The sequence below is a fragment of the Podarcis melisellensis genome, assembly GCF_964234715.1.
Source record: "Podarcis melisellensis genome assembly, chromosome: 1".
Taxonomy (NCBI): domain Eukaryota; kingdom Metazoa; phylum Chordata; class Lepidosauria; order Squamata; family Lacertidae; genus Podarcis; species Podarcis melisellensis.
Window position 1 is genome coordinate 79,382,350 of NC_138528.1, and position 566,640 is coordinate 79,948,989.

The window sequence follows — 566,640 nt, forward strand, 5'->3', positions numbered from 1 at the left end:
GGGGTGAAGGGGGCCCTGGAGGGGAGGTGGATGTCAGGGAACTGACATCTAAAGCGCCGCAGGTGCAAAGGCTCCCTGAGGTTGAGAGAGCAGTAGCAGCGGAAGAGGGAACCAGTAGAGGGCGAGCAAGAACTCCAAGGGAAAGTGAGTCGGAGGGATGGCTCAGAGACGCTTCAAGCGAAACCAGTGGGGAGGTCTCAGGACCTCCTATAGGGACACCCACACCTCGACGGAAACTGTCACGCCGAGAGGCCAGACGACGTGTTTCCGTTAAGGAGCTTTTATGTTGGAAACGTTTCCGAAAGCAGCCACTTTCGGATTCTACTAGTGATTGACGCAGCCATGCTGGAGGGGCTCCGTCACAGGCAGAGGTTTGAAAACCTGATCAAACTCTGAGGGACTTGCATTTTACGCACAAGCAGCTCATCGTCCCATCACAACACGGAAAGAAATAACTGAGGTTTTTGTGGGGTTTCTAGTGCTCAAAATGAGGTGGAAAGTATTCCACAAGCAAGAAAAATAAACAGAACAACTGCATGAAGCATTTGAAACCCAGCCTTCTCTTCTGAATAGCTATGGCTAACTCTCTTTATTTAACATTTCCGCTGCGCCCAAGTTCAATCCAGTGCCTTTGCATTTCTATAAAAGAAAAAGAAAAACCTTTTAAGTGATGACGAAGCTCTTCTTGCTCATCAGGGTGCTGTGTCGTGCTCTTCTCCTCAGATCCTTTTCCTGAGAGGCCTGCTTCTTTCCTCCTATGTATAGTTAGCTATGTGGGCACCTAATGGCATAAATGACAACAGGTTCGCTACAAGGGGAGGGAGGCAATGCTTAAAGCGGTATATTTTACTACCTGTGGGATTAGGGAAAGTTTTCACTTGTCGGGTAATTGGCAATAGACACAAGCACCACTCAGAGAACACCCAAGTGGGTGGGTGGAATTGTTCCAGTCAGTTGGTGCAATTTATTATTTAGAGAGAAGTATCAGAATATGCTAAACTAGCCTTCATAATTACTTCTTCTGTAGGTTCTCACGGGCCTCTTACCACAGAAGAGAAGGCTTCCTAAAATGTGACAGTATCTATTTATATGCTCCCCAAAACTAGATTAACACAGGCTACACACAAACCTATTAAATTCCACCCCCTTCTTTCGCTCTCCGTGATCCCCTCCCCACAGAGGCTTAATGCTTTCCTTTGTGCTGTCCTCTCTATATTTGCCAGCTTCTAGCCCCTGCTGAGCAAGTTGTTAGTCATTATTATCTTCCCCTCAGAATTCATATCTGATACATTTGGAACAGTTCTTCCTGAGACGTATACTGTAAATTGTTTTTGTAGAAAATTATTTCCTGAGGACGAGAGGATTGCCATAGCACAGGAATATATTCTTATCCATGGGTTTCCCATACACAGATGTCATTTGTCGATCTACAGTCTCTCTATTAAAACATCTAGAAAATTAATTCCCTTGGCATGAGATGTAATTTCAAACGTCATATTAGCATGTCTAGATTTGAACCAGGGTAAAAATAAAAAATAAAAATGCCAGTTCTTCTATATTCCTATGCCGTTTTATAAAAATCTTGTCGATTTATAGAAATAGATTTGAAAATTTGTCCCTGAAGTCTACCACATAAATGTGGTTTGGGGGGGGCGGGGGAGCATGAATTCCCCATGATCACTTCCTTTACCAACCATATTAAGTTGTTCTGAAAAATGAAAACATTTGTGGTCAGTTACTTCAGCTGGACTAACGGATGGTTGGTTGGTTTTGCTAACACTCTTCTATGATTTGGGTAAGTGCATCCAGTTGTGGGGAGCTCCTGCATATAAGCAATAAAAATAACTAGCAGATCATTTTCATGCATTTTATACAAACTCTGCAGTTTTGGACGAAGTCACCAAAATCATGAAATGTAATTTATTTGAGGTGGAAAGGACTTAAAGAAAAGCCCAGAATTTTAGAACAATGGATGTCCTTAGCAAGAGGAAAGCATTCTTATTAATCTAAGCAAGTAACCCGTATGATAGTGGTATTTGGGGCAAGTTCTTATTCAAAACTGATAGTATTTTATGCCTCATTTTTCTTCATTTGAGAGCTACTCAAATTTCTGATTGCTACAGGGCTATACTTTAATGGCTAAATGAATAAGAAGAAGAAAAAGACACAAGACTGGATACTTCTGTGAAAATCACAGGGCATTTTTTTTGTTGAATATTGTATTTATTGAGTACTGTATTGTTTATATGTTTTGAAGGCTTGGAAATAAATTGTTATTATCATTTCTGTATTTTATTGGGTGTTACACAAAGGGTACAGGTTGTGTGATTGCACAATTGTCATTCCACCTCTGCCACATAATTCTTTTCTGTTCATAATTACAACTCTCCCTTTGTCAGCCCCCATAATAATTATGCTGGTATAATTAGCTAGATTCTGTAAGAAATCTCATTCAGAATTGCTTATATTGTTTCATACCTAAGAAGGATTTTGTTCCCATTTCTGAAGATCTTTCAAAATTAATTCCCAGAAATAATGGATGGCTAGAGTTACAGGGCGTAGTGGAATAAAAGCTGGCTTTGATCAAAAAAGCATCTTTGTAGGATCAAAGTGTTTCTAAGAGGGTATTTCAATATAAGGATTCTTCTAAACTGGAAAAAAAAACACTAAGCATTGATATTGGTTTGTGTTTCAGAGTGGGACAAACAACAATTCTTATTTAAAATACCCCCTCCATGTGTATATGTTGTCTGCTGATTAGGTTGTAGCTTAAAATCTCATTGATTTCCATTGACTTTACATGCTTTTTGCACACTAGCAGGTAGGGAGAGGCTGCTGAACCATATATTTAAAAGATAAAAGGGGAACTATTATGACAATCTTTGACTGTGTACATATTGTCAGCTTAACGTGCAGCAAGGTTGCTGTTGTTGTTTTTTCTTCTGCATTTCAAATCCTTCAGGCTCCTCTTACATTCCCAGTGTTTCCAAGTCACTTTGTTTGGCTTATGTTTTCAAATCAGATTGAATCTAGGTTTTTTATGTGTGTGTGTGTGTGTGTGTGTGTGTGTGCCTCAAAACGCAGTATTTTTCAAGAAACTACAGGCTAACGACATGTTCACAAACCAGCAGTGGAAACACACCAGATGCAGAGTAAACATGAGTGTGTACACAGCTCAAGTTGCTTTTATCTATGACGTATCCCAGTCGGTCCAATCCAAATGTTGAGTGCCTGAGACAGCAAATGAAATATTTTTTAACTGGCAGATTTCTCTATGTCATGCGTATACTGTTTTTAATATATATACATATTCTCTCTCATTGGGGTTTTAATTTTTTCTGATATTTGCTTCCCTTCTAAACTCCTTTAATTCCTTTAATTTCCAGGTCTGATAATTTATGATCCTGTTGAAGTCCAGCATCCCTTGTATTTTCCTGCCAATTGACAGTATTTTTCTCTCAACTGTCACGTCCAAGTCTATGAGAGGTATCAATAATAAATACCTCTTGGAACACTTGTTGAGTGCTGCATGCCATCTGCTTATAAATTCCTCACTGGTTCTAAATTTCCCCCAGTTTTTTGTTAATTGGTATTCCTTGAGAGGTATATATTCAGATCTACTATGCTCCAGTAGAGTACCAGTACATAAATCTAATCTGGCTTTCTTTTTATGTAATTTTACAGACTCATTCCAGTTCTCTGTTGGGCTTGTAAGAAAAATGGATGTATTTCTGCAGTAATTCCACAACTAGGCAGTTGAACAGAACCGAGATGTTTATTAGAACCAAACCCATTTCTTGGAGGCCTATATATAGGGAGGTGGTGTTGTTTTTGGTTATTCTGGACTGAAGATGGGCATAATGAACATGGCCGTCTTTAGCAGATGCAGCGCTGGGGTGCAAATATCCGCCCAGCGCCCCAAATTACCATGGATAGTGTTGGGGTGGCCATAGCTGCGCACTGCCAGTCATCCTGGGGGGGGCTCTCCCCCATGCCGCTGCAGGAGAGTGATCCTCACAGAGGCTTGGGAGTGAAGTTGCGCCCCTCCCAAGCCTCCGTGGGAGGAGGGCACAGCTTCCCTCCCAAGCCTCCTCGGAAGGAGAGTGATCCCCGCAGAAGCTTGGGAGGGAAGCTGCATGCCTGGCAGCCTTATGGTTGGCGGGACATAGCTGGCTGGCATGCAGTGAAAGGGGAGGCCTCCAGCAAAGCCGCACAGCTCCCCCACTTGCTGGGGCACCCCTGAGGGGCCAGCGCGTTGGTGCAATGCACCACTAAGTTCTATGAGAAAGACCACCATATGAGTGCACCACCATGTAAGTAAACAAGTGTGTAATCAAGCAATGTATGTGTATGAGTGATTTGGACCTAAGAGTGCTTGTGGTGGTACGCATTAACTACAGATCTGTGACTGTGGTGATAATACAGTATAGTACTTGCTGCACCATCACGCTATTAATATCTGGACTGACAAAACAAGCAACCTCCTCCCACCTGCAAACTGACAAGAATCCCCAGAAATGGTTGTGTGAATCAGCTTTCCATGTGGGGGTATGAACTAGACAGAAATGATGGCTCTACACATCACTTTCCTTTTAATTCTGTTGCTAATGTCGCTGCAGAAGGTGCTGGCTTCAGGAAAGCCAAGATCTCAGCAATAAGTATTTTTAGTTAAAATTGCTCCCAGAGAGACAATGATGCATTTTGCCCTAAGAGCAAAGGTGTGCAAACAGGGCTGTGCAACTAAGGAAAAGAGAGACAGGTTAGCAGCCAGTCAGATAATAGGAAAAGAACAGCGAGGCAATGCAGCAGCAGAAATGATGTGCCTGCTGCCAAGGCAGTGGTGGCCATTAATGTTTTCAATGTTTTCAATGCGAGTCAATAGAAGATAGCAGTTAAGCACATCATAGACCTGTTTAAATAAGAAGCAGAACCAAGATGTAAAGCTTGGGTGTGGATGGGTGGTTATAAATGATAGAGATTGTAATTTAGAGCGAGGTATGTGTGTTCTCTCTTCAGGACCAGCAGATGGGCAGCTATATTGTCTTATAAAATAACTGTTTGCATGTAGAAAAATAGCACATCAGGGATAAGATTTTTGCCTAACCTTCTCCCTGACATGCTGTTTTCCTGTGTTCACTGGATGGGGTATTTGAGCATTCAAACACACAACCCATGCACCTACGGCCTGATTCTGCTTTGTGTATGGACTGGTCTGGACAGTAACTGTAAGAAACCCTCTTGTGCTTTGGAACTAGGTAATCAATGACAGAAAATCCCACTTCACAGCTGCCTGTAATGTCATGTAATATATCAAGTATTACTATGATTTCAAGGCTAGTTGCATTCTGTCAGTCTGGAAACTTGTCAAGGGAATCAACTGAGCTGCTCTTTCTTCCCTGTAGTCTACCTTTCAGTGGTTCCGTAATGTGCTATAATTCTTGTATGTGTACAAGGATCAAGGGTCTCCATATCAGAAACAAGACTTTTAGTAAATGAGAACCCAAGATTGCTCAGTATGGCACCAGCTTGCACTGGCGGAGGAAGGGGGTGTGCGGGATGCGGTTCGCCCTGGGTATCATCCCTGAAGAGGGTTGATGTCGCCACCCCGCCCCCATAGGACACTCACTGCGGGCAGCCCTGCCCCCGTGGGACACTCGCAGAGCCTCCCCCGTGGGCGGCTCGCGCCGCCCCTGTGTGCACAGCATGTGCGTCGCTCCGGGTGCCAGAGCAGCTAGCTCCGCCTCTGCCAACTTGTGCAACAGAAATGCCCTTTAGAAGCTGTGTGGGAGCCACTTCTCCATGAGCAGCTCCCATGAGACTGAATTTTTAAATGACTCAGCCACATGAAACCAGGGTCTTTCCTATAAACTAGCACCTTCAGTTCAGTGGGAATGGCCTATATGATTCCCCCTACCATGTTGCTAGGTCTCCCACCCCAAATATTTTGATTGGCATTTTCATAAACTGCTGGGTCTCTTAAAGGCTGTTATTCAAGCATTCTCCCAGCTGCTCATTGACAAGAGGTTACTGTATGCCTTAGAGAACCTCCAAAGAACAGTACAACAGTAGCCCCTAAGGCAGTCTCAAGTAGGACTCAAATTATGGGGGGGGGGGAATAGTGGAGCTCTTAAAACCATTCACACCCTGTACCCCTCGATTCCTTCCAGTTTTAGCCAGATCATGCCTCCCCCCCTCCCCGTTAGCCTTTTAAAATGGTTGTGAATGAGGCTTCACAATAGAGAATGGGCCCCAGCCCCCTCTGCCCCCCTCTGTAATTTGAGCACTGGCCAAATTGAGAAGGGTAGATGTGGGTAACTGAGGCTGCGGCATTCTGCTCATGAGGATTCTGTCTCAACCTGGAAGTGAGAAGTGAATGGCCCAGAAGAAGCAGAGAGAGGGAAGCTGGACAAGAGAGGCAAAATAAAACTGTAAGGTGCTGCTTGGAAAGAAAGTGTAAGGCAGGTGTGGGGAACCTGTGGCTCTCCAGATGTGCCTGAACTACAACTCCCATCAGCCCCAGCAAGCATTGCCAATGGCCTAGGGTGATGAGAGTTGTAGTTCAGCAACACGGGCGGGCCTAAGATTCCCCACTCCTGAGGTAAGACTTTTTACTAATTAGAAATAGGAGCAACAAGTAGCACTGAAAGAGATTCTAGTTAAAGGCCTTATTATTTTGCCTTGATTGATATTTCATTTTCCCTAAACTCCCTCATTCTGGGAGGTGTCGAGAATTATTCCCCTTTTGTTCCTGTCAGAGGGGAATGAAACACACTCCCAAGCACAGGGCTTTAATTGGGTTTTTCTGTGTGTTTCTTCAGGTTTCATTGTGTTGCTGTTCAGGCAAAGCAACAATTGAACTAACACCTGGGAAGCCAAACCTGACTGGAATGGAGAGGAGGGGAGGTTTCAGCATTCCTGTCATGAAACCATCACGCTGCCTCCCCCATTTCCCAGACAGCCCAGGTGGAAAAAAAGCCCTGGAGCCGCTCTGCTCCTTGGATGCTCTGCTCAGCCAGGTTTGAGTGGAGTATTTCTAAGTAGCAGGAGTGCTCTAGGGCATGATGTGCAGGGTTCCACTCAGTGCGCGCTCTCTCTCTTTTTCTCTCTTTCTCTCTCTTCCCACCCCCAACAGCTCATTATTTCTCCTCCTCCCAGGCAGCAAATGTTATTACAATAACAGAAGGAGCCCAACTAGAATCATAAAGTGATAATTAACATGAATACTGGACTAGGAGCCACAATGGAAAAAGGAATTAAAGAGGCAGATAAAGGGTGACAAAACAGCGACAAAAGCTACTGGAGGTCAGGTGAACAGTAGCACCCTTTCACCCCATCCACTAATGGCCATGAGTCAAAAAAGCCAATGTAGTAGTGTTTAGAATGATGGACTAGTACCTGTGAGACCACAGTTCAAATCCCTACTCAGCTGCAAAACTGAATGGGTGATCCCGAACCAGTCACAATCTCCCAGCCTAACCTACCTCACAGGGTTGTTGTGAGGATAAAAAGCCAAGGGGAAGAGAACTGTGTATGCCACCTTGAGTTCCTTGGACAAAAGATGGTTTAGAAATGTATTAAGAAATAAACAATCCCCTCCAAGTAAAGTTGCCACTTCTTCTGACCTTACTTCCTGTGCCTTTAACCGTAGCTTCAGATGCAAAAAATATTCAATGACGCTTTACCTGGCGTGTGTGTCAGTTGATGGACATCTGCTTAATGTTCGCAGGCCAGGAGGAGCCAGTGTAAAAACTGGCAACCAGAAGGAAGCCTGGCTGACTAGGCCCCATGAAATCCTCTTGCAATAAAGATTTGACAGCCAATGCTGCACAGATGGCAATGAGACAGTGCCACTTACCGTAGATGGTTCCTAGGCTACAGCACAAGGCTCAACCAGTAGCCCGTCTCTCACAGACTCTCATAAAAAGGTCCCATAAAAAGGTAACAGCAGAGGACAAATTAGGATTGGCTTAAGATCCAGTCGGTGTGAAGCTGGTTTAAGAAACAATGCATCAAATGGTAGTATTTTAACAACAAAATAAAGGATACATATACATTTTAGATCAAAACCCCAGGTTTGGAAAGGCAGTGAGCACACGATACAGTATAAGGAAGTGAGAACACAGCCTAGGCTTTGCTGCCTAGCAGACTGGATTGTCAAACTGAGCACTCCCCAACTCTGTTTATCATCACTGAGTACAACCAGTTTGCTTATTCAAATAAGGTACATTTGATATGGGTATTTGGCAGAAATCTTCTCTTCCTGGTCCTCTTTGACCCATATCAGAAATCTGGAATAGCCAGTATCTGCCCTAGTCCTCCTTTCACCTCATAAGAAGTGATAATTCCCACAACCACATTGAGAATGTAGGTTTAGTGGATCGGTGAAGAGCTCAATGTATGATGCAGCTGTCGCATGATTGTTTCACCATGTCTCCGCTTACATAATCGTACACAACACGGTTCACATAATCCTTGTCATCACTTTCAGCAATGCCTGTTTTCTCCTTCTTTGTGCTCAAAGACTGAGTACAAATTATACTTTAAAGCACATTCAGAGCACATTTCTCCCCCTCAAAGAATTCTGGAAACTGTAGTTTTTTCAGGGCTGTTGGGAATTGAAAACTTGTGAAGTATAAACTACAATGCCCTGAATTCTTTTTAAGGAAAATAATGTATTTGCAAGTGTGCTTTCAATATATGCTATAGACACAGCACGAGTCAGTCTGGGAACCCACCCTACACTTGACAAGGCCACATCACAAAACCCACAGCAGCTTCATATATTGATCTATATTTATTATATTTATCCCCCATCCTGTCTGGCAGGATGAAGAAAGCTTGCAACCAAGTTCATCAATTGATCACCATATCTAACAATATCCTCATATGACTTGAGAAAACAAATGAAGGAAAAATAACAAGAATTACAAGTGGAACCCACAACAAAAAGTTGCCACATGGAGTGCTTTTGTTCTGATCACTCAATTCAGTTCCCCCTCCCTCTGGATGGTTCTATTTTGGTTACATAAGCAACAGCACTTACCTCTAAAAAGAGGAGGAATTATATCTGGTCCCCAAGTAGTCTGCTATCAGGTGGAGGAACTCAATTCCATAGAACAACACCTAGTGAAGGAGATTGCAGTGGCAACAGTTAATCTTGCCTGTTTGTGTACCTTTCCAGCTAACAGGTCATGTGGCAGTTTATTTATGCCTCTGAATTACATTTCCCTCTCATGCCATGTAACCACTGGACAGCTCTACCAGTGCACTGCCAAAAGAGGATGCATGCTATGATGAAAAATATATGTGCTTGGGGCTCTATTGAACTAGGTGCCTTGATTTAGAATGAGAGCATGTAATGACTGTCATTATGAAGAAAAAGGGAGTAGTACAGATGATTAATATGGTGCCCAGTGATGAAAACTGTGATGGTTATAATGAGAGTAAAGTCATCAGTACGTGGAAACACAAGGGAGGGGGTGCTTAGATGGGGCTCAAATACTAACAATTTTTGATAAATTAGAGACAGGGACTGAGATCAATTAGATCAACTTCAGCAAGAACATGCGCAACATGATTTATGTGAGGAGAAATATACCATAAGCAGCACATGTATAAAATAGGATGCACTAGTGAGGCAGCCAGCCTGTAGAGATGGGAAGGGATGACAAATTGAAGAGCCCACAATGTGATGCACTCCCAAAAGCCTCAGGCGCCCCATTGGGCTGTATTCACAGGGAAGTCACGTGCGCAGCTAGATTGTTTCACTCCCGAGGAAGGAAGGACACAGTTGGAAGCCTTCATTTTTTAGCACTGTTCAAAAATGAGAAGAGATGAAAGAGGTCAGAGGACAGCAAGGAAAATCATAAAGGGTGTTTAGAGAGCTAAGCCCCCAGAGAAAAGGTTAAGGGAAACCAGTTTAATATTGGCCTTCTGGGAAAAGGCAGCTGAGGAGATCCAGCTCATATAAAGAGACTGATTCTCACCAGCTGAGGACAGAATGAAAGCGGGGTGGGGAAGAGAAAAAAGGAAACAACTGGCTGAAGCTGCACTTGGGAACACTTAGGTTCAGTTACCAAAACATCAGAGCTTCATCTTGAGTTAAGTCTCAGTAGCCATTGCCAAGCATGGCCTAGGAACGCAGGAAGCTGCCTTCTATTTAGAGACCATTGGTCTATGTAGCTCAGGACTGTCTACACTGACTGGCAGCAGCTCTCCAGAATTTCAGATGGGGTCACTCTTCCAGCCCTCTGCCACTGAGCTGTAGCCCTTTCCCAGCTGCTTGCCTAACAAAATTGAGAGGAATGCTTGGCCAGTCCAAAGAGGCTTGAAGCATCGCAAAGGGCTGGCAGAAGAAGGAGCCACGAAGGCCAGGGGTGAGGACCTTTTGATTCAGCCAGGCCTTTTAAGTAAATGGTGGGCTCTTATTGTTTTAGTGTGGTTTTTAATGTGAGCTGCAAATTGTTTTATTCCACTCAGGAGAAAGTGTTGTGACGTGTTTTTACATTTTTGTGGGTTTTAATTATTTGTATTTTAAACATTGTGGTCTGTACTTATTTTCGTAAATAAGTATTTATTGATGGATGGCCATATACATTTAATAAATAATAATTCTACTTTGTTAATCGATGAAAAGATGGAAAGACTGCTAAAGGCAGTGTGGGATACTTGCCCCCCACAGAGGTCTTTTTTATTGCACATTCATCGCAACTTGTGTTCATGATGCTATCGGGGCTATTGGAAGTGACTGTTTCGGTTTGCAAACTATTTTTGGAAGCTGAACATCTGATGGGGCATCCGCAGCTTCCAGTTGGCTGCAGAAGCTTCCTGCAGCCAATCAGAAGCTACGCTTTGGTTTCTGAACGGATTCTGTTCGGCTTCCAAGGTACAACTGTAGATGGAAACCACAGGAAGGGCAAGTGCTGTTGTACTCAAATTCTGCTTGCAGGTTTCCCATAGGTGTCTAGTTGATCACTGAGAGAACAGCATGCTGAACTAGATGAACCACTGGCCTGATGCGACTGGCTCTTCTTGTGTTCTTAATCCCATTAAAGTAAATGAGATTTCTTCATGAGCACGTATGTTCAGGATTGTGCTGTTAAGGCACTTAATTCTGACTGGATTATCATGCTAGAGTCATGGGGTTGTGCGGTGGTAAAGTTGCAGTGACTAGATTGAGTGGGATTTAACCAAAATAAAGCAGTATTTGGTTACTGGATTTCAGGACAATAACTATGGCCAGCTCTAAAGAAAGATATGTTTTATTTGGAGTTTATTTTTATTTTTTTAATCGATGGAACTATACTCTTAGGATAAAAAAAAGGTAAAGGACCCCTGGATGGTTAAGTCCAGTCAAAGGCGACTATGGGGTTGCGGCGCTTATCTCGCTTTCAAGCCGAGGGAGCTGGCGTTTGTCCGTAGACAGCTTTCCAGGTCATGTGGCCAGCATGACTAAACCACTTCTAGTGCAATGGAACACCATGAAGGAAACCAGAACACATGGAAAAGCCACTTACCTTTCTGCTGCAGCGGTCCCTATTTATCTACTTGTGCTGGTGTGCTTTCAAACTGCTAGGTTGGCAGGATCTGGGACAGAGCAACAGGAGCTCACCCCGTTGTGGGGATTCGAACTGCCAACCTTCCGATCAGCAAGCCCAAGAGGCTCAGTGGTTTAGACAACAGCGCCACCCGCATCCCACTCTTAGGATATTTAGCCTGTGAAACCAAGTGCCTTGAAGTATGGATGGAGAGATTATTCATCTGTCCACTCCCAGAATGACACACACACACAATTTTGTATGACTGTAGATGAAAGATGGCGACTAGAAAGCAGGAGGATCTGAACCAGCTCAGTTAAAGGTCTATCTGTCTCTTTTTCATTCCAGCAGCTGCCAGGTGGCTGCTTGTTCACAGAGACTGATTTCTGGAAGAGATAAGCAATCTCATCTGGCATATGTTGTTTCATTTTTGTGCAAATCGCCAGGAACTTAACAGCAGTGGTTGTGTAAGAGTCCTGTTTAGCCAGTCACCCTGTCATCAAATGTTGGTGGGTTTACCCTTTTATGGAGAACACACACCCGTGGAATGTTCTGGTCTTTATTAGGGACTTAGATGCTTTTTACAGCATCTGAGTTGTCCACAACAGCTGTGAAGCTAGACTCAAAGGCATATTTTCCATGGCATTGTTGGAAGGATACCTTTGCTGTGTCAAAGTGACCACACTGGAGGAAGTCCCAGAGATTTGTACCACAAAACTGACATCAGAGTCACCTGGGGGTGTTAAGGGATGAGGCCTGGCCTGAAATCTGAAACCACAATAATTGCCAATCACGATGAATCCAGATGATCAGCAGCTACGAATTATCCAGAGGGCAAACAGCAAAACTGGCAGCCATCTTGTAAGGTTTGCCTGTCTCAGGAGGCCAATTATTTGGATGTCATATACTGATTCACTTAGCTTTCAGTCTTCTGCAGGAAATGACATTTGCTTTGTCCTCAAGGCTAGCTTCATATTACTATGAATATGACAATGGAGGGACACCATGGTAGCAGGGAGGCCTGGAAATAAAGGCTTCTGTACTCAAGTTGAGGCAATGTACTGGTGTGGCCATTGCAACCTGACTCATCTTTATGCTCCTCATTCACAAGTGAGAGTGTTTCTTTTGGCTACCAATCTAAGTCACGCCACGCAAATAGCCAGCCCATATCTAGTGTAAATAATCAGAGCTGGAAAGGCAAAAGGCAATCCAAAACCCAAGTTCAGACTCAATTGATGCAATGAGCACCTGTTGGCATTTGAGAAATTAGGGGTGTTCTCCAACTACGCGTTTTGGCATGGTCCCTTAAGCCAAAGCAGTTGCTTGGGTCAGGGGTGCCAACTTGAATAAAACATTGTGGGGGCCTAGGTAAGCTCCGTCCTGCATAACTGATCACATGACGCAGGGCACACACACCATATGAATGGGAATGCCCATCAACTTTGTGGGGGCCTGGTCCCCTCAAATATTTTATTGTGGGGGGCCGAAGCCCCCACAGTCCCTAGGAGTTGGCTCCTATGGCTCGGGTTCACTTTCCAGTCTCTTTGTGAGTGTTGTTGGTTATGCCCAGGCAAAAAATAAATAAATCAGAAGAAGCCTTGTCTTGGCTCTAATAAAGTTCTCAGCCCTGTTCCGCTGTGTGTTTTTTTGTAGAATTATTGCATTTATAAATACGTGAGCATGTTCAGGCAAACAAAGTGAGAGATTGTCTCTGCCATTGGAAGGGTGCGGCGGCAAGGATGATTGATGCTGCCCTTGTAATTAAAATACATGCTGAGCTTTCAGTCATCACCAACACGATTCCTCAAGTGTTAAAGAATGTAACAAAGGCTGGCTTCTTTATCAGAAGATGGAAAGAGATGGCCATTGTTCCTGCAGATGCTCAGAAATCTTGGGAAGGATGGATCAGGGCATAACTGCCTGCTGACTCACCACATGGTGTTGTTTGCCATATGTGTTTATAGCATTTTTAGGCCACCTTTCAGGGCAGAATCCTCTCAAGGTGGTCTACAACAGCATAAACAACAAAACTGAAACCATCTAAACATTTTAAATTACAAAGAATTTAAAATAAAATGAGGATCTTTTAAAATAGAAAACAACAAAATTGTTATTAGAAACCATTCACAGAATGAGAACAAATTAGTAATGTATGCAACAAAATCACATCAATGAAAAGCCACTAGGAACGTTGGTCTTCACCTCCTTTGTGATGGGCCAACTCTGAAGGGGCCAGTCATACATCCCTTGGGAGGAAGTTCTACAGAGCAGGAGCCACTATTGAGAAGGCCCTGTCCCTGGTGACACATAGCCTGCAAGTGTCCCAGAAAAAATTGAACATCTTGTTTCCTTGTGCAAGAGCATGACAGCCATTTTGGGTGCTGTGATTTTTCCCTGAAAAAGAGTGAGGGCCACAGTCTTGCAGTGCCCCAAAACACACTTTTTTGAGCGCCACGCAAGCATAGCCCCCCAAAAGCACATCTTTTGGGCTCCGTGATCTCACATGGGTCACATGACTTGAGCAGGAGCACGTGCTGGTTTTGGGACTCAAAATGTTGGAGGGTATGTGATTACAAGGTTAATTAATATTAAACTGGGTCTAGCAAGGAAGGTGTCAGTGCTTATCTTAAGGTATGGTAGGTTCATACAGGCACAAGCAGCAGCCTCAGTCTGGTGGGCAGAGTTTCCTCCTGATACCACTGCAGCAGGGTGGAGTGGCAGTGAGGTTGGAGCTGCAAGGATGCACTGGTGGAGCTAATACGTTGTTTCCTTGGCTGTCTCTCTATCCCACCCCAGATCTGTCCAGGTAAGCTGCAGTGAAACTGGTGCTGGGAGGGTGGCTTTGCAGCTCTGCCACACCAAACTGGCCACCAAGGGACACAAGCCATTCTAAACCACATGTGCTGTTAAAGCCATCAGATGGAAGTTTAAAGTGGAACCCGCCCATACAATAAGTGGTTGCAGTCTGTTGACAGCTAGTGTTGTGACTTCAGCTAACAATGCACATTCCCTAATCTTTCTTGGCCAGGACATACACAGAATAAACAGACCCTTCCTGATTATGGGATAAGCTGAACCACACATGAGTCTTCCAGGATGTGGCCAGGGGCTCAGTCAGCAGCACTACATTTTGCAGAAGATTCCTTTACATATCAATGGAAAACCTTTATGCATATGGAATCTCAATTTTCTTTTGGAAAATTGTTTGGTCCACATTAGGGTACAAGCTTGCCTTCAAACCATCTGCAGGCAACCCCCAATTTGGAGGTTAAGGGCTTTGATCATCTTGACCTAAATCTCTTAACCATCAAGGTTATCCTCAAGTGTACTACACATGTCTCGGTTTCAGATGTTGAAGGCAAGGAAACTTTTCAGTAAGACAATATCACAACACTGTAGCTGTAGGAGCACTGGTATAATTTGCTCCATTGCCGCAATCAACCTTTTCTAGACTTAAAGCATCCTATTCCACACTAGGGACAAGCAGATCTATATCCAGGTTGTCTATGTGTACAGAGGGCTGAGGTTATTAACTTTCTAGGAAGATACCTCACACCAAAGCTGTGCTTGGTTAGGAGGATTTCCGTGACTTGTCATAATGTTTGTTTTCATCATGAATGGTCCATGACCTCAGAGAAACCTTCAGTTCTTTTATTTATCCCTTATGTCCACCCACATCCTTGAATATATGTTTGGAGTGTGAGGAAATGACACCAAGTATCCAACCACAATTTCTGCATCTTGTTGTATATTCTGTTACAACCTGTTTACACAGTGGGACACGTTGCTGCTGTTAATCATTGACAGATGGCTGCAGGTATTTCCAAGGATTGTGACTGCTGCATTTCCCCCATCTGCTCTTACCATAGAGCAGGGGAAGCCAAGATGGTTGGAACGCAACTTGGAATCAAAGAACTGGAAGGGACCACAAAGGTCATCTGGTCCAATCTTTTGCCCAACGTGGAGCTCATACCCATGATTGGGAGATTAAGAGTCACGTGCTCTACCAACTGAGCTAGTCCACCTTGCATATACCTTGACCACAGGTCCTGCTTGCTAGGGATAGGGCACTACATTGGGTACCCCTGCCATAGACCACCATTCCCCAGTTCACACTAACATTTCTCCTAATGGCCATGCATACCTCTGTGATTATGTGGAGGTTAAAAAGAGGGAGCTGCGTACAGATGAGATGTTGGCATGTAAGTCAGTGTTCTGGTATAAATGCCATGCTGAGGAGAGTGCTGTAGTCTTGCTTATTTGCTTTAAGGACAGCTGTAGCTAATGGGTGCAACAGCCTATCAGTGGTTCCCAACCTTTTTTTGGCCATGTCCCAACTAATGCCCCCTGTGACATATAATTCTTATTATTCAAAAAGTGAATTCCTATTCATTTGAAGGAAGCCTAAAAGGCCATTAACTTGGTCTAAACAAGCTTCCAAATTGCCCCCCTTAAAAATCAAATTGCCCCCCTGTGAGGCGTGTGCCTCACATTGGGAACCATGGGCCAAGGTCAAGGATGGGGAATCTGTGGTGGTACAGACATTGTTGCACTCAGACTCCTGTCATCCCTAACAGCTGTGGTTGATGGGAGTTGGAGTCCAACAACACCTGGAAGGTCATTGGTTTACCATCTCTACACTATGTATTTTTTTCTCAGAGCATTAATAAGCATTTCCCATTGATTTCAGTAAGCTTTGGGTCATCATCACACTTCCTATAGGAGGTCTCTGAGTATGTGGCTGCAGAGATGCTTTTAGATGCTTTTTTGTGTGCACTGATGGGGAGAATGTGCGTTCCATGCCTGCAATGCAAGAAATGCCCATGGCTCCATTTTACTTACTCTCCTTCTTCTTTACTTGGTATATCATCGTGACATCTGAGGTTGTTCATCTGGCGGAGCTCCCCTACTGAAACAGTGAAAGAAGGGAAAAGTCTGGAGTTGGGCTGTCAGCTAAATCTCTCTTTCACTCTTGTTCTCAGGCTTTGCCAAGCAGAACCAGGATCTAGTGGGCCCACCTAGAGATGATAGCTTGTGGGTTAGCTTCCAGCTTTCTTTCTTTCTTGGAAGAGTTATTGGTTGCTAGTTGTGCTTTCGGCAGCACATATGTGCTATTTCACTGCTGTAGGTTCAGTTGGCGAGGAGCAGGGAGAGACTTGCTGATGAGAGAATTTTGCAAACTGAGATAATCAACTAAGCAGAGATGACTGTGTTCCCAGGGGCAGTATATGCTCCTGTGCTTCCTCTCTTTAGGCCCTGGCAAAAAATGTTCTTCAAAGATCTATATGACTGTTGATGCTGAACCCATGAATTAACCAGTGCTCTGGACAGACAGCTGGAACGAATGAACAAATGAATGGATGGATGGACGGAGAGATGGACGCACGCGCACACACACACACAAACCACTCTGATCATGGAAGTTAAACAATGCTTAATTCCATTTAGCCACCAGACCGGTTCTACTCCAAGCAGAGTGTTTGCACAGAAAAGCAAACAAAACGATTTGTCACAAAGTATGATTCAATTCCCATCCATAGAGTAGGAAACTCCATAGCCCGGCTTATCCTCCCCTGCATGTTGTACATGCTCCCACAGCCATTGGAGGTAGGAGGAATGGGATGTTACATGGCCTACAGGCTAGACAGTGTTCTGCCACACTGGGCACAATTCCCTGAGGAAGTACAGGGAGGCAGAAAGGGAGCCAGAAGCTCTCCAATGTCAGCAAATCTTTGGCACAGCTGGACTGAACAGCTCCCTGCCACCAGTGTAAGATCCAGCGCGATGTAGTAGGATTCCAGAAACATGAATGAAATAAACTCTCTCACAATCTGCCTGAGTAGTCACAGACCTTTTTGGTCTGTGCACAATATCCATACATGCATACAGACAGTATCAGACAAGATTCAAATGTGGTATTGGAGTCATGTGTGCAAAATGTCCTTAGATTGTCCAGCATTCTAGCTTTAAGCAAATAGAGGCACTGGAACTTCACCAAAGGTTTGAAAGAAGCTAACCACAGACTTCCCTGCCTCTCTACACTTTTTGAGTGGGGTGGATATCTCCCCATCTCCACCTACATAGATGCCAACTTCTTGGGGCTCTGGGTGCCCAAGCACCCACAAAATTCCCTATGAGGGGGCGGGTCACCCACATATTTTGGTGCCAGGACCATGCATGCTGTATGGCACCCACAGCCCCGGGCACCCATAATCGTGGGACCAAGCTGGCACTCCTGTCCATTTCACCTTCATTCTACCCATTCCACTGCTGGCTCCTTCCTCCATCCTTTCCACCACCTTCTGTATTCATTGACCCTCCTGTCTGAAGCAACATGTTGGTGTTATTTAGTGCAACCCACTAGACAATTTAAAACTGGCCATGTGACACTCCACCCTCCACCCCGGAAAAAACCTGGAAACATTTCCCAACCCCAGATATAGTGAGATATGCAAATGTAAAGTATATGCCAGGGTAATTATCTTTCTGAAAAATATTGTGCGCTCACGAAGCCTTATCTGCATCTGAGTCCCTATCTGAAATTGGAAGCAGCCAACAGTTCTTTCCTTTGCCGTATCTCTTTAGACTGCAAGTTGTTCGGAGCAGGGGCTATCGCCGGCTTCCCGCGTGTGCACCAGAGTGGCATGTAGCACATGCAGCTTACAAATTTGGCTGATTTGGTTGTGTCACCATAATAAAAGTTAATACCAATAAAAGGAACGCTGTAAGTGAATGGATTTACAATGTGCCGAAAAATACCAACAGGGGCTGCTGTGCCAGGATGTCAAAAGTGCTGCGGCAACATCAGCTAATTAAGCTAAATATTACCTTGTGTGCTACAGGAGGGCGTAATGAAGAGGGGGGACGGGCTGCTCTCGATTCCGCACAGCAGAGAATCTGAACAAAGAGCTAACCTGTTTCTTCTGCTTCCCCAACCCCTTTGGTAATCAGAGGCAGGCAAAACATTCCATTTGTGGTGAAAATTCCTCTCTTTTTCTTCTTTCAATTGCTTGCATTTCTCCCCCTCTTAATAATTGTTAAGTAATAGCACTTTCCATCTCAGAAGCACCGTTCAAATGTTAATGTGTCCATAAGCAGTAGGTGGCTATTGTATTAATTCCTGCCCAAGGAACATTCAACCCACATGGGCTAGATAGCAAGGAAGCCTGATTGCTTACAAAGCTTTCAGAGGTCTCCCCTTTGGCTCCCAGGTCACCGAGTTGGCTGGGAAAGAAGCTTCTGTAAAGAACAGCGAGAAAGTCATGTTGATAAATTATGAACCTCTGCAAATGGCTACACATTATGTGGCTGCAGTCATTAGGGCCTGCAGAAGAGAAGGGTGAATGAGCTGGTATAGAAAGCGGGGCAGGGGCGGGGGGGGGGGGGGAGAGAGAGTTGCCCACCCTGACACATCTCTGCTGCAATCCTTCATGTTCTGCTTCTTCCCATTTTCCTTGTCACTCTGCAAGATGCACTATTATCCTTGTACACTGTACCCAGTTAATGGTGCACATGGTGCGCTCTTCCCATAACTACGGGATAGTTCTTTTTAATGCCAGCTCTGGCGCCAAAGCTACGTGTTCCTTAGCTATATAAAGATCAGGTTATTTTAATGCATCCTCTGTGCATTGAGATGCTTCTGCAGACATGACATTCAGAAACTTTGGCTGGTTTCAGATCCAACCGTGATACTTCTGACTGGGGCCAGTTAGTCAAAGCATGGATTTCCTCTTTGTACTGCCTTCTTTTCTTCCAGGCTCAATTAAAAATGCTGGTTATTACACTTAAAGCCCTAAAATAGGGGTGGCTAACCATATTTTTTGCCCAAGGGCTGCTTTCACCCTTTATTTTGTTTTTAATCTGTTGGGAGCTGCCCAGAGTGGCTGGGGAAACCCAGCCGGATGGGCGGGGTATAAATAACATTTTATTTATTTATTTATTTATTTATTTATTTATTTATTTATTTATTTCAATGGTGGGTGTGACCAAAATGGGTACACAAAAGCAGACATACATACAGTGCCCCCCAACCAAGCAAAAGAGGGGTGCTGTCACTCCTTGATGACTAGGATGGAGGCAGTTTGCATCTCCATCAGGGTGCTGGTCTCTACCCACCTCTTTTTTATTTTTGACATCACTGCCCAAATGAGTTGGGCTTTGGAGGGAATCAGAACAAAATATGCATGAAAAGGGCCTGAGCTCAAGTTGCCAGTGAGTGGAGCTTAGCAGGTTCCTAGCACCCCTTGCTTCCCCCGCTTTCTCTCTCTCTCTCCTGCTTCCTATGCAGAACAAGGAACTATGTGGCATGGCTCCCAGCCAAAGAAAACCCAAATGACTTGAATATCTCTAAAAGGAGATTTTTACAGCCTGCATCTTTGCTGACGCCAAGGCTGCATGATCTTTTTTGTAAAGAAACCAAGTTCTTTTCTTCTTAAAGTCGTTTGGAACCGTTTTTCTTCTTCGTTTTACTGCCAATGGATGGAGACTTGTTTGCTGTAACTTCTGAAGCTCACTTATTTGCAAAGCTAAGTGTCTGTGATTTATTGTATTTGGTGAGGAATGTTTGTTTAAAGGTGGATAAGAGCTGATGTAAACCTAACCAAGTTTTAATGTGCTTGGAGAGATCGCCATTTTGCTAACTCTGCTACGAGAGAGTAAAGAATCTCTCTCCTGAACCCCTCTTTCCAACACTTTTCACTATGTTATATTGCAACAGCAGCGTGCAATGGCTTTGGGCAGTGGAAGCCCACAGGATCCTAAGAGAGATACAGTCCTCTTGCTCCATGAAGCTGAGTGCTGGTTGTGAGCCAGAGCCCAGCTAATGAAGCTGACCGGTGGCTGCAAGGATGTTTGAAAGTCTTTTTGCTTGCCAGTTCACTAATGCGAAAGGTGGGATGCGATGCAAATTCCTAGAAAAATAAAGGAGCAAGCAGAATTTCTGCCGCTGCGTCTCTTCCTGGTATGGAGAGTGCAGCCAAGAGAGAGCTCTTTTAAAATACGGAATTCCCTGGTGTTGTGATGCCTGAACTAAGTGCCATACATAATGTTTAATAGTCGCTGGTGTTCTAAAATGAAAGATAATGATTCTGTTCGGAGGTGGTAATGTTCTGCAACAAGGAGCACTCTTCTGAAACAATGCATAACCTGCAGCATGGTTCACTCCTTTGCCATACTACTGGTGTCTTTATGTTCTAGTCTATACCATCCTTTTATGCTTCAAAGCACTCCAGCCTATTAAATTGTTACAGATTCTGGAGAAACGCACTTGATCCAATTGCCTGAAACGTTAATGCTGTTGTAACTCTTCCCCAAATGGGTAGAAAACTACCTTAAAAAATGAGTTTTTAGTTTGCTTGTTCCAAATTTATTTTTCTTTAAAAGGGGGAAAAAGCAACCATGAACCTGGTAACAGAAAAATCTGGCTTGCTGAATTAACTTTTATGCCTTTTTAACATGTATACTTTGCCCTAACAGTAAAGTGAAAGTTTAATTCTTTAAATTAAAACTTAATCACATGCAAAGGAGTTTATAGCATCCAGGTAAATTATTCCAAATTTCAGTATGTTTTTTAAAAAGTGTTTTCAGACAACTTCCCTTCCCTTTGTAAATTTACTGCTTTGAAATACCCACTGCTTGTTCTCAAACCAGAAGGAAGTTGGGTTTTCAGTGTGTACAGTTTGAAGGAAACTTGGCCAGATAACTGATTTCTGAGTCATCTGACTGTTTGACCGAGAGAAGGGCGAGAGCCCTTAGTAATTATCACTCATTAAAAATTGTCAGAAGCTTCCTGCCTCTTTCCAATCTCTCTTTCCCTGCTTGCCCTCACTTAACATCAAATGGACTGTTCTCAGCCTGCATGTAGCCCTCAGTTGTTGCTTTTTAAAAATGCACACTCACCCCAATTGCCAACCTGATTTTAAACATGTTTAGCCAGGTGCCTGGTCTAGGCATGCAAGAGCATAAGATGGGAGTCAGCTGTTAAGAGTGGCTGCAAGTGTGTGAGGGGGATCCAATTTTGACAGTTCCTCTATGCAAAGTAAACAAACAAAACCCTTCCTGGAAATAGAAATGTGTTTTACTGTGCCGGTTTTCTATATGCAGGGTGGTTTTTTAAATGGTATTATGATTATGATTGCCATTCAGGGTATCAGGCATGTCATCTACCTGTAGCCTTAAGTGATGCAGTCCACTCTGTCATCTCCACATTCTATCACCTCCTTTGACTTTCTGTGTGTCCACTGGGCCTGACATTAGTAGATTTTCTTCTTGGTTAAAGGTCAACCTGGTTTTGAGCCTGTGCAGCACAGCACACCCCTAAGTATGTTTCCTCAGAAGTCAGTCCAGCTGTGCTCCATTAGATATACAGTGGTACCTCGGGTTAAGAACTTAATTTGTTCCGGAGGTCCATTCTTAACCTGAAACTGTTCTTAACCTGAGGTACCACTTTAGCAAATGGGGCCTCCTGCTGCTGCTGCACTGCCGCAGCACGATTTCTGTTCTCATCCTGAGGTAAAGTTCTTAACCCGAGGTACTACTTCTGGGTTAGTGGAGTCTGTAACCTGAAGCGTTTGTAACCCGAGGTACCACTGTACTTAGTACAAAGTATGACAGCAGCCTTGAAAATGCTTGGTTTGGATTAATTGAGAACCAATGGACCCAGCCCACATTTCAAAGGGTCTCGAGGAAACAGTGAACAGAGACGTTGCAGAGCAGAGGCAAGGCTCTCACAGCCAAAAGATCAACACAAACTGTTTTACCACATCATTGCCATGTGCAAAATGTTGTATGTTAAGGCCAGACCAAAAATGTACTTAGTAGAAGACTAATTTATTTACTTAGCACCAGGGTCAAAACTAGCCTGTACAAATGGTTAGATTATATTGTACCAGCATACACAGTAACCCTATGGACCTACCTGAAATTTTCTTCATGAAAAGATGATACCTTGTAAAACCTTCCTAAATCTGCAGGATCAGGCTGGAGGAGCAGATGGGAGATGCTGTGTGGGTGATATTGGGCCAGTTGCTTTCTCACTCAGCCCTACCAACCTAGCAACTAGTTTTCAGAGCAGAGCTACACTTCACCTCTGGTGCTAATGGTAATATCTAGCCATCATGACTATTAGCCTTGTCCTCCTTGAATTTGTCCCATTTTCTTTTAAAACCTACCTGCTGCCTTGTGGGACATCTTTGGGACAATAAAAGGCTAAGGAGTACTGTAAACCCTAAACAAATCCAGAGTGGAATCCCTAAGGTGGCTGGATGGCCCCTTGTCTGGGAGTTGGATGGCACCTCCTTCCGGCAACTCCTGCAGCCCAGCTGGTGCCAAATGTATTGCTCTGCTTTCCTTTGGACCACATCAGTAAGGCCGAGAGGGAGGTCTTGTAGTCTGGGAAGCCTAGGACCCAGGTTTGCACCCAAGAGGTCGCTAACGCAGCAACAACAATGTGGGAGGCAGCAGTTGTGAGTTACTGATCTCTGCAGCCACAGCAGGTGCTGTGATTCTCCGGTGGTTTGACTTCATCCTCTGAGACGCACTCCATTGTCTCTCGAGACAGACTGATGCCAACGGCGACAACTCTTTTAAAGCCATTCAGATTGGAAGCCATCACTACGTCTTGTAGGAACGAATTCCACAGTTTTCACTCTGCATCACTGTACAAAGAAATTCTCTCTTTAATCTGTCCTGAAACATTTAATTTTGCTGTATGATCCCAGGTTCTGTTATGATAGAGCAAGAAAGAAAATTCTCTTTCCATTTTCTCCACACCGTCTGCAGCTCTATCATGCTTCCCGACATGCTGTTTTTTCCAAACTGAAAAGCCATTGTAACCTTTCCTCCTAGTGGAGTCGCTCCAGCCCTTTGATCACTTTGGTTGCCTTTTTTCTGCACTATTCCTGGAGGAGTGGGGGCACTTCACACACTCTGTTCACATAGCACTTTTTGTGTGTGCGCGCGCAGGCTTTAGGTGAAGAGTGCCATATGCTCGATCAGCCAGTGTTTAAGAAAGAAGGGGAATCTGTGGTGTAGCAGGAGAATGAATCATAACTGAATAGCTAAAGAGTCAGGATACAGTTAGGGAGCGAGTCAGAATATAGCTGAATATAGTATTGAGATTCTATGTGGGAGAGAATTAGGCCCTGTTCAGAAGTAATGGGAAACCCTTGTTTCCTGCTTTGTAAATAAGACTTGCATCTCTCTGCTCCTACTCTTTCACACACCAGAAGAGAAGAGTGGAAGCTTCTGTTTCCAGTCTTCAATAAGCCACAGTTCCCTGTGAGGTCCTAACTAAGGGCACTGTGGTTTGCTCAAGGGGTGCCGGACATTTTTTTTTTCCAGTTAACAGCTGTATTCCCTTGTGGGTAATGTGTTGGGCCTTTTTCTACACCACACACTTTTTTGCCCATTTTCCCCACCCAGTGGGATTGCTAGGGGAGGCATAAAGTGTTGTTGCTGACAGTCTAAACTGATCTCTTGAGGAGGTTGTCCACTTTTGGTTTAAAGTCTAGTTAGATAACAAACCAGGACAGCTTACACTAACTAACATTTAACCAAATAGCAAGTTAAATCAGAAGTAAAAGCTATACCGGATAAAACAGGAAGGCGCATAGGAGTTCAAGGTTTACTACAACTCACTTATGTAGTTTAAAAACACATCTTATTACGTCTGAAAACAATCTTAGATAGAAGAACAATTGAAAAGATAAGACACCAAAGCTCATAATTTTGTCACAACGTCTATGGCCATGCCCAGATCTTATGTATCAGCCTAAAAGGTCAGTTTTTAAGAGAGCTGAATACCCAAGATACTGTACTTCAGAGCTGGATGCTTCAGAGAGAGCTGAGCTGATTGGAAAGCTCTCCCCTCTTCACCGCTGCTTCTCCTGGACAAAAGAGTAATAATATCCCTTTCTTCTTTTCATCTTTCACAGGTTTTATCTGTTAAACTGCTCAAACCCTTTTTGGCAAAATAATAAAAGTGAAAAATGGCCCATTGGATACATTTTTAAAATTATAATTGTTTATGTAAGTCTCTCTCTTTTTCATATTCATACACGCCAAGGGCAAAATCCCAGCTCAGTTTAACCTAGCAATTGCTTTGGCACAAATTTCAGTGAGCCATAGCGTAACCTTTGTGCTGGGAGGGAAAATCCATTTCCTGTTAGAATATATATTTTTTAAAAAACCATCTAAAAGTTAACAACTAATCTTTTCCCACCCCTGTGCACCCACCCCTTCACAAACACACACACACACACCATATAGACAGCAACAGGAGTGCTTTGTTTGCCCCCTCAGATTTGCCTTGCTGGGTTGCAGCTGCTGCATGTGAATGATTTCCGCTGATGTTAATCAAACTTGTTTGTATGTTATGTGTTTGGAGTGGGTGTTCAAATGCAGTGACATAAAACTCTGAAATAAGGGGACTCACGCCGCAGTACAAAGTCAGGAAATGTATAGTTTCGTTAATGCTAACCTTGACAACCATCAGTTTAACTCTGTTCTGTGACATGAAGTGCGACAACCACACAAATAGATTGCAGTGAGCCAGCTGTTCAGTCTCGGTGCTTATTATTTGTATTATTAGTCACATGCTCAGCCTAACAGTGGCAGATTGTACCTCAGCTGTAGAGCACATACTTTGAACCCAGAAGGTCCCAAGTTCAATCCTTGCCATATCCATTCCCTGGCATACAGAGGTGTACCCAGGCTCCCTTGACCCTTGGCAAGGAGATGTTGACCATCCAATGGACAGGCAGGCTCCTAGCCACTCCGAGCCAGAGTGGAGAGGTGCAATTTTTGTGCCTTCCTGGATCTGCACCCTTGGCAGGGGCTAACCTAAAGAACCCCTAGGTATGCCCCTACTGGCATATCTAGTTAAAAGCATCAGGTAGCAAGCAACGAGAGAGAGAGATCTGCCGGTAGACCTGTAGGACTACTGTTTGACTATGGAGAGAGTCAGAAACATTTTTTAAAGGGGGAAGGGAAAAAACCCTAAACTGCATATTTTACAAGGTTGTTATTGTACTTCACCAGATCTTAACCTATAACAGTATTTGTAAGAATGGATTCCAAATATTCAATGATGTCCATGGCATTTGTCCATGGCAAGTCTGTGTTTATATGCAAGTTGTTCATATGTTGTGAGTTTGTATAAGTCTTCAATCCACTTGTGGAACATTTTTGTTTTTCCAGTTCATCAGTATCAGTCTTTTTGCAGTAAGGGCACGGAGAGTCCACTCATATTGTCCTTCGTAAGGTTCCATGTGCTGGGTATATAATTCAAGAGGATATTTTGCTCTGTAAAGGTAAGGTTGTTCCGTACAGTTCTGTTGATGCTAGATTCAGGTAGGTAGCCATGTTGGTCTGACGCAGTCAAAATAAATAAATAAATAAATAAATAATTGTCCAGTAACACCTTATAGACCAACTAAGTTTGTTCTGGGTATAAGCTTTAGAATCATAGAATCATAGAGTTGGAAGAGACCACAAGGGCCATTGAGTCCAACCCCCTGCCAAGCAGGAAACACCAGTGTGCGTACACACTTGGTATCTGAAGAAGCTAATATCCATAATAAACTTGGTCTCACAGGTGCTACTGGACAATTTATTTTTTTAAAAAAATATTTAGTTCTGTTGATGGTTTCAGTTACCTTCTGCCAAAAATCTTACAATACAGGACAATGAAAAAACATTGAGAGTCAGAAACTGTCTGATTTAGAACTGACTAGCATCCTCAAAAGTGGCTGGGTTAAATCTGTTCATACACTGATAGTCCCAATAGGATTTTCACCTGAATTTTTGTGAATGCAAAGATAAAAGAAAGCCATAGAACTGGTGGGGCAAGGTAATCTGGATTTAGATTTTCAGGAACGGTTGGCAGAGATTAATCTGTAAAGAAGATTTCCACCCCACCCCCGCAACACCCAAAGACTGGATGTTAGGAGCTCTCTTCCATCAAAAGTAACACAATATACTTATCCAAAGTGTTGGAGAGTAATTACCCTGTCAAGATGGAACAGCTTTCATTCTGCAGTCACATTAGGGTGATTTAAAGGGATTCCCTTGAAGGTGCACTGGTGTCAGGGTGGACAGACAGCTGTGGAAACCCTGGAATACCTGGTGCTGCAGGAAAGTTTGCATAGTCGCCCAAGATAGAAATTCATAGTGAAGTAGCTGGGGATTGGAGAGAAGAGAATGTATTGCTCTCCCTGTTGCCAACTCAGATTTATAGATCATATTCAGTCTAGCCAGCTTCCTGGTTGCAGTCCTGTCAATTCAAAAGGAATGGGCCAAATTCCACATGGCTGACTGCCAGTTCAATCTAGAGCAACAAAAGTTGGGTGGAAAGAAAAGAAAAAGCTGGTTGCCTATTTTTAGTTCAAAAAACCAAGTAAAATTATGAATATATGTAGCAACATGCTTTCTTTTTGTAATGTTCTGTTGTCTGTTAGCACTGTTGTAGTGTGGAAGGTTGGTTGCGATGATCTTGCTTCTTGCTTTCAGTTATTTTAGTTTATTTTTTGTACCAGAGCTGTTGGAAAACAAAGACTTTGTGTATAGAATGACTAGCTTTTGCAAAACTCTCATCTTTTGGACTATCTCTCTAATCATACCCAGCCAGTGTAGCTATGTGGCTGGGGTTGATGGGAGTAGTAGCCCCAAAATTTTGGAGGGTGCCAGGTTTGCAAAGGTTGGAGGAGACAGGTTGGAGAGGCAACTTCTGGTGCTCCTTTGTACACAAAATGGCAACGTAGAGACTGTACACATAGGCGCAAGTCCACTGAACACAATGAGGTGAGTAAAAGACTGAACTTCCTATCAATGAAAATCCAAGGCTACTTTTCTGTAGACACTATTGCACCCAAATCTCAATTTATTTCAGTGGAACTGAGATGGAGTTCTGTGTATGCCTCACTGTAATGAATGGGTATTGCTTGGTAGCAGGGCTCCGTGAATTGCCACCCAGTCCAGAATATCAGGCCTGGGTTTTATCTTCATTTTCCAGATTCGCTTAACCAATTCCATCTTTCACATTGCATGGGAGTCCTATACACACTGTTTGGGAATCAGCCTCAGTGAACTCAGGGGGACTAGCTTCCAAATGGTGAACATGTGTAGGGTTTCAGTTACAGATAGGTAGCCGTGTTGGTCTGCCATAGTCAAAACAAAAAAATTCCTTCCAGTAGCACCTTAAAGACCAACTAAGTCAGTTCTTGGTATGTGTAGGGTTTGACCGTCATGTCGCTATACACCCAACATTTACATCTCCCTCCCGTGTAGTGCTAAATGTTTTTGGATCACTGCATTGCATGTTTACTGTCAGCATTTGTATTATTTGGATCGACAAACAGCATCAGTGAGACAGGTGGAGAATGAAAGAAAGCAGTACTTGATGGCTGGCTCTTTCCATGCTTTGGCACTTGGGCCAGAAGGCTTTACAGCTTGACAGGTGCCACTCAGTGAGATGGACTGGAAAAAAGCAGACATTAGCCCTGAGGCTGGAATAAAGCCTGTCACTTTGTTAGATGAGGGAGGGGGAAATTGCCCTTTCACACCTATGAGCCTTAGGGAACGCTAGCACTCGAATGGGTAGCCACCTAGTGGTGGGAAACCGACACTGCCTGCAGAATTGACTGCACGGACAGACACGGAAACCTATGAAGTTGGGTGGGGCTTATTTGCATATTTTGCTGTAGGGGTGTTTGAGAAGCAAAGCTGCAAGCGGTGCAGTTAGGCTTTATCAGACTATAGACTTTATCAGCAGAAGACAGATGGGGAATCTACTGGCAGATCTCTGGGCGATTAGCAGTAGATAAGCAAGGGTTGTTGACTCGCAACTGTTTTAACGCTAGGGACACAACAAAGGAGTCCCCTCCCCTCATCTTCCCCTTTCAAAATTAGCTAAAGAAACCAGGAGTGAATTTCTGTGTGGCAGGATTGTGAGCTGAGCTCAGATACTGCAAAATGAATCTCTGAATGGAGGGTGGGCTGTTCCTTAATTCTATGTTTTCCCCTATCCAAAGCCAGAATTTCACTCTGATTGGTGGGTCTCAGGATTCTAGGAAAAACAAAGCGGGGGCCCTGCAGCCTGAAATCTGCTCACCCTTAGACTTTATGGTCACCCACACAGTGTCTTTGGATGGCAGTGTGCATTCACTTCAAAATGTGCCATGCCAGCCCTGCTAGATTTGGGACCCTTCTGCTGAGTGGATCCCTGGGCTTCTGCCCCCAAGTCCTGCCCTGATAGAATCAGTGATAGGGTGGCAGCCTTCCTTTCTCTACCACCATGTAACCACCTTTCTCTACTGCCTTAACACCATGTAAAATTTTGTTGACTTTTGGCCGTATGTTTCTTGTTTAGTTCTCAACATTGTACAGATAAAAATTGTACATTAACAAAAGACAACAACATATCCCAATAGTCATTCCCTCCCTCCTAAATGGAATGAGGCAGTATTTTTAATGAAAGATGGTTACTGAGGGTCATTATAGTCCAACCCACTGCAATGCAGGAATCTCAACTAGATCATACATGACCGATGGCCATCCAACCTCAGAGGATGCCACACAGTAGGATTATCAGCTGACCAGGTCATGAAGAAGGGCCACGTTTATATAAAGTCATTTGTGTCTTGTTCCCAGAGCTTTCATGTGTTTAGTAGGCTTTTCAGTTACTGCTACTGTCCATACTTCCATTTCTACAGAGATAGATGTAGATTTTCCATATTTTTCTAGAATTTGGCTCACTTTCTGTGATTGTACAAAGTTCCTTAAGTGAAGCAGCAGGTGTGGTTAAACCACTTCATCCTGCTCACAAGGTGCTTGGCCAACACTTCTGCCTTGAATTTCTTTTGGGGGTGGGGTGGGTATTCAAAGAATGAACCAACTGGAAGCAGCTGCAATATCAGCAGGAAGCAGAATTATTTGATAAGACCAGTTTTACTCAGAGAACACTTGATGTTATCCTCAGAGGAACACAGTAATCCTGTGCACACATGTAGAGGGGACAGCAGAGGCAAAGATGAGGGACTTTCCTCCTTTTTCATAAATCAAGCCCTAAAGGACTAGTTTCCCACCCCAGTAGTTGGTAACTGCACAGCTTAAGATGCTAATGGTTGCAAACCAGGGACTCTGTCAGCGAGGCTGTCCTATCAGGGCTTGCTAGAGCATCAAAAGATGCTATGAGTGCCCTGCTTGAAGAAATTAGACACATATTGAGATTGTGGCAAAGAATTCCTGGCTCAATTTATTATTTACAGTTACTGGGCCAAGGAAGGACAACAGTTAGTTGCTCTCTCTCCCGGCAGGGCCTCACCCTTATGATGGGAACTGGAATATATTAATTATATTCAATCCTCTAGATACCCACATGTGTGGGTTAAGAAAGAAAGATGGCTGGTGCAAGGCTTTGCAGTCTCTCCAGTGGCAGAAAGTGACCTACCAGAATTTAATTCCCATCATTAAGCAGTTTAGTGAAGTGTAACAACATAGTCTATTAAACCTTATTTATTCTCTTCAGCTGTGTGAAGCAGCTGACCCCCTTTTACATTTTTTTCAATTAATAGACCACAGATTGCAAAGTAAGTTTAAAAGGATTTACTTACAGTTTCTAGGTCTCAAACATACGTTTTCCTTATGAGTAGCGATAAAATAATGAAGGTGAAATACAGTAAAAATATGGGAGTTAAGTTGAGGCTTTATTAATGTAATGATGTGGCCAAAGTATTGGAGTCTCGGCTTCAGGATCTGTCCTTCCTGTGAACACTCAGGGCTGATTTCCTTCAGAATGGATAGGTTTGATCTTCTTGCAGTCCATGGGACTCTCAAGAGTCGCCTCCAGCACCATAATTCAAAAGCATCAATTCTTCGGCGATCAGCCTTCTTTATGGTCCAGCTCTCACTCCATACATCACTACTGGGAAAACCATAGCTTTAACTATACGGAGCTTTGTTGGCAAGGTGATGTCTCTGCTATATGCATTGTTCGGTTTGACTACTAAAATCACCCACAATCCTTCCCCTCGGGGTTTCCGACTTAGCCTCTGTTTCCTCTTATGCCTTAGAACTGGGCTACTTCCCTGGCCTGCTCAGCTCTTTTTTGATCCTTCTTCTCTTTCCAGAGCTTACCCCTAGCTCTAGCCTAGCTAGCTTCTGCTTCAGTACTTCTGCTCCAGATATTCCACTCCGGGGAATATGAAGCCACCAGTCACTTCCAGACTACCTATGATCGAACCCCACCAGTGGCTGCTGACACACCATATATATGACTTACCATAAAGAATCCTGGGAACTGTAGTTTGTTAAGGGTGCTGGGAATTATTTGAAGGAAGCCATGTGCTTTAAATATGTGGTGTGTATACAGTCTAAAAGCAGCAGCCACCTTCCCAGCCCCTACCTCCTTTCCATTCCTGTCTCACTCCACTCGCTCTTTCTTGGACTCTTCCCCTTCCTTCACAACCCCCAGCTTCTCTCCTTCCTATTTTTCCTTGCAGTCTTTGTCTCATGATTGCTTTCTTGCAGCTGCTCTCAAGTGATATTGCTGTGCTCCAACCCATCCCAGATCCAAGCTGTCAACGGGCCAAGTGATCAAATTTGAACCTGTTGAGCCTCATTGATGCTAAAGCATCTCTTATCAGAAGTAAGTCCTATTGAATTCAGCGACGTTACCCCCAGGTAAGTGGGTTTTTGAATGCAACCCAAGTCACTGCACCACCACTTTGCTGACACATATTATTGTTTTGCGGCTCTGGAATGACCACATGGACCTCTTGAGTCAGGAGGCATGCGAAGTAAACATTCAGCATTGCTCTTACTTTGACTGCAACCTCACTTGTTTGAGCCCCTTTTCCCATCAAAGACTACTGTACAGTTAATAACCTGGCTATCATTTGCAAGGGAGTAAGACATGCATTAATCAAAGTCTTAGTAATAGACTCCTCATGTAACAGTTCTCATAATATTAGGGCAAACCAATTCTTCATCATTTTAGGATATCCGCACCTTATGGTTTTATTTTGTTTCAACAGGCTTTTACCTAGGTTGCTGGTGTTTTTTCACCAGCCTTTTCTAAACAATGCATTAAATTGCAAGTTTATTATTGCACACCACCCTGAAATCTATTTGGATGACAGGCACCTTAAAGCTTTAATAAATAAATGTTGCTGGCATCAGGGCAAGCAAGACAACCTCTGTACAATGTAAGTTTGAACAAAGCTCAGCTTCTTCCCCACAAGAGCTCACCTTCATGGGTTAAGTTAATTAGCGTAAGCAAGAAACATTTCCCAGCACTTTTTGGAACTTAGAAACACCATAGACCCACAACAGAAAATACCTATTTTTAAGTCTTAATAAATGATGCAAGTGGATGCTATTAACATTTCTTAGATTTAACATACCTTAGAGCTTGCCTTCTTCACTGTAGCTGCATCTATTAATGGCTGCCAGTTATCTTGTGTAATCAGCCACGATCCATGTCTCCTTTCCTTTTTGTTCCCAGCTGATAAAAGAAAAATGTTTCTCTGTCCCTAGATGTATGACCTTCAACTTCGATTCCACTGAATTTAAGCCTGTTTTTATTACACCAGTTCTTCATAAGGTTATCCTGTTCACCCTGCAGAACTTCCTGCTGCTGTTAGCCACCATTTTTCACCCTGGCTGCATCCTTAGGTCATCATGGGTCTTGACATCTGCTTTGTGCATGCAGGTGCTAAAGGACTTTGATATCCAGAACAAATTACAGCATTTTAATGCTTCACACAAGGAGCCTCGTGTGACTGATCCTTGCAAATGACATTGGATGGTGAAAATGATGTTATGGGTTGCAAAGCAGTGGAAATTATGTGTATTTCAGAAGAGCTGTGTGGAGAGTCTGGGGTGAAATGTAGTATAATTTGGCTGTTGCAAGATGTGTAGGAGTGAAGCCAGTTTATAAAATGAGGTGAAAAGAATGGTGCACTGATTTTCTTACCAATAGTTTAATGAAAGGTTCCCACAAAAAAGACTCATGCACCAGCTATGTGAGCAGGCACCACATGGAGGGTAAAGAACTGGGCAAGCTATTCATTTGCCTTCCCCATTTAAACAAGACTGTTTTCTCATAGCCCCAGGGAAGCAAGTAAGATCAATTGGCAAACAAACTTCTATTAAGTGCACTTGCTGGAAATGTTTATACGTTGTTCCTGAAAAATACTGAGTTTGCTGAAACTCCAGCCCAGTGTTTAACAACTCGTGTTATATTAAATGCTCTGTGTGCGCATGTTTGGGCACCTGCTGTGTGTAGCAGAACCTAGCCTGCTCCAGTCCTTCCTGCCTGCCACCCATTTATTGGCATATGGCAAACCTATTTGAGGAAGGAAGGCAGATCATCTGGTTTCAAGCCAGCACAAAAATAAAATATCTGCAGAAAGGGCACCGAATGCTTGTTCCAAAGCAGACTGGAAACACAAGATGAAAGAAAGACCTCTACAGTGTGTATGTTTACTTCTAAGAAAAGAGCATATCTCAGTCCATCCTAGTCCACTTTCTATCATTTTACTCCCCCCAACCCCCGACAATGTGAGCTTCTAGGCTGCTGCTGTTTGGGGGTGGATTAAAATGTGTTTTGGTGCTCGTGTGCAGTAAACACACTTTGCCCCCTGCCACCGTATATAGACTTTTTGTGGTAAGGAAAGTGATGGGAAAATTCACTGGAAAGTGTAGTGTAACACTTGCTTGATGCAGCACTGCCTAACCTCCTTGCAAATCGGAATGAATGCTCCCTAAGCCATTTTGGGGTGTGCAATATACTTGACCATTTATCTCATTGTATCCTTGCAACAACCTTTATGGATTTGGTTAGTCAGAGAGCTGGTTAGTTAGACAGTGCCTTGGCTGCAACTTCCAGAGGACCAGCTACCTTACTCTGTCACAAAGAAATCCACTTCTGGTCTCCGTCCCCCTCAGCTTTCTTCATTTCAGCAGTAAATTTTTGGGAATATGTGTCATTTTTTTGCAATTATTTAGCTGTTGGGAGTCAGAGGTCATTGCCAATCTACTTTTGGCCCACCACTGATCTAGAAGAACCAAATATACAATGTGCAGCTTTTAGGACCTGAAAGAAAAAAACACTATATTTCACAATTATCTGTCATGGAAATCCTATGTAGTGCTAATTTTTTAAAAAACAACCTCGTTCTCAGATTGTGGATCCTTATGCAACCAACACAGCATCACCCCCCGCAAGAAGGGAGATATTAGCAGGCTTGGGCAAACCTTAAAGTTTGCAGAGGTACAAAAATGTATGGAAACAAAACTAAGGGGATCTCAACAAGGATTGAGCATGTCCAGTGGGGTTAGGCTCCAGCTTGAGAAAGACACATACTTACTTGGGAGAAAGTCCCTACTGACTTCAATGGGTTTCCCTTGCTGTTATTGTGCACAGAATTGGGCTATAAAGCTATGTACACATAAGTGGTTTGAAACACAGTAAGTGCATCTCCTGCACCCCATGTTTTAAGCTGCATTCTTACATTTCTGTACAAACCAGAGAGGGGGCAGAGATGCCTTCACCATTGCCTGATTTGTTTCCCTGCATTAAATTCCAATTCACTGAAGCTATCATCTACACATGTCCAACAATTGCCTGAAATGTACACACCTCAGCGTAACTGCAGCTTCCATTTTCAAGTCGGGTAGAAGCTGGTTTGAAGGAAAGCATGTCAAACAGGAGTATTTCTAAATAAACTATATGATAGATATGAAATGTGGCTAACGTCATGTGTGCTCGGCTTCAAACACCAGCAACAGGAGTACAGTGGAGTCAGAGTACACGGTAATGTGTACACAGCCTCAGCCTATGGAGATAAGAGGGACTGATTTTTGAGTAAATATACACAGGACTGGGCTACATACCTACAGTCCTACATACAGGTTCCTTAACTTGCATTGACTTCAGTAGCTTGCATTGACTTTAAACAGATCAACTGTGTGCAGAATTGCAGCCCAAGGGTCCATTCAGTCTTGTCAGATCTCATTTTAGCTATGTCTTTCACTGCCTCCTGTGCTGTTTCTTGGTACACAGAGCTTTCACCTCCCGGAACCACATAACTAATGGTTTCCCTATGAAAATAATTTGTGCATTTGCACCCATACTTGCCCACAAACCATCATAAATTTGATGCAGTGTGGTCAGAAATAAAACAAGTGGTGAGGGGAAGTAGCCAGGTTCCAGGGACAAAAAGATGTCATGGTGAAGTGAAAAGAAATTAGGATAATACTGGTCCTGAATTAGGTGTATGGTAGTAGAGCAAATTCAGTGGATGTGTCTGTGTTTCATAAAACGGCTCCAGCAGTGGAGGATGGGTGGGGAAATGGCCAAAGAAAGACACGATATACTTCTTTCTACAGTAGGAGTTACCAGACTATGGATGACCAGTGGCCTGTGAGCTTCATGCAGGTGGTCCACGGTGTGTCAGTGGATTTTTGGTTGAAGGCAGGAGATGGCGCATTCAGGCCGCTCTATGGAGTTCAAAATGTAAAACAATAAAATACAATATGTATAAGAAATAAAAGAAGCAATTAAAATACAATTAACATCATCCAGCATCCAGCACAGGTGCATTATAATTGCTACAACAGGCAGAAAAAAAATCATTAAGTGGTCTGCCAAGACCCTCAGCAATTTTCAAGTGGTTCAAGAGGAGGAAACTTTTGAAGACCATCTGCTCTGCATCATGTAGCTCTTGGCCCAATTTCATCCCTCTGGAGGGGAGTCTGGAGTGGCAGGAGAGGAAGGGGTGGGAAATTGGGGGGATGGGGATGACAACCAAAATGGATGGAGCAATGGAAAAAGTGGAAATATCAAGGATAACCAAAGAGTTATCTGTCCCACCCTGAACAGCTCACCAGGCAGGGAAGAAGAAAGAGTGAGAGAATTGGGGGGGGGGAGGGAGTGGTGGCCCTGTTTGTTTCAGATTCTGGGCATGCCCACCACCAGTATTTGGCCACTGAGATATAATAATATCCAGTTCCCCAGGGGAAATTCTAGCCCTGGATGGTAAAAACATTATGTACACCTCTTTTTAACACAAAACCTTTCCTATGAAAAGCATGGATGGCTAAACAGTGACTGATTGCAGGATGTGGAGCTGACTGTGACTCATGTGATCATTATTAATTACTGTTTACACAGTGCTCAAATCACAAGTTCACATACATTATTTCAGTGCTCTTTTGCTCACTCTGTCAAGTAATCAGTATTGTTATCCCAGTCTCAGGCTGGCAGCATTGGTGGGGCTACGACTGACAAACAGTGTCTTGTTTAAGGCCACCAGGTGAGTTTTCCGTGGGATAAGCTGGCATGTGAACCGATCACTAAACGTCCAAGGGTACTTGAAATGTGAACCAAAGATCAAAAGGTTAGAGATAAAAGTTTGCAACCTCAGCCAAATGGATGGAAGACAAATTGAAATAAGAGGACTTACTTCCAAACAAAAAGTTCAGAATGGGATTGAGACAGAAGTACCAAGGGAATATGGGGGTAAGTCCCCAGTACTCAAGGCCGCCTTCTCTGATCTATCGGCTCTCATGCATTGTACTTTTAACTTGCATGTCAGTTTGTATAGGATGTAGGGCCTGCAGGCTGGGTTTCCTTTTGGTTTTGACCGTTTGTTCCCCACTCCCACCCACCCCACTAGAAATGCCTTTGGCGAACGTCAAAGCAGTAGTATAAGACAGAGGAAGCCGCGTGTGTGTTTCTTTGCTCTAGGAATGGTGACACTGCGTTCAATGCTAACTCAACAGAGAGCGCTAGAATTCATCCATCCACATCAAGGCGCGAAAATCCAGTCCTGGTCTTGACTGAGATTCCGCCAGCCAAGGAAACCTGCTCTTATTATTATGAAGTCTGGGAGACGATGCTTTCTCTTAATTTACTAGAAGAATAAAACAAAAACAAACCCTGAACTGGAGCTGCGTGCGCACTGGAGCAGATTATCGGCTCCAAAGCGAGATCGCGTTTCCAGCGCGCTCGCTCAGCCGCTTAAGCGCAGGGGGAGGGAGGAGGCTCGATCGGGAATCCACGTCCACAGGAGTGGATCCACACTAGGTCAGGGCGTGAAAGGGAAATGCAAACCTCCCGGGGAGCAACATGTTCTGGGTGCGCAGAGAACTAGGCGTGTGTCGGGGTGTGTGTGTGTGTGTGTGTGTGTGGATGAAACTTGATCACAACTATCTTTGAAGGTCGGCCACTGTGTGTGTGGCGTGGACCACAGGAGAAAGTGGATCTTACCGCTTCTTGGAGCAGCTTTTTCTGGACAGGATACGACCCATTTTTGGTGTCAACTCCTCCAGAAATGGATGATCGAGACGTTTTGGAGAAGGATCAGACCTGGATTCTACCACCCCTGTTGGGCCGGACTCTCCCCGAGCCACGTTTCCTAGCGCAGTCGAGTCACCCCACTCTCGCTTCCGAGGAAGCTCCCGCCCTTTTCTTTGCTGGAGGCGTGTATGCGTGCAGAACACCTGCTCCGAGGCGCATTTAGCATGCTACTGGTTTACAGAACACCCTCACCCAGCCCCCCTTCCAGTGTAGCAGCAGAAACAATCCCCCCCAACCCTTTCTCTTTCCTTCTTTTAATCGAAGTGCTCTTCGTGTGTGCCATCGGGTGAGCGGGGAGTACGACGGCATCCGCTGGGGACGCGCACGCAATCGAAAGGAGCACCCGTCTCTCGCGCCGCTTGCTGTGGCTTGCCGCTACTCCGCGCTGCGCCTTGCCAGCCGCCCGCCTTGCAATTCCCTCTCCCACCAGCAGCAAGCAGCAAGTGGACGCGAGTTGAGGGGAGGCGAGCGCAAGACGCGCGCGCAATCAGCCTCGCAGGCTCGTGGCGCGCGCCAGACGGAGAGCGCGCGCGCGCACACACACCACACACACATCGAGGGGAGGGGAAGGGCTCGGGAGGCTTGGCATGTTCCTGTGTGGACGAGAATCAGTCCGCGAGCCCAGGAGCGGGAGGGCGAGCCCCTGCCACTAAGGCGCCTCCCTCCCTCGCTCCATTCATTCGCCTGCTCTCCTCATGCCGGCGGCTCCCGCTCTTTCGCCGCCCGTCGCCTGGGACTCCAACCTGTTTGTGGAGGTCACTCTTGGGCCGCCAGCAGCCTGTGGCTTCTTCCCTCCGCCGCCTCCTTGCAGCGTCTGATGGTCTTTGCTCCGGGGAGGCGAGTCGGAGCTGGGCAGTGAGCGAGGAGGAAGCAGCAGCAGCAGCAGCCCCGTCGCCCTCGCACGATCTGGGACTTACAAGCCAGGCAGCCATCCCCGCCCCATCTCTCACACCCACCGGCCCCGGAGGGATTTACTTTGTCAGGAGGAGCCCACGGGGCTGACGCGCCGCCGAGAAGATGTACCTAGACCCTGAGGCGGCCAAAGGTAAGCGCGGAGGAGCCCCCTCTCCCTCGCACGTCGGTCGGGGCAAAGAGGACCGCCGCCCCGCCGCCTGCCTTGTGCAGGCAGCGCCGAGCGCTTGCTCCGGGTTGCGAGTGGGCAGAACCGCCGTCTTTGTGTGAGCGCCTATGTGTCTCTGTGTGTGAAAGAGGCGGAGGTCGCGGCGCTGCTCCGCGCACCTGAAGGAGGAGGAGGAGGAGAAAAGAAGGCGAAGAATGCCCGCGGCTGATTGGGCGGGGAAACGGGGGGAGGGGGGTCGGCACCCCGCAAGGAGGCAAAGCGGGGGGGGGGGTGCAGGAACGTGTTAGCAGCTGCGGCTCCGGAGGGCGGTGGCGGGAAGCGAGTCCTGAGGCGGCGAGGTCTCTGGTCCGAGGAGCTGAGGGAGGCTGCGCGGGGACTAACAGGGCGCAGCGGGCTTTTTGGCGGGCGCAGCCTTGAGGGGAACTTCTCGTGAGAACCCCGAGGTCGCCTCCTGCTCTTCGGGCACCCGAAGGGGAGGAGGAACCAGTCCCACGGCTGGCGTCGCTTCCGGGGACTGGCGGCGCCTGAGGGGAGCGGGAGGGGGATTCGAGGTGGGACTCTCGAAGGCTGAGCTTGGCGCGAGGCGCCCCCGCTCTCTGCTCGCTTTCCTTCAACGCCTTGCGCCTTTTATCTCCGCCCCCCACCCCACAACTTAATTCCTGCTCCCCTCCGCCTCTTGCTCCCTTCTTCCGGGCTTCCTTGGACTTCGCGGAGTTTCCCAGTTGCCTCTACTTCTCCCCCAAAAGTCACTCTCGGGTCGCCGCTTCTCTTCTTCGCCATGAGTCACGAGCCGCTGCCCTTCGGAGCCGCCGCGACCGACGAGGCACCTGCTGTTCCTGCAAGTGAAAGCGCTGCAACCTGACCGAAACCGCGGCCCACCGGCTTCCCGGCCGGGCGGGATGAGGGGAGGCTCGCCTGCCTCCCAGATACGCGCGCGGGCTTCTCTGGCCGGCAGCGGCAGCTCCTTCCTTCCATCAACACGTTTGCTGTCGCCCGTAAACACTTGCTTTTCTGGAGGGAAGGTAGCCGGGGTGTTTTGTTTTGCTGATCTAACGCGGTAAACAGGCAGCTTTCATGAGCACAGCGTGCACAAATGCGCGCAGCACATACTATATATATATCTCTCGCATTTTATATTCTGGAATTGCTACCAAATCAGCTTCTGGCCCTGTACTCACAATAGATGATACAATCCCGCAGGGACATGTGGCATCAAGACTGTGGAAAGCCTACACTTTCTCTGTTGCCTTGTGTGTAGAGAAAAACTGCAGTTCATGTGTATGGGGAGGGTGTGTGTCTTGCCTTTAAGTGACAGCCTTGAACAAGCTTCTTGTGGATGTGGCATTGCCTTCAGAGCCTCGGTGCTAGATCAAGCGATGATTTATTAGGATGCAGGAAGATGCCGGACCTGGAATAGTTATTTTCTTCCCCTTCCTAAGCCTGTATGACCATGTTAATGCATTGGCCTGATTTCTGAGAAAGTGTCAAGCAACCACTTACATATCTAGCAGAAGCCTAAGGTTTATGCGAGCAAGCAAGAAACCTAATTTAACTTGTGAAAGCAGAATTTGTTGTCCCATTCAATTTAATGGAAGTCTCCCACAGTGTGGCCAGAATCTACTTCTCCAGAGGATCTCAAGTGATTTCACTGTGACTAAAAAGAAGCTTATTTCTTGCCTCCTCAGTGTAGTGGCCGAAGCCTGTGTATCTGATACGCTCAGGTGGACAGATATTCCTGCATGATATAGTAGGTAGAATGTGAGACTGGGTCTAGGGGACCCTGGTTCAACCCCTACCTGCCACCCACAGAGCTCACTTGCTGTGCCAATCTTGGGCCAATCTATCTACTCTGCCTCACAGGTGGGGGAAAAAGGGAGGTGGAGGGTGAGCCAGATATGCCGCCTTCTTGGCACGTCAGGGAAAAGGTAGGATGCAGATGCAATAATAGGTTGCCAACAGCTATAGGTGGAATGCCCTTGTGCCAGGGGAGAGTACACCTCTGAATACCAGGTGGTTGGGACAAATGGGAGGGATGTTGATCATGCGGTTTATAAGTTTCCCAGAAGTATCCAACTCGGATGGAGAACCTGTGGCCCTCCTGATATTGTTGGACTCCAACTGCCATCAACCCCAGCCAGCATGGCCAATGGTCAGGGATGATGGGAACTGTAGCCCAGCAACACTGGGGGTGGGGGGTGGGCAAAGGTTCCCCATCTCTGATCTCTATTGGAAAACATTGCTGGGCTAGATGAGCCCACAATGCTCCTCTTATGCTCTAATTTAAAAGTTATATTCAACGGTGAGCCTTAGTGATATCCTGTGACAAACATTACCAGGAGCTAATTGTACAGTACTGCATTTGTAATGTTCTCTCTCTCTTAGTATTTTGAAGGTTGCTGTCTTATTTCTTTCACTTTTGTACAAGTGTAGGTAGGAAGAACACATGGCATCCATCCTCTACCGCATTCACTGTTAATGCCATTAATGCATGCAATCCTCCAATCCAAACAGCTGTATTATTTTCAGCTCAGCTTTCATAGGCCTCTAAATCCACTTTCCTCTCGCATTAGAAAATAGAAAAGCCAAGACTGCGCACAGTGCTTCAAGAAAGTCCACTAAAGAGCAGTACCATCAGAATATTTTTCACATTCACCATCCTATTGTCAATAGTTTATTTTTCACAGCTGTACTGTAATCTACAGTATATGAAGCAGAGATGTATATCAAGCTGCCTACTCCTGTTCATGTTTCTTTGCTGAGATACTCCCATTACTGCAGATCATAGCACTTAAAATTCTTGCTGAGTAGATACTTTATTACAGATGCAGTGTGATGTAGTGGTTAGAGCACTAGTAAGACCTTGGTTCAAATTAGCTCTCACGCCATGAACTTTACAGAGTGACTCTTGGCCAGTCCCACTCTTTCAGCCTGACCAACCATTATGGGGTTGCTGTGAGGATAAAACTGGGGAGCAGGGGGGAATCGTGTACACTTTCTTGAGCTCCTAGCAGGAAGGGCAAGATATAAATGTAATAAATAAATGATAAAGGTCAGCTCTATTATTTGGATTGGGAAAGTTTTGTGCTCTGATAAAGTCACACTCCAGTACTATTCCAGACTTTCATTGCTCCACACCTGTCCACTTTCTTTCTGTTTAGCCTCATCATTAGCATCAAATGAATTAGCCTGATGAACTGTCTCATTCCACTCTACTTGCATTTCTGTGATCTTTTTTGAACCCAGCTGCATTAATGAGAGTTTGCCCTTACCCTGCCCCTACCAATGACCACTTACAAAGGGAGGACACTGCCGTAGCTATTCCACAGCACCAACAAGCACCGTACAATAATATCTTAGCATGGCTGTTCGGTCCCTCTCTCTTCTTTTATGACCTTGGTTGAAATGCATGGGCAGCTATTACTTATTAAGAGTCAAGACATTGACCAGACGTGGAGGCCTGGCAAAGGAATTGCTGTGTTGGGTTAAGCCCATAACGCAGTTCTCAGCATTCCATCTACTCACAGCAGCCAGCCAGGTACCTCCAGGGAGGCTCGTGTGCATTACGTTTGTTCGTCCTCAGCATTTGGTTGTCAACACATATGCTGCTTTTGAAAGCTGAGATCACTTCTACATCCTAACTGACATACACTTACCCAGTTTTTTTAAAAAGGCTTTATGTTGGCAGTTTCTGCGACTTCCCCACCACATCTCATTGACGCACGTCTTCCTTTCCTCTACCAGCATCCTACTAATAGAGCAGCAACAGATGAATGCAACCCCCCCCCACACACAATCTGGCACACCTCCAGAATCTTCTGCACCTCCTATTGGCTAAGTAATAACACTATCCTAAGTGTTCCTGAACTTAGTTTTAAAGGAGTGCCATAAAAGCGCCCTTCATGCCAGGATATTCATCAGACCTAACTGGGACTATTGAGGGTCCTACTCTGTGGGGCAGGACTGCAGTTCAGGGGTAGAGCATCTGCATGCAGAAGGTCTTGGGTTCAACCCACAGCATCTGTAGGTAGAGCTGGAAATGTCTTCTGCTTGAAACCCGGGTGAGCTGCTGCCAGTTAGTGTAGACTGAGCTAGATGGACTACTGGTCTGACTGGGTATGAGGCAGGTTCCTGTGCTTAAACTCCAGAGCATCTCCACTCTTTGTGCATTTTGCTGCATTCCATGACTATGTTGTGGAAACATTCCCAATGTGATCATTCTTTGCTACATCCTTGTGGCTATTTGTGAAGTTCCAGAGCTTTCTCTATGTGAAATGGCACTTTAGTCCTAAGCATGCTTATTGCTTAGGAATGTCCTCCTAGGTATGCTTAGGGGTCACAGTGGAAGTGGGTGAAAATTAAGATCAAACTGTCTTCACAAGCATGCTACAAGACTGTATGCATGATGTGATCTGAATAAAAGGAATCATCTGAAACATCCTGTCAATAATAATGGCTAAATCAGAAGCCTGTAGGCTGACCAGTCCTATGCAGTGAGACCCCCAACTGGTCTTTGGAGGAAATACAAGGTAATCGGTGTATACAGTGGTACCTCGGGTTACAGACGCTTCAGGTTACAGACTCTGCTAACCCAGAAATAGTACCTTGGGTTAAGAACTTTGCTTCACGATGAGAACAGAAATTGTGCTCTGGCAGCGTGGTGCAGTGGGAGGCCCCATTAGCTAAAGTTGTACCTCAGGTTAAGAACAGTTTCAGGTTAAGAACAGACCTCAGGAACGAATAGTTCTTAACCTGAGGTACCACTGTACAGGAGAGCAGGATAAGCATTTGCCTAGAGAAATATGGTCCATGTGGCATATGCAGCATGAGAGTTCCAGATTACTATGCTGTGGTGTGTTCTGAAAAGCAACAAATAAGATTCTGGCTCTGAAAGAATTTGAATCTTCAGTCTGTAAAGATTCAATGTGAAACAAAATGATGACACAATTCCTCCTCAAAAGGGGGTGGAGGGCTTGAGTGAAGTGCTGTTGCAGCAGGAGTTTGCTAACCCTGTGGCTCTTCGGAAACAGTTTGACTCCAACTCCCATCAGCCTCAGCCAACATAGCTAATATTCATGGATGGTGGACGTTCTAATTTGAGGGGTCACAGGTTCCCCACACCTGCACTATATCAACAAAACAGCAACTAACTTACTTGTGGGCTGCAAGAAAGTGGGTCTATGATAGTTCAGAAAAAGATGTGAAAGTAGTGTGATTTAGAAAGGATTTTAAAGGAGGAGTTGTTTCTCAATGGTTATGAAAGGAGACCGCTAGGAAGCACCATTCAAAGAAAGCATAAAACGGGGTAGAGCTAAAAGGAGATTAACACGCATGAAGAAAAAGGCCTGTGTGTGTGTGTGTGTGTGTGTGTGTGTGTGTGTGTGTGTGGAGAAAGTGTTAAAATGTGGAGAGTGGGAACTTGAAGCACATACCACATTTAGTTAAAACCCCTCTTTCAGTTTCTGAGACCCCACAAAACAAATGGTTAGAAAAAGTGAAGATGGTAGTAGCATGATTTAACACTGTTCACAAAGCTTCTGCTTCAAATGGTGTCACTTTGGTGCCTGTGTGGCTTATAAACTGATTAGGTCTCCCCTGGATAAAAGGCACTTTGCTGTGTGATGCATTGTTAATTATGATTAAAGAGAAAACCAAAGTTTAATACAGATACCAGCAGTAAGGGGAAGGATGAAGTTAAATGAGAGGTAAAGGCTAGAGTGTAAAGAAGCTTTTCAGATATGCTGTGTGATTGAATCAAGAAGGGCTATCCCTAAAGGACCTTTTTGGAGAACAAGAAAAGCAGGGAAGGAGACATCTGAACACAAGTTGCCATTAGGCAAACCATTGCCTGCTTTCTAAAGTGGTTTCAACATGGCCATGCCAAGTTGCAAAGTGGGCTGGAGACAACAGGTTTAGATGACTGGTTTGCCTTCACCACTGGGTTATGCAGGCTCCAAAAAAGCAGTTAGCTATTGCCCCCAAAGTTATGATTACTGTTTATTATAGACTTACTCACATTGAATGAGAACTTCTTCCATGCAATTGAAAACACTGCTCTGCAAGAGCAGCACTTATTAGAAAGGCTTGAAATAAAAGCCACTTCCCAGCGGAAGGCAGATTATGTGTTTTCAAATAGTAACTTCCCATGTTGGGTGTGTAACCACTTTGGTTTTTCAGTCCTTTGTGCTACCCTACAGAGAAGTGAGGGGAAATTGATCACTCCTGACTTCCCCATAATCTTTTATCAAGTGCCAAAGCCTGGTCAAACACTTCTCTGCTAAGCAGGGTGACACTAATGACCAACTTCCCAAGTAGTTATATGCAGTATGTGGCAAATTACAGAAGTGTTTTTTGTATTCATCATTGAACAGCCCTGATTGTGTGGACAAAAATGTGGTTAAAGGGCAGGCAATGTCTTCATTGATCTTGAGGCTGCAGGGACAGAGGTGTGTGTATTAAGGCTGAATAAGAAGTGGGCTCGCACTGCACAACACACACTCTTAGAAGAGGGAGAGGCCTGTGGCAGATTGAGCGAATATCAGCTACAGTGGTACCTCGGATTACATACACTTCAGGTTGCAGACTCTGCTAACCCAGAAATAGTACCTCGGGTTAAGAACTTTGCTTCAGGATGAGAACAGAAATTGCGCGGCGGTGGCGCAGCAGCAGCAGGAAGCCATTAGCTAAAGTGGTACCTCAGGTTAAGAACAGTTTCAGGTTAAGAACGGACCTCCAGAACGAATTAAGTATGTAACCAGAGGTACCACTGTATTATTATTATTATTATTTTTAGGACAGTGTATGATGGGCCTCATTGTTGCGCTAGCTGCAGAAAATGATGAGGGAGGAAAAAACGACTGCAAAATGGCATCTTGTGGTATGCCTGATCAAAGGTGCAGGCAATGGGAGTCTGAGGCTCCTACCTCCAAGGGGAAGAGAGACCCCCACTCTTTCACCCCTCTTTTGCTTTCAGTTCAGTGAACTTCCTTTTACTACCGGGCTAAGAGAGTCTGTGGCCATTCCTTGCCAAGGCCACCCTCCTGCTACTTCAAGGGATTGCTGATGGGCTCCAGGAAGGGAAGAGTCAGACCCTGTTCCCCATGTGGCAAAGCCCCGTGTGCCCAGAGAGCCAGCCTGGCGGTTCCTCGCGAGCCTCTGGGCTCTGCCCTCTCGCTCTGCTTGCTCGCCCTTCGCGGCCTCAAGAGTTGTCTGAGAAGCCCTCGCTCGGCAGCCGAAGAGCAATGCCTCCTCAGGAGGAGAGAAATAAATGAGCACGGCGGCGCCTTCAGAATGTGCGCCTCTTTTCCTCTCGGTCTCCGGGCTGAAGAAAAGGCACGAGTTCTTGATGAGCAAGTGTCGGGGGACTCCGGAGCGAGAGGCTGGGGAGGAAGGCTCGGAGTTGGGCTGGTTAAACATACGATGAAATAATAGCCAAAGGGTTGCGGAAAGAGAGAGAGCCGCTGCTGGGCTTGCGCGGCACACGCTCCCTCTCCCGGTGGCGCTGCTCCACTCGTGGGCAAAATTACCCGGGGCGGAGCCTGCGGTGCAGGCGCGGAATGATCGGCCCTCTTTTTGCCTTGCCGAGCGACACGCCCTCTGCCGCTCCCAACGTGCTCTCTTAGCAGCGGCGGCGCATAGACTCCCCCCCCCCCCAGCGCGCGTGTGGACGCACAAACACGGTTGCTCAAAACTGGCTTCCGAGTGATCCCAGCGCTAAAAGCCCTCGCCGCCTTTTGCTACACCCTCCCTCCCTCCGCTTCCTAGTTAAATCCGGATCTCTTTCGTGCTGTTATGTAGAGCTGGTGATGGCGGACCTCAGATCCCGCTCTCCCGCTACGCCCCCTTGCTATTGTTACTCCCCGCTTTCTAATTCCTGGCTGCTAAACGCAACGCCTTGCTCCGCCCCATTGATCGCCGCCTTATCACCACGTTCGGTCTGGGCTCGATCTCCCCCCCCCCCCTTCTCTGAACTAACCGAAGCAAGAGAAAAAGACATTTGCAGGCAGGAATCCTTTTGCCTGGAGCCGGGCAGGAGGAGGCCCCTCGCCTGCACCCGGATATTCCTGGGTGGAACTGTTGCATCACGGAGAGTGCCGCCTTTCCCCTTCTCGTCCCTCGTCTAGATCCCGCCCACTGGCTGTAAAATTCCTCCGATGCTGCTGCTGTCAGGTGCTCGCTGTCTGCCGGAATAGCTCTCGCGGCGTGGCTCCCCGCCCATTCGCCCCCTCTCCAGCCCGTGCAGCAGGTGAGGTCAGCCTGACAAATTTAAACTCGAGGACGGAGCCGCAGGACGAAGCTCCCACGGCCTCATCCCACCTGGCGCTCAAGCTGCTAGAGAGAGGCAAAGCCACCAGAGAAAGGAAGACAGATGCTGATAATATTGCTGCCACCCCTCAGGCCCCCAGGGGTTCGGCTAAGATATCTTACGATGTATTTAACAGCAAAAGAGGAATTATTTTTTTGAGGTGGGATGGTATAAATGCAGGCAAGAAAGTTGCCCTCTAGGGATTGTGTTTTAAAAGCAGGAAGCTATGGGAAAGTGGAAGAGCATAAGTGCTAAGCTTCGCATCTAGAAGGGGAATGACCAGTTTTGTGAACATCTACTCCCCACCCCCACGTTAAAAAACAAACTAACATGAAATCTCCACGTTCTCCCTGCTACTGAGAGATGCCTGGCCATTGTTGGGGAAAGAAGATGCTGGACTCAATGAGCTGCTGTTCAGATCCAGCAGGGCTCCTTCCTTAAGGTCTTAGGATAAGGATGGTGGGGTCAGTTTAAGACATGTGCTAGGAATCTATAGTCCCCATATATGAATGGCTTCAAACATGGTGAGGAGGCCATAGGTGAGAATGTGGGAATGTTAAGGAAGGTAGGAAAGAATATTATCCCTCCTCACTCACACTAGTGAGTAAACAGCAGGGCCCATTCCCTTTGCAACTTATTGGAAGCAAGTTGATGATTCATTAGAATCCTTTAATTAAGCAATCCAGTCTGGCTTGTCCAGTCTGGATTGTTCCTGATAAGTTTCCCCTTTATTTCCCTCTTAAAATAACAATAACACAACACAACACAGTCTTCTTTAAAAGTAAGAATAAAGTTTTACTGTAACTCTTGTGGTTACAGTGAAAAGGAGTCTGAGCTACATCTCAGGCTTCCTTCCTGTGTGCTTCATCCTATCTGAAGGTGTAGCCATGTGCTGGCTAAGAGTCAGGAGAGTCCAAGAGTAAGAGTAACAGAGTAAGAGTCGAAGAGAGAGATGGTTGCGTGACCAGTCCTTTTTATCCGGTCAGCTAGGGTCATGCTCATCTACCTGGCCACACACAGGGGGAGGAAGCTCCAGAGCAGGTATGACAGGAAGTCCTCCCTGTCTGGAGCCACATTCCCCTGTGTGTCCATTCTAGGCAATAGGAAAATGTTGTACTTGACTGCTCTAGTAATAATACAGAATCCCACAGAATCATAACTGGCTTGTACTTTATGCTTGCCCTCCTGTCCATCTCATGTAGAATTGGATTTTTGTGTCCCCACCTCCTTAGAAATTCTATAATCACAGTCTTGCACCAACATCTCTTGTCTCAGTAGTTCAGAGTCAGAAGCAGCTGCACACCATTCTGAAGACAGGCTTCAAAATATAAGCCTGCTACTTTGATTGAGTTGGGCAAGAGACAGAAGGCCTCAAATGAAATCTACAAGCACTATTCCCTGTCTCCCTCAGCAGCCACCCAGTTTGACCCAAGCCATGCCCTTGTAGTCTTCTAAAAACAATTTATAAGGGGCTGACAAAACACATAAGCAGAGCATTCCTCCTTTGTCAATATGCCCCCATAACTCGAGCACCAGTGCTTCACCAAGTGTTTTGCTCAGGTATGTGCAGAAAATCCAGGATCGCTAGAGAATCTTCACCACCTCTTACCATAGACCATCTTGTGTGTGTCTCTAATAAATGTACAAACTGGTGCATATACAACAGAATAGCAATCAGGTGGAGAGTAGCTAGAAACATTAAAGCATTTGTGCAATATTGGCGGTGGGGTGGGCATGGACGGACCTGTGGCCTTCCTGATATTGTTGGACTCCCAACTTTCAGCAAGAAGGAAATCGTAATGCAGTGCAAGGAAAGCAGTTTACCAGCCTATTGGGTGCTGCTCATACCAACATAAAAATGGGTGCTGGGTCTGATGTGGAGCTGCGAGAACCAGATTGAGCTCACTTTGGGTGACTTTGAGCAGAGCTGCTATATATGCTGATTGCCTCATGTAAGGAAGATACATGTATGATGTAGCACTGTCGTCTGTGAGCCAGGTGCTCCCCAGCCAAGCTGTTCAACAGTTGGAACACCCACATACACTATGACATCATTGCATCCAAAGATGTTGGCTGTGTAAAGTCTGTCTCCCCCTCTCTATCTGAAGAACATAGCAAGTGTCCTACTGGGCAATGAGAGCTCACACTGGAAGTTGTGTGTAAGGCAGAGGTGACTGTCAGGTTTGAGATGAAGGAGTGGGGTGCAAACATTAAGATGGGGCTAGAGAGAAATTGTGGGCTGCTGACTGGCTATCCCTCTTGTATGAAGAATAGTTCAGGTGTTTCCTCTTCTATGGGTACATAGGCTGTCCAGCTAATAGACATATTTTCATGCCTACAATGGAAAAACTGCCAACTCAAATATTATTAAACAATTATCACAATATGAACTTCAATTTTCGACTATATATATCAATATATCTCCCAGCCCTGCACAGAATTGTCTTCACATTAAGTAGAATAACAGATGAAATGTTTCTTGCAGCCTAAGAAGGTTGCAAGCTTAAGTAACATTTTTTTAAAAATGTTTGACTGTGCTATAGAAACAATTAACCATCATCTCAGGGTTAAGCTTAATAAATTTACTGCCGTGCTATGTTTTAAAGCCCTATAGGAATCAGGGCAACTAACAGCAGCCTCCACCCAGGCTGTCCTTATCTTTGTCACAGCTTCTACCTAAGTCTCTGTGACTCTCCTTAAACTCAGCCCCGTATCTGCCAACTTTAAAAAAGCATGAGTCAGATTACTTCAAACCGTGAGATTTAGATTTATGTCACACACGTTCCCCTTTTTAAAGATAAATGAGGTTCTATTTTTTCCTTGGTTTATGACCATGGCACATGCTGCAGGCATGTTCTCTTTGTAACTATGAAAAGTAGATTTTCCCCCTTTTAAAAATGTAAGATTCTCATCCCTCAGTTCCAGGATCTCAGAGGTTCTGAAACCTCACGACTCTGCATGTAAAATGGGAAGAGACTGTGGTGGAAAAGTACTGTGCCAAAATACGTTTGGAGAGACTTGAGCAAGGTCATCCTTGCTTCAGAGGTGAGGATGCTAGGCAGAGGATCAGTGGCTGTGTTTGTGCCATGGAGGTATTTATTTGCTGCATGAGTTTCTCAGCTTTTCTGCGAGGAGCTCAGGGTGGTGTACAGGAGCTTCTCCCTCATTATATCCTCACAACAAGCCTGTGATTGTAGTTTAAGCTGAAAGTTGGTGATTGGGCCAGGGTCAACCTGTGAACTTGGGTGAGGAAAGATTTGAACTTGGGTCTCCCTAGTCCAAAAACCATCAGTCTGCATGCTACGTTGCAGGAAAGGAAGCTCATTCCCTTGCTGGTTTCATTTTTCCTAAAGTGATGAATCTGCTGTCTAACCTCATGCCGTCACGTATCATGGTAGCATCTGAGCAACCTTTCACCCCATTCCATCTGTTTCCTCTTTGTCCTGATTTATCCTCTTTTCGTTTCTTCCTCTCTGTGCTTTCCTGAGAGTCCTATCTGTGATCAGCATGTTCAGGTTTGCAGGAAGCAGGACAGACGGGTACCCAGGTGAGATTGCCACTGATAATGCAGAATAAGAAGGATGTGAGACAGGAGGGAGAGGTGACCTTGTGTTAAGTTAATCAAGTCTGAGTGGAAAGTGGCCAATCGCGTAAGAGCAGATAAAGCAGGGCTAGTGGAGGAGTCTGAGGAGATGATGGAATAGACATGAAAATGTTCGTAGTCTGTGAGGCATTATTGCACCCAGTTGTTTTGTTTTATTTTTACAGCAGCTACATCTGAGTTGGAGCATTATTGGTTTTCATTACTGCATGATATGATTCTGTTGCAAGGGAAGACGTTTCCAAAACTGAAGATGCTCACTTACCAATAGTAATAAATATTTATACACAAATAGTACAACTTAATTACCGTGGATGCCATTTCACTAGTTAGTTAAGCTAGTTCTAGAGCAATTATTTCTGTCCATATGCAGAAGCAGAAAATGGCTACTCTGGAAAGCTGCAACCCTGCTCCTAGTTACACACATGTAATTCTGATTGAAACTGGTGGAACGTGATGAAGATGTGAAGGGCTACAGACTAAGGGTTTGCACTAATGGCAGGAATAAAATATCAAAAGATCTCTTTCAGTGCCACTGGGGATCTTGTGTCAGAGATGTAGAGAGAAGGTATGCTAGTAGTATACATTCTACTTTTCTTAGTCCAGCTGGTACTGAACAATCATTAGTTTACAGAGCATGGAAACCACTCTTTGGGATCAGGGATAGAGAACCATATCAGAGGTTCAGAAGAGGTTTGCTAGGAAGAGATGGTTGGCTTTGCTGCTTATATAGGAGAGTGGAGAACTGTATCCAATTAACGTTATGAGCATATGGAAATTACATTCATTCATTGTGAAGAGCAGACATGGAAAAAAATCCCATTGTGTTGTTGTCAAGACACCTAAAGTTTGATGACCTAGGTGAGAAGAAGCAGAGTCACAAGGCATGGCAATTACTCTGAAGCAGTGTTCTTAAAACCCTCATAACTGAGCTGTATAGAACCTTGATTTTGTGTTGGCACAATGGTATGCAGATGTCCTGCATGTGACAATGAGTGTGATCTGAGAGAGGTAGGCCAAGCTATGCTCCAAGCTCTTTCTGGGGACACACATGAAACGAAGTATAGACCTTATGAGATTCATTCATTCATTCATCTTACATTTATATCCTGCCTTTCCATGAAAGGCAAACTCAATGCGGCTTTACAAAATAAACATTTAGAACATAAAACAAGTTAAAATGCCACCACCATCATAAAAATACACAAATTCGCAGCGGTAACAGCATCATAAAACACATTCAGCAAGCAGCAAATAAAACACAAAGTCAGAGACTCTGAGTAAAAAATGCCCACAGGAATAGAATTGGTCTTAAATAGCTCATTTAAGAAAGGGCAAAGAGTGTGTCCATGTCAGAGACACCTCTTTTGAGGAAGCTATTCCATCTCTTAAACACTGCAACTGAAACGAGGGCTCTCTTTCATTCCAGTCAACTGTTTTCATTGGCAAAGGGGCCCCTGGAAGCTGAACACAGATCAGATCACATGACAGGATATGATCTTTGAGGAACCCCTTCTCTCCCAGACCAAAGGCAACACATTGAATTGAGCCCAGAGTTGAATTTTGGCATACTTGGACTGCCTTCAAGAGTAGCCCCACATAGCATGCATTGCAGTAGTCCAACCAGGCTGTGCATGAATGACCAAGGTTAGATCTAATTTCTCCAGAAAAGGACACAGCTGGCAAGTCAGTTGTAGTTGGGTATCAGTGACTACTAGCCATGATGGCTGTGCTTTGCCCCCACAGTGGGAGGTTGCAATGGTTCTAAATACTAATTGCTCTTGTGCTCAAGTCTAGTTTGCATGCTTCCCACATGCATCCAGTTGGCCACTGTGAAAACAGAAGGCTAGACTAGATAGGCCACAGGCCTCATCCAGCAGGCTCTTCTTATGTTATTATGAAAAATGCAATCTTTTCCACCACTTCAAGTTGTGCATCCATAAACACAATTAGATCCAGGAGTTCCTTCCACTCCCCAAGCTGTAAATGCTTTGCTTCAGGCGGAGTGCAACTCCACCCAGTGCTGCCTGAACATCACTTCTAAGATAATCAGGACCACAGCCAGCTGTAGCCAGCCAATTGTGGCAAAAGGGTTGCAATTTCATAGTTTGGACCCTCATTTTAATCTTATTTCCATGTAATTCTGTCCAAACTTCAATAGGAGCCAGCATTTTTCTTAGTCTTTCGTTGTTACACAGTGATTCAGTAATCAACTAAGCCTCAGCCCTAGGAACTATAGAATGATACAAATCTGAAGTAAGTAAAGGAACATGTACAAATCAAAATCCTAACCACATGGTAGTAGGGCATCCATTTGGGAGTAGCTAGCCAGTGAGTGCACACCTTTTCTTATTCTACGGTGTCCTTGATATAGTAGTTCATACCCTCAATTACTTCAGCCTCCCTTTCAACAGGGCTCACAGCAGTGATCCTCATGGCTTGCTGTAAGTTCTCTACTCAATAGGTCTGAGCTATTGTGAATTTATAACACCCACTCTCAGTTCTTTACATTGGTGGAACAGAAAATACTGAACTGATTGCATTTGGTGTGTGAAACCCTAGTGGTTTGGAGTCTGGGTAAGACTCCCTCAGTCTTATTGGAATGGCATCAGCTACACGTGCAATTTAACAGTTATGTTACCACACCTCAGTCTGGGTGGACGCAATGCCTTTCTAATATGGGGAGGGTTAACCACATGAAATTAACCCACTACTAGGGAAGTCTGAGTGGGTCTGTGGCTATTGACTGAAATCAGGATGTGAGCAGGCAGAGTAATGTTTCTGGATGTGATTCCCATTAGGATTTGGGCACTTGTCTGGGGGATCAACCCCGTGGCATAATTTGGTGTGATGGTGCAGTATCACATATTAGGTGAACCTGTCCTGTGTGTGTTTATGCACAGTTGTAAGTGTGATGGTCCAGGGTTGCAGATCTGTGGCTACATCAAAGTTTACTACTATTTTATGCAGATTGTGTAGCTCCCTAGAGCTGTCCAATCAGTATAAAAAAGGAGCTTTTTAGCCAATGAGAAGTCTTCTTATCCTTTTGTTGATTGGAGCCAGTCATAGTGACAAGAGGGTGAGTCAGCCATTGAGGATTGGCTCCTGGGATCACTCTGGAGAAAGCACACAGGAAGAAAAGCGAGGAGTTGTTGTTCTGTGTGCTCCGAAGTTACGCATTTAGGAGCACTGAAAACACAAGGCGCTTTAGGTTCAAGAGAATGGTGTGCAGGTTCTGCACAATGGAACTTCAGTGAAAATTCAGCTTGAGTCACTGTGAAAGAACCTATTTGGAGCATTTCAAATCATTTGCCTCTGTATGTGCATAGTAAATAGTGGATCTAGCTGAAACACATGGAGTTCTGCATTGATCATTGCAACGCATCGTTGATTATTATTATAATTGCACAATTATATGATTGTTGTGTAATCTTAGAAGGCTGTTAATCTTGGAAGGGGGTGTGGCTGTGAGGGGGTGTGGCTATCATGAAGGGACCCTGCACTTCTGAATTTGCCACTACACTACTGTGCACAGTAGCCAATCAGTTCATGCAATACAAGATAAGCACACAGGAAAGTTGTGCTTGCTAGCCAGTTTTCCCTAGATATTTTTTGTTGCCATAGCACCAGTCCCTATTTGAGCTGAACCCAGCCATATTGGTGGCTAAAGATACCAGCGCAAAACAGAAGGGAGAGGTGATGACGGAACACAAGTGAAACAGAAAGGATGTTGGACTGGAATATTTTTTGTATACCAGCATTCCTAAGGTACTGCCTTCTGGGACAAAGAAAGATGCAGAGTTAATTCAGACATTTGAACAGATGCTTCCCCCATCCCACCTGTTTCATGCAAACTATCCCTGTGATTAGGGTTGTGTGGAGAAATGCTTGCTTGAATGGGGCTGTGCTTAGCAAGGGCATAGCCGGGGGGGGGGCAGCTGCCCTCCTAAATCAATAAAAAATACTTAACTTAACTAACTGAGGTTCTGCCGCCCACTTCCCCCACATGAAGTCTGCCCCACTAACATAAATCCTGGCTATGCCCATAGTGCTTAGGCTATAGCCCCAGCCATAAACAGCCATTTCCATAATAGTGTCATGGGGCAGAATGTGCAGGAACCTGCTAAATGAATCCTGAGAAATGAGAATGTGTGTGGTGTGTATGTTTTTCCTGGTCCTGAGGAATGATCCATATTGGTATTAGACTTCAACTCTCTCTCTCTCTCTCTGTGTAATCAATATTGTATGATTTCCACAATCGGAACTAGCAGCACATAGCTGACTTCCCATGGTAAGCATAATGTTGTGCATGGCTATCTAATATTGTGTTATGCTGTATTTGCCATTTCTTAGGGGGATGTGAGCTTGGATAAATTGGGAGCAGGGAAACAGAGAGCACCTCCTCATTCTAAATTTCTCCTCATTACCGGTAATTTCTGAAAAGAGAGATGCTGGGCCTCAAGCCTGTCTGAAAGCCAAGTCCTTTACTTAGAAGCCCTGCTTTCTAATCCCAGATGCACAGGAGCTGGCTGTAGCCGCTGAGGGATGAGGGAAATGCATTTGGCATTTGCTCAGAGGTGTTTTCATTGCTATTATTGGCCCATGTGTTCCAAGGATGGGTACTGGCATTCAAAACAGGTTTCGAAGCTGAGGCCTTGTTCCAAGTTGAAGCCCTATCCTGGGCTAGATTTTGGTTGCATAGGAATCAGAAAGTGTGCCATACTTTCTGATTATGATTCTCTCTCTCTCTCTCACCATGAATGTGTATAAATAATTGAAGCCCTTGGAGGCAGAGTGGGAAAGTGATTTTCAGTGCTGCCGAGGTGTGAAAGCTGGTCCAAGGCAGCCAGCAGTCTTTGGCGTTTCCTATCTCACGTCCCAGAATACAGAAACTATTCAGAAGGTTGTTGCTGCAGAAGGACAAGGATCTCACTCCAGAAGAGCCCTGAAGGGATGCTGCTTGCACAGGACACGGCTGAGGTGACGCCGCCTGCTTTCTCTCCCTGCCTCCCGCTTGCTTTCTCTCCTGCTGTGAAACATACAGAGGGTGAGGGAACTGCACTAAATGTTTAATGAGACCCTGACTGAGCAAAGCTGGAGGAACCACAGTAGGAGAAACTGTTCTCTCCTCTAGGGTCACTGATTTTACACATAGCTCGCTCCATGGCAGCACCAAAAGCCCTTCCCTCATGGGAATGAACACATAACATTGATGCTTCCTGCAGGACTTATTAGTCACAAAGCAAGCAAGTTCCCCAACTCAGGGCTGCAATGAGATTTCAACAATATGCTGATATTACTGTCCTGTTGTGAGGCAGCATAGCTCACAGATAGGGAGGCTCAACCAGTAGTCTGGAGTGATGGTGAGAACTAATATTGATAAGAATATCAGGTCCCGTGTGATACATGCTAGCAGTGATACGTTACGTTCCTAGGAGTGCTTCATAACAGAGGCCAAGTTCAAGGGAAACAAAAAGGTGAGGCACAATACATCCCTCTCTAGGATCTGACTACCCCTCCAAGGCTTCATCTTCGTACTTGAAGGAATGGCGGTCCTTGCACAGACAGCCTCACTGGAGGTTGATCCATTAGGGCAAATGGAGCACTCTTCCCCAAATCCTAGTCAGCCCTCAGCCAACCTCTGCCTGCCTTCCTATTTACCTCTTCCTATTTACAAGCAATCCTTGGGTGGCACTGGCTGCCATCTTCCTCCTCTTGAGTTTCAATTTAGGTGTTGTAGAACTCAGCAGGGAAGAGGATGGGGGCAATATTTCAATTAGTTGGCTCTGACTGCCGGCTACTCTGTCTCTGTCTGTTGGTGGCCACTGGGCCTTCTGCCTCACTAGTCTCAATGGAAACCAGTCACTACTTGGCAAGCTTGGAGTCAAGTGTATTATTGGTTCTCCAGGTGGAATCTACACACACATATAAAAAATGCTGTGAAAATATTTTTTTAAGGAAACGTTTTTAAAAACACATTGAATTTAGCATAGCTGACTGTCTCCATCTAGTGTCACATTTGTGTATTACACTTTGCAACAAATTTAAAGCATTTTATTTGCAGCTGTATAGCTGAGTCCCATGACTTCTTGCACAAATAAATGGGCTCTGGGGAGTGAGAGGTGTCTCACATAGTGGGTTTGGTCCCTTGGGGGAATTGGGGTCAGAAGGAGCTGCCTCCTTGTGTCCTAGTTTGAGGGTCACTGGGACTGGTAGCAGGGACCACACACCCCTTTTTACTGCTTGAGGTGCAACAGGAACTGCTACCTTGCCCTGCTGCCGCCACCACTTCGCCTGCCTTGCTGCTTCCACCATAGATGGAGAAGTAGCACTGACATTGTCATCACTTTGGGGTGAGATTTTACATGCTCCCCAAGATTTCACACAATTAGGGATGCAGCTTCTGCCTTGGGGGCATCTGCCGCCTGAGGCAGCTGCCTCGTTCTTCCTAATGCAGGCATAGGCAAACTTGGCCCTCCAGATGTTTTGGGACTGGCTAACAGGACCAGTGGTCAGGGATGATGGGAGTTGTAATCCCAAAACATCTGGAGGGCCGAGTTTGCCTGTGCCTGGCCTAATGGATGAGCCAGTTCTGCCTAGTAGCTCCAGATTGGCAGTCTTGGGTTTGGCATCCAGGACTAGTTTTGCGCTATGGATGTGACCTGCTCCTCTTTCATGTTTATGTCCTGGCTATTGATCAAGGCCAGAAATATGACAGTTGCTGCTTCTGCAGTCCTACTCATTCCCATGACATGTACTTTGCTCCTACACCTTTTGCCATTTTTTTGTTTTGTTCAGTAATTTTGTTTTTAACTGTTGTTCAGTCTTGGGTGCCTTCAGGTAGAAAGCCAGTGTAAAAATGAAACACAGTAATAATACTCAGAAACTGGAGAGAGTTTCACACCAAAAAGGTCAGTCTTTGACCTGTGATGAAAACATTTCTACATTTATACTGCTGAATTAAACAGGAGCCTCAACAAATGCTTTTCAATTACACTCATTTTTGCAATTCTGAATATATCCAAGAGCTGACCTTTAAACCTCGTGGGGATTCATGCTCCTGCTCCTATATCTGAAGTGGTGTCCTCAACACCAGCATCCTGCGCTGCAAAGGATCCTGGGATTGGGCAGTACAGCCACTACACAAGCTGGCCCTGTGTGGAGCAGATATGTAGATGTGTGCAGAGGAGGGCGACCAAGATGATCAAGGATCTGGAAACCAAGCCCTATGAGGAACAGTTGAGGGCGTTGGGTATGTTTAACCTGGATAAGAGGCGACTAAGAGGAGATATGATAGCCATCTTCAAATATCTAAAGGGTTGTCTGTCACATAAGAAGATGGAACAAGCTTCTTTTCTCCTGTCATGGAGAGTAGAGCCCAAGCCAAATGGGTTCAAGTTGCAAGAAAGGAGATTCCGACTAAACATCAGGAATAACTTTCTGATGGTAAGGGTTGTTTGACAATGGAGGAGACTCCTTCAGAAGGTGGTAGATTCTCCTTCCTTGGAGGTTTTTAAGTAGGGGTTGGATGGCCACCCATCAATGTTTTAGTTGAGATTCCTGCATTGAAATTGATTGGACTAGATGACCCCTAGAGTCCCTTCCAACTCTACAATTCTGTGATTCTATGAATCGATGTACAAGTGAATTAGTATTCTTTGTAGCTCCTGTGTGTCTCTGTCTTCAGCTGGGCCTGGGCTTGGTGTTCATGCTCTCCTCTTGCATTCATGTAAACATTTGTGTTCAGCTGGCTATTGCATGAATGTAAATGTTCCATCCACATTGCATAAAGCTCCAAAATAATGTATTATGAAACATGAGCAAATCAAGCATGCAGTGCTAACTATCCGAACAGCTACCCTGATTTCTGCTTACAACTTGTCTGCCTGTGTGCAGAACTGTGGGTGACTGATCATTCAGTATAGATTGGTTACCCATTAACACACATTAATCATCTTGCCAAACTTGCAGTCAGATTGGATTTTTGCCATTCTTCCAGTGCATGCTAATGAACTGAGTGGGGAAGTAAATTTGGGTTAATGATTGTGAGTATTCACTCAGGTGTGATGTCAGACTGCTTGCTTGTGTGGAGTATGCTCTCTCCTTAGTGAGGACTCAGATCAGGGTTATGGCCATTTTGCAGCCAAGGTAGGCAACCTTTTCCTGTCAAGGGTCCCATCCCATTTGGGGGCATAATCTGTGCAGGCCCAACATATCTGCAGTGGATGGATCACCCCCTTTTCTTTATTTCCCTCTTTCTGATAACCCCTCTTTCCTCCCTGTTTGTGCCCAGTGGGCTGCCAAGGGATGGGCAGATAACTGTTTCCACAGATTTGAACTGATTGCTTGCAGAGGCTTTTGAAATTAAGCCCAAGGGCCACATGGCTCTATAGGGTTGCAGGTTCCCCACCATGGATTTACAGAATGTAGACCAAGAATTAGGGATTTACAAAGAAGGTGAATTTCAGGCAGCCTCTAGAACTGGGGTGCAACAGCAACCACTGTTCTTATTGTTTATTTCAAAGCCAGAACAGAAATGTGAGCTTGTGCTAATAGCATGATGCAAGGCAATAAGGAAGTGTGGTTAGGACACCTAATCCAGAATAATCTCAGGTAGAATATTTACATTTAAAGAATGATTATTTTAATTAAAAATCAGAACACTGCAGGGCTTAGGCAGAAAGGCACAATAAAATTAAAATGCATTTCCAGATAATTCACTTTGCTTCTTTCACTTAATCCTGTTTAAGGCATGCCTTGCTCACACATGTTCACTTACCTCTCCAGAGGTGATTCCAGGATTTAAAGTGGTTACCAGCAGGCAGATCCCCTTGGCAGGATCCCCACCATTAGACAAAGGACACATGGCACCCCGGCCAAATTCAGGATGGGATGCAGTGATCATCATGAGAATCAAAATGTGTGTTAGGACTCATCTGGTGCTTTCCTCTCAAAAACCCACTCTCTAACACTGAATTGGAACAAATGGAAATTCAGGCTTTCCATGGATTGCCATTTGTTCTGATTCAGTGGTAAAGAGTGTGTTTTTGCAGTGAAAGTGCCAGTGCAAAAAGAAAAAGGGGGGGGGGGAAGAGCTAGGACAGGACGCTTTAAAGTGCAAAAATGTGTCTAGAACGTGGCACAAAAGTCTGGATGAGCCCTTAGTGTGTGTTCTTTCAAAGAGCTCCACCTAGACAGCAAAAGGTGTGGAGGGAGAGAAGTCTTTGCTTTTCAGGTCTCTAGACCAGGGATGGGAAGCATGAGACCTCCAGATGTTTCCAGACTCCAGCTCCCATCATCAGTGCCCATTGGCCATGCTAGCTGGGGAAGATGGGAACTGGAGTTCAGCAACACTTGGAGGTCCATAGTTTCCCCAGTCCTGCTTTAGACTCAGTGTAAGTGTCCTAACAAATGACAAGTAAATATAAATGAACCAATCATGGACCTTCATTTGAAACAATAATTTCCTAGCATTTTTGACACAGATACATAGACAGGAATATACAAATTCTTAATGACAGGGTGGTGACCGGTAGCTGTTACAGAGCCTTAGCTGGTGATGTGTGTCACACAGAGTTGGCAAAACTATTCCTGTGTGCTTATGGAGATGCTATGATTGTGACTGCGACACAATGTTTCTGTGGTACCCATTGCCGATTTTCTAATGGCTTGCATCTTCATTTTCTGCTTTTCATCAGTGTTTGTATGTCACTTGTGGCCTAGGAAATCGTCTAAGAATGGCCTTGCAAATGGAGGCTGGAAGGGTGGGTGCAGACCCTCCAAGCGTCTCTATTTTCCAGGGACAGTCTCAGATTTACAGAAGGCTTTCCGGTTTCTGACTCAGTCCTGAAATGTCCTGCTTTTCTGTGAATGTCCCAGTTTTAATTGGAGAAATGTTGGAGGGTATGGAGTTATGCGACCCCTGAGCCAGGAGATAAGCAACTATACAACTTTTAAAAGATACCTGAAGGCAACCTTGTCTGGAGGTTTTTAATGTTTAATGTTTTATTATGTTTTATATATGTTGGAAGGTGCCCAGAGTAGCTGGGGCAACTTAGTCAGATGGGCAGCATATTAATGATAATAATAATAATAATAATGGTAAGGGACCCCTGACCATTAGGTCCAGTCGTGACCGACTCTGGGTTGCGGCGCTCATCTCGCTTTAGGTAAAGGGACAATAATGGTATAGGGTGTCCCTATTTTCATTGGAGAAATGTTGGAGGGTATGTGGGTGGTGGACGCCAAGGAGAAAAGCAACACGTTTCTTCTTCCCTAAGGCAGTGTTGTCCTTGGCCTATCTAGGTAAGCCAAGCAGCTCGGAAAGACCCTCAATGAACTCTTAATTTCCCTGTACATGCCCCATGTCTCTTAGTCCCACATATCTCTTTATTTATATGCTCTGAACTCCACTAGTCTTTCTTGTCATCCACCTCATTGGCCTGTTCCATGCTAAGTACTTGCAAGGCCCCCTCTTACGATCTGATCCTGCCCCAATGGGAGATAGGCTATAAGAAGCAATTGAAGAAAAGGCAAGAAGCCACAGTTCAGGCAGTTATGAGATAATCAGTCCCCAGGTAAAAGTTTTCTCTGAATCCTTATTGAAAGGAGGAACTCACAGGAGGCAGTTACCCTGAAATAATTCCTCTATGCCACACAGTATTTTTCAGAGTTCACTCAATAGTTGGTGTGGGGCGATTTGTCAGGTATATATCTATGAATAACTGTATTTTCAGTGAGGAATAAATCTCAAGTCTAGGCCAATGGATCCTGCTCACCTATGCTTTTTTAAAAAATAAAAAATTAAGGAATTCTGGTTATTACCCTCCCAGATGAATTACTCATTATTAAAAGTCACATAGGGCAATTGCTTTGTGTAAATCAGCTGGTTTATATTCCCATTCTGGAGGTGGTTTTTTTTGGTGGGGGTGATTTACTATGATAGCTAGATATACTTGTCCTAAAGGTAAAGGTAAAGGTACCCCTGCCCGTACGGGCCAGTCTTGACAGACTCTGGGGTTGTGTGCCCATCTCACTCAAGAGGCCAGGGGCCAGCGCTGTCCGGAGACACTTCCGGGTCACATGGCCAGTGTGACATCGCTGCTCTGGCGAGCCAGAGCTGCACACGGAAACGCCGTTTACCTTCCCGCTAGTAAGCGGTCCCTATTTATCTACTTGCACCCGGAGGTGCTTTCGAACTGCTAGGTTGGCAGGCGCTGGGACCGAGCAGCGGGAGCGCACCCCGCAGCAGGGATTCGAACCGCCGACCTTTCGATCGGCAAGTCCTAGGCGCTGAGACTTTAACCCACAGCGCCACCTGCGTCCCTATACTTGTCCTAGAGAATGTCTAATCCCTTTATTTAATCCTGTTAATCTTTGGCTTTGGTGATGAAGCAATCAATTCTGCAGACTAATTATATGTTGTGTGAATAAGTATTTTCTTTTATCAGTTCTGAATTTACCACTTTCCATTTCCATTTAATGTTAATCAACAGTTCTTTAGAGGGTGTTAAAAATCCCTTATTAGGAACAGAGAGTCACTTTGAGGTAATAGCTGTTGCTGTTGAAGCTTTTTAAAGACCAAACAAAGTCACATGCAGAGAGGAAGGAAAGAACAGCCAAGATAAGAAGAGGCAGCTTCTGGCTTTCGTGCTTGGAGTTGGTAAGGGCTAGAGAAAAATCCCTGACAATGCATGTATTACACACAACCTTAGTAGCCACTCAAAACCCCAGCAAGGTCAGACTGAAGCATCATTTTCAAATTGCCTTTTGGTCTCAGCAGTGTTGCAAAAGGAAGTTTGTACAGGCTATTGTATACAGGCTATTATTGAACCAAAGGCAAAGGGGCAGGCAAAAGGCAGGCAGTATGAGATAGAAAAGATGGAAACAGGACAGGAAGCAGTGAACCAGGAGCTGAGTTATGTGACCATTTGAGGTAGTGAGATGTGGGCTGACTGGATGCAATTTGACTGGTTTTTATTTATAACCCTCCCTGTGTGTGTATATATACATACTGTAATGGTTATAGGGGTTGCTCGTGCGTAAGTTGCCGCCACTCCTGGCTAGGTTGCCTGGTTAAACCTTTTCTGGCTGGACAGCCCTTCACTTCGTGGCTGTTCAGTCGCTAGCAGCATCCGTCAGTGGGCGTTTCTTGAACTTCTTCCAGCAAAGAAGTTCTTTGACGCCAAGTCTACGCCTACTTTCCCTGCGCGGAAGTCTTCTGCGCAAGGTGGGTGTGGGTAGCGGAGGACCCGTGCTCTCCCCGCTGGTCTCCAGCGAAGAGTCCTGGAGCCCCCTCGCTGATTCCCCCATCTGCCCCCCTTTATCCCTGGTGTTACGCTGATTTCCTTCCCCAGCCGATGAACTCCCTCTCTCCCTGCTGGGCCCTTCTCCAGCATCGCTTGGGAGCCTTGCCTCCACCTCTGGCTCCGATGTCAGTTCCCTGACACATACATACTGCTATGTCATTTAAAAATATTTATTGCAGTTTATAGCAATAAAACAGTACAATAAAAACTATATAAAAAGTTTAAAATATACATCAATTAACCATTGTGAAGATATGCATTCTTAATAGACCTGGCAGAAAAGAATAGTTTTCAGCAGGCATTTAAATGTTGGCCCAGAAGGGCCAATGACATGAAAGACTTGGTTTGTTTTTGTTGTCAATGAGCCTCGCCAACTCTGGGAATGCCTAGTCACACTCCTGCAGATAATCTCAGTGATTGAGCTGGGATACAAGGGTTCAGGCGATCCCTGGACCCAAGTTGGTTTTTTCCTTCCACATGTGAACAAGGCATATGATTGTCCAGATCCCAGCTTTTCACTATCCACCTGCATTTTACCATGCCATCACTTTGTCCATTCAGGGATGTCTATGAAAAGATGCCTTCTACAGATTCAGACCTTTCAGACTGCCTCCAAACTCTCAGTCAGAGGTCTTTTCCAGACCGGTTAAGGTCTTCTATCTAACTGGATCTTAGATAACTGAATCTGGGGCTTTCTGCACGAAGGGAAGAACTGTGGTCATTTCTGAAAGGTACAACATCCTCTCCCCACCCCTACCTTCGACAGCCAGAGGGAAAGACTAGATCTTTAATATAAGGGGTAGTAACTTCTTCAAGATGATGGCTAGCTTAAGGATGCTTTGTGACATGATAAAAACAGAGATCTTCTGATGTAATTTCAAGACACTCACAGCTTGGGTCCAGAGTGGAAGGCATCAAACTCCATTCACCACTCAACCATCACCTAACTGCCTTTTGGTGAAAACAGCTTTTCAGAAGTGGGTAATGGTGAGGCTTGTAAAATCGTAATACATGTTGTTCAGGAAGGATCTAAGTATTTAATTATATGCATGGTATGTGTGCACGCATGTGTATGAGTGTAAAGTTCACAGTGAGAGGGCCAACCCCCATGGTGATGATTCTAAATTGTAGACAGGTTTTGTTTTGTCATTTTGGATTGCAGACACCTTAGAAAGTTTTCATTCGGAATCATGCAACACTGAGTATAGTGGGGGCCCATATGTGACTGCAGGCTCTAGATCCTAACATAATGAAAACAGCTAATTTGGCATGCTCTTGTATTCTAATCTGGCAGGTGGCATTTTTCGGATTCAAGAATGAGACATCAGTGGGCAAAGCAGTAGTCATGAAATGAAAATATGTCTTTCTTCTGTCTTGCAAAACCTTCTTTAGGGAAGCTGTCAAGTTTGCCTTGTAAAACATTGCTCTAAAAGGACAGGGACCTTGTCTGATGAAAGTTAACTTAGCAGAACAGAGATTTGGAGAATGACTAAAGCGAAAGAAGCAGAGCCATGAAGTTCACCAGTACATTTTTCTGATTAAATACTTTGTGTGCTTTTCCATTTATTTGTGTGCACTCACTGAGAAACATATACATAGAAATGCATGCTAACCTATTTTATATAAGTTTTGGATAACTTGATAAATCTCTTTCATCTACCATATGAACAACATGGCCTTTTCCACCTATCTAGTAGATGAACTGGTGGTCAGTGAATGCTTTGTCCAACTCATTAGAGTGAATATGTACTGGCCCTCACTCTTAACTACCGGTATTCCTCGTAAAGGGTGGGACCATGCCTTATTAGAGTGCTGTACTATAGATTATTTCTATTGGCTTTCAATCTCATTGTGTATTCCTATAGTAGAGATGGCTGGATCAACCTATTTCCATTCTGTGTCAGTTTCACTTGTGCTCAGTCATAGATCTATTCTGTCCCAGTTGTTGATGTTTTGCATATTTAAATAAAAACACAAAAATGCATGCAAATTATATGGGTTTTCTATGTATTCTTTCTCTAAAATATGCATTTCGTGTGCATTTCCCCCACAAAATACGCATTTCATATGCTTTTTTGAACTGAAACTGCATAGCAAGATTCAGTTAAATGTGAAATGTGATTCCAATCTGCATGTGAGTTGGGACTGGCAAATTAGGTCAGTTCACTTTAAAAATGAGTTTTTTCTCCATCTCTAATATATATATAGAGTACCAGGATGCCTTTTGTTATTCTCCTAACTGAATTGGAGCTAGGGGCTGGCAACCCATTTCTAGGGCAGAGGCTAGTTACCGGTACTTGTCAGAAGAGAAGATTGCACATCTTATAAGTCTACATTAAAAGAGGAATGAGCCATAGCATAGGACCAAGTAAGCAGGACATCTTACTCCTCAAATATTCAGTAGGCGACCATCATTGTAATCCTGTGTACTGGCCTGCCTCATTCTTTACCACAGGAATGCAGCAATGGGAACTCCTTGTACTAACAGAAAGGTTGAACTGCAGCATCCTGTGTTACAAATGGAATAATTGTGCAGCATTGGAAATCAATGGCCAAACTGCATGAAGATGTTGCTGGCATGGAAAAGTAGCTGGGTTGGCCAGACTGGGGAAGGCATGAGGCAAAACACCAGTTAGAGAAAAGCTATATCCAGCTTAGACATTCAGACACATTCAAGTGCAGAATAGTTTTTAAGATAGAATCCTATATTCCAGGTTCGGAGGTATGCTTGGTCTTTCTCCTGCTGTTTAGCAACACCAAGTTCAATAATGGGTGCCTACCTTCAGTGGCTGACTGATGCTAGCAGACCAAGGCAAATGCTATTGGAGGATATTGCCAGGCATCAGCAGAGCACCCAGGGAGAACCAGGCAGCTGCACTGGGTTAAAAAAAGGAAGCCTTTGGACAGCAGAAGGCCAGCCAGAGCTCCTTGCTGCCGTTGAGTTCTGTGATGATATACACTGAGGCATTCAATTTCTAGTTATTATATCAATATCCTAGATGGACTCCTAACTCTATGAGGTTTATTTGAGGATTGAGGGCATCCCAGATGTCCCAAATTATGAAAAGAGAAACAGAGGAACTGTGGGTAGATTGGTGTGAAAGATGAAGTGGAATTAAGACTGATTGTTCCTGTTTCTTGTCTTGGAGAGTACCAGCAGAAATGGGTGTCATACATATGGCCATTTGTAGGCAGAAGCTATAAAACTATTGCTTAGCCTTGGACTCCACAGTTAATTCAGAACAATCCACAGAGATGTCCAAAGCACAGTTTGGTCTTGCATTTGTTGGATGAATTTCTATTTATGGGGCCTTAGTATGTGGGCAGGGTGCTTCATCATATTTGGTCAACTTATATGTGAATGCTTGACCCTTGTCCTTCATGGCGTATTACATCCAGCAGGAAGGGGACAGCCCGTTGAGGCTAGGAGGTAACAAAGGGGCAGTGGCCTCAGTCTTTAAAAGAGCTAGTAGGGCAACAACTTCTGAAGAAGCCTTCTCCTGAAACTGAAACTGTTTAACAACTACATGCCAGTGGCATATGCCCACTTACCAGACAAGGCTGGCGATCAGGTCTAGGTACTCTTGGATGAGACTGGTTTTCTGGGTCCATTTCAATCAGGATTTAGATCTGGGTATGGCACTGAAACTACATTGGTTGCCCTGGGGGATTATCTCTGGTCAGAAGAAATACGGAGTATGCAACCCTCCAGTTTTTTATTTTTGACCCCTCAGTGGCTCTTGGTACCATCAGTCCTGGTATCCTTCTGGAGAGGCTGTCCGAGTTGGGTATGGATGGTATTGCAGATGTTAGATTTCTACTCCCATCTGGCCCAGCCACCAGTGGTCAGGGATGATGGGAGTTGTCCAACAACATCTAGAAAACAGCAGATTTCACATCTCTGTTGTATCCTGTTCATCATCTATATGGAATGGCTGGATGAGGTTATCCAGTAATTTGTAGCACATTGCCATCAGTATGCGGATGATACACAATTCTATTTCTCTTTTTCATCTAGTCCAGGTAAGATGGTGGGAGTGCTAGACCAGTGGTTGGTTGCAGTAATGGACTGTATGAGGGCTAGCAAACGGAAGCTCAATCCAGACAAGACAGAGACACTGTTTATAGGGGGCTCCTCTGTCCAGTCAAGTGGTATTTTCAACCTGTTCTGGAGCAGGTTGCACTTGAAGGATTACATTCATACTTTAAGGGTGCTCTTTGATCCATCACTCTCATTAGAGGCACAAATTGCCTCAAGTTACACAGAATGCCTTTCACCAGCTTTGGCTGGCATCCAAACTGCAACTCTGGATGTAGGTAAATGTACTGTATTCACTAGTCCATGCTCTGGTTGTTCCTACTTCGATTACTGCAACGTGTTGTACATGGGACAGTCTTTGAAGAAGGTTTGGAGACTTCAGTTTGTGCAGAATATGGCTACCAGACCTGGTACTATGGACACATTACACTGGTTCCCCACTTCATTAGATTCTGGTCCATTTCCAGGCCCATGTGCTGGTTTTGATTGATAAAGCCCTGCATAGCTTGTGATCTCAGCACCTAAGGGTTCGCTACTGTTACATACCTACTCCAGCTCTAAGAAAATCTACAGAAAATTAGTTTCATGTACCCTGTGGTTCTGAAGTGTGGAGAGTGACCATATGGGAGCAGACCTTATTGATAGTGCCTGCCCCAGCCATTAAATACTCTCATTAGATAAGCTTCACACCCACATAAATGTCTTTTTGACATGTGAATACTTTTTCATCCTCCATCAATATCATTTTAACATTTCTATTATTATTATTAACTATTCGTGTCTTTGCTGTTATGATGATTAGTGGGTTTGCCCTATGAAGTTCTTAGATTCTCTGCATTGTTGTTTTGATGAATTTTAGTGTTGTGCTGTAATTATTATATTTCATTTTCATTTATTTATTTTTTGGTATTATGGCTATTTTTATTTGTTTGAGTCATTTGTCCCCCAGAAAACCTCAGTCATGGTGTGACTCAGAAATGCAACCAAATAAATATCTCGCCTAATGTTATTAATTCTGTTAAGGAGTATTTCACATGATCTTGTAGAATAGTAGCAATGGTTTTAAACTAAAATGTAGTTTATCACTGAGTGTTTCCACTGCCAGAAGGTGCTCACATATTTTCTGAGCTAATGGTACTGTAGTATCATACAAAACAAATTACCACTGAATTGATGCTACCTTTGTATTTAACTTCTCTAAAGGGAGCATATCCACGATCAATGGCTCTGATTAAAGTAAAGGTAAAGGTACCCCTGCCCGTACGGGCCAGTCTTGACAGACTCTGGGGTTGTGCGCCCATCTCACTTAAGAGGCCAGGGGCCAGCGCTGTCCGGAGACACTTCCGGGTCACGTGGCCAGTGTGACATCGCTGCTCTGGCGAGCCAGAGCCGCACACGGAAACGCCGTTTACCTTCCCGCTGGTAAGCGGTCCCTATTTATCTACTTGCACCCGGAGGTGCTTTCGAACTGCTAGGTTGGCAGGCGCTGGGACCGAGCAGCGGGAGCGCACCCCGCAGCAGGGATTCGAACCGCCGACCTTTCGATCGGCAAGTCCTAGGCGCTGAGGCTTTAACCCACAGCGCCACCTGTGTCCCTTTTTATGGCTCTGATTATCACCAGCTAAATAACAGTGGTATGTCAGGCAAAGGCTGATTGGCTTCTCTGCAAGTATATCTACAACTAATGGAGAATGTGTCATTCTCGATTGTTGACTTGCCATTTTATGTATGAGATCCAGCAGTAGATCCTGCTCATATACACTAGTGTCAAAAATTACTGCATTTTAGCTCCTTAAGATGCTAGAATATGTTTTATGGCAGCACTGGGCAAACTTAAGGGTCACAGGATCTACTTTGTTTTTAAGTGGAACCCTGTGATTCACTAATTGGAGCCAGGTGCAAAAGACATATTCTTAGAATTAAAGAATTATGAGCACCTAGGAATTTATGTTGAGTGCCAGAACTGAATGGAGCTTGTGGTCCTTCATAAATCCACTCCTGACCCATTCACCTCACCCTCCCAGGTGTCATTGGGGGGGTGTCATTATTGCTGTTGCCATTGTTGAGAGTCAGAAATCCTTACTGTTTTGCTGCAAGTCACCTAGAGATCTACCAGTAGAGTGCAAGTTACCTTATTAAGCAGGGTAAGAAGGGGGAAGCCATCTTACGTGTTTGTCCTTGGCATGCTCCAATGAGAGCTTTGCATGCTTCTGTTTTAGTGCCTTAGTACACAACCAGGAAGTTTTGGGATTTGGCACTATGCTTGCAAATGCTATCTTCTATGGGATTTTGTGAAGCCCAAATGAAGTGCTACCTTCAACAGGAAGTGGACTTCAAATGAGGCCCTTCAACCATGCCAGCTCCACCATAATCCTACTATGGGGAGCTGTGTGGCTTATGAGCCTTGAGTGCAATGGATGAACCTGCCCAAGATGCTAGGTCACCTAACCGCAGGCCAATATTTTTATGGTTAACAAAATTTTTCTTGATTTTTAAACTATTCCCCCCCCCCCTACTGTTTTAACCTTCTGAAGACATCCTTTCTCTCACACACACTTGCACACTGTGATTACAAATAACCTAGCTATCATTTTATCATGGCCAGGGTATATTTGAAGGCTGTTTTTCAGTCCCCTCCTCAGCTTTCTGTTTTCTAAATAGTCTCAGTTTATTTGTTCCTTCCTCAGTTGCTCCCTTATTCTCACTTTGAATCATCTTTGTACATTCTAAATCCTTTAATCTCACTATTGCTCTACTCTGAGCAGTCTGGGTAAATTTGTGGGTTGTGTCTTTGGAGACCTAGGGCTGACGAAGGAGGGTCTGTTTATTAATTTATCTGCAGAGGCTGTCTCTTTCCCCATCTGATTCAGGTGTAATATGCATGCCTTTATGCATACATCGCTCTTCCTGCTCTAAGAAAGGTTTAGCTTTATTGTTGGATCATATACAGCTTATATGGATTTCCTTCTTTATACAGACTTCGGAAAGGGGGCAGAAAGAAAGAGAGAGAGGGAGAGAGAGAGGGAGAGAGAGAGAGAGAGAGGGAGAGACTTCATTTTATCCTTTTCATCATGTTGCACAACAAAAAAGAGAGCTAGAAAGAATTCCGACTAGGCAGAGATGGGCTGCAACATTCTTGGCTGATGGGATATGTGAATATGCTGAGTCTGGCACTATCATTACACCCCTTGGCGACACTGTAATCCATTCCATATACGTAGCTCTGACAGATTTTAATGAAGATTCTTTGGGATCATGCGTGTGTATCTGTAATGCTGTTTTACCTCCTGTGTGTATCGCACAGGCACTGAATCTTAATAAGAGTTTAATTTCTGGAATATACTGAGCATGCGTGAAGATCAACCTGAGTGGTTAAAGAAGTATCTGTTCACTATGCGGTTGGCAGTGTACACATTCAGATCTGAGCCATTTCTCATAGTGGTGGTGAGAAATATTTCTGGTCTAAATAAGTGTGGGAACTGTGGAAGGTTGACCAAGTCACTTTTAATATTTTAGGCATTTAATGTTTAACAGTTTAACATTCCAAAAGTGAGCAAGTAAGCAGCAATGGTGGCAAGGATTTGCAAGCAATTCGCTCTTTCCTTTCCTGCACCAATTTGCTAGCTAGACACAGTACAATCCATTGCATGTTTGTTGCCTAAGAAGAAGTAAGTATAGATAGGATTGCAGCTATAGAGGCCAGCTGCCATCCTTATCCTCATCTAAGGAGTACATACATACATACATACATACATACATTTTATTTGTATGCCACCTTTCCATAGTTAAAAGCATGTTCAAGGTAGCTTACAACATGAAAAAATATATAATTACAATTATAACAAAACTAGTCATAAATAATAAATAAATAAAATCAAAAAGTGCACAAGCAAATCAAACAATTTCCACATAAATCATAAGATGATTTAGAAATAAAGATACAAAAACAACAACACCCTGCAGAACAATACCCCAATGCAAGAGTCTGTTCAGCAGCCTCAGCTTTTGTAGTCAGTCCAGGGAGCAGGTCTTCTGGGACTCACAGCCAAGATGATCTCTGGCCTCTTCAGCAGCTTCAGCTTATCCAAACCAACAGCTGAACCTTCAAAGCCTGCTCTTTAACCACATGCTAATTTTATCTGATACCTCTGCGGTGGGGGGTGGGGTATAATGTTTGATTAACCAGTAGAGGGCAAGGAGTCAATTCGCTATCCAATTTATTATGGGGCATCCATTAAGTGCTGTGAGATCCTTATCTGGAAATAGCTACAGTTGCTGAAAGCGAAAAGTTCTTCTGTGAAGGGGAATGGGGTTGAATTCTCTGGTAGTACACCATAGTGGCCATAGTGTTTATGCGCCCGTTCCTGTTCTGATTCCAAGAAGCTCCTTCTTTCTTTTCTTGGTTGCCCCATTGTTTCCCAAGAAATTTGAATCTTGACCGAATTTAACTGAGTGCTTTCAACAAGGCAACCCTCTGGGAAAAGCAGAAGCAGTGAGCGTTGAGAGTAAAGTGCAGTGCTAGGGAGCAGGAGTATGAAAATACCCTCCATTTGCTTCTTTCACAGGAGCAGCTGTAAGAGGCTGCTGTATGGCCCAGTTATTGTCTAATTATATACCACTAAGGGACATGAGAACAATGCTGTGTGCTGGCCTTGCTGGTCTTAGCTCTTCGTTGCCATTCCCAGCCCAGTATGGCTGACTTCAGAGACTTCAAAGCCCCCAGTGCAAAGAGTCTCCAAGCAAAGAGCAACGGGTTTGTGTTTCTGACTCATCCTGGGCTTCATTCTTCCCCCCTCCTCTGTCCATCCTGCTGTCTGCCAAGCTCACAAGAACATTGATGAGAGGCTCCGCGGTGACCCCTGGCATCGAGCAGCACTTTGAAAATCCTTTTGCGGTTTTCTTAAGTGAAAACTAAAAGGCACCACAAAGTAATGAAGGCTCTGCATGTATATGTCTATGTTCCTGGAGAGGGGAGTGGCAGTGTGGCCTGGAAAGCATGATGCCAAGGCCTCTCCTGATGGCCAATGTGGGCAAGATACAAGGCGTTCTAAGGAACACTCTCTCTTTCTGCCCTGAAGCAATGGGGAAGCATTGCCCGCAGCTAATGCAGCTGCCTTGCCGTTCTCCCACCACCTCTCTGCCTTGTGCAGCACAGAGGGATTAGGCGGAGGGCCAGTCAAGAGACAGAAAGAGCTCACAGACAACATCCATTGGAATGCTAGCTTGAAATGCATTGCTCACTTATTAGCCTCATGGGAGGGGAAATGGTGTGTGTGTGTGTGTGTGTGTGTGTGTGTGTGTGTGTATTTTTCACACACCCTTTGAGAATTACAGTCTTGGCAGATTTCACAGCATCAGGGAGAGAAAAAAAATCTGAGAATGTCAATTCACAGAGAGCTAAATCACGACTCTTAACTGTGGAAAAGGAACAATCTTCTTCATAGGGACATAGCCTAGTATTTGAACCTGTGGGAGCTTGGGTTGCTGGAAGATCAAGAACAATCATAGCATCACAAATGTACTGAATGATTTACAAATTTATGTAGCTTATCCTTTAAGTAACTCTGTGAGTTGCTCTCTGGTATTTCCATTTTATGGGTGGGGAACTGAGGCTGGAAGGCTGGATCCAAAACCACTATCTAAGAAGGCATTTTCACCTATCTTTTCATAGGCACCAGTACGTAGCTCACCAACCTGCCACTTTTTATCCTTTCATCAGTCATGTTATATTTTAATGCACTCAGACATAGGTGGGCAGTAAGGCACAGGTGACTTTATGTGGCTTCCAAACCCCCATTTTTCCATCCTGCCATAAATTCCTTCCACCTTGTTCGTTTGCTTCTTATTTTTCCTGGCTCTTAAAAAGGGTTTCTCCTTATTCTTTTTAGTTTCAGAACAATTGGAAGGGCCAGTATTTTATTTGATAAAAATTCTTATATTAGTTTTCATAATACTGTGGGTTTGGGCATTGCATTTTGGGTAAATTAAAATGGTGGGTGGCCACTGTGGGTGGAAGCTAAACTTGTCTCCCAGTCAGAAGTGGCACTGTAGCCAAACCAGTGCTAAAATGGCTGCCTATGGACCTGGTCAGGATGTCAGTAAGATGGCACATCTGAGTTGGACCAGTGAAGGGCCCATCTAGGCTGCTTGGGCCTTTGGTCAGTGCCCATGCTGGCCAACCTTTGAGGCTGGGTCTGCACTCCACCCATCAATGTATCTTGTTTCCCTCTGCAAATGGCCCCTGACAGGATTACTGCTTCAAGGAATGCAACCCTTGACAGAAAAAAAATTGTTGCCCATTCTTTGCACTATGGGATTTTTGTGAAGATAATAGTGTTGGCTGTGATGAAGCCTCTGGCAGTCACCTGCCTGTCACACAAAAAAAGCTGGTCCATCTGAAGGACTTCTGGCAGTGATTAGCTCACTCACTTGCCTGTCACAGAGAGGCTGGGCATTTCCTGACAGGCATTTGACAGTGATGAGCAGAAGCTCACATACTGATTTGAGATGTAATGAAATATTTGGCTGCAACCCTCCAGTCTCACATATGCTTCAAACCTCTCCCACCCTTGCTTTCTCTCTCTCCCCCTCCCACCCACCTGATATCAGGTCTGATTATATTGTCATTCTTTCACCTTGGCAATATATGTTCTTTATTTCCGCCATTTGACATGCTTTTATGTAATACGCCATCACTTGTCAGAATTTCAAGTATCCCATCTGTGATCCTTAAAGAAGTTAAGTTTTCTAGACTTTTTATTTTCAATATGATGGGGAAAAAACATGATAAGGCTGGAAGGAAGTAAAGAAACAACAGCAGCCGAAATTCATAAGCTATTTCAACTCTCATTATTTTGAAAATCATGCTAGCAAGGGATGACTCAGATTTTCCTTGTTTGAGGGTAACCGATCCAGAATAAGGACACTGAACAATAAGAGTTTGCTTCTTTAAAGTTTAGGGTTTATAGTCCATTCAGAGCTGTTTAGAATAGGCTGGAGAATGAAGTGCAGGTAATGATAATACGGTTTCTACTTTCTTTACTCATTTGCATGTGTTAATTAATTTGTTTTACACAAACTTTAAATTTGTCAAAAACTTTCTTTTAAAAAATGCTAGGGAGAGAAGGAATCCAAATGGCAGAAAACTCAGCCAGATGAGTTTTTAAACAATTTAGGCGCCAAGCCTAAATGTGAGTATTCACCAAATATCGCTGCTGTGCTCATGAAAATAATATACAGATTTGTGTTAACTACCTAAAACTAAAATATTCAGATTTAGCAATAATAATAATAATAATAATATTTATACGCCTCCCATCTGTCTGGGTTTCTCCAGTCACCCTGGGCGGCTTACAGCACATATTAAAACATAATAAAACCTTAAACATTAAAAACTTCCTGATACAGAGCTGCTTTCAGATGTCTTCTAAAAGTTGTGTAGCTTTTTATCTCCTTGACATCTGAAGGAAGGTTGTTACACAGGGAGGGCACCATTACTGAGAGGGCCCTCTGCCTGGTTCCTTCCTTACAGTATAGCCTTCCATATGGCCATCTGAGGTTGTTGTGCAGTTCTCAGCACTGAAAAACTGCTGCAGCCCTTTAACTTTCCATCTACTGCTCTTGCTTCCTTTTGTAGTACTGGGTCCTGCTTTTTCTTTTTGATGCACTTTTCATGCCCCCCCCCTCTCTCTCTGTGTGTGTGTGTGTTGGCTGCCACACCCATTACTGTATCTACCTCCTTCAGTCTTCACTGCCTCTGTTCCTGTTGTTTTCTTCAATCTTTTAGCACGCACATTCAGTCAACCTCCTCTTGCTGGTGTTGTGGCTGTTGCGTGGGGCTGTTGTGGCCTGGGGCTGAGCTTCCTGTTCGGCACTCTTTGTTGCAGGGGATGGCCTGCTTCCTCCCCAGGAGAATGCTGCACGTCCCAGCAATTCCCTTTGGTGAACACATGGCTTACGCAGAGCTGTAGAACAAAGCTTTTTCTTTCTGGAGTGTCCCCTCCAGCTTTGGATATGTATTTGAAGCTACCTGAGCTTTAGTGACAGGTGTTTGAAACTGACCGAAACGGACAAGCGTGAGCTGATTCCATTCTCCCCCGTGAGTCTGTCCCTGTCAGCTTCTGTCTCCCTGTTGTGTCCTCAACAGGCTTAGTCCCCTGGGGTTGGAATGTGCATGCGATTGGTCCCCCCTTTTTTTTGGAAAGGTGCATTCAAGTGGACAGCATCATGCATGAAAGGCTACTATCTTGAAAAGAAAGTAGAAAACGTGTGCCACTGGGATAGGACTTACTGAGCATCTTTGGGGACTCATGCCCACTATTCAGGCTTGGTTCCCATATTCATAGTGCCTCAAGATAAGCTGTGTCAATCCTGGAGACAGTCATAGTTCGTGCAAGTTTTCTGGTGAGGTCTTCATTGTGAGAGTAGCTTTCTGCAAGGAAAGTGTTCCCCCGAGGGAGGTAGTTGCCTGGAAGTAAACTGCCTCCATCATACTATGTATTTCTGATGGTAAATTAATATATTGTAGCAGGAGTACATTTGCAACATTATTTCTAACATTTGGTTTGTGTTATACTATATGGATGTGCACGAGAGAGAGAGAAATTAACAGTGCAACCCTATGCACTCTGAAGTATGATACTTATTCCCTGGTGAATTGTTCATAGGATTGCACCCTGATAAAACAGGTGTTGGGGGCTTTTTAATGTTAAGTTTGCCTGTGGTGTCTTTAGTTGAGTATAACTTCTGTCTTCTTTATGCTCATTGATGAAAAGAACATTGCATACAGGGGTGTGAAAGCTTGTTCTTGGCGTGAGCATGTATGCCTAAGGTGAGGCCTTTCATATACAGTAATTCCTCATGCAATATAGTTTGTGTCAATCTTAACTTTTTACATGGTGCATTATGGGAGATCACGGCATCAGTACATAAAAGGAGATCCCCATTATGAACTTTCTTGGTTGACCCTGGTCTAGTTTTTATCTTGAAGTGTCCTGGAAGGCTTCCTGACCTTCTCATTTACTTTATGTAAAGATCAGCACAGTAATCTGGTTACCAGCAAGCTTAATTAACATATCCTGTAAAAAGAATGGGTTCCAGGTAGACTATGCTAAAATAATCTTAGAATTCAGGAAGCAAAGAAAGATAACCAGTTTGGCCATTTCTCACTAGGGTTATAGCCCTTCAACTCCCAATTAAGTAGAGTGAACAAAATGGGAACTAGGAGCTTGTAGGAAGAGACAGTAGATGCAGTGATGGCCAAACTTGGCCCTCCAGCTGTTTTGGAACTACAATTTCCATCAACCCTGTTAGCTAGGGATGATGGGAGTTGTAGTCCTAAAACAGCTGGTGGGCCAAGTTTGGCCATCACTGCCAAAGGAATATAGGTATTATGACAAATTACTCATCTAAAAGACCCCCCTTCTCCATAACCAAACATTGGCTCAAAGCAGTACTTAAACCATGGATTTTCATGATTGGCTAGCTCTTAAAGCTCCAACATGGTCCCCCTTGTCTACAGTCCCAAGGACCAGCCTGATCCTATGCTTTGCTTCAGGGCAGGTATACCCTACTCCCTCCCTCCCTCCCTTTCTTGCTTTGCTTTAGTGACAAATACTACATTCACTTTCTCTTTAGGCTTTTAATAGGGACTGGATCTTTCTTTTGCTCTTTAGATCAAGGTGTGTATGTACTGTGTGTCTCGTTGCCTGCTTATATTTGTAACTTTACTGTCTGAAGAAGCATCTAGATACTTGGTCATTTTCATGTAATAAGCCAGTCTTTCTTTCTTTAAGGTTAAGGGTAAATGCACGTTCATAATGAACACATGGTGTAACTCTAGCCAAAATCCCTAAAATTATTGGTAGTGTGTGTAGGAAGGAGTACACATGGGTTCATTCACACACCTTGCACTGTTGTGTATGTGAATTACACCAGTGAATAATAAATTATTATTACCCCTTACTAAAATCTAACAGTCTGTGTTAGTTTATTTGGGTTTGTATGTATGACTACAGCACAAAAATGGGTAACTTGTATTAGGTGTACCCATACCGTACAACATATAGAGTTAACCATGTTGTATGCTACAACCATATGGTTGTAGCAGTGTATATGGTTGCTTTAGGTGTGTACACAAGCTAAACCCATCTGACTGTAAAATCGCCTGTGATCTGAAGCAGCTGAAAGCACCATGCCTTAATTAGTGTGTTTATTTTTGGGTGTCTCAGTAAAGTCAACACCAAGCAACATGGAGCCTAGTGGTTTCTATTCCCCAGGTGAGATTGCAGCAATGTATGACTAAGACAAGCCTGTTCACAGCAGCTGTGCAAGTTGTGCTGGTTGAAGACTTTTTTGTTGTTGTTTAGTCGTTTAGTTGTGTCCGACTCTTCGTGACCCCATGGACCAGAGCACATCAGTAACATGCATAATTTAAACTGTGTGTGCTGGGTACAGACAAAAGATGGCATTACCTTGTTCCTTAATCCCTCTTTTGCCAATCATTCCTTCTTCCTTGCTATGTATTCAGCTGCAAATGCTGATGAATGTATGCCAGGCATCCCCAAACTTGGCCCTCCAGCTGTTTTGGGACTACAACTCCCATCATCCCTGATCACTGGTCCTGTTAGCTAGGGATGATGGGAGTTGTAGTCCCAAACCAGCAGGAGGGCCGAGTTTGGGGATGCCTGATGTATACTGTTCCACAGGGGCTCTCAGTGACGGCTTGACAATCAGCGCATGAACCATGTTTCATTAGATATTTGTGACCAGCATTTACACTGAAAGGAAAGCTAGAAATGTAAGTCCAGGCAGGCTTAGGGTTTCCTCTAGGGTTAGGAGGGCAGAAGGTCTAGACATTTCTGCTGTGGGTATGTTGTGACTGCAACATTTGGCTGGTTCTCCAGATATGTACTGACAAGTGACAGTGTCATGGACCAGCAGGAGGATTATTGGCATGGGGCAAGATTCGTCTTGCTTGTTTACACCAGCAAGTCAGCATAAAATCCATTGATGTTAGTGGGGTTGAACTGTTATTGTTGGATCAGGAGAAGCAGTGAGTCAGGCACCCTGGAGACGAAAGATGGAAAATCCTGGAGCTGCATCAGTCCTGTCATGTTAGCCAAGGGATCATGAACAGTTGTCAAGAGACAGGGTTTTCCATTTCCTATTATCTGCTGCAGGGGTTGTGCACAATCATTAGCATCTAGGAACCCCTTTTGGCTGCTATGTTCATCCGCATGTTATTTCCTTTTGTGCATTCTGAACAGCACATCAGTTGCGCTGCCTATGTGAGATTCAGCCCTAGTGCCCATCAACACAATATCCAGGCACATTATACAGTTACAGCAGCAGCTGTGTAGTTGAAGTGTCTGGATTTTGCAGCTACCTTTATAAAGCTTCAAAATTCTCTGGGTTGTAATGTCCTATTAGTGTGAAATTTGGCATAGAGAACCTACCTGGTGAAAGGCATAATCTGACCAACATTCAAAGAAATTGGGTGCAGAATGGCTGCGTTTATAGCTGTGTGTTCGGCTGCAAATGCTGGTGAATGGTTTTCAGCACCACAGGGGGTCTCGGTTCGGTGAAAGTCTGGAAAGCTGCACATGAATCCATGCTTTGTTATGAGAAGCTGTAAAAACGAGTTTACTATTTACATGTTGTGGAAGTTAAAGAGGGTGCTTTAGCTTACAGTATGAGTGCCCTTTGGTGCCTGAGTGAATCTGTAACTCTTCTGTTACTTAAATGGAAGTTTTTTTTGTTTGTTTTTAACCTGGAATGTGAACAGATAACATCAAAGATGGAAAAGGGAACTTCTGTGCAGCTGTGCCATTGTTGTATTGTTCAGGCTATACTGCTAAGCTGCTTGGGAGGAAAGCGAGGCATCCCTGTTGTGAAATAGAGTGAGGGGCTGTTCTAACTGGGCCAGCATGCTTTTCCGTTCTAGACCTAGTGACTTTTAAAGTACAAGAACAGAAATAGTGAAAATATGTGATTTCGAGTGGTTTGTTTATTCTGTAGCCCATCTTATGACCACCCAAAAGTATATTGGCAAGACAGGTGTTGCCTTTGAAACTAACAGTCAATTATCCATCCTGGTTGAAGAATTCTGGCAAACGAACAAAGACAACCCTGATGGGTTGTTCCTGGAGCTGTAAAGCCTATGGAAAACATCTGTTTGACGTGTACCTGCCCTTCAGCTGCTACTGTTCCTTTCATGTGCCAAGTCATAATAAGCAAAACCTACTGATGATAAATGTCTTTTGAGCATCATGACTGCTATTCTTCCTAAACCAGCTTACCTGTGTTAATGATATTTCTCCTGTAGGAAATGAAATTATTACTATAAATAACCCACAGGAATCTTCCATAACTGTCCTAAAGCTACATAGCTTTTTGCTGTGTGTCTGCTTGTGTTGGTTTTCTTTAAAAGGACAGGCTATGGTATTCCTCATGGCCTTTGCAACTGAAATCTCAAGGTGCGGCTCAAAGTGGGTGAGAAGTAATCATTCTGATTTCTGCAGGGAATCCAGCTGCAGCAGCTGGCCATATAGACCCCCACTCTTGTTGCTAATTTAGTAATTCAAGACAGGAACTCTGTACTTTTACCTTTACCTTACTTTTGAACCTCTTTATTATCTCAGTTCATGGCAGCGTGTCTATAAATAGCATTTTTTTTAACACACTTGTTTATGTGTTGATAGTCTTATGTTGCCTAATAGTTTTTCATAAGTTTGCTTCTGGTTTTGCCACTAAATTCAGCAGCTGTGGCCTGAATCTTAGATGTCTGAAGCGGTGATAGTTCAGATGTTAATTAGGAAAGACATTATAGACATTATTGTTCAGGGATAGTCAACATGGGGCCCTATAGATGTTCTGGATCTGAAGTCTTATCATCCCTGAGCATTGATCTGAAGCTGGGGCTGATGTGAGTTGTAGTTAAAACGTTTGGAAGGCACTACAGTACATTGGCTACTGCTGTTAGCCTATAGCAGTGGTGCATATTTTAGGTAGGTGCTACACCAAAAGTTAGTCCACTTCAAGCAGGTCTTATCTGTGTCTTATAGAGAAAATAAGTCCTCAAGTGATCCAGATCTAGTAAAGAATTAGCTTTTCAGGAAAAGATATAACTCCCCCACCCCATGATTTGGGTTAATTACCCAAAATCAAAGCAAAGGTGCGGAGCAGTCGTACTGTACATTTATTGGAGGGTGGGTGCCAGCCTGCCTGAACTTTCTACTGGCAAGGTGGCTTAAGACAGTGCGGCAATACTTAAGCTGCTTTCTAGTAACTTTCTGGTGAGTATAAATTGCATCTTTAATCATATTTCTATAGTTAACTGCCAGCTGCTTCATGGTTTTGCTGCTCAAAAGAAATAACCTGCTTGGGTTGAAAAGGGTGGAGCTGTGTTGCAGAACATAAATGAAGGTTTTGCGATTGCTTTGGATATTGAACTTGTGGGCAATAAATGGCTCTGTGATTGGGGCAATAAATGGTTCTGTGATTGCAAATCAACAATTTCTTATTTAATCTCAGTTTATTGACAGAGCTGTCTTGTTATAGATGAATAACCTTTATTATTATTATTTTTAAAAAAGATATATGAAGGCACCGCTTAAGTTGTTTTTAGCAGCTGCTTATCGGTCTTAATTATCTCTAGTTTTATGTTGGCAGTTTATTTTAGTTTTGATAGTTTGAAAGTTGTGAAATTTTAATTATTTGCTGATGATTTTTGCTTGTGATGTTTAATATAGTAGGTAAGAATTGTAGGTATAATAGTTCAATTACTGATTATTGGTGATTAATTTTGCCATTTTAAAAATGTTATTGTCAATTGTGATGAGGAAAGAGGAGAATGGAAAGATCTGAACTGCATGGTATGTTCCCATTTGCAAATTAAAAATTCAGAATGATTCCTTATTAAGACCTTTCATAGAGTCATAGAATTGTAGAGTTGAAAGGGACAACAAGAGTCATCTAGTCCAACCCCCTGCAATGTAGGGTTTCCCCCCTCAACGTGGGGCTCAAACCCACGAACCTGAGATTAAGAGTCTCATGCGCTACCAACTAGCTAACTGTAACAGGGTCAGCTGAAAGACCATGTGATCTCCAAATGCAAATAAAATTATTTCTGCTTTTAAATAAAAAAGGCTGCTTTTTATTATTTAATGATTTATTTAATACAATTTATATACCACTTTGAAAAAAACCCTCAAAGTGAGCCTCAACACCAAAGTGTTCCCAAGGCTGTTTACAATAAAAAGAAAAGCACAACAATAAAATAATATCAGTTCAAACATTAAAACCAGTAGCGATGCAAAAAATACATTTAAAAGCTGGGAGAAGATATAAGTTTATACTAAACAATATACAGTGATACCTCGGGTTAAGAACTTAATTTGTTCCGGAGGTCCGTTCTTAACCTGAAACTGTTTTCTTAACCTGAAGCACAACTTTAGCTAATGGGGCCTCCTGCTGTTTCCGCGCCGCCGGAGCACGATTTCTGTTCTCATCCTGAAGCAAAGTTCTTAACCCGAGGTACTATTTCTGGGTTAGCGGAGTCTGTAACCTGAAGCGTCTATAACCTGAAGCGTCTGTAACCTGAAGCGTCTGTAATCCGAGGTACCTCTGTAAGGGCATCAGTGATGTGGCTACCACTTCTTCCTGGGGGAGGAAATTTCACAGGTAGGGCCTTCTCAGTAATTGCACCCCATTTCATCTCATGTTCCCACACAATGAGCAGCACTTGCCAGTGGGACATTGAGCAGGGCCCCCCTCAGTTGATCTAAGAGCTCAGGCTAGCTAGTATGAGGACAGCTGTTCTGCCAAATACCTAGGTCCCAAGTCATTCAGGGCTTTATACGTTAAACTTAACATATTAAATTGGGCCTGGTAGCATATAGGCAGCCTGCCAGCCAACATCTACCCTAAACAGAATAGAGGTTAGATGGTATCACACTGAACTGACAGCCAAGAATCTAGCAGCAGCATTCTGCACTAGCAGCATTTTTTGGACCATATTCAAGGGTAGCTCTATGTCAAGGATATAACAGTAATCAGTAGCTGGTTTGGGTAATTATAGCATGCAACCACTGTCTGAAAGCTTGACTATTGGAAAACCATGCCCACCTCTTTGCCAGGTTAATTACTTAGGTTCAGACTTTCTAATTTGTGTTCTATGGATGTATGTTCGTAATACCATGTCTACTGATGGGTCAGTTGGCAAAGAAGCTTTCCCATGTGCTGTTCAACATAAAATAAACTTGGTTGGATTGCAAAGTGCTATTAGGAGGAATGTGGCACTTTATGGAATATGATATTGGTCCCAATAATCTCCTTCCATTTAGAGATTACCCTGTAACCTCACAGGCTGATTTCTCTTACCCGGTTATTGCAGCTTCAAAGCAAAATGGAAATTTGGCTCCTAACTTGTGAAAGTCACACTTGTTATATCTCTATTCTTGCTACTCTTGTGATCTCAAACTATTTTATTGATTGATTGATTGACTGCCCTTCAACCAAGGATCAAAGGGCAGTTTACAATATATACAGTAAACACAAAAATACATACCATAGTAACAAACAAAATACTACCCCCACCCACCCACAGTTTTAAAGGCCATAGATTGTTTAATTAGCCAAAGGCCTGGGTGAAGAGAAATTTTTCCCCTGGTGGCTAAAAATATGTAATGAAGGTGCTGGGTGAGTCTCCCTGAGGAGAGCATTCCACAAATGGGGAGCCACTTCAGAAAAGTCCCGTTCTCATGCTGCTGCCCTCCGGACCTCTTACAGAGGAGGAACAGGAAGAAGGGCTTCAGATGACAATTGCAAGGTCCAGATCAGTTTATATGGGGAGAGGTGGTCCTTGAGGTATTGCAGCCATGAACCATTTAAGGTTTTATAGGTCAAAACCAGCACTTTGAATTAGTCCCGGAAGCTAATCAGCAGTCCTGCAGTCAGGCCATGATCAGTGTAATATTGCAGTTGAGCATGGGTAAATTATATATGCCACAGAGTTACACCATACTTATCCAGTCCAAAAAGATCCAGGCAGATGTACGGTATGTCTAGCAACCTCAAGAATATAGCCATTTGGTTTTCTAAGAAGTGATTCCCCCTCTCACCTTTCACAATTATTACAAGAGGCAACTAGACTTTGTTATTAACACTTTAAAAAAAATCAGAATTGGGAATATGGAAAGTACCGTATTTTTCGCACCATAGGACGCACTTTTTCCCCTCCAAAAATGAAGGGGAAATGTGTGTGCGTCCTATGGTGCGAATGCAGGCTTTCGCTGAAGCCTGGAGAGTGAGAGGGGTCGGTGCGCACCGACCCCTCACGCTCTCCAGGCTTCGCGGACCTCTTCGCAAGGAGCGGGAGCACTCCGGCTCCTTGCGGAGAGTTGCCAGCATGCCGAAGCCTGCGCGCGCTGAGCTCAGCGCGCCCAGGCTTCGCGGACCTCTCCGCAAGGAGCCGGAGCGCTCCGGCTCCTTGCGGGGAGTTGCCAGCATGGCGAAGCCTGCGCGCGCTGAGCTCAGCGCGCCCAGGCTTCGCGGACCTCTCCGCAAGGAGCCGGAGCGCTCCGGCTCCTTGCGGGGAGTTGCCAGCATGCCGAAGCCTGCGCGCGCTGAGCTCAGCGCGCCCAGGCTTCGCGGACCTCTCCACAAGCAGCGGGAGTGCTCCCACGGCTTGCAGAGAGCTGCCTGTTTGCGGGCTGGGGTCGGGGGAAGCTCGAGCTTCCCCCGCCCCAGCCCCGCGCCTGGGGGGGGGGAAATAATTTTTTTCCCTTTATTTCCCCCCCAAAAAATGGGTGCGCCCTATGGTCCGGTGCGCCCTATGGTGCGAAAAATACGGTATTAAAAAAATTCTCTTGTGAATGAAAGATTTCTCTATATATTACTAATCGCCTCTGCATTGAAATATGATCTTCAGTATCATCAGGAGCAAAGCTCTGGCAGGCAATGCTGAGTTTGATGGACCAGTGGCCTGAAATTGGAAACAAAAGGTTCCAGTCTCCTCACACCAGAGGGAGCAGGGAGAACCCAAACCCAAAATTGTGCGTTCTCATTGTGGTAAAATATGATTTTTCACGACACCTGAACATAGCCAATAACTTGAATCCAAACATGATTCCTGTGTCATTGCAAACTTCAGCGGGTGTTGGCTAGATTATATTTGCGTTAAGCTCCCATTCCCAGTCTGTTTTTTACTGTAATGTTTTGTTTGAAGAGTCAGTAGCTTACGTAAATTTGACTTGAGTTTCTGAATCATGATACTGGGATTAAAGGCTGTTGAACTTGTGGCCTGGCATGTTTGGAAAAGAGAGTGGAAATGCCAGTTTGGAGACTGGTCCATTTATTCCATACTTACCTTTTAAACTATCTGGAGTACTGAAAGTGATAATTAAATTAGCTGCTTTAGTTGAAGTTGGTGGTAAAATTAGGGCCGCAAACTATGCTTTTGACTTTAGTGTCAAGCTTAAAGGTTTACTGTAAAGTTGTCTCTACATAAATCATGCACTGGGTATGCATTTGGAACGCTGTCCTAGGTATCAGCCTAAGCAAAGGTAAACTTAAATTCTTGGCCCATCAAACCAGCATTTCCTGCCAGCCAGGAGCGTAGGAAGGGGTGCAGACCGCTGTGGGTGTCATCCTGAAGGGGGGGTGATAGTCGGTGCCCCCTGCCCACGACTCCCCCAAGCCCAGCGAGCGGCAAAGCGGTGAGTGCGAGAGGGCAAAGCAGTGAAGCAGCTGCTGCGGCTCTCCCTCTCCCCCCAGCTCGCTGTAGGTTTGGGAGTCACGGGGGGGGGGCGCTGAATGTCAGCCCCTTTCAGCCTGAAGGGGGGGTGACATTCGCCCCCCCCCCCGTGCCTAGATCGGCCCCCAGGGAGGATCACACAGCCATGCTGATCAGCCCCGCTTTGCGGATCGCCCCACCCACAGGTGCACGATCCGCCACTGCTGCCAGCAGCTCTCCAGGGTTTCAGTCTTTTCCAACCCTTGCTGGAGCTGCCAGGGATTAAACCTGAGACCTTTCACATGAAAAGCATATATCCTCCCACTGAGCTATGGTATAAAGCACATCAGGACTCACAGTTTTTCTTCTGCTGTGTAGTATTTATTTGTGCATATGCTGATATAGTTTGCTTGTGTATCCTTTCATTGCTATGGCCTTTGGCTCACTTGCAAACTGCCACAATTCCCCTGAGCCCAGGAAGAGACTTCTGCCTTCTTGCTAAAGACTTGATCTCAGGACAGGGCTAAGTGAGCTCTCTCTCTCTCTCTCTCTCTCTCTCTCTCTCTCTCTCTCTCTCTCTCTCTCTCCCCCACACACACATTCTTCCTGAGAGCTGTTTTTCACCAGGTAGAGGTAGGCAAGGGTCTGCCAGCTTGTGGAACTGTCCAGCAGAAACCAAGAATGTTCAGAGAGTGACCTTCATTTCAACTTGCCAGACACTATCTCATGCCTCTAGCTTTTTCACTTTGGGCCGTGGTCTTGTCATTTATCATCTACTTAACCAGGGAAAGCCTGCCCTTGGGAGGCCTCCAGGGAAAACTTGAGTGCTTGAAGAATTAGTACTGGTGCTTCAGGTGATAGCATCCTTTTTCCTGGCATCTGCATGCTTCCTCTTTGCTTGCATTAGTGCTTGGAGGTATTATGATGACATCCTTCAGAAGGGAAGTAGCTGCGGAGGAGAACCTCCCTCTTAATGGTCACTTTTGTTCCTATGTTTGGCATTAACCCTGGAACCTTAGCTAAATAGACATGTGGCTATCTGGCCATGAAAATTCCTCAGGGGTTTTGGTTTATTTACAAAAAGAAAAAGGGGGAAAGGCCTGTTAAAGCTGCCATTTTTACTGTGCTCCACATGGAGTGTGTAGCATTTTGCTGCTGGATCAGTCATGTCCTGGGCTGCTATGAGATGCTGACTGCTTTTGTTCTCTGTTTAACCACAGCTGGCAAGGTGGCAGAGGAAGGGCATGTGGGATAATCACCATTGTGTTTGTTGCTCTCCCCAATAAAGGAAGGTCTTGTCTACAGTGCAGCTAGCATAAATATGCAAGGTATCCATCTGGGGTGGGCATGCAGAGCCTTTGTGGGTGGCTTTCTGCCCTCTTCCATTGTTGCTAAATTAGAGGAGAGCCCTATGCAGCGACCTATACTCTGCAAAAACGGTTCTTTTCGGAGTGCTGAGAAACAGAACTTTAATTCCTTCCAAACCTTTAATCTGAGTTTTGGAGGGCATTGTTCATGAGAAGCAACCTAGTGAAATTCGAAGTGCCTGAGCCCTTTGCAGGTATGGCCAAGGAACAAAGAAGTCTCTGTGCAAAAATCCACAAAGCAATGGAATCAAGAAGGAGAAAGTGATGTTCTTTCAGTTCTGCCAGTTCTTCAGAGCAAAAGAGGCAACCTCAAGAATATTCCTCAGCTGGAAGTGAACTGAATAATGTTTAATGTGCCTGTAGGACTTTGGTGAATTTATCATGCTTAAAACAACAACAGTAAGGTTCTTTACAACAACCTTATCAAGCAGGTCACAGGATTCTTATTTCTTAGTTTGAGAACTGAGATTAAAAAAATACTGACTTGCCCAGTGCCACAAACAAATCCATGGCAGAGGTGGGACTTTGTTCTGTGTCTGCCCTCTTCACTAGCCACTGGACCTCCACAAGTGTGGCCAAGACCCCCAGATTTCTAGAAGATTTGAAAAAATCAAGGCCAAATTGTGTCTCCTTTCTGCACATCAAGCTTTGCTATGGAAAGGGCCATAGAGGAAAGAGAGAACAAGAAACAGTAATTTTGTTTTCAGTGCAAGTGAAAAGGAAAGTGGAAGAAATCAGTGTGAGCCTGAGAGCAAAGGTCACAAGCATGACCAAAAGACACAAAACTGCTTTCTATGTACCTGTTAGGATGGGAACAGCTGTTTTTTTCAGAGAGGGAGCTATTCTGGTTGAATAGACATGCAGCTGCAGGAGAGAGGGAATAATTTATATTAGCCATGCCAGGAAACCTTCTTGGGGAGTGAAGAGTGTTGGGAAGACAAGTGGCCAATTATGCTTCAAGAGCTAAGAAATATGTGCAAGATTTCCTTTGGGATTGGGGCAGTGGGGCAGGAGGTGATTAGGTAATGCCTTGGTCCCATTGCAAAGGACTGCATGTGAGCTTTAATCCACAAGGTAGAGAGAAGCATTTAGAGGGGCAAAATGAACCAGGGTTCAGGACTACAACACAATAAGTGGTGCTGATGAAAGAGGCATTTGTGGCGGATGAGGTAAATGTGTATCCCTGGTGGCAATTAAAGGGGCAGAAGTGAGACACCACTGTGTCCAATTAAAGAGTTAACTCTGCTGTAGGAGCCACCTGCCCTTTATGTCCTCATGGAACAGGAAGCACAAATGAGCTTGTTCTAATTATCCCTCTGGCAAACATGCACCAGCAAAGAGACAAGAGTGTCTGTCATCTCTGGCCTTACCCAGACTTGTTTCCATGTGGGAGGGAGGGTGTGGAAGGGCTTATGCCTCTACCATTTGTCTTGAGCTCACGTAAAACGCTTTTTACTTGCCCCTGTGTTTGCAAACCCTGGAAAAGCAAGCTGGAAAAGAAGGTGAATGAAAAGACAAGGAGACAATGCCAAGGAGAAGTTGCTTGTCTGAAACTAATCCTTGGGTTGTGTGTGAGAGAGAGATCCCTGCTACTCTCTGCATGGCCTTATGCTGGGTGGTACTATGTATGGCTTGATGCCCTTGTCACCTGAAACTCTCCTCTTGTCCCAAGAGGTCTCTCTAGTGCTTTTTTCTGGAAATCCAAGAGGCTTAGTGACCTGTATTTCTGCCTCAAAATTGAGTTGTGGACATGTCATCTAAAGCCCTAAGCTATTCTTTCAGGTGCATAGAGATAAAAGAAACAGGAAGATTATCTGTTGAAAACTCCCACAAAAACTGTCAGGGGGGAAATGTATTTGTAAATATAAAATAAATATATTACCATATTTTTCGCTCCATAAGATGCAACCAACTATAAGACGCACCTAGTTTTTAGAGGAGGAAAGCCCTTTTTTTTGAGGATCAGCTCACAGTTGTGCAGTTTCTTTTGCAAAGGGGAAAAGCCTTGTTTTGGGGGGGATCAGCTCACAGCTGTGCAGCTTCTTTTGCAAAGGGGAAAAACCCCTTTTTTGAGGATCAGCTCAAAGTTGTTGAGTTTACTTTGCAATGGGAAAAAAATCCTGTTTTTATGGGGTTCAACTCACAGTTCTGAAGATTCTTTAGCAAAGGAAAGGGAGTCATTTCTACAGTTTCCAGACAGATAATCTAATCAACCAGTCACATGTCACTGGGGAAACAAGCAGCCTCCATCTGCAGAACATTCAACAATGGAGGCCTGGGCAAGGGGGCGGGGCCGGAAAGGGAACCAGCGATCGACCACACATTCACGCCATAAGACGCACAGACATTTCCCCTTACTTTTTAGGAGGAAAAAAGTGCATCTTATGGAGTGAAAAATACAGTAATAATTATATCACAGTCCAAATGTTCCAAACACTTGACTAACATACCGTATTTTTCACCCGATAGGACGCACCAGCCCATAGGACGCACCTAGTTTTTTGGGGGGAAATAAAGGGGGGGAAATTATTCCCCCCCCCAGCCGCGGATATCTGTCCAAAGCGCAGGGCGCTCTGCTTCAGCGCGCCCCACGCTCCGGGCAGCAGGCTGCGGATATCTGCCCAAAGCTGAAGCAGTGCACCCCGCGCTCCGTGCAGCAGGCTGCTATGTGCAGCCTAGGGAGCCCTGTGGGAACTCCCGCGGGCTCCCCAGGTTTGCTGATAGCTTCCTGAAGCATGGAGAGCGAGAGGGGTCGGTGCGCACCGACCCCTCTCATTCTCCACGCTTCAGCGAAAGCCTGCATTTGCCCCATAGGACGCACACAGATCTCCCCTTCATTTTTGGAGGGGGAAAAGTGCGTCCTATAGGGCGAAAAATATGGTAAGTCTTAGCCAACATGGTGTCCTCCAGCTGTCTTTGGACAGCCCTAACCAGCAGGGCCATGCTGGCTGGGGCTGATGGGAATTTTAGTCCAAAACATCTGGAGCACCAGGTTGGGAAAGACAGACTTACAGTATCTCAGTAATCCCTTAAAACGTCCCTGCAAAGTAAGCCAGTAGTATAGTATTATCCCCAGACTGAAAAGTATGAGAGACCAGCAGATTGTGTAATGTCCCAGTCAATGAGTTTCTGGCTGAGCAGCAGAAATTTGAACATTGGATGCCACAACTTTCCCACCATGCAACTTGCTTGTTTGTGATGCATCATGAGCCCCATCCCTTTTACCTAACTAGAATTGGTATTACTATGTTAAATCTGTACCATCGTTGGGCTGTCACACAACCCAGTGTACAAAGTTCAGTATACAATTATTGTGTCATTTTGCAAGAGGCTTAGTGCAAAATAGATGGCACCTTGGCCCTTTATTTGAAATCAGATAAATAACATGAACAATGGTTTTAAAGGTCACCTTCCAAATTCTGACTTCCTGAACCTTTGGTTGATTTGTAGTCATTCTGCTACACTGTTTAAAACATATTTTTAAAAAGTTGTTATTACTATTACAATGAAGAAGAACAAGCAAGTGGTAGGTCCTCTGTGTGGGGAACACGGAGAAATGCTATTGGGTGACAGAGAAAAGGTGGAAATACTCAACACCTACTTTGCCTCTGTCTTCACCCAAAAGGAAAATGATGCCCAACCTGGTGATAACAGAGTAAATGATGTAAGGAGGGAGCTGCAGCCCAAGATAGGAAAAGAGCTAGTAAGGGAACACCTAGCTACTTTAAATGAATTCAAATTTCCAGGGCCTAATGAGCTGCATGCAAGGGTACTAAAGGAACCTGCAAACACAATTTCAGAGCCTTTGTCTATTATCTTTGAGAATTCTTGGAGAACAGATGAGGTCCCTACAGACTGGAGGTGGGCAAATGTCGCCATCTTCAAAAAGGGGGGGAAAGGAAGACTCAGGTAACTACTGACCGGTGAGATTGACATTGATACCAGGGAAGGTCCTAGAACAGATAATTCAACAGTCGGTCTGTGAGCATTTAGAAAAGGAAGCTGTGATTCCTAAGACCCAGCATGGGTTTCTCAAAAATAAGTCATACCAGACCAAATCAAATTGGTCTGGTATGACTTATTTTTGAGAAACCCATGCTGGGTCTTAGGAATCACAGCTTCCTTACAAACTTGGTGGATCAAGGAAATACTGTGGACATAGTGTATCTTGATTTCAGTAAGACTTTTGACAAAGTCCCCCATGGTATTCTCGTGAGGAAGCTGGTAAAATGTGGGTTGAACAAGGTAACTGTTAGGTGGATTTGTAGCTAGTTGACTGACCCAAGCCAAAGAGTACTCATTAATGGTTCCTTGTCATCCTGGAAAAAAGTGACAAGTGGGGTGCCACAGGGTTCTGTCCTGGGCCCATTGTTGTTTAATGTCTTTAGAAATGCCTTGGACAAAGGAATTGAGGGGATGCTGATCAAATTTGCAAATGACACCAAACTGGAAGGGGTAGCTAATGCCACAGAAGACAGAATCAGAATTCAAAATGACCATAACAGATTGGAGAACTGGGCACAAGCTAACAAAATGAATTTTAGTAGGGACAAATGTAAGGTGCTGCAGGAAGAACCAGATGCACAAATATAGGACAGGGGATACCTGGCTTACTAGCAGTACATGTGAAAAGGATCTAGGGGTCTTGGTGGACCACAAGCTTAACATGAGTCAACAGTGTGATGCAGCAGCAAAAAAAACCCAAAAAACCAAAACAAAAACCTAATGCTATTCTAGACTGCATCAACAGAAGTATAGTGTCCAGATCAAGGGAAGTAATAGTACCACTCTATTCTGCCATGGTCAGACCACACCTGGAATGATATGTCCTGTTCTGGGTGCCACAATTTAAGAAGGATGTTGACAAGCTGGAATGTGTGCAGAGGAGGGCAACCAAGATGATCAGGGGTCTGGAAACTACCGGTAAGCCTTATGAGGAGCGCCTGAAGGAAATGGGTATGTTTAGCCTGGAAAAGAGGAGACTGAGAGGAAATATATCTTCAGATATCTTAAGGACTGTCACATGGAGGAGGGAGCATGCTTGTTTTTTCCTCCTCTGGAGGGTGGAACTTGAACCAATGGCTTCAAGTTGCAAGAAAGGAGATTCTGACTAAACATTCGGAAAAACTTTCTGACAATAAGAGCTGTTCGGCAGTGGAATAGACTCCCTTGGGAGGTTGTGGACTCTCCTTCCTTGGAGGTTTTTAAACAGAGGTTGGAGGGCCATCTGTCATGGATGCTTTAGCTGAGATTCATGCATTGCAGGGGGTTGGACTAGATGACCCTTGGGGACCCTTCCAACTCTAAGATTCTTTGATTCTATGACCTTGTACTGATTCTACTGAGTTTCCTTAGAGAGACTGTTGCACCAAAAGATCTGCTTTAAAACAGAAACAAACAGCCATAACAGATATTGAGTCAGTGACTTCAGTAACCTGTGCATGTAATGAGACTGCAAAAGAAGTTGTTGGAATTGGGGTTGAAATAGTGTACTTGCTAGTGTCTATTAAAAGTGGTTTTAAAATGCTTATTGCATACTCACACCAACCCGGAGAGAACTTGCCCAAGGCCACCCAGTGAGCTAGGTTCCCACATGTCCCCATTTCCACATTTTCAGGAAGCACCTATGAACAGGAGCAACACGTGTTGAGTCTCCAGCTCAGAGCCATGGTGCACCACAAGATAAATTACATTTGTACGTGGTCGAATGAATAACTAGGCAAGAGACCAAAGCTTAGAATTAAAGAATTTACAGTTTTATTACAGGAGAGCAACATGTAAGTAGTTATGGAAATAAAAGCCTAATTAATATTTACACTGTTTTGCAGCAATGCATATCTGCAGGCGAGCGAGGAACAGAAGTGTAAATATTATTTATTCTGAGAAGGAAGGAGTGGGAAGAAACCTTTCTTCAGGGGTTTGCAGTGAATCACCCTCATCACCAGGACACTGGGGTTGTTTGAGTGGCCAGTTGTGAGGATTGATGGGAGCTGTAGTCCAGCAACACAGCTCCCTGCCCTTGCCTATAGTGACATCGGTGAGTCCTAATATTACTGCCATGGGTGACAGAGCTTCCTCTGTCAGGGCTCTAAGCAGGTCAAATCAGGATGTTCCTGGGATTACTTGATTAGGTTAGAGCTCAGGCACGAAAGCAGGGTTCTGTGTTTCCCAGAGTTCTGATGCAACTATGCAAAGCTAGAAAGAGGCTGTCTTTGATCAATCTAAATCAAAGCCAGCAATTTCAAACAACAGCCTTCTGGTCCTGAGTGCCTCAAGCCACTGCTTGCTATACCGTTTACAGGCAATATGGGGATTTTCAGAGCCGAGTTGCTCGGGCATACTTAAAATGACAGCAAGACTGAGTGGCTCTGTAACACATGCATGGCAGAAATCTGAACCCATTTCTCCTGCAACCAGATGAAATATAATAACTCTAAGATATAGGAAGCGAGAGGACAGCAGTTAACTTCAGACATATATTCCAAAATTCTTACAAGTGCAAATGTTGCTATACTACACTGTAGTAAATGATTCCTCAATACTTTTCTTGGAATAAGTATTACTGTAGTTTTGGATTGTGCACATGCAGTGTTCCTAAGGTAATAGAAACCATTATAGAAATACACAGCATTGCTCCATTTCTTACACTACCCCATTAAGGTCCGACCCCATCCCATACTTCTATGGGCATGTAGCCCATTGCATTGCTGTACTGTAGACAAAGACCCAGTTCTGTGAGAGCCAGTGTGGTGCAGTGGTTAAGAGCAGTGGACTCGTAATCTGGTGAACTGGGTTCGATTCTCCGCTCCTCCACATGCAGCTGCTGGGTGACCTTGGGCTAGTCACACAGAGTGTTTGTTGTTGGGGAGGAAGGGAAAGGAGATTGTTAGCCACTTTGAGTCTCCTTAGGGTAGTGATAAAGCAGGCTATCAAATCCAAACTCCTCCTCCTCTTCTTCTTCTTCGAACCCATTCATTCTTGGATTCACTTTGAATCTGGGGGCATATGTGAAATACAGAGTACAGAATTCAACGATGTGCTGTAACCGGGCTTTTTTCAGCCAAAACTTACCAAAACTCAATTCCAGCACCACTGCCATTCTAAGAGAACAAGGGAAGTGTTCATGGTGAGTTCTGGCACCCCTTTCCCTACAAAAATAGCCCTGGCTAGAATGACTATTCCACCAGCACAAGCAGTTTTGATTGCCAGACAGAATGATCTCCCCTGTCCTCTCCCCGCATGCTGTTTCTGGGGGTTCTCTCAACCACCTGGTCTGATTGGGGGTGCAGAAGAAGGAGGGGGGAAAGACCTGTTGTGCTAGCAGGACTTGTTGCACTGGTTCCTGCCAGCACAGCTGTTCAATTGAATCCAGCCCAGAGACTTGTCATTTCTTCCTAGCCCTTAGAGGTGCCGCCTGAGGTGATGATTATACGGGTGCACTTGCATAAAGCTGATGGTTGTTTTAAATTATTTAGGTGTGTTGGTACAGAGCATATAAAACAACATAAACACAGGTGCACGCACCAATATTCACCAAGTTTATCAGGTACGTGTACAGACACACAAGGTCGATGATAGCAATGTATTTCCCGAACAACTTCTTTTTTTGCCTATGCTCTATTTTCAGTAGTCTCCCCGTACTCCATTTTCACTAGTCTCCAGGGCTGCCAGGAGCCCCAGAAGAAGTATTTTGTTTCCTTTCACACTGTGCTGAGCAGAGTTTGGCTGCTGCGCTTTGTTACTCCTGAGCTAGCACAGGTGTGAAAGATGTGAATTCATAGCACACCAGCTGAAACCTAAAAATACACACAGATTTATTGGGACAAGCTTGGCAAAGAAGGGAGAGGCATTTCGAGGCCCAGAACTTGGCACGCAGCCTCTAAGGCCTTTCAGCATTAAGACATGCTCTAAGTCAAGGCCACCAGTGAGAAATGGGCAAATCTGGGCTGAAGCAAAATTTTGTTTGAATTTCCCACACTGAAGAAGCAGGGCAGCTTAATAGACTGCACAGTTCTGCCGGCTCTACTGCTGGCATATGATAGTAGCATCAGGTAACCTCAAGAAGTATTCAGGTGTATTTTCATCTAATCATAAGTGTCTTACTATGTGTTAAAAGAGAGCAAAACTAAACTCTAAATAAGGTAACCTAAATCCACCAGAAAAAGAAAACCTGTGACCTGCATAGATTATGCAAATTGCCATGTTCTGTATAATTTATCTTGTTCTTGCTCATCATTGGAGTGAACAAGGAGCTATACAGTACATTGAATCATTGTCCCCTCATGATCAGAAGCTTTGCTCAGCCACCAGCAAAACATCTAGATACTTCTTTTTTTACAACAAAAGAAGATCTCTGGAAGCTGAACTGTGTATCCTTTAAAACCAAAACATTACCCTAGGCCTAGAATTTATAGCTTTCAGCCCTCTGGGGTAGCTGTAGCCTTTGTAGTGCATTCATTTTCAAAAGTCCATGCAATTATTATGTCATATTATATATATATATATATATATATATATATATATATATATATATATATAGTTTAGTGTGCAAAATGATTTTCTGTCCTGATGGAAAGAGCCAAACCAAGCATGACATGGGAGATCCATAAATAGAAACTTGCATAAATATTGAAATACTTTAATACCAGCCATAGGGAATGGAGGGAGGAGAATGCAATATGGTTTAGAACCATGAGGCTGGAGTTGGAGGGATGGTAGCACTTTTCCATGCTATTTTCTTGATGAAAACTCCCCCAAAGCTTCTGTTTGCACTTCTACGTAAAACATACAGGTACTCATATAATAACTCTCAGGTTTCGATTGTATACTTTGGGAGTGCCCTGTGTCATTGTTGCCCATTATATTATGTCAACATAAAATAATGCCTTTTACAGTACTGCCTTTTTCTTGCCCTTGTCTCCCTAGTTCAGTGGCTAGGCTGGGCATTTTCTTACTTTCCACTGACTAGGAACAGAACAGCTTAAAGAATCTGCACTCCAAAACTGTAGTCCAGTCTGCCTGTCAACTTAGGAACAGAATAGCTGTGTATTCCTACTATACCTCCATTTTATCCTGACATGGCAGTTCTCAAAGCAAGAAGCTGGCCTCCTTCAAGAGATGCACGTGCGACCTCTCCTCTTGCCTTCATGGTGCAGCACAGCATTCAGAGCAAGCCACAGATTGTTATGGCTTCGTGTTCTTTGGTTATCAGGTGGGACAGAAAATGTCCATCACTTTCATTCTGAGGGGGGAAACCAGCTGGTCTGAATCTGTGAAATTTGCTCCCAGAGAGATTCCACATGTTTTTGGTGGTGGTGGTGGTGGTGGTGGTGAGGTTCTGAATGGGGAGATAATTATAATACAATTTCAGAACCCTTGTACTAGGTGCTCTTGATGAATTTGCTTGTGTAGTCCCCAAACAATGAGAAATTTGGGAGTACCCCAGGATGAGAAGACTGGCCACATTTTAAATTGGCACTAGCCAAGGTGCAAGTGGGGTTCATTGAGACAAATGCAATTGTGTTACAGATGTATAAATGTTTCTAAATTGCTTTCTGTCTTTTGTTTGCAATGGCAAACAATAAAAATGAAACTCAAAGTATGTTGAATAAGTTTGAATACACACTGCTGTGCCCTTCTGAATGCAGAGAGGCAGAGATTGTTGGGGAAGGAGAGCATGCATCTTCTGGCTTCTGTGAGAGATTTTGGAGAAGCTGTAGCCTTTCCCCCTGTTGCTACTTTCCCCATCGCCCCAAAAATTATAATCTGATTTAAACTCAATAATTGACACAAATAATTGTCATTTTATGAGTTATTCATCTACAGAGCCCAAATTCTGAGGAGCAGGCACCATTCATTCATTCATTCATTCATTTTGCTTGCTTGCTTGCTTTTTTATTTCATAAGATTTCTATATGAACCTTACCTCCCTTCTACCCAGTAGACTCCATCAGTTAGATCTCCTGCACTGTGGGAAATTATCAGCTCCTGTCTACTGTCTAGTTCCATTACAAGCACTGATTTATGCTTATACCCTTAAAGTGAAATCTTGCTCCTTGAGGACATACAGTGAAAAACATTCCTCTTGCAATTTAACCCATGCCAAGGACTTGACCACTGCATCCATTTGTCTATAAGTGTGTTACCTGCATAGTGAAAGAATTTGGGGATTGAAAATGATGCAGTGATTATTGCAGGGCCTGAGTTGTCCAATTGTCGGCCTTGTGGGAGCGTGATGGAGAAATTGATTCATTTGACTTTGTTGACAACAGCAACAAGTGCTATAAAACAAATTGCAAGATTACATATTTTGTTATTTGCATGAGCTAAGGATATGTAATGCTTTCATTGGTATGATTGCCTGTTTCTGAGCTAGTGGCATGTTGTTGTTACACATATTGTCAGGTGATGTCTCTGTCACTTCTGCCTGAATTTGGGTCATTTCCCCCCCTTCCTTCCTGCCTAAGGGAAGGTTGCTCACTTTGCCCAGTAATCGTTCTGGTATGTCTTGACATTTTGAAAAGTGAAGAAGAAAGTGCCCCGAGTTTTAATCTCTTTCCTGTCACAGCAATTACAGAATTGTCCTTCACTTAGTTTCCATTGAGTCGTGTCTTCTCCCTGCACCCCCTCCCCCCGCCAACACACAAATTTCTTTCTCCCAGTTTGTCATCCCAGTGTCTGTTACTGATGAGGACCTGCCTTTATTCTATGCATCCTGTTGTCAAAAGGTAATGTATGTGGAATGGAGTCTCTGTGGAAGATCTTGAGCACTCGTGCTTCAAGAGTCCTTTTTCAGCACATTCCCCCAAACGCTGTGTTCTAAGCATTTAGACTCCTTATAGGATTCTGAACACAATCCCATGCGTGTTTACTTGCAAATAAATCCCACTGGGGGCTTACTTTTAAGTAAGCCTGCCTAAGATTGATGCCTAATGATTAACTATATACTGTTTTGTGCTCATTTCCCAGACCACAGAACACTTAACAGTATATTTCTGCTGGTTTATAAATGTACAGTTTTCACTCATATCACGGAAATGCAGAAATGAGTACATGGGCCATTTCAGATATTTAGAGCGTCAGTCCTCATCCCAATATTCAAATTCTCTAAAATTGCTGCTTTTCAGCACTTCTTCCATACACATGGGGCGGAATTGGTTTCCCCACTCACTTGGACAGATGAGTAAAGGCTCTTTTTCTACACCGGCTGTTTATTTGTACAAAACGTGGTTGTTATCCCACACTTTCTAATACAATTATCCTGTCAGTATTCTAACTGCAAAAAGTCTGATAGGAAAAGTGACAGAAAATTGCACTGGTAAGTGTGGGATAAGAACCAAATGGCTGGCTATGCCATATAACCTCTGCCTGAACATAGTAGCATGAATGCTCAATAAACTATCAGACTTGAAGTTCCATGAGGTATGCATTCCAAATACCTGGAACAGCCAACTGACCACTATCCCCTTCAATAACCTGAAAAGAGTACCTTTGCAGAACAACAGAACAGCATGGCTCACAAGAAAACGAAGGAATTGAACCCCCTGGCAAATTGAGACAATTACCTTGGAGCTTTCTACCCTGGCAAATGTGCTTGTCCTGTTGTCTGTAGTGGACTCCTTTAAAATTCCCTGCTGCTCAGAAAACAGCCACTTCATCACACAACAGGGGGCCAGTAGCAGTGATTCCACCAGTGGGGAAATTTTAACAAACTGTAAAGCTGGTTCGGCATGATGAAAAGAGCGGCTGAGTTGTGGAAGGTTTCAGGACTGTAATGAAGAAGAAGGGAAGCAAACCTGACTGCATTGGGAGAGAGGGCGAGGGGTGTGTAAAGCCATTCTTACAGAGTTTCTGTGGTTGGTCCTGTGGACTCCTGTTTTAATAGTCCCTTTCCACCACTTTCCACCAAACGTTGTGTGCTCTTCTGCCTTAGGTGAAATGCACACAGGTTCCTTGGTAGGTGGGCAACAGGAGCGGGAGGAAGAAAAGTCCCCCAAAGGGACTTTATGTGAGGGAACATTCCCTCCAGTTGCAAGGTAAAGCTACCAGTTTGGCTTCTATTAACCTCTTTAAAAAGATGTTAAAAAACAACTTAGTACAGTGGTACCTTGGGTTACATACGCTTCAGGTTACATACGCTTCAGGGTACAGACTCCGCTAACCCAGAAATAGTGCTTCAGGTTAAGAACTTTGTTTCAGGATAAGAACAGAAATCGTGCTCCGGCGGCGCAGCAGCAACAGGAGGCCCCATTAATTAGCTAATGTGGTGCTTCAGGTTAAGTACAGTTTCAGGTTAAGAACGGGCCTCCGGAACAAATTAAGTACTTAACCCGAGGTACCACTGTACAATACTTAAAATTAAAACCTGCCCCTTTAAATACAAGAACTACCTAGTTTCTGTTTTCCTGTGGTGCATCAAGAAAGAACTTGTGCATTTTGCCTAAAGACTGAGGACAGACATGGATAATAGCTGCCTTTTAATACCGTTGATCATGGTACCCTTCTGGGCTGATTCCGTGGGATGAGTATTGGTGGCACTGTGCTACAGTGGCTTCATTCCTACTTGTAGGGTCATGTCCAGAGCATAGTATCGGGGGAGTGCCGTCCAGCCAGACAACTGCACTGGTTTCCAGTTTGTGTTTATTCATGAAACCCTAAACAACTTGGTCCCATTAAATATGCTATGGACCACCTGCTTCTTTATGCTTCACCTTGACTGCTGATATCTCCTATACCCCTGAGGTTTAGCTGGCCTTTACTAGGAGTCAAACTTTCAGTGTGCCAGGCCCCGCTCTGCCCTGGCCTGGCCTGTGGAATTCCTTGCCAACAGAGGATCAGCAGTAGTCATCCCTGCTCACATTCAGACATTGTCTGACTGCTGCAGGGCCAGATTTAGGTTTGATGAGACCCTAAGCTACTGAAGGTAATGGGGCCCTTGATAAGTCCAGCTGTCCTGGACAACAAATTGTCACTGTTTTTGTGTTGAATATATGCTATTTTCTAATTTATGGACCTAATAGGTATCTAAAGCCATTTGCACATAACAAAATATGTATTTTATCAAAGTAATTGTTGAACTGAAATACAATTAAGAAGAAGTACATTAATAGTGAAATGGGGGGGGGGGAGAGTGTGGCCCTAAGCTATAGCTTGTTTAGCTTATACGTAAATCTGGCACTGGACTGCTGTGTTTTGTTAGTCAGGCCTTTTCAGCTTGAGATACTTTTCCAACCAAATTTTATTGAGGTGTTTGATATTCTTCTTGTAGTAATGTGTTTTTAGGTTGTACGCTACCTTGCGATATTTTATATAAAAGTGCAATATGAAGTATTTAAATAAAATACATTTTCCTAATGTGCATTTTTAAAATCATCATGATCTGTGTGAAATCATAACCACAATGTGTATAAGTGGTGATAGAGAGAAGAATCTAGGAGAGGAGAGTTTATCATATTCATTTTGATGCTGTTTTAGGATATGATTTTAGCACAGATTCTGAGGTCTATATCCATTATCCTGGCCCTATTGAGCATCTTGGGTTTTCACTGGAATTATTTATAATGGAATTAACTGCTCTTTCCTTGTGTTACAATCGCTTTACCCTTACAACAGTGTTGTTGTTGTTAATTATTATTTATTTAATTTCTATAACGCCCTATACCCGAAGGTCTCAGGGCGGTTCACATAAAATATCAAATACATAAAATCAAAACAGAAACAACCCAATAAAACCCCCCCAAAGAGCTAGCATTTTAAAAAGGGTATAGGATGTAGATCAAGTCAGGCAAAGGCCTGGTTAAAAAGGAACTAGTATGTTTTCTCCCTAAGCTACAGGGGGACCCCTTTGTCTAGCTTTCTTCTAAAACCACACAAGTATAGTTTCATCTAGATTCCACTTGGGAAAGTTCTGGAACTATATATAATGTTCCTGGGCCTAAAACTGAGGTGCTATAGGAGCTGGATAAATTTCAGTTTTTGCAGTGTCTAATTTTGGTCTTCTGGGACTTTGTGATGTTGGGAGTCCATGATGCTTTGACTGAGATGACAGCAGAATACCGATTAGCTGGGAGAATTGCCCTAGTTCTGCTCTGCAGCTGATATTGGGAAAAATCCTTCCTATGTATGCTTAATGCTTGTTTGCAGAACTGATTATACAGAATCTCCCATCTGCTTTTGGCTTCTATAGGAGCAAACTAGAAACCAGCCTTTGCCTCTAGAGGTTTAACAGGGGCTGCCAAGTAGTTCACACAGTAGCTTGATCAGAGAGCTGTATTAGTCTAGTGGTTTCTTTATGGCAAAGGAGGCACACTGAGCCCTTTTTTCTTTTTTATAGGCATTAATTGACTTTTTATGGGCATTGTAACTAGAATGCAAAGCTCCCTGATGCATATATTATGATGGCCAGAAATAATGTCTATGTTTAAATCTCTGTATCTCACAAACAAGACGCTAGCTGTTTTTCCTTAATGACTGTTTATTTGAGGGTGATCCAGCTGTTGTCTGGCACAGGATGTTGGGTCCGCAGAGCATGAAAATTTGTTGTCTAGTAGGTGGTATTGATAAATGCAAAATAAACAGGGGGGGGAGATACCTTTTACTGGACCAGCTTCTCTTGACGCAGAAGCATTTAAGTCCTCAAATTGCATAGAGCTCTTAATCAGTCAGCTAATTCTGCTGGTTGTTAACATTGTTGCTAACAGGCTGGACACAGACAATTGTTTTTTTTCTCAGAGAGCTGAAGTGCTATTAAAGAGGCATCATGGCCAGAGCATTCATCTTACCATCATATATATTCACAGGTTTTGTAAGTTTTTATAACGCTGCAGAAATCTGCAAAATCTGTTTGACCAGAGATGACAGTGGCACATAAGAATCCACTGTGTGTACTATTGGAAATTATGTCTTAATCATACCACTTAAAACTCTATGAAAAGTATTTGCTAGCTGCTAGTCTCAGCTATGTTTCCAGTACACTGGATGAATATTTCTGTGTAACCCAAAAGCTTTATTGATTTGATAAGTGTTGGCCCTATAAAATATGTCATTTTACCTGTTCTGTACTTCATATTTTGTGGGACTAATGTGACAACAACTGCTTGTATACAAAACCTCTTGGAATCCAATTTAGGACAATGAGGTGATCAAGTTGTCTATATAGAGCTGGCATTATAAGACACTGAACTAGTGTAAATCAATGTTAATTTATTTGTACTGATTTGCTCTTTGCAAAGATCCTGTTGTTCACACATTCCAAAAGGGCCCCACACAGTTTGCCCAATGTGTCCTGATATGCCTTCATGCGGAAACCCACATCAAATTTGCAGATGAAACCAAACTGGGAAGGGTAGCTAATGCTACCACAGAATCGGGATTCAATATGCCCTTAACAGACTGGAGAACTGGGCCAAAACTAGCAAAATGAATGCTAATTGGGACAAATGTAAGGTTCTACAATTAGACGGGAAGAAGTAGCTGCACAAATATAAGATGGGGGACACCTGGATTGCCACTTAGACATGTGAAAAGGATCTAGGAGTCCTAGTAGACCACAAGCTGAACATGTCAACGGTGTGATGCAGCTGCAAAAATACGTGAATGCTTTTCTAGGCTGAATCAACAGAAGTACGGTATACTGTCAAGATCAAAGGAAGTAACAGTCCTGCTGTATTCTGCCTTGGTCAGACCACACCTGGAATACTGTCTCCAGCTCAGGGCACTACAATTTAAGAAGGATATTGACAAGCTGGAATGGGTGCAGAGGAAGTGCCGAGGATGATCAAAGGTCTGGAAGCCAAGTCTTATGAGGCATGCTTGAAGGAGCTGGGTATGTTTAGCCTGGAAAAGAGGAGACTGAGAAGAGATATGATAGCCCTCTTCAAATATCTCAAGGGCTGTCACATGGAAGATGGAGCAAGCTTGCTTTCTCTTGCTTAGGAGGGTAGGTCTCAAACCAATGGATTCAAGTTACAAGAAAGGAGATTCCAACTAAACATCATAAAGAATATTCTGAAAATAATAGCTGTTTGGCAGTGGAATGGTCTCCCTCAGGAGGTTGTGGACTCTCCTTCTTTGGAGGTTTTTAAGCAAAGGTTGGGTGCTTTAGCTGATTTTCCCTCATTGCAGGGGTTGGACTAGATGATTCTTGACATCCCTTCCAACTCTAAAATTCTATGATTCCATGTAAATTAATAAACCAGTATGTCCTTGTTACAATTCTCTACAAGATGTGCAAACACCCATTTTATTTTTATCTATATCTGTATGTATTAAATCTGTCTGTCTATCTATCCCTGGGCTTTTCAGACATAACAAAAGGTTTCTCTCCAATGAATTAAATAAGCCTGAAAAGACTGTCAGGGATTTAAGTTATGAATTATGTAAGTGCACTACCATACATGCTGAATACGAAGACATTTAAAAAGTATGTTTTCCCCCCTTCCTGAGGATAATTGTGAGTACTTCTACCACAAATATGCACATGTGAACAAGCCATTTTTCAGTCATTGGCCCTTTAGGAACTGTTCTGTGTTAATGTGCAGCATCCAAGACGACATTGCCTTGATCCCACATGTGAGACAGTAAAATGAATAATCTATACTGATGAAATATGCACACAGGTCGCTGTTGTATCTAGCCAAACTGCAGTAGATTCCCTCCAGGAAAGAATAATAGAGTCTCTGACCAATAATGACATAACACATGAGAACCTAATTGGGTCCCTCTCTGAAAAATGAAGCACCTTGCACATGGTTGCCATACAAATGCTTATTAGCACATTACTCATGGGACTAAATTTGTCTATGCTTGATAAGCAGTTGATACAAAATTGCCACAAGGTGGAATTAGGGGGAAAGGTTTGCCCTAGTTTTTTCCTCTAAAATACTGCTGCAGCATTCTAGCATTTGAAAGATAAAAATAATACACTCTGTCACAAATTAGTGGGGTTTTTTTTTACATCCACATTGCCTCCATTTTATCCCATTTGGCCTGGTGGTATAAGGTTTCAGAAGACAGAGAATCAATAACAGAAGGCACCGTGAGAGACAGAGACCTTCAGGTGAGACAGGGACAGAAGAAACATAGTCATTCTTTTTCTTAAAATGCATTAAAAACAACAACAACCCTCCGGCCTATCCAAGGAGATTGTGTGTTTTAAAAATTAATACCCCGCCCTTTAGTTCAAGAAAGCTGCAGCAAATCTAAATAGAAAACAGGAGAGTAAGAATGCAACTCAGCTGAACGTCACAGAACATTGAAGCTGTGTAACTCTTTTTCACAATGCCTTTCTTATTTGTTAAATGCAGTGATTGCAAACAACAGCTAGCTTTTAGCGGTCACGTTCACATCAGGGCTTAGCATTATGGGAGCAAGACTGGTTGGTCCTCAGACTCACACACTTCATGGGTGTGAGGAGGAGATTGAAAGCTTTCACTTTAGAAATACGCTCACTTTTAATGGTCAGGCGGCGTTGCAACCTGGTCATGGCCATGTTGGTGATCTGACACTGACTGGGGAGAATTGCAACCTGCCTGCAGATCGACCAGTCGTGGGCAGGCTTAGATGCAGGAATTGCCCAGGGGGAAGGCCCAATCGGCCAATGGGCATCACTTGGGTCTGCTCCTAGGGGGATAAACTGAGCCTGCCCAGGCCTGTCACAATTCTGTGAGGTTAGGCATTGGGTAAGTCTTAGTCTTGGCTGGAGGGGAGGTTGTAGCCTTTGCCTGCCCTTCCAGGGTTAAGGGTATCCCATTAAAGGGATCTGTGAGTAGCCCAGATGGGGGCTAGGGCCATAGGACGCCTCCAACTGGGACTTCTTGGGGAGGGTACCCCTATTTGATGCAGGTCATAGCCCCACACCAAGTGTGGTTTATCCTTAGATGCACTCCCAGCAGACGGACTGGGGTGGAATAGATGGCTATACCCAATGCCTATGCCAAACCATACACATCTGTAATCAATAAAGTTGTGGCCCCTTTGAACGCAATATATATTATTCCTGCATTGCAGGGTGTTAGACAAGATGACCCTTGGGGTCCCTTCAAACTCTACAATTCTATGTCACTATGATATTGTTGTTTTGGCCGGTTATTCATCAGTTGGGGAGCACTGGGGTCATGGTTGCCTTGGTACGCAGCAACAGTTCCCCATGATGTCAAAACTCAGAAGTAATCAGTTTCCTGAAAGTGAAATCTCACCAGAGCCACATTATCATTAAGCCAACCACTCTGGTTAGTTTCCCTACTAAAAGGGTAGAGTGAAGCGGGAGAATGTGAAGTGTGTGTACCAGCATGCAATTTGTTTGCAGACTAATGTGCTTATCTGTAGTTGATGGCCTTTGTGTTATGTCCAAACTTGGCCATAGGCTCCCCCATATCAGTTTATACACAATCCCTGGTATGTGGATCACCACATGGGTAACACTCTCTGTGTTGTTATGTTTATAATACTGTAAACCAGATCTCGGAGGGCAGGGTGTAAACGTACCCAGTAAATACAGACCCAGTATGAAGCTTTAAAAGGGCTCTTTAGATCATAACCATCAACTGCAGGTCTTTAGTGAAAACTGTAAAGTTTTTTCCATGGAGGAAAGCTTTATAAATCAATAATAAGAATAAGAATAATAAAGCAAAGAACAACATTACACTTTTATAGGTTCAGCCTCAAGGCACAGAAGAAGGAGGGAGGAGGCAAATGCAGCTAAATTCTTCTTTTGTTTTTGTTTTCCTTGACCACTGGACATCTGTTCCTTTCACTGAGCATCTAGGTGAAAGCATAGGCTAAACGCATAAATTGGCCCAGCAACATGTTTCATGCACTGCTTCTTCTCTCTTCACCTCACCATGTTTTCCTCCTGTGTATCCGAAGGCCCCAGTAATTATATGGGTTCCCTGAGGTTCTTTAATTGTTTTCCCCAGAGGATCTGATTTTCTTTAATCATGTTGTTGTGTTGTTCATGGGTAAGTTTGTGGGGGTGTCTTCCTCTGCACGGCTGTCTTCAGATCTGGTCTGCCTTTGTATAAGTGAGCTGGATTTTTATTCCCTGGGAGTGTTTTCTCACATGACTTGCCAAAGTAAATTGGTGCCAATTTTAATTTTAATTTGTGGCAGTTTTTCAGGTCATTTTACTCTTCTCTTTCTTGTAACCCAGGGGTGCAGAGAATTTCGAGAATAAAGCTCACCCGTATTCACCTCTGATAGGTGTGCTTAAAGCCTTTGTAGTGGTGCTCCCTCAGCTGGAAACATATCTTTGCAGTCATGCACAGCCCACCATGTGAAATGCTGCTCTTGCCATGTCTCATTCTCAAAGCAGCTGGATAGGGGGTCAGACACGTAAAATGCCTCAACACAGCTTTATTGGATCAGCCCCAGAACATGTTTGCAAAGTCAAGGCTAAGCCCCAGAGCGTGTGAAACGGAATATTGATGCTTCTGCATTGGTATCGCCTACTAAAAAAAGCGAGAGGATAACCTCCCAGCCCCTGATAGTACCTTTCTCAGCCAGTGTTGCGCCTCTAAAAGGAGAAACAGGATGAAGCATAAAATAGAACCCTGCTGTACTTCAACCTCGTCCAGCCCCAAGAGGAAAATATAATATATATCCTTCAACTAGCTTTTGTTTTGTTTTGTTTGTTTGTTTTGTGGACATTGTCTGGTGAAATTGAAGAAGGCAGAATGGGGCTGAATATTGTTCTACCACCAGGGACCAAGCAAAGCTCTTGCCCATCCTCATGGCTACCAGGTGTAGTATATATTAGGCACAGTCAACAAACATGGAGATTTTCTTAACTTGCCTTACAGATTGCAGAATTCAACTTCCATGGGTTCTTTTCTTTTCTTCTGCATAAAATATGGATTACCTAGGTACCTACTTTTAATTTTTCAGTTTTTTAAAGGAGAGAATATGTGTGCAACATATGTTTGCTGGGGGAGGGCAAGGTTTTGGTGCGCTTTTCAATCTGCAAGCACACAGTATTTACTGTGGCAGTAACTGCATGCATAGGAAAGCAAGAATAAATGTGCCTGGGAAGACACAAGAAGTTTAAAGCAAATAGTTATTATAAATTCTCCTCTCCCCCTCCATTCCCAGCCACCTGCTTGCAAAGACTTCTGTAAGGATGTGTCTAGGTATGCAGGATGCTGTTTAAAGGAGCACAGAAGAATGAGAGACACTTTTCAAATGGCATCTAGTTGACTGTGAGCTATGCTCTGTGGCAATGACTAGCAAATCCAGTGCTAAGCTTTTGCAGAACTAATGAAGCAGGTAATCCAGTCATCAATAACAGGCAGTAAAAATGGAATTATATTCCACCAAAAGACCAAATAGCATTGAATACTGATGAAAGTGCTACTGAAAAATAATGGCTGTCTCATGCTGTTCAGCTGTTCTGCTGCTCCCCTGCCTCTTTCTGTTCCTCCCAGCCTTTTCACTCACTTGCGCGCTCCCTCTCCTCTCCTCTCCTCACATCTCTGGATAACAGCAGCACCCTTTTGGGTCACTCAAGGACACTGCCTGTGAGTCAGTGCCAGAGACTAGTGAAAAGGGGGTTCTTCGAAGGAGTTCAAAAGCTTATTGTGCAAGGAATCTAGGCAGGAGTCTGCCAGCTCCTGTCACCTTGCCGTTGGACTTGACTAGTGAGAACCTCATAAGCACCTTGGAAAAGCAGAAAAATAAAGTGTTCATTCCTTGGGTTTAAAATTATTTTATTGGGGTTTCCACCTCCTATTTAACCATTAAGATCCACAGCCTCAGTCCAATATACCTGAAGGAGCCTCTCCACCCCCATCGTTCTGCCCGGACACTGAGGTCCAGTGCCAAGGGCCTTCTGGCGGTTCCCTCGTTGCGAGAAGCCGAGTTACAGGGAACCACGCAGAGGGCCTTTTTGGTAGTGGCACCCGCCCTGTGGAACGCCCTCCCACCAGATGTTAAAGAGAAAAATAACTACCAAACTTTTAGAAGACATCTGAAGGCAGCCCTGTTTAGGGAAGCTTTTAATGTTTAATAGGTTATTGTATTTTAGTGTTTTGTTGGAAACCGCCCAGAGTGGCTGGGGAAACCCAGCCAGATGCACAGGGTATAAATAATAAATTATTATTATTATATTATACATTAAATATTATATAGTAATATGAATATGCATTCATGTTTACTTTTAGTATACTTTAGAGAAACATAGTAGGATGTATAACCCTATTACTGTATGATATGACATATGATAGCATTTGCTACTTTTCTGGGCTAGTAGAAATCCAGAGAGAGAGAGAGAGAGAGAGAGAGAGAGAGAGAGAGAGATATGGATGGATGTTTGTGTGTGTGTGTGTGTGCACTCTTTAAAGCAGGAGTTGGGAACTGGATCTGTTCAGCAAGCCAGATCTTTATCACTCCCCTCCCCATTTATCAGGATTTCAAAGCTCCATGTAGCTGTCAATCAACATATCATTGGGACTTCAAAGCACCACACACAGCTGTATGCAAGCACTGACAACCAAGGTTTAAAAGGACTAGAGTGGCACAGAACCTGGGAAGAACAGCTTCAGATCCCACAGCTATAGAGCCTAGATATAGTATGCCTTTATCTCAGCTAGGGGAGTAGGATTTTAAGCTTATGCTTGGGGGTTGACATCTGCAGAGTGAGCCGTTAAAAAATGTTGTATGATCTAAGTAGCTTCATTTATTCAAGCTTTGTGGCTGATAGCAATTCTTGGTTTCCTCAGAAGGAGGAAAGTCACTGAAAAGAGGGTTCAATGATGAATCTGAAGAAAGGGGGTGAGGAAAATGGAAGATTGTAGTTTCTTGGCTCCACAGTCCTCATCAGCTGTCCAGGTAGCCTTGAAGGCCTGGCATTACAATTAATTTTGCCTTGACATCACCAGGCCACCACTAAATCTGGTGCCCAGGCATGCAGTAGCCTCTGCGAGCTCCCAGAGCCTGCTGTCTTTCACACTCGCACTCTGATTCTGTCTGCTTCAGCAGATAAAAGAAATTTATTGAGAGAGTCAGAGAGGGAAGGGAAGAGAGAATAAACAAGTGCCTTATTTATCATGTGTGCTCGTCTCAATGTGTCCACGTGCACAGTGCCTCTGCCAGAAGCAATTACCATCCAGGGCGAAAAAGCCCAAACTGATGAGAGGATCAGCCTGGTAAATGAATCATGGCATGGTGCTCTGAACCACACTCATGATCTGCCAGCCGAGAGGGATGGAGTTGGAATTTCGGGAGCCCTGCAGGGAAAGGGGCAAGAGCCCACCAGCCACCACCAATAGTGCCTGAATGCTTGAGAACCACACAGCCTTTGTCTTTCTGCCATTCTGTCCCCCTTTGCCATATGCTTTTAAGTAATACTTATTTAAAATATGTTTAGGTCGCCTTTAAGTGCAAAAGCCCTCTCAAGGTGACTTTCAGGACAAAAAGCATGCAGTGAAACGCTCAGCGTTCCATTCACACTCTGTCCACTGCCTTAACCCACTGATCTGCTGTGTCCTCTTCATTCCCATTCTTCTCCTGCCCTTCTGCCCTTTCTCTTCCACCCCCCACCCCAGCACGGGCATGAGCCACATGTTGCTCATTCCATTTCTAACATGTTTTGAGCATACACCTAAAAGTGTGCAGTGTGTCAACAAGGCAAATGCACGCACCATGCAGGCACAGGTAGCTCCTTGCTCAGTGTACACTCAGTGGAAAACCAAGGTTTACATCTATGTAATAAAATGTGATACAGATGATGGTCCAGTAACTACACACTGATTGCATCATGCTAGCATGAAGAGGCACACGAGAGCTCTGTATTCCATGCTGCCCAGCTTCCAGGACTCACTCCTTCCTTCTCTCTGGTGTGACTTCACAGCTGCACAGAACTACTTCTTCTTCTTCTTCTTCTTCTTCTTCTTCTTCTTCTTCTTCTTCTTCTTTGCAGTAGGTTAGGCTGGGAGAAAATGACGGGCCCAAAGTTTGGGAGCTGTATGGCTGAGTGGGGATTTGAACCCTGGTCTCCCATTCTTAACCACTATACCATACTGGCTTGATGTTGCATGGATGCAACAGGTAACTTCTTCAGCCATTATAGATCAAACACACAGACAGAGCTTTCCTGTCTCCTGGCGTTCCCTCAAATGCACTACTTTTCAATAGAGTCAGCTGGCATGCTTTGTTGCCATGCATTGGCTGATGCACATGCATGTGTGAATCAGCCCTTGCAGCCATCGTTTGGCAGCCTTAAGATTGTTAGGAATAACCCAAACATGAGGATGAATGCCCTGGCCCGTACCCTTCCCTGTATTGTTTCCATGCATATTCCTTTTCTCCATGTGCCCCAGTTCTCCTTTGCTATCTGCTGCTATGTCACTTTTCATTTTGCTAGTGAGATGTTATAATGGCATGTGTGACTGTAATCTGTGGCTTAGGACTTGAAGTCATTACTGTCTGTCCTTTGTCACAAGGCTGCACAAGGAGCAGAACAGAGGCATCCCCTCTCTGCTAACAGCTGTCCCCTGGCACAAATCCCATTTTGCCCCTGGCCAGAGCACTTCCAGATGTTGCCCTTTCTCAGCTAGGGAAGACCTTTGCAACACTCTGTTCCCAAAGATTCAGCATCTGGACTGTGCCTACTCTGTGGCTCAGCTTTTCAAAAGGGACCTGTTTCTCTCTGGGGCTTCTAAGGCCAAGGCTATTTTTCCTCTTATCATCTTCCCAGAAGGGTTGTTAACAACCCGCTTTGTAAGTCATTTTAAGGTCAGCTTCGATACCGAAACAAACAAAACAAAACCTACAGAAAAATTGCACAAATATTTATTTGTCCGCACATGTATACACAACGGGCAGTGGCTAGTTTTCTTCCCCTGAAAGATACAGCGGAGGGGGGGGGGGAGAAAAACCCTTTTATTGTTGAGCTTTTGCTTGTCATGAAAGGGTCACATCTTTGTGAATTACACTATGTTTTGGTTTTGATTTGTGTTAACACAGCAACACTTTTTATGCCTGTCTTCCCCCTCCTCTTGGAATTGTTGGCAGCCATTCCAGCCCTGATATATAAATGTACCTACTACAATCACAAATAGTCATAGGTATTGTCTACACTATAAAATACATTTAAAACTGTTCTGTGCTGTCACACTTTTCCAAGAATGGGGGGAACTGAACTTTTGTATGGCTGCTGAGACATATGTTAGCGATAGCAGAGTCCTCTATAATTCTCAAGGGGAGGAGGAACCACAGCAGTTAAAACAGCTCCTGTTTGTTGCATTAGCTGAAAAAGCTTTTAGTGCAACAAAGAGTAGTCTTCCTCTAAACGTGTGGCAGGAGATGCAGACAAACTTGAGTGCACCTGAGAGCCAGTGTGCTGTAGTGGTTAGGGTGTCAGACCGGGCTTCTGAGGGACCCACTCGGCCACACAGTTCACTTTGCGCGAGTAGCAATCTGTCAGCCTCATTGGTGTTGAGCCAATGAAATTGGCATGTGGGGGAAAGAGCCATCTAAGCAAGCTGCTCTGAGCTCACTGGAAGACTCATGGGGCAAAAATTAAAGAGGTAATGGTGACCCAGCACAAAAAGTAGGAGGCATTTTTGCCCTCCTCTTTATACTGATGGACAGTGAAGAAGCTCAGCAGTACAACTCTATTGCCTCCCCCAATTTGCTTCCTTAGGGGCCCTAATCCCCAGGACCCTACTGTTGCCCTCATGTTCAGGTAATAGGCTTCCCAAAGGCCCCCATTTGGCCACTACAGGAATAGAATGACTGGCAAAAGAAGTGATAAACAAGTTACAGATAGAAAAGATTGTTTTGACTTAAAATTGTATTTTCTTTTGTTTGTTGTTAATAAACTCAGTGAACCAGATCCAACTGGTTGCGCTAGTGGAAGCCAGCACAACAGGACCTGTTAGTGCAACAGGGCTTTCGCCCCATCCTCCTCCCTCATGTACCCCCTTCTGGGGGGTGAGGTGGGGTAACCCCCAGAAAAGTTTGCAGAGGGAGGAGAGGGGAGATTATTCCATTGCAAGCAGAAATGCACAGACTAAGTAATCTCCTTTGCACTACTTTGAATTCTACCCATGTATAGTAAGTGCATCTCTTTGAAAATAAACTGGTTTAAAAGTAAATCAGAATACAAATAAATATTAAACCCTATGCTTGTCATCTCTTATAGCAGAACCATTGCCGTCCGTCAAACACAAGACTGCTTTTCTATGTAAAAGGAATAACCATGAGGAAAGAAAGATGACTTCTGAGGTTAAGGATTGTAAGCATCACAGTGCTGTTGCAATTCTATAGCCTTTCCCCTTGAACTCAGTGCCATTTAGTTGCCAGTAGACTAGGATCGCACTGGGCATCATGTGGTATATTGTGGAATGTCTACTAGTCCCCACACAGGCTGGGATCCAGGAGATTCCATCTTGAATAGCAAAATATTGGGCACTATTTTTGTACTCTTGAGCTCATGCCAAGCTCCAAAATGGCCTCTGTGATGATATTAGTAGTAGTAGTAGTAGTAGTAGTAGTGCACATAGTGTGCATTCTGCTTTCATTCCAGCCCTACACAGTAGTGACTTTTGCAAGGCTACTTCACAAACTCTAGATCTGGGTCTCCCATGCTCATGCTCATAATGCTCCATGCAGTGCACCACACTGGCCCTCAATAAGTTTCTGATTTGTATCTCTCTGTGCTCATCCCTACCCCTGCCTCTAGTCTGCTCTGGCATTTTGCATGCCCACATTCTGGCACCTTCCCATATTTATTTTCCATGCTACCACCATACATTTCTTACCGGTAATGTCTTTTTGGTGCCTTGTTGGCCCCATTTTCCATTGGTGCCAGAAGGGTCTGTGCTTTCATCATCATTCATATGCTCGATTCATACCGTGAAACGCTATGCCACACAGCTGGTAGCCTCACAAGTTGCTGCCAAATGGGGCACTGTATTTATTTGTAATCCCACCCACTTCTCAAATAAAATCTTGGTCTTAGCTTCTTCTAGAACTGGAATGGGGGTCAGTGGAAGATGCTAGGGACCAGCATCTTCTCTAGCTAATTAACTAGTGCTAATTGACTGGAAAAATCATTTAGGATTGTAAAGGCTGGAACATAAGTCCCCCACTACATGATCTACCGTTCAATGTTCTTAAGGTGAGAAAGTAGGGCAGAGTCTAATGGGGGCAGACTCAGGGTGGAGCTTCAGGACCTTGTATGGAAATAAAATTCTTATAGCTTCAGGCTTTAAGTTGGCCTGCTCCCCTTATCAAGATCTCTCTGGGGCAGGGGCATTGACTGCAGTGCCACAGAGAAAATTCAAATGGTGATTTCTGGTACTCAAGAATGTGTTTTTGAAGAGACCCCATTGGAACCTACCTTTTGGGGAAGGTAAGAGCAGGCGACTAACCTATGATCAGTTTCCAGCAGAGACTGAACATCCCACTTATGGGATCATCTTGAGAGAAAGGTTATCTCCTAGCCAGTCTGATCTATTTTTTGTTGTTTTTTTAAAAAAGAAATCCCAAAACATGAGACTTCTTCAAAGAATTATGCTGTGAACACCCAACACCACGTGGCAATTAGCCTTCAGTAGCTGAAAGTACTGCCAGTTATCTGGGTTAAAGTACGCTGTGGGGAAGTTCTGTGATCTAGTACAACAAAAAAATGTCTTCAAACCTCTTCTGCAGAAGGAGAAATGGTGGGATGAAAACTACTCCATCGGGGTGGCCCTCTGGATTCTGTTGAGCTCTAGCTTCCATTAGCCCCAGCCATCCTGGCAAATGGCCAGGGATGGTTGGAGTTGAAATCCAGCACACCTGGAGGGCCACAGTTTCCCCATTCCTGTGCGGTGTCTGTCAGGTTAAGGTACACTTGCCTTGGATGTATGTCCTTATATGCTGCTAGTTTTGGTGCTGCTGAAGCTCAGCAGGAGAGTGAGATAAGTGAAGATTACAGGAGGATCATAAGACTGACAAAGAGGGAAGTGAAAAGCAGGAACAAGGTCTCCCTGATCATCCACCCCACCTTCTCTCTTTCTCCAGCTCCTTTTCTCTATTACCCATAGGTTGGAATTCCCCAACAGACCAGAAAATCTCCTCCTCTTGCTTTCCTTTGGCTCTACTTTAGTTCCTGCTTCTGCCTCTTTTTGCTTGTTTGCATGAGGGAACAGAAGAGGAAGCAGAGGTAGAAACATCACTGGACACCAAGAGAGTTTAATCACAGGGAAATCTAAGAGGCAGATTGCCTTTCCGTGTCCTCTATTTATGTTGGTAGCAGGATGGTCTACATATACTGTAGGCTTCAGAGTAAATATATAAAAGTTTACTGCACGTTCTGTCTGTGAATATCTACACACACACACACACACACACACACACACACACACACACATTTTTGATACTGCTGGCATCCAGCAATGAGCATTTATCCACACATGCACATACACAAATTGAATTATTCAGCCTTACATAGAACACCTTCTGCTTCAAGATAGTTACCTATATGGTTGCTCTTTGCATTTGTTGTGCGAGTGCCCTGCAAAATGTTCTATATCTTCACAGCAGCCAGAGGGAATAAGAACCAGCACATCATGGTCAAAAGCCCAGGACTGCCACATTGTTACAGTGCTTCTGCACAAAGTTCCCAGGCAATCCAGATCCCTCCCCCCCCCCCCGGGTCATAACTCAATAAAGGCAGTGGAAAGCCTTGTAAACATAGTAATTCACTGGTGTTAAGTAATTGAATTGTAGGGCTCTTGCAGACCCAGGTTGTAACTTGTAACACATCCCACACTTATGTTAACTTGGATGAGTCACTAGGATGCTGGAGATTTATTAAAACACTCAAATCTCAACTGTTTGAGAAGTATGACACAGAGGAAAGCCCATAACTCAATGAGTGAGCACCATCTTGCACGTACATGGTCTTTCATTCAATCCCAGCATCTTTATAATATGAAGAATATCAGGCAGCAGGATTGGGACAGATACTTGCTTGAGGATCTTGGGAAGTGATTGATGGACCACTAACGTGACTCAATCTGCCAGCTACTTATGTAAATCACCCAGCAGGGAGGCCCAGCTCTGCCAGCCAGGTTGCTGTTTGCTTACCTTGCTGGTATCAGGCAATGCTGAGAAATTATAGCCTATGACTTGGCACAGGCAAGGGCAAGAGTTATGGTACCTCACAGTGCAATATGGCACCAAACACTATCCACAGGTTCCTGCTTAGAATTTTTCCTAGCTTGGAGTTCCAATAGAAATCCAACGAAAGCTATTGAGTCCCCTGCCTGGCCTTCCTGTATACGGAGCATATCTCATGGAAGAACCAGGAACTCTTGCTCTAACTGCACCACAAACAGGGAGCTGTCCAAATATGTGTGCTGTAGGACTGTTTCATATAATAGTGCTTTAGGTGTAAACATATATACCTAAACATATTAATTGCAAATAAACTTGTAAACATGTCACCAGAGAGCTGGAATAGACCATTTCAGTGATAAAGATGGGTTTCTGACCAGGAGACATCCCTTAATGATTTCTCACTTAAAAGTGCACCTTGGTGCTCTTTCATAACTGGGACGGGTTGGTGCAGAGCGGGGGATCAAGAACAGCAGAGATACCTCTATTTGTATATCTGCAATGATCTTCCTCACCTTGTTTCTAGTAAGAATAAGACCCTTGTTTCTAACAGGAAGACAAATCAGGTCCATACCAGGGGAAGTAACCCCTCTAGGTTTAGACAAATATCCTCCCAGCTGACCTCTAATTTGCTTCAGCTCCTCTTCAGCCAGGGGTTGCATTAGAACTTTGCCGTTCCCTGTAATTGATTTTTTCTGTTAATGAACATCCTGGCCTTGGCCCCATTAATACCCATCTGGAACTCATGGCACAGCTTGGGTGGGGGAGCATGAGAAGAGCAAGAGGCAATCCAAGGCCAATTAGCACAGCTTCATTAAGGTGGGCTGCAGGAGGCATTTTCACACAGCTAGTGGTCAGTAAGTGTCCTGGGAACTAGGTGGCTAGCTCAGAGCATCCCTTTCTGCATGCATTTACATGCATACCTGCAACTGCACAACCCTATGCAGGTGAGACATTGGCTTCCTACTTTGAATCACACGGGGCTAAAGGCAGGAGATCCAGAAAATGCAGCAGTGTCACAGTTTGGGGGCAAGGAAGCAGGTAGTCAGATACTGGGCAAGTGTGATTTTTCTCACTGCCCATATTTAAGACAGTTCAGGTTTTAAGACTGACTACTTTTAATTTCTCATTTGGAAAGAAATCACGCTGAATGGGATAATAAGTGAATGACATGTGGCTGCTGAGCTGAAATCACAGCTAGACCAAAAGCCCATTGGGACTGAGGCAGAGCCACAAAGCCACCGAAGAAAGGGTGGTGGTGATGAGAGGGCTGTACCTATGAGACAAAACCTTTGCCTGAGAATCTAATAGAGAATGAATCACTTTCTTTCTTCCAATGAGATTCACGAGGGGCATTTCTGATCTAAAACTAGTCCAGTGTCCAAGCTTCGTGCAACATAACCCCCTCCCCCGCCTTACCCGCAGCAAGAAAGTGGAGCCAAACACAGGGGGTGTCAACCACTGATTTCAATGTGTGGTGTAGGTGTGCATGTTTATGTTTCTTAACGTATGATTGCATGTGGGTACAATACATGTGAGTGTAAGGGAACTTGTATGTGGGGGGGGGGAGAAAAGAGAAGCATTAATATGCAACTGTGAGGGAAAGAGAGAGGGGAAATATAGTATCACCTTGGATTCCATAGCCCTGGAGTATTAAATCCCTGAATTTTGCAAACATTGGTCTACTCCACCATGAAAGCTGAGGAGGCTACTGCCCGCATATGCCTCCCTCCAGCATTTAAATATTAAAAGACATCACACAAGACAAATGAACGAATGCTCTGTTTTCAGAAATTGCTTTAAATCAGCCATTCTCCCAACTGAGCCCAGTGTGACAGTTTGATTTCTGGTGCTGCTAAAAGGCATAACAATCTCTCTTTATTCTACCCCAGATCCTCAATAAGGTAGAGAGGAAGAAGCAGCCTTCTCAGATCATTCTACAGCCGGTGAGGGACAGGCCTAAGAAAATACATTTTGTCCATAACGCAATTCTCAAATTTTAAGGCACGGCTGTATTCGATCAGAGTGATGCTGTGAGAGCTGGCTGTAAAGTAGTGTTACAGATCCAACTCTCACCTGCCTTTCATCCACCCTTTGATCCATGTGTTCTGTGCCCCCCCACTTCATTACCTCAGCTGTAGAGAGTGCCTCTGTTCTCACAGTCGGGGAGCAGCTTGAGTCATCTCCTTGCTGTCCAGTTTCGGTTGGTTGTGCTGGCTCTTGTGCTTTATTTCTCAACTGCAACCAGAGGGCAAGGCTGAGATGTGGCACACTTTGTATGGCACCTGTAAGCTTTGAGCAAGTTTGCATTCGTGGGCTTGATGCTCAGAGTTCATGTCAGTAGGCACAGATTTAAAGCCTATGCATTCCTACCTACTGAAGGCAATTGTCAGCACCATGGAGAGCGCTCACTGGGCAGAGAAGAAGAAAATCTAAATGGCTTTCCAGTCAAATGAGGAGGCAGCTCCTCTCTTATTATCAGAACAGGCTAGCTTGGCTGGCAACCAGGAGGCAGGTGAGCCACCAGCTCAATACAGTTTTTATTTGTTAAATCTGCATCCTGCCTTCCCACCAAATGGTCTCATGGGCCATTCAGGCAGGACTTTCAATAAGATCAAGCTCTTTAGAAAATGCAGCTGAGTTTTAAGCAAGGTGAACCAAAATAGAGCTTTTTGTGAAGAGAGGCAAGGCGTGGCTAGATCAAGTTTTCAGGAAACCGTAGATCAACCGCACAAGAACACAGGAAGCTGCCTTAAATGGAGTCAAATCAGTCAGCGTTGGTCAAACATATATTGTTGGTATATGTGCTTCGTATAATTGATTTTATTCTAGACAATTATTTGGAATTCATATTTTGTCATTTATTGCCTAGATTATTATGCATTTTTGTGAATTCAATGTGATGATGATGCTCCTCAGTTTTCTTCAGCGGGTAAGACTTCTTTTTGGTGTTGGCCCCAGCTTTAGTTCACCTTGTCCCATCTGAGTGTGTGTTAGATCACTATAAAGCATGTAAAGTGATATGGCTGCCCAGTGAACACACTCCAGAAGGTGTGTGTAAAGCATGTGTGCATGTCCTCATTTCTCCACCTAGTGGTCAGCAGTGGTGTCTACAGCTCTCAGATATGTTGATTGTACCACTTTACCTGGAGTAGCCAAGTGTGATGAGTATGAATAGGGCTGTGTTCCAACACATTGAGTGCATCGCTTTAGGGTGGGTTATAACATTGCTACTCAAGCAAATGGCTACCTCTGGTGTAGCTTTTTGCGGGGTTATTTTTAAGCCCATGAAAAGTGGTACCTTTGACATCATTGTTTTTCTATGCCCATGCCCATTTGAACAAACTTCCTTAGTGTCCCCGGGATCATTGAAGCAGATGGCATGACAGCTAGTATGCAGATAGCAGAAAAGTCACAATGAATCTAGTCCAGCATTGATAAGAACTTACTCTATGCCAATGATGAAGTAAATAAGAAATACTTCACCACTGTTGCATCTTCCCAGTGGAGATTTTCTGAAGGATTCAGGGTCTCACTGGGACAGATCAAAGTGAAAATTGGTTGCCTGCCTTGAAACAATTGCACTTGCTACCATATTGTTTCCACAGGTACATTCACAGTGTTTAAAGCCCTTACACTGCTTGGTTCCTGCGTACCTGGCAGACCTCCTCCTCCTCCTTCATAAATGTGCCCAAGTTCTATGATTTTCTGTTATGGTGCCCCAGCTGTGGAATGCTCTACCCAAGGACTCACTAGGCATTAACTCTGGTGAATGCATTTTTTGTTGTTGTCTATTTTAAAGTAAACTCTTAGATCTGTTTTTATGCTGGAGCTTTATTTGTTTTGCTTTTTAAATTGGGATAATGCTGGTGCTGCTATTTTTAAGTGGTGCTTCTGCACCCAAGTCTTTTGTTCTGCTCTCCCTACCTACAAACACAAAAAGTAATTAGATTATATTATTATTATTGTCATCATCATTAATTTGTTAATTGCCTTCTACACAATTGTCTCAAGGTGATGTACAATAAAAAAAAATAGGCTTTGAATCAAGATTTCTTCTCCGTACACAAAATGATACCTGATGTTCTTCATCAAAAGAGTGACGCTAGCTTAATAAGCAGAGCATTTGCACAAGAAAAAGAGCTGAACTATTGGAAAAATCCATAGGAAGCTGTGATTAAAGAGTCAGAGCTGCTACATAACAGTCATATGCTGTGCTTGGTCATTACCAGCATCATGTTGATTTGACTTGAAGAGTCAAGGTTGTCTTAGACAAGGGAGCCAAGATGAGTTAGATGGACCCTTCCTAGAGCAGTGATGTCTGTTTTTTATTTGTCAAAAGATAGCCTATGAACCCCAGAGAGGTCTTTTGCTAAGACATGATGGCAGTTTTCTTTGACGTTGATATTATTAATGCTTCATGGGAACTGATTTTCTGTATGTGGCTCCCGCGTGGATAGGCTAAGATTTCAGTGACCCAGCCACATGTATGGGGAACATATTGCACAGATCTCTTCTATGGAATTGGCACCCTCGTAGTTGCAGTTCCATGGTTGTAGCCAGTGTGTTTGGTCCTGCATTCATGCAGCCCCATTCATTATTCCAGCCATACAGGAGTCACTCATGGAAAAGGAACTCCCATGTGGCTAGGGGAATATTTAACAGGGCCTGTAGCCCTAGTGACTTGGCAGGCAAAGGCTTATGGCTTGCTGTCTCCTGGAACTCATTCCTCATAAGCAGGGATAATCCTTCATTTGAAGTTTGCTGCTTGGCTGCCTTTCTGCAGTCCATGGATCTTGCAAGGGCTCATTTCTTTCCCCCTCTCTTGCTCTCTTTCTCAGATGCACGCACACAGGGAATAAACTTAAGAAATTGATGCCTACAAGTCAGTTTCACCTTTGTTTGTTAGCTGGAATTTTTACATTCACAGCTATTGGCTGATATGACACTTCCTTTTTGAGCTCTTCCACTCTTAGCAACTGACAGTTTTCCAAAACAATTACAGTAGCTTTCTGAGATGACTCCCAACTCCACACCCCGCCCGCTTGCTCTCTAGCTAGAGGAGTTGCTCCCACCCTGTTGCCAAAAATATACTGGGGGGAAATCATTCCTGACTATTTCAGACAAAATGTTATATATATAATCTATTTCTAACAGTAGTAAAGTACAGATAGCTGCTATGCATTAGCAAAGCATTAGGCCTGATTTTTATTACAAAAATAGCATGGACCTAGTATTAAAGTGAGCGATTGTTTTGAGAAGCTACCATTAGGTTAGTTGCAGAGAGAAAATAGGTCTACTGCAAGCTATTGCTTTGATTCACAGAGTGGAAATATAAGAGCCATCTAGTCCCTTTCTTGATGCAGTTGGTATCATTTACTTATAAGCCTCCCCAGTGAATTAGTTCAGACTACTGGGTGCCACATGCATAGGACAACAAGTGCCTGTGGAGAAAGTAGCTCCAGATGACTCATAAAAGGAATCAGGAAAAGCAGGAGAAGGCAAAAAGAAAATCCCAACTGATATGACCTTGTTGTTGTTGTTTAGTCATTTAGTCGTGTCCAACTCTTCGTGACCCCATGGACCAGAGCACGCCAGGTACTCCTGTCTTCCACTGCCTCCCGCAGTTTAGTCAAACTTATGTTCGTAGCTTTGAGAACACTGTCCAACCATCTCGTCCTCTGTCGTCCCCTTCTCCTTGTGCCCTCCATCTTTCCCAACATCAGGGTCTTTTCCAGGGAGTCTTCTCTTCTCATGATGTGGCCAAAGTATTGGAGTCTCGGTTTCAGGATCTGTCCTTCCAGTGAACACTCAGGGCTGATTTCCTTAAGAATGGAGAGGTTTGATCTTCTTGCAGTCAATGGGACTCTCAAGAGTCTCCTCCAGCACCATAATTCAAAAGCATCAATTCTTCAGCGATCAGCCTTCTTTATGGTCCAGCTCTCACTTCCATACATCACTACTGGGAAAACCATGGCTTTAACTATACGGACCTTTGTTGGCAAAGACTTCCTTTCTGAATTCCACATGTGGCAACCAGCCTGACCCTGAGCACAAGCAAAGCCCATCAACTGAATCCTCCCACCCAATATGGCAATAGCCTGTATCTGATTGTGGCAGTCTTTGAAAATATGTAGAACAAAGACTCCTATGAAGCAGAGAACCATTTTCTTGACTCATTGGGTAACAGATATCAGAATAGAAATAATAGCACTGCTTATATGCACAAGAAGGTCTCCAATCCTCTCCTTAGGAGAACAGTACATCCTATTATAAGGGTTTGAATTCTGTTCACTTCTGAGAAAATCTATCACATGTCGGAGGGCTGTAGCTTCTTTTCTTGAATGTAATTGACACAATTTTTTCATATTTCACAAACTTGGCTAAGTCTGAACTACATTTGGAGGGCATGGTGCACACAGAGTTTTTGCTGTTTTTTAATATTTCACACTGCTGTCTTCTAATGTAAAAATTTTGAATCTATACTTGAAGAAAGCTTGATTTTGGACTTAGAATGCATGACAGTTCAACCATTCAATGAGCATGGGTTGCTGCAGATTGTTTTTGCTATGAGGTCTAGAATCATTTTCCCGCGAGCAAATCTGGGATTTGATTTGAGGAGGTTCTGCCAAGTATCCATAAGCTGTGCAAAAATGCCTCAAGAAAGCACAGATATTTTAGGGACAATATGGATTTTATCCCTGCTTCAGTGTTCCTAGCTGACTAGCCCAAGTCATTCATAGAGTTGTATGCAATAATTAGACCAGGAGAGGGGGAGAGAGAGATGCACCATGGCAATGAAGCCTGCGGAGAAAAAGGAATGATGAGTATTGCCACATGGTACAAAGAGAAGGAAAATACCACAAAGCCTTCGGCCAATCTCAGCCCATAGAAAACACCTTTCCATCTTCAAACAAACTAGATAATTTTATTTCCAATTAATTTAACAGAACATATATCAAATCGTGTGAGGCAGCATTTTGTCACGAAAGTAAATAGAAGACAGATGTCACTTGCTATGAATGGGCTTCACTTAAGCTTTAGTGCGATAGTATATCAGCTAAAGTGTTGATCTCTAGAGAATGACAACATGGGACACATCATTCTTGCTCACCCTGGAGGATTCAATGTAAATCAACTTCGTCTTGTAGAGCCTAAACTGTTTTTTTCCACCACCAAATCAAGCAGTATAAGTGGAATTTCAGCCTACAGGCCCACTCATAATACTGAAGTTTGGATTTAGCTAGCTGCTACTATGATGTGTGAACGCTGTGGGGATTGTGACCTCTTCTGCAGCTGAAATCCAGGCTGCACTGCTGATCTTGGAAGGAATTCTGGTTTTGTACCTACTTGCACTGAAGCCACTAGGACTGCTTGCGCATTTCTAGTGATCTACCCTTCCTATGGGTTCTCATAGCAAGTTACCGTAATCAGATACAGCTTGATTGACATGGCTCACAGCTCTGTTCACCCAAGTAGATATTACTGAACATTATTTATCCTCTGAGCACCTTACATGATGCACCTTGCTTTCTATCCATAGACTCTGCTTTTGTTCCTGGCTGTGTATAGGAGGGTTCACTATATGATCCTTGAAAGTTCTTAAGGGCCATAGTTCAGTAGCAGAGCACATGCTATGCATGCAGAAAGTCCCAGGTTCAGTCCTCTCCAGTTTAGGTTTGGGAAGACCCCTGCCCAAAATCCTAGGCAGCTGCTGTACTGAGTTAGCTGGACTGGTGTCCTGAGCTAGCTGGACCAATGATCTGACTCACTATAAGGAAACTGCCTATGTTCCTCATATTCTATGAACTAGCAATTTGTAAGTCAATCTATCTTTCTCATTCTACCTTTCGTCTTTAGTTTCTGTATGGATTATATGTTCTTTTGGGACTGGGACAATATTGCAGCAATTGCTGTGCGGTATATACCTCAAGCTGGGAACTTAGGGACTGTTGTAAATAATACAAATAAAATAGAAATTTTAAAGCAATTGATTAGTGCTAATAGGTTTTGTAGAAGATTTTCTCACAGAAGGATTTGATAAGATCTGAAGCTCCCAATGATGCAATTTAATCTTCTGGAAAGGAATTGCATGTGATGATCCTGAGCACACCTTGCCATGTGAATACAGTAGATGGTACTGCTCTCTGTTTCAATGCTTCCTTGGAGGCAACATGTATAATAACACTGGGGGAGGGGAGGATGACAACACTAAGGGAATGGAACAGGATTTCTGGGAAATCTGGGATTTATCTCTGGCTCTACCAGTTTTGTTATAATCAGGCCCCTTTTCATCCTTCTTGGCCTCTGATTTCTTGGATGCTGAGACTATGACATGTGTGTGCATTGCTGGTCCTGATCTTCATCGGAGCCCCTAAGTTGCTGCTGAGGCATCATTACATGAGTAGTAATCTCTTGTGTATCAATGTGCACTCATCATGTGGCCATGCAATGAAAGTGGCTTGCAAGGAAAGCAGGGAAGTTGTTGAGGTCATGGAGTGTCTTCAGGCTGATAAAAATCTAGGGTCTGATGAGGACTACAACACAAAAGCAGGGAAGGCAAAGCAAAGGAGCTCATCAACTCTGTGCGTAGTGCTTAGCAGGTCAGTGAACAGCATTATTAATTTTGCTTCTGATCTCAGCTTGGCATTTGGGTTAGAAAGAATCTCTTCATTATGATTTGAAGAACCTGATGCTTCGCTGCCATGAAAAAGAAAGCCCCCCCCCCCTAATTCAGGACCATGGACAGAGCTCAATGTCCTGCCATTTCCCCTATTAGAAGAGGGTGTTCATTTCCATTGTCCTGCCTGCCTTAGAGAGCAGCCTCTGATCAGCACCATGGAGAGAAGAAGAGGGAGGTAGGGTGGTATCAGAGAGAGAGAGAGAGAGAGAGAGAGGCAGAGAGAGAAATTTTCCTGTGCTGGTTTTATTGGTTCTCCTGTGCAGAGAGTTTTAGTGAACAGCCCTCACAGCAACTTATCTGGTTTCAGGTTATAAATGTTTAAAATTAAAGGATGGTCCCAATTCCCTTCTAGGCAACAGTTGCTATGTGTGTTTTATACAAAGGCTCCTTATTGCTGAATTCAGTAGTATTTTCTGGTGTGTGTTTTCTTTCTTTTGCTGTTTCTTTAGGAAGACAAATGCATGACATCTATGTCTGGGGCATCAGTCATGGCAACAACCTGCAGTACAATTATTGCCATGGGGTAGTTTGCTGTGCTCCTTTGTCAGGCAGTTATTTCCATCACTTCACATTTTTGTGTGTGTGTGTGGGGGGAGGAATAGTAAAACATCTGCTGAGACTATCTTACAGCCCATCAACAACAACGTTGAGGCGTTTGAGTGCTTAATAAGGCATTTGTCTGCTTTCTCTCCTCTGCCTCATTATCCTTTCTGGCAAATTGTGTATTCTCCACCACTACCACCTCCAACACACAACACTGTACTTTAATTACTATTTCTCCCATCATCCCACCAACCCATGACACTCTTCTTATACGTGAGCGTAGGAGCAGCATGGCTGGTTCTTATGTATTCTTTTTCCATCTTGTCTTATCTCCCAGGGATCATTTGAGTTGATATCCACTAGGTGTATGCCTGACTCGCAGGGTGCCCGCACTGTTGAATAGCATAAGGCTCCAGCCAGAAGGATCGGCCCTGGTTCGTTTGGAAGTCCTTTTGTGTTCCATTCCAGGTTGCAACTGCATCTCAGTTCTTCTCCGGAGACAAATCTTAACATTGTTTTTCTGTTAGTGATTACTCTTTTTCTCCAGCTTTCCCCTCCAGTACTGATGGAGCTGACAGATCCATTTATGGCTTCTATTTAGTGCCTTTAAAATACTTTTCTTTTTCAATTACATGCAGCATGTTTTTGCTTCTGATTTATGCTAGGTTCACAAAGGTGGTCATTTTCCTGTCCATTGAGAAGCTAGTGATGCAGAGATGAATTATTAGGGTGGGATGGAGCTATGCAGCTGAGAGTCAAGTGAAAGGCAGCCATAAGCATTAGGTACTGATATCAGTAAGTGCAACTTTAGAAAGACGGGGGGGGGGACGGACAGGCAGGGGGTATTATCAGTATGGCCTCATTTCGGACCTGCTACTTAAAATAAGAACATGAGAACTGTAACCCATGGAATATGATGAGAAGATTGATAATGAAAGACATGCACCCTGTGGCTTATGAGTCACAAAATGCAAGCAGGAAGCACAAAGCACCACTAATTTATTCTGGGGCTTCTGAAATTAAGTGTGTGTGTTCTAGCATGAACCCAGCCCTTTCCCAGCAAGACCAATGCTTCTCTCATATTACACAGGACTTAATTCAAGCCAGAACCGAACCCTGGATTGTGTTTTCCCCAGTAGGAGTAAGATTTGTAAAGGAATAAAAAGAAAGAGGAGAGTCTTGACTGTGTTCAATGCCTTACTCACTGAGTAACCCAGTAATTTTTGCAGAGACATCAATTGCTTCTTCATTCTGTTCATATATAAATTATGGTACCCATATCAAAATGTGCAAAAAGAATAATAGATCATAAGGATGTTGGTGAGGGGTGTTTGTGACTCGATCAAGGGCTGCATACAGCATAAAACAGGGTTGGAAGTCAGCCTCTGCCCTGAGGCCTTTACCTGGAAGAAAAATGTAAGAAACAACCTAGTTGAAAAGGAGGTAGCTAGCCCTCTGAAGCCCACAGAATCTCATGGAAGTCCAAAAATGAATGGCCTAAACTCTATGGGTGGAGATTAGTTGCATGCATAGCTATAATCATGCATCAGTACTTCTGATACATAGCCTAGCATTTTGTGCAGAATCTTGATAACTAGATTATTTCTTTTTTAAATTAGCAGTTCTCTAGCTCTCACAAATTTGAGATAAAAACACATCAACAGTTTCTGGTTAATATAGGGCTGACAGGTTATCAGGAACAGTTTGACAGCATCAACAAGCACACACACCCTCCGGTGATTTTTCAGTGACTACTTTGAAAGTGCTCACATATTCAGAAACATATGTTGCTGTTTTTACTTGGTGAGCCACTTTGAATTTATCTCAAATAAAGAAAAATGGTATATAAACTGTTAAATAAATAAATAAGCAAATAAGCAAGCATTATATTCACTCTGGATAAACTTTGCCTTCGGTGACATCACACTGCCAAACCAGATTGGTTACATAATGTTGTGATGTCACATCCTATTTATTGTGTTTCCCTGATAGGCTGAGTTTACCATGAAGTTTACAAAGTCAGGCACTCTAGCCTGGCTGGCAGCTGAAGCACTCGACCAGGTAGCTGCCACTCACAGAATAAGGCCAGGCCACATGAGGAGAGGCCTTATATAGGCCACCCAAAGTCTTTCCTGGATCCTCCCTCTGCAGCTAGTGGCCATATGGTTTGGGCCAGCCAAGACCATGTTGTAAAGATGTGGACTGATAAACCCGTCAAGGGGTTGTTGTTTTTGGTGGGGGGTGGGTTGAGCAAAATGGTTCTGGCATCAGGTTCATGCATGCCCACCAGCAACAGGAGAGGAGCATCAGTTGGGACAGCTGCAGAACAGGTAAAACTTTTACCATCTTTCTGCTCTGCCTTTGTTGCTCCTTCTCCTGAAAGAAGAGTAGAGATGCTGGACCATCCCTGGAGAACTCACCCACTACCCACAACGGCCTTGATGCTGGACGTCTTAGTGGGAGAGATCTTTAAAAAACTGAAAAAATCCCAGGTTGATGTCAACGATTTTTGGGCTAGGTAAGGGTTTGGTATGGGGTAAAAGTTGGGCTAGGTATGCGATAAAAGCTTTCACTTTAATCTGCTACTTAGTGGATGGGAGTATTTTGTTTATTGCTTACATACTTCCAATGCCTTTTATTATGTTTAAGGGGGCTGGTGGTTCCCCCCAAATATATTTGTATGGAATATCACTGCATTTTATGATCCCTCCCCCTTTTCTGTGGTATAATGTATTTATGTAAACATATTTTTTCACTGTAAGTCTCTTGGTGACTAATACGTTTGATAAATAAATAAAGGTTGGCACCTCCCCAAATTAAATAAAGTTGCAAGGGCAGGTTAGGCACCTTCTGCCCTTCACTCCTCCGCAGCACTGAGTTACCTTTTCTGCCATGAATTCACCATCCCTTCCAACTGAAAATAAACGTAGTGCTGACCTGACAAAGCATTGGTTCTCCCTTGAAGCTTTTCCATCATGGGAAAAAGAGGCAGAAAGGAAACCCATCTCTCATTGTTCTTCCTGCTCCCTTTCTGTTTTTTCTCTCTGACGTTGTTAGCAAGGTCCCTGCACTTAGGCTGGGGGGGCGGGCGGTGGTGGTACGGCTGCCACTGAGACGGAGCCAACGGCATCAGGAGAACAGACGGGAGCCATTGTCTCCATTTGGTTTCCATAATTTGAGCCGTATTTCACAATGTCAGATACATGCTTGCCTTTCTTCTCTCCCTTTCTTTTCTCTTGTTTTCTTTTCTTCTGCCCTTTAGAAGCATGCACAAAGACATTTTTAAAAAATCAATTTGGGAACATCTTGCCTTTGGGGAAGAACACTCCCCTCGCAAGCACGCGCTCATGCACACACAAAACTGCTCCGGGCAGAGAACATTACAACTGGCTCTTTCTGCCACTGTTCACTCCACTGCCTGCCGTATGGAACAATAGCGGGAGCGGACTCGGGCATCTGTCACCCAGACTGAAGGTTCCATTTCCAAAACAACCAAGCCATTACGTTCAGTAATGGCAGCCAAGCATGCAGGTGGAAAATGCAGCTCCATGCCTCAGCACCAGAGATCTATAACTGGAGAGTGGGCTGGAGGGAACCTGGTGCCAGTAGAGGGCACTGGAAGCTTGTCTAGATAGTGGGTGGAAGAGGCCGGCAATGGCAGCATTGAGTATTTTCTGAAAAGTGTGACTGTCCCAGTAGGAACAAGCAAAGTGATTTTTTTTGCATTGATGGAGTTGGAGCACACTGAACATGTGATTTCTCAAAGACTATCTGTGGAAGTGGAAATGCCTCCCTGAAAGTAAAAGAAGGCATTTTCTGTTGATGGGGACACGTTCACAAAACCAGGCCCGTCATTTGGGGTTGTTTAATTGAGAATAAACAACACACCCTGATACAGAGGCTCATGCACAATATACATTCGAAACCCATTCATTCCCTCAGAAAATTATGGGCACTGTACTATGTTAAGGGTTGCTGGGAATTGTAACACTGTGAGGGGTAATCCTGTGAGGGAAAGTATGTGTTTTGAACATGCTTTAAAAAGTAAAGTGTGTACACAGCCACAGTTGATATATTGTTAATGTGGATAAGAATCACTACTCTGCCTACATTAGGACACATTGTCAAGGTCACTTAGGCTATTTACAGATATCCTCTCTGAGAATGGAAGACAAATTGTCTTTACCAATGGTACACATGCTAGTTTGCTTTTCCCACTGAACAGGGTGCTTCAAGTGATACCTGGGAAAATCTGTAACCAGATTCCAGAAGCATGACCGTGTGTGTGTGTGTGTGTGTGTGTGTGTGTGTGTGTGTGTGTAATTTTTATACTCTGCCTTTCTTCCAGGGAGCTGGTCCCACTGCCTCATTTTACCTACCCCTGTGAGGTAGGGGAGGTTAAGAGATAGTGACTAGCTTCAACCATTGAGCTTCATCGCTGAGTCACTACACTTATGTATTCTCAATTCCCCTTGTTCTCCATGACTTTGTTCTGCAAAGTAATTTTGAAGGTTTTTTAAAAATGTGCGATCATATACACATCAACTCAGACCTAAGCCCTATTGAGTCCAATGGGACTCACTCCCAGTTAATTGGGAATATGATTGCAGCCTGAATTGTTCTGTTTTTGTTTAAAAGTTGTTTTTGCATGGTGAAGGACATATGTATATACTGTATTCATCTTCATAATAACTCATGTTGCCTTAATAATAATGCAGTTAAGAATGGTGGTGAAATAATTCAAGATTATCTACCTCCCACAACAATGACCTACCATTTTCAGAAGGGTTTTCTTATTTTCTTATTTAAAAAACTTTATTTTCCTTTGAACAGTATGTGCTCCCCCTCTCTAACACATTCAAGAGCACTTATTTTTTACGGTTGAAATTTCCCTTGTGACTAAACCAGAAATTGCTTGGGGGCTGGGCTAGTCAATTTAACCACTCCATTGACTTGTGTGGGATCTGAGGAAATGACAGCAAGTGGGAACTGAGAAACAGAAATACAAAGCAAATGCAATCTCTAGTACCGCCTACCCTACAGCGCCCCCTACCCACATTATGTTTATATAGTTAACAAACTAACAGTCCTTTATTGGAGCTAGCACTATATTGGAGCTAATAGGGAAATTTATTCCCCTTGCTTTAGGAATTAACTGCTTGTACCCAGCCACAAAGTGCAGGCTTATACACAGTCCAACAGCGGGACTATATATAGGATTGTGCTATATGGCTTACTCCAAGGAAAGTGAGCAAAGGGCAGCAGTCTTTAGACGGCTGTCTTATGCATGCTTAAAAGGTAAAGGGACCCCGACTGTTAGGTCCAGTCGTGATCGACTCTGGGGTTGTGGTGTTCATCTCGTTTTACTGGCTGAGGGAGCCGGCGTACGGCTTCCGGGTCATGTGGCCAGCATGACTAAGCTGCTTCTGGCGAACCAAATCAGCGCACGGAAATGTCATTTACCTTCCCACCGGAGTGGTATCTATTTATCTACTTGCACTTTGACGTGCTTTCAAACTGCTAGGTTGGCAGGAGCAGGGACGAGCGACGGGAGCTCAACTAATGAGTCCCATCAGCAGAAGCTATGCTCAAGGACTTCCACTTGTGCAATGGGGATTTCCCTTCTCCCCTCCTCCTGTGTGCCTCCCACAGTCCCAAAATTAACGGGGGGGGGCGGTGGTCAGGAGAGCCCTGCGCAGGGGGAGGGGAGAGGTGGGAAATCGGTCTATCTGTTTGTCCTGACAGAACGATTACCTTAGCATGACATTGAATCCCTTCCACAGAGCTGCACTGTTGATGTCTCATAGCCTGCTATCTTATACACTCTTATTTAGAAGTAAGTCCTATAATAACTTGGTATAGACTCACACTGTGGTCTGTTATTCTACATGTTTAGACCTCTTTGAATCACACTATCAGAGGGACATTAGAGTGATATAACAGCAGCTTTGTCCCTTCCTTTCAAATGTAGAAATTTGCTTTAAAATGATTTAATCTGGAGCATTATGAGGACATTTTTGTTGTTGTCATCTGTCTGTCTCTAGAGACAATAGAGTGTGCTTCTGGGGGGTGAAGCCAAACCTCCTTGGGACTTAAGCTTGGGCAGTGTGTATTGTATGGAGGTCCTGGGCTGCCCAGATAACAAGACACCCCACCCCTCACTCAGCCTTACTGATGTGGTCCAAAGGAAAGCAGAGCGTACATTTGGCACCAGCTTGGCTGCAGGAGTTGCCGGGAGGAGGCATACAAGGCTATCAAAAGGGAAATTTCACCTTGCCTGTTATATCAGGCCATCCAAAATGGGAGCACTTATCACACTTGTTTGAACTCTGGTTTTTGTTTTTTAACTTTTAAGGTGTTAGGAGTAAAAATGTAGTTAGCTGAGTGTTCATAAAACTTGAGCCCATGGTGGTGGGACGGACGGACTGTACATTACTGCAATTCTGTACCTACTTACTCTCGTATTTATCCAACTCATGTCACTGCGAGTTACCTGTGAATAACTGATAACTATTTCCACTCCCTTTTTAAGTAATTCTTCAACAGGCTGTGTAAGCACAAGAATAGTTAATAGTAGGTTAATGGGAACAAATCAATCTGTATTAAGCAGGCTTGCCAACATATTTATTTATTTTATTAAGACATTTATAGCCTACCATTCCTTGCTGGTACTGAACTCCCAATCTGAATATAGCGGCATCGTGTACATTCAGAAGATCACACTTCTTAGAGTTACAAATTAATCTGGAACAACTACTACCCCTCCGGTTCTCAACTGCTGGCAAGGCTTAGAATCACTACTCTGTTTAGTAGTTCCACAAGGAAGGTCTCACATTTCACCAGCACCCTTTACAATGCCAAAATTCAGTGCCCCTCCTCCTGTCTCGCTCTTTTCCAAATTATAGCTGTAGCATCCCCAACGGCACCTCCAAGGCTTCGCATCCAGTTCGACCAAACCAGTTGCACTCCCCTGAATCCTTTTCTGAGTCTAAGCGGAAGTCAAATGTGTTTATTTTTTATTCATTTTTTAAAAAATAATAATTATTATTTATTATTATTTTTATTCTTTTCTGCGCTCTCTCTCTCCCCCACCCCCTTTAATTTCTTTATACCTCTTTCTTTGGTCCTTTTTTTTTGACCTGCTAAGAAATAGATAAAGAGACAAAAGTTAAATATGAAAACTCGAGTAAGTTAAAGTGATGTTCTGTAATTTTTAAATTATTGTTAAAGATGGTCAATTGTAATGAACTGATGTAGTTGTTACTGCGGGGGTTTTTTTTTTTGTTATTGTTGAATCCTAAAAAAAGGATCCATCTCTGAGTGCATGGCTTCTCGGGAGAAGGAATCCCCTTTGGTTCCAGCTGGGCTTACTCCTGGATGAGTGGGTAGAGGATTGCCACCTGAAGCATGCAAAAGGACTAGTCAGGGGAAATCCATTCCTTTCCCACTTTTCCGCGGCTGGATGCAAGCAAAGATATTTCGCATACATTGCCAACTCTTATTTACACGATCTCTAGGACCTTCCCGCAATGTGTAATTGGAATCAGCCCTGGGACAGTGTGGCACATGAGAAAGCTCATACAGGCAATAGGATATAAATCCCTTCATTGTTACCAGTAGGGGTCAGTCAGCTGCTGGGTACCGAGAAGCCAAGCGTGCAAAGCGGAGGAGACCCTGGGAGCTTTTATTAGCAACCTGTTTGATATTTGTAGTTAAGAATGCTCTGCAAGGGGAGATGCAGGTTGCAAATTTCCCTTTGATGGCCCTGTTGCCTTAAATCAAAGGTACCTAGTGCCTGCCTGCCTTTTGTCCCATGAGCCTTGTGTGAGCTGCTACTGCTGCTCCTCCTCCTTCACTCCCCCCTGCCCACAACCCATAAATCAGAGACAGGGACAGCTCCCTCTTTTGTGGCCTTGCTGATAGATGGCTCAGTTAACATGTGCCTGCCTCCCCTCTGGATGTTTACACTTAGCTTCATGAGGAGGAATTAACCAGTAACAAATGCCAGCCTGAAAGGATGGGTATACAGAAACAGGAGCAGAAAAGAATATCAGCTCCCACCGGGATCCCTAAGTGCGAGAGGATTAAAGCAGGTGCAAAAAAGCTTGTTGAAACAAAAATGTCTTCAGTTGTTTCCAGAAAGTACAAATACCAGGTGGCTGTCATATCTCAACAGGGATGCTGTTCCTCAGAACAGCCGGGGTCGGATTTAGGTTTGATGAGGCCCTAAGCTACTGAAGGTAATGGGGCCCTTTATATGTCCAGCTGTCCTTTGTCCACAACAAATTGCCACTGTTTTTTGTGTTGCATATATGCTATATCAGGCTTCCTCAACCTCGGCCCTCCAGATGTTTTTGGCCTACAGCTCCCATGATCCCTAGCTAGCACGATCAGTGGTCAGAGATGATGGGAATTGTAGTCTCAAAACATCTGGTGGCCGAGGTTGAGGAAGCCTGGGCTATATGGTAATTTATGGACCTAATAGGTATCTAATGTCATTTGCCACTGTTGCTGTATGTAGGTTTTATTTGTTTTTTTATCTTATATTTTGGAAACATACATCCAGGTTTTTTTCCTTTAAATTTTTTTGGGGCCCCCAAGAGAGTGGGGCCCTAAGCTATAGCTTGTTTAGCTTATACGTAAATCTGGCACTGAGAACAGCCACACGACTACCCTGCTCTTGAGTTACTGTTGAGTGGGCTTCTAATATTTAAGCTCATGTTATACTGTAGATCAGGGATGAGGAACCTTAATGGTTCTATGAGCCAGATCCTTACCTGGAGTGCACCCTCACCCCATTGGCCAACTTTGACTGATGATTGACCAATGGGTTGTCCCACCCACCCAGCAGAATTTTTTGTGCCTCAACTCCCAAACACCAGCAGCCATTGGGTGCTTGAGATCCCCTGCACAAATCACATTGACAGCCTTGAATAGCCATTCTAGCAGCCTTTGGCTTGCACATCCATCAGCTGATAGGCAGGAAGCCAAAGCCTTCTTCCCCTAGCCATTGCACAAGCATATGATGTTAGATATGGGGCAGGTGGCCATGCTTTGGGGGAAACAGTCTCATGGGCCAGATCTGAACCTTTGGTGGGCCAGAGGTTCCTCATCTTTGTTGTAGAGACAGAATATGAGTCTTCATTTGGCACTGGCAACTAACTCAGTTACCACATGAAAGCTCACTGGGGACATTTCCTGTCTCTGTGCATAAGGATCATCTGGAAGAGGAAACCAGAGCTATGCATGGCAGTGAGAAAGAATTTGAACCAGGTGGCATCAGAGATCAGCTCTGTAGGGGAGTAATGTCCCTATATAGAGCACCTGTTAGCAGATGCGCCAGTTTTAGAAGGGCTGTCTTTCTGTCTCTTGTCTCCCTCTTTCATACAGACAGACACATGCACACCCTGTGTATTAGACTGCATTAAACTTCAAGAGTGCCCATGTCTCTCTGGTCTGTGCACTGGTTCTATGCAATGAATGTCTGAATGTCACACCCGCATAAAGGCGCACACATGTTGACCACATACCATAGAATTCTGAAACCAAACTGTTGCTAATTAGTGAAGTCTTTTGAGGTTGACAGCATGTTTCCCATAGAGAGCAACCACTTGCTCTTACAAAGTGAGGCTGTCCTCATTTTGATGTTCTCAGCCCTGTTAGAAGACTGTTCATTTATTTAAATGATGTACGGTTCATCAAAAAGCTCTGTTAAAGATTTAAGCTCTCCGTGTGACAGTATGAAATAGCTGTTCTTATTGCTTCTTTCTACGTGCCACCATCGTGCAGCCAGGCAGCCATCTTCTCTTTTTCTGCACAGCTACTGAAGCCTCTTCCTGCTTATCAGAGCAGAATGGAAAAAAGCACCCCTCATTCCTATGTGGTATGACTATGGTGGTCTTCTGACCAGAGCATCCAAATTCCATATGTCCCTTGCATGTTCAAACAACCTGTCCAGCTTTGTAGATCCCAACCAAATCTCAGGTGAGCAACAGATTCTGTCCTGCAGACATACTACCTGTCCATGCCCTGTGCAGCCTTTCCAGTTTGATCCAAATCATATGTATGATTTCCCACACCCCCATATGGCAATTTGATAGTGGGAGTCAAGCAGACAAGTGATCACTATCCTAATGTGCTGGCATTCTCTTGAAGGGAATTGTGTGGGCATGGTCAGTGCAACCAGTTGATCAGGAGTGAAAACATAATGTACTTGTGAAAAGCATTTATGCCAACTTCAGGCAATGATACCATAAAGGTTAGGCTGGGCTCAGAGAAGTACTTGGGATCAGAGCTGGCTCTGGTTCCAATAATTTTCTCCTGGGGATGAATCTAATCTAGGACTTTATGAGACTGGGTTGGGGATAATGTGAATATCAGATCAACATTAGATCCTTCTGCACTATTCAAGGATCCTCCTAAATCATTATAATTGTGAATTGAGTTATGGTGGACATTTGCTATCTGGATGGCCAACATACCCCAAGCAGATATGAGGCTGCATCTTCCACCTACTGTTGCTTTGTAGGGTATCTCACTTCCTGGTTTTCTAACAGGAAAAATGAAATAACTACCTGGGAAAAAAAAATAGAAAAGCCGAGGGATGCTGTTTTGCTCCAGCAACTCAGCAACACAATCAAAGCTGCATCTGTGGCCTAAGAACAGCTCTTCTCTGTTCTGGGGACATGGCTACAGGGGTCATTAGAATAATATAGAAGGCCCTTGGGAGGCCTGATCCCTCAGGGCACTGGTTGGAGATGTGTTGACATATCATTTAATGTCGAAGTTGAACAGAGTCTACAGAAAGCTCAAGGGATGAGGCGGATGGCCATGGGCAGCACTCCACATGTCACGGCCAATCAGGTCTCATGTACCAAGTATCCCTGAAGGGCTTTACAATGAGATAATGTTCAGAAGGTGACATTATGCCCTGAGCAGGAAACTGTTTACAAAACAGACCATGGCAGCTTTCAAGATGGAAGGGTGCCCCAATTGTTTTGTGGATTTGCAATCTCTTCCCATCCCTCCCTTAGCCGTGATGACCCTAACCTGCCCTGTTACCATTTAGCTGGGAAGCAGAGCAGACTAAATTCTTTCACCCAGTAGTGAATCAGTGAGTGCAAGCGAAGTTTGCCTTATCTAAACACTAGCAGTACTATATCCCTGAATGTTTTCGATCTCAATGGTGTGTTCTTGAGACTACGGGAGGAATCCTGCACAAAGTAGTCAGTCATCTTGCTCTCTGCAGTAAGTGGAGAAAGCACTGCAATAAATGCCAAACAAATGAGGAAGTTGCTTTCATTGGGCAACCAAAGATCAAGATGCTGCGTATAAACTTTTGAGTTACACAGAAATTTTCTTCAGGCATATGTGTTCCAAATGTAGACAGAAAAATTCAAAATAAAGATGGTATTGAGTTGGTGTTGATGTAATGAAGAGGAGTTGTTGTTTTTTAAGAGTAGGTGGGTAAACAGTAGGCTGTGATCTACCAGAAACTGGCCAATGGTCCACCCAGTGCCTGTTCATTGCTGAGATTCTAGAAAAGAATGCTGAGCCAGGTTGATACACACCAGCAAGACACTTCTGATATTTCGATCTAAGAATGATTGTTGCAGGTTACTGAAGACAGATGCCTCAGTTGTACCTGTGAAGAGATTCTAAGTAAACACTCCTTTGTAAGAAAAAATGTGCAAACTTGTAGATATTATGAGCTAAAGATTTGGGAACAAAGGAGGACTTGGTTTAGGCTTTGGTGACCAAGGATGGAAGAGGAATAGGTTGAATGTATGCTGAAGCAGGTGTGGATGTAGAGGATCTACAGTAAGATTCAAAGCCTAATCCCATGACAGACTGTACTCAGGTAGCTGCTCATGGGGTTCGGTGTAAGACTCCAAGCACCAGCTTAAATAGATAACCAGTGCCTTGTGTCAATGCTGGAACCCAACCCCACCATCTACCATCAGTGCTGCTTACTATCATCCTGTGTGTGGTGCATTTTTGATGCATGAGGGAGTCAAGAGAGGATAGAGCAAATACAAATAAGGAAGTGAGTCCATCAGTGAATATTTGCATGTGGTCCAAAGGAGAACTGGAGTGACACTGAATCTACAGCACTGATATGGTAGGAAGGGGAGTGGGAATACAGCAATGGCAAGTAAAACAGGTAGATAAGTCTGCTCCTCCTGACATAAATTAATTAGGGAATGTATTTCCTAGTATGAATTGTCACATTATCTGCAATAAGCACCAGCTTTTTTTTTTTTGTACCGTAGCAGAAAGTAGTCCCACTGGAATAGGGCCAACTTGATTGTCTGCGTTGTCATGAGACACTGGTTTAAAAAGCAAGCTTTGTATGATCTATTACAAAGCTCCCAAAGAGGAGAGGTGGTAATCATAGCAGGAGTTAAATGAGCTCAGGCAAATTTAAAGTTCACAAATTTCATTGGAAACCTGCAAGCTCACATTGGGCTTTTGCCTACCAACTCATTACCACCCACTGGGATGCTGTCTGGAACAACATTGCAGATTGTGTTATGTTCTGCAAGGTTGATGTGGTGTCTTGGTGACATAACAAGGAGCAGAGTTCAAGAGGTGCAGCTTGATCTCAGTGCACTGTTGTTTTGTTGCTCTCTGAAGGTGGGGGAACTTGCAGGAAAATATACCAGCCCCTTACTGAGTTTTCCCTTTTGCACCAACATATGTAAGGCCAATGCAGCCTGTTCTGCGTCAGACTTGCTTGTTTCAGGCGATCTTTCTGATCCTCCCACTTCTAAACCATTCTGTTAGGTTTGCTTTTACTAGTGCATAAGGCTCATCCATGCTGGAAAGTATTCAGACAACCAGAAGCAGTGCCTGCCTCCACCATCCAGGCCCTCTGTCATTGACATTCCTGATGTTCTGGGGAAGAGGATGTGGTTGAGGAGAAGCAATTGCAATAGGGCAGGATTATCCAGGTATGAAACTCCTCCGTCCGTCAGTAATCTTGTGCTACTAAGCCCTCACCCAGGTATTGTGTTAGCAATTCCATGGAGATGGTTGTCATGCCTTGCTTAGTAGTCTTGCAGTAGGAAGGGTTCATAATACTCATCCTAGCTGGTGGAATTGCACTAGATGAATGGTGGTGGGGAACCAGGCGTCCCATGAGCTGCTCAGGGCCTGTCATCCTTATGGTATGTCAGGCAGTTCACTAGTTCATTAGAGAATTCAAGATTCCCAGGTAAGAGCCTTAGGTTAGGCATTAACAAAAGGAAGCTGATACATACACTGGTTTCACTAGGCACCAAATAAGATCTGTAAGGAAAAAAGGAAAACAGATTTAACATTTCAAAGGCTTACAGCAATTACTTGCATTCTAAAAAGAGTATGTCTAAAACCATTTTTAAAAGCAATGTTCACAGTTTCATTAATGTCAAATATACAAGGTTCATATATTTGTAGCTTTCCTTGCAGAGCCTTTTGTCTGAATCCACCCCAATAAGCTCAAGGAAAATGTATGAGGAACTTTATGGCACATTGATTACTATCTTCTGTTACTATCCTTAGGGGGAAATTCCTGGTCTTTAGCTAATAATTTTTATTCAGAGGTAGCAGCTGTCATTGCTAATGCTGTGCAGAATCTCATAAATGTCTGACCCTTTTGTGAATTCTATTAAACTGTTTTGTCTCCATAAGAAGGCCTATGAGTGAATTAAATATTAACTCTCATTATTTAATATTTATATTGTGGTAGTGCTTGGGGGCGGCAATTGACACTGAAGAGTGTGGCCAGGCAGAGTGACTTGCTAGACTCAGAGCCTGGGCAAACTAACTGATTATTAGTTTCAATTAGAGCTAGGAGGGCTGCAAAAGGATCTAGAAACTTAAGGCAATATCCAGAACCTCGCTATGACTGACATTCCCTTCTGGACAACCTTCCAAGTGCCGCATACCAGTGGTGGGTGGGGCCAGAGACAATAGAGGGTGGAGCAACAAATGTACAGTTTCTGTACTCACTCATACATCCTTCCCTGTTCAGACAAGCAAGAAGCATTATTAGAGTTCAATGACATATTCCAGCCAGGCAAAAACACTCCGGGTGCAAAGCAGAGCCAGCCAGGGGTTTAGCCTGGGGAGCCAGAATCTGGCTGCATTGAGACCCTTGGCCTGAGGTTCCCCATCCTGGTTATAGTTGCATCCTTCAGGGACTGGACTAGATGACTTCTGAGATACTTTCAACTGTCATTCTATCCTCCCAAAGCACCTAGAGAATAAGAAAGAAATTGAAGACTTTCTCATGAGGAGTGAAGAATGAATGTAAAGATTAATCCCCAAAGTTTTGTACTGGGCACTTTTGTACACATCAAAGATCCCGGCCTTCCAAAGCAATGGCTGGATCATGAAAGGATGGAAGAGTCGGGAGGCAGGTACCCAAGAGGTTGAGATTGCAAGAGCAGGTCGTAAACACAGGGAGAGCCTTAGAAAAGCAAAAGCTCAGTCTTGAAAGCAATGCACTGCAATAGAGGCAGCTAACATAAAGAATGCAGAGTTGGTGTGATTTATTTAAAAGGTTACTAACAGCTCTGATCTGTGCATGACTAATCAAAAGTAAGCCCCACTGATTTGAAAAAGCAAAGTACACATTGAAATAAATGTAGTGAAGTTTATTTGTTTAGAACAGGGCTAGCTAAACTATTTTGGTCTGGGGGCTGTATTTACAGTACTCTTGGCCAACCCTCTGGGAGCTGGAGGATAGGGGTGAGTGTGGCCAGAAGTAGGTTTGGCCTCCTCATGCACACACAACACAGAGAGAACACACACACATTTACTTATGTATATATACCTACCTACATATGTATAGGCACACAGCTTCCCTTCCTCAGTTGATCCATTCAGATCAGCTGAGAAGGAGGGGTTTATTACATTCCCTCCATGTGTCCCTATTTTCCAGGGACGTCTCTGATTTAGAGAAGCTTCCCAGTTTCTGATTTGATCCCAGAATGTCCTAGTTTTCCTTAGGACGTCCCTATTTTCATTGGAGAAATGTTGGAGGGTATGGAGTTATCTGACCGCCGAGCTGTCTGAAGACAATTCTGTATAGGGAAGTTTTAAAAAAATGTTTAATGTTCTATTATGTTTTTATTTAGGTTGAAAGCTGCCCAGAGTGTCTGGGGCAACCCAATAAGATGTGTGGGGTATAAATAGTGAAATAATCATTATAGAATGGGACATCTCTATTTTCATCAGAGAAATGTTGGAGGGTATGTTATGCTTGGTCAAGTGACTGGGGAGAATGTGTTTTGCATTCTCAACAAGGGATTCCAACATCCCTGCTCATCCCAGCACTGTGTCTAATTTTTATTCCTTTTGTTACTGCCACCAAAATCAGTCAGGCTTTGGAGGGCCAGAAAAAAAATCCTTGGGTGGGCTGGATCAGGCCAGCTGTTAGCCATCCCTGCTAACAGTCTCCATGGACTTACAGAGAAACTTACAAATGAGTTTTTAAAAACTGAAAAAAATAAAACCAGTAAAATCATGTCCTTGGCCATTCTGAGGAGAAATCCTTAGGCTCCCCCCCCCCTTAATCCAGAATCCTTCAGTTCCATTTTTCATCCCCCTCCTCACCCGCCTTTTTTGGATCGGTTCTTCTTTCATATCACAACTGAAGAGACAAGAAAGCCAGGGCTGAAAGTGCTTAACCAAAAGAGGAGCTTTGCCTGCTGCTGTGTTTTATAACTGCTTTCTAATATTTTTATATTCACCAGTTATGCGGCAGGCCCATGTCAGTGCTGTGCCTGACACGTTATCATTTGCCTTTTTTTCTACCGCCTCCTTGGTGCATTAAGCAAGAGTCCTTGGCTGCCTGTGCTGAAGCTTGGATATGTTTCTTGGAAGGCTATAACTAACTCCAAAGCCTATCCGCATGCGAATAGCTTAAATTGTACTTAGCAATGTGCATTTCTTTGTTGTCGCCTGCCCAGTGTGTCACTTGCTGTTTCCTTGTCCAATTTCTGTTCTATTCCAGTTCCATTCTGTTCTGCCACAGTTCTTTTCTTGCTTCTGCTAACCTAAATCATTGGGTCATCAGCAGCATTTGCCACCTCATTGCTCACATCTTTTGCAGACTATTAATAAACATCCCTGACATTGTTTCTCAACTTGTGCAAGGCATGTTTGTGTGCGCACAACACACGTATATACTTTACTGATACACATTCTGATTATTATAGGAAGGGCATACCATTACGGGCATAACCAGGGCGTGCAGGGGATGATTCCCCCCTAAAGCAAGTAAATAAATTGCATTGCAGATATCGCAGTTCTGCCCAGCATAACGCCTGCCCCCCTAAAATAAATCCTGGCTACACCCATGCATACCATACATAATTGTAAACAGTCTGCCATAAGTGACAACTAAAAAGGCTACTGTGTGTGCTATCTCACTCTCGCACCAGGCACATCTGGAACCACTGCCTGCTTGGCACAGAGCCCCAGTGCATTCCTGAGGATTCTGGGGCATGTTTTAGGATGCACACTGAGTTATCAGGTACCATCCTTGGGTAGCTGCCACGGCCCCAGAACCTTGGCACAGGCTACCACCATATCTTGGAGCCAGTCTACTCCTATGAAAAACGAATGCCAGACCTTGGAAGCCCATGTGGCTCTTCAACCAGTGCCATTGGTTCTTCTGGGAAACATTCCAATCCTTTCTCTTCCACTGCTTTTTGGCAGCAGTAGGCTGTCTGGAATTGTAGAACGTCTCTTGTTTTCTGATCAGTTGTATTTATAGACTCAAACTCCAGCTGGATTTATGTTTCCTACAAATATTTCCCCAAGTGACCTCCTTTCCTGCCTGGACAGGCACATGATCTGCTCAATATTGGATGTTTGGATGTTCCTGCTGCCTGCCCTGTCTTATATTTGTCTCAGGTTTTTTGGCTAACTAGTCATTGCTTCCTTTCTGAGTTGAGAAGTCCTCTTTTGGTTCAGTAACTGGTTAAGAAAAAGAGAGCAGGAATAAATGGACAGTTCTTCCAAAAGAGGGGTATAGAAAGTGGAGCACCCCGAGTATCCTTATTTGGCGCTGTGCTTTTTCACTTGCTTGTAAATGATTTAGAATGAGTGGTGAGCAAGAGGTATCCAAGTTTGCAGATCATATTAAATTGCTTGGGGTGGTTAAAAGAAAAAGGGAGCGTGAAGAGCTCACCAAACTGAGTGAACAGGCAGTAAAATGACAAGTGCAATTCAATGTAAGGAAGCAGAAAATGATGCACATTGGGGCAAACAAAATAAAACAAAACCTTAATTTCATATATATGTTCATGGGGTCTGGACTGGCAGTGAGTGACCAGAAATCAGACTTTGGGGTTATAGTGGATAGTACAGTGACGATGTCATCCCAGTGAGCAGCAGCTGTGAAAAAGAAAAAAATCGTGCTAAAGATCATGTGTACATGGGACTCAAATTCTGCATCTGTTGTGAAGACAAGAATTGGCCATCATACTAGACAGCACTGTCACTGGCAAATTTTGCTTTGGTATGCCAACAGGCATGAAATTGGTCCATTGTTTTTGTTCAACAGCATAAAAAAAAGAAAAAGTATATACCCAAAATTCAGGTATACTGGATCTGAGTAATAAAAAAAATTAAGTGAATGATAATGTATGACATACCACTTGATCATTTGGTTAATTTATTAGGTCTATTAAATGAGATTCTGTGAAATGAATATTCTGCTGATGGCAACTAAAATAGGCACTACAGAGATCTGGCATAATGTTTAAGAGTTATCTATAAAAGAATGCTGTACCTAAGTTTGGCATTTGGCATTGAGGATCGGCTGCCAATATCTTTTCCTCTCCCCTTTCCTCCTTCTCTTCCCCATTCCCCCCTTTGATTACTGCACTGTCTGTTTAGGAAATAGGAAAAATGCAGCTTTAGAATGTGATAAAATAAAGTTTGACATATTGCACAAATGCCAAAACTTGCCACTGGTGAGACTCAGAAGAGAGATGAAGGAGAAACATTTGCAAATATCACATCCATTTATTCAGTCAGATAATTTAATCATAGCTTTGATATAAACATGTATTGCTTTATAATGCAGGAAAATCTCAAGTTGTGTTTTTTTAAAGCTAAATTATAATGAAAGAAGGTTGTATGTTCTCCTTGAACATATAGAAATAACAGATTTTTGCCCACCTTCCTCCCTCTACTTAATTTTAATCACATGAGTATCTCAGGCAACTTCAGCCCTGGGCCCACAATAATACAGCCTAGCCTCTAAAGACAGGCATTCAAGCCTCTGCATCCTCTTCCTAATTGCTGGTCTAAATAATCTGTTGTGAGATTTAGCTCCAGCTCTGGTAGTAATGGTTTTCTCTGCTCTCTTCCTAGCACTGATGTTAAAATCTCCAGCCTATAATTGCTGGCATCGCCTATAGCATCTTTCTAAAAAGAGGAACACAGCATTGGCCACCCTCCAGTGCCCTAGTAAAGCAGTTGTTTTTAATGATAAATTACACCTTCTTGTCGCTGGCCCTGTTACTTTGCTCCGGAAAACCTTCCAAAGACTGATAAATACCATTTGGCCCCAGTGATTTATGAGTGACACCCAGCTTATGGCTGAGGAGGCAGTTTCCTTCACGGTTGCCAAGAAGAATGACCCTTTGGGCAGACATATTTCCAGTTTTACCTGAAGGCAGCAGCTGGGTTTTTTATGTCTGTGTGCAAAACCTGATAAAATTCCTATTGGCTATTTTAAGACACTTGACTCGAAGGGAAAAGGAGAGACATTCCCCTCCTGATTCCCCCCCCTCCCCCGGTTTCACATCATTCAGACCTGACTTTTATTTATAACTTCTCACTTTGCAGGAGGCAGGCTAGTTACGGCTGGGCATTCACGAATGCTCAAGCTGAATGCATTCAGAGCAGCAGGTATTTGGCCTCTATGAACAAAATCAGGTCACACAGTCTAAAAAAGTAGCCTGGGAAACAGGCAAACAAGCCATTACTGCTTTCTCCCTTTGTCAGATGCTGGTTCCCTGACCCAGAATAGATTCCATCACATCTCTGTGCTGCCGATGTTGATCAAGCCAATTCAGTTAAAGAGGTGAAGGGTTACAAATGGAGGTTCAGGTGGATATAACATTGATTACAGCACCATAAATTGTGCCCGAGCATTTTATTTCTACCTCTTCTCCTGGATGAACTCTCTGTCAATTGCTTCTTTGCATATATTGATAAAATGCTCACTGCTGTCTTACATCGAGAATATTTTTTTAAAATAAACTCTCCATCCCACCCCCTACCCCCCCACCCCAGGCTGCTTTAAAAAAACCTGCCTTAGGTAGCATACTTAGTCTGCAGCTCACAGGGAAGCAAAGATGTGAGCTGGGTTCAGATAATTTTAGAGCAAAGTGTTATGGCCACAAGTCTTCCAGAATCCCAGTGCCAATCCCATTGGTTGGTAAAGTGCTTGGAGATCTCCAATGTATGACAGAAACGTAAGGTTTTGTTAAAGTGCACCTAGCCCTCTTTAGAAATTAGCTGTGGGACTTTCCACTAGCTGTATAAAGATCCAAAGGGATGGTTGTTTTGTAATGCAATTTCTAATCATTTGCAAAGAGCGCAGCACATGTGCCCCCTGCTGTCTTCTACTAATTTTAACTGTAAGCTTTTATTATAATAGGACGAAATAAAAATAGCAACTAACATAACACCATACGCTGGAAACATTACAGCACATCGCAGATGTGAAGAGAGAATTGTCACATCCCTGCAGGGGGAACGTGGACATGCATAGCACATTAAGTGATAGGTGTCTTGTGAAATGGCCATGCAAATGGGCTCTTGCAGGCCGAGGTAAGGCCCCACGGAATGGGACTTACTTCAAGGCAAGTGTGCACGGGATTGCAGTTTAAGCCCCATTAAATGCAGTAGGGCTTACTCCTGAGTATAGGCCTGGTAGGATATGAAGCCAGAGGTAATCAGGACCTCGAAATTCTTTTTTGTGTTGTGACAGGAAATCACGAACATTAAAATGCTGAGAATGACAGGACAATAGAACTGTAGAGTTGGAAGGGACATTTTTGATAGCCATCCTCTTATTTTGCTTCAGAAAGCCTTCTGATCTAACAAATACTGTGCAACCCCAGGCCCCACCATTGATTTAGCATTACACAGCACTAAACTGGAAGTAACAGGGAAGTAGCTTGAGTACGACCTGCTGCAGTCTTGTAAATAGCTACTTGCTTGGTCACATGGGCTGAATTAGATTCCACACTCACCTACCCACCCAGTGATCAGGAAAATTATCTTTTGAAATGAATCACCCAGAGAGTAAGAAATATTTGTGGGCTAGTAACTCTTGTGGATTTGGAGGGCTAGTATAACGAGTGCCACATAAAATGTAAAGCAGTTCTTAGCATACGGAGCTCCTTCTGTAGCTGCAAACATAAACATGTAGATGGCACCCTCCTGACAATGTCTTGAAATATCTATCATCTATCTATCTATCATCTATAGCATTACCTTTTTAAACAAATTGCATAGAAAGCCACACCCACATTACTTTGCGCCTCCCTTCTTTCTGGTGTGGTGGTGTTACTGTGCATAGCTTATAGCACTCTGAGGATCTGTACCTTCTAGCCAATAACTGAGTGGCCACTTATAACAGCCTGTGTCTTCATGAGCTGAATTATTAGGTGGTCTGACTCTAAGAGACAGGTGGGTGTTAGAATGACAAGATGCAAAGTCTGGTCCAGCACCTTTACCTATTAAATATTTGTAATTGTGTAGAAAAGGAAATATAAGCAAGTGCAGCTTTTCTCAGCCTGGCATGACAAGTTGAACTTGCCAAAAAAAATATTCCCCTCATCTACATAGTTTTTAAAAACACTGGAGTCCTGCCCTCCTTTGCATCCGTCTCCTTGTTGGGCATGGCTGGGTTTCAGGCACTTTCCCTCACCTTCTCTTTATCGTTGTCTTTTTAAAGTCTTTGCTAACTCAAAGATGCTGAGGAAATATACTTGTTTAACCAAAATGCTTAGTTTTAATCCCGCAGAGGAGCAGTGCTCTGCTCATCTGTTTGTGCCTTAGTCTCTGTGTCTCATCTCGTGCTGCCTCATGCTTGGACCCAGGAGATGCAAGTGACTACCCTTTGCCCCCCCCCCCCCGCCCCTGCAGAGTGTAATAAGCAAGGGCTTCCCCTTCCTGCTGTCTCCTTGGCAGTTAAATTATATAGCCTTCTCCTGCATCGCTACTAATTCTACTCCTTCTCTGAGATGAAGCCTGTAATTTGCAGCGTGGAGGAAAAGGCATTTTGCACTTCCTGCCGATACAGGTGGGAACAATGGACCAGGCAATTGTGAGGCCAGTAACTCAAATCCTAGAAGCCTTTCAGAGGCATCCGTGTATAATAGGGAATTTTTTTTAAAAAAAAAATTGCTCCAGGCCTAACATTCCTCATGAAGCCTGATAACTTGTGGAAGCTTTGAAGAAACATATGTGCCTTGGTACCTTCATTCTAGGGCCGGCATAGGCAAACTCCGGCCCTCCAGATGTTTGGGACTACAATTCCCATCATCCCTGACCACTGGTCCTGTTAGCTAGGGATGATGGGAATTGTAGTCCCAAACATCTGGAGGACCGGAGTTTGCCTATGCCTGTTCTAGGGGCTATGCTTTACAGACAATCCTCTCTTCTGAATGCCTGTCAGTGGACAGCCCTTTATTTGAGGGCTATTCAGTCCAAGACTGGTTTAAATGTATAAAACCATAAGAGGAAGAAACAGAAGCCTTGAAATTGCTCATCAACAGTTAGATGCACCTGGCCAGCAGAACGAGCAGGCTCACATGTCACCTGGTGTCTTCCTCACCATGGTGAGCTCTAATATATTTCTATTTAAATTGTAGCAACCATTTATAAATTTGCATCTATACACATAAATGAGCATTTTCAGATTTCATGCAAATTATTTTCCTCATTTATCCTCTTTGTTGGTGATGCATAGGTGGCCACCCTATGCCATTCTGTTATCCCTTTTGACAGTAGGGTAGCCACCATTTTTTAGTAGAAAAACTGCCAAGTCACAGATTCAGCCTGCCAAACCTTGCCTTCTACAAATACATGGTTAACAAATAGATATCAGTTATCATCAATCAGATACCCTGAAGCTACTTTTTAGCAATTGTTAAATTGCTACTGAGCAAGTGTCCTTCCTTCCCTATAATGGCTTGTATTTAACCTTTTTGTATAGTCTGGAGTGGTAACTGAAAATGCTTTAGATAGTGACATCTCCTTCAAGTGGTTTTGAACCAATCAATACCTGAAAATGAAGATTTTCCTCCCATAAATTGGTTGTGATTTCTCCTTGAGAGATGACAGTGGTGGAATTAATTGTTTGGAATCCATCTTCCATGAAGCTGTGAGGAGTATGTGTTTTGGGTTCTGAAGAACGAGGCCTGCCTACAAATGTATTTTTAAACGTCCTAAAGAACTTTTGTTATTTAAGAATCTAGAGTACAAACAGTGCAATCCTATACATGTCTACTCAGAAGTCTAATTGACTTCAGTAGAGTTTACTCCTAGTTAAGCGAATAGAGGATTGTATATCTGTTATGGTCTCTTTTCCTTAAGTATTTTCCACACCTGTAGTTTAAGATTATTTGATTTTCCTTGAATTATTAAAAGCACTTGTCCAGTGGCGGCTGCTGTCCATTGGGAATGGGAAAATGGAAGGTTGGAAGGCCATGAGTGGGTGGAACTAGAACCAATGACAGGGGAAGCCAACTAATTCTACTGAGGCTAAGGAGGAGGAAACAGTCAGGGGACACCCTCTGGGCTGGTTGCAGGAATCAAGACAGTGCTCCATTTGCACTCATGGACCAGCCCCCACAACTGCTGCTACTGAGCTTTATTATTTCTTTAGTAGATTGAATTATGAAGCTGGGATCAGTCTGTGTTGAGCAAGTATGTAGCTTTTTGGGACATAAATATTTATTCTTTATTGATAACCTTTCTGTTCAGCTGCCTTTCTATAATAAAACATTCAGAGTAGCATACACCGAAATGATAAAAGCATATAAAATCAATAACATAAACATTAAATTGCCAAGGGCCAAATCAAGCAGCAGCACAGCATATTTATTTAAAATGCTAAAAAAAAACAACCACCCAAACTTTTTTTCCATCAGCCCCCTCATTGAGTCCAGGCCACTGAGCAAACTTTCCATGAGAAGAGCTTTTCACAATGCAGCCTTGCAGGAGAACCTGTCCCTAAGAGGCCACCAAAGTCAAAAGCCTAGACACTGATCTTAGGGCCTGTATACATATATGAGTAGGGAGAGGGGTTTGAATGGGAGACAGTGATCCCTCCCACAGGTGTACTAGACCTAGTGGTATCTCTGCTCTAGATTAAGCAGCAGTGTGTTTTTAAAAGAGCCACATGGCTGCCACTAAGACAACAACTCATGTTTCCTCTTCACCTTTCTCCCCAGTAACACGTAGTAAAACAAAACGTAAGAGGCAATGTCACTGCACTCCTTCATGGATGCTGCTTATGAGTATGGGGAAATTCTGTGCAATGGTGGCATTTTAATTATCAATACATTTTATTTCACTATGCATAATGCTGCTGCTTTCAGCATCAGTCATGCATCTCCTGCTCCAGTTATGACTAGTCTCCATGCCTCTTGAGTGTCACCCCAGGGCTGGATCTGAATGTACGAAGGAGGGTAGTTCAACTAGGTGTGCCAAAGAAGTCTGGAAACTGTAGTTTGTTAAAGGTGCTGGGAATGGTAGCTTTACAATGAGTGAACTACAGTTCCCAGGGTTCTTCGAGGAAGCCATGTGCTTTAAATGTATGGTGTGGGAATTACAGAATTACAGAATCTAAAGCAGCTGTAGGCATACAGAGAATTGGGCAGAGGGGAAATACATCAAGTTTAATTATTAATGTACAATTATTGCACAGATTAATTATTAACAGATATTGAGTGTTATTTATCTAGTTTCACAAGTGAATATTACTGAATGTAGATGGTTATTGAAAGGTTATGCTATGATTTTACACACACACACACACACACACTTCTCCCTCAGAGATTTAAAGTAGGGAGTGGATATTCCAAAACCCTAAGAAATGTATTGAGAGTGCCACCAAAGGGATACATGTCAGATCACCCAACATTTTCTACCTAGGCCTCTTAACCAGATTCTTTCACCCTTATCCCATCTAAACTAGGGTTCCTAAACTGTGGATTTGCCAGCACAATGAACACCAACAATGCACACAATAAGTGACAGTGTACCTCTTTCCTGCAGCACACAAGCAAAACATAATTTGTGAAGCAACCCTCAGATGAATGCTCTACATTGCTGTAATCATTTACTTTAATTTCAAGCACATTTCCATGGTGTTTTTTTTCAATATCTTTTATGCTGGCTAACCTCTTTAACCTAGCAATTTTACCATCCCTAAAAATAAAAGCTTTTATGTTAATATTGTGATTGTTTTCATCTGAAGAACAGTTTTACAAATGTAAAACCTCACTTTTGTTTTGCTTTTCTTTCATGTGCTATATGCCACATATTTTTAAGGCTGAGCAACCTGGTAGATAATAGAAGTCTTTAGGAAACCCAGGCTCTTGAGTAAGCAAACATTACTCATTCCAAAAAGCCTTTAAACAGGGTACCAAGGGCCTTTCTAAACAATTTGTTTATTGTTCAATAAATGCCTGGTGGTTTGAGAGATCCAGATGCAATGCAGTAGTTGTAATGCAGTTTCCCACCCTTATTGTGTGGTGGGGATATATTGCATCAGTTGCCTCTATGGTGCATTTGGATAGTACTTGTTAAATAACTGAAGATGCCACAACTTGCTGTCTCCAATACAACTTGCTATCTCTTGGTCTTGGGAAGCTTTTTAACAATATACAAACATAAAACCAAACAATAATTTTTTTAAAAAAGTTAAAAGCAAAAATAAATTGTTCAGTAGACCATTGCGGGGGATGTACTCTTAATTGCCTTCATAGACCTGGCAGGATAGAAAAGTTTTCAGCAGGCATTTAAAAGTTGATGCAGAAGGTGCCTGCTGACTCACTCTCTCTCTCTCTCTCTGTCTCTCTCTCTCTCTCTCTCTCTCTCTCTCTCTCTCTCTCTCTCTCTCTCTCTCACACACACACACACACACACACACACACACTTTAGTTCTGTAATCTCTCCAGCATGTATATTTTCTGTTTGTTTTTAAATCAGGAAAGATATCACTCCTGCAGAAAATATATCCCTAAGGAACTGGAAATTGTTCTATTTCGCGTCATTCAATTGAATTGGATGGGAATTATCAGCCAGATATTGCTTTAGAATTTCATGTTTAAGGGAGATTATGTCTGAAAAGATCTCAAATTATATTTGTGATCCAAGTTAACTTATAATGAGGCAATAGTAGAGCTAGTCTGTTGGAGATGCTTTGGCAAGGCACCCAAACTCAGAAAAAGACCCAGTTGCTGATGAGCAAACACGTCACAACTTGTTTCTCCAAAGCTTGTGCTTTGGTGAACATGTAGGATGGGATGGACATACCAAGCCAGACTGTTTGGTTCAGACATAATGCCAAACCATAGTTTTATGCAAGCCAACAAACCAACCATAGCTTCATATTGCTGTTTGTTGCCAGAAAACAGACCATGATTAGATGTTCAAACAAACCACACTAGGACCAAACTTACTATAACTTAGTGTTGTGTGTGTGCTAGTAGTGCATTTGTCAGCCAAACCTATGCAGGATGCCAGTCCATTTCAGCAAGCCTAAATCCTTTGGACCAATAGATGGCAAACAGGGAGAGGGCATGAATGAGAGTAGAAAAATAAATGCATGATGAGAGAAGAATTTCCATTTAATTCTCTCTCCATCCCTTCCCCGTCTCCTTCTCTTTCTTAAATGTTCTTTTGTGAGCCTCTGAGTATTATTATTTTTGTAAAAATGTGTAAGCTAGTTTGAATCTGATCCAAACCTTCAGTATTCTCTTATTGCCAAGAGTTACTTCACAGGTTAATGACATTGTGTAGAGAGAGGTACTTTCTCCCATCAGCTGTGTGCTTGTTGCTTTTGCAGTTAATTGAGCATCTTCTTTTTCATATCAACAAAATGTGGGAACACTTGATTTGCTCTGGCTGTGCTATACATTATTTTTCAGACCTCTACTCAAAACCTCTTTAAAAAAAGTTAAATGAATGAAACAAAAATAGTCCTTCAGTTTCTGCTCTTCAAAAGGGATTGCTATATGTTTGGCTGATTCTCGTGCCCTTCTCTGCATTCCTTTCCTTTAGGGTTCCCATACATCCAGAATTTCCCGGACATACCCGGAATACAGCAGTCGGAAACAGTGTCCGGGTGGAAATTGTCATAATGTATGGCAATCTGTGTCAGCGGTGTCGTCGTCGTCGTCCCCTCCCCCCATTTTCCTTGAAAATATCTCCAAAATATTCCTTTTTTGCCAACTTTTGTGTCTGGATTTTGAATATGGCAACCCTAGTTTCCTTTCTCTTCAAAGTTTTCCTATGATATTTAGACACTCAACCTACGTATGGGCAAACTGGGCATGCATCCATGGCCCTACCCTTTCACATTAGATGGTCCATTCATTTGTTACCACAACAGCATGGTAGACATTGAAAAAATGGATTCTCATGTAATTATGCTTCACATCATATTGGAGACATACAGAAGCTCGGATTCAAGGAATCACCCAAATTATGGCATTGTTTCCCATACCAGTATTAGTAAGCAGAAAGGTGTAGTTCTGATGTAGGATGTTTAAAGCAAATTTGAGGTGGAGGAAGCATGGGCTGAAGTTTATTTCATTCTTAAAGCTGTAGTGGACTCGTCTGCAGATTTGACTGGATTAGCACAGTGACTTGCGACAAGAAACTAATGGAAGAACTCCATTTGTTTTTTAATGATGACAATTTGTAATTTATCCATATATGACTAGAGCATAAACTAGAATTCACTCATTTCAAATATTCATATTTGATATTTGAAATTGGAGCAGTTTCAGATATTTGTCCATTGCAATGTGTACCAATGTGGAGAAATGCTACATCTATGTCTATCTATTTATGTTTCCTGCTTTGGAAAAGAGGCCTTATATTGTTGCTTTGTTTGAGGCCAATTCAGCTGTAGCTACTCAGTGACAGGTTCTGAGAGTGGAGTGGGGAATGAAGAGAGACAATCACTTTTAGTATTTATAGACAGGGCCTGGGTCAGGTAAATTAATTTTGATTAGTCTGGGATACATCAGGTTCTGATTGGCTGGGGGTTCTAAGGTGAAGAGGCAGTAGTTACCGGTAACTGTCATTTGATGAAGACAATTTTGAGGGAGATGTGAGGCAGTGCCAGAGAAATTTGAGATGAAAATGGCTAACCAAGGCTTGAATATTATTTCCTGCTGCTACAACTGTTCTGTTGAAGATCAGAAGAAGGGAGCTTTTTGTTGAACTGTGTAAAGATTTTACCAGAATAAGGTTATACAAGCAGGCTTTTTAAAAATCAGCTAAACTGCCCTAGTTGTCAGAAGTACAACTGGATGAGCTTTGGGGCAGGATTCACTTAGCCTAGCGTGCTAGCTCAAGCCAATGCAAGAGTTCCCACTGGCGTGATGGGGCTCCCCTCCCCCATTCCACTCTGGGAGATTGGGAGAACCCCCAGAACAGAACATGAGGGGAGGGGGAATCATTCTGTCTGGCAAGCAGAAATCCTTGTGTTGATGGAAAAATCAGAAGAGCATGATATTGAATTCTTCCCTTGATGACAGAGGCAGATTGTACCTAGTAGCTGGACCAAGTTTTGAACAAATTTGGCTGTGTTGGTTTTGGGAATTTGGTCTGAGGTAAAAGACTTTTGGATGCTGGTGTCAACAGATGCATTTTTTGAGTTCTTACAAACTGTCATCAAGCACATTTAGGATCTCAGTGTAATATCAGTATTCCTTTATGTATGGAATATATCTTCAATAAACAATCTCAGTTAATAGTTCAATCTGTCTCCAAGGTACCGGTTGGCTTTAAAATCATGATGAGTGGCAGTGGGAAAGGATCACATTGAGGAGCTCCGAGTTATTGTGACAGGGAGTCTTATAGATTCTGGAATATAAAAAAAGAAGCACGATTATCTAAATTTGTATTTATAAGAAGTGGAACTGAAGGAACCTGTTCCCCATAACTTACTCTTATCCATTTTATAATGTGTGTCTGTTTCTGGTTAGCAAGGGGGAAGCATAATGGAAATATTGTGTCTAGGGGTAGTATGTCCTATTTTGCCGCTTGAGGTGAAACAGGAAGTAGCACCCTTCCCCCTCTGCCACTGCCTGTACCGCCAACATCAGTGCCTGTTTCTGGCCAGATCTTGCATGCTCCGCAAGATCTCACTGGAAATTGGTGCTGATACCAGAGGCAGAGGCTTCTGCCTCCTGAGGCAATGGCTTCATCCAGCCTAATGGCTGGGCCAGCTCTGATTGTTTCAATACTATTAGGTGAGTTGAAACTGTCTGAGGTTTTGTGTGGGATACCACCTCCTCTGGCAGAACCTGTTCAGTATGGCCTTTGGGACAGTGCTGTTTAAAAGTGTACTGTGGATCCAAAATGTATGTGGCTTCCCTTTAGTGTATTTATAGTGGAAATAGGTATGTGTTTTCAGTTCCATGGCAGGCTTTGATGCAGCATTCAACCCCAGTCCTTGATACTCTTACTATCACCCCAGGATATCTAGCTATTTTGTTGCTCAGTGCAAGATAACTAAGTGAATTATCAGAACTGAACACAGAACTCTAGGTGAGCCGTATCATTGATGTATATAACCACGTTATTACATTTATAACAATTTTTATTACTCTTGGTTTACTCTTCTGCTTTTTCTTTTCACCTCCTTAAGAAAAAAAAAACCAAACCATTAGGTTTTTCATGATAATGCTTCACCTTTTTCCAAGAGAGGTTACTGTTAATTTAGAACACAGAGTTGTGTCTGAGTGGTTTAAAGCATTCCTTTCAGTGTCCATTACTTTGAATTTCTATCAGATGATTTCCATAGTCAGTTGTGCTGCTTTCAGCCCTGAATGTCCTAAAGCACTTCAAGTGGACTGTACAAAGTACAATGCTGACTAAATAAGTGGTGTGTCACCTGCCAATCTCACCAGTTCACCTTTTTTTATTGATTTCTAACCCTATCAAAGCACAAAAGCATCACCAGTGGTACAGTCAAGTAATTGAAGACTCTGAACCTGATGGTCTTGTGGGTCAACCTCCTCTTTAGGTGTTAATGTGCATTTCTTCACTCACTTGAAAATGTGGTAAACAAATCCTGCTTAGAGAGATAGGAAGATACTATACTATACAGGCAGTGGCCACTTCTAGTGTCACCCCAACCCATGGCATTCTGCCCCACCCTGCCCTGCTCCCATTCTGCCCTCTTCCAGGTACAAAACGACCCGCATATCAGTGATCATGCATCAATTGCACACACCTAAAAATGGTCACCTCCTGTACTACAGTGAAATTTTAACTCTTTCTTTGATTGTCCTTGAATCTGCCATCTTCCTCTGACACACCCTTTGAGAACCACTGCTCTAGGTGATAGGAAAAAAGCTGACATTGCCTCAGAAGAAGGGTTTTAAGCTGAGACATTTTGTGTTATAGAATCTCCTTATGACACACTGTTTCCTAGCACTTGTTGAGGTCCTCTTCACACTTGTTTCTGCTGTTGTTGATGTTGTCCTCCTTTTCTGAATTAGAATCAGTTCCCTTCAGCTCTAAAGGACCTATATTATTAAAAGCATTAGATGTTCCTGACCAAATGGCCACTGATTTTAGACACCTATCATATCATAAACCACAGATTTAAATTCACTACAATCTGTTTTTGTTTGCTTCATTTTGTCTGGCTGTGATGAGAATAGCTCTCAACAATTGCTGGAATAATTTCAAAAAATAGGCAACGTTCTGGTGCTGTGATAATTGTTCTATGGAGAGTCATGCAGCTGGAGCGTTATGAAATCATAAAGCACACTAATTATGTTCTATGGTTCTGTGATGCTGTGCAATAAGACTTGCCCTGTAAAAGTTAGGGACAGCTGCTGAATCCCTTTATTACCAGCTGAGACAGCAGAACTGGAAGTGTTGGTATGATCTTTCTGCCTGTGGTCTAGCCTGCCATTGAAACTGTCAAGAATTGATAGTCCTTGTTTCTTTTCTTCCCAACACTTTCTCTAGAGTTGGAGGATTTGGTGAACTGGGCCCTCTCTTTCTTTTACCTTTCACTATGGGGCAAACCAAGACATGGATGGTTTAGGTTTATTAGGGGAGAAACCAAGGTAAAAGGGTAGAAGAATACGCAGGAATTGTGGTTGTTCATTTCATTTCTATACCACTTTATATTTTTAAGGGAAAAAATCTCACATTTAAACATCAAATAAAACAATCCAGAATAAAGCATTGCTGGTCAACAGGAAACTAAAATATTATCTTAAAGATTTCAAAATAAAACACTACAAAGGAGGTCAACTAAAAAATGCAGCAAAATTAAGAAAAAAAATGTTATCTTAGACATTCCAGAAGAAAACATTATTTAAGGAAGTCAAAGATAAAATGCAAATTTAAAACAGCATTATTAACAAGAGAATAAAATATTATCATAAGCATCAAACATATCTGCTTCTGTTGCTGCCAATCCTGCCAATGGTGGCAGCTGGCAACTGTGGATGCTCTGGTTTGATTACCTGGGCCTGCACTAAGAGGCAGCCAAGAGGGTCTCTAGCCTCTTTTGCAACCTCAGCCTTTTGCAGCTGGAGTCAATCAGGGCCCCACCCTCCCAGGCCAGGGGGGGAAAGACTGCAAGGTAAGCTAGGGGAAAGTGCAATACCAAGGAAACCAAGAGCCTCAACTCTGCTGTGTACTTAAAACTCAGGGAACAGGCCCATGACCCAAATTTGTATATGCTCGTGTATGTGTACGAATACAGTGTAGGCCTCTGAGCAAATTAAACTGGTAAATGACGGAGGTCATCCCAGCGCTGTGCTTTGCATCATACCAGCTGCCATGCAAGCAAAACAAAAAGAGGTTTTAAAGGGGGAAGAAGAGCAGAAACTGCAAAAAAAACCACCAGAGCTCAGTCTCCTTGGGTCACCCCCTAACAAGGCCCCTGAGTCTCAGCAAGCCTGTTGATAGCCCCACAAAAACGTTAATAATCCTGTCAGCTTTTTCCTGTTTCCTTTTATTGGAGGCACTTGTACAGCTAACCTGTGGGTTTTTCTTCTCAGGGGCACCCTCTCGCGATGTCCTTCTGGTCTCAGCCATCATCACCATCAGCCTTAGTGTTACCATTGTCCTGTGTGGGATCTGCCAGTGGTGTCAGCGCAAACTGGTAAGTCATAACCGTGTGCAATTGGCTATGCTGAAAAGGGAAACGAAACAGGTAGAAACACTTTTTTTCCTCTGGGCAAGCCAGCCTCTGGCTGGAATAGACTGTGGCACAGGATGCAAAGAAGCAGGAGTCAAGCAGGAGTTTAATTACAATGCTGGTTGATAATAATAATGGTGTTTATATGGTGCCCCCAGTCCCTGCTAAATGCTTGGGGCATAACACCAGCAATTAACGTGGGACTGTAGCTCTGTTCCAACAACAGTAATTAACAGATCAGAAGCTATATGTATTAGAAACCAAACCAAGTAAATGAAGGACTGGAAAGGGGCAAGTATGAAATGGGGAGGGGGGGAAACAGGTGGATGGCAGAGAAAAGTAGATCATTGCTGAACCTCAAATATGGAATGGAAAGGAGATGAGGTGGTCAGATGCATTATTCATGCCACCTGGAGAACAAACGACAGTATCATGAATTGGAGAAAAGACTGGAATCCTGGTGCTGATTATAGTAGGCAAAAATATTTTTGAATTATGCCTGGTTTTATCGGGACAGGGAGATTCTTTCATGGACCATGTAACCATCGGTTTGTGCCTTGATTTGATTACCCAGACTCTGCTGGCACTTTTCCAGGAATATCAGACCACTTTCAAACATTCTCCATGCATATGCAAACATACACACAAAAATACACCCTGCAGAGGGGACTGACTCAAGTATGTTTTTTGCATGGCTGACAGAATGCATTTCATGGTGAACTTTTTCTTCTTCTTTTTTTAAGCCCACACCCAATATCTTACTGAAATGTATCATATGCTCTATCACTCCTCCATTCATACTGGTTCACAGAAACAAATGCCTCTTTTCTACTTTGGTAATCCCACAAATGAAATCAGCTATGATGTACATTTCCTATTCATTCTGATACTTATGCTGGACTGTCTATGAGTTTATTACATTTCTCTGCAGTTCAGAAAGTGGTAGCATCTATGATCATGGGAATAGCTGTTCTGCGTAAAAGTCCAGGGCTGTTGCGAACTTTAGGCAGTTCAGTGTGGAAAAGTAAAAGAGGCTTCTTGTTCATCAAGACCTCGTAGAGCAGGGCTGCAGTTGGGTCAAGGCCACATGGTGCAGCCACTTTACTGAAGCTAAGCAGGTTAATATCAGGATGGGAGGTTGCCTGAGAACACTACGTATGTCACCTTGAGCTTCATGTAGAAAGAAAGGCAGAATATAAATGTTCAAAATAAAAATGTAAAAAAGAAGAAGCTTAAAGTTCAGTTCAGATTTGTGGCACACATGAGCTCTGTTCAGGCATTGCTTACATGTAAGGCACTCATATAATCCATCTGGAGTGGGGCTGTTCTCCAGCTACTGTGCATTGAGTGCAGTTTCTGCAAGAGAATCCTTACAGATGAGAAGTTGTACATTAGGGCTTCATATGTTCAGGGCCCTCGTTCGCGCGGGGTTCCTGCTGCTCTCACAGGGCTTCTCTTGCAGTCAACTGCTATTAATGCATGATCGTTGGAAGCAGAGCTAGTGCAGCAATATGGAGCTGGAGCAAAAAGTGCACTCCGGTTTGAAACTGTGAGTGCTGCATACACATGAATAGTTCTATGCAAGGAAGCTGGACTACTCCCTTCCATGCCTTATAGGGCACTCTGCCACTGTGGCTGGCAGTTCCTTTCCAGGCAATCCCCGTAGATATATGATTAGGTTACCCTCAATTGTGCAGGGAGTCCAGTTGTCTTCTGTCAAAATTATTCTGCTACATTTTTTTAATTTAATTTTTCAGACTCTTCTGTACATTGAGAAATAACAGTTATTTTCACCCAGCCTTTAAAAATATAGTGGAAAGTTCCATCTTGCAACGTGAGTGGTTCAGTTCCTCTCCCTCTAACCTCATGCAATTTTGTGACATTTTTTGAATGCCTTAGACTAGAGGCTGCCCTCCCAGTGTGGGAGTAGTTATCTGTTGAATAACGAACCTTTTCACAAACTTTCTTTTTATTTTATATAGTTCATTTTATTAACAGTTTTTAAATTTTTCATAAATGTAACATTTTTGTAAGACCTGAGGCATTGTTAAAACAGCCAAGAAAACTGGAAGGCATGTCTAATCTAATTTATTTTTAATTAAAATGCAGGGGGCGGGCAGCAGTATGCCAACACAGTAAGCTTATCACTCTCAGCCAATAAGTTTAGAATGTGATGCATGCTGGCTGTTTTTATTTTTAAGGTACTTGTGTACAAATGCTATGATTTTTTAAATATTCGTGTACCGCCTTTCTACATTACTGTGCTCAAGGCAAATTACAAGCCATAGGAATCACAAAATAGACAATGAAATTCACATGGCCAACTTCCAGCAATTCAAACTATAATTCTAACCAACAAAATGGAAGGATCTAATATATATGTAGCATTACAAGATAATGACAACACAACATCAGGGTGCAACAAAAGAAAATCACTCCCATCAATTGCAACAAATAAACAAGCACAAACAACCATTTCAAGGCCTGTCCACCCATAGCAGGCAGTCATGCCACCCAAACTGCTCTGAATCTGAGAACATAGTGCATTCAACCCCATATAGACTCAGGACCAAGATGATTTTGAATTGACCGGTCTTGGTGCCAGAGCATCAACTTCCCTGTGCTTTTGTCATGGACTCAGCTGTACAAGACCCTGTGGTTCCTTTGTTTCAGTTCTGGCCCAAGCAGCGCTCAATGAATCAGAAAGCTGTGAGGTGGGAGGGGCAAGGCAGACAAACTCAGCTTCTAAAGTCCAGATAGTTCCACATCTGCCCTTTCTACCATCATATTTATATCAAGCCTTTTCCCAGGATGCTAAGGGCATCACATAGCAACTTTGTGAAGTAAGCTGAGCCACCAAGTGAGCTTTGAGATCTGTGAGAATGTAAGCCCCTATCTCTCCAGTCTAAATCCAGCCCTTTATCTGCTACACCACACCGGCTCCCTGGTTGTGGCAGGCATTCACTCATCTTCTAACTAATCCATCTGTAGCAGCTTGGTCTCTCTCAAGTCCCAACATAAAAGCCCCACTTCAATGCTAGTGAAGGAAGAAAAGCAGCAAAGATCAAGATCATCAATAAAAGGTGAGAAGTTTGTACCTTTTCAGAAACCCATGTTTGCAAACAACTCTTTGCAAGACCTGGATGTTTGTGGGATTTAAATTTACTGCTACACAGACAGGTTAGATAAGCAAAATATGACAGACGGAAGCTAGAGACTGGCAGCGTTAACTAGGGCCTGGATCTTTTTGTGACTGCAAAATCTTTGACTAATTTCCATGCCTGCTGTCAAAATAAAGTATGGATTGAATGGAGTGAAGTAATATATGCATACAGTTGCTCCATTTGGTAGCTCACTGAGCAACAGGCAGGCTAATCTGGTGCATGGCATCTATGTCACTGAAAAGCCCCATGTACAGTAGTACCTCAGGTTACAGACACTTCAGGTTACAGACGCTTCAGGTTACGGACTCCGCTAACCCAGAAATAGTACCTCAGATTAAGAACTTTGCTTCAGGATGAGAACAGAAATCGCACGGCGGCATCGGGAGGCCCCATTAGCTGAAGTGGTACCTCAGGTTAAGAACAGTTTCAGGTTAAGAACGGACCTCCAGAACGAATTACGTTCTTAACCCACTGTATTCTTTAACCAGCTCTTCTTTTCCTTCTCCCTTCATCTTCTCCTTCTTCTCAGCTCATGCAATAGGTCATGGCAGCTCATCTGGAGAAATACTTGTGTCTGTGTTGTGATACGGTAATTGTCTCTCAGGTGTCCGTGACCTAAGGTTTTGATCACAACTTCCAGCCATCACTTTAACGTTCCGCTTCATTTTGTCTCCCCCCTGCTTGTCTGTTTTAAAGCCAATGGCCTTTGACCATTATTCAATAGAATAAGGCCTCAGGAAATACACATGACTTCCCCAGCATTCACTGACCAAGATCTCAGCACATAAAGAGTGCAAATGGGACCTGGCTTCCGAAATCCGGGGTGGGTTCCTTTCTATTCTGCCTTTAAATGGAAGTGTGTCCTCAGCACTGATTTCATGTTTAGGGCGGAAAATACACTTGTGAATAAGTCATTTATTACTTTGGCACGATATTTTTGTTGCTATTTGTGTCACCTAATGATAGGTACATGAAGACTTGAAGTGCAAACCTATTGTTTTACCATCAGCAGAGAAACACTTTCTTGTTTTCTTCTCGGAGGAACTGTAGGTCTTCCACATAGAAGCAACTGCTTCATTAATGTGGAGACTCTGGGCCAAACTTGATGGTGAGGCATTTTTGAATCAGCTTTCTCCAACCTGGGGCCGTCCAGATGTTTTGGACCACAGCTCCCATAATCTCTGGCCAGTGGTGTTGCTGGCTTGAGCTGCTGGGGGTTTTAGTAAAAAAAAAAATACGAGGAGGGCACCAGTTTGGCAGAGGCTGGTTTAAACCAGCATGCATCCAGGTGCATAGAAACAGGAGAGGTGGGTCAATATTCAATTTGGGTCACTTCTGAAAAGCAGAAAATACTGGATTATGTGGACAAATGATAAAAGGGAAAGTCTAGTGTTCCTAAAAAATACATAGCTAGGTATCTGTTAGCAAAAAATCTCTTATTTAGTAGCAGCCATTGTTTTCCTAACTGGGGGAGGGGGTACTTGTTAGGGATGTATCAGTTACTGTCACACACAAAAACCAACCCATGAAGTGAGGCAGGCATACGGAATCAAAAACTCACAATGAGCTCGTTATGTAGGCACCGCTGACACTATTTAAATGTTAAACAGTAAAAGTAATATTAATACCCTTTGCAGAACACCTTTCGTGCATCAGTGCAACTGTGTGCCACAAATTTTACCTGAGGGGAAAATAATTCTGCAGACCAATGCAATGCCAGAAATTGCAGCAATTAACTAATCCTAGCATGAATAGCCACTTTAACACTGCTGTGAAACATGAGGTGTTTTCTGCTTGTTAGAGAGACCAGTGGGACTGAATGTGTTAACAAGTAACGTGAGAGAGAAGGAACAAGGTGGGTAGTAGGATTGTCCCAGATTCTATATAGACAAGATTATCTGTGTAAAAGGGAAAAAATAAATCAACAGCTGTAGTGTCTCTTTTGATACTTCAGCAAGTGGAGCCAAGATTCAGTATCATTCAAAGCTGATTAATTTAGCTAGCTATTCATTATATTTATATATCACTTAACAGACCCAAAAGAAGTCCTGAAGCAATTTGCAGGACAATAAAAATGCAAAGTACAAAATGCAATAAGAAAGTCAATATGCAATACAATATAATGTTGTATACAATAAGAAACAGAAAGCAAGTTGAACTTGCATTCGAACAAACACATATAGAATTGCACTGTAGAGCTGCAGTCCTAAGCAAACTTGCTAGGAAAGAAATCCCATTTAACTCAGTTGGATTTTCTTCCATTCAAGCATATTTAAGATCAGGCTGTGTTTGTCCCCATATTTCATTCTATGTATTTATTGCAGGGATGCAGGAAAGTGCCTTGTCTAGCTCAGTATTGTCTACACCAACTGGCAACAACTTCTCTAGGGCCCCAGGCAAAAAACCAGGGACACCAGGGATTGAAATAGAGATATTTTGCATGCAGAACATGTGCTGTACTCACTGAGCTCATTTAACTGTAAAATGGAAAGGCTTAAGTCATATGTTTGGCTTCAAGGAAAACTATACTATCACATTTGAAACCCCTGCATATTCATGTTTTTGTCAGAGATGTCCGCATAATGTGGAAAGAGAACCTATAACTAAAGGAGAGAGGGGATGAAAGATCCTCAAAGGATCTCCCATCCTGCCTGGATGACTCATCCCTGTGCCTGGCCAATTCATACATCAGGGTTGAACTGTACATTTGACAACAGACTCTGTCTGGGAACCTGGCCACACTGCCCAGCAGCTGAAAACTTGGGACTGGGTACAATTTGGGGAGGGAGAAGTGGTGGGCAGGGAAGGGGATAATTAGAAGAAGAGTTTGGATTTGATACCCGCTTTATCACTACCCTAAGGAGTCTCAAAGCGGCTAACATTCTCCTTTCTCTTCCTCCCCCACAACAAACACTCTGTGAGGTGAGTGGGGCTGAGAGACTTCAGAGAAGTGGTACTAGTCCAAGGTCACCCAGCAGCTGCATGTGGAGGAATGGGGAATCGAACCCGGTTCACCAGATTACGAGTCCACTGCTCTTAACCACTACACCACACTGGCTCTCTCTTAACCTTTTCATCACGCACCACTTCTTCCCTCAACTGCAACAAGCACACATCTCCCCCTGACTGAGGGAAAGGGGTTCAGGAGAGATGTAGCAAGCATAGAAAGGGTTAAGGAAGTTGCCATCATCATTTATTGGACATTTCCCAGCTCCAAATCAAGCCCTGCCCCACTGCTCAGCAACAGCTAAGGTTCCCAGACCTGGAACCCGCTACCAAACATCTAGTTTGCTTATTAGCTCACAGCTGGAGGCAGATGCTTAGTCTTAGAGAAAAATGCATGAATTGAGTGGGAGGGTTTTTTCATACCCCTGTTGCTGATTTCCCAATTATGTTTGTGGGTAGCCTCCAATTCCTTGGACTTGGCATGTGGCGAGGAATCAGGAAGGATTGTTGTTCTAGGCATGCAGACATGGGGAAAAGAAAGTGCACCCTCTTTGAATTCTGTGGTTTTACATATGAAGACATAATAACAATAATCTTTTCATTAGCAGGTCTTAAAATCAGGTAAATACAACCTCAGATGAACAATAAGACATACCGTATTTTTTGCTCTATAAGACTCACTTTTTCCCTCCTAAAAAGTAAGGGGAAATGTGTGTGCGTCTTATGGAGCGAATGCAGGTTGCGCAGCTATCCCAGAAGCCAGAACAGCAAGAGGGATTGCTGCTTTCACTGCGCAGTGATCCCTCTTGCTGTTCTGGCTTCTGAGATTCAGAATATTTTTTTTCTTGTTTTCCTCCTCCAAAAACTAGGTGCGTCTTGTGGTCTGGTGCGTCTTATAGAGCGAAAAATACGGTAACATATTGCATTGTGTCATGATTTGCTTAACAGAAATAAAGCCAAAATGGAAAAGCCATGTGTGAAAAACTAAGTACACTTTATGATTCGGTAGCTTGTTGAACCACCTTAAGCAGCAATAACTTCAGGTTAAGTACTTAATTCGTTCCGGAGGTCCGTTCTTAACCTGAAACTGTTCTTAACCTGAAGCACCACTTTAGCTAATGGGGCCTCCCGCTGCCGCCACGCCACCGGAGCATGATTTCTGTTCTCATCCTGAAGCAAAGTTCTTAACCCAAGGTACTATTTCTGGGTTACCGGAGTCTGTAACCTGAAGCGTCTGTAACCTGAGGTACCACTGTACTCAGTTTCTGTAGGACTTTATCAGTCTCTCACATCGCTGTGGAGGAATTTTGGTCCACTCTTCTTTACAATGTTACTTCAGTTCATTGAGGTTTGTTGGTATTTGTTTATGCACAGCACTCTTCAAGGTACCACACAGCATTTCAATTGCGTTGAGGTCTGGACTTTGACTGGGCCATTGCAACAGCTTAATTATTTTCTTTTTCTGCCATTCTGTTGTAGATTTGCTAGTGTGCTTGGGGTCCTTGTACTGTTGTGTGCCCCAATTTTGGCCATTGTTTGGGTTTTGCATGTATGGGGGGGGGGGAGAGAGAAAGTATAAGGGTTGTCCAGAGAGGTCAAATAAGGGTTCTCTGCAAGCATGCAGGGTTTGCAACAGCTGGTGATGCTTGCTTTCTGTTGGAGAAAGAGTTTGCCGATCGTGAATCCTGTCAGTGAATGAAGATGTTTCAGCCAGTGAGAGACTCCTGCTGAGTGACGCATCTTCATGGTTGGTTCAGCTTTTATTATTTAGCTTGTTAGGGTTGTGATAATTGAATGTTTTGCTGGAAAGGTTGGTGCAGCATGAAAATAAGTTTTCAAAATAATCTGTGTACAAGTGAAGATCCTAGGGGAGGAGGGGGGATAATGGTTTGTGTATTATTATTATTATTATTATTATTATTATTATTATTATTATTACGTATATTTCGTTACTGCCGTTGTTATATTTTGCCAACATTTCCCCCCCCCTTTTACTATAAAAATAGAAGTTTCTTTTGATCTTAAGTATCTTCAACCTATTGTTGTATTGCTTACTTCTTTCAATATTTTTATGCATTTGAAGTACTTTTTTATGACTTAGGTAACTCTAACCCACCCACCCAGCCAGCCATGCTCCCTGCCCTGCAACTACCATCATTCATGCTTGGAATCCTCTGATTGCATGCATGTAGCCCAATGTCCCTGTTTCTGGCTTCTTAAAAGACATTATGAGCCTGCCATGCTCCAAAAAGAGCCATGAATTTGCAGCATATAATGGAATTTCTCCCCCAACTCCTGCCACCATGACTCCTGTGGTTTCCTGAGGTCACCGTGTCACCACTGCATTCACAAACAGTGTATTTTGTTTTAAAACAGTGAGACATGCTGCATATTAGTGATGCAGAGCTGTAGCTGAGGGAGGGGGGCTAGCCAGGTTTTTTGCCCCAGGTGAAGCCTCCAGAAGGGTGTCATTGATGCTCCCAACTTGTGTGTGTGTGTGTGTGTTCGCAAATGCATGTGGAGGAGATGCCAAACTGGGTCTTTGACCGAAGTGAAATAAAGCCTAGTTTCGCACCGAGCGATGAATGGTGAGTGTCCCTAAACTTGGCTTTGCCCTTTAAGCCAGACCTTACTATTTCACCAAACCAGTATTTTCATTCTCCTGCCCCAGCTGCTACTCCTAACAAGAGTCAACACACTGTCTCACATTCCTTTTCCCAGCACTCAAACACCAGTATTGTTACAGATTGTGTTGTTTTCATACAGGCCTGCAGTTCTCAGATGCTACCCTGACACCCGTTTGAGGATCTTTTGACCTTGAACCTGAATGCACCTCTGAATTTGGTACCCCAGGGGCTGGTATAGCCTAGGGTTGCCATATTTCAAAAAGTGAAAATCTGGATACAAAATCTCAAAAAGAAAAAAACATGCAACATGGGTTGCTATGCGGATTTTTAAGCGATTTCCACTTGGATACTGTTTCTGACTGCTGTATTCTGGCTATGTTCGGGAAATTCCGGACATATGGCGACCGTAGTCAAGAACAAGAAAGATAAATCTCAAGGAATTTTATTGTCTCAAATGGGTAGTGCAGTGGTTTTCAGCCAGTTTGCCGTGGCACACTGGGGTGCCTTGAATGGCGGTTAGGGGTGCCACAGGCAACACTGGCCTTAGTCTCTCTTTCTTTACCTCCCTCCTCTTCTTGTGGCTCTGCCTCCCAAAGGCTTGTGCAGCTGTTGGTTGCTTCAGTCATGGCTACAACCTCCCAAGGTGAATGGTGCCTCTGGGGCTGGTCAGGGTGTGCAGGTTGCCAGGACCTGAGGTGGCCTCGGAATAAGCAAGCAAGCAGGCGAGGGAGTCCAGCCAGCCTATTCACCAGCCCTTATTGTTGGGAATGGACAGACAAGTCCCAGGCCCTTGTGGGGCAGTGTGAGGAGGCATCTCTCTTTGGGGCGGGGTGTTTGTGTTGCAGCTCAGAGACCAGGGGCAGCAGCAGCGGCTGCCTGGAGGACTCTCAAGGAGAGGAGGCTGAGGGAAGACTCCCAAGGGAGGGTGTTTGAAAAAGGGTGAGAGGCTGCCAGCTCTGCAGGCAAGGGGTGACAAAACTGGGCTCCTGAGACCCACAGAGGTGCTGCAGAAAGAATGTAGTTGGCCAAGAGAGCCATGGACTCAACAAGGTTGAAAACCCCTGGAGTAGTGTATTAGCAAACTTGATGTGAATCAATGTTAAGAGTTTAAAACTAGTAAAAGAGTTAAAACTAGTAATTCAGGCTATTGGTTCTAAAATCATGTGTGGAAACACTAAGTGAGAGTGGAGGGAGGGAGGATATTGGCTGAAACAGGGGGCGGGGAATGTGACCAACGGAACAAAGGTGGCATCAGAAGGAAAATGGATGCTGGCTAGAGCCACTTGCTTTAGAAAGAGAAGGAAGGTTGCCAGAGAGTTTGGGTAGTGATTTTGTGGAACTTTTGTTTGTTTTTTTTTTTTTAAATAATTTTTATTAAGGTTTTCCAAATTAAAACAAATAAAATCCAATTCATAAACTTTTTCCAATATCCAGGACTTCCCCTCCCCACCCCCTCTTGTGTTCCAAATCTTCCAAAAAAGCAATAATATTCAACAAATTCTTATTCCCAAAATACACTCATCATCAATAACTCAATTTATCCAAATTTCCATCCCCTAAGGTCGACCTATTCCCTTCCACGAGTTCCCCCCTTTCAAATATAGTACAGATGAAAATAGAATAAAAACAAACAATAATTTTACAACCTTTGGATTCCAAATTTCCCTCCCCTCTTTCCCTGTTGCGTTCCTCCTATCCCTCCACTTCTAATGTCTTCCTGATGAACCCACATTTCACTAAACCCACATCCCTCTGGTTCTTTACCGGTCTTTTTTTTTTTTTTAATTACAGATGTCCAATCATAGAAGGAGTCTATCAAAGGGGGCCCATTTCTTCTATCCAGATTTTTATATCCAGGAGTATAAACTCCAATTTTATATCCATAAGCTTGTCAAATCTGGATATCCCAAATGTTCCCACTCCAGTTCTGTCCAGTTCTTGTTGTTTCCTTGTTCTTGTCAATCACTCTCCTCCTTTTTACTTCCCTGTTCCCTCACAGAAATGTTCTTTTTCCAAAGGCTTCTAGTGTCTCTACAGAGGCTTGTTATTCAGGAGCAAAACATTACATCATGTTCCTTTCATTTTTCAACAGATTAATCCATTGTTTCCAGTAAAGTGTAGGCCTCTGTAGACAAAATAATGTTCCATTTCTGCAGTTTCCCAGGAGATTAAAAGTTCTATCCAACTGTTCAAGTTTCCCGTCGAAAACACATGCAATGTCCCTCAGCTCCTCTAGGTGGATTACAATAACAAAGTTCCCTTCCAGATCACATCCGCCAGTCCAAATAACTTGTAAATCCTTATTTGAAACAATTTATCTCCAATTTATAACAAATGTAACCGGCAAAGTCCTCATAACAAAGTCTCAATTTCATTCTTCCGTTTTGACAGCTCTTTGACAGCTGTCAAAACCTCCGTTATTCTTCTCCAGGCATTTTCACGAATCGCTCCAGGGATTCCGGGGGGGTTGCTTTTTAATACGAATTCCACTTTTCTCCTCCAGCTCAATCTTATAAATTTCCCTCGCGAAGTTGCTAGTTCGGCAAGATAAGGTTCCTCTCGATCTTAGTTATCCAGTCCTTTGTTTTGGCTCTTCTACAATTTGGGGGGGGGGCTGACTTCCTTTTTTCCACCTCCCCCGTTCGCTCCAAATTCTAAAAATTTATCCCTCTTTTTAGTCCATATTCCAATTACTCACGGGTTCTTCTTTTAGGTCCAAATTTTCAATAGAAGAAGTCAGCGCTCTCCGCCGGATGGCATGCGGCTGCGCTCGGCAGGGATAGCAGAGGACTCAAAGCACCACGCTCCTCCCCGGCACCCGATCCGTAGCCTTTAAAAAGGCTCCTTCACGAATCGAGAGGGCGCTGACGGTGCCAGCCGAGTCTCCATGTCCACGGCCTCCGTGGCCGTGGTTTTTAAGGGTCCCCGCATCGCCGGTGCGGTAGGACCCAGCCCCTGCCGAGCAGGCTCCCTCCGGAGCTCGGAGGGAGCCCGCCATTCGGCGATGGCGCCGACCCGGAAGTCGATTTTGTGGAACTTTTGGAAAGCTTTTTGGACAAGAATCTGAAGAAAGAAAGTGGGTGACTTTGAGGCAACACTAGGGGACAGGCTGTAGTCAAAGTTTCATTTCTGCAAGAGAGCAGTGGTGGATTCTTGTGGGTGATGAGGGAAAGAGAAAATGAGATTTTGTGGTGTGACAGCCAAGAAAGAAGGCAAGAAAAGAGTACAACCCTAAGAAAAAGAGACCTGATCAGGTTTGAAAGGAGAAGAGGAGAGAGTGTGATGGATCCAATTAAATATTTGCATATATTTAAATGAATTGTATATGCAAACATGGTTACCTTCTCTCTCTCTCTAGGAGAACTGAGTTCACATCCTACATGTCACCCACATCCATCCTATTTCTCAGCAGCCTCTGTTAAGGTAGTTTCAAACATGCATTTAGTGATTGGAAATCTGCAATTTTGCATGAATTGCAGTCTCAACCACACATATAGGCACACATCTGAAGAAAACAGCTATAGTAATAACATGCCTCAACAGATATCATGCTACTGAAAAGCACTATGCAGGTGCTTTACAGAATCCCTCCCCCAGCAATTCTGTACCCTTCTGCTTTTTAAATTATTGTTTCATTCTTTTACCAAGTTCTGTTAAGGCAATGTACTCAATCTCTGCAACACCAAATATGCCCTGATTCTTAAAAGTAAATACCCCTCCCCAGACACAGCAAAGCTATCCTACCTACCAGTGCAGTAAGGTTAAACCCCATCTATTACAGTACTGGCATTGGATGAGAACTAGCATGACTTCTGTGGAGCTAAGTATAACATTCAATTTTTCAAAATAATCAGATGAAAAATCCTTTAGCTGCTCCAGACACCCCACATGCCTGGCATTCAGCATCGTGCTGTGGCTTGTTTTCTCTCAAAAAGAAACCTCTCTTGGCTCATCTAGGGATTCAAAACTGGGTCAAGTGTTCCAAAGATGGCAAATCCCCCCCCCCCCACCGTTATCAACACTGGAAATGCATTGATAAAAATAAAACTGTGTGGTTTCCTTCTCCCTGAGCACAGGAATATAACATGTTGAACCAGGATCAGTAATAATTAGGATAAATAAATGTAGCTGGTATTTAATTTGAAACAGTATCTTGCATCTTAATGCAAGCATTAGCAACATTTCATCTGCCCTGCTTGGAAACTTGCCACACACAGCCAGTCACTTGCTTTCTTGACACCGTTCCCCACTCTCCCTCTTGTCTATATTGGGACTGCCAACCAGCTTATATCTGCCACCTATCTCCCTCCCTCAGAAGAAACAAGGTCCAGCTTCCCAGATTCAGACCGCTTAGTTTGCCAGTGCCTTACAGAAGATAGGAGGTTGTGTGTGGAATACGTTCATGAGTTAAGCAGCAATATCACCCCATTAATAAGTAAAGATGCTCATCTGGGAGCCAAATTAATAAAACTAGCTGCCACAGAGTGAGCAAGATGAATTGAAGATTTCGCTGATCAGAGATAAACAGACAACAGCCTTGCCTAGTTCAGATTCATTCCAGTGACTGGCACACCGGGGGCCCCCACACGGGAAAAAAGCCCTCATGGTGACAGGAAAGACAAGCCGCTCCTTTGCTTCCGCCAGATGGAGTAGATAGGGATAAGTGGCTGGGGGGAAAATAGATGCTGGCTGGCTGAATGACTTTCTTGACAGGTAGTGGAGCTACAAGGCAGCCATCTTCCCCAGAATTGACTTGGGTATCTTCATTCTAGCTAAGAGAGTGCTTCTGCTGCCTGCTGTTTCTGTCCTGCCATGGTTTTCCATTTTGGTTTATGAATTAACCTATTACATTTTTATTCTGTCTTTCCTCTAAGGAGCCCAAAGCAGTGTATCTGGGCCCTGTCCCCACTTCTTATACTCACAACAATCTTGGGAAGCATGGCCAGTTTGGCTGCACCAGGTGCAGAGTTTCTGGGGCACCGCAACTATGACATCCAACAGAAGGCAGGGGGAACCAGATTTTGGTGTCACACAGGGCACTCCTGAAATTTGAGGTACCAAGGTCCACGACTGCAATAACCCTCAGGGGTAGGTTAGTTTCAGAGCTAGTGGCTGGCCCAAGGTCACCTAATGAGTTTCACATCTTAGTGAGGAGCTGAACCTGGCTACCTCCAGGCCAAGTCTAAACACACATCAACTGCACTAGCTAGTGTGGTATAATGGTTAGAGCATTGGACTAGGCCAGAGTTCAAATCTCCACTCAGCCATGAAGCCTACCTCAGCCTAACCTACCTCACAGGGTTGTTGTGAGGAAAAAATGGGGATGAGGAGAGCCATGTACACTATTTGAGCTCCTTGGAGGAAAAGGTGGCATATAAATGCAATAAATAAACAAACAAACAAACCACACTGAAGGTGTGGCTGAGCTGCAAGAGCAGCATGTGGCTCTTCAAGGTGGTCAGCTGGATCTGTGTGAGCCAACCAGAGAAGGATAATCCTGTAGGCTTTGGGGAGAGCAGGTTTGCAAACAGATTTCTTCCGTGAAAGCCAGTCTTGCTAGATGCATGAGAACGTGTGAGGTTTCTGTAGGAGTTGCACAATCCCTTACATTCTCACACCCTTTTGTGTAGAATCATTTGATTTTCCTAAATTCCTGCTTGCCTACCCACCACCAAAAGGCTTATCTAATGATTTATTTTGCTTTTCTTTCACTGTATGTGTGCTGTTCAAGGGAAGACAAGGTGGGGAGCTCTCCAGGATTGTGGGAGGGATGAAAAGAATTACAAAAGAAAATATATGCATGCTTACCGTGTGCTGCCATTTCACAACAATCTCTGAGTCTCTGTGTGAAGTTTTCTAGGCACACTGGCAGCTTTGCAACTTTGGTGAGGGGAGGGATACAGGGAAAGGAGGCAATTGCACCCCAGACCCCAGTAGCAAATGTTGATTATGCATAACTGTGTTTCTGACATAGAATGCCATGCAACAAAATGTTTTCTAAGTGTGTTGCACAACATCTCTTGCTCTCACTGTTCTCACTCAAGTCATGATACATTATCTCAGCCTACAAACATAGAATTATTGAGTAGGGAGGCACCTTCAAAGGCATCTAGCACAACTCTCTGCTCAGTGCAGAATACAACTACAACATTTCTGACAGAAGGTCACCCAGCCCCTGTTTTGCTCAGCTCTCTCATAGAAACCCATTTAGTTATACTAAATGTCTTAGTTATACTCCACAGGAGAGGTTCTAATCTGTCAGTGTGCTTCACTGAATACAGCTGTACCTTGGAAGTCGAACGGAATCCGTTCCGGAAGTCCGTTCAACTTCTGAAATGTTCAACTTCCAAAGTACAGCTTCTGATTAGCTGCAGGAAGCTCCTGCAGCCAATCAGAAGCCACAGAGGCCCCATCGGATGTTCGGCTTCCAAAAGAATGTTTGAAAACTGGAACACTCACTTCTGGTTTTTGATTGTTCGGGAGCCGAAATGTACGAGTTCCAGGGCATTTGGTAACCAAGGTACGAATGAATGGTGCCCAGAATTGGACACAATACTCCAGATGTGGCCTGACCAGCACAGAATAGAGTGGAACTATTGCTTCTCATGATCTGGACACTACAGGGTGGGTTCTGTTAAATAGCTGTGCTAGCAGGGGCTAGTGCAATGTGTCCCACAAGTGCCTTGGGGCTTCAACCCTCTCCTTGCCCCCTGTGCCCCCCGAAATCATCTCCAGGTGGTTGGGGGAGCCCCCCAAAACTGCATGGGGGGGAGGAGAGCACAGACTGTTACATCTGACAAACTAAAATGCTTGTGCTGACGGAATGGTCATAATAGTGTGACGTTGAATTCCTCCATTTGCTTCTTTAATGCAACCTAAGAATGCATGGACATTTTTAGCAGCCACGTTGTGCTGCTGGCTCATGTTCAACTTGTAATAAACTAAGTCATTTAGATCCTTTTCACATATGCTGCTTTCAAGCAAGGTCTCCTCCATCCTATATTTGTGCCTTTGATCTTTATTTTATTTTTGGACCTAATTGTAGGACTTCACATTTATCTCTGTTGAATTTAATCTTGTTGGTTTCGGCCCAATGTTCCAGCCTGTCAAAGTCATTTTGAATCTTGATTCTGTCTTCTATGGTGTTAGCTATCCCTCCTAGCTGTGTGTCATCTTTAAATTTAATAAGCATCCTCTCTATGCCCTCATTCAAGTCATTTATAGCAATGCTGAATAGCACAGGGCCTAAAAGAGAGCCCTGTGGTTCTCCACTTGAGTCTTCCCCCCCAGGCAGCTGACTTAGAGCCATTAATGAGCACTGGCTGGGTTTAGTTGTTCAGCCAGCTGTGGCTCCACCTGACATTAATATCATTTAGCCCAAATTCCTCTGTCATTCATCAAGGATCTCATGGATAACTGTCCAGTGCTTTGCTGGTTTTGTTTTAAAAATAAACTTTTAAGGTGGCCCTCTATTATCCCTATTTTGCAAATGGTGAGAGGTACAGAAGCTGATAGTAGTGTCTTCTCTAAAGCAGCATTCCTATGCACATTTACTTCAGAGTAAATCCCTTTGATCTCAGTACTTCTGAGCACGCATACCTGGGATTGTCATGCACAAAGTGGTATTTGAACAAGAGAAACCGTGATTCAAGGTCAATAATAAAAGTGTATTGTGTAGAATATACATTTAACCATTATTTGATTCAAACCTGTCTTCATTTATTGGAGTTTTATGCAATCTTCTTGGTCAGTTCCAAGAAAATCTGGAGGGTATGAAAAATTTGAGCAGAAACTTTGGAGGTTTCCATGAAGCAGTTGCCAAATGAAAATTTGGTGATCTTCTGAAAACGTTTTTGAACTAAGGAAGCATACTAAGCTTGGCTGGAGCCTGTAGTCATGCTAAGGGGTAGGAAGTTCATATCCAAGGTAGGTTTCTCTGTGGATGAGCTCCCACCATCCACCTCCCACCATCCATTCCCATTCCCGCCCGTTCTGTTTCTTATATTTTAAGTCAGGGCCACATCTGTTCCCAAGCACCACAGGATCTCTCCCGAAATGAGAGAATTAAATCCAGCAGCTGGCACATATGTCACCTGTTTGGAGCCTCCCAGTGGGGTCTAGAGACGGCTGAAGCAGATGAAAGGTTGCAGGCACTGCAGCCCATTGGTATGCACACACGATAGAGTGCAGGCAGCATGGAATTTTAATGAATGATTATGTTCTTCCATCAAGCTAAATTTAGAACCAAACCCAAGAAGGTGAAACCCTCTCACCTTCTGCCAAAATGTAGATGAATCATGAGCAGCTTGTCCTTAGTCAGCTTCCATCTTGCTCGTACTCTTGTCTTCAGCATCAGTTGCTTCCTAGACAGACTGGGGACAGAGGGACCAGTATTCTCAGCAGTGTCTGCCTGATCAACTGCTGTTTATTTGTCAGGTGAGACTGCAGGTTCTTACCTTCCATATAGTACAGTCCAGATTTGACTACAGAGCATGCCTGAAAGCCACCTGCATTCCTATTTAGCAAGAGCTTTTGTAGACATGGAGTAAAGACATTTAGGAAGTGTATTTTGAACAGTGTATATGCGAGAGAGAGTTTCTTTATGGACTGCCATTTTAAAATTTAAATAAGAGGCAACAACTGACAGCATGTGACAAGCTCCTTGAGTCCCAGCAGCAAGTACTTTCATGGACCTGAGTGCTTGAAATACTGCCTGAAGATACATCACCCTGGCTGCAATTTCTCAATCCATACTAGAAGATCCACTCCATACTCTCCTAGCTGTCCTGTGAGTAAACAGGTGCATAAATCTGACAGATGCTGCATATTTGGATCTTCAGGAGCCTTTGTGCTAAAGCCCTTCCCCAAATGCTTATGAGGAAATGTGGTGATTGTTAATATTACATGTTGCCAATATCCCTCTCAAGTCCTCCTTCAATGCAAAATATTCTTCTAGTGCAGCATTATGGAGAGGAAAATTAAAATTGTCAGGGACTCAGTCAACAAGAAAGGGAGTAGCTTGGGAAGCATTGTGAATAAGAGGAAGTTGTAACTGGAAGAGCAGCTGGAAGATCTCTGCCACCCTGTGGCAGGTTTTGCATTTCAGCTACCCACATAATCAAGAAGAATGCTACTTAATAATATATAGCACATATCAAGGATGTGGAAACTGCAGAAGAGAGGTGGGAGTTATTTTAAAGGGGGGCAAGGTGTGGCAAGGAAAGGGAATGGGAAGGTTTTCAAAGCTGTACTTTCAGTTGCTGTGGGATTTCCATGACATAAGCACATTCTGGGGATTCTCATGTAAGCCCCATTCATTTCAATCAGTTGCATGCTAGAGAAATTCCCAGATGATTATGTTGTCTATTGGTGACTAACACAGGTCTTCTCTGCTTGGGGATTTGCTGAGTGTAGCCCATAATAGCTGTTGTGCTTCTTTGCTTCCTGAGTCATGCTGGCCTGAGAGTACCATATAGCTGGGTTACTGACCCAATTGGAGAGAGTCTGCAAGAGACCTCCATTGTTAAGAGTATTTAGTATGTGTTTGTATTTTGAATCGGCATGTCTAAAGGAGACTGAGTCAGCCCAGAGGATCAAAGGGATTCTTTCCCTTTCATTACCTTCCCCTGAATCCTCCAGGCCTGCAGTGGAGTTGACTAGATTGCACAAGACATGCAGTTTGTTTTTGCAGGGCATAAACATTCATCTGTCTTTTCAGAAGCCCTGGCACTTCCCAGATTTCTTCCGCAACTTGTCCCCTGTTCACCCTTCTTATCCTGCCTCACATGGATGGTCCCCTAGTCCTGCCTGAATTTATTCCCCAGCACATACACTTGCAGAGACACAACCTATCCAGGCTTCTTTTTTCCAGAGCAGATGGGCTACTGCTATTATACATTTGTTGCACGCAGTACAGACATCTTCCCTTGAGGATGCACTTTTATTGTAGGGATACTTCAGTTTTTCAACACTATATAGACTATTTTTTGTCTCGAGGGAAATGCCAGTTTAGGCTGCAGTCATATAACTGGGAGTAAGTATGTCCCACTGAACTCAATGGAATTTTCTTCTTATTATAGGATTGTACTGTTCTTGTGATTTGCAGAAATGTGTGGACTGTTGTTCTGAACTGCAGTGAAAGAAGTGTGATTACTTTGCCTGCTTTAAGTCTTTATCGTGCGCGTGGGCATTTCTATGAAAGACACTGCTTCTTCTAAAACAAAATAATCTTAATACTACTCAGGAGGTTGCACCATCATTGTGAGATTACAAAACATAAGATCTGGTTCAGCACCCTGTTCTCAAAGTGGCCAGATGGATGCCTGTGGAAAACTGGCAAGCAGGACTTGAGCACAAGAGCACCCTCACTTCCTGTGGTTTCCAGCAACTGATATTCAGAAGTATTACTGACTTTGACCATGGAGGCAGAATGTAGCCATTGTGTCTTCTAGCCATTGATAAACTTATCCTCCATGAATTTGTTCAATCCTCTTTTAAAGCCATCCAAGTCTGGGGCCATCACTGCTTCCCATGGGAGCAAATTTACCTGTGCGCTAAGTGGATACAGTGGTACCTCAGGTTACAGATGCTTCAGGTTACACACGCTTCAGGTTACAGGTTACAGAAAGAAGATTCCACCTAAACATTAGGAAGAACCTCCTGACAGTAAGAGCTGTTCGACAGTGGAATTCGCTGTCAAGGAGTGTGGTGGAGTCTCCTTCTTTGGAGGTCTTTAAGTACAGGCTTGACAACCATATGTCAGGAGTGCTCTGATGGTGTTTCCTGCTTGGCAGGGGGTTGGACTCGATGGCCCTTGTGGTCTCTTCCAACTCTATGATTCTATGACTCCGCTAACCCAGAAATAGTACCACAGGTTAAGAACTTTGCTTCAGGATGAGAACAGAAATCATGTGGTGGTGGCACAGCGACAGCCCCATTAGCTAAAGTGGTACCTCAGGTTAAGTACAGTTTCAGGTTAAGAACAGACCTCCAGAACGAATTAAGTTCTTAACCCGAGGTACCACTGTAAGTACTTTCTTTATCTATTCTAAACCTTCCAACATTCAGCTCTGTTGGATGTCCAGGAATTCTAGTGTTATATGATTATTCACTTTTCTATCATTGTCGTTTCTTTCTGTAACCACCTGCAGCTTGGTTGCCATTCCCCACTCTAGTTTGGGCTTCTTCCCACATCTTCCCACATTACTTGGAAGATCCTAGCCAACCACAGACCACTAAATAAACGTTATGGCATCATGGCACCCAAGCAGAATGCCACGGAGGGCAAATAAAGTGAATTCTTTGCCGCATTGGATGAATTGCCCTCACTGTGAACAAACACAAATTCAAGGAAACCGCTGAAAAAATAACTGAAGCCTTAGTAATTAAATAGTTATAGACTGCCAAAATTGTTAGTGAAAAACATAATATATTTGGCACAGCCTTGAAAATACTGTACACATTTTTTAAAACTTCCTGGCCAAGTCCCCATCTAATATGAAATCAATATTGATGTCAGTAAGGAAGGTTTCCAGATGGTGCAGATCCACGCACATCCCAATTCTATGAGTGTTTATACTACCACTTTCTTACTTTGGGGTAGAGCTGTAGCTCAGAGGCAGAAAAATCTGCTTTGCATGCATAAACTCTCAACTAAGTCTCCAGAATCTCTGGGTGCGGCTGTGAGAAACTTATCTGGATGGACCAATGATCTATAGGCAACTTCCTATGCATTCCAGGTAGTTTATTGAGAAACTACGACACGCACACTTTTTTTGCTGCTGCTTCACACTGTTGACTCGTGTTAAGGTTGTGGTCCACTAAGACCCCAAGATCCTTTTCACTGTTACTACTGGCAATCCAGGTGTCCCCCATCTTTCATTTGTGCAGCTGGTTCTCCTGCCTAAGTGTAGAACCTTACATTTGTCCCTACTGACATTCATTTGGTTAGTTTTGGCCACTTCTTCACATTAGAGCTTCTAGGTGCAAGCAGATTTCTGCTTGCTTATAAGACTTTTCCTTCCTCTCCACCCCTAGCAGGCCCTTCACATCTGCTTCTGCGGGTCCTCTAATCTTCTGTAACAGATTTGGGAGCATGTAGGGTGCTGTAGGAGGGAGAGGGAATCTGTTCTGCAAAGACTGTCCATTCTATTGGTGGATGTACACCACTGGATATCACCTCCTGGGTTTTGCTTTTTTCTGATGGAGGAAAGAACATCCATAGCTAATGTTCAAAATGGACATGACCAACAGTAAACAAGGTAAGGAGCCAATTGTGTTACTCATGTTTTCCTTTGAACATCTGTTATTTTTTTCTGTTGCAGAGCCATAGTTATTGAAACATTGTCTGAATTTCAGAGCGAGTTCTGCCCATGGACATGTGGGCAGTGAAGGGAGTTTTTGCAAAACATTTTTATATCAGGAGTCAACTGATACAAAGAGCTTTGTTTACATGCTTTGTAGGTTGTTATGGACAATGATTACAGTTTCTCTGAATGTGACCATTTTGGAAAATGAAACTTAAAATCTACTCCATTGCTCATTTGCTATGTCAGTGCAGAATCCAACTACTTTGGCTTTAGCAGGTGGTTGAGGGAGTTAAATAAATCCGGTAGCTTTTCCATTACAGTGCATGGACTTCTCAAATCTAAGAATGTTTCATTTCAGCCATTTGTTCATGTTATACCCCACTTTCTCTCCCAAAGGAAACTCACATTTCATACACCTTTTAGTTAAAAACAACAACAGCCCAGCAGCCCACCCCAAAGTGCCCTGAACTACAGCTGGACATAATGACTGCACTATGGTCTGTTCTTTATTGTTTTAAATCATTCAAAGCTTGTCAGGATTTCTAACTTCCTAGAAGCCCATCTCAGAATCTTGAAATCTCTACAGATCCTGCCACACTGTGCATGGCTTTCAATGACTGCATAGTCATATGAATGCATCCCATATGGGACTCTGGATCTTCTCAGATATCCAGTGGACCACAGTGTTCATGCATAGCTGATTTCAGAAATCTTCTGATAGATTTATTCTAGCACCCTAGACTCCTTGAAACACCTCGTTTCTGTTAGATGGACTGTGATCAGGGCTGTGACTTCTTCTTGTCTAAGCAACAAGCAACAACTTTAAGTTGTCATCCTTGCCTTAGAATCTTTTTACCCTCTGATCCCCAAGCTTATTAGATTCTGTTAAAAATATTTAAGATTTTCTGTCTCTTTGGGGTCAGGAAAACAAGTGTTAACTACTTCCCATTATTTAAATACCTATTAAATCATACAACATTTAGAGAGAAAATATGTTTGCCAAGGAAGGTAAAAAAAATCTGGGACAACGTTTTTTAAAGAAAAATATTTTTAGAGAGGCTTTTTTTAAGGAGAGTTGTACAGAATGTTTTAAAGTTCAGTTTCGAACCCAATGCCTAGATTATTAATAACATGTCATTACAAATGGAAGGTGCCTACAAGAGCCCATGGGTAGGGTTTCCATACATCACCCAAATATGGCAGTCCAACAACTTTGCCAAAAAAAGCTCAATAACTTCTTCACTGCTTGAAATATGGCAACCCTCCCATGGGGTCCCAGGCACACACACAGGGTCTGTGTCCCCTTGGATAACGGAAGACACGGCAGAGAATGTAATGCTTTAAGAAATATGGTTTATTCACCTATTTACACCTTCAGTCTGCATGGAGGAAGTCCATGACACTTAGAAAGTGGTTTTCCTAGGTAATTAGTTAGTTGTGTTGTTTCAAATGGAATTACTGAGTTAGACCTCCCAGGCCTTTTGGACTCCATCTCTCAGTGTGAAGGCCTCTACACTGCCCATTCTTGACATCTGATTTTCGATTGGCCTCTGATTCCCAGCACTTCGTTCCAAATCTCAATGGAAAGTTGTCTCCCCACACTTCCTCACCAGTCTTATGCTGTTCAAATCATTTCCCCCCTCAGCCTGTCTTGTATTATTCCCTCCTGTGGTCCCTAATTTAATTTTGCTGCAGCACCGGCATCTGTGGTTGGTACTGTTGCCCTTTGTGGTTGTAATCATTGCCCTTTCACATCTAATCCACAGTCTAAGGAAGAAGGATGCACTACTTGCATGCCTGAGGCCTTCTGGGTTATGCTGCACCAGCAGACTTGCACCAAGAGTAGCACAAAAACTGTCTCCCTTCTACACCTGTGTTTTCATTTGCTAATTGTTCACTAATTAGCATTAATTGTCTCTTGCCTGCCCTAGAATCATGAAGCACATTGAGACTGCCATCAGAAATCACAACCAAGCGGCCTTATTATCGAGACCCAATTAGGAACAAAATGCTCACTTCATTATCTTATGACATGCGTGTGTTTTTTTGTTACTGTGAACTTAATTAATTAGAGTTCAATTAATCCTAAAATGGCCTGGCTGTTTCTCCTCTGCTGGGACTGTGATGAAGGGGAGGCAAGGTAGGCCTTCAAGGCTGAATTTTGTTCACCTTGAAGAGCATGGAGAAGCACCAAAGCCTCTACCTAGTTTCAAGACCCCCAAAGTAGAGGGACATCTCTGTTTGCTTAGGAGGTGTAAAATGAAATGGAAAAAGTGCATATAGTTTTGTGGCTGCCAGTTTCTAAGCCAGAGACTTCCCCATGCCTTTAAAATTAACACAAGAACATAAGAAGTCCTTTGTATCAGGCCCATGACCTGTTCTCACAGTGGCCAGCCGGATATCTGTGGGAAACTCAGTTGGTAGAGCATGAGACTCTTAATTTTAGTGTTGTGGGTTTGAGCCCCACATTGGGCAAAAGATTCCTGCCTTGCAGGGGGTTGGACTAGGTGACCCTTGTGGTTCCTTTCAGCTCTACAATTCTGTGATTCTAAGCACATAAGCAAGACATGAATTGCCACTGAATTAGAGACCAGGCAACAGTGATTTCTCCCTCCCATTTTCACCCAGTCCTTTTATCGGTCTCTCACCTGCGGTCAAAGGTGAGGCAGATGAAAGACCTGAGACAAGACAGGTGAGAGAAGGCACTACTCTACTGCTGCTGTTTCCTTTTCCAGTTCAGCAGCATGGGGGAAATCTCTGGCTTGCAATTTGGCCACTCCTGAACTTTCTAGCAGTATTACTAATCCAACTGAAAATTACGGTACATCTTGAAACAAAACAAAAATATAAGTCATACTGACAAATGGCAGAATTAGAATAATAAAGCAATGGACTCCTGATGTGAATGTGAGCATATCTGTCAGGGGCTCAGGAGCAGAGGCAAAGGAAAGGGAGGAAATGGAGAGCGAGGGGGAGGAATCCGAAGGAAGCGTAAGCGATGACAGTGGTCCGAGGTCTTTGAGTCTTTCCAGCGAATCGGAAGATTCACAGAAAGGGGCTCCCATGGTCAGAGCAAGGGGGTGCCTAGGGGGACACCCCAGGAAGAAGGGGCCAGAGGGGACTCAGAGAGCAGCAGTTGGAAATCAGGACCAACTTCCCCACCAGAGCGCAGTAGGGGGGAGGAGTCCCAGGTATCGGGATCAGGCTGCTCACCGCCAGTGGGAGGAGATGAGTCAGGATTGGCCACGCCTCCATCGGAGAGCGAGGAAACGGTCAAGAGGAAGGTTGGAGGCTGGGCGCAGGCGCCAAGTTCAAATGTACAGGCGAGCGGCACAGCAGGTAGCCCGGATAGGGAGCCAGGTCCTAAAGCCCGCCGGAAGGAGGGACAAGAGTCAGGGGGGTCAGCGTCAGAAGAGTCCAGAAAGGAGGAGACCCCGGGGGGCAGAAGGACCCAGAGGAGAAAAGAGCGACGGAAGAAGTGGAGTAAGGCTAGAGTCTTAAACTGGTGTACAGGGGGTGGAGACTCAGACGGAGCTTCGCCGATCTAGGTTATAAGACGTAGAGCTGCACGCTGCGGCTTGGAAATGGAAACTGGACTTCAATAAAGACTTTTGTACATTATTACTGACTAGCGTTGGTCCTCTGTGAGCTGGGACCTAGAGGCAGCCCTGACAATATCATTCTATTTTCTATTCACATCAGCAACAATGAGAAAGGAATAACTTTATTTTGTTTAAGAAAGTGACAAATGCTTTCACAATTGCCCAGTCAACAACCAGATCTCCATAAAGAATGTGTCAATGCCAGTGAACCAATTGCTAAGATAATGTTCAATTTTTATTTTAGTTTTTGCAAAGCACTTTTACAAAAGAACACTTTGATCAGCCTGGAGCCTCTGATTATGCCCCTTAGCTAATAAATATCACTTTACAGGAACCCTATGCTGAGGGAAAATGTGTGGTTAGAAATACCCAACAGGGTTTGGAGGAAGTTGCAACAATAAAATATTAAGAGAACATGTTCCTTCTAGAGGGCAGTTAAATAAATTGCAATGGCCTGATCTTTGGAAGTGAAAGGCATTCAACAGTTCCCATTGACTTCAGTGTGAACTATGATTAGTCATCTCCACTGAAGCCAAACTTTGATCCCTCGATATAGCCTTACATTACCTAATGCCTGGGACCTAGCTGTTGCCTTGCCTTTATATTTTTGATGCTTCAGTGCAGGAACTCTATAGTTTTTTTCAAGGCAAAGTACACTGGAATTGAATGTAGTTGTAAGTTGTCAGATCTGGTGTTCCAGATCTCTAGCTGACAATAATGAAAATGCAGTTTGGGAAGCTTCTAGTTATCGTCTCCCCTCTAATCCAATTCAATTTTATTGCATAAAAATACTTAAATAATATCAAATGAAATACTAGAGTAAACAATGACTATGGCTTAGTGTGACGCAATCAGCATACGGGTGTGTGGTTAGAAAATCGTGTCTACTTCTCCTTCCCCAATTCTGCTACTGTTGCACCACCAAGAACTAAGCCATGATATGACTTAGTGTTATGTGTTAGGCTAGTGGTTTCTCTTGCTCCAAACAAGCCACAAGCTGTAACCAAGGTTTGTTACTGGCTTACAACTCATGGTTTATTTGGGGAAGACAAAGTGTAGCTTCACTCATAACACTAAGCTAAATCGGTGGCATAGGAAGTGGGGTGCAGTGGGTGCAGGCCGCCACAGGTGTCATCACTGGGGGGGGTCACCGTGGGGCCTGGCCTGTAGCACGCCTGAGCCACACATCTCTCCTGGGGAGTTACACGGTGGCTCGGACACCTGCAGGCTCCGCGCTGCCTGAAATGGCAACGTGGGGCTTGCGGACTCTGTGGAGGTTCCACGCAGCGTGCTCTGCCCTGGCTTGCCCCGCCCCCGGGTGCAGGACATTTGTGCTGTCCCGGGCACTCGAGCAGCTAGCTATGCCACTGAGCTAATCATAGTCTCCTGGTAGTACACACAGTTGTGAGGGAGGAGCAAAGCAGCCAAGTTTTTCTGTGCACTAACCTGCTTCATAACTGGTTTGGCTTAGTGTTGCATGTGAATGACAACTATTAAAAGCATACAAATGCCAATATTATATTTGATATACTTTATATATCATAGAATCATAGAACTGTAGAGTTGGAAGCAAACACAAGGATCATCTAAGTCCTACCCCCTGCAATAATAATAATAATAATAATAATAATAATAATAATAATAATAATAATAATAATAAATTTTATTTATATCCCGCCCTCCCCAGCCGAAGCCGGGCTCAGGGCGGCTAACAACAATAAAACAGTACAAATGTACAGCACAAACAACACTCTAAAAGCATTCATTATAAAATTAATTAAATTCAAGCCACTGGCCACCATTGGGCCAGAGCTCCGCGAAAATTGTCAAGGGAGGGAGTCAGGCTGTGCCCTGGCCAAAGGCCTGGCGGAACAGCTCTGTCTTGCAGGCCCTGCGGAAAGATGTCAAGTCCTGCAGGGCCCTAGTCTCTTGTGACAGAGCGTTCCACCAGGTCGGAGCCACAGCCGAAAAAGCCCTGGCTCTAGTTGAGGCCAGCCTAAATTCTCTGTGGCCTGGGACCTTCAAGATGTTTTTATTTGAAGACCGTAAGTTTCTCTGTGGGGCATACCAGGAGAGGCGGTCCCGTAGGTACGAGGGTCCTAGGCTGTATAGGGCTTTAAAGGTTAAAACCAGCCCCTTAAACCTGATCCTGTACTCCACCGGGAGCCAGTGCAGCTGGTATAGCACCGGGTGAATGTGATCTTGCAGCGAAGACCCCATAAGGAGTCTCACTACAGCATTCTGCACCCGCTGGAGTTTCTGGGTCAGTCTCAAGGGCAGCCCCACGTAGAGCGAGTTACAATAATCCAGTCTGGAGGTGACCATAGCATGGATCACAGTGGCTAGGTCAGGGCGAGAGAGGTAAGGAGCCAACTGCTTAGCTTGGCGGAGATGAAAAAATGCCGCCTTTGTTATAGCTGCAATCTGCGCCTCCATGGAAAGGGAGGTGTCGAAGATTACACCCAAACTCTTAACGGACGGTGCTGGCACTAATTGCACGCCTGCAAGAGATGGGAGTTGCAGGAATCTTTTTGTCCAACATGGGGCTTGAACCCACGACCATGGCAATAAGAATCCCATGCTCCTCCAACTGAGCTATCCTAATGGTTCTGATTTCATTGTTTTTAAATGGACCAATACAAGAACATGCAAATAAACATTAGCAGAGAAGAGAAAACATGTTCAAAGCTCTAGAGATAATTGCACACACCAATCCAGTCAACACCATCCCCATTCCTTTATTTCATTCAGTACTCTGTACTGTATGAATATTTCTGCTTCACTGTGATAAAAAGGGGTGGAGGGAGAAGGAGAAAAACAGGTAGAAGGAAATAATGTGTCATCTGCATCTGATCTGGTTAGATCTCAATAGTGTAATTAGGGAAAGTGTCGAGTTATTCCGGCAGTTTCACATATGACAGAACTGTTCCCGGAGTAGCACAAAAAGGGAACCTTGGACTGCAACTTCTCAGCTATTTTCAGATAGTTGCAAGGGAGATTTCATTTCACTTTGCTCTGATAGCTGCAGAAAACTCAGTTGACATTTGTTCCAATTCAGCAGTAAGCAGTGGGTTTTCCCAAGCACAACAGTGGGACCAAAAAAGTACTTTTCGGACCCTTGATTAGAAATCCACAAGTGTGTGGATGAGTCCTGAGTTAAATAGTGTAACCAGATCAATCTGCAGTTTCTTTTTGTCTCCTGCCCTTTGCATTTTATATTGTACGTGTTATATATTGTTATAAGAATTCTAAGGTAACAATATTTTCTCATGCTGCTAAATTATCAGTGTAATTCAATAAAACTGTTTTGATTATTTTTTTAAAAAAGGAGGGGCTTTGACTTCCAGGTCAATTTCATGACATATCACTTCACTAAATACTTTAAAAATTGAGGATTAAATGGTGGGTGCCTGAGCTTGCTGTACAAGAACCCCTAAAATTACTTTTCCCTCTGGTTAAGTCCATTCTTCATCAACTGTGGATCTACTAAATCTGGCATCATGCCCAGGGCAGTTTTGTGATGTATGAAGCTGTCATTGGTGATCACCTCATAGGATCTGTCCATGCTGCTATCATGTTTGGAATCTATTGATCATTGACAAGGCCCAATACATTTTTGTATTTCTAGTACTGATTTCCTTTGTCTTTTATTCTCATCAGATAGAAGCAATTCTGGTTTTATGATTTTAGCACTCCTGGTTTGACTTGGTAAATGCTTCTTTAGCTGCTGATTGATTTTATCTACAAAGAGGAAACACATGTGGAATTACAGCACTAAGTAAAAGCATCTTTATACAATACTCTGTTTTCAGCCTTAGCTATAGCCAGAGATATTAGTTCACTGCGACTAGCTTCTCTGTGCAGGGGGCAGCAGAGCATTTTCTCTTACCAAAAACTTCTATGGAGGTCACCCCCAAATTACAGTCCACTTATGCAAATTTTCTACTTTCAAAGGGTCTACTGGACAAAGCTGGCCTTTTGTGTTTCCGAACACTAATCACATACAGTGCCACTGCAAGTGTGACAAGGGGAAGGGACCTACCTAGATCTTTTCCTGTTCTCCTTTCAGAAGCAAAGCCGTTCCTCCCACCAGATAAACCCTTATCCTTACCTTCTCTTTTTCCATTTCATTTCAGGGCAAACGCTATAAAAACTCCTTGGAGACGGTGGGAACTCCAGATTCCAGCCGAGGTCGCAGTGAAAAGAAAGCCATTAAGTAAGTCCCAGGAGGAATTATAGGAGTGAATGGATTGGAGGTGTTTGGATCACAATCACTGCACAATGAAGATATTCATTGGGGATGTGTTGGCTGTTTTGCCTTCAGGCAACCCTGTAGCTGAAAAGTCCTAAGCACACGTCACATGTCTCCTCCACTGCCATATTGCTCTAATCCTAAGCATGCATATATATATATATATATATATATATATATATATATATATAATCTCACACTACTGCAGTAGCAGCCAGTGTAGTAGGGCATGGCTACCCTCCCAACATTGGTATCTCTGCAGCGTACCTGGTCAGGACTGAGTGATGGTGAGGTCAGGGCTGCATAGACCACCAGCGGAAGCACCACATTGTCTCTCCCAGTGTGTCCACACAGCCCCAAGCTCCCCTCCCCGCTGTCTCTCCCCAGACCTCTCCTGATGAGTTGCCAGTGTTGGGAGGGCAGCTTCGCAGTACCACCGCACCAGCTGCCACTGCACCACTGTACATGTGTTGTACACTTGCAGCTCCTGATACTGCTTCAGTTTGTGTAATTGTTCCTGTATTTTTTGTAAATACCCCACTCTTGTGCATACACCTTTATGTTTTCCAACCAGACAGTAGTCCAAAATGCTCTTGGCACACCTGTAAATATTTCTCGTCCCAACATTCATCAGAGTAGCACCACTTCTTTTATTACCCTGAAACTTTTCCCTACGAAAATAAGGCTGTTCTCTTTATATCACTCTTACCCTCTCACCATAGCAATCTGACACCTGTAGTCACACCTCCCAAGGCTCAAAACTCCAAGTGCTATCCCTCAAAAAGCAATTCTATCCCTATTACATTTCTGCAAGCCCCACCCCCACCCCCCCACATTTACTATTTTATCTGCTTCTTTGACATTTTCCCTGGGCACAGCCTGTATTTCAACACATTTCAGACTCTCTCCTTCCCTATACATGTGACGTCAACAGATTCGGACTACCCAAGAGATCAGTACCAAACTGCAGTTCTGCCTTATATGTAGCCATCCACACTTGATATATACCAGTCCAAATAAGAGTTCAGCCTTTCTTCTGTTTCTGGGCACGTGATAAATTTCCTGAATAGAAAAGCAAACCATCGATATTTTCTTTCTCCAGGGCTTAGTCTCAGGCATGTCTGTAGTGTAAAAGTTAGTAAAATCCTCCTGGCCCCTTTTCATGGGGTGAGAAGATAATTATTTCATTTATTATTTATCTCATAAATTTTATTTATTGCTTGATTGCAAAAACAACAACAACTGGTTATGAATATTCCCTACGCATGTAGATTCCTGAGCCTTAAGACCATGCCCCCACATTTTCAGATTGTGCCAATTGGTTCCAGGCAAAATTCATGGCTGGCTGCATAGTCTTCCTTTAGCCTGAATAAATAAATAAATCCTTTCCACTGAAACAACTCCAAGTCATTGTGGTCTATGGACTTACTCCAGGTTCCTTTGTGGCTGTGTGTGTTCACACAAAGAAATGACTTGGCGATGAGTTGCGTAGTAGTAAAGTGGCAGACTCAGTAGTGGGACAAACTGTAAACAGCATATTTGTCCATGTCACTGTGATTTAAGTCCCTCTGGTTATATGAAAATATTCTCTAGCAGGAAGCTGGGGACTAAGCCAAATTACACATTCCCTCCAATTATATGCTGCTCTTCCTTTGCCTTCTGTGGAAGAGTTCTCTTAAGCTTTAACCTTTATCAGCTTTCCGATAGTATGATAGGGCCCACCCTTCTCTATAAACACTTCTGGGTCTCTTTATCCTCATTGTCTTACATAAAGAATAGGTTTTCCCAACTTTGCTGCATAGGAACCCCTGCTTTTACTTGGATTTTTCTTTCATTGCATTTTCTTGGGACCTTTATGATAAATATTGTTGAGGACCTACTGTCGTTTGGTTTGAAGGCTAACAGAGGAGAGAGACCTAGAACACTTACTCTCTTTTTTAAAGTAATGTTCGTCACATAACATTTTCTATATATACTTCATCTACATTTGTAACCTAACCCTTGTTAAAACTGTACTTGTTCCCCCAAAATGTTTACAATGTTTCTGGTTTGTTGGCAGGAGATGATTCTGCTCAGCTCCTTGAGCTGGACTTCTTCAAAGTAGATGCTTCCTTCTTTTTGTCCCTGAAGGGTGTGGTGGGTTAAGGGCTATAACATACAACAAAGGGTGTTCTGTGTAGAAAAGATTTATAACCCAATCCTCATACATGTTAACTTGGACTCAAGGCCACTGATTTCAGTGGGTCTTTCTCCTAAGTAAATGGCATAGGATTAAAGCCTGACAGTGCATTCCTATGCATGCTTACTTGGAAGTAAGCCCCATTGTTTCCAATGGGATTTACTTCCTAGTCAGTGTGTTTAGGATTTTCACCTAGTTACCCAGTGATTAACACAGAACTTTCCCTTAGAAGCAAGGAAGAGGTGAGCATATCACAGTATTTGAGTACTGCAGTAGCACATGAAGCTGCTGTGCTGAGCAATGTGGTGGAACAAAACCTTTAAGGTGCCTAGGCTATTCCTTTGACTCATCAATGCAGCTGTACTCATAGCTCAATTGAAGATGGGTCTCCATTTATTTCTTCCCTTTCTTCCATTTAGTTCTTCCCTTTCTTTCACATTGCAACAATTACTTACGATGAGTTGAATTTATATGATAGGGATACATCACATTGGGGTGAAATTTCTCCCATGATTACAATTCCTTGTAGGTGCACACCCATATGGCGAAACTGATATTTTGTCTCATCTTCAGGAATGATTAAAAACTCACATTTCCCGAGAGCATGATTAAGTATCAGTTTTGCAACATGGCTGGTGTTTTGCCTTCCAGTATGATCATACAAGCTAACCCTCAGTTCCTCACTGCCATCTGCCTATGCGACTGCCAAGTCAAATTTTCTGCAGTACAGGACACTGCAGAGATCTGGCATTTATTCCAAGGAGTTCAGTGGTGAAGCTGAAATGTTGTGAAATAAGAGAAGTTGATTACATCCCATGGAACTATGTGGATCTGGTAAAAGGAGTGTTCCTTCAAAAGTGTGAACATCTGGCACTTTCTGACTTGTATCTCCTCCTGTTTGGTACCAAGAAACCCACTGGGGTGATGATACAGAGGGCCAAACTGCAATAACTAATTATATAGCATTAAGCTGTATGTATATGTTTTTCCTTTTTTTAACAAGTGTGGGAGGAAGACAATTGTCATCAGGACCACAGCATGCACAGAGGTGAAGTTTATTATTTCCTTCTCCAGACACAATCCCAAGGGCAACGCTTCTCTCCCTGCAAGCTTAGAAAGAATATTCCTTTTGTTGCCAGTGGGAGCTTTTGTTCTAAGCCTGCATACAGGGTGCATTTTCATCTTGGACTGTGGTTGTGGAGGGAAGGGATACCTCACCTTCCTGCGTACCATAGTCATTGGGGGACCCAATAAATAAAGAAAAAAACATATTCATGACTGCTTGCGATGCTGTGCCCTTAAAGTGACATCTAGTTTGACCCCCAAACAGAAAGATTGGTGACATTTCAGTATGTGTGCATTTGTGTTGTGCAAGCATTTATGTGTGATTATTCATATATATGTGTGTGTGTGTATGCGCATTGTATGTAGATGTGTGCTTACACCTCATATTTTGCATGAGTGAGTGTGTATGTGTGCACATACTTGCATATAGGTAGATATTGCATCCTTGGATGCATGGACCCATCTGTAGCTTGAGTCTCTGAGTAGCGCTGCTTTCCGTTAGCTAAAGCCTTAGCAGAACCAGATGTGATGAATACAGAGATCTGGGGTCTTGTTCTTTTATCATAAATGTGTGATACTCACTGTTGTCTCCCTGGTGTCTTTGGGACCTGGCAGGCTGTGTACATTCTGCTCTCACTGGATGGCTATGCCTATGAGTGGGTCAAGATCACCATGATGCAACAGTACTAACCGCCACTAAACATAGCAATATGGAAAGCCTGGGACTCTTCTCTCACATTGCACAGCAGCAGAAGTGTTTCCCTTGCACAGTCCCATTGCAGCATTACAGGAGGCCTCTATGACACCCCTGATCCCAAGCTCAACAAGGCAAGTGACATATGAGGAGGAAGGCAAACAGAGATTCACAGCGGAGAGAGGCTTGCCTCTCCACTTTCCCCACTTCCTTGTAACACTTTTCTTTGTGTTTCCATTCCCTGTGAATGAGCCTTGAGTTCAGGTGCTTGCAGACTGCTGCTATTTTGGGGTGGGATTCAATCACGTCCTGGTAAATTCAGGTTGTGCGAGTACAGTTGATTGAGAAGTTCTGAGCAAGAAAATAAGAAGAATGCACTGGAAAGTGTGGGGAAATGCTTTCTGTGAACTCAACGCCCAAGACAAATGCTGAATAAATAGGTCATCTGGGGGGAAATGCAGTTACCCTTTATCCCAGGTTTTCATTTTCTCCTCTTATGTGTCTCAAGAGGCCAGTGGAAAGCCTTTTCATCCTCAAGCCCGGAAGGAGGACAGTTAATGAGCAGCGAATGGACTGCGCACAGAAGTGTACCCTGGAAGGAACCTTTGATGTCTCCAATAAATTTACCAAAGAGCCACTTGACTTCAAAGATCATTGTTGTCAGATCTCCGTCCTGTGAAACAAGTGCTAGGTAGCCATTTGATGAGCTCTAAAATCAGGAGAAGATGGTTTAGTCAGGCTCTATCAGATCATAGAGTGGGAGTCATGGCCTATTTAGAGAATATTGCCAGTGCACAGCCTCTAATTCAAGACAGATCGCCCTCCCTGGCTCCTTCTGCACAACTGAGCAGAAGATCCATGTGAGGACATGCCACATCCCTCAGGCTGCGTGAGGCCCTCTTCTTGATGACAAGCATCCAGAGTCATCTTTATTATTACTTCCCATGCTCCAGGCACACATCCTGGCAGGCATGGGGAAAGGGTTCAGAGGCCAAAGCCTTGCTCAAATTAATTCTCTCCCAGTGATTTTCTTGAATTTCACATCAATACACGTGAACAAAATCCCATGGTTTTTATACCGCTCATGTGCGCCACATTGCTATACGCTTGATAGAATTATAACACTCTACTTCAGTGCCTCACAGGAACCATCTTGGTGAGTCGCTCTCCCTAACCTGTCACTCAAGATTCTTTGCTGCTCCTCTGTTACATTTATCTCTAATCTGATGCATGCGTTCTGCACAGAGAACCACTTGGAAGAGATGATATTCTCCCCCTGCAGAAGCAGCAGTAGGTCCTGCCAATATTTTGGGGTTGGGACAGAAATTACTACTATTTTTTTTTTCTTTTAAAAAGAAAAAGAAAAATATGCTGTCATTGTGCTAGGTGCTGTTGCAATCCTTCTCTAGAAGGCTCCATATTAGATGAAGACTGAAAAATGAGTAGTGCACGCAAAATGGCACTACTTTGTCCTCCCCAGGAGGCAAAGCGGAGGGCCTGAGAAGGCAAGGTGTAAGGCCGTCTGAGGGAAACTTCTTTAACTGCACGCCATCTCTCTCTATCTCTCTCTCTCTTTCTTTCTCTTTCTCTCTTTCCACCAGATTCTGGAGTTGCCTGCTCCTGTCTTCCTCCAGTTTTACCTCCTGTTCCCACCTGTCCCTCCGTGTGTGTGTGTGTGTGTGTGTGTGTGTGTGTGTGTGTACACATGTGGGTGTGAGGCACAGAGCTTACCTTCCACAGGAGGAGAAATCACCACTCTGACCTCGCTGTCTCTCATTTGGGTTTGGTTTTTTTTTTCTCCTTCCTCCCCTCGCAGGAATTTAGATTCTCTCTCTTGTATTTCCCTTTTTTATTTTTATTTTTCTCCCCTCATCACCGGCTGATGTAGTGATCTAGACAGAGACTTTTGGAATAACAATGACAACACAGTGCAGCAGAAATGGAGCTCCTACCCTCCCAAGGAGTTTATACTAAACATATCACCTTACGCCCCGTATGGTGATCCACGACTTTCCCTCAAGTGAGTCTCTCTTTAACTGATTTGATCATATATAGTGAGTATATGCACACCCTTCTTCCAACCTCCCCCTTCCTGCTTTCCCCTTCCCCTTCCCCTTCTTCCCCCTTCTACCTCTTCCCTCACACTCCACCCCCTCCCCATGGACAAATGGCCATGGAGACGAGCAACCCCTCCTGCCTTCCCTCCCTCCCTCCCCCTTCCCATCCATTAATTCAGTGGTTCCCAACTACTGGCATTTGCACTGGTACTTGGTATGATAGACTTGTGTGGTTGATGCCCTGGATAGCCCTTTTCTCTGGTCCCAGTGCAATATAGTGTTCTTCTGGATTTGTTGGCATCAGGTCAAGCTCCTGACTTTCAGGGTAGGCCTTCCAACCAAGTGGTTGGCTTCTGTACTCTGCTTTAAACCCAATACACACAATAGTGACATAACCAACCCAAATGGAAACAATGGCCAACACTGCCCAAGGCCTTAGAGCCCAATCACAAACTTAGAGCAGTCCTGTTGTTCTGGAGGGGCCTTGGCTCAGACGTTCGGCTTGCTAGGCTTGTACGGTGCTCCCAATGGGTTGAGAACCACTGCCTTAAGCAGCTCCCTAAGAGAGGCCGGCACCTTTTCCCCCCTGCCCCCCGCCCCCAGTCCCTTTGGCTCTCCTACCCCTCACACCCCTCCACCTTCTCTGCAGCACAGGACGGGGTTGCCCGTTTTGGTCACCCTCTCAGCGTGTTCTCTGCATCTGCACTGTGTGGTGATGGTGATGGCAGTGGTAAGCTCTCTCACTAACATGGCTTTTCTCTCCCTTCGCCTGCACAGTGCCTCTCCCAATGGCCTTATCCATTGTTCAACCCTTCTTTGTCTATGGAATAAAGTAACTTTTGGCTGCAATCATAACCTCACAACCAAGCCAGGGCTGCCTGCTGTCTTTGCCTGGGACAAAGGCTCTCCTTGGCCCTTTCTTTTGCAGTGCTGATGTCTCTCTTTCTCTCTGTCTGTCTGTCTGTCTGTCCCTTGTCTGTCTGTCTCTGTCTCTCTCTTTCTGTCTCTCTCTTTCTCTCTCTCTCTCTTTCTCTTTTTCCCCCCTCCTCTTTGCGTGACCTCCTTCTCACTACCACCGGCCACCTTCCTCTCCTGACGTGCCCCAGTGGCACCTTGTTGTCAGGTGCAAAGTTGGCTGCTTCAGCCACCTCAGGATTGGCTGGGGAGCGGGAAGGACGCCACGGGGAGAGGCAGCAGCTCCGAGAGGACGGCATGAAGAGCAGCGTGTCTGCCCACAGCGAGCCCAGCATTGGGAAGGCGGGGAGAGGTCGATGGCAAACGGTGCAGAGCCACCTAGCAGCAGGGAAACTCAGCCTATCCAAGTGAGTGAGAGTACATTACAGGCCTGGCCTGGCCTTGTGACACAGAAGTCCTTGTAGCTAGGGATGGGCTGAGGGCGGGGGCAGGGAGGGGGAGGGGGAGAAACCAAACCCAGCTACCATCTTGGTGTTAGATTCAGGCAGAGCAGAGGAAAGCATAGGTGATGGTTGTGACACCTGATGGAGCAGTCTGCTGTGCCCTGGGATCAGTGAAAAAAGTTCTGTTGTGCAGGAGCAGAGGGCTGTATTACACACACACACTCTCTGGCTTCATATGGAAGTAGTCTTGAGCATATGCAAATCAATAAAATAAACAGAATTTTGCCATATGAAAAAGGATTTCACTTTTAGTAAGTGTTATCACTGTGTGATCCTTAGTTGACTAATTTATATTACTAACCAATCAGAGAAGGGACGCAGGTGACACTGTGGTCTAAACCACAGAGCCTAGGGCTTGCTGATCTGAAGGTTGGTGGTTCGAATCCCCGCATCGGGGTGAGCTCCCATTGCTCGGTCCCTGCTCCTGCCAACCTAGCAGTTTGAAAGCACGTCAAAGTGGAAGTAGATAAATAGGTATCGCTCCGGTGGGAACGTTTCCGTGCGCTGCTCTGGTTTCGCCAGAAGCGGCTTAGTCATGCTGGCCACATGACCTGGAAGCTGTATGCCAGCTCCCTCAGCCAATAAAGCGAGATGAGCACCGCAACCCCAGAGTCGTCCGCGACTGGACCTAACAGTCAGGGGGTACCTTTAACCTTTAACCAATTAGAGGTTAAAGGTTCAGAAGAAGAGAGCTACGACTCTATTAGTAGCTTTCAGTGGACTGCCCATCAGTAGATAAGGGCTTCATGCTAGGTTAGGCCAAAGGGCTGACCATAGCAACTGTAGCAGTACCTGCGCTATTAGATGATTCTGAGTAAATTTACTGTGAGCTACAAGGTGATCCTAGTGTGAGCTGTCCAGAAGTGTGAGACCAGAGTGTGATTCATTCCAGACCTTTTTATCTTTCACAGATGCTCCCTGTGTCTTGAGCAGAAAGATCCCATAACTATCTTTATTAGTGGGCTTATCTTCCATTAGGTTTCCAAACAGCTCTTCCTCTTGACCCTACTGAATGAGCATTCCTATGTGGCTTCTCAAAACCGATGTGGACTCAGGAAATGACCGCTAGTTCGTTTGTCCTGTCAGGTGCCTCTTTCCTGACACCTAAGGAGACCAAAAGTCTTAATATTAATTCATATCTAGATTAGTCCTAGACACTGAAGCATTTCCTGACTAAATGAAGTTTTCATTGTGGAGTACACTAATCTGTCATATACATCCCTCATAATGAAGATTTTTGTGACTGGATTGTCCCTGTATCTGGCATGTGTGTTTTTGTGATGGAGCGCTACTTTGCTTTGTCTGTCTGTCTGAGATAGCCCACCTGTCTGCTTGCACAATAGCCTTGTGATAGGAACTGGAAGTGGGATAAGGTACCCGCAGGTATGCCAGAGGGCCAGGTGTAAATGGTACAGTCCCTACAGCACTGGGACTGCTTCCCACACCGCAATTACCCTTGATAGAAATTTATATAGTCTGCTGGCTCCAGGCCTAGGAGAGCCAATTTTAGTTTCCTGTGACTGAGAGGTTGAAAATTGGACTAATTTAGGATTTGATAGAAAACTGAAATGAGGTCACTGCATGTGAAGAAGGCAGTGGCTGGAAAGGTCCATTTCTGCCTCATGCCTGGCAGTAGGGGGGTTGGGCTTAGGGGCTCAGTACATGATCCAAACAAGCTCATTGGTAGCAGATGCATGCAGAGCTACCTGAATAATTTCCCAAGGCAAGAAAAGGGGGGTGTTGGGCTCTTTGCTTATATAGGTTTTCACAAGTCCTTCCTTTCCTTTCCTTTCCTTTCCTTTCTCTTCTCTTTCTCTCTTGCTCTTCCTCCTTTCTCTTCTCTTCTCTTCTCTTCTCTTCTCTTCTCTTCTCTAACACAAAAAGATTCCACCACTTTGCCATTACATCCCTGGCATCAGCATTTCTTTGCTGTTTTTGGTGGAGGTGGCTTTCAGGCCAGGTCAGGCCAGCAGCAAGTAAGGAACGCTTGAACCCTTCTGTCACGAGGTCCTGGTTTCTGTGCCTCCTTGGTTAAACCTAAGAATTAGGTTGGCTTTAATTTCTACACAAAGTGGCCTGTGAAATATTTTGGCACGGTCAGCCCCATCTGGCTGCTCTAGAGTGACTGCTGTCAGATGCTCCACCCTGAGAAAGCAGGAGGGCTTGGGGAGAAGCAGAGGTGGGAAACAGTAAGACTGGTGGGTGATTGGCCGCCTGTGCACCTCTCTCCTGTCACATGTTGACACACCTGCCTCAGGGATTGGCCGTTTCTGTGAGATACTCAGACATGAGGCCAGCTATGTCCTTTGGGGGCACACCCAAAGGCATCCTTCAGAGCTTAACCGTTATGCCTTCAACAGCCTGCTTTCTCAGCCATCCTGTTATATTACATGCTTTGTCATTTATTGTACACATCCCTTTCCTGTGCACTTGTTTTCCCACTCCTAACTCTGGCTTTGGCTTTAACTGCAGGCAGGGCTGTTCAGAAATGGTGTTTTAAAATTTGAAAGGAAGGAAAGCCAATTCTCTACTGTGGAAAGGCAAATCAAACACTCAAAACAAGTTATGCGATTCGGTAAGGTGGATGCAAATCCGCATTCGGTACTTGAACTCGGCTTTCTGCTAAAATTTAGAACTTGGGGCAAGGGCAAGAGCAGATGTGGTGGCAGGTAACTGAGAAGCAGGAAGATGATTAAAGGTCACAAGAGAAGGATGGCTATACCACTCTGCCGCCCAGTAATGCAGTGAGCTCTTAGTTCTAATTCCACCAACATAAAGGCTTATAAAGCATTTCTAAATAAATGAAGGAAAAGGTGCATAAGTCAATGGTAAAGCACGTGTTTTATGTGCAGAATATCTCAGGTTCAATCCCCAGTATCTCCAGACAGGGTTGGAGAAAGCTCCTATCTGAAACCCTAAACAATAGATGAAACAATAGGGGGACTTAGTATAAGGCAGCTTCCCATGTTCCTAAAAAATGTTCAGGAATCTAAATCCTTTTGATCATATCAAATTCCACTTGGAATTCTGCAAGTGCAGACCATCAGAAAATGAACAGCCCTGACCATGAGGCCTTTTTTGTGAGTACCTGCATGCCTTCCCTCCTGTCCTTTCATCTAACAGTGTGATCAGCCATGTCTGTTCTTCTCAAGTCTTTGGCTGAATGGTTAGCTAATATCTGCATTGTGTTTCTGAATGTGTGCTCAACCACTTGTTCTGTGTGGTTAGCTGTGGGGCTCTGTCGTGTATTTTTGACAGCAATCTGCACTTCTTGTGTTGTCTTTCAAGCCATATGTTCTGTCCTGTGCTTCACTGTCCACAGGCTACAGACCATTCCTACAAGGCTCTCTCACACATCAGTAGGGACGTGGCCAGTAACTGTACATCAGGGATACCCAATGTGGTACCCTCCTGATGCCGTTGGACTACAACTCCCATCATCCCTTCGCATTGGCCAAGCTGGCTGGAGCTGATGGGAGATGTTAGCCCAACAGCATCATGAGGGTACCCAAGTAGCTACCTCTGCAGTAAGGCATAGCTATACCAAACTATGCAGCATGCATCACTCTCAGGAAGGTGGAGGACACCTCACTGTGATGTACTTCAGTCCTGATTTTGAGGGCAGAACAAGGCATGCATCTTCAAACACAGGTCACACTGAACAGACAAAAAGTAAGTGGTGGCAATTTCAAGGGGAGTTGTGGGAGTTTACTTTTTGCCTCCCCACCCCCTCCACCTCCCCACCTGCTACCATGCAACCCAGCCTCCTTTTTCCTAGCTGTGGTATGAGACCAGAATGAAGCCCAGATAGGAGGAAAGTGGCCTCGGAAGATGGAGGCACAGTGATGGAATGGACAGATGCCAAAGATGGCAGGACTCATGCTGTTTTCATAGTTTTGCAGAAAAGAGAATTTTAGCAGGTGTAGCTTTCATGACAAGCTGTTGAAATTCCCTCTTCTGCACAAAAGGACAGAAGCCTTTTGCTCTTTTGCATCTGATTGCTCAAAACAGTGTATGGAGGAAAGTTTCAGCACCCCTCTCCCACTCACCTCTTCTTCTGGAATCACACACACACACACACACACACATTGTGTTGCAGCTGTCTGACAGTGACACATGTTTGAAAACAGAGGCCTGCAACCTTCAAGTTTAGTTCTCTTCTCAAACAGCTCCCCAAATTTCACCGGAATGTTTCATGTGAGAGAAGACAATATGGCAACTTTCAGGAACATAAATACTGAGAAGTTGTCCACGACCGGCCTAACAAATCCAAGCCTGACACGTCTATTGTAATTATTACAACTCCCTCAGTTTGCCACCTTTCAGTGGACAGGTTTCTGTGCCTTTCACTGCTACGTAACAGGCAAAAGTGCAAATCCCAATGCCAACTTTGGCACACAACAGCAGGAAAAGCTACAGCAGTTTCATTTCTGACTACCTTGCAGCTGTTAAAGGCGTAGAATCCTGTCCGCAAAAATTTGGCAACCCTATTAAGTGTAACTATGTGCTCTGGAAGACAAAGCTACCTGTATTCAAGATGAGAGTAGGGAACTGCTACAGCCTCATTTAAAAAATAAAACTTGAGCCCTGGAGCATGCCACCAGCTTGGCCATCAGTGTCCGTGACACCATTCCTAGGACATGTGAGAGTTCCTATTCCCACTGCCACTTGGGTGAGGTGTGCTGATTCAGACACAGCCAATGGGGAAAGTGGTTGTTGGGTGTGCCGCATGTCACAGGCAGCAGCAGCACAGGCACCAGGGGATTTGCCTTCACAAAGCAGCCTAATTAGTTCGGAAACGAGAGTTGGTGTTCTGAGCCTCCTTACAAGCAAAGGAGCACGGAGAGGAGAAGTCGCTTCGCAAGCGGTCTCACACTGAGCTCAAGGACTGACAAGCAAGGAAGGCCGCAAAATGGCTACAGGGCGGGGGCTCCATGCTTCTGGAGAAGCTGAGGTGCAGCTGCAACCCCAAATGACGGCTTGCTGCTTCCGAAGGTGCCTGGCAGAGAGAGTGCTGTGCTGGGGCATCTTCTCTCTAACTATCTGCTTTTCCTTCCTCCAATTTTGCCCCTTTACCTTCTTCTCCTTTTTCTCCTTTCCCTCGCCCTTCACCTCCCTAAGTTTTGAGGATTCCACCATGTCCACAGCCACTACCCTTGAGTATATCCCCACCTCAGCAGGAGACCCGAAATGCCAGCGCCCGCGCACCCTCATGCGCCAGCAGAGTCTCCAACAGCCACTCAGCCAGCACCAGAAACCCAACCACAGCCAGCCCACCACCAGCCAGAGCCTGGGCCACCTGCAGTCCCACACCACCTCCACCAGTGGCAATCCCCGGGGCTGTCGGAGCGCGCAGTCACGGCAAGGGACCCCTGCTGGCTCCAAGCACAGGACAGGTGGTGGTCGTAGCCGCTCCAATCCTGGGAGCTGGGACCATATGGTGGGGCAGATTCGGAATCGAGGCTTGGATATGAAGTCTTTCCTGTAAGTTATCTTTCTCTTTTTCTCTCTGCATGTTCTTGCACTTGTTTGTTGCTCCATTAGTTTTGAGCCTTCTGTTGAGACAGGCAGTTGACCCCCCCTGAAGGCTGCAGTGTGTGAGAGACAGTCAGCTCGTACTGTCATGCAGCTAGCTCATCACCAGCTGAAGGATCAGCAATCTCCTTCTCCTCTTAGACACCAAACTGCCCAGTTTCACATTCCAAACTCTAATCTTCTTATTTGGATCGGTTCGCATTTCAATGTGAAGCCACCCAATTCGCCCTTCTCGGAACGCTTTGCAACCTGAAACACAACTGTCCTTCAGAATTCATACTTCTCTGGATTTTTTGATGCAATTCTGCCACCCAAAATGTGTACAAAAAATGTATACTAGGGGAAAGTGTGCAGAAAGTATGCATATATTAGTGAAAGTAGCAAAATGCATGACATTCTGAAAAAATGCTTTAAAATGTCTGTATTAGAATACAAAATTGGGTACAAAAATGGGTATGTTACAAGAAATGTACACTAAAATGTTGATGAATTTTTAGGAGAACTTCATTTTTAAAAATCACAAATGGATGTGGAAATGTGGCATAATAAGACTGGAAAAATTCAAAGTGAGAAAAACAAAGTGGAGAAATTTGTCTATTTCTAATCTGATATGAGGTGGAGAGAAGGACTAGCTTAACATATAAGGGTCTCCTTCTCTCTATTCTTCCATGTTGGAATTATTCTAGTAGCCATTGCTTTGTTGGGTTCCTCAGCTTTCTAATTACATACAGTGGAATCTCCAGCTACAGCCATTATTATTATTATTATTATTATTATTATTATTATTATTATTATTAAGCGCCCTTCATCCAAGGATCATAGGATGGTTTACAATATAAAAACACAAAAATACACACCGTGGTAACAAACAAGAACCATACCACACACCCCCAACACACACACATTTTAAAAGGCCACAGATTGTTTAATCAGCCAAAGGCCTGGGAGAAGAGGAATATTTCCCCCTGGCACCTAAAGATAAGTAACAAAGGCACCAGGGAGAGCATTCCACAAGCAGGGAGCCACTGCAGAAAAGACCCGTTCTCATGTTGTCATCTTCTGGACCTCTCACAGAGGAGGCACAGGAAGAAGGGCCTCAGATGATAATTGCAGGGGCTGGGTCAGTTCATATGGGGAGAGCTGTTCTCCTCTTCATTTAACAAACATAATGGTTCAATTGTTATCCTTTCTGAAAATAAGAACATTTGATGTTATAACGTTTGTTTTGCCCCATGGTCACTTCTGCCATGACACAGCCTGGACCCATGTACTCTTAGCCCTTGGCACAGTGTAATGGAAATAGATCCTTTATATACAGGGATCCAGTCTCAGCATAAGGACTGGATTAGATGACTTTCTAATTTCTTCCATTCCACAGCTATGTTAATATTGTAGCCCATGAGTGCAGGTTTCTGCTTGAGCTGAGCAACCGGGGAATGTGGTATGCAAAGTGGGTGAATGCATCCCATCCCCAAAAGTTCAAATGGAATTTGCAGATGATGGACCCTTGGCCACTTTAGGAGTGTCATGGTTGAGCAGGGATTTGAACCCAATTTCCCCACATCCCAACCTAGCGCACAGCCCCCAGCACAAATGTTGCCTCTTTACAGGAGAAACCTGCCTTGAAACATTAAGGAGAGATTTTCTCTTCTTCCGTTCTCCTGCACCGAGGTTTTCTTTACATCACTGCAAAGCTGACAAACCCTCCCAGAAAGAGGTGACTCTTCAGTTCCCCTTCACAAACAGGGGTTTGGTCTTTTTATCCACCAAATCCCTGCCTATCGGTCCTTCAGATCCTCCTTGCTGTGATCTGTAAAGGCAGCTTTGTCAGAGCGGCTTGAAGCGTGTGATTTTTAATCTGTCTTAAATACTTTCCCTGTTGGTGACAGCTTCTAAATTCCAGGCGCCAATGGTTAAGCTGAAGCCTTCACTGTCACCTTATCTAGGAATTTGACAATGTCCCTTACTTCCTTGCAGGGGGGGAGATTGTTGCGCTTCTCTTTGCCATAACGTGAGCCAATATTTGCCCGTGCTTGTAGTAATTTTTACAATTAGCCATTCATGTGAATGGTACATAGGGAATTGAAGTTGTGGTGTGTTTAAGCTTCAGGGAGGGCCTTATACTCTTCAGTTGGTGGGATTTTTCAGTGCGGCTAAGGAAGTCCATGGTGAGAATTTGGAAGAAGGATAGCTGTGGGCCAGGCACAGTCGCAAGAGATCGTAAGAGTCCCAGCTCAACCACAAACTCTCATATATACATGCACATATGATTAACAGTAAGTTAATTTATTTTAGTTACAGGTAGGTAGCCATGTTGGTCTGCCGTAGTCGAAACAAAAAATTAAAAAATTCCTTCCAGTAGCATCTTAGAGACCAGCTAAGTTTGTTATTGGTATGAGCTTTCGTGTGCACACTTCTTCAGATACACTGAAACAGAAGTCACCAGACCCTTGGATTCTTATCTCATTATACATGATAAAGCTATTTTTAGCCATCTCACCCCTTGCTTTTTCCTGTAAGACCAATTGCAGTCATTAACAGTCGTCAACAGGTTTACCACACCTATCAGCCAATCACCCATTCCCACCACCCTTCTGAGTAATACCCCTCCCCACCCTCTAACTATATATAAGGGTCTGGTGACTTCTGTTTCAGTGTATCTGAAGAAGTGTGCATGCACACAAAAGCTCATACCAATAACAAACTTAATTGGTCTCCAAGGTGCTACTGGAAGGAATTTTTTATTATTATTATTTATTTTTAATGCCATTGGTGCTGTGTGTGGTTTCTGCATGGATTTACAAATTACATAGAGCTACACAGAGTGGAATACCACCCAAATAGTTATCTGAGGCAGTGTATGAGATCAGGGACCTCACAAAAGGGACTATGGACAAATAATTGTTTTCCCTTTTACTTTAGCATTCTTAGCTGTGATATTTTAAATGAAGCCAAAACCAGGCTAATCTCATGACATGTTTGTGCTACTTCCTCAACCCACATGGGTGTGGCTGCCATCATTTTATCACTAACTCCAAAGCAGGCAAAAGCACTATACTTACTGCTCAGGAATGTTTCCTTGCCTGGCCATTCCCTCATAGAGAGTATGTGTTTACCAAATCACAGTAATGATAAGGCTACCATGAGTAACATTGGAATAAGGTGAGCCAAATGAATATTGCCTATTTAAAAATTGCATTTAATGGATGAAGAATAAAGCAAAATAAAATTAGAGTTTTTATTTTAAAAACACCATAAAAGTATGTAGAAAGTCAAAACATTGCAAAAGATAGTTTGTTGAGCAGCAGTGTTAAGAAGCTTAGGTAATATTTTCCATTGGTTCAAAAGTCCATGATTAGGATAAAGTGTGCTAAGACAGAGCATCAAAGAAAAATTCAACATGGCTCTAAGCTCACAATAAAGCCAAATAAAGGACAAATAAGTAGGACAAGAGCACATAAGTTTCCTAGAATCTACCACCTGGGATCTTGCTAGGACCTCCTTTTAATTAGCTGAATAAGCAACATCTCCAGTGTACATGATCCCTTGGGTCCATAGCAGGTTGACTCACTTACAGTATGATCCTAACCACACAGAGGTACACATCCTATTGAATTCCATGGGAATTGCTCCTGAGTCAGTTGGTTTAACATTGTAGCCAGGAGTGTCGCAATTATCTCTCAATGCAGGACTTAGAATCTCATTTGAAAAAAGCTCCTCAACACTTTTGCATTTGTAGGTGCACTGGGTTAAAATAAGGAGGATTTAAGTAATTATAAGTTCCAGGAAAGGAGCAGGGAAGAGGTGTGTACTCAACAAAAGTCGAATCATGGCTGCACAGGAGGTCCAAATATCAATAAAAAACTAAGCAAAAGTCATTTATGTGACAGTTGATGCTAGATAAAACCACTAGTATATTGGTGCTGTTCCCTTACCACTAATGGCGGTTAAGTCGCTTTGATAATACAGTGGTACCTCGGGTTAAGTACTTAATTTGTTCTGGAGGTCCGTTCTTAACCTGAAGCTGTTCTTAACCTGAAGCACCACTTTAGCTTATGGGGCCTCCTGCTGCTGCTGCGCCATCAGAGCACGATTTCTGTTCTTATCCTGAAGCAAAGTTCTTAACCTGAAGCACTATTTCTGGGTTAGCAGAGTCTGTAACCTGAAGCGTATGTAACCTAAGGTACCACTGTACTCTCCTGAGCTCACAGGGACATGATCAGTTGCTTTTAGCTTCTGTAGTCTTTGGTCATATAGACACTCTCGGTAAGAGTTAATAAACAGTAGTGGTATTCAGCTGATGCTATAAAGCCTGCCAAACTGCTGTTGAGCCTGCGGCATCTCTGTGACACAGAAATTAGAAACAATTCAGAGGAAAAAAGCTATGGCTATAAGGATGACAACAGTTTTGGAAGGCAAATTGTATGAGGAAGGGCTGAAGGCAACTGATAAATTTATAGCCTAGTGACAGGAATGTTAGGGAGAGAGGGGGCACGTTATTCAAAAGTATGTTGGGAGAGACTGGGAGTTCCTCAAAAGATTCAGGGAAGATTGGATAATACGCAAGGAGAATTTGCTCCAGGAAATATTTAAGTAAAACATTGGCGGAGCTATAAACGCAGCTGAGCAATGGAACATGGGCTGCTTAGGAAGGCTGTAGAATTTTACCCTATGGATGTTTTTAGGGAATAGCTTAGTGGGGACCTCTCAGAGCCAGGTGTTGCTAAGCCAGAGCTAGGCAGTATTTCTTCCAGCCCTATTTATGTGCTCTGTGGAACCGACAGTGTTACAGGTGCCACGTAATACTTGTTACACAGTTGTACAAATATTATCTCTTAGCAGCACCTACAACTATAGAACTTCTTGCCTGTTGACACCAGTCAGGTGCCTCTGCTGTTTAAGCACGTGCTTGAAACATTTTTGCTTAGGCAAGCCCATCCAGAACCATAGGTGCTGGCATGTTTTAATTTCTTTTACTGTTATTTAAATTATCCTTAATGTTTTTAATTGATTTTAACCATTTTTATTGATAATTTTACTATTCCTTATAAAGCACTTACTACACTACAATTTACTACAACTTACTACAGGGACGCGGGTGGTGCTGTGGGTTAAACCACAGAGCCTAGGACTTGCTGATCAGAAGGTCGGTGGTTCGAATCCCCGCGACGGGGTGAGCTCCCATTGCTTGGTCCCTGCTCCTGCCAACCTAGCAGTTCAAACCCAGGTCAAAGTGCAGGTAGATAAATAGGTACCGCTCTGGCGGGAAGGTAAACAGCGTTTCCGTGCACTGCTCTGGTTCGCCAGAAGCGGCTTAGTCATGCTGGCTACATGACCCGGAAGCTTTACGCGAGATGAGTTCCACAACCCCAGAGTCAGTCACAACTGGACCTAATGGTCAAGGGTCCCTTTACCTTTACCTTTACACTACAATTAAACAGTATATAAATTTTGTCAATTAATTAAAATAAGAAATAGCAACTATTCTTCCTTCCTGTTTCTGGGCACTAGCTCACATACTCCAGATGTTATCTATTTCTGAATGCTAAGAAGCAGATTTGGGAAGGAAACATTGGTCTTAAGCAGTATGAAGCATCTCCCCTGCTTCTGCACACAGACTTCTAACTTCCTCCTTTTCTTCTCTGCCTCCGCAACCAAAGCAAGTAGTGTCTGCAGCCCAACTTGAGCTGAGAGTAGAAAGCCTGTTTTGGATTGAACTGACCTCTGCATAAATGGGACTGTAATGAAATGCTTTGGTCAAAGATCTCCGGTAGTAGATTGCAATGTTTAATTGATTTGGGGTTATATAAATAATTTTGCAGTCTTCAGCTGAAAAGAACAAACTACAACGATTTATCTGTACAGTGATTATCATGATTTAATTAGGCTCATTATAGTGGCTGAGTTTCCATTTCACATAAAACTATAGTCAAAAACTGGTTTAATGGAAAGAAGCAGCGTGCTTACCATTCTTGGTTTGCTTGGTGGGGCGGAAGTCATGACAGGGGCGTCTTACCCATAGAGGCTAGTAGTGTGGGGTGCCAGGGCGCCAAGTTCTGGAAAGCGCCAGGGAAGAGGCGGAGGCTGGATGTGGCGCCTCCCGGCATCAGCTTGCCGCCCTTGCCCACCTCCACCATGCCGTGCTGAAGCAGCCCCGCACCCGGAGCCTCCGTCTGCTGTGGCTACTGTGGCACGAAGTGGCCAGCTGAGCCAGGTGGCGCCACGTCCAGCCTCCACCTCTTCCCCTCTGGAGGAGTCTCCCTCCAGCTGCTGCCCGCCTCCTTCAGCCCTGCTGGCAGCGCTGTCCTCCCTAAAATACTCTGGGAAACGGTGAGGGGGCGCTGGAGGGAGCTTTGCACCACAGTGTGGGATATTCTTAAGAGAGCCCAGAGTCATGAGCCCAGGTTTGGATGATTAGCCAGATTCTGGCTTGTTTCTCTATACTGCAGCAGCAGCAGCAGCAGCAGCAGCAGCAGCTGAGAAGGAGTTTTGCAGGAAATTTAAAGCAAACAATTTTTAACATGAATTATAGTTTACTATATGAATTATAGTTTACTATAATTCACAGTGGGACGCAGGTGGCACTGTGGGTTAAACCACAGAGCTTAGGACTTGCCGATCAGAAGGTCGTTCGAATCCCTGTGACTGTTGCTCGGTCCCTGCTCCTGCCATCCTAGCAGTTCGAAAGCACGTCAAAGTGCAAGTAGATAAATAGGTACTGCTCTGACGGGAAGGTAAACGGTGTTTCCGTGCTCTGCTCCTGTTTGCCAGAAGCGGCTTAGTCATGCTGGTCAGATGACCGGAAGCTGTACGCCGGCTCCCTCAGTGAATAAAGCGAGATGAACACAGCAACCCCAGAGTCATCCGCCACGGGACCTAATGGTCAGGGGTCCCTTTACCTTTACCTTTATGAATTAACGTAACATGCAAACTCTCTAATTATTTTTAGACTTGGCACCCAATAAAGTTTCCCTGGCATGGCTTTTACTCACACCTAACTTCTAAAAGATTTCCATATTCTTTTCAGCCAGCTTATACTTGTAATTGTTTATTTTACGTATTTGGCCTGTTTATAGGCCATTCCGTAACAAAAATGTATTCGGGCAGCTAAAAAAATAAACTGTAAAAAACAAATAAGACAAAATGCAACATTAAAGCAATATCCGTTAAGGTCAGCAGGAGCACTCAGTGTGGTGGGGCACTGCCCTCCCAATTGCAGTGCTGCTGCCACTTAGCAGGGCAAGGGTAGGGCAAGCTAGTGGCAAGAAAATAGAGCTGCAAAAAAATAAAAAAACTGCAAAAACAAAAATAGGGTTGAAAGCAGTGGTGGGGAGCCTCAAGCCCACAGGCCTAATTGGGCTAGCCGGGCCTGCCTATTTGTTCTGCAAGGCCATTTTGGCAAAGCCACACCAACTTGCTCTACATATGACATCATATATGAAATTAGGTGTAAGGTATGTAAACTGATGTACCTCCCTGCTGAAAGGGTTTTGCAGGCAGTTCTATCAGCTGATTGGTGGTGCCTGCAAAGCCCTGTTCCTTTGCAAGAGAAAATGATCACAGTGGCGCTTGAAAAAGCAGAGATTTGCTAGTGCCCTCAACCAGAGGATCAACAGTGCCTTCAGAGCCCTTTGCCTTTGCCTTTGTATGGGTCACCCGATGTCCTTGTGATCTCACGGCAACCCCACCCACCTGACAGCTTTCAAAGCTACAACATAATTTAAAATTACTAAAACAACAATGAGGTGTTTGCCTGTTGCTGAAAGTACATTTGAGTAGGTGTTAGGTGTCAACCTGTGTGGAGAGGCTATTCCACAGCTCTTGAAAGGTCTTACTCTGTAAATATGTGACCTGTATCAAATACACTTATTAGGGTCATCTGAACCTATTTGCAACATTATGCAGTCCATCCTTTGTCTGACTATAGCACACAGTGGTCCAGATTATGTGGTTGATCAATGGTAGGGCTGTTATAGACATAGCACTGTATTTTAGATAGGTTTGTTACCCTGCCTGCAGTTGTCTCAAAATGCACTACCCAAATGTGTGAGTTATACATGTGACCATGAAGTATAATATTTGGGAACTGTAATCCAGAGCTCTCACTGTATACAACGGGGAATGTTGCTATGCACCTTTACTTGCTTTTAATTATTTTGGGGAATTAGCAGAAATCACCGAGTCCCAATTATGAGTTTAACATTGAAAAATGTTCCTTTGTTTACAGAATTAAATGGTGATCAATGCATTAAATGGTTTTGGGGCTTCAAGTGCCAAACCCAATATTTACAAAAGAGTAAAATGTAGAGTTCAAATGTAGAGTGATTAACAGAGGCTGCCCAAACCCATGTTGCCTGGATCAATCCTTTATACTTGTTTATGTGGCAGAGATAGAAACAGGAGGAGGCAGGGAGTCCTATGATTACTAGTACTGCTCCCTGCTCCTTATAGCGCAATCTGGCAAGTTAAACTGGAGGTCTAAATGCACCAAGGGGGGATGTCCAAATGGAAGGCAGAAGAAGGGTCATATTAAGGAAACTAAGAAAATGTGAGAAAAGGAAGGGATAAAATCCCAGTAACTACTAAATCCATAGTTTGAATGTTCACATGTTCAAGCGAATGCCTGAACACAGCAATAATTCCTGAGGGGAAGGGATGCTTGAAATAATAGGTGATGGGATGTGACAGAGGTTAGAGGAGGGGCAGGATTCTCTAACAAAAGGTGTTGCTAAGCAGCCAGAGGCATGGGACCTTTTTGGGTTTCCTGCTTCAAGACAACTGAATGTCTTTAGGGAGCAACAGGTAAAGGGGCAAGAACCAATAAGGACAACTTGGAACTTGAGTGCCAAGCACAAAATAGTAGTGGTAGACGCTGTTTGGACAAGATGCAAATGGCTGTTGATTAAATGATCAGTGGAGCAGTGCCACTCAGAAGTAGGCTTTTGTTCTTGCCGAGGCTAGTGAGGTGTGTGCCTTCGTTAACTACAGTGGTACCTCAGGTTACATATGCTTCAGGTTACAGACTCCGCTAACCCAGAAATAGTGCTTCAGATTAAGAACTTTGCTTCAGGATGAGAACAGAAATCGTGCTCCGGCGGCGTGGCGGCAGCAGGAGGCCCCATTAGCTAAAGTGGTGCTTCAGGTTAAGAACAGTTTCAGGTTAAGTATGGACCTCCGGAACAAATTACCAGTAAGTACTTAACCTGAGGTACCACTGTATTGGCAAATAGTGAGGTGCAAATTAAGCATTATCATACATAAAAGAGTTCTCACATTTTTCAATTCCATGCATACAAATACTCTCCAGTCAGGTAGGTCAGCCCACTTAAACCAATGTCTGCTTTCTGTGTTGTGCTTGCAGTCCCATACACATTGCATTGTTACCTGTTGAGCAAAGCCACAAGTATCACCTAGTTCTGGGGCACACATGTCCCAGCTGTAACAAGCTCATCAGTAGTAGGTTAGACTACCTGACTTCAGAATTCATTGCATACTGGTCCTGGTTCTATGGATTCTAATACACTGCCACATTTCTTTAATTTTACACATACACCTTCCTGTTGAGCCACATCACCACCACAGAAGATGCCCTAGTTTAAAATGAAAAGATATTCATATGCAGCTTCATAAACCTCTTGCTTGGTTTGTGTGATTCTTGATTTAAAGATGAGTCTCATTTCATCTCTAGAGGATTCCGGACATCTCTGTTTGCACAGCACCATTTGCTTATTTCAGCCTTAATTGGTTGAAAAATGTACCTACAGAATGCGAACTAGCTAATCAGCCCAATTTTTGTTCTTTCTCAAGAAGCCACTTCCTTTTAGTTCCATCACCCTGACCCCACCCCCAGAAAGTCCTTTACATTTTATTTTGTTTTGTTTTGTTTTCTTGTAAAAACTTGTTTTTACATCACTCCTTGCCTTTTAATGCAAATGCATTTATTAACGCACACACACACCCCAGGGCCTGTGGGAGGCTGAAATAATGAGGCTGTGTCATCCGTTCAAAGTAGCATGGAGCACTCCGTGGGTGAAAATGTTCACTGTCTGAAGCAAGGATCATAGCTTCCCCCCACTTTTTGTTTAGAATTCTAAAGTGTTGCAAAGTTAACAAAAAGAAAAGGGGGAGCATATAGAAGAAAGGCAAACAACTGGAAACCACAATTAGTGCAACTCCAACTTTAGAATTAAGGCTGTGTACACACCAGGGTGCTAATGCACACGCGAGTTGTGCAGATTTGATTTTCCCCTGTGTGCTTGTTTCCCATCCACACTAATGGGTGGTTCTTTATCGGAAATATTTGTGAATTTTGTTGTCTCCCCCTACACACACACACACACACACACACACACACACAGAGTTACTACTTCCTTGTCCTCCAGAAGTTTCAGAAACCTAAAGTCCATTGTGGGCATACACACAGTTCTCTGTGCACAAACCCTTTAAGAAAAAAAAGGTTTGTCTGTGGAATGGTGCTATGAAATACATTCACCAAAGATAAGTTTCAACCATAATTCACAGTGGGGAAAACAACCCTTTTTATATATGAATTAAATACTTCTTTACCTGATTTGAGCAAACAGCAGTTTCAAAAAATAAAAATATATGTTTGTATGTCATACCCAGGCAGAGGGCCAACAGCCCATCAGGGAGTGCCTCACTAGTGCAAAGAATGGCTGGGCAGGCAGAGTCATGGGCATCTCCTGACTGTTCCCCCAAACACAGAAGGCCACCATGCAGCTCACAGGAGATTGTAAACGTGGAAGCGCATAAACAGTACATTTCATACCCAAGGCAGGACGGAGAGAGCAATTTGGGGGAGACGAATCTTGAGACATTGTTTTTCTTTTTCCTTCTGCCATTCTCTTCCCACCTCCTGTTCCTGCAAATGCCGTTTTTCTTTTTTATACAGCTGTTTTGCACAAAAGCAGTTCTGCACAAAACAGCTGGCTTAAAAGTTACTATGCACATGCATTTGGCCACAACTGGTGGCAATAGGCACACCACATCTTTTCCTTTGGGTCCGTGGAGTCAAAACTGTTAGTTTGTGCTCAGATGATGAGCAAATGGAAATATGGGGTATGACAATAGACAATGCCCAGCAAAAATTCTCATGCACACTTAAAAAACATAAATAAAACAGACTACTCACACAGTGTGCTTCAGTGCATCAATGCTTAGATAGCATGCAATTTTGTCCCCCCCCCCCTTGCTATGTTATCCATGGATTGGGAAAATCCAAATTAAATGGAGAAAAAGAACAGACTACCACTTGAAGGGGATGCAGGTGGCACTGTGGGTTAAACCACTGTGCCGCTTGGGCTTGCCAATCGAAAGGTCGGCGGTTCTAATCCCCATGATGGGGTGAGCTCCCGTTGCTCGGTCCCTGCTCCTGCCAACCTAGCAGTTCAAAAGCACGTCAAAGTGCAAGTAGATAAATAGGTACCGCTTTGGCAGGAAGGTAAACGGTGTTTCCGTGCACTGCTCTGGTTTCTCCAGAAGCAGCTTAGTCATGCTGGCCACGTGACCCAGAAAAACTGTCTGTGGACAAATGCCAGTTCCCTTGACCTTTAAAGTGAGATGAGCGCCGCAACCCCAGAGTCGTTCACAACTGGACCTAATTGTCAGGGGTCCCTTTACCTTTACCACTTGAATGAGGACTATGCGAAAAACATGCATGTTTTTGATGCATTGAATCTATTGTAATCTGCCATGTGGACAGACCCATAGTCTGTCCACTTCAAAACTAGTGGTATGTATAACAATTCATTTCTTCAATAGAAACTGATGAAACAGAACTATCTGTCCAGCACCTATCAGACATCTGGCTAGAGATAAGATGTCGCTTCAAGGGCATTAATAAGGTCTAGACAGTACTTTGAGATTTCTGAGGCAGGACCACAGGTTTTAAATAATAGGGATTGTACCCACTCCCACGTCATGCAGTGGAACTGAGTGGATTGTTGTGCAGATATAGCTCTTTGGATTACTCAGAGGTAATAGTCAGTAAATGGTTTAGAGTAGCTTCCCTTGTCAACCCCAGACTGTTTCATGCCAAGGCCAGCAGGGGCAAGTTTTCCTGAAATTCTTCTTTCTCACCTTGGTAGGTTTTCTTGGTAGGTTCACATGGGCAGAGAGTAATACCTTACTGCCATAAGGGACGCGGGTGGCGCTGTGGTCTAAACCACTGAGCCTCTTGGGCTTGCCAATCTGAAGGCTGGCGGTTCGAATCCCTGCAACGGAATGAGTTCCCGTTGCTCTGTCCCAGCTCCTAAAAACCTAACAGTTCGAAAGCACACCAGAGCAAGTAGATAAATAGGTACTGCTGTGTTGTGAAGGTAAACGGTATTTCCATGCGCTCTGGTGTTCCACTGCACCAAAAGCGGTTTAGTCATGATGGCCACATGACCTAGAAAGCTGTCTGTGGACAAACGCTGACTCCCTTGACCTGAAAGCAAGATTAGGACTGCAACCCCGTAGTTGCCTTTGAAGGGACTTAACTGTCCAGGGGTCCTTTGCCTTTACCTTTGCCTTTCTGCTGCATTCTTTCCCCCACACAACCAAAAACAAAAACCAGTGGGGCTATTGCCAATTGGTTCACTGTAGACGGGAATGATGGTGCTCTCATAGAACAGAGGGGCCACCATTCTGAATTCATCACACACACATTTGCTAGGCACGCTACTGAAGAGTGACACCATCACGTAGATGTGATTGTCGTCCTTGTAGAACAGAAGGTGGAGATGACTGCGTGTTGGCTGGCAGCAAACAGTGCCTACAGAACAGCATTTAAGCTATTTATAGCAGACGTTTTCTTGGTCTCCACAGCTTTTGCTGAGGTCAGTGAAGTGATCTGTGAACAATTGCTGGGCTTTATTTTGAAGCCAAGGAACACAAGACTTGGTGAGCGAGGCTTCTCAGTGTACTACAGACCATGATAGCCCCCGCATTTGCATCCTGCTTCCTCCATATTCACTTTTCATAACATTCCCAGTATCACTTTAGATTCGGAACTTTGGGCGTAAGCAAGGGCATCATGTTCAAAAGCTTACACCATTTAAATATAGTGTACTTAAGGGGGCAGGATTGGTGCTTTGCCTTTACCCTTTGATGTTTCTGGTGGGTTTGGGGCGGGGTTGCAAAGGGGAAGTGCTGAAGCATGATCCTCCCTTCAGGAGGACTGTACCATTTGGTACCGTGTTAGTAAGGCTATACCACGTGGTATTTCTGAACGTGAAACTCATTGAAGCACCTCCTGAAGTGGACTCTAGTCCACAAAAGCTTATGCCATAACTAGTCTTTACAGTGTCACAAGTCTCTGCTGTTTGTGCCACAACAGACTGAGCATTTCTACCCCTTTGTAAATCATTAGAAAGAAACGCCTTTAACTGGGCAGGGGGGTGGAATAGAGTGGCTCTGTAACAGAAAAATAAATGGCAAAGGAAGCAAACTGTTAACTTGCATGACTGCAAAACCATTTAACCTCAATGCAGATGCGATGAGGAGCCAGCACACTTTGCCATTTTCCTTTCACCCTTCACAAATGAAGGTTCAAAGCAAAGAGGTTGGTCTGCATCTTACACTGCCCTGTAAAGGTCATTTCTACTGGAGTTGACAGTGGTCCCAGAGCCAAATGGGAAGTCTCATCTTTAGCCAAAACTTTTTTTTTCTCTAGGCTGCTTTCAACCATTACTCAACAGTAGAGTAGAAACCACCTGGAAATCTGTTGTGAATAATAATAATAATAATAATAATAATAATAATAATAATAATAATGTGTTTGTAGCCTATTTATCAGTTTGAAATTCCCAAGGCATACACCAATAATCCTATAGATGTGTCGTATATGTGTCAATCAAATGCATGTATCATTTAGTTTAGATTGGTACATTGTTTCAAAAAGAAGTCCTGAAGCAATTTACAATACAAAGCAATAAAATGCAAAATATAAATATACAACAAAGGATCCGTTAAAACAATACAAATGTACTGGAAATGTTCATCCAGAAAATCATCCAACAACATAAAATAACCAAGAATAATATAAGAATAAACATGAAAAAACAGTCGCAAGGCTGTCCAAGTGCCCAGGAAAATAGAATATTCTGTCTGATGCCAGAATAATGACAGTCAGCACCAAGTGAGCTTCCCTGGAGAGAGCATTCCATAAGTGGGAAGAAGAGCTAAGGGGGGTTATTACAGAAAAGGCCCTTTCTCTCATTGTCATCCTCCAAACATATATTGGAGGCTGCAATCCTAGGCATAGGATCTTGCTGTTAAAATAGAAAAAACCCAAAATCCTCTAGTGATGTACAACAACATAAAATAGAATATTGAAATAATCAATAAAAAACACAGTTGAAAACTGGTATCAAACATATTTATTAAAAAATAAATAAATTGACACAATTATAAAACTCAAACGCAGGTAACTTCTATACATCTGAATAGGCTCGCCTAGACCAACATGTTTTAAGTAGGCCCCTGAAGGAATACAGTGAAGATGCCTGCCTGATGTCAACAGGCAAGGAGTTCCAAATGGTACGTGCTGCCACACTAAAAGATCAATTTCTTACAAGTTCAGAATGAGTGTTAAACAACACCTGTAAAAGTGCCAGTCTAATGGGCACATATGGGATAAGGTGACCCTACAAGTGAACTGGTCCCAAGCTATTAAGGGCTTTATATACTAACACCTTGAACTTGGCCCAATAACAAATAGGCAGAGGTGTTATGTGCTGATAGGCTCTCGCTCTTCCCCTCAGTTGCTACTGCCTTGCCCTCTGTATATTCTAGAAATGGTGCTCTGGATATACATGCAGCCATTCCCTTAATTGTGTACCTGGACCTTAAAAAAGTTGTTTTGTCTGTGGAATGGCACAGCAAAAACCTTCCACTAAAGCAAACATTTCAAGCATGTTTCACAGTGGCCAAAATTGCCTCTCTTTTAAAAAATTGAAGTACAAGTTTTCTGACCCACCAGATTGGCTCAAACAGATTTTCTTTTCAAAAGTACGTGTCTCAGGAGTGCCTTGCCAGGGCAAAGGCTGGTTGACCTAGTGGAGGCACAGGCACCTCTGATCTGCAGAACCTCCCTCTGAATACGGTAGCACTTCCTGCCATTTACCATCTAGGCCAAAGAGCAAGGTTGGACCTTCAGCTGTTTGCAACACCTTAAAGTGCTTATCTGCTGTTGGCCCTGCTGCTGCTGCACAGCTAAACACCAAGGCCGGAGAGTGCTTGCTAGGAACTGGATTATTAAGTAATTGTGAGTTTGGGGGCAAATTGCCATCAGTATGCTGATGACATTCGGTTTTGTTTCTCCATAATATCTGAATCAGGAGAATCTGTGTGGGCTCTGGACCAGTGCCTGGATGCAGTGATGGGATGGATGAGGGGAAATAAGCTGAGCTTGAATCCAGGCAAGGTAGAGGCCTTGTGGGTGAGTGGTTCCCATGTCTGAGAAATTTGTCAATTGCCTGGATGGGGTGCACTCTCCTTGAAGGAGCAGTCATACAGTTTGGGAGTATTTTGGGATTCAGCTTTGTCGCTGGAGGCCCAGGGAGCCTCAGAGGCTAGAAGCACCTTTTACCTGTTTTGACAAGGGAGACAGTTTTGACATGGCTGTTCCTGGGCTGGGAGAGCTTGGCCACAGTAGTCCAGGCATTGGTGACTTCAAGGTTGCATGCCTGCAGTGCAATGTGGGGCATTCCTTTCACCTGATCTGGAAGCTGCAGGTAGTGCAGAATGCTGCGGCACAGTTGCTGACAAGGGACAACAGATATAGTGCAAATAGTGGGCTCGAGCACCGCCCACAGTGTGGATGGGGAAACACTGAGACAAATTTAAACTTAAAGTGCTCAAGTGTCTGTGAAAGTGCACAAAAGTACGCATGCAAAAATGGGATCTGTATGATTCACATGCACATTAATTCCATCTACACAGTCTACCAGCAAAGTGCCAGTGTGAAAGCTAGTTAGCCTGCTCCTATTTATGGCCACCCCAGAGCTGGGACTGAATGCAAGAAGAGTGACAGTTCAGGTAGATTAGACCCTGGATCTATGACAGACATGGGGTGGTTTGCAAAGGGTGTTGGGCATCCAACTTGCCATCTTGGTCTTTGAAAGAGCAAGCAAAGAGTCAAGGCACTCAGATGCAATTAAGATGACTCCCCCCCCACACACACACATCTGAGTAGGCTGCTAAAGTTGTTGCTGGCATCTGTCTGTTTCGAGAGACAATGGCGTGTGCCTCTGGGGGTGAAGTCAAACCGCTGTGTTAGCAGCACTGAAGTAACCTCCCCAAGGTACAAGCCTGAGCAGTGTGTAGAGGGCAGGGACTATGCTGCCCAGGCAACGAGACCCCCCTCTTGGCTTCAGCGATGTAGTCCAAAGGAAAGCGGAGCAATACATTTGGCACCAGCTGGGCTGCAGGAGTTAGTGGAAGGAGGTATACAACTGTCTTAGGGACTCCACTCCAGATTTGTGTAGGGCTTAGTCCTTAGTCTTTTCTTCTCCCAAAGATATCCCACAAGGCAGTGGAGATTTAGGACCAGAGTATTCCAATTCCTAGATGGGTTATCTTTCCAGGTTGATGAGACCCATCTGCCCCTCACTTCCCTCTGCAGCATGTGCAGAAGCCGCCGTCTTGATCATTGGACCCACTATTGATCTGTTCGCTTAATCTTCTGGGGAAGCCCCTAACTCACTGAGGTCTAGCCAGCCAATCGAAGCCTTTCCCAGGGTGTAGCCACTGTCTGATGCTGACAGCTTCCAGGGTTTATGTGAAAGTGTGTAGTTGCATCCATTTAAATACCTGGGTAGTGTTAAATGAGATTATTCTGAGTCCCAACCCATATTATATCCATTTGTTGCAGTAATTTAGACCCTTTGGCTATGAATCCACAATGGCAGAGTCCTGGGAGCAGTCACTAATCTAAGCTGCTACAGTACAAGTATGGAATGCTGAGTGAAAGCTGAAGGTCATCTTGTCCAGCCAGATTTTATGAATCTCAATACTCCCAACTATTAGTATCATTCAGACCACAGTATGTGAAAAGCAAAGATAATAGACCAGAGTGCATCATGCCAGCTGTGTTTGTATGATCAAGTGAACTTGCATAAAACGAAATGTTCTTCTTTTCAGAGGAAGGGGAACAGATTTCATCTCCCCATGAAAATTACTCTTATGCATGCTCGGCTCAGCCCTTTTGAAAAATCATGGCAATATTATCGCAGCAAAACTAATTCTTATACTCAATTTCATTTCCATTTATTCACCTGACTTCCTGGCTGTAACAAGCTGACTGCAACCAATCCATCCAGAAATTTCAGGGTATGTTCTGGGATAGAAACAGCTTGAGGAGAGTTGGGTCCAAAAGGTCCAACCATGTCTACTCAGAGGTGCCCTACTGAATTCAGTGGGGATTACTCCCAGGGTGGCAGGGTTATGATTGCAGCCATAGTAGAGAGCAGGAAAGTGGCCAAGTTTTAACAGGCTCAGCTGAAGGACTTCAGTTCTTCAGAACTTCTGCTTTCCAACATTTTGGCTGTCATGGATTATTTCTCTCAATATTGGAGCTTCCGCATAATCTTCTTCCTGTTTACAGACTGGGCAAATGAAATGAGGCACAGATAGGCTTAGTCTTTCCTCAAGGTCAGACTGTAAGCCAGCAGCAAGATTTGAGCCAGAATGCAGCAAGCTTCAGGTGGCTTTGTATTTTAATATTGAAGCCAGGCACCTTGTCTGATTACTATCAAAGGGACTATATTATGATCTATTTATTAGACATCCTTCAATCTCTGAGGGAAAAGAGGAAAGAACAGATAATGATGCTCCTACCTGGATATATTTGGTTTCAGCATGCTGTTTGGCCTCTCACAATTCCTGCTATTTCTTGCTCTCTCTCACTCCACAAACATCGTGCTTATCTGATCTCCCCCCATACATGCAGCTCAACAGCTTCAAATCTAATTACACAGATTCCCTGCCCAGAGCTTTTTTCCCCAGCACCTTTTCCAGTCTTATGAGTGCACTGACCCATTCTGAATTCAGAGATGTGAAAGGTTTCACAAGGCGTGATGAGTAGCGGTGCATGCATGTCAGAGAGCGGGTACATCACACTTTGTTGGGAGAGGCACAGCACTTGAACTGGGGTCGTGGCACTGTTTCTTGTTTGCACCACCCTCAACAGCCTGGGGCCACATAGGGCAGCTGCTTTCAAACAACGGCCAAAAAAAAAAGATAAAGAAGGAGCTTGTTCCTGCTCAGATCTGAAAATCCCCCAGGCCCTCTGCAGAAATGAGCACAAAGCTGACACAAGTTTATAAGGGTCATGTTTCAAAGTGACTACCTGTGCCCTGCTGGTGGGGTTTCACACTGCCATGACATCGCTCAGTGCAGTCGCAGATTAAATTCGTCCCAAGGATTTAAGCATGTTCTCCATCCTGTACCACAGGGTGGATGGGGAAACATGGAATTCTCCCAGGAAATCCCTGAACTGAAAGTTGTAACAGTCATTGTCAATTTGCTGTATACCATATTTATTCGAATCTAATGCTCCCCCTTTTTGGCCAAATTACATTGCAAAAATTAAGATTCGATGGCACATTTACATTTGCCAGCAAATACTTTTTTTGGTTTCCAGGTTCTGAAAATTGAGGCGTGCATTAGATTCGATGGCGCATTAGACTTGAGCAAATACAGTATATTGATTCCCTTAGGGATCCCTCTTGTTCAATACTGATCCACTTTCAAATCAGGCATTAAATAAATGCTCCAGCCACTCTAGCTTGCTGCTTACATTACAGAATTGAAGCTCCAGTCGATATACATCTAGCGGCAAATTTTAAAAAGAAAAACAGCCCTGCCATTGTTTTGCATTGTCTTCTACAGCTACTGTTGCCCAGTATCAATCACCTGCAATCATTCAATGTTTCTAATCCCATACTAACTCATTTTTGCACAATTCCAACAGCTTCCACATTCAACAGAAGCTAAGATAGTCTCCTGCTGCAAAGCTATGCTGCTGTTAGTTGCTGAGAACCCCACCACACCTAACGGCTGTACCAACAATCTAGCAGCAAGCTAACATTCTGTGCAACACAGCAGCAAATTGTTCAGCTATTATGTGTGTTGCTGCTTTTTCAAACTAACAACAATGACACTTCCTGCAGCCATCTTTGTTTTCAAAGAATGATAATCATGAACAAATAGTAGCTATGAGATCACTAACCTCCATTCCTTGTTCCTAACCTGTACCATCTTTAAGTACCATCCAGCAATGAGTCACAATCGGTGTTAATTATGTGCATATCACAAAGTCACCAGGCAGTCTTGCCTTCTACACCAAACTTTAGGCACTCCTCATCTTCAGAAGTGTCATCTTAGCTCACCCTCATGCCTCTCATAGCAGCAGCAGCTTCTTAGATCAGTACCTGGGTGTAGTACATGGAATCACTACTTAATACAGAGCTGAGGTGACGTTAGGTGAGATATCCACATCACTGTCTTTCCATGTTAGACACCCACAGTTTCAGGAGAAGACTAACTTCATAATGTTGGTCTATTTTGAAGTTCATATTCATGTGGTTTATGGATAAATCGATGCCTCTGTAGGCAGATGAAGTTGCTGTTCTATGCAAAAAAAGAGGCCATAATGGCAACCTTGCTTTGTCTCCAGGATATTTGCACATTTAGACACTCCAAGGGCACAGTCTTGTGCAGCCCTTCCTACACAGTATCATGGTGATTCATCTGCTTCCAGTGCTCTCTCTCCCCTCTGAATTGTACCCAGAAAGCCTGAGGATTTAATGCTTTGTACAGCAGATAGATATTAAAAATCTCTTTTCATTGTAGTGCTACGATGCTGTTTTCTCTCCAGTTTCATTTCTTATGCTCTGTTCTTCTTTTTCTCTTTTCTGTCTGTCTGTCGTTTTTCAACCTGCCTACTGCTCACTGAACCTGGGGCCTCATCGCTCCCCTGGCTGGATCCCCTCTGGACAGGGAAGGCCGCATGGTGGTGTTGTCCCTTGTTTTGGGGCTTTCAGAACAGGACGACTTTGCCAATATACCTGATCTTCAAACCACTGGAAACCAACAGAACCAGAACTCTCAGGGGGACAAGAGGTATGAGTAGGAGACAGGGGCTTTCGGCAAGAGGAAAGAAAGCCTCACGAGGGGCTGTCCTTCATGAGAGTTGGAAGGCTGGTGCAGGAAATCAAGGAAGCTCCAGCGTTGGGCCTGGTGCAACATCTAAGCCAGTCTAGCAATATTCTTCCCTCCTGCTTGGAACCTCATTTCCTCCCTGATGGTCAGCTCCCTTTGGGAAAAAATGGCAATTCCTTTCGCAAGCGCGTACTCTGGTGGGAATGTATCCTCATATAAACCCTCACCATTTTACATCTCTTCAGCTCCATCCAGTTCCTTCTCTCTTCCCTGTCCAGTCCAATAGTAAGTGTGTGAGGAGTGTGCAGGGTTGGGCCAATACATTTTGCTCTCTGGGGCAAATAGTATCCAACCCACCCCCATCCCCACCCCACCGAGCTAAAGTGTATAATACCCAAAGCTGAGTGGCACCCAAGGCAGATGATTCCACAAGCGCCTCTCTGCCTTCCTGGCAGTAAATAATAAATTAAGGGTGGTGGTCAAGTGGACCCATTGCAATTAATGGACCTAGCTTAGTCGTGTTAATTAATTTCATGATTGCAAACAAAAACCATGTGTAGAATATATCACTGCTGCTGTCAGGTACATAAGATATTTGCCCTGGACTCCATGGCTACCAATATTGTGACTGGCCTCTTTTGGCAGGTCTGGAATTTAGCATTAGGAAGACTAATACATTGGGGACCCTGATCATAATACGGCCTATCTCAAACTACCTGGGTGCAGCACATCCTTCTCCTGAAGATGCAGTAGGCACACTGACACTCCTAATTCAGAGCTACCCTCAGGACCTGCAGGTTGCTCCCTATGAAGCAAGAATAGTCTCTCCTTCCTTGTTTTCCCCTTCCCATACACTCCCTCACTTGACTAATGGGATCTAACAGGGTCATATTGTGTGACTTACAAAATAGGTTCTCGGAGAGGAAGTGCCTAGCTAGAAGCAGAGGCCTCAAACACTTCCACATGTACGTTAAATTCCATCTTTTAAGGAGAGGAGGTGCGAAGGAGCAGATTTCACATGATCAGTGCATTAATTAACTGGCACCGTTCTCGCCTGCTGACTATTTTTACCTTGCTGAGGCTATATTTCACTACATATTTTAGCACTTTCCATTTGCTCATCCAATTGCATAGTTGATCCTTGCTTTTTCAACCTGCAATTTTAAGTAGTAGCAGGTGAATAAAGAGTCCTATTAGGCCATAACAATTCAGGGGGAGAGGAAGTACCTTCTACTGGCACATGCCCATTCTGTGCATATCCCATCTGGGAAAACCCTCTACCTCCTACGTAATCAGGCCGCCCCAGGCCCAGCTTGCTGAGAACATTCTCTCTTGTAACCAGGTTCAGTAATAAGAAACCTACATGTGTTTATTGCATCCATCACACAATGATTCCCATAATTTCAAGACAAGAAGGAGTTGGGCACATGGCCACTGTATGTGTAAGAGATGTTTTGCAGGGATTGGCTCTGAAGAGCCTTTTCCATTTCACATTGTTAGTCTGGAGGGAATCCCACGGAGAAAGAGCTGTGCTTTTGTAAGCTTCTTTCATGGTTAATATGAGGAAATGAAGGCTCTCCAGTTTGCCCAAAGCAGGGGGTTTAGATTCTTCTCACTTCTTTTGAAAGCTTGGCCCTCACTGTATATCATTTTCTGGGCCACCGATGGAAGGCTCTTTTCAAACCTAATTAACTTAATTTGGGGCGGGGATATAAGGGGCACTGCAGTCCAAAGGATGTAGAGGCAGCTGCAAGCCACCCTTCCATTGGCACCAAAGGAGACTCTTCCATTGGCACCAAAGGAGTGGTGGGAGGTTGCGATGGGCCAGATGGAGAGGCTCCCAGCTCACATCTGACCCCTGGACTACTAGCTCCCCACTCCTGCTTTAGTACAGGCATGCAACAATTGTCTTCCTAGACTTCCAATCTTCTATTAACTTCTATACAGTTTCACTGTGGGAGGAGAAAACTCAGAGCTCATACTGAAATTATTATTATCGTAATCTTGCACTTACGGCTGTCACATACCCTCCAACATTCCCCTGATGAAAATAGGGACCACACGTCTTTTGGTGTCACACAAGTCAGGTGGCTCGTGTGAGAGTGCAGCACCAAAAGACACTTTGGGGTGTTGTGTCCTGACTTGTGTGAGAGCACGGCACCACTGCAAATGCCAGCACCAGCTCATCCCTGGGACATTCTGGAATCAAATCAGAAGCCAGGATGGCTTTTGTAATTCTAGGAATGTTACCGGAAAATAGGGACGATTGGAGGGTATGTTGTCAGTTTAATCTGGAATGTGTCCTTGTGTCGTGTCTCAACAAATAACTTAATGGAGAAATTTTGGTGCCACAGGCCCAGTCAGACAAGGAAACCTAAACCTAATCCCAAATGTTGTGCAGATCGCATGCAGGATAGCAGAATCAATGGAGATGTAAGGAGATATGAACTGTTCATTTGTCTGTGCCTCAGGAACTCAGCATCTCTCAGAGCTTCCTGTCTTCAGTTCCTGTATCTGATATTTAGAAAAAACACAACTTTCTGAATCAGAAGAAGTCATGGTTACCACCTGCCTTTCTTGTTTTCCTGTGAGGCCCTTGATACTTTACTGAGATTCAGGAAAACAACTTCCCACGTATTAGTTTGGTCCCCCATCTCCTTGGTAATGCATTCAGCTCTGATCGCAAGCTGCTCCACTGGTCACACCATTCCTTTCCAAACCACTGCTCCCCCTCTCTCTGGAGGCTGACAGTGTGGGAAAGAGTGATGTGATCAGCATACCCATCTATGATCAGAGCCTAATGCATTACTAAAGCCTCCTGCGATGGAGCAGTGGGGATCTTGGCAGCTACCACCAGACTCAGTAATGTCTGAATTGGACATCTGTCTCAAGCTCTGTCTTCCAACCTGTTCCCCTCCCTGCCTTCCTTGTGGAATATTGTCTCTGCTTCTTCCCTCTCCACCTGTGGTCAACTTCTCCCTTGCTTCCTCTGCACACTCGCCATACTGCTTCTTTGCTTCCTTACGCCTCTCTTCCACATTCTCTTGCCTCTTTTTATTTGCCCGCCTGCCCCCCACCCACCTTTTCTGCCTGCCTGGCCTATGGAATGTTGATGATTGTACAATGATTGCAGAGGGGCTTGTGATGCAGTCTTTGGGGGCTTGCTGTGAGGGAGGGAGGGATTGTTCTGGTTGCATTGAAATCCCTTTTACCTCAGTCTCTCCTCTCCTCAGCAGTGATCACACGATGTTCTGCCATCCCATACCCCAATGTAATATATCCTCACCCTCATCCTCCTTGCACTTTCTCCTCTTCCTTCTTCTAGCCTTGCTGCTCTTGTTGCTGCCTGAACTTTCCCCCTTGTCAACCTCGGCAGCTCCAGTCCAGTGCCTTGTTCTCTGTGTGTGGTGGCTGTTCCTCCTCTACGAATCTTTGTGGTTTGTGTGTGTGTGTGTGTGGATGTGTGTGTGTGCATATGGTTGTGTGTTTCTCTCCTGCTACACTTTTCTCCACCCTCTTTCCGTTCCAGCAGGAGGCATCCTGCAGATCCTGGGATGAAAGGCACCCTCTCTTCTTTCTTTCTTTCTTTCTTTCTTTCTTTCTTTCTTTCTTTCTTTCTTTCTTTCTTTCTTTCTTTCTTTCTTTCTTTCTTTCTCTCTCTCTCTCTCTCTCTCTCTCTCTCTCTCTCTCTCTCTCTTCCCTCTCTCTTTCTCTCTCTCTCTCTTTATTCTGTGACTTCTGCAGCACTCACCAACTCCCAGACAGCCTTGCAGCTGATCCAGTACTCTGGGGTTGCAAAAATAACTCTGGATTTGTCATACCTTCTGACAGTCAATCACACACATACACACACACACATTTGCTCTCACTTTATTTTTAACTTTTTTTCTTTTTTTGGTCTCCAGCTATTCTGGTCTCCTTTATCTGTGCATGCATGTGCTATTCTGTATGTCAGTGTACACCCAGCATCTTTGTATGTGTCAGTCTGCCTCAGGGTGTAATCTTTATATCTAGAATTTCCCACCCGAGAGTCTGTCCCTCTGCATGAGCCTGATGCTTGTTGATCTATTTATGTGTATGTGTATTGCTGTATTTATTGATGGGTATCAGTGTGTTTGGATCTTGTGTGTGATGTGTCTGCATGTCAGCGTGCCTGGAGATGCGCATGTAATGAGCCATTACATAAGTCCATTGGCATATGCTCGTCTCTCTCTTTGTGGTTATTATATCATCTTTGTGATATGTCAAGAGGCTATCTGTATATAATCAATGTCTTTGGGTTTTCCATCTTGGTCAGCATCTCCTTGATATTATTTGTCTGCCTCTGAACAATGCGTGTCTGCATTTTTCTTAGGCTTTCCTCCTCCCCCTGCCCCCACATCCTATAGAAAACTTGTGTGAATGAGGTCCAGCTGATCAAACTTAATCCAGAAACTGTCCATTATTGGCAGGTGTCATTCTTATCATGAAGGGCTCCTCTCTGCATCTTTGGAAACCTTGATTTTTCAGAGTTCATTTCTGAATGCATGCTGAGAGCCCTCCACATGTGCAGTTAAGCTCAGTGAAAGAGCCCTTGCTTTGCATACGAAAGCTTCCAGGCTCAATCCCTGGCAGCTAGCTCCAGTTCAAAGAATCAGGGGGCAGGTGATGAGGAGAAGTCTTCTGCCTGAGGCCCTAGAGAGCCACTGCTAGTCAGATCAAGCAGTGCTGGGAGAGATGGATGAGTAGTCTGATGTGGTATAAGTCAGCTTTCTATGTCTTTTCAATCTTCAACATGAATGTGCATAGACTGAGAGAGGAGTCTGTTACCACAGTGTTGTGCGCGTGCGCACGCACATACACATGCACGCATGCACGCACGCACGCACAGAGAAGGCTAGAACGACAAGCTTATGGGCAATTCTTTTTTCTTCAGGCCTTTTCATTAGTTACATTGCTGCATGGGGTGGGGAGTGGGACTGTGTGCTGATTTCCTATCCTTTCCTCAACAATAGCTTGACCTATCACTACCCCTGGGCTTTATGACAGAGTGAGAATTTGAGTCTGGCTCTCCCACGTTCAACCCCAACATTCTCACGGCTACGGTGTGAACAAACTTGCTCTACCTCCAGCAACCTACAGGCAGTGGTGGAGGAAGGGGGGTGCGGGGGATGTGGGTCACCCCAGGTGTCATCACTGAGGGTGTGTGTGACAAAATGAGTTTGGTTTTTTTAATTGGGCTTATGAAATTTTATAGGAGTGACGTGGTGGCTTAGGTGCCTGCAGGTCCTGCACTGCCTGAAACGGCAGTGTGGGACTTGCATCTGCCTACTGCCTCTTCCTCAGCCGCCCTACAACTGAGGGGGAAGCGTCAGAGAGGTTCACCACACCCCCATGGGCAGCTCACCACGACCCCACGGGCAGGGATCGCCCCGCCCCCAGCTGCAGGACACGCCCCCCCACCAGGCACCCGAGCAGCTGGTTACGCCGTTGCCTCCAGGAGCTCAGTTCACACTAGGATGCACATGAACCGCCTCCCACTATGACAATCGTCACTCTGTCATGGAATTCGCACAGAGCTACATTGAAAGAGCAGGTTTCTGAGCCCAAATACTTGCACCACAGCCCACCAGCTGTTCAAGCTAGTAACAAACACACCGCCCAACCACTCATCATGCTCAATTGCATATTCTAAGCAAAGTACATTCTGTTGGTGTTTCTGGGCTCAGCATCTTCTTCACTTAGACAATTTTGGCTAGATCCAGAAAGGGGCAAATTTCCAGCTTCCCATGCCTGCACCCTCAGGACATGTAACATGGAGTTGTTCCTTGTTTATCTGCATTTTTCTTGTACCCATCCAGGCAGGTGGTGTACACACTCTCTTCAGTATCTTTATATATCAGTGTGTGGGCCTTTCTATGCCTGCGTTGTGTGTCCAGCAGTCTGTAATTGTGGCCAGCTGTCTCCTTGTGCATCCATTGCAATATCCTTTCCTTGGGCAAGGAGCAAGTTTATGTCTCTCCTCCTATATGTGCCCTTTCCAGCCTTCTGCTTAATGCCAGCTCCTCTCTCTTCCTCCTGGCTCATGTCTTTCTCTTGGCTTCCTGCAGAGCTCCACGTCCTTATCCTAGGTGTAGCAATTTGCCTGCCCTGGATAATTTGAGCTCCCACATTCTTGTGAGTGCTGCAAACACCGACATAGGGAGATCATTGATCTGTTTGTGATTGTGTTGCAAGTGTCAGTTGACATGATGAGACCACTGAAGCAGCCCATATCATGCTTAGATCTTCTGGAGAGCTTGCAATAGCCTTCCTGAAAATTGAGGGGAGGGGCATAAAATCAGGCGTGTTTTGAATGCAGCCATGGAGCTAGGAGTGGAATGTTTTGCTCACAGGACCCTGGAAGAAGGCACATTTGTATGTGTATGCAATAAGACAGTTGCTTCCTTAATCACATTGCTTATTTGTAGCAATGCTGCTGTGGGAACAAAACGGAAACCAATCAATGGAGGGGATTTCCAAGGGTGCTACCACTTATCAATTTCCCTCTGCGTGGTAAATAAAAGTAACTTGAAAAGCAGCTGCCACGTTATGCCCAATATGAAATGGCACCGGGAGGCATAATTGATGACTAGCCAAAACAGCATTCCCCAACCCTATCTGGCAAAAGATGAGGTGTTACGGAGTTAATTAACTGTTGCCAAGTTTTGAACTAAAGACCTAACCTGACCCAGGCAGAGTAGCCCAATTCTGCTCTTTCCCTGGGCCCTTGTGAGACATCCCGTCAACACCCAGTGCTCAGGTTTCTTGGGAACTCTTCATACACTGAGGCTGGCAGAGAAACCATCTGGCCGTACGTCATTTCAGAAATTGCCTGTCGAGGAAAGCAAACAAAGGTGGTTGCCTCTTTGTGAAAGGGAATGTTTGTATTTGGAGAAGGTTAATGGACTGGAGAGGCAGGAAAAGAGTTTGCAAGAAGTACCAGCACAGACCAGCCTACAACTATGAAGCTTCAGTATGCCCTTTCCAGCTCAATCCCATATGTTTTGACACAGCACAGAAATGGTATCTAAATACTCAGAAGGAGAAAGACATGTAGTTTCATATGGGGTCTTTTGGTGGTGGGGAGATGGACCATCCAAATGGAAGGGGTGTGTGTATGTGATAATCTTAAAATCAGAACCAGGAAAGACCCTGAGCAAGAATGAAGTGATATGGTGGGTGTTTTATTTATTCATTGAGTGTGACATAGAAAAGGGACAGACCCATCTCCTCACAGGGTTAACAACTTAAATGTCAATAAAGGACAGGGAGAGAGGAGAGAAGGGACAGAAGAAGAGAAGGTTGCTGAGTCCAAAGGCTCGAAATAAACATTGAAAAAGCAAGTACGTAAAGCTGGTTTGGGATTCCACAGGGGTAAGTTGTAGGGGGAATGAGTTGGGTTATCAGAGTTGTACTGGAGGTTTAGCCGTCAGTTCTCAAGTTCTGCCTTGAGCTATGTTTTTCCTCCTTGTCTTGAATCCTGCATTTCTGTTGTCTCCAAAGCGTATGCATAATGTGCTTCTCCTATCTCTCCCAGGTTGCCCTCTGGTGGCAAAGCGGTAAACACAGCTCCTGTGCCAGGACAGACACAACACGAGGAGCCTGACCATAAAACAGAGCCTCGCTCATCCGTCTCGGACCTCGTAAACTCCCTGACCAGTGAGATGCTGATGGTGAGTGCTATCAGGGTTACTCAGTATAATAATAATTCACAGTATATATTCCCATAAAGTCTGGAGGAAGCAAGGTCTTTATTCTGGATTAGGCACATCTGACCATATTCCTTTTCTATTTCAAAAGTGTTGTCTCTCTCTTTCTCTCCCCCCCCCCCACATGGCAGGAAGATTCAACTAACAAGTCCCACTAGCCTGCACAAGGACTTCTGCTAGTGCAATGGGACTGCCCCCAACTTTCCTCCCCTGTACCCCATTCCAAAATTGGCTTGGGGGTCAGGAGAACCCCCAGAACAGTGCACAAGAGGGAAGGAGGGGATCATTCTATCTAGCAACCTGAAAAGCATTCACTGCCATAGTGCTTCGCCATAGTGCTTCGCAGAATTCCTCCCACTGTGTATATGTGTGCGTTCTAAATGAATTCAGCCTCCACTTCCAGAACAGTGAGGCTGAGACTTAAATCCAGTCTTAAGTTCTTGTCCTACTCTACACAGATGGCTCTGGAATTGGAACTACTTACTGGTTTATTTGCAACATTTTTATACCATCCATTAACAGTAAGTTATCTGACTGTTGTACAATTTTTAAAATATAAAAACACAACATTCAAAAGAGCCAGTGTGGTAAAGTGGTTAGAATATTGGAGTGTAGGGCCTAGGGACCAGGATTTAAACCCCCATTCAGCCACAAAGGTTACTGGGTGACCTTGGGCCAGTCACCATCTCTTAACCCAGCTCACAGGGTTGTTTTTGAGGATAAAATGGTGGCGACACCTTGGAGGGAAGGTAGGATATAAATGTAATAAATAAATGAAATTTAAAAAACCAAATTAAATCTACATCAGAATAAAACCAACAGCACAGAAACAGCACTAGCCAAGATATAAAAACAGGGTTTTAAAAATCAAAAAGTGCAGAAGTAAGAAAAGGTCTCCACTGCCGCCAAAAAACTGCAATGTAAGTGCCAGGCAAGCCTCTCTGGGGAAGGCATTGTGCAACCAAAGTGCCATCCTGGTGTTGATTCAGAAAAGGCCCTCTCCCTAGTGGTCATCCATCTCACTTTATTTGGGAGAGTACCTGAAGAAGAGCCTCTGAAGATGCTCTTAGGATCAAGGCAGGTATACCTGAGAGGAGGTGATCCTTCAGGTAACCTGGCTCCAAGCCATTGAGGTCATTAAATGTTAATACTGGCACTTTCAAGTTGACCCAGAAACAGCCTGGCAGCCAGTGCAGATGGCAAAGTGCTGGTGTAGTAGGAACATATTGGCCAGTCCCTGTTAACAATCTTGCTTCCCTGTTGTGGAACACCTCGAGTTTTTAGTCTGTTTTGTAAGACAGCCTCAGGTAGAATGCATCACGGTAATCTAAGCAAGAAGTTAGTGGAGTGTGAATAAGTGCAGCTAGGCTATTTGAGTTTCAGGCCCAAAGTGCATGAGACGCTGGAAATCTGTGATTGGATCACCCTTTGTTATTTATTAAACTGCTGTTGGGGTTCCAAATTTGACTGGGGAAGCAGCACAGGGCAAAATATTATCCCTTTCTCCCAAACCATTTCCCACATCTTAAACCTCACCACCGAAGCTGCTGTTAGCTCTACCAACACTACACTCCCATGAAACACAGATGTTATCTATGAGAAGGGTCTCCCAGCTTTGTGTCCGAACCCTCCCAGCACGAGCCATTCTGTTTTCATCCAGGGTTACCCAATATTTTAATTTCTTAGATTTTGGGGCTCCCGCTGCTTTGCATCACCATGAGCTGAGCAGGTTCTTACGTTTGCCCTGTTCAAAAATAATAAAAATAAAAAACCCCTCTCTTGAACTCTTCACTGTATCCTTATTGATTTATTCGGGGGTGGGGGATAATGAAACAAGGTTTCCAGGGTTATACAACGTTCAGACAGATGTGTTTGCATAGGGGATAAAAGCAGTGGAGTGACTAGCAATCCAAATTTAAATCTGTTTTGAACATTGCTAGCTGTGCGTCAGGTCCATTATTGAAATTTGTGGTCAATAAGCTGCTATATTTCAAACATATTAAGGTGAGTTCATGTATTGATTTTCAACAAAGAAAAAGCCTGTTACCTTCCTGCTTGTTTTTCATTTATATATACTTCCCTAACGTAAGAGGCAATGATCTATTATCAACTGTTCCATAATGATATACTTTATGCGTCCAGGTGACCAAATGATAGCTACAATTATTGCACTTGGCCTCTCTATTACACCCCTGTTTTGGCCTGAAAGGTCAAAGAAAAATCCACTCTGGATTGCTACAAATGGTCTTTTAGTGACTTTGTCATCATTTTAAGAACTCTGCAGAGAAAAGTAAGACTACTTGGCAAGTTTTTGGAAGGAACCATTTCACATGTTATTAAGCTACCATAGCAGCTATTTTTCTCCTTCTCTAGACACCCTTGTGTGTAGTAGGACTCCGAAGCTAGTGTGGAATACTCCTAGTTGAAAGATTTGTAAATGGAAGAGACAGATATTGGGTTCAAACTTGTGATCACCCATGAAGCTTACTGGGAGACGTTGGGCAAAGTCCCTGTTTTTTCAGCCTAACCTGCTTCACTAGCTTGCTGTGAAGATAAGATGGTGTGAATTCAATATTCTGTGCACCAGTCCAAGCTGCTTGGAGAAGTGCAGGATACCAGTGTGCTCCCGCTGATGCTCTTTATACCTTGAAAGTGTTTCTTTCTGTATTGCCTGTGTCCCTCACTATCCACCCCACTTCTTCCCAGTGGGTCTCCTTATTTCTAGCACCCCCACTCTTCTAGTCTCCTCCCACTTCCCATCAGCTAGTTCCTGTTTGCTGGGAAATATTAATGAGCTGGACTGCAGAGAACACAGCAGGTGTGGAACTGTCTGCTGGGTTCATTAAATCACAGGCACAGTTGATCCCTGGGATGCAGCCATATGAGGGGGGGTCCTGAGGCAAGGAGTCAAAGAGGGTCCCATCGCACACATGGAACATTAACTTCTGGACTATTGCCTTCATAAATGTATCAAGCTTAATTCATAAGTGCCTCTCTTTGTGCTCCATGTCCACTTTAAACAGAAAGTAAATGTATCTGTACGATGATTTTTAATATGTAGGCCAACGTGTGTTTGTTTGGTTGTTTGTTTGTTTGAACCTATTGTTTCTTTGGTCGGTTTTGTTGCCAGACCCCTGGCAATGGTTGGGAGTTAGAAAACGGTTCTAGTATTAGATTTCTTTGTCTTTCCATACCAATAGTTTCCTTTACTGTAGTTGGAAGAAGGGCTTTTTAGCATGGGGGGGGGGGGGAGACAAATAACAGAGCAATCCAATTCAAGTTGTACCAGCTGATGGGGACAGAGAATCTGGAGGAAATGCTGCTACTCTGGCCAAACACCAGGTGCATGACTACCCTGGCAAACACTCCAGATGCTATGCTGGTGCATCTGCTGTGGTAGCGAACGCATGTCAGGAAAGTGGCCAAAACAAGGTGGAGTTGTGAGGTAGATGGAGGTGACCACACATTTATGCCATATTCTATACTCCTGTGGCCATGCCTCCATTGATGACACAACTTTACACCACCTCCAGACCTGCTGTAGGAAATTTCCTCCCCACTGATTTCAGTGAAAGGGGAAGACATGTAAAATAACTGCTCTCCCATCAACACATGCTCCACACACATTGCCATGGCAGAGCACAGAATATGGTTGGACTCGGCACTCACTCACAGCCTACCGCCACCAATATAAACTCATACAAGAATCTCACATTGAGACTCCAGGCGTAGACACCCAACAGCTACCTCCATTCCTACACCTGGAGATGTCAGGACAAAGCACCCCACACAGGTAAGCAAGGAAAGAAGGAAAGCATGCTTGAAGTACAGTATATCTGCTGCATCTGTCTCCTGTGTATTCCCCTTCACACCCTTTTTCAGTCAAGGGCCACATTGCCTTAAGGGAAAATGGTTGGTGGCCCACCTATTGGTAGTAGACAGGCCAAAATTTAGTGGGTGACCAAAAAAAATAGTTGGTGACAGCACTTTTCTCTCTCTTTCTGACATCTCTTTTTCTCTCTGTAGGTCCCTGTTTCTCCCCTTCACAATCCATTCATTTCTCTCACACAAAAATCCCACCTACCCACTTCTGTGGGTATGCACTCCATTCATTCACCATCCATATATTATCTCTTCTATTATCCCTCACAAACATGCACTATCTAACCAAACACTACACCCAACTATCCACCCATACACACAGCCAATCCATATACTTGCCATTAATTCATTTGTGTGTGTGTGCGTGCACACACACACACACACACAGAGAGAGAGAGAGAGAGAGAGAGAGAGAGAGAGACCTAGGATTAGGTTTTTTTCTGTTGCTCACCTCTGCACTTTCTTGGTTCACACTCCTAGCCAAACCCATTATCCATCATTATCTCCTCCTTTTTCGTTTTGGCTGGCCTTCCCCAGCCCACATTTCAGTCATTCATTCCCCTCTCTGCACCTTTCACCCATTGGTTTCTTCATTATTCCCCTACTTTGTTTTCTCCAGAGGGAAAGAGAGAAACTATCAAACAGTCAGACAGGAAAGCTTCCTGTATTCTGGTTCTCACACTCTGTGGTTGACCATCCAAGCTTGCAATCTGTTAGCTTGCCAGCCTGCCTCTCTTTCTCTTTCTCTCTCTCTCTCCTCTTGTCCGAATTTGAGCATTCTAGATTCAGGTAGGTAGCCGTGTTGGTCTGACGCAGTTGAAATAAAAAAAATAAAAAATAAAATGTAGCACCTTATAGACCAACTAAGATTGTTCTGGTATAAGCTTTTGTGTGCATGCACACTTCTTCAGATACACTGAAACATAAGTCACCAGACCCCTATATATAGAGGGAGGGTGGAGTGGGGTATTTCTCAAAAGGGTAGTAGGAGATGGGTGATTGGCTCAAACCATACCCATTTTGTGCATGCACACGAAAGCTTATACCAGAACAAATTTAGTTGATCTATAAGGTGCTGCTTTTAATTTTTTTATTTTAATTTCGACATTTGAGCATTGCTTGGTCCACTTTTCCCCCATTTGAATTTGACTGGAGTAGTCCACTCAAGCACATATCTGAATTTGTATATGAGGAGCAACTTCTGTGTTTCTCATTCATACCAATAGGTGCTCCCTTTTGTGTTTCTCCCTGCCTTCTAATTTGTTGATTCAATGATGCTGCTTAAGTACCGACAGAGCATGTGCACAGATAGCTGCACATGCATTTTGTTTTTGAAAATCCCTGCCCCCATCAAGAAGTGCACAAAAGCACCAACATCAGGCAATTGTAAATTCTCTTTTGCACTTTTCTGGTTTTGTGCAAACATGGGGGATCCAAAGGGGAAAAATCCATTCTGAAGCACATTAGAAATAGTTACAAGCATGGCCCTAAAAGAAAGGAAACCAATTGTAAATTGTGTGGAGCAGTTTGGAGCCCGTTTCACTCCAGATTATTGTGTTATCCCTGTTATCAGGTAACCCTGAATTTACACGGGGGATGCGCAGGGATTTGTGTTGTTGAGGGTATTATCATGCAGACTGTGCAAATTAAATGGGAAGGCAAGCAGCTGCAAACACACAGTAAACTCCAGTGTGGACAAACATTCTCTCTCTCTCTCTCCTCATGATGCTTAGATTGCTGTGGGCCAGATGAAACCACAGAAGGGCAAAATAGGAGGAGGCAAATGGATGAGAGGCCACAAGCCAGGTTGGAAGGCCTCATAAGCCCTAATCCCAACCCCTGCTATATGTGAATTCTTGGTCTTGTCTGAACTACGGTATATTGCTTTAACACTCTTTCCCTTCAACAGTGGGGAACAATGTCTCCCACTCACAGGAGGCATTCAACCCCACAAACAGGTAAGCTCTTTGTTGGCAGAAGCCAACCATTGCCACTCTTGACTGATGAGCACCATTGACTTGCAGGATCACAGGTCACAAAGTTCCTCTGCCACCCACACAAGGGATAGATACATGCAGCTATTGCAGTCCTTTCATCCCCCATATTAAGCGGGGAAGGGAGCCTGAGCACAGGTGGCTACAGGGCACCCTCTGTCTCACTCCCTCACAAGCACATACTGTGCATCCAGGACCAGGGACTATGAGCTCCAGATGCTGACTACTGCTTGATTCTCTCTGTCTGTCTCTCTCAGATGAAGGATCCATCTCATACTCCGTTCTCTGCAGGCCATGGGGAGAAATACCCCATGACCAACGGCAGGGACTGGGATAATGGAGTTGTTAACTTACTTCCCCCAGGCAGGCTCCTGCACTGTTCCAAGCCTTTGCAAGCTCTTTGACAGACAGTTGTGCAACAGGTGAAGGTGTTTCTGGAATGGAGACCCTGTATCTGCCACCCTGCTGTCTGTCAAGCTGCAGTCCAAGACACTGGAACCTTGTTGGGTGTCTGCTTGGCAATGTCATCTATGTACCTTTCCCTTTCAGGATCTCCATCATTCTGGATGCTAATCAATAAAGGCTGTGAGTTTGCCACATGTGGTGCATCTTATTTGAGAGGAGGCATTAGATAGGGCTCCCTTGACCCCACGCTGCAGGATCTGGCTTCGGGAATGGACTGGGAGCCAGGGAGTTTGCTGGGTGCAGGGACAGCGGTCTGTGCACTCAGGTTCCCTGGCCTATGAGGGAGCAGACTGCTCAGGAACATGCAGAGATTATGACAGCCTTTGACTTTGCACTACATGCCCAGTGCCATCCAGAAGAACTCCAGTGCATTTGTGTGTTTCTCAGAGCTGGGTCACACATGCATGTACATCGCTTGAGAGCTGTACGCACGCTGCTTTGCGGTTCTTAATTAGGCTATATAAAAAAAGCCATCCCTCACATCAAAGATGGGCAATGTTGTGTCATGTGCTTCCCTCTTGTGGTAGAACTAGGAAGAGCTATGCTATAGAAGCAAGGTGCAGTTGCTATAGGGAGGAGCAGGAACCTTGTGATACCTAGCTGAATGTTTGATCCCCTTAAGATGCATGTGGTGCAGGATTGTCACACATGGTGGTGTATACACAGGATTCTTGTCCGTAGGAAGTTTGTAAAATGTGATGCAACCCTAAAGGAAGATAAGGCTATTGATGGCTGTGTTCTACCTCCATGGACAGAGGCAGTATGCCTCTGAATGCTGGGAATCACAAGTGGGGAGAGTGCTGTTGCCCTCAGGGCTTCCTTGCAGGCTTTCCGCAGGCATCTGGCTGCCCAGTGTGACGCTGGACCAGATTGGACTTTGGCCTGAACTAGCAGGGCTCTTACAAAGGAAACATTACAAAGAGCAGTTTTGGGAGCCTTGTGCTCGGAGCGTGGCTTCCCCACCCTTGTTCTCAAGCAATCCTATATAAACCACTAAAATAATAAAACACAAATCTAAGGGTGCCTCCAGGCTCAAAATTTTGTGGGAGGCCCACACCAATACTTTAGGTTGGTGCAATTCAAGCAGATAAAAGTTCTCTTCTGCCCTAGTGCAACAAATTTGCTTCTTTTGAAAACCTGGACTTTTTCCCATTTGGGAAGTGAAGGGGAAATGCATTTTAAAGTATTGGATGACCCAGGGATTAACAGGAACACCCCCACAAGCAGATCAGGATGAATGCCTACTGTCGTATAACCAACCTGTAAAAAAATCAGAATTAATGTTTAGTAAAGACCAGATCTACTCTAACCACCACAAATGCTGTTGCAATCAAATAAGGATGAGTGCTGAATAAACAGGTCATCTGCAATCAAAAAAGGTCATGTGGAGCAGCCCTGAATGCTAACCTACACACGCACTCCCCAAAGACCCAGTGCCATAAAAACGCCTTAACCTATGTTATGAAGACAATCTCCCCATGGACCTCATGGGGGTGAGCATGACATAGATGGGATGCCACAACTAAAAAGCACCACACTCAGAAGGTGCCAACCTCACCTGTAACAGGGAAGGCTCCCAGCACAGAACATATTGAGTTAATGCTGACAAGGGGGTGGGAGGTTCAGTATAAAGGAAGTCATTTAAGGCAGAGGTTTTCAACCTTTTTGAGTCCATGGCTCCCTTGACCAACTACCTTCTTTCTGCAGCACCCCTGTGGGGCTCAGGAGCCCAGTTATGTCACCCTTTGCCTGCAGAGCTGGCAGCCTCTCACCCTTTTTCAAACACCCTCCCTTGGGAGTCTTCCCTCAGCCTCCTCTCCTCTCCCCTCTCCTTGGGAATCCTCTGGGCAGCTGGTTCTGCTGCCCCTGGTCCCTGAGCTGCTCCCCCTCCCCCAAGAGAGATGCCTCCCAGAAGCCCCATTTGTCTGCAAAGCATGTAGCTAGTGCTGCTGTAATAAACAGCTGTGCAAGCCTTTGGGAGGAAGAGATGTGAGAGGGCATCAGAAGGGGAGGAAAGAGGGACAGAGGCTGGTGTTGCCAGTGGCACTCCTGACCATTATTCAAGGCACCCCAGGGTGCCACAGCACACTGGTTGAAAACCACTGATTTAAGGTTTTATCCACACTTTCTCTTTTCCTGCTGCCTTCCCCGGGAAAAACCACTCTTTAGCACTTGGTCGGAGCAAACAGTAATTCGGTTCCCCCCCCCCCAGGTTGCCATTTGTTCCAATCTGTTTTAAAGAGCAGGATTTGTGCCTAGAAAGTGTGGGTCTAGCAGAAAACGTCTTGGAGCCATGCTAATGAGCCCTAAGTTATCCAAGCCCCAAACTATAAAGCGCTTTGAAGTTCAACACTAGCACCTTGTATTTGGTACAGAAACAAACTGGCAGCCAATAAAATCTTCATAGTTCAGCAATGATAGGAATATTGCAGTGCAGGATTTTTGGATTAGCTGAAGTTTCCAAATTGTCTTCAGATAAACAGGGCTGCATGGTGAGGAATCTTGCAGGTATGCATTCACTTTCATTGTCACCAAGAGATGTGCAGATTGTTGTGTTTGTAGTGTCCTCTGCAATTCCTCAGAATCCCTGATGCACTTCTCCTGAATCCAGCCTCTTTCCAAGAACTTTGACCCTTATTTTATATAGAACAAGTGACTTTTCCCTGGGCATAGCATCTTACAATCTGCAGAATGTCATTCCTGTTAATATAATTCTTATCTCCTTGCCCTCTGTCTCCTTTTTCCACTCTATCCTTAATCTTCATATTATTCAAGTCCTTGTAGATGGTAATGTTCCAGGCTCCACTGTCAGGAGCACACAGAGTACCAGTGCTAAACAATGCACAACACAATTCAGTTTGGCTTTGTAGTGCATCCCACATGAGGTGTTGTTCACATAACACAGTATCTATCTCAACAACTTGTGTCAAATAGCTGCAGCAGAAAGACAGGGGGGAAATGTATTTTTTCTCCTTTCTTTTATTCTCTTTGTGCTCTGTGGACACTGGGGAGAGGGGACTATGCATTTGATCCTTCACTAATAGATTTCAAACATGACTATCACCAGGAGAGAAACTGCCATTTATATATACAGCAGGTGATGGGGTTCTGCACTTTAAAATCTTAGCTCCTGTAGCCAGAAAGATGGTTACAGTAGAGCCTGGGAAACCAGGATTCAAATCCCCAATCAGCTATGGAGCTCACTGGGTGACCTTGGGCCAATCATTGTCTCTTAGCCTAACCTACCTCACAGAGAAGTTGTGGAGATAAAATGGGAAGGAGGAGGAGAACCATGTAGGCCACCTTGAGCTCCTTGGATAAAAATGTAATCATGCAGATTTCCATGCACTAAGCAAATTTACGCCAGGCATTACTGGGGAAGGGCAAGAGGAGGCATTGGCCCCTCCTTGTCTCCCCCCTTTTGCAATTCCATAGCCTCCAAGATAAAAACAGAGACGTTATTGTGTATTTGACACATTCATAGTGTAACACGGTCTGAGCATAACACACCACACCACTACCTTCACACCCAGGTGTTCTGCAAGAGCCAATATTCCTTTTCCTTGAAGCAAATATGGAATAGCACACCTTCCATATTGCTCATAATGCAGAAGGCATTAAAAATGTTAGGCCATTTGCATGAAATAATTCCTTCGAATGCATACAAATGTTCTCATTTCTCCAACGTTGGCAAATGAGCTTTAAGCAAAGAGATAAACCTTTGTCGAGGCCTGTACACATGAAAGCTAGGAGGTTGGCCCAACCTGCCATGGCCAAGCCAGACCACAACCACTGCTCCCTATTAGCTGGCAGTCAGGGTTCCTTCTCTGCCTTGGAGCTCTCAAGCTGCAGGTCTGTCTGTCTGAGTCTGAACCTGACAGCCCCGTGGAAGCCAAAGTTAATGGCCTCCTTGTTCTACTGCTGGCAGGTGAAGACTTTCTTGTTTCAACAGGCTTTGGGGAACTGTTTTTAAGGAAAGGGCTGGTGCTGTGGTGTTTTTATTGTAATGATCTGTTTGTTTTAATAGATGTATTGTGTCTATGTGTGTTACATTTTTTTAAGGACTGCCTTTTTCCTATGTTTTTAGCTGTTTCTGTTTTAGCTACAAGCTGTCTTGAGTCCCTGTCAGGGGAAAGGATGGGATTTAAATCTGATGATGATGATGGCAGGGCCAGTCATACAATAAATGGCACCACAGGCAAGGAGCATCTTTGATGCTCCCTCCATTTCTTCCACTTCTTAATGCCTTATTTTTTTATAGCATTTATAGTCCATTTCCTGTCTTCCGTGCAATTTACATGCATGATTTATCCCTGTCACATCAGATGATAAATTTGCACACTCTGATCTGTACCATGTTAACTGTTTCTGATATTTGTTTTGCCTCTTGAGTGGATTGTTGAGTAGACTGTCCATGTAAAGTCTCTCTAAAAGTGCAGGTCATGGTTTAATAACTATTCAGCATCTCAAAAAGAGGGTGGAAGATAAGTTTAGAAAATGAGTTAAGCAGGTTTTCTGAAGGGGGTGGCTCTCTGTACCCTCCACCCCACCCTGCTGTCCCTCTAGATTGAAGCTGATGCATCTGAGTATCTAATAAGAAAGTGGATCCAAGAGTCTTTGTTCCTTGTGATCCATGAATCTCCATTTTGATGATTAAGACTCTGGGAGAAGATCTTTTGCCTCCTGAGTAATCAGCAACCCTTCCAGGAATCTAATAGATACCCATCATTCCTACTTCCCTCTTGTCTAAAACTGAGTCCCCCTAACTTTGCCCTTGTGGCCTCATTTCTTTTCCAAGGTCCACCCATGCTCATCCACAGGAGATACAAAGATCCCAGGGTCCCAAGAACTGTTGCACTGGGCAAGAGGCAATCCATACTGTCATCCTGGCTCTGGAGGAAGTGGCTTCTGTAATGTGACAGGCAGGCTGTCAGGAAGGATTTATCAAATTGGCCCTCCCCAATCCTGCTGAAGCAAGCACGTGGATCAGAGCCAGGAGCCAGTTGAGAGATATCAGGGATGGGAGGAAGCTTAATCCTTCCTGACAGCTCCCTGGAATGCACCAAGCCCTGGGCAAGAAATCCAAGAGAGACTATTTATTCCCTTAAAATGTGTAAAGGATTCAGCTTCCTGCTATACTATCATGACATGTTCTCTGGAGAGAAGACAAAATAATCACCTGAGGAGCCTAGAGACCTGATAGGGCAAAGTACATGGAATAACGGAACACCAACAGGAGAATAGCCCCAAAATGCCTTCAGATCTGAGCAAGATATTGTCCCATTTGCCCTCTGGCTGAGACCATTTTGAAAGGTTAATTTGAAAAGGGCTTCTGCTTTAGGAAAGGTGTGAAATGTGCAAGCCTAAGAGGGTTTGTCACTGCTAACTATATATGCATTTTCTCCTTACTTCAGACCATGGGTATGTCCTTGAGGAAATCTACTAGAGCTAGATAATCAGGCAGCTCCTCAGCTTCTTTCCCTCTCTTCAGCCCAAAGTACACGTAGGAGGAAGAAAGGTGATAGGCACCCCTATCATGTATATTGGGGAGACTGCATGTGACATTACAAGTCTGTACTTCCCACCCCCTTCCCCATAAGTGGCAGCTAATGAAGTGGAATGTGAAGTGGAGAAATATGTGGTGGTGTTGCATCACTTTAATTGAAAAAAAAAACCATAACTTTACATCTGTGAGATATATTTTGGACTTGAGCTCCTGGCCACTTTTGCTACTGTATGCTTCATATCAATGGTTTCTTCAGTCAATACTGATGTAATGTTTGTTCATAGGCTCTGACTTTTTCGGAACCTACGGAGCTTGCAGTTTTTCTCAAGAAGCTGACTTAACTCCTCTGGAGTGCTACTATTGATTTACAGCAGCGTTGCTGTTGATAGACATTGTGAAGTTCTTTCAAACCTCTAATGGCACTGCAAAATCCTGTAGATGGGAAAGCATTCCTGGAACATCTAATTCAACAGTCAGTCTGTGAGCATTTAGGAAAAGGATGCTGTGATTACTAAGACCCAGCATGGGTTTCTCAAAAATAAGTCATGCCAAACCAATCTGATTTCTTTTTTTGATGGAATTACAAACTTGGTGGATCAGGGAAATGCTGTGGACATAGTGTATCTTGATTTCAGTAAGGCTTTTGACAAAGTCCCCCATGATATTATCATGTGGAAGCTGGTAAAATGTGGTTTGAAAGAGGTAACTGTTAGGTGGATTTGCTATCTTTCATTTTTCTTCCTCCCACTGAAATGGAGGGAAGCTGTTCCTCCTTGAAATACTAAAACAAAATAGTACGCCGCAGATTGCAGGCAAGTCTAATGATTCCTTATTTCCTACCGCAAGGGGCTTCTCAGGACAACCCTCTGCATTTGCCAACAGTCCCAGCCAGCAACACAAGGGGAGATTGTGTGTATTTGCCCTATCTACTCATACTCCATCGTCTCCAAACATCTAATTGATTAGGCAGCAGTCTATCCCTTTTGAGTATTTCCCGCCATTGCTGAAGCTTGAAGAGCCTTTTTATGTAGGGAAGTTTTAACTCGGCTTGGAAATGTACTGGTGGTTGGTGCAGAATCAGTGTCATATGCTCTCAACTTTTGCACCGATAGAAGTGTCTACACTATCTTCAGGGGCGTGCTTTTGCTTGCCTTTGGATAGTACACATTCATTCAGAAGCCTTTGAAAACAATAGTACCTGAAGATTTCTTAAAGGCTTTCAGAGATGTGAAAAGATTCAGGGCAAGCTGCCAAAAGAGGGTGAGATTTAAAATTGGAAATCATTGACCTTGTTGTGGGAGTCAACACAGACATTTAGTTTCTCAGTGTACTGTGGATTCCAATCTTCTGAAGATGTTGTAACTTTTAACATGCCCTTAGTTAAACTGAGCAAACATAAAGTATTTGAGAATCAAATCCTCTCCTCTTCCAACATCTTACTGCAGACCTTTGGATTCCAGGTCTCTTGTGCCGGAGCATCGTGAAGCCAGACTGAAGGGAAGAATTAGCTATATTTATTTTATCCTGTTTTTCAGACAAAATTGTCCCCCAAAACAGTTTACCTCAATGGGGGGGAGGTGTAAACTAATGAATACTTCTGGAACTCTCATATTGGGTCATAGTGAGTTAATAATATAGGCTGAAACCATGTTGTTAATAAGAGCTAGTCTATGTGCTACAGCATCCAGAATTGAGGACTCAGCTTGGTACAGAATTCAAATTAACCACATAGAGGTCTTCTATTGAGTAATAAATAATGTAATCCTGCCGCAAGTGACCTTGCTATTTGGTTTTATTCTGCAAATCATTTTCTCATCTGTAAAATAGTTGCAAACCTCAATACTTGCTTCCCTAGGGATTAGTCTGGAAGTTGCTACTGGTGCAAAATGCTGCAGCCAGGTTGCTAAGTGGAGGTGCACACATATTACACCTCCACTGAGAGAACTGCACTGGCTGGCAATTACCTACCAGGCCACATTCAAGGTTTTGTTGTTAACATATAAAGCTCTGACCAAGCTCAGGACTACCTGCCCTTGTATGGACTTGTAAGATCACTTATTGTAGATCGTCTAGGGAAATTCTACTTACGGTACCACATACTGAAAAATATCACAGGACAGTGATCCCCAAACAGGCATTTTCTGCTATTACTCCTGTATTATAGTATTCCCTCTCTCAAAATGCCTTACTAGCTATTTGTCTTTCCACACTGGATATGCTGGCGAATATCCAACATTGGTGCATATGCATTTTGTTGCTAAAGAATTGGCAGCAATGAAGTCTGGAAAAACAGAGGAGGGCAACAGTTCCGGGCTCTTTCAGGCAAGTTGCATATATTTTAAGGGATCCACTCATTGTGCCTGAAGTCCTCAGCACATTTGTTTATTTGGACTATATGCAGGAAGGCAGGTCAGAGCTGTTTTGTTCACCATCATATTTCCGACTTTCCATTCGTTTAAATTGACTATTTGTAAGGCTAATCGGAATGTTGACGTCTTGCGCCTTCATTTCCTCTATCTGGATCATTTCTTTATCGGGCAGTTGTCCAACCCCTTCCACCTCTTTGCATGCTGAGCTGCAAGAAAGCTTTTCATCTTGAACGGGAGAAAGTTACAGATTCCGATGCAAGGCCAAAGTGGGAATAAAGCCTCCATGTAACCACTGACCTGAGGGCCTAAATGCAATTAAGTTATTAAATTGAGAAAAGCTTAATTAATGTTAGCAATAAAACAGAATGCCAGGAGCGTGGACTGAGTGGGAAAGAGCTGCTGGAGGACTGAAGCTCACGTGCCTCTTGAGAAATGAAGGCAGGAGCAGCCTGTGCAAGCAGCAGCTGAAATTGTAGCAGCGGTGCTGCAAGCTGCTTGGTATTTTTTTTTTATGACAGGCCATAGCACATAAACATGGAGATGTGGCATTTCCCAGCCACACTGCCAATATATGGTCCTTTGAGAACGGGGAAGCGCTATAGCCTCCTTCATAAATAGAGAAGGTGAGACAGGCAAGTTCCTGACTCAGCAGCTGCAGGTGGGGGGGGCAGGGAGGCTTACGTGAAGGCCTGGACAATGTAGAAGCTGGAAGGTGAGATGCATAACAAGGAGGCTGGAGCCGTGGCCGATGGCAGTGGGGTGAAGTATTTCCAAGATGGGGGGCTGCACCCTCCACTAATGAGGAGCAGAATATACTGCTGTTTTCAGTAGAATGCATATTTCCTCTCCCTCAGGCACACTTCTAGTTAGGCCTGTGATTAAATAGACCTTGTGCTAACAATATCTCTTCCCGCCGCCGCCCCAATCTCTCCCTGTGGTAATTTCCCAAAGCCCTTTCCCTTCAAATGCTCACTTACATTGGATAAATGATTTTTCAAGTGCCGTTTCTCACCTGAGGACAGCAGACAGTTTGAAAAGGCCTCGAGCTCTCTGAAGGGAAAGAGGCGCAGAGATTCTTTTTCCCCATCAGAGTCACTGGCTAAGATGAAGTGGATTGTAAAGGAAAACGTTCTCTAGCAGTAATTGAACATAAATCCTTTGCAGGTAATACATAAACCATGAAAAATTCTCACCAATTACCTAGATTTAATCTGGACCTGGCTTGGAAAATCCCTGTGGGTTTCTCGTGCTTAAAAATGTCCAGATGCAGACAGTGAGCTTCCTTCTGTCCCAGACTCTCATGGTTGCCTCTCTCTCTCTTTCCTTTTGCGCTACAGCTCTCCCCTGGGTCTGAGGATGATGAGGGACATGACAGTGCCAGCCGAGAAAACCTGGGCCGGATCCAGTTTAGTGTTGGCTACAATTTCCAGGAATCCACCCTAACTGTCAAAATATTGAAAGCTCAAGAGCTACCAGCCAAGGATTTCAGTGGCACAAGTGACCCTTTCGTCAAAATTTACCTCCTACCAGATAAAAAAAATAAGCTGGAGACAAAGGTGAAAAGGAAGAATTTAAACCCACATTGGAATGAGACCTTTCTCTTTGAAGGTATGTAAAATGGTCCAGGTTTAGGGTGCTGGTTATGGAGGCCAAGAATTTGCTCTGGCTTCAGGCAAGTTACTTCACAAATCTGCCGCATGCCTCAGTTCTGTTACATGTGGTCATGTTTTCCTTCAATGTCTGATTTCAAGGGCAAGCAATGTTGGTGGTGGCATATAGCAAAAATGCAGTTGTGCAGAATACAGTACTTGTAGCCAAACAGGAAAAGAGGATAACAGAGCACTAACCCATTTAATCCAGTGCCAGCCTTGTCCTGCAAACAGCTGGGGTCAGTTATCACACTTCACATAATAGGCTAGAAATACTTCAGCATATCTGCAGCTGCACATAGAGACTATTACATTTGAAAGCCACTCATTATACAGAGAGTCGTCACGCTCATGTCACAGAAGCTTCCAAGAACACAGTACTTACATGAAGATTCTCCACTTGGTCAGGGTAGCCAAATGAAGAGTAACCTCCAAACGCCATCACATGAAGGCATCGCCACTGGTAATATGAAGCCGTGTACATATTCTGGGAATAGGCACCATCTACAGTGATACCATATTAGCGTCACTTCCCATGTTGCATTTTATTCATGGATATGCATCTGAAACTATGGTCCTTTCCCAAAAATTATAATGTGGCAGAGATTATATCTGTGGCTATGTATGAATGGGACAAGGACATGCCCCAGACTGTGGGAGCAACTTCACATTCTTCTCTCTGCAAGAGTAAATACGGTTCTAAATCCTTCCTGCATGTGATTTTTGACATGAAAGCATCTTGTGGGCACACTCTTATCAGGTAGTACGAAAATGCCTGGGATGAGGAGCACTGCAAGACATTTCTCTCTCCTCAATGCATCTTTAAGGTGCCCTCTTTCACATGAATAAACCAGGAAGCAGTTCTAAGCAAACAGTCATTTTGACAAATGATGACTTTCAGACTGCACCAGTTCCTTGCACTGTTTTAAGATCACACAAGAATGAGAGGATGCAGACATACCCTAAAGAAAATTGTGATCTGTCAAGTATGGCGTCAAGTCATACCATGGTCTATCTATTCCATGGAGCCAGTTTGTGCCACATAACATATCATTCTTCTGCTTTATCTACTGTCTTGCTTCCTGCCAAATCAGATCATGCCCTTAGTCCATCACATTTAATACTCGACCTCAGGGGAATGGCCAGAGCCTTACGCTACCAGAGAGAGGCCAAAAGCCTTCACTAGTGATCTAAGTGCAGTGATGGATAAGGCTGGGATTCCTTCCTGGCCCTTATAGCAGCCAGCCAGTTCCCTGAAGCATTAGGTTTGATTGATGAAGTTGGATTACTACTCACTCATCTGGAATACCTACAAATGTTATTCAAGGCTGCAAGATTGCCCAGAAGCATGGGTTCCTTCACCCATGTATGGCCTGGGCCAGTCATGACCACTTCTCCATTGGCAACCTGAATACAGTGATAGATGCTATCTAATGTGGAAAAGACCTGCGCATGCAGCAGAATAACCGTTTTCACTTGCATCTAGGCTTAACATTGGGGCTCCCTTTACTGTGGTTGCCTGCATGTCGTCTCTCAGCTTTTCATCCGCTCCTTTTACTTTTGGCAGGTTTCCCATATGAGAAAGTGGTTCAGCGGGTGCTCTATCTACAGGTTCTGGATTATGATCGGTTCAGTCGTAATGATCCCATTGGGGAGGTGTCCATTCCCCTCAACAAAGTGGACTTGACCCAGATGCAGACATTCTGGAAAGAACTAAAGCCCTGCAGTGATGGGAGTGTAAGATCCTTGCTTTGTTTTGAAACAGAGGGCTGATCCAGAATATCCAAGGTTGGCTCAGTGCATGCATGCATTGGGGGCTGGCCATATATGATTCCTAATTCCATGTGGAATGAGGAAAGCTGACTAGATCCTGAACAGTGTTGGGGTGATTTCTGTTCAAAGTTTACAGTGGGGAATTGGTGTGTGTGTGTGTGTGTGTGATGTTGCATAATAATTCCTCTATCTCTGCTAACTCTTCTCTGCAGGGAAGCCGAGGAGAGCTTCTCCTGTCACTTTGCTACAACCCTTCAGCTAACTCCATTGTTGTGAACATTATCAAAGCTCGGAATCTTAAAGCCATGGACATCGGGGGAACATCAGGTATGGGGTTCCGTAGAAGCTCTTCTTACGCAGTGGCAAATAGTCTTAGATTTAAAGATCTTACTTACTTTGCCAAACCTTTATTAGGCCTTACAATTTGGGCAATCATAAAACATCCATATAGTCTGGCACATTCAAATTACATCCATAATGTCTATTGTTTCTGGGGATGTTTTAAATACCTGCCCTTGACAAAAGCTGAGGGGAAAACATTCAGTCGGGCTAACATAAAGGCCCTGCATTGAACTGGAGTTATTAATTTTGAAATATAAGTGACCCTGTTGTCTGTTGTATTTAATCCCTAGAACTTGGGGGAGCAAGTTTTATTTACAGTTGATTCAATGCTTTGTATTCCAATGACCCCTTATCTGGTTTGAATATTGCGATAAATATATTGCTCACCTGAATTATACAAGAGTTCCAAGTCAACACCAACAGATCTAATTTTGCTATGTAAGAATTGGAACCATCTGGATTTATAACAGTCCTTATGTAAGTCAGAAAGCAGACTTGAAGGTTGGCAATGAAAATGGCAACGCAACCAGTATTTTATAGTGCTAGGTCACATCCAATATTCCATTGTGTGTATACCTAGTTCCGCACACATCGTCTCATACTTGATTGAACTTGGGAGCCCCAGGATATGTCTCAAGAAACTTGAGTGTATCTTATCTAAATCACTATTATATGCTTGTATTCATATTGGGATCCCAAAAAGTAGCTGGGTCAACACTTTAGGTAAAAGACTTAAAGCAACCACCAATGACCATTTCCTTAGAGTGCACTTATTGGTTTCAAATAAACCTGGCGAGAATCAGAAGCTATTTGATTTTCAGGTGTTGCTTGCTTGCATGCTTGGGGTCTCCTCCCAAAGGAGCCTGTCATGTGTTATGCCCATCATCCCCAGCTGACAGAGAGTGAAAGAACAAATGCCTTCAAACTGACCTGCCTCACCTCCTGGGTAGAGAAACTAGCATAGCCTACTTGACAAAAAACCAAGACAATGTGCAGATGAATATCTTCCTTGAATTTCTTCTGATCAGTGCTAGAAGATTTATAGAGCTGTGTTTCTTAAACTGAGGTATACTTTTGATCCTACAATGGAAATAACAGAGCGTGCTACTGAAGAGAGAGTTTCTGCCTGATGCTGAAAGGGCAACTCACATTTCAGTTTAATTTCTATATGTTAAGCAGGAAAGTCCTTCATCTTTTGTGTGCTCCATGTGATGGAGCCACCTTGCTGAAGCTAAGCAGCTCTGGGCCTGGCCAGGGTGGGAGGCTCTCTGAGAACTCACTGAGAAAAGAATTGTGGAATATTAGTGCAAACGGCTGCAGTGGGTTGGTAATCTGGGGCCTGAATGTGACCCTCCAAGTCTCTCTTGTCTGGCCCTTGGGACTCTCTCGAGGCCACCACCTCACCTCAGACCAGTCCTCCTATGTACCCTTCCTTGAGAGTTTTTGCCTGGCTGGGATGAGCCCTTGATCTTTAATAATGCCTCTTGCTTGGATGGATGGATGATAGGGGTGTGCAAGTACAGAAACTACTGTACTGTACAAAAGTAAAAATGGTATTCATTGCTTTGCCCACTTTTGCATCTGACTTCCCCGCCCCCCAGCCATACACATAGGTCCTCTTCAGGCATGCATATGGCTTTGTTAAGTCCTGGCCAGTGTACAAAAAGTGGAAATCTGTAAAATATTTTCCTTACAGAGGGCATAAAGACAGACAATGGAGTGGTCTTGGAAGAACAAGTACATCAGAATAGCAGTGCACATACCATTAGGTTTGAAAACTACTAGAAACTCTAGATGTTTCTTTGTTCTATAATGGGATTGAGATTTCCCTTATTATGGTCTGTACCAGAAGGACAAACTGCTTTCATTCTTTTTGCAGCTTGTAATGGGGGGAATATAAACATATTACTTTCTTGATTTCTTTTACATTTTTTAGTTCGAGGGTGGGATACCTCCACAAGCATGTAACACTGTGCAATGTAATAAAATGTTACCACAAGGTACTGTGATTGAATTATGTTTTATTGCTCTTAGATTTTATCTCACTTCTGCAGACTAAATATCTCATACATAAGACTACAGCATCTAATTACATTGTACCTAATGAGCAGCAAAAGCTTGCTTGATTATTCTCTCTTCTGCATTGAGAAGAATGGAGTTTACAACTTCCATTTACTAGTGAGGAGGCAGGCTCTTTGTCCTGGAAAGCTCTGGAAGCAGAAAACCTGAATGTTTGACCTTGTTTTTTAAACATCCCATAAGCAGTGCTGCGCTGGAATGTGATGGTTAAGGAATGGTGGGAACTCCGGTTAAGAATAAACTTCTCAGCCTGAAGGGCCGGTTGTAGAAGTGTTGTCACCAGCTGTAAAGCTGCTGGTTGTAACAGACTGATATGGCTCTGCTGGTTACCAAGAGACCGCAAAACACCAGTATTGGCTGGTATTTGAAGCCTCAAACATAGAACCGAGGACAGCATAGCCCATTCTGCATCAGAATTGGAAAGCTGATTGTAAGTGGCCATTGACAGAAATAACTGGGTGGATTACTTGAATAAACTGGCATAAATGGCTTGGAAAGAACATTAACTGCAGGGCAGTTTAGACTGGGGCATGTAATTTAATAAGTGGCTCATTTCCCACGTGGAGGGCAAGTGAACAGCTGGAACCTTTCCATGTAAATAAAACTGAACCCTGTATTTTTGAAGCTGATGTAGGTACTTCTTTGGGGCAAAAAGAGACCAATGATCCATTGCTACCCAGTTTTATAACACCTGGAGCCTGGGTACTGGGGTGCTCCTTCTGGGTACCTCTACAACTCCACCTCCCCTCCACAGGAGATTATGTTCCAGTGATGTTATCCTCTTTTTCCTGTGCCAGACCCCTACGTGAAGGTGTGGCTGATGTACAAAGACAAACGGGTGGAGAAGAAGAAGACGGTAGTGATGAAGCGGTGCCTGAACCCAGTCTTTAATGAGTCCTTCATCTTCGACATCCCCACAGAGAAGCTGAGGGAAACGACCATTATCATCACTGTCATGGATAAGGACAAGCTCAGCCGGAATGATGTCATTGGAAAGGTGAGTTGTCCTCCCAGTCGAGAAGCTCCCGGAGCCCAGGACAAGGCCTTTCCAGCTGGGGTTGGCTGAATCTAGGCAGCAGGTCAGTGGACAGGGAGGTTGTTTCACACACAGCTGTGTATGGAGGACCACCAGTGACTGGAGCTTGTTTCTGTTCCTGTGTTTATTTCTTCACAGATTTGTCCAGATAAGTAGATTAAAAATTAAACTTGAAAGGGAATATTGAAATCCATGCCCCCCCCCCGGGATCTGCTATGTTATCAAACCATTTAGTAAAGTAAACAGAAATAAGAAATCAGTACAAACCACAAAGGCAGGGAGCATGTTTGCCCATCTGGATTTAAGTTTCAAATTCCTCACGGTTCCTCTTCAGTGATACCCATGAGTGCAGATGTCTTGTTAGTTGTACTATTAATTAGGCAGCGCCAGTAACATGCCAACATAGTGCATAGTAGCACTGGCAAAAGCATTAGTTAAAGAAGACATGTCCCTTCCTCCAAGGAGCATACAATCTAAATGCTAACCGTGTGGGGTACTTAAAGAGGAGGAAGGAGATGAGAAAGTCAAGAGAAATAAAGGATGAATGTGAGCAAATGTAGCTAACACCTACTGAGGCTTCATTTCTGTTGGGGATGAGCATTAAGCCAAAGGCCTTTTATACTGGAGAGGGAGGGAGGGAGGGAGGGAGGGAGAAGGTATTGGCACCACATAGTTCTGGGAGAGAGTTCTAGGCAGCATGTTGTCTCCAATGTACTCATTCCATTAGCGCAAGGATTTCTCCTTGCACAACCAAATTTTCCTCCTCTCTTCTCTCTCCGCACACATCCTGTGCCCCCCCATCTTCTCTGAACTTGAGGGAACCCCTAAAATAAATTTGGGTGGGTTCAGCAAAGGAAGAGAGGAGGTTCTTGTGCTGACAGAACGTTCATGTAGTGCTGCTTTGGATATAGCCTATTAAGTTAATCAGAGGAGAATAGCCATAGCCATTTAAGAAAGCAGGAGGCTTTCAGGTTGCTAAAGGTGGTAGACTTAGAGGAGTGAAAGTTGCAGGCGAAGATATAATGAGAAATATGGGCAGAAAGGTAGCTGTTGGGGTAGAGAGTTGTGGCAAGGAGGGAGATGCCTCTTGCTTGCTTTAAGCTTCACCTATTCTAGAAAAACTGATGATTTCATACAAGCGCAGAATGCTGGGGCCAGAAGTGGTTTTGTAATAGTCAGCGGGCAGGTCTGCTTCACATGAAAATATTGTTACACACCACCTCAATCTCCAAGCAGTGAGAGATTCCAGGGGTACCAGGCGCACTTACCAGGACCTGTGTTTCCTTTTGGAAACGACAGCGGAATCTGTGGTGTCTTTAGGATATATGGTTTATTTACACATATGTACAACCTGCATCTGCGTGGAGAGTGCGCAAAGCATTTACATACCGAAAGGGTCCTGTTCCTCTCATTGCTACAGCTTCCGATTTCAAGAGATCCCAAATATTGTGTCTGACCCTCCCTGCAGCATAAAACAGACTGCCTGCCTCGTACTCTGCCCCCATCGTCTCTGGCTTGCAAAACTGACACTTTTTTCCTGTTTTCTTATCTCATCATCCTCTGCAATTCTGCCCCTCCCTCCTTAAACTTTGACCTTTAGTCTCTGCTATCTTTCACCTTAGGGAGGGGCTTTCCCCATTTTCTCTCTGGCCCAGAGAGTCTCCGTTAATGACCTTCTTAAATGGGTTAATGACTCGGCCATTCTTGTGATTACCTCTTGATGGTTCTTCCACCAGGTAAAATTATTAGACATGATAAAATTGGTTTAAACTCCAGTCCCCACTAGGTTCTGAAATTTAGGGGTTTGCTTAAATTCTAACCTTTTACAGAATTCTGATATTTTAGGAGAGCCTATCCCCCCCTCAAACCTATAATACTACAGTGGTACTTTGGGTTAAGTACTTAATTCGTTCTGGAGGTCCGTTCTTAACCTGAAACTGTTCTTAACCTGAAGCACCACTTTAGCTAATGGGGCCTCCCGCTGCTGCTGCGCTGCAGGAGCACGATTTCTGTTCACATCCTGAAGCAAAGTTCTTAACCCAAGGTCCTATTTCTGGGTTAGCAGAGTCTGTAACCTGAAGCGTATGTAACCCGAGGTACCACTGTATATATCTGGCCAGCAGAGAAAAAGCTAAGTACTCTCCTCCTACTCCATCACCACTTCTTTGCTCTAAATTGAAGCCTCCTGAGGGGGCTTTTCATTTTGAAAAATAAAATAAAATTGGGGACTCGATTATATGCCTTTGTGTGTGGCATGCAATTTACCCCAAAGCAAGCCCAACTGTATTTAAACTGTGCCTGACAGATGTTTGTCTAACATTCACTTTGACTTTTGAGACTGGAATGTGAAACACAGCGGCTGATCAATCAATGTGTTTCTGCCAGTAGGATTTTGGCGGTGCTACAGTTTCATTACCACTGGTTTTCTTCTGTCAAGGATTTCAGCTACGTTACCTTGGAATAGCAAGTTCCTTATGAAGTACTGAGAAAAAAACACCTAAGTATATAGGTGGATACATCATCAGCACAATCTCGGCTGCATTTAAAGGTCTGACCTCAAAACCCCAAATCAGTCGTCAGAAAACTCAAATGCCTTGATCCTGACCTTTGTGAGTGCTCAGAAGCGATCTGCCTTGTCTCACAAGCTGTCCCATTTTCATTTCACTGGAAAGAGCTGGTCCCGCCTCGATAGATAAATGAATAAACATACAGATCAACTCCTTTCTTTGAAATGAATGCGAAAACTCTTCTGGACAGGGTTCTTTTTGCAAGGCACACCTACACAGAAGAGTCTGTGAGAGAAAGTCCCACGAAAAAGAAGGGGGAAACCACAAAGCACTTCCTGATAAAGAATTTATTTTGAAATCCGTTGGGCCCTTTTTTCAGTTAAAAAAATCCTGCCTTCAGTCTTTTCAAAATAAACTGCCCAAATTATCATTAAGACGAAGCTGCTTTCTCCCTCTTTCTTTTTTCTTTTTCCCTTTTGGTGCTGCCTCCCCCCTCCGCTTTCCTAGGCAGAGTTGTATGCATTTGACCTCCCGTATCCAGAATAGATTGATGGATCCAGGCGAGATGCTGTGATTATGATAAATTATGCAAATTGAATACATTGTCATGTATCTACTTTGCAAGATTTATTCCTGTGGCAAATGTTGCAAGGGTCGAAGGATTTTTACCGGAAAGGAGAGTAGTGTAGGGTGCTGGGATAAAGTAGTGGTTGGAGATCACAGGGGAGGGATATGTAAAGAGGAAATATTGTCCTTTAGGCCTTGGAAGCAGCAGCAGCAGCAGCAGCAGCAGCAGGCGCTTTCTCTGGCATCAACTGCTTTTCAGGGGAAGGTTCCTTATTTCTTTTTAACTTGTACAATTTCTAGGTCTTTCATGCAATTTATAAATAATAGATTGTATGATGATAATGAGACCTATAAATGTACTTTCAGAAAATAAATAAAGCTGAACTCCTGACAGTTCTGAATTAGCTGCTCCTTGATTCTGCATAAAGAAGCCAGGTCCTCTTGTCTACCCCCTCAGAGTATAGCATCAGTTAAATTCCAGAGTATGAATATGTATCATTTGTTGCATAATTCCTGTGCAGGTTCTCTGACTCGTTTACAGCCAACATAAATCACAACACAGGTGATCTGCCTTGTACGTCAATATTATCCAGATAAGGAGTTTCAGGATGATCTTGAGGTGGAATTCACATGGTGCAATTTACATGGAGAGGACAGCACGTGGGAATGACCATGTACTCCACCTTCTCCACAATCATGCTTCCCCATCCTGCCAAACAGCTGAAGCATATTGTTTGGCAGGCAGTGGGGGGGGGAATGCAATTTACATGCAGAATATGCATGGTAATTTGCATGTGGGGAGTGGCTTGCTTGGGCTCCAGCTGCATTGAAGGTCTCCAGGGGACCAATGTGGGCCACAGTTTGCTCCCATGTGTTTTAAGGAAAAACTAAAAGAACAAAGGTTCCCATGTTCCCTGGCAAATATGCAAATGCAAGTAGATTGGACGTACCAGATTAATGTAAATCTAGAACTGACCCTGTGTCTGTGCATCACAGGGTCTGACCCTGTGCATCCGTTTTTTTCTTCAACAGAGGTCTTTCTAATTGTACTGTTGCACAAAAGTTTATTCTGCTGCGCATTCAGTTCTAGCTTAACATATCTTCTAATAGTGCAGTGCTATGCATGTCCCAATGACTTGAATGGGACTCATTCCCAAGCAAGTGTGCATAGGATTGCAGCCCAAATTTGGAGAAATGTTCCAACTTGGTACCTTAACCACTAAGCTCCAAATGTATGCCAACTGAGTTAACAATTAGACTAGCACAGGGAACAAGTTCTATGGCGTATACAAAACATTTTTGCTATCCTCATCCCTCTGGAGTACAGAACTTGCTTAGGATAAACTTGAATCTAATGAAACACTATTCATAGTGAGGTATGAAATGAAAGTCTTGGATAATTGCAGAGCACTGTAGTATTTTGGCAGTAGTGAAACAGCTTTTATAATGAAACTTCTGGAAGAGAGAGATGAATGAGGATGCATAATGGCTTGGGTCTGGTAATCTTACCATTCTTACTCAGTTGAAGGCTTTGCTGGAGCTGTGTGCATAATTCTGGGCCTGCTTCTCTTATATGCATGGGCTCACACTGAACAGCTTAAGCTGCCTTATGCTAACTCAGCCCATCACACCCTCTGTTGGCTGACTGGCAACAGGTATCCAGGGTCTCAAGAAGACTTATTTCACATTACCAACTCCCTGAGGTGTTTGGGTAGAAACTCAGGCCTTGAATGCATTGTGTTCTCCAAGTGAACAATGATTCTGTTCACAAATTTCTCGTCAGCTTGCAGTTCGGCTTATCACACAATTCTGTTTGGATGTCAGGGTAGAATTTAGGCCCAAACCAGACTTAACACGATCCATTGTTGCCCTGGTCAAGCAGTGCCCAAACCCAGTCTTCAATGAGCCCTTCTGATAAGTTCCAGATCAGTACCCTGTTTTGGAGCTGTGCACTGTGGTGCCATTGAAAGGCCTCGGGTTATATCTTTTTCTTCAAATGGATTTGTTGAGAATGTGGACTGAGTGGATCCAAGACCAGCTCAAGAAAATTTCTACCTGAGGGGAAATAAAATTTGATGTTTCACCGTTTCATATTCAGAAGCTGACCTGGCTGGCAGTTGTATCTTACTTCCGCGCTGGTGATGTGAACAGCATCTTACATGAGCCAGAGAATGGGGAGCGAGCTTAGCGGGTGCAGGGGCAGGTCACATGACAAACACAGGTCCATCCTCCAACATATTGGTGCTACTTCCCCACACCAGAAACATCTGTTACCTGAGGCAGCCGCCTCACTTTGCCAATCTTGAGTGGATCCATGCAGAACTTGGCACACAGTGAAACCATTGTGTAATTCCTTTGCCACACACCCACATAACCCCACACATGCCTTGTCATGCTTCAGTCCCCTTCTAGCAGTTACTAGTTCTTATTACAGTATTATCATTAATTAAATTTCTTGTTATTGTTGTGATTATTAGTTGGTTAGTTAGTTGTTAGTTGTAGTGAGTTAGTTCTTGTTAGTTATTATTATTATTAATTAAATTTCTTGTTGCAAATTTTTTTATTAGTTAGTTGTTATTAGTTAGTTGTTGTTAGTTATTATTATTAATTGAATTTCTACACCACCCTTCATCCAAGGATCCCATGATGGTTTACAATATAAAAACACAGAAATACATATCATAATAACAAACAAAATTGTATTAAGGCACAGTAAATATGGGATGAGTTTCATGCTGGATGTCTGGAGAAGCAACTAGAAAACTACACATCATAGTGCTTTACCAGATGTCATTCTGCACCGATTCATTCAGCTTGGTCAGTTCTTTGTGATTTGGCTTTTCCTTGGTGAATATCAGTTGGTTCAATTATTTTTAGGGAATATGAAGTACAAATTCATGCCAGCTGGCGATCTGGTCTTTTATTTAGAAGTGTAATATTATGCACAGCACTTTAAAAGAAATTAATCAGTTCCAAATCTGATTTACATTAAATATATATAATTCTACTCCTGTTAATATAATGATGACAAATTGATGCAGTGATCTTGTTATTATGTGTGCGCACTGCAGAGTCAATTATTCCCTAATGCAGCACTGTATTAAAACAAGCAATGTGTATTAAATTAAAATCAGCATAATGTGAACCCAACATCAAGAGGATGCAAATGTTAACACAGCAAAATTGTTTAGCAAAAGCAAGCTCAGCCAGATCTCTCAGAATTCAGAAGCCTCCCATTCAGCGACCAGATTTTCCATAGGTTCTCCAGGTTACTCCACAACAGGGCCCTGGTGCTTCAGTTTCCTGAGAAATGAAAGCAGCCACTTTTTATGCTCAGGGCCCATACTGCAGAATAGCTTGCCACCCATTCATAATTTTTATGGATTGTTCCTGTTTGGAGAGCTTTGTCCACAGTTAGAAGAAAATCAACGGTGTGCATAGTTCTCTTCCAACTTATGCTGCCATGAGTTAGAATGCTGGAGAAATCTCAAAGGACAATAGTAAATTACTAATGATTAACATACTGAAAATAAGCTGTTTTTCAAAAACGTATAACCTTCATGTCCCCTGCCTAGATATGCCCATGCACATACAAATATATATGAAATGTAAACATAGCAGCTGCGGAGAGAGGAGAGGAGGCAGAAGCATAGCTCAGAACCTGATGGGGTCACAGCAGTATAGAAATTAAAGTTTCATCTTACTTGTCTTTCTTGCGGGAGAGAGGAAAGCGGTGTTTATGCAGATCACGTAGTCAATTGCTCACTAAATGGAATACAGCACCAAGCAAAAGCATCGGGTGGAGAACCTCCAGTCGACAGGCCAAATCTGACCCAGCACAGTCCCCAATTTGGCCCCTGAGGCCATTTCCCCATAACTCATATACCTGCCCCACTCCTGAGGTCTTACGGGGATGTATTCCTCTGGGGAGCTCAATCAGACAGCTAATTCCTGCAGAAAACAACCTTACACTCAACACTTTGCTGGCAAAGTGCCTGTGCTGCAATTCCCAAGCGCCTGTTATCCAGCTGACTATTGGACATTTGGAAAACAGTGCACAAGGGACTTAGACAAATGGGAGGGGCAACCCATTTGACATCCTAATTTTTCATGCCCACCTGTCAAAGCTGGAACCACAGGGGTGGGGACAGATAACAATCTGGCCTACTGGGTCAAAAGGGTTCCCAACCCCTGAAACGTGGAACCAGCTCACAGAGAACTTGCCAAGAAATTTCAGGCAACTGCCGACCAAAGTTCAGAATTACTCACCCTCCTCAACCTCTGCTGCAGCAACGTGATAATAAGGAGTGATTGAATAATTGCCATTATTGTACAACCTCCAATCAAGTTATGAAGTCACATTTCTTTTGAGTGAGAGTCAGGAGGCTCCATTAGTGGATCTGGAAGACAAGACTTCGCTGTCATTGCGGGGGAGAAGCTGACACATACATCCTCCATAGAAGCAATATATAAAGCGAGGGGATAAAAATAACCAGAGCTGCACAGAGGGATTAACACTTGTTTGCATTGCCACATAACTAATTTTGACACCTCCAACACATTTGTTCAGCAGAAGAGGAATGAAGGGTGGCAGCTGGTGTGGGTGAAAAGCTCCATCAAATAGGGCTGTGCTGTAAGTTTCTCACTGGCAGATGCAAAGCCCAAGGCAGTTTAGTGGGAGTCAGTGGCTGGAGATGACTCTCTCTGCAGGAAACCTCATGCCCAAGTTGGAATACGGGGGCTTTTCTATTCAGTAGCTGCTTGGGTTGCATTACACAGTCAGATGGATTGTACTGTTATCTGAAATGTGTCGCCGGAGGTTAACATTATTAAAAACAATCTACGGCCATTTCTGGACATGGATAGCCTGGTTACAGCTACCCATACGTTAGTAGCCTCCCAGCTGGATTATTGCAATGCGCTATGTATGGGGATGGTCCTTGAGGATGGTCCAGAGAGGGCAGGTAGTGCAGAATGCAGCAGCCAGAGTGCTAACTGACATATCTGCACAAGGCCATATTACCCTGGTTCTCAAGGATCTGGACTGGCTGCCTGTTTGTCACTGGGTGCAATTCAAGCTGTTAATACTGAGGTCCAAAGCTCTAAATTGCTTAGGGCCTGGGCATTCAAAGGGGCATCTCTCCCCATATAATCCTGCCCAGGCTTTGAGGGCACTGCCATGTGGGCTCACCAGAGGGCTTCCTTGGCAAGAGCATCCCAAGGAACACCCTCCCCTCTGAGTTTTGGCTAGCAAAAACTTTAATTGGTTTTCTCCCCTGAATGAGCCATTTTGTGCCCAAGATATACTTGGCTGTGTATTGAGCGATATATTAAACAGATCAAGATGGCGGCATTTTAAATTATATTTTATTGCTGATTTTATTGTTTATTGAGTTTTACATTGTTGTGGCTTTCCCACAGAGAGCACGTGAGGAGGGGATGGCCTACAAGTTCAGTCAGTCAGTCAGTCAGTCAATCATGCCACTCCTTAAACCCAGTGGATATCAGATGTATCTGTCTGGCCTTCTCAACAGTTCTCTATGGTCCTACCAATAGGTATGGGGTGGGAAAACCTGTGGCCCTCCAAAGGCTGGTGGACTCCCATTAGCCCCAACCAGTATGACCAATGATGGGAGCTGTAGTCTAAGAACATATGGAAGGTTACAGGTATCCCCACCCCTGTGTTAGGTCTTCTTTTACAGCCCTCTGAGCACCCAGTTCCTTGTACCTTGCATGCCTTCATTCTCTCAGCCTTCATTCTCAGGCACTTCAAAGGCCTCGGATTCAGTCTCGAGTAGCACCAGTAATGGAAAAGTTACCAAGTAGCAGGCCTGAGAACCACTGACAGTGATCAGTGGCAATCCAGGGCTAGAGGGATCATCCAGTTGTTTAGTGTGAGCCAGCTCCTGTTCCTAGCAATAGTGACAGCTGTGGAGAAAAGAGAGCAGTGCTAAGGGAGTAATGTGTAGGGGCTGGAGCACTGGCTTCAGAGCCAGCCCAAGACATTTTGCTGCCTAAGGCAAAATGCAAGATGGCCCCTCTCCCCATTTCATGTACAAAAGCCAGCCAGACCGGGAGACACGGCTTAAGGGACAGCACCTTCCACTGCCCCTGAACGCAATAGACTACAGCAGGGCAGGGCAGGCGGCACACTCCCCGCCCTCAGTATCTGCTGCCTGAGGCAACTGCCTCACTCTGCCTCATGGTAGGGCCACCTCTGCCTGTATCTTTCACAATGAGCCTCTGCTCTTCTATCCCTTTCCCTCCCGTTGTTGAAATTGAATTCTTCCTTTTAAACTTTGCTTATAGGGCTGCTGGGCGCACAGCGTTGGTGAATCCCTAGCTACCCACCCATAGATATCTAGACAATTACGTCAGAATGCACGTGTTTGCTTCATGGGCATGTACCCCAAGTTCCTTAAGTACACAGCAACACCCTGGTGATGTGTACCCTTCTCAACCATCACCAGCACAAAATACATGGCAAGCCACCAATACTGTGATAGAGCATGGAGTCTCCTATTGAAATATTGCATATCAAAGAATCACAGAGGCCGTTTATACAGGCATCCCACCCCCACATTCCTTCATGCAAACATGCCCAAATATGTTTCTGCACACCAAAGAAAGGAAATGCGTGAAATGGCATCAATGCACACAAGCAAGCAATTTCTATGATCATGGATGGTCCAAAAAACTGCAGCTGTGATTATAGAAATTGCTGCTGAGTATGATCACAGGGCTCTTGAGAGCAATTACCCAAAGAAAAACATCTAGTGAAATGCCTGAGTGAATCGGCCCTTGCTGGGTAGCTATAAATGTAAACCTCCACGCAGCCCATGTGGTCTGGGTGACTTCTGCACTCTTCATTGTCTATCCTCCATTCTTCATGCATTGTGCCCCTTTACATTTGGAATCCCTGTATGCCAATATACACAGCTCCAGGTCGGACACAGGGCCAAGCAAAATGTGGCAAGAGCAGCCCTGTTTGTTCATATAGAAAGAAATGTCTTCCCAGTCTTACCTCCCCATGGTCCATCGCCCCAGATGCGTTCCCCTCTGCCTGGCTTACTTCCAACACTGGAGCTGGGCTAAGAGCTGCAGTGACAGATCTTGAGATGCTTAGGTGCTTGCTGGGTTCAGGTCTCCTTACCTATACATCCTTGATGATGTAAAAAAAATGGACATACACACCCAATTTATATATGAATGGGCCACAGACACATTTTAAAAAATGCTTGCTCAAGTTTAACCCTTAAAGTTGGAGGGATTGGATGGGATGTAAATGAACAGGCTGAACAAAGATAAATGTGGAAGACAGACATGGGAGGAATGTGGAGGGTATGGGAAGAATGAGGGTTGAAGTGGAGGTAGGGGAAATTGTGACTGGTAAAGCTTTAAAAGGGCAGAGGGGAAATCAAAAAAGGGGTGGGGGGAATAAAGGACCAGAGGGCCAAGTGGAACCAGCATTTGATGGAGGGGTTGCAACCAGGAGGTTTCCATTTATTGGAGGCAAGTCTTGAACGAAGGTCACTCCTCCTGCTTTCTGACCTGTGTGATTTGTTTCCTCATCCCCCCTAGATCTACCTGTCATGGAAGAGTGGCCCAGGCGAAGTGAAGCACTGGAAGGATATGATTTCACACCCCCGGCAGGCTGTGGCACAGTGGCACCAGCTGAAGGCCTGAGAGGCAGGAGCCGAGGACTTGCTCTGGGTTTCAGTGCACCAAGTCAACATTTACTGGCCACACTCTCACTACTACTTTATGCACAACGGCTGCACCCTGGTCTCCCCCAGGGGGGAAAAGCTTGGGGATGACCACAGGCTAAGGGAGCGAACCTGAAACATGTACTAAACTCTGGGAAAGTGGTATCGGTGCCCAATGTGCTGGCTCAGCAGCGCAGAGCATCACAAGGAGCACCATTAATACCCAACCTCCTGCTTTAGCCTTTCCATCAGACTCCTTATGTAGAAAGAACGAGAGAGAGAGAGAAAGAGAGAGAGAGAGACCAGAGCAGAGCAGCCCTCCAGCTGAAGGTGGCCTCAGCACTGATTTGTTTGGATTCACAGTGTAGCAATGGCACAATGGGAGGAGAGGGGTCCGCTACTGCCATACAAGACTTCCTATGAGTTCTTCCAGCCAAAGGCCCATTGGGATGGCACCCTACTCCGCCATAAGAAGGCTAACCCCATCCAGCGGCTGCACTGGCCTGAGAGGGGGCACTGCAAGGAGATCACTTGCTCTGTTTCCATGAGGTGGTTTCGTTATCATTCAATAAAACTTGTAAGAGTAATAAGAATAATATAAATAATAATGCTGGCTAGACCTTTTCCTAGCCAGGCCTCTCTGCAAAGGGGAGAGGAGCCACGAAGCTCCCCTAGCCCCCCTGTGTGTGTGTGTTGTGTGTTGTAACTATGCGTGCAGGGCATTCGTGTGTCACTTGTGTTCTCTTTCTCTCGCTCAGCCCTAGACAATTTGTTTCTCTGAGGGGCTTGATTCGCTGCCCAGCAGGAATTGAGGGGAAGCTTATGCCATGTGGAAAGGAGGGGAGCAACAGATTTTGGAGTTTTGATTGAGAGGAGAGAGGAAAGAGAGGCAAGGAGGCCATTTCTTAACCATGCTGGAAGCCATGAAACACATGCCACAAGCTAGAGTGTGTGTGGTTGCGACATTAGGGAGACCCTAACTTTTAATTGCCCATTTTGTTTGGCAGAGGCAAAGGAGACATGCTGAGCAGTCCTGAATTTTTTGGGGGGGCAGGGCGGGAGCCATTTAAACTGACCCATCTCAACATCCCAATGTGCTTGTTACACATGGCCCCAAGCAACCATCCTACTTTAATGATGCCTCCCCTTGCACCCTAACCCAGCACCGTCTCTCTTGGATTCCAAAGCTTCTTTTCACTCGGTCTGCAGCCCTTCCATTGGAAACCAGCAAACACACACCTGTGCAATTTCTAGTTAATTAGCCACCCACTTTCTGTACCCTTCTGCAGCTATGTTAAAAGAGTTTGCCTAGAAACTGACTTCTCTCATTTGCATTCACAAACCTCAAATATAGGTTGCATCAAGAAGATTGGTGCCCACGATGTAGAAGGATGTGATTTTTCAGCGAAACCAGTACTTCCCGGAAGTGGCGTTGAGGAATTGACTTTATGATAGCAAAACAACCCTAGCTAAAAGTTTTGGGTTGTCCACGCAGTAACTCCAACTTAAATCTTGGGTTTCTATTTGTCTTTGATGAAATGTTTCATCTCTTCTCTGCTTTTTATTCTTCATTGCCTGATAGGGTACCAGGGAAAAATCAACTCTCCTAGACATTCGGTCAAAATGGCAAAGAGACCACCTCAAGACTTCATAGGTGAGAGCAGGGACTAAGGGGCACTGACAAGAAAGATTTGTGTCTGATTCCAGTGCTTCTCTGGATCTTTATCTCAGTCTTCCCACATTTTTCCTGCAAACAGAGAACAAGGATTAATCTGCACAACCCTTTTTGAATGTGTTAAAGGCAACATGTTTTATTTCAGTTACTTGGGAAACACTTTTGGGCTAATCTTTTGAATATATTGACAGGTGTCCTGACCCATTGCATCCTGTGGAGAAGCAGTAATCGAAAAGCAAGTCAAGCCAGTTCTCCAGGCCACTTCTCACAAGCACTCTGCACAGCTTTTCTTCTCCCCACCCCAAAGGCTAGAATGCGCCATCGAAGAGGGTCACCTGCATGATTCAGTATGAGCGTGCAGGTCAGTCTTGCACTACGCTGCAGACCTTCCATGCATAGGAGGTGAGCAGTGATGCGAATGTGACAAACCATTCATATAATCCATTTGCCATTTCCAAGCTCAAGCTGCAAGGGGGAAATGATGCCGGGGTAGACAAGACAGAATGGTTTTGTGGAGAGGGAGCCTCAGTCTGAACACATATTGAAATATTTGCAGCAGCTATTCAACAGAGCAAAAACCATTCGTAAGACAATTCATTTTGGCTTCGAAGTGTGCTAGGTGATTGTGTGCAGGGCTGGTGCAGGAGAGTTTGCCGCCTGAGGCATAGGACAAGATGGCAGCTCCCTGCATTCAACATCCAGATGCTGACTAGCCCAGTGGCTGAGTTTATATATATATTCACAAATAAACATTATCATCACATAAGTATAAAAGAATAAACCACAGAAAAAGAAAATAGAAAATAAAACATTTCCACACAATATTAAATCCACATTTTGGGGTGACTCAGATCCCTCGACTTCCCTCTAGCTGCGGCTGAGTCTTAATTCAGCACCAGGGATTGGACAGTGTCCTTCACCATACCAGAGGCAGCAAGCTAGTCGCGAAGGGGGCAGGACGTGTCATGTAGCATAAACAGATCTGTCTTCCAACGTAGGAAAATGGCCAGTTCTAATATGTTTCACCTCCATTTGTTTAGAAGCTGCTCATTGTAGTCCTCTGCATACTTTTGCGAGTAACATTTGGCTACAAGTCTTGCTTTGTAGCATTCAACTTCCCGTTCTGTGCCCTGCTTTACCTTGCATACCCGCTTGCTTCCAATTGTCCTCTTCCTGGGAGGTATCTTGATTAAAGTCCAGGTTTGGTTCTGGTGCAGGGCATCCATCTCCATGCACCTTCCTTCCATAGACGGGCTTCAGCGGCTGCCGCCTGCTCCATCTCTTCCCAGGTGGAAGGTTTCATGGGGTAGTGGCGACTTGTGATGGAGGGCAGTTGCGGAGTTGGAATAGCTTTCTTGGGTCTCAATGAGCCCCTGACCTCTGTCTCTGGAGTCACATCAGCTTCCTCATCACCAAGTGCAGGTATCTCATCATCAGTCTCCTCCCCTGTGGGAGCGCTGCTGCTTGGACTCTACTCCTCTGCTTCTCCTTGCTGCTCATCATTTGTGCTAAGTGGTGTGACAGTAGAAAACAGATCTGGACATCAATTCAGGAAAGTACTTGTGGGGCTTGTGTTTCTTCCTCTGACTCCTCAGAAAAATCTGTCTCTTGTCAGCTTTCCTGTGCTCATCAAAATGAATCGCATGTCTTGTGCTGACCTTTCCAGTATTCAGGTTCATCACTTTGTAATATCTGCCTCCAATACCAAATCCAAACATAATTGCCTGTTCCTCTCTGGAGTCTTAACTTGTCCCTGTTCGCCATGGGTACATAGGCATAGGCAATGCTGCCAAACACAGGTTTGTGTGATATGTTTGGTACACTTCCATGCCAAAGCTCAAAAGGTGTGCATTCAGCTCCCTTGGTTGGCAGACTGTTCTGGAGAACCATCTTCTCTCTCGATTTGAACATCAAAGTAGTAAGAAACATTTCTGAGTTCCTTTATCTCTGCTGCTTTGCACATCAATCTCCCCAGCTGCCTCCACTTTATTTCATCCACAGTTTTAACAAAAATGGCATTACGAGCCTGTTCTCTGGTTGACAGAAAGCTGGAACTGAGACATTTTCTGACCTCTTACAATCAAGTGAAAGCCCATTGCTGAAATGAGGGACAGCTTAAGGAAAACAGGATTCATGTGGATATAGTTTCACATTCTTCTTAAACAATCAGCTGAGAATTTATAGATTTAGGCAGATAACTTTGAAAAATGAATATGGAAATGAAAAGACCTCATATATATCGAATGGTTACTCATATGGGAGAAGATAGATTGTGTTATGGGAAGCAGTGATTAAGGTAACTATCTCAAGAGACACCTAGAAATATATAGGCAATTCAGGGGAATTACAGTCAATGTGGCATTTAACCCCACTTAGAATAGCTAGAATTTATGATACCAGTAATGATGACTGTTGGAAATGCAACTCAGTTACAGCATATTTAATTCACTATTTGTGGAACTGCCCTGAAGCAAAAACAATACCAGCAGGAAATGGTATCTAATATATGAAGCATGTTGAAACACCCTGTTCAGCTAGACTCAAAATGACTCCTGTTAACTTATTTGAAAGACACAGTCCTTAAAGGCAGGGAGAAACTGTTGTTTAATATAATTCTATTCTAATATTATATGAAGTGCTACATAATATAATACAGTGGTACCTCAGGTTATGAACTTAATTCGTTCTGGAGGTCCGTTCTTAACCCGAAACCGTTCTTAACCTGAGGCGTGCTTTCGCTAATGGGGCCTCCTGCTACCACCGCTGCACGATTTTCATTCTCATCCTGGGGCAAAGTTCGCAACCTGGAGCAACTACTTCCGGGTTAGCAGAGTTTGTAACCCAAAGGGTTTGTAACCTGAGGTACCACTGTACTGTATTTTTACTACGAGGGGCGGTAACATTTGGATTCTCTGCCCCTAGCGCCAACATTTCTTAAGCCATCTCTGCATGCAAGAGGTTCTATCAATGTTGCTGGGATAGAGTCCTAATGATATTTTTCTTCCCCTGGCCTCGTCAGTTTTGGCAGCTGCTTCCAAAGGTTTTTGACTTGTTTCCAGTGTTATTTCTACTCAGAATAGATCAGTTGAAATTAATGGACATGGCTAACTTAAGCCCAATTAACTTCAGTGGAGCTACTCTGCATAGAATGAGCACTGGATACAACCCTACTTGCTTCTAATGTGAGGGCCAAGTGGGCTCTTTACCAGCCAAGCATTATTTCATTTTTTGCTCTGGCTGTCCAGGTCACAGGCCTTTCACTTATCCCTTGCTTAGCACAAAGGTAGCTATCATTCCATCTAGTTCCCAATGAGAGATTGTTGGGTGGCTGCAGTTTCCCAGTCCACAAAATTGCCCATCTGATATGAACTCCTAAGCCTTGAGATGATATATATGAGGCTGACTGTCACCGACAGCAATCATAATGTAAAGCCTTCTGCTCCAAGTACCATGGCAGATGAGAAATAAAAGCCAGGAAGATGCAAGCATGCTTAAAAGTACCCACTAGGTGGCACTCATGTTCTATTAACACTGCATCGCTGGGCTATCACTGGCTCAACTTGAGTCATGAAAGACCCAATTGACTGCTGGTTTAACAGCCAGCGCAACACTCTTATATGCAAAGTGACAGGAATGTTTCAGGATGACTGATACTGTCAGGAGCTCTGGACTATTTTGCCACCAAAACTAAATTGTGCATTTTCCACTTGATTACTGGATGGTAGTAGAAAGGCAGTGGAGTGGATAGAGGCCATTTAGACTGGCAGGACCCCTAGAAAATGCTGACAAAGGTGGGCAAATGGATAGCAGGATTCTTGGGGTTCCCAAGCTATGGAATAGCAGCTGTGGCATAAGCCAGGCCCCCAAATGTGGATTTTATGCAAAATTGCAGTGACATGAGTAGCACTTGCATACTAATATTTGGTTGGAAAACTGGGATGAGGAGCTGTCCATGACTCCAATCTTTCCAGGCAAATCCACCTGAGCAGTCCTACTTATCTGCTCCTCCTAAAACCTATCATGCTCTGCTGCCCCTTCACATCAATTCTCACACACCCCAGCTTCCCACTATTGCCCTGTATGCTCCTGGCATGGTATTCAATGCTGGTCCTGTGCAGAATAGCCCTAGTGATGTTAAGAGACAAGGATAACATGGGCTTATTGAGTTCAATGGGTCTACTTTGAGTAGGGACTTGAATCCAACCCACACACTCTGCCCACCTTCTTTCACTCTCCTCCAGTTGCTCAGATCCTCACATGTTATGCTACAGACTGATTTACCAATTTCCCCTCCTCTTCTGACCTTCTTCACAGTCCTACTGAAAAGTCTTCACAAGCTCTTCCCTTGCCATGAGCCCTCCAGATAATGAACTTCACAACCCTGCTTGGTTGAAGCTCTTTCCTTTTATGCAGCCATCTTTGTAAACAGCACATTGCCACTGAATACTACTTGAGTCGAATAGGAGGGATCTGTCCACCAGTGGATAGATTGTGAAAGCTCCTTTCTCCTCCAGAGCTTTGTACTTGCCCAGCCAGGCCATTGTACAGAGGAAAACTCAAATAGGGCATTCAATACCTTCCTTCTGTCCTGGGTCATTAATCCTGTGGAGTGTGAGCCAAACTTCCAGCACTTAAAATCAAATAAAATAGGGCATTCAGCTTCTTCCTCCAAGCAGTTAACCAATGGGTCTGTTCTCTCAGGCTATCCTTGAGCAGGTTGACTGTCATAATATGTATAATAGTTGGGGGGTGGAATTTAAGGGTGTTTTATTTTGTTGAGTTAGTCAGTGTGTTACAGTATTTTTTTTCTATATGATGTACAGATGCCTAAATGATATTTCTGGTAGGCACATTTTTATACATGTAACAATACACTGCTGAAAATAAAGGAGGCTTGCAGGAATAGGAGAAAAACCCCAGTTAGTTGGGGGAAAGTTGGGGGAAAATCAGGGCTCTTATAGAAAATGAGTTGGGGTTTGGCTTTCTTTCTTCTTCTTTTCCCCTCATGGCATTTCTTGGCATCCACTCAGCTGGGCAGGCTTTTTAAAAATCAAAGAGCCCCAAGGAGGTTTTTATATGTTTCTTTATTATCCCATTGTTGAGGAAGAGGGCAGAAGGAGAGAGAGTGAGACATGATTTAGCAATTGACGTTTGTTTAATAGGTAATGTCTTAATGGAGAAATAAAACCAAATTGTATTGAAATGAGAGGGGCCTGCTTTTTATTTTTGTGCCCCCTCTTGTACAGCTGTCAGCCAATCAGATGCAAAAATAATAATAATAATAATAGTGGGATATCAGAAACAATGGGGTTTTTAATGCCAAAGCAAACTGGGAAATACATGACATCCTATTTCAGTATTTTATCAGCTCTCTGTTCCAAGACAATGTGAGAACCTTTTTCTCAGCTGCTTCCTAATAAGTCTGCAGTAAAATAATTGTTAAGTCCATCAAGCTATTTATTAATAATAATGTTTATTATTTATTAATGACTTCTTCTACTGTTAGTGAACTGTGCCCAATTTAATTTTGATGCCGTCTTTTGTAAAGGTTTTAACAGGCAATCCACAAAAGGGCATCAGTTTTTGTGTTTTGTTATTTAGTGTGAGAAAAAGGCCATCAAAATCACAAACCATTATTCTCTTTCTTGGATTGAAGCGCTAAAGTGCTTTTATCGGGAACAAAATCCTCCTCTGTCCCAGTCTAAAATTCACAAAGCAGTTGGGAGTTGCTGGTGTTTTCATGTACACTTGGCTTGCCCCAAATAGTCACAAATTGCAGGGCTGTATAAATCACAACAAACTGAATTTGGATCTTCCACATCACGAGAAGCTCACAAGCGTCATTATCTAGTTCGTCATGACATTACAGATCCTTGGTGACATTACAGATTCTGCACTGTGATTATCACTGGAAAGTATAAGCAGCAGCGGAAACAGGACACTGACAATTATGGGTGGCAAGTGTTTTATTAATGGGGGAGAGAGTCACACAATGACCATAATAGCAGATAAGATGGTTGGATGACTGGCTTTCCATATCAGCAAAAGCTTACTTGGCATTTTAGGCAGCTGAGTAATCCTGAGAAATTCACTCCTTGAAAAACGGGTTGAAAGAAATTCTATATTAGATGTGCACAACTTTTAACTTGCCAAGCAGAACACACCTCAGTAGCCTTGAAGGTGACGTGTCAGATAACCCACTGACCAACTCTTGACTTTGCTTTTACAGTCCCAAGCAGCCAGGAGATGTATGGCGCATCTGGTGTGGCATCCATTGCTGGTATTTGGCCTGCTGGATCTCAGGCAGCGCAGGCCTGATATAAGCAGTGACGGATCTGAAAGGACATATCTAATAGTTCCCCATTTTGATGCAAGAGTCCAGTTTTCTAGTAACACTGGCTTCTCCCAAATTGTCATTATGCCTATCACACAGAAACCAAATAATTTTATACTGGGAGAAGCTTCCCACCCACCTACTCTACAAGCCAGATTCTATATTGGCTTTGATTGTACTACTTTGGTAGCGCTGACTGATGCTTTTACTTCCATAAACTCCTATGATGCTTTTTATGATTAGCAGACTAGAATTATTTTGAAAAGAGATTTTAGCCTTGTACTGAGCACCTGTGCCAATATCCTGTTTTCGCCTCTGCCCCCAGCCTAACATTGAAGTTTACAGTGAAATTATATTCCCTCCTATCCAAACACAAGCCAGAATGGGAAAGCCGCGGAGCCACCAGATACCTTTCTAGTTTTACCTCATGCTTGCAAGGTAAACACCAGGAAGTTACCAGAACTCCACAAGCTTATTAACTTTCATATCCAAAACAAGAGACAATAAAGCTGGCATCGCAGGATCCTTTCTTACTATTGTTCTTGTTTTGTTTGTTAATGATCATGAGGTGAGGTGAGCTTCTTGGATTAAGGAGCAAGAGTGACCTTTGAAGTCTGGTACCTGTTCATTTCTACCACATCAGCCTCAAAGTAGAACAAAAAGCTACATGCAGCATTCTCCTCTCCCCAGCAGCATTCAGTACTCTGTGTTAGGATGTCATTGTGTGCATTTCACTAAGCCTTCACATCATTGATGGGTGGAAAGCAGAGGAAACCAGGAACATTGTGGCATCTCACCAGCAAATGGAGAGGGTCCTTTTTTGGCAACATACCTGCATTCCATGAATTGTGCAGCTTCACTTTCAAGGCTCATGTGGATCTGGCAGGAATGAATGGCTGCAATGGCGTCAGAGTTACTTCTTGCTCTTCAATTCTGCCATCAGTAGATAGCCGATGAGACTTCAGGCTGTATGTAAACTGATGATAGGTGCACGTTTTATGCAAAAGAGCTCGCCAGTGAGGGAAGTCATCTCAAGTGCCGGACAATCTTGTCAAATCCAATCAATCACCATAAAACATTCTTGGCTTCACTTTTTTAAAAAACAGACAAGTTCAAGATTGATAAACCTGGTAGCACACGACAGGAAACAGAAGTAACCTCGTTTCACATTGCTGGCCGACAGCAATGGTGGCACTGATTGGCTGACAACCGGGGTGGTTTGGTGAGTGGCTTGGTAGAGAACTGGAGCCATACAAATTGACGGGAAGCAATGTGTGTTTGTGTGTAGAGATACAGATAAATACACAAAGCACCAGGATGGTTGGATTCTCTTTCTATCTCTGTCATGGAGCAACTTTCTGGGTTAGTACGCAAACTTCTCATGGCCTCAGTTTGCCCACCTATTGTACAGTGGTGATAATAATGCTTCCCTACCTCACAAGGGGATGGTGTGAGGCTTTCAAAATCAGGGCCTTGAACGTGTTAAATAAAGCGGCATTGCACAAGATGTCTCCGTTGATGTCACGGGCAGAAAGTTCATCAGTCTGTGTAAACGTAGTTCAGACTGATCCCCTAATGCTAGGATAGCCTTTGATTAGAGGTGCTACTACTGACACGCAAAGTATTATTACCACCATTGGCAAACTGAGCCACTGCTCCAGCCAGCCTCCCTGTGAAGTATTTCCTGTCCCCTCGCCTACCGCCACTCCCCCAAACCAGAAGCGGTTTCTTTTGTACAATTGGAATTTGGAGAGTTGTGTATTCATTTTTAATTCTAGAGCTCTTAGCTGTATCTTGTTCAGGTATCTCTTCTTCCTGTGATGATAACCATCTAACATAGTGTGTGCAAACAGAAAAAAGGTGAAAAAAAAAAAATATGACTACACTGTAGACAACTTCTTTCCTAGCAGTGAAGGTGGCAGTCCAGCTAGACTCAGCTGTCACCTCCTTCCTATTGTGTTTGGAGATGTTTAAAACTCATGGAGCAGACATATTTTATAATAAAACCTGATAAAACACACCAAAAAAGGATGGGTAAAATATTACTACTACTGCTACTACTATTACTACTAAGCCAGTGTGATTTCATCATCACTGATGTCTACGAGGTAGGAACGTTTTCTTTGCAGAACCATATTTTTGGAGAACCAGGCCCCTTGTTTTGTAGAGGAGGCCTCCTGGTCTAAATAATAAAGGATAGTAAAATAAGACAACACTTGGCTTTCTCTTTCTGTCATTAAAAAGGGAGTGGGGGAGAAGAATATCATCCTTATGGTTTCCAGAAGGTTAGGTGGGCAACACACTCATTGCTAGGTAGTTCCACATGTGTCATACACCTCTACTGGATATTCCCAAAGAAGGCACAATTCTAACAGCCTGCACACCCAAGACCATTGTGAACATCCAATAAAATAAATATAAAAACATTTGTGGCTGGGTGTTCCCCTGACCCCCAGCCCTCCTGCCAACACTGGAACACTCATCCAGAATATCTTGCTTAAGAGCAACAAGCCCTTGCAGAAAGTCTGCAGCTGTAGAGGCTGAAACAAGCTTCTTAGTATACATAGAGAAACTGGCTCTCCCTCTTAGAGTGGGGGGAAAATGTACTTGTCCTTTCACAATGATGACCTGTAATTCAGGGGATTTTGTTCCTTGCCAGAACTAGGGATGGATGGATCTGTCTGTTTCGAGTTCCTGTCACTTTCATTCATAAATCCAGTCAATCCCATTTCTGCATTAACCTGTGGGTCAGTGGCTTTTTGTTTTTAATCACATTTTAAATACTTTCAGATGTATTTTCTCACATTCTCTAAACAGATATACCTTAAAATTCATATTTCTAAACATATTTAAGGCTGAAATGTGGTCCTTGGGAGGATCTCAGGGGCAATACAGTGGGGTGGGGATATTATAATTATTATTACAGTATTATTTATACCCCGCCCATCTGGCTGGGTTTCCCCAGCCACTCTGGGCAGCTCTCAACAGAATATTAAAAACACAATAGAACATCAAACATTAAAAACTTCCCTAAACAGGGCTGGCTTCAGATTTTTTCTAAAAGTCAGATTTCCTTGACATCTGATGGGAGGGCGTTCCACAGGGTGGGCACCACTACCAAGAAGGTCCTCTATGTGGTTCCCTGTAGCTTCACTTCTCGCAGTGAGGGAACTGCCAGAAGACTGAACGATGGGGGTGGAGCTGAACGATGGGGGTGGAGACGCTCCTTCAAGTATACTAGGCCAAGGCCATTTAGGGCTTTAAAGGTCAGCACCAACTCTTTGAATTGTGCTCGGAAACATACTGGGAGCCAATGTAAGTCTTTCAGGACCGGTGTTATATGGTCTCGGTGGCCACTCCCAGTCACCAGTCTAGCTGCCACAATCTGGATTATCTCCCTCTTAAGTGAACAAATATAGAAATCCATCCCTGGAGAGGGAGATCCAACCTCATAAGCTGCCTCAGATCTGTGATCTATGGTTGGATCTACAACTTTTGGGGGCACCAACATCAGAGCGGGGGAAAGGAGGTGTTTCAGTCACAGCAGGTAGAATCAGCCAGCCCTGGAACTGGCAATGGTTTAGTTTATTATTCTCTCATTTGAATCCATGCTGTGAAACTTAAAAATAACTTCCAAAATACATACAAAAAAGAATGCCCTATCACTACTGTCCACTTTTCCAGTAGGAGCCCAGCACGACCCAAGAAAAAGTGGATTCTCTGTCTTCTCCCTTCCCTACCCTCTGCTTTGCCCATGCATTAAATGTATTCTTAATATATGAAACGTATTTTTAAATAATTTTGCTGAGGATTCCATCACAAAATTTGCTGAAGTGCACAATTCCAAAGGAGCTCTACAGTCCAATCTGCACATCAGTCTGGGAGGCATGGCTCAAGTCAGTTCATATCAGATTTCAGAAATAATTCATTTCTCAAGCATCCATAGACAGAACTATGGATGGGGAAAAATCTGTTTGCATTTTAATGATAAACAACCTAATTCACCCTTCTTAAGTTAATACTTGAATCTCTTAATTTTGCACTGCAGTTTCCCAACCAATGGGTACAAAAATGTATATATTAGGAGAAATTCACATTATAATGCTGATAGATTTTCTTGCTTGCTTTTTTAAAAAAAACAAAAATCACAAATTGCTGCAGAAATAGGAAGAACACAATTTAAGATCGGGAAAATGAGAAACTGAGAGAAACCAAAGTTAACAGATTTGTGCATCTCCAGCCCCAACTGACCTGTTGGTTAAAAAATAAGGGTGGATTAGAAGGAAATTCCTGGGTAAAACAGGGGCTTTTCCACATTCAGTCTCACACTCATACAATTTCCATAGCCATCTTAGTCAAGTGATACTCAGCAGCTGTGTCCAGCCCACGCTGTGGAGTTTGCAACTTCTGCAGAACAGATCTACTTTAGGGGCTGGTTATTTGATGATCACAGCCCAGCCAGAGGTGTTTGGGTGACCAGATCCTTCAGAACACAAAAGGAATGTTGCCACAGGAGCAAAACAGTTCTGCTTCTGGGCATGCATGTTAGGGGAAATGGGGTGACCAATTCAAGGTCAAACTCCACAGTCTCTCCCTTCCTTTCCCCTTCCTGTCACTCACCTGCATTGCAAACCCCGCTCGCACTTCACACAAACCTACACATACTAAATATTTGCAAAGTAAACTTCGCTCTCAAACATGTAACTGAACTGAACTTTACTCATGAAAGCTTCTCAAGCTTTTGGCTGACGCTGGGGCCTTCTCTGATTTAAGCTCTTGCTGGGGCGATCCTTCAGTTGCGGACAAGAGGAGCAGACTGAAATGACAGGATCTTCCAAGAAAAATGCCCTCCCCCTTTAGTGTCATTAGCACAAGACACAATAATGTGTTGTGGTGTCCAGAACAGATGAACATTTCCTAAGGGGTGGTCTTTAAAACAATGCAGTTGTTTTAAGCAGACTCAACATGTGGTTAATCACCCAGAAATGTGACCCAAAGCCATGTGCTTTATGGAGCACAGGTGGAATATATAGAACAATGTGTTAGGAAGAAGAGAAGTACAGCTATTGTTGATAGATGAGAAGCCAGTGAAGAGGATGACAAGGTAATTATGCTTTATTATGACATCTGTGCAGCACATGTTAAGCCAAAATTAATCTGCTCCGACAGCTTCTATGAGAAAGGTAAAATATCAGGAGAGTCTTCTAACAAAGCACAGGTGAATGAAAACTTACTGTGCCTCCATGAGCAATGGAAAGAGCCCTAGAGAGAAAGGGGCACAGGGGCTTCCATTGGGTGGATAGGTGCCATTTATTTCGAGAACTTCCTTTCCTTTCCTATGCCTCCCTCAGTATCTCTAACCCCATATGCCTGTTGCAACCAGCTTGCATTTACCTTGCCTGTTCTCCTTTAGCAGAAGCTGACAATAGAAGACGGGGTGGTGTCCCCAAAAGAAAAGCATTCAGAGTAGGTAGGTAAGGCTGCAATACTATGCTCCCTTATCTGGGACTGAGCCTTAATGCACTCAGTAGGCTTTGCTTCTGGGGAAATGTGTAGGATTGTGCTGCAGGAAACTTTATGTAAATATGGATTCAGGTGCCGAATTTGGAGGTGCTGACTGCAGGGTCCGAGAGTATTTCTCAGCAGAATTGCAGGCCAGATCCAGGAGAGTGGGCAAGGGGGGAAAGAGGCAACAAAAGGAGTTGGTGCCAGCAAGTTTGCCGGCTGACCACATGCTTCAGAGCAGAAAGGACCAAGGAGGAAAAGAATAGTCTAAAATATTTCTCTCTTAACCCAGCCAGAGTTGGGCAGACTGGTTACTTAATCACAGGTGAAGTGAAACAGCATCCTGATGGCAACAAGATTTGACTTATAGCTTGCATTAAGAATGTTTGAGAATATGAAACCAATAGTTCATATTCCAGCTGAATATCTCCAGGGGTCTCATTATGTTCATATAGATAGATTCTCCCCCATGCTTATTTTAAAACCTGAATTCCTGAAACTCTGCAGATATGAACTGAAAATATCAGCGTGTACCTGCCAATAACAGAAGATATCTGTTTATTTTTATTGAACAGCAGTTTCCTTGCAATCTTGCTTTTTTATTTTAAAGGGAATTATTAAGGTTGGGGAAAATTAACCCTATTATAGCACCATAGGTCTAAAAGCCAATGTCATGCTTTTTTTCTGGTATGAAAGAATACATGTGTAGAGAAAACCATGAAAATGTTACAATGGATGGTGGGAAATGTCCTCCTTTTCCATCTAGCCTATCACATTTACGTTCACTAACAGCTTATTACCTCTGCACATTGATCATAAGAGCAGAATACGGTTGGTATAATCCTCAAAAGCATAGCTAAGTAATAATGCTCACGTTTCGGTGACAGCATGTCACAGATTCAAGCCTTGGCATTGCCAGTTAAAAGGATTTAAGGTAGTGGGGCTGAGAAAGACAACTGCTTGAGATCTGGAAAAGCCAAAACCACTGCTGGATGAAGCAGTGACCCAACTCAGAAGAAGACTGCTTTACATGGGCTTTAAAGAAGTCCTATGGCACCGGCTAGAATGGTGAATCTGAAATAACAGTCCTGCCACTGGAGGATTCACTATGATGACTGACCCTTCTCAACTGCAGTCTATGGAACAGACTCCTTTGCCCACCGTTTGGCATCAATGAAGTGGACGATTAGCTGGAATAAGACTGAGAAATATGAAAGACTTAGCAGTCACAGATGTGTTAATGTAACTGTGGTGAACCTATGACTGTATACTTTAACAAAAGGTTCCTTAAGGCTCTTCTTTTCGAATGTAAGTCTTGGGGCATTGGAATGTAAGTCTTTGAAAGATATCTTCTTTTTGCTTGTAAAATCTCTCTTGAAGTCTCCAGGTTGTAACTACTGATACACCTGATATGAAAAATCTAAACTGTAAGGCTGTGTGCACACACCATGTTCATGCTGCCCACACAATATTGTACTCATCCAACTAACAGCCTGCACTTTGACCTGCTTGATTCAGATTTTCCTGAAAGAGCTGGGGAAAAGATCAAAGGAAAAGAAAGATCCAACATAAAATCGAATCACTCAAATGTGGATGAACTGAACTGTGTGGAGGGAGAGGGAGAGAGCACGAGCGTGGTGATGTTTTCCTGGGTGCCATCTATTATTTCCATTGGTGAGATGCTCCTCAGTGGGTTGCTGGTAGGGCCAGCCACAATACGCCTACATTTTTTTTTTAAGTGTTAACCCATTGTTTTGTGCAAGTCTGATTTATTGAAAACTTGTATTCTGCCCCCTGCAAAAAATGGCCATGTGCATAGGCAAACAAACACCACAATGGACCTCAGGTCTCTGAAACTCAGGGAGAGGAAAGGGGACAAAAACACAGTGTGAAAGCATGCCATCAGGCACCTTGCAGCAGTATGGATGGGAAAACATTGAGGTACAACTTCAAATGAAAGCACCCTTGTGTGGACAAATGTGTAAAAAAAAAAGTCGACATGGAAAAATAAGATCCATGTTGACTATGAGCTAGAACATCTGCATACCTTCCCTGAAGAAGCAAGAGTATTTTTCTACAGGGAAACCTGACTTTTTGAATGTGTTTGACCAGTGATTATAGTAGGAAAATTGGGTGCAGGAGGGGTGATGCAAACTATCACACCACAACATGTAACAATGCTCAATTGCTCATCTCCATTTTGCCCAACTCCAGCTTGGCTGGGAAAGTTGTCTGCTTGGGAAACAGGAGAGCAAAAAAAAAAGTCAAGAACAGACAATTCTGGCTAAATGAGACAGTGAATCAATTCAGGATATTGCCGAAATCTTATGAAGCTTAATGTAGACATTTGTGGATCACTATGGCAATACATCCTAAACCAACTACCCAATGTCACCTCCAGATAAAAGATAGGATGCCTCTACTTTGAACCTCCAAGTTAGATGAGCCTTTGAAACAGAACTGCAAGAGGCTTACGCGCCTTTCTCTGATAGCTGGGCACAGATGGTCCACTGACTTCAACAGAGCTGTGGCATCTGAAAGATGTTCCTGTTTATATTCCTTCCTTGCAAAGAGCCATCATGGTCATTTTGTATCATTATATTATATTTAGCATAGCTTAAAATACTCAATTCACTTTACAATGCCAACTTCCCCCTCCTAAAAAAAGGGTTTTCTTGAAAAGAGGAGTATACCTTCCTCTCTTTCCATCATCTTGGTAGTCTTGTTTACCCAAAACCCTTCCAAACCATGCTTTTTCTCAAAGACTTCCTTTCTACTTGGTAGCCTTGGGAGCGCAGTCAGAAAGCACAGATGGAAACAGATGCATTGATACTAAAACAAGATACAAAGCATATCATGCCAGTAATCAAAGAACATTTCCCTGTTTCATTATTATTATTATTTACAATAAAGCCAGCGCTGATGGTTCAAGATGTTCAGATACACAACCAGTTTAAGATTGGTAAGATCTGAATCCCACAATCTGACAGTAGCAAAGCTATCTATGATCTAACTAATCAGAGTTCCTTTTGGGCTTGGGTACATGATCAGTTATCCTGGAACAAAGCCTGCTGAAGTCTATCTAGACTTCAGTCTTCTGCTGCATGTGTTTTTAAAAAACAAGTTCATGAGGTAAAATGCATACCCTTTACGTTCATCTCAGAATTAGGATAATAAGTACAAGGGTGATCACGTGATAGAAGAGAGGCCAGATCTAGCCACCAAAGCAATTCTATGGGACCCATGGCAGCCCTATCCAAGGAGTGGAGAAAATGGCCCCCCGTTTCACTCAGAAAGAAAACAACATAGCTCTCAAAAGTTGCAAGAGACAAGTTATGCCCCACACTTTAACACATACTCTATCTCTTTGGGTTTTGTATGCAGCACACTCTCAACTATACCTAAGCACACATACCTTGTCATTGTAAGAGTCTTAAACATAATTATAAAGCCTGACCTTTAGTGAGCATGCATAGCTGAGGTGTCATATCTTCATGGCTCCCCCTGAGGTATTACTACACAAAACAGAATGGGAAGAGGGGTACACCCAGTACTATTTTTCTAGAAAAAGAAGTGCTGGAGCTCACCATGAACGCCTCCCTTGTTCTATTAGAATGGCAACGGCACCAACCTGAGAGGTGCCGGAACTAAGTTCTGGCGCGTTCTAGCTGGAAAAAAAGTCATGGGTAGACCCTGTAGGGACAGCGGAAACATGGCTCAGTCAAACACAGTACAGAGCAGGGGTACAAGAGCACAAAGGAAAGCCAGGGGGGAAATAACAATACTTTTAACAGTGGCTGGATGGCCCAGCTCTGAGACAAAGAATATACTGAGGAGGCCACTCTGTGCAGTACAACACCTAGTCATGCATGATCATGAAGGTGTAACAATCTTTGACAGAATTTAGTAGTAGGAGGGACAAGATAGGGGATTGAAAAAGAAAAGAGATAATATTGCTGAAAGAGAGAGAAAAGAGGGTGGGCATAATGACAGCAAAAGTGAGTCATCCTGGAATGAGATGTGGAGACTCCAACATGGATTCCTACAGACTTCTACATGAGCTACTTAGTCACGTTAACATCCAGTACAGTGCATTCCAAAGGTTCACACAAGCTAGAGGAAAAGATCTGTGCTGCCAAAACAATGCCGTGTCAAGACAACAAAGATCAAAACCCGGGACTCTCAAAGAGCCACAACTAAGTGCGAATTCTACTGAATAAACACAGCAGAAGTGCTGCCAACTTCAGATTTTATAATAAGCTTCCCAATATGTGCTTTTCATTCCAATGCCTCACCAGCTGGAATGTGCATGATTTTGAAAGTTTCTTTAAGCTTGGGGGTGGAGAAAAAGCACGCAAAAACTATGAAAAATACTGGGGAGAAGAAGAAGAGGAGGAAGAGGAAGGGCGAGAGCGGGAGATCTAAAAATAAAGTGAACCTAGGGATGCAAAAGCCAGGAAGTGTTGTTTTAGCATTCTCCCACTGATTAAAAAAAATAAATTACACAAACTCCTAACAGAGCCGGGGGAGGGCTTGACTGCCCTGTTTCTGGCTTAATAACTCTTGAATGCTAGGCACAGATAACATGAACTTGAGAGTTCAAGGCCCTGTGAATTCTGCAATTCCCAGTATTCCCACAGAATAAAAAGCACTTCAGTACCTGCAAGGCATCAAGCAATGGGAACCAGTATTTTGCAGTTAGCAAGAGGGATTGGGTAATCTCTAGCAGCTGCATCAATATTTCTGGATACAAAGAAAATGCCTCTGTGAAAGAACAAGCCTGGAAAAACAGTTCATGAATAAATCTTCCCTAAAATGCCCAAACCAACTAATTTAAAATGAAAACATTTCTCTAGTCGCTCACAACATTGTTTGGCCACAGCTTCTCACAAGGACTCAGTGGTACCTCCATCCCAAACAAAGAACTCCAGATCCCAAGGCAATATAAAACAATAGCTTTGTTTGTAACCAAGCAATGTTATTCTACAACCTGAAATGCAAGTCCGCACTGGAGCACTTTTGTGGAGCCTTTGAAATTGCCTCTACTTACTGCTGCACAGCAAGGCTGAAGAGGCTCTCAAGGTCATTAAAGGAATAGTAACTGTATCAATTAAAATGGATATAGCACTGTCAAAATGTCAAAAGCACTTGTCATGCATTAATTTTTATTTACATGTGCTTTATTATTCTTTATCACTACTGTAAGCACTTTGTGCATTGGGGGAATAAACAATAAATATATTCATTATTATATTATATTCATCATGATATAATTTTTATTATGGTCTTGAAAAATAGGGGTAGTGCTATTTCCCCCCCTGTTATTAAGCTAAGAGAACGTAACTTGCCTGCTTCTGGCCACCTAGTGATTTCGCCCAATTCCTAGCTCTCTGGCTACCACGTCACCCCAACTCTCAACCCAGCTCTCTGAATAATCCAGCTCTGACATTCACCCTGCCAAGAATACCTGCTGCCAGGGCTGAACAGTTTTTGCCTTATGAGCAAAGTTGGGTGTAGTTCAAAGTTGCGTGTAGTTACCCTGGGCATTTCTTGGAAAGATGGCATACAAGTTTTATCTTTTTAATTTCTTCAATTTAGGGAGCTGGGTGAGAGGTGAAATGATGGTAATTATGTCCAGCATGACTGACGTAATAAAGGCTGGAGGATCATGTGACTTGGACAGAATTTGACACTCTGAGCACACTCCGTACTATCAGGCTCACTGTCTTCAGGTCTCCTGGATTTATTTATCCAAATTTAGACACTCAAGTGAATCCTTGCCTTAAACTCTATTGCAGCCTTTTCTTTTAAGATCAGCTCAGAATTAATACTTAACAATTTCTACGTTAGGTGGCTATGTTTTCTGTGGGTAAGCCCCTCAAAAGTAGCACAGATATGTCAACTGGTACAAAACATCACTTCTCACTTTCTGAAGGTCACAAGAAGAATATGACACCCATGATAGACCATCAGCACTGGCTCTTTACTGCCTTACTGGCTAAATTTAGGCTGCAGTCCTATATACACTTTCCAGGGAGTAAGTTCCACTGAATTCAAGTGGGGTTTATTTCCAGGTAGGCATGTGCAGGATCACACTGTTAATGTGTTGGGACTTATGAAACCCTAAACAAACTGGGCCAAACATACCTGACCAACGGCCTCCATCCCTCTGCTTCATTGTAAGCTCCAATAATATTTGGAAGCACCCTCTCAAGTTTAACATTCACAGCACTCACAGAGAGGTGTTCTTAGTGGTTGCCCTTTGTCTGTGGAACACCCCTGAAGACTTAAGGGAGTCTGAGCAAGCATCCTCTCAAAGCAGTGTAAAACATTTTGATTTCACTTGGCTTTGAGTGGCCAGGGACAGTAAACAACAATGGTTTCAAAAACTGTACATGGGTTAAAGGGTTTAATATTTTTAAGTGCCTCAAGTGCACACTAGCCATTAAGTCTCGAACTGCCATCATTCTTTCATTCATTCATTCATTCACTTTTTACCAATGATCCAGATCAGAGGTCAGCAAACTTTTTCAGCCGGGGTGTCCGGTCCACTGTCCCTCAGACCTTGTGGGGGGCTGGACTATATTTTGAGGGGGGGGGGGAAATAATGAACGAATTCCTATGCCCCACAAATAACCCAGAGATGCATTTTAAATAAAAGCACACATTCTACTCATGTAAAAACACCAGGCAGGCCCCACAAATAACCCAGAGATGCATTTTACATAAAAGGACACATTCTACTCATGTAAAAACACGCTGATTCCCGGACTGTCTGCGGGCTGGATTGAGAAGGTGATTGGGCCAGATCCGTCCCCCGGGCCTTAGTTTGCCCACCCATGATCCAGATGATACATTCTACTTCTCTTGTGTTGTCTGTTTCCTCCAGACCTGATTTGTGGTTCTCTTCATTTAGAAAAAGGATAATAAAAGAACTTAACACTAGCTTTCTTTCAGCAAGCACAGCTCTATTGAGACTTCTCACACCACTGTGCTTTTAATTAGAAACTTCTTCCTTGCAGCTTTTGCCTCTAATTGCTTACTGTTCAGTATGGTCTGGGCATTATTGATTCATTTGCCCTTTAATTAAATCAGTTCCTGCTCCCCACCAGTGGGCATTTTAGATACTGTTTTCCTCCCCTTAATATTTCTTTTACGTTTTTAATTGCAAAACAGCTCTATTTCAGAAAGAAAGAAAGAAAGGAAGGAAGGAAGGAAGGAAGGAAGGAAGGAAGGAAGGAAGGAAGGAAGGAAGGAAGGAAGAAGACAGATATTAAAGTCCCCAAGCCTGTTGGAGGAAAGGCACTGACTGATTAAAGAGTCATTCATCAGCAAAGCCAAGGCTCATAAAAAAAACCATAAAGCAACTGGAGATTTAAACTACAAAGTGGAAGCTTCTAATTAAAGTCACATGGGATCTTTGCATAATAGGACTTACTTCTGAGTAAATATCTTAGATATTTGGGATGTCATCATAGGGATGGGCATTGCAATTAATATAGTTAGTACCAGGTATAATTACCACTTTAATTCTGTTTCCAGCTAATTTCAGAAAGGCAGTACTTCAGCACCTTTAAATAAAACTAATATGGATGTAACCAAACATACAAATAAACCCCAATCACATTTAGTCATCAGAATATCATCCTTTTCTTGCCATTTTGCTGTACTATAAATACTCAGTTCTTCTTCACTGTATGGACCACACCACACCATTGGTAAAGCTGTTGCACTTTTCCCCATTGCACCTTCCCATAGCCCTTACGGCTTGGCTCCAAGGATAACTTTGTCAAAGGTGGACTGTCCTTAATACCAAAGGGGATGTGTGACGTATGACATTAAGGACTTATTTCAAGACTTTTAGAATACTGTATAACATCCTAGAAAGGAAAATTATTAGCTAAAAGGACGTAACATTGAAATCAAGCTAACAACAGGGCCTTTCATTCTCAAAAGTCATCTGTGCCACACAAACACTTCCCATCAGATGTTGTGATGGGGGTAATTCAGCACTGCAGGCTTGTTAGTAATTATTTCTCAGCGAGAATAATCAAAGGTGTTACCCCAATAAAAACAAGACAACTGCTGAGGCTCTTAATGAGAAACAAAAAAGTTTAGGAAACACTGACCTAATTGGAATAGAATGCATAAAGCTCAAACTGGTTCCTGCCAACTCTGCAGTTCGCCAACACACTATGCAAACCAAGAGTTCAGGCAGAAGCCTATTCACACAATCAGCATGCTGCAGTTAACTGTACGATGTTAAAAATGGAAGTGAATTCTGACAATAATTGCCAGTAGTTCAGTGGAGTTCAATTGTAAACAACACCATATTAGCTGTCAGGTGGAAATTCTGCACATGACATTCCCAGGTGTGTAACCACAGATCTAGGGTAATGGATTTATTTAAAGGTGCGGGTTAGGATGATCATGTGGCTGAACTGATAAAGAGTGTGAAAACATTTTGTATGAATCACCTCTCTGAAACCAACCCCAAAGTGACACAGATATTTTGCATTCAGTCTCTTTGCACAACATTCCGCAGAAGAGGAATCCTTCCCCCACTCCATCAGAAACTTCAAAACTGGGTGTGGGGGCGGTATATAGGGAAAGAAAAGAGATGGCATAAGTAGCACAATGTTTTGTGGCAGTCAGCCAATGGAAGAGAAATAAACTGTAATAAAATTAGAAGCATAGCATAAACACCCATTGCTTCTTTGAAATTCATTCCAAGACAAAGATGTTAACTTTGGCAATGCTTGGATAGCCATGCCATGCCAACAGAGATATCAAGATTGAGGCTGAACATAGTGGAATTGGTCCAGAGAGGGACTGAAGACAGCTGACGAAGAGGTGTGTGCTGGAGGAGAGAGGAAGGGAAAAAACAGTGGAGAGCAATGGAGGGGAGGAGAACAGCGGGAGGGGGTCAGAAGCAAAGAGGTATCAGGGAGACAGAAAGAGAAGTGCAAAAAAGAGTGGAGTGCTGAAACAGGCAGAGGAAAAAGACGTTTATATACATGTATATCTCAACATGAATGCCTGAGAACATTGCTTCCTTTCACCAGGTGTTATAATTTTGTTTACAATACTATTTAAAAATAGCCCCTGATGCCGCCCAAGAGCTTTGGTCTCCTGCTTTTGGAGAAACCTCCCTGAGAATTTGTGCCCCCCTCCCCACATTCCTTCTTTCTTACTCCCTTCTTAGACATGCTTTTATTGCTTAGATTTAATACAAATCTAGCCCGACAGCCCCCACAAGAATGAACCTGCCACCTTCCGAAACGGGGGGCAAGTCCTGTGGCTGCCACCCATCCACCCAAGACCCACAAGAAGTCTGCAGTGGCCCAGGTCATACCAGTTTTGCTTTTGTGCCCTTTTAAGGGAATAAAAAGTCAGGAAAAGCAGCAGGGCAAGGCACAAGGCTCCTTTCCCACCATACAAAGACTGGAGGCAAAGCTCTTTCCTGGACCGGGAGCTCTCTGCACAAACAAAGCTTTCGCATGAGCTTCTTCTCAAACCTGACAGCTGGACGGAGCAGTCCAAAGGACGTTTCTCTCTCCAAGTCTAATTCCAGTAGTAGGATAAAAAAATCCTGGGATGAAAGAAGATGTTACATTCACACACTCAACTCTGTAGCCCTCCAGGGCTCAGAGTTCAAGGTGGGTAAGAATAGGTAGGAAGGGGAGAGAACAAGATGGCTTTATCCTGACTTGTCGAGACTCATTGTAGCATACCAGACAACCAGAAAGGAATCGCCCAAAGATACACCAGACTCTCAGAGCAGCACAGGAAAGTCACTTCAAGTCTTCAGCTGGCAGAATTTTGCAGGAAGCCCAAAGAGAGGCAGGTTGTACTTTTCCACCAGGATGTGACCATTGCCCATATCTTGAGCGAGGGTCAAAAGGACTAGTATTTCAAAGATTTGATGCAAGGAAATGATCCATCATGAGAATATTTTTTCCTACGGTGCTTACAAGTTACCCATAGTGCATTACAGCTATATGGGCTAGGGTCAAGCATGGCTCCACATAGAAAAAAAACAGCAAGCCTTCTGATGAGTTGCTATCATGTGTTCTTTACAAGGGATCACCAAGGTCCCATCAACCTGCCTCAGAGATAGTGGCTCCTCCTGAGCCTAGTGCATGCCCAGCTCCTAATACCCTGTCAAGCAGTAGAGCCAAAAGCCTACCAACATCCATCAGATTTTTATTTTTACAGCAGCAGCCATATTAATTGTTGTAGCCTTTCATGTCTCCTCTGGAGAACATTCCTGGGCACAGTAACTTCCCTCTCCATCATCCAACATGGAGGAGTCATTTTTCATCTGGGCCTGCAGAACTTCAGACTCATTCTCCTCCTGCTCTTCTTCTTCCTTCTCCCGAAGGGCCTGGAGACGTTCCTCCCTAGCCTCCAGAAACTCCTGAGCCCCTTCGCCCACTACCAGCACTGTGTCAGCCACATTGGGTGGTGCTTCCACTGGATTGTGGTCGTAGGAGAAGAGCCGAAGCCTCCGCAGGTGGCTCAGGTCAGGGAATTCAGTCAGCTTGTTGCGGTCAAGGTCGAGGATGTGAAGCTGCGTCATGCGGAGCAAAGACTTGGGGAACTCCTCAAAGCGGTTCCCATACAGCCAGAGCCCACGAAGTCCCCTCATGCGTGGCAGGCTGTTGGGCAGTGTTTTGAGCCGGTTGTCTCCCATCTGCAGGGACTGCAGCCAAGGCATCTGAAGCAAAACCCGAGGGAAGTGGTACAAGTAGTTGCTCTCGATCCACAGGCAACGGAGAGTGGTAAGCTGGCAGAATTCTGCGGGAAGCCCAAAGAGGCGGTTGCTGCCCAGATAGAGGCGGGTCAGGTTGGGCAGGCGACACAGGGCCTCGGGCACTTCCTCCAGCTTGTTGAAGTCCAGGGCCAGGATACGCAGCTCCTGCAGCCCTTCGATCTCCTCAGGCAGCTCCGTTATCCCCGTGCCACTGATGTACAGCTTCTGCAGGGTGCCCAGGGCACAGACTGGCAAGGGCAGTTTCTTCAAGTGGCGCCCCGAGAGCTCCAGCATCTGATCCCCGCCACTCAGCTGCTCTTCGGCAGCCGAGGGCAGCCGCTCCTCCCTCCCCGAGGACCCGCCACTGCCCATCCTCATAGCCAAGGCAGGCTGCTGCCAGCAGGACTAAGGCCACCACCTCTGCCCGGTGGGCTCCAAGGAGACATGGCAACCACCGAGGTCCCTGCCCACCACCAGGCTGGCCTGCCGGGGTTAGGACCAGGGCTCGCTGGATGATGGTTCCCCCTGCCAGGGCTGGAACTGATGCTGCCGCCACCTCCTGCTGCTCCTCGTCCCTCAGAACACCTTCCCTGCCGTGGGTGCTGGGCCTCCTCCGGAGTCTGGTGGCGGCCCCCTGCGCTCCTGGGACCTCGAGGGCGGGAGAGGAGCTTCTTGGCGCGTGGGGCGGACGAAACTCCCGCTCCAGAGCTGCTCGCTTGCTTGCCGCCTCTTCTCGCAGCCCACCTTTCCCTCCTCGAGGGCAACCGGGACCGAGCAGCCGCTCCAGCCCTTAGCAGGGACCCCCCCGCTCGCGTGGCCCCGTCGCGCGTCCCTCCAGACAGGCGCTGACCTCGGCCCTCCCGGCTTCTCGCTCCGGGGCTCCCCGCTAGGTCTGAGCTCGGCTCCCACACACACGAGCCCGGCGCCTAGCGACTCGTCGCCATGGAAACCCCCACGCGGGATCGCCCGCCTATGGCAGAGCCCGACGCTTCGGACGGGGCGGGACTACGCTCTCGTTCTCCGCCGCCGCCCCCCTTCCCGCGACACACAGCTTGCGAAGAGTGGAGGAGTTTTTTAAACCAATCCGGCTAACTGAGCTGTGAGGGGGGGGGGGGCGGCGAGAAGCCACGCCTCGTGGCCCCGGCCCTCGTGGCTCCGTCTTCTAAAGGGAGGAGGGAGGCGTTCGCGCGAGGGCTCCTTTAACGGCTGCCGGGGTGGCAGGCCCCGCCCCTCGCTCGCCCGCAGCAGCGGCAGCCTCGTCCCGGCTACACGCCCCCTTCGGCTCCCTCCTCTCCACGCCCTACAAGCCCCACTCGGTTCCGCCATAGGCAGCGCCGCCTCACACGTGGCTCCCGCCCCTTTAAACTGCTGCGCTAACAGGTGGCAATTCAACAGGTGCAGCTTGGTCGCTGCTTCGACTCCCGCCCCGCCTCCACCCGCGACTAGGAGATGCAGGGACGTGGAGATTTCCCCCCCCCTCGCCCGAGGTCCGTTTCTACGTGTGGCACCCGGAAGGTACAGAAGTCCAGAAGGAGAGTCCCGGGTGAGAGAGGACGAGGCATGGGCGTAGCCAAGATTTATTAGGGGGAGCAGGCTTTATGTTAGTGCGGGGAGCAGAGTTATCTGCGATGCAATTGGTATTTTTATTATCGGCTGCAGCTGCGCCCCCCTGGCTACGCCCATGTGACGAGGGGCTGCAAAAGGGCGGGAGTGGGAAGCAGCAGCAGCAACCACCACCACAGTGAGGACGACGATCGATTTCCCCTCAGCACCCAAAGTCCACACTGCAAAGCGAAAAGGCTTCCCAGTAATCTTGCTGCCACAGATTCCCTAGAGAGAAGGCACACACGAGTGTTACTACTGCAGGGTAGCATCTGCTGATTGGAAACTAACAGCACCCAGTCACATGGGAGCAAGCCCCATTGTGTCCACTAAGGCTTACTTTTGAGTAAGCAGACTTATCAGACTTACTCTTTTTCAAAGAGCTTGATCCTTGTAGCAACTGAAAGATTGCTCTCCACATTTTACAGCTGAGAAACTGAAGGCCCATTGTCACAGCTGCTTGCTGGATGCAGTGGCGTAGTGTAGGGGGGGCCCGGCCGCACCGGGCGCAACATCTGGGGGGGTGCGCTCGCACTCGCAGCTCTCTGCCCCTACCTGGCTCATGGGTTAGGGGGCGCAAATTACTTGCCTTGCCCGGGTGCTGACAACCCACGCTACGCCACTGGCTGGATGGTATCCACGGCCTGCAGTGATTTGCAGCTGTGGTGCCATGTGCTGAATTTGTGGTGCAAAAGCCACAAGAGTAGATGCAGAACTCCACATGAGCTGGTTTTTAAGGCACTGCTGGCAAAAGTAGCTTTTTGCGTACTTCAACAATCTATAAAAAGCGAATCCACACAGACTTCTTGTGCGCATTTGGCACTGATTGTCATATTACGTCAGTTCGTCGCATCTGCTGCTGGAAGTCAGTGCAACAAATACATTATCAGGTTAGGAGGCAAACCATTAAAAGGTACAACAGCTGTATGAAGACTCTGGCCTCTGGTTATATAAAATCAATGTTTAGTATAGAAAACACTAGATTTCATTCAGTTAACACAGAGAAGTAAGTCTGTGAACCAAGAGCTAAACATTTACATTCAGGCAGCCGAAGACTGGCTAAGTTAGGGGAACTTGCTTTAGGAATCTTGGTGACTTCAAATTTCTAAACTGCCACATAGAACTGATTATGTGTGAAAATAATCCCTATGCATAGACTGTTCAAAATAATAATAAAGATTTGCTCCCTTACATGCCACTGGTTTCTAATCTGATGCATAGACTAGCAAAGCACCCAAAATCTACACCCTAAATCAGCCTTCTGCCCTTGAAGTAAACTAAGATACAGAATGACTCATATCAAAGAGGATGTTTAAACATGAGTTATAGGAGTAAATAAGTGACCATAGCCACATTGTGTAGAAAAGAATTCCTGCACCTGCCTAAAATGCATAAATTACAAATCCCATCCATAAAATTGAGGCTAGCATTTATGATAAATGCACATTCAGAGGATGAGAAAAATAAGGCTCTTTCAGATCCTGGTCTAGCTCCCATAAAAATGAGCAGTTGTTTTTCCATTAACTTTATTTGCAGGCACATCAGAACCTCAGAGTTCTATACACAGAGTTTGCTTAGCACACAGTCAGATCAGTACTTCCTTATTCCCCATGAACTATATTAATGTATCCCCTTTGGTAGGCTTGTTATTTCAGTACCAACTCCCCCTCAGTCATATATCTATATATCTCCATCGTCATGAGTGACACTTGCTCTGAATTATTCTCACTCCAGATGGTTGTAAAGGTGATGGGGATTCTTTTTCCAGAGCTATATGCAGACTTCTCTGCCTTCTGCAGACATAGTTACCAGCTGATGTTGCAAATCTGATCCATATATTCATACCCATTTTAAACTTCCCTCTAGAGTCCATGGCTAAGTGGTAGAGCATCTCTTTTGCATGGCAAGGATCCCAGGTTAAATTGCCAGCATCTCCAGATGAGGCTGGGAGATACTTCTACCTGCAACTGTGGAGAGCTGCCACCAGTCCGTGTAGACACTATTGAGCTAGATGGACCAAGTGTAAGGCAGCTTCTATATTTCCTATGTATAGCTAACCATGAAGTAGTAGCCCATTTTTTAGGAAATTGTCATCCAGTACACCACATACAGTGGAATGGGGAACCCTTTAGGCCCAGTGTGTCCAGATCTGTATCTCTGCCCCTCCCCCTTGCGTGTGCGCGCACACACACAGCAGCTGCAGCAGCATATGTTATATAGGCTTCTACAAATGTGGAAGACACTCCTCCCCACCCACCCACAAGTGTGTAGAACAAAACACAATTTGGGACAAGAACCCCCTACTCAAAGTTGAAGACAAGAAACAGCATGGGCTGCCTATCTTCAGAAAATGCAACTAATCCATCTGGGGAAATATAAACACAGATATTCAGTGGGAGGGAGAGAGCAGAGAGGGAGGCTCAGGCAGCACATTAGATATGTAAGAGAACAGCCTAGAAGAGAGTGCAGTTCTGTAGGGTGTACGCAATGATGAAGATGTCAGGGTTATGAAAGAGGGAGGAGATGATCCTCGTGTACAGGACTCTTCTAGTCATGTGCTGGCTGACAAGTGAGAGGATGACGTTGAAAGCAAAACAAAACCCAAGCCCAGAAATGATCAAATAGCAGAAGGAAATGGTTTTTAAAGGCGAGCTTCTAATGGCGTTAGCCCCACATAGCTTCACTAGGCAAGGAAAGAGGTGGCATCAGATAACAATCTAAAAATTTCAAAGAAGTTAAACTATGGATGGCTGGGAGAAAGTTTTGGAGCAAAAAGTTAAAAGTAAGGAAACATTTTATTGGCACTCAGAGGCATCAGGCTAATGAAAACCTTTGCTTGCAATATTACAGTCACACCATGAGGCCACAGAGAGAACCCGATAGTACCCTTAATGAACTAAGGATTTAAATTAAATTGCTTTTTTACTGCTTTCTTTTCCCATCCCAAAAGCTGTCCTAAAAGCTATAATCATGCTAGCTGTTTAACTCTATATACACACATGCAAAAACCAGCCATTATTCCTTTTGCCCCATTTTGGAATCATCTTGGCTTGCATTAAACTCTTTCATTATCAAGCAACAAATGCATTCCATGCACCAACTAAGTTCAAGGAGAGTTCTACCTAGGTCCTAGGACAACAACATGCTGAGGTGTGTATGTGGCAGAACCATCTCAGTTTCCTCCTAGTTTGAAGAAGAGATCAGACATGCTGTCACATTCCAAGGCACAATGAGAAACTGATCTGATGCCAGATATCATTACGCTGAGCTTAAAGCTGCAACGTGTGTGGTACATTTGAGAGAAGTATTTCTTTTCAGTGTTGGAGCAGCCTGTGCCACCAGCTCATGAAACATTGACTAGGAGTGAAAACTCATCCACAGAGAGAAATGTGAGAAATGGAAAAAGGAAAGCAGTACACTGTGACTCCTATTAATACTGGGCAGAAAACTGAGCACCAGAGCAGAAATGGTGTGCATTGCACCTGAAGGAAAAGAGAAATCAAGGTGTCAGTTCCATGCTGAAAAGGGGAAGGGAGACTGCGTTCATGTAACAGTGAGGGGGGGGAGGGTACAGAGTGTGTGTGTTGTCTTTACTATTCCTGGCCACAGGAGAAATATGCTTTTCATATGGGTCACACAATTAAAGGATACAGGGAATTCCAGCTCTGCATGCACCTCCCACTACTTCACACCATACAATGCTCCCCAACTGTGTGAATGTTTATTGCACAATGCATGAAAGAAGCTGTACCCTACTAGCTATGTAGGTGGGTGAATTTGTGTTTCACAGTACAAGGACATATGGGAACCCATACTATATGGTGTTATATCACACCCTGCAGGGGACAAAAGATCCTACTGTTTCAGTGTTCTGTGTGTGTGTTTCTAACTCTATACCACAATCAGAAAGATAAAATATATTTGCTGCCACAAGGCAAATGTTAACTAGCATACTGAGAACAACATGCTAGTGGTACTGGTATGGGGACATTGTACCAGATACAGCATGAAATGAGTCTGATTGCAGCCTCAGCAGAGTGACACACAACCTTTATTATACTACAGTTGTTGGGAACTGAAGAAATCCAGTGTACACATAGCAGGGTTGTTGGAAGAGTGCAACAGAAAGATGTCCTAGATGTATATGAAGGAGGTATTTGTGCTTTTGCAACACAAGACATTGTGTTTCAAGGTCACAGCATTCACCCACCCATTGTATTAGTGGAACATTTATACCATATACTAATCCTAGGAAAGACAAGTGTTGAGAAGTTTAGAAGTTGAAGAATAAATGTAGTTCCTGGTTCAGAGCATGCATCTGAACATCTGCATGCACCTGCACATGAGGCCTCACTGTGATCATTCCACCCCAACCCTTCTGTTTCTTCAATCTTCACCAGACTCTTCATGAAAGTCATGTCCATCTCTGCTTCCAGGGGTCTTTCTATATCCATTTAGATGCTGTGCCAGTTCCATTAAACATACCAGCAATATATTGTTTGAATTTATTTAAAACTATACAACCTTTAACAGTAAAATATGAATGATGTGACAGTGCTATCACTGTTGCTCCTTTCTTAGCATGCGGGATATTGTTCTGAGGCCCAAAGATGTCAGTGTGGGGTCCAGTTTGGAACAGAGGCTGTAAAGAGGCAGAAAGACTAAAATCAATCACTAACCTTAGTCTAAGCTTTAATGTTAGACTAACGTGTGTGTGTGTAAACGGCATAGAGGTTTTAGATACAATCAAGCAATATACCAGTTTTGTTGAATAAATAGCCTTAACAGGAGGGAAGGTTAATGTTGAAAGGCAGAGAGAATGGAAGTGAAAAATGTCTGCATTTGTCTTCCCCAGCAAAAATAACCCATGGCAAATTTCCAGGACATTTCTGTGTATGGAAAAGTGCAGTTGGTTCTATGAAATTTTACTTTTCAGAGGAGAAAAAAAGCGCTGGAGTTGTCTGTATGTATTCCTGGAATTCATCCATAAAACCGTAGGTGTTTCCAGTCTGTCACTATTTTCAGGTGGGATCCAATCATATACCAGAAAATTCAGATTGCATGCATATAGTTGATTGGGAGGTCTTGCACAAGAAACCTGCTTCCCCAAAAGATCAGACATTTTACAATAAGAAAAGTGATGAGGGAAAATGTTCTGGAAACTGGGATAACAGTTGCTTGGATGCAATGTCATCTAACCTCTCCATGAACACCAGAGTGAAAGCTCATTAAATAACTAATGTTTACTAATCTCCCTGCAAACAAATCAGAATGAGTGCCCAATAAAAAGGCCGTCTAGTTTGATTAAACCTGAGAAGCTCTAGACTCCAGTTTCCAAACAGTGGCCAAATTAAAACAGCATAACACACAATATTGCTCTTTTGACTCTGCAGGTACCTCTCAGGTGCTTGATACTGCCAGCCTACTGTCCAATGATGCAATGGGTTATGTCACTTACTTAGTTGGGCACAGTCGTCTGGTGGAGAGCAGCAAAGCGGCGGTCATGGGGAGAATCACGATAGAATGGATCAACTGTTGTAATTGTCCTGAAATGTAGGAGGAGAAAGAATTACAAAAGAAAGGTCAGTTGGGGAAAACGGGATTGAAAGAGGAATCATACAGTAAAGGAAGGTCAGAGAAGAAGAGCTACAACAAATCCAAGATTACCTGCCAACATGAGGATGGATTGTCCTCAAGGTCTCTGTGGCATTTGGGTCAGTGCCTAAGTCAGTGGCATGGTTGTTAGTAGCAAAACCACCAGGCTGCTGTGGCTGGATCCCTCCTCGTGTCCAGCCTTCCCTATCCACTCCCTTTGGAATGTTTTCATAAAACCTGATTGAGAGAAAGGATGAATTATTCCACGTGTAGTCGAACTCACCTGCTGCCTCCGTTCTCCCTCAAACAAAATCAGGTGTGTATATATATCCTGCAAACAATGCACTTCTACAAGTATCTGTTTCAGTACACGCCATCCACACAAACAGGCCCAACAGCGGCACAAACCTTTGCTGTTCCAGTACTCCCACAATGCACTCTCTAAAGCCACTGCATGAAAAATACCTGAAGGATAAAGGACCTGCAAGGCTTTTATGCAGATAGGACAGGGGTCAGCAAACTTACCGTGCCTTGGGCCAGTGTCTCCAGCGCTGATCTCGCGGTAAGCGGGGGAGCGCGTGCACACATGCTATTTCCAGCGCACTTCCAGGTTGGAGGAGCACCGGAAATAGCTTGTGTGCATGGGCCTCCTCCAACCTGGATGTGCTCTGGAAATAACGCGGATGCGCACAAGTTATTTCTGGTGCTCCAACCCGGAAGTGGGCAGCCACGCGGCACAGCACCGGTAAGAGTGGGCAGCAGGGGTCACCGCAGGCCAGATAAACGAGTCCCTCAGGCCTTATCCGGCCCGTGGGCCTTAGTTTGGGGACCCCTGAGATAGGAAAATGGTACCTTAACAGCAAGACATAGTCTGGGAATGTTACTTCTCCCAACACAGGTGGCCAACCAGTGTCAAACTTACTTGGAGTTATAGCTAGTCAGGAATCTGTTGGGCAGATCTGGATCATGTGCAGGTGTCACATATTTAAGGTTATTGAGGCTGAATCCTGATGGTTCCTGCATAGAGAGGTCCATGAAAAGAGTAAGGGTCTAGTACCATAGGAGCAGAGCAAAGTGCCCAACAGATTATGAAGATGTAAGGCCTTAAGACTGTAGTTCAGGCATACCTTGTGACCCACTTGTTCCCGACCTAGAAGATTGTTCTGTGTCTGAGGTTGATGCTGAAGCCCTTGGAACTGAGAGTGGCTCAGGGGACCTGGTGCCTCTACATCTGGTGGAACCGTCTGTGGAGATTGAAGGTCATGAGTGAAGGAGCCATTGTGGGCAGTGGAGGCTGGTCCATTAAGGCCCCACCAACCTTGCCTGCCTCCTCACAGGTCCATGGGGAGGCAATGACTGTCAGCTTCTTCCTCCTTTGTCTCAGCTTGCCTGTCATTGGCTCTTGACTACCGCCTACTGTTGGCCTCCTGGCCTTCCTCCCCACCAATCCCAACATGCCCCAGCCACCACAGGTTGTAGGAGTTACTGAAGAAAGGGAGGCAGCAAGGAAGACTGGGATCAAAATGAGGAAGGTTCTGTGAGTAAGATAGCCCACGGATGGTAGAAAGAGGAACAAGCAGAGACTCAGGAGAGGCTTCTGTTTGCAGACTCTGGCAGTGGAAGACAAATCCCAGAGAAAGCAAGAAAAGGGACTAAAGAACAAAGGCAGGTAGAAAAATAGGTCACGGCAGGCAAAGATACATGAAAATGTAGATAAAAGGAAATGAGAGGTGCTGGCAGGGAAAGAGTGGCAGAGACTTCTAGAGAGAGCAGTGAAGGGAGATTGTGTAAGTAGGGAAAGCAGTTGGCAGAGGGAATGTATTAAAGGAAGCAGGACAGGTATTCTGGTGATAAGGGAGTGTCACTTACTGGGGTACGGCCAAGATTCTGCCGACTGAATCCAGATCCCCTCTCAGAACCCTTTGACAGGACTGGTAGGAACTCATCACCCTGTCGGGAGGGGGACATATTAACGGTGAGTACATCACATGCAAACAGCCAACAAAAGGAAATACAGGAAGGGGGAAATGGCACTTTTGCCTGCTGGCAAAGCACATCCCTTCAACTGTTTTTACAGGTCTCCACTAGTAACAACCCTATTACAAATGGTCTCCTTACATGTGGAAAGGAAGATGGCAGATAATCTGTCTTGGTAATGCTGACTCCTGGAGCGCTGCTCTGCAAAGCAGAAGACAAGTACTGAGACTCAGAGAGAGGAAAGTAGACAAGAGGAAGCACGGGTTCCATTACAGCTTCTACTTGGGAGCAGGCAAGCCTGTCTTAGGAGCAACTAGTTCAGCCTTCCAAGATACTGTGCTGGTTAGGACTGGCAGGAGTTTTTATCCAAAGCACCTGGAAGGCACCAGGTTCGGAAGGGTGGTATTTTGTCCTTAATTGCATGGAATCATATTCCTGCTATAGTGAAACTGCAAGGACCTATGGGCTGCACTTGAACATTCGTGGCTAAATGTACAGAGAAACTAGATTTGCTTTTGCCTTTAACCTCTCTTAAAAGCTCGGGTACAGGAAAAGTGGAACCTGTAACAAAATATTGCAGGGTAGAATGCTCTTCTTCCGGGTTCTTACTAGCCAATAATCCCCTTCTCCAGGACACTTCGTTCCATTCCTCCCACCCTCAACAGCAAGCATTCAATGCCCACTGAGCACGCTCAGCCTTCTTGGTGCTTTTAGGTTTCTGGAAAACCTGGAAGTTCTTACAAGCCTGCGAGTACCTCTTTTGGGTATGTGCTTGGTGCCTTTTTGGCTACATAATAATAGGCACTATCACATCATATGAATATATGAAGAGCCCTGCTGGATCAGGTCAACAGCCCATCTAGTAGGGCATTCACGTTCTCACAGTGGCCAGCCAGCTGCCTGTGGGGAGCTCACAAGAAGGACATGAGTGCAACAGCACTCTTCCCACCAGTGATTTCCAGCAACAGGCATTCAGAGGCATACTGCCCCCAACAGTGGAGGTAGAACAAAGCCATTGTGGTTAGTAGCCACTTAGAGCCCCATCTTCTGTGAATTTGCCTAGCCTTTTAAAGCCATCCATGTTTGTGCCCATCACTACTTCTCATGGGGGCAAATTCCTTAGTAAGTGAGGAGCTCAAGGGTCAGGAGAGATCGATCCACTGTTCAAACTAACAAGCAACTTGACTAGAGTAGGAGACCATATTCCACTGGGCTCTGCAGGTTAATGCTTAATGTGACCCACGGCGAGAACAGCAGCATATACAGAGTTTACTGGAGAAACCTGAGATTTGTCCATAATGGGGTTTGCCAGGCAGCCTTCAGTAAAACCAGTCTCTTCTTTGGCTCCAATTGTTTTCTTCTGCAGGAAATCTGTATTGGGGGAGAAGAGAGATGAAGTGATAACATGAGGAAAAGGAGCACACTGAAGAAAGAAGGCAGAAGACTTCTGTAAATAGCAGTGGCGACATAACAGTACAAAAATTAGACAGCAAGCTGTTGGCTGAGGAAGGCAGAGGGCATAGGTAAGATAACTGGTGAAAAGGTGAGAGCTGTATTTTACCCGATATTTAGCTCAAAGCATAAAAAGGTGTGTCAAACTAATAATTCCACACTCTGACCTGCAGAAACATATTTAGCAATTCCATCTCTCCAGAGAAGAACTCACATCTCCCTTCCCTGCATTATATTGCACTTTCTGACTGTGCTACCAGCCAGACTGCTGTACCACTCCTGTTCTTGTAGCGTTGTTTTTCCTTGCCCATGTGGCCACAACTATTCCTTTCCCATGCATACAGCTTATGCATCACATCCATGCAATAAAATTTGTTGCATAAAAGGTGAGGGGAATCCCTGATCCTGGAAGCAAGTGGAGGGCGGGTGTCGGTCATTCACAGGTTCTACATGCCAATACTGTAACCACTGGGCTAACAGAGGTGACTAAGTGTTGTTTGTGACTGAAGGGGCAATTTCCCTTTGTGTAATTTTGTGTTTTACCCATGTCAAAAGGGCTGTGTGCTGGTGCTGGCTGTGATAGAAGATCTGATCCTATCTGAGGGAGCCCTACAGAATGTGGCTGAAGATGTGGCTGTGAATTACTTCCAGCCCACTACGCAGAGAGCCTTGCACATTATGTGTGGCAAAGCGGGTAGACTGGGTTGAGTGATGTTCCTGCTGTCACTGTATGTTGACTGCAGTTTTCTAAAGTCCAAGCATTAGAAAGAAATGCTAATGTAGCAATTTTGGCAGTCACTCCCCCCAGCAACACTGTTGATGGACTACGCTGAAATGGCAAAGATGACGGTGAAGATCAGACACCAAGATGATAAAATAATTATCATGCATGAAAGGCAAGCTGCATGTAGACTGATGCCTTTCTTGCATGGGAACTGTGGGAACATCAGTGGTGAATTTCATAGTGATTGGTGGGCAGTTGCAGCATTGGTGTGGGAGTGGAAGCCCTGCTGAATCAACCCAAAGGCCCATCTAGTCCAGCATCTGTTTCTCACAGCAGCCAACCTCTGGAAAGCTCACAAACAGGACAGGAGGGAAAGAGCTTCCTCCTGCTGTTCCCTAGTGGCCGGCATCCAGAGACACACTTCCTTTGCTCCTGGAGGTAATATATAGCCTTCATGAATATAGTAACCACTGAGAGCCTTATCATCTGTTGAGAGTTTTATCCTCTGTAGTTTATAATGACTCAATATATAATCTCACAATACTCAGAAGAAAGTCCTTTTGAATTCAGTGGGGCTTACACCTAGGTTAGTGGCGTTACAATTTCAGCTGTACACTTTTCTCTAAAATGCACATACCTATATTATGAAGTAATCTAATGTAGCAAGTGATGATGACCACTATAGAAAATATGGTGATGCCTATATTTTGTCCAATATCAGAGGCAGTATGGCGCTGAATACCAGTTACTGGGGAACACAAATGGGAGAGGGCTACTGCCAGTTGGGCAGGTTTGTGGGTTTGAGCCCCATGTTGGGCAAAAGATTCCTGCATGGCAGGGGGTTGGACTACATGATCCTCAGGGTCCCTTCCAACTCTGCAGTTCTGTGATTCTATGTTCTGACTGTGAGCTTCCCATTGGCATCTAGTAGGCTGTGCTGGAATGGAAAGGGCTTTGGTCAGATTCAGCACAGCTGTTACAAAAATGAAAATCTGCAACAGACTAGAAGGCCTCTGAACTGCAAAATTCCAAAGCAAAAATCTGAAGTGTACAGAAACATTCTTTCAGAGAGCTGCATCGCTTTTTCACTGCCACCTTCAATGTGGATTTATTTTCAGACATGAGAGTGATTTGTGCATTTATATCTTGCACATGAAATGTGACAAGCTGTCCCAAGAATTCCAAGTTAGACTTCCATTATAAAATCTCTAACCTCCACCCCCCAAGTTGTAGAAGATGACTTAAATGTCAGCGTCCCCACAGCAACATTTTTAGGGGGAAAAGGCAAAAAACAAAAACCCCAATTTACATTTTAATCTAAAAATTTCTGAAGACTGTGGGTGGCAATATTGATATGTGCAGCCGTTAAAAAAAAAGAATTCAGCTGGGAGTTATTTGTGATTTGGATCTAGTCCAGACTACTGCTTTAACTTCCTAAATATGGATTTAAAAGAATTTTAAATTCAAAGAACACGGAGGTGAGAATGACATATTGCAGCATTACATAAATACAGAATAAGAAAACTGGACAAGCATATATCTCAGGATGCTACCTTTGTGAAAGTGGTACTATATTATATATGGTCTATTTTTAATAGTAAAGTAACAATTTAATGCAGATCTAAGAACACTTAATTTTCTAGTAGAAGGTGACCAGCTTCTTTGAATCAAACTGAATCTGTTTCTCGTGTTCCCTTTTTGCTTAAAGACTGCCTATCTCCTGAAAACCATACTGTGCCTGGATACAAAATGAAACATCTAGGCTGAACAAACACAAGTGTCTTCTTAACAGAACCATGGACTTCAAGTATCCTTAGAGCAAGGATGGAGAACCTGTGGCCCTCCAATTGTCGGACTCCAGCTCCCATCAGTCCCAGACAGAATAGCCAAAAGTCAGACTGATGTGAATTGTAGTCTAATGGCATCTGGAGGGCCCCAGGTAAGTGTATTGTTTACTTAGATGAGACATGTGTGCTTAGTCTTGGGCATACCTCACCAGTCATGACATCCCTGAAAAATGTCACATAAGAAATACAAGAAGCATTTATCACTTTGATGTGATGTCTAGCTGCCTAAATACCCCCTTCTAAACCAATGGTGGGGAACCTTTGGCCCTCCAAATGTTGTGGAATGACAACTCCCATCATCCCTGACCACAGTATTGGCAGGTTGATTGTTATGAATAAGCAGACAGCTCCCTTTCTTATGAGTGGAGTATCAATATTGTGCACGAGGATGAAGCTCTGTCAGCTATGAAGAACAATTACCTGGTTGTCCTGGAATGTTGAAGCGGTACTTTGAATTGTACTCTGTGGACATGTAGTGAGGTCCCTGCAAATATGAAAACAGCAGTGGAGAGTAAGACCAAATGCTCCAGATGGAGTCTCCTACTTGCCCTGCCAGTAGGGTTTCCAATACACTGTTCCACATCTCTGTTTAAGGGCAGACCAATTATTCCTAGGGTTACAGTTCTCAGCTTTCCAAAATTATATTGCTCTCTCCCATGACTTTATCATTTATCCTTTACTGACCCTTATGCCTGGAACTCCCACCTCTCTCACTTCCTGCAAACCCTTCCTCAAAGCCCATGTTTTCTGGGAAGCATTTGGCACAACCCCCTGCTCCCCATACACTAAACTGTAACTAAGACTAAGCAGGCACAATTGGAACAATCTCATATTCTTCCCGTGTTTTCCTGTAGCGCCATTTCCCTCCACATGGTCCATTCTGCCCCCATATGTCAATTTCTACATTTTAAGCAGTGATGTAGGGAAACTGGGGGTACAAAACTTACAGCCTCTTTCAGCCAATGAAGTACCAGGGTAATGGACACAATCCTTCTTGCTCCGATTCAAGCTTTACTACCATTTGTGACAGATTAGCATTGGAGAAGTCAGAGGATAAGGAAAATAATCAAGGAGAGACTTTTCTTTGGTGGGGTTCCTATGCTGCCCTAGCAGTGTGAATAGCAAATGGTGTGTGTTTTTGTTTTGGTTGTTGTTTTGCATTTCTAATTAAAAGCTAAAGATTGCATTTACAAGTTGAACAGGGCTAGTGCCCCACCCATCCTGCCACTGCCACTGTGACAGCAGCAGTGACAAGATCTTGTGCAATCTCACAAAAGTCAATTTCATGCGGTCTGCAATATTTTGCAAGAGCGCCACAAGATCTCATCAGAACCCACCACCATCTCTGATGCTTTGTGGGCACCACTGTACAACCTAAGTAAGAGAGGCTTTGACAGAGGAGGTTGCAGTGACAGGGTGGCATCTTCCTGTTTCCCTTCAGGCAGCAAAACACCTCTAAATTCAACCTATGCATCCAGCATAAGAATTGCTGAGTTCAATGGAGCTTACTCCAGGTAACTGTGTGTCGGATTGAAGTCATGCTATATGGCTGATCAGGGATGTGAACCCAGGTTTCACCAGCCAAATTCTAACATGTTAACCAATATGCCAGGTATCTTCAATCTTTTCAGTACCCAGGACCCCCTTTTAATCCAAACTTGCATTTGGGGATCCATTTCTTAAATCTCTAACATATGTTTGCGTGGTAGTAGTGCTCCTGTTATGACCCACTTTTGATCAGGCCGTGCCCCATGAATGGGTCCTGACCCACCAGGCAAAGGATCAGTGTGCTATACCATCCCTTGTCAATTCACTATTCTAAGGTAAAGGTAAAGGTACCCCTGCCCGTACGGGCCAGTCTTGCCAGACTCTGGGGTTGTGCGCCCATCTCACTCAAGAGGCCAGGGGCCAGCGCTGTCCGAAGACACTTCTGGGTCACGTGGCCAGTGTGACATCGCTGCTCTGGCGAGCCAGAGCTGCACACGGAAACGCCGTTTACCTTCCCGCTAGAAAGCGGTCCCTACACTTTCCCCCCTCTCCCATACATATCACCTTAGGATGACATCATGCTTGTTCATAGCTCAATGATTGAAATGTTGAGTGATGACTTGTAGGTGTGAAACAACCTTCACAGATCAAAGAATGCAGACTGGAGCTTTCCTATTAGCTCACATCACCACAGACAATACTTTTCTATGGAGGCAATTCACACCTTCTGGTGCAAGTCATCAGGCAAGGAGACAGGCATATGTGAATCAAGCTTTAGATCAGGAGTGAAAATGAGGACTATGGGGATAAAATCGGATCACTTTCTATATGGAAAGGTACTTGGTTTTGCAGTAACCCAGGAAAGTCAAGCTTTTCCTGCCAATACTTTCACTGTATGCTAAAATATTGATTTTCAACAGGTTTGCTGTGAGCAGCAGTGCAACCACAATTTTAAAAATATTTTTCCCCGTTGCGGATTATGAGGACACGAGCAGGGAAAGTCATGCATAAAATGGAAACTCCCCTTTTATTTTACTGCATCTGGTGGTGGATATAAGAGGCAAATATAGGACCCTGGATTCAACACTGGCCAACCAGATGCCTATGAGAAGCCCAACACCAGGACCAGAATGCAACAGCACTCTCTCTATTTGTGATTCCCAGCAAATGGTATTGAGAGGCATACTGTCTCTGATAACTGAGGTAGTACATAGCCATCAGGACTGGTAGCAGCCATTGACAGCCTTATCCTCCATGGCTTTTTCTAATCTCCTTTTGAGGCTGTCCAAATTGGCAGTCGTCACTACATCTTATACAGCAGGAGCAAGGTCAATAGCTTACGCACTGTGTGAAGAAGCCAGACCTTCTGGCCCTGAGTTCTAATGAAAACTCCCCTTTATACCTCTTCTGTGATCAGGTACTGCCAAAGCTACAGTCAAATGAGGAAGGGCCCATTGAACTAGCAGCTGACTCACATGTCTGGCATGTTCCACATCGACAGAACCTCTTCCATACAACTTGTGCAGGTCAGGGGTATGTTTAGGCTCCAGCCCTGATATAGCTTGGGCTCCCTGGTCTGCTGTGTCAAAATGGACTTTCTTGACCTGCAAAATGAAGCCCAGCTTGCAATTTGGAAAGTTAAGTATGAATACCACAAATACCAGAACTGAAGTGATACTGTTCAGGGCTATTGTTGAGAAAGGAGGGGAAAGAACAGTCAAAAGAGAGCAGGAAAATGCATATATAACATCTTGTATCTGTCCCCATCTCAGAAGTGGTAGGGAGTCATCTTCTTCATGGCTGAGCCCTTGATCACAGCTCTAATTAAAACATTAGGAAGCCAGTGAGGTCAATCAGTGAAGCTACAAGGCTTCATGCTCCCATATCTCATTCATTTCTTCTTTTTCCTATACACTCCAAACAAAATAATTAGAATTTCAGCTTATGTCTTTCCAACAGAATAAAGTTTTTAATCTTTCCTGTGGCAGTGAATGCAGTGAACATGATTACAGTGGGGGGGGGGTGGCAGGTTGTTCTGAAAGCCTACAATATAGAAGGCAAATCAAAAGAGAGACAAAACAAAAAAAAATCCTTCCAGTAGCATCTTAAAGACCAACTAAGTTAGTTCTTGGTATGAGCTTTCGTGTGCATGCACACTTCTTCAGATACACACTTCTCTCAAAAGAGAGACACTTTGCTTTTAGTATTCACACAACTGTAAAGCAATTCTGAAATTACAGAGGAACTGGGTTTGGCAGATAGTAGGGCTCAGTCCTACTGCACACTTCCCAAGTCTCAATCCCTCACACAGCTAAACTGTTCTCAACACAGTGTCTGGGTTTAAAAGGAAGTGATCCTTGTTCAAATGCCTCTTTTCTACCACAACATGTTCCACTTGGTATATAATCCAGGTCACAATCATATTGGCATGCACACACATACCCCAGCAGCAGCTCTCCTTAGCTCCATCCTGCACTTAATTAGAACAATTCATTAATGAGTCCCAGTCCTTTAGGTGCAGAACTGCCAACTGGACATTATTTTACTGATATGTCTAGTAAAAGCATATTCTGGTAGTTAAACAGTATATAGGCTTCTGAAAACCCCACTAATCTGTCTCAACAAAACCCTAGGCTATCGAGCTTCACCTGTGATCACTAGTCTATGTAGCAAGCCTCATATGTGACTCAGGAATGTCCACTCTGACTCTCAAAGACTATGAATGGATCACTAATACTAATGTACATTATGCACTCCTGCCCCATAACCATCCATATTCCAAACCTTAACTTACTTACGTGGTGCCTTTATCTATAAACGTATCACATCACAGCACAACTTTATGGGCATTTACTCAGAAGCAAGTTCTACTGTGTTTAATGGGGCTAGTAAGCATATTTAAACGGAACAGAGTGTGACTTAATTCTGAACACCAGCATTTATGGGATTGCACTGCACCTACTGACTTCTTTCTGGCTCCTTGTACCATCAAAATGTAACTCCTCTTCACATCTTGTATTTCTGAAGCTCTGTTCGTTTTGGATCCTCATATACACTTGCCAGATCACATCAATTTATGCATCCTGGCTTTTGTGTTTTGCCCTGCATCGCAGTAGATTCTCTTAGACCTCATGGATATATAGAGAGAAGCCTGGGAATGGAATGACTCATAATTGCTCAGAATTTAGTCTTGCAAAACATCCTCCTTCCACACATGCACTGCCACAGTTTTGTGCTAGATACATCGGATTGAAATTCACAACGCAGGTGATTCATGTATGCATTATTAGTTATGGTAACTATCAGGCACATGGCCCCTTTAAGAGAAAAAGCTATGACCCAGGATGCAGGCTCTTGGAGAGCTGACTCAGAAGGATGGAGAAGCTGCTCGAATCAAGGCCTTGCCACTTGCTAGATGGATGTCGGACTTTGAGCTGCCTCATTGCTGAAGCTCCAAGCTCCAGCCTTCCTGAACTGAAGAAGCAGCCCAAGCCATTATTAATGGCACTAGGTGATAATTTTGGCACATTACAAGCATGTTGAATAGCACAACAATACACTGCGCAGAGGCAAATCCTAGGTTTGGGATACTTACCTCTTTAGTGGTGGGGAAAGAAAGAGGTTTTTCTCGAACATACCCACTCCCTGGCTGGTACACACTCCAGGGAAGAGGATATTTCCCATCTGGGAGCTCAAGAGGCTGGAAGTGCTTGGTTGTTGTCGATTCATAATTGTCCTGAAGGAGCTTCCTGGTTTCGGAGAAAATAATAAGCATGAGAGACATAATAATAATAATAATAATAATAATAATAATAATAATAATAATAATAAAAATTATACCCTACCCATCTGGCTGGGTTTCCCAGCCACTCTGGGTGCCTTCCAACAGAATATTAAAATACAATAGTCTATTAAACTTCCCTAAATTCACAGCATCTGAACTTAAGAAACACAGTGGATTTTAATCAGGTTATGTTTAGGCATGTTAGAATTGTGCTCTAAAGACAGCCATGCTTTCTATCTCCTAAAGTGATGCGTTAGTCCAGGCAACCCAAAAGGTCACTGTCTTTGGTCCTTCCAGTCATCTACACTGCATTCATAATGGATACCACGGTGAAGTGCCAAATGCAATTGCCTTGCCATAGTCTTTGTTATTATGCTTTGAGGGAGTACAAGTAAAGCAAATGCAAGCATGTCACTGACTCAGAGGTGACATGAGCATTATGAGGATGTGATTATGTTTCACAGCTTTCCCCAATCTGGTACCCCCAAAATGCTCTGGGCTACAGCTCCCACCTGCCAGAACCAGCACAGCCAATCATCAAGGGTGGTAAGAGCTGGAGCCCAAAACGTCTGGAGAGCAGCGGGTTGGGTGGTATGCAAACCACAAGACAGTTTCCCTGTTCTGAACCATCCCAGTTAATTTCCACAAAGTATACGACCAATACCTACCCCACAGTCGGATTATCTAATTTGTCTAGGCTTGGCTTGTAGTGGACAACGGGACGGTAATTGGTTTTATATCCTGCTCCAGAGTGGATGCTAGTCCGAGGACGAAACCCTGCTTGACCTGGCAAAGGAAAGGGAGACAATGGCAGATTTGTATTGCCTATTTATATCTTCACTTACTTACTGCATTTATAAAGCACCGTTTTCCCACTGCACACTCAATACAGTTTACAATATAAAGTAATAACTAATTGTCAATTCAGGTAGGTAGCCATGTTGGTCTGATGCAGTCGGGGGGAAATAAATTGTCCAGTAGCACCTTATAGACCAACTAAATTTGTTCTGGTATAAGCTTTTGTGTGCATGCACCAGAATAAACTTAGTTGGTCTATAAGGTGCTACTGGACCATTTAAAAAAAAAAAACTTTTTAAAATCTAATTGTCATGACACAGAGGGAAAGATGGGGAAGGAAAAGGAAAACCAAGCAAATTTGAGTATACTAACTCTTGCATGATTGGAGCAAGGTGTTACATAATGTTCAGGTGGGATGATCACTACAGCAGAGGAGTGGAGGAGCTACATGGCAGTTGACCCCAACCGAATCAAGAGAGATGCCGTGGGGCCTCCCTTTGGAGCAGCTGCAAATAGCGGCTGTTCCAGGAGGACAGGAGCCAAATGGTAGTTTGTCTCAGCTAGGCTGATAAAGGGGTCCTCACCTTTCCCCCTAATGCACCCGGTATGATGGCTCCAGATGGAAGCTACTCTGGTAGGAAAAAAGGCAAAAGGGAATTGGTGCCAGCCTAGCTGACGGAGGGGGCCTCACTGTCATTTCTCTCTCTACAAAAGCCTCTGCAAGAATCAGTTCTGGAGGATGGAAGCTTCATGCTGGTTAGAAGGTGGGAAGGGGTGGGGTTTCTCCAAGAACATTCTTGTCATCTTTGGTGCTTTGGCCTATGATAATATCTAAGCTTCAAGCTGGGGCTGGGAAACTGGTGGCTCTCCAGACATTGTTGGACTACAACTCCCATGATCCCTGGATATTGGCCATGCAGACTGGAGCTGATAGGAGCCCAACAACATCTGGAGGGCACAGGTACCTCAGCCCTGGCTGTGGTAAGGGGTTCTGACATGAAATGTGTCTAACTCGAGGCATCCCTGTTACATGTGTGCCCAGCGCATGCATATCTACAGTGTTGTCAAATTGGGGCACGATGATGATTTAGTAGGAAGCAGCAGCAATAGTGGAACATGGATGGGCCTAACTCAAGTGATCCTGTTGTTTCAACAGGGACATGTTTCACTGTTTCCAACTGAGTTAAAATAGGAAATTACAGCACTGCAGACACTGCCTATAACAGAATGTAAGCAGCTTGGGAACCAGGCAGGGGCAAAGCACTTTGAGATAAAGAACACAACCTCTGCATAGATATGCCTGGGAGAAAAGTTATATCTCAGGTGAATTTCACTCCAAACAATTCTTGAGATACATGGGAGGTAGCAGCATAAGCAAACTGCCTAGAAAACTCCATTGAGCTCAGTGGCTCCCTGAGCAAACATGTTTAGAACTGAGTTGTTTGTTCTGGGTACATTCAGATGCAACACTCTAAAGGGCTTCTTGCTTCACACAACCTTCCAATGCTTGCAGCAAACTTTTCATCCAAACATGGTTTGTGCTTGCTTGAAAAACCAGGATCAGACAAGCCTTGGGTTTCGGTTCAGCGCACATTGTAGTTTGCTACTTAATTTCTTTTTTTGAAATCATTTTTATTTGATTTTATGAATGCAAATTAATTACAATGCCAAATACATATCCATAAAGAGATATTTCTCTGAATCTCGCAACTTCCCCCCATGGGTCCTAATGTCAAAAATCCCAACTGCATATTATTTCATAGTCTTATGTTTTATATCTATCCATATTGTCCATAATATTTGTTACATTACAAGTGGGGTTAAAACCCTGCCAATGTTTTCATCTGCTTCAGTGGTCTCCTAAATACATTATTAACTTTTCACATTCTTTCTTGGATTTCTTGTCTTCTTGGTCTCTGAGTTTCCTGGTCAGTTTTGTCATTTCAGCTGAGTCTCACAGCTTAGTTTGCCAGTCCTCTCTGGTAGGAACTCTTCCTTCTTTCCATCTCTTGGCTAGTAGCATCCGTGCTGCTCTTGTCGCATACATGAAAAGTATTTTCTGTTCCTTTAGAATGTTGGTACCTATAATTCCTAATAAAAAGGCTTCTGGTTTTTTAATAAAAGTTTTCAATTTATTTTGCATGGGTTCCCAATAATCAAGAATCAAAAGTTACTAAATGTGGCACATGATGGAAGCTTGAATCTCATTATTGCAACAACAAACCAGGGATTAGAATTATGCCTGAACAGCCTACCATCCTTTTGGGTAGTAAACTAGCCACAGATAAGATAAATCCCTTCCCTTATCGAAGACGTCCTTACCATAAGCTGTGCCATAGCTGGTACAGTAGAATTTCATGGGGTCCATACACCCACCAGAGCTAGTTTTTACATAGGGAGAAACAATCCCCAGGGGGAGACGACCCATCTTCTCTGAAGATACAGAGGTGGATTTACTGATGAAAGGTTTCCCTGGAGGAATAGAAATGGAAGATGATTGACCACTAATCATTCTGGATAGCAGGAATGCTGTTCAGCCTCTGGACAAAGAAATCAGTCTGACTTGAAGCAACTGTTCATCTGCATTGTGTGCATGTCTCCTTAGAAACAGTGAGGTCACACACACAGCATTGTGATGTCACAGACTCAGGATTTTTAAAGGGGGCTAATGATACAAACCCGGCCATTCGTGGTCTTAATACATCAGGGTCAGGTCTTAAACGCTCCTTATTGGTTGCAGGTGCACTGTGGCTCAAGTGAAACAATAGAACCAATTCCTTCCACAAAAATGGAGATACAGTACCAGAATATACCATTTTACCTGAAGATTGTAAAAATATTCAACCTTGCTATTCTGTTCCAATTGGCAAGTAAGACACCCTCAGGGAAATCCCTGTTGAAATGGAGGGGAACCACACAAGAGTAGGGTGGCACTTTTCCTTTTTAGAGAGGCTTTTAGAGAAAAGCTTCCAGAAGGATTTGAAACACTGAAGATCAGGTAAAATGTTCAGGGATCTCCCAGTACTGGGTGGGTGGGTGTGAGTGTCCTTCCTTCTATGAATCAGGAACCAGTTCGTATGATAGTCCCCACCCCATGCTGTAGCACATGGATTCTGCACACTCCACACAAAGCACTAGCTAATCTGTACCCCTCCCACAATTTCTGCCTGTCCTTTTTCTAGAACTCTTCTATTGCATCTTTCTTGCTGTTCTTCTGCTGTCAATATAGGAGTGCTTGTGGTGATTGTAGCACTGCACTATTATCAACATGTTTTCAATCTATCCACCTCACATTTACAATAACCTCTGAGTGGGAAATTATTCGTTTCCAAACCTCCATTTTGTGTCCATTGGTGAGCAGCTGTGACGAACCACTTTTTCTTATTTTTCCTTCATAAATTCAACTGCTTTGTTGTGAAGTGCCACAGAGAACTTTCCATTTTAATTTTCTCCATCCTTCCAACACACCTGAAGTGCTATACATGTCTTGACAAAATATATGGCACCTGTTAATAGGTCAGTTGAGAGGCCACCTTACTTCTTATATACACAGCAGATTATTGTGTTCTGCAGGAGTCTCCCTCAAGTTCCAAAGATCTTAGAATCCCAGTTAACAGTAGCTCAGAGGAAGGCTTTCAGTCCTGCTGCCCCTGTTCTGTAGAACAGCATTTCTGTCAAGATATGGCAGAGGCCATTTTTTGCACATTCCAGAAACAATTGAAAATATGTTTGTTTTGTTGGAGAAATTTCTCACAGACAATTTAACCAAGCTTTCCCAGCTGGCTGAAGAGGCCTCTCTCTGCCTTAGATTTAAAAGCAATATGAGTGAATACCTATCTCTAGGGTTTTTTTTTCATTGTTAGTTTTAAAAGCAATTTTTAGCTGTTTTTATTATATCCTGCATTGCAAGGGGTTGGACTATAATAATAATAATATTTATTTATATCCCGCCCTCCCCAGCCGAAGCCGGGCTTTTGCATGGGTTGTATGTTTTGTGTATTGTCTACAAGGGGGGGATGGGATAGAAAATTACTTATTGCCATTCACTGCCCCTTTTGTCAGGAACACTGACACTAAGATTTTTACCTTCTTAGTAAGTTATGTGTCTAGGACACATGCCTTTTTACCATAAGAACTACTGCAAAATTATTAACAGTGGTTACAGACTATTCTGCCCATCTGTCTAGTCTGGCTGCTGGCTCCCTTGTTCCCTCCTGGGCAAGGGAAGCCAGGAAACAGGACAGGTGTGCAATAGACCCCTCCTGCCACCATTCCCCAGCCACTCATATTCAGAACCATCCTACCTCTGATCCTGAAGACAGGATGTAGCCACCATGACTAGATGCCAATGACAGCCTTATCCTCCATGAATTTATTTAATTCCCTTTTAAAAAACATTAAATCGAGCAGCTATCACTTTGTCTTTTGGTAGTGAATTCCATAGTTTAACCATACGCAGTATGAAAAATACTCCACTTTCAGAATTAAGAGTCCCGAAATGCTAGGGCCATTCCTTGTAAAGCTTTTATTGGCTGCCCTTTTCCCCAGCCTTTTCCCACTCTTCTGTATCCTTTTTTGGGCAAGACAACAAGAACTGCACACTGTATTTTAAAGTGTGGACACACCACATATTTGTATGAAGATGTTTCCTTTCGTAACAATGCAAACACAGAATTAATATTTTCACGCAGCTGTCTCAACATTTGCACTGAGCATTTCCTGGTTGGTCAATATCAGCTCAGACCCCATCAGCATATAGGATCTTTTTGCCCCAACGTGCATCACTTTACACATAGGTGGTCATTGTTGTGCTTGGAGTGTTGGACTAGGACCTCGGAGACCAAGCTTGAAAACCCTGCTCAACCATTAAGCTGACTGGAAGCCACAGCCTCAGAGTCTAACCTACCACACAGGGTTGCTGGGGATAAAATGGGGAGGAATTGATCCATGTACACTATCCTGAGCTCCTTAAGTGGAAATATGGGATATAAATGGAATAAATAAATGAACTGCATTTGCCATTTTAATGCCTATTCAGCCAGTTCCACTGGGAATCCCATTCTGTTTCTATTGACCTGAATAATTTGATGGTCTCAGAAAATATCCATCATTGTAGGAAACATTGCTGTACACACCAGACATGTGCATACACATATCTGGGAACCCAGCAAGAGAAATGAAATGCATACATATGTCCTTACACAGGGTTGTGCACAGAGTGTAGGAGAAAGACCTAAATCAGGTATTAAACCACATGACCACATCCTAACAGATTCTCCAAAAACAGCAATTAGCCATTGCCCCTTATCTTGTTGTTTTTCTAAAAAATAATATTTCCAATCTTCCGAGCACAGAAAAGGGGGCGGGGGAAGGAATATTTAACTTATGTACAGAAGCATAGTTCAGGGTCAGACCATGTTTTGTGTCCAAAATATCTAAAGTTCAGTCTCTGGTAGCTCCAACCAAAAAGGTCTTAAGATTGCAGAGTTGGGGAAATCCTTGACTAGTCACTTCCAGTCAAAGTACTGAGCCAGTGCAGTGCAAGGGAGACCAAAGGACACTGCAGAGTAGTTTGTGAGACAACATGCTTCTTCCTCACACAAAGCTAAATCCACCATGGACAGCAGCCTGTAGCCACCAACCCCATTTCGCCTGTGAGGATGGTATTGTCCTTACCTGTCCCAACCAGCGAGGCACTACTTGTTGGCTGATGGTAGCAAGCAGAACTAGATGTCCAAAAGGAACGAACCATTCATTTATTTAAGGAACTGAAGTTGGGAACTTGACGGACGAATGCAGAAAGCTGAAGTCTAGCAGCATGTAACCTAGCAACCAGCACCTAGCAACTAGCTCGACAACATTGCTCTCCTTCCAATGGCCTTATAGTTCAGAGGGTATTGGGAGCAACTGCAGGGGCCCTGGGCACATGCCCAATACGTACAGGAAATGGTTCTGATTATTTGGATTCCTAAATATAGCCCTTGAGGGGTTGAGGTCTGTGTTTCCTGAGCCATTGTCCCATTGTATTCAAGTTGAGCTACTAGATAGGAGCTGGGGAGGTATGCAGCAGTTGAACAAGGTAGAGTCACCAGAATCAGTGCTGCCACCGCTCCCAGGTCCGTAAAACATAGAACAGTACCAAGTGGGCAGAAAGGAACATGTGTAAGGCTGTGTGCCTACTAAATGTCTGTAGTTAAAGCTGTGCAGTGTAATTCAAGTGTAACTTTAGATGTCCGGCACACAACTCTTGAGAATTTAAGCCTTCGCCACCATTATCCCATCTCCCAATGTTCTGCATTTGTATCTGCGAAATAATATTGAAATGTTATTGTAAAGTCTTAGCAATATGAGTTGCGGGTTTCAGATAGCTCAGTTTTGGTGCTGTATGATTCTGTTGCTTACCTAGGACTAAAATAAGTGTATTTGTGTTATATTTTACTCATGTCATTGAATGTGGCATTGCTTGACACAGAATCTCTGCAATCTGAACTCTGACACGGAAGAGAAATCTCTGAGCATACAAAATTAAAAATATGTAAGTTACACATCACTTTTGATCAAGCCTGCATGTGAATATTTAGTATTGAGGAAACATCATCAACATGCTTATAATGACACCATGTGGTAGTTTAAAGGTAATGCCATAGACTAGATGGCTGCAAAGAAACATGTAACCTTAAGCAAGACTTTTAACGTTCTGTGTGATAAGGGGCGGGGGGGGGGGGAACCAACTCTAGGAGGGCCAAGCTGTATTTCAAATTGTCACACAGCTAGCAAGTTTTAATAGGATTTTTTAAATTTAAAAAAGTACATTACATAAAACATCTTCTGCAGAAACACCTGGGTGTCTGAAAGTGTTACTTATATGATTATTGAAGAAGTCACTGCTGGCTAGAAGAAAAAGTAGTTATGTATCCTAGAACAATTTCAAACACCTGTTTTGAAAATACCTGACTCCCAGTAATTGACTGAAAAGTGGAAAAGAGCCTAACAGGGTTAGACACAAGCCACACAGTACTGTTTTCTTCTTTTTGCACCATCAACTTCTAAAAATAGAATAGCTAAAGTTCATTCAGCTACGAATGCTAGCAGTCGATTGGGTGAAAAAAGGAAATACAAGCAGACTGAATAAACAGTGTATGTTTATGAAAATTTATGAACAGAGACATAGGCTGATTTATTTGCTTTTTTAAGTATTTCACATAAAATTTTCTAATGGAAGGGTGATCCCCTTTGGAATAAGGAATTTGTAGTGAAGAATCTTGTTTTTTCAGCAAATGGCACACATTTTTGTGTTCTGGGAAATAATATTCTTGTAAGTTAAATTCTACTTTCAGCTTCTAATTTTTTGTTCTCATTTTGTCTATGTTGAGAACTGCCTTGTGACCTTTGAATGAAAGGCAGTATAAAAATGTAATAAATCATAGAATTGGAAGGGTCCCAAGGGTCATCTAGTCCAACCCCCTGCAATGCTGGAATCACAGCTAAAGCATCCATGACAGATGGCCATCCAATCTCTGTTTAAAAACCTCCAAGGAAGGAGAGTCCACCACCTCTCATGGGAGTCTGTTTCACTGCCAAACAGCTCTTACTGCCAGAAAGTTTTTTCGAATGTTTAGTTGGAGATATTCATTGTTTAACAGTCTATTGTGTACTTCTATATTAAACTTTGCTTGGTATAGCAAGTGGGTGGGAATTATTCTACATCTGAGGGTGGGGGGAGACAGTGTGAGTATTCACTAACTGCCAAACACATCAAATTACAACAACTACAAAGGACAGACAGTATCCATTTAATGCTGCAGCTACCACTATATCAAACAGTAGCAAATGAGGGAAGAGGAGCGAAATGAATAGACACCGACTATAAAGGATAGGGTCAGCGGGGGGGGGGGGGAATTATAACCATGTGCCACTGGTTTTTACTGACAAGTGCCAGCTAAAACCTTGAGTCCCAAGTTGAATTAAGGTAGCTGGGGACCCTGGCACAATTCCCAACATACGACTTTCTTCCCCCCACAAAAAACACATAAGGTACCACAGAATAGGAGCTGCCGTCCATTCTATGCAGGAATTAGGCCCCTCTGTGCATCCACTGTCACCGAGTAGCAGTAATTACATCTGCCTGTTACCAATGATGGTAGAGAAGGAATGCAGGGCCAGTCCACTGGGACAGCTGAGAGATCAGTAACTTTTGGCGCCTCCTTTCCTTGCATTTTCCCATCCCAGCTGGTCATTAAAGCAACTTGAAAGCATGGATTTGAACCAGAGTTTGCCTATTTCCTCCTAGCTCCCTCCATTTCTTTTTGTGTCATTTCTTTTTAGATTATAAGGCTGAGGGCATATATAGCGATTTTAATGATTTGTAAGCTGCTCTGCGAGCCTTTTTTGGCTGAAGAGTGGGATTTAAAAAATCTTTAAATAAATAGGAAACACACACGCACACTGCCAAGGACATACACGAGGGCAATATGCAAGGACCAAATCTTCCATATGCAGCTTGTTAATGTTGGCCTCATTGATCTACTGAAGATGTACTAACAAACAGCACCAAGAATAAGAATAGTCTTCTAGGTTAGGGACACAGGGTTGTAGCAATTGGACAAAGGCAGTAGCAAATAAACCTATCAAGCAGAATGGAAGGAAAGTGATGGGCACATCCACCAGTTCATAGGCTGACACAGCTGAAAACTGGTAAGTATATCCAGAACTGCACTTGTGGGGAGGCCTGAGGCAACCCCATTGCTGTCATGTGACTGCATGGAGTCAGATCACTGCACCAACTCCAGCAATTGGCTTTAGGAATGTACCTTCAGCATCTAAGATGTCCAGTAATGAATTACTTATATGGGGTTGCTATCCATTCATTATTGAAAATACACTTATAGCATAAAGAGTACTATAGACTTCCACAAATCTACGATTCTCAATCATTCGTTCACCTTTTGGCCAGAATCATACAATACAGAAATCTGCCCAGGAATCCTGGAACTGAGCAGAATATAAAATAATACTACAGCTGTATAAGAATAATGATAATGATAATTTATTATTTATAACCCACCCATCTGGCTGGGTTTCCCCAGCCACTCTGGGTGGCTTCCAACAGAATATTAAAAACAATACAGTGTCAGACATTAAAAACGTCCCTAAACAGGGCTGCCTTCAGTTGTCTTTTAAAAGTAAAATAGTTGTTTATTGCCTTGACATCAGCTGGGAGTGTCGTACCTTTGAAGTCGAACAGAATCCGTTCCGGAAGTCCATCCAACTTCTGAAACGTTCAACTTCCAAAGCGCGGCTTCTGATTGGCTTCAGAAAGCTTCTGCAGCCAATCGGAAGCCGCAGAAGCCCCGTCAGATGTTTGGCTTCCTAAAGAACATTCGAAAACCAGAACACTCACTTTCAGTTTTCAATTGTTCAGGAGCCGAAACGTTCGACTCTCAAGGCATAAATCACATAACTGTGATTTGTTATGTATAATTTAACAACCATGTGCATTTCTCAATTAACCAGAACACACAACAATGTATTTTGTTTTTATCAATCAGCCTGCAGTCCTATACCAGTGGGATTGCTGAAGTGCATTCTGAGTCAGAAAAGGTACTCTGTTAACACTTCTATACCTGTCTTCTCAGAAGTGTTGCATTGAATTTAATGGGAGCTATAACCAAGTATCTAAAGGACCACACATCCTTTTTGGGGGGCAATTAGTCTTCAAGAAAAAAAGCACTGAAGCTTTATTACAGATAAGTAAAGCATGGAAAACAGTGACCATTCACAAGAGTGGGACTCAAGAGGCCTGAATACCACAGTGTGTGCTTCTAGGTTTCAAACGATGTCCAGACTGTATGGCCTTCTCCAGAAACCACAAGATCAGTGTGAAGCTTCAACAAGATACTCAAGATCTGGTTGTTGCTGTCTCTTTTCTCTGTTCTTGTTTTTGGTAAACTCTCTAAGCATCTCCATGACTTCATTTTCAAAGATTTCTGGAGCAGGCTTTGCTTCTTTGGGGAGAAAAAAGGAAGAAGTGAAGCAACAGTATAAGCTCTGCTACCAATGTCTGACGATTCTGTACACTGAGGTGTCCACCAGATGTTGGATTCCAACTCATCAGTGCCAGCCAACAAAGATAAGAGTTGTAGTCCAGCAAAATCTGGATGAAATCACATTGGCTACCCCTGCTCAGAACTACAGAGTCTACAGATCTAGTAGGTTTTCCAAGATCATTTTGTCACTGGACTTAGAATTATTTGTCAAGCCCCATTTCAAAGACATCCCAGTTAGTGTGTTAAGTACAGAAAAGGAAACAAAATGGAATGCTTGCTTTGCAAACAAACGAAAGACATTTCTTATGTGTCAGGGAGCAAGAATGTTTTTGGAACTTCTTGTAAAATGGCAGTGGGAAGTCTCGTCCCGTGGCCCTAATTAGGCTGGTGCAGGTCACATGAGGCTGTTGCCCACAAGACGTCGTAAGTGAAATGGGGCAGGTATGGGCAAGAAAAGAACAATCAGGAGTTTAAGTGAGTTCTCAATTATTTCTTTGAAAGAAGGGTTCTCTGTCAGCACCAATCAGCTGATTAATGCAGACAGGGAGCCCTGCTGGGAGTCAGTGGCACTCCAAACAGAGCATTTTCCTCTTTGTAGAGAAAAAACAACTAGCTGTTTGGAGCAAACACTTTGAATCCTAATTGCTACCTCCAAATGGACTTCAAAGGTTCCCTGTAATGCTCGTCAGCTAATTGGTGCTGAAAGTGCATCTTCAAAGAAGATTGTTGTATAGTAACCCATTTGAATGTTGATAGGTGTCATTTGATGTATTATGCCATCAGGTGACTGACAGTTGGGTGGTCCCATGCATCTGTCAAAGTTGGCCCATGGGAAGCAGAGTATTGGTCTACTAGCCAGATCCAGTTCCCCACCGCTACCATAAAATATATAATATACAGTGGTACCTCGGGTTACAGACGCTTCAGGTTACAGAGGCTGCTAACCCAGAAATAGTATCTCGGGTTAAAAACTTTACTTCAGGATGAGAACAGAAATCACGCAGCAGCGGCACAGCAGCAGCAGGAGGCCCCATTAGCTAAAGTGGTGCTTCAGGTTAAGAACAGTTTCAGGTTAAAAACGGACTTCCAGAACGAATTAAGTTCTTCACCTGAGGTACCACTATATTATCATTAACTATACAGCAGTTCTGCAACTTAAAACTATACTTGTTAAGGAGGATGTTAAATTCTACTAAATTCAAAAAGGGCTTACTGCAAATAAAAATACACATGTTTTAAAGGTAGAGTATACATTAGTTATACTCTTGATTAGCCTGACTGCTAGTTGGAATGTTTATATGGTGAACATGACAATTTTTAGACCCTGCTCATAGCTAACTGTATTTCAGGTTGTCAGTGACAAAACCTTTTAGGACAATCACACACATTTTCAGGACAGAGGTTTAAATATTACATGTACTGTGCTGCTGTGTGTGGTCCAGAGGGCAGCAACACGAAAACAAGCATTTTCTGTGACGGATTCCTACTTGTGGAATGTTCTCCCCAAAGGGGCTTGCCAGATGTCTTCATTTACATATCTTTAGGCATCAGGTAAAAACATTCCCGTTCTCCCAGGTCTTTGGCCTTTTTAACTGTGTGCAGGGGGGTTATTGTTTTTGTTTGTTACTATGTTGTATATTTTTAAGTTTTTATATTGTGAAATGCCCTTCATAAGACACGCCCACCAAGTCACATAAGAGCCAATAGCAAGTGACCCCAAAATACAGTGTTTTGCTTTACCTGTTGCCCAGTAGTAGATATCCCAATCATTGCTGGGCTCATTAATCAGGCGATCATAAAGATCCAGCTGTTGCTCATTCATTCGATTCAGATTCTCTTTGGCAAAGAAACTATGGAAACAATAAAACAGCATACTGGGAAAACCAGATGAGGTAGAAAAAAATACCACAATGTAATAAATATACTACATTCTGGCTATGCAAGTGTCAGAAATTTCCGTACACCCATTCAGACAAACAAAAGGCATTATTACAGTTTAAGGTCCAGGCAAAAGCAATGAGGAGCAGGGCTCCTGAGGGCTGTGGCCTTTGGAGAAGAGTCCCAGAAGCTGGATAGAGGGGCTCAGAGGGGAGACCACATTCAGCCCCAGGTTCCCTCTACCAGTTCAAGATAAACCAATGTCTGACTATACCCTTGATAACCAAGAGAAAACAGAATGGACAATCTTCTCCTTTTTCCTCTATAAGCTGATTTTCAATATTCCATAACAATGCTTCCTAGCGCTGTCCCTGGATAAGGGTATTTCCAAGTGCAAGGAAAGAGCAACATTTCTTTTTTTAAAATGTAGGTTTATAAAATGATGCACAATATGGAGAAAGTAGACAACAATGATTTTGTACTCACTGTTTTTCAGCTAAATTTCCAGTTGCATTTTATCAGTTTAAACTGCCCAGAGAACATACGGTAGTTTCATCATTCTTATCTCTGTTTTATATACATTATAAAATGAAACAACAATTATAATATTAAATATTTTAATATTTAAAGACTCGATTCTTAATATGGTTACCAGGAAACAAGTCCAAGTTGAAAGCAACGAGCAGGTTTAGGAAAGGCAGAACAGAAGGCGACGGCTCACCTGAGCAGGAGGCAGTTCTCCAGCATGCCCCTCTTGCGGCTCTCGTACAGCAGCCTCGCGCGCTTCCTCGCCGGGGCTTCGTGGGGCCGGGCCTGCCAAGGCGGCAGAGGGATCTCCAGCAGATCCCGCCCGGAGTCGGAGGGAGAGTCCCCGCGGTAGCAGCACTTCGACGAGCGGAGGACGCAGGCAGGGAGCAGAAAGAGGCGCTGCGAGACAAACAGGCAGGGAAACGGCGTCAGGCAACCAAGGGCAGCGGCAGCAGCAGCGTCCGACCCACCACTCCGTTACTACGCGAACGCGCCGGAGCCCCTGCTGGTGCGGCGGTTAGGGAGTCGGACTAGGACTCGGGGAGGCCGTGACGCTCAGGGGGTGACCTTGGGGGCCAGTCGCTGCCTCTTAATCTCAGCCTAGCCCACCTCGCAGGGTTGGTGTTGTGGGGTCAGGAAGCCTATGCGCTTCACCCTGAGCTCCTTGGAGGCGAAGCGGGGGACACGAATTCAACAAATGCCTAGATACATAACGTGCATCTCCCTTTACTCACGCGAACGCTCAGCGCCGCCATCCTGGTTTCCTCCGCAGCCGCTCTACCCTTCGCGGCCCACCATAGACACAGAGGCCTCTACGGAAGCCTCTCAGCTTCTCCACAACGCATGCGCCCTAAAGCCACTTCTCGGCCTCCCACGCCCGCTTCGGAAAAGCCGCCTACGGAGAGGGGCCTTTTCTGTTTTTGTTTACTCTTGCGAGAGGCGGCACAGCAACAGGCCGGAAGGGGCGGTCCTTGCGGAAGGGGCGGGGCTCGGCAGGGAGGAAGGGGCGGGGCAACGGGAGGAGGCGCTGGCTGTAGCGGTGAGAGGAGGAGGAGGAGGAGGAGGCGGCCGAGGACGAGGGGGGGTGGGGGTTCGCGCGCGCGTTTTGGGCCTGCCTGGGATTGCTAGGCCTTGAGCAGTATAACGGGCCCCGAGCGGCGCCGGGGAGGCGTCGGAGCTTCGTGGCCGGGGTGAGCGCGGGGGAAGTGGGCAGCGGCGGCGGCGTGTCTCCGTCGCAGCGCGGGAAAAAGGAGGCGATGGCGGGCGCGAGCGTCCAGGCGCGCGCAGCTATGGCGGCCCGCGGAGGAGGGGAAGCGGGGAGGGAGGCGGGGGCGGCCCGGCGGAAGGTCCCGTGGTCCGAGTGGCACTGAGGCGGCGAGGGGGGCGGGGCCGCCTGCGCGGGATCCTCGGCGGAGCGGGGCTGCGCGGGAACGGGCCTGGGCTCTGCCGGCGGCGGCGGCCGCGTGAGGCGGCGATCTCACTAACCTGCGTCTCCTTCCCCCTTCTCTTTGCTCTGTGACCCCCGCAGTGCGGCTCTTTCTTCTCCCCCCACCCCCGGTTCTCTCGGCGGCTCCCCTGGAGAAATATGTCGGAAGGAGTGGACCTCATCGACATCTACGCCGACGAAGAGTTTAACCAGGTGAGCGCGGCTGCGGACCCCGCTGGGTGGGCGTAAGGGCTGCGCCACCGTCTCGGCGGGATGTGGAAGGGCGGCAGGTGAGCGCTAGAAGAAGAGGCGAACTCTCCACGAGCCCCGAAACTTCGGCCCGTGCTGAGGTCTCAAAAGAGAGGTTTGTCCTCAGGTGCGTTGTTAGGCTGCTGGAGCATCCTTTCCTTTCACGGTAGAAATACGAAAATCTCTGTAGAAGCAAATTCCGTTGTGTGAAAAGTTTGTTGAGTGAGAAGTGAATAGTGTTAAATCAGCGTTATAACTGGAGATTTCCTAATAAACTCCTCACATTTGCCAATTGGTGTGAATTGTTTTACTCTACAGGAAAGAAAACATGAACCAAATGAATGCATGTTTGAAGAAATGTTGAATCACTATTTGTGCGTGTGTGTTTTGGAATGTATGAAGTCTTCCTTTTAAAAAAAGAAATAGGAAGTTACAGCATGATAGAAATAGAAAGTAATAGCATGTTAGTCTACGTAGTCTCTCAAGTGAGAGGTGCCTTCCTGGAATCAAGTTAACATAACAGTTGAGGATGCTGAATCTTTTAGAAATATCTAACCTGGGTCAGTGAGCAGACCAAGATGGTTGGTACAGTAGCTCCTGCATATGTGATTTCAAGTTACATAGTATTCTGTCCCATTCGCTGCACCACATTGACACAAAAAAATTAAACATGGAAACTGACAGGCAATTACGCAGTTAATCACAGGCAATACTAGCACCTTCATAGGAAAAGATCATTCAGTTTTGTGCACACATTGCTTGCAGTACATATTCTTTATAGCCTAAAAAGTGAACAATTAAGTGATGTTAGGGGTGTAGGTAACAGCAACTTTAGTCCACCTTACAGTTCTACATTTCATGCCTGCTTATACCTAATATTTTTTGTTACAATTATAAATTGGGTCATCTTAGTTATTGAAATGACTGTGTTTAATGGGAGAAAGAAGTGGAAAGACAGGACAACCTTTTCTGTCTGATGTATTAACTTTGTGTGAGAGTGCATTGCACTAGAAATCAAATCTGGTTTGTGGTGTATATTGTTCCCTATTGATTTCAATCCTCAAGGCTTGATTACTGTAGCACACTTTATGTGGGGCTACCCTGTATCTAGTCCGGAAGCTTCAATTTGTGCAGAATGCAGTGGCCAGACTGCTCAAAGGAGCAACACACTACTCTGCTGCTGAGGGAGCTGTTGTGGTTGCCTGTTTGTTACCTGCCTAGGTTCAAGGTACTTACATTAATTCACAAAACCCTAAACAGTACAGGCCTTTGCCATACAATTTTTCTCTTTAATGATGTTTTATTGATGCTTTTTGCTGCTTTTATTTTTATATGCTGTTAACCACTTTGGTATATTTTGATGAAAGTGTGGATTATAAATACATAAATAAATAAATAGAAATAAACACCCACATGTGTTTCAAGTGTGTGTTTACGTATTACTTTAAATAGAACATTAAGAAGGCCGTGCAATTCCATAAGCAGTAGGACTGGAACCAAACTTACACTGAACAGAATTATACTGTAACCACAGAAACATGGCAACCAGCAGCCAGTTTGTTCATAATAACTCCTTTAGTGGCATTGTTCAGTGGCAGAGCACAACAAACCACGCAGGAGGTCCCAAGAGCAGTCCCTGCCATCTCCAGATAGTGACTGACTGCTGTCTGAAGCCCTGGAGAACCTTTGCCAGTCAGTCTAGCAAATACTAAGCTATATGGACAGTGGTCTGACTTGCCTTAAACCAGCACCTGATATTCCTACAAACCTGGGCTGAGGAACATATAGCTCCATATGCTTTAGGCCTCCGCCTGCTACCTTCTGTCCTGGGCCACATGGTTAGTGCTCAGGGATGATGGGCATTGTAGTTAAGCACATCTGGGTGGGTCACAGGCTTCCTACATGTGCAGTACTCATAGTCCTTACTCCAGGTAAAGATAAAGCATATAGTTTATATTGCCAAGGTCCCAAGTTTGATCTTGCCACCTCCAAGCAGAAGCATTTCATCTCCATTTTGTCCCATCCTTAACTCCTGGTCACACCCATTCTTTCCTGTTGATTTATTTACTACTATGCATAAGTTTCATTTCACAAGGGTTCTGGTTTATGCTCATTGTGTATCCCTGTATGTGGTTATAGCACTAGATTGATTGGTCTACAAGAGAGGATTAATACCTATATGTCAGCTTTCCTGTATCTTGGTTTGGAATGTGTAGGAACATTTCCTCTTTTGGGTTGACGTTAGGGGTGCCCAGTGCTAATTCCCTCCAATGTCAGGTGTATTCATGTACATGCCATCTTGCATTCACAACTAGTGCAAAGGGACTTTACTGTTTTCAGTAATTTTGAATATATGAATGCTGGTGAAGTTGTTGCAACATCACACAGGGCTTCTGCTGCTGCACTAATTGTTTTTTCTGACTGCATGGCTCTAGGTAATGACCACATTTCATCTCTGGGAGCATTGGATGGATGGATGCTTGTCTCTGGAAGGCATGGGGTGTATGTTAAATGTTCCACTTGATCAGGAAAAAATTATTGTATTCTGCCTATAGTACCCCATTTTTAAATATTCTGTTCCCTATCAAGAGTAAAAGAAGTATAATGCGAGTATGTAATGAATTAATTTTTATCTATAAGAGGTTTTCATATTTCTACAATAGTTTTCTAGAGTAAAGGATTGTTCTTGTAAACTTGGTAATCTGTTCTGGCGAAGGTGTTCTACCCTGAAAAAGTTTTAATTACAACAAATCACTGGTGTAGATGACACCATTATAGCTTTCAGACAAATATGTTTTATATATTTATTTGAAATTCCTAGTTGTGGCAAGAGAAGAAACATAAAATATATTGAGGACCAAATCCTCTTGTTCAGGTATTGGTTACATAATTCAAAAACTTTATATGACTTTTGTGCACATTCATTGTGTGTGCTATGTCTATTTCCTGTAGTATTTCTGCCTACCATACACTTCATTCTGTATACCTTTAGCCACTCCTCTTTAATGTGTGCTTACCCAGTCTTCACCCATATTAGCTTGTTCCCCGGTGGATAGATTTAGGTCACATTCACAGCATACTTTTAAAGTACTATGATACCACTTTAAAGTGTCATGGCTTCTCCCAAAGAATTCTGGGAGCTGTCGTTTATTAAGCATGCTGAGAATTGTTAGGAAATCCCCATTCCCCTCACAGAGCTACCACAGTTCCCACAGTGGTTTAACAATCAGCCCCTCTGCATAGGGAACTCTAGGAATTGAAGTTATGGGAGGGGAATAGCAGTCTCCTAACAACTTTCAGCACCCCAGGAGTGCTTTAAATGTATGATTTGAATGTGACCTTATCAGTGTACATGGCGAGAAAGAAAGAACAGTATTTATAGGCCTATAGTTGCTTCTTCATCATGTATTGCCAATGATGTCGTCAGCCACACTTGATCTGTTGCAGGATAAGAAGAATAGTGAAAATGTACTCCCCATTTCTTCACTGTATACATGGATGGAGCTTCCCTGGAGGCAGTTGGGGGTGGTGTACTCTGGCTGTGGATAGCAACTTCAACTTGGATGGTGGTGTTTTGTGGTGGGGTACAGTATTTGCTACTATGTATGGCTTATTCCCCACACTGCTTACCTTTCATGGGAACCTGCTTACTAGTGTGCATCTCCTTTTGTAAGTACAGGAGTTGAACTTCTTAGCTGTTTGTGTACTGAGCAATGGGACAGGCTGCTTCTGGAGAGCCTGAAAACATAGGAAACATTTGACACCTGCCCTTTCTTCCTTTCTTTTTCTTATTTGAATCTCACCCATAGCCATAGTTGTGACATCTCTGGCTGCTACACAAGTGCAGAGTTGCACCACCACAATGGTTTTGACAGATGTGAGCTAGGTGCAGGTGTAAATGTTCCATTTGTGTAGGAGTAGGGCTCCTTTCCATGGTGCAAAACTTGTCGGTTATCATGTGTTTTTTCCACTGTGGATAGCAGGGAACTGTCTTCACATTAGATGCTGAATTCCCAGTTCATGATCTGCCCTACCAGTCTGATCAGGTTGTGTGCATAGAGCTCATATTTTTTAATACATGTATTTCAGAATAGTTTATGTACTGAGTCTTGTTACGTGTTTGGTGTGTGGCACCTTGTGATTCCATGTGCTTGTTCAAGAGTATGATGATTAGCTATGCTCTTTTTTCAGTTGGGGCTGTACCTGAACCTCTGCTTGAGGAACATGGGAAGCTGCCTTATACTAAATCAGACCATTTGTTTCTGTAGCTCAGTATTGTCTACAGTGACTGGCAGTGGCTCTCTGAATTTTCAGATGAGGGTATCTCCCAGCCCTATCTGGTATGCCAGGGATTGACCTTCTGATATTCTGCATGCAGTGCTGATGCTCTACCTTTCAGCTATGGCCCGGTCCCAGATCCTCTCTGGAGTGGGTTCTGATGTAATGGATGCTGCTGCCCATGTTATTTCCCCTTGTTTAAGAGTAACTTGGTTCCCATAGCTTTTCAATTGGTTGTCTTTATGTGCTAGCCATTTCATTTCAGAGTTCTGTCCCTGTGTGTTTTGGCAGGAGGGTTATTCATGCTTGTCTAACGGTGGAGGGTGTGTGCTGTTTCCTATGAGGTAGTATGATGGTTATCAATGTACACTCATGGTCCTTGGATAGAATGCTAATGAGCAACATATTTTTTTCCATTAGTTTCCTTTTCTTCCATCTTAGCAGCATTAGCAGCACACCACAACTTCACTAGTGCAGTAGTATTACATGGATGTGGGAATACACCTTTGGACCCAGAGATGCAAAAGTTGCCTGTAAGCTTTCTTGTCCATAAGAGAATCCACTGAAGAACTAGAGAAGACATGACTAAATAACAAGAACAATTGAACCAAGAGCCTGTGAGCTTACTGTATGTAGGGATTCATCTGGAGGCCTTTGTCAACTTAGAGCCTTTTCAGTAGTGGAACACACCTTATTAAATACCTTACCCAATGAGATTGTTTTTAAGTAGCAGGCAGAAACATGACTGTTTAAGAAGACTTTTGACTGCCTTCTCCCCACTCTCAGTTTAATTTGTTTAATGTTGTGCCCTTATGTGATTTTCAACCTGACATGTTAACAATTGCTCATTACCACTATTTTTTTAGAATTGCTGCTCTTTTATGTTTTTACATTGTATGAAACTTTGTTTTGGAAACCACCCTGATTCCATCCCCCCCCCCCCTTTAAAGGCAGGACATAGGTTTTTACAATAAATTAATTGTAAATTACAATAAATAAATTGAGCCAAGAATTTAGCACTGTGTTCTAGGATAAAGTTTTGGAAATGGAAATCTCAATGTATGGAAGTAGGCTAAAGATTTGATCAAAGTTTCAGCAAACTATTTGTTTCCTCTGCAGATTCAGAGTGCAAACAAGAATGTGTTGCAAATGCAGCTTCATGAAAAATACACATTGTAGAGAATTCAAAGCCTCTGTGCCATGCAAAAATAAAGAAGCACATACTGTGGCTTGGGTCCAGAGTTCCTGCAGGCAGAACTTCACTCAATCTGTGCTCCCATTGGAGGAAAGGAAAAGCAATCTCCACTGATGCTTCCTGCCCCCTGAAAAATTCTCTGAGGCGAGGGTGTTGAGGAAGATCCTTTGGAACCGCATGGGAGGTAGCAGGAGGAGGAAATCTGCAAAAATGGCCATCTTGGCCTCCCTCCAGCAGGAGCCATTCCTTCCACAAATGAAGGGAAACTCTTGATGAAGCCTCGTGCATTTAAATTTTGAAGAAAAGGGTCGGGCTTTCCATGGAATTGAGCTTTACTCTGATTGTAAAAAGAAATAAGATAGTCATATTTCAAATTTGAAAGGGGTCCAAAGTAATGAAAAGCAAAGTATGAAGCCGGTGAAATTCCAGCTGCATATTTCCTATATGGAGCTTTTTCTTACTCCAAAGGTTTTAAAACTCACTCTAAAAAATGTCTTAACAGTTCCTGATTCACTTGGAAGTACTAGGGTGTAGGGGTAAAACAAAAATTAACCCCAAATCTTTTCCTATACTGCTAAAAAAGAAATTGTATGCTGTTGTGTCTTTGGAATACCAATTGCATCTAATGGTCTTGATTCACTTTTTCAAGTTCCAATAAATATTGTTTGGCAAAAAAGAAAAAAATTGAGAGCCATCTAGGATGCAGGGAGAAACTGTGTAAATCATCAATTCTCTATTTGTGGAATTAGAAATGAATAAACTCTGGAATTCCCTCTTGCCTTGAAAAAGTGGATATCAGCACTGTAGTATCAAAAGAATGCAGTTTGAGTCTGAAGAGACACAACATGTAGCACTGTCTCCTTGGGAAGGGAAGTTGCTGAAAATAAATAGGTCTGTATTATTTATTGAGACTATACTGTATTGTGTGTAGGGAAGAACTCTTGTGTCAGGCCTATTGCATGGTTCAAAAACTGCCCAGAAATACAGCAAATAAAATAAAAGCTGTTACCTATTTGAGACATGACCAGATAACCAAGAATGTGCAGGTCTTGCTCACATGATGCTTGCAAACACATTTAACATGATCTTTGGAAGGTTTCAATAGCATCATCAACAGCCGCTACCCTTGTTCCTGATGATAAGTCATCAGGAAACTACTTTGTAGTATATGTGTGGGTGGTGTTGCTGGATATGCACTGTTTTCTCCTCCCCTGTAGCTTATGTGATTCTGCCTTAGGTTCCTGGAGGCTATTGAGGACATTCTTCTGATGGTGTGGGTTTTTCATTGCTTTGCAATGGCAGTCAGTATTTGCTACAAGGCTAGGGTGGTCTTGTGCCCCTACTGTCTTAGTTTAGTTGAAAGTGAGTATCACAAGCTGTACTGTGGTCTTTACTGAGGAAATCTAAATATATTTTTCTTGATGTCAGAAAGCTAACAATAAGTAAGTTTCCAATCTTCTGCTTTGCAGATTTAAGAGGTATCCTAAAAATAGAATTAAGTGCTGATAGCTTGAAAATGTTGAAGTGACTTGATTTTCCTATCACCCTTTAATATCACTGCTGTTCTTAATTGATAACATTTTGTTAGTAGTAACTTTTCTTTTTCTTATGCGTAATATCCATTCCTTATTGAGGATTTGTCTCGTACTACTATGTAAAACTATTTCTACTGCTAGTAAGTTTTTTGTAGCATGTACTACTTTCTACTTGAAGACTTCCCAGTATTTGACTTTATAAAGATTGCTTGAAGCAGGAGCTGCTGCTATGTTTAAAATGGTCTGAAACACCCAAGTTTCTTTTATTCTAGATAATTGGAATGTAACAAGCATATCACTAGTTCTATGAAACCAACAAATGGTTGTGACCTGCATCCCAATATATTGACTTTAATCCAATTTAGCATACTCATGCTAAAGCCCATTGAAAACTATGTAACAGGCTAATTGCGATTAAAAGTTCGATTCATTTCAGCGGAGTTAAGCACATCCATCTGAAATTAAGACAGTGGCCATGATTCAGTACATGCCAGAATTCTGATGTTCTTGATAACATATGATAAATAGTTGAATTCAAACCCATAACAAATGCTAGAATTTGATTGTTTATATCCTGCATGAGTTTTTGCAGTCTTGCTAGTTTAAAACATTGAAGAATCCTTCCGGTGGGAAGCCATACCTTACAATAATCTGTGAATTACAGTAATAGTAATGTGTATTTGTTTTATTTATTCAATCTATTAGTTGCTTTTTTACCAGAGAAACACAAAGCGACTTTGAGTATATAAACAGACACACACATTAAAACTGGCATAAAGGAAAAGAGGAAAAAATCTGAAAAATAACCCTGTTTTTAAAAGGCAGTACAAGCTTTATGTTCTAGCTGCTGCTGTGTATACAAATTGGGCCAGATTATGTTGCATGGGAAGATGAAAATTTTATATACCACTCTACATAATACTGGATTTCATATATATATAGAGAGAGAGAGAGAGAGTGTGTGTGTTTAGTCATTTATATCCCATTGTTTATATCCCATTGTTACTGCATTCTATCTTCTAGATAACTTTAGGCTGATAGGAATTATACATGTGTGTGCATAATGTGCATATTCATGCATTAGAATTCTTTTACGGTGCATTTTTTTAGCTAGCAAAGGATTGCAGTGTGAATCACAGAAGACTATAACTACATTTTCAGAAGACCAGTGACATATCATTAGAGTTTCAATATAATTGTTTGCTTCTGATAGTGACTCTTTAAATGTTGTGAGGATGAAATAGTACTGCATGATACCTAACTCCTCTGAAGAAAAATGTAGAGGCTGATTTCTAGTGGAGTTGAGTATAAATCTTGACACAACCTGATCACCTTTCATGAACAGCCTGCAACATGATACTGCTCAAATAATCCAAAATAGGGAAAGAAACCAAGAGGCCTTTCTGCCAAGTTGAGTGGCCTCTTATAGAGGTTGGTGGTTATGCTATATGTGATAGACTCCTTCACTGCATATATGCAACAAGGAAATACCGCTCATTGGAGCAGTGAAGAAAATGAGGTGGGTCTGCACACAGTGTAGATTGGGGGAGGGGGAGATGTAAAAATGTGGTTTGATTACCCAGTCCTCCACAAAGAATGGAGAGGCAAAACGTCTTGTGCAGTAATAGATGGCAGTGAAACATGCATTCTCCTCATCTCAGAGAAAATGATGGGGAGCTTGGGGCTACATGAAACAGCTAGTCCTACTATACTCTTTGCTCTTCCTTGCAACTAGCAAAAAGAGCATGCTTCTTTTTGAGAAGCAGGTTTTACGTTATTACTTAAATTCTAGAAAATTATTATTTGATATAGGTGTGCTGCTATTCTGTTACGAGAAGAACTAATGTGGAGAATTGGCCCTGCTTTGCCTCTGCGTGTGCTCAGTGATATCTTGTGTCTTCTAGGACTCTGAGTTTAGTAATGCTGACCAGATGGATCTATATGACGACGTGCTAGCTGCCAGCTCACAACCTTCTGAAAGTTGCCCTAGCAGCTCCGAGCCACCACCCGAAAACCGTCAAGAGCAGTCTCCTAAGCCAAACAGCAAATCACCTGCTATCCTGTATACCTACAGTGGGCTGCGTAATAAGAGGGCTGCTGTTTATGTAGGCAGCTTCTCTTGGGTGAGTGCGTTCCATAATCGGAGCAGAAAGTAAAGGACCTAACAAAAACAAAGCATTTGTGTGGAAAGGCTGCATCTGCACTTTAATCTTACTGCGGATGCACTGTTCTTTAATAGAGTATAGAGCCCCATGTGGGTGGGTAGGTTTTATGCTGCTTGCCAACCTCAGTCCTCACAACACATTGGATAAATAACTAGAAGCATTGTTCGTTATTACACATTGCTCTGTTTAGGACATTTTTATCCTGCTTTTCTCACAAAGACTCAACAGTCGCTTCAAATAAATAAGCTACAGCAACATAGTATTCCGTACTATGCTAAAAAGCAACACATCTCAGAGTTGGAGAATATGATGCTCTTGCATTAGCAGGGTAACTTTTAAGAGAAGAGGATTTAACACATTTAAGATACATCAGAAAATATGATAATAGTAGAATTGAGGCCCTTAAAACGCCATGATAGAGACATTTTCACAAAATTTTCTGTAGCTGGCATACAGGTATGAGAGTTTTCTCCTATGAATGAATCTCTTAGGACCTGAGTAAGTCATATTGGGCCTGCTGTGTCATGATTTAGGGTGTGTAGACTGATCACTGCCCTAAGTGCATGCAGTTCTCTTTAATACCTGTGGTATGTGTTGGGAAAGGGACTGCTGCTGCTGCTCCTTCAATTCCGTAGGTCTGTCTAGAATTTTCATCTTCTAGGAAGATACACGTTCACACATGTACGTGCTCACAAAAGTGACTGTAGTGGGAGGGGTTTAATCAAATGTTCCTTCATTAGACTATACCAGGAACAGTATAGGAGCCTGAGAAGGATGAGTTCTCTTACTAATATAAGGATGTAAGAGAAGGATGAGTTCTCTTACTAATATAAGATGATGTGGGTTCTCTAAAAGGTTTCAGGTTATAATGTAATTTTCTGCTTCTTCATACATAGTGGACAACTGACCAGCAGCTGACCCGAATAATCCGTTCTGTGGGTGTTTATGATGTGGTGGAACTCAAGTTTGCTGAGAACAGAGCCAATGGCCAGTCCAAAGGGTGAGCACTCCAAGACTGCTTCATAAAAGGACCCATCATGCGGGGCTGTTATTGTGGGAGGAATGATCTAGGGACCAGTGTGGTTGATAATGGTGTGCACATAAGTCTGGTTTTCTTGCTATTTTTTAAAGGTGGCCTTAGAAGTCCCTGTAACTGTCCGGTTTGGATGCCACTGCCTTCAAACTAAATGACTACTTGTTATATGTGATTCACGAAGGCGGTGGGCTCTGTCCAATTCTGCAGAGCGATCCCTTTTCAATGTGCTATTTGCTGCTGCTCTTAATGACAGCTTTAATTTGAAGGGCATGGAGCTGAAAATTCTGCACTGTTAATGACACTGTGCGTGTGGACAGCGGGGTTGGCCTGAGAAATCAATCAAATCGGGAATGAGAGAACCTTGGGCCTGTGGGCCACATCTGGCCGTCAGAGGATTCCCATCCAGCCTCCACAGCCTCTTGTTCTTGGCTCCTGGGCTGGCTGTGGAGGGCAGTGTTAGAAACTGGGATAGGAACTAGGAGCCATGTGGGTGCCAAACCAAAATGTGTAGTGGGCCATTTTTATTGCTCCCCACCCCCAGACCAGGCAGCCCCACCAATAAAAATTAAAATTGCTGCTGGATGACTCAGGAGGTCTGCAGTGTAGTGTGGCAACAAAATACAAGTCTTTTGCTACCTCTCTACCCTGCCAAACACCTAGGTCACCTGGCAGCGGGGCAGCAGCAGCAAAAAACAAAGACAGATGGAGATGCTAGGCACCAAAAGTGGCGCCTGGACATCTCCATCAAGTTGCAAAAGGCCAATTGCAAAATGTGACTGGTGCCCGCTAATTTCAAACCCTGGTGGAGCGAGCTCTCTGTCTCCCAAGCTATCACAGAAGTGCAGCAGATTGGAGGCACAGGAACTTCATCTGGATAAGTACTGAGCCAGTGTGGTGTAGTGGTTAAGAGCGGTAGTCTCGTTATCTGGGGAACCGGGTTCGCGTCTCCGCTCCTCCACATGCAGCTGCTGGGTGACCTTGGGCCAGTCACACTTCTATGAAGTCTCTCAGCCCCACTCACCTCACAGAGTGTTTGTTGTGGAGGAGGAAGGGAAAGGAGAATGTTAGCCGCTTTGAGACTCCTGAAGGGGAGTGAAAGGCGGGATATCAAATCCAAAAAACTCTCTTCTACTGCAGTGGGAGATAAAGGGATGAAACCACTTGCCGGAGGGGGGCACTCACATAGGAACAAATGGGAGGTTTTCCCTCAATGCATCTGTGTGTATGTGAGAGAGATAAATGTAATGAATGGTGTGAGCTCATATGTGTGAGCAGATGAGGATTGGGGAGGGGTAAGAGAGGGAGTGGTGTGGCCCTGTCTAATTTTCCCTCCCGTCCCACCCACCAATGCTATATAGCAGTGACATTTTGTAGACCTTGGGTGGGGGAAGATTTCTTGTCTTGGATTAGATGGTTTTCCTTACTAGAAGTTGCTGACAGTCTTCAGTTCTTTTTCCTCTGTGACCAGGTATGCAGAAGTGGTGGTTGCCTCTGAGAACTCCGTCCACAAACTTCTGGAGCTGCTACCAGGGAAGATCCTCAATGGAGATAAAGTGGAAGTGAAGTTGGCTACCCGGCAGAACCTTGCACAGTTTGAGGCTCAGGCTCGAAAAAGTAAGTTTAGATGGGGGTTGCGTTTGCTAAGTAGGGAACAAGGCAGAAATACAGGGCATCTCTTAGAGAAACCTGAGCAGAGCTTTAAGCCAGAAACAATTTGGATGTGTGTGAATATCCAGGGAGTGTCCATGTATATTTTCTTTTTCTGTTGCTGCTGAGTGATGCCTAAGTAGATTTTATTATCCCCTTCTATGGTGCATGATTTGAGGCACGCTTCACACTGAATGGGCTTAAGCTCTTGAAGCTGCTATAGCTAGGACCACCCCCAGCTCCTCTCTGAACCTTCTCCAGAATTTGTGCAGCCCTGAAGAGGTAAGGTGCCCTATATTGGATTCAGTGCGCCAGCCGGGGCCTTACCTCTTGGTCATATAATTCATTTACTATTATTTATAAAACACATATCCCACCCTTTCCCCCAAAGGAGCCCAGGGTGGCAAAGGAGGACCATAATAGATGGCCCTGCTTGTCAATTTCTGTGAAAGGTATGCTGTTGAATGTATTATCTGACTTAGTAAGTGGAGAAGAGGACAGTTTCCTCTGTTGTTTGCAGAATTAATCTGGACAGTTAGGATCCACTGTTTTGTATGATCCTGTCATAGTCTCAAGTGACTATAGAGTTGCAGCCTTGCCAGCTTTAGCACAGCTGCATTTTAATAGCCTCCATGTTCTGCCCTAGAAATTGACTGAAATTCAGTGCAAAAAGTCATGTTATTCCTATGTCCCTTATCTCCATGGGGTGTCATGGTGCTGTGGTCCATTTCTCTGTGGTAGGAAGGTCAGTCAGTGTTGCTGAATCATAAGATGAAGCGGAGCTGCTTTTAGCCCTCATCAAGCTTTTCCCTGTGAAAAACTGCTTAAAGGGGCTTATCTTATCTTCACTAGGAGGTCGCGCTGGTGAATGGCAACGCCTGACAGTAACCATGGCACGTCACCATTTTTGACAAGGCCTTCGTTAATGACTTCCACCACTTTGTGATTCCTCGCCCAAAGGGCCTGAGAAATACAAATTTGTTGTTTTTAGTAATTTTATTTACACTCTGCCTCTCTCTAGCCCCCAAAGTGGCGAACTGTAAAGCAGACAAGCCAGTACGATAAAGAAAAACACATGCACCAGTTAAACGTTTGAAGTTCTCTTTATTGCACTCTCCTATTTATCACAAAGGAAACCTAAAAGTGGCTTCCGTTCAGTGACCATGAAGTGAATTTTTAATGTAATTCAGACACGTGCTGAGTTTGAAATATGAATGTTATTAGATTATCCCAGACTTGCTGTCACCAAGTCTCATGTGGTGGTGGTATAAGAGATTTCTGTGTCCCTAATTATTGTGTGTCATTGCAATTGTATGATCATGGTTTTTTTCTTTTGAAATGTTTCTCAGTTATATTTGCAGTTAATTAATTTAGCCACATTGGGACAAGATTGCAATATGTTTCAAAATCCATCTTCTCAACATTCTCTCCATTTATTTATTTTTTAGTTCTTTTGATTATTGATTTCTTTCAATTATGTTTTAGATTCTCTATCTTGAATAAAGGTCTTAATTTTTTAAAAAAATAATGTATCAAATCTCATAACATACTATAGTTGAGCTTATTGTACATTAAAATTCCAAATTAAGATGACACAGCTTTTTTTAACCTGGAGTTTTTGAAATAATATATTTTTGCTTTACGCAGACATTGTAAATCTTTGTAAATACTTCCTGTAATGCCCTTCCATATTATTGCCATCTTGGTTTGTGTCAAATAAAGTTGACTCTAAGTACAGTACTTTGGTCAGCATGGCTTGATTATTTCTCTGGGGTCAATAACTCTTCATTGGGAAGAATAAAGGAGTCATGTTTCCAGATTTAGGAAGCTTTCTGACTTTGAGGCCAAGCAACTGGCCTGGTGGAGCAATGGTGGATAGTATTAATTGCCTTCCAGTACTTGGGTATTGTCCCCTTGTTTTTCTAACGTTGCATTTATTAAGAATGTCGATTTCTTAATTGTAGCCAGAAGTATTCATGACAACTGAATCTAGTTTAATTCATTAGTCAGGATCTGCTGATGTATCTAAAACTATATTGCTCTCAGAAGGACCATAAGTTTTCTTCCATTCCAGAAAGTTGCTTATTTCAGTTGCTTATTTTATGTAGAAGGAGATGCAGTTTGTATTACAGATTAAGGTTCAGAGACTTCTCTGCATCTACATTTTGTATTCTATGAGAATGGAAATGTTGATTATTTTCTGGATGTAGTGGAAAACATTCAGTTTGCAGTAGGTGCTCAGGAAGTAGTTCAGTGACTTAAAAGTAGCAATATGTATATAAGCCTGTGGATATTTGCCTTTATATAAAGTAACGTATCCTCATATATTGCAAGGTAGTTGATATTGGCATATTAGGTTTTAATATTTCACTTTATTGAAGAATTCTACTAAAAGAACCAAATGTTCTGCTGAGTGCATTCACTAAGCAGTAAGTTCCTGGGGTCATTATTTCAGGGGACAGGGGGAGGAGTGGGAGTTAAGCATATCTCACAAAATTATGGGTCTTGAGGATTCTGTATAATTGTGTAGTGTTAGAATGTTCATGTTTCCACTCGTTAGAATACTTATAATGGGAAAGGAGTAGGGATAACACTATAGCCAATTAGTGATTTTACTGAAGACCATTCTTGCATAATCCAGTGCTTGTTAGCTAGAATTTCAGACACATTTTACATAATTAGTTAAGAGAATTAGCTCAGTGAGAAGGCCATTCATGTACAGTTTTGTGGCTGTTGCCTCCAGTTTTCAGAGGGTAGAACAATTGCTTTGTCTGCTGAAGTTTCCATATTTAATCCCTGGCATCGCCATGTAGGATTGGAAAGAGTCTTCTCTGAAGTCCCAGAGAGCTACTGCCAGTCAGTGTAGACTATACTGAACAAGATGTGTCGATCACAGAATCAGAATTGTAAATGTTCTGACTTGGTTTAAGTCAACTTCCAAGTTCCTAGTCATCAAATGATAACCCATTTGTGGTGTTACGTTTGCACAGTGGACTTCCATTAACACATTGAATTCTGCTCATGCAGCATTGGATACAACACCGTCTATTTTAGTTGTCACTGTACCAAAGAGTGGGTTAGTCAAATATTTCCCTTATATTCAGCATGGTTTGATTAATTTTTATGCTATCTGTCACATTTTCGTTTTTTTCCCTTGAAGCTTCCTGATTTTGCTTTTCCTTAAATGAGAAAGTTCAATACATTTGTCTCTGATAGTATGTGATGTTCTAATCAGTTACATTAAAAATGAATATTTTAATATATCTTTATATATAATATAACATACTCACTATGGCTGAGATGTAAACAACATAGACACCAGTTCAGATTTCACCTTGGCTACAAGCTCAGTCACTAGGTAATATTAGGTAAGCCACACTTTTTCAGCGTAAACACCTATCTACAATCTTTGCGATAAAGACCTGTCAAGTAGGATTATTAGCAAGTTTACAATGCTTTGAACACACTATAAGCACTATATGAATGATAAGTATTACTTGAATGCTCAGGCAAAATTTATTTCACTGAAAGTGAACAGTGTAAAATACATTCAAGACATTCTAAGACCATAAATGAAATGTTCTCAGTTCAGTTTGGACACACGGCTATTGTAAATTGTAATTAAAGTTAAGCATGGATTTAGCATGTTATGCTGCCTGTCCATCTGACTCATAATCAGTGCATGTTACAACTATCTCTGTCAACTCAGCACACAACACTTAAGAGAGCTCTTACAGATCTCTTGGCCAAGACTGGGAATGCCCAGTTCCAGAGCAGGAAGGTATCTCTCTAGATACCTCAACATTTACCCAAATCAACCCAAAAATCTGTGTGCACGTACCAATGAAACCCACCTTTTCTCACATGTATGAGGTAAGAGTTCTGATATTTGGGCAAGGTGTTATTGCAATTCAGAGGCATGGTGGTTGACATGGGTGTACTTACTGGAAAGCGGGGAGAGGATTATTTTGTCAGAAAACTGACCTACCCAACTGCTACAGTGTTGAGCGCTTTTCCTCTTCTGTGATGTCTGACAGGGGTGCCTCCGAGGGCTCACTCAAGGGATTCCTCCGACTCAGTAGATGGCCGTGCCACTCCGACAGAGAATGCTGTGCCGCCGCCACGCATTGAGAAGCCTCCTGTGTTGCCTTTCTTCAACCGCCCTCCTTCTGCGCTTCCTCTCATGGGGCTTCCACCTCCACCCATACCACCCCCTCCTCTTTCCTCAAGCTTTGGGGTTCCCCCTCCCCCTCCAGGAATCCACTACCAACACCTCATGCCCCCTCCCCCTCGACTTCCTCCACACCTCACTGTGCCACCTCCTGGGGCCGTGCCACCTGCGCTGCACCTCAACCCAGCCTTCTTCCCCCCACCCAATGCAGCAATGGGGCCCCCGCCAGACACCTATAACAAGACCTCTGCAGCATACAACCACAGCAGGTGAGAGCAAGCCCATTCCCAGGAATCTGAAGGAAAAAAAATCAAAACTAAGCAGTGCAAAGAACAGTAGCTAAGCCTCTTGTTTAGCAAGGCTGCAGACCTAATTCTCCAGGGGCTTAGTTATTTAGTTTTTATGCAAAGAGTGATGGTTCGACTAGACATGAAACCACTTTCTCGTTGGTGGTAGAAAATGCCTTGCATAGCTCTAGGGCACGACAGCTGACAACTTGGTTCTTAAAGGATGCTACTTAATGTCTGCTTTGGGGAGGAGGGCAGTACCTGGTCAACCACACCTTGCTGTTTTGAAAGGCCTTGAATTGCCATGTCTATGAATAAGGAACCGTGTCATAGTTCTGCTTGAAGCTGTTTATCCTCTGTGTGTGATGGGTGTGTGTTTGTGTTCTACAGCCGGGAACTGGGCCCTTTGCCACCTCCTGTCAGTGAAGCTGAATTTGAAGATATCATGAACAGGAATCGAGCAATTTCCAGCAGTGCCATTTCCAAAGCTGTGTCTGGTGCCAGTGCAGGTAACCAGAGCTGGCTTTTGCTACATCTTGCCATTTCTCGCTCCTGGCCTCATTCTTACCATGCCGCCTTTGCCCTGTTATATTTCAGGGGACTACAGCGATGCCATTGAGACCCTGCTCACAGCCATCGCTGTGATTAAACAGTCACGTGTCGCAAATGATGAGCGGTGTAGAGTCCTTATCTCTTCACTCAAGGATTGTCTTCATGGCATTGAAGCCAAGTCTTACAGCATGGGCACCAGCAGCAGCTCCTCCAGGTGAGCTTCAGGCACAGTTATTGCCAAGTCATCCAGCTACTGTCACTCATGTTGCTGATGAGCGAGTCTCAGTTGTGCTCTGGTCCCCTTCCTGGGCTTTGTACAGCCAGGTAGGAATAAGTGCTTTTGGTAGGGGAAAGGGTCTTGTTACAGCTTGCCAGTAACTAGATACCTCATTGTTTTCCAGAAAACGGCACCGGTCTCGGGATAGATCACCCAGTCGGTCTCGTGAGAGCAGTAGGAGGCACCGAGACGTCGTCCATAATGAAGATCGGCATGAGGACTATTTCCAGGAAAGAAGCCGGGAGCATGAGCGACATAGAGACAGGGACAGAGAAAGAGACCGACATCACTGAGAGAAGTGAGAGATCTTTCCAGGGTGCTTTACCTTTCCCATCCCCTCCAGCCCCACCCAGTGTATTTTCCTTTCCGAATAGAGCACCCAAGAGTATCATCCCTCTTGTAGATGCTGGCTAGGTAAGGTTGCTTTCCCTTATGCTCTGGAAGACTTTCCATGGCATAATCTCACACTTCTCTTCAGTGAGTGGACTGGTCATGCATGGATCTTAAGCTACCAGGGCAAATACATATTGTATTGTGTTCTCCATGCAGTATGTTCTGCTAGGTAAGATTTTTCAAAAATAAGGGAGTTGTCTGCTCCCTGATTGACTTGCACTTTGAGTACATGCTTGAGCTGTTTATTTTTTAACTTTGTAGATTTTTAGTATATTCAGCTGGGCTCTAAATAACTATGTGTCTCAGGCCAACTATGCAACTTTGTTAGGGTACTTTTCCTTATTCCTTGTACTGTGACCAGTGGATTGCCGTATTTTTCGCTCCATAAGACATACTTTTTTCTTCCTAAAAGGTAACGGGGAAATGTCTGTGTCTTATGGAGTGAATGTGTGGTCCCTGGAGCCGAATTGCCCAGGGGTGAAAAGCAGATCATGATTTATTTATTTTTGAAAGAGGGAAGTGGGTGTTGAAACAAAGCTGCTGATCGACAAGCGATTGGGAGATAAGGGACGCTAACAATAAAGGAGGCTGTCTGGGAGGGGGGAGGTAAAGACAGCGAACTTGCAAGGAGAGGAGATAGGAAGACTAAAGCAATGAGGAGAGAAATTAGAAGAAAAGGAGAAGCAAAAAATTGCTCCAGCTAAGGAAAAGACACTAAGGCAAACAAGAGGGAAGGGAGTATTGAAAGGAAGCAGCTGATTGGCAAGCAATCAGGAGAGAGATAAGGGACGCTAGTGATAAAGGAGGGGGGAGGTAAAAGCCCATGGATCCTCAGGATTTTTGCATTGGGTCACCCGAAATTCACCATCAGATCACATTGCATGTCCATGGCTACAGCCTGCACCAAAAAAAATCCCGCACCCACTGTTGTGTGGGGCTGCAATGGTGCAAAAATGTGGTTACAAAGCACAGATCCACATGGATCAAGAATTTTGCATTGTGGCCACAGCATGAACCACAAAAATCATACATCCACTGTTTCGTTCAGACTTTTTTTTTCTTGTTTTCCTCTGAAAACTAGGTGTGCCTTATGGAGCGAAACTACGGTGTTTCCGTAGGTTAGAATCAGATGCCCTGGTAAATGTGTCAAGGGCCCAGTCTATATATTGCAATAAGCCATGGTTACTGTGAACTAGTAGCATGCTAATGCAAACTGCTCAGTAGCTGCCAGTTTGCTGCTGCCCTGCCATGAATGACAGCAATAATCTGATCAAGACACAATCCACAAGCCAAAATTTGTTCTTGACTTACTGACCATTGTTCAAGAGAAACAAGCTGTGATTCCAATGTGCATGTTAATGACAAGCCAATCTCCATGGCTTATTGCTCCATGCCATGGGAGAAGCGAAGTGGGAGTGCTTGGGCAGTTTTGTTTTTAAGTTTGTGCAGAAAGCTACTTTTGCCCTTCCGGATTGTATTGATTGTGTCTGAGGCTGTACCTCTGTAAGCATTAAACTCAGATTCAGTCATCATTGGTGTGTTTGATTTATGGAATCCCTGATGAGCCGAGCTATGACTCACAGACGTAACTATCTCTTTGAAGAGTTTTTACCGTCTCTGTGTTCATGTTTGCTGGTCTTGTTTGCCTTTTTGTAAAGCAAACCAATAAACCCACCAACAAATCCAACTGACTTATATTACTTTGAATTCTTAGACCTAGCATAAGGGAGAGAAATTGCAAAATAATAATAATAATAAAAATAGTTCAGATCTTTTATTTCAAGAGGGGCATCACAGACTAGTATTGGTAGAATAACTTCTCTAACTTGAAAATCAGCCAATTTTTTCCAGTGGCAATCTGCCTTGGGTGCCCTGGAATAAAAAGTGGAGTAGAAACTACAAAAATAAGTAGAACATAGCCTTGCAATCTCACCACCCTCTTTGCTTTATGAATGTGACTAGCACCTAAGGTGGCGATGAGTCTGACTTGAGAGTAAGTTTGATTCAGTGGATAAAGTGCTGAGTCTAGTCCAGTTCAACCATGAGCTAACACAAGCCTGTAGCTTTGGTTCCCTATTGCATGTGGAAATAACTCTGAATTCCCCATGGAGTTACAGTCCAGGGTTAATGGGCAAAATTCTCAACAAACCTCTTTTAAAGTGCTATAGAACTTACTAGCGTTTCCAATTTTGTTTTGTCTCTTTTTAGGAGCGTGGGAAGCATTCAGTGTTTTTATGGACTCTGATCTCCTCTCCTTAATCAAGACTAAAATATGGAGGCTTCTCCACCCCCTCCTTCCCACTGCCCTCTGCTCTTTCCGGACCCCTTGGAAGGGACTTTGCCTGCAGAACTCCATCTGGCACACCATGGTATTGGAACCTGAGCTCTGCCTGTGTGCTGTTGCTGCTGCTTGATGGAGAAGCACTGAATGACTTGGAGGGGGGGGGGTTGGTTGTCTGAGCCACCGTGACCAGGGGGCCACTTCAATCCATGGATTCTTGGACCCAAAGAGAATGGTGCTTTCCACAGAGGTCTCTCGCCTCTTTCCTTTCCGTGGCTTTTTTAGGAGCACTGGGGAAGGAGCCCATCCAGCTCGTCTCCTGCGAGAAAAACTGGTGCTTCAGCACAGTATGAGATGTCTGACCCTATTCTCCCCGGAACTCGTGTCCACGGTCCACACTGCATTGTTTTCTTAGGCATCGAGGCATCCATTCCTCCTTAAATCTGATCCTTTTTCCAAAGCAGCTTCAGTCTCGCCCTCCAGCACCGTTGTACACAGCTTAGAAAACAGTATTTCCCTGCTAGGATGGAAGGCAGGCTGGCTGCTTCTTCGGGTCACCCCTCTTCTCCCTTCCTCCTTTAGTTGCGGGAAAATGTCACCTCCTTTCTACCTGGCTTCTTCTAGAGGGGCCTCCGTTGGTCAACCAGCTCGCAACGTTGAATCTCCCTTAAAAAATAGATCTGGCTACTGCAGGTCCGCTTTCCACTGATTTGCTAACCATTTTCCTCGCTTTGTTTCATGCAATAGCTGCTCCAGTTGTAACTTCTGATGTAAACCTTTGTTTCTGGGGCCAGCCCCTCCCAGATTGCCGCCTTCCTTGTTGTAGAGGAAGTGTTGTGAACGGAGACCATAGAATGGAACGGGGCAAAGTCAAGCTGGGGCTACCTGGAAGTTACCGAATGCAGCACACCCTAAGCATTTTTAAAATTCTATGTGATGTACTTGTTGAACGTGTTGATTTAAGGTCCAGAGCTTTCCTTGGCCCCAGCCTCCTTTTAAAAGGAGTTCCTTTTTGGAGTGGTTCACTCATGAGTTTGCTTCAGATAGCACCATACCTCACTGATCTCTGGCATGCCAGTCTAGGGAGACGATTAGAGACAGTGGGAGGCGTCTCTTCACACCACCATATTTAGCCGTGTTATGTAATCGTAAGTAGGGTTTCTGGAGCCACTCTAGTCACCAGGCAGCCCTTTGAGACCAGTTGCAGCAAAAACCTGCTTGTTCGGAGCATTATGGGACAAAAGCACCTGCAGAGTTCTTGATTAAGCTCTCATCTTTGAGTTGCAACCCTTCGGGTGTTCATTTTCAGCTTTCATTGCTCCATCCTAGCCTGAGCACCCAGTTACTTAAAATCAAGGTAACACGTTACACCCTGGAATATGCAGTCTCCAGCAACTGGATCTCGGTGGTGAGGCCAAGCATCTGTTGTGTTCATGAACACTTAATGTGATTGTTCAGCTGCATGGTGAAGCCTCCCTTGTAGAAGGACCCTGTTTTGTCTCACAGAACAATATTGTGGACTAAGGCGGAGGGGGTGGTGTCTGGCAAAGGATGTTCTTGTGTGATGTGGCACCTCCTTTTGTACTGTTGATCACAGAGGTGCTCAGCTCTAAATGTGGTTTTTAAAAAAAATAAAACGGGGAAAGTTGTGTAAGCAATGGAGTGACAACTTAAACTGTAAAATATATTAAAAATTGATGATTGGAAAAGTTGCTTTTTACATAATGGACATTTTTAGTTTGTTTTGAAATAATGGAAGTAAGAAAAGAAAGAAATGGAACAACAGAAACATAGCCTTGGTTCCTCTCAACTCACCCACCCCTGTTCTTCGTGATTTGATTTGTTTGTCTTTTTCTGATAGGTTGGAAATTGTGTAATAAACTTGATGATATTGTCAATCTTTTATACTGCATTGTATGGCTTCTTTTCATTTTGTAACTATTTTGAATCCTGGGTGAGCTGTTTTCTAGAATCTCCACTAAATATGAGCAGGGGGGGATGGAAAAGAAGATAGATAGATAAGACAGGTGCCATATTTTGGCTGGGTAGTAGCCCTTGTACAGCCATGGTTTTATGTATTGCTAAACTAGTTCCAAACCCACTTTATGTACACAGATTAAAATGATTTTTTAAAAGCTTCTATCTCTCAGTCATCTCCATTTAAAGGGGAGTGTCTGGTAGCAAGCCAAGGAAAGATTTGAGACCCTTGAGAATTTCTGCCAGTGTGAAATCAGTACACTGAATGAAGATTCGATGCTCAGCATCATTTTAAGTAGCTCCTTTAAAAAATATTTGCTCTGGAAAACGTGAACAGAAATCACAGGTTTCATAAAAAGGGATAAGCATTATGCTGAACAGAGATGGGGAAATGAAGCCACGGTGGAAACAGATGAAACTCAAACCCTTTGAAAGGGGATTGTGCCTTTCGCGTGAAATTGAATATTACAGGCAAGGAAATATAATAGCATATAAGGGCTTTCTGTCTATGGCAGGAAAAGGTTCAGTTACAAGAATATTGTCCTGATTGCTAGTGGTATTCAGTGAAATGTTTCTGGGGATCATAGGCTTGCCCAGATGGTTTGTGTTTCACCTTCCTGAAGGTTTGTCATACAAGGGCATTTGCCTGTGACTGGCGGGTGAGGTGGTAGTACTTTCAGAATGCAGCTTGAGTGGTGAACAGTCTGTGGGAGGGGCTTCATGCTGAGTGGGTGGGTTTACCTGGTTGCTAGGTGATGATTGTGATCTAAGGGACCAGGATTAATCTCAAGTGAGCCCAGATAACTGGTCTGATGAATGGGTACCATTCAAGTCTCTTGTTATTCTCACCATGACATACTCACTAGAATTTGGCCTTGTTAATGCGGCCAACCGGTACCTGACTGCTGAACCTTTCCGTTTCCAGGTGGCAGCCACAGGCAAGCAACTGAAGCCTCGCCAGTTGTGGGTACTGCAGTTTGTGAGCCCACAGGGAGCTGGGGCAGCTGGCCCAGGAGAAGGGGCTGGCCAAAAGCTTCACCTGATCAGTGCACTGAAACGCTACTTGGCGGCTGACGCAAATGGAAAAGTCACCTGTGACCAGGACAAACCAGGGCCTCAGACCTTCTTTCTCTTGCATCAGTATCCAGATGGCAAGGTGCTGTCTCTCACCCAGGCACAAGCATCCTATCTCTCAAGTGTAGCTTATGTCCGATATTATCGGGCTGGAATTCTGGACAAAGAGGGTTGGGTGTGGTTGGGTGGGTGAGACGGAGGGCAGAAGGTAGGAAAACAATGCTTAAAGTTGCCTCAATAGGGCCTCAATAGGGCCTATTCCGCTATTGCCCAAATGTGGGCCTCTTGTTTTGCTTACAAATGTTTTTTACAATTAAGAGGCAGAAATGAGGGCAGAATTGAGCTTGATTTGCAGACTAGTTTGCTGTGGTGAGAAGCAGGGTCTTTTCTTAGTGTGCAAGTTTTTAGATTCTTATGGGTAAGTCCAGGCAGCAGATTCCTGTAAAGTGCATCAGGAAGAGTGTAAAATGTCCCTGGACTTCCCCCACCCCACCCCCATGGTCTCCTTGGGAAGCCAGTCACATGAGCCAAAGCTCTTTGCCCCTGTCGGCCAAACAGTATGATAGTCAGCCACTATGGGCTGAAGGGGAGAGAATGTGTTTGAATAGCTTATTTGAGTCCCTGTGCCTGGTGTATCCTTCAAGGTGCCCTAGCCACTTCCCATCCACAACTGGAAACAACTGTTGCACAATGGAACTTGGGTGATCATGGCAACTCCATAAGCCCAAAGGTGTAACGTAATTGGTGTAATGATACCTGAATGTTATTCTGCCGTGTTCTTTGCTCTCATTGAGACTGTTCCTGCTTTTCTTGTCTTGGGCAATGTAGCTGACCAGACATCCTTCCCTCCCTGCAGGTGTCCTTGCAAAATGAACAGTCCAAGCGCTACCTGGGTGGAGCAGAGGACAACGTCACTTGCTTTGCCCAGGCTGCCACCGAAACTGAAAAATGGACCCTCCACCTGGCTGTGCACCCCAATGTTGCCATGTACAACCCCAACAGGAAGCGTTATGTGCGGTGTGATGATAAAACAGGGGTGCTGCGCTGTGACCGTGACATGCCCTGGGGAGCTGAATCAGTCATCACTATCTACTATGATTTCAGAGGTGGGTGGTGGCATTTTCCTATTTTGTTTTCAATTGATATGTGCATTTTTCTCTCTAATACTGTAACACACATCTCCCCCCCCCCTTTTTGGGGGGAGCGTGTTAAAGAAGCAAAAAATTCTGCTGTAGGGTTTCTCACACACAGACACAGTTGCAGATGAGGACTTATAGCTACCATACTAACAAGAAAGTTGCTTCTTCTGAACTAAGGATTGTTTAAAGTTTTCTGTTATCCTCTCCAACTATGGAGCAGACACCTGGGGTAAGTCTGAACACCTGGAAAGACTTGAGAAATTTGAGAGATGGAGAAAGTCTGTACCGGTCACAGGCTTTCTCCTCTCACAGTGAGAAAGTTGCTACTTTATTCTACAGATGTTTGTCTGCTTGTGATTTTACCTATACATGAGGATTTCTAAGTGCTACAGGTGGGTGGGGTGGCCTGGGAAGGCAGTAAGTGCTTCTAAGTGGAAGGTCTTAATTCAAAAAGTTTGAGTGACACTGCCTTATTTACACATCTCTATCCAAAAGCCACCCAAGAACCTTCTAAGATAGTCCTCTGTTATTGATGTGTGAAAAAGTTCAGTTTGAGTCATTTGCATCTCCTCCAATAGGTCTGGAGTCCAATGGTGAGAGAAGGCAATTTTCCCCATACATACCAGGTGAATTCAAATTCTGTTTACCCAAGAAGTCACTGTGGCTGGCAGGAATTTTGGTTTCCTTAACATCATTAATTAGCTTGGGTAATTCTTAGAACTACTAATTGCCCTATGCAAGACTTTCTGGTAAGTTAGACACCAGTGCAAACTTTCCAAATAAGACAAGAAAGGGAATTGTCTGTACAGAGAAGTTTCCAAGTGCAAATCCTCTTTCCTGACCGTATTAATGTTGGAGGTTCCCCACTCTCTCACACACACTTTTAAGTGAAATTGCACACTAGGCTAAAGAATCTAATACAACCAGTTTTTAAAACACACATGTATTATGGATAAAGGTGTGTATTAGTGCAGATGAGAACATTACTTCAATCCCAATCTCAGCCTGCATGTGCCCATGGCACATCTCACTATACCTGGGTTGGGGCAATGGCCTCTAGCTTTATCAAGCACACACATAAACCCCCAAAGTAACTATGCAAGAAAAATAGGGTGTAATCTACGAGGAAACAAATGCAGTGTCAGCACCACCAACGCTGTACAAAGCTGAGACCCAATGAACGTCAACTTGCCCATCAGAACAAAGCACAGGGGGCTGTTTACACACATGTACAAATGATATATGAGATTCTGGGCAAGGGAAATACAATGGGAAATGTTAAGGGCGAACAGGACTAGGGTACTCTAAAGGGTTGGTGTTTGGAACTGCAGGCAGGGTGGGCCTGTGTGGCAATTCTGCAGTGAAACAAGCATCAACTCTGATGCTACTTTGTAAGACAGTTGATTTGAAGATTGTTTTCCAGGACTAAACATCAAGCTGCTGTCAACCTCTCATTTCTCTCGCCTTTGTCTCCAGCAAAGAAGTATGGATTGAGGAATGGGGCTGGCAAACTGTTGGCTTCCAATGGCTCACTGGTGCCAGATGTTACCCCACAAACGTTGTACTCCCTGGAGGTGCATGGCGGCTTGGTCGCTCTGCGGGATGAGGAGGGAAAGTACTTGACTGGGCGAGAGGGTAGCATGAGAACCGTAAAGATGGACAAACCTGGACGGGAGGAACTCTTCAGCATGGAATCTAGCCCTGCCCAGGTCTCTATGCGCTCTTCTTCTACTAACAAGTTCATTTGCTGCAGGCCAGGTAAGTCAGGAGAAAACAGCACTATCTATATTGCATTGCACTTTGTGAAGCCTCTGAAGCTGATTGGCTGTTCCTGTCTGATGAGATAGAATGTTTGTGATCATTCCACCTGCTCGGAAAATGAGGCACAGTGGTAGTCCACATTCTGCAAGCAATGGGGCAGTTGTCAGTTTGGTTGGGTAAAACTGAGATAAGACTGACTCAGGAGGCAGGGTGAAGGCTGGGAGGAGTTCTTAGAAGGTAGGTAAGCTTAGATGCTGGGACATCAGAGGCAAGATGGATGAAGAGAGCGTGCAGAAGTAAGAAGCAGGAAAAGTGCACATACAATTGAAGTAGCAAGGATCCAGTAAGATTACGGTCCCTGAAAAAACCCACAGCATTTCTTATTAAAAGTGGTGTGACAGAAGTGCTAGGGAAGCTTGCACGTGACGTTTTGTGCTCTTAAACCAGCCTGCCTCCAAAGATAAAGATAGGAAGGTCCAAATGATCCTAGGTCAGTTGACACACAGACAGTGCCCTCATTCTCTGCACGATGTTTTCCTCTTTCAATCCACAAAACACTGATTTCAGCCTGCAAGGAGTGGGCAATGGCATATGTAGGAATGCTAACTTAGGGTGTTTCTTCCCTGCCCCCTGCAGGTGCTGATCTCTACGCCAATGCTATGGCTGTTGGCAACACAGAGATCTTCCAGGTGCTGTTTGATGACACCACAAAGAAGGTCTGCTTCCGCAGCCACAGCGGCGCATATATGTCCTTGGTGAGTGTGCCTGCCACGCGTTACGAGGAACAGCAGTGATCAGGCAGGACCTAACTATGTTTCCTAACTACGGAGAAGGACGGCAGCTCGTAGGTGGTAGAGCACCTGCTTTGCATGCAGAAAACCCCAGGCTTTTTTCAGCCACAGCCACTCATTCCAGTCTTGTCCCCAACCTCCTTCCGACTATATTCTACAATGAGCAACACTGAGACTAAGGAGGGAGGAAGCTGACAGGCAGTCCCACCCCACGACTGGTTGTGAGAATGTGGGGACTGATCAAAGGCAGAGTGAGGATGGTAGGGCAGGGCCCCTTTTGCCCAAGTGGATCAGCCTCCACTGGATACATCTGTGCCCAGATTGTGGTGCACCAACTCAATCTGGAATTCTTTTAAATGTGAGCAAGGAGGTGGGTGAGCTGCATCCTCGACACTTGGCTGCGAGCATTCACAAAAATTGTGGCCTGGTTCAAAAAACAAAACGACTTAAGCTTGAAACTTGATGTAGTAGAGGCTTTGCCACCTCAGGTGCTCACCAACACTCCCCAGATGAAGAAGATATATCTGCGCCGTGTGTGTATTAATACAGAAAGGCAGGCTGCAAATCAAGAGGATAATAATATAGCAAGCAGGGAACTGATAAAAGGAGGCTTGTTAAATAGCAGTAGATAGCTCTTGGTCCTGGACTTGTTTGTTAATGTTAGTAAGGACTGTCTCAGTCCTTTTCCAAAACATTTTTGTCAACTTTAGTGTGTGGGGGGGGGGAGTTACTCTATTCTACAAAGCAAAGCAGGGCATTATACACAATCCTCCTTGTGGAAAAGTGAAAAATTGTTTTTTGTACACTGAGGATGGAGAACCTGTGGCTCTTGAGTTGTTGTACTCAAATGCCTATTGTCCTTGATCATTGGCTGGCAGTTATTACTCCAACATCTTCAGGGCCTCAGGTTTCTCATCCCTGCCACAGATGAAATATGTAAGAGTGCAGTAGGAATGCACAACTTCCTGAACAACCTCTTAAGAGAAAGCTAACTGCTTAAGCCTGGAGGGCTGGAGACATCTTTTTCAGGTCTGCTATTCACTTACCTGGGAGTAAAAAAAGATGATCTTCTGGCTGCATTGTTGTTCATGGTGTGCACATACACTATCTGCTATGGACCATGGTCAGAAATTTTACAGACTTTTGTTGTGCTTCAAAACTTATACTGTCTACATCTAACATACCATTTAGAAATCTTAATAGTTTGGCTTCAGTCTGGGCTATGGTTCACATAGTGCAACTTGAAGTGTGAAGTCAACAAGAAAGTGGCTTTGAATAAATCCAAGGTCCACCACCATCCCTATCTTGCTGATGCTAGAAACCCTCCACTTTTGGAGGTAACTACTGCTGGATGCGGGTGGCGCTGTCGGTTAAACCACAGAGCCTAGGACTTGCTGATCAGAAGGTCGGCGGTTTGAATCCCCACGATGAGGTGAGCTCCCGTTGCTCGGTCCCTGCTCCTGCCAACCTAGCAGTTCAAAAGCATGTCAAAGTGCAAGTAGATAAATAGGTACCGCTCCGGCGGGAAGGTAAACAGCGTTTCCGTGCGCTGCTCTGATTCGCCAGAAGCGGCTTAGTCATGCTGGCCACATGACTGGGAAGCTGTACGCCGGCTCCCTTGGCCAATAAAGTGAGATGAGCGCCGCAACCCCAGAGTCTGTCATGACTGGACCTAATGGTCAGGGGTCCCTTTACCTTTACTGCTGGACTAACCTCCCTGGTATTGAGATGCTCATGCATTGCTGTACTCTTGTGTTGCATCACCCACCACAATGGGATTCTCAGTCTTGATGCAGCACCCAATACCTTCCACTGAAAATATATCAACATGGATCTCAGAATGTAGCTGATAAAGGGACTGCAGCAGGAGGTTTCTATCAGACAAAGTTAGCTGAAAGCACAAAAAGCACTTTCCAACGAATGCATCCTGTCTTTTGCAGGGTCCTAATGACTGTATTAACAGCAATACTAAACAGGACAGGAATGTCTGGTTCGACATCCAGTACCAAGACCAAAAGGTGTGTCTCCGCATAGCAGACAAGCAAGTGTCCATGCGGCCCAATGGACAGCTCCTGGCAATTCCCAAAGCTGCAGGTACAAGTTGGTAGAGAGCTTCTCTTAGGGTGGGAAGAGAGACTGCACACTGCACACTGCCAGCTGAAAATTAGTTTTAGGTAGTTCTAGGGGAAAGGGAAAGGGAAGCGACAGCCTTGCCCTAAGTTCCTAGATAGCCTTCTAGAGGAATAATGTGGGGAAAGTGTATGCACAGAAACCAAGCTGTCCCTGGATATAAAATTGGAACATGGGGAGCCAACCTTAAGCTCATCCCATGAAATGGCTTTTTAGACACCTCAAGGGCTTCTTGTTGGAAACCAGCAACCAAAACTTTCATAATCTTGCTCCTGCAAGGTGGAATGAGTTCTGTTTACACTCCCTTCCTTACACTTTGGAGTAGCTAACATCACTACAAATACAGCCTAGATGAAAGAGAAAAAAACACCCTAAGACTCACTAAAACACTGCCCCTCTGTGCATATAATTCTGGCCCCCAGAACTGCATACCAAGTAGGTTGACACTGCTTCTGTAATATGATCTGGGAAGCAGTCAGAGAATGAGTTCCAGTTTGGGGAAAACCACCACCAGAAATAGCTGTGCAGTTGTTGTCCATAGTGGTTACTTGAATGAACTTTGGGGCAAATGTCACTGACAGTAGAAATCGGGATAAAACCCAAGGGAAGAACAGTATTTGAAGTCCAAGCCATTAAAAGCTTTCTGTGCCATAAGCAGCACCTTGAATCAAGTCAGAAAGACTAGAGGGAGACATTGTGAATTCTGGGCCCCTGTTACAACACGCAGCCTGGCTTCTCAGTGTGGGGCGATTTCTCCTGATCTTTAGCACTGAGGTTGACTTTCCCTGGGGAGCTGATTCCCTCTTGAGAGCAAAAGGAAGGGTGGCAAAAGAGTTCTCTTTGAAAGCCAGGTGCGGCCAATGCTAAAGGTTTCCCTTGTACCTTCAGGGAAGAGTGAAGATTTCCTGCTGGTGCTGGTGAACCGGCCACTGCTTGTCCTGCACAGTGATGCCGGCTACGTGGGTCTGTGTTCTGACATGAGGAAGTTGGAAGGGAACTGCGTCAGCTATGTTGCCAGCAGCCTGTCGCTCACCGAGGAAGGCTACTACAACTTCCAAGTTGGTTAGTATGTTTCCAGGTGGGACTAAGTATATTCCAAGGGGTTGGGGTCTCCTAGTATCTGTGTTGCGAGAGAAACATGACCTACTCATAAATGGGAGCTGCCATCAAAGGATTTTTATAAAAACAAGCCTAGTTTATACGTAGCCATAAGAGGGAGCCAAAACTTGCTTTCCCAAACCAAAACAATGCAAGAGAGCGCATCATCACTATTTCCCCCCCTTTGCCATTTGTTTTGCTCCATGACCCCTGGACAATAGTTTCCTAGGCCCAATTAAGGATAAACTACTGTTCAGGTTGGATGGCCATCTGTCATGGTTGATTTAGCTGTGATTCCTGTGTTTCAGGGCGTTGGACTAGATGACCCTTGGGTCCCTTATTATTCTAGGTGTCGGTCATGTTTTCACTTTATACATGGTTTCTTTCTAAACCATACCTAGTATTGCCATGACAAGCACATCCCAATTACCTGTGATTCTTTTACCTCGTAAAAGTCGGAGAGATCCAAGAGCTGGTCTTGCCACGCCTCTACCTTCCCTGACCCTCACCCTTCCTTCCACTAATTCTGCCACTTGACTTGCAGGCAGCAAGTACTGGGCTCTGGATAACGATGGACAAATCTTGGTAAACAGTGACCGTCCCAGCAATTTCACCATCCAGTTTGCATCCTCCAGCTGCCTGATCATCAAAGCACCCAACAACAAGTTTTTTGTGGCTGAGCAAGGAGGCCGACTATGGGCAGGGGCTTCAGACGCATCTGGAGCAACACTGTTCCATTTCTGAGAGCATCTGACCTTGCTCTTCCCACCAATAAACTTTTTCTGTGTGGGCTTACTTCATGCTTATCTCAACTGATGCCCAATTGGCCCATGTGTTGGACCTCTTGGAAATGACCCTTCCTCCGTAGATCCTCCCTCACACAGGGCATACTTGAACTCTAAATGAAAGCTCTGCTACCTACAGCAGACCCAAGCCAGGACCCTTTCATGTGAATTTCCTTATGCAAAAACTTTCTGTGCCTATGAGGTCCCTTCTGAACTGCCTTCATGCAGCTAGGATGATTTGCAAAGCCTCAGTTATCTTAAAGATGTGTACCTCTCTTCAGCCCAAGAGGGGTTCCCCATGCTTCTAGGAGCACTGTTGTTCTTCCAGCGTACCAATGTTTGTCTGAAGCTCCACATAGCTACAGTAGTTTAAAAATAAATATTTATTCCAAGGATGCAGTAGAAAACCAAGTATCACAAATTATCAATACACACCAATAACAACACTGATTTGGGGGGAAGCGGCACAAGGCCTGCTGCCCTTATCCCTACCCCCATTCAGGAAGAGGGCACAGGAGGTAACACAACAATTAGGGAGGATGAGCAAGACTGCCCTCCTGAGTCACTGCACACATGCTAGAGTCTTGAGTTGTTAGAATGTACCACGCTGGGGAATTCAGAGGACACACCAGCTGCAGGCAAAGTCTGATTATTAGGTGGCATTCACTGGCCCATAGTCTTTTGACTTGCGAGAGTCAATTACCCAAGGTACAACGTTGGAATGGATCAATCAGCGCCCTCCAGGAGGATTGCAAGCTTAGTTAGGGTGGGTGGGTCTGTCATCTCATGAAAACTGTTTCCAGACACTGGAGACCCTGCTAATGGTGCTCTACCTGAATGAGCTTGAAATGAGAAGTTGAGCCGCCTTCTTTCAGCTTATTGGGGGAATTGGACCCACACCTCATCTTGTTCCAGCCACAGAAATGGAGGGTTCATGCAGCCTCTCTCCAATCTGAAGAGCACACGGTTCCATACATTGCAGCCCACAAAGGTTCTCAGTAAGAGTCCAAGCTGCAGAAAATAGAGAGCGAAACGTGAGGATCTTAGAAACAGCGACGGCAAATACCTCAGCCTTCTTACCCAATTTACAGTGGAACAGACTGAACACCTATTCCAAGGATGGGGAACCTGCAGCCCTCCAGATGTTGGAATCCAACTCCCACCATGGCCAATAGTCAGTGATGATTGAAGTTGTCTAGCAACATCTGGGGAGCCCATGTTCTATTCCATTGATTCCCCTGTTTGAAGAAATAATCCAACCAACATAAATATATGATAAGCCACCTGTGCAATTTAGCATTACATCATTGAGCCTGAATCAATCAGAAAAAGAACGTCAAACTTGCATGTTCTCCCACAACAGCCAAGGAGGACTTCAGCAGGATTTTATGTTCTCTATTTAATTCTACTTTTAAAGAATCCTAGCTTAGCATTATGTCTGAACTAGGAATCCTGGTTTAAAACTCTGGTAAGTGCCATAATAAATCAACTTCACACTATGGGTTATGAATTTGGCTTCTTAAACTGATCAGAGTTACAGTATACCAATTTCCAGAGAGTATAACAGAAAGGTTTGCATTCAACACAGCGCTAAGAAGAAAAATTTCTCCTTGTGCAATTGAACATTTTCCCCACCTGCATGCCCCTTAAATCTGCTCTGGGAATGGCATAGGGCACAGAAGTCCCACTGTACTAATATAATCCTTGCACTAATGTGGATACTTGGTTGAATATTGTCCAAGGCTAAGCTAACACATTTATTACAGCTTAAGCTAGTCCATGAAAACTTATGCCATAACTAATTTGATGCTTTTTAATGTGCCACAGGACTTTTGTTGTTTTAAACCAGGATTCTTGGTTCCAACATGATGCTAAATGGGAATTTAAAAGTGAAAGTAAATCCTTCCAAGTCCTCCCAGCCATAAAGGAAGAGGATATGGGGACTCACACACGAGCCTGAAACTTCACTTAGCACTAAACCCAACATTACCAGTCAGTGTCTTAAAAAACAAAATCTAATCAATGCACATAAAAAAATATTTCCATAAAATACCATAATGGTAGGCAAGTAAAGTACCTGGAGAAGGCAGCCAGAGTGAGAACACCCAGTAACAGCTCCACAGCATAGAAGAGGAGGAGGATAGCATTAAGGATGGCCTCCAGCCGCAGAGCATAAGTCTGCAGCAGCAGATAATAGGCTGCCATCACTGCTGCTGGAAAGGTTAAAGCCAGACTGATAGCAAGTGGCACTTTCCGTTGACAGAGGTTCCCTTTTGAGCCTGCCGTACACAGCAAATATGAAAAAGAAAATGCATAGACCTGTTCAGCATAAAAGCCACAATATTTGGAATCTGAGGGCACAAAATGAATAGTTCTACTTTTCAGGGATCAGTTCTCATTTAACTAAATAAGTTAAAAAATTGTCCAGTAGCACCTTTGAGACCAACTAAGTTTGTTCTGGGTATAAGCTTTTGTGTGCATGCACACTTCTTCAGATACACTGAAACAGAAGTCACTAGACCTTTATATAGAATGGGAGGTGGGGTGGGGTATTTCTCGGAAGGGTAGTAGGAGATGGGTGATTGGCTCAATGGGTATGGTAAACCTGTTGACGACTGTGAACAATTTTTTATTTTTTTTTTAATTTTTTTTATTATTATTTATTTCAACTGCATCAGACCAACACAGCTATCTACCTGAATCAAGAATCATTTAACTGAGAATAAGGTTTTGCATTTAACATTTGTACTGTAGTTCATAAGCTAGTCTCAGGTCAGGAAGGACAGTCAGACTGGATGAATGGGATCTCATATTTCCGCCCACATAATGTTGTCTTGCCTCCTACCTACTCCCGAATTAGGGAATGTACCACAGAGCCCCTTTTTCAGCCTTTGGGCATCATTTCATTGGAGGCACCTATTCCAGTTCAGCAGAATAATTAGGAAGGCCTGGAATGATGGGAGTGAAGGCACTGTCAGCAATTTACACTCTGCTCAACTACTCTACTCTCAAACACCTTTGCTGTTGGAGAAGCAGAATTTATCAATGAGTGAACCACAACAACAACAACAATAATAAATTTTATTCATATCCTGCCCATCTGGCTGGGTTTCCCCAGGAGTCATCTTTTCAGGTCAAGTGCCATCAAAGATGCTCACAAAATGGCAGGTGAGTGCACTACTCGTAAGAACATTTTTATTGAATACTCACCAAAAAATATCCGGGTCACTTCAATCCCAAGATAGAGAAAAAGCATAATCAGGTCCAAAGCCAAATTGGCAGAGGGGTAGGGCAACAGGAGTCCTAAGTGGGTGCAGAAATGGACATATGCATTAAGAGAACAGCAGAGCAACAAACACTGGGACATGGATGGTTCTGAAAAAGGCTGTGAACTCTCAAGCAGCTAGGTGAGAAATAAATAATTACACTATCCACTTTGTTCTTTCACTTTCTTCAGGTGAGAGCCACAAGGTAAATGCGTAAAAAAAACCTTCTGCAGGCAACCCAAACACATCATCCCTTCAAAGACTCACCTTTATAGACAAATATGAAAATCTCCAGCAGAAAATATGTTGCGTAATACCAGCCATTCAGGAACAGGAGAATCTCCAGAGGGGTGGAGGAGAGCTGGCGATCTAGGGGGTGAAACGAGAACATGATTATCTATGGGGTACACATTTGTTGTTCCACTCTCATCTTCTCTCAAAGAGGAGCAGTACAAACTTTCTTGAGAGACTATATAAGGGTTCATGTACAATTCATCTTGTCCCCCTGCTTTCCAGCAGAATCAGAGCCAATGGCAATTCTGGTTTTCCCAGGACTGCCATTTGTTCCAATCTATCCCAAGGTGGGTTTTCCCTCGGAAAGGAGCAGGGCAAAGGGTGTGAGTCAAGCAGAAACTGCTGCTAAGAAGCCAAGCAGCAATGAGAAGGTCTCAGTTCTGTTCTAAACTCAGTCAACAGAGACCGGTGCGAGGTGAAGATTGTCAAAATGGAAGCCCTGAGATGACAACAGCCATTAGGGGACGCCAATATTTGTACTGGGTTGGACAAGGACAGAAAACACAAGCCCTGTGTGCAGCCACTCTCCATTTCCCCTTTCTTGTATTTGCACTGGACGCTGTGAGCTCAAAATTGGGATGCTGCGGCCTCACCAGCTTAGCGTGGAACCTCAGCACATGGTCTAACATACCTCAGGCAAAGGGAAACCAACCAGCAGCAGAGAATAAAAACCCTAACCCACCGATCTGAACCCCTTGGGAGGGTCCAAAACCCCCTATTTGGGCAGCTTTATGCTAGGAGTGGGTTGCGAAGGGGCAGCCTCCCGCAGGACGTAGTGCCGAGTCTACCACCCTCCTCTGGCAGGATGGTTTTTCTGAGGGAGCTCAGCGCGAGGGTGAGCCAAGAGGCCCCGCACCAGGCTCTGGGGACCCGCGGGCCACTCTGCCTCCTTCCCCTTCGCTCCGGCTATTCCTCCCGCCTGGGGAGCGCTTGGCGGGATGCCGTCGGATCCCCGCCGTCGCTGCCGGGCTGCAGCCGGAGCCCGGTTCCCGTCCCTGCTGCAGGGCTCGGGGTGTCCTGGGCGGCGGGACGGGCGAGCGGGGTGGGAATCAAGAAGAGCCGAGCCTTCCACGGGGATCAGTCGCGGTCACGTGACCTCGCAGCCCCCAGGACCCTAGAACGCTGCCTGCCAGGATCCCGACTTACTGCGAGGCGCCATCTTCCATCGCCATGGAAACCGCTACGCAGGAAACCCACTTCCGGCGGAGCTCACGGCACGGAAGCGGGAGAGGGCGGAGTGGCGCGCAGCGTTCGCGGAGGCAGAAAGGTCTGGGTTGGCGAGGCGCGCGCTCGCTCCCTCGCTCCCAGCACGTTAGACCGAATGGACGCAGAGCAGAGCCGCTCTATCCCTCGCCTCTTTGTGCCGGAAGACCCGTTAGAAAGGCAAAAAGCTCCATGCGCTACCGGATATCAGAGCCGCGTCTCTTTGGGGCGGAGGCCCAGATTCCGAGCGGGGACGGCGTCGCCTCGTCTCCATGGTAACCCATGAATTCTACCCGCGCTTCCTCCACGCGAGTTGTGGAGGCAGGAAATAAACACAGGGGCTCCGTTCTCCCGCCTTCTGACAAGGAGCGACACCTATTTCTTTGCTTGTTATGTAACGGCCCCGTTTTTCTTCCGCCCTTTCCTCACACGCACATTTTTATTTTAGATTTTACAAGCTTTTTTTCCCCGGGAAGCGGGGACAACATACACACACGCACATCATACAAAGCACCTCGGATTGCTCAGTTCACATGGCCCAAATGGCACTTAGCTCGTATATATCCGAAAATCCACTCCCAAATCCACCATTTACCAAGTTACCCAGCATCACCTCCTGCCCTCGAAAGCTTTTTTATTATTCTGTCAAAGGCCCACAGCGTTCCACAGTTAATGCTACTGTTAGGAGTCCTGCCCCACATTTCAGAGTACAAGATTTCCTGGGTATTGCGCTTTAGGAACTCTGCCCCTCCCAGTTTATTTTTTCTGTCAATTTCATGATCTTACCCTAAACCACACACATGCCAGGCATAACATCCTTTTGTTTCCTGTATTGAAATGTTGCTAAATTATATGGTTTATTTTTAATATCAATAGCACAACACAGAGAACTGCTGGTAATAAATCAAGCCTTGGAATGGAAAGACCACCCTTTTACTACCACACATTAGAGGAAAAACAATAAAGCAAGATCACCACGCTTTGGTTTCTGAAAAAGAGCCAATTTATCTTCTCACCATTTATAAAAATGCAAGTACAAAAGGGGAATCTAACAAGTCAATGAGAGTACGTTTGCTCAGGCTGAATACTGCAAAGCCAAACCATAGTCTTTATGCCTTGTCACACTGTCAGAGGTACTAGTGAAGGCAGGAATCCTTTTCTGTCACAGGAGAGCTTAGGGCAAGAAAATATTCTCAAGGAGGAAAATGCAGCATTGCTACTCAGTGGGAGTTGTCAGCCAAATCTGTTTGGCACTTCAGATCGTTCCTCAGTAAGGCTGCAGCCAAATCCAGAGTGCAGTTTGCTGAACTGAAAGGAGGATTGTGGAGTGCTTGGAGTCTGAGAAGCATATTGTAGCAAGCAGGGTATCCACAAAAGAGCAATTCCATTGATGAGTAGCCTAATGTGCACGAATGTAGGAACTTGACTGTAGGAGACAAATTGTAGTGGGAGGAGGGGAACTTGCTGCAAGATATTGGTAAAATCTCTGTGGACATTCTAGCAAGCTGGCCTCTGCTCCAAATGATCCAGAAGCAGCTGTCAACTGTGTGCTTGTGCAAACTCTTTCCGTAGCCAAAGAGAGTCCTGGTAGAAACGGGGATCTCCCAAGTGCACAGCCGTCCTCTTATAGAAGTAGTAGTACAGCACAGCCACTGCAACCAATCAGAAATAAGTCACAAGCCAGCAAGGTATCAACTTTACTAATTTTCTTACATTCATCTTCACCATTATCCCCCTAGCTACACTCCCCCTGCTCCCTGTCCCATCTACTTTCTGTGGGGAAGCACAGATGGAACCAGCCTCATTGATAAATTTTAAAGCTTTGCTCAGAAGTCACAACACAGGGGAGAAATGAAACAGCCTCGTACCCATTCTCTGGAAAACAAAAAGAGTCTGCAGCCCATCTGTCCACACAAAATAGTTGGAATTTTTCCAGCGAAGGTTCTGTGGGAAAGAAATGTATGAAACATTAAAGGCAGGAAATAGACTGTTCCTCCCAGAACAACACAAAACAATACCAACCATCCTTTCAGACTTTCTTCAGTGCCCCATCTTTCTACCAAATTCCTTCAGAAACATGGCTCCCATTTTCATACTCCCAATAATTATTTATATATTTGGGAAGCAGCAACATTCCTAACTCCTTCTCTTGAAAGTTCAGAGATTACTACAATCTCAAATAAACATTCTAGAAACTATGCAACAATCCAGGACAATTAAGAAGGCCTGTGGTATCCCATTGGTGTGTCCCCTTCCTACATCCCTCTCAAGAAACCTTCCACATTTTTTCCAAGTATAGTAAACCAGGACTTATGCAATTGTATCTATAAAAATATTTTCACAGATAAAATAAAAACCAAAAGTTGATCCACATTAAAATTAAACACAATATTTGTTGAGCTTGTTGGGAAAAAAGAGTAATGATGTTAGTTCCACTACTAGAGAGTTTCCAAAACTCATGTTCCCAGTCATAATAGGCTATTCCAAGTCTTCCTTAACAGTTAAGCAACCAGACACCACATGGAATGGATGCCAGCACTAGGAGCAGCTCAGGGAGCAAAGAAAGGTTAATCGGATCAGCGGATTTATACAGAACAACCAGACCTATTCTAGCTCTCAACAACTGATCACAGAAAATCCTCTTAAATCCTCCTGCCTCACCAAGCAAGGTTTAGGAAAGCAGTAGTATCCAACTTTCAAGCTAGATTGCTTCATCTAACTTCAAAGATGAGATATTAATTCCCTAAATATCAGATGACAAGATACTGGGACTTAACTACAATGTGTACCATTTTGTCCAGTGTATTCTAGGCAGGTTTACCATTTACAAATAATGGCATGCAATCTTAAAAGAAAGAGTAAAAAAAGACATGGGGAATGAAAAGGAAAATAGGTACACTAAGTTATTCAAACTGGAAATGAGGTGAGATTGAAATAAATCTATTGTTAGCCTCCGTAAAGCCCTCGCTCATCTAAAGAGAGCCAAAGAAATCCATAGGGTGGTACTAGACTATTGAGGCTGTAGATATGAGAAGGTTTTTGCCTTCAGTGCAGTGAATTCATATCAATGCAAGCACTGCTTTGGAATTTAAACATTCTAAGAAGCCAAGGGTGCTCTACCACGAACGTTTGTGACTCTTTGGCAATATAGCCCATCATCAGTGGTAAGTCATTGCATGTCAATGACACCTGTTCATTGTAGTTGTTTGCTCCACTGAACAAAACTTGGACTGAATTGAAATATGTATCCTTCAGTTAGGCAACTGGATAGCAAGACACACGAAGAACCAGGAATAAGGACCTCGTTTTTAAATCCAACATCTGTTGATATTTGAAAAGCAAATCACACAGATCATTGCCTATTGCGACAACAGCAAAAATTCTGAGTGCTTACAATGGATCAGGGTGTCAAACAGAAAATACAGTTTGATCAACCAAATATACTTCCTGGCCACTGTTCCAAGACAACTTCTGCACAGCTTCCTGATGCTTCCAAATACCCTGGAAACCTACAAATCTTTTGTCCCAAATGCTTCTGTCCTCCTTCCCTTTAATTACCCAAATTACAGTGACCTCTGTTAAACTTCACAAATCTGTCCAGGAAAAAAGGTGAATGATATAACAGTTATTAAAGCTCAAGATATGTGATATAGGACAAATGCCCAGGCACACTGCCTAGAAGGACAAGACAAACCTAGGAGATAACTACAGAACCAAGCAAATAGAGCCAGAACAAAGAATATATTGCTCATTCTATGAGATTTCAATGATCCAATGGGCTCACCCCAATCAAATAATAGCATAGCAAGATTCAATGGAATAATGGGCTGTGAACAATGCTGCAGCCAAGAAACTTACTTATACAGCCAATGATCAATAAATTAGAGAGGCCACCTTTATACAATATTACAAAATAGTAGTAAGCATATGGCATTTCAACCAGACTTCACTAGGCCTACACTAATGCCAGTACTGAGCAAATTAGTGAGTTACATTCCAATACTCCATTTGTGTCCATAGCTGCAGCTGCAAATCAGCATGGTAGTCATGTAATCATGACAAAACTGCAGATAAAGTTTGGAAGTCTGTTATAAGAAACAAAAGATAAATTTTCTTGTTGGTTCTTTTGAAAAAGACATCAGCCTTCCTTATTGTTTGGATTGTTTGTTTTTGCTTCTTAAAATAAGAAAGAGTTAAAAGATTAAGAAGAGATTCTGCTACAAGCATATTGAGCAGCGTAAAGGGATACAAAGTCTATACAGTGGTACCTCGGGTTAAGTACTTAATTCATTCCGGAGGTTTGTTCTTAACCTGAAATTGTTCTTAACCTGAAGCACCACTTTAGCTAATGGGGCCTCCTGCTGCCGCCGCGCCGCTGAAGCATGATTTCTGTTCTCATCCTGAAGCAAAGCTCTTAACCTGAGGTACTATTTCTGGGTTAGCAGAGTCTGTAACCTGAAGCATATGTAACGTGAAGCGTATGTAACCTGAGGTACCACCGTACATTACATTGAAAAGATGTGAAGACAGCATGAAGGTGAAATGTTTTGGTGCATTAAGCAACAAGAGAAACCAGGAAATTGGGTGGTGGGGGGGATCTGAAGGAGGAGCTGTTGCCTACACAGCTTCCAAATCATAAGAAGTGCCAGTAAACCAAGTCAAGCAAATGTTAATAACCACTCAACTTACACATAATCACATGTACACAACAAGCTTGCCCTCAGTAAAAACCATAAGAGGACAACTGTGATGCAGGATGCAATACATTAACTTAGGGTGCTTTGTGTGATTTGCTATCACATGAATACAGTATTAACAAAACGTACAATAGACCACTTAAATGACAGCTTAGGCAATTATTGCAAAGCCAATCATTTTTCATGGATCTCAGACACAGATATCTAAAAAGAATAAATTAATGTGAGCAGAAGTCAGTGTAACAAGATGTCCAAAGAAAACAAGAATAATGGAGCACACTGTAAATTATGCTCATCAAGAACAAAAGAAAAGTGTGCTTGCTCAAAAAGATCTTAGAAAAAGAAGTGATTGGTATGTATGCAAGAAGTCCAGGGTGTGATGGTGAAGAACAAAGGACAGCTGAGAAAAACAGAACTGCCCAAAGGGGAAAACAAACACTGGTCAAAGAAGACTGTAAGGCCTCCTGTATCCAGCTAACCATATCAATAGGAAATTCTAGCTGTACACTGACAAGATTCTGAAAGGTTGGAAGGTGAATTAGCATGCCAAGCCACAATAATATATTGCATTATAACAGCTGCAACAGCTAGGCCCCCTTCCAGTTTATCCTGTTTCATCAGATGAGCTTTTAAATGTCTTAACTGAAGGCAGCCCTCTTTAGGGAAGTTTTTTATGTCTAATGCTGTATTGTTTTTAATATTCAGTTGGAAGCCGCCCAGAGTGGCTGGGGAAACAAATTTGGAAATCCACAGGTGGTGTTTGCATGGGATTCCTAGGGTTCAATAGAGAGCACTTCTATCTCTTCCACAGCTACCTGTCCTAACCTAACCTGTTAGTTTCTTCTATTCATCCCTGCTCTTGCACAACATTTCTTCCATTTACCATACTGCTTTTTTGTTACATCCAGACCTCCATATTTAAAAACTACACAGTGCTAAACCCCGGGGGGAACATAAAATAAAGTTTGTTTCAACGTGTGTTTTCTTTGCTGGCACAATTACTCCTATATTCAGAATTTGGGCTTCCTTGATAACCAGTATAAGCAATCCTCTCCTGCCTTACCATGACCCAGATGTGGAAGGATATGCTCAAACCAAGGTATGTTGCTGACAAGACAATGGTCCCTTTAAATTTCTGGAACAGAAGATTAACCAGGCCAGCCTGGAAGACGAAGGTATTGAAGAACATGAGGAAGATGATGATGACATTGAAGAGGATGGCAATATCCTGAATGCTGTAAGACAGGCAAACATTTTAATGAGACAGAGATTGATAGATACCTTATACACAGAGGTGTACCTAGGTTCCCTTGCATCCTTGGCAAGGAGCTATATATCATCACACACACATCCTGGTCCCTTGCACAATTGCATTTATCCACCAAAGCACCCACAGGAGCCTGCATGCTTTGCCCAGCCACCCATAATATTGAAAGAGCGGCCCGGCCCAGGGAGCACACAAACAGGCGAGCAAGTTCCTAGCCACTCCAAGCCAGAGTGGAGAGGCACAATTTTTGTGCACACACTCCAGGCCTGCACCCTTGGCAGGTGCTCACCTAACCAACTCCTAGGTATGCCCCTGCTTGTGGCTCTCCAAATACTACTGGACACCAGCTCCCCACCATCACCCATGGTCAGAGATAATGGGAGTTGTGGTCCAGCAACTTTTGGAGGGCCACAGACTCCCCACAACTGTGGCTAAAGCCTAGTACTTGGAGAACAAAAAGCACATTAACATAGCTGCAGAAGTTTTCACTGTCCATGCTGCCAACTGAGACATTAGTCTACCAATTGCAGAGGAAAGGGAACCCCGAAACCCTTGCTAGAAGATTACAATGGAAATAATACCTGCTGCAGCTACCTCTATTTCCCCCCTGCTTATCACTCATTCTCATAATCTGGGGGTAGAACTTTATGTAATGGCAATTGAGCTAATAGCTGCTAATACCCACAGAGAAAATACAGAATGAATGGATTATAATAGCACCACCCTTTTAAAAATATCATTCAACACAATATAGCCTATTAACTGCCGATGTTTCAGGAGTAGGGAAAGAATAATAATTTTCTTGGTATCTTTTATTCTACTTCATTGCTCCATTCGTCTCTTCTTCCCATTTTCCTGAATGAGAGTGTCCCAAGAAGAGTAGAAACAAACAGAAAGGGCATTCCTGTGCATGTTTACTCAAAAAAGTTCCACTGTGTTCAATGTGGCAAATTCTCTGTAATCCTAAGCACATTTACTATGGATCAAGTCCTCTTGTATACATAAAGGCTTAAGCTGCAATTCTATGCACACTTACACAACAGTAAGCATGACTGAAAACAATGGGACTTCCTTCAGAGTCCACATAATATATAAGATTGCCCTGGTGCTCCTGAGTAGACATACTAACCATCTCTTCTCCATTCCAAATCACTTACCGTACTCAAGCACTAGTCTACAGTTCTATCCAAGGACCTGATGAGTAACCACATTTTTGATCCCTACAGCTTATTTAAGAGCTCATAGCACTGTTGAGCATCTTTTCAGAGACAAATGTATACAAGCCCTTTAAAAAAAACAGACGGTGACAAGCATCCACTGTTGTGCCATACTCACATGAAAAGCACAAGCTGGATGACGGGCGCCATGCGCAGCAGTTCTGAGAAGGAGTTGACAAAGAGGTCATAGAACAGCAGTAGGAACTGCAAGGAAAGCACCAGGCTATAGTTGCTGGTTTGGAGCATCTTCCTTGCCTCAGTGTCTGCATCCCAGATGAGAGGGACACCTCATGCTCACGCAACAGACGGATACAAACTTTTTCCTCCAGCACAATCACTCATAGCTCCCTTTGGGCAGAGACCTGAAACCTGCAGAAATACCAGGTGGGGGAAAGAGGGAGAATAAGGTGAACAACACTTGCAATAATAGCGGGGAGAGGAAGGGCATCACCAATCTGGAGCACACCACACACAATCTAGCACTAGAGAGCAAAGATAAACCAGTCAGAAATACAAACAACGAATAAGAATCCCTTTGTTGAAGTAAGACTGGTTGCACCGTTAACTGCTATTGCCTAACACTGTTCTTAACACTTTCCCTGAACTAAGAACTTTACTCTTGCTGCCCCTCCGCGGCTTTTCTCCTATTTCTACACAGGGGAAAGCAAGGCACGAGGGTGGGTGGCGAGGGCTGACTGGCCACAGCCACCTCCAAGGGGCTGGAAAAGGCGCTTTTTCTTCTTGGGCAACACGGATGCAAGCGCCACAGACCTCATCTCCTTGGTCATCAAGATTTCGATCCGGGTACACGCGATCTCGTTCTGTGGGCTCCCAAGCGCCCTCGACCTCACACTCCCCGTGTTAAGTAACGGGGCACGACAGGTCGCGAAAGACAGGCCCGTCGCTGCTCCAGCTCGCGCTCTTTGCTCCCGGCCCTCACCTGGCGCGGCAGTTGCCCGTTCCCATGGAGACGGCGCAGCCACTCAGAGGAGCGTAGGAGGCAGCCTGGACGGAAGCTGCCGCGCTTGCGGTCATGATCACAGAGTTGTAAATGACAGAGCGGACGGAGAATCTCGTTGCCCGGATAGGAAACTTCCGCCCTGCCTCTGGAAGCCATTTATAAAGTCTTCCACGGGGCGGAAGTGGATGCATCTGAAAGAAACCCGTGATTCTACAGCGGCTTAGAGGGGACTACTTTTTTGCTGCTTGGTTGTTTTTTAAAAATATATATATATTAAAACATGGCCCAGCACACTCGGATCACATTTCACCATCTCTAAATTGTGTGTGTCGGGGTTTGTGGCTTGGAGAGCTGCTTATAACAGCCCTGCAAGGACACTATTAATGGTGCAGGTCAGAAGTAGCACGAACGTTTGCATTTGCAGGTTACAGGAGTCTAGTTCATTTGCCTCTTCATACCACCCTCATCCACTAAACTCCGTAGACTCCACGCTACACTCGCAAATGTTTACAAGGGTGTGCGCGCGCGTCTCACCTGATACAAGAACCCGAGTTAGAAAGATTATAGACGCCTCTCTTTGCTGCTACTTTTTGTTCGTTATGTGGGCACCTGCTTCCCAACCATTGCTAAAGTAAAATCTTCAATTTCTCCTTTGATTTCTATGAGCAGCTGAAATTCCGCGTCCAGACGACGACCGCTGACGCTCTTTTTCTCTATTTGTATGATACATGGCGCGGAGGGCGTGTTTTTTTGTTTTTGCCTTCATATACCCTTTGCCGCTGATCTGGCTTTTGAGCTTTTCTGGTGGGTTATTACCACTTCGATGCGAAAGAAAGAATTCTCTTCCTTCCTTCGGTCTCCTTCAGCGCACTAAACTGGGACTTCCAGCAGCTGAGAGGCATTCCACCATTTGATGAAATCAGTCCGTGTTTATTGCCTCAATTTTTAAAAATGCAGACAGTCATTCCAGTGGAATCAGGCCACCAGAAATCTATTTTTGTTTTGATATCACAGCTACAGGAGCGAAATCCTGCAGCGCGATTTCAGCAGATTAAGGGGCACCTAACGCCGTTGCCAGTCTACAATAATAACTTATTGGCATGGAACAGGGAGTTATAGAAAAGGTTGCCAACCTGACAAAGCTCCTCCTTTGCCTTCAGCTCTTGCTGTGTGACACTCAAAACTTCGTCACGTGACGCGTTTCCTATTAATACACCTGCATATATACCTGCAATATACCTATACCAGCTCAATTTGCTGGGCACTTAAGCATCCAGGAAGTCCCTCATCTCTTTGACGCAAGGGAAAACAGTAATGACGGGTGCACCTAGGTACATTGCAAAGGCAGAAGCAAACGAAGAAGCTTGTAAAGCTCCTTAAATGAGAACTTTCCCGGCTCGATTCCCCGCCCAGCAATATACTGTACAGTACTGTACAGATATTGCTGAGAAAACCACATTTCCCAGAAACCCGTCGTGGCGTTGGCTGGGCAGTGCCATAAACTTCGCCTAGACTAGTCTGGAGTGCCTCCTGTCATGAGCAGAGACGATGGAGCTGAAGGGGACCTGGAGCTTTGGAACTACTTTTCCCGGCGCTCCCCGCGACTCAGGCGGAAGCGAGGTGTGAGCTGTTGCTTGTATTTCTCGGTTCTTTGGGTGCGTGGTCGCAGCTGGGTCGCGAAAGCAAACCCTCTTGCGGCTGTCCTTAGGCGCTTCCCTGCAAGGGGCGATCCCGCTACCCATTTATACGTTATGCTATCTAGCAAGTGTCACTTCCTTATTGCTCCTCATATGTGCTTTAATGGCGCGGTCAGGGGTGTGCACTGGGTAGCAGAACCCGCAGTGCTTGAAACTGCTTGCAAGTTGCTCTCTGGAACTGCTGTGGGTTCAGCTTCGCTCGACAGCCTGGATCCAATAGATGTTTCGTGTGCTAGTTGAACAGAGATGCGACCGGGGATCCTGCAGCCCTGCAGGCGCTTCTGGACTCCAGCTCCTATCAGCCTCAGCCACAAGGGGGAGGTGGCCTGGGTGATGAGAGTTGTAGTCTATCAGTATCTGGAGAGCAGCAGGTGCCCCAGTTGTGCAAGGTAACTGTACTGTATGTTGCTTAGGAGGGCTGTTGCCGCAGCCAACCAATTTATCGCTTAAATGCCAGCAGCTTTCTTGCGGCAGAGCACTGGACGTCACGGGACTTCGTGCTTTATTGTTAACTTTATGAGGCTGGAGTTGGTTCCTTGTTCAGCACGCATGAGGGAGCAGGCTGAATATGGATCTGACGTTTGCACACTTCTGCGCCTTGCCATAAGTTGCGGGCAGCCGCGTTTCACTGCCAGCGTCACCCCGAGAGGCTGCCAGCTATAAGTAGTGCCAGCTTAGCATTCTCTCCCATCCGAGGTTATGTTCATGAAACCGAGAGACGGTGAAATTCAAGGCTAAAAGACGGGGTAGTTTGTCACAAGTTAAATCTGTTCACCAGTCGATGCCAGAAATTATTCTAATTTAAATATCGACCCACAAGTGCTTAAAGGAAAGCAAAAGCAGCAACCACCTGGTGCGATTTTCAAAAGGGGCTCTTTGGCATGGTAGTGCATCAGTGTTTATTAGTTCTTGTTACAGTGGCCATTTTCTGCTCTTCTCTTTGACCCCGCTTATACTTTGCAGTAAAGCTATAAGACTGTAAGTAAAAAGGTTGATCATAAAGATAAATGATTCTAGTCAGGTAGCTGGTCAAAACATGTTAGCAAAACCATATTTTGAATGAAACATTTCCAAAGTTGGCTGTAGTTTCTATGTATTTCTTTTCTTATCTTACACCTACTTACCCTTGATGTTTACACTTCCTTTCCTAAGGGTGTTTTAATACTTTGTTCTAAATCTATTGATGGGGTTATTTTGTGTGTGTGTGTGTGTGTGTGTGTGTGTTGTTATGAATTTGTGGGGTGAGAGACACTCTAAATTCCTGGGTCCAATAAAAGTTAGAATTAATCAAGGATTGTCGAGCACTGAACCACTGGAATATTAACATTAACAACAACAACAACAACAACAACAACAACAACAACAACAACAACAACTACAATTCTATACTGCCCTTCATCCAAGGATCACAGGGTGGTTTAAAATATAAAAGCACCAAAGAGGAGGTCACAGCACAATGTGGGCTGACAGGTTGAATCCAGCGTGGCAGAGGTGGTAGAAACAGGGCCCTCCTGAACTGTAAAACTCCCCCATATAATTGTGGGAATTATAGTTTGTAAAGGATGCTGTGAATTGTAGCTCGGTGAGAGGCAAACTACAATTCCCAAGCTTATTTTGAGGAAGCCATGAGCTTTGAATGTAAATGTATGGTATGGCTGTTACCCCAAACTGAACTGGCAACTTTAAACAATTTTTTTGTGGGCTATGCCCCCACAGAAACCACACAGGACACAGCTGCTCAGCAGCTTTCACTTTTGCATCAGCACATTTTCCTCTTGGTGTACGTGGTGAGTTAATGGCACAAAAGTTTCAGTAGAACTCTCCAATTCATGACACGATGCTAGTAGAAGTTGCCAGCCATCCAAACTGAGAGTCTGGCTGCAGTTAGACAAGAGACTTGTGGTTTTTTTTTAAAAAGACCCTAGATTGTCATTCACTTAACTTCCAGCCCACCTTTGCACTGTGAAGAGCAATGTTTCAGTCACTGCCATAGTCTTTTAATGCACACACTCTGCAAGCTTCTCACTTCTGTCTTGAAAGCAGAAGTTGGGATGATCTTGTGACCGTTGTCTCCCTCCAGGACCCAGTGGTTGCAGGTGCAGCATCTGTGCAGGGCTGCTGGGTTGGTAGAAAAAGTCTGTGGTTTGCACTTTTCACTGTGGGGACAGTTTGTAAATAAATTTGAAATCTAATGTGAGGCTATCTGTTTTCTTATGCAATTGACTGCAGTGACCTTTATTTTTGGCTGAAACTCAGCTATGGCTCTTAGATCAAGTTGGATCCAGTAGTAGCCAATCTAATTTCACTTTATGAGTGCCAGTGTTGCTTACACAAAAGTTTGCCTTGGTTCACAGAAGAGCCTTGGATATCAGAATTGGACATAACACATGGTATCTGCTGCCTAACTAGATTTAACTAAATTGGAGTTGCATCCTGCCAGATCATATGATCATTTCAGTGTAGGTTTTGGTTCCTGATCAACAACTGTGGGACTGTTTTATTTCTCTGGAAACTTTCTCTTCAGTAACATGTGTACTCCTTTGGTTTTTCTGTGCGACTTGGCTTTGGGAAGTATTGAATCATCAGTACCATTTACTTTCCGAAGGAAGTAATTGAGCCTCTTTTTTTTAGTGAACAGGGGCTGCAGACAGTAGATGCCCCTGCTGACACAGTTGGATATAGTCTGTGAGGTGTGTTATCCCATTGGACAAGCTGCTGGTAACTGCCAACCTTGACTTTTGAGAGAATAGTGGTTAGAATGTGAATTGCCTTAACCAGCCTGGGGAAATTCCAGATCTACCTTCCACTTAGCTGTGAAGTTTTGATGTTTCATGGTCTGTGGTGGACATACTATTGAAATCAGTTCCTCTGACCCAGCGTCTGAGACTCCACCCTATTTTGGGTTACAAAACTGTGACCGTGCTAAAACAGTTCTCTGCTGAAGGGAGGAAAGCAGAACTAGGTAGTAAGGAAAGGGAAGAGGCAAAAATCTTGCCAGAACCAGCAGATGGTTGGATAGCTTTTACAGCTAGCTGGTCTCTTGCCTTCTCAGGTGTGCTCCCTGTGAACAGGATGATTCCCAGAGTCTCATTCTTGCTGCTCTCAATCCTACTGGGAATTCTGGGGATCTTGTGTGTGGTGTTCACAGTCTACTGGACCCAACACTGGCTTGGTGGCTTTGCCTGGGATGGTTCTTCTCAGATGTTTAACTGGCATCCAGTTTTCATGGTGACAGGCATGTTGGTCTTGACTGGTGCAGGTAAGTGAAAAGAGGATCCAATCCTTTTCTGATTTCCCCTCCTCCTGCCCCAGTAGCAGAACTGATATTAACATCCTATACAGTGGTATATCAGGTTAAGAACTTAATTCGTTCTGGAGGTCTGTTTTTAGCCTGAAACTGTTCTTAACCTGAAGGACCACTTTAGTTAATGGGGCCTCCTGCTGCCACTGCACAATTTCTGTTCTCATCCTGAAGCAAAGTTCTTAACCCAAGGTACTCTTTCTGGGTTAGCTGAGTCTGTACCCTGAAGCACCTGTAACCTGAGGTACCACTGTATCCTTTTAAGTGTGTTTGTGAGCGGGGGGGGGGGTATTTTATTATGTATCTTGTGTTTTTATCTTGTGTTTTTTCATGCTGTGAACCACCCTGAGATCATTGGCTGAAGGCCAGTATACAAAACAAGCAAACCTGGGAATCAGTGACTTGGCTATTTTGGGGGGATGGGTGCCTGAGCTATCTTGGCTCTAGTGACTTCTCCCCCCCCCCTCTCCTCCAGCGGTTCTAGTGTATCGTGTGCCCCTCTCTTGGTCGGGGCCCAAGCTGCCATGGAAGCTGCTGCATACAGGACTGACCTTGGCAGCATTCATCCTAATTGTCCTGGGACTGGTGGCCGTCTTTGAATATCACAACAAACAGGGCATTGCCAACATGTACTCCCTCCACAGCTGGCTAGGGCTTGGTGCTGTGCTGCTCTTCTCCTGTCAGGTGGGTAAGAGCCTAAGAAGCTTTAGCTTGGTGGCAGAGCACATACTTTGCATCGGGTGTGGGGAACATTCATCCTCCAGATGTTGCTGAACTACACTTCTCATCATCTCTGAGTATTGGCCATGCTTGCTAGGGCAAATGGGAGTTGCTGTGCTGCAACATCTGAGGGCCAAATATCCCCCACCCCTGTTTTATATGCAGAGGGTACTTGGTTCAGTCCCAGTCACTTTTATGTAGGGTTGGAGCAGGGGGAAACGTGTCTGAAACCGCCGCTTTTAGTGTTTGGAAGGGATACACAAACTTCAGGTTTGTTAGATCTACTTTGGGGTTTTTTCTTCACAAGAATCCCAAGAGCTACCAACCAGAGCTAGGTGCAAAAGACATATTTGGAATTAAATAAGGTGGTTGCCTCCTAGCACAAGCTCCGCCCATGAATCCCAGTACTGGGAAAGTTGCCATTTATAGATCTAAGCTCCTTGAATTCATCGTAATACTTCTAAAAGCAAAGTATTTTGGTGGGTTGTCACCAGTGCTTTTTTTCTGGGGGGACACAGGTGTACGCATACCCCTAAACATTTTGTGAATTTAATTTTGGCCTCATTGGCAGTATTTCAATATGAATAGGAAAATGAGAGTACTCCTAAACATTTTTTTTTAAAGAAAAAAAGCTCTATCTGTCACCCACATTGCATAGAAGATATACTTTTGTCTTAAATCTGCTGCCTGACACATCTTGTATTTTGTGAGAGTGAATAATTTGTTGTAGCCACCCTTTTCATAAATATTAGGTTTCCTCCCTCTTGGCTAATTCCCCCCCCCCCCACTTAATCCCTTCACCATGTGCACATGTGTTATTAAAAGTTTGTTTCCAATATTTTATTTATTTTATTTAAAAAGTTATCTGTGCAAGTGCAGTAAATATTTGAAAAAAACTAACCTAAATTGCTCACTGGTTGCTGTCTATCTCCCCGCCCCCCAAGCTCTCATAGCTAGTTTGAGATCTTAGATCATAAATATAATAAAACAAATACTTCTGCAAATCTGGATGCTGCATTACTTGTGCTCAGTCCCTGTGCAGATACCATGCTGAGCCCTTCCTCCAATATGGGTTTCTGAAAAGATCCCAATTTCTTATTTCTTCCATCCAGTGGGCCATGGGCTTTGCTTCTTTCTTGCTGCCTTGGGCTCCCACCTGGTTCCGAGCCTTGTACAAGCCTGTCCATGTCTTCTTTGGCTCTGCCATCATCCCTTTAGTTGTGGCTGCCTGCATCTCAGGCATCAATGAGAAGCTTTTCTTCAAACTGTGAGTAGCAAAACAGAGAGGGCTTGATACTGGGAGGAGGAAATAGTCCGTGCTAAAAAGACAGTGGAGAGTATGTTGCTGGTTATTTACACTGGAGAGAGGTGGCAGTCTTCTGGGGTACAAATAATGAGGGATGAAGAGGAAGCTGCTCAGCCTGGTCCGGATCGATAGCAGTCATTATAAAGTTTGAATGCAATGATAGCTTTTAGACCAGGAATAAGGAAGATATAGTTCAGCAACATTTGAAAGGCCACTGGTTCTGTTTTAGAAGTACAGAAGGGAAATGTGTCCACAAGGCAATGGGGAACCTGAGAAGGCGGTTAAGCCACATGCAGCAGCAGCAGATGGGAATTGCAGAGCTAGTGTCTGGAGGCTTGTAATGTGAAGATAGTGTTCTGCTCAATAGGTCATTGTACACATTTCATTGAATATAAGATGTGCTCCAGCCTTGAAGCCAAATGCATTACTTGGGTGTCTGGGACAGTAGAATGGCTGTTGGAGCAAAGCTACATATGGTGAAAGAGATTACGTGGCTTAATATAGATTTTTGGCACTATTCAGATATTTCCTTCTTTATGGGTCTCTGGGGAGGTGTTTGGGTGCTATTGGCTTTTCATCAAGCATTTTTGCTTTTTGTCTGTACTTTTAGAACAAACACAAGCACACCCTACGCTCAGCTTCCTGCAGAGGCATGGTTTGCCAACATATTGGGGATGCTGATCCTGGTCTTTGGGCTACTGGTGCTGTTTGCCCTTGCCATGCCAGTATGGAAGCGTCCAGATGTGAATTCGCAAGATACCCAAGAGGTGGTATTATTATTATTATTATTGGCCTTTAAGATTTAGTTATTTTACTACAACTATTTCCTGCCTATCCTTCAAGGCATCACACAAGGTTTTCTGTCTCCCCCACTACAATTTATCCTAACAACAACCCTGTGAGGCAGGTTAGGCTAAGAGGGACAGGCCAAAGTCACCCACTGAGCTACGTGGCTGAGAGGGGATTTGAATCTGGATCTTCTTGGTCCTAGTCCAGCACTCTAGTCACTATACCATACTGGCTCGAACCCACCGATGTATTGTGGCTTGTAATTCATGTCTGTTGAGTTTAAATGGTAGGGTGTACTATCTTGGACAAAGTAGCGGAGGGATGGGGGAAGAATTTTTCAAAAAATGAAACTCTTGTTCAACTGTTGTTAGGATGAGAGCAGTGTATTTTCGCTGTGTACAAACAAGAGTTTCAAGTAAATTTGGAGCATCCCATGTTTACATGTTTTTTTCTGTCATCCACATTATTTTATCTTCCTTCAAGTAGAAACTTGCACCATCTCCCAATAATTCAGATTTATTTGATACACAGATAATGCAGTAAGGGGGGAAAATCCAACATAAAACCACATGCTACCCAAATATGAATGTACTAAAGCACATTATGTGGGTGACACCCATATACGTACATGTGTGGTGATAAAAATTTTACAGACACAATTCTCCATGATAATAAATGAAGAGATAGAATGGAAGATAAAATGGTTGAGACATAGAAATTTTGAGTTTGCAAATAAACCTGGTAAACTTCTGGCCTGGCAATTAAAGAAGAAAAAGGAAGATAGAATTATCGACAAGGCAGTTCTCAATGGGCTTCTGGTGGGGCTGAGTATGACCTCATATATGCTCCCCCCCCTTTCTTTTTTTTTTAATTAATCTGCTGTTTTCTGCAAATCTGGTATATCAGAAAACTTGTATCTATATTTCTTTTAATGGCTGTGCACACAAGTAAGCAAATACCTGTGCAAAAATGTTCATTGCATACCACCCTAACGAATGAAAGAACTGAACAGTGGGGTGTGTTTTTGAGATTTCATTTTCGGTTAATAATAAGATATGTTTCTTGTGGATTAATTATTAGTCTGACTGGCTTCCAACCATTCTCTGTCCTCTTCCCCCACAGCCTCCATGGGTTTATATTGCAGAACATTTGTTTTGACAACACAGACATAGAATGACACATGTGTATAGTAGTGGAACTTATCCCTGGCAAAAGGAGCAACAGTATGGGAGCTAAATCCTAGAAACCTGGTCTGAATTTTCTCCGCAAGAGGGCTAGACTGAACATCATAAGCAATAGACAATATGTTCTGAGAGAGTTTAATATCTGAGAATGAGATAGAAAGCTTATGGAATCAAGCTTTATTATTTACTTCTGGTGTTCTTTTTCTACAGCCCTTGCTACAGGAGGATAAATGAAGCAGCAAACAGGAAGGATTGTGATCCAGACCTGTGTGGTGGTCTGTTCTCCACTGAGATCTTCAGCCGTTCTTGCTTCTGTTTTCAGTGCAAGAGTTGAAACTTTAATTGTGGCACTGAATTGTCTGGCCTTTTGGGTACTTTATTAATTCCCCCCACCCCACCCCCGGCTTGCTCTTGCTGAGTTGTTGAGCTGCTGGAAATCCAGGTATCTCTGAACAATTCATTTCTTAGTTGCTATTGTGCCATTATGACAAGTTCCCAGATTTTTGTACTCCATGGACTTATTAGAAACCTAAATTATCAGATGAAATAAACGATTCCTTCTAATGGTTTTACTGTTGGATTTGCAGGTGCTTCCGCACTAGGTGTTTAGCGTGGAATTGTCATGCTTCAGGCATTCACTTCTGAATAGAGCATCCATACAGTGCTGACATCCATGTATTGTCCTCCTGTGTTTTCCTGTGACTCTTGTCAGGTATTTGTATTTGTTTAAGAACAGAAAAACAGCACAATTCTGAAAATGTCTGCGGCCTTAGCATTACTCATCCATCTTCTTAAAGGGATGGAGTTTAAATGAGTGTGTCCGGATGAGGGTCTCCTACTGCTATCAATCACGACTCTCCCGTTATAAGCAGAATTGCAACTGATTATCCACCTGCCTCTGGTGCTTTGATACAGTGTCTGCATCTCATTATATTTTGTCCACATGGTGGGCATGACATAACTGTATGGACAATATTATATCCTTCTGTTTCTTCACCTGTTGGTTGGCTGTCACATGTCTCCTTTTCCTCACATTTTGAAGCCAGTGCTTCTTAGCACCATTTTAACCCCCTGCTTTGTGTGCCCTCCTGTGTGAATGTGTTTACACAATTAGCACAATTGTAAAAAACTTAAGAAGTAAAAAAGAGTACTTGCAGCTTACTTCCAAGTAAACATCATTAGAGATCAGGCTCTAAATCCCGTGGATTTCACTTGAGAATGACTAATCTCTACTTCAGTCAATTTTACAACCAGATCTAATTGGACAATCCAGTGTAGCCAGTTCAACAACCCAGCTAGAAAGCATGATAAATCGATTCCCCGCCCTCTTGCTTATTGGTTAAATGTTTTTAATAGTGTCTGCAGCACAGGGGCTGGAGGATTGTGGCCCTGCAGGATTACTGCTGAAACCTACACCTTGGTACTTGGAAGTTAGCACTATCTTAATGCAGTTTACTAATAAAATAGCTAACTGAAGTGTGTAGGTTGAAGAAACCTCATTCTAGGGAACAATTTATATACTTGTGACTTCTCTCTCTGATCTATATCTTGTTTTGCTGAGTCACCTCATCTATAATTTTTGGAACTATAAACTATGTACTATAATGTCAGTAGTGTTTGAGGGTGCTTATGAAAGACAGATTGCTTTCTCCACGGTTAACCACATAAAGATTCCCTCCCATACCGAAACAAGCAGTGGGAAATGGTCTCTTCCTGGCTGAGAACTGTTTCTTGGCATGAAGCTAAATTTGCACTTGAATAACACTTACTGATATCACCTGATTCAGAGCACTGGTATCTGGCTTAGTTATTCCTAGCATGTGGTGCCTGCTGTTTTTTTGTAGACTTCAGTCTGTTAGAACCGGTAAAAGGCCATCACAGTCTAATATACGCTGATTGGTTAAATAATTCTCCCCTCCACCCCAGACCCACCCATAAACACACATAATACTCTTTCAGTCATCAACAGCTCTTCCTAAGTCTCATTTTCGCCACCTTTCTAAAACAAGCAATAATTTCTTCTTCTCTTGGTTTCAAATGTGTTTCAGAACTTTTGTACATGCTGCCCCTATATATGAAGCTCGTGGCAAACAGTAGAGAATGCTGCTGCTATCTTCAGGGGGAATTGAAAACTAGGTTTGTGCAATTAAAGTTAATTTGATATAGCATGACCACAAACCTTTCCACCCCCAATCATACTTTTGTGGTAATGAATGTAATAGGGAAAAGCACTGGAAAGGGTGGGATAACACAAGCTTGATGCATTGTGCAAAGAAATTGAATGTTCAATACGCAGGTCGTCTGGAGGCAACCTTGGCTAGGTAAGGGTTGGGGCATGCCTAGACAAAAAGAAAGGGGGGGAGCAGAGTACTCAGTCTCTTGTCTAAAACTGTTGTTTGGCATTTTTACCTTAAAAGTACTAATAGCACTTCTGCAGTGTTGCTATTTTGTGGGCGGGATTGTGCGAGAGCACCAAATTCACTTTTAATGTTTACTATATTTTGTACATTGCCGTATATATCAACATGCTTCCACCCCCAAGTTGGAATTTTTGTGGCAAGAAAAGGAGGAAATGTCCTACAACGTAACACTTGCTTGAGCAACATAGTATAGCCTCCTGGCAGACAAATGCTCAGGAACAATGGATATCATGTAACCTCCCTGCAAACTTTGTACAGAAAGATGTGGGTGAATGCTCCATAAAAAGGTGATCTGGAAGCAACCTGAGAGCAGTATATTGTCTTGCAGTGCAATCCTAACCATGTCTACAGAACAATAAATCCTATAGATCTGAACAGGGATTACTCCTAGGTAAGCAGGGTTAGGATTGAAGCCTTAATGTTGTTTAGAAAGTTCCATACAGTGATCTGCTTCTTGACAAATGTTCTTTGCAAATGTAGTGATTAGCTCCTTAGTATAATTCTAACACCATTTCTCCTTGCCTAGACAAGCCATTCAATATCAGGTAAGCTTTCTATGAAGAAATTGGCTGAGTTGCATTATTCCAGTATTTGTCAACTAGATATTAAGCCACTGTTCCCCCTTTGGAGATACAACAGGAAACAAAAGTATAAATTTATCAGGACTGTTGCACACATGGAAGCAATTTAGCAAGCTAAGAATGAACGTTTGAAAAGGTGCAATATTTCTAAGGTCTGAATATTTCTGTTTTCCTACTTGGGTATATATGTGTGTACATATCATTCTCCTTAGTTACTGCCACTAACCTGGTTTATTGAGGACAGTGATTAGCCCAAGTCAAATATGAGCTTATCTATTCCCATGAAACAGTTTTGTCTACAAAATGTAGTTTCAAAGGAGCATCCTCTTTGTATAGAGGGCTAGGGAACCTCAGGGCCAGGAGCCAAATGGAAGCATCTCCCTTGGCCGTGTCTCATCACCAGCCTTGATCCATGCTCTCCTTGAGTGCTTTTCCTAGCTGGAGTGTGTCTTTGAACTAAGATAATGCTGTCTCTTGCTTACCTGGATGGAGAGGGTGTATGCGTAGAAACCTCTGACAATTGTGTGCCCATAATGTAAACAAAATGTGTCCAAAATCCATTGCTCTGCATACTTTTGCCTCTAGCCCCAACCACCATTAACATACTAACATAAGAAAACCCTGCTGGATCAGACTAAAGACCCATCTAGTTCAGTGCTGTGGACCTGGGAACAACCATACTTTCCAGCTTGTGATCCCCAGCCCCTGCTATTCAGAGGCACTATCTCTGATACTGGAGGTATTATGGTCATCATGACTAGTAGCCATGGATTATCTTATCCTCCACAGATTTATCTAAATCACAGCTTTCTTCTGTTATGAAAAAAGCCCACCCTGGCTTCATCAGCGGGGTGGTGTCTAGAAACCTCAGTCAGCATAGCTGAGTAACAGATGTATAAACTTCCTGTTTTGTTAAATGTAATCAATGCATGGCTTTAATCAAAGGTCTTCAGGAACAGCTCCTAAGTGGGGAGGTATTGCTGCAAAAATTATGAAGCAGCTGAGTGACAACACAAGCAACTCCAAAGATAGGACTCTTTATTACAGCCAAATTTCATAAAGTACAAAGTAATGATCTCAAAACTACGAATATAAAGCATAAACCTGTACTTATGCATGGGGTTACAGAAACACCAGATACTATTCACTGCAAGGATGCTCCTGAGCCTGAAGTATTAGAAGCAAGGTACTATAAGCACATCATGTTGCCATTCTGAAGCTACTTCGATTCAATGGAGAGCCCTGCAGAGGAGAGGAATGGTGATACAACATTTTAGCAAGTCTTGAATTATGAGCTGAATCAAAGGAAGGAGGTATCACTGCACCCAGGACCCCTCCCAACCAGCTTTTGCCAGTCAGGATGGGCAGTCAAGAGCAAGAAGCTGGTCACATCATTGTAAGAGTTCTGTCCACATCATCAGGCCATATAAATTGAAATTGACCCCACAGAGTACTGCAATGGGCACCTCAACTAGAGTTGCAGTAACAGTGACATCCAAGGCGCTACAGAGCTGCGTGATTTTATCCCCAAAGCATTGTGCAAATGGCTCACAGCATGCTGCCAACTTCTGGTACAAAGATACTTTGGAACACTCAAAACAATTCTGCTGCATGGCTCTTCGAGGATACAATAGAGGCAGCAGAATAATCTCCCAGCCTGCTTCACTACAATTTAGGTCCAGGGTACCTCAGGGATTGCCTGAACCTTTTCATTGCTATTAGCTCTGAACCTTTTCAATTGCTCTGAGATTAGCAGCAGGAGTGTTGTTCCCTGAGTTGGTGAGGCTCATTTGACAACAATGAGAAACCAAACCTTTAGTGTCATTGGCCCAGTCCTTTGGAATATTCTGCCAAGAGAGTTTCAGCAGACACCTTCTGTGCCATCTTCTAAATGCCTGCTTTTTATTTCACCAGGCTTATGCAGACAATTAAGAGTTCATCCTCCACCATGGTTTATTTATGCTTGTTTTTAACTTCTTTTTCTTTTAAATTAGTTTTTATATTTGCTTTTTAAATGTAGTTTTTATCTTTTAAATGTTGTAAATCGCTTTGATATGTTTTGGGATTTAGTGGTATATACTTTTATAAATATATACAATAAATTAATCAATCACCACTACATTAAATTGTTTTAACCTGCAATCCTTCCATCACTGCACGAAGAATAGCTGCAGCTGCTACAGCACCAGGGTCTGGTCGATTTAGGCGGGATGAGCCAATGTAACTGGCCCTGCCTGCAGCTGCTTCCATATGTTTTGTAGACTCAGCAGCAGCCTCTGCCTCCTGCAGAAAAAAGCAAGACATTATAAGAGGAGAAACAGATACCTATGTGCTCACCATTTGCAAGGAATTAAGAGTAGATAGATACCACCAAAAGCTTTCATATGCTTCTAAATTTGAAACCATAAGCCCTCATCTGGACACTAGTCCTCCCCATTTCTGTTGTGATGTGATGCCTTTTAGTCCTAATGCTGCAAACAAACCACTTTAGGATTTTGCCTAATGATTTTAAGTGTTTGGTAATTTTTCAGATTGCAGATGGACTATTAGTGAAATTGATACTGTGTGCCTGATAATAAGACTTATGCTGATTAAACAATATGAGAATACACAGAACTACAGATATGGGACATATACTACATATCTATAACCTGAGAAAACTTGCTTATAGTTCCCTGCTCTCATCTTCCTAAATGATGCAAAAGGGTGTTGTTGTTGTGTACACTTTGGGTTGTAGGTACATTAACATACTCACTTCTACAGCTTTGGTCAGAACCTTCAGTGGATTAGTCTGTGGGTTCTTCAGAGCTCTGAGCTGCTCAGCAGCAGCACAGAGTGAATCCAGCTAGCAAAGAGACAAAGAATAATTAAGAGGACAATTGCATCTATGCTGGTATTAACAGTAAATCTGAATTAACAAGGCAACAACTCAAGCATGGCATTGTGTAGATATCCCCTAAAATTAGTTCCTGGGACACTGCAGATATGCAGCAAATAGCTGGAATGGAAGGGGCCTTAATGAAGGACAGTGCTAGGGCATATTACTCACCATAGTTCTGTCTCCAGGTGCAGCTCCTCCATACCTGTCAGATGAATACAGTTAGTAGTGTAGGTTCCACATGTGCATCCTTCCCACTGTAGAGACAGTCTCACTCATATAGCAAGGATGGAAGTAGCAAGGGAACACATGTATAATTACTCTGCTATAGTCATGTAATGGTCACACTCACCGCATCATGGCATCAATACCAGCATCCACGGCCGCTGACCAAGTTGCCAAATCATCATCAGTCCGTAGGGGCTGAGCAGCTGCTGTTAGAAACAGTCCATAGAGCTGTAAGAAAACAAAGTGGTTTCATCTCTGATAAAGTCTAGGGTAATAATACAATAATCAAATGCAGGATTTCTCTTTAGCATATTACAATTTCCACCTTATCAACTCCTACAGCTTGAGGCAGAAAATAGTTTAAAACGCAATAAAATCTAATAAGATGAATGAAACTTCTTTTTAGCAACAAGTGTCTTAACAAAGAACCTTTTAATAAAGTTTCCATTATTACAGCCCACCCTAGTTCCAAGGTGTATGGCACATCTTTTCTAATTTCATATCTGCCATGTTGTGAGACTACCTAACCACAAAGGCACCCACCGAGTATCAGACAAAAGGGGATATAAACCTGTGTCTCCATTGTCCAACACCGTTGCTTCATGAATTCCCTTTGTGATAGCTTTTGACCTCTAAACACAACAGAATGAGATGGACTAGAGTCCTGAGGTAGTAAAATGGCACTTCTGACTGTAGGCAAGAGATCACATTTGTGCATGATCCTCTACACTAAAAACATTTTGTAAGTAGAAATTAGCCTAACCGGACTCCTTTTTTGCTAGAACTTCTTTCCAAAATGTGCCCCACCTCCGAAGTAGCACAGTCTATTCTACTACAACTGTCTGTTGTATGAATAGACTACATTTAAATTTCTCAGTGGAAATAGTTTCAGTGTATTTTGGAACTACTACATGCATACAAGTTTGCTCCAATTTAGTAAAAGCTTTAATTTTTATGTTATGAGAATTTGCTGGTTCTGTAAGTTAGATATTATAATTTAAAAACTTAATTTCTCACCAAAAGAGCATTTATTGATGAGAAAGGGAAACAGTATTGCACTCTAAAGAGTTGCTTGTTGTAGGGCTAGTTTAAGTCTCACAACTAGGAAGCTCCCAGTTTCTCCATGTGAAAGTGTTTAAAATATTCTGATAATCTCCCACCCCGTATCCTAACATGAGCCACGTTTTTAGAGAATATGTGTCAGTAGTAAAAATGCTTATTTGCTACTTTTTCCGAACTGTTGCTTCTTCTCCCACTACATACACAAATTCTAGTAGTACCAATCACCCTTACATAATAGCAAGGAGCAACCTTAAACAGGTTATCCAAATTCTCTTAACACTCACCGCCCCCGAAGAACCCCCCATCTTCTCCAGCAGTAATTTTGCTAGGGCAGAGAGCAGCTGAGAGGGGTACAGTGGTAGAGGTTTTGACTCCACCCATTCCTGGATTGCTGAGGAAACAACACTCACTGGTTAAAATTGACAATCTCCCATCTGGCTAAGGGCCCCCTCCAGACTGGTGCTCATTGCAGGTATATTCTGCAAAATGTTTTTAAACACGGTAATAGTGCATAAATGGCAGATTTATTCTGCTGTGATGCTTCTCCAATGCTACCACATTACTGATGTCTGGAGAGGCTATCATGCAACAAAGAAGAACAAAAATGAACATTTTAAACATTTGTTTAAAAGAGCTACAGGTTTTCAGCACAGGATATGCACTGATTGGAACTGAAGCAGTATGACCATCCCAAAGCTTGGGACAACTCTATTAGGACCAAGAACACAAATAATCATGAATATACAATAAAAAGGATGTCTGGAGGGGCCCTCACTAATTTTGCAATCGTATTTTTCAACAACATAGGTCCCAAAGAGAGCTAAGCCTATAAAGCAATTCTGCAGATATGTTTCAATTAGTAGGGTAATTTGAAGCATCAAGGGGAAAGATCTCAACAACCTTTTTCAGTCAGAGTACATAGTTTTCCTACACCAACACCTTTTTTATCATATTCAATCTATGGCATCTCTGAAGAGTCCTTTAGCAACAGGAAGATTCAGAAAGGCATTTTACGTAGGCCACCAAGTCTTCTGTTACCTCCTGAACCGGAACAAATTTAGCACCTTTCAGCATATTCTTTGCTCTATTTTAGCTTAACAATATTATTATTATTTTAATTTATTGCCCACCCTTCAGCACGCTGGGATGATTTACAACAATTTAAAGTGCAACATTAAAAACATTTAAAACAACCTACAATCAGAAATACGGCCCAGAGGCTTCATATAGATGTTAAATAGCATCTATATGAAGATGCTGGGGATTCCAACACACTTTTTTATCAACATATCATCAAACAGCATATCTAATCCATCCAGCTCATATTCTCTCTGTTCTTCAGAAAAGTAGTACACCAGTGTTTTTATTCATTTAACTCACAACCCCAAGTCTACAATGGAACACAAGCTGAGGTTATGTGCTCCAAAAATAGCAAGGGGGTTTGTTGGAAGAGCACTAACCTCTGGCAGCTCGTGCATGTGTGCTGCCACAGTCTCCATCACCTGCAGCGCGATCTAGATCATTGAGCTCCTCTTGTAGGTTCAGCAGTGTGTTGCACACCTTCTCTAGAACTGCTCTCATGTAGGGGGTGGCTGGTGCTAAATGAAATGGGAATAGCTATTTCATTTAAATAGTGGTAAGGCTCCCAGTTTCACATTTTGTCTTATAGAGCAAGTACTGATGTTGCTATGCATTTCCCTTTCATATAATGTGTGAGTGTAAGGGTAAACTCTATCCAAACATATCACTTTATTAGCAGGCTATTTCAGTTCATGCTGGATTTTTCATCACTTGTTTACTCAGCACCTGATGAAACAGCTGAAAATATGTAATGATTCAGCTGAAAAGTTCTGTATTTGAAATGAATAAAGTAATATGAAACATTCTGCATGTGATATTTGATCTATGATGGCCCGGTCATGTGTATAAGTCACTTTGTGCTGAAGTCATTGTGAATATACATGGATTAACTGGTGCAGAAACAGAAAGGCCAGCTCACAGATAAACACATCCAATTGCTCGCATATGCAGAAAGAAATGCTACAAATACTACTACCTAGGAATGTATTTAACTTACAGATGGAGAAACTGGGGTATAAAAGGTTTTTTGTTTTCTATGTCATACAGATAATGAGAGAACAAGAGTGAAGCAAAACAGAAGCCAACATTTCTGGCAAAAAGGCATTTACTGTCCTGACCAGCCTTTTGCTCATCCAGTCCTTCAAACAGGACACAATGGCTCCTGTTGGTGCTGCTTGTGTCTCCAGATTACTTTCACTCTCTATGCTTCTTGAGAGAAGGGTATTCTGCCATCACAAAGGCAGAACCACAGTCTCAGCAGACAGGATGAATCTGGCAAGAAATTTATCAGGGTGAGAGAGATGATGCTTCAGCCTGTACCTTTAAATGGAAAAGACTCATCTTCCTCCTCTTCCTTGGGTGCTACTGACTCTCTCACTCTTTTCTGGCCTGAAACATGCACCTTGGCAGGTTGTGACCATGCAACAGCTGTAGTGTCAGAATCTAAAATTTGGAATACAAGAGTGTGATATACAATTGCTTATAGTTTCACAACACCATTGGTTCATATCCATGAAGTCATCAACACATGGACTCTTGAAAATCATCAGCATTTTTCTTAGCAGAAGCCAGAAGAGTCTGGTTATGAACCCCAAATAACCAAGCCCAACATAACAGAATTGGGCAGTCTGACAAGACAGGACTTATATTATTAATGAGAAGTTCAAATTTATTTATTTTGGAGTTATTCTGTGTGATCACTGGGCTTGTAGCAAGCTGGAGACATTTGGTCAAACTGTCAGGAAATGCTGCCATTTGGATCAAGGGAAATAATGTAATTTGTATTATCTATTTTATCTGTATTGGAAAGAGAATGTACTCATTACTAGGAAGAAAATGAGCCTCCAACATGTAATACATATTTTCAAGATATATACCACATACACACACATCCCACACACCCTGATCAATTAAGTCACAACTTATTTTCAAGTTGCAAATTTGAGAAGAAAACTGGTATCTCAAGAACTCACCAATGAGAGTCAACAGCTCATCGTCTACAAGCAAAAGAGTAAGGGAGACACCTGCCATTTCCAGTGCAGTCATAAAGGAGCCAACAAAAACTCGGGCAATATGGATGCCCCTGCTCTCTGTAGTGATGAAGCAAGAGAAACTAAGAAGCATGATTAGGAACATTACATCTCTGCCAGGGTGGAGCCAGATGGATTTATGAAAGGTATTGTGCATTTTTTTCCTGAACATCTGTGTGATCCTGATATCATAAAGGTTCTTCCCAATATATCCCAGTCTTGCAGAACATGACATACTGATGTCCCACAGTGATACAATGTTTGGTGGAGATACACCAAATTAAGCTTCAACGTTCTGCTGTCATATCTGGAACTGTGAAGCTACTGTCCCCAGTAGCTGATTGGTGCCATTTTTTTAAGTGTGTGATTTATTTCATTATATACATTTCAAGCCATTTGCTCTGTGTTTTCTTTTTCATTTTTTTTTACACACTGCACCTACTCTTAGCTTGTGGCATACTAGTCTGGACAGCATGTGCTCTACTGCTGAATCATCCCACCTTGGGTGTTGGAAAAGATGAGTTTTTCTAAAGTTGATCTAATAAGTAAAATTTGATGAGCTTTATCAAACAACTACATATAATCTTCATCGTAAGTATTCTAAACTTCTAGGCATCACTCTAAACATTAAATGCTAGTTTTGCACAATTAAGCATGCTCCAAATTCTGTTCTCACCTTTTAGGTATCTAGGCAATCTGGTATTTTACATGCCTCATTTATAGTTTTTAATTTTACACAATGCAGAATTAGACAATCTCACTTAACCAATATTCTAACAAGGGAAACTTACCAAGACAACGCACAGCAGACCCAGCCACTACACTTAATTCAAGGTAGGATAACCCACCCAAATTGTTCACCATCAAGACTACAGAAGCACCTGAAAGCCAAAACAAAGTGAGTAAGATTGAAGACTAATCTGCACACTATACTTAATATGCAAAAGGTGATGTAAAAAGTGATGCATGGCTATTGATCTACTGATCGATGACTGCTCAATCACACAGTAAATCTCCAGTCCAACAATTGCTGATATTGTAATAGAAACTCACTACATGACGTGATTTTACAAGAATTTTTGTATATATTGTACTGTATATATATTATAGCTCAGATACAGAAAAATAGCCACAGAAAAAAATATTCCCAGATTCCTCAGAGTAGAAGGAATAATATATAGGCCAACCTCAAAATTGTTACTCACCAGACTTGAGTCGCACACGTGAAGCGTTGGAGTGACTGGTCATGTGATCCAGCATTATTTTGACAACCTGATCTGCTGATGTTATCTGTGAAGAGGACATGTGTAAGGGGGCAGGGTTGTACTTCTTCATTAGCAAAAAGGTGACAGGCTACTTACCTTCATCCTGCGCACACCTGCTTCACCATGGATTCCTGCAGAGAGAGCAAGAAATCAGATATCAGTCATGGCACCTGCCATGACTATCTTCTTTCTAATAGAAGATGACTGAGTTTAAGGGCACTAATTGATGAAATCCTAGTCATGCTAGTCAGTGATATATAGCCAGTGAACTACACACAAAAGAAAAATAGTAAAAGAACATATCTGTGCCCTGTTAGTGTCTGACTGATAATGGCTACCCATGCATCATAGGTGATAGCACCTCAGACTGACCTCTGTGCCTGCAATGATGGAATGGAACTGGTCACAATAACTCTGAGCATGGTCAGAGTCCCAAAACAAACGGCATGCAGTCCCAAAGAGACAATGCTCATGAGGACATTCTAAAGAAGTAGATGGAAACGCATTCCTCACCTAAGCCTAGCTCAAGTTCATCATCAGCAAGCTGGAAGGTAGGTCTAGATCCAGGAACACTGCAGGGGGTTAGACTAACTCCAAGGGTGCCTGTGCAAAAATAAAATGCCACCGTCCATACAGATGTTTCAGCATCAGTATAAGAAAATAGACAAAAGTGTATGTTCTGCTTATACCCTGGGTTACAATGAACAACTCTAAATGTTACTACAATATTGCAATGTAGTTTTGGATTAAAAGGTGCAGTCTTGAGGATCACCTGCTAATTACAGAAACATTATTTGTTCATATTAATTAAACTTATATCAAGCTATCAATGGCTGCTCATCATGATAGCTATTTTACCTGCATTATCAGAGGCAGCATGTTCCTGAATACCAGTTATTAGAGATTAGAGTGTCAGTGTCTTATTGCACATCTGTTCTGCTTATGGAATTCCCAAAGGCATCTGGTTGGGAATTTAGGGTTCACATAGCTGGACAGATATGTCTTTGATCTGACCCATCAATGCTCTTCTCAAATTCTGCTCTGGTCAGACCTCACTTGGAGTACTGTGTTCAGTTCTGGGCACCACAGTTCAAGAAAAAGGTAAAGGTAAGGTAAAGGTACCCCTGCCCGTACGGGCCAGTCGTGTCCGACTCTAGGGTTGTGCGCCCATCTCACTTAAGAGGCCGGGGGCCAGTGCTGTCCGGAGACACTTCCGGGTCACGTGGCTAGCGTGACGAAGCTGCTCTGGTGAGCCAGCCCCAGCGCAGCACACGGAAACGCCATTTACCTTCCCGCTAGAAAGCGGTACCTATTTATCTACTTGCACTTAAGGGTGCTTTCGAACTGCTAGGTGGGCAGGAGCTGGGACCGAAAGACGGGAGCTCACCCCGCCACGGGGATTCGAACTGCCAACCATGCGATCGGCAAGTCCTAGGCACTGAGGTTTATACCCACAGCGCCAAGAAGGACACTGACAAACTGGAACGTGTCCAGAGGAGGGCAACCAAAATGGTCAAAGGCCTGGAAACGATGCCTTATGAGGAACGGCTAAGGGAGCTGGGCATGTTTAGCCTGGAGAAGAGGAGGTTAAGGGGTGATATGATAGCCATGTTCAAATATATAAAAGGATGTCACATAGAGGAGAGAGAAAGGTTGTTTTCTGCTGCTCCAGAGAAGTGGACACGGAGCAATGGATCCAAACTACAAGAAAGAAGATTCCACCTAAGCATTAGGAAGAACTTCCTGACAGTAAGAGCTGTTCGACAGTGGAATTTGCTGCCAAGGGGTGTGGTGGAGTCTCCTTCTTTGGAGGTCTTTAAGCAGAGGCTTGACAACCATATGTCAGGAGTGCTCTGATGGTGTTTCCTGCTTGGCAGGGGGTTGGACTCGATGGCCCTTGTGGTCTCTTCCAACTCTATGATTCTAAGTTCTTATATCTCACCTTTTCCTTCAATGACCTGAAGGTGGTGTATATGGTTCTCCCCATTTAATCCTCACAACAATCCTGTGTGGGAGGTTAAACTAGGTGATGGTGAATCCTGAGTCTAAATCTTATACACTAACTACAAAGGTTCAGCCACACAATTGGGGCTCTCTTCTTTTCAGGGATCATTAATTTGAAATCTTCAATACATTCACTGCATATCAAAAACATAAACCCTATAAAAGACAGCATAAGAAATTTAGCCAGCATGACCTTGCCAGACTGCTTGATTTGCCAAGTGTCAAATAATAATTTAGCCTTTGGCCAGATGCTTACCTCCCAAAGAGAGCTACTTAAATACTTACCCATTGAGTGTGCAACAGCAGTAACCCTGCGAGCAATTGAACTCAGACCACAACCTGCCTCAGACAGAGCCCCAGCTACCTAAACATAAACAACTGTAAGGAAAAATGTTGCTTTGATTTCTCAACAAAAGGATTACAGCAGATTAGCATACATCCCTTCACTTCATACTACAGGGACAAAGCCAGGTGTGTCAGGACTAAATGAGAAGAATGGCTGTGTGAAGAATCATGCTTTTAGGTGGCTTGGAGTTCAGGCACAATATGCAGGGAGGAATGCCTATGGGCAACTCACACTCTACAACATTCTTAGGCCTCAAAGCATTATTTGCACTTTGGCAACACTACTTTACAGTGGGGTCCTGAGTCAATGACAATGTTGGTTCTGAATTTGGGAATGGATGATTCCTACCTTGTGTATTAACACTGTGCCACATAGTCCTCTCCTGCCAGCCTTCTTCTGTTTGGTAAAGGCACAGTCGTCACCAATAACCACCATCTCCACAGAAGCCCCTTCTGCCCGTGCTTGTTCCAATGCCAGCCCAAAGTTCAGACGGTCCCCAGTATAGTTCTTCACTATTAGCAGTGTCCCAACTACAGAAGAGAGATGGTTTGAATTCTGTGATATTCCTCCCTCAAGAAAGATGTTCATCTACCCAAAATGATGCCATACCTGCACCAGCTTGCCTCACAGCCCGAATTGCTGCTAAAATGCTACCCACGGCAGGTGAAGTGAATACTGGACCAGCTACCACACCAGTGAGCATTCCCTTCCCGATGTACCCTGAGGAAAGAAGACAGGCATGGCAGTATTGCATCTGCTTTGGGAGCATCTTGCTCACACTCTAGTTCTGTGGCTGTTTATCTTAACTCCAATAACTGAATCCTACAGGTGCCAGGAGAACTGCAGCACAAAAGTTTTCAGTTCATGATGTCCAGAAATATGGGATCAAAGGATGTCCTCTTCTCTTTGTATTCATGAAATGCCAGTGTTAAGTGAAGTGAGGGAAACCAGATTGAAACTCTCTCCCCCAGACTCAAAGCTCCCATAACTTTGATCCCACTAACCTGCATGTGCAGGCTCATGTCCTGAACCACCTCCAGAAATAAGTGCCACTTTGCCCCGCAGATTCTCCAAGTCAGCACGTAATGCCACTCTGTGTCCATGCAGGATCTGGAGATGAGGATTACAAGCCACTGTTCCAGCCAATGCATCGTCTGCACAACCCAGAATTGTGTTCACTAGCTTCTTTGAACCCTAGTATAGGAAAACATCACAAAAGTTTTTCATACACACAGCCTTCCACATGGAAGTAGTTTCTAGTTCATGACTGTCCAACCAGCTTCAGACACTACAAGTGCTTATACAATTGTACCAGTGATTCATGATTTTGTTGTAATATCTGAAAAAAGAATTATTGCAAGAGACACATGCAAACTGTGTATAATGCTTGAGCCCATGCATTTCCCACGTCAAACACCTCTGAATAGCAGAGTGAAAAGACAGAACACAAAAGTAACTAGCACACCCATTCATTAGTATTTGCAATACCACCTGCTATTGCTTTTAAAAAATATGAAGATTGGGTCATTCACCTTCCATGCTTTCTGTCATGCCACAGACAGCCATTAGATTGGTAGAATTTGTTAGCCATTCACAAAAAAAAAAACTGTTCCTCTACATTAGCAGAAAGAGCAGCAGCTGTGAATCAAAACTGAGTTTTATGTAACAATGAAAGCATAATTTTGACACGTCCACTCTTTGTCTAAAGTTGTACCCAATATATTTTCCATTTAATTTTTTTAGTCTTCCAGCCTGCTTCATCCTATAGCATTATTATTATTACATTGACTTCCACAAACATCACCAGGTGTACAAATGCAACAAAAACAGCTAAAAACACAGAATATAACAGATAAATGTAAAAACAATACTAATTAGACAGTCAAACATGCAGATAGCAGGTGTCTGTCATAGCCTGACAGGAATTCTGTTCCACAGAACAGAGGCAGACACACCAGTTACTGTGCTTCGGAGGTCTTTAGAACATGAAAGTGAAGTAGGTAACAGTATGTTAGTCATTCAACAGTATTGTAATTTAGTAGTCATTTGGTCACCTGTAGCAACAAATAACTAATTCCAAATCATCAAGAGCTGGTCATGCAACTGCAACAGTATTAGTCTGTGACAACATCACCTGACACTTCTCATATTCCCTCCTAGTCCTAAAGAGTTGCAGACTCTTAATGGTTGAGAAATATCCATGTCCAGTCTTCAGAATGTTATAGATGCTGCACTTGCTTTTTTGGTTTTTCTTTTAGCTTGGGGCTAGAAAGAAGAACAAAACCATGTGTGCAGCTTTCCTAGTGTTGCTTCATGTTTGTGCAGGTGGCTCATTCTAGCGCAATATCTGGTAGCCACTTCTAAGGCCAGAAGGAAGGTGAAAGGGTTTCTTTATGAAGTCTCCACAGCATTTTTATGTAACAGACCCTGTAGAAGTAGATATTTCCCTGTAACTCCTGGGTCTTAGACTTAATCTATTGAAATCTTATATACTATGGGCCCCAAAGTCACATCCAGGTAATGCAATAAGGTTCAAATGGTCACAGCTGAGACATAACCCACCAAAAGAAAATGAGGAATTGACAATTTGCTGCCCAGGGAGATGTGTCTGGCTCCCTCCATGCTCACTTTTAGGCACCAGGTCAAACTCCTGTTGTTAAACTTTACGCAAACATTTGGCATGGGTAGTAGCCAAGTTTGGACTCTGGTCCTGATTTTCTGCTTCAGTGCATTTAATTATCTGCTGAGTCTTCTGACTGCATTATTAATTGATAATTATTAGCCAGTGTGCCCTTCAGAGCTATACAAGTGGGAGCTGCCACAAAATGTTGCAGTGCAGAATATCCCTTTTCAGAGTTTCAGCCAGCTATGCCTTCTTTCAGGATATTCAATCTCCCTGTCTGTTTTTCTGTCTCCCTCCATCAGTGGGATTCTATGGCCACTAATCACATGCCCAGTCCTTCTGTCCTCATTAAGTTGTTCAGTTTTCCATCACCCCAATATATTTTCTACTTCTGCAAACCTTCAGGTCCCCACCCCAAGCATTCCGACACTTCTCTTTTCATTGGCTTCATAGTCATTTGACTGGGCTTCTAACAGTGTATATACTTGCTTTATTATTTCTTTGTACCCTAAGCTGTCCTGAATATTCCTGAGTGAACACAAAGGCAGAATACAAACACTGAAAGGGACCGATACAAAGAGACTGAAGTTTGACTCCCAAGTCACAAGTTACCCTGTTTCGGATGCTTTCCCCCATTCCGCAGGGCTTTAGAGACTTAATGGAAGGGACTCTCTCCCTTGCTTTCCAATGATCGCCCAAACGCAGCTGACCAAAGCCAATTCTCTGCTCTGACTGAGGCAGAAACAGTGCAAGGGCAGCAGTGCTGGATCTGAAGCAGTTTTCTAGCCCAAGTCCCAAACTCAGCCTACCTCACAGGGGTTTTAAGAGGAGTGGGACAGAAACGCAATAACATCCCTTCCCGCTGCCTCACGGAGACCAGACGTTTCTGGGTCTCACCTGCATGCTGCCCCTCTGGAGCTGCGACTCCGGGCTACCAAGCTCAGCAGGATGCTCCGAGAGCCTGTGGCCGAGGCGAGGAGGGACACCTCCTGCTCCTGAGGGAGAGAGAGAGACGGCGGCTGCTCAGGGGCGAGAGGCGAAGTCGCTTCTGGCTCCCGCGTGGCCTGTCACTACTGCCTTTACGCGCCTCCCTTTTCGAAGGCGAGAGAGACTTCGCCCTGCAATCCAAACTCCGCCTGGCTCACAGCATCAGCCACGCGCGCCCTGCCTGACAAGGGGCGGCGGGGAAGAAGCCGATTGGCCGACGGCAGCGCGAGCTCCGGCAGTTGGCGGTAGCGCGCAGGGCCAGTCACGCTCCGCACGGAGTCAGACGGGAGGGGGTGGGGGAAGTCTCCCCGCCCCCTTTTCTTTTCCTCGGAGGAGAGTGGTAAGGTTTACTCTCCTCTGACCGGAAGAGGGCGCTGCCACTGCCGCGCGCGCCTCAGCAGCCCCTCTCGTCAAATTTCCCGTGGTGCCCGGCGCGGGCGCTCTGGCGATTTCTCTCTGGTGCCGGAGGTGGTTGGTGGCCTTTGGAGACTGTGCTACCCAGCGCTTCCCCTCCCCGTCCTCCTCCTCCTCGCCCCGTCGCCTTCCGCGGGTCTTCAGCAGCCCCGCTCCCCGATACCGCCATGTCGTGCAACTACGTGGTGACGGCACAGAAGCCCACGGCCGTCAACAGCTGCGTCACCGGTAATGGCGGGAGGGGGGTGCCGTGGAAAAAAAGCGGGGGGAGGGGAGGCGCGGGCGGAAGAAGTCGGTTAGGGGGCGGTTAACGGCCCGCGGTGCGTGGAGGGGAAGCCCAAAGCGAGGAGGGCCGCGTGGAGAGGGAGGATCGGCGGCGGCGGCGGGAGGAGCAGCTTCCCCTGCGGCCCCGGCAACTTCGCAATGTTTTGTCTCGGGCCCAGGACACTTCACCTCCGCGGAGGACCTGAACTTGCTCATCGCCAAGAACACCCGCCTGGAGATCTATGTGGTCACTGCGGAAGGGCTGCGGCCCGTCAAGGAGGTGGGCATGTATGGAAAGATCGCCGTCATGGAGCTCTTCCGGCCCAAGGTGAGCTTTGCTCTTAGGGACGAGCTGCGAATTTTGCACCCAGAGTCTTTCGCTTGTGTCCTGGAGCTGGATGGCCGCAACCAAATACTGTCCCGGCATCGGGGTCCACATGACCTTCTCCTTGCAGCTGTTTGTTTGGCGGGCTTGTACCAGCTGTTCAGAGTTGGTGCTTAGTATGCACCTTTTAATAGGCTCTGCATCTCCCCATTGTGCAGTGTTACTACTAGCTACAACAACTTAAAATTCAGAATTAAAAACAGCCAAAACAGAGGGGCCCCTGCCTGCTAGCTGTTTGAACTGCATGTTTTCTTATATTCCAATAATACGCGGGAAGAGTTGTTTCAGTTCTGCTTTGAGGGCAGTGGTGTAGCGTGGGTTGTCAGCACCCGGGGCAAGGCAAGTAATTTGCACCCCCTACCTGTGGATTTGCGCCCCCTAACCCTAACCCCCAGATGTTGCGCCCGGTGCAGCCGGCCCCCCCTGCACCCCCCACGCTATGCCACTGTTTGAGGGTGCCTTTGAAAAGCATGTTTGCTTTTATGGTATGACTGTGTCCTCACAACTAGTGACTAGGCTGAATTTGGTACGTAAGGGTGATGTGCTCAATGCCACTTTGCCATGAGCTGATGTGCATTCATGTTTGGTTCATTCATGTTTAATATAGTTGTGATTGGACTTTGAAGAGTGCTATTTCCAAAGTGGCTTCATTTTCGTTGCTGCTGAGGAGATCAGTCCTGGGAACTGATTCCACCTTCGACTGATCTCTGGAGGGAGGAGATAGATCTGGCTCTGCCAGCCTGTCAAAGGCTTCAGCAACTACCCTGACTGAACCTAGCCTTCCAGCTAGCCCCAGTAACTCCCTGTTAAAAGAGCAATGCCTTGTGGAACATTGTGGAGCATTTGGGGCAAGATGGATGTCATCCATTAACTGAAGTTTTCTAGAAACCTTCAGAAATGGTGATTGAGTTTTTAATGGTCTTTCTAATTCACCTGGCATCTACCTGGCATCCAAATAAAATTGACAGAACTACACTTTGAATTTCAGGAGGTACTCAGGTTAAAGTCAGTGCAGCTGTTGTCCATCATAGAAAGAAGAAATGCTAAATGGAAAACAAACCACACAATGAAGAGTTTTCAAAGCATTAGTTTACATCACAAGTTTTTTATTTGTATTATAAATTGTAAACTGCTTTGTGTTTCTGTGGGAAAAGTGGAGTATAAATCTTCTAAATAAATGAAAGGTTAAATATGTTCTCTGGTCCAAAGTGTGGTTGAGGAGGCTTTTTCAGTTGAATCCTTTTTGGCAAGACTTTCTAATTGTATTATTTCTCCTAAGGGGGAGAGCAAGGATTTGCTCTTTATTCTGACAGCAAAATATAATGCCTGCATCCTTGAATACAAACAAAGTGGGGAGAGCATTGACATTATCACCCGAGCCCATGGCAATGTGCAGGTAAGCGGGGAGATTGACTTAGGACTGCTTAACATTGTTGTGTATTTTTGTGTAACTATAGCCTATATTCCAAAAAGCTAATAGTCCATGTTCAACCTAAGGAACGATGCCGTTCAGGTAACCATTCTTGTTGTGCTACATCTAACAATCTCCTGGGTAGATAACTGAACAGGCCATTGCCTCAGCACTTTTCCGTTGGGGTTTGAGTTTTGGTCTCCTTCTACCGATTTACTGTTACAGTGTATTTTCTTTTGATGACTGTCATGTGCTTGTAGCTCTGCTTGTTTACAGCACCACTTGTATAATGTTCATATTTATTTGACGCTTTTTATTCATCCAGCTTTTCATGCTGTCCAAAATCAAACATACATTTTGCTGTCTGATCCCAACAGTCATTATGAACCTGCGCTCTATGACTGAATTCTGTCCTGCAAAAAGCTGGTATTTGCACAGTGATGAGTACGTGCAGGAGGGGAAATAGGGGTAGGGCTGTTGCCTTCATTCCGTGCTTGTGGACTTTTTGAATGTATCTGGTTGGCCACTCATTGGAGCTGGAGAAGGGGGCCAGGGATTATGCCAACACTTGTGTTGCGCTTCTGAGGCTGTCTGAACTCCTTTTCAACTGCTGGGAGAACTGGGACTTGTTTTTGTCATGCTCTGATACGGAGGCATTTGGAGCAGCTTAGACACACACCACAACTTTGCTTTTTGCAGTCTTCAGATAAGGACTAGACCAAGTGAAAAATGAATAGAAGATTTTAGCTGCAGTTCATTCATTTTCAACTTTTTATTATTGTTATAAAAAAGCACGCTTAGACATTCCATTGCTGCACCCATAACCTAGGTTTAAGGTGTCATTTAGCTTCTAGCTTTCATAGCTCAGTTTCTAATACTGGAAGCCTTCATTGGCCTCCTCAAATCTATTTCAAATCGATATGAGAAAGGGGGGCTTAGTGAAAAGTGCCTCCTACTGGGTCAAAGATGCCTCTGCTGGATCAACAAGCCACCTGTGAATGGAAAGACAGCACAGAAATACAGCCCAGTATTTCTTTACAGCATGAGGACAATCTTTACGAGGAGCTGTCATACAGCAGAAGATTCTGCTTGTGTTAAAGGGCAAAGAGCAGACTGGTACTTTTTTCAAATACAGCTAATACAGGGGTAACACAATACAGAATTGGAAAGTATGGACTGAGCATGCACAAACTTACTATATAAAGCATCTAGTTTAACAATGAAAGGCAGAACCCATCATTCATTTGTCACATCTTTAAACTGGCGATATTTGTTTGACACTGATTATAAGGCATAGGAATACCAACAGAGAAAATATTAGTGCTGGTAGAAACAGGGTACAGCTGAACAGTGTATGTTGTAGGAAAAACTTTTTCAAACTTGAAGTAGAAGAAATCACTAGCTAGTGTACAAAAGCCAATTTGATAGATTTCAGAGGGCTCCATCCTGCACATTTCACTGAAACTGCAACATCAGACATGAAGCTTGCTGAAATGGTTTTCCCTGTTTTCTTCTAGGATCGTATTGGTCGTCCCTCGGAGACAGGTATAATTGGTATAATTGACCCAGAGTGTAGGATGATAGGACTGCGACTCTATGATGGCCTCTTCAAGGTCATTCCTCTGGAACGGGAAAATAAGGAATTAAAGGCGTTTAACATACGATTGGAGGAGCTGCAGGTCATTGATGTCAAGTTCCTGTATGGGTGCCAGCCTCCAACCATCTGTTTCGTTTACCAGGTACCAATGTTGGGTCTCTGTGTTGTAATGGAAATTGCTAGCAGAGCAAGTGGTGGCCAGTACTCTCGGAACACTTTTTGATTCAGGGCTATTGCTAATGTCTAGGTTTTTGTATCTGTCAAAGCACACTTGTAAAAAGCAAAACATTTTTTGTGTGTTTGTGATATTTCACAGTTTTTATTATTTGTAGACTGCAAAACTTGTCCCTTTTTATATCGGTATTCTGTTTTCTGCATTACATCATATGATATCATCATCTGTTTTCTGCATTACATCGTATGACATCATCAACTGAATGGCCTGCTTATGTGACAATCCTGCTTTAAAAGCTTTTAATCATGATATTTCTTTTTCCTGTATCAGGTTTGCTTGTTTTATTGTTGTTCAGGCACTTTCTATTCATCTGGGGGTAGGGAGATCCATCTGTGAGACATAACTCCCATCACATGGGTTATTCATAAAATAGTAAGATCTGACAGTATTAATATTTCCAGCTTAGTATAACGATGTTGCTGCCCTATTTCCCAATGAACCATGCATTCTTGTGTAATGGTTGTTAGGCAACATGTCTGCCAACAAACTGTTTAATATAACATAGCCAATGTTTTTCACAGTAATGAGAGGCATGTATTTTAGCTCTTCATTCTCGTATAAGGGATTTAAAATTGTTTACAAAAGTGGGATGGGAATTTTTTTAGAGCTGTGTATGGTCCCCCTCATCTGATTTGTCTTATCTGGTGCTTCCAGCTAGCCCTGATCCAGCCCCCAGAACAAATTGGGAGCCTTTAGAGGTTTTAATTTAAGATTGGCTCCTTCTCTTCTTCCCCTTTCCATGCTGAGTTACAGTTTAAAATCCTGATAAAACTTTTAGATGGTGTGTGTGTGAGAAAGGAAACCCTTGCAAGCTGCATCTCCTGCTCTCCTTATGTTGGCCCAATAAAATATCAGCACATATTTTTCTTACCTTATTGGTGTAGGTAAGAATCCTTCCCTGTACCCATCCTTGGCTTCAGTGTGTATGTGCCACATAATATTAGAGCTTGGTTTGCTACCATGCCAACTGAAAATGCTTATTCATTGCAGTGAAGTTGGAGCAGAGTTATTTTATTTTTACTTCCACTTGAGATGCCACTGTTTGGTAGACAAAATGTCACATCCTTGTTTAGTTCAGAATAATGACCAGCTCCAGGTTCCATATTCCTTGTCACAAATCTGGATTTTTCAAAACTGTTAGCCAGGAGTGGGTGGGGTGAAATGGATGCTTTTCAGTAAACACAATTTCAAAGATCCCTTGGACAGGTAGAACTGGTTGTGTGGATCCAAGCCACTGCACTTTAAAAAAAATGTGTTCTTATTATAGAACATAGACATAAAATCATAGAGTTGGAAGGGACCCCAAGGATCATCTAGTCCAACCCACTGCAATGCAGAGATCCTAACACACAGTCCCTCATCCAATTTGAAACCATACTGGGCCCTGTTTAGCTTTGCAAATGTGCTAGCAGTTTTATTGCTGCACCACTAGGACAATGCAGATCACACCAGTGATAGAAAATACACTTAATCCTTTTCAGCAATACCTACATAGAAATGGAAGGTTTTGGTTAAAATACTGAGAACTCAGTTTTGGACCTCCAGACTATGTCCTCCTCAAATTTGCTCCTAAGGGTTGGGGGAACCCTCTGGAACAGATTTATTTGTGCCATTCATGACAATACTTGTTGTTTCCATCTCTAGGATCCCCAGGGCCGGCATGTTAAGACATATGAAGTGTCTTTACGTGAGAAGGAGTTTAACAAGGGACCCTGGAAACAGGAAAATGTGGAGGCTGAAGCCTCCATGGTGATTGCAGGTCAGTTCATCTACATAAAATATCTTTATCTGTAGACGCTTAAAAATAAGCTTGCTGCTTCCTGCGTATAGAAGCAGCAGCATTTTTTTCTTATTTCAGAAGCCAACTGTGTATACTTCTCAAGAATATTCCCTGTATCTTCTCCTGCAGTCATCTTGCAGCATCTTCTTCCCATTCTCCTGGTGGGATTCATGTTGCAGTGGAACGCCTTACTTTCCTACTCACTAATTCTCCATATTTGTTACCTTTTGTGCCCATTACTTCTTGCAGTAGTTAGCCATATACCTCTGTCCTAGTAGGATCTTGTTTCAGCCCTGGTAAATTATCTCTAGCCACTGCTCAGACTTAACGATTTCAGCTGCCTAGAGGTTAAAAAAAAACAGCAGTTGCTTCTTGTATAGCAATCATCAGGTACAATATAATGGGGAAGCTCTGTGCACCAGAGCTTTCAATTTTCTTGATTATGCTGTAGCATCTTTATAGTTCAGCCCAAATGAAATCGAATAAACCTTCAATTCATTGAAGTGGCTTATAAGAGCATCGTGTTCTCCCCTCTTGTACAGCTTTGCAAATGATGACATATGGAGCATTAGTCACTGCATTGCTTCTCCTTTCCAAATCTGGCTCCATGACACTGTAATGGCTTTGCTTCTCTCTCTCCCTCTTTCTCTCTGGGGAACCGGGTTCGCGTCTCCGCTCCTCCACATGCAGCTGCTGGGTGACCTTGGGCTAGTCACACTTCTCTGAAGTCTCTCAGCCCCACTCACCTCACAGAGTGTTTGTTGTTGGGGAGGAAGGGAAAGGAGAATGTTAGCCGCTTTGAGATTCCTTAGGGTAGTGATAAAGCGGGAAATCAAATCCAGACTCCTCTTCTTCTCTCTCTCCCTCTCCTGCTCCCCTCTCTGTCTCTGCTTTAAAAAATGTTTTTAATGGTTTTCAGATTTGCTTCTCATTTAACAAGAAGTCCAAAAGCAACTAGGCTTTTGAGGCTACAAGAGGGAAGAGAAAATGAGCCATGTGGGGCTGCATCAACACTATCCAGTATACTTATAGGGCAAACCTGTAAATTGTAACACATGGCTTGTTTTCCTTGTAGACATAACATAATGGCACATTCTGGTGGGTGTGTTAACACAGCATGGTGGAGCATGGAGTCCCTATAGCTCCTGAATATTTCAGGTGCTTGCTTGTTTCAGGATTTGAATGTCTTGATGATTCTATCTCTCTATGGCTTTCTGAGAAACAGAAGAGTGGGTTAGAAAAAGAAGCTTGAGACTTAGAAACTCTGTTTGGTTGTTTACCACAGTACATAAATACTCAAACTGCATCCAGTGTCCTCAGGATGCTCTTCAGATTTACCAATGCTTAGGAACATCCCTCTGAGTGCAAAGATCTGAAGAAAACCACATGTCCTAGGGTATTGTGGGTGGGACTTGTGCATGTCCACCCCCAGTTTAACCCTTTGTTTGATCAGCCAACTTCCTAGACAAAGCTACAGAGCCAACTGGATGTGCATTTTTCTGTGTATAAGACTATATTCCCCCCTATTTTTTTCAAGTTTAAAATTGGGGGGGGGGGTCGTCTTATACATGGATAGTGCATATGTGGGATTTCTTCATTTGGAGTCCCAAAAAATAGGGGACGTGTTATACATGGGGGCATGTTATACATGGAAAAATAGGTTCACCTGGTAACTTTGTCAGAGACCTGCAAAGAATATGTAAACTTAATTTATTTTCTTGCCGGCCTATATTTAATGTGGTGTAATAAGGCTGTCCAAAAGTGAATTCAGTTGCAAGATGAAAAACTCATTGTGAAATAACAGTTGCACTTGTTGCTGCTAATAGATATCACTAACATTACGCAACCAGATATATGTTTAGCATGTTGACTTCCTTAAATTCCTCTCTTGGTTTGTTACTTCTCTCTTAGTCCTTGGTGTATGTATTCACTCTACTTACAAACTGCTTTGTTCCCTTGAAAAGGTGGCTGTCTTTCTGTGGTCAACAGGAGATTCTGTGTGTATCAAACTGCAGTTAGGTGAGAATATAATTAAGTGCACAAAAAGCAGAGATGGGAGGATCCCATACAGAATAAGAAGAAAGGGGGAAGGGAGTTCTTTTATTTATTTACTTACTAGAATCTCTTTTCTTGCTGAATATTCCTTTCTTCTGTTTGTGATGCTTAAAAAGAAAAAAAAAATCACGTGCCTGTTCCAAACACATTCCTTACAGTGCCTGAGCCATTTGGAGGGGCTATAATCATTGGACAAGAATCCATCACCTACCACAACGGTGATAAATATTTGGCTATAGCCCCACCCATCATCAAGGTGAGTACACGTTACTCTTTGAAATATATTTTGTTTAAAGCTGGAAGTACCGTCCACTATGTGTGTGAATGTGGTATGGTTTACTATATTGGCTACCTCAAAATTGGATGGGGGGATATTTTTATGAACCTACCTGTGTTGAAAGCCTTCTTTCCCATGATTTCTGAGGTTTGCTGTAGAAAGGTACAAGTATTTGCCTATCTTGAATGCTTTGCTTGCCCTCTGAGAGCAAACTGATTCAGTGATCAGCCCATAAAGCACTGCTGTCAATCAAATCAGTTCTCTTTGATTTCTGTGATATGGGCATGTAGCTAGATAGTATGTGATGTTGTCACAATCAGTATGTGATTCCTGATTAAGGAAAGTAGAGGCATTTCCTAACTAAGCAGGAGATAGGGGAATGAATGACAGTGAACATTTTTGAAAAGGGGAAATATTTCCCTTCCCTTTCACAAAGCACAATTTTCCACACAGAAATGGAAACAGGTGAATTGGCACAGTCTAGATTGTGTAGTTTTAAAGCAGCTTTACAGAACCTTGAAGGGGCAGCATGTGCGAGACTCATCAGGTGGTATCTCTGTTGGCCTCAACACAGCAACCTATGGTAAACGCAACAGTCGAGAAGTAAAATGTAATGGCCTGTTAGTCAAGACTGCTACAACTAAAGTACTCTCTACCAATAATAGCTGTGGCAACACAAGAAGGATAAGACCAGGATATTTTATGTTAAGCGATGCTTTTAGATTTCTCACTTTCTTTAAAGCTTCCCAAATGCTTTAGACGCCGTTTTTAGGAGGGAAATCAAAGTATTCAAAGAGCAGTTCAGTGTAAATGCCATCTTGGTTCTCTGCAGAGTTCTAAATAATGCCTCTTTTGTAAAACAGCAAAGTACAATCGTATGTCACAACCGTGTGGATCCAAATGGGTCTCGTTACCTTCTGGGGGACATGGAAGGCCGCCTCTTCATGCTACTACTGGAGAAGGAGGAGCAGATGGATGGTGGCATCAGTCTCAAGGACTTGCGTGTGGAGCTTCTTGGAGAGGTAGTTCTTATTCCTTCCTCCCATTTCTGGGGCATTTGGTGTGAAACAAATTGGCAAAGCCATTTGGGCAGTTAAAGTGAAGGTGGAGAAAGAACCCCTAGCAAAGATTGACAGCTTGAATCTTTCTCCAAACACTTAACTTTCAGTGCTGTCTCATAAAGCATTTGCACCCAGCTTGCCCTAAGAAACCCAAGCAGTGCTGTGTTCAGTGTTACCTGAAGAATTGTCTTAGAGAATCAATAAATGTAGGATTTCCCTCAGTTGTGACTCTCTGTCTCTGAGAGGATTTCTCACAGATCTAATTGTACTTTCATTTCTTTATTATTTCTTTTATTATAACATTTGTATCCCAGCCTTCCTCAAATGAGCTCTGAGTAGTGTGTTCATCTCACAAAAATCCAGTGAGGTAGATTAGGCCAAGAAAAGAGTCTATGCTTTTCCAAGGCTGTCCACTGAGTTGTATAGTCATGAGGATTTGAATCTTGGTTTCCTCCAGAAGACCTCCAGGTTCTGTCTGCAGCACCACACTAGCTTATGTTTCAGAACCTGATGATTGGCAATTATTTTCATTTGTTGTAAAATATAAGCAGATTAACAAAGTATTTTTAATGTTGTATTCCACCTTGAGGGGCCCTTGGGGCAGAACAGTAATTTTAAAATACTTTTAATAAATAATAATTAACTGCATAAGTAAATGTTTTAAAAAGACTTACTTTTTCTGTATTTTATTCTCAACTAGACATCCATTGCTGAATGCCTGACTTATTTAGATAATGGCGTTGTGTTTGTTGGCTCTCGGCTTGGGGACTCCCAACTTGTGAAGGTAAAATGTAGCCCTCAGTGAACCTGTGAATTTTTCACCCGCAAATAGTTGCTCAGCTATATTCTACCAGATGTATATTTAAATGCTATGGGTGGGTGACCACTGAATTTATTTCCACCATCTCTTGGAGCTCTGTGTAGTATTTTTGGCAGGCTCTGTTCTATTTTTATTTTCTTGAGAAATTTAATCTTATTTTCATTCCTAGCTCAACGTAGACAGTAATGAGCAAGGATCATATGTTGTCGCCATGGAAACCTTCACCAATCTTGGCCCCATTGTGGACATGTGTGTGGTAGATCTTGAAAGGCAAGGCCAAGGGCAGGTAAATTTTGGTTCTTCCTTCCCTTTGAAATGTCTGACCTCACTAGGAGCGGCGTTTTGTGTGCTGCATTTTAATCTCATCTTTCCTCTTAAGTTATTCAGAGTAATAATATGGTCCTCCCTAATTTTATCCCCAGAACAACCCTGTATGGTGGGTTAGGCTGACAAACAGAGACTAGCCCATGATCATCCAGTGGCTAAACAGAACTTTGAACAAGGGTCTATCCTTACGTTGCATGATTTTAGAGGAAACTTTTCCTTTTATTCTCTGTAAAGGCCTTTGGCTATATACAATAAAAATGGACTTGACCATGACATGCTATCCAATGGGCACCACAGTGTGCTCATACACCTACTGAGGCACCATGCCCTTCCCAGTTTTTAATTAAAAAAGAATTTTTGGGGGGGGGTCCCTTTGCAGGCAAGGGTTGCCTCCTTTTTTGCCACTTTTTGTTTTTGTTTTAAAGGATCTACGGGTTTTGGTATGTTTTTTGTATGGTGGTGGTAGGTGAGGAATTTCTGACCATCGCCAGATTTACTTCTGTGAATAGGTGTCTTGTGTGCACATGACAGTTTCTTAGGTTTCCAAATGTGACCCAGGGCACTGTCTAGTTAATCTGATGATAGATTGAAAATTGTTGCTCCTCTCCAGCCATGAATGTGCTAAAGTAGAGAGACAATTTCTGAGAACTTTAACTTAGCCCCCTAAGTAGTGGGTCCATTCTGGAAATATATTTTATTTCCTACAGAATGGTGGCAGGCTGTAATATATTGTCTCCCTTCAGAGATTTGCTTAAATGCCTCTCTGGTAGATTGTAGGAAAAGCTTCCTTATCTTCAGGAACTGAATTGGATTAAATGCAATGTCCGTTACCCATTTAATATGGCCATTTTTAATGTCAGAGTGTTTTAATGACTGTTCTCTGCTTTCCCCAGCTGGTTACTTGCTCTGGTGCTTTTAAGGAGGGCTCTCTGAGGATCATCCGGAATGGAATTGGGATTCATGAACATGCCAGCATTGATCTCCCAGGGATTAAAGGTGTGTCATCATGATATAAATTAATAATTTGTGGCACTCTCTGAAGAGAGGATAATGCATATTGCTCAAAGTGTTTTGAGCAATATGCCAATGTTGTCACATAGGAAATTTTGTGAATGAGCTTTTCATGCTTAAAACAAAAGCAAACACATGATTCTAGCCCTCATGGGTGTCTAGAAAAGATTAGAAAATGGAGGCCAAGTGGTTAGTGAAGACTTACAGAGGAGGCTGGCAGGTTTTGGGTAGATAAAATTGTAATATTTCAATGCTTTTCTCGAGTTGCCTCTCTTTATCTTTTGTATCATGTTCTTTACCTTTGTTCTGTATTCTGTGGAGGCTAAAATCTTAGACTGGGAGAAGATTGCATAATGGTTTGTATAAGTTATTCTAGCCTAGAACTGAGAATAGTTGGCACAGGATAAACACTGTGTGGTGCTTTAGAAGAAGTGAGGCAGGAGAATGTGCTGGCTTGGCACTTCTGAGTTACGAGATCCCTTGGTCTTTTGTGATCTCTTGATAAAATATCTTTTTATGTCTCTGCACTGCAGGATTGTGGCCTCTGAGGTCAGACTCACACCGTGAAACTGATAATACCTTAGTGCTGTCTTTCGTGGGGCAAACCAGGTAGGAGAAATGCTGGTGTTTTGTAGGGCTGAAAGTGGAGTTTAAAATTTGTATGTCTTCGCTGATAATTTTGACCAGGTCTTCCTACGTTTTGCAGGGTTTTGATGCTGAATGGGGAGGAAGTAGAGGAGACCGAATTGACAGGATTTGTGGATGATCAGCAGACCTTTTTCTGTGGCAATGTAGCTCATCAGCAGCTAATCCAGGTAACGAGCAAGCATTTCTTGAAGATAAAACCTTTAAAGTAGGAGTGGCTAATTTCTCACCCTCTGATTGTTGCTGGACTACAATTCACATTATCTCTATCCATTGGCCATGCTGGCTGGGCTGAAGGGACCTGAAGGGCAACATCTGGAGGGCAACAAGTTAGCCACCACTGCTTTTAAAGTATGCATCCTATCAGGAGTGAAATATCAGGACTGTGATGCATAGACAGAGGCCTAAAAACAACTTTTCTTTGAGTCAGGAAGAGATACCTATTTTTGTTTCTTTCTTTAGATAACATCTGCCTCGGTACGGCTTGTCACTCAGGAGCCCAAAGCCCTTGCAAGTGAATGGAAAGAGCCAAATGGGAAGAACATCAGTGTGGCTTCCTGTAACAGCAGTCAAGTGGTGGTGGCTGTGGGGAGAGTGTTGTACTATCTAGAGATCCACCCCCAGGAACTCAAGCAGATAAGGTGCATGTGAACTGCAGCTGGGACATTTTGTGCTGACTCTTAGACTCACTGTAATACTGACATGTTTCCTCCTTGTCAGCTGCACAGAGATGGAGCATGAAGTGGCCTGCCTGGACATCACTCCCCTGGGAGACACCAGTGGCATGTCCCCTCTGTGTGCTATTGGCCTTTGGACTGACATCTCAGCCCGTATTCTTAAGCTGCCCTCGTTTGACCTCTTACACAAGGAGATGTTGGGAGGAGGTATGAGCGGCTTGTGTGTTTTCTATATTGGGAAAGGCAAATACTGCTAAGGGCAATCTGAACGAACTCTGTTCCACTTTCTGCAGAGATCATCCCACGTTCCATTCTGATGACCACTTTTGAGAATAGCCATTACCTGCTTTGTGCCCTGGGAGATGGGGCTCTCTTCTACTTTGGACTGAACATTGAGACAGGTGAGGTTTTAGGCTCCTCCTCCTCAAACTTTCTTTCTCTGTAACATTTATTTTGAGGGCCAACTTGGATACAACATCCAGAGATTTGTGATCAGGTATGTTGCCATTGTTATTGAAGGTGACAACTGCTGCCAAACAGTTCAACCATTTCCCTTTACGCCATTTCCGGGTGACCCGGAAACTGCAATTAATCCAGAATACGGCAGCTAGACTGGTGACTGGGAGTGGCCGCCGGGACCACATGACACCAGTCCTGCGAGATCTGCATTGGCTCCCAGTACGTTTCCAAGCACAATTCAAAGTGTTGGTGCTGACCTTTAAAGCCCTAAACGGCCTCGGTCCCGTATACCTGAAGTAGCGTCTCCACCCCCATCGTTCAGCCCAGACACTGAGATCCAGCACCGAGGGCCTGCTGGTGGTTCCCTCATTGCGAGAAGTGAGGTTACAGGGAACCAGACAGAGGGCCTTCTCAGTAGTGGCGCCCGCACTGTGGAACGCCCTCCCTTCAGATGTGAAGGAAATAAGCAGCTATCTTCTTTTTAAAAGACATCTGAAGGCAGCCCTGTTTAGGGAAGTTTTTAATATTTAATGCTGTATTGTTTTTAACACTTGATTGGAAGCCGGCCAGAGTGGCTGGGGAAACTTAGCCAGATGGGCGGGGTATAAATAATAAATTATTATTATTTTCAATCATGTACATTAAATCATCCCCAAAATGGTGCATGCCCTGTAGAGCATGCAAATACCAGTACACTATGTGTATGTTGGCCCCAATGGGGGAAAGAGTTTAAACAAAGAAAGCAGCATGCAGGGAAAGGGTTAACACACACACAACACCCTGACTCTTACCCAGATTCCCTTCTCTCCCACACACTTTTATCTTAAAACAAAGAAACACAGCGGGTGTCTAATTGCAGATGTTCTGTTCCTAGAATCTGGTTTGGCCTTGAGAATAGAACATTTGGGAGATTCTCCCCCAAAAGACTGTGATCTATTCAGGATATCTATACTGAGAGACTGTTGTCCGCTTCTTTGGGGCAGCTGTTTTAAGGGAATCTTTCTGCTTACTGTCTGGAATAGATTTCTGTGGAAAGTGAAAAGACACAGTGGTCTTGATACTCTTTAGCCAAGTGAGAGAATTTAGTAGGTTAATCTGCATGTGGTGGACAAACAGCAGTCACACTCCTGCTAGTTGATTTCCCCCCTTGCTTTCTCTTGGTAGGTAACCTCTCATGCTATACTTTCCCACAACAGGTTTGTTGAGTGATCGTAAGAAAGTGACACTGGGAACCCAGCCCACTGTTTTAAGGACCTTTCGCTCCCTCTCCACCACCAATGTGTTTGCCTGCTCTGACCGCCCGACTGTGATATACAGCAGCAACCACAAACTGGTCTTCTCCAATGTCAATCTTAAGGAGGTGAACTACATGTGCCCTCTCAACTCAGATGGGTACCCTGACAGGTGGGTGTGCTCTGTTTCTCCTCTTTAAATAGCCTATTTTCCACAGAGCATGCACGCTGCCTCCCTGCTCAGACCTACTTGATAATGTGGACACGGCAGTTCCCTTCTGCTGTTTCAGAGCGAGTATATGGTAGCAATGAACACTGGCAACACGCAATCTTCTGGGTCTGCCTGCTTAGACATTATAGAGATCACAAAGCTAGCTTTTTTTTGCTTTCAAAATCCGGCATCGAAACAATAGCAAAATAGCAAAGCAGTCTTCTAAATGATGAGCAAAATTAATCCTGTACATCAGAGTTATTCACTTGAGTGTGAAGGAGATGGCTTTTTGATTTCCTGTTCCTTCTCTTCTCCTTTAAACTTCTGATAGGTTCCCCTGCTTTTAAATGGACTGCCTCTGATTCCTCCCACAGCCAGTTTAAAATATTCAGAAAGCAATTGGAAATTATGCAGTTATTGGGGGGCGGCGTGGATGGATTTTTGTTTTGTATGTTATGTATTCGTATGCTTTTTTCTTCTGTACACCACTCTGTGATCCTTGGATGAAGGGTTATATATAAATTTAATAAAGAATATCCCCCCCCCCCCGCTCATCAGAGGAACCTTAGTTCACCCCATATTGGAATAAATCACCTGCGTTTTCATGGTATATTTTAGTCCCAACATCTAACTGTATGTCACCTGAAATCATTATTCATCCTATAATACCACTGACTGATCCTGGTGTTTTTTAAATCTTTCATTGTATTCATTCAAGCTGATAAGTAACCAGGATACGTAAAGTGCCTGGTGAGCTACTCCTTAGTGTTTTGCATCATTTATTCTGAAATAGGGCTGATAGTTCATAAACTAATTTTCTTCAGGAGTGGGGGAGAATACAGTGGTGAGGTGGAACAGGCATGAGGTTGGTGTTTATGCCTCAGCATTGTGCATGCATATGTTCTCTCTTTCTGTGGCTTTCCAAAGGGAGTTTCGGAAGCTAAAAAGACAGGTCCTTCATGTTGATGGGGAATACTGTTGGGAGAAGAGAAGGAACAAACTTGGTGTCAGTACCACAGTCATTCTGCCTTTTCACAATCATCCCCCCTATAACAGGTTTATCTATCATGGGGAACTGGTGGCCCTTCATATTTTGTTTGATTCATTGACACCAGCTAGCATGACCAGTGGTCAGGGGTGATGGAAGTTGAAGTCCCATAGGTTCCGCATCCCTAGTCTACGATATCAATGCAAGGATTGTCTTCCACTCCCTGCACAACCTTCCTTCCCCTCCCTCTTACTATCCACATGCGTTCTTTGTTCCTGATGTCTGTGTAGGAAGTCCTTGGTAAAGCAATAAATCTCATTTAACACATATTACTTCTTTTGCTATGATACTTACCTTTTTAACTCACTGCAAGTCTTGGTAGGAGAAATTCGACACTGATGCATTTCTTAAACTGTGGGTTATTTTATTGCTTTAGTTAGCTATGTGTATAGGAACCCTAGATTCAAGAGGCCCTATGTGTAGTGGTGGAAGAACAATTTTTAAAATTTAAAGTGAAATGCCTTATTTGTCCTTATTTTGCAGCCTGGCTTTAGCCAACAACAGCACTTTGACCATTGGCACCATTGATGAAATTCAGAAGTTGCACATCCGCACTGTTCCCCTTTATGAGTCACCCAGGTGAGCAAAGCGAGAAAAGAGTACCTCCAGGGGCTCTAATAGAGAGGTTTTAGGGGTGGGATAGGGTGATATCATTTCTGTCTGCATTCATGTGACAATGTAGAAAGCAGCATAGGTATTAGTAGCTATTAGTAGTTGTAGCTTTGTTTATTCTTGACTTACCTATGTGTCCCTTTTTGTCATGCAGGAAGATCTGTTATCAGGAAGTATCTCAGTGTTTTGGCGTACTCTCCAGTCGCATTGAAGTTCAGGATGCAAGTGGAGGCACCACTGCACTGAGACCCAGTGCAAGCACCCAGGTGAAAGGAACTTCCTTGCAGATACCTCTCTGCAATATGCCATGCAAGCAGCTGGCATTGGTATCATGATTTCTTGCAGCTACATCAGAGGGAATTTATTTTGCTTAGCATTCTGATCATTCCTGCTTTTGTGAGATTGAGTGCTTTTAGCAGGCTAGTCTTGTCTTTTCCTTGCACAATAGTCTGAATTTGAGTGGGGCTTTTGAATTCAATGTCTCTGTTTTATGTTAGGAACAAATATTTTGGGCTGCCCAACACATTGAGGCACCTCCAGTTATTCAAACTTTGTTCTCCTAGTTTTCTAGTGTCAAAATGTCATGGGGATCTGCTCATAACTTTACTTAAGTTTTTCCTTTTTATGAGCAGATCCCCAGGGGATTTTGACCCTTCTTCTAGGCTAATTTCCAAGTGCCTCTTCAGTAAACAGGAAACCTGGCAATACAGATCTGCTGCTTAATTCTCCCTGACCCTTTCCATTGCCTTCTTCCCCTCCAATCCATATATGGTCCTATTCTTCATATGCTTGGTGTATCATGATCTCTGATGTATGTTCATGGTCAGAAGGAAAGGATATCCTTGCCTGATTTATTGGGGTTAGGTTACTACAGTTTCCATGGCCTCCAGAAGTAGTTTGAAAGAGTTATTCTTCCCTTCATGTTTCAGGCCCTCTCCAGCAGTGTGAGTTCCAGCAAGTTGTTCTCTAGCAGCACAGCCCCACATGAGACCTCATTTGGCGAAGAGGTAGAGGTGCACAATCTACTCATCATAGATCAGCATACATTTGAAGGTAATCCTCCTCTGCTACTAATTTCCCTTATGAGAAGTCTGCATTTTGAGAGGCACTTAAGCATGTGAAAAGGGACTGGGAAGGGTAACTTGGAAGCACATGCTGGCATGAGAATGTGCTGAACAGATATTTTTTTACTTTCATAGTTACCTGTGTCTAACTAGATGCTCCAGCTGAGCTTTCTCTCATTTTTTCACTTTTTTGTCTTCAGTTCTTCATGCTCACCAGTTTCTGCAGAATGAGTATGCACTAAGCCTTGTCTCCTGCAAGCTGGGCAAAGACCCCAACACATATTTTATTGTGGGCACAGCTATGGTGTATCCTGATGAGGCTGAACCGAAGCAGGGGCGTATTGTGGTGTTCCACTATTCTGATGGTAAGAGTTGGAGGTTTGAATCAGATTTTCACATTCCCCCAAGGGGCTTGATGAGCTTGATTGTGATCTCTGCTTCTGCATACTTTTTAAGGCCCTCTGGATATTGCTGTTTTTGCCTGCAGAATTGTCTCTTGCTTATGAGAGGTTTTAGCTTCCATGGTCTTCTATTGTAAAAGTCTTGGATTTCAATGTTATAAGAACTGCCTTAATTGCTTCAAGTGGGGGGGGGGGGAAGCATATCAGGGAAACCATTTTTTTAAATCACAGCTTCCTGCAATGACATGAATTCATTGCAACTTGTTGCCATTTTTGAGCAGCTTCTTGACCTATCTTGTCTCTCCCAATCGTCAATAGGGAATACTTTAGGGAGATTGCATGGGTAATACTATTTTAATGTGTTGTTGAGAATCATTTTGAGTGACACATGTACAAATAAAGTGACAATAGTTATATGCTAACTGTGCCACAGAAGGATTTCCTTTTCATCGGAGAAATGAAAGCTGTTGATCAAATTACTGTGAAGTTGTTATGTTGGACGAAAAAGACAAACAACATATTAAAATCATGAATCTGAATAAAATGTCAAGCACTGTTGTTGATCCTTACTGACATGTTATTTTAGTGTTGCAAGAGTGGGATAGAACATTCAGAGAGACAGAGAAATAGCAATCACTATAGCAGTTCCCACCCCAACAAACACCAATGCCATACAGGGCTAGGCCTCTTCCCACTTCAGAGACCTCATGTTTCTTATACAGTGAAGTGGAAAGAACTTGGTCTAAGCAATGGAGGAGGCTGCATCTTGTGGCACAGACCTTCTTACTCTCACCACTAAACTGTGCCTATAGTGAAACATTAAGCACATGCATCCATGCAGCGCTTCCAAGGCCAGTCTATCATAGAACTGAAGAGTTGGAAGGGACCCTGAGGATCATCTAATCCAACCCCCTGCAATGCAGGAATATGCAGCTGTCCCATACGGGGATCTAACTTGTACTTGGTGTTATCAGTACCATAATAATGCTCTGGCTATAGCTAAGTCTAGCTACTCATTGAGATGTGGGCAGCACATGCCCTTTTTAAGTACTGTTGTATTGATGTGTATCCTAGGTAAATTGCAGAGTCTGGCTGAGAAAGAAGTGAAAGGAGCTGTTTATTCCATGGTGGAATTCAATGGAAAACTCTTAGCTAGCATAAACAGCACGGTAAGGCTTCCAAGAGCTTTCGCATCCATGTCTTTCAGGGCTGGGGTTATTTGAGCAGAGTGCACCTGACCCTGTTGTGAGGTCCCTGCCTCTGTCTCAGCTGTGACATACACCTTTCTGTTCTGCCAGGTGCGGCTATATGAGTGGACAGCAGAGAAGGAGCTTCGCACTGAATGCAATCATTACAACAACATCATGGCCCTCTACGTGAAGACGAAGGGAGACTTCATCTTAGTTGGAGATCTAATGCGCTCTGTCCTTTTGCTTGCCTATAAGCCCATGGAAGGGAACTTTGAAGAGGTATTGATTATGGTTGTTACCTTATTGAGTACAGCAGTCAAGAGTCAAAACAGGAACAGGGGCAGCTTTTCATGTCTTTTGGCAACGGTGTTCTCATGACAGCGCATTAAGGGGAGGAGATTTGAACTTGACTTGTCAAGCCTACTTGACCAAGGCTGGCCTTATCACTGAGTAGTGTAAGATGTGTGCCTCAGGCTGCAGATGTTTGGATTTCAGTCTGTAAAGGCAACTAAATTGTCAATTTAGTGTGTGCTTATTATTGGAAGGGAGGCATCATATGAACTTTCCACCTCAGGAGCCAAGTATCTTTTTTTTATATGAATAATTTTTTATTAACCGACCAATCAAACCAAATTACATAAATTCCAAATTACACAGCCGAATTTTAAATTTTTGTTGGGGGTACCCATATTTCAAGTTCCAAAGGGATCCAATCAACTTCTTGCTTCTTACTGCTGTTTTAATGTCCACAAATCTAACCTTATGATGTTCACAGTACTATCCAGTCCTTTCTTATTATTTTTCCACATCTCTTGTTGTTATTTTCATATATTTTTCCTTTCTCTTTGTGACCTCTGATAGTCTCCGCAAGCTGGTTAGAACAGTTTGTAATCCTGCGTGGATATTTGTTTTTTATCCAGTAGACGTTTTCCATATAACATCACTTCCATACATCAAAACAGTCTTAGCGTCATTAATCTTCACCAATCTGCCTCCTTTCTCAAAACCTCTGAGGAGATTCACTAGGAATGCAGTCTGAAAACAAGTCCATTCTTCCTCCCGGCTATAAATCCTTTGGCAAGATGGCGACTCCGAATTAATTGCTGCGCCATTCCCAAAAGCTCTTATTGCTTCTCGGTCTCCATAAAGCATAAAGTTTATCTCCACACAGACCTTAATCATCCTACTTGGATCAGTTCAACCGACGGTTCTAATGAGGAGGGGTTCTTGTAAATCACATAGAAGGAAAGTAAAAAAGGTCCCCCCCCCATTCATCCCCGTTGTCAACATACCCCACCTTTGGTGTATCTTCATCGTAAAATATTCCTGTTTCTCCAGCCCGTCGTCTACTTTCGCAGAGGTCACTTAAATTAGCAGACTTCTTTTTTTTTTTTTAAATATTTTTTATTGAGTTTTCACATTTTATAGACATACACACACACAAACACAGAACACAAAACAAAACATATATAATGTTCATTACCCTCTTTCCTTGACTTCCCCACATCTCTCCTTCCCCCATTCCAATTTCAATAGTTAATTCAGCAAGTTATTTCCTCTTCTCTCTATTATATTTTTGTCCTCTGTTCTTAATATTTAACATCTCTTGTTGGGCTCAAGTTTACTTATCCTATTTTTACACATTAACTCCTTTCTCTAAGGTCGTCCTACCCTCTCTCCCACGAAATCCTCCCTTTTTATTAAACAATCCATATCCATATCCATATCAAAGTTAAAAAGAACAAAAATCATAAATTTTTACTATTCTACTCTCCCCCTCCCTCCCTGGCCCAGTTTCTGTCCCTTCCCATATCACTATTCTAAAAGAACAGTTTCAGCCCGGATTTCTCACATCCGAGGCTCTCAAGCCCCAGTTAGTCTTTCTCCATCTGTTTTGTTGCTTATTGGCCTTCAGTTCTCGAAGGAGTTGTGTCCCAAGTTCCATCTTCTTTCCTTCCACCAAAGTCAGTAGCAATTGCTGCCAAGGATCTGCCAATCTCCCATGTTCAATCTTAAAGAAAAGGTCCCAATCATGCTTGTTCTTTCCTTCCACCGAATCAGTCAATAGCAATTGCTGCCATGGATCTGCCAGTCTCCCATATTCGAACTTGAGGAAGAAGTCCCAATCATGTTTATTTGTTTTTTTGTATTCCAGTATTCCAGATATTCCAGGGGCTTCTTCCTTTGTCCTTCTCTCCTTTTGCAGATTTACGGTCCACTGGTCCTCTTCTTCAGTTCCTTTGTTTCCTAAAACTGCAGACTTTTGGTTGGTGCTTTCCATCTGAACATCCTCTCCTTCTTCTTCTTCTTCTTTTCCCCCTATTTCCAAAGCTGTCTCTTCTTTTCCGGCTGCCAGGTTTTTTTCCAACTTTGTATCGTCAGCAGAGTTGCTCAATTTCAGATTCAATGTCACAAGTTGTTTGCTCATATCTGCAATCTGCTCTTGTAAAGTTCCCACGAGAAAAAACATCCTTTCTATCTCTGCCCATAATTTTCCTTCTGCAGCCATTGCAGTATCCTTTGTTCCCTCCAGGGGGATTGCCAGTCTAATAGTTCTTTTCCAGCAATTCGTTACTTTGTTGTTCAAAATACTTTGTTTCCAATCAGTTCCGATACAATATGTCACCTTTAATCCAAAGAGAAATTTCTAAATATCACAGTTCCAGCCTCTAATCATCCGTTTAACAGCTCTTTTGACAGCTGTCAAACTTTCTCTTTTTTTTTTCTCAGGCTCACACGCAGGACACTCCCGGGTCCAGAATGGGGGGGGGGGGGTTACACAAAAGCTTCTAATATTCCTCTTTCCTCTCCAGCACAATAACTTTTAATCCATTTCGTGCAAGTTGTTTTTCTAAACACAAAAGTCTTTCCACCTTAGTGCTCCTCTCCTTGCTTGAATCTTTTTGTGGGGGGGGGGAGTGTGGACTTCCTTTTAGCACATCCCCCGGTCGTACTCCAATCAAAGGTAAAATTTTAGTGTCGAATTTTCATTTTACTCACGGGTTCTTTGTTTCAGTCCAAATTTCAGGAAGGAAGACAGCGCTCTCCGGCCATGGCTCGCGGCTTCGCTCCGCCGAGGTAGCGATGGACTCTCAGCACCGCGCCGCACCCCAGTCCACTCCGCAGCCTTTAAAAAGGCTCTTCGCGGGTCGGGGAGGGCGTTTAAGGTGCCCACCGAGTCACCAAGTCCGCAGGCTTCAGCGCCTGCGGTTTTTGAGGGTCCCCGTGTCGCCGGCACGGCAGGACCCGTCCTCTGTGGAGCCGATTCCCTCCGGAGCTCGGAGGGAATCCGCCATTACCGGATCGCGCTATCCCGGAAGTCCTAAATTAGCAGACTTCACTCCCCTTCTTCACTTGAAATATGTGCATTTGCTTCTTTTGTAATTAATTATTCCAAATTGCTGCAGCTAGTGCGCGATCAGAGACAGCGTCCAGGAGAGCCGAGGTCCACACAGGGGCATTCTGCCTAGGGCCCTCACCCCCTTCTTTCAAATTAGGGGGTGATTTATGGGCACAGCAGGCAAGGGCAGTGTTCCCCATTTCCTTGGGGCAACAAGGGAGGCTGCCTACTCCCATAACAACCTCTTAATTACCCTGTGTGAGTCGGAGAGATGGTATTGTCGGCCATCTTCCAATGCGCCCCCTAGTGGCCCCCCAGGAGCCAAGTATCTTGGGCTGACTGGCCCTTTTCATTTCACCCCATATTCAAGGCTGTTTGGAGTTCAATACTGGCCACATTTGTGAAATGAATAAGTATTTGTGTAAAGATGATTAACAGTAGTTTAGAATTTTCTGCCTGAGGCAGAGATTGGAACCACATACTTACATGCATTCATAAATGCATATACTGCTGAGACTGGTTTCTTCCACACAAAGTCTTTCTTGATCCTATAGCTACAGTGCAGTTTTGATTGTGCTAGGAACATAATGAATTTCAACAGCAAATGACCCATCCTTCCCTTTTAGATCGCTCGTGACTTTAATCCAAACTGGATGAGTGCTGTGGAAATTTTGGACGATGACAACTTCTTAGGGGCAGAGAATGCATTTAACTTGTTTGTGTGCCAGAAGGACAGGTGAGGTGTCTCCCCAAAAGGATGGATTGAAGCAGCATGCATGTGGCCACTACACCTGGGAATTGAGGTGGGGTGGTTGCCCTGTCCTTTCTCCTAGCTGATTTTCTGTGTTGCAGTGCTGCCACAACTGATGAGGAGCGCCAGCATCTGCAGGAGTTTGGGCTGTTCCACCTGGGGGAGTTTGTCAATGTCTTCTGTCATGGGTCTCTGGTCATGCAGAATCTGGGCGAAACATCCACACCAACACAGGGCTCGGTCCTTTTTGGCACAGTCAATGGAATGATTGGTAAGGTTAGAGCCAGCCAGGGACCTTCTATCTCTCCATGTAGTAATGAAAAATGTCCCATTCACTGTTTGCTGATATGGAATATGGGGATGGGGTGGGACACTGCTAACTTGGAGTTTTAGTAAAAGGAATTGAAGTAATAGAGACCTTGGGTGAAGAATATACATGCACGTCCCACTATCTGAACACAATGCATTCCCAGGAAATGGTTCATTTGCATAACAAGCTGATGGTTTCCATTATTTCCTATCGGAACATTTATAATCTGTGATTTGTCTGCTCCCCCTCCCTCCCTGGTTTATGTCTCAAACTGCTGTAGCCAACCAGCAAAAGACAAACAAAGGAAAAACTGCTGCCTGTCTAATCCCTCCTGCTCCCTGAATTGTCCGATCTTTCTCCCTCCCTCCCTTGCAGTTCGGCTTTTAAATTAGGCAGCATCCTCAAAGTCCTTAGGTGGAGATTGAAATGATAACTCTTAAATACTGTTTGAAAATATCATTTTAACAGTTGTCCCTCTCCATAGGACTGGTGACTTCGCTGTCAGAAAGCTGGTATAATCTCCTGCTGGATGTGCAGAACCGACTTAACAAAGTCATTAAGAGTGTAGGAAAGATCGAACACTCCTTATATCCTTTTTTTGTCTCACCGTTGCCCTATTCATTGTGCAAAATGCTTAAGAATACTATGTCATAAATTCCACGCATATTGAACCAGAGCAGATTCCAGCGTATGGTTAACAGAGTAAAAGAACTTAAACACATTGCAGGATTCCCCCCAAAATAGACTAGTGGCAATTACCGGTAATCTTTCATCCAGCAGAGCTTTACTGCTGCTGAAGGTAAATAAGCATAATGGTCACAAATCCAGTACATTCAGGATTGGCCCTGTCCATAAGAAATCCAGTTGCAGCTGACTTAACTTAAGCTTACAATAACTTATAGTAAGACTAAACCTTAACACTAAGTATGCTATATACAGAGCATCACACCAGAAGGAAAGAGAGATAGAAAAGAGTGAAACCCAGGCTCCTACTGGCCTTATTATATAGTCAGCATGACCTTGACAGAAAGAGGTAACAGAACCAGTTTAAGCCAGCTGTACTCAGCTTCTCTCAATAACCGAAACATCATGAACCTTCTGCTTGTTTCTTTCACACCGAGAAGCTTCCAGAACCCTCTTGAATTAATTAGAATAGTAAAGATCTCTACACACCAGATCAGTACTTTCTGTACCAAGAAATGCAAACTGACATACTAGGATATTTTTAAAAGGCTGGTCCCTGCCTAAAGACAACACATAGCAATAAATGAAAGTATGGGGAGAGGAGGAAGGGAAGGAGCATGAATGTAATCTGAACCCCAAATGATCAACACAGCTAAAAGAATGGAAGAGGAGAAAGGAGTTAAAAGAGATGTGTGTCGAAGAGAGAGATCTAAAAATCTTTCAAAGGAAGATGAACAAAGTGAACATCACATGACAGGGCAATCCAAGCATAGATAGCAACCAGAGTTAAAGATGAGGAATGACAAAAAGGAAGCCTTAACTAAGAGAGGAGTGGAGTGCAATGAATAAGATACATGTAGAAAGACGATATGTATTTTTTAAAGTAGGGTTATATTTTTTTCTTGATTTTACTGTCTTTTTGTATACTGCTTTGCGGTTTGTTTGTTTTTTACAATCAAGCAGTGTATAAACTTTATGAAATAAATAAGATGGTAGCTGCAAAAAGCTTTCTGCAGACCACAGTGATTGGGTATTTAAGAAGTGATAGAATCATTTAGGTGTCCCAATTAATTATAGGAAGGTCAGTTAAGGTTACACTGCACCACTTTTGTCATGTGTTTACTCATGTCATTTTTGTTCGTGAAGAGCATGAGAATCTGTAAGAGTTGGTTCTTTTAAGGCTGGTGTTGCCGAATGGTTTGTTTCCTTGATTCATGACTGTACCTGGAGATCATTTCATACAGAACGCAAGACAGAGCCAGCTACAGGATTTATTGATGGAGACTTAATTGAAAGCTTTTTGGACATCAGCCGACCCAAGATGCAAGAAGTTGTGGCTAATCTACAGGTAGGATGGGAAAACTAATCACCTGTTAGAAGTTCTTGGGACAGCCTTTCTCATTGTTGAGAGGCCATAATGCTGTGCTCACTAGCATGGGAGCAAATACCATTAAACTTGGTGAGTCTTCCTTGTTTTTGTTAGCGTATGTAGCATTGCCCCAATAAGAAACTAAGAAGTGGTATACGCCTTCACTGTTGTTTCCACAGGTGGCTTCTGACGCCTCTTTTTGTTTCAGATTGATGATGGCAGTGGAATGAAGAGGGAAGCCACAGTGGATGACCTGATCAAGATTGTGGAGGAGCTCACCCGTATCCACTAGCTGGATGAGGAGATACTTTGCAGCTCCTTCCTCCGTGCTAGCATATGGAGTCTTTCCCACCTGCAGCTGGGGTCCCTAGCCAGTTGCCCTGTAACACTTTAGAGGCAGTAGCAACGCGCCTGGGTGAAAGTGGGGAATCTCTCTGAACTGAAGCCATCTCGCTAGGGACTTGTGGATGCAATGTTGGCTGTGGATGACATAAGGTTCTGCTTGGATTCACCAACCCAGTACTGGTCTCAGCCAGTTGTTCCCATTGAGTAACGGCTAGCAGTTGGCAAAGGTGCGCCCCCTACCTAGACTCTTCCCACAGCTCATTCACCGTTGTCTTTTAGTATCTTTTTTGGATTATTTTTTTGTTGTTCCTTGTGTTTTGAAGTGGGAGTCTTTTTTTCCTCTTCATCTATTTGGATGGCATATGGCTAGATGGCTGTGTCTGGTGTTGGGGAGATGGGAGTTGTGCCTGTCTGGGTAGGGAACTCAAGTGGGTCGAAGGCTGCTCTTCCCCTGGGCCTTTCTGCTCATTCAGGGAGAAGGGGCTGGAAAACAAAACAAAAAAAAAAATTCTGTTGTTGGTTTTGGAATTTTACCAAATAAAAGTAGTCCAAGAGGAAAGGTTTGGCTGTCATAATCTCCCCCACTCTACTTCAGTATCTCTATCAGGTCAGGGGGAGAAAATCTTACATTTCACACGCTTGTAACACATTGCATTGCACACAAGAGCACGGAAGGTCTGGCAAGCTGTCCTTGAGTATTTTACAAAGAAAGGTGGAATGTTGTTTTTTTAATTTATTTTTTATTCCATTTCAGCAAGGGTACCTGAGCTATAGATATACAGTGGTACCTCAGGTTAAGTACTTAATTCGTTCCGGAGGTCTGTTTTTAACCTGAAACTGTTCTTAACCTGAAGCACCACTTTAGCTAATGGGGCCTCCAGCTGCCGCCACGCCGTTGAAACACAATTTCTGTTCTCATCCTGAAGCAAAGTTCTTAACCTGAAGCACTATTTCTGGGTTAGCGGAGTCTGTAACCTGAAGTGTATGTAACCTGAGGTACCACTGTAGAGGTAGTTACCTGACCAAACTCTTGCCAGTTTCCTTAAGAAATCTCTTTATTTAGCTGTGTTTCCAAGTGATGCCCACTGCAGTCTTGGATGGCTGATACAACAAGGTCTCATATGCAGACAGACTTCGTGTTTGCAGTCAACCTCAGGTGGAAGACATCATTTATTATCTGTTAGCCTGCCATTATATAGAGACCCAAGATGCTGCTTTCTGAAACCTTTATTCACACAAGCAAGCAGGAATACTCTGGCAGAAAACGTTTGGTTTCTTTTGAGTGACAGTAATAGTTTAACAACACAGTATGGCCCTCTATGCACTGGCTGCAAAAAAGAATTTGGTAAAATGAGCTAGATAAAATTTCTATGAATTGTTGTGATTCGTGGTATTAAGGGTACATAACACAAAGACAAAACAAAATACAACACAAAAATGGCTGCCAAACACAGTGTTTAACATTAAGGTTAAGCTGAGGAAATTACAGAAGTTTCTAGTATACATAAATTGAATGTAACATTTTTATTCCTGTATAGCAAGAAAGCTGCTTTCAATGAATTAGCACCTATGAATTTGATAAGGTCTAAACTGCAGTTGGGTGTCTGGAGGGCCACCTGGTGCTGGCAAATTTATTTTATCAAGCCTCCATAAACGACAATTCTGCATTTATTTTTCCTGCAACACCAAATTCCAGACTTTGTTTCACCAGTTCTCAGACATGAGAGGAGAGCTCTCTCCACTTTGGCAACTGCTAAAAGGAATAGGAGTTAGGGTTTGTTTGTTTGTTTGTTTGTGGGTTGGGGGGGTGTCGACATCTGCAGTCAATCTTCAGAAAACGGAATACTGCAATTAATATACAAATAATTAAAATATAAATGACCATGGGAAGAGGCAAATGCACAGGGGCAAATGTCTTTACCATCTGCTTAGCTATCAGGTCTCTGCCTTGCTCAGCTTCAGCTCTGTTGTCTGCCACTCTTGAAGACCAAAGTCGCCTCATTATTTTTCCCCTACACACAAAGCTAAGCACAGAGCAGGGGGAACCCTGCTGTCTAGTGGGTTTGCAGCTCTACCAAAGGATTCTGTGCACTTGTCTTAGGGTACTGTATACTGGAGGAGGGGTGTGTTGTCTCACATTTGCAGGTGGTGAAATGATGTACACTTCCCTGTAATGCCCAGCTGAGGGCAGCATGTTTCTTAAATGTCTCACAGCCTATAAATGGAATAGTTCCCATCACCTGCGATAGCAGGAAGCCATGCCCTGTAGAAATTCTTGTGCACTTGATGATTGTGGCCTCTGGTTTCCCATCCCTTCTAAAGAGATGCCAAGACACTATTGCTGACAGTCTGGCAGACATTTAGCGTCATTATTTATGTTTCATTGTACAATTCTGTTACTAAGATGAGGTGCTAAATCTACTGGTGCCAAAGGTTGCAAGCTTCCCGTAAAACAGCGTATCCTTCAAAAGGTTTTCCCTTGGCGCAGGGTGTTTGGAAACGTTTCTTGTATAAGAGATACTGGCCGTGTAACCTTACAACAGAGCTGTAAACCTTCCTGTGTAGCGAATGGCCAAGTTGTTTTATAGTAAGAGCGTTCACAAAGAGCCTGGCTGCACTCCCAGAAGGAATGATTAAGAGATCTGAAACTTCAGTGTTGTTAAGACTATTACGGTCTATTCCCAGCAGTTCTCTTGGTTTGGCCTGTAATAAACTAACAGCATCTCATAGCTTTAACCAGGATGGCTACATTCTGTTTGCGAGATCTCTGTTCACGTGCACAAACATGCTCACAAGTGAATAAGTTCATGGTTCTCAGATTAGCAAGACAGCTAGGCATACCTCTTGATTCTCCTTACAGTGCTTCATTTTTCATGCTTCTGAAATGGTATGAGTTGGGCGGGAACTGCTCCTGGCGAAATGGGGCCATGGTACTACCACTATGCCAATGCCTAAAAACTTTTATATTAGAGGAGAATTGCCACCAAGTCAACACACATTAAGATGGCTGTTTGCTTTAATGTAGGGAAGCAGTCATACACATGGTCCCATACCTGCACTCTGAAGTAATATAGCAGCAGGAGAGGGTCTCTCTCCCCATCCCTCCCGCCATTGAATATATAGATTAGCTCCCCATCAGCAAAATCCTTACATGTCCTTTTTCTATGTATGGAGTTGCAGAGTATTGCTCCTATCTAACTGGACCAAATATAGCAATAGTTTTTGGCTTGTAGGTGGCATCCAATAACAGCTAAACAGCCTCCATATTAAGAGGCAGTATACCTCTGAATACTAGCTGCCACTTTGGACAAAACTGGGTGGCAGGGGCTGTTGCTTTCATGCCTTCCTTTGAAGGCTTCACTGAAGCTTCTGGCAGGACACAGCTGGAAAGAGACTAGGCAGACCCTTGGCTTCAACCAGCAGGGATCTTTGTGTGTTTTCTTGCTATCATTGTTTGTTCATTTCCTTCTCGAAACCAAGTTACCTGCCTCTCCAGGTACAAAAAGTGCTTGAAGCTGGTGTGCGAGGGGAGAAATAATCACAGAGCTGTGCAGCCTGGGCTGCTTTTCAGTCAAAATGTAGCCCAATTGTAAAGCAGCGGTGGCAGCTTTTTGAAGAGGAGATTTCCCCCTCTTTGTTTCCCTTTGGGAGGAACAATGTGACTTGGCAGGATCCATGATGACCAGTGTGGTCAAAGTATAAAGGAAGGGATGCTGTTTCTCTGTCTAAAGGGCAAGTGCGACTCAGAAAAACAAGGAGGCAATCACTCGCCACTTGAAGGATTCAGTCCTTTTTATACAGAGTCAGATCATTGGTCCATCTAGCTTAGTATTGTCCACTTGGACTGACTGCAGATCTCTTGGGTTTCAGAGAGCCTTACCTGGAGATGCTGGGATTGAACCTGAGATCTTCTACATGCAAAGCAGATGCTCTACCCCTGAGCTATGGGCCTGTCCTATTTCCTAGACCAGCTGTAAGGCATCAGATTGGTGAAGACTGCTTTAAAGTGAAGCCTTCCCTTAATGGGGCATTGCTGGAGAAAGGGACAAGCAACGTTACTACTCATTGCCACTGTTTGAAAAAATAAAACGATTATGTAAGTTCTTTGGCACAGGAGCCCTCGGACTCTAATAATGGCTATGCACACATTCCCATTTACTCTGCATCCAGTGTGCTCTCACCATTGGTTTGGGAAGTAGTGTACAAAAGACATTAGCCACAATCTGCTCTTTCTCCTTTCTTTTCTACGTAATTACATTTTTGTGTGTCCCCATCGCACCTACCGCAAACCAGCTTCAATCCAACTTGTGGAAAAGAAAAGGACCTTGCTGTGTTTTAAGTCAGTAATGTGTACGCAGCCTATGTAGGAAACATAAAAATAAAAAGTTTGCAAGTCCACAAAATTGCGTGGCCATGATGGATGGAAATGGAGTTGCTCATTACCCGCAGTGCCACGGTGTTACCAGGGACACTTGTTCAATCACGCAACACGTGGCATTTGCAAATCACAGGTGAGCTGCCAGCAGGGAGGAAAATCATGCTTGCCCTACGATGTTATTAGAATGCTTGGGGAAATGCGATAGTTCAACAAGTCTGGATTCTGTGCGGCAGCTGTGCAATTACTGAGTCAACACCATGAAAGACACCCATATTGTGACCAGGCCTCCTGCCACACTAAGTGATCGCTGCTCCATGCATTTGGAATGTGGGTTGACCCAAGTCCCACCCTTGTTTACTTCCACCACTTGGTGAGAATCTGCCTAATTTTGGACAGTTCTCTCTGCTGAGGGAAGCCCGCTACTGTTAGCACAATAATAGCTTTGAGATGTATCATCTGCGATGGGGCCCATCTTAACAGCTTTGATCAGCTCTACTCCAAAATTGTGGATGATAGTTACGCCACTTAGCCTAGATGAGAAGATAAGTGGGGGTTGTGTAAGTGTGTGTGCATCCACAGGTATGTACTTGTGTTGCTAGCTAATCTCAAAGTTGGGGGGGGGCACATAGCAAATAGTAACATTTTGGTCGAATTCTGAGACACCTGTTTTGTCTTAGGACGCAAGTGAAAATGCAAAGTGACTGGAACCTAAGGCCTTTTGCCCTGTATTCTTTTGCTTTGCAGCGCCTCCTTTCTGGGACAGCTCCCTCCCCCCCCAAATTTATCACAAGTGGCACCTCTCCGACATTCGCCATTTGACACACATGCCTGGCGTTGTCTTGCCCCCTCCCCAAATCCCCAGCCCGCCTTTGGATCTGGCTTGGAACACTTTATCTCCTTCAGCTCCTCTTTGGTGCAGTTGGGAAAGCAGCCCAGAGAGAGAGGGGAGGGGTGGGCGATTCTTGAGCCTTGCCAGATGTGGAAAAGGAGACTCCTACAAGGGGGGTGATGGTGGTGGTGAGAGGGGGGGGGGTAAGCCTCTTCCCAGTCAAACAACAGAGCTGCTGTTTTAGGAATGCTGGATCCTCCCTCCTCATCTCCTCTTGAGGTGCCCCTGCCCCTGAGAGGAGGGGGGAGGCACGCATACACACACACACAGCACACAGAGTTTTTCCAGTCTGTACACATGGGCTGGGGGGGGGGGAGCTGAGCAATCTGAGCCTGGCTGTGGGGAGGAGGAGTCTGCTCCCAATGCTGCCCCCAGCCTGAGATCATTGATCCCAGCTCCCCTCCCTCTGCCCAGAAGGAGCCCCCAGCCTCATCCTTGGTTGGGGAGGAGAGTCCAGGCAGTTGCCATGCTGTAGTAGAAAGGGGCCTGTGGGGGGAAAAGGAAAGAGCTCTCTTGAAGGGAGCATCTCTGAGGAACTGGGAGAGAGACGCCTGTCATGTTCGCGGAGCTGCTCTTCCAGGCTGCCTGTGTCTCTGTGTTCCTTCAAGGGGCGCAGGGGAGACTCTACACAGGAAGGAGGAAACTTGCCAACTTCGCCGTGGAGAGGTACCCACCCCCCATACCCATCTCTGTACAGGGGCAGCCAAGTCCCAGACCTCCACACACACACACATACGCACACCAAAACACACACAGCTACCTCCTGGAGCTTGGCTGCGGGACCTGGAGACCCCCCCTGATCTGGGCCCAAGAGGGGGTTGTTTGTTTGTATCATGTGTAGAGAGACAGCGATTCCTGCCTGAAGGAGTATTTTGCTTCCCTCGAGGTGCCCATCACCTCTTTCTTACCTATTTTTGTTCTCTTCTGAAGGCTGCAGTGCAGTTGATCTGCTGCCCCTTCATACTTTTGCCCCCATCATCTATAAAATTCATGATGTGCCTGAATAGAAGCATAATTCCACGAATTTACTTCTGAACAAAGTTCAGCTTGCACAACCAATGAAGTTGGGATGAAAGGTCGACTGACTGACTGACTGACTGACTGAGGGACTGCATGGATAGGGCAACGGTGTGCCCAAAGTCCTAGTTTGTCTTTTCTTTTTCTTTCAAATGTGGGCTGGTATATATTCTGTGCACCATCACTGACTGACCACCTCTCAGCAGTTGCAGCTTTGCATGCCTGGGAAACCCAGAGTGGCAGGCAAAACTGGAATGTGTACTTGTGGGGAACAATTTAGAGAGACAACCTGCATCAGTACAGATGAGAGAAAGGTGCTGGGGGTGGAAAGTACCCAACCATGTGCAGAGTGATTGTGTGTCTTAGCCCAGAAGGCTGTATACACACTGTTCCTTTAAAGCACATTAGAAGCACATTCTTTCCCTCAAAGAATTCTGGGCACTGTAATTTACCCTCCACAGAGTTACTATGTCCAGCACCCCTCCCCAAACTACAGTGCCCAGAATTCTTCGAGAGGGGAGGATGTGCTTTGAATGTGCTACCACTGTATAGTGTATATGTTTATCATTACGTTCAGAGTGGTTTCTGTACCTGTGTTTCCACATATCCTGGGCACAGCTTTCTCTCTATGGGTTCATTCAGGCTTCCTTTTGTGTCTAGGCACAAGTCTGAGTGATGTTCGTGGTTTTGTCCAGGCACTTTCCCTGGGAAAGCCCACATTTTAGAACTGAATCTAAGCAAATGGCAATTTGGTTCTTCCACGGACAAAAGACAACCGCTCAGAAACAGAGCTTTAAAGTGTGGACCTGCGCAAAAGGAAGTGCGGCTGAGACCTATGTGCCACTGTTCCATCTACTCCTTTTCTTCCCATGTACTTATTCTGGACACTGTGGTTTGTTAAGCATTGCTGGGTATTGTAACTCTGTGAGGGGTAAACTACAACACAACAGTGCCTGGAATCCTTTGAACACCACATATTTAAAGCACATTGCTTCCCTCAAAAAAACAACTACCTTTGTTGCTGAGGGTCCTGGGAACTGTAGCTCTGTGAGGGGTAAAACTACAGTTCCCAGGATTCTGGGATGTGACCACTGGCAGCCTGAGCATACTGCTAATCTTAGCCCTCCATAAGCAGGAGGCATGTGTCTCCGTCCTCAAAACAGTGCAGCTTGGAGAGTTACTTTTCACTCCTGGAAATGTCTCAGTCCGTCTCTTTCCTATTCCTAGACGTCGCATCGGACCACATGTTTGCCTCTCTGGTTTTGGAAGCGGATGCTGCCCTGGGTGGATACCATCTCCAGGCAGCGGACAGTGCACCATGCGTAAGTACCTGGAGTTCTTTGGAAGACATCAGCTCTGCATTGTTGCTAAATCTCATTAGTGAACTGAAGAATCTGAATATTGGAAGATTCAAGGCGAGGCAAAGCAAATGGCTTCTTCACACAGTGTACAATTAAACAATGGAATTTGCTCCCACAAAATGTGATGATGATGGCCACCAAATTAGGGCTCACCCATACTCCTGTTTGTGCCACAATTTCTAGGCACAGGTTTGAAAGTGCCTCCCCCCCCATCCTGCTGTTTCCCTGGAAAAACCTACTGTTTACATCTGAATCCATGGGAAATCTGATTGACATTTGTTTCAATGCAGCGGTAAACAGCGGGGGGGGGGGGTGTTCCAAGGAAAGTGGCCGGGCAAAAAAAAGAATACTTTTGACTCCTTGCGTAGAAATTGTGGCACGAATAGGAGTGTGCCCTTGGTGGTGTTTAGAAAGGAATTCGACAAATTCATGGAGGATAGGACTTACTAGCCTCGATGGCTATGTTCTGGAAGCATGGCTATGCTCTTTTGGAGGCAATACGCTTCCGAGTACCAGCTGCTGGGAATCACAGGTGGGGAGAGTACCATTGCACTCAGGTTCTCTTTGTGGGCTTCCCACAAATACCTTGGTTGACCACTGTGAGGACAGCATGCCTGACTAGATGGGCCCTGAACCAGCAGGGCTCTTCTTAGGTTGTCAGTTTAGTATCAGATACTAGGCGTACAGCTTTTTAATTAGTTTCAGCAGTCCATTTGCTCATGCAGTTTTGTGAACTGAGGTGGGCTGTGGGGGGGGGGGGGGATAAGGCAGCTCAGTCATAATTTCCAGCACTTCAGCAAACTAGGAACATAGGAAGCCACTTGATACCAAATCACACTAATGGTCTACCTACACTAGCAGACAATGGCCCACCAAGATTTCAGACAGGAGTCTCTCCAGCCCTACCTGGCTGGAGATGCCAAGAATTGAAACGGGGTCATTCTGCAGGCCAAGCAGATGCTCTTATACCCAAGTTATAGCCTTCCTAGGATTGTTTAGGGGAGGCCACCACTGTTAAGGTGTTGTATAAAACCAATATTAAGTCTGTCCTATAGATCTGCTGCAGGGTCGGTCACATAGCATCATGCACAGTGCTGCACACCTCTACACAGTAGACGTTTCTAGTGTACATGCTGTCGAAGCACCCCTTCTTGCAAAGGTTGATTTCCCTAGTCTAGCAGTGCTGGCCCCTAGTGCTGTGCCAATGTGGCGTCCTGCCGCATTTGCTCATAGCGGTGGTGCTCCCTGGCTTAGCTGCTTATTTGCTCGCATGACGACACGTAAGGTCCAGCTGCTGGGTCCTTAGCGGGTTACTACCAGCTGCTCTCATTCATTTCTGGCATCTGGCAATTGGAGATGAGAACATGCTACTCACTAACCGTTTTTGTTAGATGTCACTGTTGGCAAGTGCTGCCAAGTCCAGCCCTAGAAGGAGGGGGTGGGGGCTTCTCTTACCTCCTGCAGAGCAGGCAGCAAGGCTGATGTCACAATGCCCATGCAGACAGCATGGAAGGAAAAGAGATCATTTTTTTTGTTGCAGGGTGAGGGGATGGGGTGGTGTTTGATAGAAGTCACCCAAATGGCAGCTGGGATTTTCATGCAACAATGAATACAGGCAGCTAGACTGGGCAACTCCTGAATGGGCTGGGAGTTGTAGTTCTGTAAAGGAATCAGTGGGCTCTACCTGAGCATTTTCAGTATGCTCGCAAAACCACAGGTGGCAAGCAAGGAGCTAGGATAGTTGCATTAGTTTAAAACTGGCAAATGGCGGTAGCCTGGAAATGCCTATGGAATAAAAAGATGGTGTTTTATTTTTAAAAAGGGCAGTGAATGCTTCAATCCTGTCCTCACTTCCATACCATTGCATACAGTGGGAATTCTTTTTGCATAAATATACACAGGATTTTATTAATGATATTTCTTCTAGATACAGAGAGCATCATTAACATCCCATTTCTTGGCAGCAAACATTTGTAGTACCTGCTGATTAGATTGTGGTTTTTTTTTAATGATCAAATGAGGGTGCTTTCACATTGTTTATGGAGCATTCACCCTGATTTGTTTGCAGGGAGAATAGAATGTGCTGGCTGCTTAATGAGAATTAATTATTATTTCTTTGCCTGGAAGCATCTTAGTGCCTCCTCCCCATCTAACTCATCCATTTATCTTTAAAGTTCTTCCAAAAAATCCCTTTCCTTACCTGTAATTCTGCTCTGATCTATTGCTAGATCTCTTAACTGGGCTCCTTCCTGCTTGGCATGAGAGTGGTTCTCTTCTACTGCACTGTGGTGGGGTAGAGTGGTGGCGGGATTAAGATCCTAATTTTTTGTCTTTGTTAACTGGTGCTTTCTTGGACCTTCTCGCAGCGCTTTGTTCCTTTGGCTGTGGAAGTGGCTTCTGCATTGCTCCCAATGTCTGTTCCTGCAGGGATGGAGGGCAGGGCATTACATGCCAAGGTAAGGAGAACTTTGTGGGATGATGCCAGTTATTCAGTTTGCTATGTGGACTCCTGTGAGGGCTGGCTGGGAATGTGCAAATCTGTCAGTTTTGGTTTCTCTGTTTCTCATTCTTCCCATCTTCATTTCTCCTTATTTCCACATCAGCCTGCGATTAATTTTTTAAAAAAGAAGTTTTATTATTATTTATTATTTATTAAATTTATATACTGCCCTTCATCCACAGATCTCAGGGCAATTCACAACATAAAATTACAATGTAAAACCCACAAAATGCATAGTAAAAATAAGAACAACATTGGAACTTCATTAGAAGTTCCAATGAAAATTCATCAGCACTTTGATGCTGATTTCTCTTAATATACACCTGTTTTGTAAGTTAAACACGGTTTTCCTTTCAAACTCTTCCAAGGTCAGATTCATGTGCTTTCCCATAAAGCATTCAGAAAAAAGTTGCACAGGTAGTAAAACTTAGCATAGTTACATAAAGTGGTGAAAGTCCCTATTGGTATAGGAATTCAAGAGTGGCTAATGAGAACTGTGTGGCTGAGCTGGAGCAAGCAGCTCACGCCTCTTCCCATGTTGAGCTTCTCAGGTGGACTAGATGGGAACATTAGGCTTGATTACCTATTTCCCCCCAAGATAAGGGAAGTGACATAGCTAAACCTGGCAGGACAGCTTACTCTATGCACCTTCATGCATTAATTAGACTTTGATTATGAGATGAGTTATCCCACAGCTGATTAGAACCTAATTGGAATGCGGGGGCATGTTGAAGAGTCACATCTGTGAAGGGAAGGATTCTGTGCCCCCCCCAAATTGGGCTTGGGAAAAATCAAAATAAAATCTTGCCTATCCAATTTTACCTTCCAAAAATATCATTGCCCCTCAATCTGATTTGAGGGGGAAAGCAAGGAAAGTGAATGTGTGCATGATTATGGTTGTGGTGTGTATCTCTGGATTGCAAATGAGCCCACAGGCCAAAGAAGGCTAGCAGCCCTCGCTCTATTCAGGCCAGTGGGTCTACACCAGCAGAAGCTCTGCCTCTCCTTTGCCCAGTTCCAGCCTTTAAACATTTTAGTGGACCGAGCAAATTGCTAAAATGCACTTCCTTTCTGGGCATATAAAACAAGACTTTTGCTGCGAAGGCTTAGTGAAATATCCTTCAAATGTATCTTTAGAGTTGGTTGCTTTTAAGGGAAATCAGTTCATGTTATTACTATATTACCTATATTAAGAGCAACACTTAATCAAAACAAGGTTTTGAAAACATGTTGTAACATTCTGGATGATTTTCAGTTTATGTAATCGTAGGTTTTGCAACAATGGCCATGCAAAGTTTATGATGTTCTTATGTTTTTTGAATGCTGTAGTAGAAGGCAGTGGCTTATTGGTCAAGCAGTGCTTTATTCCACCCCCACCCCCAATAACAACAAACCTATCAACGGTGCTGCCTCCTTGCTCATACTGGATTCTGGAGCTTCTGGGGCAAGCAATCCTCCTCCAGCAATCTGGACAGCCATTGTGGGTTTTCTGAACCCTGCAAGGGCCTCTGACCCTTTCCCTGTAAGAGGCATCCCCCTCAAAGTATCTGGCTTGTGCCCTTCTCACTGTACCTTCAGTGATGCCCTGCCTGGTCCTCCCTTGCTTGCCCTCTTCCACTTCTTTTAGGGCACCTTTGCCTGTTATTTGCCTGTGATTATATAGCCGTTGGCAAGAGTTGTTGCTTGGTAAAGTCATAAATTTCTTGTTGGCATCCTATTTCCTCTGGCAAGAGACAATAAAGTTCTTCCTGATTGATGTGTGTCTTCTCTAAGGCTGCTTATACACCATGTTTTCATAGCACATGTTTCCTCCCAAAAAATTCTGGGAAGGGTAGTTTACCCATCACAAAGCTACAGTTCTCTGCAGCCTTAACAAACCTTAGTTCCCAGGATTCTTTGGGTGGGGAAAAGTGCATTGAATGTGCTTTATGATGTGCAGCAGCCTAAGCCTGCCACGGCACCTGCCTTTTTTCTTGCCTGCTCTTCTTTCACATTCTGCTCTTCCTGAAACAGAATCCCATGCAACTGGGGTTGTGCTCATCTCTGCTTCTGTTGCAAAAGTGCGGCCTTTGGTTAATTTGCTCCTAGTCACCAACGCCAGCATCCTTGGTCAGCTGCTAGGGTCCCAGGGCCCCAACAAGGCCTACCAGCCTGCTAGGTCCCTCTTCCCAGGCAGTGTGGAGCCGCCATTTTGACTTCCCACAATGCCTCCAAGATAGTGTAACTCTAGGTCATTTTGGGAAGTGCCTGCTGCTGCTGCACACTATGACATAAATCAGTAATGGCCTGCCAAGAAGACCCTCTTACACCTTAGAACAAGCCCTGCTATCAGTAGGGAGACCCCTGCAATGAAGTCAGTTGGATGTTCATTCACAGATAGACTTTGGGGCAGATATCCAGGGCCACACTTAGCAGAATGGGCAGGGGGACACCTTGAGGTTGTCATCTGTTGTGCACACAACAAGTGTTTAAGTCCAGAGTCTACAGTTATCTAAATGTAACACTGAAATTGCCTACCTGCATCTCCCACTCCCCTACCTAATGGTCAGGGTTCCTTCTTGCTTTCTAACCCTCTTTCAGTGAGGGAGTCCCATTCCCCGGCATGAAATTTCTCCTCTCTGTCTTTTCAGATGTTCCTGGTGCCTGTGGAGAGTATGGCTGTGACCTTGCTTGCAATCACGGAGGTTGTCAGGAGGTGGCGCGGGTGTGTCCGCTGGGGTTTTCCATGACTGAGACAGCCAATGGTGTACGCTGTGCAGGTGAGCTGGAAGAGAGGTGTCTTTCTTACATGGAACCAGCAGGGCCTGAAGCCCCTACTCCTAGGGAGATAAGGAGCTTCCTGACTGCGGGCTCTTAGTGCTACTCAGTCATTGCTCTTCCACAGTAAGCTGCACACAGAATTGCAACTGCCTTTTTCATTCATTGACACATGGGAATGTTTCCCCCTGTAGACATTGATGAGTGCCTGAGTGCCTCCTGTGAGGGACTTTGTGTGAACACAGAAGGTGGCTTTGTATGTGAATGTGGCCCAGGAATGCAACTCTCTGCTGACAGACACAGCTGTCAAGGTGAGTGTGATTGGGAATATAGGAGGGGAGAGGGATGGAGCTGGAATATTTTTAGGGAAGATGTCAAAGATCGGTTTATTTTTGTGGGGCAAACGATATCAACATTTGCATCCTCCATTTTGCTCCTAGATACTGATGAGTGCCTAGCAACACCCTGTCAGCACCACTGCAAGAACAGCATGGGCAGCTATCGATGTTCCTGTCATTCCGGCTTCTACCTGCATGGCAACCAGCACTCCTGTGTGGGTAGGTGTCCCTACTTCTGTTGTACAACCTAGCAGAGGAAGGGCTGTAGCTCACTGGCAGAGTATCTGCTTTGCATGCAGAAGATCCCAGTTCAGTACCCAGCATCTCCAGATAAGACTGAGAAAGATCCTTGTCTGAAACCCTGAAGAGTCACAACCCATTGGTGTCTAGACAATACTGAACTAGATGGAAGAATGGTTTGATTAAATATAAGGCTGCTTCCTGTGTTCTAGAGGTAGGTTACCTCCCTTTGCCAGATACACTAACCCAGCCTGGCTTTTTCCAGAGAAAACCTCCTGCTGCCTCCAGATTAAAAAAATATTTAGTTTGTTAGTTTATTTTATATCTGCCCATCCACTCCCAGTGCCCCGAAGAGACTCTAAGTTGCCCCCTCCCTGGTCATCACATTGATAGTTTCATGGGAGTGATGTGAGGGAGCAGTAACCATCAGCTGAGGAGGGAGGCTGTGTGTCCCTGTGTGTGTCTCTGTGTTTGCAATCCTCTGGCCAAATACACTTTGCATCAAAGGGGCCTCAAGGCTGGTCCGAGCCCAGCTTTGCCCGTGTGGTAATGCACCAGGTCCCTTGCTGTGCGATCCCTTTTCTGACCTTGTATGGCTAAGCAACAGGAATGCTTGTAGAGCCACAAGCTTGAGCCCAACCCAGCCCTGAAGTAAGTGCTGCATCTGGTGCAGATGTGAATGAATGCCGGCGACTCAGTGAGAAGCGAACCTGCCAGCACTCCTGTCACAACACGCTTGGGAGTTTCATATGCAGCTGTCGCCCAGGCTACCGGCTCAGTGTGGACAGAGTGTCCTGTGAAGGTAAAGACCATTTCCATCTTTCCATCCTTCGTCATCTGGGTTGAGTTGCGTTGTTTATGTTGAGTGATGTCACAGGCACTGTCCAATAGACACTAGCAGCTGCAATGTGGACTGCCCTCACTGCTCAGGCGGTGGAGTGGAGACTGAGTTGCTCATTTCCAGAAAGAAAATATTACCCTTGGACTGCTGAGAAAGCAGCTGCCCACAAGCACACCCAAAGTGCTACCTAGAAGAAAGAAATGATTCTTTGCACCACAGGAACAACAATTGTGCACTTCTTGTGATATAAATGGGTTGTCTAGAAAGAGACCATGAGGGATATGCATTCAGCTGCTTGGGAAATGCTTAGGAATACATGTGAGGTATGTCAGGGAGGAGACAGAAGCATGAGGGCCGAGATGGACATTCAAAACTTATGACTCTTCTGTGGTTAAAAAGCTTCACTCTCAAATGGACTTCAACTCTCTTTGCCCATTACTATTACAGTACCTGTTTTTCTGTGGCCAAATGATGTGAGGGTGAGTGTGTACCTGCCACAGTAGCTATAAATATATGAGTGGCTCAGGTGGGGAGCTCCTAAGTGTGCTGGAAAATGCCTTTAATTTTTGATGTGCATCTTCTGGGGATTTTTGAACCTGGCTTTTCTCCCTCCCTCCCTCTTTTCCCTGCAACCCAGGTTTTCTGAAGACCAGCCTGGCCCCGTCTCCCATCTTGCAGTCTCTCCAGCACCCGCCAACTCTCCTGCGCCTTTCTCCGGATTCAGTGGCTCCTGCCGTGCCCCCCAGGGGCTCTGCTCCATCCCGAGCACCCGCTCCCCACATGGCACTCGGGACCCCGCCTTCTCCCCGTCTCCTCCCCACTCTCCCTGTACTCCCTCCTGCAGCTTCTCCCACCCCTTCATTCCCTCCACCCAGTCCCTCCCTTGGCGCACCCATCTTGCTAAAGACCGCCAGGCCCTCCAGGATGGAGAGCCCACTGCCACCATCGCTGCTACGGGAGGAGATGACGACGCTCCTTCCCACAAGTCCTTCTGCTCCAGGGGTTTCCTCCACAGCCCTGCCTTCTGCCTGCTGGCGTGGAGGGACTTTTCATAAGAATGGCAGCCACTGGGTGGAGCCAGGGTGCCTGAACTGCTCCTGTGAGGTGTGTGGTATGTCCTGGGTTCCTAGCTTTCTCCCGCCCTGCCCCTGTGTCAAATGTGCAGCCACCTTTACAATGACTGTCTTTTCCTTTTGTAGGGCGGGCAAGTGCTGTGTGGAGCAGTGATGTGTGAGGTTGCCTGCTCCCACCCAGTTCCTCCAATGGAGGGGGAGTGCTGTCCTAGCTGCACAGGTGAGAGAAGCGCCCTCAAGATTAAGACTGCATTGATGGGACTGGTTGTGGCACATGGGCCTTCCCTACACCTAAATTGGGGACTTTGTCATTATATATTCCACTGTATGCCTCAACCCTCTGATTTTACCAAGGACAGTCCCTGTTTTCTGGAAGACGTCCCTGGTTTAAACCAGCGGTATCTCTTATTTTGTCCAAATATTGCCTCTTTGGAGTGGCGTGTTAAAGTTTTGTTAGCCCAAATTTTAATTTTCATCCCTTTCCCCAGGTTTTCTAGAAGCTATTCTTACTTATTTGTTGCTTTTCCCACATACGGGGCTCAAAGCAAATTTCAGAGTGGAAAGTGGATGCACCTTTTCCCCTTTCCCAGACAAATGTGAACACACACACACAAGGACATTGAGTTAAAACCACACCATACATTTAAAGCATCCCCCGAAGAGTCCTGGGAACTACAAGGGTGCTAGAAATTGCAGCTCTGTGAGGGGTAAATTACAGCTCCCTGGATTTTTCTGGAGGAAATATTGTGTTTTAAATGCATGGTGTGGATGTGACCTTGGTATGGGGATTTTTATACCCAAAAATATAAAAGAGGAGGGCTACAAACCTATCCTTACTTTCATCTGTGAAATACTGGAGATTATGTGTCATTCAGCCAAATCCTTTTAAAAGTGGCTACATATGTAAGCCAATTAGTGTTTCCTAATCTAGAATGGCAAGATAAGATGGGACTCACAGAATGCTCATCTCCCCTCTGAGGAGAAATTTCACATTCCTGTCTCCTGCAGGCTGTTTCTATTATGGGACCGCCAGAGCTGAGGGGGATGTCTTTTCTCTTTCTGAGGAGAACTGCACAATCTGCGTCTGCCTGGTGAGTATCACAGAGTCCGCAGGTGCCAGGGAAGGTGTGTGTGTGTCCCTCAGGTTAGCTCACCTTTGTGCTTTGAAATGGGCATATTCATCACTTTGCTTGCTGCCATTGCTAACCCGCCCTTCATGTGTTGAGCTTCGCGTAATGGTCCTTGCCCTTGCTATGGCATATGAGAATGTCTCAGTTGTGTAGTGACCCAGAAAGCTTTGTGTAGGGCTATCTGAGGGGGCCATTGAGTTATTTTACTCCAGGGGAGGAATAGCCACCTGATTCCTGGGTGTGGCATGTGATCTGCAACTGATTTTACCCGTGACCTTGGCTGAGGGCTCTCTTCTTGATTCCAGGGAGGCAACGTATCCTGTATCTCTCCAGAATGTGCACCCACTCCATGCCCCAGTTCTCTTCAGACCGACTGCTGTCCCTGCCAGCCAGGTAGATAGCTTGCAACATCCTACTTGATGCTCACTCACAAAGCAGACAGGGCCTGAGGGGCACCCTGGGCACTCTCCTCTCCACAGAGAAAGGTGTGGTTTCCTAGGCCGAACGAAGGGTAGTAGAAATGGTGTGAGATCAACTCTTCCAAAGGCCTGGCCTAGACAAACAGGCCACCCTACGTGTAAGGCGCTTGGAACACATATTGAGAAAAATGTTATTATTCTGGGGTAAAGCTGTCTTTGGAACAGCGCTTCACTCTGCTGAGGGAGTGGGTTGCACTGCTGAATGCTCCCTCACAGGGATTATCAAGAAAGTCTTGCCCAAAAGCCAGACCAGCATTTTCTGGGGGTTTGGACATTACTAAAATCCAAGGGTAAAACCAACCACCCAACCCGAGCCAGGAAATCTTAGGCTATATTCCAAGATGTCCCGATGAGCAAGAGTTGAAGTACCATTCTCTGCTTTTGGGGGCCTCAGGCAAAATAAGCCAAATTACTCAGCAGGGAATGTGAAGATCCAAGGCACGCTGAAATTAAGAGGTTTTAGTAATAATAACCAAAATAGCAGTATTGTATGAAACCCATTACCAAGCGGGAGAAATAGGAAAGGAAAATACTGCTAGAAATAAAGGCCCATTGGGGAAGTCACAAAACAAAAACAATAAAGCTAGCTAACTTAGTCTAATACATTACTAAAATGAATCCATGATCCTATGCAGAGATGTAATATAGGTGTCAGTCAGGAAGCTGAGGCAAAACTTACAAGACATAGGGGTAACTTTATACTCTTTTGCTTAGTAACTATCCTGAATCTTCCCAGCCAACTGGAAGTCATTTAAGGCTGTAGTTTTCTAGAACCGGGAATCCAGGGTGTACATGTGACTTCACAGCTGTGGAATTTCCCCCAATTACTGAAACCCTGATACAGGCAAGATAACACAAGTCCAATTAATGAGAGTGCTAGCAATTAGCGGGGGTGGGGTGGGGGAATACTTTCTGATTATCTTATCATTTTACCCGGAAGTTTGAGTTTCTATTGAACGAAAGTTTATGAACAGGGAAAATACAAGCCCCCTGCCACAATATATTGACAAAGATGAAAATCACATTTAAAGCACATGGCTTTCCCCAGAGAATCCTGAAAACTGTAGCTTGCCTCTCACAGAGCTGCAAGCGACAAGCTTTGAGAGCATTAGGCAAGAGCCTTTCTCCCTGACATTGAGTTTTCTATGTGCAAGGAAGCTTTGATATGGAGGAGCCTGCAACTCTGTGGTTCTCCCTGTGCAATGCCACACGTCCTGAGGAAGCAAAAACTTACCCTTCAAGATTACTGACCAGGAGGGACAGCAAAGGACTTACTTCTCTGAAACACTTTTATGCTGCCATTCTGTTTTAAAAACTTCCCAAGACTGTTCACAGGAACTCAGCAGAAATAATAATTAGTGCAGCAACACATCTAAGCTTGGTGCTCAACCATCATCAAAGTGGAAGAGCAGCTAACACAGCAAAACCACCAGCATAAAAGTTGAGCATATAAAAAGGACCTAGATCAGACATAGGCAAACTCGGCCCTCCAGATGTTTTGGGACTACAACTCCCATCATCCCTAGCTAACAGGACCAGTGGTCAGGGATGATGGGAGTTGTAGTCCCAAAACATCTGGAGGGCCGAGTTTGCCTATGCCTGTCCTAGATGAACAAATGAAAGGCCTTTTTACCTGGCTCCTAAAAGTAATTTCATGCGGCACCAGGAGAGCCTCACTGAGAGGGAGCATTCCATAAATGGGGCACTGCAGCTGAAGAGAAACCTTACTAACGCTCTTTTCCAGTAGATCTGCCAGAGAATCACTGACATACCCTTGCCTTCCTTTGTAGCTGAGTGCCATTTCCGCGGCCAGACATACCCAGAGGGGGCTGAGTTCAGCCTGGATGGTGATGACTGTACCACCTGTGTGTGCAGGGTAGGTGTTGGCCTAGGCCTCCCTCCATGCTCCTGATCTGAGAGGATTTGCTAGCCATGTCACTCCCCATTAGGTGTGTTTGTTGTTCTCTGGAGTACTGGTGATTCTCAGTCACAGTCTCTGGACTCCTTGTAAAATCTCCTTACCTGTTAGACAGAACACAAAACGTTCCCCCCGCTGCACTGACTTTACATGTCAATTCAGTTGGGAACATGGGAATCTGCCTGATACTGAGTCCGAACCTTGGTCCACCCAGCTCTATACTGCCCGCTCTGACTGACAGCGGCTCTCCGGGGTTTCAGGGAGGACCTTTTCCTAGCCCTACTTGGAGACAGCAGGAATTGAACCTGGGGCCTTCTGCATGCAAGGGAGATGCTCTGCTACCAAGCTACAGGCTTTCTCGAAGATCTTTGCATGTTTTATGTTGCCCATTGCTTAGCACAGGCCAAGGCTTGGAGTAGCTTTCAGTATAACAAGAGTCATTTTAAACTGCCTTTGTTGCAAACCTTAGTAACACTAGGCAAGGATACTCTTGCTGATGGCCCTTGGGCCCTCTATAAGAAAGGTCTGCAGGGGCATAGTAGAAGATGGCGGTGGGCTTTGTTGCAGGACCCGATTCCCTTGTTTTGCAAATTTCAGTAAGGAAGAGTTTGTGAACCTCCTATCTTTATCTTTGTAATTACTGTGGGTAACATGTGCCCTCACGTCCTTCCTCAGCAAGGTGAGGTTGAGTGCTCCTTCACTCCTTGTCCCACGCTGGACTGTCCCCGAGATGATTGGCTGTTGGCCCCAGGGCAGTGCTGCTTCACCTGCCGAAAGGCTGCACCCATGACAGGTAAGGAGATCTCAATGGCTGGGGCGTGTTGTTGTGGCATGAGGATGTATATAATTGTAGGCAATGGGCTATCAGATAGGTTTGCCCATGGTACACGGCTTCTGGAGAGCTAAGCATCTTTGTGCTGTACTGTCCCACCATCACACACACCTTGTTTTCCTCTCGCCAAGGTCCCCACCCTGTGCTCACAGCTGCTTCCTTCCATTGTTCCCCTTTTCTTGGCCAGGTTGCTTTGTGGATGACAACGGAGTTGAATTTCCAATTGGACAGATCTGGTCACCGGGTGATCCCTGTGAGTTATGCATCTGCCAGGTGAATGATAACCTGCTCTACTTCATTCAGTTTCAACTTCCCAATCTCCTATTGCAAAAACCATGGTAGCCCTTTGCTGCTGCTGCTGCCCCCACCTTAGCTGAGCCAGGACTAGGAGAATCCAATTGACACTTGGAACAATGTACTGTAGTTCTAACCCCAGTCTCTGTTTGCCTGTGTATGCTGGGATCCTAAGGGGTATAGTTGTGTTCTTGTTGTATGTCACAAAAAATATGAAATTTAGGCATTGATCTCTCCTGACTGTTTAGGAGGCCTGAAGTGTGTTCACAGTCCTTAGACAATAAGTGTCACTGAACCCACTGACTTGTATAAGCTGCCATGTGGACCCTTTTTTGGGAGGGGGGGAGTAGTGGCAGAGAAATGTTTTAAATGAATTAACCTTCACCAGTGATCCTGTGCCTTCCTTCTTGCCATCGCCTCAACCTGTGATCTCTCTGCCTGCCCTATCTTCCCTAGTGCTACTTGCTGACCTGCTGTGATGTCAGAGTGGATCTAGGCAGGCAGAGGTATTATCCTGGCTTCTGTGATTACCATATAATTAGCCAAAGTGATGTCAGAGCAGTTAGTCTATTGAGTGTTAATGGGACTTCAGGCATTGAATTCTAGGATTATAAACAACCTTTGTAGGATGAAACTGTAAAATTATTGCTTACATACCATGGGCTTTCAGGTGTCAAATGTAAAGCAGTTGAACAATTCTGGAACCTTTTATGAAAACTGACACAGGGACAGAAAATATGTCCTGCTTCGAAGACAGATACCTCTAGGAAATTCAAGTCTCTTGTGGGGTGATATCGATCTATCTGCCTGCAACAGTCCAGCTGTTTGTGCTGTGGGTTTCTGTGAAGTTCTTTTCTGTTGCAGGCAGATGGCTCAGTGAGCTGTAAGAGGACAGAGTGTTTGGAGACATGTCCTCACCCAATCCGGATCCCTGGGCAGTGCTGTCCAGATTGTTCAGCAGGTAAATTCCATCTTCTCAGACAGCTGCTCCCTTCTCAGGGAAATCAGAACACCAGAATCCACAGCCAGAAAACAACTTTTGCTGTTGTTGCTAACTTGCCTGCTTTTCCTTATATTACGTTGCTTATTCTAATTGCAGAATACACATCAGTACAGATAGCAACTGCAAAACAGTGGGGTCAAAATGCAAGAAGTACAGTCTGTGACAAATATCTTGTCATATATAATGCTTCTTACAGTGCATGTTCATTTGACCCCAAATGTTTTCATATAGAGAAAGAACTGAAAACAGCAGGGCAACAATCTGGAGCAAGGGGGTGGGGTTGTATCTGAAGGCTCCTTGCTTGTTTTGGAACCCTAATTTCCCAGGGATATTAAATGTATGGCAAGTCACCAAAGAAAGAACAAAAGACAAGTTTTGCTGGATGAGGCCAAAGACCCATTTAATCCAGCATCCTGTTCTCACAGTGGCTAACTGGATACCTGTGGGAAGCCCACAAGCGTACTATGCTCCATGAATTGACTTCCATGATTTGGCTGGGAATGGGAATGCAAAGATTGTGTTCTTGTCCCCACTGACCCTCATGTGTTTACCTAACCATAAATCTAATGTCTGAAGAAGATGATGATGAATGAATGAATGATGAATGAAGAAGAAGACTGCTGCTGTTTGTTGCTGTTTGCATATGTAAGGCCCTATCCACACCATGCATTTAAAGCATCACCACCCCACTTTAAAAATGCATGGCTTTATGTCAAGAATCCTAGGAAATGTAGTTTGTTAAGGGTGCTGGGAGTTGTTAGGAAACACCCCCCACCTCCCCCCCACCCTATTCCCTTCACAGATCCACACTTTCCAAAGTGGTTCAATCCCAATAACTCTCAACCCTCTTAACAAACTACAGCTCCCAGGATTCTTTCTGTTAAAAGCTGAATAATGGTGTTTTAAATGTATAGTGTAGATGGGGCCTTGGCTGAAAAAGAGTGATTGTTAAGTGTCATGACCCACATTGCCCTATTATATTTTTTATTTTATTTATTAGATTTATATACCACCCGTTGTCAAAAGATCCCAGGGCAGTTCACAAGATAAAAGAATGAGATAAAAGCAGGTTGTTGACGTGACCCAAGTTGACAAACTAAGCATCTTTTTCTTTTTTCTTGACTGAAGGCTGCACCTATGCAGGAAGGGTCTTTTACAACAATGAGACATTCCCCTCTGTCTTGGACCCCTGCCTAAGCTGCATTTGTTTGGTAAGTTCTCTGTTTTCCACTCCCAGCCTATAAGGAGTGTTCGGTCCTAGTAACAGGTCCTACAGAGCAAGCTTGGGAAACCCGTGACCCTGCCAATGTCACTGGACTACAATTCCCACCACCCCTTACCACTGGCCATGCCAGCTGGGGCTGATGAGAGCTGCAGTTCAATAACAAGGCCACAGTGTTCCCGTGCCTGCGACAGAGCAAGCAAAAATACAGCAACAAACAGCAGCCCTCTTCAAGGCATCAGCGCTCTAAAATGCAAAAGGCTCACTGCTTCAGACTGTCACCTTCCACAAGTCAGCAGGCAAGTGAGATGGCAACAGGAGAGGTGGAGGTAATGCTCTCACCTGCACTGCCTTTGCACACAGGTTTACTTAACTGTAAATGTAAAGCCCAAAGAAGGCTAAAGTCTTATCTGGAATTGTATAAGGCAGCTTCCCCAGAAAATTAGGCTGTGTATACACTGTATTCCTCTAAAGCGTAATTGAAACACATTATCTCAAAGAATTAAGGGCGCTGTCGTTCGTTATGAATTGCTGGGAAATTTAACAGAATTCTCTGAAGGAAATCGTTTTTCAAATGTGCTTTGAAAGTTATAGTGTGTATGCAACCCTAGGCTGCAATCCTATGCCTGCTTATCTGGGAATATAAACCCCAGTTGAACTGAGTAGGGCTTACTTCTGAGGGGCTGTGTGTGACAAAATGACAAAAATATGAGTTTTTTTTAAAAAATTGGGCTCAGGAAACTTTTTAGTTCAGTCAACAAATGCAATGAAATGCAGGTGGCACTGGGCGCCACGCCACGGGGGCCGGCACTTACCCAGGGCCTGCAGCGTGCCTGAGCCACGCATCTCTCCTGGGCGTGGCAGCTAGAGTGCCTGCAGGCTTGGCGCTGCCTGAAACGGCAGCGTGGAGCTTGCATCTGCCCACTGCTTCTCCCTCAGCCACCCTACAGCTGAGGGGGAGGCGGTGGAGAGGCTCCACGCAACTTGCCCTGCCCCCATGGGTTCGTCCCACCCCCAGCTGCAGGACGTGATTGCCGCACAGGGCACCCGAGCAGCTAGCTACGCTGCTGGCTGCCACAGCCAAGAAGTTGAATTGATCTGTAAAAGGACCAGATAAACAAGTAATAATAAGTGCCAAGGGTTATATAATATGCTCTGTATCCTGAAACAGATTGGCTGGGAGGTTTGAAATGAAAGGCAAAGCTCTCTATATTTCTCTGCCATTTAATGCAGGATCTCTCTCTCTCTCTCTCTCTCTCTCTCTCTCTCTCTCTCTCTCTCTCTCTGTGTGTGTGTGTGTGTGTGTGTGTGTGTGTGTTTTCTTATAGCTAGGCTCTGTGGCATGTTCCCCTGTGGACTGTGTTGTCTTTTGTACATATCCTTTCCACCCAGAAGGAGAGTGCTGTCCAGTTTGTCATGGTAAGCATTATGATCTTAGGGCTTTTCCAGATAATAATTTAAAAATTGTTTGTTTGTTTTTTTAAAATGAGGGCTAGTTGTGCAATATAGAATCCCTACTAAAACTGAAAATGATATATCAGTCATTAGAATGGTTTTATAGTATTCAGATCAATAGCTGATGGTTTGTTGTCCCATTGCCTTCTAAATTGCATGGGAATTCATTTATATAAGTTAACTTGTACTGTACATTGCAACTGTGCAGCATTAAGTAGCTAGAACATTCCAGATTTTTGTGATAGTCGCGGTTTAGTGCTAGAGGAAGTAACTGTCCTACTTATGTGTGTGAATACCAACATTCTAATATGTCTGGTTTCTTGTCTCTCTAATCAGACTAGGTGCAATGTCTCTATGGCTAAAATTATATCTGTTGTGCTATTCTCCTTTTGTAGACTGCAATTACAAAGGGAGGAAAGTGGTGAATGGACACGTCTTTGTACCAGAAGGTGAACCCTGCATTCATTGTACTTGTCAGGTGAGTTGTGAGGCTCTTGGGGGAGGGGGGAGCCTGGGATGGTTTGCAGTTCAAAAGAGTTACACTTCCACTCCCACACTGTTCTCTTGCTCTTCCCATTGTTCTCTATTAGTGCTATTATTATTAGCAGGCCTGGGAATAAAGTTTGGGGGTGTTGAACTGCTGGGCTCCATTAAGGAGATCAGATGGCCTTTAGCAAGACAGCAACCAAGAAAAAGAATAAATGAATATTCTTTATCTAGAACCCCAAAGCTTGAAAGTATTCTTTTACCTTCTTGGGGAAAAGGTTTTTTCTTTCTTTTCTTCCTGTCTCCTCCTCATTCCTTTGCCAGAAGCATCCACTTACCGTTTTAAACTAACCACAGTTTCTTGTGACACCTGAGCTTGGAACTGTGATTTGTTTAAACCAGAAGCTGATCCTAACATATTTTCAGTAACCATTGTTTAATCAACATAACAGTTATCCAAGTTATGATGTCACAGGGAACTGTGGTTAGTTTAAAGCCTTCCTCTGATATGTGAAAGGGGAGGGAACCACGCAAACAAAGGCTCACTGCAACTCACTGATGTGCCGATTGCTAAGATGCCTGATTCATCATCCACTGTCACATGGCTGAAGCTGTTACATCAGCCTCCAGCAGAGGAGGGAAACGAAAGGATGCTTGAGCAGCTGAGAGACCAGCAAGTTTTGACTCCTCCCTTTGAGCTTTTCCAACTCAGCTGGTCATCAGAAAAAAGTTGTGCTTGAGTGTGTGCATCTCCTCCTTCAGCCCAATCCACTTTTTTGTGGTGTGTCTTTTTAGATTGTAAGCCTGTGGGCAGGGTTTGTATTGTTTATAGTGATCTGTAAGCTGCTCTGGGAGAAGGTTTTGGCGTTGAGTGGGTTAAAACCCCTTTCAATAAATAAACAAGAAGAAGCCATGATTTCCAGTTTTTGTCTGAACCAGTTCAACCTCTCCTCTGTTGCTTTGTGTCCCTCAGCTTGGAGAGGTGAGTTGTGAGAAGAGGCCCTGTCCAGGCACCTGTGCGGAGCCCTTTGGCCCCCCTACACATTGCTGCCCCGACTGCCATGGTAATGAAGTTCCAGGTAGGGGTGCTCATCGTACCTACATTGGGTCTGCCATGTGATTTTGTGTTGTGATATAAATTCAGCATTGTCAAATCTCACAGCAGAGAAAATTCTTTCACATTTGGAAAGAATGCATGTGGGGGTGGTGGCAAACTGGGCCTTTGACCCGGGTGGAATAAAGCCTAGTTCACCTCTGGTGGAGGAAGTGAGGGAGGCTGAGGAGCTAATTCTCCTAATTCCTGGCTGTCTCTTAAATTAATTCCCACCAACCCCAAATTTTTAATCATGTAAATTGTCTCAAAGCTGTCAAGTTTATTGCAATGTGCTTCCAAAGGAAGCAGAGTGTTAGTTGTTCCCAGGTTCTCTCAGAATCAAGAAAGCTCAGAAATTTGCCACCATAGTGTGTGTGTGTGTGTTTGCATCTCATGGTGTGGTGCAGAATGTGCATTTGTGTTTATGTGTACCTATGGCCCTTGTAGTTCAGAATTTGTGGTCAGTAACCTAGGCCAAAAGTTGAGAGTTTACTGGAATGATTCAGGGCAAGCAGTGCTCAGCCTAGTCTGTGGTTGTTTCCACAACAGATGATGTGGCTTCGCTGGAGAAGAGCCTAGCCAATTCTCACTTGGAAGATGGAGAATCAAAGGCAGGCTTGCAAACCTTCCAGAGGCGTTCCATGGACCCAATGTCTGAGAGGAACTGCAGCCTCTGCACTCCCATTCCCACACCTGCTTCGCTTGGTCCTGATGTTCATCTTGCAGCAAGTAATGCAAGTGCTTGGGAGATTGTCCCAACGAGGCCAACGGCACCAGAGAATGTTGATCTCCATCATACCAGACCAGGAGGTCTCATCAAGCTGCGTTTCAATTGGCCACCAAGTGCCAAACCCCCTTCTTTTCAACTAGGCCAATCTGTGACTCCTCAGATAAGATCAGGGTCTCCTTTGCCACTTGCAAATAGGCCAGGGAACCTCAGGCCTTCTCCCACCAGGCCAAGCTCTCTTGGCTCTCTGTTGACTCATCCTCGGCTCCTTTTCCTCATCACAAGGACTGCTGGGACCCCTGCACCCTCCAATGCAGTTCCTGCCTCCACTCCGCTAACGGTAGCTAACCTCACAGAGTCCACCACCACCTCCTTTCAGCCTTCAGATACCCAGAGCCTTCCTCTGTCACCTCCAACAGAAACACTTTCCCCTTCATCCAGCCGCAGTCCAGACTCTCCTCGGGAACTTCAAGATGGCAGACCCCCCCACACAACAGGTTCACCCATGGACCAGCAAACGTGGGGGAGCAGCCTTGCATTGCCCACTGGTGGTGAGAATAACCTCCGTGGCACTGCTCCCTAGCTTGAAGGAAAGACCAGGCCTGTTTTTGAACATGAGGAACACAACCACTTTTAACCTCATAGGTGTAGAAGAGGATCTACCAAAAAAAAAAAAAGGTTGCCACTAGTGGTGTGAGGTGGCCCTGCTGCTACTTACCATTGGCAGGATCTACGTTCTCTTTTCTTGAGAGCAGGTCTAATTAGCAGGGGTAGTTATTCAGCCCTAGCTACTGTTGAGATGACAAGGCCTGTTTGTGCTCTTACCTAACCAATGTCTCCTTGGCTGTGGAGCAACATGGGATAATCACCCTCCCCTTTTTTTGCAATATCAGTGTAAAGATTCCAGCACAGCCTTCTGCCCCTTCAGAAGACAAATATATATATATGGTAGGACCAAGGACATTTTCTAATTTCACCTCTTCTGCTGTGTTGCAGTACTGGCCTGCTGCCAGCAAGGGAAGGAATCCCTTGCTTAGTAAATGTTCTCACACCAGGTCTAGCACAGGTATCCTGTTGCTCTTTTTGGACTTATACGAGAATGTCAGTCTTCAGGGATGATAATTTTAAAGGAAAGTTGGCTAGTTTCCATTTCTGGCTTTGATACCAGATCTACTATTGTGTAAGGAGTTCTGAAATTCAGATTACAGTACACAGGAGCTAGATTTATGCAAACACCAAAAACAGACGTTTTGTGGTAGCTAAATGTAAACATGTCCCGTCCCCCCGCAATTGATAGGTAAATTTGCATTTTGAAATTTAAATTTCAACATGAATTTCATTTTCTTTGCTGAAGCATGCCACTTGCCAGCCTCCCTGAAAGTGGTTTGGTCCTTTTAGATTTGTTTTAGGCTTTGAAGGTATTTGCAACCAACTCCTGAAACTGGTGGCAGGACAGATTTTGTTTAACTACCTCAGAGAGGTGTCTAATAAGGATGCATCTGTACTGGACAATTGAAACCAGACTAGTTGCCGTGACTTCCCCCTACCCCGAACTCCGGAGACTGTAATTTTGTGAGGTTGCTATGAATTCTCTCTTGGTCCCGTTATGAAACAGCACTTCTTAAAACTCAGTGCTTAGGAATCATGGATGTCAATTATTTTTGGAACATAGTTTGGTAGTTTGGAAAGTAGCTTGTAGCGTGTCCAGTGTAAATCTAATCTCTACAGTCCAGACTTCAGTCTGTATTACTGGTTCTTCTACCTCCCATCAGGCAGCTGGAGATGGATGCATTTTTAACTGAGGCTGTGCATTCTGAATTGCTGGCTTCACGTTATGGTGAATGTTTCCAATGTGGGGGGTGGGAGTGGGAGGCGGCAGTGGCGGGGGAATAAGAGTTTGTTTTAAAAAAAATCAACGCTTGTGTCAAATAAATTTAACCTGTGTTTCTTCAAAAGTGCGGTTTTTAGCTTTTAAAAACTAAAGCGTTCAAAGTAAAGAGTTTCACATTAAGAATTTCTGCAACATGTAACCTGCTGTGTCTGGTTGGCCTGAATGTGTTCTGGGAATTCCAAACTAGGGCTTTGTCATGGCTGTGGAATGATGGAGGAGGTGGATCCAGTCTCTGGTCTGCCCCATGTGGATCTCAGCTGTTAGCACTGGAGCCCATCTCTCCTCCCTTGAATCCCAAGGAGACACTTTTTGCCACCAGATTATGATCATTGGACCACAGACTCCTCAGAGGATCAGGAGAGGAGATATCCCTACAGCTTGAAAACACAGGCCAGAAGAAGTCAATGGCCAGATGCAGCATACAGCTGGTGAGGCCTCTAGTCAAGGAATACCTAGCCAGGCTATGACACTGTATGCTGTGCTCAGCTGCAGGATTATTAGCACATCTAGGTCTCTCTCCAAGGTGCTGATCATGCCTTGCCTGCCTATCTGCCTGGAACATTGGGGTCACTGATTTCCCCCTTTCTTGGGCCATCATGTATCTTTGGTGTCCCCAAGGACTAAGTCTATGTTTCATGTTCTGTTAACCTATTTCAAGCGAGGGGGGAGCATTCCCTCTGTGCAACAGAACATATCAGAAGTTCAGTGGAACGAAGTTTATCAGAAATGGACAGAGCAAGTTGCTCTGACGCGTAAAAAATAGCTGAAGCTCTCACATGGAACTGGTGAACAGAAATTCAGGATAGAGTGATGTTGTGTGTTGTGTTTTAAGTTGCTCAACAGATCTAGCCAGAAGAAGAGTAGAGTAGAGACCCATGGAAACTAGAAAAGATGAACACGAAAAAGGAAAACCAGCTCCACTTTCTCACTGGTAATACTTAGTTAGATAGGTATGCATTAAGTCTGTGAGGAATGCAAACCAAAATTCATTTGCTTTATATTCTTTTATTCTACTGTTATTAATGTTTCAGCTTATGGGGAGGGAGCATAGTGACTAAATTTAGTCCCAGCAAGTAAAAACAACCTTGAGGGAATCATTTTGCCAATAGATGTTGTCACGTTCATGCCACAGGGGCCAAGCCGACCTGGTTGTTTGCTCTGTCAAAGACGCAGTAGTACTCGCGGATGAAGACATCCCCAAGGATCCACAGCTCACCAGACTGAGTAGGAATGCTGATGGACTCAAAGCCACTTGTGCAATAGCCATTTTGGCCCTGAAACAAAGGGAAACAAGATACAGTTAGTGTTGGCTTTTGTGTCACACCACTTGAGTAGCTTCACTGGCATGGGAGACCCTTCACAGAGCATCTATGTTGAAGTGAGGTTGGGGGCTGTGTGGGGACTGTCCTGTGATTGATATAAGGAGGGCTTTATGGTTTGTGTCACTCACTGGACACCAGCTGTCTCCCTAGCACACCTTCCTTTCATTCAGCCATGTGTTGCTTGAATGCTTGTGCATTTTATGGAATATGGCATTAGGAGATTCTCTCCCCCCTCCCCACACACTGCAGGTTCACACTATACATTTAAAGCATATCCAAGGCACATGGCTTCTCTCAGAGAATCCTGAGGACTGTAATTTCCCTCTAACAGAGCTACAATTCCCAGTACCCTTAACAAACAACAGTTCCCAGGATTCTTGGGAAGGAAGTCATGTGCATTGGATGTACTTCAAATGTATGGTGTGGATCTTTCCTAGGTTTGAATTATTGAATTTATATGATATTATTACCCCTTCGTGGATCTGATTCCTATCAACTTTTCATAGAATCATAGAACTGTAGAGTTGGAAGGGACATTGAGGGTCATCTAGTCCAACTCCTTATAATGCAGGAATCTCAAGTACATCATCCATGACAGCTGGCCATCCAGCCTCTGCTTAGAAACCTCCAAGGAAGGGGAGACTCCACAACCTTCCAAGGAAGTCTGTTCCACTGTCAAACAGCTCTTCCTATCAGAAAGTTCTTCCTGATGTTTAGTCAGAATCTCCTTTCTTGTAACCTGAATTCATTGGTTCGGGTCCTAGCCAGCAGGACTGATTTAATCAGCAGGCTGATCCCTTCACAGAAACGATTCGAGAAAATTCCAGGTTAGATGAACCATGACCCTTACCTGGCGAATGTAGGCACTGGCAGGCACAGGGAACTCATAGCCATTGATGGTAAAAACAATGTCAGGTAGGCTGTTCATGGCACTGCAGCTGACCTGATGTGGAGTAGAACAAATAAAAAGTAACAAGATTAGCCATGTGGCACTGTGCCTTCAAATGTTGAGAACAAAAGGAAAAGCCAACAATTAGTCTAAGTGGAAGGGCCCTGGGAAGGACATTAGTTAATACAAATGGGACCTTCAACATAATGTTGCAGTGTGGAGTTCCTACTGTTCAGGATTCCAGCCACTCTACTTCATTCCACTCCACTCCATCCCTGATTTTCTGCTCCCACCTCAACAATTCAGTGTTCCATGGCCTTCATTGGACTGTATCTGGAGTCCCACCACCCTCCAGGTTTCCTAAAGATTGTTCTACTTCTGCAAATCTTGGAGGCACCTCAAGCCTTTCTCTGTTTCATGGGTGGTGCTGTTCTGGCTGCAAAAGCAGCAGCACGCACACCCTGAACATTGCAAACAGAGGAAATGGGGTGGGGGTGGGGATGCAGTATAGAAAACAAATGGGGTCTGGGGTGGGGGTGGGGATGCAGTATAGAAAACAAATAGCACCAATCAAATCATGAGGGCAGGGTTGGAACTGGGCCGCTTGCCACCACAGGCAACATTTGTGCAACCACCTTCTTGCACAACCATCCCATGATAGTGCTAGCCGGCTGGTGTTTGGATGGAAATGACCTTTTCTTGGCAACAGTCTAGTTCGGATTGAAAAGGGAATGCTCCTGCAGCAGAAGATCTTTCTTAGGGAAGCTGTTTGCATCCACCGTAACAATAGCACCAAAGTAACTTTTTTTCTAAAACTCCAAGCATCTATTATTTTTTTTAAAAATCTCAGACTCACATATATCCATAGTTACCCTGCCTTCCAGCCACGAGCAGAAGGTTCTTTGTACAATGGAGAAAGGTCACAGGAAGGCTGAGGAATAACCAACTTGCCATTCCCCTTTTCTTTCTTCATAATCTGATTTTGGCCTACCTCACAGGTGAGGAACTTGTGGCCCTCTTAATGTTGCTGGTCTACAGCTCCCATCATCCCTGGCCATTAGCCATGCTGGCGGGGGCTGATAGGAGTATGGAGAGCCACATGTTTCCCACTGCCAGCCCACATCAGTGCTTTTTTAAAAACAACCACCACCACCACCCAGGAGTCAGAATTGGCATTGAACTCATCTCTCTCTCCCCGCCTCTCTCTCACACATGCATACTCTCCATCATATCAGTCTCTTTGGTACCTTTGGAAGCCTCCCTTCTTTCCTTACCTCACCGTTGCTTGCGCCAATGTAGTACTGAATGTTAGAAATGCCTTGAGGGGGACCAGCCAAGAGGGAGGTACCAGTGTCAACAATAGCTTGGCAGCCGCCGGAACATGCAATAGCCTGGCCATTCATGGTGATGCTGAAGAGAACACAGGTAGGTCAAATGTGACAAAGAGAAAGCAACCTTCATCTTTTTGCCCACAAGGTACCCATGAGGAAATGTGGGAGAAATGCTCTCGTGAGATCCACCCATTGCGTGTAAGGTACAACTTTCCATGGCTGCTCTCCCTGCCTCTGCCTCTTTCCTGCTTGCTCTCTGTCCCTCAGCTATTCTCTGAATCTCATGTGTCTCAGCTGATCACATCATATTTTGCACCTTCTTCTTGGTGGCCTCTGACTGAAGTGATGACTGAAGTTGTCGTTACCTGTCCAGAGTGATCTGCCAGTAAGACTCAGAAGAGAGAGGCACCCAGTAGAGGTTCCCGGAATAGTAGGATGAGTCGACACCACCGAACATCACAAAGCTTCCACTCTGGTCATTGCTGAGAAGAAAATGACAACAAAGGACTCTAAGAACCTGCCCGATATAAGGTGGGACTGTTTGTCCACCTAGGCCATTACTGTCTTCACTGACTGGTTGCAACTGTCCAGAATCTCAGGCAGAGAGTCTTTCACATAGCATAGGGTGCTTTCAGATGATCTGCTTATTGAGCATTCATCCTCATTTGCTTGCAGGGAGATTTGATGATGTTGGATATTTAATAAGCATTCATTCCTATTTGTTTGTGGGGAGGATAGATGGCGCTGCATCAAAGCAAGTGTTATCCACACTTTCTACTGCATTTCCCCATCAATTTCCTTACTGCAAATAAGGAAATTACTGGTATTCTCCTTATTGATCTTTTGGAGGAAATGGGCTTGTTGCACAAGAGCTCCAAATAAGCTTTCAGTATGTGACTGAATCCACCCCAAAATGCTGGCTGAGACTGATGGGAGTCAGAGCCCAACAACATCAGAAGGGACACAAGTTTGCCATCCATGCTGTTGTAAAGACTATGGTGTCAGAGTAAGTAAAGGGCAACAAGCACTTATAAAAAGTGTTACATCACCACCATCATCTATAAGTTGTAATATATTTAGTAGTTGTCCAGCTGAGCCCTAAGTGATGCTTGATATGGTGATGGCTAGTGAGGAATAAAGTCAGAATCCCCAATATTTTAAAAAGACTTGCATGCAGTTTTGTGCTTAGACATGAAGCTAAATTTGGTATTTGGGTCAAATTTTGGACTTGCTATCCAGCACAAGTTTCCCTGCTGCTGAGTTTCTAGAAACAACCTACTGTACTTAGTTCTTCTGTCCTCTGTCCATTAGCAAGGGGCCCCTGCTGCATCCCTTTGTGGGGAAATGCTCTCAGATAGCTCATACAGTACTTACGAACTCAGGTAGACGGAAAAGAGATCCTGAGACACCAGACCCTCGCTCATCATGTTGTCAAAGACAGGAGTTGCACCAGAGGAGGCAATGCTGGGGTAAGCCAGACCCAAGATGCCATCAAAGGGGGAATAATAAAGGAAAGTGCCAGGCTCGGTCTCACTCAGGCCAAAGATCTGGTTGGTGACCTCAATACTTCCCACCTATGTGCGAGAGAAGCTACAGTCAGAAACATTATGAAATTAAATGAAAATATTCCACTTCCTAGCTGATGTATGTGGTGGTGGTGGTGGTAGCAGCAGTGATAGGCAGTACTTTTTGTTAACCAGGCAACATAATGAAGGCTAGGGCTGCCGTACATCTAGAATTTCCCAGACATTTGGAATTCATCCGTCAAAAATGGCGTCTGGGTGGAATTTTCAGAAATCGGTTGAAATGTCTGGGAAAACCCAGGCATATGGCAGCCCATATTGGAAGTGTTGATCTTTGGCGAATTTCCAAAGGGGGGGGGGAGCTTTAAAATTTCTCTCTCTCTCTGAGATTTTGAAATAAAAGCTCAACAACTTTTGTGTCCAGATTTTTACTTTTTGAAATATAGCAACCCCTAATAAAGGCTCTTTTTTTGCTTTTCAGCTGGTGTAATCTTGAGTGTGAGCTGGAACTCCCCTTCTTCAAAGCTCAGCTCATCCACAAATTGGAAAAGTAGCCTTAGGTAAGCCACTCTCAGCCTCCTTGCCCTTAACATGGGAATCATAATAGTGGTCTGTTGCAAGGACTGCTATGATATTGGCCTGGCTTGGACCTAATGCTAAACCATAGTTTTAGTACTACATGAGCAATCCTCCTCAGCCATGGAACAAAAGAATAACTCGTTTTCTTTTTTTTTTAATTAATCATTTTGTCATTATTTTCAGACCTGGAACTGCTGATAGCTTAAACTATGGTTTATTGAAGAAGGCCAGGATCAGAAACCATAGTTTAATCTTGGATTATTTAAATAAGCCATCATTTAAATTAACCACATTTTGACACAACAAGTCTGAACCAGGCTCATTTGTGTAGCACTAAACTGATTCTGAGTTCTATTCAAATGGGACCAATGTTTGTGGAGTCCTTTGAAAACCTAGGAAAAGCACTGTGGGTGGAATTCATCATTGTGCTATGGTGAAGGTTTTGCAGTTTGCCAGATAGAACGATCTCCCCTCCATCTGTTTTGGGTGTTCTCCCGACCCCTCTCCCCAGGAAAAAATGGGGGGGGGTGCACTGCTGGGCAAGTTGGGGAGGAGGGGGGAGCCCCATTGCAGAAACCCTCAGGCATATATTGCACTGCCAGGACTCATTAGGTAAATCCTATTCTATACAAACATCCTTTTTCAAAGAGCCTTTTACTAATTGTGCAGGGAATCTAAATAACAGGGGATCTAGCATAGCTAAGTGCAAGTTGTAAAGTATAGAATATGACTTGTAATGCAGATTCTCAAAGGTGTTCTGGCTGAGGCTGATGAGGAGCATAGCCCAAAATATCTGAAGCTCACCAAGTTAGCAAAGAGTGATGTATTTTAGTTCTATGGTTCTCAGCAGTGCTTTGCTTCTAGAAAAAGAGGTGCCTGTACTGCATACCCTTGAGTACCCCCAGAAAAAAGCACTGGTTCTCAGTCAGTACTGTTCCTCTTTATCCACCTATGCCCAGTGTTTAGCTTCCAAACTGGCTGCACATCATTCTTTGTCCCCCAGCAGTTTACCTGGACGGTGTCATAGGCTAGGAATCCAGTCATGCTCCCGGTGCCATATGTGACGGAGACGCTCTGGCTGGTGGCCTGGTAGGTGGAGGACTGTTGGGGGTTGAAGCGGTTGTGGTTTGCTGAAAACACAAAGGAGTTAATCCGTGATGTTGTGGCGTTCAGGTTTAACATGTATACAGACGTGAGCTGCCTCAGTACTACAATGTGAAAGCTCTTTCCTCTAACCTCAGCTGAATGGGAGCTGGCTGTGGTTGTGAGGGGAAAACGCCTGGCCAGTGCTAGGGGGAATGCTCCTCTCTAGCCGGTTGAGTAGATGCAGAGAGAAATATCCCCTCATGTCACTTCCCCAAATATTAGGGGTGGGGAACCTCCAGGCCCAGGGGCCAAATGCAACTCTCTAGGCCTCTCTGCCTGCCCCGAGGACTCCTCCTTCCCCATCCCAGGTCATTCCTTCCCCATCCCACACTCCCCAAGGGATTTTGTCTGGCTCGAATGTGTCCTTGAAATTTGTTAATGCCTCTTGCTCTGTTGGGTGGCGATTGGAGTGTGTGGTATGTGTGTGAATAGAAACCTCCAACTTTGTATGACTGGAATGACTGTTCACCAGTCATGACATGGACAGCTTTTGCGACCCGGAGTGGGCTTCCCTGACCCACGGGGTCATGCCTGCCAGCTGCTCCAACCCCTGGGCCGTCCAGGTCATCCAGGTGATGTGCACCAACAGCCAATCGGTTGCGGCCCCAGGGTGGAGCTGGGAACCAGAAAAGGAAGTTGCCGGCGATGCTGGTCAGCCATTCTGGTCAGAATATCTGGAAGAGTGGTTTGCGGGTTGTTGCTAAACTTTTGCAAGTGGTAGGCCTTTTCAGCTGTGGGGAATCTTGGCGGCGAGGCTGCGATTTTAGGCCTTGGGCGGAATCCTTTAGTCCATCAATGTGACCAAGGGGTAATGCAGTAGCGCATCTCTCACACGGCGGCATTAGCAGGGCCCAGTTAGAGGGGTTTTATGCTGGGTACCACTGACCATGAGTGCTCGGTGCATGGTCAGAACCCCCATACGGGAGGAGTTGGGGGGCCCAGCTGCATAAACTTATGTTCTGTGGTGTCCCCCTGAACTCCTACCAACCCCTGCTCTTCCTTAGTTCCCAGCCGGGGTCAGAGAGGGATACACACCCAATACCTAAGCCAAGGTTCTCCTACATCTGAATTTTAATAAAGTTGTGGCCTAATTTAATCCCATAACATGCTGTGTATGTATCTTCTTATTTGCGGGGCCTGATTTCTGGGGAGGGGGACTGCGACTGGGCTTGCAATGTAGTCTCCTTTAGCAGTTGTCTATCCCCTTTTACCTCTGGCCCCACACACTGCTGACATGAGGCCCCTGAAAAGTTGCCCATGAGAGATTGTGGCCCTCGGGCTGAGAACGGTTCCTTACCCCTGCCATATGTGAAGATAGACCTTGTGTTGTTGTTCCACCTTGATTCCCTTTATTGCCATCTGCCATGGGCTAGCCTAGGCAACTGTCCACTTAAGCCTAATATTAGGGCTGCATTTTGCATGACCACTATGAATATACATTGAGGAAGTGATTGCTAGGCATGGGCTGAAAGGATTACCCAGTCCATTCCCAATTCTACAGGCTACTTACAGCAGGCTGAGCTGGAGCAGTACACAGAAGGGACCCACAAGTTGGAGGAGCCGGTGTCAAAGAGGACTGTGAACTGCTGTGGTGGAGTACCGATGTAGATGGTGCCAATGTACTCAATCTGTGGGGGGAAGAAAACGGGGTGTTATCATTACTATTGCACCACAGAAGATTCACCTGGAGACAGAAGTTCTTCCTGGTGACCCGTTTATTGAGCATCCATTCTGATTGGTTCATTGGAAGCTCATATGACAAGGGTGAAGAACAACTGGCCTGTGGGCCAATCCTGGTCCACCAGGAGTCCAAGCTGGCCCTCAAGACCACTTTCTCCAAACCACAGCCACCTGCCCATCAGCTGACATCACTTGTGACATCATCTGATAGGCATGAGGGCAGGGTTAAATTCCATGTTGGCTGTGCATACATGTTCCCTGTTGGGAACAGGGTGTGTGCAGTTAAATCCTGCTCAGTTTGGCATTCAGGAAGGGGTTTGCATGGAAACCTTTGCTAAAATGATGCCTGTTCTAAATACATTATACCTCAGATCTAAGGGTGCTTTAGGTCTGCAAAATTGAAGTGGATTAAAGTGCTCCATTGACCTAGAGCAACAAATCTGCTTTTTAAAAAACCTGACTTTTGGCCATTAGAAAAATGATGGGGAAAGTATGGGATGAACAAATTATTAACAGAAAGACATGTAAACACCTTGCAAGCAGATCAGGATGAATGTTCATTGTGGTATAATTGCCCCATAAATAAACAGAGCAAATGCTCAATAAAGTCCAGGCATAGTCTAACTACCACATAAGCTTTGTAGACGCAAATCAATATGAATGCTAATAAAAAGGTCATCTGGAGAAGTCCTAAGGGTAGTCTCTGGCAGTGGAACACTAAGTGCCAGCATAAGAGTGCCTCAGTGAAGGATAGAAGTGGCTGAAGTACAAACCAGGGATGCTTAGCAATGGAGAATTGGTGTGGGAATTTTTGGAAGGGATAGATTGGGTTGACTGGTTACCAAGATGTAGGTCCCACTCCTGATCTTCTCCTTTTCAGATTTTAATTTTATACTGAGTGAACCAATTTTGCAAGCACATAATAACCCTGGTCAGTTCCTTCTCTTTACCAAAATTCAGTAATGTATTGTTTCAGTTATAACGTATGAATAAAGAATACTTACATCCATGTAATTCTCCAAGGGCTCAGCGGCATTTGCGTTGCCTTGGCTGGGGAAATACTTTGAGCCCAAGTTGTGAGGATGTTTCTCCAGGTATTTTTCCAGCAGCCCATGTTCTTTAAGGTTTTGCCTCAGGGATTTCCCTTTCCTCAGAGGGACCCTAAACAGCAAAGAGTGAGAAGGGGAAAAAGAAAGAAAGATGGCAAGGTGATAGGAGAAAATATATATTCTAGTTCTTGAAGCTTGCAAAGCAAAGTTTGTTTTAGGACTTTCAGTATTTGCAATGTAGTAGGCCTTGGAGATCCTAGTCAAGAATGGCTTCACCAAGTTTTCTATAGAAAGATGGCACCTAGGAATGTACAGGGTTTTTGTAGATGGCTAGCTGGTTGAATAGATAATTTTTTTAATGCTTTCTTTAGTTTTTGGGGGTAGAACTGGGACACAGCAAAGGGTTTATGGCTTGCTTGGTATCAGAGACAGAGAGTTTGCTGAAAGAGCTTGCTGAACCAAGTTTAGAGCCTGGTTAGGATATGTGGCCCTCCAGATGTTGTTGGATTCCAGCACCCATCAGTCCCAGTTAGCTTGGCCAATAGTGAAGACTGATGAGAGTTGTATCTAATAAAATCTGGAGGGCTATAGCTTCACCATCCCTGGTTTAAACATAAGGCTGGATGTTTCTGAATCAGAGTGTACCTCCTTTCCTTCAAGAAAGCTGAAACCCCAGTACTTACTTGGTCACCAAGCACTGGGAGAGTGCCACCAAGCCCAGAAGCAAAAGCAACTTCATGATGTCTCCTTTATCCCCAAGCCGCTGATGAAAATGAAATGTGGGTCCCAACTGTAGAGCAACACAGCAGGGTGCTGCTTCTTATATACATGAAGCTCCAAGTCTTTCATATCGTATTTGCAACTCCGATAAGAAATGCAAACCTTCCTGATAAGATTTTTTTTTATGTCCTTAAATAAAAGGCTTAGAGAACGTTCCAAGTTCATTCATTTCCATTTGCATTAGGATCTTGACCTAAAAGGGTGCTGAAACTCATGTGACATTAAAACCCATCAGAACACAATGGCAGGTGTCAAGGGCACTTACATAATGCATTGTATTCAACCAAGTCCTACTTAGAGTAGACCGATTGATATACATGGGCCTAAGTTCACAGTGTCTATCAATTCCAATGGGCCTACTCTGTGTAGGACTTAGTTTACTAAAAAGAAAATATTTTCTTCTTATAGTTCTCAGGACAATAAGCACAAATATGTTTTCTTTAAAAAAACAGAAAATGTAAGGAACTGTATTTTAAATATGCTGTTTAATATTATTTTATATTGTAGCACAGCAGCATAGCTAAAGATCACCTGAAAGGTTGAACTCCTAGAAACTGTGGTAAATCCAGTCACTCACCCTTGTTATTCTGGGTGTGTTCAGAACACATAGCAATAAGTTGTCACTGGGAGAATACAACCCCTGCCCCTAAACTAGCATGTTGGTTGCATTTGCAGTAGTACTACGTGGAATCTGGTTGCATGAGTGTAATGGGAGCCAGTTTTATGATGCCATTGATATCATTAGTACTAAGGCACAAAGCTAGACCCTTTTTCTGCCCATGTGCCATTTTATGAACTTTAAAAAAATAGGAGCCAACTTAAAAAAAAAATCTAGCCTCCCTTTCAAAGCATTTTTAAAGTACATGGGTTGTCAAAACTGGCTCAAGACATTTTGCTGTAACTCTCCTGTTCCAGTTACAAAAGTCAACCAGACTAACTATTAAATCTTACTTCAGCCCTGGTGATGGACACTTTCTGCTGCACTTGAGGGCATCAGTCTATCATAGTTGGTGCAGGAAAGGCCGCTTGATAAACACAGCTCTAGTCATTCCTTGCCTTTAATCATCTGCTGCTTCACTCTGCCTCACGGTAGGGCCAATGCTGTCATCATTTGAGTTGTGATGGATCTAGATGATACTTTTGCTCTGCATCCATTGCAGAGCAGAAAACATTTCCCCACACTCAAACCAGTGTCCTAACTTTCTGAGAAATAGTGATTTCCCTCTTAGCCTTACAAGTACAATTGTTGCATTTATGTGTGCTGTGTTGATTTGTATTAAGGTCATTACAGTTTTTCTTTATGCATAGTATTTCATTCCATGAAAATGCATAAAAGAATAAAAATTTATATAACAACAAATTTTTAAATGTACAATAAAAGCCATAAATCTCCAGAAAGGTAAGACTGGCGGCAAACCTAGATTTGTTGTAAGGTCATGTGACAGGACAGTTACATATAATCATGTATGGTTATGACTCTGGATGGGGTAATTGCAAGTGAAGTGCTTAGAAAAGTTAGGGTTTTCCCATCAGACACTAAGTCATTGCAAGCATTAGATAACAAACTTTATTTTCCATTAAAGCTATTGCGGTCCCGAACTGGCAGGAACAAGCAAACCCCCAGAAAATTAAGTGAGTTGCAATGTGGGATAGATGTGTATGAGTTCTCAGGCGACCTTTACTAAAGTTATTGTGTTATTGTGCTGACTGGCCTGATAACTGCCATGCTGCATATCTGCTCCTTATTTATCATAAAATATGAAAATGGCATTGCAAATACTGTTTATCAGCTGTCTCCTGATACTCTTGTGTAGTTTGTTAATTAATGGAATTTAATTTTCATTCTCTGCTTGGGGACATTTAGCAGAGAGGCAGAGTAGATTACAGAACTCAATAAATTTGTGAAACTGATAAATAGTTACTGTTAGAGATGTTTTAATTTCTTGGCATCTAATGCCTCCAATCCTGTGCATCTCAGGTCACAAACATCAGCTGACCTGGTAAATCTGTATCTAGACTGGGGGTTTGGGAAGATTCTCATGATATAACATTCCTTCATTAAAAAAAGAGAGTAAAGGCTCTTATCAAACAATAAATGTCCCAGAAAAGGGCTGTAATTTAGGCTTCTCCCTGACACGCCAGTTTTCTATGTGTGGGGGTTTAATCTTGAGAGTCCCATTTGAAATGGTGCAATCCAAGAAGAGAATGATCACTTCATCTGCTGCTTGAGAAGTAGACCTAGTAATGTTCCCTAGTAATTTGACTCTTCTTCCACTTGCTTGTCTGAAAATGCCCTTGGGTAACTATGAGCCTAGTTGACAGGGCAGGTGTTACAGCTCCTACCTAGATAGAGAACATGCATCAGTTAGATTTTATGGCATTGCCAAAATTGTGACAATGCTAACTTGCCCAACAAGGTCTTATATTAAAATGTGTATATGACGGATGGAAAAGGTGCCACCAGCTCTATCATGTTTAATGTAGTATTAACCCACATTGTTTACATGTTTATTGTTGGACAGCTGTAATCTCCCACTTCTCAGGGCATCCTCAATGTTTGCTTGCTCTCATAGTCCCTTGGTTTGCATGGCCTGGTTTGGTCATGCTTTATCCCTCCCAAATTCTTCCATTCTAACAGGTACTGCACAACTGAGTGAGCACAATCTGTGAGTAGCAACTGCACTTGCTTGTAAAGAGGTTTCTTTTACATTTTCTATTATACTTCTCATGGTAGCTTATCCAGGGCATTTGCCTTATTGTGCATAAAGTATAAACAAGAGCACAGTGACAGTCAACTTCTGAACCAGAGGATGTGAGTAAGGAAACAGGAGCAGGGAAAAGAGAAATATAATAAGCTCTACCCACATACAAGGGCAAATTAGTAGGATTTCGATCTGGTCAATTTATTTGTGTGTTGCTTCATAAACTGAACTGGGGAAATAAGTGCATTTCCTATTCTCTGCAGTATTGATAGCTGGGGAGAAGAGAGACCCATCTCACTCATAACCTCAGCACAGTAGATTGCAGCTTACACCTCTTTACTGAATAAAACAGAGCAGGAAAGCCTACCAGCCAACCTGAAGATGGAGGTGAGATCCCCTTTAGTAACCATAGTGTTAGGTTCTTTGGACAGTGAGAAGTTCCAGGGGTGCAGCCACTCATCCAGGTTTGGTTCATTTTGAAGGAAATTATGCAGGGGGCATTTATTATGGCTTTGTATACTTGTTTGCATTTATTTACAAATATTTAAATTGAGCATTGTTGTTGTTTAGTTGTTTAGTCGTGTCTGAATCTTTGTGACCCCATGGACTGGAGCACGCCAGGCACTCCTGTCTTCCACTGCCTCCCGCAGTTTGGTCAAATTCATGTTGGTAACTTTGAGAACTAAACTGAGCATAGGTGGAGGCTAAGCCAGCCAAAATCTACTTCTCCCACATCATATCTCTTAAGAGACAGCTAGGAATCCAAAATGATTTCCAGAGACCTCTGACTCTGTCTGACTCCAAACACAAATTGCAGTCTCCTTTAGTTTTTGTTCACAGGTAAAGGTAAAAGTACCCCTTGACCGTTAGGTCTGGGGTTGTGCGCTCATTTCGCTCTATATGCTGAGGGAGCCGGCATTTGTCTGCAGACAGCTTCTGGGTCATGTAGCTAGCATGACTAAGCTGCTTCTGGCGAACCAGAGCAGCACACGGAAACACCGTTTACCTTCCCGCCAGAGCGGTACCTATCTATCTACTTGCACTTTGACGTGCTTTCAAACTGCTAGGTGGGCAGGAGTTGGGACCGAACAACGGGAGCTCGGCAAGCCCTAGGCTCTGTGGTTTAGACCACAGCGCCACCCGCATCCCTTTGTTCACAGAAACATCCTCAAATGGGGAGGGGTAGAGATATCACCCCTCTTTCAGGTATGCTAGAGACATTATTCCATTAGGCAGAAGGAGGCACATGCCTCAGGCAGCAGGTGTTGGTGGGCAAGGAATGGTAGCAAGGTGTTTGAAGATATACTGTGGCTGTGTATGCATTCAACTTGCCTCACACCTCCCTGCTGCCTTCAGGTGCTGTGGAGAATGTATCCCATCACTGATGAACTAAGACTTGTCTGGCTTCTGAATGTGAGGAAACGCACAAACGCAGCAAAATAGGCCAGCTGTTGAGATAAATTAGCCACTCTATTCAGTTTTGATAGCAGCACATCACCTGCCACCTAACCAAGGAGATACTTGCCAGAACTACTAAGGTAATCTTCAGCAGTTATTCCAGTTCCTCTCCTGGCCAGACTCCAGAATCATAGAATGAAAGAGTCCCTGAAGGTAGCTCAGTCTAAATTAAATTCTTTACCGGGAATGCTTTAATTTGATTTCCCCAGTAAGATAAGTAAATGAATACCACATTGAGTTTCGTCAAATTGTATTACTTGGAAATAAACTTTCTTGCTTTGTTTGAAGACTGCCAGTGATAAAGTGTCCACCATTAAATTAGCAGTGTTCACCAATGGTTAAAAAACATGCACTTTCTTTCCTATTGGAATTTGGAAGCTAGTCATTGGTTATTGCCGCTCCTTTCCCTCTTGATTAGAGAGCACTTTTTAGTACCCAGTATTTTTCCACTGAAGGTATATGGCTATAATCAAGTGACTTCTGAACCTTTTCTCTGTTTTTGATAAACTAAATGGATTTGAGTTCCTTAAATCTTTTGCTTTACATGACCCAAGGCAAGGACTTGAATAATTTTGGCTACTGTAGAAATGTCTGTTAGCATTCTTGCTTTGTTATCACAGGTGGTGCAAGGTGGTTTCCAAACAGCTCCTGGATGTTTGTCCCAATATCTTAACAGTGGTTAATGGAAAGTGTTGCCAGCTAAATGCTAACTACAGCAGGTCATTTGAGCCACATGGAAACACTATATTCGGCATCCTGTTACTGGTATGAATATCTAGGGGGTTAACTCTTCCAATGCTAAATACATACTGTATCCAGCACCATGCAAAAGGCAGGAAACCCAGAACCAGCTCCATACACACTTTGAAAAGTTGGCTATGTGGACTGCATAGCCCATGCTAGTCAATATCAGGTTGGTAGACTGATAGCAGATGACCAGGATGGGCTGCAGCATTCTGCTGCACATACTTTGTGAACTAGCTGTACTGGCAGAGCTGCCCCCAAGCCACTTCCCTTGGCTCACTTCCATTTCTGGGGGAAATGGAACTGCAGGAAGGTAAGCTGTGGGAGGGGGTGGGTTCTGCTCCCCCCACTCATGTGCTCCCCTTTTCTTTGAAGAAAAACGAGCTCCACCCTCTCCACTTTGTATGTGCTCACTAACTTGGGTTTAAATAAATGGGTCTGTCATAATCATATGCAATTTGAATCAATCTCCTAAATCAGCTCCCTAGATATTCTCTATATGGGGTACGTGTTTGCATGAACTGTGTTCTGCCATGAAACAATTATTTTCTTTCTTACCATGCTCAGATGCCTAGGATGCCTATGACCTTCTCTAGCACAAACCTGCCCATGTATGGAGATCATCAGTGGCCGTGCTCAAATTCATAGGTTAAGTGGGTGACTCCCAGCGACAGACCTTTTTTTGATGCGGCATTCAGTAGTTGCACCTGCCCTGTGGAATGCCCTCCTGGCAGATGTCAAAGAGCTAAACAACTATATAATTTTTCGTAGACATGGATTATCATAATGCATTTTCCTACCTCACCTGTCTCTTAGCACTGGCATAGCTCTAGAGGAAGTATTAAGAAGCAGCTGGGCAGGTTAATAAGCATTTTGTTATTTGTCTTTTACAGCTGAAATACCAAATGATGGAAGAAGCCATTCACATTAGTATTTTTATCTCATAAAGCTAGTAGATATATGTGTAAAAGCCTCTTAGGGGAAGTCTTATTTTAATAGCTGGTGATTTAATTTTTTTTAAAAAAACTGGACACTTGTCCCAAGTACCAGCTTGTTTTTAATACTGTTGTGCTGGAAAGTCATAGAAATTTTTCTTTTATGCAATATAAACTAAAGGTAATTAGTTTCTGCTGTGCAGAAAAACCCCAACAAAACTGAAATCAACTGACACTATTAGCTTGCGTCCAATAAATTTAGTGCATCTACTCGGAGTAGAAATTTGTTGGACACAACCTCCCATGGTTTATGGGTTTATAACTCAGCCAAGTCATTGTTTTTCTAAATTCATATCAAATCTGGTTTGAGGGAAACATATCAAAACACAGTTTCCTCAGAAACAGCAGCATGGACATGGCTTGTGGCAAATGTTCTTCCCAAGCTAACTGGATGCAGAGTAAATGGGAGTTTCTACACAACTTTTGTGTCCATTGCTGTTGTCTCAGCTTAGGGCTTCTTTCGCCTTCAGGGTTGCTGTACTAATTTAGAGCTGGGGCTGGCACTTGGCTGGCTGCACCTTTTCTTAGCTAATGCTTGTCTTGACAGAAGGGAACTGGAGACTGTTAGGTGGACAGCTCCTGCTGCCCCTTGGACCACATCTGAGCAGAACAGTCGACTTGAAATAAAGTGATGGTATGTAAAGAAAGAAAGCGTTTATTTCTAGTTATCTGAAAGAAGAATCGGTTAAAAACCAAACCAAACCAAGAGGACCACACCTAAGTTGTAGAAATAATGAACCAAGCCAACAGGTGTGCAGAAGATTTGCATTTAATAGACTGTTGAGTTTCCAGTATTGCAAGATGCCTCCTAAGGCGTTTTATGGGTGCCCGCATGGAGAGAAACTAAATAATGCACGAAGGGATCCTATATGGATTTCTGCAGCGCGATGCTCCCACTGCACCACCATGCTTTAAAAACTAGCTTTAAAATCAAATAGAAGACTAATATAAAGCTATGCCCGAACAGGTTTCAGCTTAGGTAACAGAGCCTCCCCAAGAGACCGTATGGAAATATCCGTCGCAACTCCCTGCCACGCGGCCGGGGGGAGGAGACTTCACGTCACGACTCTGCCTGCCCACCCCCGCCACGTATGACCCGCCCTTTCCTCGACTCCTCGGGAGGTGCGAGGGCGAGGAAACTCTGCCCACTCTCGCCCCGCGACGGACGCCCCAGCCCGCCGCGCGGCTTCCCCCGGCCAACAAAATGGCCGCGGCCGAGGTGCCGCACGCCGTTCTCATTGGTTTTGCCTGCGGAACATACCACCTCTCCTCCTTTAGGGAGGGGGGAATGAGCTTCGAATTAATCCCTCCCTTCTTGGTTCGGAGTAGAATGAGCGCATACAGTTTCCGGATCTCCACCGGAAGCCGGAAGTACTTCGGCGGCTAGGGATTCCCTCTTCTGTTCCGCTTTTCACTCCCCACCCCTCTCCTTCCTCTGGATCATCGCAGGTAAATCGCGACCCTGACGGGAGTTTTATCACTTAACCCTTCCTCGCGCCGTCTCGCGAGAAGAGTCGAGCTGCGTCCTCTCGCTTCATTCGAGTGGAGGGTGTGTAGGTGTGAGAGAGGAGTCCTCTGTGCGGGCGGCACCTTCCCCGCCACCTGCTCCCGGTGGGCAGGATCCCACTCCCCGCCCCGTGGATCTGAGCGATGGAGGGTGGTAGACGCTTGGCTTCTGAAATGGCAAGAGAGGGAACTGGGTCTTGTGCTCTTCTGGGAGCCACGCCTTCCCTGAGAGGGGACTCTCCTCTTCCTCTTAGGTATTATGGGATGGTTAGGCTAGGGGCAGCTTCCTTCATGCTTAAAGATGTGTCCTCTCATCACAGCAAGACTTTGTAACCTCTTTGGGGGGCAGGATACTCATGGCACTGAAATCAGATGCTAGTGTGAATCTCTGGCTCAGCTTAAAAGGGAAAGGGACGCTGCTCATTTTCATGTAGCAAATCTGATTGAATGAATGTGTGCCCTTCCCCCCACCCCCTTTTGGCTGCCTCTGAGGTTGTGGTTAAAGAAGGGGAAAGTTAACGGTGGTACCAGAAATGCATGTGTATAAATTGAATAAATAATAAGTTATCTTTTACTTTTGAACTTTTTGCTTATCAGTTACCTTACCCCCAGGTATATGTTTCCTACTGGCAATCCAGTGAACAAACATCAACTTCCTCTGTAGTTAGTATTTTCCTTGCAAATCTCATGCTTCCTCACCTGTCATTGACAACTGACCATCTATTGTCTTCCCACTCCTGAATGCAACATAGAAATGATTCCGGCAACTTAGTTAGTGCTTTTTAGGTTTTCTTGCTGATAGTTGTATTTGTGTCCAGTATTGGCACACAGCAAGGATTCATGCTAATGTTTATTCACATTCTGGACTTAGTGGAATGTTCTCTGTTTTTGCCACTTGCAGAGAACAGCTTTGTAGCTGTGACAACCCACGTGGATGACCTGTAAAGACATGTGCAAAGCACAGTTTTCATTATGCTGATGTAATTGAGTCTTGCCTGCATATGTGCACACCTTTCAAGAACTGGCATACACGGGATAAACCGTATAAACATGTACAAAGATACCCTGGAAAGATGTGGAGTATTTATTTGGTCCAGTCTGCTAACGTAACAAATGCTTCCTGGCTGGCCCCCAGAGTTCAGTAAGAGACTTGCTAAATAAGAGTGCTCACCTGTGTCATTGAGCACATTACACATTTTACAGGCAGTTTCATACATTACAAAGAGGGGGAAATGATCTGCTTCCGAGTGTATGCTCAAGAGGGTGTACACTCAATAGCATCTTAGGTGTACAAGTAAAAATTGAATATGTCTAGTGCCCCCACCTGCTCAAATTGTGGCACTAATCTTGAAACAAAAATCGCTTTCCCTCCCACAGAAGCGTTTAATTCATTCGGTTTTGGAGGCTAACAAGGTTGACTTAAATTCTCTTGCAGATACTGATGCAGGATCCTCAGAACCAAACCTGTGAAATGTTTTGCTTCAACAAGAGGTAGAAGAGCTACTACCAGGTAGTAACAGCTTATGATCCTTGCCAGTATTTTGTTTGTTCCACCTGCTGTGTGCAAATTTTGGTTTAGAAAAGGCTAAAACTATCCAGTCTTAGTATCCAGTGCTCTTGGCGAAATTCAACTGGTGCAGCATGGCATCCATTTTCTCTCCTCCCCCTGTGCTCTCCGCAACTTTCCAAAGCTGATTTGGGATGTGGGGAGGTGGAGGGGATAGGAGAAGAAGCTTTATTGTGCTCACAGGAGTATGTTGTGTTGTTGGACCCAGCATTGGATGCCACCCCTTGTGTTGAACAGAATATTTGGAAAATAAGGACCAAACTATTATGTGACAGTGGGAAAAGAGGGGTATTGTTTTGTTGCTGATACCTGGGTGGAAGCGCCAGATGGGTTCTGCCGGTGGGCACCGCTGCGTCCTCACTGCCATCATGCCTCACCCCCATTCCATCCCCCAAAGTGTGTTTATATGTGTTGGAAGCTGCCCAGAGTGGCTGGGGCAGCTGAGCCAGATGGGCGGGGCATTGCTGCAGTACTTGCACTGACAGGCATCAAAGTATGATGTTGAATTCCATCCCTTGTCTTTAATGAGAGTAGATGTGTTGGGACAGCAAGGGGGAGAAACTATGTTTGAAGGATCTGATAAACTGTTGAAAAGTCAGGTGTTAATCTGGACCCATAGGGCTACTGAGTTTGGTTAATCCAAGAATCAGCACAATAGGCACATGCAATGGGAAACTGTGGCAGTGTGACTGAGTAATCTTTGTAATACATCTTGGCTGACAAGATAATGAGAAAAGCACCGCTTGGCAGTCAGCAGATGATGAAGCCCCAACATGACTGCTAGAGATGCTAAGATAGCATTACTCAGACACAGATTATGTTTTCCTTTGGAAAACACTGAGTAAAGAAAGGAAATGGAAAAAGTTGTTCCCACCTCTGATCAGAACAAAAAACAAAGAGTAAGGTGGACTCACTCACTTAACTAAGGAAGGAAAAAGAACCACCAGATCCTTTGATATTAACAGACACTGGTAGCTAGGAACTGTTAAGAAACTTGGGATGAGTTAAAATAATTTATTAATTTCACTCTTAATTTGGCAGTGTGGAGTGACTATAGGTTGACTGGATGGAATTCAACATCGCTCTCATCCAGTTGTACCATCTGCACAAACATTGCAATTTACTAAATGGAACAATACTCTCCTTACACACTGTTTTGGAGTTCTCCCAACTGGGGCAGAGAGTGGAGGAAAGCCAGAAGTCCTTGTGTCGGGGCTTCCTTCTATGGGGCTGTTAGATGAATTCAGCTGCCTAGAGAGTTTTTTTTTTTGCGTTGAGTGACTAATAAATCAAATTAACAACAACAAGATACAGTGGTACCTCGGGTTACATATGCTTCAGGCTACAGGCATGTTAACCCAGAAATAGTACCTCGGGTTAAGAACTTTGCTTCAGGATGAGAACAGAAATTGTGAGGCGGCGGCAGCGCGAGGCCCCAATTAGCTAAAGTGGTACCTCAGGTTAAGAACAGTTTCAGGTTAAGAAGGGACCTCCAGAACGAATTAAGTTGTTAACCCGAGGTACCACTGTAATATGAAGTAATTCTGTGTAAAGTATTTGAGATGATAATTGCTTTATTCCCTGCCCTTGTATTGGGTGTTGTGCCTCCACTTAATTTGTTTCCATTGCAATCCTGAGTTGGTTGCTGATTTGGCCTTACTTAACAGGGGGTGATTTCAAATCCTCATTTTCAGACGAGATTGTTTTTGTATACCCCTTATGTACCCAGTTGGCTTCTGTGCTCCACAGGAGAGAGCCTCCTGCAGATATTATCTCAGCAGCAAGTCCATTCTTTATAATATAAGAATTGGCAAGAGCTGCCCTTTGGAGCTCACTTCTGTTAAATATAAGACAATTGTCTTTTTGGTGCCTTCTGAAGACCTTTTCTTTTTTGACCAGCTTTTAAGTGTAGATCTTCATCCAACTCTGTATCTGTGCTGGATGTGAAATTGTTTTTAGATGTTGTTGATGGTTTTTACTGTGAAATCACTTTGAGATATTTTATGGGAAGTGATTCATAAACAGAATCAAATAAATACTTTTAAGCAGACAAGAGCAGTATCTGAATCAGGCCTTGTGCCAACAGTTGTGCACTGACTGTTGCTAAATGAGCAGGAAGTATGGAGAGAGAGAGCTTGCCTAATGCCTCATTGTTCCAAAACAAAGGCGAGCCGTTTTTAGACTAGATATTCAAACAAAGGGAGAGTGAGCTACAGGACTGTTGTGAGTTTCTCAGATACAAATGATATAATATTGTATATACAAATAGTTCATGTGTATACACACACACACACACACACACACACAAACATACATACACTCTGTTTTTCTTGATACTGGGTAAGGCAGCATGCTTCTGAATCGGGTGGTTTCTTATGCTTGCTGTTTCCTAATTTTGCATGCTTTCACACATAGAACTTTTCAGTTGTTGGGCTGCCTGAGTGTATCTGACACCTAAAGTGATGCAGGGACATTGCACATTTCCATGCAGACCCTGCTACTTCAAACAGTGGGGTGGGGATTAGCAGGACAAGGATGGATTACAGAGTTTAAACACAGGGTTATTGTGCAGAGGAACACACTATGTACAAAATGGCAATGTCTTAACTGGCATGTGCATGCAGAAAGTGCAACATGCATTGGGACTTCCCTTCCCTACTATCATGCGTTATTGGGCTAACATTCACATGTGGCAGGTATACTCTTAAATCCAACTTGCCAAAATGAGGGAGGGAGGAATGAGTATGATCATGGTGTGCCACTGTGCATTGGCTTTGCCTTATGAGGAAACAGAGCTTCTATAAACTAACAATGAAAATGATAGAGTCACCCTGCAGTCATATAAACAGGGTGGTAAAGACCTTTATTAGCAACACATGAAAGGATTGGAATGCCTAGCATGGGATATAAAACTTGCTAATTACTTTTGCTTTCTTTTTTGACTCAGAGGTATTAATGAGCCTCCTAAATGATGATGGCATTCAGAGACAAGACTGTGGATGAGCTGAAGGAGCTGCAGGACAATTCAGAGGAGATTGAGCGCTTGGCGCTGGAGTCTAATGAGGTTAGAATATATTAGAATGCATCAGAAGGATTGGACTGGAATGGGGGCGGGGCTTAAGGGGAGCCACCTTTCCCTAACAATGGCCTGTCTTTATCAGGTTCAGGATGTCCAGTTGGAAAGGGAGATGGCTTTGGCCACAAATCGCAGTCTGGCAGAGCGGAACCTGAAGTTTCAGGAACCCCTCGAAACAGGACGTGCAAACCTCTCAGACAAATATCAAGAACTGCAGAAGCTGGTCGAGCAATGCCAGGAACAAAAGGCAAAACTGGGTAACGTTTCAGATCTCCTCAGCCTCGGGGGGGGGGGGATCAGTAGGCTTCCCCCCATAACCAGATTTACTTCTTGTGATTCCTCTTCTGTGTTGGGATGTATGCAGGCGAACCCTAGGGTTAGCCACTCCTGATCTGGAAATGGCTCCTGTTTCTTGACATCTCTCCCATTGAAAACGAGGATGGTCATCAAGGAGGGAGGGTCCTTTATGAGAAAATATTTTGGTTCCCTCTTTTCTGAGCCTTCTAGCAGCCTGAACAGACTGATGGTGCACCATAGTTTCAATGCTATGGATAACCATAGAAAGCGATGTGCTTGTATATAGGCAACAGAGACCTCTGTTCTTCTTGATCTCCCCAACCTTCCTCTCTCAGTTGTGGCTGGATAGTTGTGTGGTGGCAGCTCTGAAAGCAATGGGTGCTGTGCCTTCAGAGGTGGCACTCTTCACATATATCTGCATGTGCAGAGTCAGGAACCGACATTGTCACCGAGATGGAGGGAAGGAGACGTGCTTGTTTTGCATGGCATTTTTAATCACCCTTCTTTATTCTTTCCCCATCCCACCAGAAAAATTCTCAGCAGCAATGCAGCCTGGCACCCTGTTAAATCTTCTGGAGGTAGAAGGGCAGAAAATTGAAGAAGAATCTGAGGTTAGCCTATGATTTAAACTCAAGAGGAAACAAGACTCATGTCTGATACTGTTTGTTAATACTGGTGATCTATTCTGAGCTCACCTCTCTTTTCTCACATCCTGAATTCAAGCCAGCATGAGAATCGTCTCATAATGTAGTTCATGTGTTTTGTTTTACTGAGCTTGTTTTATTTGCAAGAGTGGGTGGCCAGTCAGCAGCATGGGCCCCATAAACCACGCAAGCCTCAAGAGCTTATGGCACTCCAGTGCGGTGGCAAAATAGCCAAGGAACCTGACTGTGGCTTAGTGTCCGGCCTGCCCTTGTGTTTGGCGCTCTCTCTGTATTTTACCTTCCTGCTTCCTAGGATGGTAGACTAGGTGCAAAACTGTGCCAAGGAACTGAGGGCTGCAAATGCACTTGAGGGGCACTATTTCTTATGTGGACTTGTGGGAACCTGGTCATCGTTCTAGAGCAATGGACAAGTTGCCTGAGAGTATCCAGTTTCTCTCGCCACCCCCACCCCCTGCCCAGTCTTTTTCACTGTGAATAGTCATTGGGAGATGGAATGTGCATGCTGTGATGAAGAACGCAGAAGAGAACCTTGTTCCCTACTGCAAATGAAAGCCCTGGTTTAATTGTCTTTTTACATTGCAGATGATGGCTGAAAAGTTCCTGGAGGGCGAAGTGCCTCTGGAGACATTCCTGGAGCAGTTTTCCTCCATGAGGAAGTTGTCCCATCTACGGCGGGTGAAAGTGGAGAAGCTTCAGGAAGTGTTGAGGAAGTCTCAGGCTTCCCAAGAGCCAGCCAGAAGCTCTGCGTTCAACCACCAGCATCCTTCCACGATGCCTTCTGGGCCTGCAAACCAGCAGCCGCAGAATAGCCTGGCTGGGGGACTACCCTATCCTTTACCTTACAGTCTATCCCCTTGCATGCCCACCGGCCCTTCAGCTCACGGAGCTCTCCAGCCAGCTTCTTTTCCAGGAGCACCTGTTATGGTGGGACATGTCTCCTCCTCTCAGCCAAGTAGCCAACCCCCATTTCCGAATAGATCACCTTCGGGTCCTGGGTACCCACCTGTCTCTTCTAGCAGTTCATTACCCCAGCCTCAGGTAGGAGACCCATCTGCATCCTCTGGGTACTCTTGGTCTCCCTCCAGAGCACCCCCTTCTGGACCAGGATACCCTCAGCCCCCCGTTAGGGCTCCATCTACAGGACCAGGATACCCACAGTCTCCATTTTTTCCACCAGCGGGAAGGCCCCAGTGCCCTTATCCCACCCAGCCTCCAGTGCCTAGCTACCCCATCCCTTCCCAGCCTCCATATCCCACGGGTCCAAGCCCACCGTTTGGGTATCCACCACCACCGCCCCTGCCCCCTCAGGGCCCTTCTTGGCCAGGATACTAGTCCCCGTTCCTAGACAGTATTCTTTCTCATAGCAGCCTGATGAATTGATTTTTGCTAGCTACTGAAGCCCAAGATGAAAACTTGGGTGCATCCTCTTGAGAGACATACTTCCGTAAGCATTATATTGATGGCATGTGTGGTTTGATGCTGTAAGAGTTGGAAAGGAACAGCTGTGTGGGGTGGTTCCATTTCCTGAGTTTCAGCAGGCAATGACTGTTGGCAGCCTTCAGTGGCCAGCTGTACTGACTAAGCAGTCCGTCCAAGCCATAGTATAAAATACAAATCTAGGCCCAGACACTTAGCTGACGTATACTGGCATTGTTCCAAGCAAGCCGCTTACTGGCTGCAGCTTGGATCTGGTCCTGTGCGTGTGTTGGTGTGCTCATGGCTGTGTGTGTTGTTTTCTACTTTACTACATTAGAGTATCTATAATACATAAATAAAATGAATTCTGCTCACTTTATAATTTCCACAAAACTCATGATGGAGAAATCAGGTCAGCATTTCTGATGAGAAGAGCATGTTTTCCAGAAGAGGAATGAATGAATGTATGATTTCTCCTGGCACCAAGAAAATTTTACTATTTACTAGGCAGTAGATAGAAAGCACAGCCCAGCTAACGCAAATGGAGAATGAAAAGCTCCCTCACCTAGCCTCAGCAGCAGTCAAGTGTCCATCAGTCAGTCTGTGGTGGCCGTTCCCATAGAGGTTAGCTAATTTGCATGCTCCTTTCCTCCAGTGTGTTTTCATCATGGCTTATTTGTCTTTATCCTCCCTTCTGAGGGTAAACAGTGGGTGTATTAGTTGTACTAATAATTAGTATGTGGAAGGTGTGAGCTAGAGGATCTTGGAACGGTTCGTTGAACAATAAGACAGCAAGTTTAACTTTTATAGAAAGTCAAATCGCTCTGTGTTTTTATACATAGGAATAATGGACAAAATGCTATTGTTCCTCTTTCCATTGTTGATTGTAGTTTGCTTCACTGAAGCATGTAGGCCTCTGTGGCTGCCCTTTTTCTTCAGTAACCTCTTGGGGTAAGAGAGGACTTGGATAATGAAAGCCTCTCCCTCTTTGTTTGTTGTCCCACTTCAGTTGACAAGAAGAAACACTGGCTACCAATTGAGGAAACCGAGGGGATCTAATGTTGATCAAAATAGCTTTGCTAAGCACTTTATCCTTTTGCTTGCCCGTAATTTATTTTTTAAAAATAGACTACTAATAGATTTGACCCTGTAGAACGCGCCTGGAATTTGATGGAAGCAATTCCATATCTGTGATTAATTATGGTAATAAAACTTGGATGAATTGCACAGAAGCTTATGATTATGACTTTTGGAAATGGAGTTGTGGTGATTGATATCTGATATTGATGCTTCTTTTTTGCTTGCTAAACATCTTCCCTTTGACTTCTAGTTTGTGTCAATAAGGCCTTTCACCTTTCATCTCACAGAGTCATATGTTTCCTTGTCGTATCTGACTGTTCCTTGTGTCTGCCCTACTTAAGAGATCCATTTGTGCATCTTTCTTCCCCATGGACTAATAAACGTTGCCCTTCTCAACATCCTTCAACACCATGTTTCCTCTATCTTGTCCACTGCAATTTCTACCATCCATTTGCCCTTTCCTTATTGATGCATTTAGTGTTGTTCTGTTTCTGTATACTGTAATTAACCTCTCATATGGAAGGCACTGACTTTTAACTCTCAGTTCCCCAACTTTGATCTATTAGGTTTATCATCTATACTTGGTTAGACTCTAACCTAACACTAGATCAGAGGTGATATACCTTCTTTGCTCCAAGGGCTGCATGGGCCACATGACAAAAGTGAGAATAGCCACCCCATACTCTTATACACACTTTTGCATGGATTAGTGCATGTCGACACGTACAAGACAAGTGTGATGGGCCTTACCTTTGGCTGCATGCACATAGTTTTGCATCACATATTAATACATTTTATGTAGGAGGAGATCTTGGCAGCACTTGCAGAGAATGCATTCTGAAAATAGCTGTCCTATGTGCACTAAAATTAGGTCCTGGAGGACTGCATGTGAAAAATTCTGTTTGTAGATAAATATGGACAGTACTCTGAAAACTGACTGTAGAAAGTAGAAACGACCAGAGCTCTAGTGTGGTTCTTATAGAGTCTAAAAGCCAGAGTAAGCCTATTTGTTCAATTTTTCAGCTTTCTAAATAAAACTTTTTTTTGTAATCCCATACAAATCAATGGAGTGGTTAAATTATCTAGGACAGAACAGGTTTTTTTGTCTAGTCAATTTCATTCCAAAGGGAAACCACATTTTTGTTTTTAACTGCATTTCTAGTCTCAACTTTCTACCTTAGAACTTAGAATTGTATGGTTCTCTGCCTTTTTCCTTACAACAACCCTGTCAGGTAGGTCAGCTTGAGGTAACACAATGAGCTTCACGGCTGAGTGAAGATATGAACAAAGATCTCTCTACTAATTCAACCCACTAACTACTACAGCATGTGTGTAATTACATGTATGGTAATCTTTTAAGATACTAACATCATTTTTTAAATTTCAGAAGTACCTTTATTAAAAAAGTTCTTTGGATCAGGAAGGGGGAATATTATTATTTAGGCACAGAGCATGGCAACTTCCTAAATTATACTGAAGTTCCACAATTATTTATAGGTTTTTACTGTGAGGATCATCGTAAGGGGTAACTGTGCACTTCACAAAGAATTTCACTGGCAGATTTCAAACTGCTATCTCACTTTGCAACTGAAAACTTTGAAATGGCTTCTGCATCATTTAAATGTCTAAAATGCCTTTGAAATGTATGTAAGCTTGTATGAATGGGTATTGCATTGACCGGGACGAGAGGCAACTTTGTACAATATGCCAGCCAGCTTTTAGTCTCTGAACTGTGGCCCAACACTTAACCCTCATTGCGTCCAGTCTCAAATACAAAATACACTAAGCTCCTGCCAGTTTGCATGTCTGGGGTGTCCCCTCCTGCTTTTATTACACTTCCAGATATTAAACATGAATATACACAATTTACAAATTAAATTACAGATGCACTCAAGTGCAAAACAAAGAGTTGACATTAAAAACCCACAGCTGTACTTGCTCAATTATGACAAATCCATAAACATATAATCTAGTTTAGTCAATAAGACATTAGCTACTAGGGTAAACTGTTGTGCTTGGAAATATTCTTTAAAAAGTAGTCCTGGTTTGTTCAATAACAACAGCTTTCCCTGGTTTTTGTTTTTGTTTTAATTCATACTTTCTGTCTTAACTCAGAATGGCTACCCAGCCAACTGCACAATATTGTCAGAAATCTTGCCCAGCTAGGGCTTACAAGGGACCTTAGCATTTTTTGAGGCAGTCCTAATTTTTGCAATGATCGCCATTGAGAGATCTAGATGCAATCTAGCAACATTCACCAACCTTGTGTCCTCTAGCACAGGCTGGGACTGATGGGAATCGTCCTAAACAACTGCAGGGTACAGTATAAGGTTGGCAAAGACCACTACAGCTGAAGTCCAAAGGTCATTTTTATAGGCCCTCAAACAGAGAGAACCTAACATAATTCCACTATGAGGTTTGAATATAGAACAATAGTGCTCTGGATGATTTGAAGGAGAGATCCGAATTCTTCTCAGTGCATTGAAAAGGAAATGCACTGGCTTTGCTATTACATCTCTGTGAAGGTAGAGAAGGTCTATATGGTTGCAGGGAGGATGCTGATGGTATTTCACACTGATTGGTGTGGGTGGAAAGCTTTTTTTCAGTTCTGCTGATCCCAGCTTTTCCTTGTATTGGATTCTGCCTGTATGTGCAGGGGAGAACATGAATCCCACAAAATTAATATTTCATCTCATTCAATGTTTTAAGAAATGACAACCCAGTTACTGAAGTTGTAGGATTATATCCTACAGGTTTTGCCTGAAACATAGCTAAAGCGCCAGTCTAAACACTCCTTGTTTGCACACATAGCAAAAATAAGTTTTAATTTATGCTATAAAAGGTAAAGGGACCCCTGACCATTAGGTCCAGTCGTGGCCGACTCTGGGGTTGTGGCGCTCATCTTGCTTTACTGGCCGAGGGAGCCGGCGTACAGCTTCCAGGTCATGTGGCCAGCATGACTAAGCCGCTTCTGGCGAACCAGAGCAGCGCACGGAAACGCTGTTTACCTTCCCGCCGGAGTGGTACCTATTTATCTACTTGCACTTTGAAGTGCTTTCGAACTGCTTGGTTGGCAGGAGCAGGGACCCAGCATGGGAGCTCACCCTGCCACGGGGATTCAAACCATTGACCTTCTGATCGGCAAGCCATAGGCTCTGTGGTTTAACGCACAGTGCCACCCACATCCAATTTATGCTATAGACCTGCCCTATTTCTGGTGGTTTCTTTCAACCTAAGGATATACAAAAACAAATAATCAGAGTTCAGCTTGGGCGTGAAAGTTTCTTGAAATAGGCATGCATACCGTTCAGATTTTACAGCCGTTGTGCAGAACATAAGTCGTAGTCACTGTCAGAAGAGTTGTCTGGGGGGTTGGAAGATCTGTTGCTTGCCCTTTCCAGAGCTGTACAAAAAAAAAAGAAAAATACTGTAATGTTTCAAAGGGAATTGCATATTCCAGGGAAATACTAAAATAACAGAGACTAAAGTAGCAGCAGGATCTGCCATAATGCTTTTTGTATTTCGAGGATCTCCCTTTGCATTAGTGTTGTACAAATTCAATAATCGTCTTCATCCAATCACCTTACATTTATATGTTGCATTTATTTAATAGAGGTCAAGATCTGAACAACAATTAATTCCAACAATTCATCAGCTTTCACCCCAGTATACAGTGCACGCTATTGTTATATTTTTCTAGATAACTGCTCACAATTATGTGAATTGCTTCCTAATACCCCTGTGTGTGTGTGTGTGTGGTGTTTCCTCTGTATTTTCTGGAGATGTTTTCTTAACAGGGCACTTACCTGCATGGTAAGTGTCTAAAGTCAACACTGAGTGGGTGGGTGGGGGTTGGGAGGGGAGGAGAAAGATTTTTGGCAGTTTGAATTTGGGGGCAGACAGTTTTTAGCTGGAGCTGGTTAAAATTAATACTGAGGCACACTTGTGGTGTAGATCCTCTCTTTGGGAATCTGATGCAGAATTAGTGATTGTGCTAAAAGATCCCTTTTGCTGCCACTGTGGTCTCACTCTCTCTCTGTGTGTATATATATATAAAGGGACACCAGACCATTAGATCCAGTCATGGCCGACTCTGGGGTTGTGGCGCTCATCTCGCTTTATTGGCTGAGGGAGCCGGCGTACAGCTTCCAGGTCATGTGGCCAGCATGACTAAGCCGTTTCTGGCGAACCAGAGCAGTGCACAGAAACACTATTTACCTTCCCGCCGGAGCGGTACCTATTTATCTACTTGCACTTTGTGCTTTGAAACTGCTAGGTTGGCAGGAGCAGGGACCGAACAACGGGAGCTCACCCTGTCGCGGGGATTCGAACCGCCGACCTTCTGATTGGCAAGTCCTAGGCTCTGTGGTTTAACCCACAGCGCCACCCATGTCCTTGTGTATATATATATATACACACACATTAAAGGATAGAATCATATTTGAGGAGGCCTTGTAGGCCACCTAGCTAAACCTTCGGCTCATTGCAGGTAACCCAGAGCTAGAGCCTCCCCAACAGAAGGCTGTCCAATCTGTGCTTGAATACCTCTGGTAAGGGAGAGCCAATCATCCCTGCAGATAATTGGTTCAATTGTGAAACTGTTCTTACTTTAAAGAAGATGTAATATTCCCTCCTGTGAATTAAGCCCAGCAGATCTGGTTCTGCCCTCCGGGGCAGCAGAGAACAAGATATTGCCAAGGCATCATATGTCTCCTCATTGGAAGGAAACAAAACCTTGCAGCGCTGCCAGTGAACTTCTAATTGCTTGGAGAATTGGGGAGCATTTAAGACTTATCTTTCTATAAGGGCCATCATCTAGAAGAGACTAAAACCCTCTTCTTTCAAAAAATATTTGGAATGCCAAGAGAATGCTTTTGATACTGTCTTCTTGTGTTTTCATTGCTCACGGACAATGGGCTTTGATCCAGAGAATGGCATGCAGTGTTCCATGAGCGCAATGGGGCTTTCTTGACCCTTTCCTGCTACAGCCACTCATTCTCCCCTGAAAAGCCACTCTTAATTGGTTGGGGGTCTCTCCAGCGCAGGATGTGTTTGCTACAACAGGCTACTTCTGGGGTGGGAGAAATTGCTGGAAATTGATGTTCCCACTGCCTGCATAAGTGGGAGTGCTTTCCATTTGCTTATGCAGATATTTGTATTCAAACCACTGGATCGCCTTGGATCAATCTAATAAACAACTCGCCCTGAGCAATGTAATAAACAATAAAATATGAAGAAGGGTATTGGGGAAATTGATGCAGAGACTTTTCCAAGAACATGTGCCAATGGCTGTGCAAAAGGAATGGATGCAGTGTCAAACCATGTGATATTATGTGAGAATGCAGCCTGTGGGTGAACATCTATACAGCTAAGACTGGAATAACATAAAGCCTCAAGGTCTGGCGTAGAACTGAAAATTATCAGTCATAATACTCTATTGGTTCAGACGGGACATTACACTCACATTTGCCCAGCATCAACAATATGAATTGTATGTAAGCTCATTCAATTTAATACCAAGAGCACCACCCTGGGACTGGGATCCTTTGGAAGTGTGGGAAACCCAGTGGATTTTTAAAGAAAGGTCATGTGATACACAGTATAGGAATTTTAAACCCCACCTATTGTATGTTACCTGCATAGGGTGAGAGATGAAAGTTTTTCTTCAGGGCTGGATACTTATTCTCTTCCTGAACCTCTTGGCTTTCAGGACGTGGCTGGAACGTGACAGAACTGCTGCGATGGAATGAAACTAAATAAAAGCATAATGTGGAATCACTTTCTATCCAGAAAATATCCTAACTTTCAGTTAAATATACATTTTATTGTTTAATGAAAGGAACAGAGTGAATATACAGTGGTACCTCGGGTTAAGTACTTAATTCGTTCCGGAGGTCCCTTCTTAACCTGAAACTGTTCTTAACCTGAAGCACCACTTAGCTAATGGGGCCTCCTGCTGCCGCCGCACCGCCTGAGCACAATTTCTGTTCTCATCCTGAAGTTCTTAACCCGAGGTACTATTTCTGGGTTAGCGGAGTCTGTACCCTGAAACATATGTAACCTGAAACGTATGTAACCTGAGGTACCACCGTATTAGCTTCCTGGCTTTTGGTTTGTTGCAACAAAAGAAGCTATTTCTTGCCTCTAGAGGGAGTAAATGATCTTACTGTGATCTCTGAACGATGATCACATATGATCACATATAATCATCAAAAATCTAATAGCATGGAAGTATGGAAGTTCAGTGTGCTGCTATGATGTTTCAGACATAAATGTGGAACAATGGAACTGTGATTATTAGACGGGATCTCTGACCCTAACAGTCAAAGGGGTAAAGAATAAGTGGAGTGTTTATTACAGTATGATAACATCGCTTCTGTAGCTCTGTAATATCACGCTATAATAAAACTCCACATTTTGGCTGTACATAGTAGGAAATGGAAACCCAGATTACACATTACATCACATTTGTTAGGTATCAAATGATAGTCTGTTACTGAGTCAAGTAACACCAGGTCAGTCTGTCTCAAACCAAACTGGCCAGAGTTGCAAGTTTGACATTCCTGTTAAAACAGTTTATAATGAGAATGTAAAACCTGAAACACCCAGGATGCATATTCATTAACTCTCTGTCTATTCCATATTAACATTACACAAAATCAAAAGAGGTTCACATGGATTTATTCATATCTTGCATATGTCTTGGGTTGAGAGGTAGTTGGGTTTGTTCTTATCCACTACAGTGGTACCTCAGGTTACAGACGCTTCAGGTTACAGACTCCGCTAACCCAGAAATAGTACCTCGGGTTAAGAACTTTGCTTCAGGATGAGAACAGAAATTGTGCTCCGGCGGCGCGGTGGCAGCAGGAGGCCCCATTAGCTAAAGTGGTACCTCAGGTTAAGATCAGTTTCAGGTTAAGAACGGACCTCGGGAACGAATTAAGTTCTTAACCCGAGGTACCGCTGCACCTTGTTAATTGGTTCCTTACCAACTGGTTTCATTCTGATTTTATGCTGTTCATGTTTCTCTTATGCTCATGGCATAGATATTACATTGCTATTGTTTTAGCTTATTTGGATTGTATTTTGTAGTTTAAGGATTTTAATTTTTGTAAAACACCACGGAGGCTTGCTTGAAGGACAATATAAATATGTCACACATGCGTGCATACATACCATTTTGATTCATTCCATTTGGGCCAATCCACTGATGCTCTCTGTTTTTTGAATCTGTAGTGGGGTAGAGAGAGGGGACGTTTGATAAGTCATGAAGCAAAATAGAGCATAGGCAATAATAAATACCCTGTGCCAAACTGCATGGCTCTAAAAATGATGTAGTTAAGGCACATTAGCTGTTATGGCTTATATACCAGGAGTATGGAACCTCCAGACTTTGGGACTCTCACTCGGACATGTCCCCTCTGCTACTCTTCTGAAGCTCCCCCCCCCCCCAATGTTTTTGCCTGGCTGAAATATGCCACTGAACCGTGATAATGCCACTTGCTTTCCTGGACAGAGAAAGGAGAGAAGTGGGTATGTATAAACGCTAAGGATGGACAGATCTGCCTACTTCATTTCTCCAAGTTTCTCACTTTCCCAACATTAAATTCAGTGCTCCACATTTCTGCAACAATTTGAGATTTATTTTTTTAAATGCTCATGAATTTTTTTAGAACTTTAGTGTGAGTTTCTCCCATCAAACACATTTTTGTATGCAGTTTAAACAATTATAACCATTTTGCAAGCAATTTCCTGTAACACCATGCATTTCCGTATGTGTTATTTTTACTTATCTATGCATTTTCATGCACATTTTACTCGACATTTTTGTACACATTACTTAGCTGGAAAACTCCTTCGCGGAATTCAGAGAAGGTGAATTTCAAAGGATGGCTGCATTTTGGTTTGCACATTGTTCCACAAAGCGTGAATTTTGAAAGTTTGCCTTTAAACACAAACTTAATCGAATTTCTCCCCCAACCCAAGTAAACAATCTTGGCTTTCACATGGCGGAAATGTAGGTTGCTGTATGAAGACAAGATTCGCATCTGCTGCCTCGCCCATTTTTAACTCTGGTTCTGTGCTCACCGCTGGCATGAGACCCCTGGAAAATTGCCCATGAGAAATACGGCATCTGGACTGAACAGGTTCTCCATCCTGCTGTATGCAGTAAACAAAATAGTGCTGCGGCTGACATATACGGTATTCTGCTGCCTTTCATGTCTGGTGAAACAGGTATTTGTATTTGGCTCAGCTAGAAGTCACCACTTGTGAGAAGTCAAACAAAAATTAAACCCTTTCCCTTCAAGAATATACCTAGGCCTTAATCAACCTTACCCTGGTTTTTCCCAGAACAATTGACAAGACAAGAAAGAGAAAAATTCCAGAGAAAGTAACAGGAAACAAGAACAGAAAGAAATCAATATACAGAGCTTAGTGCACACAATCACAGAACTAGTGTAGGGCATGACAACGTAGCAAGCATTAATGGAAAATTTTGATTCCGTTAGCATTTAAAGGCGAACTTAATGAATTTGCACGTCCCAAAACAAAATGCAAGCCAAGACACAGCAATCCTTTCAAAATTCACACTTCAAATTTTGCAGAGCAGTTTTCCAGACAAGTAACGAAAAGGATTATACTAAGGTAAAGTGTGCATATAAATGCCTGTGCATTAGCTAAAATAACATTTAAAATGTGCCTATTCGGCAGAATTGCACACAAACGTGTACATTAGGGAAAAAACGGGGGGAAACCCTATGAAATGGTGATGCATTTTTCTGAGGGCTTTTAAAAATAAATCCACAAACTGTTATGGAAATGCAGAGAACTGAATTTAAGTTTGGAAAAATGAGAAACTTAGAGAAACAGAATGACAGACTCTCCCTGCCCTAATTGTAGTCTTAGACTGGAAACTGGGAACCAGAAAGACCTGGGTGCACATCTCATCTCAGTCCATCAGTGAATAACTTAACTAAGCCACTCCCTCATGGCCTCAGCGCCCCCCCCATATGCTTCAGTGCTAAAAGTCACATGGTCATGTTACCCCCCATGCCCTGAGGGCTCCCATATGATGGTATGAATAGGTCCTTAGACTGGGGGCATTGTTCTACAAAACAGAAGAGCTTCTAGTTTGCCACAACAAAAGAATGCCACTTACATTTCTTCACCAGCTTTTTGTAGGCTGGGGGAACACAGAAAAACAGGAGGGCAGCTGTGAGGACAAGACCCAGCAGGATTCCCAAGACGGTCTCAGTATTGGACACCCTGGGTTTGGAAACTTGGTCAGGAGAGAGAAGTTGAGATTACATATTATTTCATCCCTAGAGGAAGCTCGTCCTCAGATAAATGTTAGTGCCTCTGACACTTAACAGCAGAACCAGCTGCTCCCTTTTATTCACCGGATTGTGCTCATTTTTTAATCTCATTGTCCATACTAAACCTGCAAATCTTCCAAAATTCATGCCTACTATGCTACAGAAAACTCATACACAGGCTGTGTCTACAACACACGTCTAAAGCACATCCCCTTGTCTCAAGAATCCTGGGAACTGTAGTTTGTTAAGGATGCTGGGAACTGCAGCTCTAAAAATTCCCAGGATTCTTTTTGAGTGAGAGGGGTGTGTGTGTGTGTGTGCAGCCTAACTCAATCTTCAGCTTTCAACCTTCACTGCAAACAGCATTCAGATACTATTTACCAACCTCAGTGTTCAGGATAGCAACAGAGTTCTAAAGAAAATGACTGGTATACTTCAAATCTCACTTTCAGAGAGCCCAGGAAATTGCAAGCCATTCTACATTTAATCAATCAATCAACCACATGAAATAAGGTGGGAAAATGTGGTTATGGAATTCTGGACTGCACCCCTTCAGACTGCAGTGGGGGCTGGAGCCATATTTGAGAATGTCCCCCTATGTAAAAACATGTAAAAAGTTAATAAACAGATATTAAACTAATGTATCATTGCAAAAGGCTTAGCCCTGGTGTTCAAGTTGACTATAGTTATTTTATCTAATTAAAAAAAAATACATACCACTTGATTACATTAAAACCATTATGTGATTTACCAATATATATATATATATATATATATATATATATATATATATATATATATATGCAGGTTTTGGTGTCCTCGGGTGTCTTCCCGTGTAAAAGTTGGGGTGTCTAGGCGACGTTTCGACGAGGTCTCACTCGTCATCTTCAGGCTGGTGCTTTCGGCTTCTTGTTACTGGAACAGAGCAGGATCTCAGTGTTTGAGTTCCTATAAATACTGTTGAGGGGGTGTGGTGTATAGCCTCCAATGTTCTGGGCAGAGAGGAAGTTCCCAGGCTAGTGTGCCATTTCTTCTTTTGTTCCTTAATTACTTGAGGGATATCTTGAGTGATTTCTTGAGTGATATCCTGAGTACCACTTAGGTGGGTCATTAGGTGTGGATTAGTTGCTAAAGTCTTTGTGTCTTGACCTCTTGAACTTTGTGAAGAGTTTTTCTGAGAAGATGGCTGTACTGCACTTAGTTGTGCTCTGGCTTGGCTTCGTGTATAGGGGCGAGCTGTGGTTTTGTGGCCTGTGTCAGCCAGATCTGTGTAGGGATTGCAGGGGGGTGCAGCATCCGGAGGTGCCACCATGGTTTGGCTACTGGATGGTGTCTGTAATTTATCTGTGGAGAGGGTCTGGGTTTGGGTCTGGTGTGGTTGATTGGTGATGGCGTTCTGTGTGCCTCTGGATCTGGTGTCAGTTTTTGTGGGGAGGGCTAATTTCCAGATGTCTGGCAAGCGGGATGTGTCGTCACGCTTGTTCATGTTGTGAGGGTGTTTCTCTATCTCGATGGCTTCCATGATTATTCTCTTGTGGTGATGTTCCATGTTAAAGAGCAATTTGGAATCTGCAAAATTAATTTCGTGTCCTGTTTCTTTCATGTGTTGGAAAAGAGAGGAAGTTTTTTCTTCTTTTTTGACGGCATTCTTGTGTTCTGCGATACGTGCATTTATTCGTCTGTTTGTTTGTCCAATGTACGTGGCTGGGCAGACTTTGCAGGGTATTTCATAGACCCCTTGGTTTTCCAACTGGATTTTATCCTTGGGGTTTCTGAGGATATTGGCTATTTTTTGGTTGGTGCAAAAGGCTGTTTTGATATTGTGTTTATGGAGGATTTTGCTAATTTTATCTGTAGTGCCCTTGATATAAGGAAGGAGGGCCATGCCATTGTTTTCTTCTGTGTCTTGGTTTTTGGGGGGTGTTTTTTTTTGGATTAGCTTCGTAACCCTGTTTTGCTGGTATCCATTGGCAATTAACACATTTGAGAGATTCTGTAACTCAGTTGTCAAGTGGTCTTTGTCAGCCAGGCGTTTGGTTCTGGAGATGAGAGTCTTGGCTACGGAGTTTATTTGTGCAGGGTGGTGGTGTGATTGTGCATGTAAGTAGCGGTTGGTGTGTGGTTTTTTCCGGTAGATAGTGTGTCCTAGGGAGCCATCAGGTTTTTTGTAGATTAGGACGTCAAGGAAGGGAAGTTGCCTAGACACCCCAACTTTTACACGGGAAGACACCCGAGGACACCAAAACCTGCATTCCTGTACCCGTGAAAATCTACGAAAGCATATATATATATATATATATATGCAGGTTTTGGTGTCCTCGGGTGTCTTCCCGTGTAAAAGTTGGGGTGTCTAGGCGACGTTTCGACGAGGTCTCACTCGTCATCTTCAGGCTGAAGATGACGAGTGAGACCTCGTCGAAACGTCGCCTAGACACCCCAACTTTTACACGGGAAGACACCCGAGGACACCAAAACCTGCATTCCTGTACCCGTGAAAATCTACGAAAGCATATATATATATATATATATATATGCATGGAGCTTATTACTAATTGTAAAATGAGGGAATTTAGTATTCTAAAAAAATACTATCCTGTACTTGCAGTCTGCTAGAATCCAGAATTCCACAACTTCAGCTGATTACAGCCGTGTATAAAATGTATATACCCGCCCCCGCAATGCTAAAATGGAATTCCATATAATCCAAATAAGGAAAGCAGAGCATAGGTGTGCTCTTCTAGTCAGCCTTGCCCACCTGAGCATTTAACCAAGGTTATCAAGCACCCTTGTGTCTTGTCAAGACAGCCCAAGCTAAGGTTCCTTTGCTCACACTGCACCGTCGACCAGTGGGCAGGCAACGGATTCCTCCACGCCAGGTCCTTAAATCCTACTGAAGCGTCACACTTCGCTCCTTGGCAATCCCTGGGTGCTAACCCATTCCACCAGCTTTGCAAAGCCAGGCAAACCATTTCCCAGCGACCTCCAAACTTCAGCTCCATAGTCCCAGAGCATAAAGAGGTCCCATCTTCTAGCCTTATCCTTGGAGTATCTGTAAGAGAAAGATAGCAGGGAAGTGAGTGTAAGGCACTGTCAAAGTCGTGTGGCAGTACAGTGGTCAACTGCATGAGCTGCAAGCATCTGGCTTGAATGTGAACTTTATCCCATGGTAGGGAAAACATGAGTTCACATACTTTCATGGGCTCTAGTAGCTTTACAAGAAAGATCTTGCGGTCAGGTCATGGTTGATAGTTCAAAAAAGCAAAAACTAGGAAAGCGATGGGAAATAACAGTCAGCATGATGATAACGTTATATAAGTAGATAGCAAGGGATGCTGAATAAAGGACATTGCAAAAGTGGGGAAGGTGCAGCAAAAGACAACCAAAATGATGAATGGTGGGAGCATTCACCTTACAAGGGGAAGTTCAAGTGTCGCTTTTACGTTTGGAAGGGAAAATTACATAGGCTGCAAACTTATATACATTTACCTGGAACAAAGCCCCATTGAAAGTGGGATTGTCTCATGAGTAAACATGTATACGATAATGACAATGAGAACATTTAGGATGCTGATATTATAAGTATGCATAACGGGGGAAATTGGACGGAGAAGGGCTTTTCTTCTTTATGATACTTGAACTTTGGGTCATCCAATTAAACTGACTGGCAGCTAGTTCAGGACAGATAAAAGAAAGCAGTCCTTCACACAACAAATCATTAATGTATGGACTCTACCGCTACCGAATACGGCTACGCTATCTAGTTTAGATGGTTTTAAAGGGAATTAGACAAAGGCATGGAAGAGAGGTCTATTGACAGTTATTAGACAGGAAAACTAATCTTTTAAATCACAATTATGATTTCTGTAGCTTTGATCACTTGCAGCAGAATCAATAAAGAGTTGGGGGATTTGTGCTTCTTAGTTTTCTTACCAGTGGGTTTTAAGGAGGTCACGAAAGGTGCTGTTGTTGGCTGTGATGCTGTTGAGGTTTCCATGGGATCTGAAATGATCAATGCAACCAAAGGGATGAGAAGAAAAAAGAGCTATAGCTTTTTAGAGAAGAGTCACACAGGGGGAATGGGGAGTGAGTTTATCCAGTATTGCTACAGGCAAGAGCCAAGAGCAGCCTTCTATAGATAGGTTTCCCCTTTGGTTCAAACTGAACCACATGTGAAAACTTGCAGAGTGAGTTTTTCAGAGCTTGTGCCAGCACAGAAAAAAGGTGAAACTTGTACTGGACCATGCTAAATTCTGTGTAAGGTGGCCAGGTAGGCATGGCCAAAAATGTGGATTTGTATCACCGATAAAGGAGGACAACAATCTGCATAAAATTTGCATATAAGTGTATAGATGCAAAATTATGAAAATTTACTAAAATTTTAAATAGAAATACACAATATTTTTCCGTGTATAAGAATAGTTTTTTTAACCAAAAAAATAGGTTTAAAATTGGGGCTAGTCTTATACACAGATAGTGCTGAGGGGTGTTTTCTTAATTTGGAGTCCATAAAAATAGAGGGCGTCTTATATATGGGGACGTCTTATACACGGAAAAATACAGTAAAAGGGGAGAAGGCACCAGGTGCCTTGTTGGCCTGCTCAGGGGGCTTATCAGGTCTGTTGGCTAGCAACTTGATGGCTCCTGATCTCCCTTGTTAAATCAGACTTGGACTGGACAGCCCACAAGTGGATGATGTTTTTAAATAGAGGACTGTCCCCTGACAGCCTTTCAAAGCAGAGGACCTTCCTCTATAGCAGTGTTTCCCAACCGGTGTTCCGCGGCACACTGGTGTGCCGTGAGACCTTGCCTGGTGTGCCGTGGGAAGAGCGAGAGAAGGCGCCTGCGCGGAAAGAGGAGCGAGCAGTGCGCCTGCACGCTCCGGCGCCCGAGATCGCTTCTCCCCACCGCCCCTTGCTTCAAAAGAGGTCCGGGGACAGCGGGAAGCGCTGCCCCCGGACCTCTTTTGAAGCAAGGCTTTGCAGGGAGAAGCGATCTCCCCGCAGCCCCTTGCTTCAAAAGAGGTCCGGGGGCAGCGGGAAGCGCAGCACTTCTTCCCCGCTGCCCCCGGACCTCTTTTGAAGCAAGGGGCTGCAGGGAGATCGCTTCTCCCGGTGCTCCGAAGCGGGGCGGGGGGGGCGGGAACACCTGCCCCAGCCGCCCCGCTTCGGAACGCTGCTCCGAAGCGGGGCGGGAGGGCGGGAACCTCGCACCCTGCCGCCGGGCATCGGAACGATGCCCCGATGCCGGGCGGTGGGGCGGGAACCTCTCCCCCCGCCGCCCGGCATCGGAACGATGCCCCGATGCCGGGCGGTGGGGCGGGAACCTCTCCCCCCGCCGCCCGGCATCGGAACGATGCCCCGATGCCGGGCGGTGGGGCGGGAACCTCTCCCCCCGCCGCCCGGCATCGGAACGATGCCCCGATGCCGGGCGGTGGGGCGGGAACCTCTCCCCCCGCCGCCGGGCATCGGAACGATGCCCCGATGCCGGGCGGTGGGGCGGGAACCTCTGCCCCCGCAGCCCGGCATCGGAACGATGCCCCGATGCCGGGCGGTGGGGCGGGAACCTCTGCCCCCGCCGCCCGGCATCGGAACGATGCCCCGATGCCGGGCGGTGGGGCGGGAACCTCTCCCCCCGCCGCCCGGCATCGGAACGATGCCCCGATGCCGGGCGGTGGGGCGGGAACCTCTCCCCCCGCCGCCCGGCATCGGAACGATGCCCCGATGCCGGGCGGTGGGGCGGGAACCTCTCCCCCCGCCGCCCGGCATCGGAACGATGCCCCGATGCCGGGCGGTGGGGCGGGAACCTCTCCCCCCGCCGCCCGGCATCGGAACGATGCCCCGATGCCGGGCGGTGGGGCGGGAACCTCTCCCCCCGCCGCCCGGCATCGGAACGATGCCCCGATGCCGGGCGGTGGGGCGGGAACCTCTCCCCCCGCCGCCGGGCATCGGAATGATGCCCCGATGCCGGGGCGGTGGGGTGGGAACCTCGCACCCTGCCGCCGGGCATCGGAACGAGGTCCTGGACCTCTTCTGAAGGCAGGCGGGGGCAAAAGTCTTTGCTCCCCCCGCCTGCCTTCCCGGGACAGCGGAGACTTCTCCGCTGCCCCGGGCGATCTTAAAATGCTGGCGGGCGGGAGCGAAGCGTTCGCTGCCGACCCCCAGCATTTTAAAATCTCCTCGGGGCAGCGGAGACTTCGCTCCCGCCCGCCAGCATTTTAAAATCGCCCCGGGACAGCAGGGGCTTTTAAAATGCTGGCGGTCGGCAGCAAAGCCCTCCTGTCCCCGGAGCTTGCGGGGCGGGAGGTGGGAAGAAGGGCTTTTCTTCCCACCGCCAGCCTTCAGAACAGCCTTCTGAAGGCTGGCAGTGGGAAGAAAAGCCCTTGTCCCCGTCCCCCCCAGCCTTCAGAAGAGGTCGGGGGACAGACTGTCCCCGGACCTGGTCTGAAGGCGGTTTCCCTAGGAACGCATTAATTGATTTTCAATGCATTCCTATGGGAAACCGTGCATTGCAAGACGAAAAACTCGCAAGACGAAGAGACTTGCGGAACGAATTAATTTCGTCTTGCGAGGCACCACTGTACTTTTTATATAGTCAATATAGGCACAGAGTTAATTTTTTTAACATTTTCTAATGGTGGTGTGCCTCAAGATTTTTTTCATGAAAGAAGTGTGCCTTTGCCCAAAAAAGGTTGGGAAACACTGCTCTATAGAGTAGCCCCCCAGTATGTAAATTGTACTGCAGTAAGCCGTGTTAATATTTAAAGGTAGGTCCATCTGCCTTCTAGGGGGAGTGTGGGAAGAAGAACTATTGCTGTTGTTTAGGGCTGCCACACAACCAGACGTTACCAGGATTTCAAAGGCAGAAATGACACCTGGGAGGGTTTTTCGAAATGCGGTGCTTTGTCCTGGATCTTAGGCAAGAAAATCGTGTTTTAGGTTTTTTTTGTCTAAAAAAGCTCAACAACTTTCAGAGTGGCCTGGTATGGCAACCCTACTGTTGTTCAGATGGCTGACTGCATTTAGTGGCTTTCAGTCTCAAATATGTCTCTATCATAAAACAGTTTACATTCAATTGAAGGTTTGTCTGCCCTTAGAACACCTCTGAATCTCTAGTACAATGGGAAGGCGCTTCCAAAACACCCCCCACTGCTCTTCTATGTCACACTTGTTTTGCCCAAAGAGAGAATGCAAGCAGGAAGGAGTGTTTTAACTACCTTGACAAACCAAGGCCAAATGGGAAGTGCAATTGGATTCTTGCTGGGCGCAGTCCTCCAGGGCTGTCTCATTTCCCTGGCAGCCCAACACGAGTGCCTCTTGTTTCTGCGGTTCTTCGGCAAACGGCTGTAGCAGTCCAAAGGGAAAACCGCAGCCAAGCTGTTTACAGGTAAGGTCTGCATTCTGCTGTGTCCAACCTGTGCTACAAATGCTCTTCCATTTGCCTTTGAGATAAATCTCCAACAACCCAGAACACTTGGAGCTGGTACCGCTGAGCCTCACAGCCCATTCTGTTGGGGAAAGACTAAGATACTGAAGACATTCGGGCAAAACCATCAAACATAGCATCACCCCCTGCACCATTCTCCCTCCTCTTGGGGCGGCTGATCAATTTTGCTTCCACACAGCAGTTTATTGTGGGCTCATACAATAAGGTTACGTCCCTATTTCTCGGGGACAGTCCCCAGATTTACAAATCAGTCCCCATACAAAATCCATTGATGTTGAAAAGTGTCCCTGGATTCATTGAAAAAAATCTGGTAACCTTATCATACGAGCAAGTTTAGCACAGCAACAACATCTTCATCAAAATGCTATCTTGTCCTGTAGTATTTCCCTGTGCAATCCAGTTTTACCACTTCCATGGAAAATACAATTTTTTAGAAAAAGTATACCAGTGGAAACAGTAAATCCAGATTAAATTGTGGTGATGGGAAGGTATAGGATGGCATTATGATGAAGATGCCATGTGGATGCTGCCCAAAACTAGAATGCATGCCTTGCCTTTGACACCTGGAATATATACGCTTGTATTCAATGTGGCGCTGTGGCATTCATTGCATAAGGGGAACAGTTTCCGCGTGTCCAACAGGACTTTCCCCCTCTTGCCCACCCCTGTTCCCTTCCTAAATCTGTTATGGGGTTTCTCCTAACCCTCTGGAACAGATTTGAGGACAGTACAGGGCACATACTGGGAAAGGGGGGGAAAGTCCTGTGCAAGATGAAATACAGCGGTACCTCAGGTTACATATGCTTCAGGTTACAGACTCCGCTAACTTTGCTTCAGGATGAGAACAGAAATCGTGCTCCAGCGGTGCGGCGGCAGCGGGAGGCCCCATTAGCTAAAGTAGTGCTTCAGGTTAAGAACAGTTTCAGGTTAAGAACAGACCTCTGGAATGAATTAAGTACTTAACCTGAGGTACCACTGTACCCTATTATTTTGATGGTAAATTGTTTTAACTGTTTTCCGTATTTACATTGGTGTAATGTGCCCTGGGACCTTATGGTGAACGGCACATAAGAAACCTAATTCTGATAGTTATTATTATTAATAATAATAATAATAATAATAGAAAAAATAACAATAATAGTCAGCAGCACTGAGTCCACAATACACTGTCATGTTGAAGCAAAGACTTATGTCTCATGATTATGGCTTACCGGTAACTCCCCCACACTGAAATAAATGCGATTTAAATGTGCTTAATTTTGGAGGCCCCGTGCCCTTTCTTATGAAGAAACATGGAAACTAAATATCAGTTGGGACATGGCACAGCATAAGGCAGAAACTGACCTAGCTATGCACCATCTTTACAGATATAAATCATGAAAATGGAATCCATGTGGTGAAGCAGAATGCTATGCATGTCTACTCACAAATGCATTTCACTGTGTTCGATTGAATAAGAAGTACTGACCTTGAGGGCTTTCACTTTGTCCGTCATCACAAGTGACCACTGCAAATAAAGGAACAAAGTAAAAGCCAACCAACCAACCATAAAGTGGGGCAAACGCCCATAAGCTGTGTGTGAGTGCAAAGCAGACGGGAGAATTTCCAGATTCATCGCCCACCAGGTGCATACGCCCACACCACATGACACATGGCTCTTGAGAATCTTTCTACAGCTTTTTCAAGACGTGCTGAAGGAGCTGAAATGAGAAAGGGCCCCTAGAAAAGCCCCCGCCCCAACACACTGAACACCACAAGGTCCTTGGGATTTTGGTGGAAGAGGCATCCCCCCACTTGTGTGTGATTGACTTACGCACGACCACATCTACGCAAGCGATGGGAAATAAATAATTCCATTCTTAACCTGAAATGGCAGAAGAGAGCTGGAAAGCCCTCATAAGTCACGAGGAGATCCTTCCCAGAGTCTGAAGAGGATGTCAGTGAGCCAAAAGTCTAGAAAAGAAAAGACTCCAAGGGTTCCAAAATGGCAGCCGGGAGCTCTCGCTGCTACTATGCTATGCCGTTGGGTGGGAAGCTTATGTACTGCCGTGGGCTCCCATCGCACATTTCACTTACGTGCGTGGAGGCCCGGAATGTAACCCCCATGTAAGTGGGGAGTTGCCTGTACATAGCGACACATCCATCAGCTAAGTATGTCAGAGTCTGCTATGTTTATATGTTACCCAATCTAGCTCACCCTAAAGCCGTTCCATCCCTGATGCTCACCATGGAAAAACCTCTTACACCAACTATCAGCTGCCAGTCAGCAAAATGCAAATAAAGAAGGGGGTGAAATCATATGCCCCCTGTGAGTCTGCTGGTCCCCCTTGGCTGCGTTTTGATATGTGAGGGGGTAAAGCCATTCTTTCTGTGTTACACCATAACTACCAGAGGCCTACGGAGGAAAGGCTTAGAGCAGATCTTGTTGAATCTGGGCTGCAGTGAGAACATAAAACTGATGTTGTCCAAAATAATAATTTACACTGCAAATGCTTTTCACCCTCCTCTTACCTCGAGCTCATTAAGAAAACCTGTTCAGGTAAATGAATATGGTAAAGAGGTATTTGCAGATGCTGACAGGAGGGCACCAGCAACTGCAGGCCTTCCCAGTTGTTCCTTCTGCCACACACTGTTTCCTGCACTATCTGAATGAACGTGCTTCCTTCACGTGGGAAGGGGGACACGGCGCCATTGCCAGTGCAGAAGGAAGATTTAGCTGCTAGTCCAGTCGGCTTTTGTAAGTAGAATGGGGAGGGCAGGGCAGGGAGAGATCTTGTCATTTGCCTCTGGCAGCAAAATGTATTGGGCCAGCCCTGAATGCCATTGAAGATTTTGGTTGATGTAATATGACCAGGGCTCCACCCCCCCAGCTGGAACTCACTGCAACTCAATTCTGGGACCTCTGAGGTGGACACCATTGCCATTCTAAGAAAATGAGGGAGGTGTTCATGGTGAGTTCCGGCACTTCTTTTTCTAGAAAAACAGCACTGAATAGGACTATTTCTACACACCACTTTCTTGAATATCTGAGTATTGTAAATATGGAAGAAATAGATGCCAGAAATGCAACAACAGCAGTAGCAGCAACAACACATTTTGACAAATGTAGTTTTTACATGGGAATTGCAGACTTGATGAAAGCCACTTTAAGCATAATATGTAAAAATGCACTGAGTCTATGAAGTAGATGAGCTGTGCTTGAAAACCATAAAACCCACTGGGAAAGCCTATCCACAGGCTCCTTTGACATTAATGAGAAAAGTGCAAAAGAACAAATTTATGTTGTTCCTATTCATTCCAAATGAACGTGTGCAGGAGATATTCCTTACAAATGCAAATTAGGCCCTTTGTCTCCTTCTGATTACCACACCAATTACCGTCTTTTCTTACTGTTCTCGGAAGAACAATTTGATTAAGTGGAATTTTGATGTACACCGAGAGTAGTGAATAATAATTAAAGATACGGGTTAAGGGCTCAAGTTAGATTTCTGCTGAGCTCAGTGGAGCTGTCCCGATTTGTACCAAGGGAATTTTCTCTCCCCGTTAGACCTGACAATTAAGCATGCAACATAAATACACCTCTACTTTTAACCACCTTGCTTTTTTCCTCCATTTATAAAAACACAAATCCATGCAACCATTTCGGCAAGGATTGTACTCGCACGAACGTATCCAATATGTTTTACATTTTCACATCTGTAGGTGCATGCAACAAACATGTCTGCAAGGTATAACTCTAGCTCCCTGGCAATTGTGCATGTGCTGGCATGGCTTTGCAGCTCCATGTATCAAGCAGGACCCTAGGCAGGTCCTGAACCTCACTGCCTCCTGCATCTGCCATCAAGTGTCTACTGATATTCTGAATGGGCGATGATCTCGGCACCATCCAGGCTTCGTTTACTGCATTGTTTTAAACAGCCAGTTGCATGGAAGCTCATTGCATGAATGTGATTTGTGCATATGTGTGTGCATGTGTTGTGTAGTTAGCTGCCACAGGGAAGCTTCAGCAGCATCAGGATCATGCAGGGTAAGGCGAGGAAGTTTAACCCTTTCTCTCACTGCTGTTGTCCTTGACAAAATTTGCCTCTCTGAAGCTGCTATTTGCATTTCAAGGGAAGCTCCAATTGGCATCCTTGGAGGCTTTCCTTGAAATGCAACAACACCTTAGGAGTGGCAATTTTGGAAAGAGAGAGAGTCAGACTTTCTCTCTCCAGCCTCTAGGGATGAGAGGCTGATCAGCCTTCCTATCAGCTGCTATTTGTAGAACAAACAAACCAACAAGCATTAATTACATTAACAAATCAAGGCCATCTCCTGTTTAGCCTGCAGGCATCCCAGCTTGCCTCTTTCCCCTCAGCCGGTATCTACATTACTTCTTACTAGGGAAGGGCAAAACTGTTAATTTCAGTTTCTCGAACTTTCCCATTTTTTCCAATCTCAAATTCAGTTCTTCATATTTCCCCATCAATTTGCATGAAAATTCACGAGAAATCATGCTCATTTCTCCCGGCATACACATTTTCACATTAAACTTTGCCTAATATACACACTTTTACAAAGCAATTTCCTCTAATATAATGCATTTTTATTGTTATTTCCCCTTTTATCCACACTTTACCATAGTGATATGCATTTGTATACATATTACTTGACTGGGCAGCTGAATTGCAAAATTCAGAGAAGCGCAAATTTTGAAAATGGCAACGGTTTTGTTAGCATATGGTTGCAAAAAGTGCAAAATTGGTAGTTTCACCTCTAAATGTGAACTGAATTGAATTTATCTCGCATTCCTAATTGTTCATTATGCATTTATTCTCTGGCCGCACCCGCACTGAAGCAACTCAGAGTGACAGCATGAAACAATCCTGACAGAATCATTAGAGTTAGCCTGAAAGAATGACAGCAGCCACTGAAGTGAAATTCACCACAGAGATCCAAGTTCCTGATGGATCATTTAACTTCATTTTTAATTTTCAAAGCAGCCACAGGAGCCTCCAATTTTTATCAAAGCAGCGGTTTAACCCTTTCTGTGCCTGTATCATTTCTCTCAAACTAAATGCCTCCTCCCTCAGAGCTGCTGTTAACTGGGGTGTGTGGGGATATAGGTATCTAACAGCAGCATTTTGATCAGGGAGCCAACATGGATGAAAGAAACACACCTCCCACTCCCTCTGCTGCCTTGAAATTAAAAATAAATACAAACTAGAAGATCTAATATGGAACCCCCTGCACATCACTTCAGCTTTGTCTCTGAGTGGGAATTTGAACATACCTTTCCCTCCACCCGAATCCAATTATATTATCCCCTGCACTGAGTAGTGCTGCATCACACTTTTATAAGGAAGACCCATTTTTGGCAGGCACACCAATGCCGTAATATTGCTACGTCCAGCAAACTTGTAATGTCTGGATAATATTTAAATATGTGTGCCTTCTTGGAGCCCTTGATAGGTCCAGGGCTCTCTTGAAAACAGGGACAAGAGAGATGGAAATGTATGACTGGAGGGGAAATGTGCTCCATATTATAGGTTCAGGTTGGGTTGAGGGAGTCAACATGGACTGAAACTCTGGGCACACCAGGATTACAGCTAGGAACCATACACACTGATTTCAGTGTATCTGGTCCTCAAATTAATATTTATGGCAGCTGTTCTACACAGATTTACCCAGAAACCCCGTTACTTCTGAGCAGATACCCAAAAGTTTGTTCTGTGAGTGGACATGCATTGAGGTAGGCTAAAAAATAAAATAATTGGAGCTTCCCTCCTCAAAAAAACCATAGTAAAGCTTTTAGAACCCAGCGGACAGGAACCCCAATTTAGGTCATGGCCATGATGCTGGGGGTAGTGGGGATTTAAACATTCCCAACTAGAAACCCCCTCCCACAGGCCCGGCAGGGGATAACAGTCCCGTTCCTCCATGAGACACATAGCAGCTGGGGGCAGGATTTTAATTGGGAAAACGCCACAGGAGACGAAAGGTTATCCTGCACCTCCCGCAGCACCATAGTCTTGATCCAAACTGAGGGTCTCATGACTCCTATTCATCACCTGAAACCCTGCGAGAGAGTGTGTCTCCACATGACCTGTTTATTGAGCATTAATCCTGATTGGTTTGCTAAGAGGTTAGATGGCCATTGGTTACTTAATGAACATCAATTCTGATTTCTTTTGATGAATCTGTCAAATTCAGTTTCTCTCATTTTCCCGGTCTTAAGTTCTCCACATTTCCCCATCTGTTTGCATTTTTTAAAACAAAGCCTTCAAGAAAGTTTGTTAGCATTTTAGTGCCTATTTCCTCTAAAATACACATTTTTGTATGCAGTTCTGCTTGCAAGGCAATTCCCCTACCCTTATATAATACATTATTGTATGTTGCTTTCACTAATATACACATTTTTATGCAAACTTTACCCCAACGTATTCATCCTTGTACACATTATGCATTGTAGAATTCAGAGAACTGTGGATTTTGAAGAATGCCTGTGGTTCAATTCGTGTATTATTTAGGAAAGTGCAAATTCGGCAGATTTGCCTGTGAATGCGAACTGAATTGAAATGCTCCCTCTTTGCTAACACCCCACCCTCTCGCTCTCACTTTTCTTCACCAGCCTCCTGAGTTTCAAATACACCCTCCCAAAGCCACTGTTTCATAAGGGAAAAAATAACTGTCCAGAGAGCGAGGTAAAATGTCTTTAGAGGCTGAGCACTCACTTGCTGTGTGCTGCACCAGACAGGCAGCCTTTTACAAAAGCCAGGGTGGGGGCCATGACAAGACAGTTGAGATACATTTTAGTCCAGCCACCCGTTCCCCTGTAAGAATATCCTTCAATTTTGAAGAGTTTTACAAACCTTTGCTTTTTATTTTTTGTTATAAAGAATATTCAGCCAGCTTGGACTTGAAAGACAAGACCTGCAAACATTTGGGAAATGATATAAATAAAATGATGCATTTTCAGAGTGCCACATGCACCTTTGTGGTGGGGATGGGGGAGGTACATATTTCCTGTTTGCTTTTAGTATTTATTTGTTTGCAGCTATATCCAACAGCGCCAGAAGTGCTGTTTTTTTAAAAAATAAACAACAACATTAAAATGAAAGGAACTTTATCAAAACATGCTTGGAAAGAAACTAGATTTAGCTCCCATTTACTTTTAGTCATCACATATCAGGGCCAGCCCACCTATGTGGCAAGATGAGGCGGTGACCTCAGGTGGCAAGATGCAGAGGGGCAGCTGATCCAAGGAATGCATCATTGGCTGCCACTGCTGTGGTGGCAGCAACAGCTGTGGTGTGCTCCTTGGAGGCCGAATCTGCCACCTCCTTGGCAGCCCCCTCTCAATGCCACCTCTACAGCAGCATCTTGGCAAATAGGAGGCATGACTGATCTCCTCCCACCCTGGTTTCTGATGCAGATCTTTATTACCCCGCTTGTTCCTGATGTGGATCTTCACTCAGCCATTCTTCCCTGGTCAGGGATGGGCAGTGAGAATGCCATTTTGTGGTTCGCCTCAAGGGGCCAAATATCTTGGGCAGGCCCTGTCACATATACAGTGGTACCTTGGGCTACAGACGCTTCAGGTTACAGACGCATCAGTTACAGACTCTACTAACCCAGAAATAGTACCTCGGGTTAAGAACTTTGCTTCAGGATGAGAACAGAAATCGCGCAGCGGCAGTGGGGCGGTAGCGGGAGGCCCCATTAGCTAAAGTGGTACCTCGGGTTAAGAACAGTTTCAGGTTAAGAACGGACCTCTGGAACAAATTAAGTTCTTAACCTGAGGTACCACTGTATGACACTTTCAACACGCAAAACGTTTAATGTTCCTTATGACATTCAACATTTTTTTATACCGCCCTGGGAGGGTTATCGTTTTCATTCTCCTTTTACATTTGGAGAGTTGAGGCTAAGACAAAGTGGCTTTTCTTTTCTTTTTTAAATTTTTTTATTTATCAAATTTTTCAAAAATAACAATAAAGGAAAAACATTCCATCCAAAATTTACATCCAGTTCTAATCTTTATACTCTTAGACTTCCCTCAGCCTGTCTGGAAATTTTCCATATTATCACAATTATTCACATTTCTTCCATCTATATTGTTTTTTTTAACCATATTAGTCTTAAGAAATAATATAAAGCAATATTTCTCTCCATTATTATCACAGAGGTTCTTGAAAACCTACAAACTTTAATTGTCCTTCACATATATTTTTAATATACTCTGTAAATTTATTCCAGTCCTCCGTAAATCTTTGGTCTCGTCAGTTCCAACAAAGTGGCTTTTCTAGAGCTGGTCAGTGACCCAAGAACAAGCAGCAAAGTTAATCCATCTCCTGAGGTCAAATGCCAACATGCTGTGTCCTGAATCATTCTGAATTACCCATGCAAGTACCCCAGAGGGCCCTGAAATAATTGTGCATTGTGTGAACATCTTCTTAATTGCTGTAAACAACAAGGGCACAATACTATGATGTCCACTGTCACTTGAAAACAAAAGCCAGACTCATATCTCTTAAATGTGATTTCTCGTATTATGTACCATTATTGCCTGAAACCCCCCAGAATGGTCCCTTAACACAAGCTCAGACATTCCTGGAGACTCTCGGGTTATTATGACTATTGTTATTAAATTTATTACCTGTCCTTCTCTGGCAGGTCCCAGGGCAGGCTGAAACAATTTAAAATTCAGAACTAAAAACAATCAGAGCAAATTACAGGTGATTCCCAGTTAATCATTGGACATTTTAGCTGACTGCAACTAGGGTCCTCTCCAAACTGTTTTATGGGAGGGTTTCAATCATGTATCAGCAAATTTATGTTTTTGCGGTTAAAGTAGACTAAAGTGCTCTGGTGCTGCAACCCCATACCTTCCAATATTTCTCTGATGAAAATAGGGACGTCCTAATCAAGAACAAGAACAATAACAATGACAATTTTATTATTTATACCACGTCTGTCCGGCTGGGTTGCCCCAGCCACTCTGAATGGCTTCCAGCATATATAAAACAAACAACACATTAAAAAACTTCCCTATACAGAGCTGCCTTTAGATGTCTTCTAAAGGTTGTACAGTTACTTATCTCCTTGGCTCGGAGGTCATATAACTCCATACCCTCTAATGAAAATAGGAACGTCCTACCATACCCACCAACATGTCTCTAATGAAAATAGGGACATCTTTAGGAAAAGGAGAACATTGGAGGATCAAATCAGAAACTGGGACAGCTTCTGTAAATCCGGGACTGTCCCAGGAAAATAGAGGCACTTGGAGGATCTGCAAACCCACTTTTTAAAACAGACTTTTCACGGTAAGGATATTGTGTGACAATGCACAAGAAAGTGTGGGATAACAATCAATTGGTGGGAAGTCATGTAACCTCTGAGCAAACCACTCAGAATGAATGCTCAGTAAACAACAGTGACTTCTGTGCAAGCTTACTGCAAGCAAATGAAGCTAAATGCTCAATAAACAACTCATCTGGAGGCACCACAGAACACAAACCTCAAAACATATATTTATCTAGAGAAAGCTGCACTGGGAAAAATTTATTATCTTCCGCTATTAATGCCCTGGCATGGGTGACATCTATCATTATCATCAGATAATATTTTCAGGTTATATATATATTCTATGCACAGCATGTTACTGTGGGACAGGGACCACTACCCTAGTAGTGTGAAATAAACATTATGTAAAGTAAAGTAAATGTACTAAACTAGCGGTAGGCCATGGCAAATTTATACAAATATATAAACATTACATAGTAATGCAGAATTACAGCACTGTTGGTATGCTCAGCACAATTTAGAATCTGCAAGCAGCCATATATGCTCTCCAATGCAATCTCTCCCATTTTAAACAATTCGAGGTGAACTGATTTTGTCCCCTGAACTTGATTTTCCAGTGGCAGCCTACTCTCAGGCTTCCATCCATCTTCAACATCCAGGTAATACTTCTTTATTACATCGATCAATCTATCTATATCTTTACTCGTAGCTAGAAGAACTGGCATTGTATTGCACTAAAAGAAAGCAAAAATCTTCTGCTAGCATTGACAGTCCCCCTTGATAATATAAAGTTCAGTATCTCTAGTTGAATGAAAACGTAACAAGGGTAGACAGATAAAAAGAGCCTTGATCGTGTTCAGGCACAATGGAGAAGGGAGCAGCAGAAGGAAGGTTTGGAGTTCAGAATGAACTCCTTGCTGGTCCAAATGATGAGCAATAGTTCCACCATCAGACTTCTACCCAAGCTGCTAATTCAGATGTAGCACTGCTTAGTGCCCTCTGCCCCACACTCACAGTGGAAGTGCATTTGCAACACTCATACAGGACTGTGTGTGCAAGGGCTTCCTTCCACACATTAACTTCACTTGCTAAAGTGGAGTGACATCTGCTCTTATTTAGGATCCTGGGCTTGGTTTGAAATGCTTTGCTTTTCTCCTAGAAAACAGGTTGGTTTGCATCTGAGCACATGTTGCCCTCAGATATGTGGTTTATTTCCTTTTTTTATTTATGAAATTATTGCTCTGACCCAACAGAGGAGGCAGTTGAGACAGTGCTAAGAAATATTAAATCAGGGGTCAGCAATTTTTTTCAGCAGGGGGCTGGTCCACCGTCCCTCAGACCTTGTGGGGGCCGGACTATATTTTGAAAAAAACAAAACAAACAAACGAATTCCTATGCCCCACAAAAAACCCAGAGATGCATTTTAAATAAAAGGACACATTCTACTCATGTAAAAACACGCTGATCCTGGACCATCCGCGGGCTGGATTTAGAAGGTGATTGGGTTGGCCCCGGCCCCTGGGCCTTAGTTTGCCTACCCATGTATTAAATAATATATAGAGGGTGCATCATCTCAGTTCTGCAGGATCAAAGCCACTGCCACTAACAGCAGTGCTAGACCTTGATGCACGGTTGTAGCAAAATGCAATAACAAAAAGAAAGCACCATTTTGTCTGAAAAAGCCTGGAATAAAAGGTAAGAAGAGCATGAGACTCCTAATCTCAGGGTTGTGGGTTCAAGCGATTCCTACATGGTCCCATCCAATTCTATGATTCTAAGATTCTAAGTAGCCGTATTAATACAAGTGGTGAAATCAGCACTGAGAGCAAGCAAGAACAAGCAATATCAGTTTGAAAGGTTTGTGCTCATTTGGCCCCGGGTTTAAATTGGTACCAGGAAAATGAGATGTAATCGAGCTGAGAATCTGCCTGCCTGCTGACAATAAAGACTTCATAAAAGCAGAGATATATTTGGGGTGAGTTACACTGGCCCACCATGGCCTTATATTGAAGTCTCTTGCAGCAGCTGCTTAGATAATAAGCAGTTTATATAACATCAGTTAAGTAAATACATTTTGACAGTAAAAATAGACAAAATAATAAGTAGCAAGTCAGTCTCCAAAATTTGTTAAATGTGCAGGTAATGCACCTCACTACAGCAACCTAAAAGCCCAAATGGAATGCCTTCAATAACCTTCCATAAACTGTGAGGGGATTTGCCAGGTACCCTAAGGAGCGAGTGTCAAAGAAAGCACACACAGACACACCCGGACAGAGAAATCCCACCGTCCATCTGCCCTTGACCATAATTACATGAACGAAGGAACACATTATAGAGAAGGCTCTGGAGACCACAGTGCATGGGGGAGAACATATGGAAGAATGTTCCTTCAGATAATCTGGGCCTAGGCCAATATTAGCATTGGCATCCACTGCCCGCCTTTACCCAGCCAGCCCGTTTGTTGACAGATGCTCTGTTGATCAGGGACAGCTGAACGCCCCTCCAAGGGTTGTGACATTTCTGAACGCACTCCAGAAGCAAGAGAGCTACATCAGAACTCTTATAATTTCTACAGGACTTTCCCCAAAATGCTTCACATGCACAAACTCAAAAATCCTGTATTATTTTATCATCATTTATAAAGATTCTGGGGAGGCGGGGGGAATGGATTGTGGCTTGTTTAAAGCCAACCAGCGAGTTTACAACTCTGCTGAGTTGTGAACCATTCCTTCCACGGATACCATTCCTTCCACCTTTGATAGCACTACTCACCCCACATCCCCACCAACGTCAATGGGACAAAGGCTAGAAGATGACTGAATTTCATCGGCACGTTCCTCCTCGTCCGACAATATACAGGCAGCACTTTCGTGTCCCTGCCCTGATGCTTCTCTGCTACCTGCTCTAGGCAAAAGAAGGGGTTGGGGAGGAAGGCAGTGTGCTTTCTTCCCGTCCTGATGTGGTTTTTCTGCGTCATGTCTCAGTTGCTTAAACTGTGCTTTCTGTACCAGTCTTCTCTCTTTATCCTTCAGAGTCCTAGAGCTGCTCCCCAGAATCTTTATAAATCTTTATAAAACACCTGGCCACAAAAAATACAACAATAATACTAATAATAATCCCCTCTTGCTTCTGCATAGAGATGGGTGATCTGTCAATTTCAGTTTCTCTCAGTTTCTCATTTTTCCAGCATTACATCTCCACATTTCTGTATCCGTTTGCGATACTTTTAGAATTCCCCCTAAGATACACTTTCTTCGCATGCAGTTTTGCCTGAAATAAACTTACTCTTTTCCCCCGCAAACAATCTCCCCTAATGTAATGTGTATGTGTATTCACTAACATTAATTTGTGTGCCTACTTTCTCCTAATATTGTACACCCATTTTTGTACACATTATTTGGTTGAAGAACTGCGTCACATAATTGGGAGAAGTGTGCCTTTTGAAAGACAACTGTGTTTCTGTTTGCGTGTTACTTTGGAAAGTGAAGATTAGGCTATTTGCATTAGAAGTTGAAATGGATAATATTTCTTGCCACCTCTGCTTCCACAGCAGGCACTGGAAGCAACAGAGGGAGTCTCTCAAAGTAGAGTGAGGGGACAGAGAGGGCGACAGAGAAACACCCATGCCATATAACTTACTGTTTATCCTCAAAAGCAGAGGTACTACCCTGGTCTGGAAGGAACTCATTTTGAAGAAGAGTTTGGATTTGGTATCCCGCTTTATCACTACCCAAAGGAGTCTCAAAGCGGCTAACATTCTCCTTTCCCTTCCTCCCCCACAACAAACACTCTGTGAGGTGAGTGAGGCTGAGAGACTTCAGAAGTGTGACTAGCCCAAGGTCACCCAGCAGCTGCACGTGGAGGGGCAGGGAATCGAACCCAGTTCACCAGATTAAGAGTCCACCGCTCTTAACCACTACACCACACTGGCTTTTGAGAAGCTTGGTGTCGAGGACTGAGGGGTGGAATGTGTTTGGCAATCCTCTTTGGTGTTAACTTGAGGCCCCACTGAGTATGTAATAGAATCTGGCAAAGCTTCCATCCTGCCACACAGCAATAAATTCAATTGGCCACTTTTCGCTAGCATAGCAGTGTGGTGCTGCTAGGTGACCATCTAACAGATAAGCCAAGGTGAAAGGCAGGCTGCTCACTAATTCTGGTTTCCATGGAAACTAGTCAGATTTAGGATCACTGACTGGCTAGTAATTTTAAAATTCTAGTACCTGCATGGAGTCTGAGTGTTTTTTGCTAGATGTGCAGGCTCAACCCAGTGCAAAAGCAGTCTGTAAACAACTGTTGCAGAATCGTTATTAATCACCTGTGTTCACGAGCATACCATCTGCACAGCCTTGACACCACACTCCGATGACGCTCTACAAAGACTACTCAACTGTTTTGCACAAGCCTGCAGGGAGTTTGGCCTTACCATCAGCCTGACGAAGACCAACATCCTGGGTCAGGACGTCGTCAGCACTCCACGCACCAGCTCTGGTGACCACACGCTTGAAGTGGTACATGATTTGTCTACCTGGGCTCCACCCTAACCAGCAACCCCTCCATTGACGATGAGCTGGACAAGCGTATTGGCAAGGCAGCTATGGCAATGGCTCACCTCTCCAAAAGGTTATGGGAGAATGTGATACTAACATCCAATACCAAGATGAAGGTCTGCTAGGCTTGTGTGTGGAACACTCTGCTTTGTGGTAGTGAGACGTGGGCAGCTTACAACCACCTCAAGCCATGCCTCTAAGTCTTCCACATGTGCTATGTCAGGAAGGTTTTGGGCATCACATGGCAGGACAGAGTCTCAAACAAAGATGTGCTCTCCGAAGCCCACATTCCCAGCATGTTCACACTCCTGTCTCAGCGTTGTCTACAATGGCTTGGTCATGTCCACAGTTTGGAAGATGGCAGGATCCCCAAGGACATGCTCTATGGGGAGCTGGCTTCAGGCACCAGGCCTGTTGCCAGACCAACTCCATGTTACAAAGTGGCATGGAGCCTGGCAACATTAACACAACTAGACGCCTTCATCTGCCCCAGCTGCAACAAAAGATGTCTCTCCTGTATCTGCTTCTACAGCCACAGCAGGCACTATAACCTTCCAGCAGTTCACTCCCAAAGGTGCACTCCTCCATTGTCTCCCAACCAACCTTGCACATACCATCTGCACATGACACCAGGCAGGCCCTCAAGTATCACAGTCCCAAAGTACAGCTGTGCCACATTTGGACATGAGGAAATAATACATTGTGAGCAGAGCAGCTCAAAGAAGGGAGCCAAGCAACATACTCAGGTCAAGTCGCACATATATATCTTTATGGAAATATATATCTATATATATTCATTGTCCTTGGGACCCTTTCAGCCTCACTGTTACCCTTCTATAAAATGGGTAAATATTTCCTACAATGAATGACTCTGTAGCAGAGCAGATATCACACAGAGCAGGCTTCTTTCCTTGGGCAGCCTTCTTGCTTTTATTATTGGTTGCTAGCTGCCCTGAGCCAGGCTTTGGCTGGGGAGGGCAGGGTATAGATAAAAATTGTTGTTGTTGTTGTTGTTGTTGTTGTTGTTGTTGTTGTTGTTATTCTCTCCTCCACTTACCACTGCTGCTCATCCTCTTTCAGTCCAGCCCCTAACTGCACAGAGGGAGTCCTCTGCATGTACAGCAATGTATGTGGATTGGCTCCAAGTTCACAATCAGCTATGGTGTGGAGGTGCCCATTAATCTGAGGTACCCCTTTCTGAAAGAAGCTGATAAGGTCCTACCTGATAGGCAAGGAGATGGTCCTGCCTGAGTGGAGGGGGAAAGCCTTTTGAGCTGGAAGACCGGAAAGAAGAATGGGTAGCTCCCCAGAGACCCCACCAGAGTCCTCTGGCTCTAAAGGAACAGTTGTTTAAGGGAAAAGCTGCCAACTGAGCCCAGCACCTGAAACAGCAGCACTCAAGCCTTTCAACCAAATATATCTATATGTGTGTTAAAAGGAACTGGAAAGAGATCAGAGCAGGTGTAGCCAATGCAATGCTCTCCAGGTGTTGTTGGCCTGCAAATCCCATCAGTCCCAGCCAGCATGGTGAATAGGATCATGGGGGTTGTAGTCTAACAACATCTGGAAGGCATTGCCATGGCTACCTGACTTAGACCAGTGTTTCCCAAACTAGGGTCTCCAGCTGTTTTTGGACTACAACTCCCATCATCCCTAGCTAGCAAGACCAGTAGCCAAGGATGATGGGAATTGTAGTCTGGAGACACCAGGTCTGGAGACACCAACTGGAGACACCAGGTTGGGAAATACTGACTTAGACTGTCTGCAATAAAATGTTGCAGTGTGGAGTGCTCCTCTTTAGTATTCCAGCCAATCAGCCATGCCTCCTTCCAGGATACTCCATTCCATTCCCTCCTCTTTTTGGTTTTCTGTTTTCTTTCTTCCTCACCCCAATAGTCAGGAGTCTGTTGAAGTGAGCATGTTCAACCATCACTGGCCTAATTTGGTCCCCCCCCCTCCAGGTGCCCCCCCTAAGTTTCTTTGTCCTTCTGCAAACCTTGAAATTACCCCAAACTCACTGAAGCCTTACTTTCTTATGGATGCTGCCATCTTGGCTACATAAGGCCCGGCAACTGCCTTTGAACATTGCAAATAGAGGGCATTAGGATGATGATAACCTGATTTATATGCTTCATGCTGAACTGGTTTAGCTGCTAGCAGTAATTTTAGTTTCCCATGACATGTAAGTTATTTGTTCTTTAACCACTGAATTACTGTATCCGTGCTTGTTCATTGACTTCCTGATTCCTTAGCTCCACAATAAAAAATCCGGAAGCATGTTAACTTTTGGCTGAAGCCCACACTGCCAAGCTTTCAACACCCATCCAGGGAAGTATTGTAAATGAGGTACTACATTATAATAGGTCAGTATTTTCACGATGTAGACTCCTCTAGAGTCAATGGGGCATGTCTCGCCTGGCAGGTGCTCGTGGTCTACAGCTATTACAGTTCATGCTTACTAAACACCAGCTTGGTTTCTGGCAAATAATATCCACAAAGGAGGCAGCCTGAGCAATAACACTGATGTGGTTGTTGCATAAAACTAGGCCTTGCCTGACAGAAATAACTGCCTTTGTTTCAATAATAGCCTACCACTTCCTGTGCTTGTTTTGGGTTTCTGACATTTTTTCTCTCTTCATTTTTGGCTCCTTCTATATTTACTCTCTTGTTATCTCTGTCTGTGGTCTCTGTTTGAGGTGAGAAAGTTTTCTGCTCTGAGCGACAGGAAATTTGCAGGCAACACTCAGTTGGGGGCAGGTTACCTTCCCGCCCAAGCGGTGCAGAGCTTACTCGAGGCTCATACATCCAGCAGCCTCTCTCTGTCTCTCATCAGGAAGGTGAAGCTGCAAATGCATGCATGAAAATCAAAACTGTTATCAGCACAAAGCTGCGTACAGAGTCTAGGCCATTGCTGAAACGATGTGCACCAGCTGGGTTAGCTTAATCTTGATAATAACACGCTAAGCCCTGCAATTCAGCTCTTGAAAGGTCACCAGGGCGTTGCTGCTGACATCCCTTTTAAGATATTGTTGCTTTAGATGCAATCAAAGCTCCTATCCTGTTCAAAGCCTGACTCAAAGAAGGTGAGCCTCAGATAGTGGAGGATCATGGGACCATCTTGAGAGTTGGTGTTTCTGGAAAAGCTTGAAGATTTTATTAAACACAACAGGCTCTGTCATATCCATCTGGCCACAGAACATGTAGGAGCATACCCATGGCGCCATCTTAGAAGCTGGTGAGATTAGAGCCCAAGAGTGGCATATTTTGGGAAACAGTTGTGTAACATTGATCTTGCCTGTATTGTCCTCAGAATTCACCACCTGTGGTGGAACAGCCTGAAATTTACAGTCTGAAGAGGGACACGTCAGAAGCAGCATCACCATTTCATTTATTGTTTGTTTATTGCATTTATACCCCACATTTTCTCCAAGGAGCTCAAAATGCTGGTTCTCACCCGTCTCATTTAATGCCCACAACAACCCTGTGAGGTAGGGTAGATTAGACTAAGAGGAATATACCAGCCCCCAAGGACACTCAGTGAGCTTCATGGATTTGAACTCAGGTCACCCCAAGCATCAGATTCTTGTCCCTAACAATGGCACCCCTCACCCAAAGGATCCTGGGAAATGTAGTTTATCCCTCACAGAACTAAAATTCGCAGCACTTTTAGCGAACTAGGGTTCCTAGGATTCTTTGGAGGAAGCCAAGTGCTTTACAAGTGTAGTATGGATTTGACCTCATTGTCTCCTCAAGCAGTTCATGTCAGTATAAAAGGAAAGGCAGGCAAACCAATGCATCTAAAAAGACACAGAAGGGAAGGAGAAGAGAAGGAAAAGGTAGTGTGGAGGGTCCTTAAAGGTCAGAACAGCATGATCTCTAGTTGGGGCCAGGTTGATCTTCCCTTGCTGGTGATCTTCCTTGAATAGCAACTGGTGGCTTGTTTTCCTTTGGCCAATAGATATATTTCTATTTGGCTTAGGAAGGATATCCTAGTCGTCAGAAAACAACTTAAGGTCTTTGAGCATCTTAAAGCTGAACTCTTATCATTACGGCATAAACATTCATGGACTCTAGTCTACTTCATCAGGTGCCTGAAGTGTAACTTACACCGGAAATCATGGGGCCTGGGCGTGTTTGGGATGGGTGAAGAGACGTGAGATCAGAACAAAGTACAATTCAAAAAGAAGAGGCGATTACCTAAAAGCAAAATAATTACCCAAAATAATTACCGTGACCAATTAACAAGGCAGTGCTGGAGATAACACAAACATCCTGGCCTTGGTCAACTAATTAACACATATAGTGTGATAAAAAAAATCCATAATCATTATTGATTCAAGCTGCCCGGGAGCTTGAATCAGTTGCCTGGTAAATTCTAATTCAGCACTTTCATACTGGAGTTTCCCTTTCCTTCACAGAGCTACAATTCCCATAGTTCCCTGGGAAGAGGGAATTGCAGCTCTGTGAGAGGGAATACAGATCTCCTGACAACTCTCAGCACCCTTAACAAACTACAGTTCCCAGGATTTTTGGGGGGGCGGGGCGGACTGACTGTTCAATGCGGAATAATACTACTTTAAATGTAGAGTGCAGATGGAGCCAAACTGCTAAATTGAATACAGTACCTACTTTAAAAACGGCAGTTACTGCCAGGGGCTCTTTGACGCAGCAAAAGTCTTTCCATATATTTTACTGCCTTTTCTCTTCTACTTTTACCAGGTTGGTGGGTTTGTTTGTTGTTGTTGGTATTTGTACCTAAACATTTATATTTACAAAATACACCTATTCACAGATCATAAAAATATAGAGTACTATGCATATAAGTCGTAACTACGTTCAGTGGGGTTTACCCCTAATAAGTGTGTGCATAGGATTGCAGTGTTGGTGCCACCCACCTACAGAGGCACAGTGCTTCCCACCCCCTCTATTTCCTACTGTCTCACTCTCAGGAATGGCCAAGGGGCAGGTAGTGTTTCCTCAAAGCAAGGCATTCTGGGTGAGATGGCCAGGAAACTGCCTGTGCTGTGGTTTGCCATGGTAGTTAATAATGCAGTTTAAACGTAGAATAAATTGTAATGGGAGGAGGAGGAGGAGGGGATGGCAACAAGAGAAAGGAGGACTGAAACAGAAGGAGGAGGAGTGGCGGGTAGAAACAGCACAGCTGCCTGCCTTAGGCGGCAGAATCTCTTGCACCAGCCCTGAGCTTGAGCTGTTGATAGTTTAATTATTTCCTGTGACACAAAAGGAAATTTGTTTGTGTGAGCCTTGCATGTTTTACATGCAGAACAGAAGAAGAGGTCAGGAGCTGCCGACTGATTCCCCAGATGGAGAAACAAAGTGAGAGTTTGCTGTTGATCTGTCAGCAAGGGTGCTTTGTGATATGCAGATGCTCAGAGCTGCCTCTGGCTCCCAGTGCCTGAGCAGATGGGAAATGGCATCTCTGAGGGATTCCAGTGAGGCAAATTACATTTGGATGTTGCAGGCTGGCGATCTGAACCTCTCTGTTTCCCTTCCTTAGCTTCAGATTCCTCCATCAAAGCAAATTGGGCTGCAACCCTGACAGCAGCTTCCCCCATGGCTGATTTATCACAGTTGAGGGAAACTGTGTGTGTGTCTGTCGTGGAGAGCTCTCTCAAGGGAATGATCCCAAGAAACACAGAACCCTCTCCACTCCACAAAGCTGGGATTAGGAACCTGTAGCCTGTGGCCTTGGCCTAATTTCATGAGGCTCTAATTCCATGTGGTGTACAGAGATGGGGTAGCAGAGAGAGAAGCAGGCCTTGTTTGCATGACACATCAAGCTAAGATATGGCGCACTAGAACTGCATGGACTTGTGGGCTTCCAAAGAGGAGCTCACTGCTGCTTTGCACACACATACCCTGGCCATCTTATTCCTGTGTCACGCCAAGCTAATGTTGTAGTCAGTTATGAGTACTGGGAATTGTAGCTCTGCAGGTGTGAAACTACAGTTCCCTGGATTCTTTCAAGGGGAAGTCATGAGCTTCAAATGCACGCTGAATGTCCTTTAAATATAGGATGTGGCTGTGCCCTAAGTTTTGCATCAGGGCAGCAGCAGAAAACACCATTTTATTTCTGTAGCCATGATGGTGACAAAATCTCAGTTCTGTAGTTTAAAATGTGAAACTAACTCCACTTGCCCAGCAATCTTTCCTTTCCTTTCCTCTCTCATATCAGGGTTGGCAAAATGTTTTTTTTTTGTTATTGCTGTAATGTATCAGAAATGTAGAAGCTTTAAGTGTGGAATGGCAGTGGAAGAAGAGAAATATTGTGTGCTTTACAGCAGAATGTAAGCAGCTGGCCACTGAAAGCCCCACCAAGCACTGTTATTAAGTCAAACTTCTAAAATTACCTAGCAGCTTGGCAATGGGTGTGGTTCTGATAAATTCTACTGTCTACATGTAACCTGAATGCTCTGTGCAATATCAGGAAGGAAGTGGATCACATCCACAGCTAGTAGAAATCAAAGATGATGTGTTTAAATACAGCTTCGTTATTTACAGTCAACGCTACACCTCTCAACCCATGGGCTTCCCTATGGAGGAAGACTTGAATAAAACACATTTTTTTGGCAGCCCTATGCTGTGGCAGCTATTATGTTGACCTGTGCCTCCATCCTTCTCAATTGTTCCCATTATTGGTTTCTTTACAAATACAGTCATACCTCCACTTACGTATCCCTCCGGTTACGTAAACTTTGGGATACGTAAGCGGCAAACCCGGAAGTATATTTCCGGGTTTTTGCCATGCACACATGCGCAGAAGCACTCTACCACTTCGTGCGTGTGTGCGAGGAAGCGGTCCCTCCGGTTGCCTCGGGATCCGACCAGAGCTCCGGAATGGATCCTGTCCGCAACTGGAGGTACCACTGTATAGACAACTGTATAGACAACCTGAGCCTATGATAGAGGGGCTCATGGCATTAACACCCCAAGAAGTCCTTCCTTCTCCCATAGCCGCAGTCTTGGAGTCAGGCAGAAATTAAGCATGTCTCTTGTTCACAGGCTTCAGCCTGCCTCCTGCTTCTAGCCCAGCTCTCTCACAGAACTCTGGTTTTTGTCCTTCTAACTACCAGCTGGCGGGGGGGGGGGGAGTACCCATTTGTCCTCTGGCACAGAGCCACTTCTTTTGTTACCTGAATGACCCATACCAAGCTGGCCTGGCTATTCCACCAGTTGAATCCTTGCTGGATCCAGGAATGAGAAGGGACTCAGGCATACAGCCTAATGCCCCCACAAACTCACAACAATATCAATGTATAAAATTATTGGGGAAATTAATGTTATTCTCCTAAGCCCACCATGACACCCCCCCCCCACTTCATTGCTCATGCTACCTGCTTTATTTGAGAGTCCTGCATTGCAGGGGCTTGCACTTGACCCTCGGAGTCCCTTCCATTTCTACAATTCCGTGATTCTGTTTCAAGGTTGTGCTCCATTTGCTTCCACCTTGGTCAGTCAAGTGGCCATTAAATACAGTTCCAGAGAAATCCAAAGACTAACTAGGGAAAAATGAAAGAATTAAATTTAATTCAGGGGTTAAACTCCAGACAAACAGGAGTCCTGAACATTAAATAAATACATTACTACCTGTCATGGATCTTATGTCATTACCTACACCCAGCTTAGCTGGTCCTAACTCTTGGACATTGTATTTAGGGTTGCATTGTTATTGCCTAAGAGTTAAGGTAAACATCTGTTTTTATATTGGATTGTGTTTTATTGATCTGGTGCTCATAGAAATCTGAATCCATTTTTCAAAACTTTGCAATGCAACCTCCTTCTGCTACATCGTGTGCATGGGGAACCTTTCTCAGCTGCTTCTGCTGTATTATTTGTGTGGCATTAAGTGAAATAATTTTTAACAGCCCCTTTATTCTATCCCTCCTGCATTCTCAAATAAGATTTTCCTTTTCATTCCTTTGGCTGAAACTAAATTTAGAACCAGCTGCAGTGTTTCTAATGAAATCCAGTGGGGTCGCCAGGGCGACGGTTGATCATAAATCATTCGAATGACAGAGCAACCCAGGAAAAATCTAAATAGGCAGAAATATGTCCTATTTGTAGCCCAAACCTTGCTGTGTTCAGTGGGGGAAGACTGTATATTAAGGTCCCAATCCCTCGGCGCCTCTCTGAAGTTTCTTTCAAATCTTTGCCTCGTATTGACCTGCAGACCTAAAGTAACATTTGTGGGTGCCAGATCTCCAGTGGGGGCTATCTAATCAGCATTTGCTCTGCTTTGTTTGTAGGGATGTTAGATGATGTTACATCACATCAAGAGTTATCCCACACTTTCCTGTGCATTTCCCTTATCACAGGAAGTCTGAGCCTTTGGGGAAGCGGGTTTGTTGTACAAGGCCTGCCAATCAACGATAATTGCCCAACCTGCATTTGCAGGCATGAGTTGAATCACATTTGATTCTTTTACTCTGAATTGTGAGCTGGAATCATGTCAACCAAACAATCATCTGGTGCTGGTTTAATCCAAAGCCTTTTGGAGATTGCTCCACATGAAGAGCCATCCCAAATCGCAGAGGTCACAGAAATGGCTCCTAAGGCGTTGAAAGAGCATAGGAATCTCCCTTGCTGAAATGGACTTTGTTGCCAGATGGAGGCAGACAGAGCTCTGCTGATTTACTGCTCTGTTTCCCAGTTAGTAATCAGCTCAGAGAGACAGACACATAATGACTGATGAGTGTTTGTGACACCGTTGACCTCATTGAATTTTCTGCATTGTTAAATTGCAGGCACGTTGCTAGCTCTGGGCCCTTGGGTGCACTTTATTGATCCTCTCAGATCTTGGGGTGGAGAAAGTGGATCATGCAATACAAACTGCACAAAGGGGCCTGGGGCTCTCAGGCAACAAAGTCGGCAGAATTGGAGCTGGGAGCAGATCAACTGACATGCATGCTTTTGGTCACAGAAGTGCATTTTCTAGAAAAGAGGACATGTTTTTCATCACAACTTCTGCCAGGATGTGGATTCCTGCTGCTTCTGTAACTCTTGCAGCTATCTTCATTTATTCCTATAGACCTATTCCGTACCCTTTCTAGGGCTCAAGGCAGTCTATAATATTTCCTTGGCATATTTATCACTAAAGACCTTTTTTGGGGTGGTGGTGGTGAAGTCACTATTATCTTGTTACCGAGAGGAAATGGAGGCCAAACAATACTGGTTTGCCCACTCATAAGTCCTTCTTGTTATGACAAACTGGTTATTTCATTGCTGGCCAGTGCCAAGATTTTTAGCTTGATCTAGCTCTAGCTGCATGTACAGTGCTGTAATCCGTTCCAGAAGTCTGTTTGACTTCCGAAATGTTCGAAAACTGAGGATCAGTGGACTGGCTGCAAAGTTAATGGGGAAAAATGAAAAATGCATCTCAGAAGCCATTTGACTTCTGAGGTGCATTCGAAAACGGAAGCATTCACTTCTGGATTTCCGGCTTCCGAAACGTTCGGCAGCTGAGACATTTGAAAACAGAGGTTTGACTGTAGTTACATATGGCTAGTTGGGAGAGAATGTGGATGGGGGTGTGCTTTCAAACCTGGGGTGGCCACATATCATTTTTAACAAAGACCACTCTCCATATGAAGGAGTCCTTAGTTTGAAGTAAAGCTGCTGGGCTCCATTTGCAAGAAGAGAAACTGGGGGACCATTTCATCAGATTTCTCCAACAGTTTCTCAGGGGTTGGAGATCCCCATCTGCAGTGGCAGTTGCACAGCTTCTTTCTTTTTTCCTGTTTTGTTTGTTTGCTTTGCTTTGCTGCCATTGCTAGAACAACTGGGTTGGCACCCTGGCCATTGTTTTGCATCCCCCACAATCCCTTGGGCATTGTTCCAGGGCACGGGGGGAGGGGAGAGAAAATGGTATCCATCAAAAATTAACGATTGCATACCCTCCAACATTTCTCTGATGAAAATAGTGACATGCTAAGGAAAAGTGGGACATTCCAGTATGAAATCAGAAACTGGGACAGCTTTTGTAAATCTGGGACTGTCCCTGGACAGTAGGGAGACTTAGAGTGTCTGCGACTGAGAAGAATTTGAGAAAATGCTGCAAAGTGTTCTTCTTTTTCAAGGGGGTGAAGAAAAGAAAAATATCAGAACTTTTCTTAGAAAACTACACCTCCAGGCAGGACTGGGATAGGCTCGTGCATGAAACCTTGAAGAGCCACTGCCAGTTATAACAGTGTGCAAGATGTTCCGACTCAGTATAAGGTGTCTTCCTATGTTCCTATGTTCCTGGATCTAATGAGAAATGTCAGCTCAGCTATCATTTGAAGGGCTGTACAGCCCAGGTCCGGTTTAAAGATACAGAACAATAAGAAGTGAGAAGGTCTTGAAGTTGAACATCAGCAGTAATCCCCTGGAAAGCAAACCGAGCAGGCACACAGGTCACCTGGTCAGTCTTCTCTGCTATGTTGAGTTGTACATATTTATAAATTATTAAATAATTAGTCATTCCTAAATTTTCATCCATAAGTATAAATTAACAAATGCAAATCTCTGTTATCTTTGCCCTTCTGTTTTTTTTTTTTTAGTGATGCATTTATTCTTTTTTTGATGATATCTAAATGGCCATCTTATGCATACCCCATTAAAAGTGATAAAGTGTGGATGGACAATGTCTTTGTTTGAATGTGCATCTGAATTTTGACCATCTGCGGGGCAATATCCTCAGTAGGATGTGATTTTTGGATGCATATTACATTCCACAACTGCCCCAGCTATGCAACTATACTTGATTGGATGAAGGCAAGAGAAGCATCAGCTTGTTGCATCAATTTTGCACCTTTTCACAAAGGGGTGTCATTTATATGTATATTCCATTTCTGAAATCTATTTCCATTTACTATATGGTCTGGGTGTTTTGTTTTGTTTTAAAATTACTAGCTAAGAGCGAAGGCAAGATACGAACTGGGGATTTTGCAGCTGACACTCTTTAAGCTGCTATGTTACACTAGTGCTAGTATTTACTGTGTGGGAACTTCATCAGCTTCTTCTGAATCTGAAACCATTTCTACTTATTGTTGTAGCAGAACTCCCCCTGAAATTTGCAAGGAGCTTTTTCTTTCAGCTTCAGGTCCCTTGAATGCAACATGCTCATTAACATGCGCTGGTTGGAGTCAGAGTCAGGGTAACCATTTGCAGGAGTTGTTTCTGATTGATTCCTGTGATTTATCCTAACTGAAGCTCTGGCCTGCTGCTACATGGACTTGCTTGTTAATCTCGTCAGCCTGAATTGCTCACTTACAGCCAATGCACACAAAACAAACATCTGTCACCACCAGGAGACCACTTTCAAATGGCTCTTTGTGGCACCTGCTTCCTTCTGGGCGACTGCTTGTGTACAGAGGTTGGTTCGCCACAGGGAATGAAATATCTGAATGGTTGCAAAAGCAGGCATGAAAACCCTGTGTCAGGGCACTGCAAAAGTAGGGAGGGAGGCATTCCTCATAAGGCCCAACAGGGAAATATGTTACATTCAGATAAGGTCAGGAATACTGATGCTCCAGAATACCTGCGTCTTAAAAAAAATATATTAAAAAAATTAAACTGCAGCACTTACAATTTATCATGGTGGTAATGGTGGACCGAAACAAAATGGCTCACATGACCAGGGAAGGAGCAACTGAATGAGAGTGGGAAACCGCCCACCAGATTGTCATTGCCACACCCATCAAAACCTGAGCTGTAAAACTGCTCTGGTGCACCCACATCCAAGTTTTTGGTGCTGCTATTCCAGATCTTTCCCAAAAGCCACATTATCTGCAATTGGGGAAAAATGGATGGCAGCAGGAGGGCAGAGGTAAAGGATGAAGATGGGGATACAGATGGCTTGTTAAAAATAAAATCCTGTCAGAACTACTGGGAGAAATGCTGTAAAACACTCTTCACCAACCTGGTGCCCTTCAGGTGTTTTGAACCACATCTTCCATCAGCCTCTGCTACTATATTGGCCAGGGCTGATACGAACCATAGTCCAAAATACTTGGAGGGCAGCAGGCTGACAAAGTCTGCTATGGATGCACTCTAGTTGTCTATTTAGCACTCCTCTGACCAACATGTAATCTTCCAAGGGTAGAGATGTCTTTCCCACACTTTTTAAATGGAGCTCTGGAGGATTGAACTAGGGACTGCCTGAACGCAAAGGAGATAATTCAAATGTGCAATAGCTTCCTGCAAGTGTGGCAGACCTAATTTTCCTGTTCTGATGGAAGGTTATTAACTCCGCCATCAAAACTGCCGAGGAGGTGAAACCTGCTATTTTCAGTCTTTCTGGGAAGTGGTGAGAGACCTGAGTAGCTGATTAATCAAGCTCAGTAGCAAGGCTTTCGGGTGTGCATTAGACGTGCAGCATGCCAGATACATTTGCGTTAGTTAATGTACTGTATAATGCATGTATTTTAAACAGTGGCAGTACAGACATAACCCATCTCACAGTCCATTCGTACTTTGTTCTGCTACAGAGCGTAGGGGGTTAATAAAGTCTAATTGTCATAATCATGTCGCACACAGAAGCACCATGAGTTACAGGGAGCAATGTGTGCATCAGGCACACTTTATGTTAAGGCTGTGAGCCCCAACGATTGAGCCGTTTGATCAAATATTTGCATGAAAAGGCTGCTTTGAAAATTCAAATAAATATTCATAACCAATTTTTAGCTGCGTTCGCATGGATCTTAACCAGATCAACGGAATCTCCCGGAGTTGCTCTTAGCTCATTTCCCCAGCTATGCTGGAGTCCACTAAATGTATTGGTTTGCCCACATTATAATCTGAAAACGTCAGAAGCGTGAGCTTTCTATATTCATGGCCCACAGCTAAGGCACAGGCTCTTTATCGATTTTCTGGAAGCTTCTGCCGGCTGAAGCGTGTGTGTGTGTGTCACACACACACACACACACACACACACACACACACCCCTGTAGGCTTGACACTGTCATTGCTAAAGCAGGGAGGAAAATGAATGCTCTGTAGAAAATAAAATTTTTTCCACACACAAAAATCCTTACTAATCACAACAGTCCCCACTATAAGCCCTTTTAAGCTCAATGAGACTCTGGCTCATTCCCATTGTAAATATTGTGTGCTTGAGTGCTGGGAGCGCAGAGCTGCCACATAAGAAATTATGCAAAAATAAAAGAGGGAGGGGGGGAAGTAGAAATAAATTACAGATCATTCAAAATTGCACAGGTAGTCATGGGAGGGAATTGCGACACATCAGAAAGTGGCGTGATGGGCTCTGTTTCAGTGGTGTTCTTTCTTTCTTTATTATTTGTACTTATCACTCCCACCCCTTCCCTAGATGGTCACAGGACAGGTTACCAAAAAAATAAAAGGGGTTACAATTAAAACTAGTGCAATTTACACTGAAATCGTAAAATCAAACCACATTATCCCAATCACCCATCACACACCCCCATTTTTAAATTGCACTTCTTGTAAGAATTTCTGTTTCCTAGCAACTAGAGTTAGTAGTCTGAAAACCGGGAAATGGAGATTTCTGCAATGGAACTGCTTGCTGGTTTGATGTCTGGGGTAGTTTTGTGATGGTTACACACAGAGCTGGCCCTGCTATTAGGCAAATTGAGGCAACTGCCTCAGACAATGTTTACTGGGAGACGAAGGGGAATGGCACCCCCCTGCCATTTCTTCTGAGCGTCCTAGCTGTTCTGCTTCATGGGAAGACAGAAATGTGTGTGCCCTGCAGCCTGCTCTGTGCCCCCACAACCAGCCTGATTTCAGGTATAGTGGAAGATGGTATCCCATCACCACAGTTAAAGTAAGAGTTGATTTCCAGTGCAGCCAGCTTCCATTTGTGGGATTGGGGTGTGGGGGCATAATTTTGTTCTTCACCTCAGGCAGCATAATATCTTAGATAAAAGTGATACCCTCCAAGATTTATCTGATGAAAATAGGGATATCCTATTCCACACCCTCCAACAATTCTCCAGTGAAAATAAATGTCCCCTCCAATATTTCTCCATTGAAAGTAGGGACATCCTACTCCAGATCCTCCAACATTTCTCCAATGAAAATAGGGATGTCTTAAGGAAAAACGGGATATTCCAGGATCAAATCAGAAACCAGGATGGCTTCAGTAAATCCAGGACTGTCCTTGGAAAATAGGGACACTTGGAGGGTCTCGAATGAGAGTTATTTGTTCGAATTAAAAAGTCTATTTTTGCATATATCCTGTATAGATAATATGAAAACACATTTGAAGATCTTACATTACATAAACTAGGGTTGCCGTATTTCAGAAAGTGAAAATCCAGACACAAAAGTTGTTCAGCTTTTTTTGGCAAAGTTGCTGAGGATTTTACTTTGGCAAAGTAGTAGAGGTTTTTTTTTTTTTTGTGTGTGTGTGTGTGTGTGTGTGTTTAGTTTTGCCCAAAGTTGTTGAGCTTTTTTGAGCTATATTTAAGGAAATTCACTAAAATCTAGACTTCCAGCATGGGACATTGCAGTGATTTCCGCTTGGACACTGTTTCTGACTGCTGTATTCCAGCTATGCCCGGGAAGTCCTGGACGTATGGCATCCATACATAAACTTTAAGGATTTTTCAAATGAAATGTGATATTAAACACTTGTATGAATTAGTTATAAAGATATAATTTATTTATTTATTTTTAAAATACGGTAGGTGGCAGAGTGATTTTAATAAAATGATTTCTACCTAAGACAGGATATTGCACCTGTGTTGCTTGATAGGATTTTATATATATATATAGTGTGTATAGGGGACGCAGGTGGCGCTGTGGGTTAAAGCCTCAGCGCCTAGGACTTGCCGATCGAAAGGTCGGCGGTTCGAATCCCTGCGGCGGGGTGCGCTCCCGCTGCTCGGTCCCAGCGCCTGCCAACCTAGCAGTTCGACAGCACCTCCGGGTGCAAGTAGATAAATAGGGACCGCTTACCAGCGGGAAGGTAAACGGCGTTTCCGTGTGCGGCTCTGGCTCGCCAGATGCAGCTTTGTTACGCTGGCCACGTGACCCGGAAGTGTCTCCGGACAGCGCTGGCCCCTGGCCTCTTAAGTGAGATGGGCGCACAACCCCAGAGTCTGTCAAGACTGGCCCGTACGGGCAGGGGTACCTTTACCTTTACCTTATAGTGTGTATGTGTGTAATTACTTGTTTACCAGGACTAATAATTGTATGTTTAATAAAAGAGAGTGTGTACAACTGAAAGAATGAAGTAGGCCAATCTTTTCCTACCCAGTCCCCTCCAGATGTTTTGGGGCCTACAACTCCCATTATCTTCTGACAGCACACCACTCGCTGGATACTGTCCATGGTGTGGAACCTCCTCTCGGCAGTTAAGACATCAGTTGCTAAGAAATTGAAAATTAATAATATTCCATGTCGTACTGAGACTGCATTGACCTGTCATGTTTGCATGTGTCAAAGAGAAGCAATGAGGCAACCATTTGTTGGCGTGTGGAATAGTTTAACACAATACATAAGTCTACATGGTCATGTCAGCAGTTCAGTCTAGCAGTTCGAAAGCACGCCAGTGCAAGTAGACAATTAGGTCCCACTGCAGCGGGAAGATAAATGGCGTTTCCGTGTGCTCTGGTTTCCATCACGGTGTTCCGTTCTGCCAGAAGTGGTTTAGTCATGCTGGCCACATGACCTAGAAAGCTGTCTGTGGACAAACGCTGGCTCCCTCGGCCAGAAAGTGAGTGGAGTGCTGCACCCCATAGTCACCTTTGACTGGACTTAACCATCCAGGGGTCCTTTACCTTTTTTACCTTTTTTTACCTTGTAATTATATTTGAGGTGTGTGTCTGAGAGAGCTAGAGAGCAATGTAAAAATGGTATTTACATCACTGAAGAGAAGAACCGTATTATAGCCTATTATAGCCTATTTCTTGGTGGTTGTGGGTGATGCTGAGTTTTTGAATGGGCACTTCCTATCCTTTACTTTTCTGGGCTGCAGGTGTTCTTTGTTTCTGTTTCAACTCTTCCTCAGGCTTGTGGTTTGGGGGCAAAGCTTCTTTTGCTCTCAGTCTATATGAGAACCCATCTGAGCTGATAAACAGCTGAAGGATGTGGGGCACAACGTGGTGAATTTTCCACTGAAGCTGGTTTGCACACATGCGGCCTTTTCTCAACACCCTGCCCTTGGCTCCCTCCCTCTTCTGGTATGTGCGTGCGCGCGCACATGCACACACCCTTACAGAACGATCTGGTAGATGCCAGCGATTCAGATGGGTGCATAGGCTTAATTGAAATGAAATAACCTATTTATACAGCACACAGAACAGGAGATGAAGGCGCCAAAGGAGGGAAACTGTAACCCACAGATAGAGATGATAAAAAGGGGCAGAAGGTTTGAGGAAGGAGATACAGATCAGGAGTTGAGTATCAAGTGGAAAGAGGCAACCTTCATTTATTTATTTCCTTCATCATTAAGATGTCATTTGATGTGGCAAAGGGAGCAGCAGCAGGAAGAGGAGCACACTAGGCTAGAAAAGGTCCACACTGTCTTTGACTGAGAAATCTGGAAAGCAAGCTAATTGGAAGTGGCCGTATGAAATGGTAATGTAGCACCCAGGTTCACTGAAGTCCCCTGTCAGGCTGCCAACTGTTCTGTAGAGCAACGTGAGCCTGAATGAGTCCTGTCCTTGTTATAAGTTGAAATATGCCTTCTATCCTCTTGAGCTATGATCAGGCATGTGTCAGTGTTTTCACACAGCCTGACGTTTAAGTCAGCTGGGCGTCATTTTAAAAAGTCAAATCTCAGTGCCAGGCGATGGGCCATTTCAGATTTGCTGCATCTAAACGAGCTCAGATTCGCAAATAACCAATTATAGCAGAAGTTGTCCTCCCCATCACCACCCTGGTAAGCCACAGCAGCACTTTGCATTGTAAATTCCTGCGGTGTCAACTTGTCGCAATCGATTTGAACGTGACACCAGGAGGGTTAGGAAAACCGACCCATACAGTGTATGGTATAGCTGACATCTCGTATAAACTGAGCTCTCCTGCTATGTGTGCAGAGTTAGCATGCTAACGCAGTGCCTATCTGGGCCACACATCCTTGGCATTATATGAACTCATCTGGAAACAAAGAGACCTGGTTTAAATGAGACATCAGTTGCTTGGAGTGCTTGCAGTAGCTTAGGACCAGCCCAGTGCCAATAGAAAATGTAGCGCTCTGCAATGCTTGCACAATCACATCTCATACAGTTCTTGCAGTGGCAATGGACGTACTAGCTAGGGGAAGTGCTGCATGTTCTCAGGAGCAAAATATTGTGGTTTGACTGTTGGGTAAACGCCATTTCATGCACAACACTTGTGATTGCAATGGATATACTTGCTGGGATATTGAGGGCCGGCAACCATATTTCTCCAATGACAGCATCAGTTGAGGGCAGCCCATGTGAAGAACAGCTCAGCTGCACTGAAGTTAACTCCATTTGTATTTAATGGCTTCAGCACTTGTTTGGGTGCTATTCTCAAAAGTAGCAACACAGCAAAATGAGTGATCTCTCTTACTTGGTGCAACCCCACCCAATTTAGCATGATCATTTTCTACCAAATGTCTAGTTCCTTGTCATCAGCAGAGGTGGACAATTAGCCTTAATGCTGTTCTGCAACGAAAGTTGCTTGGCTTAAGCTGGACCACTAGGTGGCAATACGGGCTGCAGGACATCACAGGACAAGTGACAGTGGGAGAAAGGAACCATACGCAAAACCTCAGAATTCAGAGTGGCATTCTGCTACATTTGACTCAGAAGAGACCCACTAAAATTAATGACCACGACTAAGTTAGGCCCATTAATATCAGTAGGTTTACTCTGAGTAAAACTTAATTGAATCCTACCCTTAGAGTAATTTTTAATGCACTATAAAGCACTTCTTAATTGCTTTAGGTGGAGAATTATCTTAATCACCACCAAACACTTTCAGTAAATCTTCCATGTTTAGAAGCAATGTGCCTCTGATTACCAGATACTCGGGGACACATAACAAGAGAAGGGACTCTTGCTTATGAGCTTCCCAGGGGAATTTTGCTGATTATTGTTGAAGACAGTGTCCTGGATTGCATGGGCATCCAATCTGATCTCCAAGGCAATGGAGGAATCAGTGCAGGCAGTACATAGCACCTTATGGTGCTCCGATGCACTGAATCAGTATCTCAGAAGTGGGCACAAAATCCTATCCCACCAATATGCAGGAATTGTTAAACTCGAAAGAGGAGGGGGTTGTTCTGTGCCTCTGAATATTTTTCTTTGTCTTCTTCTTCTTCTGAGCAGTGCCTTCTGAACTGCACAGATCCCTCCCGTGCATCATCTCAAGAGACTTAACTAGTGGAGAGACTCTCTCCCTTGGGCGAAAAGGTGATGCTCAGCATAAATAGATGTGAGGCAGGATGTATATTATTATGCTGGACAGCATCACGAGTCTGCAGTGCTTCTGCTGTGGGGGATATGCAGCACAGCTCTGTTCTGGAATGCAACTTTGAAAAAGGTATATATATTTGTACTGACTTGACATCTGCTCCCTGTCCATAGGGAATCTTATCCGCTGGCATTACTGAGCATTCTCTTCATTTGGAGTAACTCTCTTTGCCAGGCATTTACAGTCCCCTTGTCACATCTGTTATATCAGGGCTGGGGCTTTGTTTCAGAGAAACATGTAGAGGAAGGTGGGAGAAATGGGTGCATTCTAGAAATCATATCATGCATTTTGCAAATACTTGTATTTCTTTAGATCCCTTTGGAATATGTAAAATTAATCCCAATTTCAGTGGGAACGAATTCATGGTTAGTTTTGCATAGATTCTAAAGGGACCCTAGGGCAACTTACTTATCCTGGATCTAATCTTGAGCATTTTAAAGATTGGAGTTATATTTCTTGCAAATATTGGACACAGCATGTGCTGGCCTGAGGAGCATTAAATGTAAGAGAAATGCCACTCGGTGCTATTCAGACTCTGCCCCTGAGTCAGCCAATCACGTCTCTCTGCTGAGGGCATATGGGGTAAGACTTGACCACCAATGAGAGCAGGGCTTCTCTGATAGAAGCTCCAAATTCCTGGAATTCCCAGGACAGACTCACACAACCTCTTCCCTCTTCTCTTTCCATGGAAGCTTAAAACCTTAAAACTTCCACAAATCGGCATTTCTGCTATTGTTTACTCCAGCTTAGAACAAAAGATAAGCCGCCGTTAAGCAAGCACCCCCTACCATATATCCATATATACCCATATACCCACTATGGTCCTCACCAGGAAAAAATACAAGGACCAAGGAATTTTGCCTAATTCACCACAGAGCCCGATGGAGCGCCGAAGGAGACAAAGTAAAATTACCAGCTACTTTCCTCAAAAAGACTCGAGCAAGAGAACTCAGAATGAGAGTATCCTAGATGTAGCTATGCCTTTGCCACTCACAGTGTTGGATTGGTCAACACAGCTAAAGGACTTGCAAACAAACAACAAGAGGACAAACCATCCAACAAATTTGGCCCAAGAACTTGCCATAGCAGAGAATGCTACAAAGGCTAATACAGCCAACACACCTGATGCCAATCCTCATTTGTCACCGCTGGAACTTGGAGGTAATCTTTCAACCCATTGGATGAAAGCCAATGACTGCGGAACAGAAATGTGGGGTGATTATCTTCAGGAGCAGATATACCAGATTTCTAAGGATCTCCTTAACGTTAAAAAATTTTTAGCGATAACAAACGGGCTGCTCCTGACCCTAGTGGATAATTTCAAACAACATGTGAGCGCTTCAGACCAGAATACAAATCCCCTAGCCAGCCCGGATCCACCACTCCCCAGCAAACCCCGGAGGAAAAAAGCTGAGCCTAAGATGAAGAAAAGCAAAAATATGAAAAACCTAAGGCGGCTTAAGACAACTCACCGTACCTGTAAAAAATATTGGCAGAAGCTCTTTAACCTTCTTCCATCCCTTTCTACAAGTGGAACAAACAAATCCAACTCGAGTGCCATCAAAGAGACACGTAAAGTAGATACACCCATAAAAGAATCTAAATCAAGTTTTGAAGAATCAACACCGAGCTGGGACAAAGGAACTAATCCATCTACAGTTATACCGCCCCAGAGTCCTCTTATGGCCAGCACAGAATCTGTAGACAGAGGTGAGCAGGCGACCCAAACTATTGAGGGGAACCACTCCTCCCAAGCTCGACAGATGTTGTGTCCCAAAAGAGAATGGAGTTTAGTCCTAATCCCACAAAAGCTTGTCTTTGCTAATTACCCCAAACCGCCTAGATTTTATGCAGGGTTGGACCGTATAGACCACTTTTTGTCCATTATAAGTGGCATTTTACCGGGGGTAGTAAAAGCAACTGACATAGCCGCTATAGAGTATCTACATCAAGATGATTGCTCGGTACGAGCATTGATTACTTTTTTAGACCATAATCTGGCCAGTTTCATTTTTAGAGCTAAAAACCTATTCAAAAAAGAAAGAATAGTCCTATTAAGAATATTTGAAAATAGAGCACCTGCAACCTCTCTGATGGGGCCCAAGAGCATAGGAATGGAAGTTCACAAAAGGGAAAAAACCAACCACCAAAACCATCGAAATAGAAAGCATAAGTTCCAGCAGGATCATCTCCATCAAACAGTACCAAATGAAAAAAAGGAAGCCCCACATCCAACTGGCGTCTGGCCTCTCACGTGTGATAGTGAGGACTCCGCTTTGGAGGAAGAACTCTCGCTGATAAAGCGATTCTGGTCACTGCATTCTCCAGCTCAAACTGAGATCCTGAAAAGACTTGATTTACTTCGAAGCAGACTAGAAAAAAAGGATGATCAAGGTGAGACAATGAAGGACCCTTATGTGCAGCCCATATCTCCCAAATGTCTGGTGGATAAGAAGACAGTGGGAGGCACCTTTAAATGTGTAGACGTGGAATTACAATCTGAGCCCCCTGTGATGTACAATAAAGTAAGACCAAATCAAGGTGTGAAACCTCAAAGCTCCTGGCACAGCTATCTTAAATTGCCTCCGAATGAATTAGCCTCCCCCCCAACTCCAAAATCTAGCCCCAAATCACCAAGAAAAGAGGATCACTACACTCTCTCCAAGCAGTCATCCTCGAAAAGAGCCAACGGGTGTGTTTTTTTAGACACCAACGAATTGCTGGACGTGGTGGTGACATAGATCCAGCTCCCCGAAGGGCCCGGGGCCTAAAAGTGCTGTCTTGGAATATCGCGGGTTGGCACGCCAAGAAAAATAATCAACAATTTTTGTGCTACCTTAAGCAATTTGACATCATCTTCTTTCAGGAGACATGGCAGAATGACCCTATATTTCTTAATGGGTATAACTGCCACTACCTGCCTGCCTCTCCATCTCTAAGGGGCGGCAGATCTAGTGGTGGCCTAGCCTGCTTCATTTCCACGGAGCTGGCGCATTCTCTAACAGCCCTACCCAGCTGCAATTCTTTAGCAACAGCCGCTCTACTTAGCTTCAAGAGAACTACTCTCTTGCTGGTCAATGTCTATATTCCCCCAGGCCAAAAAAACCCCGTTGTCAAGGCTACATGGGCTGAGCTAGAGGCGTTTTTAGAGCCTCTCGAATCTACCTACCCGTCTGCCCTGACTATTGTGTGTGGAGACTTCAACGCTCGTATAGGAACAGATGACAACAGTCTATACACTCATTTCAACCAATTTATGGACCCTGAAGAACAGACGGATATTGGTGCGACACGACTGTCCAAAGATAGTAGAAGTAATTTCCCAGGTCTCTGCTTAGTGCAGGCTGCCAGACGGAGGGAACTGCTGATATTAAACGGCAATATAGAGGGGGACCGCCCCGGGGAATATACCCATCTCTCCAAGGCTGGGGGAAGCGTTATAGATTATATCTTAATCTCAAGATTTGCTCACAGCTTTGTAAGGAAGTTCCAAGTGGGCCACAATACTCTGAGTGATCACCTACCTCTAATTTTAGAGCTTGCAGGTCAGCCTTTTGACTATTCTATTGCCGAGCCACAATATATACCTTCTGTAAATTTGGATATACCTGCCCCCAAAAGACTCAAATGGTCCCCAATACTGAATGAAAATCTAACCCTCCTTCTTCAGTCAGTGGAGTTAAAGCTTATTCGCTCCGCTATTGTATCAGGCAATTCAGTAGATGCGATTATGGAACGCTTTAAATTACTTTTGGAAAGATTGAAACCCCATTTAACAACAGTGATACATAGCTCCGCTACAAAGAGGGCAAAGGACGGAGCTAGCTGGTTTGACCTGGAGTGCAGGCAAACAAGGAGACAAACGAGAACAGCCTACCAGAGATTCAGGAAATCAGGGACTGCCCTCCTACTTAATGCTTATATTTATCTGAGACGGTCTTACAAACAATTACTAAGGAGAAAGAAACTGGAAGCTGAAAGAGCCGCATGGCACAGTTTGGTTAAGGCATCGCACGAGAAAGATACTACTTGCTTTTGGCGAACCATATCTGGTCTACTGGACCAGGAGCGTACTAATTCCATCTGTACAGTGGAACCAATGGAGTGGTTGCGCCATTTTCAATCTTTGTTCTATGACCAGGAAGCCCAACATTACAAACTATGCATTCAATTGGAGGACCTACCTCATTGGCCACCAGTAACTGCAAAGGAAGTTGAGAATTTAATCGCACAATTAAAGAACAACAAGGCCCCAGGGAATGATTACATCCCTGCCGAACTTCTGAAGTCCAACATTGGCTGGTGGGCCCCCCTGCTGGCGTCTTTATTTTCTTGGATCGACTCAACGGGTTTACCCCCAGATGGTTGGACTGAGGCAATAATTATCCCAATCTATAAAAAAGGACCCATGACAGACCCGGCGAGTTATAGACCAATCAGCCTTCTGCCTATACCCAGCAAACTATATGCCAAACATCTTTATATCAAGCTAACTAGCTGGCTGGAAACTGAAGCTATTCTAGCGGAAGAGCAAGCGGGTTTCAGGCAAGGCAGATCCACCATAGACCATTGCTTCACCCTAGCCTATTTAATTGACAAATATGCCAAAAAATCCCGTGGGGTGTTATATGCAGCCTTTATCGATCTAAAGGCTGCTTTCGATTCAATTCCACGTGTAAGACTCTGGGATAAATTGAGCACATCAAGTATAGACAAAAGACTATTATTTCTGATCAGCTGTTTATATAAAGACACGGTGATGCATGTAAGAACTTCGTTAAATGGCCATCTTATAGGACCAGTTCCTGTCAGTAAGGGGGTCAAGCAAGGTTGCATCCTGGCCCCAGTTCTATTCAACATCTACATCAATGATATGGTTAACTGTTTATCATCTCCGGACTTCCACGCCCCCAAACTGGCTGACAAATCAATATCAGTGCTTTTGTATGCTGATGATGCGATACTCCTATCTCGAACAAGAATAGGCTTAAATAGGCTCATAGGTGAATTTTCAGCATACTGTAGGAGAGAGCAACTTGCAATAAACTATCAGAAAACCAAAATTATGGTTTTTGCAAGGAAACACAGACAGTACAGCTGGAGGATGGATAACCAGACAATTGAACAGGTTAAAGCCTCCAAATATCTGGGTATCGTTTTCCAGTCGACCGGGTCCTGGGATGTCCATCAAAAATGTGCCAAAGAAAAAGCAGCTCAAAGTATCAAGATGCTGTCCCGCTTCTTTTACACGAAGGGGGGCAGATACATCCCAGCAGCCCTTGAAGTTTTTCAAGCAAAACCTCTGGCGCAGTTACTGTACGGGGCACAAATCTGGACGGGGAACCACTGCTCCAGTCTTGAAACTGTGCAGTCTAAATTTCTAAGGCAGATATTCGGCGTCCCCTCCTGTGTTCCAAACGCAGCATTACGACTCGAGGCCTGCCTTCCATCTGTGGAAACTCGGACCTGGCAGAGAACATTCAACTATTGGCTTCGTCTTAATCTGAATCCACCTGGTCTACTGCCTCTAGCAATGCAAGACCCTCACAAAAGCAAGTGGTTCAAAACTGTGCATCAAAAACTCCTTACATGCGGTCTGCATTCACAGTCCCTACTATCAATGGGCCTCATTAAAGCAAAGAGTCTAATAGGCCAGCGCCTGAAAGACATTGAACGACAAAACAACCTGATTATCTTAAAGAAACTGTGCCCATGGTATACCTACTTTCCCCCTTCTCATTTTGACTCTCCAGCTTCATATTTGTTTAAACTAACCATCCCAAAATACAGACGTGCCTTTACATTGGCTAGATGGGATGTTCTTCCCTCTGCTGTACTCGAAGGTCGTTACCAAAAGACTCCATTTGAAAAACGACTTTGCCCATGTGGAGATGGTAACACGGAAACAGTGTCCCACGTCCTTCTATCTTGCCCCCTTTACAAAGACCTAAGGAATGAGATTATTACTCCACTCATTCTCTCCAACCCCGGCCGTTCACCAGACAGTACACTGTATTTTCTATTATCTGATACGGATAGTCAGATAACAGAGAAGGTCGCGAGGTACATCGAGAGAGCTGCGAAATTGAGGGCCACCATCTGAGTGACAGACTTGTTCATCTGACGGACCTCCTTTTGCTTGTTCTTTTCTTCCTTTTATCCCTATTTTCACTTTTAACTCTTGTATAGCTGTGGCCTGTTGGCTTTGCTAATAAAGTTTTGATTTGATTTGATTTTGAATTTCAGGTTGCATTAGCTAACTGTTAAGTTTTATTGATTGGCGACTGCTATTTCTAACACTCTTTAAGTTTGTTGCCTCTCTCTTTTTTAAATTTTGTGCATATTTTTATTGTTGGTTCCGTTGTTGGTTGTTATCATTTGGTCCTGTTGTAAACTGCCGTGGAATCCTTTTTCATGAAATGCAGCATTACAAATATTTTTAATAGAAAATAAATAGCATGCACGGTACACGTTTGTTGCATTCACTCTTTTCATTCTTATGCGTAGACATGAAAATATTTTTTAAAAACGACTTTGTTGAAAAATGAAATGTGCTAAGGGAAGAAACCTAACCCCACCCTAGAGCTGGCTGAGGAGCCTTAGAAAGTGGCATAGCATTATGTATCTCTCTGCTGGCAGAGACAGAAGTTTGCTGGCAGAATGGCATTACATTGCTAGAATGTCCCTGGCACACCAGTGAAGAGCACAGATGTTCCACTGGTGGGAGTGGAAACAGGGCAAGTTGGACATAGATATGCCACCTTTTCCCTAACCCATCCACAGAAATGGAGAAGCTCCACAGCAGCCCCTGGCTGCCCCCATCTTCCGTACTGCCCGCAACAATAATGACAAAGCAATGGATGTGGTTGATGACTCTACAAGCCAGTCTCTGAAATGCCTCCCTGCTCTAGCATAGGTGTAAATTAGGGTTGCTCTACTTAAGACCCTCTCATGAAGATCTGGAAGAGACAGGGACCAGACAGGGCCCTTGAGAACCTCACAGACAACGAGTGCCAGAGACTGGCAGAGCCCAAACAGCAGTCACTCCCTGGCTCTTGATTCTGGCTTCTGGGTGCCCAGCAGCCCCCTACCCCTCCCTCGCAGGCTGCACCTCCAATTCCAAAATCTGTAAGGAGAATAAAAAGCAGATATTCAAATCACCATCATCACAAAAGTGCCACTGTCTACCTTACCATGCTGGGATGAGTAATAAGAATTTGATCCCCGCTTCAGGAGAATGCAACTCTCTTAAAAAATAGAAGATGCTTGTGCTTGGATTTCATCAGATACATTCATTTCTGCCATTAGATGCTTCTGGTCCTGGCTATAGTGCAGCACAAAGTGCTTGGGGGGGGGGGGTTACAGTTAACCCAGACAGTATACTCCCAGACACATAGAGCAGCTGTCATTGCTGTGTGTGGCTCTTTGGAAATTGCAGGATTCCCATCAGCCCCAGCCAGCATGGCTGACAGTCAGAGTTCTTCGGTGGCCCACAGGTTTCTCAGCCCTGGCCTTAGACCATATATGAAGCTGCCTTATATCTAGTCAGAACGTTGGTCCATCTAGCCTAGCATCAGCAACCCTCTAGGGTGTCTGGCCAAGGTCCTTCCCAGCCTTGTTACCTGAGATGTTTTGAACTGGGGAGACACCAAGGACTGCATCGGGGCCTGACTGCAGGCAAAGCTCTTTGCTGCCAGCTGAACTCTGGTTCTTCCCCAAATTTGCTTCTGTAGCAGAAGGAACTGCTGTCCTCCTTTCATCTCAGGAGCTCACAGGCCTTCACAAGCCCCAGAGTGGAAAGCTAAAACTGCTGTGAGGTGGGGCTAGTCCTGGCAGTCAGTGCTCCATTCCCCACAGTGGGGAGAAAGCAGAGCCCCTGAAACAGCAGTTCTGGCTTTCTTCAGGTGGAATAGCCTTGACTAATCCCATCATGAAAGCATCCCACCCTTATCCAAGAAACCCTGGCATTTAACTAAGAGCTCTCCCCAAGGAAGCAACTGTGGGAGAGGCTCTGGTTCCTAGAGCGAGGACTTTGTTTTAGCTCCATCCTGGGTAGCAGCTCAAGGGGACTGGCCAGTGCTTGTTGCCAGAAGCTTCTGCTTCAGCTGCTTGGATTTTGAAGCTAGAAGTCAGCCTGCTGGGGTGGTAGGAATGTCAGTGTATCACCTGCTTTGTGACAGTACACTGCTGGCTGGCCATACAAACTGGGGAAAGGAAATCTATCTGAGACCTCAGTTCTTTTCTTCACCCTCATATAGTTATTCTCACAATAGTACAAGTTGGAAATCTCAGGCAGAATAAACACATGGCTCTGTGACTGCAACAAATTTCTAGTTGGTCCTGGGAATGGAGTTGGACACACACACATATTTGTGGGAATTGGTCTTCTTCCAAAATGCTGAATCCTTGAGGCCCAGTCTGTAGGAGCAGGTAGGTCCCTTTCAGTTCTCAGCCTTGCCATCACCCTTGGCTGTTTCTGATGGAGGCGTTGCTGACAACAGATGGAGTGGCATCATCCCAGCTGCATCCCTGCCCTTTAGGCCCACATGTCATCATAATCGCTGCTGCTGCTGTCAAATGAGCTGTTCCCAGGCCCAGCACTGCAGTTCACCAAAGGTCTGGGGGAAGCTGTTGAACCTGAAGCAAAGAAATGAGGGCATTTCAGGTCAGCTGCCAAGAAGAAGGAAGAAGCTCAGAAGGAAACGATGCTGAGCGGAAAGCTGAGGTGCTTGGTGACCCAACTATCCAGCTGCAAAGCCTCTCTGGAGGTCTTGCTGGGTAATGAGGGAGAAAACTATCGGCTTCTCAGGGTGGAGAGCTCTGGCCCCCATGCTTATCTCTTTAGGTGATCTTGTTCTGCTTGACCATCACTAGAGCCCTACATTGTGGGCTGCAGTAATTGGCAGCCCTATATTTAGATGAGGATGTGTGGCACCCACAGCCCTTAACTGTCCCACAATTTTGTCTAAGCCACAAATGGCCACCTGGCAGCCTAGAGGTCAGACACGCCCCCCCAAACAATGCTATATGACCCCGTCATCTCTACTGAATTTTAATCAAATGTCTGGCCATGGTTTCATGTGGAATATTTTTCTTTAACGTTCCATCTCTCTTTTGTATCTAACATGCAGGTACATTAGCAAATGTGTGTGTAACACAATGCCTGGCCACACATGCAAAGCCTTAATTACCAGATGGTGTCAATTTCATTACAGAGAATGACCTCACTTTTGATCAGTGAGGGATCAGTTTGTGCTCATCTCTGACGTTCAGAGTAGATACAACCTTGTTTTATTTTGCGATGACCTTTGAATGTGCTAGCTGACTAATTAAAGTTCCATTGATAACAATCCTATGCTTCACCTCCAAAGGAAGGCTCGTTTCCTGGATGGCTTTCCTGTTGCTCTGGTTTCTGGATGTTCTCATACCAGTCTGCGTCTCCAGAAGAGGTGCTGTCACTGTCTTCAGCTGCAGGTCCTGCTGGAGAAAACCATGGACTTCATATGGCAGTGAGGAACTGGATCCAGCACAAGAAATCAGCAACAGCATCACAATTACTATGTCCCCCACAGAAAGGTACAGAAAGGTTCTCACCTGCTTGTGGATAGGCCTCTGAGGTGGGGTGCTTGTTGTCCCCCTCCTCGTGCATAGCTGGCATTGCAAAATTGTAGCGGGGAGGGTCTTCATCAGTCGCTCGGTTTCGAAGAGAATCTGAAAGCAGGGGCCAAACAGACTTCATCATCAAGCTCCCAGATGCAGGGGACGGGGAGAAGGAGGTTTCTTTCAAAACACAGGGGTAGGAGGATCCACAGAATATCACTGTCACCCCCACCACCAAATGACTTAGAAGAACAAGTTGATTTGTCAGGAAAGTAGGCTATTATATATGCTGTCTTCAAACTGCACACCTCTGAACCCTCAAACTTGCAGATCCTTTAACCCTAAGTTCCCACAACTTTTGAACTTTACAAAGTTTGCCCCTTGTGGCTTTTTGTGCCCCCCCCTTTCCAGGCACACCAAAAGGGTAAAATTCCTCCTCAGGTCAGCCTGGGTGCCTTCCTGCTCCCTCCTTCCCCAGTCCTCTCCTGCTGCCTCTCTGCCCTATCTCCCAACCTTGTCCCAACTAGCTGGGAGGGGCCAGTTGAACCCATGGGCTGTCCCTGCAGAGCATTTTCTGCTCCCTACCCAGTCCCTGCACGAACCCATTGATGGGATTTTATTGGGGTGGGAATGAAGAAATACACTGGACACATGCTCAGCTTCCTAAATGCAACCCCTAACAAACATTCAATTGCCTCTGAATGTGGATTGCATAATAACCCAGGCATACAGATGTGGGGCACACTAACTTGCATCTCTTAGTAGAAAACCTGCACTTAATCTGCTTTTAAAGTTTGCAGTGGGAAAATCTTTGGGGACTGTGGAGGGAGGGAGTTAGGGAAATAGCAGGTGGGCCAAGTGGCACTAAGTGAACAGTAGTGATGGAGAGGGAAGTGTTTAAAGAGCTTAACTAAATATTAAAATCAAATGTGTGGCATGCAGTTTTGTCTGCATTTTTCCTTTAATACTGATTTAAGTCAGACTTCCGAAACTGCTGCTAGTCAAGGAGAGGGGTGTGTGTGAATATATACTGGGATATATGGGCGGGGGGGGGGAGTGGGTGGAATTTTGATTAGGAAAACAGCACAAAGGGTTAAACATCCCCCAGTCCTGATCAAATCCTTTTGGCTCCCTTAAAGTAGAACCACAAAGGATCACGAGGGATTATCATGGATGTATAGCTTGGTCCAAAGAAGCTAGGAAGTTTCTGACAAGAAAGCAGTGTGTGCCTGGCAGTGGTGAGATGCTCACTGTAGAAGGTAGACAGTTGCACAGGTGGTTTGCTGCTGAAATCATAGTGTTCATAGTCGGAATCAGAGTCTTCACTAAGGGGTGTAGGCAGCACTGCCGTTGCTGAAAGGGAGAAAGAAACATGAGTCCACTCAGGGAGAACCAGCTAGTGGAGCTATCAGGCAGGACTTCAGGGAACGAGTCCAAGGTCAACTCAGAAATGTAGCAGGACTGACGTACCCTGGGCTACACCCAACCTTCTTTATCTGCTACTGCCAGGGCTCTTGTGCCAGGGGATAGATGAGTTTTATTGTTGCACAACATAGGAATCCAACACAACAGTTGCACTAGTTGAAACTCACATCACGGCAGATTGCTTGATCCATCGTGCAACAAAGCTGCCAGCAACCTGCTTATGAATTCTCCAGCATAATAGCATTTCACTGGCACAAAATATTTCAACCATTTTATCAGATGCATGAAATGCTATCTTTGCTTGGCAGAGTAGATAGATAGCTTGTAGATAGACACAAACACAGAGAGACATGAAGGAGAAATGTAACCAGTAAAATCAGAGGGAAACAAAATACAAAAAAAATGACACTCTCAGGCACTTACATTAAGTAACCATTCACAGAGCATTATTGATGATAAACACAAAAGTCTTGGAATGGGTACTGGCATTTATATAATATTTAAAGTACCGTACAGTAGATTTTCTAGCTGTAGGCCTTTTTTTGGAGTTATATTATCTATTTAAATGATGTTTTTTTTAAAAAAATAATTATTTTTATGAAAATAAAATGGTTAAACTGAGAGGAATCCTGATAGGAACAATGTTATCAAAACAAACAGCATCACTGGTGGTGTGAGGCTGGTAATAACTGGGATTCAGTAGCAAATACCAGCTCTGAGGTAGGGACTTTCCTCAGGAAGACTGCCTGTTGTGATCCTAATAATTATAAAACACATCCAACCAGCAGCATTATTGGATAACTGCAGCAAAAAAGAGATTGGGATCATTACTGTGTCTCAGTAGCCATTATGAGGCGGGAGACACATGAGACAAGGGATAATATAGTGCTACCATTTCGCTCCCAGCAGCCCATCAAGGACAGCCTTATGGGCTACTGTCTTGTAGATTCTGGTCCAAATCATCAAACATGGAAACTAGTAACTGCCAGGAAGACAGGAGAGAGAGAGAGAGAGAGACGGAGGGAGGGAGAGGTGGTCGGTGGAATAAGGGAGATACAAGTGATGCCAGCAAGCTATAACTTCCCATACCTTCTTCTTTGGGGAGGTTTGTAGGGACTTGCTGATAGTTGTTGCGTGTTCCAGTGGCTGAGACTTGCATGATGTGATTTAGAAGGATGGGGGCAGCGGTTGAGGCACAGGGATTGGCACTATCTGCAACCGAAAACAGATATTTCATTCTATAAGGCTTCCCTGCAAACAGACTTTGCACGCAGATAGGAGTTTGACTCCCGCTCTGACAACAGTGGAATTGGTGAGCCTGTGGCTTTCTAGATGTTGTCAAACTACAACTCCCATCATCTGTGACCATTGGCTGGGCTGGGCTGATGGGAGGAGCCCAGCAACATCTAGAGGGCCACAGGTCCCTCATTCTTGGCCTATACAGGCTTCCGTTCCACTCCTCAGAGGGTGCTGAGGTGACAACCAACTTCCACATGGTAATCGTATGAGTAACTATTGCGTTATCCGGGGCCAACACCCATGCTGCCAACTGAGCAGTGGAAAAGTCAAATATTCCTCCAACAGATGTGCTCTGTAAGAAAAGAATAGCATCTGCACATATTTACTATGGAAAGAGATGATAGTTTGGAAAGGTCCAAAGGAAATATAGGCCCTCCATAGTAACTAAAGACAGGTCAGACATGACGTATGGCAACCCATATCGGCTTTTGCCGAATTTCCTTGCTTGCTCAACAACTTTGGGCAAAACATTTCACTCTGCTCTTTCTAGGCATAGTGAATTTTTAAGAGTGGGGTTTCGCAGGAAAAGCTCTGAAGCAAAAAGAAAAAAGGGTGTGGGTGCTCAGACACTGAGCTTTAAATTGTGCGCTGTGCCTGGAAAAACCAGAGGAAAGTTAAGTGTTGATAAGCCCAAAGTTGCATGCCCAGGTAATATCATTCATTCATGTAAAAGAAGTAAACATGAAAGCATTTTGTGGTCATTATACATAGCAAAACAACAACTATAAAATCCAACTGCACCCCCCCCAAAACCCCCCCCAAAGAAATAGTGATTAGACACAATTTCCATCTCATATTAAAAGCTTGGGAAAACAAAAAGGTTTTTGCCTGGCACTAAAAGGACAACAGAACGGGCACTTAGTGAGCTTCCTCAGAGACAGCACCCTAGAAGTGGGGCGCCACAACCAAGCTCGCCCCTCTCCCCTGTCTCAACCTGCCTCACCTCTGATGACAGGGGCACCTAGACAGGGCTGGCCCAATACCTTTTGGCCCCTGAGACAGACCCCAAAATGGCACCCCCATCCCTGCCAAGGAAGAAGGAGTGAGGGAAGATTGGAAACAATTGGGGTGGGGAGACAGATTGGGATCTGATGCTCCTGTGGATCCTGCCACCTGAGGCAGTTGCCTCACTTTACCTCATGGGCCAGACCTGCACTCAGAGGATGGTGTCTGAAGGACATTATAGTTATGAAACCAGCACTCTGAACTGTGTCTGGAAACAGACCTGGCATCAGTGTGGCTTTTTAAAGCAATGTGGAGATGCGTTCTGTTCACCTGGTTGCAGTTAGCAGCTTTGCGATTGTGTGTAGCACATAATAATATATTTTTTGCATGTAAATGTTTCAAAAGGGGGCCAAGAAGTAGGGATATGCTACTAAACTATAGGGACAAACATCTGCCAAAATGACAGCCCACAGGCTGGCTGAATGTTGCATCTTTAAAGCAAACGAAATGAGTTTCTGACATGAATCCATATAACTAAATGCCCATAACAGGGGAGAAAATGAACACCTGGAGCCCCGAGAGATAGTGGCTCAATTACGCACTTTTCTCTGAGAGGCTTCTAAGTCTCATTTGCAATCAACCCTTATTCTTGAAATCTATCTGCACTCTCCTTCAGATTTCAGGAAGCATTATAGACTTGTTATAAAGGAGGCTTCTGGAAGTGGCAGGGATACACTGAGGCTGAAAAACATTTGACAGCTCGTGACAGCTTCTTGGTGGCAATATGAATCCATGGCAGGGACACTTTGCAGCATTTCTGATTCCTGCCAGGAAGGGATCTGGCATCTGTTTCGAAGCCTTCCTATAGTAGCTGTCCAAAACACAGTATATTATATCCACTCCACCAAATTCCCCATAGCATTATTTATACGTAGGTTTCCTCCCTCTGTAGTGCTGGTGATGCCCAGCATACCAATGGTACCGTTTTTCCTTCGCCTGTGTCGCAGAACGGTGATAATTAGAGTCAGAATGGCCAAAAAAAGGAGAAGACCCAGGACGATGCAGAGAATTTGCAGTATCTGGTATGATGGTCTGACATCTAAGTTCTCAGGTGCAGTCCAACCTGCAAATGGAAACATTAGCAATTGTGGGTGGGTGGGTAGTAAAGATGGACAATTTTAGAAGAAGAATACAGCTATTTTTTGTACACAATTATGCATGGTGGATTTATGTTGCATTTGTGATGTCCTATTATGTTATTGTTATTTATTCTTGGTAATGTGCTTTGGGATTCATTTGAATGAAAAGTGGAATAGAAATACAACCAGTCAATCAGTTTCCCCCAACAGAATGCATTTTGCTTGCTATTTTCAATGAATAAGCACATTTTTGTATGCATTCTTTGGTTTGCGAACTGCATGGCAAAATTGAAAGTAGTGCAGATTTCAAAGGAGAGCTGTATTCTGATTTGCTAATTGGTTCAGGAAGTGTGAATTTGGAAAATTTGACTGAAATGCAAAATAAGCAAATCGTCACCCACCCTACCTGCCTCTAACGTGTGGAAGGGAGAAGGGCAAGGAAGAGGGAAACAGCCTTCTAAGCTTGTGTTTGATTTTGTGCCATTTCTGTCTTTTCTTTGTTCTTATACCATAAATGTGTTGCTGTTATTGTTGTTGCTGGTGCTGTTGTTATGAGTTTGGGAAGGGGGGAGTACGCTGTATGCCAAGACCCTTCTAATGTCTGGGGCCCCTTCTAATTCCTGGAATAGCCAGGCTTGCTTCCTGGTGAGGTAATGGGCCACTAAGGAATCCAGAGGAGTCGATCTGGGTGCTCCCCCTCCTGCAACTCATAAGTAGTTAGAAAAACAAAGGCCAGAGTTGAGAGTGGAGTTCTGTGTGCTGGAAGCTGGAAGCAAGGCAGCCAGCTGCGAATTCAGAGCATCAGTGCCATGCCTGATTTCTCCAGGAATCCACGGCTGCAGCTATGAGAGAAGCAAGGCCTTATGGGGGGTGTTAATGCTGCAAACCCCTCCATTGCAGGCTCTGGTTGTAAATATGTGCAAATAAACCATATTAACTCTCCAGTCTCTGCTGCACCTCATTCCAAAGGAAACACAAATCCTGAGTAAGTGCCTGGAACCCCTGGAATCTCGCACCACTCAAGAGATTGGAGTGACATGTAACATCATCACAATGATTATGATTATGACTATTAAATTTATTAACCCTAAGGTCCCAGGGCAGGTTGCAACGTTAAAGCACAACACAATATGAAAGCCAGTCTAAAACAACTTAGTAGCATGGCATCACTGTGGATGAAGGCTAGTCTTACTATAGTTTCAGTTACCCAGCTGTGCATACAGTCCCTATGTCACCTAGAGGACACAGACCAGGAACAAGGGAACAATAAATATAACAGCAGGTGTGGTGTGGAGAGTTTAGAGGCTGGGTGTTTGTTCATATGGGTACTGATCACACAGGCAGACAAGACCAAACAAGCTGAGATCATGATTTTATGCTACCTTCTTTTGTAATGCCTGAGCACAGATGCAAGATGCAATACTGTCTGCAGGAGAAAGTGCCTTGAGGCTTGAACTTACGTGGACTGGTCAGGTGGGAGACTGGAGTCACTGCTTCTGTCGCTTGTGTGTTTGCAGGGCCTGCCAACCCCTGTGAGCCTGAAATCCAGAAAAGAGCACAGAAGAGTAAAGAACCAGCAACACCTAGGACCGTATGAGTTTTTGGGTTAGAGAGCAGGAGACTGAGAAAGAGGGTCTAGACTGCATCTTCTCAGGATCCTGGGTGGGTGAGAAGGGACCCCCCCAGCTCCTGCTTTTTCCTCTTAGTTTCCGCCCCACATAGTTTTTATGATTCTGTTTTATTGTGATTTTAAGCAAATCAGCAGCAGCACAGGGAGAGCCAGAGACCCTCCCTACCTTTGTATTGAGCTCAGGCAGACTAAGCAGCCTGTGCTGGTTTAATGTCAGCACCCGGCAGCCATGCAGATCAGCAGGAAACAGTGTTGGGTAAAGCACATTGCAGGCTTGGGGTAAAACAGAGAGAACTGGAAGCTCCTTTAGACTGTAATACATGTTGTGACAGCGGCTTCTGCACCATCAAACCAGCTACCTAGCTACTCCGCAACGCAACCAGGGCATTTTCAGGTGGTGGGTGGGTCTGTTGCCAAGTGACATCTTAATCACTCCCTTCAGGGAAGCCAAACAGCATCATGACATGAAGTCCCTGCTGAAGCAAGGAAACCAGAAGGGACCCCTTGTTTGGACCCTGTGGCTACTATCTGTATTGGGCTGGCATGGCATAGATTTCAACCACTCCTCTTTCCATGCAAATCACTGCAAATTGTGGTGAAATGGATTCAATAATGGAAAAATGAGAAACCAAGAAAACTGAAATTGACAGATCCTGCTACAGTGGAAGCTTGGTTGTCGAACGTAATCTGTTCTGCAAGACAGTTTGACTTCTGAAATGTTCAACAACTGAGGCACAAAGGGCTGTTGGAAATTTCCACTGAGAAAATTGAAAAAACATGCAGCGGAAGCCATTCAGCTTCCGAGGTGTGTTTGAAAATGGAAGCATTTACTTCCGGGTTTTCAGCATACAGTTTCCGAAGCATTTGGCTTCCGAGACGCTCGAAAACAGAGGTTCCACTCTGCTGATATGTGTTGTTCACTCATCTCAGCAATTGTCACCAGCCTGCTGCTGTAAAGAGTTTAATGGTGTGCCTCGTTAAGCTCTAATTATCACTCGGTGAGATTTCTGCACCTGATTGCTATTCAGCTCCCACCTTACCATTTTTCTTCTTTATATACCTACCAATTAAGATTTTATTTTATGCATCCAATGAAGAGGGCCCGAGTTTATGAAAGGTTACGCCATAATAAATTTGCTAGTCATTAAGGTGCCTCATGGAAGCACTTGGATCATTTTTTGGACTGGCAGCAAACAGGGAACAAATAGCCCAGTTCACCAATGTGATCGGCTATGCCTGCCGGGGGAAGAATCCCAGGCTCCAGGTGGGATTTCTGTCTCCATTTCAACTAGTGATCTAAATTTGGCCTGTCTTTACTCTGGAATGCTTTTAGGCATGTGATCTATTCTTGGCTTCACCTTCTGCAGATTGTCCACAGGTGAGAATGTGTTAAATGGATATTGATGTCTGGCAAGGCAAAAATGCAGGCAAGTCCTTAATCTTGAAGGGAAGAGGTGGTAGGAAAGCTCCAGGCAAATGGTGGTGAGGACTATTAATGGACAATCAATTGTCCCTGGGGATCTTGTAACACCAGAACAGGACATCCAGGGAAGCTGAATGTTGAAAAATTCGGGACAGACTGCACCCCCAAAGTAGTACTTCTTCACGCAGCACATAGTTAAAACTATGGAACTTTCTCCCACAGGAGGCAGTGATGGCCACCAACTTGGAGGCTTTGAAAGAGGATTAGACAAATTCACAGAGTTTATCAATGATGGCTATTAGCCATGATGGCTATGTTCTGTCTCCACAGAATGCTGGAAACCACAGGAAGGGAGGGTGCTCTTGTGCTCCTGTTCTGCTCCGTGGTTTCTCATGGGCATCTGGTTGGCCACTGTGAGAACAGGATGCTGCACTAGATGGGCCACTGGCCTGATCCAGCAAGATCTTCTGATGTTCATATCTGCCTGTTTCAGTTGCTCTCGGTTTCTCTTTTCCCCCAGACTTAAGTTGAGGACTTGGTTGGAGAATGGCATCGAAAAATTGAATTCCCAAGGAGGGTGGCATTTTGGTTCACACAGAAATTTCAGATGACATAGCTTTGCCTTTAAACACCAACTGAATCAGAGTTCTCCCCTGTCCTTACCTGTTCCTACCATTAACTACCTCTTTGAAATCTGCACCAGAGAGAGGGAGAGAAAAAGAGAAGGCATACTGGAGACACCAGTTAGGGCAATTACCATTGCAGATCACACCAGCAGCTCCAAACTGGGCAGCACACACATTGTTATTGTTGTAGAGCCAGCTGCAGCTGGCGAGCGAGTTTTCTGTTCCGGAGCAGTCATAGTACATCTTGCCCATCAGCGTGTGGTTGAAAGGCACTCTCGGGACTGAGGCCTTCTCACTGCAGTTCAATGAGTGACAGAGCACATCAGCCTCATCCTGGTACCAGTTACCATCACACACAGTGTTCCAGGTGCCCCGGTAATAAACCTCCACTCGGCCGGCACAAGCATCTAGTCCTTCTGACAGCCGCCACTCCTGGTGCTCTGCGGAGGTGATGGGAGTGAGGGAGAGAAATAGAATCAGCAAAGATAAAACAGCCGGGGAAATGCCACTCTTATGCTGTAATACGCTGCTACATTATCAGCACCAGTGATTTCCTTTTCTTGTAGGCCAGAGCTATATCTGTTACATGGAAGGCATTTTCATGTGTGATGCTAAGAACTATAGTAGAGCAGTTTCCTGTATTTGAGGATTGAGATTGCCACGCTGATCAGAACATGTCTTCAAGTTTAAAATGTCTCTCTTCTGTTTGCCAAATCATAACATTCAGAAACAATGGACCAGACGGAGGCTAAGGACATGGTAGGATGCCCATTTGGTTTCAAGGCTGTCATCTTCCATTTTCTGTCCCATAGTAATAAATAACATTTTCCCTCCTTAGTCTTCTTATGATATTTTTAAAAATTATCTCCCATCCAAAGCAGGGGGTGGGGAGCTTTTTGACGTTTCAATTCAGCAATGAAGACGTCAAATGCTACCATGTGTCTCAAAGTCACTTTAGGTGTCATGTGTGAAAACAGCAGGGATGTGCTTAGCATAACTTATGCTAATGTGCTTTCTGGGAAACATTCCGAGAGAAGATTCCATGGGAGGTGTGGAGGTCAGCGCAGGAGATCTCCCCATTCTTGCTAAGTGCTGACACCCTGGTCTGCAGGCCAGGCATTAGGAGGAACAGGGCTACATGTTTTTCAAGGGAGCTACATTCAGTACACATGGTTCTCAAAACACTTGCACTACTTGCTTGGGCCTGGGACTTCATCAGAGACGTAAAGTTTGTTTCACGGTTTATTATTGAAAAAGATAAAGGTGGTTCTCCTGATGTCTCCAGCTGCCCCAGAGAAAAATGCAGGACTGGAGGGACCTTTGGCCTGATCCAGGAGGGCTCTGCTTCATATATTTCTACTGATCTCTATTAAAAACAAAAAACACAACCTGCGGGGAGCAGCAATTTCTCTTGAGATGGTACTAAGCTACAACTGATAAATATGTGTCTGTCTTTGAGGAATAGATTTCTGCTTGATCTTTCCTTTTAGCTCTGCACAAGAGATGCACTTCTGTCACACGGCTGTCATAAAATATATGCAAGGGACACGAAATTTAAAGCAGGGATGTCCTAATGTCCACATGCAGTCAACATTAGGCCAGCAGCACCATTTTATCTGGTACTGTACTGGGAATTCCTTTCTGTACTAGTTCTTGGCTGCTCCACCAGGCTCAGAATATAGGCAAAAAGGAAAAAGGATTGAAAATGCCCTGGCTGCTTCTTCTGACAAGTTTTAATGAGCGGAAAGACTTCTGCTTCCCCTTGCCCTCCATTACCAGTCTTGGAATAGAGGGAAGGAAAGCAAGGATGTCAAGCAACTTCTACCCTGTCTCCTCCTCCACCAATACTTCCACATTTGGTGGAGTCTCCAAGTATTAGCATGGCAATGTGAGTCTGGTCATTAAGGCCTGATCATGGGATAATGAGAGTTTGTCTCCTCCGGGATCAGGAAATGGACAGTTCTTTGGGTCATCTGTATGAGTAGACAATTGTATACGTGCACATGAGCACACACAGAGAGAGGAAAATATCTTTGCTGACCTGAACATATTACACCGGCATCTTCCTTGTGCCCACAGTCATGGTTCCTCTCGAATGGACAGTCCCACAGAAAAGACTCATTCCCCAAGCACTTCACTTCATCCAAATAGATGGGGCCTGTCCCCTTCTGGAAATGAGAGGCAATAGGAGCCTGGAGAGCCCAGCCACAATGCAGTTGCCGGCACACAACTCCAGCATCAGCCAGGTCCCAGTTGTCATCACATATGGTGCCCCAGGTACCGTTGTATTCAACCTCCACCCTGCCAGAACAGTTGCTTCTTCCATCCACCAAACGTAGCTTCCGTGTTTCTGGAGGAAAGATGCAGAGAACAGTTGGATCAGAAGTCACACAGTGGGAGAACAAAGAAATGGATGGATGGATGGATGGATGGATAGATATCTAAATTTACAGATCTAAATTTAATATAGTACAACTTGCTAAAAGAAAGGCAAAGAAAGCCCATACATTCCAAAGCTCCGAACATCCTTATGTTACTTGGGAAATTCAGATCTGGCATGGATAGATACATGTATGAAGCTGATGTATTGAGTTGGTTCATGCATGCCTGTCCATCACTTGATGACTCACATGTAGGAATGGTCCTCACAGATATATCCATGGTTTTATCTTACTAAACATTTACACGAGTGCAACAACTTTTGGCTGCAGAATGTAAGTTCCCCACCCTCTCCTCTCCCCATGCAGCCCCACCCAAATCTGCTTGGGTTTCCCCCCAACTTGGGGGTGCATGGGGAAAGGAGAGGGTGGGGAACTTACATTGTGCAGCTAAAAGATGTTGCACTAGCATTACTGTTTCATTGGATACCTCCCACAGATAGAACTTTCATATCCCCTCATTTCCCCTCACTTTGCAATGGGGGCTTCCTTCCCACAAATGAATCAGTTTGTCATATTCAGGTGCCAATTATTCAGGCCCAGTTCACACACGCGGCAGAATGAGATGGGTGAGTCAGGTGATTGCATGGACTGCAGCTCAGTCTGCATGTATTAAAAAAAGAAGAAAAACTACCGTAACAACACCAAAACAAATGCTTATTGACAGAAAACCAGTGCAAAGTTCTTGACTTAGAACCATTCTCCTCAGTTTGCTACGTGCAGGAAGTTAAAAGCAAAAGTGTGGAAAAGCCATTGAAAGTGGTATCCCCACCTGCAATCTGAGGGTTCTACCAACTCGTTCTGTTGCATAGGTAGATGCGGCCACATTGCTAAGTAATCAAGGTCTGGTGTGCACATGCAGCAGAATAAGGTAGCAGAATTCTGGAGGGGCAAGGGGGATTGTACCACCTCAGACAGTAGGTAGAAGGATGGCATTTTTGTTTGCTTTTCCATGTATCAAATTTCCTGCAATTAAAACAACAACAACTAGCTCATCACGGAGAAAGGTCTCAGCCCTACCCTCTGCTGCGCCACTTTCCTGACTGCAGAGTGTTCAGGTTTGGGATTTTTTTAATATACATATTGAAAAATATGGTTCTTCCACCTGCGGTATAAAATGATACAGCTCACTCTACCACCTCAGGACGCTTCCAGCTCATTGCCACATCATTCTGCTCTACATGTACAGCAGGTCCAAGTTATGAGAAATCAAGTGATAGAAATGCAAGTGGGAATGTTACCAACCCTGTGATGTTTCCGATTCTGTAGCTAATGAGATAACCGGAACCCAAGAGTTGGGGAAATACAGACTGGTCCACCCACTTTTTTTTCTATCTGAGAGGCATTCTCAGTATAGCATGGCGAAAAAGAACGCCGTAGCTCAGAGGAAAAGCATCTGCTTTGCACTCAGAACTTCCCTTGGTTCAATCTCTTGCATCTCCAGGTAAGACTGGGAATTATCCCCCTGCCTGAAACTCTGGAGAGCTGCTGCCGGTTAGTGTAGACAGCACTGAACTAGATGGACCAGTGGCCTTACTGTGTATAAGACTGCCTCCTCTGCTCCTATGTTCCTAAGGCATCTCGGCCTGAGGCTGTCTGGAGGGGAGCCTATTTGTTTCCTTCAGAGCTCTGCACACAAATACATCTTTCCTCCCTCAGTCATGATTCATGAAACCAGCATGGGAGAAAAGTATGTGTGGGTTGAACACTCATAAAAAATACTATTGTCCTGGACTCTGTACTGTATTCAGAGATTTACAGTATTTCCAGGATTAAAACACACACACACACAACCCCAAAGCTCACAATTGTCAGTGGAGCCTCAGTATGGTGCAGGCTCATTGAAGACAGTGACAATATTGATCCTGCCAAAAGAGCCAATCCTGGCTTATGTTGCTACAGAAATTGCCTGAGATTCAGCCAATCAGTTCAGGATAGGGGGTCCATATGCCTTTTTTACAGTCCTCCATTTGAAGGCCTGTTAGAAGAGAGTCCCCAAAATGGTGGCCTTCAGATATTTTGGACTACAGGAATGGTCCATGGTCAAGGGGGAAGGGAGTTGCAGTCATACAACATCTGAAGGGTACCAGGTAGGAGAAAGACAGTCCTTTGTTTGGCTGAGTCCTCTACATGAAGTGCTGTCTGATTTAAAAGAACCATAAGACGGGAAAGTGGGGGTGCGGGAGGCTTGAGGTGGCCCCTCGGCAGTTAAAGCCCCTGGACACCAGAAACGCATCTCACCTGGTCACAATCTTCCCCACAATGGTGAGATGTAGTTTATTTCTCTTTAGATTATACCAGTTGTGTCTAAACTTGCACCCCTACAGATGAATTAACATATGCAAATATTAGGCACATTTGCATCCTCTCTTTTTTTAGTGATGAATAAGTGACTCCCCTAGTCCAGGAAGTGGGTGCTAAAGAAAAAAAAGCACATCAACCTCAACTCCGCTCTATCCGTGGGATGGGTGCAACACAATTTGCCACCCACACAACTTCCTGCCCCTTTGATGAAAATGTCACTGAGGTGAGTGCACACGGAGCTCAGGTAACCTCAAAAACCAGTGATGAGGTAAGCTCTGCTCCCTGGGAGGAATCCCAGCAGGTGGGGGCTGGCCTGGGCCATTTTTGCACAACTTGGAGACTATTGTAAGTTGACCGCCCCACCCCGTCTCTGCCCTATATGCAAGCAGGCTAATGGGAACCGAATACAAGACCATCCAGACTTCAAAACAAAAGATGCACCATTATGTCTTAGGATGGTGTCTACCCTGAACAGTATGTGTTCCATCATCTCCCAGATCCAAGAAGTGGGGTGAAAGATCTGCTTATCAGAATCTGTACATCCTCATGTCCTTATCTTTGTGAAGAAGCCAATCCACTCTGAATATCATTCCTGCAGTTCTTGATAGATTAGCCCTTCAGGATATCATGCTTGCTCTTCATCTTTAAGTTAAGGCGTCTGACATTTGCAAGCAGAGTTAACATACCGCTGTGAGATGTAGTATGTCTGGTTAATAAAGCTGTGCTTTTTGTGAACCTGACACCACGGGCAGATGCAAGGATGTATGTACAGAAACCCTATTCCTAATACTATGCCCATCAAATGATAAATCAAATTGTTTACTTCCTAATTACCTGGCCCTTCTCTAAGCAATCCATTGCTTATTCTTCTTCCTCGATGTACCTGTTCTTGCTGACTTGGCAATTAGACTACCCATTGCTCTGCCCATTAATATCTGATTCAGTCCCTTCAAATGCTAGATAAGACTTGGAGTAAAAGAAAGATTCACTTGCTTTGGATCAGGGCAGTGTTTCGCAACCAGCTGAATAGAACTGGCTAACCTATAGCCTAGGGAATAGAGAGGCTGGAGAGTGGAGAGGCATAGCTCTCTCAAGAGGGGTCTCTCAATGCAAACTGTCAAAAGGTGAGTTACCTTTCTGGTTATCCCCCGTCGAAGCAATCACAATTAAGAGAGTTAATATAGATAGACAATGGGCGACCTACAGGGAATTGCTGGACTTTGCAGGGGGCAAACCCAGACTGAAACCTATGGAGAACTTAAGAAGCCATGTTAGGGATTGGTTACAATACCACCAGATATATGATAGGTTTAAAGTAGACCCCTAAAAAGGGGGAGAGGTTGGACCAAAGCTCACAATTTGAAAAATAACTGTTACAAAATAAGGATAAACATCTGTCTAAAATGTATATCTTCTTATTAGAATGGGAAACAAAATATGAGCTAGTTAACGCATCCATTGCACACTGGGCAATAGATATAGGACACAATATAGACCTAAACCTCTGGGAGAAACTTTGGAAAAGTGATCTGAAATTTACTGCGCATTATTTGCTGAAAGAGAATTATTTGAAAAAGGTTCATAAATGGTATTTAAAACCAAGTAGGTTGGCAAAGGTGTATAAAGCAGAATTAGAAACATACTGGAAATGTAAAGAAATGGGAGGAAAATTTTTTCTTTTGTGGTGGACATGCAGAAAGGTGAAAGAATATTGGGAAATGATATATAATGAGCTGAAAAAATGGTTAAATTTACCTTCCCCCCAAAAACCAGAGTCCTTTTCATTGGGAATAACCCATACAGGAATTCCCAAGTGCCAGAAAAGTTTGTTTATGTATGCAACAACAGTGGCCTGTATTTTGTTGACCCAAAAATGGAAAGTGAGTGAGGTGCCTTTTAAAGAGGATTAGGATGTTAGAATATGCAAAACATGCAGGTTTAACCCACAGAATAAGAGAGCAAGAAGAATGTATATTTAAAGAAGAATGGAAAATATTTATTGAATATATGGAAAATAATTGTATAAAGATGAAAACACAGGCAGCATTAAAATAAATTCAACAGAGTAAATAATATTTGATTGATGTAAAAGTAGAAAATTGACTTGAATGGTTACAGTAAAATATGCGGGAAACTATGATATGTAATATGAACCATGGAAGGAGAAGAAGGGAAGTCATTGGATATTTCAAAGTTTGTAAAATGTTTAATTTGTTATGTAGAAAAATGAAAATTCAATAAAAAATTTATCTGGAAAAAAAACACTGTCAAAAGGTGAGTTGAAGGAGGAGGTGATTGACAGTTGATCCTGATGTGTTCACCATGTCATCACCCACACCAAATTGGATCTGCCCAGCACCTAACACTCAGCTGGTACTGAATAAATATACAGCATTAGTAGTAAAAATGGCCTTACAAACCAGCCACGCGGAAACACACCACAGATAGAAAAGGGCTTAGCCTACCCTTTCGTGTTCTTACCTGGCTCTGCAGTTGGGCTGCCTTCAGTGCTGTTTCCAATGGCAGGAGACCCGGTTGGCTTTGCCTGGACTGAAACAAAAACCAAAACAGACAAGATTTGGAAGTGAACAATCACAGGTGTCTGATTCCAAGACTCCAGCACAAAAAGTGCACATCATCAGGGTGGGGTGGAGGAAAGAACCAGGGAGCAACGCCCTAGGTGATCTGAAGTGTCTCTGCTGAATATAATTAAGTGCTAGTTAGAATTTGTATGATTGGTAAATACTTCTTGAGAGATCAAACTGTGCAGCTGGAATATTTTTGGAGGCTCTTTTCTAGCTGGAGAGCTAGTTTTAGAGCAAGCTATCCATTTCAATGTCACTCAGTTCCTCAATTTTCAATTCTTAAGTTCAGTTCATCCACATCAGTATGTGAATTATCCCCACCCCTCTCCAGGCCTCATGAAAATTTTTCAGCACTTTTGTGTTCATTTCTGCTAACATAGACACTTGTGTAATTTTGCCTAATATACATGTTGTTGCAAGCACTTACCCCCTAACATATTGCATTTTTGTATATTATTTACACTGATATATGCATTTCGCCTTATATAGACATTTTCGTACACCTTTTTCAGTTGAAGAACCGCATCACAAATTTTGAGAAGTGTGAATTTCAAAGGATGGCTGTGTTTCAGTTTGAACCAACTTTCTGCCCCATTTCTATTCCCTCAGCTGATACTGATTAAATGTACAGTAGTTGTAAAAATGGCCTTATGAAACAGCCCTGGAAAACCTACCAAAGATATAAAAGGGTTTAGCTGTTCAGTATGTAATACAGTGGTACCTCGGTTTACAAACTTAATCTGTTCTGGAAGTCCGTTCTTAAACCGAAACCATTCTTAAACTGAGGCGCACTTTCCCTAATAAGTCCTCTTTTCCACCGTTCAGCTTCTGTTCTTAGACCGAGGTAAAGTTTGCAAACTGGGACACTACTTCTGGTTTTGCGGAGTTCGTAAACCGAATAGTTCGTAAACAGGACTGTTCTTAAACCGAGGTACCACTGTATCTCTTTTCATAAATATCAAAATTTCAGTTATCTTCTTGCATTCAACAAGCATATAAAACCCACAGGGATAAAATACAATGCTACCAAAATGCAGTTCCTTGTGGAAACTGCACATAAACTGTTGGTTCCAAAAATCAATCTTAAAAGTAGAGATTGCAGCAGGAGGGATGACTCTTAGATACGTATATTATTAACACAGAGTTAAAATACAGTCTCAGTGGAATCTGATTTTTGATACATTTTTCTTTTCATTTTTTTCTAGAAATTTATTTTTAAAAGTATGTTAAGTGATCATATTTGCATTAATAAATGAAGTTTTCAATTTAAATGGAACTGCCTTATAAATACAAACTTATTCTTCACTATTCAAATCCTTGATATTTATTTCAGTGGATTTTAAGCCAGCATCCTGTTCTTTTATTTTGTCTGTTGCTGAAAATCAGAAAATATTTTGTAAAACAATATTTACAGTTTACACCAGCCCTGAATTACATGAAACGTGAAATAACAACATTAAGCAAATCGGCATTGCGAAACTCAAGTGCAAACAGCATATCAAGACCATCGGTGAAATTATCATATCTGTATCAAATGCAGCTTTTAGAGCCAGTCTTCAATTTCATGCACTACCACCACAAAATTGAGTTTCACAATTTGGGGAATATTTAAAATGTTATAGAACATCTATTAATATTTACAACTCAGTTACCCAAGATGCCTTTTCCTTTTGTGACATTTCGGCCATTGTCAACAAGAATGCCACAAAAATGGCACCACATCTGTTTAAACCTCTGATTTGATGAATGATTTCTATATTCTTCATGAAATGTAGATGGATGGTATCATAGGCTGCTTCTCGGCAGGCAATTCTCAACACTATGCGTTCATTGCTCTTTGTCTACATACAGAATTGCAGCAGTGTTTCTATACTTGCAAAGTTTTGTGTTTTGTGCATGTTGAACTTCATGTGATGTCCTTCCACATGTTTGCAAGGTTCTTTCCCACAATTGCTGAGGAAACAAGGACTGATGATAAAAAGATTACTATGTTGTCTGGACACCCTGTAAAAACTGAATTAATGACGCATGACAATTCCAAAACAAATACCTTGTCTCAAAGCAACTATAGTCAGTTTTCTGTTGTCCAAGCAGATGCCCTTGGAATGCAGGGTGAGATATATTGGCTGGCACTGTCTGTGTGTCACATGTGTGCAGAGAGGGGTCTGGATGTAAGATTTATCCATTTATTTAAAAATTAAATGTACGGGTACACAAACAAACAAACAAACAAACAAACAAACAAACAAACATGTACGCTCAGCTGAATTGTACCCTTTTCTCCTCCAGCCACAGGACTATGTCACATCCACTAATGTGGATGGAACATTAGATGATGTTCACATGCAAAACTATGACACTCCTAGCAGATAGGCAAGTCTGTTGCAATTCTGCACAGAGCTTACAATGAAAGAGTAATGAATGAATAGTGTTAGGAACTACCCATCTGGAAGGAACCTACATCATGTGGACCACCCCACCATTGCTGTAAAATATGAGTGAACAAGGTACAGTGGTACCTCTGGTTAAGAACTTAATTTGTTCTGGAGGTCCGTTCTTAACCTGAAACTGTTCTTAACCTGAGGAACCACTTTAGCTAATGGGGCCTCCTGCTGCTGCTGCGCCGCCGCCACACAATTTCTGTTCTCATCCTGAAGCAAAGTTCTTAACCCGAGGTACTATTTCTGGGTTAGCGGAGTCTGTAACCTGAAGTGTCTGTAACCCGAGGTACCACTATATAGCAAATCCACAATGAACACCTCATCTGGAAGCAGTAATAGACAGCATCGCTTTTCTGAATAAACCATCGACAAGGGTGATTTGGGGGTTGGGTTATGTATTAAGTTAAGCTAAGTCAGGAGTTTAACACTCCTCTTTTCAAGATGTTTTGGGGCAAATGCCCTTCTCTTCCCAGTCAAAGTGCAGAGAACCCAAAAGGTGCAACAGATCAATGAGAATTGACTTATTTTCTTTGGCGTTTGGGTCCACCAGAATTAGAATGGCTAAGTTGTGCTCAAGGGAGTAGCAAACAGAAGTTGGTGTGTGACAAGAACGACATCATATACTTGGCAAACCCACTCCCAAAATGTACAAATCAGCTCTAATACACAAGCAGTACCTGCAGATATATAACAGGTAATTTTTTACTTATCAGATTTTCTGCAGGGAGGCGAAATCCTGATCATTTTTTTTAAATAAAAAGAAGTTTGGTTAGCACTTTGATAATGACATTGTATGGATGCTGAAAAAACTTGTGGACATGAGTACTAACATTTTCGCAACCAACTCCCATCTGAAAACATCCCAGTTTTCAATTGCAAACCCACAGATGAAACTGCAAGGAGAAATGCAGGCTAAACAACAAGATTCTCCTTATGTCAATGTCTTTTACTTAAAACTTATACTAATGAAGCATGCTAGGAGCCAGCCGTAGACCAAATTTCACAAGGACAGGTCATTTGATTCTAAGCTTATGGCAAGTTTTACCCCCTATTTGGGTGAATAACAAATCCAACTATTCAGGTGCCACCACTCTTGCATAGTAATCAAACCACTCTAGGTCACAATGGGAATTAATTTTCTATGTGGTTAACTGTTGAACTCATAGCCCCCCCCCCCCAATGACCTGAAGAGTGTTTAAAATGACTGACATGAACTGAGTGACATTCTTATAGAATATTAATATATGAATGGATCGGCAGATGGTGGATTTTGCTTCACTGCTGCATAGACAGAATAAGAAATAAGAGCAATACTTTTTCGGAACACAGGTCAGTTTTATGAATTTATAATGTACCATAACCTGTTTGAATCAGTAGCTCCTGTTGCAAACAAGGAGCTCAATCCACCAACCACTGCTGATTACACAGATCTTTGTGTGAATCATCCCACACGTCTTTCTGTCCATGCAAAGTCCACTAAGATGAACTGAAACTGTACAGTAGCAATGCCAATCGCCTAGATTCAAGGAGGCCAATCCACATAATGGAATATGTTTCTACACACAAGTATCAGCTCCATCCCTGTGGTCCAAAATACCACTGTAGGAAGGACCTGCATCCCGTATCCCAGACTGCAGGACAAGTGCTTCTGCTCCATATGCATCCTAAGCACTTTTGGGTCAAATGTCTCTGATCACATAAGGACCGCTGATATGACTGACATGGTTGCTCCTCTAGCAGTGTCTGGTCAGTTCATCACTGACGCCATGCTATGCCCAACAGGAAGCAATCAGAGGCACAAGTTGCAAGGAGACAATGTCTATTTAAAACTGCAGGGGGCTTCGATGACCAAGACTTGCTTCTGAGGAGGGAAATGGGCAAATATGTCAATTTCAGTTTCTCATTTTTCTAATCTAAGGCTCACTTCTCCACATTTCTACAGGAGTTTATGATTTTTTTTAAAAAAAATTTAAGTCTTCATGAAATTTCACCAGCATTTGAGTATAGTTTATTGTGAAATGCGACCTCGACTGTCTTTTCTGATATGCTGTTATTATTAGTCCATGAAATCTGGGATACAGCTCATAGAATTGTAGCCTTGGAAAGCATCCCAAAGATCATGTGGTCCAACGCCTACAATGCAGGAACATGCAGCTGCCCCATACGGGGATTGAACTTGCAACCTTGGCATTATCAGCACCATGCCCTAACCAATGGAGCTAGGTCGATCAATATTTTTTATACAGTGCTTTCTGGGGTAGAAAATGAGGTGCCGATACCCAAATATTCAGAAAAGCGCCATGGACGCCAGAACAAAATAGCTGTCATGGTCAGCAAAAAAGGAGATAGTGATACTCCATACTGCCATAGAAATCCCTGTTTTTAAATATATCTGCTGTAAGAAGCAGTGAATTGGACTTGTTTTTCTCATGATATTGATTTTTTAAATTGTTTCTTTATTATTTTTTCAGTGCTGTTTTTCTAGAGAAAGAGGTGCCAGAACTCACCATGAACGCCTCCCCCGTTCTCTAAAATAGCAGTGGCACCCACCTGAGAGGTGCCATGACTGAGTTCCGGCAAGTTCTGGCTGAGAAAAAGCCCTGATTTTTTTCACTGCAAAATAAAATCCAATAATATTTTTTTAAAAAAATGATAGAAAGTCAGATACAAAGTCAAAGGAGAAATAAAGCCCACCCTACTGTTTGTTCTGGCTCTCTGCTCAGCAGGTGTAGTAGCAGAGGATGTTGATTTCCTGGGAGATCACTTAATTGGGCATGTTCAGTATCAAGAACGTTTTGCAAAATCATCATTAAAAATGAGTCGGAAAGCACAAATGGTGAAAAAATCAGCGGGACTGATCTGCTGCAGACATATACCACTGAAGAGATGCTGTACCCCTTTTGTCACATCACCAACTATCGCTATTCCCCTGTCAATTGATTCAAAGCAAGTAGATTGGATAATCGAGCTTCAGATAATGAGAGATGTGCTATATATGCACCTTTGCTAGATATGTGCTGTCAAACACTAAAGGAAACAACAGGATAGGAAGGAATGAAACCTTTTATTATTCTCTCCTTATTTTACTTCTTCTTTTAAAAATAATACTAATCCCGCTCTTCTAAAATGATTCATAGCAGCTTGCAACTAACTCACTACAAACAAGGAAACCATCAAAATCACACAACAAAACAAAACCTGCACATTTGCAGAAACAGAAAGATGCAAATCAGTATACTGTAATCAAAGCAGCAAAAAACACACAAAAAAGCAGGAACAAATCGGTAAGTGTACACACCATACAGCTAAAGCACATTGCTACATTGTATCACTCACAGTGCTACAATTCCCAGCACCCTTATCAAATTATAGTTCCCAGGACTCTACGGAGGAAGCTACGTGCTTTAAATGTTTGGTGTGTACGGAGGCAAAGGCAGGATTCACTGACCACAAATGTGTTACTCTCTAATTTATGTAGTAAGGAAACATTAATGGAATGTAGCAAACACACAAAATGCAATCCGTGGAATTACTGTAATGAAAAATTGTCAGCTTTGTACAAATGTTGTATGATCGTTATATTAAAGATCAGCTCCCAGTTGAATTAACGTACTGTTTGTAGGCTTTCTGGAGGCATTTGGAAAGCCTTATTGAAATTTACTAATCCAACAAGTCTCTTATGCAGTTTTCATCCCAGACCAAGCTCTCAGTGAAATACTGACTCAAAAATACTTTCAGAATTAACTTGGTATCTCTTGACTGATCACTTCCTTGCACCACTGTGGGGTAATGGTTTAAATGTCTGCCTAGGAGGCTAAGGTTCAAATTCCCACTCAGCCGTGGAGTTTGCTGGGTGGCTTTGAGCCTGTCACTGTCTCTCAGCCTTCCCACCACAGCGCTGTTGTGAGGACAAAAGGAGGAGAGGGAGAGCCATGTATGCCTTCTTGAGCTCCTTGCAGCAAAGGTGCAATGGAAACACAACAAATAAATAATAAATCATATCAAAGTGGACCAAAATAGTTTTCTGAGGGAGGAATTTCCTTCTGACAATCAATTTTGGGAGGGGAAGACCTGCGGCCTTCAGGATTTTTCCACTTCCATTTCTTATGTTAGAATTGTAGAGTTGGAAGGGACCATGAGGGTCACCCCCTGTAATGCAGAAATCCTTTGCCCAACATGGGGCTCAAACTCATGACCCTGAGTTTAAGTGTCTCTTGCTCTACCGACTGAGCTATCCCAGGTTATTGCTGGGCACCTATTCCCATTGACCAATAACTTCTGGAGAGTACCACACTGACAACCTGGGCAGCAGAAGAAGAATTAACTACTGGAGTAAAATCAAGAATAGCTAAAAAGGTCAACATCTATTTTATTTGAGATGCATATAAAGCATTTGAATAGATCATAAAACGGTAATTCTGTCCGCATTTATTTGGACATTGAGTCTAAATGTTTGTGTCTAATATGGCTTTCTCTTGAGCAAGTGTGCTTAGAATTGAAGCCTAAGGTAAATTATCAGAAAGGGACTATCCTAGGATCTGGTGTGCAGCCCAATCCTTCCCTCCCACTTTTTCCAAGGTATGTTCACATAAGACTGCCACTTTACAAATAGAGAAGATAGTGTTCTACTTTACAGAGGACCAGTGGCGTAGCGTGGGTTGTCAGCACCCGGGGCAAGGCAAGTAATTTGCGCCCCCTAACCCGTGGATTTGTGCCCCCTAACCCTAACCTAACCCTAACCCCCAGATGTTGCGCACGGTGCAGCCGGCCCCCCCTGCACCCCCCATGCTACGCCACTGCAGAGGACACTAATCTATTTCAAGGTAACCACTATTTCAAGGGCTGTTGAGTCCAAGTCTGTTTTAATGATAATCAGCCATAAGAAAGGAGAGCAGGGGGCAGGGGGCGGGATGGTACTTGCTCATCCCCAGATAGCACCTGGGCAACAGACTGAGCAGGCACTCATAGGTTACTTGAATATAGCCTTCCCCACAATGGTGAGATGTATTGTCCATCTATTTAAATTACTATAATTCTTTCTACATTTGCATTGATGCACATAAATTAGCATGTGCAAATTCTACACACATCTATGCCCTCTTACTTGGCAATGCATGTGCTTATTTGATTGGCAATTTTCACTGGTGCTCACTGGGCTAGAATTATTCAAATTGTTTTCGGTGACAAAGCAGTAAGCAAAATGTCCGAGGATGTTCCATTAACCTTCATGCTCCCATTAAAGTCAACGTCTATCACAATTAGACAGGAGCAGGGGATATAATAAAATGTAATCTCTTTATACGCTGATAATGCAGCTATTCCATCTCTGATCCGGTTGTATCTCTTCACAAAACCCTACAGATTATCCCTAGTTACAGCCTTCATCACCCAGGGCATAAAATCAATGAGCAGAAATAGAGAATATTGGGCATTAAATATATCTGCTCGCCATACATATCCATGTAAGCAAAATTGCTATTTTTATTCATTCCTTGGAAATTTATTCTCATAACATACTTAGGACTAAAAATATATGCAGACTTGTCAGTGAACGATATAAGCTGAGTAAATAAAACAATAAAAAAGCTCACAAACCAAAATAAAAACCACAGGTGGTTAGGGAGGATCACTATAATTAAAATAAATGTTGCCTCAAAATTAAGTTCTCAATGAATACTATACCAATATTTATCTGACAGAAAATTTTGGAATTTTTTGTCTAAAATAATTTATACTGGTGGGGGAGAAAAATCTCAGTGAAGGAAAGAAAATGATTGACTAAGAGATTATATATATATATATATATATATATATATATATATATATATATATATATTTGCTTTCGTAGATTTTCACGGGTACAGGAATGCAGGTTTTGGTGTCCTCGGGTGTCTTCCCGTGTAAAAGTTGGGGTGTCTAGGCGACGTTTCGACGAGGTCTCACTCGTCATCTTCAGGCTGGTGCTTTCGGCTTCTTGTTACTGGAACAGAGCCAGTAACAGACCAGGCTCTGTTCCAGTAACAAGAAGCCGAAAGCACCAGCCTGAAGATGACGAGTGAGACCTCGTCGAAACGTCGCCTAGACACCCCAACTTTTACACGGGAAGACACCCGAGGACACCAAAACCTGCATATATATATATATATATATATGCTTTCGTAGATTTTCACGGGTACAGGAATGCAGGTTTTGGTGTCCTCGGGTGTCTTCCCGTGTAAAAGTTGGGGTGTCTAGGCGACGTTTCGACGAGGTCTCACTCGTCATCTTCAGGCTGGTGCTTTCGGCTTCTTGTTACTGGAACAGAGCAGGATCTCAGTGTTTGAGTTCCTATAAATACTGTTGAGGGGGTGTGGTGTATAGCCTCCAATGTTCTGGGCAGAGAGGAAGTTCCCAGGCTAGTGTGCCTTTTCTTCTTTTGTTCCTTAATTACTTGAGGGATATCTTGAGTGATTTCTTGAGTGATATCCTGAGTACCACTTAGGTGGGTCATTAGGTGTGGATTAGTTGCTAAAGTCTTTGTGTCTTGACCTCTTGAACTTTGTGAAGAGTTTTTCTGAGAAGATGGCTGTACTGCACTTAGTTGTGCACCTCCGGATGCTGCACCCCCCTGCAATCCCTACACAGATCTGGCTGACACAGGCCACAAAACCACAGCTCGCCCCTATACACGAAGCCAAGCCAGAGCACAACTAAGTGCAGTACAGCCATCTTCTCAGAAAAACTCTTCACAAAGTTCAAGAGGTCAAGACACAAAGACTTTAGCAACTAATCCACACCTAATGACCCACCTAAGTGGTACTCAGGATATCACTCAAGAAATCACTCAAGATATCCCTCAAGTAATTAAGGAACAAAAGAAGAAAAGGCACACTAGCCTGGGAACTTCCTCTCTGCCCAGAACATTGGAGGCTATACACCACACCCCCTCAACAGTATTTATAGGAACTCAAACACTGAGATCCTGCTCTGTTCCAGTAACAAGAAGCCGAAAGCACCAGCCTGAAGATGACGAGTGAGACCTCGTCGAAACGTCGCCTAGACACCCCAACTTTTACACGGGAAGACACCCGAGGACACCAATATATATATATATATATATATATATATATATATATATATATATATATATAGTGTGTGTGTGTGTGTGTAAGTAAGTAATTACAACTCTGAATATTTTCATTAATATATTTTCAAAATGAGAGCAGACGACTGGACAGCTATTCCATTGCAAGCTCCACCATGAATGCTGAATAAGAACAGATTAGCCTCCATTACAGATAAACCAATTCTTTGGCTAGCAGTGTGAACTCAAGACAAACAGAATCATTTTAAGCTCCATAATCCCCTCATTTGCATCCATGCTTTATAGTACAAACTTTAATTGGCATGAATAGCATAAGAATAGAATGTTACTGGGAGCATCAAAGCCTTTTTACAGTGTAATCCAATACATTTCTGCTCAGAAGTAAGAACCCACTGACTTCAATGGACCATACTACCGGGTAAGTGTGAAGAGGCTTGCTGCCTGAAATTCGTGATTTCCCTCCCTCTGCTTGTAATTATGTTTTAAAACAAGAACTCTAACTAATTAATCAAAGCCCTCCTCTCTTCTATTTTTCCCACCACAACACTTTTTGCATGAAATAGATAAAAGAAAAGCTTTATTAGGAAGCACACATATTGGGGAGTTATTTAATTCAAAATATTAAAATAATTTTATGTTATAAAAATGCTTTTCCTAACACAATTTGGAGTTGGATGTTGCAAGGGAAACCTACCGGTACTCTTATCATTATAAGAATAGTCACTCGTTTTATGTTTGTTCCAGTTTGAAAGACATAATCTTTCAAGCTTTCATATATAGGAACAACTAGCTTCTGTAATCGTGGGTGCCATTCAACTCTCCAGATAGTGATCCAAAAATCAGAACAATATTTGTATGCACAACCTAGCCCCCTTATGGGTAGTTAAGAACAAACTAGATCAGGGGTAGGCAACCTAATCGCCTTCTCAATCTGTCCCGCGGATGGTCCGGGAATCAGCATGTTTTTACATGAGTAGAATGTGTCCTTTTATTTAGTGGTTAAACACTATCCATGGCATTATTCTGATTTAACCCCCCCCCCGACATTGACGATTAACTGCAGGGGGGAAATATAAGTACCGGTACATCTAGGTCTAAGAGCAGCTATGTGTGTGGTTTAGATTTAGGAAAGATAGCCCTGGCAGGGCATTTAAGGTAACTAAATAAATGAATAAATAAATCAGGAGATCGGACATGGATTTAATCTGTTTTGGCCCTCAGAAACTTCAAAATTGGCACATTTGGTCAGACATCATAATGGACAGCAAAGAATTAGCTACTTCCAGGTAAGATGAACTTCTTTTCATTTTCATCTAGGACAGCATAACAATGTGGTTGCTCTTTCTCAATGAAATATCAGCATCTATTAACTGAATATTTTAAATAATACATACATTGAGTTTAAAAATAAAATGAATTAAATCAAAGATAGCCATCACTCAATAAAAAAGTCCTAGCAAATGGAGAAAGTGCTTCAAGAAACCATGAAAACACAACATCAGCCCCAGTGGGTCAGACACTGGACCATCAAGTCTGAAAGATCCAGTCTTCTACAATGTTTGGGCTTTTTGTTCTGGCCTGAGCAACGGCTGACACTGAAAGGAAAAGGCTTTCATCATCCTTGGTCACTTATCCACCAATTTCTCTTCTTATTAACCATCTATTTTAGTAATGGGTGTCATCTAAACTTCCTCTGCTGCAAAAATAACCTGCAGGCAGACAAGGCAGGGAGGAAAAAATAACACTTTCTGTTTTTGTGTGTCTTGTTCTTGAACATCCTAGGCCAGAATGAAGGCCTTTTTCTTCTGTTTTCCGAAGAGCCATCCTTGGGTGATATAGGAGCGGGATGCTGCTGGAGGGTAACAAAATGTTAAGATGGATCAAATCCCATCAGCAAAATATCAGCTTGGGAGGGTGTTCCCCCTTTGGGGTTAGTAGATTAGATCTTTAGCTGCTGTAAATAAAACAAGTAGTCAGTTCTGAAACAGTCAAATCAAGGACAATCAGGATGTCTACTCAAGGAGCTTTTGGTCTGATTAAGAATGATGACACTTGAAGCCTTCTCTTGTTGCCAAGATCAGTGGAAAGGTCAGACACCAAAGGTCTGATGGATCCAAAGTCTAAGGTCAGGAATCCAAACACAAAGATACTTGAAAAATGAGAGTTAACCATATTAAACTGAAGAACTCAAAGCGCCTGGCAATAAAAACAGCCTCTGATATATTGTGACCATGCACATTGGCCGACAGACAACCTTCCAGGCAGCTGCTTCAGTTTTTCCAGCAGTGAGTACTGCCTGCAATTGTTTGCACCAAAAGGAGGGCTTGGCTTCAGAAATCAGGTCACTGTGTCTGCCCATCCACTGCACACTCGGGTATTATTCTGTATAAGCCACTTAAGTCCAAGCAACAGGGCACCATCCCTGCTTTCCTACAGCCTAAGAGAACTCATTGTTACAACTGGGTTATTTTAGGCTAAACATTTTTGTCTCTCTCCCCACCCACTCCCCTGGAAGGCTGTACCCTGCGGGGTTTATGCCATTTTAGTCTCACTCTCTTTCATTCTAACCTGACTGTCTCTCTGCTGTAGCCTATCAGCCTTCTTTCAACATAAAAGCAGCATCTTTTCAGAACAGGAAGTAAATGGCCTCGGCATAGTATGGCCTCGGCATAGTATGGATTCTCCCCTGAAGCGCTTCGATGTTTATCATCATCTAGCATCACATGGTCTGAATTAATTACCCCAGTTCCCATTTCTGAAGACTTATCCCACTGAATAAAGCCAGACTGCTTCCACCATGATATGAACATAATCATGTTCTTTTGGGTTAAATCGTACCGATTTACCTGCCTCGTATTTTCAAAAGCGAAATCGCAACCACAAAGTAAGATCTGATCCCATATGGCCTTACACGCACAGAAGCTGCCAGCCACGCCGCTCCTATCAAGATAAACTCACAGCATTTGGAACCTATTACAGCTCATCTGCAAATCCCTTTTCACTGATGTGCTACAGATCAGCCAGAGGGCAAGATTCCTGGCACACCAGGAGGAGGGAAATACTATTATCTTGTTCACCCTGACTGAAACTTGTTCCTAGCAAAGGTTTACTGCCATCCCAAAAGCATTGGCTGCACGTCCTTAGAAAAGCCCGATTTCCATAATCCACCAAAGAATGAATCATATGGCCAGAGGTCAGGCCCCCGGCTGATCTAAACTGGCAGAGCTTGACTGCTGCTTACTTAGCTGTACAAGAACAAACCGGTAAATGCGACACAGGAACCTTGAAACAAACAAAGCATCAGGGATGGCAATTGTCTGCCGTTTCAAAATGCTCCAGATCTATTTGAATCTCTCGGCTCCTGGACTACACAGGCAAGCAAGATAAAATGTACTGTGCCAGTTCAGATGGCGGGGAAGGGATGCCTTTTTTCTGCCATGTAAAAAAACTATTGAAAGTCGAAAAGAAACTCCTCCAAGAGAATATTTTAAGCCTAGCCTTGGCCCTGCTTTGCTAGCTTTCTACTTGTGGTGAGTTTCTGGACATATTACATATCCTCCAACATTCTCCGATGAAAATAGGGACATTATATAATAATAATAATAATAATAATAATAATAATAATAATAATAATACCCTGTCCATCTGACTGGGTTGCCCCAGCCACTCTGGGCCGCTTCCCCCAACATATATAAAAATGTAATAAAACATTAAACATTTTTTTAAAAACTTCCCTATACAGGGCTGCCTTCAGATATCTTCTAAAGGTTGTATAATTACTTATCTCCTTGGCTCCATATCCTCCAACATTTCTCTGATGAGAATAGGGACGCCCTAAGGAAAAGCGGGACATTCCAGGATCATATCAGAAACTGGTACGGCTTCTGTAAATCCAGGACTGCCCCTGGAACATAGGGATACTTGGAAGGTCTGACATTAACATGTATGATCCTCCGCTTGTAGTGGAGTATCCCATTCTGCCATCTCAGGGTTCTGCCACCTCATTTAGCGGTATCAGGGCTGCCCTTACCATTAAGCAAAGTGAAGTGACCACATCAGGTGCCAGAAGGCAGGGGGTATGTTTTGGTGGTGTGCCACATAGCACACCCCATAAGGCAGCCTACCACCTTCAAGCACAGTGGAGGACATTGCCTCATCAACGGTGTTGAAACTACATTCAATGGCCTGTTCAGCTCACTATTGTACATGGAATGTGGGAGGAGGGAGCCATCTTGTTATTTTGCTCAGGCAGCAAAATGCCTTGGGCCGGATGCAGGCCACACATAAAATCCCTACCTGCGGAAGCTTTCCAGAGGCACAAGGTACATTTACATGTACGTAACATGAGCACTGACCTTTTCGTGTCTAATGTCATCACTCATTGATGGTGTGACCATAGGTAGAAGGCTGTGTGCAGTTCTGGTCTTTGCCTCGCCTCAGAAAGGATATTTTTAGAGACAGAAAAGATTTTTTTAAAGGGCAACCAGAATAATCAATGAGTTGCAGGAGCTCCCCTTTGAGGGGAGTTAACAACATTTGGAACTTTTTTAGTTTAGGACAATTGATAGAGGACTATAAGACTAAATAAGTTTTTTAGTTTAGGACAAATGATAGAGGACTATAAGATTATAATACTAAAACCCAGTGATGCTGAATTTTGAAAGGCTCAGGACAGAGAAAACAAAGTAGTTTTTCAAAGAGTGCACTCCAGCTACTGAATTCACTCTGACAAGATGTAATGATGGCCACCAACTTAGATAGCTTTAAAAGAGGACTGGACAAATTTGTGGAGTAGAAGGCTCCCAGTGGCTAAATAGCTGTGATGACTATATTCTACCCCCACTGTCAGAGGCAGAATGCCTCTGAATAGCAGCTGCTGGGAATCACAAGTGGAGAGTGTGCTGGCAAACTCAGATCTTGTTTGTGGGCTTTCCATAGGCATCTAGCTGGCTGCGTTGAGAACAGGATGGTGGACTTGATGGGCCTTTGGCCTTATCCAGCAGAGCTTTTCATATGGTCTTTCATAGTACTCTAGTGGCACACACACCTAGGCCACTGATCACTCTTAGATATAATTACTATGTGATAATGCACATATATGTTAAGTGCATTTAAAAGTGACCAGGCCCATGTAGGAAGCTTATATAGGTAAGGGTTTCCCCTGGGACTTGCATCAGGCCATGGCCTCACCTAGCATAAATGGACAAAACGATAAATGATTTGATGGCCTTCATCAAAGAAGAAATGACTAACCTTCTTGCCAGGAATAACTGCACAAGAATGTTAACAGAGATAGTAGAAAGCAGGTATTCCACTACTGGTACGGTATACCAGGGCCCAGCCCTACCATAAGGCAGAGAGAGGCAGCTGCCTCAGGTAGCAATTGTAGAAGAGGGGTGTATGGCTCCAGCCCTCAACATTCCCATGAGACTGCTAACCTACTACCTCCAGGTGCTGTGTAGAAAACACTGTACTTTCACCAGTGCTGAAGTAAGCTAAAACTGCCAGTCCAATTGGATTTTATATATGGGACGGGAGGGTGCCATTTTGTCCTTTGCCTCAGGCAGTAAAATATCTTGGGCAGGACCTGCTGTGCATTCTGCATATGTTGACCATCTTATTCAGGTCCAAACTAGTCAGTATGGGAAACGTATGAGCACATTCTCTCCCCTGTTGTTGTTTTTTAAAAATAAATAAATAAATAAACGGCAACCATAAAAAGTCGGGGAGAAGAATCAGACCCATGCAATAAAAATGTCCCCATGCATACAGCAGCTTTGGGTTAGTGATTTTCACCAGGATCATAGCATAAGACGAAGGTGTTACACCTTCTTCACCACGCTGAGAGGTCCCGATCCTGACCGCTGTCTCCCCCTCCAATTACTGCTTATTTTTAAAACATGAAGTATATCTGTACATTTAACTCAATTGTCTAGTTTGTGTGGGCATAAAGCAGGGGCACAGCAGAGTGAACTGAAAACACAAAAAGTAAATAAGCCTCAGCTAATTAGCCAGAGCTCCAAGAAACAAAAGACAATGGTCAGATCATTGGTTTGGCAGGTGTTTAAACAAATTTCAAGGAAGCTGGGATTATTTACCCCTGTTGCAATTGAATCTGGCCCACCATTTCCCAAGGAATTTATTTTAGAAGAATTCAGGATTCATCACCAACCCCCCACACTACACACAAGCCTGCAACCAGGTTCAGTTATGGATTTTATTATAGTGTTAATTTAAATGCTCATTTAAAAGGAGATGGAGATGGAGGCTCAAGCAAGGAATGTTGTCAAAAGACAGTGAGTAATAAAATTAAGCCAGTATATTAAATTAAAACATGAGTTTTGTATTGGTAGAAATAATTGTATTTACAATCCTGGAGATTAAAAAACCCATTTATGTACTGGAAAATTGATCTACTTTCTTACTGCATTGATCAACATGCCCTTGTAGTTTATGTTGCAGGAGGGATTTTCCATTTCCCTGCCCCTTCTCTTATGTGGCCCCAATCCAGAGAAATATTCCCAAAGACTTGTGCACAATGTTGCACTTACCATTTCAAAGATGGATCTAGTCTGGACTGCAGAAGTTTCTGTATGGGTCAAACTAGACAGGACACTAGAAAATGCTTCATTTTTTGTAAGCCGCTTTAATGTATTTTTAAACACTCAAACGGTAGATAAAATTTTACAAGATAAATAAATAAAATGTATCATGGTAGTTTAAAAATTGTAGTAATAGACATGGGGGGGGCAAATTTCATTCAAATTGCAATGTAAAGGGAGCATTTAATCCTTCCCTCCTCACCCGTTTTCCTGACAAAAAGTGCTTTTCATGCTGCTATTTGCCTTAGAAAACACATTTAATTGGTCCCAATTAGAATTCTGTTGGGCTCATGGCTGCGGTGGGAAGAGCTAAATCTCCCCTCCCTACACTCTAAGATTCCAATGAGAATCCACCCAGCCATTATTACAATTTAGAAATTGCCGGACCTGCTTCCAAGTTTGGCCATCAGCCTTAATCAGCTCTCAGGTGAGACAGATGTTAGGAAAAATGTGTGCCTTGGACATGGAACAAGGTCAAATGCAGCCCTTCAGTCATGTATGGAAGCCCACTAGGGACAGTATAGGCATTTTTGGTTCTGCTGCTTGCCTGAACAACAGACACTGTCAAGTGTCTGGCAGGACAAAATACATGGACTCTTACACTGCAGTTGACTTGATGGGTCATAAGTTGTTCAGGCCTGCATTAAAAAAAATCAGTCAAGACCAGATTTTCAGTCACTGTAAAATGGGAGACCTGCATTAGTTGGTGGCTGGGGAACACACACAAAAAATCTTAATCATAAGCACAATGAATAGAATTCCAACTAAATCTCCATAATTTTGGGTGCTCTCAGACTGCTGTTATTTTCAGGTGGGATTTACTCACATACCAACAACTTCAGGTTGTGCAATCAAAGTTGGTTTGGTACTTTTGCTCAACAAACTCCCTCCCTCCCCATGCCCCCGCAACTGGATTTTTCTGCAGTGAGGAAAGTGGTGGGAAAATGCCACAGAATGTGGAGGATAACAGTTGCTTGAGGCAATGTTGTATAAGCTCCCCACAAATAAACCAGAATGAATGCTTCATAAACAGTCAACATGGTTGTAACTTCTGCACAAGCTTTGTGCAAACAAATCAAGACGTATGCTCAATAAACAGGTTGTCTAGAAAAGACCTATATAAGGACATCCATACAGGCATCATATAAAGTAGTACATATTGAACAAGACAGAAACGGTGTTGGTCCCTTTCTTGAAAAAGAGCTCTAAAGAGGAAGCAGAGGTGTGATCAAAATTTTCCTTCTACTCTGGATTAATGAATCTGCAATAATGACTATGCCCTGGTAGGGTGTTCACAATGGCTAGTGCTGTTTCGAATCATTACTGTCTCCCCCCTGTCCCCCATACAGGCATCCATCAATAGAGTCTAAGGAGGCTAACAGTAAGCTAGAAACAAACAATCAATACAACACAACATCAAAACCAAAAATCCAATAAAACAGTTAAAAGAACAGTGCTAGCAATAATTACAGTGCTAGCAATAAGTCCAATAACAGTCCAAGACATTTTGCTCCCTGAGACAGAATAACTAATGGCGCAATATCGCTCTTCCCACTTTTAAGGTGCAGAGTGCCCAAAATTGGCTAAGTAATTTGGGCACTTTATTTCAAACAACCCAGGCAGAAAATCTCACAAGTTTTTCCCTGACGGTCAAAAAGTAACAATAATAACCTTTTCATGACACTTAAAATCAGCTGCCTGAGATAACTACTTCACCCCACCTAATGTTAGGGCTGGTTCTGCATCAGCCACTAAAGGCTCAGGAGAATAAGAATTAAAGGACTACAAGATTGGCTTGCATGAGTGTCACTGAGGAATTTATTCTATAAACAGGGTACAATCAAAGAGAAGGCCCTGTCCACTTTGCCTCCTGAGTTATTTATATAAATGGTATTAAAGTGATGCAGTACTTAATTCTGTTAATATGACGGTCTAAGCCAGGAGTGGGGATGGTGTGGCCTTCCAGATGTTACTGGACTACTACAAATCTCTAACCATTGGCCATGTTGGCTGGCGCTCATGGGAGTTGAAGTCCAAGAATGTCTGGAGTACCACAGCTTCGTCACATCTGGTTTAACCAGGCTGGTAATATGCATACATGATTTTTTTAATTTTTATTTTTGAACAGCACAATGTTCTCCTGGGACTACTTTTATGTCCATTCCTGCCCCGCTTTTTCCAATAGGCTTCTGCCTTTTAATCTTCATCTTGGGTTCACTTTACACGCAAAGCTGGATAGCATTTATTAAGCAACGTAGACTAGGAAATTTAGCAATTATGGGGCAAGAATTTAGATTCCCTTATATATTGGTAACAGGCTGAATAAAGGCAGCAAAGAGTAGGACTAAAATAACAGGCCTTATAATGGAGGGAAGTAAGCAGTGGTGTTCCTCAAGGGTCTGTATTGGCTTGGGAATCCACAACTACTTGTTTATACATGATATAATGTTTGGGGTGAGAAGAGAAGTGGTCAAGTTGTGGCCAGCCACCCCCGGTACAAGGTGCTAGACTAGGTAGATGCTTAACCCAGCAGAGCTTTTATATTTGTAAGAAATCTCTAGTCAGTTCCCTCCTTCGTGATTCAGGCAGTGATAATTGGAGACATGAAGATAAATTCATGAGCTAAATTTTCCAAACATGGCAAACAGCTCCTATGCTGAGAGAAGGAGGAATTCAAGACAGATTCTAGTATCCATCTGTTTCTACTAAGCTGAAAGTGGGCTTCTGAGTTCAGATGCACATCTTGGGAATAAGTAGAAAGGTGTCACTTTTTCAAATTACAGCAGGCATAACTGTCCCCTCCCCCAATGTTTCCCCTATTTGGAAAAATAGTGAGAACAAGTGGGCATAAAATGCCAGATTGGTTTCTGAATAATGAGGACACTTCTGTTGGTCCGGAAGCAGGACAGGAGACCTGTCATCTGTAGGCCACTTGGTCTGATATGTCAACTTCACATCTCAAAGAGGCTGACATTCATTGTCATTTGATGTCCCTTTTAGAGATGTGAGTAATGAGGGTGAAAATTATTTTCTTTTCCCATCCTTTTGGGTATGGGTATTAACCAAAATCCCCCCGCCCCACTGCTTTTAGCCAGCAGGAAGTGGGATCACATATGAATGGTCTCTTCTTGACTTGAGAGCAGAACAAAGAAAACAGATACGTGGGCACCTGAAAGCCTCAGGTGCTGCAAACTGGTATTGGCCTCAAAGAAGGCAGCACCAGATGAGTATTCATCTACCGCAGAAAGACGGGCCAAATGAAAGGACCGTTGTGGATGGCAGATGGAGAGATGCACTGAGCTGTCATCGCATCTAAAGGACTTTCAGAGAAAGCTGAACAGAGCCAGAGAGAGCCAGCATGGACAGAAATGAAAAGACAGAACCAAGCGAGAAATCGAGAGAGGTACCTTTTCTGATCACCATTAAGGAAAGGGTCATTAGCAGCACATCCATCAGGTCCATCGTGCATGAGTGTGCACTGAACAGCAATGATCTTCAGAGCTGGGGAGAGGAAAAGGCCCAGCATGCTCTTCATTTCATTCTCCTCCTGACGTTGTGATTAGTTTCCATACAGTAGTTTATTTCGTTTGCTTGTGGTTTCAATCGTCAGGAAACTGTCAGTACACTCTTAGTCCTGGTGGCAACTCAAGCAGACTGAAAAGTGCAGCAATGTGAGAAAATGGTATTGGGGGTGGGGAGGGGGCAGGAAAGCCATGTGAAATATGAAACCCATGTGAAATAATACTGGCCACCAGCATTAGGATGTCCATCTTCATGGCCAGAGGACACACACAAAGAACCAAGGTCCAGATAGTTATACACATCATTCTTTGTCTCATAAGTAGATGCTACTGGAGTTGTCTTGCTATTTTGGCTCCAGGACCTTCATGTTCCTCCTCCCTCTAGATGCCCGACAAGTGTTTCGATTTTTCTTCCTTTCAATATTAAGATATTGATTTTTTAAATACAGAGCAAGAAACAAATCCCCAATCACCACCTTCCTCCTCCCTGGTCAAACCAGCTAGCAATATACAAATCATCTCAAAGTGCTTTCCCACATATGCTCCTGTGTGCCCGGCAGGCAGAAACCATGTTCTTTCGTTGTAGCATATATAATAAAACTGGACCACATGATATAGAATTTATCAGATGTGTATCAGATTTATTTGCATACACAGCTTGTGGGTCAACTTTTCCATTAATGCCAAGATCCAAGTTTGGATAGTCCAATCCCATAACATGTTTCCAGCCAGGGTTCTCCGGTACTTGGCAATCATCAGTCTAGCTGCTATGATGGGATATATAACTAGGTCTTTACGAAGCAATGTTTCAACATCGGCATCAAAAACAGAAAGGAGAGCAAGCCTGGTGTCAGGTAAAAGTTTTTGTTTAGCTATATGTTCCATTTCCCGAAAAACTTCACCCAAATAAAGCAACTTTGGAGCAAGACCACTGCATGTAATTTTAAAAAGCTGGTGGACCTGCATTCTCTCCAGCAGCTGTTATACCGTATCTGCCACTCAGTATCCTGCTAAGCCGCTGTAGATAGAAGTGCCAAGGATGGGTAGGTTTAATAGTGCTTTGCTTGACCCTAGCTGAATCTGACCAAAGAAGCAGAGCAACCCAGATTGCCTGCCATTCCTCATCAGATATAGGCATCCCTGTATCACCTTCCCAAAACTTTTTCAATCCATAATTAAAACCTGTAGGAGTCTGAGCAAGCATTTTGTAAAGCTTCTTTTGAATTCAAAAGAAGATCTAGTAGCATGGCTTTTGATCTCAGGGTGAGTTATTAAGTAGAAAGTATGATAGATATGTATGAATATTGGTCACTGACCATAATGAAGAGATTGATTGATAGACTGATGGATATGTATCCGATGAAATGGAACATCTTTTAATTTGGTTTGAATCACATCATCCTTCAGAAGTGCTGGCCTCGCTTAAATCACCACTTTCCCATTTCCTGAAAATATATCTATCTGAGTTCTGAAATAAAGGGTGTTCAGTAACGGGTCATGGAAGAGATGGAAGGTCCAAAAATCTAACCATGAGATCTGCAGATCGCCCTGGATCATTAACAAAATATTTTTAAAATGAGAGGCATTGTGCTATCACTGAAGGGTTGGCAAGGCCAGATATTTTTGACTGGTTGGAGCAAACCAAACTGCCTTTTGAAGTCACAGCTGCTTTTTACCATTTATTGAGGGAAGACTTGTGTATTCACAGGAGAATAGTTTGAAAAAGAGAAAGCAATATTGGAAGCCACATCATTTTTATGGCTGCTGTCTAAGCCAGGCAGAACCAAGTGGCAATTTTCCAATTTTGTAATTGGAGTTTGAATTCTGAAATCAGCCATTCGTAATTTAGGGTAAAGTGTCCACAGAAATTCATGTATTAGTGAAAATAACATAAAATATATTAGAGCAAATTACTTGCAAAAATGTGTACAGTTAGGCAAAAACAGATACAAAAATATCTTTAATTAGGAGAAATTCACACTAAAATGCTGACAAATTTTCATGCGATTTTTTAAAATCACAAATTCTTGTGGAAATGGGGAGAAGTGATTTTTTAAGATTGGAAAAATGAGAAACTTAGGGGACTGAAATTGACAGATTTGTCTATCCCTAACCACAAGCCTCTCACATCAAACCAGTGTTTTTTGCTGGAGGGATGCAGAGTTACGCATACCCCTAAACATTTTTTAGAAGAAAAAAAAAGCACTGCATCAAACCATTTGTTACCTGCAGTAACATTTCCAGTTGAATGGAATGGACAGCACATCCTGTGGCCTTTAATCTGGTGCTCTTACCCAGATAAATTAGAAGGAACCACAGACAGGCAAAAGTATGTCACCTCGCCCCACACTTTTAAAGTTACTTCTGCCCTAAGTCCTCTGCACACACAAAAAACGACCACATGCAAGGCCCATGAAGTTTAACTGCTGCCCTCTAATGGAGAGCAGTCAACACTACAGAAATGCATTGGTGCATGGGGCTGCAGGATTGACATGATATCGGAGACATATTGACCCACAGCAAATCATTATCTTGACCTTACTTTGGACATGATCTAGGAGGCTGCCACACTGTCGTTTATTGTGAACTTCTGTGCAGTGTCCACACAACCTTGTACTCATCAGAATGCTCTCTCTGCCTGTCTGTCTCTCACACACGGTCCGTATTTACCATTTCTGCCTTTTTTCTTTTTGTTCCTTATTGATTTTCTGCAGATATGGTAGACTTCTAGCATTTTGATGAGGATGTTGTGTGGACACTGTGCAAAACATGCATGCATTAGCAGTGCCAAGTCCACTGCTGTGAGGAAGTCCCCCAAAGTCAAAATAAAGTAATGGCCATTTCTCTTAACCAACGGAACTTAATTTGAGAAGACCATCTAAGAATCACTTGTCACTGTAAGGAAGCAGACAGTGTGGCTTCCAAATCTTGCGAGAAGTGCTGGCAAGTGGATGTGCTTCTGCTTCTTGCAGTTCCATTGTATTATCCAAATGGAAATACATGGGGGGGGGGGTGTGTGCAAGCCATATGCATGAGCCAGTGCAAGAGAGTGGATTTTGTGCCAGGAGACACATGGCCCCAGTCATACACAAACACAATCTGTTGCGGGTATCAAGCTGCTAGGTTGTAACTCAGCTACAGAACCACTGCCATTTTTTTAATTTGGAATGAGATTTCCATATCAGATGTTCCCCCCTTCCTCTTTATTTGCTTGTTAAATTAGTGCAGGATACGACTGCCAGGCAGAAAAGGGCAACCCAAATAATCCATAGGCTGGAGAAACAGATGGCAGATTTCTACAGGCACTTTCAAGCCTCTCTTCACAGACAGAAACAAAAGATGAGAATTCTGCGCTCAGAAAAACATTGTTCTGCAGTCCTGTGGTACTGTGGCTTTCATTCTGCCCTTTCCTCTATAGATGTATAATTTAGACAGGCATATCTGAAATAAAGGCAGGAGGTGGAGGATAAATCTTTCCACCTAGCAGCACCGTGATTGTTCCTCCGGTCTGTTCAAGGCAGACATGGTGGATCTGTAGCCCTACAGATGTTGTTGAACTACAACTGCTATCAGCTCCAGATAGCACCGTCAATGGTCAGGGATGATGAAAGCTGTCATCCAGAAAGATTGGGGGTCACACAGGTTGCCCACCCTTAGTGTAATGTTTTAATAGCAAGGCTGGCATTGGGGTAGAAAGAAGACATGTAACAGCAATAGCCATGACTGACTCCCACTGCAAGCTACATGATGACCCAAAGAGAAGCTCTGCCTATTGCACCTGGAGACTAGTCCCTCCAGAACGTCCACCACAGCTATAACCTCGCAGCTGCCTTGCACCCCCTGCAGCTCCATTCACATCAGCAGTCCTCCCTCCCCATGACGCCCAAAAGGAAATGTCACTCTTGATTATTTGTTAATTACTCACCACCCAGAGCCGATTATTGTGGAGGCACAGTAGTTAATGGCTGAGTTGATTTATACATCTTTCAATTTGCCACTTAACAGCCCCTAGCAATGACTGTCTTTACAAATGCCTCATTAAATTTCATTTAGTTAAATGTCTTTTGCCTTGTTACAGAAAGGATTTTTTTTTAGAAAATAGTTATCTCAGCTGGTCGGTACCTATTTTTCTCGTTATGTCTACAGGTTACAAGTGTATATGGGATTTGTAGCGGAACCTGCCAACTTTGCCTCTCACAGTGCCTTGTTACTTGGAAAGAGGATCTTGTTGGTACATATTAAATGCTGAAACTGTGGAAATTTTAGTATTTTTGGAGTGGGACACCTTGAGCGACCCTAAAAGATTAAGACACCCTGAAATGGGAAAAAGGAGAGGCAGCCTCAGGAATGTGTCTTTTGAAGGTCACGTGTATTTCAAAATGTGTTTTCTTTATGTTTTCATGGGGGTGGGAACCCTGATTCTCTGCCCTATTAGCACAACTTCCAGGGTGGTTAACAACCATAAAAGCAATCAGAGCAATGAAACGAAAACACCAGCACAATGTAATTGGCAATACAACCCTATGGATGTCTACTCAGAAGTGCACCCTGCTGAGGTCAATGGAACTAACTTTCAAGGAAGATGATTATAGAATTGCAGCCTAAAAGAGCAAAATGGAAACAGCAGGGGAAGATAAAAATAAGTGAGCGTAACCAGCAGAAGACCCACTCAGCTGGCATTTAAGAATGCTGGGGGAAATGGAAGAAAGCTCTCTGACTGGCAAAAGGAAGGTGTGAGAGTGAGGCACCAGCCAGGCCATCCTCTCTGAGAAAAACCGTCCAGAAGTGAGGCAAAAAAGAGAGAGAGATAGACTGAGAATGATGGGGGTAATGTGTTTTAGCAAGGGGATATGTACAGTCTTCAGAAGGGAGAGGATAGGATTACTGACATATATGAGACAGCTAGTGTATAGTTTCTATTTTCATTTATTCAAAGTATTAATAAGCTACCTTTTGAGGTCAAGTAGTGTACAAAAGAATGTATGAAACATGTCATAGTGGTATACATTATTATAAGAAGGCTTGTCTGAATTACATGAGCCCAGGGTAGGGAACCCTTTTTATTTCAAGGGCTGCATTCTCACGGGGTAATCTGTTGGGGGCCACATACAAGCAGTATGTAGGGCTAGAGGCAAACTGCGGGTGGAGTCAGAGGTGAGTAGCATTTGTAGAACTATAGGATTGCTTGTTCTTGCTCTCTGCCATCATGTATTTTCTTATGGGCTTGCTGAGTAGCCCCCCCTTCTCTCTCACACACACACCACAGAAGAGGGATCCAGCAAGGGAAGATGGGCTTAATTATGGGCTGAGTGAGAACCAACTGACTCAGAAGGTATCAGTGGGATCTGTTGCCTGGCAACTACCAACATGGCATAGAAAGACTTGCCTTCACTGAGTGAGATCCAGCTGCTCAGTCCCACTCTCCTGAGGAGAAATGTCAACAGTAGCTCTGATGCCTAGTAGGCAGAGGCCAAATGGAAACATCACGGAAAACCATGGTTATGAGCAAGAAATGCCACCAGTATAATCCTTACACCCTACAGAAATCATGTTAATTTTGTTACTGGGGTGGACAAATCTGTCAATTTCGGTTTCGCTCAGTTTCTCATTTTTCAATAGACAAAATTTCATTCATTTGTTCTTTTTTTCTGACCATAAGTTCAGTTCTCTGGATTTCTAGATCTGTTTGCATTTTTTTTTTAAAGTCCCAATGAAAATTCATCAGCATTTTAGTGTGAATTTTTCCTAATATACATGTTTTGAACCTAATTTTGCTTAGCATGGACATTTTTGCAAAGCAATTTCTTTTACAGTGCTTTTTTGTATGTTTCATATGCATTTTATTCATGCTTCTTCCCAATATTTGCATTTTTGTACACATTTGTTGGCTGAAAAATTTTGTTGCAAAATTCAGAGAAGTGGCCATTTCAAAACATGGCTCTAATTTGGTCTGCATATTGCTTCAGAAAGCGTGAATTAGATAGAATCACCTGTGAACTGAATCACATTTCTCCCTAACCCTACTGACAACAGACTTAAATGTGATTTTCATTGTGATAACATTTTGTGAGCTGCCATGAGAGCTTCTCTGTGTGACAAATCTGTATATTCTTATCCGTATAAATAGATAAGAAGTAGTGATTCCCAGTCTGCAGAGCAAGAGTGGGCCCACAAGGTCCTGAAGGCCTCATGTGACTTCCCAGCCATGCCTCAGGTCCATTGCCACTGACACAGAGAAGGCCTTCTGTGCTATAGAAAGAATAATTTTACCAGGCGCAATGTCTCCCACCACTGATGTATTAGGACAGGCAAAGAGGTACCCACTAAAATCTGCTAGACAACTATTAGAACACATCTGAATGCAGCCTTGTTTAGGGAAGCTTTTAATGTTTGATGCATTACTGTATTTTAATATTTTGTTGGAAGCTGCCCAGAATGGCTGGGGAAGCCCAGCCAGATGGGCGGAGTCTAAACAAACAAACAAACAAACAATTGGCACAATAATCCTGCTCTGTTTGACATCTGACTTTCACAATGAAGGACATATGGGGAATCTCTGTATGTCTGGTTTCTTCACTATACAGCTTTTGGCAAAAGCTGAAGACAGAACCCTTTAACCTGGCCTTTGACCCCTCAGATGTGCGCTTCCAGGGCTCACCCTATTCCTGTAATTTGACTACTTTTGACTAATCTGTTTTGACTACTTTTCATTTGCAATTGTTGTAATAAATGGCAGCAGCAGCATCTGTGATGTGGATCTCCCTTTGCTTCCTTCGGTATTGGATTTTCTACTGCTCTGAAGGAGGAGAGGAGCAACCTCCTCCCTTCAGCATCATGAAGAGTAGGAGAGGCTCTCCCATGGCCCTTGAGCAAGTATTTTGCCCTAACACACTAAGGAATGAGAGAAGATTGTTTTGACGCGCAGCAGACCACATACTAAGCGGATAACATGACCAGACAATTGAAACAATACACAGAGGACTCTTAATTGACACATGAGGATTAGTCAGTTAAAACCTGTGGTGATTCCAATTGTCCAGCCACATTATCCACTTTAAAGACAGTTTATCTTGTAGGGCTACTTTAGTATTGCTTTTCAGAGAGGAATTTCCAGCTGCAAATGTTCATTGCTTTTAGCATTTAATCCATACACCTCTTTCAGCTACTTTAATTGGAACATACAGTGTTTTGTCCATCAGCTACTGAAGAAAATTTGTGTTTGAACATGCACTTTACTAATTTAACCACAATAATTTCCATAGGAATTATGCTTAGCTTGGTAGATCTGTCATTTTGTCAGCAGGAGTTGAGGAATTTAATTCCTGGGCTAAATGATGACTGCTTCAAGATGGACAGCTCCTAAAACTATTCATTTATTCTCTTTCTCTGTGTGCTACACATGAAATTGCAATTGACTCTCCGCACTGCTGGGGGTATTGCACTTTCTGCATGTGAACATCCTCTTATGTTCCATCTATCCTAGAGATGTGAAATCACCATGTGAATGGGGAAGGGGAAGGTACAATTCACCTCCTAAGCAACATACTGGTATATTATTTTTTTCCTTCTTTATTTTTAAAGACAAGCATCTGTCTGGGTTTCTCCAGTATGGCTCTGCTTGGGATGTGTGCTTACGGCTGCAGCCTTTTCTCTGTGACTAGCACAGCATTCTGAATCAAACTGCTTCTTCAAAATGCTATTTTGGCTTAACAATGGTATAAGGTGCTCTGAGTCTACTGGGAGGAGATGGGGTTAGGGGATGTATAGAAATTCAAATGAAGTTCAGCACAAATTTAAGAGGGACTTAAATTGCCCAGGAAAGGTCCCTGGGATCTGAACAACTTTGTCCAGGCCAGCTGGTCCCTCCCAACTACTCTGCATACAACTCCTTTATTGGACTGGACTTTGCTCATTCACTTAAAAAAATACTGCAGTTATGCTGTTGTGCAAGAGGAAAGAGCTCTTTAAGAGCTCTATAAGAACTGTGCACTTAACTGTACAAACAAACGTCTGTGAGGGCCCTAAATCTTGTTTTGTTTTTGGTGTCAGTTTCCAAATATGACTTGAAGAAATGCAAATATTAAAACAGTTGCATTTGGGGGTTTTTGTAAAGTGATTGGGACAGTCCAATGGGCAGAGAAAGAAACAGATTTCATAATGAGAGGAATTTTTTTTAAAATGGGAAGGAACACAATTCTTTACACCACAGGCTCTTGAAGTAAAATGCCAGTAGAGAAGTGTCTTTTGGCTACCTCCCTAAACCAATGCTTGTGCAGTGCTGGACTAGGAGTCAGAACAGTAATCTACCCTCTTCCAATTGGTACAAACCACACCTGCCTCACTTGTTAATTCCGTGCCTCTTCTGCAGGCCAGTGGTGAATAACCCTTTCTCTGACATACAAGTTTTTAGATTCCCTAAAAGTCCATCTTTCAAGAACATTAATACACATTGCTGATGTATATAGGACCAATAATTCCTCTCTTTCTTTCCTTTGGGGTCACTTGCGTTCACAGGTTAGGGGTGAAAGTGAGCATTGTCCCACTCTGTTGATTTCCATCATGCAGCTATGAGGAAGCATAATGGATTGATGTCCCAATGAGGGATGTCCCACTGAGAGAGCTCTTGTCCAGAGTGCTGCAATAAGGGTGTTTTTGCTGACTCATCAACAGAGGGGAAGGAATGAAGAACATAATCATTTCTAGGCCTTGTTATTGAGGCAGACCACCTCTCTTTGGCCTGCCATGAGCTAAAGCAGATGTGCATCACTATAGGTAACACAGAGCCCTCAGGACACTTCCAAACCCCTCACTCCAGCTACACACCCCTTGAGGTTTTCTGCCTGGTTGCAAATGTGTCCTTGAGGTATGATAATGACTCTTGCTTGTCTGGATGGAGGGCAGAGAGGGGCAGGTGAGTGTGTACAGTAGCATCCATCAGGGCTGCATGGGTGCCTTGCTCTCCTGACTTCCCTATGCCATGCATTGCTGCAGGTTACCAAGAGGTGAAGTGGGAAGTCAGTGGGGATCTCTGCACGGTGCAGCGTGGCATTGGATTGGCTCTGCCGCTGCACCGCACCGTGCCAGGCTCCCTTTACCTTCTTGGCAAGCGGCAGCAATATGTGGCATTGGGAAGTCAAGAAAGGCACGCAGCTCCACCTGTCAGCCACTACTGAGTGTGTGTAGAAACTAGCCTGCTGTACAAAGGTACACATTTGCATTAATTGCTCTGCTCACTTTTGTCTGTCTCTGGCCTTTCCCATCACTGGCCAACGGCTCCTGGAGGTTTGCTCAAAAACGAATTCTGCCTGTAGACTGAAAAAGGTCCTGCAATCCTGGGAGAGAAGGAGAGACAAATATGGAGGTCTGGAGGGAGCTGCTTATTGTTCCCCCTGGGAATTCCCTGGGTTTGGGAAAGCCTTGAGCAAAATGCCCTCATGTGTGTGTTGACCGGGGCGGGGAGGGAGGTTCTGTTGTAGTTGCCCATTCTCCTTCGTCTCATCTA

The 566,640-nt window shown here is 43.9% G+C and overlaps 16 protein-coding genes and 4 long non-coding RNA genes across 50 annotated transcripts; 8 read left to right on the forward strand and 12 right to left on the reverse strand.

Moving 5' to 3' along the window:
- Window positions 1-3,383: 3,383 nt before the first annotated feature.
- On the forward strand, window positions 3,384-7,604 carry LOC309381072. Its single transcript, XR_014173286.1, has 2 exons — window positions 3,384-3,486; window positions 7,156-7,604. It is a non-coding gene; the product is annotated as an uncharacterized lncRNA (long non-coding RNA).
- Window positions 7,605-37,352: 29,748 nt separating this feature from the next.
- On the forward strand, window positions 37,353-256,844 carry SYT7 (synaptotagmin 7). 5 transcript variants are annotated; one of them, XM_081930603.1, is made up of 13 exons: window positions 37,353-37,942; window positions 153,946-154,049; window positions 182,869-182,948; window positions 188,811-188,942; window positions 190,086-190,301; window positions 195,519-195,881; window positions 215,937-216,059; window positions 223,657-223,792; window positions 239,382-239,652; window positions 241,261-241,430; window positions 241,679-241,793; window positions 244,685-244,884; window positions 255,579-256,844. In XM_081930603.1, the coding sequence occupies exons 1-13, from the start codon at window positions 37,915-37,917 to the stop codon at window positions 255,681-255,683; spliced, it is 2,043 nt and encodes a 680-aa protein (XP_081786729.1). In that variant the 5' UTR covers window positions 37,353-37,914; the 3' UTR covers window positions 255,684-256,844. The 5 variants fall into 5 exon arrangements, with proteins under 5 accessions (XP_081786729.1, XP_081786733.1, XP_081786730.1 ...); XM_081930604.1 differs by lacking the exons at window positions 37,353-37,942; window positions 190,086-190,301 and adding an exon at window positions 151,098-151,167; XM_081930605.1 differs by lacking the exons at window positions 37,353-37,942; window positions 190,086-190,301; window positions 195,519-195,881 and adding an exon at window positions 151,098-151,167.
- On the reverse strand, window positions 237,450-239,374 carry LOC309381059. Its single transcript, XR_014173282.1, has 2 exons — window positions 239,245-239,374; window positions 237,450-238,349 (listed from the first exon to the last, which is right to left on the reverse strand). It is a non-coding gene; the product is annotated as an uncharacterized lncRNA (long non-coding RNA).
- A 3,104-nt stretch (window positions 256,845-259,948) lies between the features above and the next one.
- LOC309381039 lies at window positions 259,949-266,887 on the reverse strand. The gene is made up of 2 exons (XR_014173273.1): window positions 260,236-266,887; window positions 259,949-260,191 (listed from the first exon to the last, which is right to left on the reverse strand). It is a non-coding gene; the product is annotated as an uncharacterized lncRNA (long non-coding RNA).
- A 12,519-nt stretch (window positions 266,888-279,406) lies between these two features.
- On the reverse strand, window positions 279,407-281,021 carry LRRC10B (leucine rich repeat containing 10B). Its single transcript, XM_081885096.1, has one exon. The coding sequence runs from the start codon at window positions 280,349-280,351 to the stop codon at window positions 279,464-279,466; it is 888 nt and encodes a 295-aa protein (XP_081741222.1). The 5' UTR covers window positions 280,352-281,021; the 3' UTR covers window positions 279,407-279,463.
- A 5,045-nt stretch (window positions 281,022-286,066) lies between these two features.
- On the reverse strand, window positions 286,067-305,066 carry SAXO4 (stabilizer of axonemal microtubules 4). The gene is made up of 14 exons (XM_081930816.1): window positions 304,917-305,066; window positions 301,563-301,712; window positions 299,111-299,228; window positions 298,254-298,407; window positions 296,134-296,262; window positions 293,591-293,654; window positions 290,430-290,518; window positions 289,289-289,348; window positions 289,040-289,120; window positions 288,298-288,414; window positions 288,093-288,187; window positions 287,243-287,407; window positions 287,034-287,121; window positions 286,067-286,217 (listed from the first exon to the last, which is right to left on the reverse strand). The coding sequence occupies exons 1-13, from the start codon at window positions 304,990-304,992 to the stop codon at window positions 287,034-287,036; spliced, it is 1,386 nt and encodes a 461-aa protein (XP_081786942.1). The 5' UTR covers window positions 304,993-305,066; the 3' UTR covers window positions 286,067-286,217.
- A 3,198-nt stretch (window positions 305,067-308,264) lies between these two features.
- SDHAF2 (succinate dehydrogenase complex assembly factor 2) lies at window positions 308,265-312,648 on the reverse strand. Of its 2 annotated transcripts, XR_014173265.1 has the most exons (5): window positions 312,427-312,648; window positions 311,886-312,091; window positions 311,027-311,136; window positions 308,971-309,244; window positions 308,265-308,932 (listed from the first exon to the last, which is right to left on the reverse strand). XR_014173265.1 is itself a non-coding variant. In XM_081931288.1 (4 exons), the coding sequence occupies exons 1-4, from the start codon at window positions 312,445-312,447 to the stop codon at window positions 309,114-309,116; spliced, it is 468 nt and encodes a 155-aa protein (XP_081787414.1). In that variant the 5' UTR covers window positions 312,448-312,648; the 3' UTR covers window positions 308,965-309,113. The 2 variants fall into 2 exon arrangements, 1 of the variants encoding a protein (XP_081787414.1); XM_081931288.1 differs by lacking the exon at window positions 308,265-308,932 and having other exon boundaries at window positions 308,965-309,244.
- A 24-nt stretch (window positions 312,649-312,672) lies between these two features.
- CPSF7 (cleavage and polyadenylation specific factor 7) lies at window positions 312,673-335,087 on the forward strand. Of its 4 annotated transcripts, none has more exons than XM_081930848.1 (10): window positions 312,673-312,731; window positions 313,221-313,331; window positions 322,280-322,498; window positions 323,437-323,540; window positions 325,045-325,190; window positions 329,261-329,663; window positions 330,072-330,190; window positions 330,279-330,447; window positions 330,635-330,808; window positions 333,112-335,087. In XM_081930848.1, exons 2-9 carry the CDS (start codon window positions 313,278-313,280, stop codon window positions 330,801-330,803), a joined length of 1,383 nt encoding a protein of 460 aa, XP_081786974.1. In that variant the 5' UTR covers window positions 312,673-312,731; window positions 313,221-313,277; the 3' UTR covers window positions 330,804-330,808; window positions 333,112-335,087. The 4 variants fall into 4 exon arrangements, with proteins under 4 accessions (XP_081786974.1, XP_081786973.1, XP_081786976.1 ...); XM_081930847.1 differs by lacking the exon at window positions 312,673-312,731 and adding an exon at window positions 312,747-312,882; XM_081930850.1 differs by lacking the exon at window positions 312,673-312,731 and having other exon boundaries at window positions 313,283-313,408.
- On the reverse strand, window positions 326,308-348,764 carry TMEM216 (transmembrane protein 216). Of its 4 annotated transcripts, none has more exons than XR_014173266.1 (5): window positions 347,473-347,611; window positions 347,150-347,242; window positions 346,017-346,218; window positions 344,773-344,950; window positions 326,308-328,402 (listed from the first exon to the last, which is right to left on the reverse strand). XR_014173266.1 is itself a non-coding variant. In XM_081931320.1 (5 exons), the coding sequence occupies exons 1-5, from the start codon at window positions 348,656-348,658 to the stop codon at window positions 344,935-344,937; spliced, it is 426 nt and encodes a 141-aa protein (XP_081787446.1). In that variant the 5' UTR covers window positions 348,659-348,764; the 3' UTR covers window positions 344,304-344,934. The 4 variants fall into 4 exon arrangements, 2 of the variants coding, with proteins under 2 accessions (XP_081787446.1, XP_081787445.1); XR_014173267.1 differs by lacking the exon at window positions 326,308-328,402 and adding an exon at window positions 343,158-343,176; XM_081931320.1 differs by lacking the exon at window positions 326,308-328,402 and adding an exon at window positions 348,646-348,764 and having other exon boundaries at window positions 344,304-344,950; window positions 347,473-347,574.
- On the forward strand, window positions 335,893-343,949 carry LOC309380580 (fascin-like). 2 transcript variants are annotated; one of them, XM_081930723.1, is made up of 8 exons: window positions 335,893-336,317; window positions 337,092-337,341; window positions 337,953-338,000; window positions 338,851-339,132; window positions 339,772-339,890; window positions 341,867-342,020; window positions 342,945-343,118; window positions 343,699-343,949. In XM_081930723.1, the coding sequence occupies exons 1-8, from the start codon at window positions 336,012-336,014 to the stop codon at window positions 343,896-343,898; spliced, it is 1,533 nt and encodes a 510-aa protein (XP_081786849.1). In that variant the 5' UTR covers window positions 335,893-336,011; the 3' UTR covers window positions 343,899-343,949. The 2 variants fall into 2 exon arrangements, with proteins under 2 accessions (XP_081786849.1, XP_081786850.1); XM_081930724.1 differs by lacking the exon at window positions 337,953-338,000 and having other exon boundaries at window positions 335,896-336,317.
- A 918-nt stretch (window positions 348,765-349,682) lies between the features above and the next one.
- TMEM138 (transmembrane protein 138) lies at window positions 349,683-358,000 on the reverse strand. 4 transcript variants are annotated; one of them, XM_081931257.1, is made up of 5 exons: window positions 357,978-358,000; window positions 356,002-356,252; window positions 354,463-354,634; window positions 350,571-350,646; window positions 349,683-350,354 (listed from the first exon to the last, which is right to left on the reverse strand). In XM_081931257.1, exons 2-5 carry the CDS (start codon window positions 356,127-356,129, stop codon window positions 350,242-350,244), a joined length of 489 nt encoding a protein of 162 aa, XP_081787383.1. In that variant the 5' UTR covers window positions 356,130-356,252; window positions 357,978-358,000; the 3' UTR covers window positions 349,683-350,241. The 4 variants fall into 4 exon arrangements, with proteins under 4 accessions (XP_081787383.1, XP_081787382.1, XP_081787381.1 ...); XM_081931256.1 differs by lacking the exon at window positions 357,978-358,000 and adding an exon at window positions 357,615-357,913; XM_081931255.1 differs by lacking the exon at window positions 357,978-358,000 and adding an exon at window positions 356,824-356,974.
- Window positions 358,001-358,257: 257 nt separating this feature from the next.
- CYB561A3 (cytochrome b561 family member A3) lies at window positions 358,258-366,405 on the forward strand. Of its 6 annotated transcripts, none has more exons than XM_081930958.1 (6): window positions 358,258-358,464; window positions 361,594-361,800; window positions 362,318-362,526; window positions 363,675-363,829; window positions 364,479-364,635; window positions 366,052-366,405. In XM_081930958.1, the coding sequence occupies exons 1-6, from the start codon at window positions 358,380-358,382 to the stop codon at window positions 366,073-366,075; spliced, it is 837 nt and encodes a 278-aa protein (XP_081787084.1). In that variant the 5' UTR covers window positions 358,258-358,379; the 3' UTR covers window positions 366,076-366,405. The 6 variants fall into 6 exon arrangements, with proteins under 6 accessions (XP_081787084.1, XP_081787088.1, XP_081787087.1 ...); XM_081930962.1 differs by lacking the exon at window positions 358,258-358,464 and adding an exon at window positions 358,608-358,930; XM_081930961.1 differs by lacking the exon at window positions 358,258-358,464 and adding an exon at window positions 359,260-359,519.
- Window positions 366,406-369,863: 3,458 nt separating this feature from the next.
- On the reverse strand, window positions 369,864-383,994 carry TKFC (triokinase and FMN cyclase). 5 transcript variants are annotated; one of them, XM_081930653.1, is made up of 20 exons: window positions 383,879-383,994; window positions 383,256-383,353; window positions 381,870-382,000; window positions 380,740-380,929; window positions 380,345-380,455; window positions 380,084-380,265; window positions 379,675-379,753; window positions 377,899-377,988; window positions 377,482-377,516; window positions 377,326-377,410; window positions 376,912-377,001; window positions 376,064-376,180; window positions 375,411-375,533; window positions 374,471-374,608; window positions 373,295-373,401; window positions 372,073-372,176; window positions 371,892-371,925; window positions 371,598-371,687; window positions 370,979-371,125; window positions 369,864-370,084 (listed from the first exon to the last, which is right to left on the reverse strand). In XM_081930653.1, exons 5-20 carry the CDS (start codon window positions 380,436-380,438, stop codon window positions 370,043-370,045), a joined length of 1,557 nt encoding a protein of 518 aa, XP_081786779.1. In that variant the 5' UTR covers window positions 380,439-380,455; window positions 380,740-380,929; window positions 381,870-382,000; window positions 383,256-383,353; window positions 383,879-383,994; the 3' UTR covers window positions 369,864-370,042. The 5 variants fall into 5 exon arrangements, with proteins under 5 accessions (XP_081786779.1, XP_081786777.1, XP_081786778.1 ...); XM_081930651.1 differs by lacking the exon at window positions 381,870-382,000; XM_081930652.1 differs by lacking the exon at window positions 383,879-383,994 and having other exon boundaries at window positions 383,256-383,568.
- DDB1 (damage specific DNA binding protein 1) lies at window positions 383,851-409,879 on the forward strand. The gene is made up of 27 exons (XM_081930448.1): window positions 383,851-383,987; window positions 384,203-384,351; window positions 385,688-385,804; window positions 387,337-387,558; window positions 389,296-389,410; window positions 391,645-391,742; window positions 392,627-392,785; window positions 393,525-393,608; window positions 393,814-393,930; window positions 394,865-394,967; window positions 395,516-395,591; window positions 395,689-395,797; window positions 396,090-396,268; window positions 396,348-396,511; window positions 396,598-396,705; window positions 397,960-398,167; window positions 399,738-399,833; window positions 400,021-400,132; window positions 400,796-400,919; window positions 401,131-401,295; window positions 402,406-402,500; window positions 402,630-402,800; window positions 406,488-406,597; window positions 406,714-406,883; window positions 407,407-407,509; window positions 408,831-408,954; window positions 409,184-409,879. Exons 1-27 carry the CDS (start codon window positions 383,927-383,929, stop codon window positions 409,265-409,267), a joined length of 3,423 nt encoding a protein of 1,140 aa, XP_081786574.1. The 5' UTR covers window positions 383,851-383,926; the 3' UTR covers window positions 409,268-409,879.
- Window positions 409,880-414,911: 5,032 nt separating this feature from the next.
- On the forward strand, window positions 414,912-436,234 carry VWCE (von Willebrand factor C and EGF domains). Of its 3 annotated transcripts, none has more exons than XM_081883618.1 (20): window positions 414,912-415,253; window positions 416,832-416,926; window positions 419,332-419,421; window positions 422,096-422,224; window positions 422,417-422,533; window positions 422,663-422,779; window positions 423,474-423,602; window positions 424,279-424,745; window positions 424,841-424,934; window positions 425,723-425,805; window positions 426,150-426,237; window positions 428,114-428,199; window positions 428,917-429,034; window positions 429,261-429,346; window positions 430,232-430,328; window positions 431,499-431,581; window positions 432,921-433,011; window positions 433,443-433,525; window positions 434,507-434,612; window positions 435,176-436,234. In XM_081883618.1, exons 1-20 carry the CDS (start codon window positions 415,144-415,146, stop codon window positions 435,934-435,936), a joined length of 3,030 nt encoding a protein of 1,009 aa, XP_081739744.1. In that variant the 5' UTR covers window positions 414,912-415,143; the 3' UTR covers window positions 435,937-436,234. The 3 variants fall into 3 exon arrangements, with proteins under 3 accessions (XP_081739744.1, XP_081739745.1, XP_081739746.1); XM_081883619.1 differs by having other exon boundaries at window positions 429,261-429,326; window positions 430,236-430,328; XM_081883620.1 differs by lacking the exon at window positions 423,474-423,602.
- Window positions 436,235-438,233: 1,999 nt separating this feature from the next.
- Window positions 438,234-447,597, reverse strand: LOC309373613 (pepsin A-like). The gene is made up of 9 exons (XM_081917959.1): window positions 447,447-447,597; window positions 446,719-446,875; window positions 445,545-445,662; window positions 443,900-444,018; window positions 442,161-442,360; window positions 441,152-441,268; window positions 440,730-440,865; window positions 439,417-439,509; window positions 438,234-438,518 (listed from the first exon to the last, which is right to left on the reverse strand). Exons 1-9 carry the CDS (start codon window positions 447,500-447,502, stop codon window positions 438,366-438,368), a joined length of 1,149 nt encoding a protein of 382 aa, XP_081774085.1. The 5' UTR covers window positions 447,503-447,597; the 3' UTR covers window positions 438,234-438,365.
- Window positions 447,598-454,195: 6,598 nt separating this feature from the next.
- Window positions 454,196-459,569, reverse strand: LOC309381063. Its single transcript, XR_014173283.1, has 2 exons — window positions 459,440-459,569; window positions 454,196-454,866 (listed from the first exon to the last, which is right to left on the reverse strand). It is a non-coding gene; the product is annotated as an uncharacterized lncRNA (long non-coding RNA).
- On the forward strand, window positions 459,460-463,455 carry VPS37C (VPS37C subunit of ESCRT-I). The gene is made up of 4 exons (XM_081930938.1): window positions 459,460-459,579; window positions 459,677-459,848; window positions 460,417-460,499; window positions 461,136-463,455. Exons 1-4 carry the CDS (start codon window positions 459,484-459,486, stop codon window positions 461,883-461,885), a joined length of 1,101 nt encoding a protein of 366 aa, XP_081787064.1. The 5' UTR covers window positions 459,460-459,483; the 3' UTR covers window positions 461,886-463,455.
- Window positions 463,456-464,846: 1,391 nt separating this feature from the next.
- On the reverse strand, window positions 464,847-492,089 carry CD5 (CD5 molecule). 5 transcript variants are annotated; one of them, XR_014173152.1, is made up of 9 exons: window positions 491,870-492,089; window positions 481,278-481,316; window positions 479,580-479,870; window positions 476,297-476,365; window positions 475,122-475,415; window positions 472,210-472,329; window positions 470,226-470,279; window positions 467,429-468,801; window positions 464,847-467,081 (listed from the first exon to the last, which is right to left on the reverse strand). XR_014173152.1 is itself a non-coding variant. In XM_081930891.1 (9 exons), the coding sequence occupies exons 1-9, from the start codon at window positions 492,072-492,074 to the stop codon at window positions 466,364-466,366; spliced, it is 1,203 nt and encodes a 400-aa protein (XP_081787017.1). In that variant the 5' UTR covers window positions 492,075-492,089; the 3' UTR covers window positions 464,847-466,363. The 5 variants fall into 5 exon arrangements, 4 of the variants coding, with proteins under 4 accessions (XP_081787017.1, XP_081787014.1, XP_081787015.1 ...); XM_081930891.1 differs by having other exon boundaries at window positions 464,847-466,452; window positions 468,685-468,801; window positions 475,197-475,415; XM_081930888.1 differs by having other exon boundaries at window positions 464,847-466,452; window positions 468,685-468,801.
- A 26,800-nt stretch (window positions 492,090-518,889) lies between these two features.
- On the reverse strand, window positions 518,890-557,332 carry CD6 (CD6 molecule). Its single transcript, XM_081886356.1, has 11 exons — window positions 557,025-557,332; window positions 537,387-537,455; window positions 532,205-532,513; window positions 530,295-530,603; window positions 527,945-528,022; window positions 526,251-526,468; window positions 524,191-524,692; window positions 522,928-523,029; window positions 521,671-521,787; window positions 521,440-521,556; window positions 518,890-520,713 (listed from the first exon to the last, which is right to left on the reverse strand). Exons 1-11 carry the CDS (start codon window positions 557,077-557,079, stop codon window positions 520,613-520,615), a joined length of 1,977 nt encoding a protein of 658 aa, XP_081742482.1. The 5' UTR covers window positions 557,080-557,332; the 3' UTR covers window positions 518,890-520,612.
- Window positions 557,333-566,640: the final 9,308 nt, after the last annotated feature.

What these genes read in the sequence shown, in the direction of transcription:
- SYT7 (XM_081930603.1), top strand. Translation starts at nt 37,915, where the DNA reads ATGTACCTAGACCCTGAGGCGGCCAAAG. An exon ending in GATCCACGACTTTCCCTCAA is followed by an intron (nt 188,943 to 190,085) that starts GTGAGTCTCTCT and finishes GACGTGCCCCAG; the next exon opens with TGGCACCTTGTTGTCAGGTG. An exon ending in TGAGACCTTTCTCTTTGAAG is followed by an intron (nt 239,653 to 241,260) that starts GTATGTAAAATG and finishes TACTTTTGGCAG; the next exon opens with GTTTCCCATATGAGAAAGTG.
- LRRC10B (XM_081885096.1), bottom strand. Translation starts at nt 280,351, where the DNA reads ATGAGGATGGGCAGTGGCGGGTCCTCGGGGAGGGAGGAGCGGCTGCCC.
- SAXO4 (XM_081930816.1), bottom strand. Translation starts at nt 304,992, where the DNA reads ATGGTTCGTTCCTTTTGGACATCTAGTTCTGCTTGCTACCATCAGCCA. An exon ending in CCATTATGGACAAATCTCAG is followed by an intron (nt 289,349 to 290,429) that starts GTTTCTCCAGTA and finishes TCTGCTTTGCAG; the next exon opens with AGCAGCGCTCCAGGAGTCAG. An exon ending in GGGAACAAGTGGGTCACAAG is followed by an intron (nt 288,188 to 288,297) that starts GTATGCCTGAAC and finishes CTCTCTATGCAG; the next exon opens with GAACCATCAGGATTCAGCCT.
- SDHAF2 (XM_081931288.1), bottom strand. Translation starts at nt 312,447, where the DNA reads ATGGCGGCGCTGAGCGTTCGC. An exon ending in TGGCGGCGCTGAGCGTTCGC is followed by an intron (nt 312,092 to 312,426) that starts GTGAGTAAAGGG and finishes TTTGTCTCGCAG; the next exon opens with CGCCTCTTTCTGCTCCCTGC. An exon ending in TATCTACTACTGGGCAACAG is followed by an intron (nt 309,245 to 311,026) that starts GTAAAGCAAAAC and finishes TTCTCCCCAAAG; the next exon opens with AAGCAAAGCCTGCTCCAGAA.
- CPSF7 (XM_081930848.1), top strand. Translation starts at nt 313,278, where the DNA reads ATGTCGGAAGGAGTGGACCTCATCGACATCTACGCCGACGAAGAGTTT. An exon ending in CCGACGAAGAGTTTAACCAG is followed by an intron (nt 313,332 to 322,279) that starts GTGAGCGCGGCT and finishes TGTGTCTTCTAG; the next exon opens with GACTCTGAGTTTAGTAATGC. An exon ending in ATGTAGGCAGCTTCTCTTGG is followed by an intron (nt 322,499 to 323,436) that starts GTGAGTGCGTTC and finishes CTTCATACATAG; the next exon opens with TGGACAACTGACCAGCAGCT.
- LOC309380580 (XM_081930723.1), top strand. Translation starts at nt 336,012, where the DNA reads ATGACATACTCACTAGAATTTGGCCTTGTTAATGCGGCCAACCGGTAC. An exon ending in ATCAGTATCCAGATGGCAAG is followed by an intron (nt 336,318 to 337,091) that starts GTGCTGTCTCTC and finishes CCCTCCCTGCAG; the next exon opens with GTGTCCTTGCAAAATGAACA. An exon ending in TATCTACTATGATTTCAGAG is followed by an intron (nt 337,342 to 337,952) that starts GTGGGTGGTGGC and finishes CTCCTCCAATAG; the next exon opens with GTCTGGAGTCCAATGGTGAG.
- TMEM216 (XM_081931319.1), bottom strand. Translation starts at nt 347,596, where the DNA reads ATGTTCTCGTTTCACCCCCTAGATCGCCAGCTCTCCTCCACCCCTCTG. An exon ending in TTTCATATTTGTCTATAAAG is followed by an intron (nt 347,243 to 347,472) that starts GTGAGTCTTTGA and finishes GCACCCACTTAG; the next exon opens with GACTCCTGTTGCCCTACCCC. An exon ending in AGTGACCCGGATATTTTTTG is followed by an intron (nt 346,219 to 347,149) that starts GTGAGTATTCAA and finishes TGTGTACGGCAG; the next exon opens with GCTCAAAAGGGAACCTCTGT.
- TMEM138 (XM_081931257.1), bottom strand. Translation starts at nt 356,129, where the DNA reads ATGCTCCAAACCAGCAACTATAGCCTGGTGCTTTCCTTGCAGTTCCTA. An exon ending in ATCCAGCTTGTGCTTTTCAT is followed by an intron (nt 354,635 to 356,001) that starts GTGAGTATGGCA and finishes CCTGTCTTACAG; the next exon opens with CATTCAGGATATTGCCATCC. An exon ending in CCTTCCACATCTGGGTCATG is followed by an intron (nt 350,647 to 354,462) that starts GTAAGGCAGGAG and finishes TCTTTCCCACAG; the next exon opens with AACCTTCGCTGGAAAAATTC.
- CYB561A3 (XM_081930958.1), top strand. Translation starts at nt 358,380, where the DNA reads ATGAGCAGAGACGATGGAGCTGAAGGGGACCTGGAGCTTTGGAACTAC. An exon ending in GCGACTCAGGCGGAAGCGAG is followed by an intron (nt 358,465 to 361,593) that starts GTGTGAGCTGTT and finishes TTGCCTTCTCAG; the next exon opens with GTGTGCTCCCTGTGAACAGG. An exon ending in GTTGGTCTTGACTGGTGCAG is followed by an intron (nt 361,801 to 362,317) that starts GTAAGTGAAAAG and finishes CCTCTCCTCCAG; the next exon opens with CGGTTCTAGTGTATCGTGTG.
- TKFC (XM_081930651.1), bottom strand. An exon ending in TGTGAGGCAAGCTGGTGCAG is followed by an intron (nt 380,266 to 380,344) that starts GTATGGCATCAT and finishes TCTCTTCTGTAG; the next exon opens with TTGGGACACTGCTAATAGTG. An exon ending in TGAGCTGTTGACTCTCATTG is followed by an intron (nt 375,534 to 376,063) that starts GTGAGTTCTTGA and finishes TCCAAATTTTAG; the next exon opens with ATTCTGACACTACAGCTGTT.
- DDB1 (XM_081930448.1), top strand. Translation starts at nt 383,927, where the DNA reads ATGTCGTGCAACTACGTGGTGACGGCACAGAAGCCCACGGCCGTCAAC. An exon ending in GTGTGGAGCTTCTTGGAGAG is followed by an intron (nt 392,786 to 393,524) that starts GTAGTTCTTATT and finishes ATTCTCAACTAG; the next exon opens with ACATCCATTGCTGAATGCCT. An exon ending in TTTGTGTGCCAGAAGGACAG is followed by an intron (nt 406,598 to 406,713) that starts GTGAGGTGTCTC and finishes TCTGTGTTGCAG; the next exon opens with TGCTGCCACAACTGATGAGG.
- VWCE (XM_081883618.1), top strand. Translation starts at nt 415,144, where the DNA reads ATGTTCGCGGAGCTGCTCTTCCAGGCTGCCTGTGTCTCTGTGTTCCTT. An exon ending in GCCTAAGCTGCATTTGTTTG is followed by an intron (nt 431,582 to 432,920) that starts GTAAGTTCTCTG and finishes GTTTTCTTATAG; the next exon opens with CTAGGCTCTGTGGCATGTTC. An exon ending in CCATGGTAATGAAGTTCCAG is followed by an intron (nt 434,613 to 435,175) that starts GTAGGGGTGCTC and finishes TTTCCACAACAG; the next exon opens with ATGATGTGGCTTCGCTGGAG.
- LOC309373613 (XM_081917959.1), bottom strand. Translation starts at nt 447,502, where the DNA reads ATGAAGTTGCTTTTGCTTCTGGGCTTGGTGGCACTCTCCCAGTGCTTG. An exon ending in TCCCAGTGCTTGGTGACCAA is followed by an intron (nt 446,876 to 447,446) that starts GTAAGTACTGGG and finishes TTTGCTGTTTAG; the next exon opens with GGTCCCTCTGAGGAAAGGGA. An exon ending in CCTTGGAGAATTACATGGAT is followed by an intron (nt 445,663 to 446,718) that starts GTAAGTATTCTT and finishes TTCCCCCCACAG; the next exon opens with ATTGAGTACATTGGCACCAT.
- VPS37C (XM_081930938.1), top strand. Translation starts at nt 459,484, where the DNA reads ATGATGATGGCATTCAGAGACAAGACTGTGGATGAGCTGAAGGAGCTG. An exon ending in GGAACAAAAGGCAAAACTGG is followed by an intron (nt 459,849 to 460,416) that starts GTAACGTTTCAG and finishes CCATCCCACCAG; the next exon opens with AAAAATTCTCAGCAGCAATG. An exon ending in AAATTGAAGAAGAATCTGAG is followed by an intron (nt 460,500 to 461,135) that starts GTTAGCCTATGA and finishes TTTACATTGCAG; the next exon opens with ATGATGGCTGAAAAGTTCCT.
- CD5 (XM_081930888.1), bottom strand. Translation starts at nt 492,074, where the DNA reads ATGACGCAGAAAAACCACATCAGGACGGGAAGAAAGCACACTGCCTTC. An exon ending in GACGTTGGTGGGGATGTGGG is followed by an intron (nt 481,317 to 491,869) that starts GTGAGTAGTGCT and finishes CTTTATTTGCAG; the next exon opens with TGGTCACTTGTGATGACGGA. An exon ending in GACCTCCTTAAAACCCACTG is followed by an intron (nt 475,416 to 476,296) that starts GTAAGAAAACTA and finishes TTTCTCTTACAG; the next exon opens with ATACTCCAAGGATAAGGCTA.
- CD6 (XM_081886356.1), bottom strand. Translation starts at nt 557,079, where the DNA reads ATGGACCTGATGGATGTGCTGCTAATGACCCTTTCCTTAATGGTGATC. An exon ending in CTTAATGGTGATCAGAAAAG is followed by an intron (nt 537,456 to 557,024) that starts GTACCTCTCTCG and finishes TTTTTGTTTCAG; the next exon opens with TCCAGGCAAAGCCAACCGGG. An exon ending in ATAATGCTATGGGGAATTTG is followed by an intron (nt 524,693 to 526,250) that starts GTGGAGTGGATA and finishes CTTTTCTTACAG; the next exon opens with AGCACATCTGTTGGAGGAAT.